This window comes from Strigops habroptila, chromosome 6, assembly GCF_004027225.2.
Source record: "Strigops habroptila isolate Jane chromosome 6, bStrHab1.2.pri, whole genome shotgun sequence".
Lineage (NCBI taxonomy): Eukaryota > Metazoa > Chordata > Aves > Psittaciformes > Psittacidae > Strigops > Strigops habroptila.
In genome coordinates, this window is record NC_044282.2 from 798,990 (window position 1) to 1,343,968 (window position 544,979).

The following is a 544,979-nucleotide window of genomic DNA, read 5'->3' on the forward strand; positions in this document are numbered from 1 at the left end:
TAGTCTAACATTCATGCTATCTGGAATTATTTACCTAAATTGCACATGTAGGGTCTAATCTTTCAATGTAAATTAAACTCAATGACATCAAATCAGGTGGATATAATTTCACAATCACTTTGCAGTGATAAAATGACCATGCCACAAGCAGGAAGGAAAGAATGGGATGAGTCTGTCTGGCAGGGTCTGTGAGACCAGGTCCAGCCGCCTTCCCAAGCATTCCTGCTGGCAAGTTGTACCTTTGGGAGAACTGCAGGGGCATGAATTTATAGCACATCCTGACCCCCACTCAAAGCCTTCAGTTATTTGCTTGAGAGATGATAAACCATAATATTTGACTATCTTGCCTGTAAGCCCAATTAAATAGCTAGACAATCAAATCTTGAAAAACGTTGCCTTAGTGATGGCCATCACTGCACTTCCAAACATCACTTTGACTGAGGAGAGTTTAATAGCAAACACTGAGTCACATATTACAGTAAATTACATCTCTCTTATCATATACTGCCTTTGGACAAGTCAGTTTATGATTATGAAAGCTGTAGAAATTTACACACCATCCACACCCAGTCAGAGATGCTGTTTCTGCTGGCCTGCACCTTGCAGGAGCTGGGAGCAGGTGCCTGAGACACTCTCATTGACACCCTCATCACCATGTCCTGGGTAAGCTGGAGCAGCCTTCAGAGGAACACAGACACACTGGGAGCTCTGTATTCACCTGGCTGAGCGCAGCTGCTAAAAGACATGAGAAAGCCGAAGCTTCCCTTCGCAAATTGGGAACGAGTTAGCTGAAATTCACCCCAGAAAACACCAGACTATCAAAACCATGTTACACCCGGTCAGTTTTACCTTGCTGTGATTTATTCTGTGTTTTGTACTTTGTCAAGCAAGCTGTCAACAGCACACATCAAGTACAAGAGAAGAGTGTGTTGTAGCTGCTTATCTTGTTCTTTGCCATTATTGTGACAGTACCAAGCCAGGCCTCTTGCAGATCAAGCACCACACTGGGCTCTCCAAGAGCACAGAGCAATTTTCATTGCAACAGTTTCATTTAAAATATTCCTCTTTTGTGATTATTGATTTAAGATGTGCCAACAGGAGGGAAGAAGAATTGAAATTGGTGCAGCTGTGAAGCGAAGCTGCCCATATTAGTAGCCAGTGTTGCAGCTAAACAGATCAAGAAAAGTAAACATGTGGCAAATAGTATGGTCAGGGAGGGAAATGGTATAAATGACTGTGTTATCCCTGGCAGTGGGAATAAGAGGGTTTGATTTTTAAGTATTAGATTTGGGCAGGCTTTTCCACTTGGAACGTATGTAATTTGCTTTTCTCCCTGCAGGCAAATCACCTCAGTTGTTTATTTAAGTGTGACATATTTATCAAGCCAGAGCTGACAGATGAGCTGCCATCCCAGATTCCACACAAAATCACTCAGGTGCTGGCCAGCCTTTGGGAACAGCTAAATGACTAATTCTGTGTGGTTTTAAACTGATCCTCCATTTGTTTGCTGTCAGGTACAACACCAACCATGGAGAATGACCAGCCTCCCCCCTCACCTGGGCAGGACATCCAGGGGCAGAGCGGGGACAAACCTGCCCCTGGCTCTCAGCCCCCTGCTTCAGCACCCATGGAGCAGCCAAGCACCCGCCCTGAAGCAGCCATGTGTGATATCTCGGAGGAGCTGAGCCGGCAGCTGGAGGATATTATTAAAACCTATGGGTCTGCTGTGAGCCTGATGGAGAAGGAAAGTGCCACTACAGAAACTGACAGGCCTGAGAAGGGAGAGCCAGGCAGCATGGAGGATGTGGAGTATGAAGATGCAAATGAGGACAGTGAGAAAGAGAAGCTGGCTCCTGGGGATGCCTCCAGAGCAAAGGAGGCCAGCAGCAGCAAGGAGCAAAAGCTAGAGAAGAAAATCCTGAAAGGACTAGGCAAGTACTTGCATACTTTCACAGCCCTTCTGTAAACAGAAGGAAAAACTCCTGGGTTCTTACTCTTCCCCATGTTAAGCCGCTGCTGTGGATGATACAGACCTCTAGTTACCACTGAAAATTACGGCAACTCTTACAACTTTTCTTGAACTGATAACTACCTTTGGCAATTATCCAACAGATACATGTAGGCTGTATCAGATATTAGTCCTTTTAAAAAGACAAAATCTTAGGATTATATCACATAATTCTGATGTATGTACTATTGGGCTGTCCAAATTAGTTAGCCAAAGCTATGAGTCTGATGACACACTCTGCAAAGTTGCTTCTTAGGCAAAGGAAAGCCTGGCCTCTTGTTTGTGCCGCAGTAAATTTGTTTCTCCTCCTGCTTCCTCAGGTATTACTTATCACATGTTACAATGGTGCTAATGGTGCTACCACGTGCCATGGAAATCTGCAGAACAAGTTCACTGTTATGCCCGGGTTACCTTTCGTCTAGCAGACCTCCGGACTCATCACAGACTGTATGAAATAAGCCAATAAGTTTATTCTCTCTAAGCACAACGCTTAGAGAGCAGCTTGCCCATGGCAGGACTCTTAGCTGAGCTAGAAGGAAGTCTCAGCAGGTTTTTGTAAAGTACGTCCTTTCCGCTGGACAGCCGCTAGAGAGCGATGTGGTTACGTCCCAATCTAGCCAACATGGCATTCATCTCCCTTCCTACATTTAACTCAGGTCAATCTTCAAGCCTCTCCTTTGCGTGAGAACCCAAAACCAGCAGCAGACTAAGCCTATAGAAAAATCACTGCAGGACGTTCTTACAGACAAGGGACTAAGCGTAGGACAGAGCACGAGGGTTTTTTTCCCCCAAATTCCTTGAATATCCAGGAAAAGAAAGTTCAGCAGCTTCTGTTGTCTTGGGTTCAGTGCAGTTATTAGTGCACTTTCTAAGATCAGTGAAAACACTACCAAAGCACAGTTTTCACTCCAGGATTTTATTTAAGCTCTTTTCCTTTTAAGCTTTTAACTTGTTTATACTGGTGCGGTAGAGAGAACTCAGTGTGAAAGTGGATTTTCCCCACAGGCAGTATTCCTGAACTGCACTAGACTTGGAGCAGAAAAAGTCCAACCTCTCACAGCTTCAGGAAAGAGGAGCATTTGGAAAAGCACTGCCAAGCCCGTGGCATCACAGCCATCCTTATCTCCAGGGACACCGGAGAGATTTTGTATTTGATGAATAATCGGTGTTCAAGCTTCAGCTCACACTCAGGGCTGAAATGAGTACTAAAGGTATCAGAAGAGAAGCAATACGTAAATGGCTGTGCAGTGATTTAGCTGTGCATGCCCAGATAGTTATTAGACTGTCTCTGGTACCTGTACTCCCTTCATCAAGTCAAGGAACTGATTTACACCTCTATCATGTAGCCCAGACCTGGCTGGCAGTAACTAACTGCTCTCTGAATGTTTCCATCAACACCATAGTCTTTATACCTAACTTAATCTTCCTTATGTCTTGTATGGGTTGAGCAGCACTCAACCCATACTAGGAGGAGGAGCTGAGTACACGAGCTTTGATCAGTTTTCGCCTGCAAATAGATCTGGTTTCTGAGTTTCCATCTTATTTCAGTCAAATATTCCATATATGTGACCCAGTAATGTTGCAAAAATATTAAATGAAAATCAGATTATACAGGACAAGCATTTCACAGCCAATGCTTTTGCTAGAAGACAGCAGATTACTGAGGTCTGAAATGAAGGAAAATTTAAGCATGATTGTTCTTATGGGGAGAAGAAAAATCCAGAAATTCGTTGCAAAAATTATTCCTTTCTTCCAAAATGCCCCATTTCTCACAGAGTTTTCACAAACAACCAATTTCACAACAGTACGTGAGCTACGAGCTACCTCAACTGTCAAATCTCTGCTGCCTTTTTTTTATTTTTAAGGAAAGGAAGCCACCTTACTGATGCAAAGCTTGAACAAGCTGAATACTCCAGAGGAGAAGCTGGACCTGTTATTTAAGAAGTATGCTGAGCTGGTTAGTACAGCATTGGTTCTTTTCTGTGCAAACTGTCTATACAGGAAGGTATAAAAAACATATGCCGTGCAGCATGGTCAAACCTCATGTAGTGGTAGCATCTGTCCTGGTAATTGAATCCCAAAATAATTGTCAGGGTCAAATAATCAATTATGAGTCAGAAGGAGAAAAAAAGTAAAATGTGATGAAAACAAGCTGGACTTTGGGTTAAAAAACTGATAAGGCAGAATATTTGTACTTAGAGGCAATTCTGCCAAACCAACCCACACTGGAGACTAGTGTCTCTGCTCCTGCCTTCCCCTTCTGCAAGGAGTTTTGCATACCTCTGTGTGTGAGTATTGCTTTAAACTGCCTATCAGTGATTTAACCAACATGAAAATAAATCATGGCTTAGTATAAAATGTTAGGAAGCAGAAAATCAGAAAACAGAGAACTGAGGCTAATCATGACAGAAACTACAACACAGTGAAATGAAGAGTCAAAGCCCCTGCCACTGTAATGTCACCCCTGTAGCACTGCCACCTGCCTGACTCTGTTCTTTCCATACTCAAGGTGGGTTATTTTCAGATCAAGTGTTTTCTTCTAAGTCGTTAAAAGGGCTGTATGTCCTTAAGCTGTGGAAATCTTACAAATGAGAAGGCTGCAGCATTTTACAGTTTGTGGAGTGCTGAAAAATGTGCTAAGCAGAACATTGACTTTGTAATTGGTTTTATGCACAGATGTGTCCATGTCTCATCATAATGTGAAGTTCAGCTTTCCCTTTTTTCATGTAAAATCCTCTGATTTCATAATATGGTCTCAGGCTGTTTATGGTTTAGCTCATGCTTAAAGGGACTTCATGGCCACGGATTAACTGAAAGGGGTCTTTTTCCTCTATAATGTACTATCTCCACTGCATTCAAATATCCCTGGAGCACTGTATAAAACAGGGGCCATATTGCCGGTAACCCATGTGGGAGAAAGGTGCTAAAACAAAAATATTGAGTATTCATTTTTGACATCCTGTGTAATGTCACTAAATTAGGGGTGTAGTGTGATTAACTTGTCAGCAGTAAGCTGTAGTAGTTACCATTCTTTGCTCCCTCTTGTCCATCCTCATCAAACACTTCAGGTCACTTTTTGCTTTTGCTGAGTTGTTTTCCAGCCAGATCAGTTCCCTGATCGAGTGAACCATGTGGTGACACAAACACTTGTTGCAGCACAGCGCAGGGGACGGTGCAGCCATGTGCCAGGATGTGCTGGGTGCTGGCAGTGCCTTCAGCCCTGTTGGCTACTGCTGCTGCTGGCTGTGGTTTAAGAGGCTGCCTCTGCTTGGGCACCCTGTGCAGTACCAGCACTACCCCACAGCCAGCCAGCTATATATTTAACTGTTATATATATTTAACTGTTAGTACATGCCCTAGCACACTCTGTAGCAAGAGCTACACCAAAAAATGGAAGGCATCAGGGAGCGCAGGGCTGGTGTGAAGGAAGCCATGGCTGCAGGGACAGGAAAGGGAGTCAGTGTAGCCCTTTGGGTACAAGCTGTGCCACGCTTCTTGCCATTAGAGAAGATTTTATTCACTAATAGTGGTGCAGGCAGAGTGGTTGGCGTTAGTAAGGCAGGCTGTGCTTTACTTCAGCTTTTTTCTACAACAGCTGTTGCAGAATTGCATGTAACCAGCTTATTTTCAGTGGTCCAGAGGGTCTCACAAGTGCTGCGTGCAAGAACTAACCAGTAATAAATAAAAATAAGTGTTGCCATTGTCTTCAGTGGGGTCAAGATAAAACTTTTTTTCTAAGTGGAGAGTTTGTCTCTCTAGGTCAGCCTTCCAAAATCAGGATTGCTTCTATTTGTAGTTAGTTTTAGCCAATATTAATTATTCTTAAAAATTTATCATTGGTGGCCTTTTTGTCATTCCTATTTACCAGTGAATTCCCTTCTTCAGTGCAAAAGTAAGACCATGTCTGAGACATTCCTGAGAACTTTGAAATACAAGCTTTTAGCACAAGTCATTTTTATGGGGGGGGGGGGGATGTAAAAAAATGCTCGTAAGACTTCTCATATCACGATTAAGACCTATTTTATTCTAAGCCCCCTATCTCACACAGCTTGAGTGAATCATCTAAAATTTGGATAAATCATTATCCACTCTGCACAGGCTGCGCATGCAAAATGTGGAAAAAAAAAAAAAAAAAGAACCTTTTTTTGTGTGTTTTTAAAAGAGAAAGGGCCAAAATCAAGCTTCTGAAGGAAAACAAATGTCAGCCTTAATTACAAAGAGGCTATTTTTTCCCTACAATACTAGAAAAATTATTTCAGCTAGTGCAGCTTGATTAGATACAAAAGCCCCTATTCTGATCTATGGGGGTAAAAACAGACAATTACACATGCTGAAAGTTGGGCATAATCTGTAAATATACTCCAAGCTGGTGGCTGCATTGTTTTGTGGCATGCCTAGCTGTGATTTGATTGATAATACACAGAGCTCTGTACTGTAAGTATAAATTCCAGAACATCTGCAGAAAACAAAACCTCAGGCAGAGAAAATGTAATATATGATGGCTGTTGACCTTCTTGTTTGAGCTGCACATCATTCCCTTGCACTCACAGACTTTCCCAGTCATACTGGGGTTAATAATACTAGTGGTACCATATTGCTAGGTAATGTAATCTTAATAGCAACTGTTGTTATTAAGGTTTGCAGACTGCGGCTCATGTGCTGATGTTTTTCAACCAGAAAACATCTGGACTTCAGAAATACCTCACAACGTATGCATGCCTGTAATACAGTAAGGAAGGCTGCTGTGTTTTGGAAAGGGAGAAAACCATTAAAAGCTTCAGAGGTGAAATGCATCTTTGATGTGACTGTTATGGTGTTAATCTGCAATGCAGAGAATTTTTTCAAAACAGCCAGTTATAGGCACATGTTAGAAGAAATGATGGGCTTGTATGTGGACTGGTATTAGCAATTCTGTTGCTGTCCATCATCCCCCCTCCAAATAAACCCTCCTCCCTGCCAGCCCTCTAGGGAAGGCAGGAGCAACGCACCCAGGGGAACAGCAGGATCCCAAGTGCATGTTAGGGACTGTCCATGTTTTCTTCAGTAATTACATGGAGCTAGAGAGCCCAAAAGAGGTTTGATTCACTGTAACTTGCATGTGCTCCTGTGAGGAAGAGGAACCTGGCAAGAGGTGGTGCCCACTCGTCATTTTGGGGAACACTTCCCTCCAGAGCATTCTCCTCTATCAGCAGCAAAGACCCCACACAAACAGCATCCCTGGTTTCCAGCACCTCTTTGATGGAAGCTGTTTCTTTTTCAGGAAGCTGCAAAACAGAATGAGCACCTACTGTGTTACCTCATGATCTGGAGAAATCTCACCGTGTAATGCACTACCAGCTGCTCCAGTTCCTAACGTTGAAACAAAAATAAAAACCTCACAGCTGTCCTTCAAATAAATTCAAATCAAGGAAGGAAAGGCTGAAATGGTGTGACAAGAGTGCTAAAAATTATGTTCACCCACCCACACTACAGCACACTTGGGACTGTTGTAGCAGCAGGCTTGGGACCAGCTTCAGGTCGCTCGCTCCTCCCCATTAGTGCTGATAAATACAGAACATTGCCTAAGAGGTTAAGAAAGTGCAAAGACTTTCCCAAAACCAAAAGAACTAGTTTTCTTTTCTTTCCTGTCTCTCTCTATTTCATTTTAATCCCTGTTCCCCGCCCAGCTCGAAGAACATCGTGCTGAGCAGAAAAAGCTCAAGCACCTACAGAAGAGGCAGGCCCAGATCACCAAGGAGAAGGACCAGCTGCAGAGTGAGCACAGCCGAGCCATACTCGCCCGCAGCAAGCTCGAGAGCCTGTGCCGGGAGCTCCAGAGGCACAACAAAAACCTCAAGGTGAGTGGTGGCCTTATCAAGGTACCCGGCAGTGGGAGAAAAGAAGATGCCTTCCATCTTGCTCTAGTACCAAAACAAAGAGACATTTGCATCTATGCATGCAACGTATGATTATATACATGCTGTAGACTTGAGGCCCGTTTATGCCAAGACCCCTTTATTCCTTGCTCGGAAATAGCCAAGCATTTTTGGGCATTGAGTTTGCTCACGTTAACTGTAAGCCCTCCTGGCATTAGCAGCGAGCCCAGCAGAGAGAAAACCAGTGGTGTTAACAGACCAGGCCCTGGGACTGCAGATGTTAATGCATGTGCATAGGCAGAATAACAGCTTTGCTCCAGGGGACTTACTGAAGGCTGGGCGTTGTTTTCATGTAATTTGAGCAGTTGGGCATCTTCAAGTGATCTGTGAGGGTTAGTCAATCAGGACATTTGCCTCAAGGCATCAAACCTCAAGACAAGAAGAATGCCAACACAGTTTGTGGAAGTTGTTTGGATTACAAGAATCAGTTCGAAAAGGAAATTTTGAGGAGTGTCAAAAGGCTGGGATTCATATGCCATGTCTGCCTATTGCTTGGTGCATCACACCATTTAAATGTGAAATTTATAACATGATTATGCTTCTTGAAAAATTTTAGGTTCAAGAAATATATTTCTGTTGTGATCCTCCTTTTTTCCTGAGTACGTTAGTGATGGTGGTGGTATTATTATACAAAAATCCTCTGCTTTGATCTATTCAAAATCCTACTTTATGGGGATATAGTTATGTATAAAATTACACATATGAATTGTCAGCAGCAAGAATTTCACCTGATATAATCTCTATTAAGTGTAATGGATTTTCATTCATTTCCACCAGCTCAGGAGCAGGCCTTCAGCGTCTAGCTCTGACTTCCATTATACATTGGCAAGAATATAGCTGGAAGGTGGAACGGCCACATATACGCTCAAACTGTGCACCAGGAGAAGGACAAAAGCAGTTTAAGAGACAATTAGGAAAACTAGATGCAAATCTCTGTGTGCTCAGTTATAGTAGTGCAAAACTGGTAGTGCCAATTAAATTTGTGCCTGCAATTGTACCAGACCTGAACTGTACACTTTGATATTGATCCACACTGAATTACCAGACTGTCTTTGGGCAAAATCTTTCGACAGAGATACAAGCCAATTTTTAAGTGATTTAAAGAGTACAGTGTACAGTACTTTGCATAGACTTAACTGAGATTTCTAAACAAACCATATCAGTGGAACAAATCAGTGGAAACTGGGTTATAGAGAAAAAAATCATTATATTTGGAAAACTTATTTGGAACAGGATTTGTTGAATTCCTCACACGATTTCGCAGATACCATAGGCTTATTAATCTCACTACTAGAGTGCATGATTTTTCCTTTCTCTTTGCATATAAATACTTCATTACAGATTTCAGCTTTACATTTAGGGAAGTCTCTTCCCAATGCCTTTCCACTTGTTGGACTGTTTTGTTTTGGGACCATGTCCCCTAAATAAACCTATCAATTTCAGACTCAGTTCTGGTTTTTATCCCGTACCTCTACCAGGTGAGCCAGGAAAGGTACGTGAGCTGATCAGGTAGTAGGAAGAAGTGTTGAAATTTTGGCCACTTCTTTCTAAGAACTTGGAGACTTTTCAAGTAACCCAGACTACTAGCTTCCCTCTCGTTGCTATGCTTTCAATGTAAAAACCCCCAAAGTTAAATAGGTCAGTAAGACAAAATACGCTTACAGAATGAATGAGAATTAAATTAATAAACAAAGGCATTCAATATCTTTATTTGGGTTTGTTTCTAAGAATTTTAACAGAATTATTGGAATATTTGCCTTTAAGCTTTAGCTCCTGGAGATTTGTGAATCTCCAGAATCTCATCTCTGTTTATTTAAATGAATACCATTTTCTTCCACTTATGACTGTACTGAGAGGGCCCAAAACAGGGGAGTCCATTAAATATTATTTTTAAAATCTCCTGCTTAAGTAATTTTTATTTTAGTTTTGGCAAGACAGAGTGCTGATTCATAATTTTTTAGCACTTGGGATTAACACTTCTGATTATGTTCCAAAGTGTAGGAGATTGCGTCATTTCAATAGCAAAGGAGAATCTGGCCTGGCCGGATCATGGAACTCCCCTGACTTACCATGTGGTACATTATATGCACATCACGTCACGTGAATGTCATCTTCACTCATCTGGTGTGTGGAATTCCCATTAACTGGAGATCAGTGCAGCCAAGTGGTGATGAATATGCAATGCAGAGCTGCACTGAAAATCCACAGGACAGATCAGAGAAGAAAAATTTCTAGTTAGCATTGGATACTGGCCTCAAAATCTGTCTTACAGTCCAGCTATCCAGATTATTTCCTTGCAGCTACACTTCACAGCAGAAAACAGATGTTTAATTCTCCCTCCAAGAAATGCGGAATAAATATTCGTGAAATAGCAGAATGTGTTCCCACTGCAACAGAGAGTAGCTCTGATAAAACCAACAGCAACTCCTTTCTCTGCCTGGTATTCACGTTCTGCCAATTATCTGACAATTTGGTGGCTACTTAGCATCTTGTAGTGACATGAACATCTCAGGTCCCTTGTCCTTCCTGCTATTAGGCATTAAGCAATGACTTTCATACAAATGTCATGAAAGTCAACAGCTTTGATTATGGGCTCAGCTCCAAACTGGCTCAGACCATGGTGCCTGAGAATGAAGAGAATGATTAATTGAAAATTAAGATTCTGCACTCATATCATCTCAACTGATATGGCTTCAGCAGACCAACAGTCTTCTTGAGTTGCCCCAGGGAGGCATGAGAACCAGAGACAATCCTGCCCTGCTGTTTGCAAATTGTCACACATTCCAGGGATAAATCCCAAACTGCAAAATATCCTTGTCTTAATTTTACAAAGTTTTATTCAGTGCATTTTTACATTTTTAGCAATAGAACAGAAGACTGAGAGCAGTACTGCAGTAGAACACAAGAATCTTTGATACATCTTTGATAGGGTAGGTATGGAGCACAAAGACAAGGACAGAGGAAAGGGAATAATGGTTTATGGTCAGAGTTCAGTCTTCCACAAAGAGAAATCTAAAAAGAATTTATGATGATTTATTTTTCTCACTAAAACTGAACATTTACTTTCAAACTATTAAAAGAATAAGCACAGAGTGAAGCAGCTGGCAAGGCCAAGCGTGGTTTGCAAGTTATGAATTCACCATGATGATGCTGAGAAGTCACCACCCCTGACACCTTCTTGCTCCCTGCAACTAAGAAAGCCAGGAGCTCTGGACTCCACACAGCTATTTCAGCTGCAACAGCAGTAGCATAAAACAGAAGTCAGTCTTCAAGCCTCCAACTTGGGGGGAAACTTAAGGATCTTACTTTACATTATGGCGTTTTGAAATGGGAAGTACTAAGGAACCTGTTGGAAAAAGGTGCATTTTCTCAGGTTACGGAGACAGGTATAAGCAAAGAGATGGGGCTGCAGCCTTGTGATAATAAAAGTTGAGTGACGCCAACTATTTGGGGTTTGCTAGACTGTGCCTGTCCAGGTGAGGTAGGTAAAGGGGAGCTGGCGCCACAGCCCCAGAACAGAGCTAGCAGGGATTCAAGGCTCTGCTTGTGGCATGTAGCATCGGCCCCCTCCCTGGCTCCAGTGCAGATGCAGCTTCAGCCATAGGCTTTTACAGCTAGTAAAAGCTCAGGTTTAAAGCAGACACCTCCAAAGACCTATCACTATTCCCAGGGTATTATCAGTAGAACCTAGAAACCTCTGAGATTGAAACTGTATTACCTTAGGGATCAGGCACCGGCCTAACATCAGCTGGGTATTGACAGCATTGGCATGGCAGAGCACTGAGGCACAGAGGGTTTTGTTCCTTGGCACAGGGAAGAGGCAATGCCTGCAGGTCCCTGCACAATGCCATAGCCACACAGTTGCCCTTCTGCTCAGCCAGCTCTTCTCACTCACACCCACCCTTAATCTGTGCCTGGGATCTCAGGGATTTCAGAAATCTCTTCCGTTTTATGAGGGACTCTGAGGAGCTCTCTGGGGCACAGCCAGACCCCCCAGCAAATATCCTCCTCAGATGTCTTTTTCTCTGAAGCAGAAGAGGTCAAGAGAAATAATGTGCCCTGCAACTAAATGCTTCCTGGCTCAGTGTCTTTAACCTTGAATATTTGTATTGTCTCTGTGCTCTGTATAATTATTCTACCTCAGAAGAGAGGATGAGTAGGAAATAAGATCCTCTGAGTAACACATGCATAGAGGTGTGTTTGGTTTTTTGTTTTTTACATTTGCATGATTGCTGTTCTCAGGATGTCTCATTTCACCTTGTAACAGAAATGTTCAGTGTGACATACGCATGATTCACTGATTTTTTATTTTATATTCAGCTGGATTTATTACTCCAGAGCGCTATAAATCACAGTAGTGACGTGTTATAACACCATTTCCTCCACTGGAACAATAAAGTACTTTTGAGGAAGGATGTTTTGAAGCCATAGAAATAGGACTCCAGACATGCAAGTTCAATTTCTCACTCTCTCTCTGACTTCTTGAAGTGGAAGCACCTGGTCACTCTTCTCCCTGCTAAGGGCTGCACCTGTACAATTGAGAACTAAAAGGCTTGAGCAGTTTTTCAAACAGTGTATTAGAGGTAAAGTGGAGTTCTGACTTGACCAAAACTATCTAGGAATTCAAGTTAAATCTGGCAAAGTTTTGAACAAAAATAATAAAGAACTGCTTGTAAACATCCCCTCTCGAAAGAAAATTAAATATTTCATTTGGGAATGCTAAAGTGGTTGATTTAAAACACCTTTTGAGTAGCATTTTTAACTCTACTTTGGAACAGCATTTGTGTTTCAATATTGGACTAAGAAGAGCTAACCAAAAAGTAACCACAAACAACACAGCTCTATTTCTGGTCAAGCAAAATGTTTCAGGCTAAATCAAAATCATTCTCACCAATGTAAAAAATAAATAAATATTGGAGAGCTTCTCTTTCACCTTGCTGCAAATTTTGTGTGTGTCCAATTTCATCACAGGTACTGAACCAGGACCCCCCCCCCCCAAGTCATTTGCTCAGCTCTATCTGAAATTATTTCTTCCTGTTAAGAGTGAGAGTCCTTCTGGGCTCGTACTTTGTTTTACTCTGTCTGTGAGTACACTCATGTGTTCTCGTGTAAACTGCAGAGCACAGCAAGGCTTCATGGTGATTTCTTTCCACTACGGTATTATGAGCACTAATGGCTCCAATACTTTCCTCCCATCATCCAAGGTGTTGTCATCTCTGTCACTCCACAATCAGCAGGAGGACAAACATCCCCAACCTTGAACAGCAGCTGTCCAAGATCAGGCTTGTGTTGTGCATGCTAAGTAGAAATTGGGTCATTTGGTATTCATCTTTCTTGAAGACTAGAGCCTGAATCTACACCTTTTATGTCAAATTTATGATATAAATTATACCTCGTTAGAGTCAGCTAAGGCTTTATTCAAGTACATTTATAGAAACTATCCATATGCAGTGTTATCAGAGATTTTTATGTAAATTACTATGATAGCTGAAACCTTATTAGAGTATGCCATTTGCATGCTGCAGAGTGGATTCTTACCGTGGTTCTGGCATGATTTGTAACTACAGAAGATACTGTCCTAGCCACTGCACATCAGGATTACATTCCCCAGACGGGCAGGCTGCCCTGGAAGAAAATAAGCCGGGAATAAAAATAGACTATATTTCTGGATCCAAAGCAATGAATCCAGATTCTTTCTGCATTATCTTTTATATCCAAATCCAAAACAGAATTTCAATAACTTTAAAAAAAAAAAAAAAAAAATCTCCAGGAGTCTCCAGGCAAAATTCTGATTCTCTGCTTTGATTCTGTAAGAAACAGCTCACAAGCTTTCCTTAATTCCATTACCTAATAATTCAGTGCAAATGTTAGTGTCAATTAAAAAGTTAGGAAAGAAAAATTGAGGAATTGGGAGGAATTTACAGAAAGTGATAGATTTCTCTTAAACATTAAAATCCCAAAGACCATAAATTTGATATGACAATTCCTGATTAAAAGGAGGCAATTTAAAGGGTGATTTTTTAATTAAATCAAAAATAATTTTGATAAAAGAGCTTTTGTCTACTTCCTCTGAGTATCTTCTTCCAAACCAAAAGCTGTGCTGCAGTATTATGAATCAAGACATGCATCTATGTTCCCTTTCCAGGTTTGCTTTGATCTGAAGCTGCTCTACATCCATCTTTGTAAAGGCAAATTCCTAGTTTCCTAATTTTTTCAAGGCCACTGTGTAATTTGCTGTGTAAATTTAGAATCACACCTAATGCTGGAGCAGATGAAAGCAAGAAAATCTCCAAAGAGGAATGCAAACACATATAATCCTTCAAAGGGAAGCCTTATGCTACTCTGAAACATTATCTTTCTGGAACGTCTTATTATGTGTCTTACTTACATGACTGCATTCTCTCCCATTCAACAACAGGAGGAAACAATTCAGCGGGCACGGGAGGAAGATGAGAAGAGGAAAGAAATAACTAATCATTTCCAAGGCACGCTGAGTGAAATCCAGGCACAGATCGAGCAGCAAAGTGAGAGGAACATGAAGCTCTGCCAGGAGAACACGGAGCTTGCAGAGAAGCTGAAAAGCATCATCGACCAGTACGAGCTGCGGGAAGAGGTGAGAGCAATGCCCTGGCTGCCTGCAGGGACAGGCAGCAAACCCGGCTTCCCTGGGGGAAAGCAGAAAGTATTGCTAGCCTTTCCTCCCCACTGGCTATCATTTGGGTGTCTCATGGAGGTAATGAGGGCAGTCCTCCAAGCGGGTCTATGCATGCAGCAAGCCAACTAGACTCTGTGTGACAAATTCTGTCCACACAGGCCAGCAGGTTGTGTGGACCAGCACCCTGCCTGCAGCACCCACCACAGCCTTGCTGCTCTGGGGACAAGAACCAAGACACCCAAGCAGCAAAGTGTACCAGCCACCTGCTAAGCTGCTCCCTGTCCCTCTCACAGCTTCCCCAAGTCCCCAGGGACCTCCCCCAGCGCTCCTTTCCTGCTTCTCCTAAGTCACCCCCCAAGCACCTCCCAGCTGCCATATTTTTGGACAGCCTGCTTTGCTGATGATGCCAGATACACTTGTGTTCCCTCTGGACACAGGTTGCAGAGAAGGGCTCTGATGTAAATGCTTTGACCCTTCCCCAGAAGCAGAAAATTAAAACAATAAATAAAGAAGGCCCTTTGCATTGGAATAGATTCTTTTTTGCAGGCACAATGCTCACTGTAAGATCTGGCAGGTAATAGCCAGTTGGGAAATTATTCCTTCTGTACACATAAGAGTTGGTCAGAAAATTTTGACACAAAACATCCCTTCAGTAAGATCCCAAAGTACCTTTTTTTTTATTATTTTCTGACAAACGCTAAAAAACATCACAATGGGTCTTTTTATTGTTTCTAAATACATTTACTGTGAGCCTCAGTGCAATCAGACAACATTATCATACTGAATAAAACATAAGTAATCTGTTTTTACAATTTGGAATGCCCAATACAATACATGCATTACTAAATCTATTGAATCATGTATGAAGTCTTATGCTGAATGAAGGTAATGTACATTCCTGTCTTGTGGTTTCTATGAGAAGAAGACGCAAAGCAGAGGGATGCGCTCAGAATATTTGCTCCTACGAATTTTATCTGAATGAATCAAGAGTGAAGAGTTTTATCAGCAACATTTACCTCCCAAAGGTCACCATGAAGCCAGACATTATACAGAGTAGAGGATGCCTCTGGCTCAGCTGATCTGATCTCCTCCGCATCTCCACTTATGCACTTTCACCCAGGTCCTCCAAGCCCACATCGTGCATGTGTGGCCAGAGCAGAGGGGATGTACAGGGCTTGTACTTAGAGAGCTGTGTACATGCTCCCAAGTACAGCGAGTGCAACATGTTTTTACACATTTATCCACACAGTGGCTTAGATCTGCTGGCCACTTAACAGCTCAAAAAAGTGTCCTCCTTGTGTATTTATTATTGATGAGCAATTATTTGATCTTCAGTTATATTGGATTATACTGATGACTTTATATGGCCTTCCCAAGGGGTCAATTTGACCGAAGGATTCAGTTTTACTGCCATGGAACTGGCAAAGACTCTGAAGTATTTTATTTTATTTTATTTTATTTTATATTATTTTATTTTATTTTATTCATAAAATAAATCAAAATAGGTGATGTAAACAGGTTTCCCTTCCCATGCAAATTCTGGCACAATTTGTTCTTGTCAGTGCTGTAGTTTTTTAATAATTACAATAGGTTGGAAGTTTTCCTGTATTGCAATGTTTTTGTCTTACAAGCATTCCAGAAGATAGCTGTACATGTGTGAGCATGAAGGTCTGCTTACATAATTAAACCTGCACATTCAGCAGAATTTATTTTCTTACAGCACCTTGATAAAATATTTAAGCACAGAGAACTTCAACAGAAACTGGTGGATGCCAAGTTGGAGCAGTCTCAGGAAATGATGAAGGAAGCCGAGGAGCGACATCAGAAAGAAAAGGAATATGTACTTACCCTTCTAATCTGTCTGTCTCTTATCTAACGTTAGGTCAAAGTGAGCCCTGCATGCTGTTTCACTAATATATTGGTTCTTCAGGTCCGAGATGGCTTAAGGTAGCAGAGATGCTTTTATTGCTACTGTCAATGCTCAGTGTAAAGGAACAGCCTCTGAAAGGCTGCTTCCATTGCCATTTACAGATCTTGAAGCTAACTGCAGAGTGGTAGGTTAGAGCACAGACTGCACTAGCTAACTCAGCATTACTACACAGCTGATTCAGTGTGATGGGTCAGGTGATGCCATTAGTTTTCAAACGCCTCTGATGTTTGAAACTCCATCTCCCCACATGATAAAGAGCACATTTAAACAGTCAGAGAAGAGAACAAGAACATGGGATTAACATGAGATGGCTGAATGCTACTATCCCCCTAGTCTCAGAGCCTCCCCAGGCATCCTCCTGTGGGTCCGGTGGAGAAGGCTGCACTGATCTAATACTGTAACGGCTTTCTCAAAGGCCAATTTGATGTAGGGATTCAATTTCACTACCATCCCATAACTGCACAAGATCTCTGCACTGATCTTGTGGCTGGAATACCCACTCCTGCTCAACTTTACTCCCAGCTAAAAGCTGAGGGGGAAGAGGAGCTTTACGTGTGCACATCTGCATGTCACTGCATGACATTTTTTGGTCCAGCTCAGTTATTTCCTTTCCCTGTGATGCCTATGTAAAGCTGAACCCCAAAATTTCATTCATGACCATTGATTCTTGGTAGGTTCAAATCCTAGGAAACATTTCCAAGAAATCTTTTGCAATGACAAAGCAAATTTGGGCTTACTTTATTGCTGTCACTGGGAGTTCTGCTACTGAGTACCAGATTTCAGATAAATCTGAATGGGGGAAAAAAACAAACAACAAAACCAAACAAACCACAAAAAACCCAAGCAAACAAAAACAAAAAATCCAAACAAACAAAAAAACACCAACAAAAACAACAGAAGAAAGCTGACATATACAGCTTTCTATCAATGATCTTTCTTACTGTGCCTCACAGAACATGAATTTTGGGGTTGCCTGTTGCCTGTGACTGGCCCTGTTTCTCGCCAGACCTTCGTGTAGCTTATCCAGAACTGACATGCCCAGTTTTGGTATTTTAATTTCTTCTAAAGCAGTGAACGTCATCGCTATCTACATTTGGGAGTGGGAGACTTTCTTTGTGGCTTTGCTATGTATGACTAGCACCTATGAAATAGCAGGTTTGAAAAGAAGCTACAAAGCCTTTAGGCAGTGGGTGTATAATGATATGCACCATGCACAAAGAAAATTTTTTATACTGTCCAAAGTAATGCTTAAAAACCCTGCCTTTGATGTAGGCTTGTGATGTATGGCTAGCATCACCTTAGAGCAAAGTACATTTAGCTGAAGAACTGAAGTGACTGGCCAAAAGCCATGCAATAAATCAAGGCATGATTAGCATGTCATGATTCATCACAGGTAGCCCAGCACCCAGAGAGCTGGCCTACACTTGTCTCCCACCTTAATCCTATTGATGAGCTCTTAGTCCCACCCACCGAGCTATTGTGCTAATGTCTGTGGGAGTAATGTATATGTATCTGTATGTGTGAAATCAAGGTGGTTTTGATGGAGTCCTCTCATTTAGCTGTATTTCTCTCCAGCTCAGTAATGTGCAAAGCCAGAGCCTTACTGCATTCAGTATCCTGTCATCTGAGGGAATAGCTTTCAAAACCTTTCTCTCCATACCATTTTTTACACTCCTGCACATGACTTTTGCTGTAGGATTTTGCAGATGTCTTTAAATGATTTTTTTTGTTTGTTTTATCTATTTGATTACTTCTTGTAGGCTCATTTTGATGTTTTCCTAGGCAGTTCTTCCATGTAGGAATCTTACGTATAAAAAAACTTCTTTACCTCAGATGAGGAGAAATGTCTCCTCTTGCAGCCTCTGTACATCACATCTCAATAGTCAAGTCATCTCATGGCTTGTACAATCCACTCTACATGTGCAACAAAGAATACAATTCCCTACATAAGCAGCAATGCTTTATACTGTATGGCCTTCCCAAGGGGTCAATTTGACCTCAGGATTCTATTTTCCTATCATCCCATAACTGCTCAGCACTACTCGGACTTCCTCCCCATACCATACATCGTTAGCACTTGTAATGCAAACTTTGATGTGCAATTAATTGCAGTTTAAATCCTCTGTGGGTTTCAAGTATGTGACTGGAAGGTATTGATCAGATTTCTACATAATTGGAACTTGCGGAGTCTTGCAGCAAAAAGGGAAGCTTAATTTTCACTAAGCCAGTCCCTAGATCCATGTCATTAAATGGGAATGTATGTTCCTGGGGACTGGTTCTGTAATTCCTGAGCATGATGTGGCTGTCTGGGCCTCCAGCAGCTATCACTACTCTAATAATATAGTGTAACATCACTACACTTCACTGAAGTGCTGCTTTGTAAACACCGCATGCAATATTTATTCATTTCTTTATACTCTGGCCTCCTTGTTACCACTTCATAGGCTATTAATAAATGTATCAGTTCTCCTGACTTGTTTTCTCCCAGCTTGGTGTTTGCGTATGACCTCAGGCTGCACAACAGCACATGCTAATTTGAGCAAGACTCTCTGTGGCTTGCTTCCATTATAGAAGAGTTTACTAACTTTTGAACTTTTACTGGCTGCAGAAGCTATGTGGGTCAGTAAGAGAGAGTACAGGCAAAAGAAGCAACACAATCTCTTGTGCTGTGGCAGAAGACATGGTGCAGGAGGTGAGACCTTTTCATTATTCCAGGCAGAGTGGGTATGAAGGTAACCTTAAGCTGAGATTTAAACAATACAGATAAAAGCCCAGTTCTTGGAAGTAATAATTGGCCTGTACACTGGGTAGCTCTGAAGCTTTTCAAAGCACTTTTCATTAAATCATCCAAACCAGACACCCTATAATTTCTTAAAAAAAAACCAAACCCAAAACACAAAAGCAAAAACGACAATAATAAACCAAAACCCAAACAAGTAGACATTGAAGAAACACAAAACTTAAAAATCCAGATTTCATCCAAACTTAAAAAAAAAAAGCAAACAACCCAAACTAATTCTTGTGTGTGTGTAAAACATACTCTCACCCAAGAAAACAAATGCATGAACTGAGGCTCATTTAATCCAGGCCTACACACCATCCCCTTTTACTGGTCGTGACACAACCTATTTGAAATTTTAGTCAACATGATCTTAACTCAAGAATTTGGCTCATCTCCATTGAATCAAGCATTAAATTTAATTCTCAAAATAAACATTAAGAGGTAGGTGTAAAACACAATATATTATTTCTTCATAAAATGCGTACTTGAGCTGTGTACATTCTGGTCTAGGTAATTGTAGATGGTAAAAATTCGGTGGGTCTAAATCAAAAGGACAAATTGATGGAAGAAATACTTCTCTAGAGCTTATATATATAAATATATTGGCAACAAGTCTAATTCAGATAGTCTCTGTGCCACAAATAGCTGTAGGGAGGGAATTCATTATGTTGTTCAATCAGCATTTATAGGGTACATTCTCAGCTTTTTTGCCAGGTGATATTCATGTGTAGTTTACATGTGTTATTTCCAGCAAAATGGTTAGAATAAAAGTTTTAACTAGGAATCAAACACATTTTCTGCATGTGGTTCTACTCACCTTTCACTTCTAGTACGAGAGTAGGATCTACTGACTTACACAGTACTTTTATTATCAATATATTTTCAGAGCCCAACAGAGGTGTTTTAAACAATACAATTTAATCCAACAGAAGAAAGTCCTGTGGTAAACTGATTTGTTTATATCTCATTTCACAAGCTGTCATTAGCATTCTTTTTCTAAAATACATTTGGCCTAACCAGTAAAACCCTTTATAAATGTTTGGTGAGCAATAGGCACATTTCTTTAACACTTCAGTAAATGTTTCCTGCTTTCAGATTAAACCAATTGCTAGAATATTGCCACGCACTTTAGAAGTGCTGACTCAGAACTGCAGCCTGGAAAAGTCCCTGCACACCTCATTCCTACAATTCATTCAGACTCGACCAACCCTGCCATCTGCAGCCTGCACTTCAGAATATCATTTTGCCAAATACCTTAAAGTAGGGAATCATATCTTCCCAGGAGAAGCCAGGGATGAAACTGCAGTCAACCTCTTCCTGGGCTGCCTGCTTGATTTATCACCCTGAGCTGGGATTCTCCACTGAGAACATGTCAATGCAAATGGAGCTCAAAGATAACAGATACCAATAAGTGTATGACGTTTACATGCATTCTGTTCCTGAAAGCTCACAGATGTTTTGAGGCACATCTGGCTGTGACCATACCTGTATGCTAAGTCCTGATCATTAATGCAAAGGGGAGTTTGCCATTCACTGGAAAGCAGGAATTTGGCCAGAGCTGTGCTGAAACGAAAGTACCAGGAAGTATTATAACCATTCTCTAGAAGTCTGCTGAAGATATGGTTAAATACCACACTTTCTAGAGCCCACTGTACTGCAACTTCATTCCAAGTAGGTTTTGAACTCCTGTTCAAATATGCCTTTGGAAACCAAATGCCCTGTTCCATGTCTCAGGATAGCACTAGATACTCTATCTTGCCTAACTCCTCTACATTCATCTAAGAGTTAGATCACTCCTTATCGCGGTAGTAGTGGCAAAAGCACAGGTAGCTGGAAGATGAGGATTTCGAAGTGATAAACTAGAGACCTAACAATTTTCTCTCTGTTGCCCAAAACACAGCTCCTGAATCAAGCTGCAGAATGGAAGCTCCAGGCCAAAATGTTAAAGGAGCAAGAGACTGTCCTGCAGGCACAGGTGACGTAGGAGAGGTGATTGCATGGTGTGCCTTTGTTTCCCCGTTTTTAACCCATGAGACATGTTCCAGGTAAGGTATCCATACTACTTTCTATGTATTCCTTCTAGTCTCATTCTACATCCCATAGGCTATTGCAAAGGAAACAGGTTATTTTCAAGCCACCTGTAAGGTAATGCCCATACTGCAAATCATACTGTGGCATGTGGGTTTTTTAGTCTGGAGAAGAGAAGGCTTCAGGGAGACCTTATAGCAGCCTTCCGGTACCTGAAAGGGGCTTATAAGAAATGTGGAGAGGGGCTTTATACCAGGACCTGTAATGATAGGACAAGGGGTAATGGCTTTAAACTGAATGAGGGTAGATTTGAATTAGATCCAAGGAAGAAAATCTTTACTGTGAGGGTGGCGAGACACTAGCACAGGTTGCCCAGAGAAACTGTGGCTGCCCCATCCCTGGCAGTGTCCAAGGCCAGGTTGGATGTGGCTTCGCGCAACCTGGTCTAGTGGAAGGTGTCTCTGCCCATGGCAGGGGGGTTGGAACTGGGTGATCTTTAAGGTCCCTTGCAACCCAAACTATTCTATAATACTATGATTTATGAGTGTTTAAAGTACTCAACTACATAGCAATGTGCATGCCTTGGCTTGATTATTCACCATAACTACCCTTCAGGCAGGTTTCTAACCCAGCAAAGCACTGGAGCACATACATATCGTGAAACACATTTACCAAACTGGAGCTGATGTGCTCATGAGCTTTTCTGGACTGCGGTGTGAAGGCAACATTTTCATTAACTTCAGCAGGAATTCTGCCCACTAAGGGCTTATACAAAGGGGCCTCTAGGATTTCAGTGTTTAGCTGGAATTTGAAACATTCAACAAAGTAAAAATGCTTGCCAAAATACTAAGAGTCAGGCTGCAGTGAAAAGCAGTAAAAACAAGAAACAGGCAGTATCTACTACACTTTGAGAGCAATGCAATAATCTACCTTGAATGCAAGTGAGAACACTAGATTACATGTTTGACTTTGGACTTTCATATCAAAAAGAGACAGCATCAGTAGATTTTCCTAGGCTTACAGAAACAGCCATGTAGATTTTTCTTCTTTGACTTGTCTGCAAGAAAGGTCCCCTCCAGGAGAGCTTTGGGGAGTGGGGGGGTGTCAGCCCTTCAGCCCCTCTGCAGCTGTTCATCTTCCCAGCCATTAGGAAGCCCCCTCCAAGCCCTTGTTCACAGTTAATTGCATTGGTAAGTTGTTCCAGCTCTGCCCTTGTAAATGGTCTAATTCCTACTGGTTGAGCAGTCAAGAAAGGCTATCATTAAACTGATAACCTGGAAACACACTAAGATGGGTTTGGTCCTTTACATGTTTTTTCAAAGGCTGAGATAAGCTGGTAGCTCACCAAAGAACATCCCATAAACTGCTGCTGACACCAGTTTGGCAGGTTCTGCAATCAAACCTCAAAGGCCTCCAGCTGAGTATGTCCTGGCTGCAAACCTGCTCCCAATTTTCTCAGAGTGGTTTTAATTACACGTTTATGTTTAACCAGAAAGAGTTTATATGCAGGCAGACCTCTGTAGCCAGTTTAATGAAACTGAAGATATTGATAAAAACTAGAATATATGAAGCATACGTTTGAAACATTAAAGTTGGTTTTAGGAAAATCCAGTCAAACAAGTCTGCAAAGGCTTGATTGATAATATATGTGCCCCTTGCAGACTTGGGTACATGAAAATCAAGTGATTCACTTGCTGAAATGAAATATGCATTAGTTAGAGTTCAAGTGTGAGAGCTCTGTCACCTACACAGCAGCCTCCATTTGGAATTATTGGGAAGAATAACATTATTATTATTACTATTACTATTTCCAGTATAGTAGGCACCGAAGGGCCTCCCTCATGGACCAGGACTTGTTCTGCGAGTACAGAACAGAAATAGCGTAAAGAGCTCCTTGATGCAAACAGCACAAAACAACAAATAGATATGAACAGAGGAACAGTTCCATGGAAACTCTGAGAAGATATTGGTCAGTGAGATAAGGAGAAGACATAACACAAACCCCACCATCTGCTGTAGTGAGCGAGGTAGCACTCCATTTTAGAGGAGGTGATGAACACCCACTGCTTCCTTGAGCTGGAAGGAATCAGGGGACATCATTTTCACACCTGCCTGTCTCTGGGTGGCATAGAGTGCCTGAGGTGGCCAAATCTGGTCCTCCAAATGGTGGCAGAGATCCGGCACCAGCTGAGGGAATACACCCAAACCACGCTGGTGCTTCCCAGGACTCTTCACACCCTCCCCAGGCATGTTACTTAGGCAGACATTTTTAGCTTTGTGCTTTGAAACAAAGTGAGAAGATAAAAGTCAGCCAAGGCCTTTAGTTTTCAGCAGCGGTCATTGTGCAATCACTGGGCTACGGCAACTGAGAAGAACCCAACAGGGCCAAAGGGGTGTCCTCGCTATAGTACCCTCACAGCATGAGGGTGCTGAGATGTCCCTACTTCCCAAAGCCTTGCTCTCAGAAGTTCTCATCTGGCAGTAGCACTGCCTCTGCCTGCGCTGCCCACGTTGTCAGGGGCACTGGGTGGGTGGTGGGCAGCAGTGAGGGTGTCCTCGTCTCCCTAAGTGAGGAGCACAAGTGCATGCTCCTACTGAGAGACAGCTCTCACAGGCTGTTCCCAGCCACTGTAAAAACATTAATTTATTATTCAAATTCAAATTGCATAAGCTATTCTTGGTGCTATGGTATTGCCTAGGGCCCCAGCTGAGATCAGAGCTTGCCCTTTTCAAACCTAGAAGGTTTTCAATCTAATTAAACAATAGGCAAAACTTGGAAGGGAAAAGCAGAAACAGAGAACTGAGGTGAGGTTTTTTAAGACAATGGCTCAGGGCTAGAAGCCCGAGTTTGCTTGCTCCCACCCCTGCTCCCTTCCCTGGCTTTGGGGTGCTCAGGCATTTCTCCTTAGAGCCATGACATCTATTTCAAATGTCTCACTTGGTATCAGTGTCCCACTTACACTGTGGCACTCTGGCTACTAAAACAAATCCCTTGGAGTTTCTGTTTGTGCATATGTCACAGCTCTGGCTACAGCCTGGTATAAATACACTTTGTCAGCTAGCTCTGATCTTGGTATCACAGAGCTCTACACAGATTAACCTCCCATGCCTTCACCCAGCTCAGGGAAGACACTGCAGCCAGTGCCTTATTCACAGCCACCAAGACCCTGACTACCTAGTTTAAATTTAGCTCGGGCATATCCACAGTACATTGCAGTTATGGCAATGACAAGGGGCATCATAACAACTGGCCAGAATGAACATGAAACACAGTATAACCAGTTAAATGTTCTGATTTCAAAAGCAGAATTAAACCCACCCACTATTCACCGCATTTTCTAAATCTTCTTTTCCTCAGTAACTGCAGAGTAGCGCCAGGGGAGGGTGTGTGTTTGCTGGCACCACACAAAATGCAACCTCCTAGATGATCATTTATTCAGCTCCCTGCTGGTGTGGAGAGGGCAGCTAGCCTCCGGCCAGACACCTGAATACTGCAGGCTGCTCTTGAATCTCCCATCACTCTGCACCCACCCTGCCTCAGCCACTGCATGTTACACCGGTCACTCTTCTTCTAACGAGAGCTGTCAGGCTGGGCAGGCAAAATGTCCAGTCACCTAAACGCTTCTAGGGGTGCTCTGGCACCAGAAGGAGGCGGATGAAATGGAGCTGGTCTTCTTACAGAAAAACTGATCTCAGATCTTTGGAGCTTTTTTTTTAGATATAAAAATATGGACTACTGACAAAAGACAACCATAGATGAACTTTCACATGGCTACCCAGTATAAACCGATAGCAAAATATGGAGCCCTAATAGTCTTAAATGCTGATACATTGCAACAGATCTTTTGTCTGCTCTGCTTCATGAAGTGAAACTAGCAGAAGAGGCTGTTAGGGGGTTATTTTCTCTGCCTTTGCCGGCCTTGCCTGCAGCTGCAGTCCACACGCAGGCTGCAAAACAGAGCTGACAAGGTTCCCTCTCAGCTTGCTCAAGCCAGGGAGCAGGGACACAGCTGGAAGTAATCCAGTGCAGGTTCACAGTGGTGTGAAGCCAAGGGTGGGTTTTGCGTAGTGTTGGGGCTACCCCACGTGCCAGGTAACATAGGAAGGGAGCAGCAGTGCTCCTCTTCAACGGTGGAGTCCGGTGAAGCACATCAAGTGCTGCCTGCTGCAGCTCCTGGCCACAGCCTGAGCCACTGAGTGGAGACTGGAAAGATGGAAGAAAGGAAACTGTGGCTATGGTGTAGATACCTCTCCCACAGTTCACTTGGACATCAGAAGCAGCGTACACTGGGTAGCATCCCGCTCCCCCTCTAAAGCCTGCCAGAGCTTATGCCCACAGGTTAAATTTGAGTCTGGCAATGTCTGCATGGTTAAGCAAGGCTTAGAGCTCAGGCACAGCTCTGACCATGCTCGCTGTCACCTTGATTTAATCCCACTGCCTGGTTCTGCACAGCACCAGTGGTTGGACCAGCTCAGGTTAGTCCCTGCCCATGGAGATGGGCTCAGGTATCACATTATCATTTTCCATTCTGTAGGTAATCCTAGGAGTCCTTTCCTCTAGATGTCAACCACAATTCTACATAGAAAAGAAGCATGCAGGGCTTGTGAGAAAAGGCAGGGAGTGGAAACCTTTACACACGTTGATGCTGTCCTCTTGAAGTCTTCATAGTTACCAAGAGAAATGTTTTCAGAAGTCTCTGCTTCTAGGGTACTCTTTTCCTCCTGAGCACCCTGTATAGAGACACCATAGCTGCAACATTCAGGAGAATAGGGCATCCATAGTTTCCAGGTCTTTTTAAAATCACTGGCCTGCGTCTTTCTATTTTTCCTCAATTTACCTTTCCGAGACAGAGAATCATAATAGCTTGCAACCTTAAAAAGATGCAGAGAGCTTCAGTTCCCTGATGTTCGTGCTTCATGGTTTCCAAACAGAAGCTAATTTCCATGTCCAAACACAAAACTTCTTTTATTATCTTCCACCAAAGTAGAAGTTCACCATTCTGGAGACTGAAATTTTACTATGGGTTTTTTCCTCTGTTAATGCAGATCACTCTCTACTCTGAAAGGTTTGAAGAATTTCAAAAGACATTGACCAAAAGTAATGAAGTGTTTGCCACATTCAAACAGGAGATGGAGAAGGTGAGTAGCAGCTCATACCTGAACTCTGTGCTTAACACTTTCGTTTTAAATTTTGGTATTTCTCACTGCAATAATTTTATCTGAAATGGGACCATTTCTGCACATTTTGGAGAACAATCTCGTAAGCATCCAAATAAAATCTGGAGCACACTCAGCCACAACTGACAGCAGCTTACACTTCAGCACTATAAGCTGAACATTTCACTTTCCCTTTCAGATAAAACCAAAATTCCCTGGAAGAATAATCATTTTACCTACAAGTTAATGTGGTGGTTGGGTACAGACCCCCCAGAGATACCAAATGGGGAGTCTGGAGCTGCATTTGTGAGCCCATGTCTTCAGGAGTGCCCAGAGCCTCCTGGGTGACTGACACTGGTACAGAAAGGTTGGTACAGGCTACACATCTTCCTACTGGCACACACACAGGCAGAGCTGAAGCCCATCAACACCCTCCCACCATTAAGCCCAACTGACTGTTTCCTTGTGTTGGTGTACTTATTTCCTGTAATGAAAGGGAGTCAAAAAACAAACACACCCACATGATGTACCCGCTTTCAAATAAACGATGTTCTGCTCTGCCACTGGGGCCCAAATTCCTGGTGCCCCGATCCAGGCAACCACTAATGATTTTCACAGAGAGTTCAGCCTGCAGAAAACCAAATGGGAAGACGGTGCTATTTAGGTAGTGGTGTGTTTTGAAGGTAGTATAGAGGTGACTAATCCAGAGGCAGTGCTGGCTCAGAAGATACAAGCCCTTCTTTAACTTCCCAGTAATCTAACATTGTGGTCTGGTAAAGAGACAAACAGAATAATGCGACATTTTCTTTGCCTTTTGTTTTTGTGACAGTTTGTAATCTGGGATTTGGCTATACTTTTAACCACATAATCAGCTGGCCCTACTTTAGGACTATATAATGGAAGCTGAAAGTTATATGGCAGCTGCTTAAAACAAACCCCATCCTTTACCATAAATTATTACTTAGCACAGCCACTACAGCTGCTGGTAGCAGAGTTATGAGTACAGCCAAAGACCTGAATAAAAGGACTGCCCTGATTTAATCTTCGGCATGGAATTCCTATTGTGATTCAACTTTTCCTCCTGCTTCTGTAGATGACAAAGAAAATGAAGAAGTTGGAAAAGGATACTGCTACTTGGAAATCCAGGTTTGAGAACTGTAACAGAGCGTTACTGGACATGATTGAAGAGGTGAACAGTTTTTTTCTTCTCAGGATGCACTTCTTTCCCCACATAAAGCTTTAACTAGGAGATGAGGTGACCTGAAACTGCCAGGAATCAATGAAAATTTTGTTCCTGAATCTAAGGGTCTTTTTTTCAAGCTACCTTGGTAATTAGATATCTTTACAGAAAAAGACAACCCCAGCTGCTGGGGCTTTTAGATTGTACAGAGGCATTCATTACGTCCATGAGAATCTGAATTATGTAACTGTGAATTTTAAGTGCTCTAAAAATGTGTGATTGTTAATGCTCTCACATAGAAACAAATTGGCATTAGTTCACTTCATGCAACTTTCTTTCTGCATAAGAGCATCCACCCAGGGAATTAATGTGCTCTAGCTAATGAACTTCAAATTTACGCCTTTCATTATCTTCCTGTGTACGCAAAGTCTAGGAGCCAAAAGCAAGTACTGTGGCTCACCATAGTTTTAAACATGCTGTCACAGGGGCATTGCAGAGGAAATTCATAAGCATGTTGGAACTCATTCAAATAAGATAAGAGTCTGCTCGAAGTTTCACCCCAAACTTACACTGAACTTGGACCAGGTCTTTCTGATTAGCTTTGTAGCTCTGTGCTATTGCTATTTCTGGGTTTCTGTATCTCTTGTTTCCTCACTGACTGTAGAAACAAGAAAATGTTCCAGTTCAGACTGCTCTCACAAAACCCAGAAGCAAAATAAACAAAAAATATAATATAGCTTGTTTTCCCCAAAATTCACACCCACTGGAAGTCCAGATAGGCTTCTGGATCCTTACCTGTACAGACATCCACTATATTTTTCCACCTTCACAGATCAATTGGTACTCCTGCAAATATTTTTGAGTGAAATTGATCTGGATCTGTATGGAGAATGCTAATACACTTGCAGCAACATAGCTAAACCGAAGCTTTAGTAGAAAAGACCATAGTTATTGTAGAGCAGTTGGCAAAAGCCAGCTACCTGGCAGAGTCTTGCCTAGATCTCAAATTATTTCCTACCTTCCAGTTCCACCAATGAATTGCATGCACCCAAACTCAGTCCTCACCTTTGTCTGGTGTCTTTGACCACAGAAAGCCATGAGGACCAAGGAATATGAATGCTTCGTGCTGAAAATCCAGAGGCTAGAGAACCTTTGCCGGGCTCTGCAGGAAGAGAGGAATGAATTGTACAAAAAAATAAAGCAAGCACAGTTCCCTGAAGAAGTGAATGGAAATGGCATCTTAGAAGAAGAAGATGACGCCGATAGAAGCCCTTCCTCTTCTGAGCAGGCAAGCATTGAGCTGCGCACTAATGATGAGAGGATGCTGAAGGAGCTGGCTGAAGCCTTTAGGGTGTCCCACAAGGCAGAGGCGTCTGTCCCAAGCAACATCAGCAATCCAGAGACCAGTGATGCTCAGACATGTAATGCCATCCTGGTGCCAGAGCTCCCCTCTCCTCTCACCCCACAGTCAGAGGCTAGGAATTGCTGTGAGCAGCCCAGCACAAGCACACCAGCGCCCACTGAACACATGCCAGCACCCACTGGGAGCACACCAGCACCCACTGAAAATATGACAACACCCACTGAGAACGTGCCAAAGCCCACCAAAAGCATGCCCGCACTTCCAGAAAGGGTGCCAGAACCCACAGAAAGTGCACCAATACCCCCCACGAGTGTGCCAGTACCCACTGCGAACATGCCAAAACCCACTGAAAGCATGCCAGCAACCCATGAAAACCTGCCAACACCCGCACAAAACATGCCCCTTCCCCTTGGGAATATGCCAGGGCCCACAATAAGTCCACCAAAAGCTGCAGAATGTGTGGGCGACCCAGCAGAGCAGTCTGTCCGAGGTCAGTCCTCAGAGCAAACGGGGGACACAGACATGGAAGCAGTGGATTGAAGACACCGGTGTGTCCAGGCGTGTCTTCTACAAACCACAGCTCTACTTTGTCCTCTAAATCTATACCTTTTTTTTAAAGAAAAAAAAGTGGGTGTTAAAACACACTCACATATCTGTAAGCAAATGTAATGCTCTTCTCTTTGCTACCACTACCCAGTAATAATGGGTCTGCAAATTTTGCTGTCTTTCATCTGCTTGAAGCATAATATTTTCTTAATGACAGGAAAATACAATGAAATTACAGGATCTTTTTTTCCCAGGCATGATGAGTCATCTAATTCAGCAAAATAATTTTAAAGTGTTGAAGTTTCATGTTTCAGAAATCGTTGCTATTCACACACATATATTTAAAGACTCATAATTAATTATATCTATTTGTTACGATGTTGCATAAAAGATGGCCTACTTGGACACATAGTGATTTTAATAAATGAGGTGAAAGGAATCTGTAATTACAAAGTAAAATAGTGAAACCATCGATGTGGTCAGCCATATCCAAGCAAAGGTGCAATAACAAGAGCTGAATTTTTGTATGAGCAAACTGCTACTCAGCACTGTGGTCTGAACACCCACAAGCCCTTAGCCTTACCTTGAATCGCTGTTTTCTGCTTAGTGTTCTAAAAGAGGTTTTGTTTTCAATAGAACTGCAGGCGAGGGGAGAAGATCTTTTCTAGATTCCTCATAAAATGACTGAAAACAACAGCAACTTACAAATTGATGACAATTCCCAAGGTAGGGGTCGCAACCCTCTTTCTGCATCCAACAGAAACCTGCTAGTTTGTCAAACTGTTTGGGATAATGAGCCAAACAGAGGGGCTTATGGCTGTTTCCAGCTCACAAATGAGGTCGGAAGTTCAGAAGCTGGTTGCCAGATCCAGCTTCTAGATGGGGAACAGAAAGCTGAGTGGAGCTACACTAGAAGGTATCAGGATGTACTCCAGGAGATGCCCCTAAGATCATGCTTCTGGATGGTGACATCTCTCCCAGCCGCAGCCACATGAACCTCGTCACAACAACTTCCTCCTGGTCCTGCTGCATGTACTGGTGCCCCAAGGAGAAGGGTGAGAACACTCACCTGTCACCCTGTTCACTGTTCCACTTGTGTAGAACACAAGTAAATAGCCCAGAAGCAAAAACAAAAGGTACCAGGAAAGCAAGAATCCCTCTCACAGACACGTTCAGGAACTGGCTATATTCTCATCCCCTCTCTTGTCTAGCTAGCTCTTCCTGTCTGCCTGCCAACGTATCAATCATAATGTAGCCACCTTGTCAGAAACTGGTTGATTCTGGCACCAAGAACAAAGATGAAAACAAAAGAGGATAAGAGAGGGTACCTACCCAGAGAGCTGTATGGTCTCAAGCAAGGACAGTAAGAAGGCTTTTTGGAAGTTTAAAAAAATCCTGTTGGCACATTTCTTCTCATCTCCTTCCCCCGGATTCAGTCTAGGCCTTCTGGAATCTGAGCTGAATAATTTAGGAATTTGAAAAGAGTGTTTAAACAAGATGTCCAGAGGCTGGAAAGGGGAATGTTACAATCAAACAAACCTATGTTTATAGACATATACCAAGAAGTGCCAGAACACAGAGCAACTCATTCAAGCTGGAATTGAAATACAGGTGAACCAAGAGAAAAGATGCCATCTTTGGCAGACCATAGGAGGCTGCGGTCAGAGACCTTTCAGCACACCGTCCTCGAAAAGGGCGGTTTGAATCTCTGCTTACTGCCAACGTGGCCCGCGCCCTGGTTAAGTATGTCTATGTCTGTGTCTGCACTGCTTGGCCCAGCCTTTTTGAGAGCTAACTGTTGGAGTATACAGAGTGTGATTTGCAACGGTTTGTTTTGATATCGCCTTACAAGCAGCTATTATGGCTACAGTTTTCAAATATGGATGCCTTATGTTAGATACCAACACTGAGAGGATTTATTTCATGTCTTTAATCACCTGAAAGTAGATAATTCAAGTCTTAGTTACCTTAAACTCCTTTTAGAAGCAGTGGAGAAGAATAGGCATCTTTCAAGGACAAGTCATCTCACAGTAAAACTGGCATCCAAGACAAGAAATTATTTTCTCTCTGAAGATGCTTTTTCTCTTTGCTGGTTCTAGAGCCAGCTTAAGACAACTAGTTTAAATTTAAAATGTCTATTATTAGGTGTCTAAATTAGGCAAGATGAATCCCATCAAATGTTCATATTCAAAGCCCTCAGTGAATGGTCATCTCTGAAAACCAAGCCAGTTAAGTGCTTATGAAAATGTTAACATGTAACAAATCCTTATCCTAAGATAAAAAGTTATACTCACCTGATATACTTTTTAAAGCTTCCACTGACTTAAGTCTATAGAAATATAGTTTCCATTACAAGTTTTGTTTGTTGCTAGGGTGACTTTTAAAACTAATACAATTTATATATACCTGTTAATGTTTTTTTTCTTTTCTTAGTCTTGTTTGATTCCGTTGCCATTCTATTAATTACCTGCATGAAGCCAACTTCTTTTTCTTCCTTTTTCTTTTAGTTGTTGAGGTTTTCTTACACGTTCAAATGTTCAATTACATAATAATAATGATCGACATGGCCTTGCAACTTTGACTCGCTTCCATTTTGCACAATCATTATGGTCGCATCTTTAATTATGTAATTGTTGCCTCATTCCTTCCAACCTCAGCAAGCAGAGAGACAAGGATCCTACAGATAAAAACTTCCTACATAGTCATGATTGATCCTTACAGCATCATCCCTCATGAATAATTACACAGCCTTCTGGGAAAATCACTCCCACTCTATTCCGCCTTCCTCATTTTCGCCCTTTTAATCCTTGCATCTAAAACACTCACATACTTGCAATTCCTATTACTTTGTGAGTTTCTACCCACATACCTATTGCTTCTCTTCATCTATACCAGGTACCAACTGCATTTTTCCTCAGCAGTTTTCTCCTTTTTCTCAGTGCATACATGCAACACTGAAAGCACAGGAGGATGACCCTCCCAGCTTTTAGTCCTAGGATTTGGCCTCACATGTTTGCAAGAAATGGGCGAAAGCATTTCAGGGAAAATAATGGCTGATCGCAGGATAGATAGAGCATTTAGAGTCAAACTATGGGGAGGTTTATGCGTAATCTCATGGCCTGTAGAGCTATGGGAGGCTGGAGAGGCCTCAGTAGAGGTGGAAAAATCTACAAAATTTAACCATGCACTTCTTTGTCATCCATTGCATCAGACTGGCAGTTCAAACCACCAACATCATCACAGATTTCTGTGTGTTAACTTTTCTCTTTCTGTTTCAACATTAACTGCTGACATCCTCTTGCTGTCTTCTGGTACTGATACCCAATACAAAACTGCCTCTGTATGGTAGCAATGTCCTTGTGAAAAGCCTTTGAGACTGCAGTCTGCACATCAGCTCTGCTGCACTTTCCTCAGGTATCTCTGCACACAGACACAGAAACCCACCACACTTCTGCGATCATTCAGAGGCAGTAAGCAGCAGTGAGACATGCATCTTCCCTAGTGATCATCCTTATCATCATTCCTCTACTGATACGGCCAGCCTGGTGTGTGCTGTGGTTGCCTCCTTCAGTCTTGCTTTTATTTCACACACTTATTCCCACACAAGGCATAGATTTCAGGGTGAGGAAAGGTGGAGATATGGTAGCTATATCCTCCTTACTAAAACCATCCTTTGCTGCACTACTTCTGAACCAGCAACAACCTATATTTGCAAAAGTTTCAAGGGAAGAACAAAAATATTTTCCCTTTCTACATGCCTGACCTTCGTCACCTCAAAAATTTATCAGCTGCCCTGCTAAACATGTAAAACACTGCATTCTTCAATAACCCACAGTTTTCCCAAATGTGAGGGGATTTTCATGATGACAGCTAAAATTATATCCATGATGCTAACATGACCCTCTCACCTAATTTCTGATCCCTGTGGCAGACCACAGTAATGATAAATATTGTTGATGAGAGATTAGTAAGAAACAGCTGATCTGTTTCAACTTAACTTTTCCCACAAAACTGAACAGAAGTAGACGCAGGCATAGAATATACAATCCAGATGACAGAACTGCAGCACTAATGCAAATGACCAAACATGAAGGTCATGCCAAAATACAGTGCAACTATCATCCTAGGCTTCACTATTAATGTCATCTTTAAATTCACTTTGTCAATGAGACTGCAATCAACCACATATGCAGTCATATTTGGATTCACACCGTCACTCTCTCTTTGCAAAGAACACGATTGCACTCATCAGTATTGAATTTAGACTTTCTTTTTATTTAATTAGGAAACAGCAGCAGGACTTGTTCCTCTCCTGGGCCCACACACTACCCCTGCATTGCCATTCATACTGATTTTCCCCTGTGACCTTTACTGATCCAAGGGCAAGCATGAGGAATGAAGAAAACCCTGCCCTCAAGTCAGCCTGCCCAGCAATGACGCACGTGCCAGCTGAATGAGGGAGTTGGAAGGACAGGGAAGGGCAGACATGGAGAAAGGGTGTTTGCTGTGCTGGAGGGCTTCCCTTCCCCTGAATTTTTTGTGCTCAGTCAGTGCTCAAACCCCAGGGAAACCCAGAAATGTCAACATCCATAGTCCCCACTGGCTCACAGCTTCACGTGGCTGACAGCTCCGGTCACCCTGCAGCCCCGGCAGCTCATCACACTTGACCCAACACAGCAAGTCAAGTGGTAATTGCTTGTGGGCCGCAGGTGGCTGAAGAAACCATGGACCAGTTCCCTCACGCACGCATGGTGGAGGTTCTTACGTTTCAATCCTGACCTTGGAAGAGGGGTGGCAAAGAAAGATGCTAGGGCATATCCCAATTGTGAGTAATTTTCTACATAAGAAAAGTAGCTTCCACACTCCTTCCACATACCATTTGGAGATGGTCTGAAAGAAAGAGCATATGAAGAGCCCATATGAAGAGGTAATGGTTCAGAAATGTATATGGACCAGGGTCTAAAGGGACTGCTCTTTGCCCCTATTCAAGGGAGCCACATAATGCAAACGTGCCCTGACAGAGCAACTGAAATCATGCATATAGGCTAGTCCTAGATTTACTCGGAGGATGCTATGAAGGGATGTACATATACCCATTCATGTTGCCTAGTGAGGCATGTGCTCTGTGTCTCATAAGGAACAGATGTCCCATAAGGAGGTAATCACCACATCATCCTCCCTCTCTGTCACAGCTGCTTGCAGCCCTGACTGGAAGACTGTGAAAAGCTTTACCTTTCCTTGTATTTGGATCCTATCTTTTTTTATTATTATTATTATTTCATCACGTATCTCTGATTTGAAGTTGCTTTCTCTGTTTATCCCATTGAAAATATTTTTACACTTACAAAAAGGGAGAGGCTTAAGTGCAAGTCTGTCTCTGACAAAGTTAGTATGCTTCAGCTTTGAGTTGCAGATTAAATACTTGCAACCCAGCCTGAGAGAAAGGCAGCCTCAGCAAAACGCTCTACACTCAGCACTAGAGAGGGTTCTGAAGCTGTGCTAAAACGTTGCGCCTTGTGGCCATGAGCTATGAGAAAAAGGAGAGATGAAGAAAATACCTCACGTTCACTGAGTAAGTAAATGAGTTATGTGTTAGTAGAATATTCTTTTTTTCAGGGGAAAAAGAGGGAGGTGGGTGGGAGGATATTAAGGGAGCCCTCTTATTTGCATGAATCATTTTACACACTGATTATCAACATACACCACAGAGGGTGCCTTCATAGGATCCCAAAATGCCATTCAAGCTACTAATGTTAAGGAATGACTTTTGTTTTCATTTCAGGCTGAGGGCCACCTGCTTTAGGTTGTAACACAACAGCAATATACTGCAGAAATACAGAGAGTTAGGGCAGAGGCTTTCACTAGGTATAAACCTTCAGAGCAGAATCCAACCACAAACTGATCTGGTAATAGAAAAAAAAACTATTCAAGGACTAGTTCATTCCCTATTTGCTTATTTTTTTGTACCTCGCCCTGATAATTCTGGCACTGCCATCAGCAGAAAGTAAAGGTCCAGCTGTTTGCAGCAGTAAATCAGAGTAGCTCCTTTGGAGCCAGCTGAGCTCCACACATTGATTGTCCAATGAGAATCCATCCAAGGGGCTGAATTACCAGGCCATTAGCAAGTCCTCTGCTCCTACTAAGTGAACATGAAGTAGATACAATACTTCAGGGGCCCTGAGAGAGACAGAATGGAATTACACAAATAGAATTTGGCCAACACCTTGCATTTAATGAAGCTACTTTTAGGAGAAGTGCCAAAAAAACAATCTTTACTGACCACATATGACCAAGTCTCTGCTTTGCAGCTCATCCAAACTCCAAGTGCTGCAGTGCTCCAGCTCACGTCCTCTCCTCAGAAAGGATGAAAGGCTGAGCACCACCTCTTCACATCATAGGATATGAAGAGTTCTTCCCTGAGAGGATTGGGATTGTTCAGCCTGGAGAAGAGGAGGCTCCGAGCAGACATTCTAGCAGCCTTCCAGTACCCAAAGCGAGCCTACAAGAAAGCTGGAGAGGGACTTTTTACAAGGGCATGTAGTGATAGGATGAGGGGGAATGACTTTAAACTGAAAGAGAGTAGATTTAGATTAGACATTAGGAAGAAATTCTTCACTATGAGAGTGGTGAGACACTGGCACAGGTTGCCCAGAGAAGTTGTGGTTGCCCCATCCCTGGCAGTGTTCAAGGCCAGGTTGGACACAGGGGCTTGGAGCAACCTGCTCTAGTGGAAGGTGTCCCTGCCCGTGGCAGAAGCGTTGGAACTGGATGAGCTTTAAGGTCGCTTCCAACCCAAACCATTCTATGATTCTATGATTTCTTCACCCACTTCCTGCAGTTCTTCACTCTTTCTCACACTTCTCCCACCCAGTGACAGGTCTAAACCTATTCTACTTGCTGCAGCTTGCTGGGTAGTTCTTGTTAAAAATAAATAGAACAAAATATGATTAGATTCAGATTTCATTTCACACTAGATCTAGGTCAGGGCTCACAACACCTGCTGCTGCAACAGCTCCCTGTCTCCACAGCAGGGGCGGTCCTGCTCTCTGCAGACCCTCCTCTGCATCATACGGCACTTATCAGGCTCTCTGATGAACTGATCTAACTCACCAGCCCAACAGAAAAGTAATCCAGCTAAGGAAAAAAGGATTGTTTTCTAGCATGTGAGTGCGCTGATGGATAAAGTAGCAATAGTCCCTGTGGCAACAGCAAGCCACCAGATCAGCTCAGGTGTACCAAACTCCTGCTCACTTACTACTTAATCACAGTGCTACCTGAAGTGTGATCTTCCTATTGCCATAGCCACAGACAGAACACAGGACCAGATGGAGAACTGTTGTGAGGAGAAGGGTATTTGTTATTTCTTTAAGGAGTCCTCCTTCCCCCATTTCTGCTGGGTATCACAGCCTCCTCTCCTGTTTGGGTGCTGTCATCCCTCGACCAAGCTGTGGGCTGGTTTGGAGTTTAACCTGGCAGAAAACTATATTGCAAAAGAAAAAAAACCCTATATTATTGCTGGCATGGCTCCCGAAACTGGCTTAGTACAGGATTTGGGTGTTAGTGCTCCACTCAGTATGGAAGCTGAGAGGAGTCAAGGGCTTTTGAGCATCCATATGCCCTGCACATCAATAACACTCAGGCCAGTTTGCTCCTCTGGCGTATCACTCTTATTTCATGTTGTTGTCTCACAGGTGGGGTCATTACCCAGTGCGCAAAACACCAATATACACACAGAGTCAAGGTACTTTATTCTCAGCTGTTTTGCAAAATAGGCTATAGGTGACTCACTGTACCTCAACATCACTTTCACTTTGCAAAGCTGGGCAGTGTTCTAGGCCAAAAAAAGCTACCTTGAATGGCAGGCTGTGGCAGCATCTGCCTTTGCAGCCCAGAGGGAAAAGGTGTGCTATAAGACACTGTGGACCCCTTAAAGTAAGGGTTATGGTCTAGGCACCAGGGGGTTGGAGAGATCTCTGAGGTCCCATCACCACATGCCAGCTCAGTGTGGCAAGCGATGGACACAGGGCTGGGAGAGCTGGCTTGTGCAACTTGGGTACACAGACCATGCCAAACCTCGCCCAGATAAGGAGCTTGTCAAGGTCCATCCTAGCTTTATCATTCCATGATTTGCCAGGTGTCAGCAACATTAATTTGGGTATTGTGATGCTCAATCCCCTTTCAATCTGTCTCTTTGTTGAGGTTCATCAGTTTTCTGGAATTTCTGTTCTCTCAGTTTAGGTCCTGGTGCCCTACAGCTCACGTCAGAAAGCTTCAGCCTACAAACTGCCGGCTAGCTCAGTTTCTAACTCAGAAAAACAAAGTGCCAAGCTGAATGCCTCCGGTGTCACAGCAATCAAACACAGAAAAAAACCTGCAGCAAGTCCCAGGTCTCCCCAGTCAAGTTGTGCTAGTCACTATGTTACTCAGCTACCCCTTCCCGGCTGATTCCACCAGTTTTCACAGAATCAAAAATAACATGCTGGCGCTAGCAATAACATGACTGACAGCTTCTTCCCCTGTTCAAGGCATCGCTCCCACCCGCACACTGCACCCGCTGCCCTCGCCAGCGTGCTGCTGCACGGCTGCACTTGAACTGGGTCGCTCAAATGGTTCAGGTTAAAAATACCCTCCCACCACCACCACCAGGAAGAGCTAATTTTAACTCATCACTGCAGTGATCCAGTTGGGGATTTTTTGTGACAGTATCTCATGAAACTGTGACCTGAATTCTGGTCACAGTAACTGGAAATTGAACTTCACCCATTCTTTGCTTGTAAAGGAATCCACACATCTTGGTGTTAACTCTGGAGCGTAATGCTATTCTCAGAGCAAAGTTAATGATAGCCTTTCCGTTGACTGTTTTAGGAGAAGCCTCCTGGACCGAAAACAGAATTTGAAAAGTTGTATTTTAAATCTCGGTGTGACCCTCTACACAAAAGACAGGGAAGACACAGTACCACACAATAATGACCAGCTCAAGTGTTTGGAACTGTGCATTACGTCTTCTGTTCACAAAGAGAATGAATGCTCTCACGCTTCCATGTGGACATCCTGGGTTTTCACACACGAGAACAGGTCATGTGCCAGCAGCAAGGTTATTGCTCAGGCTTCAAGGATCATTTCTCTGCTCCCAGTCATTCTGGTAGATCCTAATTGGCAAATTCCCTCAGCAATATAAATGTACTGAGTTTCTTTCTTTGCTGATTGCACTAGAAAATGTTATTAAATCAATGTCTATAGACCCCAACATCACAGAACACAAAAGACTCATCTTTCTGTTACACCAGAGGCTGAATGTAATGTGAAGAAAATGAGGCACTTGTTTCAAAGAAAGGCAAAAAACTGTAGTCTGTGCCATTTTTATTAGAAGCAGGCTTTTTCTATGGGTTGATAATGCAGGGTTACCTCCTGAAATTTAGGGTCACATCTGAATTACATCAACTGGAGACAGCTGTGGTTTTAAGTTTGTGCTTCTAGAGCATTGCTAGGCTGCCTGACCATTGCACAAAACCACACTTTTGACTGGTGCTATTCTGTATAGTTAGAAAGTTTAAGAAAAGTCTTGACAACAGAAATAGCAGCTTGACATAGGGTCAGCTATGATCACGATCTGCCACCATATCTCACTCAGCATTAGTCCTCTGCACCTGCCTTGGTCAACTCCTTCCTCTTCACCTATCATTTTCTGCATCATTAAATACACCCACAATACAGAGATTAAAATAACTGCAATTTACAAACTTGGTACACAACAGCCTCATATGTTCAGCCAGCTCCCCAGAAAGGAGATTGAACTTCTCCTTCTATAAAAGATCAAATTTACTTTGTGTGTGCAGAACAGTGGCTGCCATTAACCCACCCAGCTTTCTGCATCTTGTTTATTGTTATTATCTATTTCTATGTCTCTATTATACACATACCAGTAGGGGTTCTTGACAGAACAGAGTGTCCTCCACAGCTACCAGTGAATTAACATATACCATACTAATAATTTAATTATATATTAATGTAACATGTCGTGTAGTGTAGCATGTTCTATTATAACTGTGAAGTACACAGATCTACAGAGCTGTAGTAAGGCATTTTGATGGTGTAAGCTTTGTAACACCATAGCTGCAGGGACACCCTGCAACAAAGCTGCTCTGCTTGGTGCCCTTCTCCCCCCAGGGAGAGGGGCTGGGATCCTTGCTGCATCTTGGAGAATCCCATAGGCACTGGTAGATAACAGAGGGAGATATACAATGTGAAGACCAGGTTGTGTACATGAAACCCCCTGCAATTTTTGCATTATAATCCCTGCTCTTGGGACCCTGTGTCCCAGACAAATGAATGATCTTTCTGCTTCATTTTTCCACATGTAAAATTTGGGTGGTGAACATGGTTGTGAGTTACTTTGAGTGCAAGCAACATTTACGTCTCAGTAAGATTAACAGCTTTCATCTAATTTAAAATGTCATAAAAAATTATAATCATAGAATACTTTATGTTGGTGGGACCTCTAGAGGCCACCTCCCCTTCCTAAGGGAAGCAGGGCCCATTTTGAAGTTAGCTCATGTTGCTCAGGTCCTGTCACTTTTGAATATTTCCAAGGGTAGAGATTGCGCATCTCTGGGTACTTGTTCCCATGTTTGATTACATTCATAGGGAAATTTTTTTCCTTCTAGCAGAGGCCCTTAGTGGCATGGTTTAGTGGGGGACTTGGCAGTCCTGGGGTAACGGTTGGACTTGCTGATCTTAAAGGTCTTTTCCAACCGAGTTGTTTCTGTGATTCTACGATTCTACGAAAGTTTAAAGCATGTTGTTGAGGGCATTGGACAAATGCCTCTTAAGCACTGACAGTTTTGGGGCATCAACCACCTCTCTAGGAAGCCCGTTCCAGTGTTTGACCACTCTCTCAGTGAAGAAAAGCTTCCTGGTGCCCAGTCTAAATCTCCTCTGGTGCAGCTTTGAACCTGTCTGAAATATCTTCTCCTGTGCCGGTGCAGCGTGCACCTATGGCAGTCAGAGGGAGTGACAGTACTATAGAGGAAAGTCGGGCTTATTTTGAGGTCGTCACTGCCACACTGCAGGTTTTCGAAAGTGCAATACAGATGTTTCTGGGTCTTGTTCATGCCCGTCCATTTTCACATTGATGCAGTTAAACCAGTGCAAGTTCTTGCATTCATGTTTATTGCGTCCTGACATCTGTCAAAGCCGTCAGAGGAAAATGCGAGTTTCACAGTTACACAGTATTTTTTTCTGAAGATTATACACACCCACTTCAAAATCTGGCCCCTTTTCTCTGGCTGGGCTCACAAAACTACATTTCCACTAATCAGCAGCTGAGCACAGGGCGGGAGAGAGGATTCAGTAATAAGCTGGCCTGGGAGGTCCAGCTGCTTCAGGGGTAGGTGTATGCTTGCACAGAGGTGGCAGCAAAGTGGCGAAGGGACAACAGGGCAGCCAGGCTCTCAGCCCGGGAGCAGAGCAGCGCTGGGCCCTGCAGTGCTCCTCTCCTGCCAGCACATTTTCATCAGAGAAGGTCAGACACAAAGCATGCCAAAATCCACACAAATAACAAACCTCCAGCGAGGCTGTGACAACACTGCCATCCCCGCGGAGGAGAGGGCCAGTGCTCAGACATGATCCTCAGCAAAAGCTGAGTGCAACCCACAGACTCCCCTCTCAAGGTGTTCCTGCATTGGGCTGTGCCCAGTGCTACTCATATTAAATCCTACCAGCTCTGGTGACAGTAACAAGAGACGCCAAAGGAAGCCTTTTGTACTTGACAACAGTTTCTCCCAGGCCAAATTCTGTTTTCAAGTAAAACTAAACTAGCCATCGAACACCTTGTTTGAAGGTATCCCCATCTTCACCAAAATGCTAATTCCACCTTTCCCCTGTCTGTTGTGTCAGCACATTCCTCTCTCCCACCATGCTCTGCTCTATACTCTGCAGATGGGAAGTGAGATCTTTATTCTCCCATCATCTCTTTCACGCCTTCAGCCAAATGTCCTCATCTTACTAAGTCAGATTTCTGATTCTTTTCTTCCTGTGAAAAGGATTTAGAGGGTAATTCCTCATTAATCAGAATATTATAATTCTTATTAAGCTTTTTTTGTTAATGAGAGATCTGCCAAACACATGACTAGACTAATTTATGCAGCGCTTGTTCTCAGCCATACCTGTACTCTGAATTTCTGATGTCCAGCAATTATCCAAAGCACTAGTACAAATCTTCTTAGGGCATAAACAGGCACACCACCATTTCCACAGACTTCAGGAGACAGAGGACAGCTACACTGCCAAAATCCTGGCTTGGCTTCCCTGCTCTCTTGAAGCTACTCTTTTCTCATTTATTCGTGCCACAGACAGGCAGCTCCTGAAAGCTACTTCTACTAGGATCTTCCCCAAGAGCAGAAAGATGGCTGGTGATCCTGCTCCATCCACTGTGCAGCTGCTTCACCTCATAGGCATGATGCCTCCCACTAAGCAGTCGCATCACAGTGGTAACAGTATGTCCCCAGCATTCTTCCAGCACACGAGTAATGAAGCAAGGACCCTCATGATACACCTATGTGGTGCAGGGAACTTGAGCAAACTCACGATGCTTGATGTTCCCCTGAGCAACAGGTATTATGCCATTGACATGCAGCAGCAGGGGCAGTTAAGTGACATTCTTTTTCCCCTTCTTTTTCCATGCAAACCTTTAAGACAAATAATAGTCCTCAGAAGCGGGTTACACGCATATTATGGATGAGGGAGGCAGAAAATAGAGGCAAAATAATTCAGCTCAGTCATACCCACAGCAGCCCTCTCCAGGGCTGGCTTCAGACTCTCCACATTGCATCTCTTACCTGCAAAGCACTGAGGTGCAGGGCCAGCTTGGTGGGTCTGGAAGGAGCCAGGTCCCTATCCCCCTGACTGTGACCATCCCTTCAGCCCTAGCATGGGTATCAGGGAAGAGGTGAAGAAGCGGAACAGGGACTTCCAGCCAGAACTACGGGAAGTTAAATTCAGCAAGGTACAAGCACTGCCAATTTTTAAGTGAGGCCTGCTTACAAAAACACCAGGAAAAACTGACACAAAACTTCTGACAGGAAATGCCCCTTACTCTGCACTTAACTTGTACTCCAACCAGCCTGGCTGCCATACGGCCTTCAGGGGTGAATTACAGCTCGCAGGGTATTTTGCTACCAACCATTCAGTTCCCATGTTCTCCACGGCTGTACACCAAGGTCTGTAGCCTGCTCCCTTTCCCTCATTGGCTCAGCCATCCAACCTAGAGCTGACTGCACCGAATGGAAACACTACCCAATAGCAAGGTAAGACTCCCATGCAGTTCAATATACTCTTTGGCAGAAAAATGAGATTAAAAAGCAGGCTAAATTCAATTACTATTTGTGTAACTGGAGTATCCTGGTTACAGAACTTGTAACCATAGCAGCCATTTAAACAAAGCTTTAAAGAAAACATTCCCTCATTATTAAAATGTTGATCCTCAATTCTTATTCAGTTTCTTGATCTTCCTCTCATCTCTGATCTCAGAGCACATCTGAGATCTCCAAGTCTTACAGAAGACATAGGAAAGGAAGAGCTCTTCTCAGAACCACTGAGTAACCTCAACTAATACTTGTGCCAATAGAATGATGCTTCCTAAACACACAAATATGAAAGGATCAGTTTGTCATGTGGGGATTTAGAGGTTTGCGAACATTATACAAATAATCGGCTAGCAGGGATGTTTCTTGGAACAAGCCCCAGGCAATTAAACTGAGTCTACTATTAATCACATGCCAAACACAAGGTATTACTTAGGTTGGAGCCACACTCATTTAAAAGCTCAGGCACTGAAAAAAAGTCAGAAGTATTCAGCAATTGGCAATTTAGTTTATTACTTAAGTCTCCTCAATTTTATGGCTGGATTACCTTCTATCTCCAAAGAATCCATTCCACAGTTACGACTCTTGTATTAGTAAGAGTCATGCAGGCATCACACAAAGGCAGCATTGATTTGTTATTCTGCAACTCTATCTGGATAACCAGATTTTTATTTTGAAAAGAACCTGCTGGAGCTTTTTATTTTTTTCAACTGCTTGTTAAATGAGTATGTAGCCAGGAAAATGGGACACAGCAGCAGTAAGACGGATGTGATCCACACACGTGTTTTTCTCACAAGAAAACAAGTGCAGTGCATGTTTAACAAAAGGGAGTAGCTTCGGGGTTACGTTAGATAACGGAGCCAGATGTAAACTCTTGAATATACAGCACTCCAGCAGGTACATTACAAAAAGGAAACCTTTCTTTTCACAGGAGGAAGGAGCAAATTTCTTCTTAGAACATGGCTTGAGAGTTACTCCTGGATGCCGCTATGCCTGGTCCAGCCCTGCAAGCTTTGCCCACATAAGCATCGTATCAGGCTGCCTGTGGATCAAGGAGCTATACCAGTTGTAGTTTCTCTGCACATCCCATTGATGTTGATTGGCCATCACTGAATGAAAAGCAGATGTGCAGGAAACCCAGTGACTAATACACATATTTAAGGCCAAAAAATACTAACGTACCAAGCCAATGACAAAGCACAGCAGCTGCAGCTGTTTTGGAAAGCAGGTTTTGTTTTATACGGCCAGGTTTTACTAGCATCAGAATGAACAGAAGCTGTTTTGCAGAATTCTGTCAGAATAGAAATCAAATATGAATATAGCTGTGTGAAACCTGGACATGTATTTTTAGGTGCACACACCCACACACATAAGCAGCCTGAATAGCTCATTCACTTCCTTTGATACAATCAGGGATGCCTCCAGCAGGAACATGAGCCCCGGCACGCTCCTAACCCAATTTGCCTGTGCCACCCCTATTTTAACTACATACTATATCATGTAACAGCTTGAAAAGCTTTTTTTCAGTAACTTTTTCTTTCCTCCACATTCTCGGAATGCTACTCAGCTTCTTTTAGCAACACAGTAATTACCGCAGCAGATCAAACCTGAAGTTCCGCAGTTTAATGCTCAGTACCAAAAGTGGTAACGACCACAGTAATTAAACTAGGGGAACAGTCTCCATAAGTTCTCATTTAGTTTTCCCACATAGGCTTAAACCATGACCTAAGATCCCTTCAGCAAAATATCGATATGGAATCACTGTATTCACTTGCAATTACTTGATGGTAGCTTATTTGTATTTCCACCTCATAAACAGATCTTTGTATTTTAAGAGGCAGCTTTTCACAATTAACACAACACACAGTTTTTCAGCTTCAAGGTTACTCAAGCCAGCCACAGAATTTGCTTCCCAAATTAAACCTGAACAGCTACGGCTGGCTCTTTAGAGTGTTTCCAATCCCCAAATCACACTTCTTCTCTCCCAAGCTGTGGCCCTCCTTCCCCTGCAGCAGTATTTGCTTTATCTTTTGTAAGTCTGTGTCCTGGGTTCAGCTATAGCAGTCATTTTTCTCCTGCTTAGTAGCTGGTGCAGTGCTGTGTTTTTTTAACTTTCAGCCTGGGAACAACGCTGATAACACCGATGTTTTTAGTTGTTGCTAAGTAATGTTTATTCCAACCAAGGACTTTCTCAGTCTCATGCTTTGCCAGGGAGGAGGGGAAGCCGGGAGGAAGCAGAGACAGGACACCTGACCCAAACTAGCCAAAGGGGTATTCCATACCACAGCACGTCATGCCCAGTATATAAACCGGGGGGAGTTACCCGGAAGGCCCAGATCACTGCTCGGGTCGGGCTGGGTATCGGTCGGCGGGTGGTGAGCAATTGTATCCTCTCCCCTTGTTATTTCACTAATCGTTATTATCATTGGTGGTAGCAGTAGTGGTTCTGTGTTATACCTTAGTTGCGGGACTGCTCTTATCTCAACCCGTGGGAGTTACATTCTTCCCATTCTCCTCCCCATCCCTTCGGGAGCGGGGGGAGGAAGAAGGGGGGGGGGGGGAAGTGAGCGAGCGGCTGTGTGGTTCTGAGTTACCGGCTGGGCTCAAACCACGACAGTTCTTTTTGGCGCCCAACGTGGGGCTCGAAAGGTTGAGATAACGACAGATCTGACCAGAGTGTGTTTAATCATATTTGTGATAAGCATTCATTGTTACTACTCGTCACAATGGTGATTATTTGGCTCTCAGACGTGTTGCGCTTGATCTCAGAGTTTCAGCATGTTGTACCTTACTTACAGCCACTATTTGCTGTTTTAGCGTTTATCGGCTGGGGGGCCTGGGCTAAGGTTCTTGTTTCACTATACTTCATGGTAATGACTTGTAATACAATAGACTCACTGATCATGAAACTGGTCTGGTTTGTGCTTCCAGCGTGGCCATCACCACTATACATTGGGAGGTATATAATGAAATATTTTAGCAATTGCATATCTTTTTTTTTCTCCTCGGGGGGTAAACTTACGAAGGAAGCATTCTCTTTCACCCCCCGTTCCCCCACCAGCCTATTTGCAACAGCAATTGAGAGTTCTGAAGGTTTTAGATGGCCTTTGAGTACCCTTGAAACCTGCCTGCTGATTGTGCTGGGGATCAGCATGTTGGCAAACATACGGAGTGTGTTTTACCCACGGCCATCCCGTCGTAGGAACATCCTATTTCGTTTAATGTCAAAAATTCAGCAGTATCAGGTTCGAATCTGGTCTAGGGTTAGACGACGATATAGGAGGACCACCAGGAGATTTTCCCTGAGGCTGGACAGTTATGAGTGGCAGGGTGTGTGGGATAGTATGGGCAAGTACCTAGGCCAGTGGGCCCCTCCAGTGCTTTGGAACTTCACCACTGAACAAGTGCAACATCCGGAAAAACTAGTAAAACACTTAAACGAGGTGTGCTGTCGTCCTGGTTATACCAGAGAGGGACAAATTTTGGCAACGTGCTGGGGCTTGGCCTATGCCTACAGAGCCCTGCTCAACACTATCCAGCACCTTCAAAGGGAAAAAAATGTCTCTGGATCTGATGGCAAAGCAACAGACAACGCAGCTATGCCAACTACAAGCACAGCAGCTACTCAGACCCTGACCACAACAGTCAACACAGCTACTCCAAGTACAGCAGCTACATCAACCCCAGTGACAAGCACAACAGCTACTCAAACCCTGACCACAACAGACAACGCAACTACTCCAACTTCAAATACAGCAGTTACACCAACCCCAGTGACAAGCACAACAGCTACTCAAACCCCGACAGCAACAGACAATGTGGCTACTCCAAGCACCGCAGCCACACCAACCCCAGTGACAAGCACAGTAGCTACTCAAACCCCGACAGCAACAGACAATATAGCTACTCCAAGCACCACAGCTACACCAACCCCAGTGACATGCACAGTAGCTATTCAAACCCCGACAGCAACAGACAATATGGCTACTCCAAGCACTGCAGCTACACCAACCCCAGTGACAAGCACAGTAGCTACTCAAACCCCGACAGCAACAGATAATGCAGCTGTTGGTGTTACTCAACTCCCAAGCACAACAGCTGCACCAACCCCAGCAATAGACATTGCAACCACTCCAATCCTAGTGGCAGACACTGCAGCCACTCCAACCACAGTGACAAACACTGCAGCTAAACCAAATGTCCAGTTTGTGACAATGTCTGTTGCCCCTGTAAGCAAAAGCAAACGAAAGGCACAAAGAGCAACCCGCGAAGCGAAGAAAGATGAAGACCCAGTGCCATTACTATATGCAACAGCACCTGAACAAGAGTTACTACTACGTGGGTCAGAGGAAGAGGAAGAAGAAGAAGAGGTCACTTCTCGACCCCGGACCTCAACCGAACTACGGAATATGTGAAAAGATTTCACCCGTCTTCCAGGGGAGCACATTGTCACCTGGTTGCTCCGGTGCTGGGACAATGGGGCCGACGGTCATGAACTAGAAGGTAGGGAAGCCAAGCAGCTGGGATCACTTGCTAAGGAAGGAGGAATTGACAAAGCGATTGCAAGAGAGAAGCGAGCCCTCAGTCTTTGGAGGCGGCTCCTGGCAGCTGTGAAGGAAAGGTTTCCCTACAAAGACGATATTACGAATCGCTCAGCCAACTGGACCACGATAGAGAAAGGCATCCAGTCCCTGAGGGAATCAGCCATTATAGAGATGATCTATCGTAGGCCGGATTCCAGGAACACATCCGTAGACCCAGATGAAGTCGAATGTACACGACCCATGTGGCGGAAACTTACACGGAGTGCGCCATCATCATATGCCCACACATTGGCATCAATGACCTGGAATGACGGAGTATCACCAACAGTGGATTTCCTGATTCGTCAACTCCGAGAGTTCGAAGACAATCTCACCCCTTCCATCATTTCAGCTGTGGAAAAACTGTCCCAGGAGTTCAAACAATTGAGAGACGATTTATCCGATCTATCCAGCTCTCCACGCGTACCAACCCATGTCTCAGCTATTAACAGAAGGCGCCCTACTGCTCGAGAAAGAAAATATACGAGGTACACGCCACGGGCCACCCTATGGTTTTACCTGCGGGATCATGGAGAAGACATGAGAAAGTGGGATGGAAAACCTACTTCAGCTCTGGAGCAACGGGTGCGTGAACTGAAGAGGAGAACAATGGTCAAGGATGATCCTCCCAGGAAAGCTGCTGCTCCAGTCTCTGGCGAGCAGTTTCCCAGATGGAGCGAAAGAGCTGATTTTACTCCAGCTCCTGTGATAAGGAATACTAATCCCTTTCTACAAGACAGAAGTGGAGAATTTTGTGATCACTATTAGAGGGGCCCTGCCTCCAGCCAGGTGGAGGAGAGGGATAATCGGGTTTACTGGACTGTGTGGATCAGATGGCCTGGCACATCAGTCCCACAGAAGTATAAGGCTCTAGTAGATACCGGTGCACAGTGTACTCTGATGCCATCAAGGTATCAAGGGGTGAAACCCATTTCTATTTCTGGAGTGACAGGAGGATCCCAAGCGTTAACTATGCTGGAAGCTGAAATCAGCCTGACTGGGAGGAAGTGGCAAAAGCACCCCATTGTAACTGGTCCAGGGGCTCCATGCATCCTTGGCATAGACTATCTCAGGAGAGGGTATTTCAAAGACCCAAAAGGGTATAGATGGGCTTTTGGTATCGCTGCCTTGGAGACAGAGGAAATTAAGCAGCTGTCCACCTTACCCGGTCTCTCAGAGGATCCTTCGGTTGTGGGGTTGCTGAAGGTCGAAGAACAACAAGTGCCAATTGCGACCACAACAGTGCACCGGCGGCAATATCGCACCAACCGAGACTCCTTGATTCCCATCCATAAGCTGATCCGCAGACTGGAGAGCCAAGGAGTGATCAGCAGGACCCGCTCACCCTTTAATAGCCCCATATGGCCAGTGCAAAAGTCTAATGGAGAGTGGAGATTAACAGTAGACTATCGTGGCCTGAACGAAGTCACACCACCATTGAGTGCTGCCGTACCGGACATGTTAGAACTTCAGTATGAACTGGAGTCAAAGGCAGCCAAGTGGTATGCCACAATTGACATTGCCAATGCATTTTTCTCAATCCCTTTGGCAGCAGAATGCAGGCCACAGTTTGCTTTCACTTGGAGGGGCGTCCAGTACACTTGGAACCGACTGCCCCAGGGGTGGAAACACAGCCCTACCATCTGCCATGGATTGATCCAGACTGCACTGGAACAGGGGCAAGCTCCAGAACACCTGCAATACATTGATGACATCATCGTGTGGGGTGATATAGCGGAAGAAGTTTTTGAGAAAGGGAGGAAAATAATCCAAATCCTGCTGAAGGCTGGTTTTGCCATAAAACGGAATAAGGTCAAGGGACCTGCACAGGAGATTCAATTTTTGGGAATAAAATGGCAAGATGGACGCCGCCAGATCCCCACAGACGTGATCAACAAGATAACAGCAATGTCTCCACCAACTAACAAGAAAGAAACACAAGCTTTCTTAGGTGTCGTGGGGTTCTGGAGAATGCACATCCCAAATTACAGTCTGATTGTAAGCCCTCTCTACCACGTGACCCGGAAGAAGAATGATTTCAAATGGGGCCCTGAGCAACAACAAGCCTTTGAACAAATTAAACGAGAAATAGTTCATGCAGTAGCCCTTGGACCAGTCCGGGCCGGGCCAGATGTGAAAAATGTGCTCTATACCGCAGCTGGGGAGAATGGTCCTACCTGGAGCCTCTGGCAGAAAGCTCCAGGGGAGACTCGAGGTCGACCCCTCGGCTTTTGGAGTCGGGGATATAAAGGATCCAAGGCCAGCTACACTCCCACTGAAAAAGAGATACTGGCAGACTATGAAGGGGTTCGAGCTGCCTCAGAAGTGATTGGAACTGAAGCGCAGCTCCTCCTGGCACCCCGGTTGCCTGTGCTGGGCTGGATGTTCAAAGGCAGGGTCTCCTCTACACATCATGCAACTGATGCTACATGGAGTAAGTGGGCCGCACTAATTACACAACGAGCTCGAATAGGAAATCCCAGTCGTCCAGGAATTCTAGAAGTCATCATGGACTGGCCAGAGGGCAAAGATTTTGGGATGTCACCAGAAGAGGAGGTGATGCGTGCTGAAGAGGCCCCACCATATAATGAACTGTCAGAGAGTGAAAAGCAATATGCCTTGTTTACTGATGGGTCCTGCCGTATTGTGGGAAAGCATCGGAGATGGAAGGCAGCTGTGTGGAGTCCCCTGCGACAAGTTGCAGAAACTGCTGAGGGAGAGGGTGAATCGAGTCAATTTGCAGAGGTGAAAGCCATCCAGCTGGCCTTGGACATTGCTGAACGAGAAAAATGGCCAGTACTTTATCTCTATACTGACTCATGGATGGTGGCAAATGCCCTGTGGGGGTGGTTGCAGCAATGGAAGCAGAGCAACTGGCAACGCAGAAGTAAACCCATCTGGGCTGTTGCATTGTGGCAAGATATCGCTGCTCGGGTGCAGAACCTGGTGGTGAAGGTACGCCACGTAGATGCTCATGTACCCAAGAGTCGGGCCACTGAGGAACACCAGAATAACCAGCAAGTGGATAAAGCTGCTAAGATTAAAGTGGCTCAGATGGACTTGGATTGGCAACATAAGGGTGAATTATTTTTAGCCCGGTGGGCCCATGACACCTCAGGCCATCAAGGCAGAGATGCAACATATAGATGGGCTCGTGATCGAGGGGTGGACTTAACGATGGACACTATTGCCCAGGTTATTCACGAATGTGAAACATGTGCTGCAATTAAGCAAGCCAAGCAGTTAAAGCCTCTCTGGTATGGAGGACGATGGCTGAAGTACAAATATAGGGAGGCCTGGCAGATTGACTATATCACACTCCCACCAACCCGCCAGGGCAAGCGCTATGTGCTTACCATGGTGGAAGCAACCACCGGCTGGCTGGAAACATACGCTGTGTCCCATGCCACTGCCCGGAACACTATCCTGGGCCTTGAGAAACAAGTCTTGTGGCGACACGGCACCCCAGAGAGAATTGAGTCAGACAATGGGACTCATTTCCGGAACAACCTCATAGACACTTGGACCAAAGAGCATGGCATTGAGTGGGTATATCACATCCCCTACCATGCACCAGCCTCTGGGAAAATCGAACGGTACAATGGGCTGTTAAAAACTACACTGAGAGCAATGGGTGGTGGGACTTTCAAACACTGGGATACACATTTACCAAAAGCCACCTGGTTGGTCAACAGTAGGGGATCTGCCAACAGGGCTGGCCCAGCCCAATCAGAACTTTTACGTACTGTAGAGGGGGATAAAGTTCCTGTAGTGCACATAAAGAATTTGTTGGGGAAGACAGTCTGGGTTATTCCTGCTTCAGGTAAAGGCAAACCCACTCGTGGGGTTGCTTTTGCTCAGGGACCTGGATATACTTGGTGGGTAATGCGGGAAGATGGGGAAGTCCGATGTGTACCTCAAGGGGATTTGATTTTGGGGGAAAACAGCCAATGAACTCAATTGTACGCTGTTGCCTGCTCTATAACACTTTTATAGCCCACCAGCTAGATATCTTCAGGTCACCAGCCATTGACCCTGACTTCCCTCCGATCATCACCTCAACAAAGAATGAATTTTGAGGAAACCAGACGAGCTCAGCAGTGACCAGATGAGTTTGGCGGTATCATCAGCAGGCAACAACCCAACACTATGTACCGTCCCTCCTGCCCTGAAAGACTATTACAAGAGATGGAGCCTGACATCATGGACTGGATGAGTTCAGCAATTTTACAGGGATTGGTCCATGGACTAGGGAACGATATCTTTCTCTGTGTGTGGGTGTGGGTGTATATATATGTGTATATATGGGACAGGGGTGATGGTGTGCTGAGAGATGTGGGATCTGAGCATGACGTGAATGGTATGGAATAAGGGGTGGATACTGTCCTGGGTTCAGCTATAGCAGTCATTTTTCTCCTGCTTAGTAGCTGGTGCAGTGCTGTGTTTTTTTTAACTTTCAGCCTGGGAACAACGCTGATAACACCGATGTTTTTAGTTGTTGCTAAGTAATGTTTATTCCAACCAAGGACTTTCTCAGTCTCATGCTTTGCCAGGGAGGAGGGGAAGCCGGGAGGAAGCAGAGACAGGACACCTGACCCAAACTAGCCAAAGGGGTATTCCATACCACAGCACGTCATGCCCAGTATATAAACCGGGGGGAGTTACCCGGAAGGCCCAGATCACTGCTCGGGTCGGGCTGGGTATCGGTCGGCGGGTGGTGAGCAATTGTATCCTCTCCCCTTGTTATTTCACTAATCGTTATTATCATTGGTGGTAGCAGTAGTGGTTCTGTGTTATACCTTAGTTGCGGGACTGCTCTTATCTCAACCCGTGGGAGTTACATTCTTCCCATTCTCCTCCCCATCCCTTCGGGAGCGGGGGGAGGAAGAAGGGGGGGGGGGAAGTGAGCGAGCGGCTGTGTGGTTCTGAGTTACCGGCTGGGCTCAAACCACGACAGTCTGTATTGCCTTGATCATTTACGTCCTTCCTGAACTTCTCTGTGGTAATATGCAAGTGTTGAAAAATCATGCTGTAAGCATATGGAGCAAGGTTTGCTAAAAAGCATGACTAGATGTTTAGTCGAACTGCTGAAAACCCTATGCAGGAAGCAAGGATTTGAGGCTCCTTCCCTTGCAACAGGGTTTCAGAGATGAAGTGTTCAGTTGTAATGCAGGAAACCTTTTTGCCTTGTGCTACCGTATTGTGTTCTCCCCTAGAGAAGCCCTTCAGACATTTCTCAGGCACCAGAGGGCATATTTCCATTAACAGACTCAACCAGAAGTGAAGGATTCAACACTCTGTCCTCTCTCTTCATTCCTACGGGCAATAGCCTGTGCAGCACACAGGCATTCCTGAATCGGCTCTCACAGGACACACAACACTACAGGGGGAGCATTTCTATGGGAACAAAGCGAACAAGACTTCTGTTTTGCAAGGGGACATGTCACCTCCCTCTATCTCTTTTAGTACAGTATGATGTCAAAACTTCATTTTAATTGACACTGAAAACCTGTTTTCTCTGTGCCCTTTAATACTTAAGGCAACCAGAGTAAGACTCTCTATAGAGAGCAGGCGTAATAAACAGTCAAGAGAAGAAGGGGGAAAGAAGAACCCACACTGTTAGCTGTCTGGAATTTATTATTTTTAATACAGAGAAGTCACAACAAAATATTCTCTAACAATACACGCAAATGATATCATAACCAATTATTTTAATTTCATCAACATTCATTTGCTATGTACATATTCTTCCATCTGCAAAAGTGCAATCAAAGAATGTCTCAACAAGAAACCTTTATGGACAAGTATATTTTTGAGGGGTTTTCTTACCAGTGACCTTACAACAACATGTTTGTCCTTAGTTACCTGGTACAGCAAAATGAAGAGTACATGGGAAAGAAGGAATCAAAAAAGAAAAAAAAAGAAAAAAGGAGAAGAAACTGGGTTAGATGCCTCCCTTGTAGGAATATTCCCCATTTTCCCAACTAAATTCATTATGAATGCAATGCTCACTATTGGAGATGTTAATGGAAATAGACTATAGGATAGTCTATGGGCTGGCTATAGAATACGGTAGTTTTAATGACTCTGCACCATTAGGCAGAACAAGAATTTCAGGCTGTTCACCTTGGTAGATGTCAAATTACACATCAGCATGTAAAAGATGTCCATCATGTTAGTTATGGTTATCAAAATTTAATTTTAAACATTCTACTGATGGATTAATTCATTTTTACACATCCAAAACATGAAGTCTATCTAAATGCAAGCCTCTCCTATGGAAAACAGAGTTAACTACTGGAAAGAAAAGCATTTGCACATGCAACTCCTATTACTATCACAAGGAGCATCGTGCACTTAAGAAGAGTAGAATGAACCTCCGAATCCAGAGGAATGTATTCTCGTTTGCAAACCCTATTTCAGGCACAATTTAATCTAACCATAGGCCAGATTAAAAAAAACACACAGCATCAGAAAAATGAAAGGTAATGAAGAATAAACTTTAGCCAAATAAGCTAAGCAAGGAAATGGGGAAATCATTTCCCTTTTGACACATTTAAAAGTTCATGACAACTTCCAGTGCTCATCAAGGCAGAAAGCAAACCAACTGCAGTCTAGTTTAACCTCTGAAGCAGCCATTCGGTCTCAAAAAAGTTACCTTTGCCTTTACATTTATGCAAAGCCCAGCTGAAACTCTCACGGCCAAAGGGCGGGCCTGACTGCTTCACTGGCATCTGATGCATGTTACAGAAAATATTGCATTTTGCAGTAACCGAAGATCAGTTTTCGGTACCAGCAAGAACCAGGGAAAGCATTCTCTACAATTTACTTTGGAGTGAAAGTTCAGAGGAATCTTTCTGTAGCTCAGCTGGTTTCCATCGAGGATCATTTTTACAGTGCTACAAGTGCTGCAAGCCTCCAGTCGAGAGATGTGTTTTGCAAGAAAACAGGCATTTCCTCAAGTGGCAGATAAGATTCACTGAACAGCAGAATTAAAAGGAAAAGCTGATGGAGAACCAAATTGTTTTCTTGGATAAATTTGTACATAAGTCCTTGTCACTGTTAAGACTTTAAATATGCTTACCCCTTCCCATTTGCTCAGTCTGCTGCATTCTGCGCTTTAACTTGAACATACTGTACAACCTTGAATACAATTGTGTTTTTAAAGCTAGCCGAATTCCCTTTTTCCATGTCTACTCATTCTTGATTGTCACATATACATGTCTGGAGAGGCACCTAAGTACTTAAAGAACAGAATGATAAATTAAGCTACTCTAAGGAAACTAAATAAACAAGTATTTAGAAGGACTCCAGATCCCACATCTCCCCTATTGTGTGCGTTGTACCATGACACCTCCCCTGTCCGAGTGCATAAAAAGTGGATACACAGCACCATGTAGCCTATGCGGGAATTAACACCCTAGACTCACAGCATGAGTGACTGGCACTCACGAGCAAATGCTACAGTAACAGATGTATCCTTTAATTTTTCTCATTAGAGGAGCTGTGTCTTTGCTGTGTGATTTCAGGCTGCTTGAACAGCCTAGCCATTGTCTATCTGGCCTGGTTCTCGTGGTACTGCCAGGCAATGCGACTCCAAAACTTGTCAGCCACCTTAACTCCATCAAGTTGCTCAACGCACCATCAAAGCTGAACAGCGCATCCTCCCTGAGGAGTTAATTCAAATTATAATTTGATTCTTCTCCATAAGGGAAATCTACACTGCACAGCTAACCAGGTTTTATCTGCTAGACACCAGCCCAGGTATGCTTAGGCCAGCTCCTGCTCCTATGGGCAACAGTTACAGTGCTGGTCCCACTGCAACTGGGCTTGGCGTAACTTGGTTTGTGGTAGCCATGTCAGGATAGTGTTAGAAGTCTCTCAAAGTTCTTCCAAGAATTCTCTTTGAAAAGGAAACATGTTTTCCCCAAACCGTCACAAACAGGGAACAACTGCACAAAACCCCAAGGATGTGCTCCAGACCCAAAACCAAGTCCAGGAATGAGGACAGAAGGAGGGGAGTGCCAGCAACGACAGAAAACTATCAGAGCCTGCTAACATCGTTGTTCAGACCAGCAGCAGATCACCAGTGTAACTGTACGAGATAGGCAGTCCAGATGAGAACACCATTAACATGTGCTGGTTGGCTTCTAAGGACATTACCGCTCAAGTTAGCAGTAAGTCATCTGTACCAACATAAGCCCTCTGTGCAGCTTCAGTATTACTCGAAGAGTGGCTAATGCTAGAAGGAGCTGATTCCGCAGTGAAGACAGCCACGAAATAAAACTGTGAACTTGGCATTTTTATGCAAAAAGAAACATGGATATTCGCTTCTAGTTTTATGTGCACATCAATTTCTTAACTTAGGAGAAAGCATAATTCTCAGACCAGCATATGAAGCACTTGTTTGGCATCTGACTTCTTTGTTTTTTTTCCCAGGGTGGCAGAGTATCAGGGCCATTTTCAGGATCATGATTTCAACAGATACACTCTTTAAAAAGATTCTAATTTGGAAAAACAACATAAACTTCAGAACAAACAAAAAATAATCCCACCTTGTAAACAGAAACAAAACCGACACCTCTCAAATGGACAAACACTCCATAAACACACTATGGAGAAAAACAAATTAAAACCCAAACCTCCTGTAAATCTCAACTGGCTTGAGAAACCAAACAAAAGAGTAATGACCTATTTTAAAAATTTTATTTAAGGAAGGAAGAAATGCGAACCAAGAAACAACAACTGCAGAGTCTACAGAGCCAAGCCCTCTGATACAAATGCACTGCCTAATGCATAGTCTATTCCATACAGCACAGAGGCATGTAGAAAGAAAATACGGCAAGTCTGCATAGTCTCCAAGTTTTTAGATCCTGGACTTAATGCAACTTTGAAAGACAAAGGTCTAGAAACTAATCGTTTTAAAAAGCGATGCCATATTTTGTACTCAGTACCTCTCAGCTCTTAAGGTCTGACAGCCCAGATCCCGCCTCATAGTCCTCCTTCCACACCAGCCACACCAGTCTGCAGTAGGCAGCAAAGCCCCAGCCCCAGCAGACACATACAAACACATCTCCATTCAGCTCAGCCTGTTCCTTCCCTAAAATGGCTGTGAAGAAACACCTTTAAGTAAAGCATTTTAAGACCACCAGCTTGTTTTGGTATGAACAGATGAGCCGGCTGGGCACAATGATAGCCCCGGTGGAAGCAGCACTATTGCCCTATGGTCCGTCAGTGAAGGCAACACACATCAAACGCACATGGCAGGAAGACACCATGCCAAAAAAATAATTCATTTCAAGATTGCATTTTCTGGCATACATTTACATTCACTTGTCACGATACCTTAGTTTACCCCATCTCAGGAAATCTGAAAGAAAGCCTACTCAGGCAACAGGCAGTGCAGGGCCAGCTCCTGTGCCCATGGGAACCGATGCAAAAGGCTGAAGGAATTCAATAGTAACAGGATGGTTTCTTTCCAGGGATTTCCCATTTCCACTAAGCTGGAGGGACAACAGCCCCTACACAATTACCCACTTTCCAACTGGACATATTTCTCTGTCCTGCATGTCTCCCCACACCCTTTCTATAAACTGTATTACAATTATACAAAAAAATAAACCCAAATCATTTTTAGCTGAACTTTACCCCACACTTGGGATATATTCAAAGGCCATTAAATTGGCTTGCCTCCAACCTTCACAGAGATCTTGTCAGGAGGATTCTGGTTTTAACAACATGTGTATATACATATTAATATGTACACAGACAAAGAAGCTGCTCTTTCAGTTAGAAAAGAAATTAAATTTCATCACAGAATGAATCCTATAAAAAGATATGTAATAAAGTTGAAATACCCATAAAATAGCTATTACTAAAGCAAAGCTTTCGTCAATAAGCCTCCAAAACTTTAAATGAAGAAAATGGCTTCACGAAGTGGTAGTCTAGATTTCCACAGTGAGGACACTGCTGGACGTTGCTGTATTCAGAGAAATACTGCATGCCAATCCGTACGTCTATTACTGGCTTACCACAGTGCTTACAGTTCAGTCGAGCCTGTAAGAAAACAAAGAAACAAACAAAAAAAACCCTTTTGAAATAACCAAAGTTGCTGCTGAAAACAAGGGCCTCACACACAGTCCCTGCCCTGCCCTCCCTGGCAGGAGAGGGGGTAAATCAGAAAACCAGCAATAGCGGGATCTGCTGGTAAAGACACTCCTCACCAGGACCAGTAACTCACAGGCATACACAATGCTCTCCACATGAAATACCACCACCGAATTCCGGAGAGTAGGTTACATCTCACTCTGACTGACAGAAGCTAAAGAATTTCAAAGTTTATGTATGCAAATGATTGTTTTGTGTTGCTTAATCTCCAAGCCAATTCCTCAATCCCCAGCACAGGAAGTGCTGTCTCAATAAATCAGTAATGAAGCCCCAAAGTGAAGGGAAAAATTTTACATTTGTGCCATGCAATTCAACCGTTTAGGTTGATGTTTGAACATGATCTATGAAATACATCAGCATTTTAATCTTTTGGCTTAACAAATCTATAGCTCAATCTACTTTATCAGCACAGCATGGTATTGTATCACTTTAAGTATCTATTTAAACACTTATAATACGTATCAGGTTATACAAACTAAACATCACTTCAAGGACACAAAGTATTCTACAAAATCCAATATTAACTGGGTGGATATGAGAAATAATTAAAGGTCAAGGGTGAGGACAGACAGAGCTATTAATGTTCAGCAGTAACAAAAAAAGCAAGTCTTCAGAAGAAATCTAGCTGAGAAACCTAGCCCAGCTGATGTAAAGAAAGCAACAGGCGGTGTGAAAGCTCAGCAGGCCATTTGAAACACGCAAAAGAAGCAGAAGGGATTTGAGACTGTAAAAGAGTTAAAGAGTAAAGGTAGCAAATGATCAGTGGGGGCCTGAGCTGCACCATCGCTTAAACTCACTTAAAGCCCAATACACTAATGAAAGCTTCAGCTCTTCACTGTAAAGAGCAAAAAAATATTTTCTATGGCACTCTTGATTTAAGGAATTTTCCTGGGATAAGAAGAAGAAGAAACTATTAAAGCACTATTACTGTTGAGACAAAACTCAGAAAGAAACAAACCACTAGCTCCACAGCCATCTGCTCTGCTTGAAAAGCAGAAATTTCAAGAAATACAATCTAGTACGGTATGGATTTGTAGGATGTTTTTTAAGCAAAATCTTGTTTTCTCCCTTGCTACTATCCAGCATATCAATAAGGTGCTAGTAACCTGACAGTGGCTGCAGTTCATTACCCTACATGCCCGTTTGTGATGTGTGATTAAATACTTTGAAATAAGGTATGCAATTATTCAAAATAAAATTAGCAGGGCAATAAATTATATACCATATTTAAATGTCATTCGTCTGTATGCACGGAATCTTCTGTAGCAATCATAGTGAAACAATAATGCACATTATCTGGCAATCACAGTCACTGCAGCTAATGATTTCATAGTCAGTTCTATTACTTACCATGTACTGTCACACTGTCCATTAATCACATAATTAAGGCTCTTGTATAATGAGACCTTAATTCTTGTCTTGCACATTCAACAGAAGCAATTCAGATTTAAATTTGCTGGCTTTCACAGAGCTAGCATATCAGCATCAGTGGTTTATCTTTAGAAATCCCTATTTTTTAAAAAAGGTTACAGTCTCAAGAGGCACTAAATTTGGAGGCAATATCTCTGTCTTTAGTTATAATCGTTGTCAATGTCATTTTAACCAGCAACGCATTTTGTTAAGTATGTTAAATGTAAAGTAAAATGGCATTTCACATACTGACAAAACCACATTTTAGATTGCTCTGAAGCACACACATTACCATGAAGCGATCACACTGAATGAGTGTAACTTTGCAAGGCTCGGGTCCTAAGCCAATAACACCACCGAAAGCAACAACCCTCTCCTGAGCATCCTAAATGGACCACTGAGCTGTTCCCAGACAAATGCTTTTTTCCATAGCTGTCTACCCCTACTTGCACAACAAAGTGCTCTGCCCATCACATGGACAATTCTCTTGTATGCTGATGATCCTGCTCCCTCAGGCACATGTCTACTCTGCAGTAATCCTAAGCCTTGGATCCTTCTCACTCAAGGTATAGATTCAGTGAGCATTTCATGAAAAATAAGCTGCTGCGGGCTGTGGCAGACTAGCATCACCAGAGTCAACCACAGCAAAGATTAAGGAGACCTGGGTAATCTCTAAGCACAAAGACACTTTAGACCTTTCCATTCCCTTGGCTTTTTTTGTTACAATTACAGTAAAACACAATTCAACCAACTAAAAGAAACCTGTATACATGAAACATCTGCTGAAAAAGTGCAATTGTTTTTAAAATACTACTAGAATTATACCTGATGCCAAACATACTTGCTAGTGATCATCCTAAGCAGCAGATTTAATTGTGAATACGTTTAAAGGGGCTTTATTTAAAAATATAAGTATTAACTACTGACCACTGCACTGGCTTTTGTCTAGCTATAGGCCATTGGGCCTCATAAGTTAAGACAAAGGGACAGGGATTTGGTCAGCTCTCTTGTATTTGCACTCACAGGTACAGGCTGGAACAGGACTGAAGAAGAAAAAGGAGAAGAGATACATAAACCTTGGCTTTACTCATCATCAGTTGGAATTTCACCTTATGAGTCTTGTTTACAGATGGTACTAACCTGACAACAGGGAGATGCTGCCAGAATATCGTAGGTATACATAGTTCCCAGCTGATGCCAGCTTCCATCCCATCGGGACTTGCACTTAATGCAGATAATTTTGTGAACCCCTTCTAAGCAGTCTACGCAAACAGCATAGAGGTGCATAAGCCTTCCTGTGGACAGGAAAGACACTTCTTAAGGAGACCAGAACAGAAGATTAAAACAGACATTTTCTGCAACATGTTATCGGCCCAAGAATGATACAAATCATACCTTATTAAAACCTTTTTTTTTTAAAGGATAAATAATAAAGTAAAAAATGTTTCTCTATGGAAAATACATAGGGCTTGACTGAAGCTATTTTTCATATATGTAAAACTCAGGAATTAGTCATCACCCTGACCACCCTCCCTTCCTCCATTTGCTGATATAGTTTAGCAAAATATTTTATAAAAGAAGTTGCTGAAACTCCATGAACAGATGCCAGGTTAAGCTACATGATCGGCTGCAGTGTTTCCAAAGCTAGGATTGTGCCTAGCTTCATCTCCACCTGACAGAAAAAGTGGAGAAGCGTTGAAGCTTATTAGCAAGCTGGGTACAGATTCATTTAACAACTTGCCAACATCTTCCAGCAAAGAGGGAATTAAGGACCTGATATTCCTCATGGAAAAAAGCAACAGCCAGAAGAGCAATTTTCTTTCATGTACTTTTTTTCTGACCATTAAGTATATTTAAAAACATTGTATGTATTCCACATACACAGACTTTAACATGCCATTCAGAACTACGCATCTATTGAGCTCTATCATGACCTTAGGCTTTGTATGCAGAACCACTTTCAAAACCTGAGTTATGCTGACTTCCATAAAAATCAAGTGGCTCAGACTTGAAAATGAAGCATTTTCTCTCTATAAATGTGTCTAAACTCACCAACGCAAAACCCAAGGCGCAAATTTCACACAAAACAAAAAGTCCTACATAAATTACAGAGATCTGTCACCTAGATTATGCCCAATTTGTAGTGACTGAATTGATTTCTACTTTAGTAGTTGGCTATTAGAAGTGGGATGACACAGAGTACTAATCTGTAATATACTATATTTTGCACTGCTATATAAGACAAAGCTAAGAAGTGCAGTTACAGATCATCTACAAAACAGGACTGCATATAATATGTGTTTATTTTGGATTGTAATTTGTGCTCTTTAGCATCAAAATACTGAACACATCACAACCTGTAATATAAAGAACACACTCATCTTGTACCTCTTCTACATAAAAGGGAATCAAATATTAACAATTTATGATTAGTCCATACCATACACTTTCAGAATTAATGGTTTGATTTTTAAATGTGTTTTGTTTTTTCAGCCAGTTATTTTAGAAAAATTAGAAGAAAAAACAGATTCTTCCTAAAATATATATACAAAATAAACTTGCTAGTATGAGCTGGTAAAAATTGAGTTATTCCACACTAGTGTGTTCAGCTCTAGAAATTGTGATGTGATGAGACTAAAGTGTAAACATAATAAACTCTGTTCCTAAAGCGAACACAGAGATTGGAGATTGAAGACATTCAAATAATTCCATGCACAGAAGTTTTGTGTTGTGCAGGAAGATAAAATAATATTCCCCGTCTGAAGTTCTGCACTGTTCCCGCACGTTAAAACACTGTATTCCCCTACTGCTTAATTTTTTTTGTATGTAGGAAATGAGGCACATGATATCTTAAACATGCCTGAAATAAAAGAAGTGATTTTGCATACTGAAGAGAAAATAACACCCTGGAACCATACCTTAAGCTTAATTTCATTTCAAAGAGTACTTCTGATAATAAACCATTTTACCCAGGACAAGAAGGTAAAAATTTTAACAATTAATTATTCACAGTACCTTGTCTGAGCAAGTTTTTCAGATGTATCACCCAATGGGTAAGAAGCAATTAATTAAAAGACATATTTTTGCACAGTTTCATTCTTAGTGGGAAACTTTAACAAGTGATGAGTTTTGCTATTGCTAAACCAGCTCTTAGTACTGATGAAATCACCAGCACATTGTGCATTCCTCCCCACCAAAGCAAATAAGCATTTTTATCTCACACACATCCAGTCTGTTTATCCTGGAGCTTTTTTTAGTTTGTATATTTGCCTATTACTTCTTCTCCTTCAAGTACATTAGGCAAGACAAAAACAATAATGTTAGCATGAATACAGTTCAGTGACTTAGTGCACAGTGATTTAAGGAAAGAAAGAAAAAAAAATACAGTTTGTTAAGCAAAGGAATGTTGCGTAACATGTATTATGACCATGCATGGGATATAACAAATTTACTGAAAGGAGAGAAACTGAAATGTTAAAATACCTCTCGTTAGTGCCTTCCCAGCACCCTTTTTGACATATTCTACATTTTTGAACACCCAACTATGAATACTTTATTTGACTTACTTGAGCCATGCTGGCTGCAAGCAGGCTGCAGGACAGGCATGTTTTGCCATGTACCACCCTGATCACTTAGTTTGGGGCACAGCTTCCAGCAAGAGCTGAAGCTCATCCTAGACCACATCCACTTGTTTCTATAGGAGGAGAAAAGTAATACATGCCTTGGTCTCAACTCAGCTTGGAGCTGGGACATGATCAGAATGCAATCCAAACAGACAGGAGTTTGGAAAGAAGTCTAAAACCCTCACTAAGCCTTTGCTCCTTCAACCCACCATATTAAAAACTTACTTTTACTATGTCCAACCTCTCCAGGCCAGTGTTAACATACGCTAGACTATAGTCCTTTCCATATTAAAAAAAAAAAAAACAAAAATAGTTTGCTATAAAACAAAACCGATGTTCTCCAGTCTGAAAGCAGATGAGAGGCATTTCACCTCACCAGCGGTACAAATATAACTTTCACCCACACTGCAGCACAGCACACTTTAAGATTGTTTAAATGGTTGTTGCGTATCTTGGAGTAAAGCTCACAACAGATAAAACAGCGCACAGATGCTGCAGAACAGATTGGCTGGAAAACCTTCCCACGATCTACCTAGAATCCAGATGAGAAATCATTTAGTTGTAAATCGAAACACAAGGCATGGATCTTTCTACACAGCATTTGCTTTTGGTAATTCCTCTTAAGTGTTTCAATCTGATCCACGTGATTAATTTGGACGCGACTTCAGGCTCTACAGAACTGCTTAAAATTGCAGAATTGGAATGAAAACCTACAAGGGGGAAAACAGGGCACAGAAGGCAGTTCCATCATTTAATGAAACCCAGCATGACCAACAGACAACCTGTACCTTGAAGGTGACAGGGAACATCATATTCAATCTCATCGTGTCTCGATGGGCTAAGGAACAGGGTCCCATCCACCAGCGGAAACTGTTCAAACACTGGTAGCGCCCTGTGGCATAGCGCACAGTTTACAACGTTCCTATGGCTGGCACTAAGAGCAGCAAGGATGAACTTCCGAAGGTCCTCCCCTTGGCCCACCTGGGCATCATCTTCCATCCGCACATGGAAAGTATTCAGTTTATGCCTGGGAATGTGAGTAAGCAGCTCAGATAGATCGAGCCTTCTCAAAAACTGCACAGGGGCATCAAAGTGTCCTGATCGATGTGCTTGCAAGCTAGCTGCCCCATAATCAAAATGCGTGTTCCTGAACATGCCTCCGCTGGCCATGTTCTTCTTATGGGGCTCCAGGTGAATGGCATTCTTCAAAAACTCTCCTAGGTATCGGGAGGAACGAGGGCCACTGAAATGCGTAGGGGCAAGAATAGAGTAGCCCGTGGGGGGGGACTGGCCAGGAGAGACACAAGGCGAACGGACGGCGTAGCTGCTGCCCATGAGGCCCTTCTCCTGGGAGTTCTGCCTGTCCATCGAGTGCCTTCGCTGGATGTCATTACTCAAGCTTTTCTGCGGCTTGTTGGCTGGCCTGCCCTTTTTGGCCTCCTCTGCCGACTCTGCCATTGACCTTCCTGTACTCTTCTCCAATACAGACTTTTTCTTCTTATCATCCTGCATTCGCTTCACTTGGTACCAGTCAGTATCCTTCTTTAAATGACCCTGCCCACACCGACAGGAGCAAAAGCGAAAAGCTAGGTCATAGCCCTTCTTTGTCCACATGTTTTGGCGACACTGCTTTTCGTTCCAGCTCCTGGCTCTGCCAATGCAATTGAACTGGACGAGAATGCTGCTTTCCCACTCATAGAAGCACTGAAGGTGCATCCAAGTGCTGTACGGACAATGCTCGTTGTTGCATATAACCTTCTGGTAGTCATCCTTCTCCAGGTCCACTGGCCTTCCAAAGCTACAGATCAGTGGAGTAGCACAAGGGGCTTCTGTGGAAGATAAAACAGATGCATTAATCACCTAATAGCCCACTTATTGCAAGACTGTTTTAAACACTGTGCTAAACATGCATGTGAGCTCTTACTCATGATCTGTATTATCGAAGAGCCCACAAGCACTAGCTCTGGGTCAGGGCAAAAAGCAGTCTTTGCCAGAAAAAGTTATGTACGTGAAAGGAGATATGGAAATGAGGGAAAAAAGAAACAAAATGACATTACAGCTTGTTTAATACTCAAAGCACCTCAGAAGCATTAGCCCTCCTCAAAGGTTTGTGGATACTGTTAACAAGTCCTTAAGAAGTGAGGAGAAAGCTTTGTGGATGTTTCTGGAAGGTTGCTTTGAAGCCTGAGAGGCAACATGGGGAGAACACACAGATGTTTGTTTGAAAAACAAGGAGGCAATACAGCCTGGCTTTGCAATCACAGGGAGAGGCAGGAATTGATCTTTTCTTTGGGACTGAGCAAGAGACAACAGCTACAGAGAGAAAGAGGAAGCAGAGGACTTTGAAAAGCAAGACAAATAGCTTATGTTCCTAGTACAGAAAGGAGGGCCTTTGTTACATTGCTTAGGCAAATCTAGACTATACTACCATCACTGACCTCCTGGACAGCTAAATTTCACAAACCAAATAGTCCTACAACACAGACAAGTTGAAAAAAACAAACGCCACGTGTTACTAGCGGCAAAGTACCAGCCTTTGCTATATCCTTCAGCAAAGAACAGTTTATTTCAATTATCTCGTGCAACAATGTTAGCTTCTAAACAAAAACGCTCTACGAAAAATGTTCTGTATTTACGGAGCAGTGATGTTTTCCTGTGTCTCATCAAAGTACCGCAGACTACGTATGACTCCATTTGCGGCTGTTCAGTGGTAGCTGAGAGGCAGAGAAAGGACAGGAAATTTTCAGTTGGAGTTTCTATTAATCTTAGGAGTTTCTAATTATGAAGTTTTTAGATGCTTACTCAAGTATTACAAATATTTCTCCTCTGTATTTCTGACTTCCTCCACTTCACCAAAAACTACTACTACAACAGGGCTTGGCAGGCTGCCTTTTCACCTCTATATTGCTGCATTCAAACACGAGCAGGTTTCTTCAGGGTCTTTTGTGCTCAAGTGCCATCTCACCCCATGCAAAACAGAGCAAACAGCTCCCTGCAGTTTCCCAGCCTGAGCCAGAGCTCCAAGACTTGCAAAAGAGTTAACACCAAGCCTTGTGGAGAGAGGCTGCTGTGATCCAGGGTTTTCTTTTTCCTTAGGACTTCAAATTTATCTGATTAGCAGGCAAAAACCCCATCATTTGGTTGCATTGCTTTTAGTTCTGTTCTTGTCCCTGCTAGCACAAATAATCCAACACAATTTGCAGATGTTATGCTGCTAGATTTACTCAGACTCTCATTAATAGACTTGTCCATCCTTACTTGTCCTACAGCAGCAATACAAAAACTACTGCCAGAAGGTAGAAAGAAAGAACACGCCATGCTTTACAACAACAGATATTTGCCATGCTAGTGGCTTTGCCCCTTCCCATCGAGTTTTTGTTAAAAGGCTATGAACAAACAAACAAAATCTTTAAGGTTGCCTTCTGTAAACTCAAGATGATGGTAGCTCTTAAGACTTATTTATCCAGAAGAGACAGGCACAAAGAACACGAGAAATTTTTCCCAAGTCATTTCCTGCAAGATACCACATCTTCACCTCATTTCTCTGCCTCTATTTCTAATGCCAGAAGTGGCATAGTTGCAAAGAGAACCTTCTGCAACATCTTTCCTTCAGGGACTGGTCTATAAACTGCAGGCAAAGCACGTTCCCCCAAAACATTCTCATAAAGCAAGAAAAGCCTATTTCATTTCAAAACATGAACTTGTTCAGTCAATAAAAACAAATTACCAAATCGGAGAGAACAGAGATGAGAGGCTTTCCCTAGGGACTCTTTAGAAGTTCCTTCTAGACATGTGACACCGATAATCTTACTATTTGTCTCAGGCCTATGAAAAGTCCACTAAGAACACACAAATTTTGAGATATCTGTGAGAAGCATGAATTTTATTGCCTACCAATGACTAATCTCTCAGCCTAGAGAAAAGAAGGCTCAGGGGAGACCTTATCATCATGTTCCAATATTTAAAGAGTGGCTACAAAGAACATGGAGACTCCCTTTTTACAAGGAGTCACATGGAAAATACAAGGGGTAATGGGCACAAGTTACTCCTGCGGAGATTCTGGTTGGACACAAGAGGAAACTTTTTCACAATGAGAACAATCAGCCACTGGAATAATTTTTCCAGGGAAGTGGTGGATTCCCCAATACTGGACACTTCTAAGATTTGGCTGGACAGGGTGCTAGGAAATCTAGTCTAGGTCATGCTTACTTAGAAAGGTTGGACCAGATGATCCTTGAGATCCCTTCCAAGCTGGTATTCTATGATTCTATGGCTGTTTCTTTCATCATCATACTTAGGGTCTGAAAGTATAGTTTGCAATTATAGCAACCTTACACAATTTTTGTCAGAGAAGCCAGTTAAACTGAAACCATTAAAGGCAAATCATCAGAAGTCAGATGTGCAGCAAGATACCGGAGGAACAGATACGAACAGTTCTCACTTACTTACACATTTCCTGTATTCATCTATTTTGGTGCATATTCCTTTCCACTACTGCCAGAAGGCAGGAAGAAAGAACATGCCAGAAATCCATTTATGGGCCCCCCCGTGTTTCAGAGTGTAAATGTTCTAGCAGTTGCAGGTATAATTATAGCTGACAGCAGAGAAAGCTACTATACAGACAAGTCTAGAGATCTCCGCTTTAGAATAAAAGCTTTACACTTGTTCATCCAAACTGCTATAGTTAACTGACTAAAAAAAGAAGAGTTTCCTTGATTAGCCTTTGAACAATGTTTTTGGGTTTGGATGCAAAAACATATGATCTCCAGCTCCCTTAGAAGCTCACAGCCTCTTCATTATGCACTGGGTGTCTAGAGGCTGCTGTAAAGGTGACTTTCAACAGGTTTTTTCCCCTTTTTCCTGGTTGGTTAATAGAAGAACTGTGGAATGGGATATTCTCCAGCTTCTCCTTGAGAACTTACAGATGCTACATTACCTGAGGAACTTCTCAAACAGCATAACTATGAGCAGGAAAAAGCTTTGAATTTTGGACAGTGATGTCATTTTCAAGATTTAAGTTAACTAGGTGACTAGTAGATGACATTCCTTCATCTGATCTTCTATCTACTCAGTGGTGAGTTGGCTGGTTAAACTATCGCCATAGCAAAAGCAGGTCTAGAGTAGCTACAAGAAAGCAACGGAATGAAGAGCCATTCACCATGAGAAAGACTCCACTGAATTGTCAAATGGCGGCACAGAGATCACTCTGGAAAATATCACTGCTAAGAGGAGAAGATGGTTGCTACTCGCCTCTTCTGGGCACGCACCTGACATTTCACTGCTGCCACTAATACTCCAGAAATACACCAATAGGTGTCTCTGCCACATCACGGTTAATGCCATGCTAGCCAAAGCCCCTGATACAGTTTTGTTATTGCAAAGTCTGCAGATTTGGAGAAGGCCTTGATAAACTGCTGCAGTATTGCCACAACAGAAACTGAAGAGCCCAGCACGGCTAATGAAAGTTGTGTCAGCAGAAAGTTGTACCGCTTCTGTAGTATCACTGCATTTAAGAAAGCTGAAAACTCCACTACCTGAAAAGCATAGAGAAACTTCAAGCCAACATTTGGTCCTGCCTAATATTTCAAATTCCAGCAGCTCTATCTGTACGAAACAGGCTCTGCAGGACTGAACATCCCTTGCAGATTTCTCTCCATTCATGTCTCCTGTCAAACATAATCATGCCACATCTTTCTACATAAAGAATAAATGAGAGAAAGAAAACAAAGCAGTTTTTTGGTGCATCTTTCCTAGTTGACAGCAGCAGATACACCTTAGGAGCAAAAGAGACTACATTCAGGTCACTTAGTATGGGAGCCACATTAGCAGATGTGACGAGCTCTTCCCATCAATTCACACCCTTGAAAGCACTCTGGGTTATTTAATCATTTTATAAATGAGACAAAGCACCTATTAGAGAATTACAAAACTTTAAAAATTCTTGTTATCAAGCCCTTCTATTTCCCATTTATTAGAAATGTATTTTGAGATTATTCTTCATGAAGTCAGAGCTAGAATCATCGTCTTAATGTTTTATGGTAACAGTAGGATTACTGTAAAGAGAGACAACAAAGGGGAGTAAATAGAAATTCACGACCAAACTGCCCATCCACACTTGCAGCCCCAAGCTGGTTTGCCACCTAAATATAATTGGTTTCCAAGAAGCTAATAGCTCAACAGATTTCTGGTTTCCAAAGTTGTGAAACTGAACTTCAGAAAAATGAAAGATTATGAGGTACCAGAGCGGCATCCATTCTCCCAGCAGACCTTTGTGAAATAATGCCTAAATGACCATAAAAGTACCTCTATTTTGCCTCTCAGTTTCAAGATGGTTTTCACAGCCTAAGAGAACAAAACGAGACAGCGTGCAATTTTGTGTAACAGAACGGCATCAACATTTAGACACAAGTGCACAGCTGTAATAGACAGGCTGCCAAGCTGCAACTGCAACTGCATGCTGCTTCTTTCAAGTTATGTTTCCACATAAAAAATAAATGTTTTCACATATTCCGCTGTAGTGATTTTGATCAGTAATTCAGAAAATAGTTGCAAAGGGCAGCACATAAATGTTCTCTAAAACAGAAATAACACAAATAATCCAAACAAATGTACATTTGAGCAAAGGTAGCTCATTGTTTAAACAAGGTTATGTTTTATGTTTGACAGAACTACCATAAAATTAACTTCTCTTTCAAAAACGAAAACATGACAGAATACTGCAAAGGAGCTGATTTGGGTGTTTGGCTTTTTCTCAGTTTTTTCTTTCAGGTTTATAAACATTAATAAAAGCCAGGAATAGAAACAGATGAGATAAATCATCTTCAACAACAACAACAAAACCCCAACACATTAACTGGTTTCTACCTTCAAAAAAAAAACAAAACAAAAAACCCAAAACCCCAAAAAACCCACTAAAAAACACAAAACAAAAACAAAAGCAAAAGAAAAACCAGACAGAGGGTACATGAAGACCACCCTTCCTGTTTTATGACCCAGAAGAAAGCAGCAGAACAACGGCTGCCTGAGGAACTTGCCTCTGGTGAAGTAAATGGAGGAGAATGTTGTTTACTCCTGTTTACACACCCATCATAAAACCAAAGATGCACCCAGCAAGCCAGTGCAGTGACTCCATGGCTTCAGTTTTGTGACTGCTCTCATTTGTTCCAAGCCCTCAATGCAGACGCCTAAAGCAAAATTCACTCTTCCCCCACCACATTCCCACATTATCTATTGTGTTAAGCACCAGAGTTTTTCAGCCAGTGGACAGAAACAGATAATTATTTCCTGTGCTTGCCAGCATAGGTTTCAGCTCACCACCCAGACTTGCGATCGCTGTTGAAGCTCAAGGGAGCTGGTGAGGCTGGGGGCAGAGGACAGAGAAGCGTGGCAGCTGTTAGAAGAGGCAGCCCTACTGTCACCTTAAAACAACTGTCAGGTGACGGCAGGTTGTTATGGATCTGGAAGAAGAAATTACTAAAAACAGCCCACAAAGAGGTAAGGTCTTAGCACTGGATCAGATGCAAGACCCTTACCATGGCTTGCTTTTCATCTACCATTACTCTAGCATGTCATCATCCAAGCCAAGGACACTTGCCAGCACATTGCCTAGGCCAGAAGGGCACCTGTGGGACACACACTTTGCAAAGCAAGCACTTTAACCCCTACTACCACTTTCCGATGAACAGTGCTCTCTTCACAACCCTACACAGCCAGGAATTGTTCACTCTGCCAGCCTGAACCAGAGCTGAGTCATTTCTGCGGAAGGCTACTCCCTACCAACCATCTGCATGAATCTTCTGAACTTCCTCTGCCATCAGCATAGCTTTATTTTAAGTGAAGTCATACAATATTATTCTGCTAATACTGTAATGCAGCTGTATAAAATAAACCACCACCACAACAACAAAACAGCCTGAACAAAGAACTTGGACTAATTATTCAATGTGTTTGCTTTGGTGAACCCTGGAATACAATCTAATATTAAAAAGATTACCAAGACAAAACAGTATTGCCACACATGTAACTGGTTAAACACGACAAATAATAGAGCAATACAGAAATGATCAGCCACCTTCCTAAGAGCCTGAATGCAGCAGGAAGAATGCAATGGGAAAAATGTTTCACAAGTGGATCCAAAACGTAGGCTTGGATCTTCTGTGCAGCAACAATAACAAGTAACAGCCAATAAACAGTAAGAGAAGTCTTTCAAAACAGCTTGGCTCATGGCATATATATTGGTAACACTCACTGATGCTCACTGATATCTCTCCAAAACTTAAGCAGTCTTTGCAGACCAATCAATATGAAAGTTTCCAATCATTCTCCAGTAAGGAGGGTGAAAACAAGACAGCAGTACCTGGCAAGCCACCTAAAACACAGGCTTTCTTCTGTGTCACAAGACTGCCTCTTATGTTCTTGGAAACAGAAGCCGATGTCGGCAGTGCATCTTCAGTGAGCAGCAGACAGAGCTCAGGCTGGTGGGACACCCAGCACAGACCCACCTGAATCCCCCTCTCAGAGCCACCGGCTCCAGACAACCCCCCTTCACAATGGGAGTCTGGCTGATAGCTTTCCACATGTAAGCACCTACTATTGACACTTACGTGCCAATCTGGAGTTCAATCCTTCCCCCCCACCCCAGGACCAAGTAGTTGCAGCAAATATTTACACTCTGAACGGACTAAAAGAGAACAAAGCCATAAGCAGCCCAGCTCTCCTTGGAATGCTTACCCCCTATGCAAGATGTCACTAGATCTATTAGGTGAGTAGTCACATGAAGTGATCACCTTCCCCTAGAAAAATTTCAGGTAATTTGGAGCTGCTAAACCCTAGTTCACCTGGGAATTCAGATGATGGGTCTCCAGGAGGGCTCAGGAGGTGCTAGAACCCTCTCCATGCACTTCACTTACACTGACTTCATGCTTGGCCTCCCAGGGAGTCTCTTCACAAAAAAAAAAAAAGGCTTAGCAACTACACAGCAGTGGGAAGATGCCACGGAAAACATGAAGACTCAACTCATACCTGTCACATTAACACCTTCTAACTTACCACACACTCAGAACTAGTGCCTGATTATGAAATCAGCAATTAGCATGTGATAGAAAGTCACAGAATCATAGCATCATAGAATGGTTAGGGTTGGAAAGGACCTTAAAATCATCTAGTACCTACAGTACCTACCCCCCTGACGTGGGCAGGGACACCTCCCACTAGACCAGGTTGCTCAAGGCACTGGCCTTTGAACACTGCCAGGGATGGAGCAAGTCAGTTATCTGTGGCTCTTATTCAACCACCCACTCCCAGCTCTGCCATCACCTCACCAAACTAAGTCAGAAAATCAAGAGTGGAACTATACAAACTAAGGAGGATAGGCACTTACATGTGCACAGTAGCTTTGAGGTTTGCTTACACAGCCATCTGTGCTCCAAGCTGGACCAACTGCCTACGCCGCTTAAACCCATCATAAGAATTCACATGTTCTTGTAGAAGTCACCATAATCTGTACAGTTATCATCTTGTCAACTTCTTTCCATTTAATACCTGTTGTCCATACACAGAGAACAACTCAATCACCAGTTTTGGCTTTTGCTTAGGGTTTACAGACCCCATCTGCACAGGAGAAATCTTGCCCTGATTTGTGATGTAATACCCTCAATCCAATTGAAAATATCACCAGTTTACCACACCAAAGAGAACAGGACTGAGCCTCTACCTGTATCAGCACCAGCACAACTAATGCCAATGCACTCCTGATGCTCCCGTGTGAATTCTGAGTTGGCTTAACCAGGTCAGGCAACTACTGGTCCTCCGTGCCACAAGTAACCATGCCTGGGCCAGAAAGATTTCTCACACTCCTCAGCGTAGGGCGGATTTTTCTGGTGGCCTCTATTATGGTGAATGAAGAGATTAGTGACTGTCTCAAGACTGGTGGGCATCTACATGTTTTGAACAGTGGCTGTTGCTTTGTCTGCGCATGAACCATCTCACAGAAAAGCATTCCCCCATTAACTTCTCTCACTGTAGCCTTCCAATAGCTTTTAATACCTTGAAATGTTACAGAAAAGCAACCCTGGTGCCTCAAGAAACAGACAGCCTAATACTAAAGCAGACTCTAATGCACCTGCCCTATCAAGTTTTCAGTGGCAAATTCTATCTCACACTGGGAATAAAGAGATAACTGTGGCAAGCAGTAGATGGCCCAATACCAAGCACAGATGTAAACACCACAGGCTGGATTTGCCCAGATTGAGAGCCAGCTAGCCACCAGACCCAGCCCAAAAGCACAAGTAGGGAGGAGCAAAAGAAGAAAAGGTTGAATCAAGTGATATCAGCACCTATTTTAGTTTCAAGTCTAGGGATGTTTGAGCCATTGGTCTATCCTTCTCAAGTTTCAGTATTACAGACAGTATTTTTATTTCCCAGGCTAAAGGGTAAAGGAGCTGGAAGAAACTCAGTGGGAATCAGGAGACGCAGTAACCCTAACCTGCAGTACTCAGCATCTCTGCAAGACAGCAGCTCCGGCATGTGGAGCCGTCAGTTCCAATAGACACCTCCCTCATGATGCTGTGCTGGCTCCCAGCCCTGCCCGTGTGCCATCTTTGGCATCTGTGCAGTACACAGAGACCTCAACTGTACACTGCTCCCAAAATGCGTATCAGTAGCACAAAAGTGGAGACCGGGAGTGCCGGGAACACTAAATAGCCAGGTTCTGATTGAAGCCACCTCCTCTCCCAACATGCATTCAAGATAGGAACAACAGCAATATCCCTCTCAAGCCTAGGAAGGAGGGCTGACAGACTCTACCACTGCAGGAGAAACAAAGAGATGAAGGTTAAAGTGAATGCTCTCAAGATAAATGTCACTAAAGTCTGCTGGAAAATCCCAGTACTCCACTTAAAATCCCACAAGCTTCCAAACGGAATTACCCACTCCAGTGACTAGATTACTGCTTCAAGAGACCTCTCTGAAATTATTTGAATTTCCACTAAAACTGTTCAAAGAAAGCTCATGCTCCACTAATGCTGTTGTAATTTAGCCACCTTGAAGATTAGCTGGGGTATTTTAGCCTGACCCAGATGCAAGGTTTACCTCTGTTTTTTTCCCCTCACATACACTGCAGGAAGAAAAGCTAAGAAAAATGGACATCTGCCAGTCATCACAGTACTTTAATATCAAAGGATGTCTAAATATGCAAGGCTGTAAGCGAGGCTGACAAAAACTTACAAGTATCTCCAAGGACTAGAAATCGTTTTGTCACTACTTGTTAGATCACTGGGAGGAAAATACGGGATGAGTACAGGCAAAGTAAAGCAATCAGTTCAAAAACTGTATTTCTTCATGTGAGACCTAACAAACACCAAGCCTAACCCTTACTCATGCAAGCACTACACTTGAGCAAATGACTAATCACACGAACATAGAATGCTGTCAGGGCACCGATAACCATTTTGATAGCAAATAACTGTTAAAAAAAAAAAGGGTGTGTACGTGCTTGCATGAAAGGATAGAATTCACTGTATTCAGTAATACCACAGACATGATTCAATTTGCAGAGATTTGCAGAATACGAATTGCATTTGCTACAAAAGCATGTAATTGTATAGTTTCAAAAATCCTAAAACTAACATGAAAGTCTTTTCGAACACAATTTGCATTGATAGAGACAGTGAAATTTGCATTCAATTGACTTCTGCAGTTAGAAGAACTCAATGGAATTATGAAGTAGAATGGTTTCCCTTCAGAAAATTAACAGGTATTAAATTTTGTAGTCACTGCAACAGAATAGAAACTTAATTTTCCAGGTGGTCTCACTGATATCAATAGAACTCCCTCAAGCTAAGCAATAAGAAGGTGCCAACACTGAACATCACTAGAGTGCCAAACTGGAACTGCATGTTATACGCAGCAGGGAACATTTGATAGCAAATATTAATCCATGCCTAAATACTACAGCAATTTGTGCTCTAAAAATACCTTTTTAAATATTGCACTGAGAAATTTTTTGGCCTTCTTTAACTATCCCACCTCCAGGATAGCATCTTTTTCTTTTTAGTAAATCTTAATTGTTGGCCACACATTAGTCACTGTTGTGCTGACTGATTTTCTTCTTCATACACTTGTCCCACCTTAGCATTTTCATTTGAAAGTAACCCAGTTTTACAACTCTGTGAAACCCAAGTGAGGAGTGTGCAACAGCACCGCTCGCCATTTTACACCCAGGTAACTACAGACAAGTTCAGAGCCCAGCCAGTGCGATGGGCACTGCTCGCACAACCCCGCGGCTGCCGCGCCAGGAACGCCACTCCTGGGAAACTGTGCTCCAGTGAGACCTGCAGCAACCACCTCCACCAGCTCCCCCACAGCCTTTTCTCCCCCAAAGACTGTCATGCCCAGGGATCCTGTACAAATCTGACCTCTGGCCACTCCACCTGACAAGCCACCAACTTGCCAGCTCTGCCACTTTTGCAGTTTAAGGGTTCTCCTATGCTGGAGGGAAAAAATATAGTCTTAAAACAGGGGCCAGTGCACTGTAGGACAGTGATTTAGAGACAGCTATGCCATATTTTTTTAGTTTAACTTAGCTGGCTCTAATGAACCCCAAGTTTACAGGGAAAAGCACAGATAAGGGGAGCCAGCTTCTCCTTTTTGCTCATCTTACAGCGCTAATGCTGGAGAGACTAGAATGACAAGGACAAGGGGATGAAGCAAGATGGTAAGACAGCAGTCAACAAGAGGAGGAAGAATATTGGGGTCTCCTGGATGATGAAGCCAAAAATGGAAATAAGGCAAAGAAAATGAACAGAAGAAAGAATTTTAGGGTCAGAAACAACTATATGTGGAAACCAGATCAAGGAGTTTGCATGATAAAGAAATAAAACAGCTGTAGTCAACTGTTTAAAAGTGCCCAGGCTCAGCAAGGTGGAAGCAGAGAAGGAATCTGCCACCCAGAGCCCCTCAGATCTGAAGTAAAGCTTGTGGATTTTCCTCTTCTGCTGCTCAGAGTAAAATATCCACAAAATGTCTTGCCCTCTCACACTCGCTTATGCCTGCAGATTAAGGTAACCTACTATTGCCATTGGGAATGCTGGTAACGCACAACGCTGGAGTCAGTGTGCAAGTGCACAATTCCACGGAGCTGCTGGTATAATTTTAGATGATGACAGCTCAGATTTTCCAGTTTGGTTGAGAAAAGTAAACCAGAAAATTAGCTAGAAAACTAAAAATTTAGTAGGAGTATCATTCAACCATTCTGAAGGCAGGGGATCTAAGAAATGAGGCTTTCTGTGACACCACATTTTAGTTTCCCTGTGCACTGTGATACTGTTAAATTAGTCCACATACCTCCCCCTACATGACCTGTCGCTCATTCTTTGGTCAAGACAGATTAATCTATCATATACAGAATTCCTGCTTGGTCTGATGGAAGAGATAGGAAATGAAGGCACAGCTACAGAACGTGAATCCTCCTTGTGAGCATCATCACAACAGTTCCAGGGCGAGACGGAGAAAAGCTGCCACATTTGGTCAGTGGTTTTGCTCTCCACCTTCCCGATTCCCATGTGGGAGTCTAGGAACATTCAGTTGCAGTTTGAGCTCTGAACATGCAAAAATTAACACACCGCCGAAAAACAGCATAAGCAGACGCCCTCTTGGGGCAGGGGAAAAATCAGCTCCCATTTCTCAATCATCATGCCAAAAATTGACTGACACTTTGAGGGAAAATTGTGCAGGGATTGAAACTAAATTTGTCAAAATGTAAAAGGGAACATCTTCCCACTGTAAACACGTGCTATAACAGCAGTTCCGTATTACATGGCACCAACAGTCAGAGCTGCATGGAGAAGCCCAGAGGAAATGAAAAATTCTGTTTCATTATGGCACATGGATGGGGGCAGAAACAATACCTGGACCACATAATGAACTGTGAAGACTTCAAAAAAATTATCTGAACCACTATCCCTTCCCTGAGTGAAGCAGGGTCCTGATGGGACTGCATAATTAGCCTGTCATACTGGTGTCGTGATGCAAAGCCAAGGTTTTAACAGACAGTCTTAATTTTGCAATTATTAAATCTGCTGCTTTCATCTCTGCGTTCTTCTGTCCTGTCACATTCATGAAAGAAAACAGGCTATGTTATTATGATCATCTACCGCTTTTCCAGGATAGAGTAGGAGAGAAGACACATGCAAATTACTCTAGAACAACATATGGTGATGATGCAGGAGAGAAAAGCGAGCCCAGGGATGCGGGACCCACCGGACCAGTGAGCCTGGGCAGCATGAGTCACAGCATGCAGCTGAACGGTCCAAAAGCAGCAGCGAAGAACTTCCTTGTGCCCAGCACACTTAATCCACAACCCAGAGAGGCTCCCACGAACAGGGCTGACTGTGTACAGCAGAACTCTATTAACCTCACAACTCACTGCAGCAGGCACCTCCTCCATAAACTGCTTGGTGATCAAGTAACCAACCATAAGTGCACAGCCTCTTACGAACCTCTCGAGCCTAGTAATGGGATACTTGCCCCCAAGGCCCTGACTTTACTATATAGCTTCATTTCAGATTCATCAGTTTTGAAGACTTGGGGGAATCCATTATCATTATCTAATCTTTCCCTTGCACACAAGAGCCGGACTGTCAGCTCTGCAGCACGACAGCAGCAGTTTCTCCTTTCATCTCCTGAACCGAAACTGTTGAAAGCTTTGGACTTATCAGTGAGAAAACAATCTACAAAATGTCCAGCTCAGGATTATCTGATGGGCAGTAGCCGACACAAAACAAAGCTAGCAACCACATCCACTCCTCCAGCCTTTACGATTATCTAAAAGAAAGATATGACTAGATGCAATGATCCTGTCACAGCAAAGATGAGGTGTGCTGACCAGACACTTCCAGCAAATGCTGAAGCCAGTGTTGTACCTCTGTTGTGAGAGGAGTAGGGAAGGGGAGGGGGAGGAAATATGACAAGTGTCGAGGATGTTTCTGACCACTGAAGTCATATGGAAGCAGGAAGACAGAATAAAGGAGCATCTCATGTTAGCTCTTGGAAAGGCAGCCTCAACTTCAGAGGAAGCTGGCTAGCACTGAGGAAGGATACACAAGGCACCTGGGACACACAGCCTGACAGCTGAAGACGACTGACAGCCTGTCCAGCTAGCAAGCTGGACCGCTACCAGTGTTCACTGGCATCACCTCCAGCGGCATCTGCACAAGGAACACCAACCATCCCGTTGTCCCCATGGGGAACAGTCACAGTGGCAACGCACTTCTGCTTTCACTTGTGCTTGAGCACAAAAAATTTGGAAACACTGTTTCTCCTCACCCCAAAAACTAAACGAAAGGCAAGGGTCATGTATGAGACACCATCTGCAAAGGAGATGTCGCACGTATTACATCACCAGACTGAAGTCATAACAAAAATGCTCTAGAAATTCCTTAACTCCTGCTAATTTTCTTTTTTTTTTTTTTTTTTTTTGCCTTGTTCACTCGCTTGGAGCAAATAGTGAAGGAAAAAAAAAGAAAATCAACCAAAAAGGAAATTCTAAGCATTCTCCATGATTCTCTGGAGTAATACTCGTATAAAAGCAGTCTGGCAGTCTGCAAAGACCTTGCGAGCTAAAGTGATTCGTAATTAATTGCTAATATTTCTAAGGAAAAGTTTCCATTAAATAACACATGGGAATCAGACATTTTGAAACCCAAAGCGAGATTCTTGGAACTACCTCTGGCTGACGGCAACCATGCAAAACGACCGCCACAAAGTATAAAAACAGTTGTAGCTACCCTCCCACTTTTTCCAAAGCTCCGGGAGCAAAATGCTGAAGTCCAACTTGGGAGGGGGAAGAAGTCAAGAGTAAGGACTCTGCGCCTCGGTTTGTAAATCTAGCAGCTGACCGAAGACGGGGAGGGGAAGCGTGTTGGCTTAGCAAAAAGTGCAACAAAATTCTAGCCTACCTTTACTTTTAGCCTGAAATACCGTTTTGCAAGAAGAATGCCTTCAAACGCGGACAGCAATGCAAGTTTCTGCGAGAAAACACCTTACCATAATTGCTCCGAACCGAAAACCAGCCCGCCGACCAAAGGCAGCATAAAATGGTTGGTAAAAAGTGAGTGCATCACCCTGACAAACACAACCGCTGAAAAACGGCAAATAAAACGGACCCAAGAGTACGACTCCATTTTTAATCGTGCAGAAATAAAGTCGGGATTTTCCAGCCGAGCACCGAGTCAGCCGAGGCGCTGCCGGGGATGCGCTCTGGCCCCCGGCCGCGCTCCCGGCCACCGCCTCCCCGCAGCTGCGGCGGACGGGCGCCGCGGGGCGGGCAGCCTCCCGCTCCCTGCGCCGCCGCCGCCGCGGAGGCCCCCGCCCTCCGGCGGGTCAGCGGGCGGGGACACCCCGGCGAGCAGCCCCCCGCCCCGCCGCGCATTTCGGAGACATCCCGGCGGCAGCCGCAGCGGCGCAGGGCCCCGGGCGGCGCCCGCCTGTGTCCCCCCCCCCCGCTCCAGCCCCGCCACCGCTTTCCCCCTCCACACGCCCGCACGTCTCCGCTCTCCGGGCTCTCCCCCGCCGCCTGCGCCACCGCGGGAGGGCCGCGGGGCCCGGGCCGCCGCTCACCGCTCTTGACGTCTCCGGGCGCCGCGCCGCCCGCGGCCGCCGCGCCGCCCGCTCCGCCGCCCGCCCCGCCGCCGCCGCCCGCCGCCGCCGCTCCGGCTCCGCCGCCAGCCGCGGCACCGCTGCCCGCTGCCGCCGCGGCTCCGCCGCCAGCCGCTGCCCCGTTCTCCTGCTCGTCGCCGCTGCTGTTGGCGCGCTTGTTCTTCTTGCCCTTGCCGCCCTTCTGGTTCGGCATCGCGGGCCCGGCCGCCGCCGCGGCGGGGCGGGCGGCGGCGGCTGCGGAAGGCGCCGCCGCCGCTACCTCCGGCTCATGGCGGGGCCGCGGCGGCCGCGCTGCGCTGCGCCGCGCCGGCGGTGGGCGGCAGGGCCCGGGGGGCCGGGACGGGGAGGGCGAAAGGCGTGTCCCGCTCGGCCGGCCGCCGCCGCCCCGCTTCCTCCCGGAGCAGGCGCGGGCGCTGGCGGCAGCGGGAAGCGGAGCGCGCTGGGGAGGGCTGGGGCTGAGCCAGGCGGGGGGAGCGGGAGGGGCTTATCGGGAGGGGGAAAGCCCCGCTCCCGCCGGCACGGGGCGGGGGTCGGCGCCGGTGGCACGGGGCGCGGGGGCGGCAGCGCCTGCCGGGAGGAGGCCGAGCGCGCCCCGCCGCCCGGAGCCGGAGCGGGAACCGGAGCTGGAGCCGGGCCTCCCCTCCCCGCGGGCGGGGCGGGGCGGGTGGGAGCGCCGCCGCGGGCCGTACGGCGCCCGGGCGTAGGGCGGCGGGTTTGGAGCACGGGCGAGCGGGACCGGCGGGTGCCGGGCGTCTCTGTGCGCGTTTCTCGCCGGAGCCCCGGTGCCGGCCCCGGCCCCGGCCCGTGCGGTGAGGGCTGGGCTCCGGCTCGGCATCCCGGGCGGTGTGGACGTCCAAAGCGGGGAACAGCTGGGAGATGTCACCTGGAGGTGCAGGAATAAAAGGGTGGGAGGGTGTGTGTCAAAATAGCGTAGTCTCGTGTTTGGGGGGGCGGGTTAGAAAGCACAAAGCCTTACAAAATTGCAGCCCTGAGCTGAGATTTTCCATCTCATGTAGTTATGGTAGGGATAGCTCCGTGGGTGATGGATAGCAGAGGTGAACCTTTAGGATATATAGGAGTTAGATGAAGGCTGTCAAACTGGGCTGAAGCGGAGCTAGAAGCCACCCTGCTTCGAGAGGGGCGTTGTGGAGGGGCAGCAGCCTCAGGTTCTGCCAGAGTCCGGGCTGGGAGGCACTGCGGAACACTGGTAAAGAATATTCACGGGATTCCTGCACCCATGGAGGCAAGATGCTGCCAGCCAGCTGCAAAACTGGTGGTCACGTTGGTGCCTACCAGTTTATCTAACTTGAGAATAAGAAGTACAACCTGTTGCAAGAATAGTGCCCCAGCTCCCAGGCTGAGCAGTTACTCTGAGCCTGGCAAGCTTTTCCTTGCACATAAATTATCTTTTTTTCCTTCTGACCCAGATCCTGCAGATTAGAGTTCCATGATTCCCTTATGGAAGAAGTACACAGGTGTGCAAGAATGCACCTTCACAGAGCAGTTATGGTTAGTGGTTTGTGACTGATCCAGGCTGGAAGGATAAGAGCTTGCATGGTCTGGGCTCTAGAGGTCAAGTCAAAGTGGATAGGTCAAAATCTGTAATAAGCGAGGTCTGTCTGATGGGAAGGTGCCACTTTTTGTGAGTTACAGTTTATCTGCAGTGACTGGCCTTCAGATACTGATTTCCCAGAACAGTTCCCAAATTTCTTCATATTAGAAGCTGGACGTACTTCCTGGATCGTCTTGTACCCATAGCCAGGGCCTTGGTTTTCCAAGAAAATTAGCCACTGTGTTTTCAAATGCTCTTGAAGCAGCTGTCACGAGTTTTGAGTCACATGGCCTAGTTTCTTTTGATGCCTGCAGACATCAACATTTTAGAGAGATTTTAAAGCATTTTCTTGTGTTGGTGGAAACCCTCTGAAATGATGTGTTTTTCAGTATCTTGCATTCCTGTAGCTGAATGTCCTGCCTACCTTAGTTCACAGCTTTGAAACTTCTAAATTGCATTTCTGTTTAGAAACCAGAGGAAGGGAGAAAGCGTGGGCAATTTCTGAGGCCATAAATTTGGACAAATCCTGGTCCCAGCCATCTCCCAACCCACCAGCTGCAGAAGTTAAGTTTATTTTGGTAAGAGCAGATCTCAGTCCTAGTTCTTTAGGTTTCCAAGACCAAAAAGAATGGATGCCTTCCACTACCACACTGACAGGCTCGTAAACATGCTTGCCTGCAGTAAGAGGGGGTCAAACTTCCCAGGAAATCTTTTCAAGTCTTCATGTTCATGTAGAACAAAGAAAACCCCATGGGTGTGCAAGAGGGGCCTGATTCTCAAGTCCAGAGCATTGGACTAAATGGCTCAGCTTGAGCCAAGGAAGCAGCTCCTTACCATGAATCAGGGCAGCTGGAGGAGTAACTGCTTAAATGCTGTGGCTGGGTACAAATGTGTAACGTCTCAAGCATCAGTTTTGCAAAATTTAAGCTTCCTGGTCTGCAAGGTGAAATCTTGGTGATGTCCAGTCAGCCTTTACACTTTGCGAGGGTTGTGCCATGTGTAGGTGAGACTTTCTCAGGGTGAAATCGTAGTACATGCAGAGATCAACCGATTCATGGCAGTTTCAGTAGTCATGGAGATCTGCCATAATGTTCTGGGGGTGAAAAGAAGTCTTCCACAAGTGTGGCGAGTACCTGCTGGCTCACACAGAGGAGCTGTCTGCCTCTCGGGCTTTTCTTGTTCAGATCTGCTTAATGAGGTAGTGACAAGCCCTCTATGGGTACAGAGCACCATAACTAAATGCATATCCAAATGAAAGGCCTCTTGTTAACAGTGCTGAGGACAGATTTGTAGCTGTGCAGCAAGATTTCCTGAACCAAAGACCTGTGTTGGTTAACAAAGAGAAGAAGGGTTGTGAGTAGCAGCAGGAGGACTGAAGGGGGGTCCTAGGTAATCAATCACAGCAAGGTGAAATTTCCTCTCTGAAGTGGGATGACTTGGTAAAGACAAACTGGGCATCATTAAGGGTGTGTCTGTGGTCAGCACCAAACTAAACCCTCAAAAAAGGAGTAGCCTTTATCTAGGCAATTCAGGGATTCCTGTGGCTCTGAGCCAGTCATGAACCAGGGATGTAACCTAAGACAAGTTTTTGGCAGAGCAGCAGGTAGGAGCAGGCGTGCTGGGCAGGAGAGGGCTCAAGGTGCATACAAGTTTTGGCCAAGGAAACTCATCTCAACATGATGCTACCATGTATTCTGCCTAATTTCCCTTGCCTGGTCTGACAGGGGAACTAGAGCACCACAACCTCCTGCTACGTGCGCTTTCCTGCTTAGCCCCGTAGTTGTTTGTGGGGTCATGAGGATCCCTCCACATGAGGGCGAGGGGTCCCCACCAGTCTCTCTACAAAGGCCCTCCCATTCCCCATCCCATGGAATCAAGGTAGCTTTGCTTGGGTCTTCAGGTCCTTACTGCACATCATCAGCCAGGACTTGTCCTGGAGACGCATCTTTCTGATGAGTGCAGTTAGTCCACACCAGCTGGTACTGTAGATTTTCTCTCCACGGTCCAGTCCTTTGCAGAAGCCTTGTTTTTCATAAGTCAGAAACAAGCATCTCTTTTTCTTTCTATGTATAGTTCACAGGGTTATTGTGACCATTTCACTCTGAAATGAGTTATTTTAAAAGCCAGGTCAAGTAGTTATATTAGTCACACAAATTTTGAAAAACCTAACCGGATTTCTGTTCACACTTGGACCTTTTCCATTTATCACACTATCTCAGGAGTTCCTTTACCAGAATAGATATGATCTCGTTTAATAATTAAACAAGGAAGATGTTAGGAAAGCAAGCCACCCTTCACAGCCACGTGCAATTTCCTCATTCTTATTTATTTGTATTTTTTAATATTTTAGTTCTTTCCCTATATGAAGGTCTAGCAACAGTCCCAGAAAGCTGACCTTAGCTTGCTTGATTTGCAGGCATTCACAGACTGTTAAATCTCACTGAATTTTGATTTAGAACATAAAAGGCACCTTAACACCCAGTTGTAGTAGTGTGAACAGCGTCACATTTGTCTACTTCAAAAGGGATGCATACAGAAAGGATCAACAGATTTTGAGAAAATGTACTGTTTTCCACAGAGAAGAAAAATTCCCATAAGCAATATATTTTGGGTTTATAAAATGAGCTTGAAAACATCAGTAACAGAAATTAATGACTATATCTAATCAGCATGATGATAAAGGAACAAACAAGACTTTCCCAATAAATACAGGCTAGACAGTTGAAATCAGGGTCATACTCTGAAAAGAGACTCACTTGACAAGAAATGGGAGTAGGTAAAGTAGTGCCATTTTACTTAAATTGCTGACAGAGAGAGAAAAAGCCATATTCCACTCTGGCTGTCAAAAAGTGTGTGAGAGCGCTAATGGGAAGGTGTTGTGAATCATTTTGAGATCTTCCTGTCTGAAATATGTAATACAAATATCCTGTATTATAAACTTTCTATTTAGGTACTTTTATGGAAGAGAGGGGTTAAAAGAAACAATTAGATCAAAAGAGTGAAAACTCAAATTCAGACCTCTGCAGTTCTCCTGCACAACTTTAAGATGTTCATTCAAGTCCAATTTCAAGCTGAACAAATAGAACTACCCATAACTAAGTAATAAAAATAAAACATCCTTTGTAGGAGACAAAACCAAGTACTTGACCAGTTTATTTTACTGCTACTTACCACTGTCACCTCTCCAGATAACAGGTTGCTGCTCACCCAGCTACTTAAGATGACTAAAGACTCACCTCTAAGCTCCAGTTAGTTATCTTTCAAAAATACCCTTTCAGAAGAGAGATGAGTCCTCCGTCCTCTCCCTCTGCAGTCCCCATCTGTGGTTTACACTGGTGCCGCAGTGGTCTTTCTCCTCCCATTCCCTGTGATTAAAGCCCCTAGCTGAGTGCCTGGGAACATCTGGGCTGCAGTCCCCCTCTCCTCAGTGGCTTTGGCTGAGACTCGGAAAGCAAGAGATGGAGAGACATTGGTCTTTCAGCCCACTCTCTAAGTAGTTTTGGTCCTACAAGTCACTTACTTACAATTTTTCCTAAGTAGTGTTATATGAACCTTTCCAATTTTTAAGACAATAAAGGCTGGGTTTCCCAAAGCATCTTTCTCTGTCCTTAATGTAGAATAATGGCAAACAGGCTGTTCTCATCGCAGCTGGCCAGTGAAGTTTGCCAGGGCAAAGTGGCTTAATCAGAAAATGTGAGATTCTTAGCTCACAAATCATTTGTGGCAACTGGCTGAAAGCAGACCCTTGTGAAGCCCCAAGTATTTTTCAAGCCCTGGGAGCTTTGGTTCCAAAGGAGAGCATTCGAAGTTTGTGCAAGTACTGAGGGAAAATTGGTGGCATTTGTTACCTTCACTGCTGCTATTCAGAAGTGGGTAGGTGATGAAGTTAAAGGAAATGATGTCAATTTCACATAGTTATTGCTGAGATGACAGGCAGTGCACAGATTTTCCAAGGGAATATCCTGCGTCTGTGAAAAATATCCATTTTGTGGGAAGCTGCAAAACACAGAATTATCCACAACCTGGAAATTTTTCCAGTTCTCTGTGAGTGTTTACAGCAAAGAAGTCGTTAGCATTTCTTCCAAGCATTTCTCAACAAAAAAAGGAAACACAACATGTAGTCTGTGAGCTGTTACTCACTCTTTGAATAGTGGATGCTATTCTTTGCAAAGGCCCCAAGCGATGCACGGGCAAGTTCTCTCAGCATCTGTAGGAAGGTGGTATAGCAACAGTTGTTGAAGGAGAAGGGATGAATAAGTCTTCATATCACTTTTGTGGTGTTTGCTTTTGAAAAACTGGATTGAGTTTCCAAACATCCAGTGGGGAAGCATTTGCCATCGCTGGGATCTGTCTCCTACATTGAGGGGAGCAATAGGCAGGTGATTGGTCTCCCACTATTGCTAACCATGTGTAAACATCTGGGTTTGGGGATTTATAATGAGGTCTCAGGAGATGGGTTCTGCTATAACTAATTGCTGTTACTGATTTGGACAGGAAGATTGGTTTAGACATCTGTGGTAGAGAAACTGCAAAGCACTGCAGAGCTGTACATGAAATTAAGGGAAGTGGTATTTTCTGCAGTCACTTGTGCTCAAGTGAGTTTGGGCACTGACGATCAAAGGTGAAGGCCCTGACTCCAGCAAAGAATGAGTGTGATATTCACCTTGTGCTGAAACAAATTCCCATCTCCCCAGGCCTTATTTCACAGTACTGGGACCAAGGTGGCTGCAGCCACAGCACAGGAACAGGGTTTCTCCAGCCTCCTGAACACAGCCAGTGCAGCAGGCTTTCCTGTCCCTTCCCAGTCACAAGGTAAATCCCTGCATGGTGGTAACTCAGTTATTCCATATTCCACGTTGGAAGACATCACCAGTGTTTGTAATAACTGCGTAAGCCCTTCACCGTAAGCAGCAGGGCAGGCTGAGTTCAGCGCTTGCTGTTCTCCCACCGTCCTCACTCTTACAAACAGATGGGCCTCGTGTACAAGTCATGTCTCAGTTGCATTCAGCTAACAAAAGCAACAATCAAAATCACCACTGCGTCCACAAAGAATAATGAGGATTAAAGTCTCGTCCAGCATGCCGGGAGGCTCATTTGCATTCCCTGATCTGGCTATTCCCCATTTTTCCATTCCATGAAAGGGCCCCCCAATGTCTTTCTGTCCCTAAGACAAGAGAGCTAAAAAGCTTTCGTTGATGGGGGGGAGTAGAAGATCACGTTCATCACATCTCCTTTATACATAATTCTTACACATCATACACTCCTGCCACAATTATCGTTTAATTTATGCCTCTCCAGCAAATACACCAGTCGTCTCCGTGGTCACCCTGTTTATCATCTCCGGCTGCGGGAGCCGGTGCCGGCCAGGTGCAAGGACAATGGCTGGCTATTCATTTCTCTGCACCAGCTGTTCCCCTCAGCATGCACGAAGTCTGGGTCCTGCTGGTGACAAACCCTATTACGGCTGCTGCTGCTGCGAGCTTCATTTTATTTTAAGAGCTAATCCAGACCGATCATTCTGAGAACGTGCCTAAGTATAGCGAGGGGTGAGTATATTTTACAGAAAGGCGTATTCCAGGCTTTAAATCTGTCATAGAACATCTTATAGGTCTGTGTGAACTTTTTTCCCCAGTCTCATGGGAGATGTGGACTGGTACAAATAGATAATGCCAGGTAGTGAATCACTACCCTGCTATTGACATCCACCATAGTCTGTGTTCCAGCATATGGGTCAAATCGTGACTTAAGCCACTAGTGATAGCAGTCATGAGTCCTGCGCCTGATAAAAAATGGGTGGATGCCAAAAAAGAGCCTGCAGTATGTCTCAGCCTTATGAAGACCCGGGAGCCAACAGGGAGCCTGTTTCCTTGTGACCACAGGACTTGATCTGCCCCAGGCAGCTTAGAGGTCATAGGACAATGTTGCTTCTGGCTTTTTGCTATACGGACCCCCAAATGAGAGAAGAGGAGAAGAGAGGAAAGGAATAGAGAAGAGAGGAGTGTTAAAGAGTTCATAATGAATTGATGGCACAGGAAAGAAAAGATTTGTGTACTAAATGTCATGAGGCCTCTGAAGGACCCAGGTCTCAGTCATTTGCTTTCAGGAGCATGAAATCCATCCTTTCCCATTTAAAAACTAATTAAGACTATCTGGGTTTTCAGGGAAATATCTGGTTCTGGTTTCAAGTGCTGCTGTTCACAAAAACATTATCTGCAAGGTTTTGAAAAATTGCTTTGAACAAGACAAATGGGGAGATACAATTTGCAGCTATGTGAAAATAATGCAAAAAAAAGAGAAATTAAACTCAAAAAATCTTTTCTTAGCCTCGATGATGTCAGTCAGATCTCTTCCAACTATTTTTTTATTATTATTATTATTTTTTCAACTAATTGTTTTACTTCCAAACCTTTCACATTACTGTTAAATGGAGACAAACCCTACTGTTTTACAGCTATGGCAGTTACATTTAACTTAAAACAATGGAGATTTTCTTTCCCTTCTTTCTCAGCTCAGTCTATTATATTATGAGTCAAAATTGCCCATCAAAGAATGTACTTCTGCCTCTGAGATTTCTCCTCACTTCCCTCCAGCTGAGAGAAGGAATTTGCCAGTACTTTGACCTTTCTCTCTCTACTAATCTAACTTGAGTCACTAGATGCCAAAGGTAGCTTAGTTATTTCATATTTTCCCAGTTTTATCTGTCGATAGCCTGTCATTCGTTTTATAGACTAGGTTTTGCAGAATAGTACATTCTGTTCTTCTACATGCCAACAAAACAAGATAAATGGGGTGCTGTAAATACAGTAATAAAACCCCCAAATAAGTGAAACTGCAAGCTTTGAGAGAGGTCATTCAGAAATAGCTTCAGTTCCAATAGACCCTGTATTAGTGACTCAAAATTGTCTACATAGCCAATTAAACTGATGATTCATGCTGAGATACAGAGATGAGGACCACTGGCTATTTTTTGTGAATATTGACTTTGCTTCCAGGAGATCTGCTTTCTCTTCCCAGTAATTCCACATGTTTATGGTGTGATGTTGAGCAAATCATCGTTTCTCCTTAGTTTAAAATCTCCCATTCGCTAACAGAATTGGGACCATGATGTGGCTGTTCTTATCTTGAAAGCCATGAATGAAATAAAGCCTTACACTGAAAAATCAAAAGCAGTGTGCATTTACAGAAGAGTTTCAGAATGCTATCCAGAAATTATAGAAAAATGCATAAGTTAATCAAGGTGTGTTCTAGTCAGATAAAGCTGTCTGAAAAGGCTGTATTCTCAGTTCATGGTCAATTAGCTTTTTTATTTTTTTCTACTTTCAGTTTTGGCCCAAATCATATCAAACTCAGAAATTATGAATACTTCCCACAAATGGAAAATTCCAAGGGGGAAAAAAGTAAATCAAAAATACCAAAGAATGATGGCTTCCAAAAGATATTACATTCCTGAGTGAATCCTGCATTATAGACAATGGGTGCTTCAGGTTGGGGGGTAAGGAAGAAAAGAAAACCAGTCTTGAAGGATGCCAGAAGAGAACTAGACACAGCTTGTGTATTTAAATTACTGTTCCTCTTCCTTTTGTGTTTTAACCCTAACACTTTGCAAAAATTCAAGGTTCTGTAGTCATTTTCTGTTAGGAAAAGTCCTGATAAGACAGACGGGTGCCTTTGACACAGCTCCACTTGTTTACGTTGTACAAAACCCTGCTTCCTTGAACAAGGCAGAAACCAGCAAGCTGGAGACAGCTTCTCAGAAGGGGGTCCAGCATGGCCGGCCGCCAGCCCTCGGCTCAGCAAGATCCCAGGAGATATCCCCAACACTGTCTTCCCTGTGCTTATTCACACCATAACTTATGCTTGGCTTTACCTCCTCCTTCTTGGGTACGCAGGTCCCCCGGGCTGCTGACAAGGAGGCACCATCTAGGCAGTGAGTGTTGCACCTTGAAGTCTCTCAAACCTCTGCTGCTGGCACAGTACAAAATTAATGGAGTCTGCCCCAGATAATTTCAGATAAAAGTTGAAAATAAAAGCTCTCAGGGCAATCTGAAAGCTCAAAAGGGAGAAGATAAGAGAACACCCGATGTACTTTCTTCACCATAACAAGATACCACTAATATGAGGGCATTTGTTACTCTGGGCCTGACTGCTGCTTTGAACGTCTGAGACTGGTGATTTTCAGGAGCAGACTCCAGTAGGTAACAATTCAGTACACGTCTGCCACAATAGATATTTGAGGAGACGTGGACAGGATGGGCATGGGTAGAGGTGATAAGGAACACAAAGGTGGTACATGGATGCCAGCAGCATCTCCGCTTGGCACAGCCATCACTGCCAAATTCAACCTCCAGGCTATACCTGTCATAGGCTGAAAGGTCTCTTTTGCTGTAAGAAGTCTTTTTTTCAACTCCCAGAGGAAAAGTAGAATGTGTATCACAGACTCTCACACCAGGAAACATCATGAACTCAGCGTAAATGATAACAAAAAATTGTACAGTAAAATTGTAGCATGCATGTAATTTCCAGCAGCAAAACATCTGCTACCAGTCAGGAAGGAGGATCTAGGAAAAAAATGAGAGGTCTTTTTCGTTGTCTAATTTGCCATCATTCCTTGATTTCTCCAAGTGAGGTTGTGGGCTCTGGGGTAGATCATTAAGGCTCCTTTCCTCTTTTCTGTAATACAGACCTCTGCACTACAGAAAAGAGAATCTGGCATTATAACCTGTAGGGATGCCATGAGCTCTAGCAATACTAGTGAATCCATAGAGAATTCATGGTGGACAGCCCCAGGCACATGATCAAAAGAGCAGAGAGAGTGAAGGTGGTTTCAGTCTTTGGAAACACTGAGAATAGCTGAAGTTTCTTGGAAGAGCTGAGCCTTTTTTTCCTAAATTCCCTCAACTCTTATGAGCAAGAGTACTTCTGTCAGCTATTGAGTTTAGGTTTAGGTTACAGTGTTGTTCACTACTCTGTTACAAAAGCCAGATAGATTTAACATCCAGACCTGTAAATCCTTTGCAGTGAAAGAGGGAAAAAATGAAGTTACGGAATGAAGACAAGTTAATGGGAGTGTACTCTTGAATGGCTCATAGGGTTTCCTCATTAACTGCTGTGCTGATTTATATTGTTGTCATCACAATCTTTTTGTATTATATTTCATTATATTCAAAGAATATTCTTACAATTAGATTGAAATTTGTCTTCATGGGAGGCGTTGCCCACACTGGAGGACGAGCGTGATATTCCTGGGCAACCTGTAATGTGATTTGCCACCTACAGCTGCCAGCTCATGTCCGCTGGATCTTCATCACCACGCACGGGGCCAGCCCAGAATCTGAAGAATGGTTAACAAGGTGATTTCAAAACACCCACATCTGCATTAAGCCTTCGGGTAAAAGACAAACAATCACCTTTGTGTGGGACTGAGGAAGGGAAAATCCAGGCATCTCCCTCCCTGGTTCAGGAAGAGTTGAAAGCAGCCGCTTCTGCTGGGGTTCATGCTCACACTGACGAAAGCAGCCTGAAGAGGGCCTGCCTGGCGGGATGTGCGCACGTAACTAATCGCACTCTGTGCATCAGACTGCAGGAACAAAGACCAATTAATCATCATTTCACCTTGCCAAGCAACCAAATGCTACTACCTTCCTCTTACACACAGGAAAAACGAGTCATCAGGTTGTCACAAAAAGAACTGGGACAATGCCAGGGCCAGGAAACAGGTATCCAAACTCTCCGAAGCTTTCATCCTGCTTTGCTCAGGCAACAAAACTGATCTCCTGCAGAGTCAGACTTGAGCTAGCTGCTCTGGAACAGGCCAAGGAAGCAGCCAATCTGTCCCGATGTCCCATGGACTTTCTGAGGCAGCCAGACTTGGTTCTTTGCCAGGAGAACGTTGCACTTCCTAACTTTTGGCTTCTTGTAACTTGTTCTTTGTTGGTTGAGAGAAATTTGAGGCTCAAGGAGCCCCATGTTCTAGGGGCTTCTGGTTAGGCTTCTATAGTACGAAAACAGGAGGCGCAAAAAATAACAGTGACAAGCTTTGAAGACCAACTAATGTTTCATTTCCATTTAATTGTCAGCGTTTCATATGTGTGCATACAAACACAGGTGCAGATTAAAAGCTTCTCATTTAACAATAAAACCAATAGCCTGGACTTGCCTTAAACTTGGAGACATCATGGTAGATGCTTCACAAGTCCCATAGCTGACTCTGTCCTTCTCAAAGACATACCAATACAAACTACTTGCTCCTGTCATTATAACTCGGTTCATCCTTTGACTCACTGCTCGTGGGCCCAGGAGACTGTCTGTCTTGAAATAAGCATGCAGGTATTGTTGTGCTTGCAGCCCTTTCCATCTTACAACACAACAAAGAAAGAAAATACAATAAATAATTAATTAATTGAAAAAACCTCAACTTCAAACTTGGCAGAGAAAACAAGATGCTTACACAAACCTGATTCTCGGGGGGAGCTGACAGTTGATTTACCCTACTAACACATCAGTAATTCTCTGTGCTACAAAAGAACTAAAAAAAGATTTACTCTTCACACTGATATTGCCTTTCTGTTATACCCTTGAATGGGTATATGTATATATGTAGGTTTAATGTAGTAATGTGGCAGCGATGTGCTGACAGCAGAATTTAGCCCCAGTTTGATGGGATAAGTCAAACACACAGATTTTGGCATTTATATTCAGGGTGGCTAATATTAAGGAGTAAGTCTCTGTGGACATTACTAGCTCAGTGGCAAAGCTGCTGATCCAAATTCTCAAGACTAGTCTCAAGGAGGACATTGTATTAGGATGCTGGGAGAAAAGAAGGCTTCAGAGGCTGAAGTCACTGGCCCAGCAGCAGCAATTAGAGCTCACCATAGTTCCGAGGTTAGATATACCAGTGGGGACTCCAGCTGTACAGGGAAATGAAAGTGCAGTAGAGCAAAAGGAATATAAGGAAGAGACAAGGATTTGAACCTGTCTGGAGGAGTCCATCTCCAGACAGATGCAGCATGCATGAAGGTGGTGTTTATGTGCACAAGGGTAGAGGGGACAGGTTTTGTGCTTGCAGCTGGTTAGGGAAGGGAATAAGCTCTGCCCTTTCTGGAAAGTAAAAGTATAGCCTGTTCTGCATTTAAAAATAAAAAGAAAACAGGAGAATTTACACACTGGACTGTTCTTACTCCACCTGTGCAAATACCTTTTTATCCACTGGCAACAAATCTGGAAGATCCATCTGTGTCCAACCAACACACCAACACCCAGTGGTCCAATCTCACATGCTCTTACTCTGTGTCCCCTCATTTTACCAGATCATAGAAAGGAGGAGGAGGGAGAATCCAGCGGATTTACTCTAATCCCTGAATGCAGCTTTGGATCTGCTTTGTATGGTCACAGAGCCACCCCCTTGCCTACATAAACAATGCCCTGTGCTGAACAGGCGATTCTGTGCAACCCATGGAGAAGAAAAAGAAGAGAAGAAAGGGTAATGAGAAACACAGACAGTATATAGTTTAGGGAAGCAGAATATTGTAGTGGCAAAGTTTGCATTTGATGACAAAAAAAAAAAAAAAAAATCCCACCAGTTTTCTTGGGTTTTTTTTACTAGAAATTGCTGAAGTTAAGAGGCAGAGAGTAATCTTACAGATTCTGACACATTTAGCTGACTGATAGAGCAAAAAGCTTGGGAAATACCTTTCACATTCAAATGTACAAAATAATACATTCATGGTTTGTATCAGCCTGGCTTTCTACATGCCTAGGATTTAAATGTAAATCTTTGCCAAGCATAAGAAGTTTTTAAGGGTGTTAATCACATAGCCCTTTTTACAGCGTGCAAAGTGATTTGAAATCACTGGGGAGCATTAATACCTTGCGGGGAGAGTTCCAGGTTGGAAGACTGCAGTTTGCAGCACCGCTAAGACATATAAATCACTTCAGCTAGGGTGGAATGTGATGATTTGAAACCATCAGGTTTGGAAATGGAAAAAAGGCGTGATCTTGAAAGATTCAAACAGCTCTGAATATGCTGAGCCCAGTCCTGATTGAGACATATTCAACAAACATCAAAGTACAAGCTGCAAGATCAAATACTTCCTGCTGGAAAACTTCCAGTAAAACTTACCCTTTCTAGCTCTGTTAGAAACACTGGACCTAATTGTACAGCAGTTTGCACTTGGTGTAATCACCTGCTGTTGTGCAAACTGAGCACAAACACCTTTTCTGATCTATAATAATTGTACATAATTTTGCCATCTTTGTGAGGTGCAAAGCCACAGTGAACAAATGATTTCTGCAAGCAGAAAGAAGTTGAAGAGGCAATTTTCTTGCTTCAGCAAGGTTGCCAAGCTGTAATGAGCAGATGGAAAGATGGACACCCACAAAATTGTGGAAGTTACATGAAATGGAAGTAGAAAAACAATGGAAGTGCAGCAGCTTCATTCCTATGATCAGCATCAGCCAGAGAGTAGGAAAACATTATCATGTTTGCCATCTTGTCTTCTAACCTTGCTCACAGGCAGTCTTGAGGACTGGAGGGAAAACAAGGCTTGTATCCAGTTTATGTATTATTTATGCTGGACCTGTACTGCCTGAGACCTAGTACTGTGCCAATAGGAAACGTTGAGAAAGGAAAGCTCTAAGAAGGATTTAGGAACAAACAGCTGTCAATTGGTGATGTTCAGTAAGATGTAATTAGTGACACTGCATCAGACAGGATGTGTTTAAACATACAGGATATGTAAAAGCCATTATCTATCCACAGAGAAAAGAATAAAACACATTTCTAAGTTTACCAAATTTCTAAGCTTACCAAATTCATTCTTCTTCTGAAGTTTCCCTGCCTTTTGCCATGACTTAGTTCAGCGGTAAGGATGGTATGAGAGAGCAAACTGGACTTGTATGTTCAGGTTGTGAGGAGTTACATTTTTAGCTTGATTAATATTTGCTATTGCAAAAGATATCTGACCTTTTTTGGAAGAGCTTAGTTGCTACCTCTGCCTCATAGCAAGCCTTTGCAAGTCTGGAGAGGAGTGGTGACAAGTGCTCTGCTGCCTTCCATGGGCTCCATTCAAGCTTGGATGACAAACAGTGTTTTTCGGTTTGCTGCAGTCCTTTTGCCATCTGCATTTGCACTGCCAAGATCCTGACAATATAATTGAGCATGAGCCCTTCCGAAGGGGGAGGACGGAGTGTGCTACAGGAATAACTCATACACAGGTCCAGAGCAAGACCCTCCTTATCTATCTTCCTCACAGAGGACTCGTGTGTATAAGTGCTTATCCGTATGGAGATAATGCTTATCAATATGTATATATGCTCGGACACACAGCCCTTATACAATATGCTTTAGACTGAGGTTATAGACTCTAGAATTATAAATGACACTTTCCATGCAGCCTTAATTTGTTTCCTTGTGTATGTGCAATGGAAGATAACCTTTAATTAAGTGTTGTTCTTCCCTATTTATTTTTTTTTTTCTCACGGGGAGCTTGTCATGTGGTGAGAAGAGTGAAAAGAAAAAGAAGCAAGATTGGGAATTAATGAGGCTGCTTGTTTCATTTGCTCCACCATGTAGGAAATGAAACTTCTGCAAAGAGCAAAGGCAGGAGACTGCAGGAGAGGTCATATCTTTTGGAACAAAGCAAGTGAATATTACAAAGTAAAACTAAGTTGTGTCACTGCTGCTGCTATAGGCTTCCTGCCAGGCCCTAACCACAGTTGCCTCAGTCTGCTTCATAGGCAGTGAATCAACGGCTTAGACACAACAGGGTGAAAAAGAAGTGTGCGGGTCAGCATAGCATGGGCCGACACTAGAGTGCTCTGAAAATCAAAAAAGTCTGAGTCTTTGTAAGAACAGGAAGGCACAGAAACAGGACATGACATCCAGTAGGATTAGGTACCTATTACTATCCTAACTCTATGTGACATGATATAGTTCTTCCATAACAGAAAATTTGCATTTGGCAGAATTCCCCTTGGGACAGTTTTATATTTCCACTCCAACACGTGAAACACCCAAGTTTTCTGAAAGACCTGTACTCTACCTGAAAACAACAACAGAAAGTACTTCCCCGATTTTCCTTCCCATTACCACTAGTACATTAAATGACTTCATTTTGAAGATGAGCCAAGGAGTAGCTTAACAGCTTGTTAGCAGGGAAAAACTAAAGATCTGAAAGCATCTGTGTAGTGATCCTGACCACGAGACCTGCTGAACAGACCCCTTGGCTGTGGGACAAACTTGGCCACCTCATTGTAACAGAGGAGCCTGGAGGCAGCTCCCGCTTGGTGCCAGCAATTACACCACCCGCCTGGCCTTGTCCTTATCTGAAAGTGCAGTGAGACGATGCCATGCAAACATCCTTTAGGAATAGAGTTGTTTTCTCATAAGGAAAATCTTTAATAGCTTGAAGGACCGAAAAGGAGGAACCACTCCTTGGAGGGATCTTCCATGGGAAAATCCACCTCAGGCCTGTCTGATGTGGGGTGCCCAGTTCCTGAAGGGACATAAGAATTACTCACTGTGTTCCTCTCTTCATTCTGTGTTATTAAAATGGTTATTTTATTAATCTGTTTGTTGTTGGGCCTTTCTTACCAACATCCAGAAAGAGCCCTGCACCATCTTTCTCTCTCTCCACCTCTTTCTCTCTCACCTCACCACCACCCGTGGCACAAAACAGTGTCTTATATGGATTTTTTAAAAAACATTTTGCTGTATTTGTGGGAAACAAATACGTGAAAAAATAATTTGAAAACTAGTTACTAAATGTAAGTTTAGATGATACTATCATTTGCTCCATTACATCAGTAAAGCAGGCGTTCCAGTCAGGAGTAGGTTAATGGTGCATAACATGCATGGACAAATTCAAAGAAACAATACTTACTCTGGAGAGTTTCTGCCAAAAAGCCCTGGTGCTACCTGGAAAGCCACAGGGATGGGCTCTGTGGTCAGATGCCTTTACAAGAGCTTTTTCTAGAGTTTATGGACTAAGACCTCTCAAAAGGTTATTTTGTCTACCATTTGTTATGGAAAGATTGAGATATTTTGCAAGTATAACAAGTAGGATTATGCAGCTTGGGCTTTAGGGGATGGAAAAGATAAAGGAGGGATGTAATTCTGTTTAATTGTTTACCCTAGAGATACAAACTAAAACAAAAAAGAGGCCTGTAAAATGCACTGCTGTTGTTACAGTGTATTGGGTTTGTGTGGCAAGGTTTTGATAGCCGGGGGGTGACAGGGGTGGTTTCTGTGAGAAGCTGCTAGAAGCTTCTCCTGTGTCCAACAGAGCCAATGCCAGCTGGCTACAAGGTGGACTCACTGCTGGCCGAGGCTGAGCCCATCAGCAACAGTGGTAGCACCTCTGGGATAATATTTTTAAAGAGGAGCAAAAAAACCCTGCAGCCAAAGAGAGAAGTGTGAATATGTGAGAGCAACAGCTCTGCAGACACCAAGGTCAGTGAGGAAGGAGATGAGGAGGTGCTCCAGGCGCAGGAGCAGAGATTCCCCTGCAGCCTGCGGTGCAGACCAGGCTAGGGCAGGCTGTCCCCCTGCAGCCCATGGAGGTCCACGCTGGAGCAGGTATCCACCTGCAGGCCCATACTAGAGCAGTCTGTTCCTGAAGGACTGACCCCATGGAAGGGACCCACGCTGGAGCAGGAGAATAGTGTGAGGAGTCCTCCCCTGAGGAGGAAAGAGCGTCAGAGACAGTGTGTAGCGAACTGACTGAAACCCCCATTTCCCATCCCGCTGTGCTGCTGGCGGGGAGGACATAGAGAATGCAGAAGTAAAGTTAAGCCAGGGAAGAAGGGATGGGTGGGGGGAAGATGTTTTAAGGTTTGGTTTTATTTCTCATTATCCTACGCTGATCTGGTTGGTAATAAACTAAATTAATTCCCCCAAGGTGAGCATGTTTTGCCTGCGACAGTAACTGGTGAGTGATCTCTCCCTGTCCTTATCTCGACCCATGAGCCTTTTGTTATATTTTCTCTCCCTTGTCCAGCTGAGGAGCGATAGAGCAGCTTGAGTGTGCACCTGGCATGCAAACAGGGTCAACCCGCTACAAAGAGAGAGAGAAACTCACACTTTACTTTCTCCAAGAAGGGCAGAGACAGTCACCCTGACTATATGTCCAGGCTGTGGCCTTGGTACCATCTGGTCAATGGTATCACTAACTACTGTGGTCATGAAGCCACAAGATCATGACATTACACCAGAATGGCTCACAAACTCCTGTGCTGGGAATGGCAGCATGCATAAATAGTGAGTACAGTGGTGAGACCTGCGATTTTCACACTGATTCCCCCCCCACCTTGCTTCTATAGCCACAGCTTGATCATGTGTGAACTGCCCCACTGGCTACTAAACATTTACGGAAATAAAGGTCCTATGAAATGCAGAAACATTCTTAGAAATTTAATGCCAAAAAATATTTTTCTCTTGTGGCCTCAGCTTAATCATAGAGTACCCTCGAATTTTAGATTTAATAAAAGCCTTGCCCTTGGGCCGCAGACAGTGGCTTAGAAATATGACCCATTCACAGCCAGAATAAAAGGAAGGCAAAGAAAAGCACCTTAAGCAGTCTTTACTTTCCAAGACCTCATCTTTGCATCAGCCTCTCGCTATTTTCACAGCCTGACTCATAAAATGCTGAGTGTGTGTGGGAGAGTAGAGTGGGAGTGAAGGGATGGCACTTCCATTTTAAAGATTATTATAAATAGATAAAATGCCAACTGTCTGCATTTTACCCTCAAGACATCATTAACAGTCCAAGATTATTGTCATCGTCTATAACTAATAATGCAAAGATGATTAGTTTTGTTTCGGAGAGTGTCATAAGACTTGACAGCAACACATCCAGCTCGCAAGGTGCGGCTCAAGTCAGGGTTTCTCTGATGTTTCAGTGTTGTTTCTGGTTTTGTTTAAAATGGAGGTTATCAACACAGCGATTTAAAACATGCGCTTGCATGATCACTAGCAGTTGCAATCACACAAAAATCTGCAGTATCATTTACTTTGCACTGCTTGTACCATTTACTTCCTCTTGCTTCTGCCGACGTGAAGTGGTTTCGTTTTCCTTTCTGCACAAGCGCAGGGTGCATTTCAGCCGTGGCCGTCACCCACCGCCACATCCTGCCGGCACTCGGGCTGCAGACCACAGAGTGGAAGGTTTGACTTTCACGTCCAAAAGCAAAGCCTGCTGTCTTTGGCTGTCTAAAAAATGTAGGCAAAGCATGTTGGGTAAAGGCCTAAACTTGGTGATGACAGTGGCACTGGGGTATTGCCATATTTTGAACCCTTCATTCTCTGGGCCACTGTTACACTTCTAAGACAAGATGCATTCAGTAATGTCAACAAAGCCGTCAAGACCCTCATGATGGTGCACATCTATGGATGGGCTTCCAAGCATGGTTGGGAGCTCTTTTTCTCACTGTGCAAGGTATCTGAGAGGGAATCAAGCTGATGTGCGCTTCGAACTTATGGGTCCCTTCCAACTTGAGATATAATATGATTCTATAAAGTGCCAAAAGTGTTTATAGAGAGGAAAACAATTCTGAGAAGTCCCACTAAGGCAGTTCACCACTATCAAGCCAGCTGGCTGGGCTTGCTCGAGTGTAATACAATACAAATGTAAGCACACAGAGTGGCATTGTTTTCCACAACAAAAAGTAAGACACAAGTTAGGGAATCCCACTCTTGGCTCTGAGCAGACTGTTCATCCTCAATGCTGCTAACACAGAAGCACAGACCAACTTCCCAAGGAGCCCCAGGCACAGCTTTTTGCACAGTGATTTCATCTGCTGACATGGTTTTCAGCACACCATGTGCCATGCAGGGGGTAAGCATGCAGGGCCTAGGAGCAACTTGCACCCACCCGCTGCAGATGCTCCCACCCCCTTCAAGCCAGAAAGATTTGCCAGGATAACAAAAGGTCTCTTAGTGAGGTCTTCAGAGGAAAATTACAGACATTCCTGCACAGTGCTGATGTCTACCCAGTGTCTGTGCTTCCCAGCACAGATCCTGGGGGAGTTGAGGCATCAGTGTGCACTGATCCCCTATGGACATAAGTCTGAGATGGGCACTTTGGTGTTCAGCACAGACAAGGTAGCAATGCTTCTGGGTACATAGAGGCTTGCATGATTTTAGGTTCCCAGCAAAGCTTCACAGTCAAACCTCAGATGCTTGTGGACTTGGAGCTACCAGAGTACCTTGGAGATGTCACATACTTGAATTTAAGTACTCCAATGCCACTGAAGGTATCTATAATACAATTATTTCCATGTTTCGATCTTGGCTTCCATGTCAACTGCTAAATAGTGCTGAATGCCTGCTGAATGCTGGCCAGTGCATACAAATGCTGTTGCCTTTATATCATTTTTATTTTTCTAAGAAAACTAAAAGCAGATTTCCAAGAAAATCGTACTGTGCTCCAAACTACAATTTTATAAAGGAAACTTTTTAGAACATTAACTGCAGAGACAGACCAAGGCCTCTTGACTAATAAAGACCTGGCAATAATATGTCTTCTACCACCAAAGCCCCACAAGAGACCTAATTCTGCAAGATACAAACTCAATTATTGTTTGTGATCTTTTGTCTGACATTTAGCAGACTTAGCAAAGACCAGAAAATACAGCTCACTATATTCCCATTCAAACATAATTGTCATTTACTGAGTATTTCCCCACTGGGAAAAAAAATAGTCATGTTTTGACTACCTGTTGTACCACTACATATGAATAATATGCATATATAAATAGACAGTACATACTATCGTGGTCTCTGGCGAACAGCTTTAAGCATAGCAAGGTGGCCATAAAACTCTTTGTGTCACTCAGCTTGCAGTGGTTGTGCAGGAAAAAGTTCCAAAAAGGAGCAAGGTCATGGACATCATGCTGCTTTACTTGTGAAAATGCTCAGGTCTGACGCTAAGCATTTCTCTGAAATGAGGTTTGATCTAGATCTGATCTGACAAGACTCAGGAGTGTGTTTGTAGATTGCACTGCTCCCTCCCCAGGTTACCAGCCAACCTCCCCAAGTCGCTCAGGTGCTCTGGCAGAGATAAGCATAATCTGCGATGACATCTAGGCCACACTGCAAGATAACGCTTCCAGTGTGCTCTTCAAAATACCTGCCAGAAGAGTAGCTTCAGCTACTTAAACATGCATCTACAGTGCATTTGAGGCTAAAGCTGTATTCAGAGCGGCAGAACTAAACAGAACTGCCACCCTCAGGAAAACAATTTCACATTAAGCAGTTTATGTAACTAGTTCTTAAATACACCGGCTTTCTAGAAACACTGTCAAGCACTTAGCCTTAGCTAACCCGTTCAGGTTTGGTTGTTGTTGGGGTTTTTTTAAGAGTACCTGGAAATATTGACCATACAGATTCCTTGAAATCCTTGCACTGGAGGAACATTTCAACCTGCTATTGATTTTCTTTGAGAATGCCGCTTCAGACCAAAACACTGAAGATCTCTTACCTTGAAAATCAGACCTTAAGAGATCTAAGCTGGTGTGGGTGCTGGACGTTTGAGCAAACGCAGACTGCTGGTTTTAGTGTTACCTGTAACATGAACAGTCTTGACTTGGAACCTGCCTGCTTGTATTGGAGAGCACTAAGCAGTTCTTTTGTCCTTGTCTTTTTCTCTTGTACATAATAAATGCATCAAAGGGACCATTTGGGTCTTTTCCAAACTATTGGGACAGTTTCCAAAGCAAAAACTGACTGGTCTGTAGGAAAGCAGGAAAAGAAAGCAAGCATTTTGGCACATACCATCACCTTTCAGGTTGCAAAACAAAGCATGTCATACTGACTTTTGTCCTGAAAGGTATTCAGGCTTAAATATGACACTGGGTCACCAAACTCATATTCTTCAACCCAGCCTGTTCCAAATAGCTGTCAGAGCACTGAAACATATATATATATTTGTATAGCAGTTCATTTTCCTTCAAATTGCTTTGTTTATATTTAGTTCTACCCTTCATGGATGGCTTTGGAATGAATCGTTTTCTTAGATATCAGAAAAAAAGATTCTGTTACAGACTGAATGTTTGCTTGAGGTGGAGGTGATACAAAGGTATCATTAATGGTTAGTGTTTTGATCTGGAACCATAAGGCCAGTCCTGTGACACTCACTGGTTCATGCCGCGTCATCTTAGCAAAGGCTCTGCTACTGTTTAAACACACTTAATACTCACTTTGTGCTGCTGAGAATCTCAGCCTATTTCTAAAACATCCAACTATCTTTAAATAAAACTGCTAAGTATCAGTGGCAATACAGTTTTCAGCATGTAAGAACTTCCTGCTCCTCTTACATTTGTTCTTTCCTTCAAGTGGTTTTTTGTGACAAAGAAACTAAGTAAAGACAACCAACTTTACACAGATATGAATGGCGAAAGTGACATTACTGTGACTGAGAGAAGTCCCTTGAGCGCAAAGAACGCCTCCAGCAAAGCTTTGGAGGGAAGAGGAGAAACAAGCAAAACACAACATGCGTTTTCAAAATTCATTCCAACATCAGAGAGGCACATAAAAGATATGGCATACACTTCAACCCTTCCTTTGCTCAAGTTCCCAGCAAAAACCTGTGCTCACAAGACAAATGGCTGCGAAGTTTAAGATGTTAATACCCCTCACTGGAGGTTACACCTCAGAGCCTTCACAGCTTAGTAAAAATCACTTTGAAAAGCACCTTTATCTCCAGTCACTGGATTTTTGCATGGAAATAGCTGAGGCGAGGGCGAGTGCATACTCTCCACTCCATCAGTTACTCTAACAGTCCCTGCTGAAGACATACAGTGGTAACATCTTAAATGGCACCAGCTAGATTTGCCTGGAGCTCATTTAACCTCTCTTCGAAGTTATGTAGATGGAGACTGAATTAGCTAAGCTACTTTTTCACTAATTTCCCAGCATTATCACAGGCAGGTAACAGTCCTACTGACAACTCTTCTATGCTTTTGTCAAAGATCTCTGTACCTTCCTACTTCCTAGTAGTCAGGAAATGGACTTGCTGTTTTTGGAACTACTAGTGCTCCTGGCTGACCTAAAAACTTCCTTCAGACCCATGGCTGGCAAGGTCATGAACCCACCACAGGGGACTGCTGATTGCCCTGCTGCTTGCAAAAATAGGTAATGCCCTCCCCATAGTTAGACTATTATTGTGTCAGGCACTCCAGGAACTACATCTTGTGTCCAGGCCATTTGCTGTGGTCATTATTTCCTTACCAGAGGTGTGGTCCCATGCATGTGAAGTAATGTTAGTATAGTATTTGATTTCCTCTGAAGAAAAAAATATTAGAAACAAAGTCAACAGTGCTTGTATATAACCTGAAGTGAAGAAGCCTACACAATTCTGGAGCCAGCAGATACATTAAGCATTGCACTGAGAGCAAGGATATACATCCTTGTTCATGTTGTTCCTCTTCTGCTTTCAGAAACAGAGGGAAAATGAATCTCAACTCCCCTGGGCAGTACACAGTCATGTTCTCCTCTGGTTGTTACAGATTTTAGTGCTAAGTTTCTTCTGTCTCTTTTACGTGATGTTCCCAGAAACCCTGAACATATTTATTAGCATTATTAAGAGCATAAATCCAAAATGAGAGGGACATAAAGGTCTCTCCATAGTCTTGTCTTGGCTCCAACTCAGCACTGAGCCTAAAATTTACTGGTTTGGGGTTTTTTGGTTTGGTTTTTTTTTTTTTTACTAAATTTTCAAGACCAGGTCCCCTTCAGAGATTAAAAAGTTGTTGTGAACATGCACAGAGAACTATATCCTGGCTGGGACATGCTGGTGCCCTCCCATACCAAACCGAGCGTCTCAGACAGTCACAAAGCACTTCGCATCTGTCAGCATACTCAGGCTATCCTGTGAACCCATACAATGACTCAGGCTTTCAACAAAATAGAGGCAGAGGAAAAAACAACTGTGGCTATCCGGCAATGCAGAGCTGTCTGATCTCACCCCTAACGCAGAGGGCATGGGCCTCAGTCCCCTTTCTTTCCACCTGTGGAGCACAGGGGTACAGGCACTTATCAGCTCAGGTCTGGAAGCAGAATAGGTGCACTGGAGCAACAGGGCACTGAAGCCAGCAAGCTGTGCTGAGCTCCTGCTCTGTTTCTCTGCTCCAGCTGGCTTGGACCCAGATAGCTCAAGTTTCTCTGTGTATCACTTCCCTGCTCTCCAGATTCTGGGGCCAGCGCACGCAGAGGCAGCCCAGATCTGTTTGCACACAGGATTCAAGTTGTTTTCCTGTTGCGCAAAGCAGAGCAAACAAAGATGAAAGGGGCAGCAGCTGGAATTACACAGCTTTGTGGAGATTCCATAACCATGCGTGCATTTCCTGTATCTGGAAATAAGGAGACACTTTTCAAGCATTTAGCACTTGTAAAAGGCTGCTAAGTAAAGGGAAATTCACCCATCCTGCAACTTTAAGAGCTGCAGCTGCAAAGTGGAAGCACAGAGCAGCAAGCAGTTTGCTTACCCGCTGCTGGTTTCCTCATGCAGCAACTCTTACTTCATACTGGAGGGAGCATTTTTACCTGCTAAGAAGTAGCGGTAAGCTAGAAAACAATCAAAAGGGCTTTTTGTTCTCCCCTCCCACTTTCTGCCTTGAGTGATTTAGAGAAAGAATTGTGAGTAAAATAATCAAAGCCTGAGGTGGCTGTACCATCTTCTGGTTAACACTGCCTGAAAGCATTCAGGGAGTTCCTCATGGGCTTCCTTCAAAAGTCTACAGGACAAAAAAATGAAAGCCTATTACACTTCCAGAGACGAATGAGGTACAGCTACTATTCGTGGCTTTTTGTACACAATCTGGTCCCTCCAAAGGATGGTCATTCTTCAGCTGAATTGTGCCACAAAATTATTTTTATCCCACTGTTATGCTTTTTGGACAGTTACTCAACTATGCTCCTTACAAGAATTCACTTTGCTTTCATTCCAGTTTGCAAATAAAAAGAGAAACAACAGCAATAAGAATTACATAAATTTAAGTATGTGCTTTTATTTTACACTTTCATGGCACATTTTGCTTTGTAAACATTAAATTACTGGTCCTCTTCTTCATATGTTGAAAAATAACTACCAGACATTTGAGAGCATTACCTGAGATTTGGGGGGGGAGGAAAAAAAAGGAGATATGCCATCTTTTTCCTTACTCACATACAGTACAATTTTAGGAAGAACTACAAAAAGGAATGTTTTCCAAAATAGGACAGTTTCCTTTTGACTATAAAGATATAGAAAATGCATCAAAACACCTTAGAATGATCAGCCTTATTCAGAGGATGTTGCAAGTCATCATCTCAAAGAATTCCATTAATGCATAGCTGAAACACTGCATCAGTCCTGCAGCAGCATGATATCAACGTCATCATGAACGCCTTGTAAAAGTAGCTCCCCTGGATAAGTGATAATCTTCCGTCGTTTTGCAGCCTTAAGAGTTCCCACTAGGGCTTCAAAGAGGTTGGCACACTTTTCATCAGCAAAGAGCACACCAAATTTCACGCTGACTTGTCCATCAGCATCTAAATCAAAGATACAACATGAAAACGCATGCAGATTTTCTTTCAGTTAGGAGATTACTGGGGAAACAAAGTGACACACTGTCAGAACGTTGAAAGTACACCCCATGGTGTTTCCCAAGGTACTGGGGAACAGACCATGAATGCTGATGGTAAACAGTAGGCAGAACTCCTCCCTGGATGATTTTCCTTTTTTTCCAGAGACTTATATCGAGGACCATATATCTGCTATGCTTATTTTTACTGATGACTTTCTGAAACCTATTACCAGCACAGGCTATTGAACCCCCTCAAAGCATAAGGAGGAAGTAAATTTTAAATAATTAAAATGGGGGTGTTTCCCTGATTTTTTTCCACTCTTTAATATTTAAGGTTCACATTGAAAAAGCTGCAATGTGAATTTATTTCTCATGCAAAGCAAGAATTTAAAATATATGTTAAGGTTAGCTAAGTTATTCCCAAAAGGCAGATGCAGTCATACAAAATGCAAGACATATACATCCGTTTAGATTTTGAAAAACAAGTGGAACTGAAGGAAATTGCACCAGAACTGAAATATACAAGCAGGTAGCACATCCTCTCCAGAGACGGAGTTTTTACAGGGGCATGTAGTGACAGGACAAGGGGAATGGCTTTAAGCTGAAAGAGGGGAGATTTAGATTAGATACAAGGAAGAAATTCTTCACTGTGAGGGTGATGAGACACTGGTACAGGTCGCCCAGAGAAGCCATGTTCGAGGCCAGGTTGGATGGGGTTTGGAGAAACCTGGTCTAGTGGAAGGTGTCCCTGCCCATGGCGGGGGGGTTGGAACTAGATGATCTTAATGTCCCTTCCAACCCAAACCATTCTATGGTACTATGATCCACAAATTGCACAAATATTTCTAAAGAAAGAGGAGTTTTAATGATGAAAATCAATCTTAAGAGAAAAAGCTACCTTCTAAGCAAATTTAAGGAAGGTTGGCACTACGCCTGTAACTCCTGGATCAGTTTTAGGCATACAGATCAATTCCTTCGAAATAACACTATGATGAACAGAATTGAAGCGTATGAATTCTGAAGTCCAGAAGTTACTGAGGAAGGAGATGGCAGGAAAAGGTCCAGCTTTCTTCTTTGATGGCTGTTGCAAGTGTTGGAAGCCTAAAGGAAAGGGTCATTTTGCAGGTTTTTTTTAGTGGGAGCTGGATTTCAGGCCAACATTCTCTGTGCTGCAGAGGCTTAAACGTTTCGTAACAGAACTACATTACAGGATGGGACACAGTGAACACCATACAGTCCAACAAGTATATATGCATGTTTTCAGGTTACCTGAGCCTACTTAGTTACATTTGTCAAGTTCATAGGTTGATATAACATGACTACATCTGTATGACACGTATGTATAACATGACTACATCTGTATGACTCGTATGTATAACATAACTACATCTGTATGGTCAAGAGAAATTACAATACTTACTTCTGGTTCCCAACCGCCGAATCTCCTCAACTAAGAGGCTAACTTCATGTTCCACATTCATTGTGGTCTAAAAAGTAAAATAAATTTTGACAACGTTATTAGGAAACCCACAAATCCTTTGTGCCATCCTGGCCTATTCTCAGTTCATCAGGAACGTCACAGCACTTTGTAAAACCCAGTAGCCTGGAGATACATGGCTACAAGCTAATTGAGATTTCAGTCTTGAATGGATAGAGTACCTCCACACCTCCATATTGGAGGGAAAGTGAACAGAAACTACGCCCTTGGTACATTCTAAACATAAACTTAAGGAGATAATCTCAAAATATGAAAAATGTGGAAAGGTTGGTGAGGGGGGCAGAGGCAAGAAGTTGTTTGTTTTAAAGCAAGAGCGTAGGCTGCCACAGAATCAGAGAATCCTGTTAACGTCACAGGTCTTCAGAGGCTTTGCAACTTTGCATCAATGCCCTCAATAAAAATGGAACATCTTCTATTTTAACACCTCTCTAGGCTATGTGGTAGATTTGGTTTTTTTAAACCACACCACAGCTTTCCAGTTATCCTAGCAAGACATTTCCAGCATCCATCTGGTAACGGCAGGTCAATGCATGCAGTGCCTGAAAGGACAGCAGCTACCACATACCTGCTACTAAGAGCAGAACTGAAACAAACTATGCAAGTGTCCCAAGGCGGCCAACATTTATTTCCATTCATAGTGATCCCAAGGAACTACTACACTGCCAAACATCCTGTGCACCTCCTTGCTGTGAAACACAGCCATTTTCACCAACCTGCACCAATGCCTCGCAACAGTTTGGCTATATGCAGCTTAGTAGGTGGCAACAGTACAGTCACACAAAACACCATTTGGCTGCAGTGCACCCAGAGTTGTTAACTGCAGGCACCTGAAAGGTGTTTTAGGATCTATGCTGTGCAAAGCTGCATCAATATGATGAAAACGTTAGATGTGGAACTCCTTAAGCAAAAACTGGCGTCAAGATAAGCACAAGGAACTGGGCCCCACAAAGTAAAGCATCAAATGCAGCTTCCACTAGTGCTAAGGATGCAGTCAGGAGCAAAGGTGGTAGAGATTCTGCAGTGAGCACTGTCTGATAGGGCCCAGTGAGCACCAACACCCTCGCTGTGGTTCAAGAAACCAGGATTTCTGCACAGATCTGGTAAATAAGCAGAGTTAAAAAATTGACATCTGGATGCACCACAAACTCTTCCCCTCGTTTCTGTTTTTATTGAGTTAAAAAAGGTAAGAATGACATAGTTCCACCTCCTGACCCCTCATGACTTATCCAAGAGGTAAAAAACCTTTGTAACAGAGTCTGACTTTCAGATCCCAAATTCACTAGCAAAAATATGTCTTTTTAACATGCAAAACTGAGTAAGCTTAGTATCAACATGGGTTTGCAGGCAAAGCCCCATCCAAACCGCTGTTCCATCCTTAACACACAGTAACAACAAACACTGGGGTGGGTATTAACAGACTAGCAGGAAACATTGCAACAGGATGTGCTGCCATGGTACCACCTCTGCAAGCCTGCCTTGGGAGGACACAGCAGTGGGGCTTCTCAGTTTTAACTGCCTTATAGGAATTCTATAAAGTTCTAGATTTTGTTTAAGTGAGCACTGAAGATGTTACTACAAGTCACCAAGGAAAATACAACCCATCTACCAGAAAGCTTACACTGTCGTTATTAATTTGTCAAACCGCCAATTTTAATATTGGTCATTACAACGGCATAATTAGCTTCTCATTAAAGATGTTCTTTTAATTTTAAAAGCTTTTTTTCTTTAACTTTTAACTCTTCAAATTCACTTTAATTTAAAATTATTTCACCTTATGTGAATACACTGTCAATTTAAATAGCAACATTTAGAATAAAAAAAAAAATCTACATTATTATGCACTACTTTTGAGATCAGAGAACTGCGCCTGTGCAAGGAATAAGGAAGACGGAATTGTAGGTATTTTAAGAACACTGAAATATTTACTTTATACCATCATATACTGGACACACCAACTATCAAAAGTGCATGCCAGCTACTAAACTCTAATATTTGTGATGCCGATACGCTGCTGGAAGCCAGCACGGGTTTTCAGTACAACCAAACTTCTCGTTATTCGCTGGCAATTCCCCTCACGGTTATTTAGCACCAGCATACCTCCGCAGCCGCCGCACCGAGCCCTCCCCCTGCAGAGCCCTCCCGTACCGCAGAAGATGGCTCCTCGGACGGACGGGCCGCGCTTGGAGGCAGAGCGCGGGCCCCTTCCACTGAGGCATCCTCCCCGCCCCGCCGAGCTTTGCGGGGCACGGGCGGGCCGGGGCTCCCACCGGGGAACGGGCCCGCCTGGGCGCGGAGCTGCCGCACCCGCTCCCGCCCGCCGCTGCCCGGGCAGCGCCTTTGCCGCCGGGGCGGAGGGAAGGACAGCTCCCCGGAGCGCAGCGCAGCGCAGCGCGGTGCTGCCGGCCCGCTCCCGCTCCCGCTCCCCGCCGCCACTCACCCGCTGCCGTCGCCGCTGCCGCCGGGAGGGGCCGCTGCCAAGCAGCGCGGCGGCGGCGGGGCGGGCGGCGGAAGGCGGAGGCAGGGCGAAGGGGCGGGCGGCGGTTACTCGGCCTCCGCTGGGGCCTCGCCCCGCCCGGCCGCCAGAGGGGCCAGGCCGCTTCCCGGAGCGGCGCCCCCGGGCGAGTTGGGTTGTGCCGTTGCTGGCTGCAGGAGGGGTCCACCTGCCGGGACCCCTCTGCCCGCGGCATGGGGGTCTGCTGGCGGCAACGTGCGCCGGGCGACCCGGCTCTGGCGCCAGGACCTGCTCCCCCTCGGCCCCTGCGTTCCCACTTGGAGGACCGTGTCGTTCTCTCCGCCGTGAGGACTTCACTCTTTGCCACATCAGCGACTCCCAACTTTGTCACATCTGTGGATTTCACCGGCACGCCGCGTTCTTTTCAAAGAAAGGCATTAGTGAGTGAGTTTGTTGGGTAAAATGCCTTCCAAGGCCAGCTCGTCAGTAACTCCCTCTCTTCCCATAGATCAGCTCTCAACACACCGTGTTGGTTCAGTCACCTTATGTTACTATACCACGCATCATACTCTCCGTCTCCACTGGCTTCCCCAGGTGACACAATGACACATTCTCTTCTTAGAATCATAGAATCATAGAATACTAAGGGTTGGAAAGGACCTTAAGAATCATCTAGTTCCAACCCTCCTGCCATGGGCAGGGGCACCTCGCACTAAACCACGTCACCCAAGACTCCATCCAACCTGGCCTTGAACACTGCCAGGGATGGAGCATTCACAACTTCCTCGACAGCCTGTTCCAGTGCCTCACCACTCCCACAGTAAAGAACTTCTTCCTTATATCTAACCAGAACTTCCCCTGTTTTAGTTTGAACCCATTACCCCTTGTCCTATCACTACAGTCCCTAACGAAGAGTCCCACTCTGGCATCCTTGTAGGCCCCCTTCAGATACTGGAAGGCTGCCCACATTTGTTTTCTCCTAGGAAAGCAGTTCTCTTTCCAGAGAAAGCGAATGAGCAAGGTTAACATCATCTACCTTCAACAAAGTCACATTGCAGTTTATCTAAATTTCCATTCAGTGCCTCACCCTTGCACTCTACACTGTGGAGAGAATGCGATTTATTTTTTTCCATGTTGTATCTTGGTATTTGCTATTTCTCTTGTCTTTCTTGCTTCCTCTTCACCTCACAGACATGTTTACATCTTCCCTCAAGGACACAGGCATTAAAACAAAAGCTGCATTAACTCCTACAAAGCAGTGAGGCTGCCGCCAACCCGCTAGTCGGAGGCAAGGCTCACACCGCATGTCTTTGGAAAATTCTCACTGGCATAGCTCAAGGCATTGCCGTTCCCATCTGTCTCTCCCACCTCCTTATCAGGCATGACTGCCCCTCCAGCAGAGTCGGTATGAGAAGCTATTTCCAGCCCTTGCGATTCACATTTTCATGCATTAGCTTCTGAAGGTGAGGCAGAGATATTTTCTCAGACTGTGAGCTGTGCCAGTTAGGTCTGGTCCCTTACTACACTCTCCCACCCCTGGTGTAAGGATGAATAAATAGCTAACGGCACCTTAAACCACTACAACAAGCTCTGCTACGGCTCGTTTGGCAGAACCTGCAGCTAGATAAATTGATTTGCACAGTGGAAATGATGCCAAGAAGATCACATTTTTTACCACTCTAGGGATGTATAACTGGAGTCCAAAGCCCTTTGCTTTTCCAAGGGATTTTTTTTTTTTTGATGTTGGTGTTTTTATTAAAAGATTATCTTTTCCTCAGAATAATCAGTAACAGAATCTTGGTTAGTCAAAAAAACCCCCATGCCGGTTTCTGCTCCAGGAGCTATATATGCAGCAGGTAACAGCGTATCAAAACATTTTCCTGAACAGAGTAACTGTATTTAACATCAGTAAGGGGTGCTCTTTTCAAAAAGCAAACCCTGATAGTTAGGAAAACAAGTTAAGAGTGAAAGGGCTATGCTCCTGAGTCAATAATGAAATTAATGAAATTTAAGTCTGTCTGAATTGAATCAAAAGACAGTGGAGAATTCTCAGAAAAATGTAGTATCTGAAAAGCACTGATGCTCTGTGCATAGGATGGCATACTTGCTTATGTTAAGGCATAATGCTTTGCTTAAGATCTTCATTTTGTTGGCCACACAATGGTAAATACTACAGTAATAAGGATAGACTTTTAAAGAAAATCTGAGATAAACCTTTCAAAAGAGAATCTAATTAGTGTGTTAGCAAATATGGCAAATATTCCAGTTATTTAGCAGTATAGAAGTGCTTATCTTCTGTTTTTATTGTTAACAACATGCTTTCAGTTGTATAATGCATGTACTCTAGATTTCTTAATCATTAGAACACCACTACATTTGCACAAATAATGTAGGCCTTTGTTTTATTGTTATTATGGATATATGGGTTTATGTTTGAGTAATAGATTGGGACTTTTAAGACCCAATGATGATGAAACCTGTGTTAGAAATTCTTTTCTGTTTTGAATTGTAGCCCCTGATTTAAAAGAAGCAGATCAGCTATACATCTGAGAAAGATGAACAAAAATCTGTAATCCTTTATCTTATTTCCTTTTAACCACCCCTTTTATTTTAAGGAAGTACATTTTTTCTGTCTTTTGAAAAGAAAGTGTGATGTACCCAAGTATTGGTCCCCAGGAACACATCAGGAGCTTATCGACACATGGTATGCTTTCGTTACTATTTCTGTCATGGCCTTTCTTTGTCATGTAATGTTCAAATAATTCTAGGTAAATAAGTAATCTAAACCATCTGTTACCATGACAATTAAGGGAACAGTGATGCTGCCAAAGTATGAAAATGAGCTGGTCAGCATCAGGACTAAGTGACTGCTTATGTCCCTATAGGGATGGCTGCAGAGAGCAGGAAATGTGAAAATTATGGAGATGGTGATTTTCAGCCGTTCTGCTTCCACAAAATGATACTTAAAAAAAAAAAAAAAAGTTCAAAATTGTCCTTTACAAGTTCACAGGACAGACATGGAAATATTGCTCATATATATTTCATATCACTGGTTAAGGTAATCATCGGACTCATAATTCATTATGCATTTTATCTGCATTTACTAAGACAGCTCCCCAAAACTCATGAGATTCTGCCTTAAAACAGACTGTTCTAATTTGACCTTTCTTGGTGTCTCACTGTACTACCGTCCCCCAGATGCACAGTTTTACATGAAGGCAGCCAAACAGAGGAATTATGCAACACAACATTTAAAAAACATAGCTTGAGAACACCACGGGATCTGATCAAACAGTCAATTTAAGCCAGCATTTTGCCTCAAGCAGTGACCAGGAGTAGGCATTTGGAAAACAGTATAATCAACAAAAACTACCAGTTGGTCCCTTGGTTTCTCTCCTGGTTCCTGGCACTTACTGGAGCAAGTAATTATTCCATCTTCTCTTTCTCCATCGCGTTCATGCCTATAGCTCTCCCATCACTCGTCGTATTTTCAAGCTGAAGAGCCCTAGTTTTTTTTAATCTCATGTGAGATTAATGCCTTTCCATGTTTCTGATTCTTCTTCTTGTTCTTTATAATTTTTCGAATAGTTCCATGCTCTTTTCTGGGATTGAATTAGTAGAACCATCAGCATTACTCAGCACATGGGTATACAAAGACATAATAATGTTTCCCATTTTGTTCTCATTCCCAACATTTTACTTGCCTTTTTGAAAAGTGCTGAGCACTATCCACAGTGATTCAAAAACTATTTCCAAAGTAGTAGTAACTAATTGTTCTCTTACAGATAATTAGGATTATTTCCCCCCTACTATATTACTTTGCATTTTTCAGTACCATCAGCTGTTTTACTGTGTGATTTGACATAGGATCACATAAGCTTTTGTCTCCTCTTTTCCTATGTCATCAGCAGCAGCCTCGAAGAACACAGGCCCAAACAGAGATGGTGCTAAGAGCACACTAGCAACCTCTCTCTGTCATGAAACTTGACCATCAGCTCTACATCTTTTTCTCCTCCTACCTTTCAGCTGCTAATTGATTCTGAATGGAGCCTGTCGTCTCACCCCATGAGAAATTAGTTTTGTAAAAGTATTTAATGTTTACAGTAAACATGTTGTAAACATATCTGTTGTAACAGGTTTCTCCAGAGACAGGCATGTAGCAGCATGGGCCAAGCCTGAAAAATGTAGGAGAAAGTTACAAGGTCATCTGCTAGGTAATGGCCATTCTTTTTATGGTTGCCAACATGTATCGACTGAATATTCTCACTCTACTAATATAACTTGATAACCCTTGCTGTTCTTGTTCTGTACAATACTTGTTCTGTGCAATACTGTTCTCTTGAATTTTTGTTGCATTATATGTGCTTGTGAGTAGGCAGACATACGCACCACACGTGCATACAAAGTTCTCCATTGAGATCCTCCCCAGCTAAAATCCACTAGAACTGCCACCGTGATTTGCAGATTTCACTGCTAGAAGAGATTAACTTATCTGTCTTCTTACCTAGTCTGGGTCTTACTTTGTTATTTCAACACATTTTTGTATGACTTGTTGATTTAGTAGAGACATGAGTTCCTGCTGCACATGCCTGTGTCACATCCCTTTGCTTTAACAGCAGCAACTAATACCTGTGCAAAGTGCTAGAGATTCTCCTTACCGTCTCCAAAGCTGGACAGAAACTACAGTGCTGTGATTCAACCAGGAGTGTGCATACGTGCCTTGCCTTAGCCCAGCCCCATCAGGTATCTGTGCCGTTGGCCTGCCGTGAGTCACTTCTCAACATGGGTGTGCCATATTATGAAACCCACTGTAGGGCTGTGACTCAACACGAAGCTGTAAAGCCACTCCAGCCCAGGCTGAAACAGGTCTTTAAAAATATGTCTTCTCATGAGTTAAAGATTCCAAGTAGTAGACTTGAAACCCGCAGTGGCTGCTGGCAGTCTTGACTCTTGAATGAGCACTTCCATTGAGGTAAATGGAATGACTCACACTGTGAGTGTGTCAGACACTCAACTATGTCCATCTAGGAGGGGACTTACTTCAGAGGGCATCAAACCCTAATCCACTAGGTGCCTCCAACAATGCAATGCTGCTGCTTCTTAAAATAAGCCTGTAAATCTCTACTATAGTTGAATATAAAAGAGAAGGAGTATTTAAAGTCTTGATGTGAATCACAAAATCACTTGTTCTACACCTAACCAAAGAATAAACCTTTGCCTGGAATGATGCTCTATCAGTGCAGCCTAAAAGACTGGGCCCATAATTTCAGTTATACATGTACATAGCACACTGTAAGAAGAACTACAGGGTGACCCTGATCATGTGTCTGAGAGTACTTGAGAACTGTAAGACTGAACTCAAACCTTCCCTAAATATTCACAAAGTCAGAATTAGTAGGGGGTTTATTTTGAGCTTGGGTGATGCCTTTCTGCACGAGAGGATGTGAAGTAAAGAGGATGTGCAGTCATGTCTTGAGGGAGCAGAGTATCAAAAACTGTTTGGAGACAGTTTACAAAGAGAAAAAGAAATATAAACAGCTGATTGTATTTAGTGTGGTTTGTAGTGTTCTTTGCTATAACAGCTGAATATTTGAGAGAAAGGAACATGAAGACTAATTACTTCCTCAGATTCCTGGTATCAAAAAATCTCTTGTAGCAAGGAAACTCCATACATCTCCTGTTTTCCAGCCAGCATGGTAACAGCTGAATCATTCAGTCCCTCTGTCCACTTGCTTGGTATGAATCATGGAAATAAAATCACCGCCCCTTCTCCCTTTCTCTCTGCACATATACATACATATTGACATTTTGGGGACTTTTCAGAAAACCAAAAATACTGGTTTTGCATAAAGACGTCAAAAAACAGTAGCAGAGATGACAGCTACAGTAATATAGAATTACTATTCGCATCCACATCAAACATAGCTCTAGGTGTAATATCTTTATTTATTAGTTTCATATAAATTTCCTTCCTAAATCTCAGGCATTTATAAAGACTCATGACAGAAGTACATCACATCTTGTCCTCAAGGAAATTTTACTGAAATGGACCTGTGGATTGGCATTTGTCAGAATGCATTTACTTAACATACAAAATATTGTCATGGCAAAAATCATTACATTAAAATTTTTTTTAGTGAAATGTCAAGACCTCCTGCTGGCCATGCAAGAATGGTTCACAGGAGTTTACAGTTGGGTAAAAAACATAAGAAAACTTTCTTTATCGCTGGATTAATGACAGTTAATAACAATTTAATACAAAAAACCTGTTTATAAGCATTTTTTAGGGATAAACCTGGAATTTTGCTAGTCTGCATTCCAGGTTCTTAGCTCAAACCTGTGTTTAAGGTGCACACTGAATCATTTGTATCTGATAATTTTCACAGTTACACTGAATTTACACTATATTTTGAAGCCAAGTACAGGAGCACTTTATCGGTTCCTGCATATGGGTAAGTGTATTTTGGGGGTCAAATTTACATATCAAATGCCTTTTAAGAATTCTTTTCTGGTTTCAAGATACGATGCCTGCTCTGAAATCCAAATGAGGTTCAAATTTGTAACTGATGAAACTTTATTAATTTCATTGGAACTGCAGCCAGTGAAAGTCTGGCTATTGATCCTAAAGAATTTTATCTGAAACTGTTTGGAATCGCAACACAGGACAATGATGAGACTCTCTATGCAGCTTCCCATAGCGCACTGCTAATGGTCTCACCTATGACCTCATAGTGTGGGAGAAATTTCTGTCATGGTGTAGAAGGTCAAACTGTATCCTGATTTCAAACAGTAGACAAATATCTACCGGGGAAGTACTGACAAGAACGTCAAATTAATTTAAACTTTTAAACACACCATATGGTTTGATTATGAATGATGTGCCAGTTTCCTCCGTGTAACACCTAAGATTTATGAATTTTCATACAATTTTCATCATTCACAATCGTAATTGTGAATCCCAAGCTTCTGGGAGAAGTCTTACCCTTTTTTATTTTTCCTCAAGGAAATTTTGTCCAAGCATCTCTACCATGTTGGAGAAGCTTAGATTTAAACACACCATTAAGAAAATTAAGTATAACCATCTTCTTGTTTGGTTCCTAGTTATCCTATGTAATTGTGTTACATATATATAAATAATATTTGCTTCTCAAGGCTTTGTGACATCATAGTTTGAAGCAAAATATTATTTGTTCTCTGTCACACAAATAGCACAAATGAATCTCACTTCCCTTCTGTTTACTGAAGGAAGCACAAAAGCTGTCTTGCACACATACAAGCGCTTTCTTTGTGAACTGTTACAGAAAATTCCCAATGTACTTCCTCTGAATTCAAGTCTTCCTTATGTAAGTTAAATCACCTTTAGCTTCCTTCCGCTATTAGGAACTAGCATATTACTCCATTCTAAAAAATTCATCTCCATTTTGAATTTAATGGAAACTTATAAAATAATATTAGATGACATGGAAGTATGCTTCTGATGGTCTGCAAATTCGGCAGAAACAACGATGGGGGGAGGTGTTAATGGTTCCAGAACTTGTATATGTATTTCTGCTCTAAAAACCATAAATAATTGTATTACAGTGCTAACAGGAAATAGAAAAGGGAGGTGTAGTTTATTATTTTCTTTAGACAATCAGTTGCGTCACAGACTAAGCAAAGTAAATCAGGGTGGGATGAGGAACTTTGCAGCTACATAACCATGGTACACATGTCCGTCAGAGAGAAAAGGTACACGTGGGCACAGGTACATTGTCTGGCATAAGGTACAGGGGAAATATTAAGCATCTTTCTCAAGACTACATTCAGGAGAGGTGGGTCTTAAAATGGAAATAAAAAACAGAGCAAGGACTTTTTCTCAGTTATTTTACAGAGTCACGTAGCTGAAGCCATAAGAGGATGCTTGACAGAAGTCCTCTGTGTGGAGAAAAACTGGAGAAATGGTCTAAACCAGAAGCAACTGATCATTAGGCCAATTAGTGGCTCAGTTCTGTCCAGTACTAAGAGACACATGCAAAGCCAGCTTTCCCGCTTTCCTCCTATTGAATTATTTCACATGCCAGTGGAAGCAAAGGGGAAAAGAGATCTGATGGAAAAATGTAGTCAGAGCCTAACCCCTTGTTTTTATTTAAAACGGTGGGTTGTGACCTTTCATGCTCTAATCCTTTAGAAGACTTCCCTTGACCTCAGCTGACACTTTCTCAGTGCACCTTTCAGAAGAAAGGCTGACCATGATGCACACTGTCTAAAATGGCCAGTGTTGCCATTGCAGTAGGATGTACATCAGCTGTGGAAAACTGTTTATCTATCTGCAGGTGTTAGCAAAATAGGACTGCTGTGAACTGCATAAAGAACAATTAACAATCTCCCTGAAAAGCTAGGAGGCATTTAATGAATCACTGGGTAAAGTGCAGTAGCTAAGATTTTGGGTAGGAGTTGAAAGACCCTTAATTTTCAGTCAGGTTTTTAAACTGTATTACCTGTGCATACACACTACATAGGTATTCATCTCACCAGACTTTAGCTACCTGAAAGTAAGGTGTCTATTTCAAGTTAGTTACTTTATTAGCTCTCTGCATGTGCACATAGTTATGTGTCTACAGTAAAGATGACAGATAAATATCTCACCTTCCAAAAAGCACCACTGTAGAGAGAGCTTCAATAGAGATTCATCAGTCAGAGATGAAAACTAACTTTTAGATAGCTAAAGAAACATGGAAAAATAATAGTTCATTTGTCACAGCTGTAGGCTAAGAGACATATAAAGTACCAAGGCTGTACTGTTGACCCCATTCCATCAATTAACCAAAGATTCTCTAAGCAAGCACAGAAATTATCCTCAGTATTCATAGCTTCTCACAATAGCAAGTAGTCATCAATAAAGACTTGGTACATCAAGTTAATTGGTTACTGCAGATCAGAATGTTTCCATCACAGAGGCAGACAGAAGGTGGAAAGACTAGTATCTCACACCAGAAGAAAGGCAGGCAGTTTTTCATTCACTTACTTTCTAAGGAATACACATCCTTTAATTTGTTACTGGGAAGTAGAGTTTGTATGTGTTCCCAAGCTAAAAACTGACTGTACAGCCTATTTTTCTCACAGGTCAGATGTGAGGAAACAGAGTCATTTCACTTCCTTCAAAATCTCTATATAAAGAGAGGAGGAAAATGGGACCAGACCTATTGTTCTTACAGTTTCCTGCCTCCTTTTTCACTATGCCTCATTCAAAAAAGCAAGGGTCTGCCACTTTGAGTGCATCATCTCTATTTAGTGTATTTGGGTATTTAATAATATATAAATTGCTGTTGCAGTACACAGACAATATCAGAAAAGCCTGTATTGATAAAAAGGTTGTACGTCAAAGGTAGCTGCTGCCTCTGTTTTTCTTTCATGTAAAATACAGTAGCTCTTCATTCACAGTGTCCTCTCTCTTCCAAGATCAAAAGATCAAACTACACAAATAAATTAATTAGCTTTCTGCAAAATCTCAATAAACTATTTCTGTGTTTCTTTTTCTCAGCTGTTTATCCTAAGTCTTCAGTCATTTGAATGGCTGGAGTATGATGATCAAATACAAGCAAGAGAAGTTCGAAGTACATTCAGCCCACTCTTGGCTGTGCTAGTCCAAGGCATTTTGCCAGGGTTGCAGTAATTCTCATCGGAATGAACTGGAAGTGGTATGAGAAGTTTCTGTTCTCACTCAGCAATGAGCTGTAACTGGAGGTCTGGAGAAGCAAGCATGAGCATGCTGTATGCTCCCAGCAAGCTCTGGTGTGCTGCCCAGTGCTATTTCCTCTATCTGTAGGAGATCCTCCGTGAAGGAATTGCAGATATTGTGGCCAAGGCATGTCCTCTCCATCTCTTATAGACACCTATAAAAACAAGCACTACCCGGACATTTCCCAAAGCAGGCCATGAAGAAACCTACTAGTAGATCTCTCTCTGGGTGGGGAGAAGAAAAGGGAGATGAGATAGCCTGCTACTTTCTAGCACCTGTTCAAGCTAGGTGTTCAAGGCTGCCACTTTAACCAGGTAACAGCAGTACCTGGACTCCTGCAAAGAATCAGCATTGCCTTTTATTGCAACCGTTGTTTGATCTAACAGGGAGTACAAAGGACGTACCAATTCAGACACAGCCTTTCAAGTCAGGGAGGTGGCTATACTTTCTAATCCCTCTTAGCCTGAAAGAAAAGGAGCATGGGAAGAGTAATGATGCAAAGAGCTGCTTTTATTTCACCCTCCAGAAAAAGAGATACACGCTTCATGCACTCAGAGTATTCTCTCCACTCTGTCACAGATACAAATCCTGGCAAAGGAAGGGCTTTGGTGGGAAGCACACACAAGGGCACCTTCAAGTTAGCAGTTACAGGAGAAAAATGTGTGGATAGCAAAAGATGCAATTGTCTCTGCATTTATGCACATATATTTGTTCCATCCTGCCAGTTCCTAATAAGCTCATTTTATGATTAATTTAAAGAACTGTAAGATCTGAACCCTTTTCTAGAAGGAACAGGGACAAATAAAGTACTTGGCAATGAACCCACTTAAATTCGGAGAGCTGTAGTACCATATAGGCTTAGCCCCAATTCTACCAAATATAGTCCCTCTAAAATGACTGGAACAGAACATGGTGTTTCAAAACCAAAGAAATGTAATTTCTTTAGAACATTTGAACATGTGCTAATTAAGTATATTTCCACTCTGCTCAAATAATAGGCTTAGTTCAAATAACATTTATTGATTTTACATTACAGGACTGTCATTAGCATTTGCTAACTGAGTCAAGTTTAGCAGGAAGTTATATTGGTAAGAGCTTCATTTCAGTAATTATTTATACACTAACAGGAAAACTACATTTTTCTTCTCTGACATCTTGAGTCTCCTAATGCAAGCAGAAGAACTTCCAGTTCTGTGTATGCTGTGTATTTGAATATGCGTGAATTGGAATGATAGTGCATTGAAACTACTACCATATTTCAAAATCAGTTTATGCTCCCCAAAACACTAATGTAGATGCAAAATTATGCTCCTCAGCATGATGGAGTTATTCTAGCTTTTACAGCAATACATATAAGCTGGGGACATGGAAGTGAGATCAATGACCTAAACATAAGCAGGGTTTTGGCTGTTGGGGTCAGAGCCAGCTGCCAGAGGGGCAGAGACAGCCGGGGCCGACCATGTCCCATGGGAGCTGCCTTCATCTGAGGCTGTGCTGTAGGGCCTGGACAGAGCTGCAGCCCCACCACATTGCAGCCCTGTCTGTCCCTGGCCATAGGCCGCTGGGCCAGACCTCCCAGCCCTGCCCAGTGCCATGGCTGGGGGGGTGGGATGGGACTTCTGTGGGCAAATACGGCCACTGCCTGCCCTGTCATCACACTTGGTTCCCAGCTTCCCTGAAAATAAGCTTGGATAAAGAGATGTAATTGGAAATAGATCTTCAAAATAAGTCAAGATGTTCAGAAGAAAAAAAAGATAACAGAAAAAAAACCCTGTCACGTAAAGATTAGAAAGTGTGAAGAAATAAGAGTGTAAAACATATTAAAGCAAAGCTATATATATACACAGAGAGACCTTAATTATCAGGCTCCTTCCTACAGTCACCACAGATGGAGCATACAGCATTCTTAATATCCCTCCTATACCTCAAACATCAGAGAAATGTCATAACAGTGTTGTTTTTAACAAAATAAGATTTGAAAGCACACTGGGGTGTTTTTGATCTAGAGGACTGTAAGAAAAAGAAATAAACTAGATTATTGCTATCTTAAACAAATATAAGACACAGAGAGAGTTTTACGTTTATGTATCTTAACACATCAAGAGCAGCCTACATCACCATAGACAAAAAAGAAGGGATTCAAATCCTTGGGAAACTGACCTTAATGGAAAACAGCTAAAAGAATGGGCTAAGCCAAATTCTGACCAAGAGGCAGAATCACACTATGAAATAACAAACCCACAAATCCAGAACGGAGAAGGTACCAAAGCACAAGGAAAAGGCTAGTTGGAGTATGAATCCCAAGACCATCAACATTGTGGAGGATTGTATTGCCAGTGTGAGGAAGAAATACGTGGAAAGAAAGGCTAAAGGGGGAAATTAACCCTTAAGTTAATTTAAAGGGGGAAATAAAATCCTTAAGTAACTGATTATAATTGAAAACTGTTGAGGAAAAAAATAGTAAGATGGAAACTAAAATCTAAGTAAATTGAAAAGAAAAGATACATTTATATATACAGCTAAAAGCAGAAAATAGGAAAAGGAAGGAGTGAGTATGTGTGAGAGATGTGAAGTTTTGCTTTCAGCACCTCTTCCCACCTTGTAACCAATCTCTGACAAATTCATTAATGTGCCAGAAGTTTCCTGAAGTGGCCATTAACAACCTTCCCGGACAGCGATCATTATTCAGTGGAATAATGATCCCTTATGAAGGGACAACATCCTTTTCCATCAGCAAGTTACAGTGCACTTCCACATTCAGGGAGCAAGAGGAAAGAGTGAGAAGTACCAGAACAATGAGAACTGATCAAGGTTCCAGGCAGACAGGAGCTAAGTAAATAAAGGTAGTGAAGGAGGTGTAAGGTTGTTTTCAGACTAGCTGGGGCTTCAGTAATTTAAATTTTAGGGCTTCAAAACAAAGAAAGATATTGAGGGACTGCAATAGTAACCCAAATCTTTAAGAAAAAGTAATTTGAATATAACCTTATCATATTGATACCAACTTCAAGGAAGTTGTTATCAATATGTAAATAATTTTATAAAGAATTATATATGTTAGATAGTGCCAAAAAGCATAAAGAAAAGTTAAACTATCTTACCCCTTCTGACTCTATGAAACTGCAGAGAATATATTTATAAAAGAGGATGCACACACTGTCATGAATAATCTGTAAATAAATATGGCAGCAAGACCAGAGGGATTTATAGTTAAATGTTGAAAGACTCTAAAAGGAACTTTAATTTCTGTAAGAAGAGACTCATTTTATAGCATCACGCAAGCAGGAGACATCCCCTCCCTTTGGAAGAAACAAGGATAGTTTTAAAATCCAAAGAGAGGTGGGATTTGACCAGCTGCTCAGGCTTTTGAAGTGCTGAGGTACAGATGAAAAGTCACCCTCCCTTCAGTCCATTCTCAAAAGGAATTCCTCTCTGGAACATACCAAATACACAGAGCTGTGCTGTGGTGAGAGTAGGTGCCCCCCTCCCCATTTTGAGATGCAGAGATGAAATCTCATGCAGAAATCTGCCAAAATCATGAATGAGTAAAAGGTTTCTCCTTTACAATATCTTCCATTTTGATTGTTTTAATTGAAAAAGTTTTCCTTTAGAGGCTATGATTTGACTGTGTACTTCTTTCAATCATTTGATATATTTGGATGAAAGAGAAAAGGGGGCAGTTTTAAAAACATGTGCAACTTTTACAAGGATTATGATAGATATATGCAAATTAAAAGCTTAAAGGAGAGACCAGGGAAAACTGAGCAGGCACAATGGTGAATAACATGGGAAAGGTATTATTCATTCTCCAGTGAGGAAATTTACACAGAGAAATATTATTAAATACTCCACAGATAGAGGATGTCTCCAGCCAGGATCTCAGACATATTTCAGTGGTGACACAACACACTTTGGAAGGTTGCTGAGAAAGTTATTTTCCCTTATGGAACGTGCCTGCACAGAAGCACAGGAGGGACCAGAATGACCACGTTGTGGTGAGTAACATTACTTTAGATCCACCATTTGCTTGCAGAACACTCCTTGCAAAGGCGCTCTCCTTGTACAGAAGTTAAAAAATACCTCCCCCTTGTTGTTACTGTCTGCTGCGTGGCTCTATGTGGAAAGGATTTAATGCTATGGAAAATCACATAGCCCTAAATGTGGGATGCCCTTTTGATGGAGAAAAAAATCCCAGCAGCACTGGTAGAACAGAGAACCACAGATTCATAGAATCACAAATCACAATATCATAGAATGGTTTGGGTTGGAAGATACTTGAAAGATCATCTGGTTCCAAGCTGCCACAGGCAGAGAGGCTGGTTCTTTGAAACGTGGGTGCCATTTCATAGAAGGTAAAATCAGCAGCAGGCGAAACCTGACCATATGACAAAACTGATGTTTTTCAAAATTGCAAGGATGTAAACATCAAGGTTGGAAAGAGGTTGCAAACTCTTAACAGAGAACATACATGCAGAAACTTACAGAAGTATGGGAACAAACAAAAGTGGTTAGATTTGCATTAAAAAGTTGCTTATACACAAAGCAAAGATGCTTTTAGAAAAACAGAACAGGAACTTCTTTCATTTGTAAGTGTTAACACCATTCTCAAAATATTCTCTGCCTGGGAATAAAGTACCCTGTACCCCACCTCCAAAGGATTCTTCGTTTTTGGGTTGGTTTTGTTGTGGGGTTTGGTTTTTTTTTTTCCAAAGATCAGGCAGTAACAATAAAATGCTCCAAAGCCTGAGACAGCAGGGTTTTTTTAAACATCTCCAGTTTGTTTCTAGCCTTAATCTACTTATCTTTCCACTAAAGACTCAGGACAGAACGAGTTCCCGTAACTCCCGATGAGCTGCAAGTGAAGGAGTATATTGACAGAGATTGTAAAACCTGCTCCACAGCATTACGTATGCAGAAGAATTTAGAAAGGCAATGACGAATAACCTCAGGGCCATTTTTCTAAACTTGGGGAATCAGGTAACAGACGGAAAGTGGACCCAAATACATACTTTATAAAGTTGAAAGTTATTTGAAGGTATTCTAATAAAACAAATAAATATCTGAGCATGTAACTTACTTCAGTGCAAATAAGGTAGTACCTGAGATACACTAACTGTAATAAGAACTCAGAAATTCAGAGGCCCATCAGAGGCAGGTAGACCTCAGACATGGGGCTCCCACAGCGCTCGATAAAGACGAGACCCTGAATATGTGTATAAGTTATGTCTATTTTTATAAATTAGTTTCAGCATGTATAACAACTAGTTTTTAGAAACCAATAGTAATTTCACAGCTGATAGAAGATACTGAAACCTGAGCAGTGTTTTAACTGGTGTTTCCCTTAGATGAATAAAACATCTACTCTGCTCTCGTGAGACCTCACTTGGAGTACTGTGTACAGTTCTGGTGTCCTCAACATAAGAAGGACATGGAGCTGTTGCAGCGAGTCCAGAGGAGGGCCACGAGGATGATAAGAGGGCTGGAGCACCTCCCGTATGAAGACAGGCTGAGAGAGTTGGGGCTGTTCAGCCTGGAGAAGAGAAGGCTGCGTGGTGACCTCATAGCAGCCTTCCAGTATCTAAAGGGGGTCTACAAGGATGCTGGGGAGGGACTCTTCCTTAGGGACTGTAGTGGTAGGACAAGGGGTAATGGGTTCAAACTTAAACAGGGGAAGTTTAGACTAGATATAAACAAGAAGTTCTTTACGGTGAGGGTGGTGAAGCACTGGAATGGGTTGCCCAGTGAGGTTGTGGATGCTCCATCCCTGGCGGTGTTCAAGGCCAGGTTGGACAGAGCCTTGAGCCACGTGGTTTAGGGCAAGGTGTCCCTGCCCATGGCAGGGGGGTTGGAACTAGATGATCTTAAGGTCCTTTCCAACCCTTACGATTCTATGATTCTATGATTCCATTCCATTCCATCCCATTCCATTCTATTCCATTCCATTCCATCCCATTCCATTCCCTGCACTCACAATGAGTTGTATAATGATGAGACCATTATTTACCTGAAATGCCAAGGGGTTTGCAGCACCAAAAATACTTTCAAAGACACAAATCAGAAAGGTTACAGGTGGAAAGAGTATTTATTCACAAGTAAAGTTATTTATCTTAGTTTAGTTTAGTTTACCTTAGCTTAGTTAATTTTAGTCTAGTTTAGATTAGATTATATTTTCCTAAATCATTCCGAGCGGTGCCGTGCTGGTGCGAGAGCAGTGCGAGAAAGAACCCAGCCAGAAAGGGCCAGGGAAGACCTGACAAGGGGTGGTGCTCAATGCTACAGAGGACAGCAGCAAGTCCCGGGGCCACGCTGGGGCCACGCTGGGAGTGAGTCCCGGGGCCACGCTGGGGCCACGCTGGGAGTGAGTCCCGGGGCCACGCTGGGGCCATCCTGGGAGTGAGTCCCGGGGCCACGCTGGGGCCACCCTGGGAGTCCAGAAGGCTGCCTCCCCCCGGATGCGGGGCACGAGGGCCAGCTGCGTGGAGCACGAGCAGCTGCCTTTGGGCCACAATAGCCCAAAGGAGCCCCATGGAGGGGCTGTGCTCGGCTGCGGGGGAAGGCAAAAAACCCCGGGGACACTTGCTGGTCCACCCTGGGGGCAAAAAAGCCCTTCCCCCCCCAGCTGCAGGACACGAGGGGCCACCTTCGTGGTGCATGAGCGCCAGGCGATAACCAAGCCAGAATGGACCGAGGAGCCCTGACAAGTGGTCATGCTCGATGCTCAGAGGAAGGCAAAAAACCCCCGGGGACCAGTGCCAATCTGCCCCGGGGGAAAATTCCTTCCTGACCCCAGCGCTGGCGATCGGCTACTCCCTGAGCACGTGAGCAAGACCTGCTCCTGTCCACGGGCTGGTTATGGCTCTTGGGGGACACTGGCACTGCCTTTTCTGCCTCCACCTGGAGCCACCTCAGGGGCTTCCAAGAACAGCAAAATGCCGCTGGCCTGATCAACCCTGGGGGCAAGAATCCTTCCTGTGCCGGGCAGTGGGAGCTCCAAAGCGCTGGGGGAGGGCACTGGGCCATCCGTGGATCCTATTTCTTATGGCTGCTGCCGTGATCTCCCCAGACGATGAGGACACCGATCTCCCCGAAGACTGAAGCAGGATTTCCATCCATCCGATGAGCTGTGAGTGTGGCCCCTCCAGGAGCTGGAATTGCAGCAGAGAACCTCCAGCAGCTTCGTGCAGCTTCAAGTGTTTCCCCTTCAGCCTCTCCAAGTAATTCCACCGGTGCCTCAAGGAATTCCTCTCGGGTGTCTTCAGGCTGCCAGCTCTGTCCTGGTGGCAGAGCCGGCAGTCTGGCAGTGGGACACCGGAGGACGTTGCCTTATACTGCCGCAGAGCATTGTGATGCTGCGTTGGTGGGTGGTGGCACTATGACACGGGGGTGACGGGGCCCCCGCAGCCCTGCCCACCGCAGCCCTGCTGCTGCCCCTTCGCCCAGCATCCCTTGGAGAAAGGCCTTTGGGGTGCTGGTCCTGAGGCAGTGCCTGTGCCCAGGAGGCCCAGAGGGATGTCCCTGCCCATGGCAGCCACCCACTGGGCACCGCTCCTCTGTGTCCCTCTAAATTCATCTGTATGTTCAGACTGTACCAATAAAGGCTTTTATACCACGCACAGTCACTTGACTGTAGCGATCCCAGAGGTGAAAGAAAGGGGTTTTGGTTCCCTCTGCATGAACTTTGCAGAAATGTAAAGTGCATACAGGATTTCCTCACCATTCCTTATCAATACACCAAGTGGCATTTGCTACTACGCTGATTGTGGTGAGGTCTTCTTGGAAAGAAGAAGAATCTAAGAAATCTCTTCTGTGTTTGTTACACAGGGCATTTAGATATTTGCTGGTGTTTATCATCAGTCATGCGTCTAGTTTGGGGGTTTACCTCTTGTATTACTACTTGAATGCAACACTTCGCTGACTGCTGCCTAATTCCATGTTCTTGGTAGCTCAATAAAGCATTTTGATCCCAATTCGGTTTAAACCGCATGGACTGAGCTGCTTTTCCCTGCAACACTCAGGAAAAACAAGTAACTGACTCCGTTGTGTGAAAGAGTTTGAAAACCCTCAGGTAAGCATCACATAAGGGTACAGTATAGAGGGCAGAGATTTAGAGATTGGCAACAAATCCCCCCAGCACGTGTGTTCGAATCCTTGAAATGCAGAATGACCGCTGGTCTCTCTCCCATGGGCTTCTTTCTTGAGTGGTCTATCGGGGGGACTGGCTTCCCTTGGGACCCGCACTGCAGACGGCCCCTCAGACCTACACCAGAGCTTGTCATGCAGAACTATATTCTACAGCCCCATCACAGAAGGCCACCAACTTGGTCAGGCAGGATTTCTCCTTAGTGAAGCCATGTTGGCTGTCACCAACCACCTCGTTGTCTTTCACGTGCCTTACCATGCTTTCCCGGAGAACCTGCTCCAAGACGTTGCCAGGCACAGCGGTGCCGGGTGAGCAGTTCCTGAGAGGAGCCTCCAACCCCGCAGCGAGGGGAGACCCCGCGCCCCGGAGACCCAGCTCTGAGCGGCGAGAGCCCCCGCGAGAGCCCCGAGCCCCCGCCGGGCCTTGCCCAGGAGCCCCGTGCAGGGACTCACCGGGGGCGGCGCCAGGAGGGAGGCACCGCCCGGGCGGGGAGAACCCGCCCCGGGGAAGCTGAGAGGGAGCTGGGCTGCGCGCTCCAGGCCCGAAGCGTGCAGGGGCCACAAGCGTCCAGCGCAGCGCATGGGGAAAAGAAGGAGGGTGTTAATGCAGGAAGCTGGGAGCTAGTAACAACCAAAAAACCAACAGGAAAAGGAGGAGGAGATGATTGTCCCGCTGTAACCAGCGCTGGTGCAGGCTCACCTTGAGTACTGGGTGCAGTTCTAGGCCCCACCATTGAAGAAGAACATGAAGGTCCTTGAATGCATCCAGAGGAGGGCAACAAAGCTGGTGACAGGGCTGGAAGGCATGTCCTGGGAGGAGCGGCTGAGGACACTGGGTTTGTCTAGTTCAGAGAAAAGGAGCTTAAGGGGTGACCTCATTGCTCTCTATGGCTCTTCCCAAGGAGGGGAAATGGAGACAGAGGCGCTGATCTCTTCTCGCTGGGATCCATTGATAGGATGTGTGGGAATGGTTCAGAGCTGCACCAGGGAGGTTTAGACTAGACATGAGGAAGCATTTCATTACCTAGAGGGCGGCCAAAAACTGGAACAGGTTTCCTAGAGAGGTGAGCAATGCCCTGTGCCCATCAGTGTTTCAGAGGCATCTGGACAACACACTTAATAACACACTTTAACTTTTGGCCAGCCCTAAAGTGGTCGAGCAGTTGGACTTGATCATTTTAGGTCTCTTCCATTTTTTTTCTCCCTACTTCCTTCTTTCCCTAACAGTACATGCTGAGGAAATTCTGGATGACATTTCCTCCCAGCCCTGCACTAGCGGAAGGGATTGACTGGGTATCACGTCCCATCACATGGGCATTGGCTCTGTCACTTTGTGGGAAGGAGGCCTGTGCCTTCTGCAGGGGGGGAGAGATGTAGATTGTCTCTGGATCGTTTGAGCATCTGAACAGATTTCTGAAAAACATGTGTGAACTGGTTTTTGAAACTCTTCTGTGTTCATGCAGTTTATTTGGGTTTCACAGGACAGCAAAAGACCATACCTCTGACATCAGCAAGGCTCAAAGATCAAGCCCTCAGCCTGAAGCAGGGTGTGCTCCTGAACTGAAGTTGCAAATCTTTTGTATGTGGGCAATCCCTGCTCACTTCCTTGTGATTTCCACCTACTCCCAAGCCCATCCCTCCACCAAATACTGGTTTTTAAAAATGCCTGGGTTGTTTCTTTTGAATAAACAAAACAAAAGACAAGAGCCTGAGAACAACGACACTCCATCAGGAGTCCATCTGGCCCAATACTCTCTCTCCAGTGGCACCCCCTACGTGTCTAAAGGAGAGTAGGTGAGGAGTGCAGGTCTGCTTCTGTCAGGGTCCAGAGGGTGTTCATAGGCCTCAGTGCCTGGGATTGGCCTCCCTTGGGACCTGCACTGCAGATAGCCCCTCAGACCTACATCACAGCTTGTCATGCAGGACTATATTCATGACATAGCATAGCTGTTCTGTTCTAATCTGTTCCATTCCATTCCATTCCATTCCATTCCATTCCATTCCATTCCATTCCATTCCTTTCCATTCCATCCCATTCCTTTCCATTCCATCCCATTCCATTCTATTCCATTCCATCCCATTCCATTCCATTCCATTCTCTTCTGTTCCATTCCATTCCATTGCATTCCATTCCATTCCATTCCATCCCATTCTGTTCCATTTTCCCGCACGACATCCTTGTCTCTGAATTGGAGAGACAACAATTTGATAGATGGACCACTCGGTGGATAAAAAACTGGCTCGATGGCCGCACGCAAAGAGTTGTGGTAAATGGCTCGATGTCCAGTTGGAAACCTGTAACGAGTGGTGTCCCTCAGGGATCGGTGTTGGGACCGGTCCTGTTCAACATCTTTGTCGGTGACATGGACAGTGGGATTGAGTGCGCCCTCAGCAAGTTTGCCGATGACACCAAGCTGTGTGGTTCGGTTGATACGCTGGAGGGAAGGGATGCCATCCAGAGGGACCTGGACACGCTTGTGAGGTGGGCCGATGCCAACCTTATGAAGTTTAACCAAGCCAAGTGCAAGGTCCTACACCTGGGTTGGGGCAATCCCAGGCACTGCTACAGGCTGGGCAGAGAAGAGATTCAGAGCGGCCCTGCAGAAAAGGACTTGGGGGTGTTGGTTGACGAGAAGCTTAACATGAGCCGGCAGTGTGCGCTTGCGGCCCAGAAAGCCAACCGTATCCTGGGCTGCATCAAAAGAAGCGTGACCAGCAGGTCGAAGGAGGTGATCCTGCCCCTCTACTCTGCTCTTGTGAGACCCCACTTGGAGTACTGCGTACAGTTCTGGTGTCCTCAACATAAAAAGGACATGGAGCTGTTGGAGCGAGTCCAGAGGAGGGCCACGAGGATGATAAGAGGGCTGGAGCACCTCCCGTATGAAGACAGGCTGAGAGAGTTGGGGCTGTTCAGCCTGGAGAAGAGAAGGCTGTGTGGAGACCTCATAGCAGCCTTCCAGTATCTGAAGGGGGTCTACAAGGATGCTGGGGAGGGACTCTTCCTTAGGGACTGTAGTGGTAGGACAAGGGGTAATGGGTTCAAACTTAAACAGGGGAAGTTTAGACTAGATATAAGGAAGAAGTTCTTTTCAATGAGGGTGGTGAAGCACTGGAATGGGTTGCCCAGGGAGGTTGTGGATGCTCCATCCCTGACGGTGTTCAGGCCCAGGTTGGACAGAGCCTTGAGCCACATGGTTTAGTGCGAGGTGTCCCTGCCCATGGCAGGGGGGTTGGAACTAGATGATCTTAAGGTCCTTTCCAACCCTTACGATTCTATGATTCTATGATTCTATGATTACTTTTTTTATTTTAGTAGGAATGGACGAACATATTTCTGGTCACACATGAAATCGTAAAAGTATTACTTCTCTAAAAACATAATGTTTTACTGATATATAATTTGGCTCTGATTTGAAGTTGTTATGGGCAGCAAAATAACATTGCACTTCCTTCCATCTGGGTCATTAGACTTGGCCTTCCTATGACAATGGTGATTTTCTCCGATTGATCTCTTAAGAGGATGGCTGTTTTGATAACAATATCTGTCATCTCACAGTTGCTTCACAGAAAATGAAATACAGTAAAATTAGGCACTGTGTGGAGAATAGCTTAACTCTTAGCTGTTCTGATTCTAAAAAGGTACATTAAAAAGAGAATAAAAGGTACACTTCCCAAAAAGCCCAAAAAAGTTCCTCTTCTTGCTCTGTTGGAATCATTCAAGGCAGTTAAATCAAGTTTTTAATGCACCAAAGGCTAAACCTACTATAGCCAAGCGTATCACTAACAATACATTTTGGTGGGTATTTTGCCATAAACCTTCTTCTTTGCATATCTAGTATGAACTCTGGAAAATGCTGTGATACAGATCGTTCAAAGGAACTAAAAATAGAAATATGGTTTCATTGTTCGGGTCAGTTGCACTGAAAAGTGTGCATACGGAGAAGTCAGTATATCTTACAAACATGCGGGAATACTATTTTCCTCAGTTCATCCCGTAGCAAACAGCATATTCTCCAGCCAAACAAAATGAATCCTCATTGGAAGGCCACTTAAAAGATTTTAGTTCATTTTTCTAATCTCAGTAGATGTTAAGTCTGCCCTGACGGGAACAGGTAACGTTCCGAACAGCTGATCCTCCTTGGCCTGGAGGTTTGCAAGGGGCCGATCAGAAGAAGGTAGAGGGAGATCCCATAGCCAAACACAGGAACGTTGTACTGAGACTCCCTGAGGCGAAGATGATTCTCCCCATACGTAGACCTTGGGAATTAGAAACGAGTTTGCTACGTGTCCTGTCATTCTTATGCTTGCTGCTCAGTTGCTGAACTAGCACAAAGCAAGAAGGTGAACTAGCGCAAAGCAAGAATGGTATGGGCTTGGAAATCGGACTCAATAACCTGCTTTCCAAAAGAGCTGCCTACTTCAGAATTGTTTGGCATTTGGACACGTGGGAATAGCCCATACTAAGGAGCCTCCTCTGTGTATTATTCTTCGTGTCTAATACAGACTCTTGAAACCAAGTGATCCCCATTAACGTCGAAAGAGTGCTCCTGCTGCAAAAACACAAATAATATAATACCAACGCAACTAAAATAATAACATGTTCAGATTACTTTTAGACACAAACCTCAAAATTATTTTGACAATAAAAGTGTTTTGAGTCCTTATACTAACTTACAAAGAACTTCATAACTACAGCCATATACGTACATTAATCTCTCAAACGCCAGTGCCCTAACTGTAATACAATCACTGAATCTTTAAGAAGCAAAGGCACTTGAACTCAATCATCTGCTAGTAAGTGATTTAAAAAGCTTTTCTATAAATGGCTTTGTGAAACTAATAGAATTGTGGTGTGCCATTTAGCTGTGGAGGAAAGGCTACATTTGTTTTACTTTCAGAGATAGTGACCTGACAGTGGCTCCAATTAAGTGACCTATGATGCTAAGTTGGCCTTATCTAAGTCTGTAAAATCATAACTAGATATTATACAAAAAGTTAATTATTTCTTCAGTATAGCTTATTTTGAGGAATTTTAACTGAGAAATGTGATCAATCTGCATAGTTTCATCATTTGGGATTCTAAATGCTTGATAATGGTACATTTCTGGGAAGATCCTTTTGTCTGTTATTTTAACTATAAAGCTAACATATTACTGATTTTCAGGAACGTTAGTTAGCAGCAAAAGGATATACTTTGTATTTCAAATAGGAAGGAAGATGAATCTCTGCTTGCAGTTCAGAGTGTAACTATCTTAGGCGGCAGAAAGGCTGAGGTGCTTAAGGGAGACAGAGCAGTTGGCGACAGCAACCTGGAAAGAGAAATACTGGAAAAGATGTGAAGGAAGGTGGAAAGTGGAGTAAGGGAAGAAGGATAAACTAAACATCAAGTACTGGACTGCCACCACAGCAGGATTTAAATCAGATCAGGTGGTCAAAAGGGTCTAGAAGACAACTGCATTCTTCATAGGCACTTTAGTCTGTCAGGGATGTCAGACTCTCTCCATAAGCCAACGTAGCTTGGAGGGAATTTTGTTAGTGTACTGCAGTGACAGCATGGATTTACACAGGGGAACAGCTAGTCCAGGAAAACACACCCAAGAGAGCCATGCAGAGCCAGAGCTCCGGCTGAAAAGACAAGTGAGCTCTTGCCTATTCTTTCTTGTACGGAGTTATCCGGGCCCCTTCTTACTGTGCGTTACGCGGCGTTGCTGCATGCGGTCTGCACGGTGGCAAGAGAACGCTTCCCGACTTAGGCTGTCACTTACAGCAGGGCCCACGCAGCACAACGGGCCGTTCTCCACCAGTCTCCCGGAGAACGCGCACCGGCGGTGCCCCCCGCCGTGCGCCCGAAGCCCGCTGCCGCGCCGGCTCAGGCACGGCCCGGCACTGCCCCAGTTACCGGGGAGCTCCCTCGGCGGCCGAGGCCCCTGCGGCGGCGGCCGCTGCGCGCAGCCACGGCCAAGCCAGTGAGCGAGAGGCGCAGGCGCTGTCCGGGGGACAGCCGAGTACCCGCGCACCGGCCCGCCGCCCGGTCGGGTGCTCGACAGGGTCCCTGAACGAGGAGACCGGCCCGGCCCGCGGCCCCGCACCGCCGCGCCCATAGGGGGCGCTGCCGCGCCGCACCGCACATCCGGGCGCCGGAAGGCGGGCGGTGCTGCCGCCACACCCCCTCCCGGCCCGCCCAGGGGCGCGGCAGCGCGGGGCGGGGCGGCAGGCGGCAGGGCCCGCCGTTGGCCGTTCTCCCCGCTAACCCCGCCCCCCTCCCGGGGCCTGCTGCTTCCGCCGCCGCCGCTCTCTCGGAGGGGGGCCGGCTCCCCGCGGCGCGGCGCCGCTCTCCCGCGCCCGCCTTTCCGGGGCGCGCTCTCGGCGGGCGGTCGGCGCAGGCGCGGAGGGGGCGGGGTGGGGGGGGGTGTGTGTAAGGCGCGCAGGCGCGCCGCCGTGTGGGCGGTTGGTGGCGGCGGTGGGGGGGGAAAGGTGTGAGCAGCCGCTCGCGCGCGGCGGTTGGCTGGGGCGCGCGGCGGCCGGCGGCGTGTTCCCTCCCCGCGCACCCCCCCCGCCCCTCTCCGCGGCGGGCCGGGCGGCGCGAGGCAGCCCCGCGCGCGCTGCGCTGTTCCCCCCCCGCACCCGTCCAACCCTCCCTCCCTCCGCCGGCCGCGCCGCCGCCGTTGTTGGATGCGGGGCGGTGGCAGCAGCAGCGCCGCGCGGAGCCGGGGCGTAAGATGGAAGGCCTGACGCTGAGCGAGGCGGAGCAGCGCTACTACTGCGACCTCTTCTCCTACTGCGACACCGAGAGCACCAAGAAGGTGGCGTCCAACGGGCGCGTCCTGGAGCTCTTCCGCGCCGCGCAGCTGCCCAACGACGTGGTCATGCAGGTAACCCTTGCGGGCCCCCTCGGGGAGGGGCGGTGGGCCCCGGCGCCGCCCCACCGATACTGCCCCAGGGCAGGCAGACTCGGCCGGGGCCGCCGCCGCTCCCCTGCGCCGCGCCCGGCTCGGCCCTTCGGCGGGGCGGGGGTCGTCCCGCCGGCGGTGGCGGGCCCAGGGCCGGGAGACTCGGGCGCTATTGTCCGGCCCAGGAGCCGGGCACCTGAGCCCGTGCAGCGGGGGAAGGCTGAGCCTCGCCGGCCGAGAGGGAAGGGCGGCGGGTGCAGCGGGTTGCTGCGCCGAGCACGCCGGTAGCAGCCCCCGGTTGTGGGGTCTGCGGGTACCGGGCTAGGAAGGGGCTGTTGGTCATCGGTGCTGGCCGAGTCCAGCAACTGGTAGGAAAGTGTCTCGTTTGCTTCGTGTCAGCAGAGGCCATCCGAAGCATGAGAACTCACAATCATTTTGGGGATGCGGGGGAGATTCATTCCACAGTCTGCTGATGAAGAGCAACAGCACAGAAGGAAATCTGGGTTTGTATTGTTGGGTGCCACTGACGCTGATCCACTTCACCTAAGCCATGCAGTCTTTTTTTGGACATCAGTTCTCGGCAGGTATTACCTTACCTGTAGTCATCAAAACATTTCTAACAATGAAAAACGCAGTGTTAAGAGTGACACGGGCGCATACTTGCAATATGTATGTGCACAGTTTCGGCATTTACTTCCTTGGCCGGGTTACATCTAAAAGTTGTAGCAGTATTGCAGAGCTACCAACATAGAAGAGGGAAAGTCTGCTCTAGTGTGCCTTGTGTAATTATTTGGGGAAAGTATTTACAATGACCTCTTCTTACGAACAGCTATTTGTAATAAATTCCTGCTTCTGCAGTTCTTTCTGTCCTTGTTCGATAAATACTTCAAAGTTTATGTCGTGTTTTGAGCTGCTGTGGGTAAAACTGTATCTAAGAAGCCATGCTGCCTTTTATGCAGTTTCATCCTCAGCCTGGTGAGATAAGCAGCCCTTTTAACAAGCACTGAAGTTACTGTAACCAGAAGTGCTGTACACAAATTTCAGCATTCTGGAGTTTAATACCAGGTTCCAGGAGAATACTTACGCTGACCTGTAGTATGTTTTGGCCTCCTAAGAGCAAGTTGGTTATTTAAAACGAGTTTAAGATGCAAAAAAGTGGAAGAGGGCTGAATAAGAAGTGCTGCTTCTTAACTGGTAAAACTAGTAATCTCTTATTTGATGACTTGCTAGACTGGACTTAATGGTAAGAGAGTCTGCATGCTCAGTATGATGAGTGAGGTTTCTCAAGGGCCACCCACTGCTTCTTTTTGTGTGTGGCCAACCAGGTTCAGAAAAATCATCCCAGGAAAGTGAATGTTCACATGATTGTTGTATTCAAAACCTACTTTCCATAGAACTTGTCCGGATCACTGTATGGATAAAGTAGGCTAGTACTAGAGATTTTGTTGTATGTAGGGTAAGAACTTTGAAAGTCTTGGAAGTACTTGGAATTTTGAATACAAGTGGCCACAGATAATACCATTATCTGTTGCAGATGAGGTCAGATATTTTCTTGCAAAGTGGATCACACCTGAAGAAAAGAAACCACTCGGGCATCATTCCATGGGTTCTAAATAAATTAACTCGAGAAGCAGACCTGGCTTATCACTGTAGTGATCTCGAGCAAAACCTTGAGTTAAAATGACAAACAAGATATTAGATTGCCTGTGGAATGAGACTGTAAATAGCACAAAGAAAGTCAAAATGCCCGTAGCAGCTTGACCCATTACAAATATCTTGTGCAGTCGCTGTTGGTCACCTGTAAAGTACCTTGTACTTGTGAGGGAAAGAATTTAGTTGTCAGTTTTTATGTTCTCCTGAAAGTGTGGCTCTACATCAAGTTGATGCAGGTGTGAATGTATTGGAAGGGGGTTCTTTGAAGGGAAGTTGCATTTGATGCTTTGGAAGTTGTGACTGTAACTAAAACTTCAAGATGATATGGCTTAAGAAATAAGGAGACGCAGTGAAGGAGATGGAGGGGTGTTTTTTTGACCACGTGCTGCTGTGCTCTTCCTATTCATTTGAAGCACCTGATGCTTGTGGGGAAAGGAACTTGATTCAGTTACTCAATTCTTGTATAATCCTGGAATGCAAGTGTAGTACTAGTCACATGAATGCTAAGTACCTTTGTAAGTGTGCAAAACATAGTACAAAATTATCGCTCTTCAAACTCACAAGGACCAAGTACTCATGAGGAGCTCTCTCGAAGCTTTTCCTCTTCGGTAGTACAGGCCTGGAGATACCTTTGGGTAATTCAGAACTGATTCTGTTGGAAATGAAAATTGGTGACAGTTGCATTTTTAGACCCGTAACTTGTTGTGCAGATGTGTTGTTTAAAGTCTGGATATACATGCAGTCTTTCCCGCAAAGAGTTACGTTTATGTGAGATCTGTCTTGCAGCAGGAAAAGTTAATACATGTATCTAATTGTTCCTAATCATTCTCATTTCTGCCTCTAAGGGACAATATCAGCTGCCTGTTAAATGGGAATAAATGGACATATGGAAGACAGAAACAGATATGGTTGCTGTGTACAAATCATATGCTCACAAAGCAACAAAACCCTGGAAAAGAAAAGCTGTATGTCCACTTAGTCCACATCTGCAAAAGGACAGCCTTACCACCAAACAAAAGTACCACACCAAAGGTGTTACAACCTTAACTGCATCTGTGAGAACACCAGCCTTTTTAACCCATATTTCTGCCTTTTTGTGCACATCCTGGAAATTAGCATTACGGTAGAAGATTTGCATAAAACAGTGAATAGAAATACCTGTGTTGGGATAACAAGTCCAGCTACTTCACAGCAGTTACGTGAGTCTTTAAATTGCTCTCAGGGTGTGGTTTCACGTTGCAGCTAAACCAATGTAATGGTGAGTTGCCACTGAAGCAGGAGGTTAAGTCTTCCTGCGTCTGTGTGCTTCTGCTGCTGCTTCTGCCTGCGAAGAGTCTAGTGCCTGTCCAGTGCTGTTATACACTGGCATCAGGGGCTGTGAAGGCAGAAAATTAATCATAATTTTTTGTTGGTTTAACTCTGTATCAGCTAACACTGGGGTTGAATGAATGTCGGTGCTAGCGCTTTTTCTAGAGTGATTGGGTATTTCAGTTGCGATCTAACATGGGTTTCATGGTAGCTTAAATCAGTAGAAGCTGGAGCTGCCTGGTGCTGGCGCTGGCATTGATTTGAACAGACAGTGAGCTGTTACAGGAAGCTTGTTCAGCCAAAAGTTAGGGGGTTTTGTCAAGTTATTTTTCACTTGACTCAGCTGCCTGAGCTCATGGCACAGTTGTACGTGCATCAGTGTTTGTATTAACAAGTAGTATGACACAACACAAGTGATGCTGAGGAGCTGCCATCCATCCAGTGTATGTATTTCAGAAGCTTTCCTTTGATATCAAAGTTCTGGCCTGGTTAGCTGCAGTTCGTCAGGTGTATTCCAAGAGTGTGTCTTCTGGGTTAGCTTCATACAAAATAAATCTAGTTGCCTCTTCTGGAGCGGCTGCACAGTGTGAACCAGAACAGTGAGGGTGATCAGGAAATTGGCATCAAAAGCACATTCCACATCTGACCTAAAACCCTAACATAGCGATGCTATTGAAGTCAGTTCTTCTTACCTCTTTACTAGTGGTGAAGTTGTTTGAAAAGCTACAGTCAGACAAAAAAAAATGGATTGTAAAGTTCATTACTTGTCCATGGGATTAATATAATAGCTGTCCCATTTGTTCAATTCGTAAGATTCTTATTTAGGTGATTTAATCACAGAACGTTTTATGAACTCGCATTCTTTGGTCGTGAATCATAGAAACTTCACAAGAAGCAATCAGTTGTGTGTATGATACTCATCTGAAATTGAGTCGAGGCATCTTGCTTTAAAATACAACATTACTATAAAACAACAAATACAGGAATATTTGCATGTACTTTCTTTAGAAGGAATGAACTGTCATTTTCTGTGTTGGCCTTGTACAGCAGTGTTACCTGACCTCTAATTTAGTGTTAGAAAGTCTTTGCAATGACAGATGAATTGGGTGATTATGCCCAGTTTCATCAATTACAGTAAAGCCTATTTTTGGCTCTTGTTAGCCAGTTTCAAGCTTGCTTTTTTTTTTTTTAATTTTTTTTTTCTTCTCTGCCTTTTTTTTTTCTCCTTCATTTCTAAAGAGTCTTTACAGACAGATTATTTTGATTGTTCTTGTGTCATTGATGGAGAAGAATTGTCTCTTGTTGTCTACCTCAGCTCTGTCCGAGTTTGCTGCCTTCACGTCAAAAGTTGTAAGAAAGTGCGTACCTGTGATGCAGCTGCTTCACTCTGAAGTCCAGACTGCTGGTGTAAAGCCTCCCTCATTAGCTGCCAGTTCTGCACTGTGCAGAAAAACAGCTAAGGTGCAAGCATGTGCTGCCGTCTGTTGTTCTTGGGGTGATAGCTTTTGGCAAACATAGGGAACAGAGAATACGGAGTGGTAGTTTCCTTAGATGCCAGAGTTTGTCTGCTGGCGAGTGGTGCAATTGTAATTGGAATTATAATCCATAGCCAGAACATGGCAAAACAAAATTCAAGGTTCTTTATTTAAAATGCTGGCCTTTGTTGAAGAATGGGTGCAGAGAGAAAGGGATCCGAGAAAACAAAAAGTTGCTCACAAAGATTTTATTGTTGCGGTTAGTGTTTCAGTGAATTTTCCTACACAAAGACTACCTGTTTATCAAATCAGTTGAGTTTGCTAAATGCCAACTGCAAATGGAAGCTGAGCCAGAGCATGTGTAGGATTACCTGTGTGGTGCAGAAAACTCAGCCTGGTTCTTGTTCATTTGCTAAATTTATTATCTTTTCAGAACTGGTGGGATAAGAAGTTAGAACTCCTATAGGCAGCAAATCTCATGCCTTTGCCTTCCTTTCAGTGATTTGGAAGATATTTAAAAATATATGGCATTTTCAGATCTTAAAAAACAACAAAAAAAAAAGGTCTGCAGTGTAAAAAGCTTTCCTCGTGTAATACTGACCTTTACCTAATCTGCAAAGAAGCCCAAATCTTAAAAAGAAATCACTTAATTGAATTGAACCCATACATTTGGGGTTTATATTTTTTATTTTAAAACTTACAGCTTTTCTACATGACTTTTCAAAATATAATCAGTTTAGACTTCTGCTGAGGCAATAGTCACGTCAGGTTATTGTTAAGGCATTCTTGCAGTGTAGAAATATGTAACTGTACCCATAAAGTCTGTAGCTTTTTATTATTACAATATTATGTCATTTATATAAAATTTTTATATATTTAAAGCATGTTTGTACATACATGATGCTGTATCTCAGATCTTGTTTAGGAAATAAGAGTTGTTAGAAAGCTGTTGTAAATACAAATAGTGTCTGGATCTGCAATTAAGAATATCCAATTTGTGATATATTTACTTCAGATGTTACTGTTATATTTTTCTTTCCTCTCAGTTGAGCAGTAAGTTAGTTTTATTTCTCTGTAATGATGAGATCTATAAGTAATCTACTTTGTGTTAGTGCCAGAAATGGCTTTTAGTCTGCTTTGTATCCTGTGAATTGTGCTTTTGAGTTTTCTGGTGAAAAAGTTTAGTTTAATGATGTTACCTTCACAGAGAGTATAATGGGCTTCAAATTGTTTTCTCTTTGCAGTTAATTAGTTTGAGTAGTCTCATATCTCAGCAGCATTTAGTTGGAGAACAATCACTGTTGTTGAAATGAAAGGCAGGAAGTTAATGGCAAAACTTTAGGACTGTAAATTAAGTCTGTTAAACTTACATTTGTTTTCAGCTGATTTCTCGTTGTAATTGTTTGTGAGCTTTTGAAATTGACTGGCGTTCATTCTGTATAGTCACTTATATAGTAAATAATTCCTTCATAATTCCCTATGCCGCCACAGCACTCAGCTAATTTCAAGTATCACAGCTCAGCTTTGTTTGAAAACAGTTTCTTTTTTTCTATTTAAATGTGCCTTCAGATGACAGCAGGGATGATTAACATCCATTCCGACATGACTGGATAGAATTCTAATATCTATTCAGAAATACCAGGGCCTTTGGCAAATACAGCTTAGAATCAAGTTAGCTGTACAAAATTATGAATTGTAAACTTCATCTTTTTTTTTTTCTTCCTGTGAAGATGATTCTGTTGTATTAGAAGTTTTGAGCACTTTACCCACTGCCTGTGAAAAATGGCAAATGTGCCTTCATCTTAGTCTAATCTTCAATAAATATTACTGCAGATTCTGTAATATTATAGGACTTTGCTGGCAGTCTCTGTTACTTTTCAATTATAGTTGCTTTCAAAATATTACTCCTTACAGACAAGTTTCACACCTAGTAGGTCGTAAATATTTGCTGTGAGTGTGAAGACAGAAGTGAGTGTGAGAGCAATATTATGACTATTGGATTTTTCTTGCTGGTGCTCCAGTAACGATTAGTGTAAGAATATATTTCCCTTTTGTTATTTTTCCTTTGCCATTTCTTCATATAATAAGATCTTTAGATCATTAAGCCAGCAGTGTAATTCTTTATAAACTAATGTACTGAGCTGCTGATCGTGTTTGTGACTTGCTTGTTTTTCCAACCAGGGTTGGTGTCTAAAGAGTAAAATTACCTCCTGCACTTGTTATACAAAAAACTCCAGATTATAATTTAGGCATGCCTGTCTATGTGTAGGAACTGTTTTGCTAGGTTAGAGGGCTTGGAAAAGATGACAGTCTGATCTGAAATTCTGGAATGGTTGACTTCTGACATCTAAAATGCTCCTGAAGTATGGTAACAGAACAATGAGTAGACTCAGTTTCAAATTCACCTTCAATAATCCTGAAGAGGGAGGCCAGGACTGAGCTATGTAACATGAAGCATTAGGTGCCAACTTACTCCTGCTTCAGACTATTAGTTGTGAATTTTGTAGAAATGTTCTTACTGCAGTAGTGTGTACAAGTTGAGGGGTTTTTTCTGAATTAAAATGTCTGAAATCATTTAGGACCTGGTGTTAGCAGCTCTATTCTGAGTCTCAAATGTCCCTCTGTAAACAGGCACTTCTTAGAACTTTGACTGACCTTTGTTTAAACTTTGATAGACACATTGTAAGAATTGTAGGCCTTACTGGGAGGAGAGCACTGCAGAGCTAAGTAACTAATTAACACTGGTCACATTGATGCTCAGAGGAAAACAGAATGAGATGGGAAAGCAGCATAAAGTAATGGGCACAGTAGCTTAAGGTAAACTTGTATGAAAGTGCTCAGGAATAACAAGACCAGATCTGAGCAGTCTTATTTAGCAAAGCTACAGCACATCCACTAATTCTGGGATCAGATAATGCCTTAATCTTCATATTATATTAGCAAGGAGAAGCACATGTTCGTTTCTCTTACATTTGTTCTGGCATAGTGATGAAAGGTCATGTGTGGAGGAAAATATTAAGAAAATTAAGAAAATAATTATTAGCAAGAAATATCAATCGCTGGAATGCTTTGGGTATAAAGAGGTCTCAAAGGAATCAGAATATCTGTATGAATGCTGTTCTTTTCAGCATTTAGTGCTTAAGTAGGAATTTTGCAGGAAAAATATTCAACCTAATGCGGCATGGCAGGAGCATTGACAATTAGGACATCCCTGTGACCTCCCTTGCACTATTTGTTATTGGAGTAATGATTTGAAATACTAAATATATTATTGCTGCAAAATATCCCTCCAGTGTCTGCTGCAGCTAGATGCTTTCTTGATGCTTACATAGATACTTCAGCTGCTACTGTTGGTTTTTTTTTCCAGAAGATACAATCACTTGGGTGTTACAGAATCACCCTGGAGTCTCAAATTGTCACAGACTGGCTCAGGCATTCTTGCTGAAGTGTGTTTCTTCATCTCCTATTCCTTGAGCTCTTCATGGCACCACCACGAAAGATACCTTTGTTTTGAGGGCAATTCTTAGCAGCCTGGTATGTGGCTATGTCATTTGCTAAGGAGAGTTTCTTTGGGCAAGGTAAAGAAATCAGTTGGAGTCGTAAATGCTCTTGATGTGACATTCATAAGAGCAATTAACTATCACAGTTACTTTTTGCTGGCTTACTGAGTTGAGGAATCATACTGTGTGATCAGATGAGCAACAGTTAGTGCTTAGGAATGGGGAACTGGGAAGCTGAGACCAGAGGGGGAAGGAGCTGTTTAGGTTAAGCAGTAAAATTGCATTGGAAGAGGAGACAGGTATGTGGAATATCTCCTTTTTAAAAAAAAAGAACCTTTCTTTATGCATCAAGAATTAGAAATCGTTCTTGTAAGTCCCCAGGCTGTCTTTTGCTGCTTCAGGTTTTTTTTATTCCAGTTCTTCTTGCTGCTTTATTACCTTCACTGCTTGTAAGGTACTTTTCTCATGAGCACCTACCCTGCTGGAAGAACAGCAGTAGAGAGAATCTTAATGCAAACAGAGAACAACTCTGCCTTGAGGTCTTCCAGCTATGACTTTTTATTTGGGAGGATAGTAGTTGTTTTTTGGGTGAGTGTTCATCTGGCTGCCTGGATTTTCCTTTGTTGGTGCTATTGAACATGTAAAAAAGGAATATGCTTCCTTATTCTGTCCTCTTTTTGAGGGTATTTGGCAATAATTTGTTTAGGAATTATCGTCAAGTAGAATGGCCTGCAGCTCTAGACCTTTGGAGGAATGTCCCCTCTAAATCAGTATCTTGAGCTTTTTTGTAGTTGCGTGTAGTGTGCATCTCCCTCATCTTAAATTGATTGATGGTGGTTACCATGTACTACCAAATCAAGAAGGGAACCGCTGAGCTCTTAGAGAGCTGTGGTGCTCTGCGTAAGAGGCTCTGCAGGTAAGATGCATGTCTATGGCTTGTGACAGCTTTTGCAGAAGCTGTTACTAAGACCACAAACTTTGATTGCAAATGGAGAAATCAAAGCTGCTGCATTAGGAAATGTCTGAGAAGTGAGGCTAATCTACCATGAACATGTATGCTACCAGGGACAACAGGAGATGCTGCAGACCACTTTTGGAATGGGTTGATGTCAGAAATTACTTAAAATACAACTGGTTCAAAAAGTACTACAGCAGATGAAAATTCAGTGTGGTTGGGTGTTTTTTGGTGGTGGTGGTTTTGTGTGGAGGTGGGGTTTTTGTGGGTTTTTTGTTTGTTTGGGGTGTTTCGGTTTTGGGTTTTTTTTTTGTCTGTGTGGTGTTCAACATTTGTTAAAGTGTATTTATTATGCGCACCTATCATAAATTAGAGTTTAAAGTTTTCGGTGCTTTTTGCTGCTTTTCTATTAACAAAGTAAAAGCATGACTCCAAATCTGTCAACCTTTACTCGGGGAGTGGACACTTTAGTAAAACCGAACCCAGAGTACAGGGGCAGTGTCATTCCTATGAGGCTTAAATGCTGGGTCATTTTTTTAACATCTAATTCTTTATTTCTGATGTGATTAATTCTGAAATTTCATTTGATTGAAACACATGTATGTTTGAACCTGAAATGACCTGTGGAATGGGAAAGTTTATTTCTAAGTATCTATAGAGAGAAATAATTGTCAGAGCTGATAAGTAGCTTTTTCCTCCTGTTGGTATTCCGGTAGTCTGCTTCCACTGTGGATATGTGCAGTGTGAAAATCAAGGGCGGAGAAGTATTAGGAGAGGCTCAGACAGTAGGAGACTCTAAATAGTTCATTGCCAGAGAGCGTGTGTCATCTTGGAAGTCCTCCAATACTATTGGTTTTATTTCTTTAAAGGCCTGTGTTCTGAAGCCAGGTTTATGGCATTGACCGAGATCCGTCTTTGCGGAACTGTCAGTAAGACTTAAAAGGAAGATCTTGCTATTCGTTGCGTACTGTTCATTATGCAGCAAAGTGCAACAGTGTCCCGAATATAACCTGTGCCTGGGTATTCTTAGTATCAACTAATTAACTATATTTACTACTATGTTTCTGAAGTATCTAATAAGATAAATGTATGTATTATAGGTAATGTTATACTTGCTGTTCAGCACATGAACATTTCCTACTTCACACTGCATTAAATATAGCAGTTCTTGATATCTTCCATAAATAGATTTTGCAAATGATCTTCAGATGGGGTAAGGCTGTTTAAATGTTTGTCATATACTGCTATTAGTGCTGAAACAGAATTCAGAGCAATACTCAGGCTGTTTCTTTTAGTGGCATTTTTTCTCCTGTCTCCAATTTTTTTTCTTTGTGTGCCACCATGTGCCAAGGTTTGTGGAGCTGTGTGGAGAACTGGGTCAGAAACTTGACTTGGTTTAAAAATAACTCATCAAAAGAAAGATCTTTGTCAGTTCTCTGTCTTGTTCCTGCTATGGAGTGCTGTCAACAACTGTTGCATCTGAGAAGCTACCTGTCATGTGAGGTTTTCCTGAAGAAAAATTAAAAAATCTTGAATAACTAATCAATATTGCTTTGACCAGTTGATGATAGGTGAGAGATTGTAGTTACAAAACTATGTCAGGCTGCGTGGTCCACAATTAGTGCGATAGATTGAGATAAATTAAGTGACAAGAATTGACCTACTGAACAGTGGTTGCAGAGTAGCAAGATTAGAAGGTAATATTGTGAGGCAGGAAATGTATTCAACCTATGAAAAAAGCACAAAGGAGTTTTTCATAGGTCTTCAATATGTAGTAGTGGTCAGGGATTTTTTTCTGCTACAGTAGCAATGATTAGGAAGTATTTTTTTCAACTCCCTTATACATCCCCAGATTACATGACGCTGTAGAGATATGGTTAATTTGTGTTGTGTCTCAGCTGGGTGGGTTACATGACTTCAGGAGATCTCCTTTGTCAGAGAGCATATTCTAGTACCCACTTTGAGATTGTATTCCAGTAAACTTGATTTGAAAAACATCCTGTCATATCTCTTTAATGCTTAAGTTTGTGAAGAGCTTCAGAATTCTCATCAATGAATTGCTGCATATGGGATACAGAATAATGTTGTTGACATGATAACGTGGTTAGGTTTAAGCTGTGAATCAAAATCAATCTGTAATCAGTCACGATTTTATTAAATAACCTAAAACTGAATGCAGGTTGTTATTTTAAATTTTTTAGCTTTTTTTTTTTTTTTTAATCTGAAGTAAAATATTACCTTTTTTCAATGCATTTCTTGGTTTTCATTAAAAGGTTGTTGTCAGTATGCACAGTAAAACTCGAAAATCATGTACTGAGTACTAATGCACCTGTGGTGTGTGGTTTATTTTTTTTATTATATTTTTATCTTTACTGAGTAGGTAGTGTGCATGTTGATTCATTTATTGTTTTACCATTGAAGTCATCTCTGCTTAAATACTGTTGTACTTTTGCATGAATAATGTTTACAGATAATGGACTTGATTTGCCTTGTGGAAAAACCTGGGGGCAGGGGGGACTAAGATATTCCGGAACACTCTCCCGGAGAGGTTTTCTGAGTTCTGGAAAGGGCATTTCACAACACTTGATAGAGATGTGATTTGTTCCACTTCACCTGGAATTTTTAAGGGTTCTCAAGTCTTCGTTTTTTTGGTTCATAGACCTTTCCAAGTTCAAGGACCTCTTATTTGAAACCTGTAAGAGTTCTAGAAGGTATGTGCTTGAAATGGTGCCTGTTGTCAACATACTGCTTCCTGTGCATGTCTGATCTCTGCCAACTCCTTATAGTGGTGGTGATGCTGTTACTTCTTTGCAGTATGATGACTGAGTGTGCAATTTCATAATTTACTGCACTGAGGTTTGTTTAGTTTGTGTTTTGGGGTGGGGTTTTCGGGGGGGGGAGTTGAAGGAGAGAGGGTGTTTTGGGTTTTGTTTGGGTTTTTTATCAACAGCTTCTAGCAGTTCTGGAGCTTCACAGAGTTGTTGGCCTTAGTCCAGTTAATTGCAGTAGTGTGACATCAGGATCCTCATTATCTAAGGAGATGAAAACAGTCATGGAGCATTTTGTTTCCAAGATAGCTCTGTATTGCTTGAAGAGTTTAAGGAAATTCCTTATCCTCTCTCTTCCTAAGGAGATGAAAGCCCTAAGCAGAAATCTTAGTCAAGCAATCCCTTGACTATTTTTTTTATCTCTTCTCCTCCCCTCCCCCATCAGTGTAGCTGACTACCTGTGGAATGCTTAAATCCTCCTTCAAGGAGATTATAGGTAGATACTGTTTTGAGTATGTTCAAGCATGCTGTCAGTCAGCAGGGGAGTCTCCACAAGCTGTTTGCAGTTAATGATTTTACTCAGCCTTCAGTCATGTTTGTGATTGGGTTATATTCTGTGTTGGAAATAGAGGACTCCTTTAGCTATCTGTGGATGGATTTGACAGCTACTTGTTCAGCAGCAGAAGGGCATTATTTTTTGTTGGTTAGTGGGGTTTTTTTGTATCCTTAGCTTTTTTCTTTTCTTGATACTTAAATCTGGTGTATTTTCTACATTTACATCTATTTACTTTGAATCCATGCTTGTCTTTCCTTTCTAATGCTTATCTGCCATGGTAGCTTAATTATTAATTCAGTTTTTAACTGAAGTTCTTTCCAATCTGGCAATACTGACTAGCTCCAAACAAGATAATTTCTAGTCTAGCACTGGCTTTGAAATTACCCAAAGCCGTTACTGCCTAATGATTCCATACGTTATAAATACCTGTGTCATTGCTTGCTTTCATAAGAAGCTTTTCCACAATCTGCTCAGTTATTCATCTGTCAATGCTAGGTTGCTGGATCCACAGGCTTTTTCTGTGTTGGATGTAGTCAAGTACATGGACGTTTACAGTGCTTTAAAAAAATGAATTGCTTTTCCTGTCACATTGGTTTACATTGCTAGGTGTCTATTGAATCTTCACTGCTTTAGTTCTGATAGTTGTTTAAACTTGGCATAATTATTTCTCGCGTTAGGATGGGTACAGGCAATTTATTTTAGATGTTGATGCCTCAAAGTTTTCTACTGTTTGAATTGTCTCCTGTCAATTTATACTGACACTCCTTTCTTCGTGGCACTTTTTCTAGTCCAACCAGCCTGTTGAAACTAGCATACTGTGTTCAACTATATTGAATTATTTTTTGTTAATCAACATTAGAAAATGCCCTGTTGTCCCTTGACTTCTGTGCAGACATCATGCTACAGAAATACTATAATGGGAAAATACAAATAACACAGGTGCTGTAGGACAATGTGAGAAGTGTAATACAGACATATCCAAATGTTTTAATGCAGCTACCTTCTGTTCCGCAGGATTTGAGCTGCATGTAGCCCTAGACTGGCTGATCTTCTTGGGACTTCTGTGAGACTAAGTGTCTGTCAACTTCCCACACCTTCCTGTGATAGGTTATACAACAGTTTATGTTCATGAGGTCCTAGAGTCTTGGTGCCTGGCAAGGAAATATGCAAGCAGTTGTTTGTTGAGCCGTATCTAGCTCAGCTGTAGTTAATAAACCCATCTGTTTGATTGTATGGAGTTACTGAAGTCTATTTCCTGTTTCGGCAATGCTGAAGCACACAGACTAATTTCTCGTGGATCATGTGGTTCAGTTGCTGCTGAACATGTAGTTGACATTTTCAGTTGGAACGTGTCTGCAAGCAGGGCTCTTCTGCCCTTCGGAACTGTGTCCTTCGAAAGCTGGGAAATCTTTCAGGACAGCTTTCTCTACACCCAGTAACAGTACATCCCAGTAGTTAGGAAAATGAGCAGATGTATCAAGAGACCAGACTTGTCAAACACGGAAATTAATGACTGAGCGCTGGTGGGAAGGATAAGGAGAGAAATTATCCATGGATGTAGATAAGTCTGAGATTCTCAGTGCCTGCTCTGCATTGATCATCACAGACAAGGTCTCATGGGCCTTTGTGCCTGGAGATGGGGTTTGAAGGAGGAGGGAAACTAGTAGTACTACAAGAAAATTATGGATCTTTTGAGAAATATCAAGTTCATGGGATTAGATGGGATATTTCTGAGTGTAGAGAGAGCTAGCTAATGCTATTGCAAGCCAGCTTTCTCTTTGAATAGTTGTGGAGATCAGGGGTAGGCCTCAGTGACTGGAGAAAGACATGCTGCAGCCATCTTCCAGAATGGCAGGAAGGTTGATTTGGGGAACTACAGGCTGGTCAGCTGCACTTTGGTCCCTGACAAATTGTGGAACAAGTGCTTGGAAGCCATTTCTAGCCATATGAAGGTCAAAACAGTAATAAGGGTTAGCAAGCATGGATTTACCAAGGGTACTTGTCAAACGCTATCTGCTGTGATGTAAAGACTTGAACTGTGGTTGAGGAGAGAAAAGCAGTGATGTCATCTTCCTTGACTTCAACAAGGCTTTCACCATGGTATCCGAGAGCATCCTTGTGTCGCATTTGAAACATTACAGTCTAGATGAGACTGCTAGATAGGTAAAAAGACAGTATGGACCATTTTGCTTGGAGAGTCTGATTTGGGATGTGTCATGCTTTGCGTCTTATTGGTGACCTGGCACATACAAGAATGCACCCTCAGCAAGTCTGCAGGTCTTCGATATGGAGGAGTTTGCAGGCAGGATGTTAGAACACATAGCTGCCATCTGCACAAACCAAAATTTCTCACAATTCACAACAAAAGACCAAACCACCTTTCCATCATATAGAACACCAGGGTATGAAAAGGGGAGTAATACAGCACCACTTTTTTGTTGCATTTCTTAAATGAAGCAGCATCTGTGGTATTGTTTGGAGAACCTAAAGTTCTGCATTCTCCTCCAGTGTCTAATTCCATGCATAGATATGGATACTTCTTTCTGTTCTGAATGAATGCTTTATAGGTTTGTTTTATAAGTTCGAAGTTGAGCTATACCAAGTCTGTATCAGAAATGGCTAGAAGGTATCATTCACAATTGTCTAGCTTTTTAACTTGTTACAAATTCTAACTTCATCACTGAAATTCTTTGGGAGAAATTTGGGGGCAGGCCATTTCTCTCACTTGATCAGTAACCCACTGTTCAATTTTGTCTGAGAGTTATTTGAAAGTCTTCATTTTGTGTTTCTCAATCGCATCTGACATTATAATACTAAAAATGTTGAATGCTGTTCCTTTGTTGTTGCAGTTACTGAAGACAGCCAATATAGCTGCTAGTAGACTAGCTAATAGACACATAGGATGTTTGTTTTGTGTTCTTGGTGATTTGGGGGTTCTTTTTGCTTGGGTGATCTGGTTTTATTGTTTGGGTTTGGTTTTTTTTTTTTAAGGAACATGACCCCAGTTACTCTCTTTCTGTCTCTCACATCAACTCTGTAAAATGTCTAAAGCCTAGGTGAAAAAAAAGGGTGAATAATTGGGAAAAAACTAAGTTTTAGACTTGGTACTTCTGCAGGTTGCGAGGAATTATGTACTCTGACTCAAGTCACATAATATTTAGAGATTGCATGTGAAGTTGTTACTGAAAGATTAGAAAATTGTTACAAGCATTTAATGCAAGGCGTGCTGCTCTTAAGTGTATGAAATCACCTCTATAGAGCACTTTGTGTTTTAAGTTTCTTTGTACAAGTAACTGTGTGTGTTTTATTTCAGATCATGGAGCAATGTGGTGCAACAAGACTTGGCTATTTTGGAAGAAGTCAATTTTACATTGCTTTGAAACTTGTTGCTGTGGCCCAGTCTGGTCTCCCTCTAAGAGTGGAAAGCTTAAATACAGGTAAATCACAGGATTGAGGGGAAATTTAGTTGCTGAGCAGAATTATTGTACTTGGCTCACAGATTCTTGTAGAGTGACCTTGTAAATTGATGTGGTATGTCTTTTTATACATATCTCTGACTTAAAAAAATACTGCGGAGGGAGTGTGAGGGAGTGTGTTCTTACAGTGCAAAAAATAATGTTAATACCTTACTCTTATTCAGTAAAAGTATTGTGTTCATCATGGGGTAAATGAACATCTACACATATGACCATTGTGTAGATACAAGTTCATTCTATAGATGACTAATGTGAGAACTTGTGCACTATGTCCTCTGAATAAAGTACTAATGGGACTAATGTGAATTGGAAGGAAAAGAATAATGTGACATTTGCAGGCTTTTGTAGTTGCTGAGCTTATGAAGCCTTGATTTCAGCAAACGGAAGGTCATTTTTCTGAAGTCATATTCCTTCACGCTTGGCTTGACAATTTTCTCCTTTCTTAGCGCAGATATGAAGATTGGTGGTTTAAGATTTTTAATTTTTTTTCCTAGTGAAAAATCTGACCTGTAAAAGATCTTTGAAGTCTGTTATCAGCCAAAACACCTGTTATCCTCCTTTTCAAAGGTCAGCTGTGGTTGGAAGTAGTGAAATACGAAGAGGAGAAGGGCTTACTCTAGGAAGATGGTTCAGAACAGCAGAAAAAGCTTTGATATGAGGCTCTACTGTAGCCTCAGAGTGACATAAGTGTATCCATGTCGATGCTGCTCTGTAAGATGAAAAGAGACTTAGGAAGATGAAGTCATGAGTTTTAAGCCGCTGTAGCCTTTTGCAGCATAGTACGTGACTCACAGCTGAAAAATATCTTAGGAGCACAGCTTTGCGCTGAGGTGACTTCCCTTGTAGATTTTATGTCTGTAGAAATTATGATATAGTTGATATATGCTAGTAATTAAAAGAAAGCTTAGGAGTTTATGTAAAGCATGTAAATTAAACAGTAGTTAAGGATTGTTAAAAACAATCCAATAGGACTGAAGTATTTGACAATACTATAAAAAAATGAAGAGAATCATCACATACACTTTTACAGTTATGTTTATTTGAGGATTGTACAAACAGTATGTACTGCTTTCATGGGTGGTTTTGTAGCTTTTTGGAGAAGTGCATGGTTTCAGTCAATATTTTGCTAGTATTCAAGTTCCTTTCCGTTCATAACCCACCCTATGTTTATAAAGCATTTTCCTGATGAGTGTTCCCAAATTTTTCAGCAAGTTGTAGCAGAATGCCATAGAATCAGGAAGTTGGAAAAGGGTTCTTCGACTCTTTAATATCTGATAGAACTGGGACTTCATGTAACAATTGTGGGATTTCTCATCAATTGCCCATTGAAGAAGGCAAAGACTAAAATCTGTGTATATAGCTTTTTTCAGAGTTTTTGTATGATCGGGTTTATTTTAATGCAAGATACCTTAACTGGAAGGAGCTTTTCTATTTACCAAAAAAAAAGAAAAAATCAGAAGAAATTTGAAGGAAGGAATTAATTCCAAACTATAAAATATGTTGTTGTAAAATTAGCAGCCATTGGAACTGTTATGATGGAATACGTTTTCTTGATTCACAATAATACTAGAAATATTTGTAATGGTTTCTGGACTTCTAGGAATAATTTTCTGTAACTGGTTCCAAACCTACTAAATACATCAATTGTCAGAACATTTATTTTTGCTCTAACTGTTTTTAGCTTTGGTTGTCTGTTGCCTTGGTTGCAGTGGTTCCAGTCCTGTCTATGAAGTTCCTGCTTCTAGGATGATTCACGTGTTGTAGCAGCTACTAAATAGCTAAAATAGAGCAGGCTGAAGACTCATAAAATGATTCTGAGCTTGTGTTACCTTCCTGTGAAAACTGGCTCAGCAGGCTGGCCACAGTCCATCTCCAAGAAGTCTGGAACAGGAACTGTTAGAGCCATCCCAAGCTAAATCATATATCCCTTCTTTGTTCAAAAGAAAACAGTTACAGTTAGTTAAAGCTTATGTTTTAGGACATCTACTTTTTAGGTCTGCATTCTATGCATGTTTTAGTCCATGATTTTTTTTACTGTTACTCCCTCTGTCATCTTGGTATTTTCTCTCCTCTTCTTTTCTTGTTTCTCTTTCTCTTTGGTTCACCATGTGTCTCTTCAGTAGACAGGAATGTGAGTTGCTGAGTGCAGACAACAGTCAAATTTTGACTACTAAGTCCATCCAACACAAGTGTCATCCAGTTGATTCTTAGTTAACTTAAGTGCTTTTTTGATTACTCAGATGTGCAGTGTAGTAATAATACTAGCTTAATTATTCTACTGCAAGCCTCTAAATCTGTTGTTCCTTTGCTGTCCCAGAAAATTTTCCTTCTGGGAAGTTGAGAAATTAATGAGCCAGTGTCTATTTCAAATTAATGTTTATTTTCTAAGTATGGAATGCAGTTTTTGGTGGAGGAAATTGTTACCAAGGATGTGAGCATAAAAAGTACGGAGAACTTTCTAATTTATTCAGTATCAATATTCTGTTCATAACAGTATCAGTCATTCTGTTGCATTTATAATTGAGGGATTTCTGAATGGTAACAAATGCTGTAGTGTTGAAATGAGGTTTTTCTGCTGTACGGGGGAAAGACAGGAGAGGTAAAAATGGCAAATTGCAATTGGTGATGTAGAAACTTAGTACAGCAAGACAAACCTGTCTATCTAGTTTTGTCTTTATCTAGTCTTGTTTTTAAAGAAGACTGTACAGTAATTCGTGTTCCTTCTGAGCCTTTTGTGAATTAGTGCTAGATATCTCACGCCAAAGCCTTGTGTTGGAACAACTGGTTGCATAGATTTGCATAGAATTGCGCAGATTGCCAGTTGGATGTTCTAGTGTCTATGTTTTATCCCCTGTTTTGCAAGCATACAAATTTTCAGTTTTGTATGCAATGACTTTTTCACTGTTTGGCTGGCTGTAGTTCACTGTTTAGCTAAGTGAACTGTTTAGCTTAGTGCAATATGGGGTACAATGCTGACGTGAAAATTGGCATCTAGGAACGAGGAAGGCATCAGGAATTGATTTAACAGTGTTTCCACATGATGGGTAGCCACAAATTTAGCAAAGAGGCTGTGTTGCATGCTCCTTCCCCGTGATGAAATCTGTTTAACACGTTGAATTGTGCTTAGTGACAGAGGCTTAAATCAAGAATTTATGTTCTTACTGGAGCATTGGTTTTTAATGCTGCGTACGTAAAGATGTCTATGGATACGTATTTGTTGAATGGTATGGATTCAAATTACACTCTTCAAATACAAATCAGTTTAATGTTTACTTTTGATGTAATAAACTGGATGCAATTTCATCTCAAATCTTAATACAGTTGGTATTTTTTGACTTGACTAATTTTCAATACCAAAAGTAATTGATGTAAGCAGTCAGCAGGAGAAATTAAATTTGAGCCATGCTTGTAAATTTGTTTTGTGTTGGAAAAATAATTTCCAAGTAAGCCGTGCAGCAAATCTTTCGATTTATTTTTTTTATTCACAGTGGACCAGTAAGAAAATTGTGCCTGGGATTCATAAAAATGATAGGAATCTTACAGTGAAAAACTGAAGACTTACATAGCCTCATTTTTATATCAGGCTACTCTGAACCATGGTACATAAAGCTAAGGACCTCCTAATATTTTGTAGAAAATTTGCTTTATAGGTGTTTGTGACAAAGTATCCCAGTAAAACACCAAATTTAGCTTTTATTGTAGAAAGGTGTACACAGGTGTGTTTAAGCAACACAAAGCAAAGTTGCAGTGTTTGCAATAAGACTAGATGATATTATTTGTTGTGAATATAAACATGACATCAGATCACTAAAAGATGTTGAATGTACTGTAGTATTTTAGCATTTGTTTTGCTGTATGAAGACTCTCTAATTTTATATATGTGCTAGAAGTGGTAGGTAAGTCTTGAAAATAACACTTCAGTAGTTGTATGTCGGCAAAACTAAGAAAAAATGAGCTAAATGCAAATTATCTGGTTACTACTGCATTTAAGGGAGAGTTGTATTGCTACACTTAGGGAGCTGCGTGAAGTCCTCTGTATACCAAAACCAGAACTTGAGTAGCAGCATCATGGAACATAATGCAGAAAGAATATTTGCTTTTTTCCAGCTGGCAGATTTTGGCTCAAGTATAGCAGCAGTCTCAGTGTTTTGAGTAATTGAGGCACGTATGAAATTTTAGCTACGAAACAGAACTGCGTTTTTATTTTCAAGCATCATACTTCTGCATAGTAAATAGCCTGCTCTATTTTTTCTTCTTTTTTTTTTTTAACAGTAAAGGACCTCCCTCTTCCCAGATTTGTTATGACAAAGAATGAACAAGAATCAAGACACACAGCCTTGTATTCTTCAGATGCTGATAACTCAGCTTCATATTCAGGTGTGATTCCTCCTCCACCTGGCAGGATACAAGTCAAAAAAGGCTCTGTGAGCCATGATGCAGTTCAGCAACGTACATCAACTGATCAGCAGGTAAGTTAACTTAAAAGATTAAATAGGACTCTTAATCACTACTTTGCTGCTTAGGTGTAAATTTGATAGGACTTTTAAGCTTTGTTGCTTTCAAAATAGTTTCTTAAAAAATTCCTACTGATGTAGATTATACATGAAGACCACATGCTTTGAAATATTTACATGTAGGAGACATTTTTTATGAAGTCTTATAATCTATGATTAAAATACTGCTGGTAATGGACAGAATTGGGACAGAAAAGAAAATCAATCTCTAAGATGTGATAGCAAATATCAAGTTGTAATCATTAAGATATTAATACCTTGTTTATTAGATCACATTGGCTTCCTGGTGATTGGAACAGCAGTACTGAATGCCTTGGAAGACTGGATTTCTAGTCCTTCAACATGCTCCAATACTTTTAAATCTGAAATACTTAATTTAGAGATTTTTTGTTTTAAATCTCACAGTTACTCTTCTCTGCTGTACATTTTACTGTTCAGCTGTTTAATTATTAAGTAGGTACAATAAGAATCAGAAATAACAGGTAAGTTTTCACAGAGCTTTATATTGCATTCCAGTGATGAGAAAACTGATTTCCTTTTGCTCTATGGTTCTTTCATCTTCAGCTGAGTAAATGAAAACTGTAAAGTCTTACAGCTCTTTGCCTCCTCATAATTCCTTGGGGTTTATAGGCTTTACAATCTCTTTCTCTATGGGTAAATCTTTTCTGATTGTCTTTTCTACAAGCAAGGACACTGAATACAAATATTAAATATTGCTTAGTGTATTTGTCTGTGTGCATAACTGAATGACTTTTCTTCCCCGTGGTATGCTGTCTTTTGAGTTTGTTTTGTAAAGAATTGAGGAACTTGCAAACATACCTTAGTCTCTCTGGGACTCAAGAAATAGCTCACAGATGTTTATTAATCTCTCTGGGAATAGCACAAACTGATCCAATATAAAGAAAAAGCAAATTAGCAGAGGCAATCCGTAATTAGTGTTTGGCTGCCACTTCGTTTCTCCCAAAATGGAGATGGGGACTAGCGTAACAAAAAGAGGGCTGGCAGTAGATCTGAAAATAGCTTGTCATCTGGTTTTGGGTAGGTGCGTTTGAGAGACCTCCCAAGTACTTCATGAAGAATGAACAATTGCAGATCTTCTTGATCTGTTGATGGGGTTTTACTTTGGTTGAAATAGTGTTTTGTATGCTTATGAGTTTGTTTAGTGAACAGCTGCAATTTGATATAGGAATCTGTACTGGTGTAACTTTAAAATAACAAAAAAAAGTGGTGTTTGAGGTCTTCAATTTCTGGATAAAGAAGCCACATATTCACAAAGATGTATGAGCACCCAAATCTCATTTCTCCATCTTGCCTGACGGAAGGAGCATGGTATCTCCTTCACACATGTCTGTATAGGATCATCAGAAAAAAGAAACTCTAAGTTTTTTGAGAGATCTGCCCCAGAAAACAGAGTTGAAGCAAACGTAATGGACAACAAAGCATTGGGTCCAGTGGTTTTAAGTTGTATTAATGGTCTAGAACATCAGGGACGTATTGTCTGATTTTGCACCCTATTGTAAAGTGCATTTTCTGTGGCTGATTCTACATTTCTGGCTGTATAACGAATCCATTCAAGTAGCCTTCTTGTCCCAGTCTAATAGTTACAGATTTGGACACTGTGTTACAAACAAGCTGAGAAAGGGCTTTCTCGTTTAACCACATAAATACCACTAATTGGGTTATTTTCCAAAAGGTGGATACAGCTTTTATCCATTCTTTTGTATGAATTGCTGATCCAGTTGTCTTTACCTAGAGATATCACTGAAATTTATAAAATCTAGAAAGAAGTTAAGACAGTGAATTCTCATTATATGCCACCTCTCTCAGTGATGAGGATGAGCAGAGCCGAAGTCTGAGGAGTAAATTACTGCATGTCATTTTCCTAGGGATGACTGTTCTTTCAGCAGGAATTCAAGTGTCAAAATAAAGCTTGGATATTTCACTTGTAGAGCTTGTCAAGTAGCCTGTTAGATATTCCATTAGTGAATATGTGTTTGGTTTTGGTTTTACTTTTCTTAAACTCTTTACTGGCTTTGATAATATTTCTGGCACTTCAAAATACATTGATTTCATTAAATACTCTGGCTGAAATATTGTTTGTATGAAATCATAAGATATCTTAATCTTTGTTTTTAAAAACTACTTTTGTTCATGTGCAGCTTCCGTATTAGTGAGATATGTTATGCATAGGGTAGTATCTTATAATTACAAATTATTTATGTAAAAGAATTTTGCTTAGAGTATTGTCTACCGAAATGTCTTGGCTAACACTATTTCTTCATCAACGCATTATTTTGGCAGCTCCCCTCAATGAGCTTCACTTGGAGGCAGTGTGTTGGAAAACGACAATCAGGTTGTGTTTCCAAAGAGTAGCTAGCTGTAAATGAGGTCATCTTTAAAAGTAAGCATGGGCCAAGTTCCTTTTGCTGTCTCTGTCCATTTCTGTGGAGGCATTTTTAGTTCATAATGGCTGTGTACTATGTAAATATAGCACTGGCCAGAAGTTTGTCTTTTTAATATTGTTGGTGTTAATAGAAGATGACTGAAGTCATGCCCAGGTGTCATGGAAGCTGCAGAACTGATTCTAGGAGTCCAGCTAAATAATGAAAGGTGCCTTCACTCACTAGGTGACATGTTGACTGCATGTCCTCGTAGAGATAAAATGCTGAGAGAAATTTCCTTTTTTTTCCTGCTGACATAATTTCTTCTTACCAAATAATAGAGGCTGAGTAGATTTGAACACTTCTGCTGACCGTGTGACATGTTGACATAGATATATTAACCAGAGTGTATAGAAATACCTCTATACGCTGGTAGTAGCAGCTATATTAATTCAGGCCAATCTTAAGAATCTAGATTCTGTTGAGTTCTTGTCCTCTTTAGAAAGAAATCCTCCTAATAGAATTAGGAGCTGTCGTTGTAGATGGAAGCTTTTTTGGCTTCTGGGGTTTTTTTGGTGGTGTTTTTGTTCTGTTTGTTTGGGGTGGTTTTTGAAGGTGTAAGGCAAATGTACTGAAAACAGTTTCTTAGAAAAAGCAGCAATATTGAGATTTGGAAGTATTTTATGTCTTATAAGATACTTTCAAAAGTGATGAATGTTCTCAATATCTGTCTGTCACATACTGCCTTTGGATGTTTTGTGTTTTGTTGTTACAGCCAAAAGGCAAATACTTTTTCCAGTGTCTTTGAGTGTGATCTAGGTGTTGATTAGGTACGGCTTTAGGATACTTACTGGCTTGCCTCCCTTTTCCAGGAAAAGTGGGCAACTAGTTTCAATAGATGTTGAGTCTCTAACAGCTGAAAAATGGGTATCTGGCAGGTGCTTGTAGGCTGAACTGTGCTATATCCAGGTGAAAATAAAAGGTAAAGCTGAAGGTAGTTATCTACCTAATACTGGCACGTTTATGTTGATTTATTGCCATATCAGTGCAGCCTTAGGAGGGGACAGTTCAAATTTGGCACCTGTAGCAGTCAAAACTTGACGATTTCAACTCTTTTTGATTATGTGAGAAGTTGTGTGACTTTCTTTTAAGATTTTGCCAGTAGTCCATTTCTGTTTACTTCTGTTTTGTAGATTGAACAGGTAATTCCAGGCAAAAGATATCTAGCTTTAAATAAATTGCTCAGGACCACAGAACTGGAAAAAACTTCTTGTGTTATAGACTCTAACCCTCTATTGTCATGATAAATTGTATTAGATAATGAGTTTTTAAAAAATCAGGGTTTTGTCTTGAAATCACACTTTTATCGGCACAGCCAGCCCAACACTGGCTGTGTTGGGGAGAACTGTTGCAGAGCATTAGTGGGAATGTGGTAGGAATTCCCACTTAACTTTACTCAGATCAGGTAAAACCTATTCTTTTAACAATTTTGTACTTAGTATTTGCTGCAGAATACCACCAGTATTTACTAGAAAGCCACTGTATTACCCCTTAGCTTCATTTTGCTTGACAAAACAATCCAGTCTCAGTTCTGTTTCATAAAGTAGTTACCAGTAATCCCTATTATACTTCTGTGCCTTTGAATCCAATTTGAATTTGTTCTTACTGAAAGTATTTTACTAGATTTGTTCCAAATGAGATGTGCATCCAGTCTTTTGTTTTCAGCTGATCGATTCTCGTTATGCACTTTGGTATTAATTTGCACTATGCAAGAAACTGTATTTTATATTTTAAACTCGATAGTTTACTGTTACCTGTGTCCTGAAGGGAACCTTACATTTGTTGTCAAAATTCATCAGCATGCTTTTTAGTGTGCATAATCAGTTACCTGAAGTACCAAATTAGGTCATTCCCTAAATCAGTCATTCAGGAGCATTATTAGAAACTTCCTTTCAAACCCATAGTTCCCACTCTAATAAATACGGTTCTACTTTGCTCCTTCTGTAGCCAGTTCTTTTGCACCTTAGATTCTCATATTAATCTCCGCATTGTTGGAATTATCTTGTATGGTACCCCACTGAAGTATGCTGAGGTACAGGTTAAATGTAGTGCAGTTACTTTGTCTAGAAAAATCACAAAAATAATATCAGCAAACTTAGGTAAAATTTCCCATTCTGTGATTGATACCTTTTCCATTTGTTGCTGGTTTTAATTATTATTTTCTTCCAAACCTAGTCTAAAACCTTTCAAACTGCTGAGGTCAGACTAAAACGTTTGTAATTGGCTGAACCATGCACCCCTCTCTAAAAATGTGTAGTGCTGCATGTAGAGAAGTTCCCATTGAACCTTGGACTATTTTATTCTTCAGTATGAATGCTAGTTGATTGCAAAAACATGGGTTCTACAATGCAGTTACCAGCTTTAGCATAATGTTTCTTCATGACGGATCTGCTCCCTGACTCTTATGCAGGCTGTGTGGTATCAGGAGCTGGATCACAACACCCTTAGAGCTACCCGCCGGATACCATGTCTGGCTACCTTGTCTCTGGAATTCTCCTTAGAAGGCTTTCTTCCGGCCTGAGGTGTGAGATCCAGGAAAAGGTTTATAATCTCATTTGACTCATGTATGCTTGCAATGCCCTTTTGAGGCTGAGATCCCTCCAGAGTTGCTTTAGCACAGTATTTTGTTGCCTTACACCAGTTTGTTTCACTTACCTTCACTAAGGTGGTACTTTTAGAGCCATATATTATGTCGCCTTTTTAATTAAAAGCTATTTTTTTGTAACTGCTTGTCAGTCCAAAAAAGTCCAGCTTACAAGTCCTTCATAGCGTCTTGGTTTGGTAGTTCCAGTTTGACAAAACCCATGCTTTTTTACAACTATTTTAAAATGTTTTGTTTTTTTTTTTTTTTAAATAAGATAGATTAGTTAATTTTTGCCTGTTACAACTTTATTTTTTGATGAGTTATTGAGAAGAATGTTCTCAGTTTGATTTAACATTAAAATGTTAAGTACTTATTAACTATTTATGTCAACATGCTTTTGTTTAGATCTGTTTTCAAGAATAATTTAAAGAGGAGGAATGAACATCTTAAGATAGTAGAAACCAGAACATTGTAATTGCGATGAATTTAATGAGGTTTGTTTGGAGAGAAAAATTAAAAGCTAGTGTTTCAAATGTTTAAATATAATTGCGTTTAAAGTGCTAAAACACTTTATCAAAATAAGATTTTAATAGAGGCTGATTTAATTAGTTATACATCAACTACAGTATGCAGATGATTAGTAAAATTGTCAAAGTTCCTGAAGAGATTAGGTGAGTAAAATCGGTGGAATTCAAATTAGGCAAACTGTAGTTGTTACACGCTAAGATTTTGAAGAGCAATAAAGTTAGGTTCTGAACCTAATACTCAGAAGAATCTGATCCTGGATATTTCAGGCTTTCACAATTAGTTTCTTTTATTAATAGATTGGGCAGATGAAAGTGAACAACCCTACTTCCTCAGCTGCAACATACGCTCTTGAAACAGTTCATGACAGCGTGTGTTGCAGCTGAACAGAAGTGGTTCTAATGAACATACTGCCTCTGTTTACTGGAGTGTGAAGCTCAGTGGAAAATTTAACAGGAAACTTTGTACAGTAGACCATGTTTTCTAGGTATGAGTATATGAAAACAACAACTTTTACCCCTGCGAAGACAGATACTTAGTTGGTCACCTATGTACAAGGAGTAAACGACCCTCTGTATAATTGCAGTTTCAATAAATCTCTGCTTACTGTGTTTTTCCATGACTGCTTTTGAGTGAGAGTTAATGTTTCTACGGTCCTACTTCCTCCCCAGTGCTTTCAGTTTTCACAGACGCATAGTTGGGGGTGTATGTATAAATACATATAGACATACTTTAAAAAAAAGAAAAAAAAGGTTTAGCTTTCCTAAGCTTCTAGTAAGCTAGATCAATGGATGCAATGAGTGGTTTATAGGTGTGACCAGGACTGCACAAGGGAAAGATGGTGCCACAGTAATGCCATCTAAATTTGGTTTAAACTGTTTTGGGAATGTGGAGTTTGCAATGATGGTAAAGCTGAAGATGTGGCTTGTCCCTCTTCCAGAAGCTTTTTGATGTCAGAGTTGGTGCCATGTTTTTGCTGTATAGTGGAGAGTAAGCTGAAGCTCCAAAGCAATTGTGGGAAATCTGTAAATGTTGAGGGTTCTGATACAATGTTGGCTGGAACACTGAGAACAAAGTTATTTATTCTGCTTGTACTTCTCATTATCTGGTTATCATTATTACATGCTTTACAGAATCACATGAATGGCATGTAAAGTAAACATTTAGAAGAATTGAAGTTTAAGATCATACAGTTTCTTCCTATGCCTTAAGTATAAGGCCAAATATTAGGTGGAGGTTTACTGAATAGTCACAGTCATCAGCTTCATTAGGGTAGGGCTGCTTTGTAAGGACTATGTTTCAAGAGTTTTAATGTTCATGTGCAGTTACTAGAAGTAGCGAGTGGTTTCCTTTAGGTAGACTATCGTTTGTTTGTCTGCCCGCAGTGTTCTGTGTCTTTCTGGACTATCTGACTTACCAGAGTAAGAGTACTGGAGTAAATACATAGTGTCAGTGACCGAGTATAGCTTTCCCTAGGTTTACTCACAGTATTTTGTCTAAAAATTCAAACATCCTTCAAATCTTGTTTGATAAAAATGGTTTGTATAAAAGCCAACGGGAGAGGAAGCTTTTAATTGATTTCAGTGACGCGTCATCAGGTTCTTCTGGCACCTGTTGTACTGTGCTAGATGGGGTTAAAATTCAACCTCTGTTTTAGCGGCCAGCCAGCAAGTGGCACTCCGGACACCCTGACTCCTTCCCTTCCTGCCCCCATGTACCTGTAATGGTAAGAACATACCGTCATTTACAATAAATTTCTTGTCAAGTAAGATGCTAAGAGGAGGAATCTTCAGGCAAATTTCAGAAAGGCATGTAACTGCAACAAAAACATCTTGAACTGGTGAGGTACTATGCAAAACCAGTGACTTTGACAGTCAGTTGGTCCCTAAATTAACAGTTGAAGTGAGTTAATACTGCTCCTAGCCATTTTGTAATACTCTTTGTCAATACATATGGGTATCATTTTAGTGCTTTGAATGGAAAGTGGCCTAGGTACTTATTTAAGGAAATCTGACTTAATGGTCAGAACTTTCGAAAAATACCTCAGTTGCAGAATCAACCAGGCTGGCCCTGTATCCCAGGAAACATAAACATCAGAAGGGGAAAAAAAGTGAAAGTTTACATCTACACATTAGGAAGTAACCACTCATCATGGCCTTAAAACTTTTTTGTTAGGATGCATGTAGTTTTAGTATGGACCTTGCTTGGAGAAAAGCTTGTTTAGGACAATTTCTTGCTGGCTTTTAGACTTTTGCAGATGTAAGATTGATTGAAAAGCATAATGACCTTTGAATATTCAGCAAAGAAAACCAGTTCAGTTCTGGTAATCATGTGGGAGTCTGCACTCAGTCTGGCTGTTCGTACTTGATCATATGTTAACAGTTGTTAACATAGAGTACCAAACTTTTTTTTTGTCTACTGCTGAAACAGATTTTGAGATTTTTAGCTTTGTTTTTACTTTTCAGGAAACTAGTTCAAGTTTTGCTTTCTTCTTGTACTGCTCCCCCCCCCAGTACAGTTCAGTTCAGATTGGGAGATCTGGCAAGACAGACGGCAATTTCAAAACATCTAGGTATAGGGAGGAAATTACTTTCTACTATTTAAATATTTTTCTTTGTGAAATACAAATGATTTTTCCTTTGTATTTTATTTGAAATGGAATAATCTGGTAATCGGAATGTCTCATAAGAACTGATTCCAGGTAGAACTTGCATATGTAATTCTTTGTTTTCCTACCTCTTCAGGGAGAATATAGTACAATATGGGATTAAAGAGAAGCTTGAGACTTAACACCAGGGCAAAGTTACCTTGTAATTTGTACAGCAGAGAAGTATATCCTGGATATACCTTGAAAAGTATATCATTCTTTTTTTTAAAGAATGATATACTTTTTAGAAGGCATCATTCTTTGAAAAGATTACATCTATGTTTTTGTGTATTAGAAAAATGTGGCCTGTAGTGAATTTTTTTTTTTTCAATGTTTAATTCTGGTTTGTTTTTTTTAAATGAAAGTAACTGATTGTGAATCCTTTGATGAAAATTAGGTATGATAATAAGTTGTACAGTAACTTACAGTGACTCTTTTGAGACCTGGTTTCAAACTTTTATCACAAGCAAACGAGAGCCTTATAATCTAGTTTGCTTTGTAGCTAAGTAATTTAACTCAACATTGCTGTTGTCTTAAGAATGCCAAGTTAAAACTATATTAGATATTTTTTAAAATGTTAGATGGTGTTGTTTGAAATGAACGTGTCCACTCGTACTGTTCCTGACTTCTTTTTCCCTCATTTTAATAAGCACTAAAATTTACACTTTCTAAAATGAGGCTTTAACTGAAATAAAGATTTTAGATAGGCTTTTATGTATTTAGCTGTTTAGTAAAAAACTTAAAAGGTTCCTTTGTTTTATTAGGAGTCCACATCTCCAGTTGTTTCACCACAGCAATCCCCACCAACCTCTCCACATACATGGAGGAAGCACAACCGCCATCCCAGCGGAGGGAATAATGAACGACCTCTTGCTGGACCTGGGCCTTTTTGGGCTCCATTTAGTGAAGCACAACCAGGTATAAATGTCTTCTCTTATGCTTCAGCTGTAACCCAAAGTCAAAGAATTCTTGACTAAGTATATTAAATGAGTTTAGAGCAATTAATCTTTGTATTTTCCAATCCTGGAAAGTTTCTTGCAGATTCAAATGTTCATGTTGACAGCACCACTGTGGAATCTGAGCTCATGTATATGGTGGATCCGTTTCTTAGTATGCTATAGGAAATGCTTGGAGTTGGGAGTGGGGGAAGAGAGTCTGAAAGTTTCCCAGTGGAAAGTTTTCCAATACAAAACTGACATCCTATTGAAATTGTGCAGGAACTGTCAGTACAGCTGAAAACATGGGAAGCTTAAGGGAAAGCAGCAGATAATGCATTGTTTGTTTGGATTAATGTTTCTGGTAGATTAGATGAATTGTCAGAACAACTACTTCTTTCAAGGTTTTTTTGCTTTCTTTAAAGCTTATGTAAACATAACTGAAGCTACTGTATCTCCAGTCTGTCAAGGTAGAACCACTTATTTCAGTAAAGCTTTTCATCCTTTATTGTTCTTTATTTAACACGAAGACCCTCCCTATTATATTGCTGTGCTCAGATTTAAAAAGCTTTCCCTCTTAATATCTCATATTTCAAGAAGTTCTGTTGTGTTTTCTGGTATCTGATAGACTATTACTAAATTTAGCAGAGCAATGCTAATTCGTGTTCTGTCTTTGATACTGCTGAATAATACGTTGCATTTTATAGGCTGTAGTTTCAGATTAAACTGTGGTTGATTGGTTTATTTCAGTTATGATATTTCAAAGTTGGTCTGTTACCTTTCAATTTATTGTCATTCTGTAGTTAAAAGCATTTATGGAGGACCAGGGATTCTGTTCTCAGAATTGGTTGGATAAGGAAATAAAACCTATTTTAGAAGTGGGTTGTATGCAGAGGTTTATGCCAGTGTCCCAGATGTTGTTTGCTAGTAAGTGCCAGTCAATTTAGACAAAAAAAATTAGTCTGCCCATTGTATATATAATCACTTCTAAGGGTTTAGTCCAGGCATTGTGATTTTTCATCAGTCAATTTCTTGACTTTTTTTCTTGCACAGTTTAGTTAATTTGCTTTTCTTGTAAGCTGAAATATAAGTTTGTCTGGTAGCCAATTTCTGCTTGTGAAGCTTTTCTAACTTCCAAAGTGAAGGACTCCGGGAAAGTATGCGAACTATTTCTACTGTTGAAGAGTTCAATATTGTACTCTTAAAAATAAAGTTGTAATACCATGCTCATACTTCAGTTTGTCAATGGTTTTCCTGTGATGTCTAATGGATAAATTTTTCAGTAGCAGTCTGAAAATATTTCTGAACTAGCTCAGTATTCTCCAATTTAATATTCCATGCTGAAACACATCCTTACTGTGTTTAAAGCAATTTGGAGATACTGTTATAGAAGGATTGTCTGTTCTGCCAATGCAAAGGATAGAATGGATTTTCATGTATTAATTGAACAAAAAACTGTCATCCTTTTCACTCGGTGAAAAGAATTCACTGAGTGATTCTTTTGCACTGCAGATGATTAATTATTCCTTTGAATTTCAGCTTTTGTAGGTAGTTTGTCATTCTTTTTCCCTCTCTTGAGCCTACTTTTTAAAGACAGTATTTTGTAGAAAAATATCTGACATTCAGGTAGAACCAGATGGTAGCACCAGATAGACTGTTGGTTAGTTTTCTTAAAATCAGCACTGCAAGCTCATCTTGATTCCAGTGCAAGATGTTCTTGAGAAATTAGATAATTTGCAAGTAGATTATATTATATCAGTAGGATTTAAGGCAGGACTGTGCCATTTCACTTCTGATCCAAGAAAAATAAGAACCCAGGTCTCAGCTTTTATGTCTTGTTATGTGGAACATTGTTTGAGGGTAATGGGGTTGTCAACTGAAAGCATGGATCCTCAAATGTGAAAATGTTTGATGGGTCTAATAATGAATAGCATGTTGCCTTAAACCAGAAGGACAAAAACCAAAACTTTTTTTTTTTTGAGGGGCAGATTTTGTTTTAACAGGAAGATTCTGACTTCACCATAGTAAAGACACTCCATTGCATCATCATACTCCCATCATGAACAAAATTAAATAGTGCTTTCTGTATCAAATTGGGCTGTAATTATTAGATAATGGCTTAATTGTTGTTTTTAAAAATCTTGCATCTGAAGTCTTAAGCATAACTTAGAGCTGTAGCTCTCAATTGCTTGGGGAAGAAAACCTGTTCTTATCTCAACAAAGCAAAAGAATTTGGATTTTACAATTTTTTTTGCCGCTCTGTTGTGCAGTAATTCAGTTAGGATAGTGCTAGTGATGCTTCATAAGTAGATGTCCCAGTTCTGGGCTTACATCTCTGATCTGGATCAGTCTTCATAGAAAAATACAATGGATGACTGAAGCTCTTGTAGGAAACAGAACTGTATATGAGATGAGGGCCCCCTGTTCCTATAATTACAAGAGAGGAAAAATATACTTCATACTTTTACCTTTTCAGCTCATTTTGCGCTCCAGCTTCAGCTGCTAGAAGGACGCTGATGGTGACAAACTTGACAGAACAAACCCCCTCCCTGCTTCAAATGATAGTTGAGTGGCATGTCTGAGTAGGGGCTAGAAGTTTGGGGGTTTTTTTATTACCTTGTAGTCTGTTTGGACTGGAAGCAGAGCAGAACGTTTATGTTGGTAGTACCCAAATAATGATTTAAAACTAGTAAAAAAAAAATCTGAGGTGTTCTCTCCATTCAAAGTGGTGTTAATGGTGTTCTTACTGATGAAAATGCATGGAGAGCATTGAAGGCTGTTTCTTCACTGGGTTACAAATCATAAAAATACACAGATTGTTCCAAGTCTTCTCTGAGACCCAATGTTCCTCCACCTTCTCTTCTACCTCAGTATTCCCAGTCTGGTTTTGTAGTTTGTGGAGAAAATGAGGTTTTGAGCAGGGGAGAAAGGAAACAGTTCTTATAATATTTGTAGAAGTATTCTGAAGGTATGACAGTTTGGTGCTACTGCATCTGTTACTGTCGAAGTGCCACTTTGGAAGAGGTGCTGTGCTGGGTGGGGTAGCAATTGAACTGTTCTAAGACAAGTTGCTGGGGGAAGTAAAGATATATAAGGTTAGTGAGAATGTCAGTGTCTGAGGGACAGAGAAGGGGAGAGCCATTGTGTCAAAAGTAAAATTTGAGTGTGGCATGTCTGTAGGAGAGATGGGAAGGACTTGTTTGAATCTTACTGTGTTAGATCTGTGCCGAGAGAGATCAAGTGGGCAGAGACTCTGAGCTTTTCTGCGTGTTTCTTTCTAGTGCTTTAGAGTTAGGTGAGCTACTGAACCTTGAGGTAAAAAGCATTGTCAAACTCACTGCCTTTATTCTTGGCAATTTTGGATAAAGTCACTAGAAGCTTCAGGCCACATCAGGAACTTGCAGAAGTGGAGGACAAATTTGGGAATAAACTGAATAGTTAATAGTGCCTGGTAAAGCTCTTTATTTTTTATTTTATTTTTTTTTTAAAGACCCACCAAAACCCTGTGCTTGCTATTAATTTTACGTTTTGATGAAATTCAGGAATAGTGTAACCTCTCAATTTTGTACAGTTTACTTATCTCCTCCTTCAAAAAGTTGTTCTCCCTCTGGAAATCTCAATTTTTACTCTCTGTAATGCAAGATAAATGTGGTGTTCACAATTATGGCTATTGTGTGTGGGAGAAGAGCAAAGATAAACCAGTACTAAGCATTTCTCACGTTACTCTTTCATTACTTTTTACTAGGAAAAAGGTCATTTATGGAATGAAGGAGTAATTGCATACTGCCAGATAATAAATAGCAATTTTGTATGCTAACAATCTTACTGTCACTTTAGATGTTAACCCTCAGTGTGCTTCACTGATTTCCTTCACTCTGCTTACAGCAGATTGTGTGCTAGTAGCGTACAACCTGAAATTGTTATTTATCAGCTTCATAAATAGATTACCTCTATCTAGATGGACATCTCATAGCAATATTTTTTTGTCAGCATCTTGACAATAAATTCTTGGTGTTTATTACTTCAATTTAGATCCGAGTAGCAGTATTAAAATGATGTCATTAATGTCATATTTCTTCTTTGTGTGTTGTGTGGAGGGCTTAAAGAAACTCACAGGAAGTTGCCTGCCTTTTAAAAGGAAATCTGCTTCTACATATGAGGCAAAAATTCTTATCTAAGTATGACTTTATTTAACAAATTTCAAGAGAAGGCATGTAATTGTGCAAGAAGAGTAAAGCGATCAGTTGCACAACTGCTGTTTAGATTTAAGGAGTTCAGCATTTCTTTTAGGAGTCATGGAGTAGAATGGCGTCCTGGGATTCTTCTAGACTTGTTCTAGATGGTTAGTTTTCCCTCTGATCCAAGTTCCTTAAATTTTTAATTTGCAAGTGCAAGTTAAGAGAATTTTGAGGGGTTTATACATAGAGCAGTGGGTGGCCAAATCTTTCTATAGTTGCTTCATGGTTATTTTAATATTAAGACATTGAACATAGGCAGTATTTCAGAAGTAGATTATAACAAGGCTTTGGGTGAATCTCAGTTATTGTGTTCCAGATAGTTAATGCATAGCAGATGTCAGCGCTCTTTGCAGATGACTTATTATTCTTGGCCTGGTTTTAAGCAACTGAGTTAAGTTAGTCTAGAAATAATTTAGGAAAAAAAGTTGCATGCTAATATCTTGTGCCACTTTTAAATAGATCTTTGTCCATACAAGTGTTGCTCATGTGCTCACATTTCAACTAAGTGAAAATGTGGAGTATTAACTCATTCAAAACCCATTAAGTGGGTAAAAATCTGTTCACATTTTACACGTGTTGCTATAAGCTTATTCCTCACTTCTGTCTTTTTAGTGAAGAATCAAGCTGACTTAATGTAAAAATCTACAGAAGGCAGTTGTCAGGAGGTGAACCTTGTCTCCTTGGTGCAATTTGTATTTCATTTCCTTCATGATTCTACAAGTGTATATTTCCCTGACAGAAGCATGTGTTTCAGGATTTGATTTTTTCTTTTTTTTTTTTTGGACTGCTTTCCATATCCATAGTTCTTACTCAGTTTTCAAGGTTGTCTTTTGAAAGAGAAATGTTTCTTCTACTTTCAGGCTCATCTACTTCTAGTGATCCCATATGGTCTGGCCATTCACCACCACCCCATCAAGAAAACTGGGTCAGTTTTGCAGATACCCCACCAACCAGTGCTCTTTTAGCCATGCATCCTGCTTCTGTCCAGGTGTGACACTTTATTGGTATTTGATTTGCCTCATTCAGATTGATGTTGCAGTCTTTTTTTTTTTTATTTTTTTTTTTTTAATGATTTTCATTGCTGATGTTTACTGTGTATCTGTGCTGTGGTCTGTTCAGTGCTATTTACCCAACAGATACTCATTGAGTTGACTTAATTTGGAATAATTAACTGAAAGCTCATTAAAAAACCGTCAACAATTATGACTTTAAAACATTTGTGTTTAGCTTTTTTGCATATGTGCCATACTTTTTTTTTCTGCTCACATACCTGCAGTCATTCCTGTTCACATGTATCCGTGTGCAAAATACCCTGTCATTGTCCTGTAGACTCTATCTGTGGATGGTTTCCTGCAGTTTTTAAATTACTGCGAGATTTAACTGTGCTTTATTTTTTGAAGGCAAGAAGTTGAGAATTCATAGAAGCATTTTAGGTAGATAATACTGAGGAAAAATATTTCATTTCAGGACCAGACAACAGTACGAACTGTAGCATCAGCTACAACAACAAATGAAATTCGTAGGCAATCAAGTAGTTATGATGACCCCTGGAAAATAACTGATGAACAAAGGCAGTATTATGTTAATCAGTTTAAAACCATTCAACCTGATCTAAATGGATTTATACCAGGTAAGTTACTCTTTAAAAAATATAATTGTGGGTGCAGCAGTTCTGTTACAAAGACTTTGTTGTGTACTTAGGTTTGCATACCATTTTGAACAAAGTTCTGCATTTTACTGGTACTGTTCCAGTGAACTCCAGTGTAATTCAGGAAAGGACTTGAAACTAATTTGTTTTTTTCCTTCATTTAACCTTAGTAATTAGTGCCATTTTTCCAAAACCTTTGCTAAATAGCTCATCTCCTTTACCATAACTCTTAGTCTTCTAATGTTTTAACTTGCTGTAAATATTTAAAGTGGTTGTTGTAATTTTTCAGGGTCTGCAGCTAAAGAATTTTTCACTAAGTCAAAACTACCTATTCTTGAACTTTCTCATATTTGGTAAGTGTGATGTGTCTTTATTCAGGATAATTTAGAAAGATGACAGCTATCTGGCAGTCATTTAATAATCTATTTACTAGAAGGTGTTAAGTGAAATTTCATTAGTCATACTTTGAGTATGTACTATGATATGTTCAGTCCTACTCACATTTATGTCCCCATTACTTTAGTGGGCTTTAAAAGGTCTAGGCTGGCATTATTTACAAGGCATTTTGAGCTTTTGAAGAAATTTCAAACAGTCAATTTGAGGGTTTTATTGTTAAATATGCATATAAATTTAAATAATTCCTTACCTGTATTTGTTTGTTCAAGTCTAAGTTTAAATGAAATTTGCAGATGCAAATATTTTTTAGTGCACTCAGTGGGCATTGATGACAATTTTAGCTTTGACTTGGTGCAAAGCTTATATTTTGCTGTATTCTGGAATTTGTACTGCATCATTGCATGCCATCATTAAGTGGCTTACCTTGGCAGATTTTATCTTTCTGTGTAATGATTTGTAATTCAAGTGTTTTCCCATTGAAAGTAAACATTGCCTCGGTATTTTTGCCAAAAATGAGGACAATAATATTATGTAGTATTGTCTTTAATGAGTTAAAAACCTGGATAAAAGTGGGTTTAAATGATCTTTAAGCACTAAGAAATGTTATTAATGAAAGCTCATCTTTGAAGAGTGAAGCATGTAGCACTAATATGAAGTGTTTAATAGGGTAAAGTGAACTATAAGCTGCATTCTTTGATCTTCCAAGTAGCAAAAAGAAGTATGTCATTTGAAATAACATAACCTTAAGGAATTTTATTTATACTAAGGTTTTTCTTTTTAGGGAACTGTCAGATTTTGATAAAGATGGTGCACTGACATTGGACGAGTTCTGTGCTGCATTTCATCTGGTAGTTGCTAGGAAGAATGGGTATGATTTGCCACAAAAGTTACCTGAAAGTTTAATGCCCAAACTGATTGATTTGGAAGACTCAACAGGTAAGACATGCATTAAGTCAAATTTCACTATTTTCAAATGATGGTATAGTTGTTACAGTATATCAGCAGGTATTTATAGGTTTCTATGAACATAATGCATTAGTCAAGATGAAGTAAAGCGATGTGCAATTTTTAGAAATCTTAATTAGCGCTCACAGCTAATCTAAGCACGTACGTATTTCTGTACAAGGAGATGTTATTTAGGAACAGTACACATTGACTATTACATTTGGAAGTACTGCCTGTGGCCTTTAAAGGTTAAGGAAAACAAAACCGTCACAGTATGGATTTTATTTCTGTATTCCAAATTCCCAATCCAGCTATACTTCAAATTTGATTTCAAATGAATATATTTTCTGTTCCCTCTCATTTCTGAAATATGGCATGAGCTTCTAAGTAATTAAGGTACTTGGAAAATGCTATCAGATTCAATGCTAGAGATAGGACTGTAGTTTAAAAGTACAGAATCTTCTGTATATAAAATATACAGAAATTTCTTTTATTTATTTATTTATTTATTTATTTTTACTTTTTATTCTGTTCCTGACTTGACAGCTGAATTTATCCTCCATTGGTTTGGCACTTAGTCTTTCTGTGCATAGTCCTTTACCTTTGGATGCTTCCAGATAAACCATTGAATTTATGAGTTCTGCTTGTGCCAGAGACTGTCCCATAACTGAAAAGCAAACTACCGTTCCATGTGAAAGTGGTGTTTAAAAACAGGTGTTATATATATAAGGTTTATATATATATATATACACACACACACATATATGTATATATGTATTGTGTACAGTCCTGGTGTCCTCAACATAAAAAGGACATGGAGCTGTTGGAGCACGTCCAGAGGAGGCCCATGAGGATGATCAGGGGCTGGAGCACCTCCTGTATGAAGACAGGCTGAGAGAGTTGGGGCTGTTCAGCCTGGAGAAGAGAAGCTGCGTGGAGACCTCAGAGCAGCTTCCAGTGTCTGAAGGGGGCCTACAAGGATACTGGGGAGGGACTCTTCATCGGGGACTGTAGTGGTAGGACAAGGGGTGATGGGTTCAGACTGAAACAGGGAAGTTCTGGTTAGATGTAAGGAAGAAGTTCATTACAGTGAGGGTGGTGAGGCACTGGAACAGGCTGCCCAAGGAAGTTGTGAATGCTCCATCCCTGGCAGTGTTCAAGGCCAGGTTGGATGGAGTCTTGGGTGACGTGGTTTAGTGCAAGATGTCCCTGCCCATGGCAAGGGCGTTGGAACTAGTTGATCTTAAGGTTCTTTCCAAACCTAACTATTCTATGATTCCATATATATATATATATGGAATATATATTTGTAGAATATATATAAAGGAAGATGGCCACAAACATCCTGTTTAAAACACCACTTTTACGTGGAATGGTGTATATATATAGGTTTTACAACAGATAAAGGAAACAATATTTTAAAACTGCTTTAGATTACTGCTTATCAAGCAGTCTTTGCTTGGAAAGTCAGGTTATAGTGTAGGTGCACAGGTACTATGATTTCCTAGAATTTTATTTCTTTTTACTAAATATTTCCAAGGGCGTCTCTTCATACTGTGTTTGTATGATGTCAGAGAGCTTCATCTGACAATTACTGATGAGTTCTTAAACTAGATACTGTGGCTCTTACTTTCTCTGCTTTAATAATTAAACCATTTTTTGCGGGAATAGCTTTGTGGTTCCTCAAAGAACCTTTGCAACAGCAACAACTGAACTGTTTTTAGGATGAGTAAACATTTTGCTATGATGAGGACATGAGAAATAACTTCAGTTAATTGGGTGAATACCTAGCAAGTGTCTAAAAACTACCCACCTGTCTATTTCTGTATGAAGGTGATGGTCAGGGAAAAGTCTTTATAGGAAATGGACTAAAGTTTATTTGTATAAAGCATTGTTAAAAAAAACCCACACACAAACAAATAATAAAAAAAAACCAACCCACAAAAAACCCATACCAAAAAAAACCCCAAAACCCAACCAATAACTGTATCTGTACCCGATCTTCTACTGCCTGTATTGATAGTAGATTTCAAGGCTTTTATCATTTAACTGAAGTTGTCTGGAAGCTTTATAAATTGGACACTAAACCAAAAAGTGTTATGTATGTGTTCATTGTTCTTGTATTGCAGGCAACTTGCTTAATATAAAACTTTGATGTGTTTTCATAAAGTACAAATCAGTCTTTTTCCCTTTGGTATTAAATGGAAGTTACCCTGTTCAAGTGAATGTTAAAAGGTTACCATAATGTGAAAGCTCTGCCTAAAAGAAAAAGTTCTGATTTATATTTGAATCTGCTGTTATAGCTACAGTGAAAAGTGACAGTTCTTGCAAGCTTGTAGAATTTTATCTGACTAGATTTTTGTTGGTTTTTTTTTTCATTTGGGCCACCAGTGTTGGAAATAGCTTTTCTAGCATCTGACTTGATTTATCACCAAAACTTGTATGTTGAATAGAAGACTTTAGGAGAAGTTACTGATGTGGCTATAGTTTTACTTGTAGGTACAACAGTCAAGATCTCCTGAATACATTTGCTATTTTAATCTAAATTAAAAATTACTCATGGGTCTATGTGCATACTAATGTGCATGTTAAATTGCAAGAGTTCAACTTAAAATTAGCCTTGAAAGATCAACCAGGTAAACTTCTGTAACTTTTTTTTCTTTTTAGTTCTCATAAAAACTGTATTTCATTAAGCTTGCTTCCAACAGTCTTCTCAGAACTGTAAAGTGTGGCACTGGAGTGTCTCTTTGAGTGCACTTCTTTCGTGGGATGACAATGTCCCAAAGAAAAATTATTAATGATCTTCTCCTGACTGAAGTCTCAGTGTGAATAACGTAATTTCAGACTGTTCAAGAAGGTGAATTACTTGATGTCTTTTTAAACCAATGTGCAAGATGGTAAATCTTATTTCAGAAGTGTTAACAATACCATATTAATTCTGTCCTTTTGTTAGAAACTTTCCCCTTGATCTTCCATACTTCTGCTTGGTGCTTGGAACTTGCTGTCTCTTTTCATGTTGCCTTTTGAACTAGTGGCCAGCAGAAAGAAGAGTAGCAGAGGGCTCCCTGCCCCCTATGTCTCTGTTCAGACAGAGGGAGGGAAGGACGTTCCTGGTCTGCTCTGGCAGCCTCTCCCTCATCAGCCCCTGTGCATCTGTTATGTGACCAACTGCAGGTGTTTGAAACCTGTTAATGTATGGTCTTGTCTTGCATCTGGCTTCATGGCCAGGGATATGTATTTCTCTCACACGACATAGACCTACTGTATAATAAAGCATTTATGTAGTTGGTAATTTTTCTTGTATAGCACTATGCCTCTACTGAATTTTAACAGAGAAAAAGTTAAATGAGGTGCTATATCTTTCTGCTGACTAGAGAGAGAAATGAGATGTTTAAGTCCTTAGAATAACAGGGTAATTCTACAATACATTTGAATGGGTTTAGTATCTTGAATTCATCATATACTTCAAAATTATTTGTATTGCAGCAGCTCCACTTAAGATTTAACATTATGCTGTGGTATGCTCTTCAGAGTGAGGGAGATCCGTCTGCGTAAGAACAGCCAGAACTGCACTGAATAAAAATGGGAGCATGAAGCCGGGCAGTTTTATAAATACTTCTCTGAGTGCTTGTGTATTTATTTTACTGATTTAGAACATTTTGTATTCAATGACCACAGCATGTCATCTTGACTGCTTGAAGACATGGTCGTGCCTGTAAATATCATCTTGTTTTAGCCTTTTTTTATTGCCAGATGCTTCTTGCCCAAAGCAGGTATTAGGTGCAGTTTCCATCTGGAATAATTTGTAAAGCCGTTTACCCTAAGGGACAGTAGTACTTGATGCTAGGTGCTGGGCACAATTTTGGGAACATTGCATCTCAACCTGTTGTCTGGCTATTTACAGGAAGTTTACAAGACCTTTGAAATTTTGATGAGTTACTGTTTTCTGTGTGCCTTTTTTGATGTCAGCAGCACCTCAGTCTCCCCTGGCCTCAAGATGGGACAGTTAATTTCTTTCTGGATTTCAGTGTTTTGGCTATTCTTTTTAGGCTGTGCCTCTCGCTGTCCCCAGCAGCACTTTGGAGACTATAAATAATGAGCTGTTGTTTTTCATAGGTGAAGTTGTCACCATTGACTATTCAGGTGTTTCCAGTTCAATTTGACATTGGATTAATTAAAAGTTTCTTCTGAATGGAAGACAGCAGACAGAATATTGAGCTGTCACAGCAGAAGAGCACACTTCAGAGTTCAGCTCTTCAGGAGCGTGAAACCAGTCCTTTCTATAAATTCTAATCAATTTTTGGTACCATGTATCGCACATTCTTGTGGCAGTCGTCTTCAATGACATATCTATCAAGCAGTCCTTCTAAACGGTAATTTAATTAAGCCATCTTTCCTCTTGTCCAGTGTTTTCTCTTGTTCAGAGTTTTAACTCTTTGGACTACAAACATCTTGTTAATATGTCTGGCTACTTCTCAGTCACTTTTTCAATTCTTCTTGTTATTACATTATACGGTTGTAATCTGAATTTAGGAGTTTGAGGCTTTCGGTGCATTGCTTTAACTTGGATAGTGGTATCTAGCAAAATTGAAGACCCTGTAAACAGGATTTTACTGTGTTGGCAGAATGTTTAAGCTGCTGTTCAGATGTACTTTACCCAAATCTCTTACAGTTTGAACAGAACAAAAATAATTTTTCAGCATCATGAAAATTTGTACAACTCTGAAGGAGTGTTTCTGCAAGGAACTGTACTTGCTGAAAGCTTGGAGAACACTGAAATAACAGCAACAATATGCAGTTGCAATGTGACAGCTGCTACACTTGTTCAGTTTGCAAAAGGTAGTGAATGGAAATGTTATTGTTTTAGTAAGGAGGCTTAAGAACTTAGAATACTATTTGGAAATGACCTATGAGTATGGTTTTCTTCATCTCTGTTCTCATATTTTTGGTTTGTGTTTGCATTGATATACTGGTTTTGCTTTAACTTTTCATATAAGGAAGTACTTTATTCTGTAGGATAAACTCAGTGCTGGATTTGATGTAATAAACATTAGTGTGAAGTTACTTTCTCGTAATGTAAGAATGAATTACGTTTATTTCTGCATGTAAGCAACATCTAAAAATGCTATTTAAAAGCCAAAGTACAGGGAGATAGTATGGTACAGAGTAATCTTCAAAGCCCAGTTTTCAGAAAGATCTTCAAAATAAGAGTAGCATCAGATAAAATAGTATGCTTGACTTGAATTAGTGTGTTTTGTCTGCTGCTAAGTTCCATGAGATGTGAGCAGCTCTTCTAAGAATAAACTGAATGCAATTCATGATTTTGGTTTATAACAATTCCTCTCATTTCAGAAGTTGGGGAACAGACTGGTGAGGTAGGTTACTCCAGCTCACCAGCAGAAGCACCTCCAAGCAAGTCTCCATCAATGCCATCCCTAAACCAGACCTGGCCAGAACTGAATCAGAGCAGTGAGGTTAGCACTTTTATTTAAGAGTTATTTAATTGCCAGTCAATAACTAATTGTGTATGCATCTGTAATTCATCATAAGTAGATTTCTGATCACAAATTGTGAAAAAGTTAGCAGGACAATAGACACAGGAAGGTTCTACATATGTTAAATTGTAAAAAAGTTAATGTTTTCTTTCTAATTTTTCTGTCTCATTGTGAGATGAGCTACTGTTTAAAGTATTGTCATTAATGGTAATTAAGCTTTATATTAATGACAGAATGATCTCATAGCACTTATTGGATAAGTTGAATTCATTCCCAATTTTTTTATTTCAGGTGAGTTTTTGGGGTTTTTGAGTGGTTTGTTACCTTTGAAGGGCTTTTATAGTCAACACTTTTGCAAAACTTCAAAATAAATTTCTGATGGAACTGGACATTGAGACTTATTTCCGCAGGTGGTTTTACCCTGAAATAGAAATTATCTCACCAGTAATGTACATAAGTCATAGCTCTGGGTTTGTGTCAGAAGCAAAGGATCAAAGTTGAGTCTGTGGGCTAAATTTATTTAAATATTAAATTTATACTGTTATGTACTGCTGCTTTATCATCCTTTACCATACATATTTGATATATAAGCAGTCTTATGTAGTGAAACTCTATTCTGTCAGAATTTGAAACTGAAGTTACCAAACAGGATTTTTTGTTTAGTGGTTTCTCCTCCCACCCCCCCAACTGCCCATTGTTAAAGCCTGTAAGGGATTGATTCCTAGAGTCAGTCTTGTTGCTCTGTTTTACATTTTTCCCTTTGACTTAGAATAAACTAATGTTTTACTCCAAGAGCTACTTCAGAGACTCAAATGAGTTCCCGACTGTAGCCATACTAAAAAGGTGGTGTAGGCTTATCGGGGGTGGGGGAAAACTGCTGAAATTGTGTTTTGAAAACTTTAAAAATTTGAAACTTTCCAGAAGAAACTAAAACTAACATCTAAGATAGTTCTGTCAGTAGCAGAGTATTATCCTACCCTGCTTCTCTTATTGAAAAAGCTTTTTGTGGCTTTCTTCTTCAGACTCAAGTGAATGGAAGATTGGTAGCCAAAGTTTTAGACAAACCAAAGGACATTCAGTATGAAACAGTAAATAAGCAAATTTTTAGGATTAAAGTTAGGAGCAAAGAAAATTTTCTTCTTCTCAGGAGGAAGGTCTTTGTAAAGTCTGCTGTTCCTCTTAAGGGTGCATGCTAGCCTCACAGTGATCTTACCAAATAAAAAATGTAGGAAATGATTTAGGGGTTCTTAGTTGTTCCATTTGACAGAATGACTCTTTGCCCGTAGGAAGCTAAGCTTTAGGAGGGAGATAAGCAGATACTCCATGTTGCTAAAAAGCTATAAATGTCTGCAACTGTATTAAAATTTGCATTGATACACTCCATCATGTTTGCAATAAAGATTTAATAAGCTAATAGTTTGGTAATCTGCATTGTAATTGAAAAGATTCCTTCGTTGTCCTGTGCAACTCAAACCAATCGACTAGGGTAATTGCACTAGCGCAACAAATTTAATGACAATTCTGTCAGCCAAATTCTTGTCTTACAAAACTGACTTTGTCCGTTCAGATAGATAATATGGTATTTTCTTTGTGAAAATCTACTAAAACTTTAAGAGGCTTGGAAAAGTTCTCTCACTAAATATACTACCAAATACTAACTATACTAAAATAAGAGTTGAACACTTATTAAATGTTAAGAGTTTTTTGTTCTAACACAAAGGAATTTCTGATTTTTCAGCTATATTGCTGTGCATGCTACTTGCTCCTCTGTATTTTCTTTTCAGCATGAGTCGGGTCAAAGCCCCTGAGGTTTTAATGCCATGAAAAAATTCCTGGTATTACTGCAGGCACCAGTCTAATTGTTTCCTCTTTGAACCTCTTATAACTGTCATCAACAAATTAATTACTTGGAAAAGCCATGCATCTTTGGATCATCTGCCTTTCCAGGCAGTTTCATCTCCATTAGTTTCAAAGCTGTTGGTTACTGGGTGCTTTCTAGCTCATACTTCATTTTTAGACTCCAGTTGTCAGGCTCAGTTACTGTAAGATCACAAGTATGGACCAAGGCATCAATCTCAACCTCAGAATAAAGAGCACCATGAAAATCCACCTAACTCTGGGTACTACATGATTCACATTCTCATCTCTTCACTTATCCCTACTTTCTCAATTCAGGCATCTTTTCCATTCGGTCTCAAGGCTGAGCAATTAGTTCTGGGAGCTTTAAAAACAAAAAGGAAAGAAAAGAAAAGCCTACTGAATTTTTGTTGAAAACAGTCTAGTGTCATATGGTCATACTAGCTTTGACACAGACATGGAGATTTGCTTTTGAGTTAGCACCTTTTACACCTTGTTTCAACTGTCTTGGTGTTCTTTTAGTAATGGTTCAGGTTGCTGTGAGTTTTAGTTTTTAATAAGTAACCTTTTGAAAGTATTTTTGAAACATTTTTGCAAGTCTAGAAGACAAGCGTTTTAGTTCAGCTAGTAGGAATTTAAACGTAGCAAATCAGTTGTATTGTCAGTGCTCTTAAATCTTGCATAGAGTTTGAGATGAAGTCTAGTAGATTCTTAATATATGTAGCTTCCTATTAACCAGGGAATTAGCAGTAACTAGCTTCTGGTAGTATTTCAGGGTGGAGCACAATAGCATATTCCCAAAAGCAGTCAGGAGGTGTTGGTGTTCATTTGTCTGTGCCCAGCTAGGGAGCCTGGGAACAAGTAATAAATGTACCTCCAGTTTGGCTTCGGAAGAGTAGAATAAGAGCTAAATTCAGCATCCATCTCTAAGAGGTAACATTCTATTCTTGATCTTAACTATAACATAGATGCTGTATGCCTGTATGGAAGTTTTGAAAAATTAAGAAACAATATTTTTGTAATCAAATGGTCTGTTTGCCAGTCTTACCACTAACTTTGAAGCCACTGGCCAAATAAAGTTTCAAAGGGTATTAGTAAGATAAATACTAACACATGTTTCATGAAAATGAGCAGCTGTGTAGATGCAAGAGGAAAATCAGGGGAAAGGCTGGCACGAGCTTGCCGTTAAGTTTCTGACTTAGTAAAAACTGGCTCACTCAACAGTGTTTTACAGCTCCAAACTACTTGCCATGCTGCCTTTCCGTGAAGGGGTGGAGCGACACTGAGAAACTGTTCGATGCAGATAGCGTGGCAGAGCAGTTGGGGAGGAAACCTTACATCCTTGCTAAAAAGGTTTCATTAGATTCTGTCTGTGAAGGGGGTATTTTTGTGGGTTAAAAGAAAACAAAAATTCCGTTTCAACAACAACAACAAAAAAAACCCCACAAAAAACCCAAGCTGGAAAAAAAGCCACCCCCCCAAATATATGAACAGTATCCCATAATCTTTGCCTTAATTTAAAGTATAAAGGGAGGAGATAAAGCTCTGTCTCTACAAGGAGCAGCATCACGCATGAAAGCACTTACACATTTAGTTAATCTTTTCTTCTGAATTTAATTTCAGCTGATTAAAAGCAGTTATTTAGGAACTTCTGTGAAGAGTTATTTCTGAAATAACTGGTTTAGACTAGGTTCACATACAGGCTAGTCACTAAATGTATTTTGGTATAGAGGAGCGCATGAGATTAGGTTGACTAACACCATATAGTTTGTCCTGTATCTTCTGAAATCATTTACATTGATTTGCCTATAGACATGAGACAAAAATATTGGTTGGTTCTCACAACCATATTAACATAATCTTTCTTCAAATTTTCTGAGCATTAAAAGTTTTAAATTTGTAATTTTTGTTGTAGTTTTGAGACTTGTTACATGTTGGTAAATATTAACCAAGTTTAGCATTCCTGTTGTGATTTGTAATCTGGCTTCTGGATCACAGATTGATTTTATGTACTTTGGTACTTTGTTGATCCAGTTGCTGCTGTAGCTTGACAAGCATGTGGGCTCTTGACAGCCATGTATTGATACAGCATGCCTATATCTTACAAAATTGTTCAGAGATTGACTTATTTGCTTTTAGCAATCAATAGTGTGTTTGGGTTTAATTCTTTGCCTTGTCAGTGATTTAGACTTGTAAAAATGCTCTTTTACAGCATAGGATCATTTCTCAGGGGTTGCACTGGCAAGCTGAACTGGTGTAATTGGAGTACTCTGCGCAGTGTTCATTCGTCTGGGATTTTGTAAGGAAATCAGCATTTACAAAATACATTGGAAACTTGGCAGCTACAAAGCTGAAGAACCTTTTTGTGTATTTTATAATTACAAATACACAACATATGTCACTGATTTTATCTTTACATGTTTGAATGGCTTAACCATATTTTTTTATTCGTATGATTTTCATTGGCAAACATGAACTTTGAAGGTACTTCTGTGTTGACTGTGCACCTGTATCCTCATTATGAAATGAGAATGTGAAGATAAATATTGACAGATAAGAAACTTGGGTTGCACAAGCTCAGACTGAAACAGAAATACTTACTGTGTATTGTTGTGCTTTCCAAGTCAAGTACTGTCCAGTGCAAATACAATACTTCCCAGTGCAACCTCTGAACTACTATGCTAAATCTCCTCAGTGATCTTTTACTCCCATCTTTCTCATCATGCTGACTTCTCTCCTCTGTCTGTTCAGCAGTGGGAGACATTTAGCGAACGCTCTTCAAGCTCACAAACTCTGACCCAATTTGATTCTAACATTGCACCAGCTGATCCTGTAAGTCAATCACTTAGCTTGCTTGTTTGAAATTAATTTTATTAACACTGAATTTCCATTCATTGTATTTAGCTGTTATGCATGATTCCATGAACTGCTTTTTGGGGAATGGTGGCAGACTTCTTCAGGTTTTTTTTACAAGTCAATGCAAGGGCCGCTCCCAGTGATAAACCAGTCCTGGTTTAGTTTTTGTCTTAAGTGTTGTTTCGGTGTTTTCAAGTTGCAGAGCTTGATTTGTACAAAATCTTAGGTGTTGACAATGCCAACTTCACTGAAAAAACTACTGGGCTTTAATCAGTGTGGTATTTCATATTCCTAATGTTTTTACGAAGTTACTTTTAATAATAAGGCTTTTAGTATTTTTTCAGCTAAACCTGTGCTGTTCTAATGCTTTACTCAGCGAGGAGCGCTCTGAAGAATTATGTAGTTAAATAGCTTGTGAAGTTTGGGAGCCAGAAGTTCACTATGGCATTTCCAGTTCTGCTGGTTTTAAACTTCACAGCATGTGACATTGAAGTGCTTCTGAGATGCATTAAAATCACCTCAGTATTTAGCTGCTGCTTTCATCCTGCTTTTCTTACAGGTTTAATTACCACTGTTAGTATCCATTTTAATTTAATTACAGTGTTGGTGTCCATTTGATTATATAACAAAATTATAGGTGTACATGATATGCATTTAACTGCTTTTAGTATTAAAAACATCAGTTCTGAAAAGATATAATATGTAAATATATATATTTAAGTACATCAGTACTCCACTCTCAGAGCTAACCCTGATATTTATGTGGAAATAGCATTTCTAGATGCTAGAAACTATAAATGAAACTGCGCTGTTCCCTGTGCTCAGAATTGCCCTTAGTTAACATTCAAACCAGATGAAAATGTCATACTTAAAGTGAAAACCAGCCCTTATCCATCCAAGAGACTTTTTTGGTTTAAATGTGCTATTTTCATGTTTTAATGAAGTAAACACGATGGATATCAGTTTGTAGTTGTTTCTTTCTGTGTGTAATTGGTTGACAGTAAAGAGCTATCACTGTCTTGTCTCCACAATAAGATAGTAATTTATTTTTGCACGTAAGTAGTAAATAACAGAAATCTGACATTTGAATTTTTTCCCATACGTTAATAATCTAAAAAATAGAAAGTGATGATAGATGGAAAATTCATATATAGCCATTTGTATCTATGTGCCTGTATGCGTGTCTGTTTAAATAGAAATTCAATAGAAATACTGGGAGATCACACTCAAGTTATTTTCTTACAATGTTTATAGTTGAGAAAAATTTTAGAGTGGTTTTTTATGCGTGCTAATGTAATGGACTTTGGGAATAGAGACTTCAGAGTCTTTTCATATGAAAATAAGAACAACTGGCAGCAAATTTTCAGTAGCAGTGTGCAGACTTGAGTTTAGTGGGCTCAACATGATGCATAGGACCGATTTATTGAACAGCTCCTGCTTTCCCAAAGGAGAGAATAAGCTTTCTCAAGCAGTTGTTAATAACTAACTAAAGAGTAAATTCATAGACTAGTTCTTCTGTCTTTTTGTTGGAAAAGCAGTTGCTTTGGAGGTAAAAGATAAGTGGAAAGATTAAAACAGTACATTCATCTGCCAGTATGGGAACATAATCTGCCTACTCTAAATGAAAGTTGGTAACGTTGTTTTGTGTAAAATTTGATTAATGGTCTGAATTAATACATTATATAACAATCCATTTCACCGTGAGCCATGATTTTTGTAGTAGCTGCACATTAGATTACAGCAGAGGACTGAAGTAGGTACAGCAAGAGTGATTTTTGCATGATAATCCTATTACAGGGAAAAAAAACCCAATGTATTTTAAAGCAATAACTATTCCTAAAAGCCCGGTGCAACAAGAGTGTTTGTGCTGTGACTAGAAAGTGGTTTTAAAACTTCTTATTTGCAGCAAGAGTAGTGTAAGTCACTTTAAACAGTTTTAGAAAATAGTAATGTAAATGTATTATGCTTGGTGAAATTGATCAACTTGGGCAGTCAGAACAGATTAAATTTGTGTAGTTTTGAAAGTTCTTGTCATTTCTAGGGACAGGATATAATCTAGGATTTTTTTTGTGTGCTGTCATTGTACCACCCATTCATATATTCTGAATACAAAAGACAGTAAAAAAACCTCAGACCACTATGTCCATATTTTTAGGTTACTTGAGAACAAACATAAAAGTTTTAAGTTGTTTGGGTTTTTTTAAGCTGTCTACTTGTCTACTCAGTCTCCAAACTAAATGAAAAGGGCTGTCTATAAAGCACACTAAAATGGAGTCAGTTGTCTGAACTACAAAGAAAATACCTCAGTCTAAGGTCAATGCCTATCTAGAGGTATATTTCATAGGGTTTATTATCCTAAAGTTTAGAAGATCCTAAAGACTCCTAAAACAATTTGTCTTAAACTACTACAAAGTACCTGTTTTATAGAGAATTACTCATACAATTTAAAGAGGCCATAACTTCGTGAGGCATCATGAGTAAAGCTGAGTGGTGGGATGTTTAAATTGCAAGATTTCGTTGGGTAGTTTTGGGGTTTGGTGTTTCTTTGGGGGTTGGTTTGTTTGGTTGGTTTTTTTTTTTGAAGGTTCGCTTCTGGTATGCTAAAAATTGTGGAAAACTGTTAGATCTTAGCTGTTGTCCTATTTACAATTTGATTATCTACAGCAACATCTCTAAAGCACTTTTAAAGTAGTATGTTAGGTTATGCCTTACAAATCATTAGAAATTTCAGCTTATAGAGCTTTGGTTTTATGAGTATATTCAAGTCCCTGGAACTGCGTAAAAAGTTAAATTTATGAAATTTTGTTTAGAGATGACATTTTTCATGGTGTCAGACACTCTTAATAGAACTGTTTAAAACTAGATTAACATCACTTAACTCTGATCTCCTCCGCAGGACACTGCAATTGTGCACCCAGTTCCTATAAGAATGACTCCAAGCAAAATCCACATGCAGGAAATGGAGCTTAAAAGAACTGGAAGTGGTAATGTATTTTCTCTTGCTAATGAGAAAGGATTTGTACAGTTAGAGTTGGCTTTGCTTCCTTAAACATGCTTTTTTCTTCTCCATGGATGAATATGTCTGGAGTTATAACCAGTATAATTAATGAGATTCTGTGAGTTAAGGATTGGAGTACTGTTCAGATAGGTGCAGTGCTTGAATTGGCCATGTGCAGCAGTAAAGATTTCACCATCTACAGGAGATGACTGCTTGAAGTAGTTCAGGAGCATCATGATATAGATTGGATATGGGCCTCCGGGAAGTTTCTTGCTTTCTGAAGGAGACTGTGAAGATGGAGAACATAGCCTGCATTGATAAAGCTTGTTCTGCTGTGGTCAGAAACACTGAGTTTATTATTTTGAAACCTGACAGCATTTGAGAGGATTGGCAGGCCTTTTGTTTTTGGTAGAGTTTTTTGTTGGTTTGGGTTGGTTGTTTTTTGTTTGTTTGGTTTGGTTTTTAATAATAATAAGCAAGGAGGTTTGATAGTTTTTCTTGAAGAACAGTGGAGTCTCAATTTGTAGATGTATGCCATGCTGATATTTCCTAAGGTCATATAACTCATGGATAATCTTCAGAATACAAGAATAAACAACACATTTCTTTCAAAGTATCCTTAGCCTTGTAAATGGGTAAAGATTCCAGACTATTAACACTATACAAATAGAAATAGCACTATTACAATGTAAAACTTCAAAGTTGGAGTAATTCATACACTGATTTTGGCCTTGAGTGCAGCACTTTAGATAAGGGTCAAAACCCAGTGTAAAGCTTTGGCATCGGAAGTAAAGGCTAGTTTGAATACATTAATTCATGTAGACTTATTTTTCAATCTAGATCATGCTAACCCTACTAGCCCACTACTTGTGAAACCACCTGAGCTCCCAGAAGAAAACAAAATGAGTTCATCTGTAAAATTTACACCTGGAAACACAGTTAGTAAGTATCAAAGTATTTTCTGATCTCATTTTTTAGATTATACAAAATGTAGACCAGATATATTCCTCTGTGAATGAAAACTTGCTAGATAGCAGAAGCTCTAAAGTGAGATAAACTTATCCAGAGAACAGAGTCAAAGTATGTATTAGAAGCAGAAATTCAGAAAGTTCTGCTGATGTCACTGGAGATGTTTTCCTGCCATATGTGTTGAAAAAAGTTCCTTTTTTTTCTGCTCTTTTCCATCTTCCTATTTTCTCTTTTAATCTTAGGATGAGCAATTGAAATGTATGGAAGTGGAACTGACTAAGCATTTGAATCTACGTCAAAACTGTGTAACAGTGTTTTCTGAAGAGTGAAAACCTGTTCACAATTTTCAGGCAATTCACATCTAGGTTAGCTACCTAGAAAACGCAATAGATTTCTAGATCTTTTTTTTTTATTATTTTTTTTTTAGGTACAGCTTTTCAACTGTTTATTTGCTTCTAACAGCCTTTTTGATTTTCAGTAACTCCTATGTCCAAAACATCTTGCAATCTTTTGATTTGATCCACTTCTCTAATATTGAGAGAGGTCCCAGATTATATGTAGCCTGAATGAGTCTTTTGGGTCTGTTTCTGAGATTTGTTTTCTTTAAACTGATAAAAACTTAATGAAGTTGATTAAAAAATTTTACTTAATTTTCAGTAAAAATAACATTTGAATAGCTCATTACTTTGAGTCCTTTGCGTTATTAAGACGGTAGTATTTTGGTTGGTTTGTAATACAGGAGTAATTTACAAAGTGCCAGGTAAGAATGTGCCTTGCTAAACACGAAAGTCATCTCTGCAGGGTGCTCATCTCTGGGTCGTGGCTGATGTGTCTTAACACTTTTGAAAACCTTAGTGTCCTGGGAGGTTAAAGTAATCTTTTGAGACTGGCTAATGGAGAAAAATCTTGATGTTCTTGATTAGAATTTTCCTCTTTACTGATAACTTATCAGGTAAGTCTCATTGCTCTGGTGACTTTCCACCTTGAATTGTGCTTTACCAGGTGCTCTGGAATCATCCCTTGTGATAATTTATTCTCAGATCCATTTTTCTGTCTACGTTCATTCCACACAAATGTTGTGACTTCCCCCCTCATTTATGGGGGAAAAATCTCATGCTTCGCACAGCTTTTAAGGACAAGGGTGTCCTTAAGGCATTAAGGAAACTGTATGTGGTGCTGTAATAGCATCTTTCGTTTTTAGAGGTTGCCTTAACCAGAAGCTGAAAGCTTTTAAAAAGATATAGTCCAAAACAGAGCTGACTACTAGCCTTGAAGGTACAGAAGTTGCAGTAGTAATAAAGCTACTGAGTTCATCTCTGTACTATACATATATTTTCCTTTTTCTGACTTCTGAGGTTGGTGACAATCCTTCAGCACTTCTAAAATCAAGCATGTCCTACTTCTTGCCTTTTATTTTTACTTGGATGTCTCTTACTTTTGTTGGCTAGATTGTTGAAGTGATAGAATGTCAAATGTTTAAAATACCAGTGCTTATGAAACTTACATTTTGTATTTTAAATACAACATTACTGTCATTGCTTATTCCTCAGTACGTCCCAGTAGTAACCAAGAACTCATAGTATTGGCTGAGGGGAGTTGGTTTGTATTGGATCCTTCAGTTATTCAGATTCGAGGATTTTAAATCCTGCTCAAATGATACCTTTCAGGGAAAAAATACATAAACCTTTTTTAAAAATGAAAATTGTGTATTTGAAATTGTGTATCTGTTAGAGTATACTAATGATGCATAAAAAATATGAAACTTTGTACTTTTCTTTTACCAGCAGATGGTTACAGCAGTTCGGACTCATATACTTCAGATCCAGAGCAAATTGGAGGCACTGTAACGCGGCAACGGTCAGTAGAGTAGCAACTGAAAAAAATAAACAAAAGGTGTTTAAAGAAGCCTGTTCTGAGCTTCTGTTGTTTGACAACGAGCTTGTAAAATGAGGGCTAGATAGATTCTGAACTTTAACACTCAGGAATCTGGAGGCAGTCTGTTTTCTAATGCGTTAACAATGCCTGCTGGTCCTGTTCATTCGTAAAGTAAAAGGACAAAAAATAATGTAGTCTAAAAAGTTGTTTGGGGTTGGCCAATCAAATGAAACTCCATGTTCAGTCAGAAATCTTGATAAAAACTCCCCATAAACACCAGGGAATGTAAGCACAGGAGATCATGATGTTACTTGAAACCAATTTTTTGTGTTTTTAAAACTATGTTAGGCATTAATGGAGAAGGACCTTGTGAATTTGTAGCATAAAAGAAGAATAAAACATAAATTAGAACTATCACAGCAGTAACTGAATCTCTTTTAATAATGGGCTTTTATTAAATGAAGGGCAGTCACAGGCCCAACATAAATTAAGGGATTGGAGGAAGCTATGCAAGCACATAACCAACAACTGCATCATTTGACATAAGAGAATGTGCTGTACTAGCTGGTGCTAATTGTTCCCATTAAATCTGCCTGAATAGGATTAAAAACCAGCTACGCCATTAGCCATCTTACAATCAGTTTCAGAAGTAAGTTTCAAAACAAAAGTGATTAGGGTGACTTCAATAGCAAAGAAAGATTTTCAGTTGCCTGTCAGCCCAGCAACTTGAAAGCTTCTTTCCTCCATTTTATTTAATGGCAAGTTTGATTCTGTCCTGCCTCTACATATGTTTTTGCACTATCAACATGATGGTTTCAACATGTTCTTTTCATCTCTGTTTTTTTGGGTTGGGTTCTCTTGCTGAACTTGTGTAGATGAGTGAAGCTTTATGATGAGTTGCTGCTTAATGCCACAGGCAGCTTCTGTCCGGATCAGGCAGTTCTGGCAGTGTCCACCCAGGAAATTTTTCTCCCACTTCCTCTTGTACTTCCTACCGCTGATATCTCATCTACCGAGTGCAGCTTTATCTATAGAGATTACCTTGTCCTTAACCCTACCATTAGTCCAGAGTACTCTTTTTGTATTTTCAAAAAGCAAAAACTGACAAGACTGTGTCAGATAATGATGCTTCAGGAGTGTCCTTAAACCACTTTCTCCCTTCTTTAATCCTACTTGTGCCTTTTATATTAGACTAGCTAGAGGGATGACCCTAGGACTCAGTGTAATTAGATTTTCGTTCCGTCAGCTGGATATATGTACATTTCATGAGTGTTACATATAGAAGAATTGTGCTGGAGAGTATATTAAGAGAGTACATTTTTCTGCTGTGATAACTCATTTTTCTTTCTGGACATTTACGAATTTCAAGTTTTATGTGGAACTTTGGTACCTCTTACTTTTCCTAGTTTTATGTCTTACGATAGTTTCAGAAGAACTATACAGAAGTCAGTCGTAGAAAAGAATTTATCAGTTATTTATGAGTTGAAAAAAAGAGTAGTTGTATTCATGTCAGTGATTCAGTAAATCTGCTCATGTTTGACTAGGTAGGAAGCTTCTGCAAACTGCTTTTAAATGGAAGGTGTATACAGTAAATCCCACTCAAAGGCACTTAGGCACTACTTCATGGTTCTATCCTTTTTGCATGTGTGCTCGATGAACTTACAACAGGTATCCGCTAGATGGTGATCCTACCTAAGAATGAGTAGCAATGCTGCTACCAAGTATATGGATTTGGAAAACTTCAGGCAGATAATGAAATAGCTGAGATACTCCGTAAGCTCAATATACATCAAGGCAGGTCCAACAGAAACTTCACAGTCTTCAGTGACATTAAACTTAACCTGTTTAAAACCTAGTCAGGATGTTGGCTACATTTTCCATACTTTGCAAATTATAGTGACTACCATCTGGATGGAATTACCATATTTAGGATTCTCTGTTCCCGAACTATTATCGTTTAGGATGTGTGTCAAGCTGTTGGTTTCCCAAAGATAAATTACTTGCGGTAATGTAAGAATAATTTGGATAACGAGATTTAAGTAAACGGAAATATAAAAACAATTGTGAAATCAAACAATACCAGAAGTTTAAAACTGATTTTGTAATCTGCAAAAATCAGTGGCAGTCAGGCTCTTTTCCATCTGTCAAACTTTTATTTTTTAATTGCATACTTTGAAGAACTCTTGAATTTTAGTTCTGCTGTAGCTGCCTAAAATCACTACAGAAGCTTTTATGTTTTGCAGGTCACATTCAGGAACATCTCCAGATAACACTGCACCACCGCCACCCCCTCCAAGGCCTCATCCTTCTCATTCTCGATCATCTTCTTTAGATATGAACAGATCATTTTCAGTTACCCCAGGTAGATACACCATGTTCCTCTTGCATGTTATTTTCCAGCACACATATTCCTGAAGCATACGTGGTTTTTTTCTCTGAAGAAAGATTGTGGCTTTTGAAATCACTGCTTCTGAATGAAAAAACTGAAAATGTTCTTGCTCTTTCTGTTTGTATAAAAATTTGTGGTTCCACTTTGCTTAAACAGATAACTTAGAAGTAAATTCTGAATGCTGGCATTGTAGTCCTTTGGGTGAATGTGCGGAGCAAAGGCAGGAAATACCATTTTGGTGGTGCACCCACATGCAATGAATTGCATCTGCCAGTATATTTTCAAGACAAGTTCTTTTGGTATCAAATGTATTAGAGAGGGGTGTTAAGAGGGAATGGTTAATGGTCACTTCTGATTCTGCTTAAGGGTTTTTATTGTACTTCTGACTTGTCAGTACTTTTCAATTCAGGATCACAAAGTATGAGAAGATGTTAAGAGTGTGTATAATGTGGGTAAAGCCAAAAAAAAAAAAAAGGGGACTAAGCTCAGCAAAGTATGACCGTGGCTGTACTTTGAGCTGGAACAAAGGACGAGATCCATGTTCTGATTCCTTGTTTTGTCTGTTGCATATTTGAAGGGAGATGACATTACAATTATGGTTAATATGACAGGTTAATATGTAGGCAAAATGCAGAATTTCTTCATGTTGACAAGTCAAAAAAATTAGATAGCACTGTAGCATGAGGAGTAACAATCTTGGCCAAATGTGATGCCTCTTTTACAGGACAGCAACAGGCTGGAGTTGTTGCCTATCCCCCTGCAGTGCCTCCAAGACCACAGCCTTCACAGGTGATGATGTCGCTTTTGAAAAATCATACTGTTAACTGGGTGCATCATTTTTATCTAACTCTGAATTTTAACTTATCTCTAAAATGAATAGCATTGCTTGGTATTCTCGAAACCACCAAGACGTGAATGATGGCAAAACCTAGAGTAGCCAAATGTTAGCCTCTCCTGACTAAAGAATTGCTTCTGGTGGAACCATCGAAAGGAATTAAATTAGAAATTGAGAAGGAATGAGTGGCTCTGCAGCTCTGAGTTGTAGGAAAGAGGAAAGTTACCCTTTCACATTTCTTTACCTGTCCATATTTAGCTAATAGGCCTTAACACAGCCTGAGAGCAATCTTTAAAAGTTTTGCAAAATAAGTGTTTGTCTTCCATGGGTCTGGCGTAGGATATAGTTTTTTGCATAACATGACTGCTCCCAAAAGGAGATATCCCACTTCTTCCTTTGCCAGAGACTTGGCGATCTGTGCAGTCCTGGTCTGAGTTGGTTCACTTGGCTGATTTGGTAGGGAACAAATCCTGCAAGTGTCTTTTTAATTTGTCTCAGCCGGCTGAATCCTTCAACTGCTCTGCAGATCTGACATGGGACAGATAAAATCGTTTTTCAGTTGTTTTGCAGCAGCAACTACTTCCTAGAGTCTGAGTTACCGTCAACTGGAGTCAGTCAATGGTCTTCACTTCCTTTTCTCTTAAATATTGCCCTGTTTTTATAAACACAGAGTGGTCCGTCTGTGTCTTGGATGAGATGTACATTGTCCTACTGACAGTGTCACTAAATACTTTTGTCTTTTTATTGCAGGGTGCAGGTCCTCACGTGCATCGCCCAGTGGATGCTGAAGGCCTAATAGCTCATACCAGTACCTCACCTCAACAAATACCAGAACAGCCAAATTTTGCAGACTTCAGCCAGTTTGAGGCATTTGCTGTTTCAGGTGTAAACAAAGAGGAAGATGATGAAATTGAAACACACTCAGAAGTCTTGCAGGTGAGCAGAAGCGAAGATCTCGTCAATTGCTTAATACCACTAGCACGTACGAGAATTTGTTAAAACCTACTTCTGCTGTTTGAACTCAGTGGGTTAGGGTTTTTAATGGTGTCCCAATCCATTGCTAGAAAGCAATTATGTTACACACTGCTACACTTACTTAGTAATTGCCAAATACCTAGACAGAAGTTCTTTTCTTTCAGTTCTTAATTGTAATTCAAGAGATTATGTACTTACTAGCATGTATATGCACAAACATCACTGTGTTAGTGCACTTAAGATTTAGCAGAGGCAAAACTTCTGCTCATTCTTGTCAGCCTGTCAAATGACATACTTCTAAGTCTTAAACTAGCCTGTCTTAATAAATGAGGTGACAGATATTGTTAACGTCTGCTAAAATTCCGTTAATTTGGTTTTGTTCAAAGCCATTGGGCAGACAGCTAAACTGAATAGAGCTCTAGCATCCTTCTATAGTAGATCATCAGAGATGTTTACAAAACATCTGTAATGTTGTTTCCTGCTACAGACACAGGACTTAAAAGTTTGGAAGCCTTGGGGCTCATTCATATTAATGTCATAATAGCTAACTACTATTACATGAGTTACTTTGTGTTTTCCTTTCATAATTTGTAACCTTCATCCAGATTGTAAGTTCTCTGGGGCACTTCGGCATCCTCAGTTGCAAAGTACCTGTAGTGCTTTAAAGTTCTCCCAACTGTCAGCAGCATGTTCTTCCTTCCCTTAACCAGGAAGGTCAATGATGTAGAACCACTTGAGGACTCTCCATGTACCTCCTTGCAAGATCAGCTGCATTAGCTTAAGCTGCCACTGCAAACTGCTGAAGTTAAGCTTGCTGATTGTTTCGCACTGGGGTGGATGGGGAACAGTGGCTTTGTTTTCCACTGGAGGGATTAACCTTTGGCAGTGACAGGTAGATAATGGTGCTAATGTAGTAGCAGAAACAGCTGTAGCAGTTTATCATCAGGCCACAGCCTCTTTTGTATTATACAGTGCCTCATGAAGTTGAGGATTTGTCTTTATTCAGAGTAAAATGCTTGAGAGCAGAGTACTTTTAAATAACCATTTCATCTCTTTCTCATGGCAGTTTTATATTCTGTATTGAATCTTAACTTCTGTATCAAAAGACAGGTCTGACTATTGATTCTGGAAGTACAGCATTTTGCTAGTGGCTGTTCTGTAAGCTGCTTCCAGGCCAAACCAGTGCTTGTGATCAAGATAGTTTTAGATGGTATTGCTCCAAAGCATGTATTGTTGTTGTATTCCAGCTTGTCCTTCTAAAGAAGACTTGAATTTTAGGTGTTAGCTATATTCATGTATCAGAAACACAGCATACGGACTGTTGCTGAACGAAATATTTGTTGAGAAGTAGTTTTCTAAATGTAGTATGTATCCCTCTAGGTTGAAAAGCCCCCTGATTCTGCAAGTTCTCTGCGAGTTGCCAAAGCAGATGGAAGAGTTGAAGACAAAGCACCTGCTAACGTCCCCACTAGTGCGGTACGCAAAGCGCGCTTGGAGGGAGAGCGCAGTTGTCGGATGTATATGAAATTATGTGTCTGTTTTGATTTGTGACAGCAACTCTGTACGCTTCCACTCGAACCCAGTTTTCTTAAGTCCAGTATATGCTTGAAATAGGCATGTGTGATGAATTTTTGCATCAGAAGATGTTCATGATTAACTTTATTCTTGAGATAGCAGAAAATGAAGACCCTTAAGTGTTCAAATTTTTGAAACAGCAAAACTTTTAGTGCAGAAATTGGTCAACAGTAGCTTTTTTTTGTTGCTGTTGTTACCTGATTACTGGGGGGAGCCTGTTCTGAGATGATGTGTATTTACAATTGACTGCTCGCACAGTTCTTTGGTGCTTAGCAACTTGCTGCCGTTTCACCAGGGATAGGATTTAGTACTTAAATTTATTTTTTCAGACCCTGTGAAAATGCAGCTAGATGTCCATCAGAAAACATCAGATGGGTTGTAAATTCAGTCAGCTCAGTAACTGGCTTTAAAAATATGTAACATAAACAAGCTATCAGGTTATAATGCAAGTCCAGTACAGCTTGTGAGAATTGACAGGCTGTGTTTTTCTCTTTAGGGTAAAGGCACTACCCCACTTGCTCCACCACCAAAGCCTATTCGCAGGAGATTAAAATCAGAGGATGAGCTAAGACCTGAAGCTGAGGAGCATACACAGAAAACAGGTGTCATAGCTGCTGTTCTTGCTTCACAGCCATCTATTCCTAGGTAACCCAAGAAGTGTATAAATACATCTGTTACTGGAAACTTTACAATTAAACAGCATACACGCTTTCTGTTCCAGGAGCTGCAAACAATTTCAGTGTGTTCGAATTAGATTAACAGTTTAAAAGTTTTTGGCTTTTAAACAAGATCATCCCAAAGCCTCTATCACTGGGAGACATTTTAGCGATCTTGAATTTTGGAGTGTGAACTTTTTAACTTCTGCAAGTTTGTTGGAAATAAGTGGTGGACGTATTAAGGTGTAGTGTTGAATTTCAAATAATGGTTGCTGTGAACAGTCCAAAATGTGCAGTCTTCATGTCCCAGCTTGAAAGCGGGACTGTTGCATTAGTCACTTTGAGGTAAATGAATGCTGTACGGTGTGCTGGGAAAATTGATTATGACAAGTTTTTTAAATGTGCTGCTTGCTCTTTCATTGAAACCAAATATGTGGTGTTTCCATGCAAATAAACAATCAAGCCAGGCAGAAGAGGGAAAATAACAGTGTAACAAATTTAAAAGAGGCGTTTGCTCATTTAAAAAAAGAGAGATGATAAATTAGATGTTCAGCCAAGTGATGAAATGACTTATTACAGTACTTCTAATATATTCTCAGATCAGTGGGGAAAGACAAGAAGGCAATTCAGGCATCAATCAGACGTAACAAGGAAACCAACACTGTTTTGGCCAGATTGAATAGTGAACTACAGCAGCAACTAAAGGTAATTCCATAATCTTTGTCTCTTTTAGAGAAGAACCTGAGAAGGCAAGATGTTAGTGACACACAGTAATAATGGGCATCTCTGCAAACCAATGATATACATAGTAGAGGATATCCCTATAGAATATTTAATTGGTTTTGTAGATCATGGAATATACCGAATTGTGAGAAGCTTTGTGAAATTACAAAGGACACTTTTGCTACTACAAAACACATTTTTCAATGTACTGGTTTGCTTTCAGCTACACTAAAAATAAAAAAGCAGAAATGTTAACTTAGTATTAATAATTCAAGGTAGCTGTTGTGGTCATCAGATACTTTAAAAGCAGCTTTCCTTCCTTTGCTTCTGAAGGAAAAAGCAGACCTTGAAGTCTTAGTTATTTTTAAACAAATACAATAATCTGGAATACAAAACTTGCAGCTTAAGAACAACAGTCATCTGCTTATCTAGGACAGCTGTTATAATTTTGGATTTATCTGTAGGCACCATCTTAACATCTTTCTCTTGCTATTTTAAGATCCAATATTGGTTATGAAATCAATGAAAAACCTTAAATGTAGACATGAATAAACGTGATACTGTCTAGTCTGGAAGATAAGACATTTTAAAAATTATCCAGCCTGAATTTCACTTGTTATGTTTGATGAGAGTCAAAGTATGTAAGATACACATAAGAGGAAAAACGGGGGGGAAATGGCAATTTTCCAGTCCTTTAACTGAGATGAGGGCTTACCCCTTAATATTTTAGACTTTATTTGAAAATACTGTACTTGGTTTTGCAGCTGGTTGCAACTTTGTGGGTTGGGGTTGTTTGAAAGAAACGAAAGAATACTAAATGGCTTCTCCTTTTGAGCAAACTATTCACTTTCATTTATGAGAGAGTACTAGCTAGCCAATCTCCTATCCAGGTTATGGGAGGAGTTCTCCAGTTCTAGAAAATGTTAGTTCTCAGAACCGAAGCTGGCATTTGCTGGTTTTGTTTGTATGAGGAAGTTTTTGAATGTTCATTCACTGTGGACAGTCAGTAGAAGATCTTTCTTTTGTAGGATGTTCTTGAAGAGAGGATCTCCCTGGAAGTCCAACTGGAACAACTTCGACCCTTCTCTCACCTCTAAGCCTACTGCCGTTAACTGTGAATTTACTAATTTTGAAAGGGGTATTGGTTTCAAAGCCTATTTAAAGATCCATGCATCTAGCTCAGTGCACTCTATTCTACATTAAATGTTGTGGTTCTGTTTTGCCAATTTGTCCACTTTTGTATTTAAGTATTTTAATTTCAGTACAGAGAAAAAAACAAAAAACTTCTTCCTTGAATGTGACACTGCCTCTCACATCATTTTCTGTGGGTATCCGTGGTCTCTGTTGGGCTTGAGTTTGCAGAGTTTGTCGCCAAAATTTCCAACTGGAATTTAGTGGTTTCTTTTTTCCTGTTGAAACATCTTTGCAGAAGAGGATTGCTAATCAGTTGACTTTAAGCACATGAAGTCTTCTTTCACTATGGCATTGATCTTATTGTGTCAGAAAAGAGAGAAATTAATCTGTCGTTGGCCAACGTTACTTCCCAAGCTGCCTTTCACAATTGGAAGGTTGTTCACAATTCTAGAAAGCCTGCCTCTTTGCAATAAACCGGCTTTTTCAGGTTGAGAGGGTTCTTGTAGGCTACTTGCCATATCATCTGGATTTGATTTTGTTTTGTTGCATACATTGTAGAGTATGTAACCACAGATTGCCAGGTGTTCACGTTTTATCCAGTCATGATCCTGATTCAGCCGCATGCATATGAAGATTTATGGTACAATTGGTAACCTGTCACACAGACCTTTTTCAGCCCTCCCTTTTGTGAAAAGAGTTGGGTGTAAATCCCCAACGTATTAATTACACATTACCTAAGCACCACCTGTAATTGCATGTTTCACACATTACCTTTTAATAACAGATCACATCCACCAGTCTTCACTATAACAAATTGTACTGTCAAGTAATGTGTCAATACCTCTATGAACTTCTAATTCCCAGCAAAAAATAAACAGATAAAACAAAAAATGAACAGTTTGCTTCTTAGGAATACTGGGGTACCTTCTGTCATCTTGTTTCCAGGCCTTATTTCTCTGGCGTATAGACAGGCTTCACTATTAACAGAGTTCCCTGAGTGTATCCTGCTATTCAGGTTGATGTACTGTATTAGGATTTGTTGTATATTGTACGATACACACCTTTTGATCTCATATGTAAATTTGCATTAATTGCTGACTAACAGCAGATATTCTATTTAATGGCTTCTTCTGGCTGTGGGATCATAGATGTTTAACTGCATGGATGTATCTCTGCAGAATCAGAACTAGCAATTGTGTGATTTTTACACCAATAAAACAGCACAATATTTTAATTTTGTTGATTCATCTTTACCTGGGAAGTAAAACTCATTCAAATATGGGGGAGGGTTTTCTTGCAGGTCTAAAGGGAATTTTTTGTAGTTTTGTGGCCTGTACAAGAAACAGTTGATCCATAATCCCTTGACCATTTTCTTCCCTCATTTTTTAGCTGTTGATCAGAAGTGATCGAATTCTCTTGGTAATCTGTGGCTATACTCCTTTTGTATCCTCCTATGAGCAAATTTAACACGGTTGTTACTTCTGAAAACTAGATGCTACTATTGACTTGGATCAAAGAAATGTGTAGTTCTTTTAGTTTTCATTTCTGGTTTCATTTCCTTGAGAGTACCCTTCAAAATTAAAACAAAATGATCACCTGTTAGCAGTCCTTATCCTCACTGTCTCACTTCTGTGCTTAAATGACATTCTCTTAACATCTGCTTCCCTTCCAAAAGGATAGCTCAAGTTAGATTTTTCTGCTGGATATGCTGTTTGTTACAGTGAAAAAGAAGTATTTGTCTTTATAATTTACAGACTGGATAATTATGCTTATTTTTATTACTATAACTATTCCAACATTTTTTCAAACGTTATGTACGTTTTGCAGATAGCTTATACATATAGTCCAAAGCAAGATTCACTGGAACGAGAGGCACAGATGTCATAGCTGCATGAAAGATGGTACTTTCTATTTGCATGTAAAGGGATTAAGAAATGATAGCTAAATGTGCATAAAGGTTACATATAAATTACATTCCAACTATGTCTTTCAATTAGTAGATAATGTGCAAGGCTCTGACTTAAAAAAAAATTATATAAAAAGATATATATACACATATAAAACTAGGGAAATGCAAAAAAACCCAAATGAAAAAAAACCCAAACCACAAAAAAACCAGACACAAACCAAACCAAAACTAAAAAACCTTGAAGTTGATGGACTAATGACTTCTAGTATAACTACCAAGTAGCAAGAACAGTGTTTAAAAAAGTGGGAAAGTGTGGGTCACTTACTGAAGTTAGACTGTTGATTTCAAACCAACTGTATCTTGTCCATAATTTATTTTAAAGTCAAAAATACATTTTTAAAATAGTACTATTTTCATATTAATATTTAAGTATTAAGCCTATATCTATAGCAGCAGGATTCTTAAATCAGAACTTAACATTTTAAACTTAAATGTAAAAAGCCTTTTACAGTCAAATGTGACATGTACATATGAATTTCTGTAACATCCATATCTTTCTAGTAGAATGACACGTTAGCGTCTCAAGTGAAGAACTTAAGCAATCTGAATATTTTTGTGTCTTGCCAACAAGTCTATTCTTAAGAATGTTGTGGATTACTTTTAATGCATCATTCAGTACATTTTAAACCAGTTTTTCGTGATCAGAAGAGCTTCTAACTGAAAAGTTACGTCTTAAGAACATCACTGCCAACGATGTTCAGAAGTTACCTCAGTAATGTAACCAAACTTTAATCCCTTATGAAATGATTTTCCTGTCTTCTCTGTGTTTGATCTTGATCCAGCTACTTGATGCATTCTTTTTTAATGAACTTAGATTGTAAGCTCTTCGGAGCAAGGAGTTAGGTCCCATGCCAGAGATGTGCTCTCTACATCACAAGTATAAACGTAGACTACTGAATAGTACCCAGTGTGATTAATGTACCCAGTTGGGATGGATGGACGGACGGACAGCAGCATGCATTTCTGAAACACCTGCAAAATGCTTTTCTTTGGACTCTGTGATGGGAGCAGTGTCTGTTTTCTCTCTGATTTGTGTTTCCTTTGTTTCTCCTACTAATGTGCCTCTTTCTTCATTCCATATACTTTGGAGTTGCTTTTTTTTTCCATTCATTGCCTATCTTTGGACAGCAGAACAGATTTCCAAAATGCAAAGGTAAAAAGCTGAAAAGCCGATTTTTTTGAGCAGTATTTCAAGTCTGCCCAATGTAAGCTAGCATTTGCAATTTTTTTGTATTTCACATGCCCCTCATTTTACTTGCAATTGTACAGTACATGAACGAGAGGATCGCTTATTACTGAAAATGTCTTATGTGGGATAAACAAAGTTGAGGTTATAAAAACTTAAACCTAAAGAAAATAAATTTGCAGCATTGTTTCTTGTGTGAGATGTCTCTGTGCCTTATGGATGGGCTGCGCTTTGTTTCTGCTCTGCATTTAGGGCAAAGGTAAGTTAACTCTCCGGGGTTCAGCTATGCACAGAGTTTGTCTCTAAATGCAACTTTACAGATGACCTAATCTGAATCACTTTTTCCTAAAAGGAAAAGACAAAAAAATAAACCCCACTGTTTCCTGACTCATTCTAGTTTTAGTTTCTAGTAGAATGTAATTTCATGGAATGGTAACGTGTTACAACAGAAACATCTTACTCCCAAGTGAGTAATAACAATGCAATTCTTACACAAGTTATTTTTCAGTCTTCCACAGAGTATTTCAAACATATTTGCATTCTTAAGTTGCTTAAATACTTTATAAAGCAGTCCATGTGCAGTTGAGCATTTATACTCCCCAAAGTTCCATTCTCCGGACAACTTAATTTCATAAGCACAATTCTAGCTTGTTTTGCCATGCACATTGCTGCACTAATCATTTATAATACAGCTCTCTAGAATAAAGCACATGAAAACCAAGGACTTCATTCTCTAATAGCAAAAAACCCCACCTATTTTAAATGTTGAGTTCTCTCAATAGTCTTTGAAAACAACTAACTAGTGGCTGTATGGAAACAATGTTATAAACGCCTATATACTAATACCCAAATGAGATTATACAGCATTGTCCTGATAAACAGTACTCATGAAAGTTACAGGTACAGTTTTATTTCCCCCCACAGGAGTCAGGATGAATTGCTTTTTAAAGTTCAATTACGTGTTTGGGGGGAGGGTTGAATACTGCCTAATTTCCTTTCAGGTTTTTGGTTTGGGTTGGTTTTTTTTTTAATTAACAAAATGGGTTTTAAAGGTGCAACTCCTGCTTTAAAGCCCGATTGTACACTAGTTGTACCTGGTTGTACGTTAGTGTATTCCAAAATGATTTTTACAGTGCTTTTTTCCAGCTTACTGATACATAGGTATTCAGTGTCTTGCATTTAAATTATGGTCAGAAACAGGCCTTGTTTCATTATAATACTCAGATTCAGAATTGTAACTCTACAAAGGTCTAAGTTTGTGATCTCACAGCTTATACCAAAGTTTTAAGATGACTATTAGTGCTATCTGTCACATGTTGACAGCATACTGTAGCATTGAAAGCTAGATAAATTCTCTTCCATCTCTGGTAGCGTATGTTCTTGTCACTTCCACTCTTACAGATACAAAGAATGCATCTAATCTGGAAGGAGCTGAAATTCCTCTGTCATTTTGACTGGTCTTGATTATGAGCAATCTAAGAAATGAACATCAGAAATAATGAAAGTAATTTAAACTGACATTCGGTGGTATACTGATGAGGAAAAACAAATTCTAGTAATACTGCTGTTGAACCTTACATGTTTGTTTCCCTGCCTCCTGTCTACAGATAAATCCTGCTCTACAACACATGTAAACTCTTTGATATACCCCATACAGCAGCAATGGTGGCTTTTGCTTTCTGCCATCTAACTTCAGATGTCCAACTGTGTTTCTCTCTTTGGCTCAAATAAGACTGCATTTAAACTGACAGAAGAGGGCATGGTCCATGGGGTGGAACAAGTTAACTTGAATCAGTTCGCTTGCGAATCAGTGTCTTCTGCAAGGAGCCTGTTGTCTTTAGTATCCATTCAAAAGGCAAATAAGACAGACTAGCGTTTGAAAGAACAGCTGCATACTGAGAAAGGAGCCAATGTCCCCCTGACATTCAGGTGGGGGAGCAGGGAGTGGAATAAGCATTACAACAGTTGCTGTGAACTGAAAACACGAGTGTGTGTGAACACTTGTTCAGGGCTTCCAAGGGTCGAGCACGCATGGCTGGCTGTGTCAGACTTAGCAAAAAGGTAGGTATAGTCAGTGCTTCAGCAATGTGTGGTTTCTCATCAGAACTCAAAGGAAATGCTTTGGGAACATCCGTGGTGTCTTAGGAGTGTGTTTCATTCAACTGCCGTGGAATTCAGCGCACTGTACATAGTGCTGTTGTGCCTTATTTTGCAGATCTTCTTGAACTGATACAAAGCTTGAGTTCAATTGTATGAAAATACAGTATGTATTTCAAGAAAAAAATTATGGAAAGAATTTATAGGAAGTTGTAATTCAGTGTATTCCATCAGGAAATGCAGAAGTGACGTGCCTCCAACTTTTTATGTTACGTATCCCTGCCTTTGGAAGAAGAGCGCTGCAATTCTCCTAGAGCTTCAATCCTATTGTCTTTCACTGCCCTCATGGAGGAACTTTGTCACCTGCTTTCTGATCAGAAGGAGCTGAGAGGTCATAGAAGAATAATATGTCCTTTTGCTGTAGAAGGGTACTTAAAAGGAATACATTCCTTGGTTTGCTCTGCACTTTGGGGATAAAGTAGTTGAAGCAAGAAGATGCCTGTGGAAAAGCAATATTAATTCAAATGTCTTTATCAAAATTGAGAGGCTGGTCATTCTGATAGATTTAATGTTTTCTCCCAAGTTGTTTCCACAAGTGGACTCGCTAACCAAGAAAAACACTAAGATTGATAATATTTTAAACTTCCCAGGCCAAAAATTTCAAACGTTGTTTTGTGAATGCTTTTTTATCCTTTTTCCCTGGAGCCTTTTCAAACAATGGAATCCTTTGAAGCTTTAAAACTTCCTTTTTTGTAAATAGCTGTGAATGTGAAATAGAAGGAATACTTTTGCTCCAGTTGTGGGGGAAAAAAATATGTATTGATTTAAGTGGGGTTGCATTTCAACTGTCATAACTCAGGACTGTCCTGATCTGAATTAATACAAACTGAGAACTGCCAAAAATTGAACTGCAAATAGATATGATATTGATTGCAAGCTAGAATTTTGGCTTTAAATTTTTGATAAAATGGCAATATGGTGTATTATTTTATTTTCATGTCCTCACACTTTAAAACCAACAGTAAGGATAAGGTTAAAATGGCTTGAGAATAAAAAGATTTGTTTTTAATCGTAAAACAGAAGGGTGATGGCCTTATAATTCAAGTTGTCCTGCAGTTACTCAGATGATACAATTACCCATTTAATGCAAAGATCCTGGAAAATGCTTGTGTTCTTTACTAAGTAAATACAGAGCAACCTGTCAAATCAACAACTTTGACTTGAGTTTAAAACTCTATCGGCAGCCCTGGCCACCAGTGAAACCTTATTAAAACATTCGAGATCTTGTTCTAGGGTAGATCAGAAGCTGTAGTGAGAAGATGGTGTCAGGGGTGTTGGGAGGAAGCTGTATTTTGTGTGGAGCAGGGACTTCTCACTCAGGCTGAACAAAAGTTTGGAGCTGTTAACTCATAGTATTGCATTTCTGTAGTGTTGGGGACTAACGGTTGCAGTGCAGTGCCCCACCTCGAGCTTCACTTTGTCCTGGTGATGGTTTAAACAACAAAATGATTCTTTTTTCCCCTGCTCTATACACCTATGGATGTTTTTCCCTTTGTCCAGAGGACAAGAACAACAGAGCGTTGAATTCACGGCAAGCATTATTTGTTGTTAAAAGTACATAAATCAAAACTATGCATTCCTTGAGGTATTCAGCCTTGAATACTGCTTACAAATTCCAAAATAAAAATGGTCTCTAGGCACCTGCGTAGCAAAAAGCAGCACTTGCTGCAGAAATACTGGTATGTGCATTTCTGTGTCTATTTTCCTGGTTGTTTTCATCTCCTAGCACTTATGTAGTGAGCTGTAGCTTTAAAATATACAGAAAACAGTGTGAAATCGTTTCACTGCTTCCAGGCTGTACCTCATGATTTACACATTATTACCCTGTGGTTAGTCCTGTGATTCAGAGATACCTAATTTTGTGTGATATGTTTAAGAATTACATAGAAACGGTTTTGCATTTGAGTAGGAAACAGGTTGTTTGTGTTAGGCTTTTAAAATTTTTCATTGGTCTAGCTACTACAGTTTGTGTTAACTTTTTGACTGGCAGAAGTCTTAAATCTGTATGTGTTACAATGAGACTCACTATAATGATTCTGGCAAAAGCTTTTAAAGCAAATATGAAGAATGCAACCAAACTTACTGCTCTAACAGACTCCTGAGAAAATGCTTTTAAAGGCTTTGCATCCCCAGCCGTAGGTGTCCGAATTCACCCTGCAGGACAAACTTAGCTCATGTAACTTCATGCCACCTTTTCTTACAAGGTCATCCGTGTGTGTGGCACTGCTCCAGTCTGAGCGGTGTCTTTCTGACAGAGCTGTGAGTGTCCTTTGAGAAGGTACAGGGAGCCATGAAACACTGACCTGACCTAAACCAGACACTGAAGCTGCGCCCCAAGAACTGGCAGGTAAGTGGGTTAACCAGCTAGCCTCTGGGTACGTGTTACACTGACAGCAGAGCAGAACGCCTGAAGGCATGGAGCAGCTCACGCCACACAGGGAGCTCTGTGTATGTAACTGTAGTGGGGGGAAAAGCAAATACTAACTGGCTTGCTTTATTGTCCAACAATAAGGTGACCGCTTTATCCATGAATGCGCCAGTGTAATGCTTGGTTGGATTAATCACAGTCTTTATCCCAGTACTGTACATAGGTAGTGACTCCTACATGGTGTTCATGTTGAGTTCACAAAACTGAGCTAGGCTCATCCACTTCGTCTATTTGCTGTTCATCTATTTGTGTTCAAAGTGGTTGATGAGGTTTTAACAACTTGCAGATTCCTAGTCAAAACTGAAAGGCAATGAGGTAACTTGTAAGGAAGAGCTAAGCTAATAACATTATTTTCTCAAAAAACGTTCCCTGTTAATAGACTGTTTATTTTGGGACGTTGAAAACTAGTCAAAAAGGGACAGTGCAACAACTGTTTTATAAACTTTGGTTTGGGTCAAAATTAAAATTCAAGCTAAAAATTATCAAAACTAAAGTGACTCTTTAGAGAGCCAACTAGCATTATAGGGATCTGCAGTTATTCCAGAACCTGAGACCTGCTTAAAGGGCTCATAAAGTACACTGTTTGTTATTACAAGAAATTAGTATTTATTGAATTAAAAGTGGTTGGCCTCCACTCCTTAGTAAGCATTATGCAAAACATGTCACTGTTTTTCAGAACCTAGCTGAGAAGGGGCATTAGAAGTATTAATTTAAAACTGATTTTCTTGCCTGTAGGTCATGAACTGCAGCTTTCATTTCTGTTGTTCTTCAGGATCCAGACATCATGCACTTAGTCTGAGAACAAGACCATCAATCAAAGGATACGCCTGGAGTATGCCGTTCACCGGGGAGCAGACACATGCCTTTTTGAATGTTTAATCATGTTGGTAGTTCTAAAGGGAAAAATCTGAGTTTGTTTGCACAGGAATTTGGGCTAAGTTGTACTTTTGGCCTTTTGTACAGAGAAATGATGAGAATGGACAGTTAAGAATCCTTTGCTCTTTTCTTGTCTCCCAGCTTGGCAATATAAGCTGTGGTGCTACTCTGGCTGGAAGGTTGATCTTTATACATGATCAGTCTTTTATAGCCTGACCTTCTGACCAGAAGAAAAGACTGTAAGCAACAGGAGGCAGTCTCTGCAAGTAGCTTCTGTGTTCAGCAGCTACTTATCACAAGACACACTGCTAATATGGGTTCCAGTCTGGGGAGAAGAGGAGGAATGCCTTGGTACCAGCGCCAGGGACAGTCATGTAACTAAACATGTAAATATACATAGCACAACAGAGTTAGTGTGAGAACAGATATTGAAGTAACTAAGCTATTGTTTCCTTGAGGTACTAAGAAATACCATTTTACTTGCATCAATTTTGTCTGACCAAGTCCAATTAACCCTTCACCTAAAGCCTGTTCCAACCTAAAGCTCCTGCTCAGTCTTGTTCACAGCCTCCCATCAGCTGGCACGTTCTCAGCCATGTCTGGGAAAGCAGGGACTTGGCACACATGGGGCCTGCTCGGCTGTCATGTTCCACTATCAAATGCTTTATGGTGGTTGGTGCTTTGGGCAGTCAGTGGTGGATTTGGTGTGTACTTGTTCATATTCTAGCTATTTATTACAGTAAGTGGAGAGGGCTGTGATGAAGCCCATGTCTTGTGATGACGACAGTGAGATGCATAAGCATAGATCACTGACCGTGAATTTAATTATTTATAATTAAAAAGGAATGAATTTCCACTATTGCTAGCTAAAGCATGTTCTGTGTTAGTAATCCCAAACAGCCTCTGAACTCAGCGTTCGCATATGGACAGATCCAATTCCTGTATGTGACTCCTGCCATGAAGTGCTGGATTCGATTGCATGAGGAGTGATAAAACGTGAATGCATTTGTAAGAAACACTCAGTAAGCCCTGCCTGGTGGCTGAATTTGATACACATCCTCTGTGCCCAGTGGCCCTCTGATAGAGGAGCTCCATTGTAGAAACAAACTACCCTCGAAGCACCCGTGACACCCACAGTAGCTGTAGTGGTCACAGAAGGGAATAGTTAAGGAAATGATCCACTTAAAAACAGGAGGTTTGGTTTCTTATCAGAAACTTGACACTTCATGTGGAAAAAGCATTCTCATATCCGCTCCTGTCCTAGGGCAAGCGTTGGGTTTTACTGCCTTTTATGGCAAATGTGTCATTCCCTTCATCTTTTTGTGGGAAAGGCTACCGCAGAACTGCAAAAATCATGAACCTGTGTTTGAAGAAATACTGAAAAGTAGATGTGCTCGATTCTCTGTCTGCTTTGGGAAGGCGAGGAGAGTGAGGGGGCATTGTTAAGTTTCCACAGTGAACAGAACTAGAAGAAAAATATGATGTTTCAAGAGTTGAAGCAGATGAAAAATGCAAAGCAGCGCAGGCTGCTGCATCAGACTCCCTGTATGTACTGTGTTAAAGGCGAAACACTCAGAACCAAAACACAACTGCCAACCTGGGATCAGTAGGGATACGGAATAGGCATTAACAATCAATACCCAACACCAAACACAGAGAATGTGATGGAGTTGTTGTCGTGGTTTGAAGTCTCAATACGTTGCAGGTTATTTATAAGGCTCTAACATGCCACTGAACTCCATAGCAAATACTTGCAATTTCTTTAGTTCTGACTGAACTAAATTTGCAGATCATGATCCAAATTTAACCAGGCTATTTTTTAACCTGTGCTCTCGTGCTTTGGTCCTTGTACCTTTGTGCTAACACAGTTGTAGAACTCAACCTGCCAGACACTAACAGAATTAGGCCAGCAGGCCTTCATACTAAACAAGTCTAGAACCAAAGGCATAGTTTGATGGACTGAGATAGAAACGTTGGATCTAAAACCAGCCTGATTTTACACTACTACTACAGGATTTTTTTTCTCTGACTGTGAAAGCAACGAGGATACCAATACCAGGCTACTTACAACACAGAAATGACTACAAAATTGCTTATATTGGATTTATTTACTGTTTACCCAATTTTGGAATGTTACAATACTTCCTCAAACTAGCATGCATGCTAGTTGTAATCTAGTGACATTCTATAATTATTCACAGTAATGGAAAATAAAGCAAACTCTGCAACCATTCAGACCATAGAAGAACTCAGATCTTCTTAACACGGCCAGATAGCAGCTTCTCTAAATGAAACACTGTGTATTTAAAATGTTTTACTTTATTAAGAATAAATTAATCTGTGCCATCACTGACCAACACAACACTCAAGATATAGTGTGCAGACTGTCTACATACTGATCAGAAAGGCATTGTTACCTTGATAAAAATTGGAGAGATGCTAATGAACTTATATACATATACCATTTTCAACCATATGAACAACACTGAGCAGAAGAAATGTACTTCCACATTTGCCCAGTTTTTCTATTAAATAAAGCAACAATAAAAAGCATAGCATCACAATGATCTGTTTAAAACTCTAGATACTGAGTACTGGCACAATGCAGTGCTCAAAGAGGAATATGCAAAAAGGAATACCTGGATTTGCACTTTGATTCTTCATTGTGCAAAATTAAAAAGAAAACCAAGCACACACAAACCCACAAATGTTCCAGACTCCACTGTCGGGGGGGGGGGGGGAACCCAACAAACAAAAGAAAAGCTTCTGACAAAGCTGTTCTTTCAACCTGTGGCACCATTTGGAATATCTTGAGCATCTGCTAAATGAAGTTTTTGGCTGAACCAGCCATTAAGGAATAAAACCTTCACATATAGATAAGGTATAACCAAGATAGCAGTGTTACACAAAGCTGTGCTCAGTCCTGTGACAGCTATGCACCAGTCCAATGACTTCAGTTCCATTGTGTCCTATGCTAGTTCCCAGCCAGCAGATTAATCTTTTTCGATGAGATGTAAGCATTACATACCTCCAGAATTAGTTGGCAGATCAAGGGGGATGGCAGATTATTTTTATCACTATTATGTGATATTATTATCACATTCCACTTGTGTTTTTTATGAGGCCTAGCCTTAAACAACGTTCCACAAACAGAGAACACATATACCAGAGTAGTATCTTCATATGAAGTGCGTAAACATCAGAAACAACTTGACCACAGTATAAACTGAATGCAACGCTCCTCAGCTCTGTTCTTAGCTTATCAAGAACATGATGTAAAAGAACATGTAAAGCTAAGAACATTCAACTTTATCTTCTTCTAGGCGGGCTTGTTCAATTACCAAAGCTCTGCTGAAGTATTTGACTCAACCATAATCTGACCCTAGAAATAATTACTTAGGTCAGTCCACTATTCACAGTAAGATCTGTGATAAACAGCTACCCATACTTCTAGAAAAAAATAAAAGGTAATAGGATTCAGAACGCTTCTGAGCACTACAGAGGGAAGATTACTGTGGATGTTTGTTCCAGAATGTCTCAGCTAGATGCACGTAGAAAGACCGTGCTTCTGACAGATTCTGCCACCGACTGTCAACACATTGTCTGAAGTGGTACACACTAGCTAAAGTAAATCACCATATGAAAAAACAGCCTGTAATTAAAAGCGTTAAGATCCAGTTATTTATGTAGAACGACCTAAAATCCGTGAGGTATTGAAGTATCATCTTAAAGGATGTTATTGAAGTGATTTGATTCCTGTAAAGATACCAGTTACTGGGGAAATAAATACACTGTGATTCAATTATAGTAAGCAATAATTATAACGAAAAATAGACATTTAAGGAAAAGGATACATAGATGAATTCAGTTCTTCTAGCTGCAATATAAATATAGAAATTATCAGTAATGGCATTTCAGTTAGTCAAATATGGTGAAATATGGTGAAATGGTGAAATATGGTGAAATATGATATGGTGAAATGGTGATATGGTGAAATATTTCACTATATTATGAGATGGTGAAATAAATACATTAAAATAGGGAAGAAAATCACTAATAGTTTGGGCTGAAATGTGTAATTTTATTACTAAAAGCTATGCAAACCTGCACTGACTTCTACACCAGAGCTAAGTCCCAAATTAGGTTTCAATCTGCTGATCTCAGGAAATTTAAAGAAAGTTTTACGGAAGCACTCTAGAGAAAGGAAAAACTGGAAGTGTACAGTTCTTGCTATGTGTGGTCTTCCCCAGAATTAGGAGGATGGGCCACAGGGAAAACAGTTGTAGTTCCCAGGTACATGGGCTGTCACTAAACAGGCCTGTGACTTCAGACAGTTTACAGCTACACTGCTCCACTCACTGAAACAAGCATCAGCCTGTAAAAAAAAAAGAACAAGGAGCCATGTTTTCTCAAAACTAAGATGAGGGCAGGACTTACATCTTGGTTCATCACAGAACTATGTCCTCTTCAGCTGTGTATCACTGCCCACCCAATAGCATTGCTTCCCTGAGCTGAGTGCTGTGGGTGAAGTTCCATGTTTTCTGCCTTCCCAGTACTTACATCTGACAGCAGCCTATCCAGGTTGGAGTCACTGGCTAGTTTTCTTTTATCTTCAGGGAGTTCTTCCAGCTCCCCATAGAGCTCCAGGTTGAGGCGAGCAAGTTTCTCCTGCATACTCCGCACATGCTCCATCTGCTCTATGGAACATTCATTTCCTAAAAGGATGAGCAACAGCTTTTGATAAAGAAACCCAAGAGAGAAAAATGAAGGTGCAAAGGTGTGGCTTTTTACATCACAGAAGAGGAATTTAAACATCAAGTTTACAAATCAGTTTGCTTTCTCAGTGATTTCTCCCCGTTTCACTACTGAAGTTTGTCATCTGTCTGGGTTTGAGATAACTACTGAATGTACTTAACCGGGTTTTAAAAATACATGTGTTTCTTCTCTACTTCTGAATTTCTGTCCAATTTAGGAAGGCCCTGGTTTTTAACTTTGAACATAATCACAATAAACATTCTTTCTAATTCTGGTTAATCTTGGGGTTTGTTCCTTGTAACTGATGCCTTACATAACACACTCTTTTCAGGTTCTCTTGTAAAAATCAGTGTCGAATTAACACGACATGCTGACCTAACACTAAACTTGCAAAAGCACGTATGTGTCTTTCTACTTAGTAGAGGGCAAAGAAGGAAGCAGAAGAGCATCCTGGTTTTTCTGAAGCCTCCATCAGCTGTGAAGTAGTAAGAAGCCAAGACAGAAGAGTCAGCTGGGTAAAATGCAACTTGCACTGGGTTCCATAAAAGTTGTTACCAATAGTGTAAAGTGTTACTATGTTATATAAGTGTTATCAGGTGCTAGACAGAGTTACTTCTTACCATTCCTATACTTTCAAAAATAAGTGGCTTTAAACTACTTATCTTAAATCCATAAGCCAAGGTGCTGCCTTCGGAAAGCCATGCTGGAAGGAACAATGAAGTGAAGTGGCATTTGAATAATCTCACACCAAAGACAACCCTACAATAGGACTATAATTTAAAAATGCAGTAAGACCTATTCATTATGTTAAACTTCATTTCACACGGCAGAGTCCACTATGACAAAGTGGCAGTCTGTCTCTGTAGCAGCACGCTTGCTTGCAAATGTTACCATCATATAGCTATAAAAACAAATATTGTGCACAGACAACTCAGACACTTACCAAATGCTTGAAGTTTGCCAGAGTGGAAATCATTCAGGAGACTCAGAAGTCCCCTTTCCATTTCCTGGACGTCTGATACATCTGTGAGAAAAGAATGCTGGATTGGTGCTGCCTGTGCCCCTTTTGCTTCACCTCCTGGAGGTTTGGCTTTCTCTTTTATGACACTGGAAAAAAATAAACAAGCAAAAAGATTACTTCCTGCTTCCACTTTCCTTGAGAATCTGAATACAGGACAAGTGTACATCTGGGCTTTGAAATTGAAAATATGTAGTACATATTTCAATTACTCCTTTTAAGTTAAAAATATAGATCACCTGTTTGTCTTAAGACTACAGAACATCGCTATCTTGACAGTTTGATACTGCAGAATGAGGAATTCCAGCAACCTGCTTTCTTACTAATAGTGGGAAACATCACTGGAGAACATGCACGTTATGGCCATCTTAATACTCTAAAGAGGACCAATAGTGATACATGGTGCTTGGGGCATTACCTACATAAAAATCTCTCAAAAAAGGCATCTGCAAACTCTTTTCAAGCCAGAGGGGAAAACCCTCAGCAATCATATGCTCCTGTTCCCACAAACACCTGTAGACTGCAACCAGCGTGGAAAACAACTTGTTATGACCTCTAAAGGATTGTAACCTTGTCTCCAGATAAATTTTCCTATTTCCTATCCATATTAACACGTAATTGATATGGAAGCTAAACACACAGTTACAGCTGGACAGACAGAGTGCATCCTAACCTAATACAATTCAGGTAAGGGGCTGTTTTCACCCCTGATTTGCCCATCTGCATGTGCAAGTAGCCTTTCTCTCACATGGGCATGGCTGCTTCTGCAGCCTTACAATAAGTCTGTTCAGAACCTGATTCAGTGACAAATTTTGAGACTAAAAGTTAAAATTTAGAATACTATGGGATATTAAATAAAATCACAGGCTTAATAAAGAGGCTTTATTAGTGAAGATAATAGGGTTTACAGCATAAGTAAGCCTCACCCTTCCCTTGAATGCTTCCATGCTCTGTAAGTCATATATTTTCTTCTTATGGGAAATAATCACTCTTTTTCCAGCCTAACAGTTTCTGTGATCTATAAACATTGTATAGACTCCATAGTCTGTATGTTGGAACAACTAATGGTCCAACAATTATTGTATCTGGTTTAGCTCAGCGCAATGTGTCTCAATTTAGGTTTAACTTTAGCTATTTCTAGTTCAATTTCAGACTTCAAGTAAGATTTGTATGCCAGAAAGGTCATTGATTTTTTCTTCCCCACCTGTATCTAAGGTTTAATACAATATATTACTGCTCCTGGAAAACTTATTTCATGAGAGTCTTGCAGATCAGGTGAAAATTAATTAAATAGTCCTACTCTACTATTGTAACAGCAGTTCAACCTCACCTTGTTCTGTCCACTCCTTCTTGGAAAGCTCAAGGAATTGCCTGTACTAGCACAGCTTGGTAAGCTTGACTTAACAATTGGGCAAGAACGTCCTTTTCAAAACTTAAAGCAAAAAGGACATTTTCTTCTCTAGCCAGTATTGTGGACTGCAAGAAATTAATTTCTAGTACATTCCATAACAGCACTGAGACTTCAGTAAACTGTACAGTGAGCTGCAGAAACCACCAATTTATAGCACAACACATTTTCCCTGAAAAATAACACAGACTTTACATTGCAGAAATTCATTATTCATCAGGCCAACACTGGATCCTTCACACAGACTATCTGTGTGGAGCATTTTCTGATAGGAAATATCTGTGCTAACGATGATAGTACAATATCTTCAGCTAATACAGGTCAATAAACTCAGCTGCCTCTCTCCAGCTAACAATTCACTTTAAAATCCCTCTTCACTTATTTATCTACTGTATCTGCCATGGCCAAGAAATGTATTTTCTAACATGAAAGAAAATCAACATTCCCAAACTGAAATAGGTGTATCATTATTAGCACACAAACTATTCCAAAAAGGTACTTTTTGAAGAGCTGAAGGGCTCTCTCTGCACACAAATATGGCCTGGGAACTACTGCTGCCCCTGCTGATAGGTCCCCAAGCAAAACACTCCAGGAAATTCCACTTCTAGCACATCCTGTTCAATTCACATCCTTCATTTCCTGCCCTGCTCATCAGTTCCATCCTTGCAGTCATGTAGTTATTTTATTTGTTCCTCACAGCTGCACATCTGAGGCTCTGCTACATGATGCTCACATTTGCCCTATTTGATCACCCAGCTCATCTTTCACCAGTCCCATCAGGCTATCATGTTCAGCAAAACTGCATCAGTATGAGTCCAAAGCATTGTGTAACAAAAGCTTACAAGAGGAGTGTTGAGCACCTTCCTTTTCTGCAAAATAACCATTCTGTTGCATTAAACACAAATTGCTTTGCTAAAAAAGACACGTCATCAAAGAGTTTCACAAGTCTGAAGCTCTTCCTTTACATTCTGTCCCAGCCAGACTAAACACGCTTTTGGCTGTCTGAGCACTGGCAGGTTTTGGGCTCCCACTTCCACTGAGCTTGCAAGATGCTCCCAAGCTTACCGTTTTAACTTTGGTTTTTGTACCGCCGGCTGTGGTGCAGGGTTTGAAAAGGCTGTGCTTTTACTGACCGGCACTGAGTTTTTCTTGGAGTTAGCAACCTGAGCAGGGTGACTGGTGGATGATTTGGGGCTCCTCCTCTTGATTTTCCTTTCTTCCATTGCTTCCAGTTTACTGCATCTGGGCTAATTTCTTGTCCTTCAAAGGAAAGGGAAAAAAGAAAAAAGAAACAAACATCAATTAAATCAATTAAAACTGGCATTTACAGTAAAAGCAAGGGGAAAAGCAGGTCACAGCACACAGAAATACAGCTTTATAGTTTCTTCAAAGATGAGCAGTCACTCATTTCTTCAAACAGGGGAATCCAGTTTCTAGAAGCCTGCCTGATTAGCAGAAGAGGCAGGAATTCAGATCTTTGCTCTACCTTCAGCCAACAGGTACCTCAAAACGATCTCAAGCTTTCCATCCCACGGATTACTGCTAGAAAACACCGTGACCACTCAAGTCCACGCCAACCAACAGGAGAAACGACGGCGGCATGAGGACACTGCGATTCACCCTTACCAACCAACCTCCCTGCTAAAGGGACATCAACAGCCCTGCCACCGCTCAGCTGCTGCCGGGTCACCGCTGCTGTTACACACGCGTGTGGGCGGGACGGGTGCTGCCCGGTAACATACGCGCTATTTATTATACGTGCTATTACAGGTGCTACCTCATCACCTCCCCGCCTGGGGAAGCGCCTCCTCCGAGATCCCCCGCTGAGGGAGGCGGCAGAGGGTGCCGCGACGGGGGCACACCGCTGTGGCGCGGGCAGCCCGCACTGCACGCCGCCATTTCACCGGCACGGAGGCTCGGGGGCACGCCGCCGGCCGGTCAGGCCCCGCCGGAACCCGGGGGAGCACAACCCCTCCCCCCGGCCCCTCACCAACCGCCGCCCGCTAAACGGCCGCGAACCGCAGGCCCCGCCCCCCCGCCGGCCCCGCCCGCCGCCCGCCGCCCGCGCGTGACACCCCCCTCCCCCCCGCGCCCCCGGCTCTCACCCCTCCCCTGCGGCAGCCGCAGGCTCCGCTCGGCTCACGTGACCGCGGACAGGGGCGGAGCGGCCGCGGCCGCCGCCCGGCATTGTGGGAGTCCCGCCCCCCGCCGCCGGGCTCACCGGGCGGGCAGAGAGACTACCGTTCCCAGAGTGCCCCGCGGCACGCCCTGCGCAGGCGCGCCCCTCCCCGCCCGGCTGGAGCAGCCGTTAACGGCCGAAAGGGGCGGGGCCGCGCTGAGGGACAGCCGGTGGCGGGGGTGGGGAGGAGGAGGGCAGGGGTCTGTGCCGCTGCAGCCGGTTCCCGGGTGGTCTGCGGGCACCATCGCCTCCTGCCGCCGCGGAGCCCGCCGGTGTGCACACGCGTGTCCGGCTGGTCACGGAGGCGGCGCTGGCCGTGCTGGAAGTGGTGGTGAAACAACGAATTCCATAGCTCTAAAATGTAAGAAACGGAGGCAAACCAGCACGGTTGGAAAGCAGGCGGTGGCCGCCTCGGCTGTAGTGTATTCCATGCTCCTCGGGACTTTCGGAGACCTGTCTGTGGTACCTACAGACATAGAGTAGCTCGAGCGTGAATGGATTTGTGGGTTTGAAGCTTTAGGGACAGGTTGTCCTCAGTGGCGGGCCCTGCGCCCCAGAGGGCAGCACCACTTCGCGCTCCGGGGCTCTTTCAGCCTCGGCCGTTCTTCACCTTCCCCTCCCCGGCTGTGAGCTCCCTTCGGCAGGAGCAGGGGTAGGGACCAGGTGTGACAGACAAGGACGACCCGCTCTTCTGTCATCCAGCTTCACCCCCGCAACAGAGGTTCCGGGGGAGGAGAGAAGGGTATTGATCCAAGTTAAAGTGCGGAGGACCTGCCGCCGCGTTCAGCTTGGTGCAGCGCTCAGTCTCTTCCAACCTTGATTCCAGCCTTGAGCAGTTGTCTTGCAGGAGCGTAATTGTCAAGGCAGGTGATATTGGCAGGGCATGCCTACCTAGCCTTAGTAATTAATAAGTTCATCCTCCCCAAGCCTGTTTCGCAGTGCTGTCGCTATTGTGGGGGAACTCAATTGCATTTGTGGTCATCACTTGTCTCTTCAGTGCTCCCTGGCTTTGTGGACTGGAGTGCTTGGCACATCTTTCCTGGCTGCGGCTGGTAGTTCATGGTGTTTTCTACCCAATGTGGCAGTAGTTTGTTGCCTAGAGAGAGAAACTTACCAATTCTCTCTACAATTTGTCTGTCAAATTGAGTATCTTCTACTTGCAATGAGATCTTGGTTTTTACCAAGAAGCATGTTTTTCATAAGTGTATGTTTTCTGACAAAAACTGTAAGACATTACTTACCAGCTGTGAAAGATAGTATAATCCTCCTCAACCAGAGAGAAAACATCAGCCAAAAGCTTTTACTGGTGTTTGCACGGGTATGTCTCTGTATAAAGCCATGGCATGGCTTAACAGACATGCAGCCAGGATGCACTCCTACCTCTGTCTAGACCTTATACGATACCAAAAACTGATTCCCTAGTTGTACCCTGATCTTGAACCTTCTTGTGGATCTTGAATTAGACCCAAGGGGCTGTTAGATATAACAGTGGTTTATCAAGATGACTGTGGGACATTGCAGCTGTGAGACTCAGTGGCTACCCTGAGACCAGAAAGAGGTGTTGTTAAAGGGAGATTGTTTGCAATGACTCTCAGGTGAAGGACAGGGATTAAATGTCCACTGAAGGTTACCCTTCAGTGAAAAGCGATTCCCTGCAGCAGGACACAGCTTGGGTCTGATGTGCTGGATCAGTGCTGATACATTATGAACAGTTCTGTTGCAAGAGATCCATACAGTGACAGTCCGCTTGTAGCAATAAACAGTCTAGGGGTGTTTACTGTAGGCTGCAAGTCTCAGAGAGAAAAAAGGCCCGAGTGAGAAGAAAGAAAACTCTATAACATTGGAGATAGATCAAACAAAAAGGTGGTGGTACAAGACTGAAGGGGCAGGCAGGGAAGCAGGAACAGTTGTTTACCATCTTTTTGATTCCTTAATACAAAAGGCTTCTGATATCTAGTTTGGCACGCTAGCAAAATTCACACAGGCTGTAAGCTAGTTAGAGATTCTCAGACATTGGGCTGCCCAAGTAGAATCCTCAATCACGCACATACATACATGTGTATATGTATTGGGGTGGCTACAAAAACTGGAAAAAGCAAGATTTACGGACAGATTTTTGTAGCTATTTGGGAGATTTGTATGATATAGTGACTACTTCTGCAGGGTAACTCCAGAAATGTTTGTGTTCATTCAGCTCATTTCTCACACACTTTGTAAGCAGGTAAGTGTACCCATCTTGCAGTTTGTAGATAGAGGTGCTGTTTGTTTTTCCCCTGTGATTAATGGGGTTCTGGGCATGCAGAATGAAGCAAAGAGGTTTGACAGTTAGGACCGAAGGTGACTAGGTAGCCTTTGTTTCTAGCAAAGCAGTTGAAAATTAGTGTCTTAAAGGCTGGTTTTAAATAAAAGGAAAATCTTTCCCTCACTAATATAAGCATTTTTAAAATAAAATTACTTTTGTATTCAGCAAGCAGTTAGATTCCACAGTCAACCCTGCTTCAGTTTAGCCTCTCAGTATGAGGGATCAAGTGCACTAACTTAGTTACTCTTATAAAAACAGTGTGTGAATTCCCTGGAACACCCCACAAAGATGTACAATCCATTTTAGCATGCAGGTAATGTTTTGCTCCAAGTACATTTCTTATCACTGCATACTACATAACACTAGAATTATTATTAAAATATCTCTATTACTTCTCTATCTGATTTAGCAGAGCCTACAAGGGCAGGCAATTGGGAAAGCATCAGATTTTATTGTATGTTTTCACAGTGAAAGTAATTTTATAGTGAATAATTAATTTCTTTTAAAAGATAACAGTAAGTTAAGAGCAAAGAATCAAAGGTGCCATGGTCTTGATGTGATACTACAAATCCTATTGCAGATAACACTGTTGTCTGGAATCAAATAAAGATAACATAAATTCACCAGGAAAAAAAAAAGTCTCTTTTGGATTATCTCCATTTAGCTGAGCTCTTGCATAATTTTATATTGTGTTAATGATTCACAGTTCAGAAAACGCTGTTTTCTTCCTTTATAAGGCTTTTTTTCTGACACCATCAAGTGTTACAGTGGTAGCATTTGTATATACTTTTTGACTGAAGTGCTCCAAGGGTAACAGTGTTTTAATAGTAACAATGTTATTGTTAAAGACGCAAATTAAAAAGTCAATTGAATCTGATTTTATTTACATGTATATCTCCTTATGAACTAGAGGCCCAGCTTTGAAGATGCTTTGAAGAAGAACTTCAAAGAAGTTATTCTGTACTTTGTATTGAGATATGCATGCAAATAAAATCAGATTCTTCTTTCTGAACACCCTATGAAATGGCACGTTGGTTGTAAAGGCTTCCAAGACAGTGATGAAAGCACCTTGTTCTTTAGCATCTATAATTAATCTCAGATGTATTTCACAGAGCGTCGCCTTGTACTCATGGAAGCACGACATTGCTGTACCATCACCTTCCAAAAAACAACCATAGAATCATAGAATGGTTGGGCTGGAAGGGCCCTTAAAGATCATCCAGTTCCAACCCCCTGCCATGGGCAGGGACACCTTCCGCTAGATCCGATTGCTCAAAGCCTCATCCAACCTGGCCTTGGACACTTCCAGGGACAGGGCATCCACAGCTTCTCTGGGCAACCTGCTTCAGTGTGTCACCACCCTCACGTTAAAGAATTTCTTCCTAACGTCCAATCTAAATCTACCCTCTTTCAGTTTAAAACCATTTCCCCTTGTCTTACCACTTCATGCCCTTGTAAAAAGTTCCTCTCCACATTTCTTGTAGGTCCCATTTAGGTACTGGAAGGCTGCCGTAAGGTCTCCCCAGAGTCGAGTCTTCTTCAGGCTGAACAAGCCCAACTCTCTCAGGCTGTCTTCATAGCAGAGGTGCTCCAGCCCTCTGATCATCTTCATGGCCCTCTGCTGGACTTGCTCCAACAGGTCCACATCCCTCTTGTGTTGGTGGCCCCAGAGCTGATCACACTACTCCAAGTGTGGTCTCACAAGAGCAGAGTAGAGGGGGAAAATCACGTCTCTTAACCTGCTGGTCACACTCCTTTTGATGTGGCGCAGCATACAGTTGGCTCTTTGGGCTGCAAAAGCACACTGCCAAGTTGTGTTGAACTTCTCATCAAGAGCATCAAAGAGCATAGTCTGGGACATACCTGTTCAGATGAAGTGAAGCACTTATTTGTGGTTTACAACTAGTGGCATAACAAGGTACGTGTGTATCAGCCAGTTAAATGTGCAAAACAATAGAGCAAAGTTGAAATTCTATATAAAGAAAATTAATTAACACTAGATTATTATGGATGCAGAATTGTTTGGATTAGGCACGTGTATTCTGCTTTACAGAATAATGACAGATAATGCCCTCAAGAAATGTCACTGAAAACATGTCAACATGTGTACTTACATTGTATCTCTCTCTGTATACATACGTGCACTATGATTTGGCTAAGTGAAGGAATATATATATATATAGAGACTTCTATATTATCACTAATGAGTTTCCACATCTCTAACATGAATAGTCCATTGAAGTCAGCACTATTACATATGAAAACAAGCAGGTTAATACCTCCACCAGTATTATGTGTGTATCCAGTGTCAGCTTCCTGCAAAAAAACAATTCTTGGTTAGGTACCAAAACATTAAATATGTGACCTGCTTAAAAACTAAACAAATCTTCTGCTGAATGTGGACGTTGAATAAGCTACCTCCTTGCACCAGCAGTATGGTGATTTGGGCAACCACAGTGTGGTAAAGGGGAGGAAGGAGGGAGAACAGAGGGGACTTGCTGCATCACTTGGGAAGCAGACTCTTCTCACTTACATGTAAGTATGCCTCTGAAGTAGGATGGCTGCTCAAAGCTAGTCCTAGTGAAGAAGGTTTTCCTTATACAGTTTTTAGTTACATAAAGCATGCTAACATGTATGTATATATGTGTTCAATAGATATAGAAGCTATTGTACAGTTACACTTGCCTTCCTCTAAATATTTAGTTTAAATATTTTAATGTGCACTAAGATCCTCCAAGGAAAAATCACTTTGGAGCTGTGCATTAGTTGTTTTAATAACCCTGACACTCCAGCTGGAAAGGAAAAGAAGTCTGCCATTGGCTCTGCCAGCACACCCAGTATTTCAGGTGTAGTCCCAAATCTAATACATTTTTTCAGGCTCTGTCAGGGATGTAAAACTAAAATTACAAGAAATGCATCAGTAGATTTCTCACTAGCGTATAATGTATTCTCCTTTAGAATTACCTCAAAATGTTTTCCATTATTTTTCGATGCTGGCATGTTGTAAAAAGAGTAGGGTTTTCTGAAGGATAAGGCTGTGAGTCACTTAAGGGAAATGTTGTGGAGGAAAAGCAGGGAGGGAAAAGACTTTTAGTGCAGGTTGATCACTAATCTCCATCTCTCACCATTGTCTTGCTTGGACAGTGCTTGTTCACATCTTAAAATACATTATAAGCAAATGATTCCATCTACCAAACTGTTTCACTCATTTTATCATAACTAACCTTTCCCACGGGACTCAAATGACCCATTGATAGGTTTGAGAAAAGGCTTGGATAATATGACACCATTCCTTCAAATGCTTGCAGGCATGTTCAGTATTAGACAACGGTGAATTTCATATGTGCTTTTAAAATAATTCAAGATAAACCTTGGGCAAATCCTTTATCCTTGGGCACCCTGCGGAATTATTTTTGCAGGTACTCATTGAGCTACTCACTGTAAATGTAACAATGTTTATAATAACTCCGAGATCGGCAACATGATATTAACAGAGTTGTATCAAGGTCAGCAAAACTGAGCCCTTGCGAACTAAAGTGGGAAGTAAATTCTAGAAACAAGCCCAGATCAGAAAACATGTGACAAAAAGCTTTTCCGCGCAGCTGGGGATGTATTAGTGCAGCGTATGGTTTCTGATGTGTATTATGGAAATAATACGTGGAAAAGATTGTTGCACTTCATTTAACCTTAAATTTGTAACACCTGTTCTTGGCAGGCACCTGCTCTTTTAAGTATTTAAATATTGAATAACGTTAATTTAGCACAACAAGATAGAACATGCAGCTCATATCGCAAAGAACCAAGGTGCATCTTTTGTTTTCTGTAGCCTGCTTTTTAAACTGTTCAGTAATTTAGCACAAGAGGAGTAAGACCTTGCAGAAAAAAAACCCCAACCAAACAAAAAAAAAACAGTCTTAAGGTAGCAATTGAAATAAAATACTTGCTCAGCTGTTTTAATAGTTTAGCTAAGAGCCTACAAAAATTGGCTTGTTTTCTTTGCCAGTGTTTACACTTAATGCCAGGGGGAGAAACTACTAATCACATTCTATGAAATGCCACTGAAGAGTATTGCTAGCACAGAGCAACCCAGGCCTGCCAGGGAAGGTCCAAATAAAGTTCAACTTTTCAAAGCAATTTCATCCTCACCTCCAGTGTACACAAACATGGGCTCGTGGACACAATCACCTGCACACACTTCTGAATCTTCAGTCATGGCAAAGAACCACAATGGCGCAAAACAGGGAGCACATAAAGGCAATTCCTATCACAAAGATCATAAAACAGATGGATACAAGACAAAAGAGGAAAAAGAAAAAAAGGAAACAACTAGACAACCAGGATCTATGTGATCGAATATGGTTTAAGCACAGCAGCAACCTAATTTTTGTCAAAGGTTCTGCTGGCATCATGGGCAAGGGTGAATTTGTAGCTTACATGAATTTGTAGGTGAATTCTGTTGATGAATCCTTTGGCTTAAAAGAAAACCAGGCAAACTTAGAATTTTCTTCTTGAGCCACAAAATATAAAACTAACTTGAATATGCTTCTTTTTTCTTTTATTTTTTTTTAAATGGCAAATTCTATATGCAAAATCATAAATCATGGGCCTCAGTTGGAAACTCCAATTCAAGAAAATCCAGTAATTTTTCTAAGTGACAAGATTTGTGAGGATCATGCCTGCAAATGACTGCGAAGGCAAGCAGGTGGACTTCCTTTATTGAATGTGCTAAGAGAATGAAATATAGCTTTCATAGTTACAGCTATAGAAATAAAGTTGTGTTACAAAAATCTATTATAGAAATATATGGTTATATTCTAGAAATATAACTCAGATTGTTATCTTAATACTGAAGTAGGACAGTGAGTTATTTGCAGTCTACAGTTTTTCTGGTCAGATTTGTAGTTGACCTCAAGTCACATCTTCATGTTTCTTGGGAAATATAGTTCCCTTCCCCTCTGTAGCTTGGTGGCTCAGTATAAATACAACTGCTGTGATGTTTTAAATCACTAAGTGACTCTTTTTTTCCAGGGTAGAAGAGATATTGCTGAGAAGTTCCACTGACTACATGTCTGTTCTCCCAGACAGACACTGGAAAGCATGTTTGCTATTTCAGACTCTGTTTTGTTAGACATATACAAATGCAGAACTAAAAACAAACAAAAATCCATTCCCTAAGGAGAATAAATGTACATAGAAGTATTTATACAGAAAGCTGTTTCTAAGCAATGCATACGCTAACCGGTACGAGTTTTCTTTTTAATACGGTTTTACTCCAGTAACTCTAATTAACAAAGGAAAAGTTAAATATTTGAAGCATTTTCCTTTGAAAGCACTGAAAAGAAATAGCAACAAGAGGTCTCAGGTCCAACAGGACACCTGTGGCTGTGGGCTCCGTATTCCTGTAGAATAAGGAGTGCTTGTGTAGCAAAATATTTAAGGCTTGGATGCACGACAGAATCCAGTGGGGAATGAGTAGCACTGTTTCACTGAAGGCAATTGTATTTAGTCTAATAGTTAATGATGGCACAGTACAACAGATATCAGTGAGAAGGCTTCTATTTTAAGGTTTTCTTAAACTAATCTTCATAGAATTACAGGTTTAAATGAGACATCCTTGCAAAGTATATTAAAAAACAACTGTAGGGAAAGCATGGTAAAAAGATACAGACTTCAGTGGAAAATAGCTGACTACATGCACTTACAGGTTTTGGTTATGGATCACAGTAACTGTATTAGTATTCAAAACTGCAGTTACAACTCTCATGAAATACAAAGCACAGGAAAAATGAACACATTAAAGAACCAAAGTGGAATCATCGTGAGACTGATTTTTGGGTTTGGTTGGTTTTTTCTGTGTATGTACAACCAGGGATTAAATTTGCAAACTTTTGGAAAGACACCATAAGGGAGACTCTTGGAAGGGGGCTCAAATACAGTCAGCATTTTTTTTATTTCTAAAGAAGTTATTCCTGAAATAGGAAATAGGCTTGAATTCTTTACACTTTCTTTCACCCCACTTTTAAGAAAAAGTAAAAGACCTTTTTTAGCTGTACCTCACTGTATTTAAAAGTTGATTCCTATGCTATTAAGCAAAGTGTTTATACATTTTTCTTGAACTAACTAAAAAATGATTTTGCTAGAAATGCTTAAAACTCGGCATGTTCATAGTCCTCTGAGGGACGTGTGCTCTGCCAAGTCTGAAAACACTTGGAACAGAAAGAAGGTCTGAGTAAATCTTGCATACTGTGCTACATTTTTCTTTACTGATTTATGAACAAGAGGCTGATGCTTAGTTTGCACAGTTTGTCTGATCTATGCAGTGAAATAAACACAGCTGCATTTCTTACAGTGATTGCACAATCACATGTTTGGTACCCAGAAACCTTTGGAAATACTGAGAGCAGTATGTGCTAAAAATCCTAATTTCCTTTACTTTCTCTAATATCACTTTCAATTTATTTTAAATTTAATATAAGGTTTTGTTTGTGTAAGTAGACATTTTAATAGTAACGTTTCTGCAACACCAGTAATTCAGATCATTTACACTAGTCGTAAAACAGTGGTACTGCCACCACAGAGGTTGTAAAAAATACAAATGTGCCAGCCATCACAGGTATTGCCTTGAGTTTCCCAATTTGGAGGCATTTAGATCCTCAACTGTTACTCCATGTAGTGTAGACCTTACTACTCAGTGTAATTTCTAAATAGCCGTAAAATAGTTTTCCCCTTATTGTCAGACTTCCAAATTATTATTTGAGAATTTGAAAACATTTTATTAGACTTTAATTATTAGCAATATGCCGGTCTCTGAGAGTGACTGGGTATATAAACTGAAACACTGAGCTTTGCAGCATGAACACATTCGTCAGGTAGATGAAATTATGCAGAGGAACATAAACAAGGCAGCCAGAGACCTTTTATGATCTACCACAGTGGTAGATTCTTCCCAAATTAATGTTTTTTAAAATCAGCTTAAAACCAAAATAATTTTTTCTGGCACCCTGTAAATACCCAAAGCATGGATAGTATAATAAATATATTTAGGAAATATTTTGTCCTTTTTTTTTTTTTTTTAATCTGAAAACTTCAAGTGGTATCCAAACAAAACCTCTAAAAATGGAGAGCTGAGTTTGGAGAGTGGTGGAGTCTGTTACAGATCGCTGCACGCAGTTCCACTGTAATTCCACCAGCAACTGGTTCATCCGTGGTGGAGGTCACAGTGACAAACTATGCTCCCTCACAAGGACGAGAATGGGGGAATCTGTTGGTGCATAGATGGTTTAGCACGCCCTGCGTTTTTTCGGTGACCAAAGCCCATATTTTATTTATGAGGCAGGAGCTACTGCAACGTCTCAAAACTCATTTGTGACGGAGTGCCATACTGTACCACCTCTCTGTGCTCATCCGCTGAAAAAAACAGGGTGACGTATTTTTAAAAAAGTATTACATATATAGTTTAAACAAATACTTTGCCACAGCTGTAGTGACTGGTGGTGGGAAGCTAATACCTAAAGAGAGGCTGAGTTCTGCTTTAGTGACCAGCACAGTCTGCACATTCAGGAAGCAATTTTAAGAGGCTCCCATCTGTTGGATGTGGTGTTTGCCCTGAGTCCTGAGGCACTCATTTGAGAAGATAATCAGCCTTGTTAAAAGAATACAATTTCAAGTCTTGTTTGACTCAACTGTTTTTCAAACTGCTTTAGGTTTTTTTGTGATGATATTTAGTTAATGAATCAAAATGTAAACAGTGTGATTACTTCAAAGGAGGCCATATATAATACAATTAGAGAAGACATGAATGTGGTCAATGTCTTAGATAAATAAAAATTTCATATGGAATTTACAAAAGCTTTCAACACAAACTGTTCTCATTAAAGCTAGGGACAGCATTTATGAAATCTCCATATGTTGAGTCTGATTTTCAGCTAATAATTCCTCCAGCCTTTGTTTTTCCAGACAAAAGTTTTCTTTCACAAATAATGACACCCCATATTCCTGTCCTACAGTCCCTTGCTGTATGCAAACCTGTAGCTGTGAAACTGAGTAATAAGGAATAATTATACATTACTTAGGTTAGATTTATATTAAATATAAGGAAGAAATTTTTCATGGTAAGTGTGGTGAGGCACTGGCACACGTTGCCCAGAGAAGCTGTGGCTGCCCCATCCCTGCAAATGTTCAAGGCCAGGCTGGATGGGGCTCTAAGTGACCTGATTTAGTGAAAGATGTCCCAGCCCACAGCAGGGGCGTTGGAACTAGATGGTCTTCCAAGGTCCCTTATGGCCCAAACCATTCTGTGATTCTGTGATTCCATGATATTTAGATGACCAAAGTCCTTGTAAAGTGGAAACCTGAACACTTTATCAGTTAGAATAAGAATATATCAGAAGTTTTTTCTGCCCCAGAGAAAGTGGAAGTGAGGAATGCACTTTGTTAAAAGACACAGAAACGTTTCAACCAAATGAAGAAAACTAGTATGGCATCTCGAACTCCAAGAGTAGTGTTATTGATCCATTGAGATAATTTATCAGCGACTTGGGTTCTCTATGGGGAGATGCAGCTTGGGATTATTGCCATTTTCCAAGAATTGGAGTCCTAAAGGTGAGTTGTCTCTCAGTCCCACACTGCCACAGTGATTGGCAGTCTTCTCTTCACACTGTAGTCCATTGCACACGACTAAAAAGCCTCTGATGAGCACTCTGAGCTCTGAGTGGGCTGTAATGTTATAGTCATGCTTTACTAGGCTCTATGATCTCTTGCATGTGTTTCTGTTCCCAGCCTAGATTTTGCCTCACTGTTCTGCTCCCCTGAGAACAACCCAACATACTGCTGTGTCTTGAAGTGCAGAGAGTACATTTTCCAGCAATTTCTTCACAGCATGTCGGCCGCTTCATTTTACACAGCAGAGCTGCAGTAGTTCTACACGAAGGACTTCAGATGCTTGCAGAGCAAGCTACAGCCCATGCATCTGTCAGCAGGAATGGAAGGAAGGAAGCAGGGGTGGACACCAGCCCCCTCCGGCCCCGCTGCCTCCCCTTTCCTTTCTTTTATTCAGTGTCAGAAAACATCAGAAAACATCTTTTGCAGAATTGCCTCTATTTTAAGCTTACACCAAACTTATACAGTTCAACGGCCAAAGTAACTCAAAAATACGTAAGATGACTACGTGCCCAGAACATTGAGCTTGCTTTCTAAATTACAAACTAGAGCTCGTTAACGCTGCTCTGGGAGCAACAAAGAAATGCTTCCCTTTATCCCTCCAAGCTTTACTGATGTCTATTTCTGTTTTTCAACTTGATTGGGTTTTCCTAGCCTGCATAAACATATAGCTTGAATCTGTGGGCTAAGCTACAGTGGGTGAGCCTGGTGATCCCAGCTGACCACATCTAAACTACCCTCTTGGCACGTACCGACAATTTCAGGAAGAGCTGTCTGATGTTTTGTGGTTGGCCACGTGGCTCTTGTACTGCTGGTCACCATTTGCTTCTCAGAACCCAAAGAGATTGCAGAAGCAAGCTGAGGGAAGAGGAGCATTCATTCTGCAATACGTGATGAGTAACTCCCACAAGATTTGTCTTCTGCATCTTGAAATAGAACATGAAAGTTATTAGGTCCTTAATCTGGTAATTTAACTTGAGGCTTAAAATGCTGAAGGAAGGAAGCTACAATTCAGACGTAATGAACTTTGAACTTTCATTAAAAATTAAATCAATATTGACTTGAAATATTCAGTAAAGTCTCTACTGTCCCTTTGCCTACCTTCCTCCTTTGTATCTGGGTTTTCTAGGCTCTGTTCCTTCTCTTAGAGGATCTCCCACTCCTGTCTGGGTATTTGCAGGTGTGGGATCCAGAACACTGGGTCACAGCTCTGCCAGGCTTAGCTGCATGAGTGAAAGCAACTGCTGCCCACCAAGCTCAGCAGATGCACCTAAAGCAGCCCCTCACTCCCACCACTGCCACACCATGATTGCCACAGGCTGCACTGACATGAATGTGTGGGGCCCTGAGCTGCAGGGGTTGCTCAGCAAGGGCAGCAGGGAGAAGCTCTGCAGCAGCCAGCACTGCTGCCCTGCCAGGCACTGCCGCCAACCCCAGCGCTCCCCTGGGCCTGTGGGAGTCTGAAAAAGGGTTTGGAGCATCCTTGCAGTGCTGGCAGAAAAAGAAATGTTTTCCAGCCATAACGGCTTGAAGTAGACAATATGCACAGGTACCAGAGGGGGACGGAGTGCCCCTTCGAAAGTCTGTATTTCCTCTGAACTTAGAAATTTTAAATGCTTCCTTTCCAGCATGATGAATACTTTAAATCTCTAACTGTGTAAGTATTTAAGCTCCGTTTCCCTTTTTATGTCTCTTCCTTTTGCACAGAAGAAACAGTCTCTGAGACCGTCCTTTACAGGTTTCAGTTAACTGATGTTCACATTTCGGTCACTCAGTATTTAAATTTTTTCACACTTGTTTTTTTTCTGAGTATTCCATAGAGTAACAGCCCATCCCAGAAAAACAGACCCAAGTAATGAGAAAAAAGTATTGTTCTGCAATAAACATACACACTTTGAATGTTTCAAGAATGTCAGTGCATTTAAAACTCAGATTTATTTATTAACTAGGTTATGAGACGATATTCCCACCAGAAATGTTCAAGCTGTCACAGTAATTAATTTTCCAGTTTGCAAACACACGAACCAGTGAAATAGGTAAAGTAGGCTTCACTGGCAGTGAAACTCCACTCACTCACAGTAGCTGAGACTCTTTGTCATGTTTAGGTGTTGACTAAAGTTTTGATTTCTTGTTACTATTCTTCCTGTACTCACATCTGTTTTAAATCCTTTTTCCTGCTTACAGATAGGAACATGCAAAAATATTTGCAATATCAGGATTTGATGTGAATTTTCAGAAAGGCTAATAGACTGGTAAATGGATCTTTTAAAAACTATCTATTACAAAAATTTAGAATAAAAATCTGTAATTTCCAGTCAAACATGGTCATGCTCTTATATGATATCTGCCCAGCAGATATGTTGCTGAGGGTTCTTTTCAGCTGACACCTGAATGAGCTCTTTGCTTGTGTTCTTCCTACTGTGTTTTATATTTAAGTCCACCTCATACTTGGTTTCCCCATCGTACTCTTACAGCTTAAAACATACAAAGGTATGCTCCTCTCAATTCAAACATGTCAGTGAACAGGCCAGAGCTTTTATCAAATGACTATCCCAAACACATCTAAGAAGTAATGAAGACATTATGTCCCAAAATAAAACCAGAAGAATTCACTATGAGAGAATGACTGCTTTCCATCCTCTGTTAATCAATCCTGACAGCCTCCCTGTTGAAAGACTATTGCTTAGGATTCCTTATGTGCTTAAACCCCTGATTAAACGCCGTGTAGCCTGTTTGCACCATGTTCTTCTCATCAGGTCCTACAAATATTGCACATATGCACTCGGTGGTACTGTCTGTAACAGAAAATCAGTGGGAGCATTCCAAGTTGCAAAGTTATCCGCTGGTAACCTGTTTTGGACTGAGGTCTGAAGAAAGGCGGTTTTGTTCTTTATATTTTTTTTAAACTATATTGCATTGCTGGTTCATTTTTTTAACTCTCCAAGGAAAACCTGAAGATAGACGACTTGATTAATGTAGGAGAAGAATTAGTGACTTGCAATTTTTGTGTATATCACCCCTAAATGTGTTTCTTGTAGATCCTAACTCATGTGCATGCCAGTAAGCCCTTGGTTTGTATTCCACTGTGTGCAGCCTTGCTCCTCTGTGCACCAAGGAGCTCTGAAGTGCTACTGGTGGAATAGTTTTCTTCAGGTTTCCCTTAAGCAACCAAGGCTCAAACTACATATGAGAATTACAACGATGCAGAATATTTTGTTACAAATTATGTGCCCCCAGGATGCTAATGAAAGGACACAGTGGGTCTGTCCCTGGATCCTTCCTTCTCCAGCTGATTCTTTTTCCTCCATCACTGAGATTCATCAGCTGCAGCTGGAGCAGGCTACAGGGCAGGATGGGACCATGCAGACACTTTTCCCCAGGGCCCTTTTCCACAAGTAGAGAGGGATTGGGTTCCCCTCTTTATCATGTAGCAGGAGCTGGAGCCAGCAGGGAATTGTCCAATTAAAATTAAAGAGCAGCTGCTGACAGTTGCTAGTGGCCTAAATTGGTTCTGTGGGGAATAGCTCATTAGGGCAGTTGTCTCGATGAAGAGCTGGTTGTGTCTTGTAGGGGCTTCTGAGGTTTAAACCCGCCTTTGGCCCATACCAGAACTACGTGCTGGGGTAACGTTTGGTGCTGCGCCGCTCCGTGTCGTGCTGCCCGGTTCAGACTTTGCTTTTCCCACCTTAGCGTCAACCTTACTAAAAATTAACCACAAACAATAGTTGGAGCTCCTCTCACACCGCCACCCCCGTTTCCCAGGCGGGCGGCTCTTCCTCCCCTGCCTTGAGCGGCATCTCCGGCTCGACCTGCGGCGCGGCCGGGTTCGGGGTTGAGGCTGGGGCGGGGGGGGCGGTGCGACGACCTGCCCCATCTCTTGCTCGGCCTCTCTCTCCAGCCAAAGAGGAGGCAGCGGGGCCGCAGGGGGCTGGTGTCCGCCGGGGGGCGGCGAGGCCGGGAGGGTGAGGCTCTGGCAGAGGCTCCAGTTCGGGGAGCCACAGGTAGGCGGCGGCCTCTTTTCTTTTCCCAGGTTCGCGGAGGCTTTTTTTTTTCTCTCCCTTCCTCCCTCTCTCCTCCTCTCTTTCCAGCGCTCGCTTTCCGGGTTGGGAGTTTGGTGCGCTCGGAAAAGTGCCTGCAACGGCGCGGGGTTCCCCAGGTGGGGCTGCTCCGGGCTTCTCGCTTCTCTCTCCTCCCCCTCTCTCTGGCTGGCTTTCCTCCTTTGTGGCCGCATCCAGGGCGCTTCAGCCCCCCTTCCCACGCTTCCTCCCGCTCAGCCTCCACTTCAGGGAGAGAAACCCGGGCTCTTTCCTGTCTCCCGGCCACAGGGCAGCGCCCCGCTCTCCCCGCGCCCGCCGCGCGGCCCCGCTCCGCTCCCTCCCTCGCCTCCCGCCTCCCGGGGCCGCTCCCGCCCCCGGGGCCGCTCCCGCACATGGGCGCCGCGCAGGGCTCCGCCGAGGCGGCGGCAGCGGTGGCTCTTGCCCGGCCCCGGAGCGCGTAGCCCAGCCGCCCTCCCGCCCGATTCATTTGTTGTTGTTCTCCCCCCTCCCTCTTTCTCTCTCTCTTCTCTCTGAACTTTTGTCACCGCGGCCGCTGCGCGGATGAAGACTTTCCGCGGCGGGGACGCCTAGGTTTTCCCCCCTCCCCGCCGTGCCCTGCGCTGTCCGCCTTCCCCCGCCGCGATGCCGTTCCCCCTGCGGACCCTGGAGCCGCTGAAGCTGTGCAGGTTGGAGGAGGCCGGCGGGGACGGCGCGGAGCGGGGCGGCCCGGCGCCGGGGGACCCCGCCGGGGCGGCGGAGGGGGGCGGCGGGCGCCGCCGGGCCGCGGTGCCGCTCTTCGGGGCGCTGGAGCAGGTCAGCTCGTACGCGCTGGTGTCGCTGCTCATGCAGCTCTCTGACCTCTCCCGCTGCGCTGGCGACATCTTCGGCGGGATCCTCAGCGAGGCGGACTCCCTCTGCCACCGCAACGCCCGGCTCCAGCGCCGCCTCGGCGCCCTGGAGGCGCTCCTCGCCCGCCTCGACCACCGCAAAGTCAAGATCCGTGAGTGAGACCCTTCCCCTTCAGCGGGCCGGGTGGCAGGGGGACCGGCCGGGGGGCGGTGTGCGCGGCGGGCTTTGCGTTATTCGTTTATTCATCTGTTTGAAGAAGAAAGAGGGAAACTTAAGCATCCTCCTCTCGTCTGTCCTGTGTTCAGGTGGTGGCGGCCGGCCCCGCCGTGGCTTCTCCCGGGTTCCCGCCGGCTGCGGCGCGCCCCGTCCCCCTCCCGGTGACCCCGGCCCCGGGCTTCGTCCCGGCGGCTCCGGCGCTGGTTCCGCCCGGGCGGGGACGTGTCAGCGTGCGGAGCCGGTGGTGCGGGTGTTTTCCCGGTGCCTGTCTCTCTAGCAGAGATCTAATCCACCGGGGGGAGGGTGTCTGCGGCGGGGGCAGCCGGCGGCCGGTACTGCCGGTGGTGCCGGCGCGGGGAGGCTTTAGCCGGGAGATAGCGCGGTAATCCCGAGGCAGGGCTGGGTGGATTTGTTTGTATGTTTATGCCAGGTTTGCGCTAGACTTCGGCTCAGCCGGGCTTCTGACAGTTCAGCCCACATGCCTGATTAATTCTTTTGTATGTGCATGGGAAAACCTCAGTAAATAGAAACCTGGATGTACTTTGCAGCTGGTTTTGTATCTCTGGGCTCTCCCGAGCTCCAGTTCTGTGTGCAGAACTGATACCAAGTTTGCATTTTCAACTTCATGCGGAGCACAAGCAGCATGATCCAGATTCAGCTTCGGACTCCTAAGTAGTGGCAGTATGGGGAAATTCTTGTTCGGTTTCTTTCTGAGCCTGTAGAGTGGCCCTCAGAAGTGACTAATCATACCAGCTACACAGAGTTATAGAAGTTTTTTTCTGAGCTTGGTCAAGCTTTGGAGAAGGGATCCTGTAGAAATCTGCTACATGGAGTTTCATTAGTGTCCTGGCTCCCCACAGACCAAGTGAAAGATGACTTGCGACATCAATTTAGCTGTCTCAATGTGTTGGAAACATTCAGGAATCCAAAGAACTATGTTGCAACTTCTGGGACAGCTGTGTAAGGTATAAGCTGAACCTAAATAGGATTGCTGCTCAGAGACCATCAGTAATGTTCTTTTAAATGGAAGTAGGTGCTTGCTTTGTATATGGCGTACTTATGAACAAAACTGATAAGAAAGGCCTTTCACAGATAAGATGCAAAGAGTATAACCCTGTATGGGTAATTCACTTATAGTTCATTGAAGAACTATTCCTCTTGGGATACTTCAGTGTACGATTCCTCCAAAGGAGGAAGCCTTCGTCGCCCATACGGATGGGTGGTTTCTGTAGTTTGTAAGCAGTAGGCTAAAGTTTTGAGATAACCAGTTTGGAACTGCTTGACAAACTTAAGGAGCTTTTCTTCCTCACCAAGACAGGTTTATCCTCTTCTGCCAATATAGCTGTGGCATGATGCACTCAGACTTGAAATGAGAATGTTTTATCATTGGAGATACCTGCAGTGTGGTGGTATGTCACACTGATGCCCCGATAGGAAACAGTATTTATGTATCTCTATTTTTAAATAGGGAGCTAATTATTACTGTACACTGATGCAATACATCTAAAGGGAAGAGTAAAATAAGCCTACTGCTGCACTGTGCAAACTGTGGAATTTTACATGTGTCAGACATTTAGTTACTGTATTCTCTCTTGGTCATTGTTTTGCACAAGTTCTATATTTACTACCTTTTTTTTTTTTTAATTACAGCTCCATTCTTTGAGCTAAGCCTCTTATAGCTTTTAATTTGATGATCTTTGCTCTTGTAATTTCAATTCTCAAAACTGGACGCTGCTCTCATGTTTGGCTTTCTCCATCTGGTTTTAAGTTCTTTGATAAGTGGCGTCTCTGCTGTCAAGTTTAATTTTGCTACTTACCAGCTGCATTGCTGCTGCTAATAGTTACTTTTCAAAGATCTCATTTATTAAAGTCAAGGGGAATTAATGATTTCTTTTTAATATTTCTTTGTATGAAATTCATCCTTTTTGTAAAGGAAGAGTTCTTTATTTGCCTATCAGTCACAAGGAATTGATGTGTAAGACTAGGCATATTGACATGAAGTTGTATATAAAGAGATGTCAATTCTTTCTTATATGCTTTCTGAGTATTGTAATCTGGCCAGGGAGGTCAGGTGGGATGATCAGTTGTAGTTAGCATCATGAATGTCTCTATAATGCAAGCTGTCAAGGCTTGTCTGAAAGTTTAACCCTGTTCCTGGCATTAAAGGGAAGTATCTGCAAAACAAAGAGAATGGTTTAATGATGTTGGCTTTGTCAGGGGACGGTGACAAGGGGGATTTTTCCTTCCGATTTTTGAAGGTAGAGAAGCTTCATGGAGAAAGTGCTTTGCTGTTGCGGGACTGCAAGAACATCAAGGACTGTAAACAACTTTAATTGCTTTCCCATTTACCAGATTCTATTGCTCATAAACCTTTCCTTGTGGGGAAAATATTGGAAGGTACTGTATCTCTTGTGGTAACATGGTGGTGTATCAGATGACTTAAGTATTTTGCTCTGGCTTTCAGGATGAGGGGATAGGACAGTGTACACCTGCTTTTCCAATCATGGGTAATTTCTCCTGGAATAAATGGCTTTTGTTCTCTCTGTGAAGCCCAGACAATAATTTCGTCTTGGAAGTGGAGGTCCCAGGGTGACTTTGGTGATCCCAGCATGAGCTTATATGAGAAGGACCAGAAGAGGACCAGCAAACTTCAAATCTGGGTCACAAACACTTCTTGGAAAGTAGCTGCAGAATGGCATCTGCTGTAAGCTATGCTACATATGTCCCCGGTGCTTGAGAAAGCACAAACTTCGAAATTGTGAGGGGTTTCTATTTGTGTACTATCATCATTTTGTTGCAAAGTAATGTAACCGTGTAGTATCCTTCAGATAACAGGGGTCCATAGTGTTTGTTCCTCGCTGAGCAGGGGTAGGGGTGTGAGGGAGGGAAAGCAGGCAGAACAGAGCTCTTTGTCTTCAGTTAGTCATTCTTCACAGTGTACTTGCTTCTCTGGCTGTACGCTGTGTCCTTGTGTGTGTTTGTGTAGGACCCATATGCTCCTAGATACACCTATTGGGGTATTAATAGGCAAATGTGTCTTGAACGATCTCTGCTGTTTCTCTTCTGTTACATACTCTTTGGTATCCTGTAGCAAATGTATTAGTTCAAGTACATCCATTTGTTGCACCACATGTGAAAGAACTTTCCGATGTAGCAAACTGGTAAGTGATGTGCTGTGTTGCAGTAGGTGCTATGTCTTTGCAACTCCTACTAGGGGAAACTACCTCATCTATCAAGAGTGGCTGGACGTCTGCCATGCCCTTCAACTAGGAGGCCTGCTTTCCAAGGGTCTTGTATTAGTGTGCCACATGCACTCGTGAAGTTTAATTTCATGTCACTTTCAGCATATTGAAGGTATTTCTCAGCTGCATGTGATCTTAGTGATGGTTGGTTTTTTGAAGGTTCTCTGCTGATGTTGGAGTTCACTGGAATGGTTCAGCGCTATCCGATTTGGTTTGGCTATCTAAAACTTTCCATTTAGGGTGGTGGAGAAGCTTCTCTTACGTCCCCCAACTGAGAAACTTGTACCTGACTCTATTTCAATACAAGGATATTTTTAAGGCCATTTAGCAAAATGCTTTCCCAACATGTATATGAGCTTTGCATGACAATCAGGGTGTTGTGCCATAAGAAGGAACATGAAAATATGATGAGACACGTCCCTGTGGGGCCGATGACTGTTTTGTAACTCATGGTGGGGGGACGCACTAATGGCTCAAGGTGGTTTATAATAGTCAAGTGTAGCATGCAGTACTCGTGACCTTAGTTTAACTGCACTAGCCATGTCTAGAGAATTAATGAGTTCAGTACTTTTGTTTAAACAGTCTTTCATCAGGTTTTCATTAAGCTTATGTGCATTTCTGTTTTGCGTGGTGTTTTGTTATATATTTCCAGCATATAGCTGCTGTAATATGTTTTACACCATGGAACTTGCCTAACAGCTTTTCATCTTCCATCTTCTAGCAGTGTGCATCTGTAGCTGTGACCTAGCATTAGGTGATGTAGTTTTAATCACTTTAGGTTCTTTAACGTCAGGGTGGGTGAGGACAAGTGCAGCTTTGAAGTGATCACAGCTCATCAAAAGGCATATGATGGCAGCAGAGAAATCTTGCGTGAATTACAAGGCCAGCTCTTGGGAAATGCTGTGAGGCTTTAAACAGTCATTGTTTTTAATAGGGCATGAAGACGGACATTTTTTCCATTAATATTTGTCTTCCACCATCTGCAGATTCTTATGCAAAAAGTAATATTGCCGTTCTTCTCTGTGGATCCTGGTGGTTGGTCAGACTGGAAGCCTGCCCCTTCATCTGCTGGGCTATTTATTTTTAGTCTTCTGAAGAGATGTTTGGAGAGAAATGCTGGGAGGTTAACCTAATGACAACTTCTGGTTCAGTTTCTCCAGTAGTAGGATGGGGTTTGGCCAGTTGTACCTCCTATTCTAACAAGAAGAAACCCATTCTGTGGGAGGGAGGAAATGCTACCTCCTAATTAGCATTGTTGTTGTGTTTGGTTTTAAAGGCACAGCATAATCATTTGATGTTCATGCAGAACATGTATACATATGCATGTATTATTTTTTCCAAGTTTAAGCACATTAATGCAAGAGAGCTGGGGGGATGGGAAGTGTGGCTTTCTATTTGTCTGCATGATGGAAGGACAATCCAGTTTACACTTCATCTCCTGCTATTTTGTTTAGTAAGTATTTTCCACTCTTTGTGTGCAAGGCAGCACTGGAGCACATTTCCTGCTTCAGCCGAACAGGAAGCTTTATTCAGCTTATTCCTAGGGAAACCCCTCCTCCATGCCGGCCACCAAAAGTGAGCATTATACAAGACAGTATCAGCAGTAGGCAGGAGATGAATGGGTTGGCTGACTTGCTGGGCTTTCTGTAGCTTCTGGTGTAAGGACAGAGTGTACAAAATATTTGTCATCTTGTAATAACAAGAAGAAACCTTCTTTAGAAAAAGGTTTAGGGGAAAAAACCCCCAAAACCCAAACAAAACACATAACCCCCAACAGGAAAAAGAAACAAACCCCCAAAAAACCCCAAAACACACCACAACCAAAAACCCTAAACCAACCACCAAACCCATGGTGTGCTGTTGAGGAAGCATTGGTGAGAAAGGACTGACTTTTAGGTGAACAATTCTGTTCTAACGCTATTTGGGAGCTACAGTTTAGCAGATGCTTAAGGTGACTGTGCGCTGCGATACTTTTCTTCTCTCTGTTGCTGTGTGATAGGAAGATTCAGCAGGAAAGTTCAAACTGTGTTAAACACTTAACTGCCAAGTTCCCCTTGGATTAAAAAAGAAGAAATTTTCTCTGTTACCCTGTTGTAGTTATTCAGGTTGCTGCTCAGAAGCGATATAACTCTTGTTTTATTTAGCTGGTGCAAGACTAATTATCTGTGGAGATTCAACCTGATCCAAAGGAGATTTCATTTGAAATAAGCAGGAAGAAAGTCTGAGTTAGAAAAAGATTTCCCATGGGGATGGTGGGCCAAGTCGCTGTCCTGCTGCGTGGCAAAGCTCCAGCTGAATTCAGTTTGGTGAGGGTTTAGCTTGCTGTTTTGAAAACAGTTGACACTCTTTGGCTGAAATGTAGGGCTGCTTTGTACGTTGCTCGGAAGCTATTATGCACCACCTATGAACGTTTATTTCTGTAGATCTTATGATTGGCTTGATCCTTGAGGAAAAGGGTGTTTAGGAGAGGTAGTTAATGAATTAAGCTTACTTGTATTTAGTTGTTTTTAATTAGGATCTATTTTGAAGGTTCCTAGATATTTTAGGATACAAGGTCCTCAGAAATTTCTCTTCCTATTAGTATTGGCACAGTCTCAGCTTGGTTGAGTGCAAGCTAGTAATCTTGGTCTTGTGGGCTTTTCTCCTAAGCTGCTAATATGAAGTTCTTGCAGAAGAGGCATTTTTGGGGTGAACCTATTAACAAACATAAAACAACACAGTGGAAAGCCACTGAAATTCCTCAAAACCTCTGTACTGGAATTTAAACCAGCCTCTAATCAGTGGAGAGTCCGATGAGGCTTTCAAGGGGGATGGGGAGCAGGTTATCCCACACATGCTTAATGACTCCTGCACCTTCTTCTGCTTTTAGTGCTGGCTGCCATCAGCCACAGAATCCTGTGCTTAATGTTGCTGAGGCCAGATTCGCTGTGGTAGTTTCTGGCCTTTTTCTGTGTTTCTGGGTGAAGGAGGGGCAATTTCCCTTTCCTCATCTTTCTTCCCTCCACCGCCTGCATGTCCAAATAAATGATACAATAAATGTGGGGATGTGCTTTGGTTCCTATTATCAGGAGCGTTAGATCTCCAATCACAAACAGGGAGATTGAGAAATAGAAGGGATTAAAAAATGCACATTGAAGACTTGGCAATTATGCAAAGCCCCAGTTTCTTTTGTAGTCGTAAACTAGCTATCAGCAGGAGAGATCAAAGCTGTCCACCCTAACAGTTAACAAGATCGATTAAACATGGTAATTAAATGTTGTTCTCAGCTGTAGGTTGGACAGGAAACCTGCTGGTTGGATGGCAGTCTCCAGAGAGCCTGGATGACATGCCACTTAAGAGACTAGAAAAAATACCTTTCTACCTGTGGGTGAAGCACAGATTAATGTGGGTGGACTTTGCAAGTTGTTTGTATTTATATCGTACCGTGTTCTAGTTGGGCAGGGCTGCTTCTGGCTTCGGGCTGTCATGGTTTTTTACTTTGTCATCTGTGAATTATGGTGTTTTAAGTCAGGTTGTTTTTATTTATTTATTGATTGGCCTCTTGTCCTTTAATCAGCATTGTGCATATGAGATTTTGTTGCCCTTTCAGAAGTATGAGTCGTTAGAATATGAACGTTTAAGGTCCTCCTGAATGTGGTTGAGCTTACGTCACTGTGCAATCTGGAGGCAGGGTAGTTACGCCTGCAGAGAGAGACAGTGCGGAGCAATTGCTTTGCCATAGCTCTGCTTGGTAATTTCCCCATTGGAGCCACTGGTCTGCACGCTTTTTAGGTTAAGGCCCGATTATTATTGGGTTTTTTTTTCCCCCTTCCTCCTGTCTCCTCTCTTCTTCCTTTTCTTTAGTAGTTCAGGCTCCCCACCCTAGGTGTGCTCTGAGCTGTCTCTCCATCTCCGGTCCAGCCTGCTTTGAGGTGTGACAGTTTCCGTGTCTGCTCTGTACCTCGCCACCCGTGTTCTGCCTGATAAAACTGATCTTGGGCATCTCCCCTTCCTCAAATACAACACCCTCTGCGTGCCTGATAGTTGGTAGGATTTGGGAGGAAGGAGGGGAGGGGATGGGAGGCAGCGAAAGGAAAGGGTGAAATTCGATGGAGCTTCTGGCTTTCTCATGATAAGCCCCTTCTCACCCTTCCCTTTCAGTGTTAGCCCCGGTGTGAGGCCTTCCTGGCTGGGGTTGTGGGACAGTGGATAACCCCATAATAACATTCTTAATCCTGTCCAAGTATGTCCCTTTGTTCATTTTTAATGTTTCCCTTCCAAACATAGAGATGTCTACTGCTCTGCTATCAGAGAATAAATCAAGAGCAAAACCATTTACCCCATTATAGTGGTGGAAGCGAGAGTATCCAGTTATTACTTGAAATAAAAAACCCCTCAAAGTTATTCACTTCAGTGTGTATCTGTGGCTGAGTTCTTACAACTTTTGAACTGAAAGGACACTTTAATGTTTCAGTAGGTTGTATTTCCCTAATCTACATGTGAGCGAACAGCTCTGTTTTATTCTGAAATTTAACATCTTGACAGCCAGTAGATCTGTTGATTGGATATTCCTTTAACTGGAATCAAGCTGTAGTCTAAGCAAATTTTGATTAATCTAAGATCATAATTTTTTAATTAAGCTCCTGTGTTTCAGAGATTAGGACAATGACAGATGCCTCCTGAAATAAATTGGAAAATTGATGCTATTTGGAAGAATTGAGCCACTTAATTTTTCTACTAGCAATACATACTAATGTAAATCATAATGGAAAAATGATAGAGATTTCAAGTGTGTTGCTTAGTGTGACAGTGGCAGTTCTTGATTTATTATTTTATTTTATTATTTTATTTTATTTTCCTGGTGGTATGTCCAAGTGGAAAATGAAAATGAGACTTCTCTAGGACATTCTAAATGGTAATGTATTGTACTTGAATGGTCTTCTTTCTCCTTGCTGCTCCCAATTTTTTTCCTTTTTAGTGTGAAAATGCTGCCTACAGAACAGCCTTCATCAGCTTTTAAGCAGTGGGATAAATATTGCTGCTCACTGGCTTACATGTATTCTTTTGTGTCTGGTTGTTATTTGGGTCAGCTTTCTCAACAGCTTGGGTTTGAGTAAGAAAGCAAGCTTAGTCTTTCTCTTGGCAAACAGACATCTGTCTGCTGTTTTCTACTGTGGAGAGTTTTGGCTTTTGGCAACAGATGGAGTTTGCTTATGGGAAGCTCAGCAGGACCTGAGAGGAGTGCTTTGTGGGTTATCTCTACTGGCACCTTTTGTTCCTCTCATAGGGGAGGAAGGAGCTCCCAAGTGAGTGGTGTTGGCTTTCCCTTCCTATTCAATATCTAGTTGATGATGAGTCTGAGTGGCTTGAAAAACCAAGTCATGTTGGCTAATGCAGTATCTTTAAATGTTAAAAACTCAAAATGTTGCTAGCCACATTGTCTTTAGAGGTGCTTAAAACATTCTGAATTAGAGAAAAGAAGCCAGCTACCAGGAAATGGGAACAAGCTCTTACAAAACTTATCTAAACTGTTCCCTTTTTTGCTAGCTGTGGTCCTTGATTTTCAATTTAGAAGAAAGATAGTGCAAGCAAAGCTTGATAGATTACACAGCAAGATTCCCCTCTCCCTCCCATTCCTTTCTGGACATAATGCAAATAAAATCCTTTTTTTCTCAAATTTTGAATGATTTTTTTCCGCCCTCCAACATGTACAATAGACACCAGAAGTCCAGGAATCCTGGAATTTCTGGAAGTAATCACTTTTAAGATTGAGATATATGCTAATGTGTTTATGAACAATAATGCAATGAAGTATACGTTTGTAGTCTCCTTTATACTATTTTGATTTGCAGTGTTGGAGAGATGGAGGCCCTGTTTTGTGAACTTTCATGTTTGGAATATGAGAAGGAACTTGGCAAGTTTGTTTTATGTGTGTTATGAGGGAGAATGAAAATACCGTAATGTTTATAATATGCCTCGGTGTGTTTAGATGCAGTTTTCTAGAACTTGTTCATTAAACCATTTTCTTGCTCTATTAAAATAAAGGTAGACAGTTACTGTGTGGCTCCTCCTCCTAGTTTTTTTTCTTTTAATAGCATGTGTATGCAATAGAGCATCAAGAGCATTGTAAGATAGAAGCATATTTATTACAAAAAGTCAGTTTGCATGGCTGAGTGGGTGCTGTAGGGTAGGAAATAGGGTGATAATGGGGGAATAGAAAGGTTTGGTACCAGATGTGTTCAAGAGCTTGATGGAAGCCAAGATACAGGAAACTGGAATAACAACTGATCTCCTCGGAGCCAACACCCTTCCCCGTATCTCTGGCTGCTACCCTCGCAATGGGGAGCATGTGCCGTCCTGTTGGGCAGGCTGGGACGGCCTGAGCCCCGCGGGAAGCAGTCCTGCAGGGAGTGCGGCCCTGACCCTCTTGGGTGCACCTGGGCTTAGCCCCGGTTGTGCAACACGTGCCAAAGCATCTCTGCCTCTGTGCTTGCTGAAATCCCGGGTAACACCGCGTAGGGTTCACCTCGTCCTGGAGAGGCAAGCATGATCTTAACAAGAGTGATTTAAATGTAAATAGATCATTGCAGCTGATTTCGAAATTATAGTTGCAGTTATAATTATGTAACAATTATACAATGTACAGAATTGTAATCTATAATCATGATCTATACCTTCAGGAAAGGCAGGAAAGCTGGAGAAAAGAAGGTGAGTGTGAGCCAGTTCTCTTGCCCTGCCTTGTCTTGGTGGTTGGCGGTAGGGTGGGGCTGCCCTTCAGCGAGATGTCCCCATCATAGAGGAGGGAGGCTGTGCTTGCTTATCCTGAAGGAAGGTGAAACTGCAGTGTTGGCCTAGTTGCAATCGCAAATTTCCTTAAAACATTAGAAAGCACTTACTCAGCACAGCCACAATACCGATTTAACTGTGAGCATAAGGCTTTTTGCCCTGAGAGCGTCTAGTCTTAACACATACGAGTCAAGCTAGAAGATGGCAATTTAGTTAAGTGTGGTTTGAAAAGGTCTGTTTTGGAGAACCCAAAGTTTCACAATAGTTGTGGGCCTTCTTGAGGTCTACAAGAAGAACAGGTAATTAGAAATCCATGGAGTGTTTGCCTGGGGTGAAGAATACCACAAAAGCATAGAGCTCTTGGTATTTTTTAGTTTGTGATGTTACAAAAGCCTCTGTTTGCTCTGTATCTGCTACAGAGACATTGTGTCTACTTGATGGTAATGAAGACCAAAACCATCTGCACTATTTATTATCTTGCTTGCTCCCACTCATTGCTGAGCTTGGCTTGAATTCTGTAATTCGTGATGTCCCCTCTGAAGAGTGTGGTATGTAGCTTGGGAGGGAGCGCTCTGCGGGGCGTGTTGTTTTGACCCTGTTGCTCTAACAGAGGATGTTTTCCTCTCCCACCCCTTTTCCCAATACACAAAATACAGTAGCTTTTTGCTTACGAGGCATTTTATTCTGTTAATAGCTTTGCTGACAAATTGTGAAACTTGCTGCAGTCTGGAAATAGCTACAGCTTGTAAAGGGTAGGATGAAGAGCAGGTAATTTAGCATGTTGCATGGAGGTAATGTGCTACAGGTTAACACGTATTAAATATTTAAATGCATTGGTAGTGCAACTGGTAGAAAAATGAATTAGGTAATGACAGACAAAAGTTTGTCTTCATTTGAGCTCCTGTCAGCTTGGCATGTTTGTTCTTCATTGGTTTTATCACTGCTTATGTCTATGCATATAGGGTATTTCTAAGCTATTTTATAAGCCACTAATAATTTAGATTATTATTAGTGGCTTATACAAATAAAATATGAATAAACTCAATCCTGAAGACAGGTGAAAGTGTGGGTAAATTTCTAGTGTAAGTTTGAACTTACCAGGGAGAACCCCAGAATATCTCAGCATTTAAGAGAAATAGCAAATTGGAAAAATCACTGCCTGACAAAAGGTGAATATGAGGCTTCGGTATGAACTCTGTAGGAAAACACTGGAGTGACCATAGTCTTTCTCATCACTCAGCCTGAAAGTCCTGCATGAACTCGGTTAATGCTAGAGCACAGTCTCCACTTACAGGGTGTTATAAAAGGTACTTGAACTGTGTGCTGTTTGCTGCAGTACCTTTTTTGGTTTCTTCACGCACACCCCCCTCCCCCCCCCGCGCCCTTGGTGGCTGTTGTTGAAGCTCTGGCTGCATGAGTTTGAATGGAATGAAAATTTTCAAGGGAAAGTTCTCAACATCGCTTGAGCAGTCACCAGAGATTGTGTTTTGAGAATTTTGCAACTGAAAAGCTAAACGTTCATTTTGTGGTCATTTATATCACAGAATCCCAGGTATGGGATGGCACCTCTGGAGATCATAGAACAGTTTGTGTTGGAAGGGACCTATAAAAGTAATTTAGTCACTAGATCAGGGTGCTCAAAGCCCTCTCCAGCCTGACCTTGAACGTTTCCAGGGATGGTGCATCCACCACCTCTCTGAGCAACTTGTGAGTGTTTCACCACTCTCACTGTAAAAAGATTCTTCCTTGTATCTGGTATAAATCTCCCCTCTTTTAGTTTAAAACCATTACCCCTTGTCCTATTACAATAGGCCCTGCTAAGAAGTTTGTCCCCATCTTTCTTATAAACCCCCTTTAAGTATTGAAAGGCTGCTATATGGTCTTCTCAGAGCTAATTAGCACCCAAGATGGACAACCCAATCAAGAGAGCTGGGGTACTCTGTGGCCTTAGGATGGGTAAGGGAAAGTGTTAATAAAGTAACAAAGCTGGCAGCCAAAAATCACATTTTTAAAAAATTACAGGCTTTAAAAAAATATTAATTTATTTATAATTATTTACTGGAGGACTTGGGATTGTGCGGTGCTTCTGTGGAAGAGCTTCAGTACTCTCCATGAAATACCTGCTGCTTCTGCTGAAAGTCAAGGTAGTAAACTTGATCTCAGAAAGACAGAAACCAGCTCCAGTGGAGATGTGGAAACTGTTTCCAATGTCTCACCTTACAGATACCATTGGCAGTGTCTCTTAGAGAGTGAAAAGCACTCGGTGTTTACAGGAGGAGTCCTGAACAACCCTTCTGCATGCAGAAGAATTTCAGCAGCGGCTTCTTTTTGAAATTCTGACAAAGATTCCTGGCTGGGTTTTTGGAAACTGTCTAGGATCTAGGTTACATTAATACAATACCCTGTTTTTTGCTTGTTGATGGGAGCTTTATTAAGCAGGTTAGAAAAGATACCCTGTAGTTCTGTTCTTCATCTTGCTTGAGGCAAGCAAGTGAACTCCAATGAGAATTATAGGAAACACTTTTTTCATCATCCACAGCAGCAGTTGATCAAATAAAGTAGTTCTTGGTGTCCTGAATTGCTGCTAATTAAACGCATTTCCTACCCTTCCTCTAAGTAAGCACCCCTTTAGGCTGACTTAATTGCTAGGACTTTGTATGCATGATGGTGCTTTAAATGAAACTTGTGATTTAAGGGCTAAATAAAAGCTATTGGAGACAAATAACTTATTTTAAGATGTTTTTGTTAGACTGTAGGATTATCTGGTATTTTACATAACCTATTACACACATGGATAGCAAACTATTATTATACATGCATTTTTTTCCAATGAAAGTTCATAAACTCTTGTTAAAGTGTCCAAATTCACATGGAGAAAGCCAAACTGGCATTTGATAAAGCTATATTTAAAGCTCTTGGCAGGACATTTCCCATATGAAAGATGTTATATGTAAGCTCTTGGAATAAAGCTTTAAAAAGTTTTGAGATGACGATTCTAAAGACTACCAGATTATCCTAAAATTAAGATATTTAAATACTAGATCACAGTTTTGTGTCAGAGTTCTCTTGTCTTACACTGTCATTGTATCGTACATGTAAATTGATTTTTTTGTTACAGCACCTCTGGGAAATATCCACTGGATAAACTGTAATCTCAGGTATTTGGCACCTCTGTGCTTTCAGCTGTGGAACTTAGCAAAAACAGGGCTCACCGAAAAGTCTGGCCTTAAGTATTTGAGCATAATGAATGATTATTTTTTTTCCCCTATTGTGTTTCTAAGGAGAATAGTTACAGCCTGTGGAATACATCCTGTTTTCTCTGCTGCAATGAAACCCTTGCTTTTTATTCGGAATACCTACTATTTTGCTTCTTTGTTAAGGCTGCCCACATCTGACCTAGGACTTCTTAAAGCCAAAGGCTAATAGAGATGTGTTCCTTTGTTTTTTTAACAGAGAGGAAAAGGTTGTTCTTTTTTAAACCAGTTGGTTTTCCCTGTGGTGTTTTCAATCAAACCGTCACAAAAAAAGCTCCAAACCAACTACCCCCTCCCCTCCTCTCTGCGAAGAAAACCCCAAACAAACCCAACCAATCAACCACCAAAACCCAACCAACCAACAAAAAAGCTCCACCAGGTGAAAACAACCAGTTGACTGTCCAAACTATAAGAAAACCGAAGAAGTAAAGACATGATATCCTAAATATAGTCTGATTTTGTTTTTCTAATCTGTATCATTAGTAGTGTAGGCTAAGAACCTAATCCACAGTCACTTCTAAGTTGATTATTTACCTTGATATACATTTTTATATAAGTAGATGGTGTAGCAAAAATTTCTCTTTCTCCATTTCTTGTTTAAGGTCAAGAAGACACGGAGGGGTGAAAGTCTGGGCTGACTTAGGATTTGCATTTTCCAACATCAGTTTTGACCTTGAGTTGCTAAGTATGAACTTGGAACAAAAGAGCTTTATAGAAGTGGTTGATGGATGGGTTGTAATATTGAAGTTTCCCTCCCCCATGCTCACATCCTCGGAGCTCAGCCTGTCCTTAGGCTGAAGTGCTGTCTTCGTAGGGAGGAGCCTGCTTGTTTCAGGAGTTAAAAATGCTGAGGTTGGCACTTTGGGAGTGTGTTTATAATAGTGAAGATGTAGGAAAGAGAGGAAAAGTGAAAAGTGTGTAGGTAAGTTTTGGTTTATTTCTATTTTTATCTTTTGTGGGGAGGATATCCCCCAGTGTTTCCTAATTAAGTAGTTGGTTTAGATCAACATTTTGCCTATATTTCTTAGGAAATGCTATTTTATTCCTTTAATCTTCCCTCTGTAAACAGCTTGCTTGTGTGTGGGTTGAGGTACTTTTTTAAATTTACTAAAAAAAAAAGAATAAAATCTTTTGAACCCTATTCCCCTCCAGCTTTCCTCCCATTTGTTTCAGTAGGTCTGACTGTCATAGGTTTGTGTTCTGGCAAAATTACTGAGATTAACCCTCATTCTTCTTCACTGGAATGATATAAAACCAGAGAGGGAATTGTTTTGGGAAAAGAGGAAATTACCCACAGTGGAAGTAGCAGCCTGAACAGTGGTGCTATATCTAGGAATGCTCTGGAACCTGGATTTGGCAAATACTGAAATTTTATAACAGAGGTCCTCCTAATTAAGGCTTGCCCTTTTGTTTTTAATCAAGCTTTATTAATATTCAGTAATGAGTATGGTGTAAGAGCAGGACCTCTGTAAAACATTACTGAGGCAAACTGTGCCATGTAGGGCTGGCACTGTGGCTCCCCACAGGGAGCTGGGGATGAAATCTGAGTGCTACCGATGTTTAGAGTGCTCACAGTTGTCAGCACCACTATAAGACCTCTAATGATGACCAGCGCTCTTGTACTGAAAGCTTGCAAGATCTCTATTGTCATAGTTGGAGATCTTCCTCTGCAAGTCTCGAAGAGACAGATCTTGGTTTTGGAAACTGGAAATACCCAATGTATGGATGCAGAAGAATGGACTAATGCACAGAGAACTGGGAAACCTCTGTATGAAAACCATAACCACCATAAAAAAGTAAATCAAAACCCCTTAAATGGAAGAGCAACATCCCTTCCTTGAAGGCTGATGTTTCAAAGTGAGCCACAGGATAGATGTGGCCATTGTGAGGTGGCCATAGCTATAGCTAGAAGATATTCTCAGTTATAGACATCAAAGGAGCTTTGAGGGAATTTTGACAGAATTCCCATTTTACAGCCAAGACAGAGAAAATTCAAAATGGTCAAGTGGCACGTCCAAGTAAGCTGGTATCAGAGCCTGCATCTCAATCCTGGTGAAGTAAGATATCCCAATGGATTAAGTTGCTCTCCAGTCTGTAGGCTGCATAAGCTTGATCTGGCTGGAATTGGCTTGCCATCTGAACTTCACTTTGATCGGTTTGGCTTTGATGAATAGGGCATCAGTGGCAAAACCTATCCAGCAGATCTGAGGAGGAGGGGTGTAGGAGTGCCTGGTATTTTGCAGACTTGGGCTGATTGTGATGATTAAGATGACTTTAGTGATAAAGGAAAATAATTACATTATAACCTGTAACATTCTATAGATGTTTAAATACAAAGCACTGGGTTTTTTTTACCCCAAGATTGTATAAAATTAGTATTTTTATTATTATAAGATTTCATTTTTTTACAATAGGAAATTCACTACAGAAGTACCTTCTCTAATGATGAATATCGGAATGGTCCAAAGGTGTCTTGGATCTCCTGCTCAGCTATGTGTGAGCCCAGAGGCACTCTCTGCAACACCGTGTTTCATGCTTGCTCTTTCAAACCCATCTTGCACTGGCTGCCTTCTCGCTGGTCTGCTGTTTAATGCCTGGGCTGAAATCTTTCCTTCTGCTTCAACAATCCTGAAAAGCCATCTTCAAAAACCCCCACTACGATTGATTCTAACAACCCCTTGCAAACAAATCAAAGAATGGTTTTGCCACTTAGATGGGTAAAGGATGATAATGTACATATACATACAGAAATTACTCCATGAGATATGCCTGAGGAAAGGGTCAAATGCTGTTTGACTTTGGCTAAGTAAATTTTGGAGATGATGTGTATGTGATATCCCTGGTGATTAATTGCTCTCAAATACTTATCCCAGCTGAGTTAATGTAATATGAATCTCTGAAGGATTCCCAATAAAAAGTTTGTGAATGGTAGATGTAAATGTCTGCAGTGGCTTTTGAAATTTTAGACGTGAAAAGTGCTAATGGGAAAAATGCTTTACATAGCTCCCAAGATAAAGATGGGGTCTAGAATTTTTTAAGGCCTTGTGTTTAACTCCCACTGATTTAAAATTTTGAGGCTTTGCTATAAGTTGTTCCGTATGCTGCTGGCAGAACAAAAGTTGAGTGTAGTCAAAGAAATTGCACTAAGGCTGAGAAGTGAAAAATACCAAGTGGAAAGGTATGTACCTAATTCCAACTGCTGCATGTGAAAATCTGCTATAATACACTTAAGATTCTATGATAGGGTGCTATTTCTGAGTACCTCAATAAGGATATTTTTTTTGGCAGCAGGATGATGAACAATTTTCCTTGGTTGCATGGAGTCCTAAATTTTTCATAGTGATTCTGCTGGCAATCGAGAAATCAGGAATGGACCAGTGCTGAGATGAGCATGTAAAAGTTTTCAGTATATATAGAAAATTAAATTTCAAGGTTCATGATACCTGTACTAATACCTGAAGATCACAGAAAAAGTTAGTGGTTTTCTTCTAGTTTGGTTGAAAATGGAGTTGAGACTGTTGGAGACATGGAGGAGGGGGTGTTCCTCTTGTGCTGGAGTGCTGAGATCAGCACTGACTTGGGAGCCCTGTACCTGCTGCATGCAGGGAGTGGGTACAACGAACAGTTTCTCTGCTTAGGTGTAAAGGAAATACACTAAAACACTTGTTGTGGTGAAGGAAGGCATACCTAAACACATGAAAGTGTTAGATCTCCAATCCAGATAGGCAGGCAGCCTGTGCTTATCTTGCCTGCATTGCTTACACTCACTACTACCTTAAAAACATGACGAGGCTGCCGACGCGCTCACGTTTCTCCAGATGATGTGCACTACCGTGCTCATGTTCCCTTGTGCTGGGCTTTGTCTACTCCTCATTGGTCAACTTCTTGAGTGGTATCACGCCACCCGTGTTTTCGGTCCTGTTTATATGGCAGTGGTGGCTTTCAGGTCCTAACTGCTTGCGCCCAGCTGCAGCAGGAGAAGCTTGGCGTGTCCAGGCTGTGTTGGTGGTAGCTCCATGCGAGCTCACAGCAGCCGCCCTTGCTCTTTCTTCGCCCAGGCAGTACAGACAGACTCATCCAGCAGCTTACCTGTGGGACCATTCCTGCTTTAGTTACAGGCTCTTTTCTGCTGGGAAGATATTGGTGTTGGTGCAAATAAAATCAGACTGAATCCGTTTGTGCACAGCTGGCTAATGTGACATCTGTTAAGCACAGCTGATTGATTTGGTGGTATTGTTTTCCCCAGAGGGCCATAGCACAGACCTTGAGATGCTGCAATGCTGTAGTAATGGGGCTTGAATAATTATTAAAAATAAAAAGAAGAGAATTTTTGCTAACGTAAGAATGTGTGTTCTGTGTTGTTTTTGTTTTAAGGATCCCCACATTTGCAGTCCATCGTGCAAGGTGGTGCTGCCTTTCTGTTGTAGGGGAAGATGGATCTTTTGAAATGCTTCATCTGGTGACCAGTAGCTTCTTGCTGTAGTGTGTTACTTGGTCCATAGTTAGTCCTTATCAGAAACTGATGATTAGATATGTATGAGAGTACTAAGAAGCAAGGAGGAAAATGTACCATCGTTGAAGGGATGAATAGTAACGGTTTCACCAGCCTTGAGCTCTAAGTCAGGACATGAAAATAGATTTGGATTTCAGGGAGGCAAATGTTATATAGAACTGAAGTTTATAAAGCTCTGTAAGTCACGTGGGGTTTTTTTAATGCTGATGAGAGACATTAGTCCACACTTGCATTCAATTAGTTATTGACTTTACACTCTTCTGTCTTCATATGCGCATACCAAAAAACCCCAAAGAAGTGACCCAAAGGAAGTACTCCCGTGACTCCACGAGAGGATAGGCAAAATCACTGGCTGGCACAGAGGTGGCACAGGACACGTGTGGGGCATCTTGCAGCTCCTGATGGGCAAATGAAGAGAATGATTTGAGCAATTGTGGCCAAATGCTGCCATTTGGGGCATCTACCAGTTAACAGGAATTAGAGCAGCTTCTGGTTTCGGTGGCACTTGAGGAGAAAAACCCCATCAAATGGGAGCCTGTTCTGGTACTTTGTTGGCCAGTCCTCCATGGCTGGGTGCTGGCAGCACCCCTACCGCTGGGTGCTGGCAGTACGTCTCTCCACCTCTTCAGTGCCAGTGGCAACATCTTGAAAAACTATCCAATTCAAAAATAAATGTGCACATGCAGATTTGCTGAGAATTAATGCAAAGTGTGAAATGAAAACAGATTCCGTTATTTTGGTGTAGTTGGTATGTAGTTCAATTCTCTGTAACCATTCCCAAAGGATATAATGAATACTGAAGTATTTAAATCTAAGGCTTCATGTTTTCTTTAATAAATGGTTTTGAGTAAAGTGTTCTGAACTATTAACTCTGTAGTTAACTCAGTTAATGGTATGAGTTTGTTTTCAGGGTTTTTGTTCAACTTATGGGTTGATAGCTTGGAGGGTGGTGGTAAGTTCTGTTTATAAATGCATTAATCTAAAATAGATTTTTTTTTTAAGTAAATACCATTAGATAATCATTTATTGTCTTAAGAGCAGATTTATAGTGGTGATGTTTTTAGGTTGGTTTTTTTTTTTTTTAAAAAAGCTCTCCTCACAATCTTTAACATAAAGCATGCTGTGCTTTCTCCCAACCCTTACCTCCCCCCAAAAGAAAATACTGTAAAAGATTATTTTTAGCTCAGAAGTAGTTCAGAAATTACAGGTTGGGTTTTATTAACCTCCTTCCAAGCCTGCTGCTACCTATAAGCATGTGTGGCCTGATATGGAGTCATTCACATTATTGCCAGCTGAAATATATTCTGGGTAATATAATTCCCTAAAGTAATGCTTTTTTATTTCTGAAGCAGTGAATGTCTCAGCACCATGTGTTTACGACAAGAGTGATATTTTCAACCATAACAGTGTTACTCTTAACGTACACGCATGGATCGACTCTCTTAATTTGTAATCTTTTTGAGGCACGTGGTCTTTTCTTGCAATAATTAAGGTTCAGCTGGATGATTATGAAGACTAACTAAGCTTGTCTTTATGTACTGTTTGCTTGGTTTTATGGTTGCAGCTTATGTTTTTTGACAATCAAACCCTGAAGCAGAAATGGCAAACAAGCCCCAATCGGCGTATTTCTGAGGTTAGCTAAGCAGCAATGAAAACAGTGACAGCTATCGAGTAGTGGGAGGAGCAACTGAACTGGGTTAGAGGTATTTGAAGCCATACATTGTGTTCATTCATATGTGGCCATTCCTCCATATTCTGCATGTAGTTCCATTCATTTGTTTGTGCTGTAGGAAATAAATTACATTTTGAAGATCAGTGGAGCTTCAGAAGTTACTTATTCACAAGCTTTATTTACAATAGAAAAAGCACAAGTTTTTATGAACAAACTGTAATGAGTCTGTAATAATACAGATGTATGTCACTGGCCAATATCAGATGTTTAGTACTGATTTTTTTTTTTAATCAGTTTTACTAAACGCAGTGAATATTCCTAAGCTTTTGGCAAAGTTAGTATTGTAAATATTTGCAATACTTAAATCCTGGAGATGACCTAAAAAACCTGAGTGGCCTGGGTTTGTTCTCTCTTGACACCTCCAAGTCCTGCTCAGTATGTACTTTGTACCATTTTACAGTAGGGAACAGGGTGGAAGTTGGCTTGCTCATCCCCTTCCCTCAGTTATGGGATGAGGAGTGTACAGCTCATCTGGCTATAACTAGAAACAACTGCTGAACTTTCATCTCTTAATTACCCGTTCACTGAGGACTGCACTGCTGTAGCATCTGTTAGTCATTGTGTCTTGTTTAAAAAGCAGCCAGTAGGAAAAATGTAGGAGGGAGAAAAACAGTGAGGTATCAGTTTAGAGCACAGAATTGATAACAAATGTGCTATTTCTGGTTTCTTTGCTGCCATGGAAGCCTTCTACCTTCACACAAATAAGTGCCTTTCATCACCTGTTAAATGAAGTCTGTGCCTGCTGCTTGCAGGTGCTTTGATTATTTTTAGTTTATGCATGTATCAGTAGAAGGCTTTGAAAATGCTTGGGTTTGCAATTTCTTTCCTCTGCCTGTTATGTCCTATTTCTTTGTTGTTTTTTACCCAGCCATGGTTGTTATCAAGCTTTTCTCCAGATGACTTTTCATTTCACTTTCTAAAGCGCAGCAGCAAAGGGAGCCCAGAAAGGATCCACTGATGCAGAAGTTGGAGCCTGCATCGCAAGGCTGTGGGAGGTAGCACCAACTGCTCTCAGACACAAGCTTGAGAGTTGTCACTACACCAGTGTCAGCAGTGTCTCTTGAGCTGCCTCCAGGGATCTAACAGATTCATAGATTGAGCTGGGATTTTTGGGACAGTAACAAAGAGAATTTGTGCAGTGATTGTGAGAGCGTTTTGTATTTTAACTCTTATTGTTTTGTCCTAAAATATTAGTGGTATGGTTCCTACTTGTTCCCAAACAGAATGTTTCACACCCTAATTTATGAACAGGTCTTCCCTGTCTGATCTGATGTGATAGAGCCATGTACAGTGTGTGTGTCTAGCTGTTGGAATGGTGCTCTGCATAAAACTGCAGTGCACTTCAGTTTATGCCAGTTTTGCTTCAAACTGGCTTCTGTGTCTTTTCAGTAACTTTTATCTGTTGGAGCATCTATGCTATGTTCTGGCATAACCTGTCCAGCCATACCTAATAAACCAGAAGAGCTTGGCGCGGTGTGTGTGAGGAAGCACTGAAATGTTCCAAACCTCTTTCAGATGTGTTTTGACCCTGAAGGGAAGGTAGAAGAACATGAATGCCCCCTTTGATGGTGGCAGCAAGCTGGTAGATGGGCTAAGTCCACCACCCTGGGTGACACCTCATCTGTATAACTGCACGTTGTTGCCACCCATTGTCCTCTCCTCTTGCTGTTGCTCCAGTCACTGGACTGGTGTGAAATAGCACTTTCTTATCCCTCCTGTTGAATGTCATGGGACCAGAAAAGAAGAAATTGGGAAAGAAGCCTCCTAGGCTTTGTAGCGTGGGAGTTAGGGTACTGGTCTGGTTTGGATTAATGCAGGTTTTGGTCTGCACTCTGGGATTTTTTTTCTGCTTGAGTCCAGTGACTTTTTTCATGTCTTATTAATAATAATACTACTACAACTATTATTAATAAAAAGTTCTGTGTATCCAGTTCCAGGTTCTCTATTCCACATCATTTATAGATCTAATTCCTTTACCTAGATAGCCAAGTATTTTGGGCATGTCAAAATAGAAAACTTTGCTTCCTGTATTTCTCTACAGTATACCCCTGTGTGCTCTCGCCATCTCTTGTCTTTGTCTGTAGGGACTGGAATTTTCACTTAGCTGAAATTCCTGTTTCTCTCACACACCTAGAGTATTCATTAGTTTCCCATATTGAAATTGATGCCAGACCTGTGTTGCTTGATCTACTGCTGTAATTAAATGCAAATTAAACCAGTTTTGCTCAACATTAGTCTGCATCACAGCTCACTAATTAAAAATGCCTAACGTCTTGAAAAACCTGAGTCACCGAACTTCTCAGCCTGGTACAACAGTCTCTGACTTATGTTGCAGTGGCAGAAAGCAGCTGGTTTGGACTTCAGAGCACAGCAGATGCCTCTCATATACTAAATAAGTAGAAGACAGGATATTACCCCTTCCTGTTTGCAGCTGCTTTAATAGGAATTGAAAAAGCTTTTTGAGATAGTTATTCTCAACTTATGAATTGTGCTAATGTCCAAACAGGCAGGTCTGAGCTTGTCTTTCTTCTTTTTTGTTCTGTTCTGCTTTAGTGAAAACTAAGGGCTTTTAGGCTCCCCCGTAATCCCACTTGCCCAGGAGCTGGGGTGGGAGGACTGCTGCTCCTTTGTGTTCAGCCCTGCCTCGCTCTTCCTACATTCATTCTCCTTTTGCATCAGGATCAAATTTCCTCTTCCTGCTTGATTTCTTCCTCCCTTGCACATCTGAACTCTGTTTTCGTTTGTTCTGTACATTTGCTTATAGTATTGATGCTTCCCCAAAAGCTCTCCTGTTCTTAGGGTTATAATGAGCATGCACCGTAACATTAGCTTTCTTCTATTCAGGGTGCACACGGGGCCAGATTGTGAAATTCTCATTGGGGTGGGGAGATTGTTATTGCTCAGCACACTTTCCCTTTACTGTGTTTGTAAGCAGATATATGCATGGTTTAGCTGGGACCACTGCCTATGATAACTAGCATACATGCTGTTAGGAGCAGGCGTGTTGGTGGGTAGCTATTTACTGCCCAGTGTACAATTATTGCTTAATTGCTTTTCATTAGAGTTGGATTTTCTTTTTAAAGCTGGTTCCACCTCTGTGCATGTGTTCATTTCTCAGGCTAGTGTTAAACAAGTTGGGAAACTGTCTTTAAGAGTGTGAAGCTGGTGCCATTCCATGGGCTGTATCTGGGATGTGTTGGGTTTCATCACTTTTTGGAACTTTGTCTTCCCACAAGAAGACCACATTCCTCAAAATCAGGCCCAAACCACAATCCAAACACTACACTAACAAAATAAGTTTTTACTTCATTTTCAGTGTCACTAGCAGAAAACTGTTTATTCCAAGGAAATGTTTAAAATTAATGGTTCTTTTCCTTGTCCCTAACAGTTGGTCATTCCTAACATTGATCCTGAGTGCCGAGATTGTTGTTTCTCAGCAATGTAGTTTGAGTCAGGGTTTCTTGGATTTTAGCATGGCATGCACTTCCTTTTTGGCACCAGCTTCATCAAAGGACAGTAAATCTTGCATCTGTTAAGCAAGTGTGAATTTACTATGCCTATCCAGTCTGTAATTATAGTCACAATTATAGTGAGAGAACTGATCAATTATTGCCTCCACAAAAGCTGAGGTGATGGGCTAGCTAGCGTTATAGTGGTTTTGACCATTAACGATCTGTATCGGATGTGAACTAGTGCTCTAATACCTTCATGTTGGTCAGGTTGCTCATGCCCTTTGGCTTTTATGAAATGGATTTGTTGGTTGCCTGTGAGCACTATGATAAAAGGAAGGCTGTTAGAGGTTTCACAGTGATAGCAATGCTTTGTCTTTCAATGTGTAGATAGAGTGCAGAACCAAAAAATGCAGAGCTCTGGTTTCGGGACTCAGGCTTTTCTTTTAACCTTGCTTTCTGTCATTGACACTTTTAGCCCTCTTGGTGGCTTTTTCTGAATACAACAGAAGTAAAAGCAATGGGCATTTTGTAAGCAGCACACTGAAATCTATTTTAAGCTTGTGTATACAATTTTGTCCAGTTTGTTGAGCACTGGAGTAGACTCACAAGGCTTGGACTCCAAATTCCAGCTCTACCATTAATCCCCTGCAAAAACAGGGCTAAACTCTTGCGGTGTCCCTATATTTACTAAGAGGTCTAATTCAAGTGAGCTAATAGGAAGCATTGAACAATCCAGTGAAGAGCACAATTCTTCAGTTCTTCCTGTTGAAATCAAGGCCTCTCTCTAGTTCCTGTTTTAGTCTTGTTACCATTAATAATCCCTCCTAAAATGGTCCTGTGACTTGCATTTTTCTGCTCCAGCTCTAGATGAAGAGGAGGAGATTGGTGCATCCTCCACCAGGGCAGTTTCCTGCTTTACGCTTCCCTTTGCCTGCCTGCAAACAAGAGTTAAATTGTGGCAAGCAGGGTGGTGGTGAAGGACGGGGGTAATGCTTTTAATCGAGGGTGCTGAATTCAGCTGAACTTGGGGCTTCAGATGCTTCTCTTTCTGCTGTGTACCTTATCAATGCCCCAAATCAGAGTTTTAAGTATAGAACTGAGGAAGAAATAATAAAGCAGAAGCCCACATCTTTCTTAAGTGCTTGTAGGCAGCACTTCCCTGTGACCTTAAGCCAGGCAGGCAGGGAGTCTTGGGAGGGGTGTGGGGAGAGGGCTCTGATGGAGCAGCGGGAAGTCTGAAGGGAAGGAGGCGAGTGGCAAGAAGTGATAGTGGTCAGTGCAGGAGAGGCCAGGCCAGCATGGAAGGTTACTACAGGGAGATGATAAAAGAAAGCATCAGATTAAGTAGCAGGAGTGAGAGAAGGAAGAGGAGAATATTCTCGTTTGTTTGTTTTTAAACACGTGGGAGATCTCTTATGAGATGGCCTCTGCAGAGAGACAAACTGAAGCTCGGAGCCTGGTTAAGACTGCGTCAGCTACTGTGCTTGTAAGCATGGGAACCTAGTGCTTGTGTTCCCCGGTACAAAACCTGATACTTTGAGAGAATACTGCAGAGATTTCTGGTTTAAGCTTGGAATGTGGAATTTTAGAAAAAGCAAATGTTCTGCAGTATGTATGTGTCTCCTGCTACCAGAGGTTTTCTCTGCTAGCCTCTCAGTTCCTTGTCATGCCTGGGGTTGGATAAGATCTTGCAGAAGAAAGTAAAACCAAAGGATAATCCAGTCATGATGAAATGTTTGCTTCCTGACCCTTCTGAAGGACTGTTTAACTGCCAAGGATTGAAATATAATTATGATTATTTTAGCATGCCCAACCTTGCATATTGCCTTTTCCCAGTAATGGTTGCTGTATGTTTTGAGAGGAATAGCCATGTTGTTCGTTTTTTCTTGAGACTTACAGATTCATACCGAAATACAGGTTCAATGTCTTCCACAAAATAATGAATGTGATTAGGGGGATTAAAGAAGGGACCATCCCTGCTCTCTCCAGTAAAGTTTCTGTGGAATTATCAACCAGCTTGTCTTTGCTTAAGGGTGTTTTCTCCACTTGCAGCTGTTACATGAAATGGACTAACTCCATAAAATCATAATAGGTGATTTCAGGGGAGGTCAAATATAGAAATTATACTTAACTGCATAACATGAGTCCGCTTAAAAGCTAACAGGAATAGAACTCAGCCACAAATAATGCAATTCTACAGGAGTAATGATACACTATATTCTGGGTTTTTTTCTTTTATGTTCTTCCCTGCATACAGTCCCTAGTAGTTTGGTTTTGGACATCAACCCTTTCGCTCCAAATAAAGCATGTTTGGAGGAGAACAGTGGTTTTTACCACGAGATTTCGTCAGGGCATGCTTAAAAGAACACAAGGATTCCTCTTCTCTCAGGTCAAAAGTTCTGGTTGGGCAAAACCGCTTTGAGATCAGTTCTCAAGAAAATCCCAAAAGAGTCAGTTTTTATTTCTGGAATTCATTTTCATTAACTACAATTGATGGAAACTTCCAGTAAAAAAGCTAGTTACTGGATATTTTTGCAATCATTGGACTAATATCAGATGTAATAAAAAAAAAAAAAATACAGCAAACTCATGGATAAAGATCTAACAATTAAAATTAGGTACTGTCATAATGTCTTCAAGTATCTCAAGTATGCACTCAAGTGAACTGTGTTTGTATGTGACTGATGAGCATGTCTGCAGTGTTATTAAGGGCAGGAGATTCGCGTTTAGATAAGGTAGAAAGTGAGTGGCTGAGGAAAACAGAATCCAGTGCCATGAGCCCTGTTTTTGTATTTTATTCATAGGTCTACTGACTTTCTACCATGCATCTGTAGTCTTGGTGTCTACTGTGAAAAGGAGCTTTGCATAATGTATGATTCCTTTTGAAATGGACTTGAAATACTTCTAAAGGGAGCTGTACTCAGTCTGGGGGGGTGGACTTGTAAAGAATTACAAGCACCAGTTGTATACAATATATATATCTGGTTTCAGAGTCTTTCCTCCTATACTGAAAATAATGTTTCTGTATAGTAGCTGTGTAAGCAGAGAGTGGTGGTGGAGATCTGTTGTGTCTACAGTGGTGAGGCAGGTTGAAAGCCGAGAAGCTGTTGTGTGACAGCGAGGGCTTCCCTGGCTAATCTCAAATTGTCCATATTTATTTCGTTACTTTACTTTCTGCTCACAGTCTGACAGTCACAAGTTCTGGTAATCCACAGTGGAGGAATTTGGCTGCCAAAGGAACTGGGTTTTGTGCATTGTGGGATTTGAACCCTGTGTGTGATGCTGCGTTTAACAAGAATTTGCTTGTTGCAAATGTGCTTGTGTGTTCGTTCTGTTGGGAACAGAAAGTGAACTTGCAGCTCTGCCAGGGAGGGGAGAAGGAGGGAGAGGCAGAAGTCCAGAAAATGGTAAGTTCTTGCCTGAATGTAAATGCTGTTTTCTGCTGTGAACTTTTGTACCTGCAGCACTCTTGGATTCAGCTTTACCAGTTGGAGCAATCAGCTTCTGGTCAAGAAGCATGTTCGTGAGAGCCAGGAGGAGATTTCTGGGGGAAAAGCTACAAAAGCAAGGGAAACAAAAGCACATTAGAAATAGATTAGCTTCTTAAATCTTAGTAAATTGGAAACAATCACAGGATAACTTTAGCTTCAAAAAGCCTTCTGGAGATGAGCTAGTATTTTTCACAAACTGGAATGAGCTCAGCCTTTCTTAAATTGCTGCTTAGTGTGAGAACAGAGCTAAACCAGGAGATTAAAAAATGAGCGGAGTTCATATTCCTACCTGCAAGTCAGCTAACAACTGACACTTTCCATGCTTGGTGGCAAACCAGTACAAGAGTAGTGTTGAGAAGACCCCGGAATAAATCAAGCACGTATGAGACGAAAAAAAACAGCAAAATAATCTAGAGTTTAGTGTTGTGGCAGTAAGCAGCATGGGCATGGCATGTGAAATACTTGGGCTTTTTTCTTTTTTGTAAGTTCAGTTGAAGCCTTAATTTGTGGTGAGATGGTTTTTGAAATGCTGACTTTATCAAGGATCGGCGCTACAAGCCAGTCAGATATATAATGTCGATTGGAAAATGTTGAACAAAGTGGACAATAACTGTATTTTTTGGAAAAGTGTCTATATTTGTCCCCTTGGTGAAATTCTGTATCTCTTTCAATTGGCATTTTGGGTTTACTGACTGAAAATCTCTGTGGCTCGACTGGTTACGAATGTTTTCATGCAAGCACATTAGCTTTTAAGTTGGTACATAAGCTGCTGTTTTTTAAAGAAAGTGAATAAGCTTGTAAAATAGCATGTTGGAAACAAAAAAAGTCTTTTTTTCATATAGACAGATCTGATTCATCAGAGAGCATCAAGATAATTGTCACGATTTTCATTTTAAAAGGAAACCAAGAAATCTTGGCACAAGTGTAAAACTTTCTGTTGCTATACTGGCCAGTTGCCTGGAGCTAAATATTTGCCTCATGAATTTTCCTTTTCCTATCAGGAACAGGAAGCAATGTTACAAATGAAATGCATTAAGGTTTGTAAGCGATGCCTGTTATTCAAGAAAGGAAAGATGCTGTACATGTTACATGATTATTAATGAGATAAAATGATTTTTAATCTGGCTGAAATTTGGATGGTCATTTATTTTGTGTGATTGAATTCTTCCTAATGTGGAGATTTGTATTTACTTGGCTGCAGGTCTCCTTCATTTAGATAACTAAAACACGTATTAGAGTCAGGTTTAGTTATATGATTTGCGTTACCATTAAGATGCCTGAACACATTTCCCTTTTGCTCTACTTTTCATTTTTCTTTTAATGAGCTTAGCCATTAGCACATTGGGCTCTTGCTGTTGCTTCTCAGCCTTCAGTGCTTCATGTGCTTGTAACTCTTGGTGTCCCCTTTCATCCCTGTCCCTGGAGGGGCACAGGACGGTGGGTAGTGAGCAGCTGCATCTTCTCTCCTGCATTGCTCCCAGCGGGGGCTGTCTGTGAGCGGCTGTTACTTGGTGTGACAAGAGAGAGAAACCAATCCTGTTGAGAGACCAGAAAAACACAGAGGCCATGGAAATATCTAAAAGGCATTTTAAGGTTTTGTTCCTTTCAGGGGCTTCTGGAAACACTCGTTCCTGCTGGTTGGGAAGACCGGCGTACCTGCGGGCATCCCAGGTGGTGTACCACGGGCATGGTCTTGGGTACATAGTATGTTATGTCAAACGCAGTAAACATGACAAGTGGCTCACCTTTTCCTGCTGCTTGGGATGAGGTAGAGGATGAGCAATTGATTCCTGCCTTTCTGTTAGTCATATAGGAATTCAAAGCCACCACTCTACATACATACAGTTGATACTATGGCGAATGGTTCTCTAAAGCTGCAATATCATGGTTTTTCTCCAACTTGTTCTTTTTTTGAGACAGTAAAGGTGGTAATGCTAACTTTGTCACTGAGAATAATGAAGGGCTTTTTGTTTTAACTGCGTATCCTACAAAATCTACTCCACATGTGCAAGATATTAGTGATATTTCACAACAATAAGCCATTCAACTCATGTCTTTGCTGAATCTGCAAGGGCCTTGCTTTTTGCTATATTTTTCTGCTTTGTAGATAGCAGTTGCCATGTTTATGGTATTAAAAGATAAAATTTAATGGCGACATAAATTAGTGAGGACGCGGAGCTTTAATTTTTGTGGTACTTTCTGAATCTGTGTTTCTGCAGTTAGTCAAGCAGAATTTTCCCCAGTCGTTTTCCAGGGATATCATGTTGTCTGATGTTTAATCATTTCCCTTTCATTCCATACTGTAAAGTAAGATTTCTGATCTCCAGTACAGACTTCCATATTTTATTCTCTTTATAAGTAATTCTTGAAAGTTTTCTTTTCTCTTTGCCTATTTTATGCAGCCAGGAAAGGGCTTCCTTCTTAGCTAAGTGTACCTGGCATTAACTGTTCACTGTGTATGTAATTTCTACATATTTATGGTTCTTGAGTTAAGCTAGTCTGAATGAGAGCTGGGCATACAATGGAGTTTTTCCCTCTATTCTGGAAAAGCTTTGCATGGTAAGAAGCACTGCAGTTAGATGAAGTATTCTTATTTCCTAATGAAATCTGCTTTCTTTGGACTCTCGAGGAATTGTGGGAGGGCACTGTGGTAGCAGTGGTTTGCCTGTCTGTGCATGATCATATACCCTTGTAGGAATCAGCCAGAGGAGTTTTAGAAGACCACTGTACTGTCTTCTATGCTTACATTTTTGATCTGTGCAGCCTTCTGAGAATCTTAGGCAGAAACAAAAACTGCAGCCTTACAAAGGACCTATCTGTTGGCTTTGCAGTCTATTGACTTCACTGGCCAGGCATTTGTTTTCATAAAATGCATTTGAGATATACGCTTCCAGCTCCTGATGCATATCAGAAACAATTTATTGTGTTGAGGGTTTTCTATTTAACTTCTTTTTGAGCTTTGTATTGAATAAAAGCGTCAAAGTATAAAATATTTTTTGTTACTCAAGTACAGTGTTTGTATGTTAAAAATAATATATGTGTATGGAGCCACTGATTGGCATAAATTGGCCCTTCATTTGGATGACTTGTAAAAAAACAGTACTGAGAGAGAAATTAGAACCAAACTGAAACAGCTCAACTCCCAAAAATACTTGTGTCCATTGCAAGAATTTGCATGGCCTGAATTAGAGGCTTCTAATGGGGAGCTGGAGAAGAGAAGACAATGTATTTAGGCAAGAGAAAGATGAATAAGTTAAACACCCAAGGAAAGATGAGGAAGTTTGGGGCTCAGCCCCAAGGGCAAAGCTCAAGGTGTGTGGCACTAGAATTGTGCCCTGTGTGACAGTGGTCTTGAGCAGTGAGCAAAAGAAGAGTCTCCTCTTTAATCCTTCATGCACACGGGGACACTCTGGGTTGCTATGAAAGCTTTAAAGCTCTCATTGCAAATTCTCTCCAGCTACAGCAAATTATCACACACAGAGATTTTGTCTGGCTGTTCTAATGCAAATGGACAACATTGATTCTTCTGTCACAGAAATAGTGATATTGAGCAAACCATCTGCACGGGTGTTTTGCCTGGTACAAATGCTGGGAATATAACTGTTTCATTCTACTAAGCTTGTATTTATAGATGATTTAAAATTATTTTTTTTTTTAATTTGTGCTTTTTAAAATGTGAAAACTTTGACTCCTGTTATTTCTAAAGTTATATACTAATGAGGACCTGATGTAATTTGTTTTGGAGACTAGGCTCTTTTATATCTGATAAATGTGGACTAAGTTAATGATTCCTAACAAGTCACTAGAATGATATTTATTGTTTGCAAGTTGCTTTAACTTGTAACAATCCCTTGACAGACCAGTGGAATGGCCTGTTTTGATTTGCAGCAGTGTGTGTCACAGAATGCGCTTACTAGTGCTTTCCACCCACTATTCAGCTTGCTGTTGCCTGCTTGTTTGCTGTTTTAAAAAGTGTTTTCATTCTCGAACAGCATCCAAACTATTCAGTTGGGGCAGCCCATTTGCTGGTGCTCCGAGATACTTCGTTTTGTCCCAGCTGGCACCTGATGATGGATGCAGAATATTCTGAACCAAATGGTAAATATGAGTCTTCTACTTATGTCACTGGTTTTAGATATATTGATTTTATTTAGGTCCAGCACATGTTTTATGACTGTGATTGAATGTGGATGAGGTCACGGTACTATCTGGAGCTCTGAATACCAGCAAAAACCCCATGGATGTAAATAAGTAGAAAACAGACAAACCGTGCAGAAAAAAATCCTGTTTGGAGAACACTGCCGCCATCAAAGGAAGATTTTTGTCTTCTGTTATTTCTGAAATCATTAAAATCCTACATATATATGTAGGATCAAAACAATATTTGATAGTGAATAAGGGTCTTCTATGAAATGTGACTTTACAAGCTCTTCAAATCTAAATAGCAAGAACTGGGAAGGAACTATCCAGAAAAAGGTGTTTGGAATGTCTGTTTTGGTGAAAGAGGGGAAAAATGTAGAAAAGCCTGAAACTATGGGTGTACATTGAGCTAAATTTTGGGAGAAGATTACATAATAATCTACAGATGCAGATGAAATAGATACAAAATAGTCTGTGCACTGCATCTTGCATTCTTTACACTTTCAATTTATTAAAAGTTTTTCTGCTCAGTGTCATGTCAAGTACTGAAAATTGGGATAGGTAAGAGTGCTTCAAATAAACCTTTCTGATGTGTTTCTAGAATTCTTGTTTATATTTTAGGAATTAATACTATTATTAGGTCACGATTCTATAAATATATACAATTAATCTTTTCTTGCATCACCTAAAGGAAACTGCTCACATGGTCAATCAAATGTGTAAGCCTTTGCAGGATTAAATCTGAAGTGGGCTAAAAAAAAGCTCTCTCAAATATTTTTATGCTTTTAGGTGTTTTTAAGGTGTACATGTAGCTCGTATTTTATCTCAGGTATGCGTCTCTGCATAATTTCTACAGTGGAAAACCCCCACTTGTTTGTTTCTTTTTGTTTTTCTCTCTCTTGCATTCTCTCTATTTTTATTTCTTATCTCAACAAAAGATGCTTTTTCAAAATTACTTCTAAAAATCTAGGGGAGCCCCAGTGATGTGATACTTAAAAAAGGATAGGTTTTTCATTTTGATGTCGGAGAGCTTTTGTTCCTCTTCCTACAGTGCAAGTGTTTATACTTTACGTTTTAAAGTAAATTAATTTTGAATGGTCTCTGATTAGTGGCTTGGCCCTGCTTCATTGTCATGCTGATTTTCATATGGTTCTCTTAAATAAAATATCAGGAAGGCAGACACAGTAACAGGGGGAGAGCCAGCAGCCCTAGATGTTTCTTGCCACCTTAATGTGGGGAGAGCCTTTGAAGTGAGAGCAGGAACTGGGGAGCTGGGTCCTGAGCTGGGTGTTCCAGGCGGGGAGAGAGAGGGATGTTGAGGCAGGGAAGGGAGGCAGCGGTCAGAGCAGCATGGGGACGGATAGCTGGGGAGGGTGCAATATGACTATGGTGTCTTTTTCTCCCAGATCAGGGAAATTAAACATCTGATTTATAACAGTGCATAGTAGGCTAGAACAAAGGAAATGTAACTGGGAGCAAAGGTGCAAAATACCAGAGGAAATGAGTGGCTGAGGGGAAACTGCGGCGTTAAGGCTTCAGATGCAGCCAGCAACTGCGTCTGAACCCCACTGGCCGCAGGGTGCAGTTTGCTGGTGGCTGGGTGTGCAGGCTGTATCAGCTCTGCGCCCCAGCAGTCCTGGGCTGCTGAAAGTAAAGAATTGGGATGGTCTGGTGGTGCCCAGCTAGGATGTTCTGTGTCAGCTGAGTCATTGCTGACTGAGGTGGGACACATCAGCAGCGGGACCTGACCTTTACATCATTTCCCCCTTGTAGTGAGGGGTGCGTGGTTTCCCTTCAATGTGTCCCTAATCCAGGTTATTCCCTATCAATGCCAGAATCTCCCTGTATGCAGGACTGAGATGTGTTATTGCTGCACTTCCAGCATGCATTGCTTTCATTCGTTCAACTTAAAATATGTGAATGCCAGGTACACCAAAATGCTCTGTGAAATGGCTGGAGATATGTAAAGGATTGGAGGGGAAAGCACAAATAAAGCAACATATCCACAGAACATTTAATTTTCTATTTTCTTACATGTGGAAGACCTAATTGAGTTAAAAAGGGGAGTTTATTCATGACTACAGTCAGTAGCTCCAAATTTATTCTGCTACCACTGTCAGGTGAATTTAAAACTTGTTTAAGCAGGTGAAGTTGGGCTGCCTCTTTGTCGCAGTGAAACAAGCAATACCCTGTTGTGTTTCCTTACCCCTCCTAGGAAACTGCAAACTGGAGGGATATCCAAGGAAGGGTGACAGTTTGCAGTTATTCCCCTCCAGTTTTTGTTCCTCAACCCTTGCCCACTGCTGGGTGGCCAGCAGCCTTGCACCGCTGCACGCATCTGCCACAGCAGCACGTTGCTTAAGCTAGTCACTTCATGCTAGTCTTTCTCTCCTTCTTAGGTTTTATTAAAACTGGTATTTTATTATTGTCTAGTAAAGAATCATATGTACTATGTGTCACCTTGTACATTTGATAAAGTTGGCTTACTTCATAGTCAGCTTTTTAATCTTGTCGGAATAAATGGTGCTTTGGAAAACCACAGTGAAGTGTTTAGTCTGAGGGAAGGCTTAAATCTGAAGTTGCTTTCATTTAATATCCTGTGATACATTATGTAAAATCCACTCTGGTTTTCTTTGTCATATTTTAAGTAATAGGTACGGCTGTGGTTGCAGTGTAGTCTTTAATGTTGATGAGGTGAAGAGCAGGATTGCAGCTCTCAGTGCTCTGGTAGCTGCTGTGGTCCTGAGTGGTGGGTGGCAGCTCTGGAGCAGCCCCTGCACTGGGCCTCGAGGTGGTTGCTTGAAGCTGCATTTGGGCATGCGTAGCATTCGCTGGGGTGGAGACATACCTGCAGGTTTAGCACCTCGGAGACAAGCAGCACAGGAATGAAAATTTACTCTTAATTTTCACATTGGTCGTCCACCTGATTATTTTATTTTCTCCCTGACAAACTGACCGTACCTGCTTTTTAGCTGCAGCAGTCTGTCAGCGTGGCACTTTGGTCCTGAACTTGGGCATAAATTGTGATTAAAGTGTGATGCTGGTCTTTCCATTCGCTGAAGCTTGCAGTAGCTGCTCAAGGGGAATAGGATGCCCTGCTAACTCCACTGTGTCAGTGCTGGCTTCGTCACGACACCAGCAACCTCTTTTGTTCACTGCTAGTTTATAAAGCCTTGCCTGATTGTTTTTAAATTGGCGTTACCCACTGAGAGAAGTTCTAGGTGGCTGTTTGTTTTGGAAGAACATGAATGCACAAATGTGCCTGTACTTACTGCGTGTAGGCTTAAGGCAAGTCTAAAAATTTTTGAGGGAGAGAACACCATTATTTGATGTTAGCAGATTTGAGAGTGAGCTTATTTATTTATTTATTTATTAAACTGAATACCAGAAATCTGCATTTTGTCCAGGGGTGCTAAATTCCCAGGCAATAGACAATAGATGAACTGAAGTCACTGAAAAATTGAGTGTAGAGATGCTGCTCTTATGGTTGTAGATCTCAAGTAAACTTCAGTCAACTTGTTTATGTATTTGTCTATAAACTTTTTAATTAAATAATTAATAGTCTTATAATTACGAATAAAATAATGCAGACTTTTAATGTAGAATCTGAATTCTTTTTCCACTTTTTGTCCCTTACCTCGAAACAGGAAAGCACCATCAAGCTAAGGTTGTACAAAGTTAAACTGAATTATAGAGCTATAATGGAAGTTTTAATAAATTCTGTTCTTTCCATCTATTTGTGTTTGGGATAGGACAGGCTAGAGCTGAAATTTAAGACTTTCCTGACTATTTCAGGTCCTGTAAATTTGCCTGTGGATAATTCAGAAGCAGTATCCCTTGAGGGCCTCATGTGTTCTATGTGCCATGCAGAAATGTTCTGACACTTTTTACGACTTATGTGAAATAGGCCTGCTTACCTCTTGGCCAAAATGAATGAAGTTCTGGTTTTGGTTAACTGGCAAATTACTTCTGCTGCTTTATTTCTTCAAAATGATTTAAAAACTTGTTGGAGACCCAAATGAAATTGCGTTTTTCTTTATTTAGACCTAGATCTCTTCAAGTGTAAATTGTTTGGAACCAAAAGTTATTGCAGTTTGATGCTTCTGGTAGCACATGAAATCTTTGATCTCCATTGTATTCCAAACAGCCACATCATTCACATTTCCAAGGCATCACTGTGGCTAGCATAAATTTACAGGCTTTTCACAGCCTTACAGGAGAGATGTAAGTAAAAACTTTTAAACACAGGTATAAAGCTTGAGTTTTAAACAAGTTTAACAGTTGACATAAGTAGCTTGATGGGTTTCCCTCCCTCCCCAGAAGTGAGGAAAGAAGCTTATATATAATAACTGGTGCAACCACATAAACTTTTTGCTGTATTGTAGTGTAGTACCATATGGACAGTGGCATCACCTATACCTTGTGCAGTGCCATATAGATGTAGGTGATGTGTCTACTCTGTTAACTGTGAAAGAATGATAATTTTTAGTTGACTTACAGCTTATTTTTTAATAATCTTATGCTGTGGAATGAAAAAGTAGAGTTTGAAAGAAACTATTGTTTTCCTTCTCTTTCTTACCACTGCTCAATACCAGACAATATCAGTTCTGGTCTTTTTTGTGATGGCTATATGGTAAGACTTTAGGGTGTTAATGGGGAAAGAAGCACAGTGTTTCCTTATCTGCTGCATTAAATTTTGTGGAACTCAGAAGCCTTTCTGGCATCCACTGTGTTGGTGCGTGCACTCTTGATTTTGTTACTCTTGCAGTGTCACCATTGCAAACTCTTGATCTTCCAGGCTAGACAGGATCTGCATTTTTAATACAAAAATTCAGATGTTTTTGCAGATCAAAATGGAACAAAAGTAGACAAGTTTCTCCAGAGCTATTAACCCGGCGCCTTCTCATGAATGCTAATGAATTTACTCCAAACTACCAATGACACTTCAATTGCAGTGATTTTCTTTGAAAAGTGAAATATTACAGTATCCACAAATTTTCAGGATTGTGTGTATATATATGCATATATATATGTATATAAAAAGTACCTCCAATAATGCCTGAGGATTAAGCTTTGGTAGCTTTACTGTAAAATTTGCCATTTGTAGAGTTGCTATTAGCCGAATAGAAAATACATGTGTGAAATACAAAGGTTGTTCAGGAGCTTGCACGGGGTCATAAGGTTAGAGGGTGAAGCATGAAGAGTAATGAAATAGGATATTTTATTAAAATAAGGTGCATAAAAGATATTTAAGAAGTTATATTTTCTGGAATGTTTTTTCTGATACGTCACTGTATGAAGCTAAGCATGCTAATATGTTGTCAGTATTTTCTTTTCCACTGTCTCCTACTAAATTGAAGCCCAGCTCCCTCATAATTTTCTTTTCCAAGCGATCCTCTTTACTCTTAGTCTGTGAGAGCACAATTTGAAAAACACACCTATCCCCTAGGCAAAAACCAACAAAGTCTGACTTGTTTTACTAGATTAGCTCTTCAACCAAAATAAAATGCTCCCAAATTAGAGCTGGGTTTGGGTTGATGAAAACAATATATTGAAGACTGAGAGCTTGCTGGTATTCACATTTCCCGTTCCAAGCTTAGTATTTGTCAGGTGTGTCATCATCTGTCTTGCTATCATTTGTCAAACTGAATACCATTGGAATCAATGCAAGTTTAGCATAAATCATGACAACAAATCGTGATTATAAGTAACAATGAATATAGGAGAATTGCGGCAATGCTAAATTTTGGTGTGGCATGGAAATTGTGGTAGAAGTTCTGGAAGACCACGATTGAGATGGACATCCTTTTTTGCTCGTAGTCTATACAAACAGGTTGGCCTTGGAAGAACACTGAAGTTGTTTTGGGGGTAACCAATATTTTGGATGTTGGTTTTGGCTACAGAGTTATGTTTATAACTCGCTATTACATTTAATTGTAGTGTTCACCGTTCTTGCCTAATTAGAGGTTTCATTTTTATTTCTTCTACTCTTGGGTAAATTTTGCTGTGTGTGGTTAAAGCTGAAGTTGAACATTAATGTTAATGCATAACATTATTTGAATGTTACACAAACAGATATTGAATAGATATTTGAGCAGATTCAAAGTGAGTGTTTCTGAAATAAAAGCAAGTTTAGCAGGACGTGTCATGTTGAAAGCAGAGCAGCAAGGTTGGTGCTGTAACAGAATATCCTTTTAAATTTAAAGTTAAAACTTTAGTAGGTTGCTCTTCGAGTCTAAAGATGGTCCTTTAGTCAGAGACTTCCTTACTCTGAGTTGGGGAATATAGCAACAAGGAGCAGCTGGCCTCAGCCTGTGCTGTGAGAACCTGGTCTCATGAGTACATTCATTCACAGTTCAGTCTTGGGTCTGTTGGAGTGATTTCCAAGTGCTGTTCTCTGGCTCTTGTGATGGGAAATGATAGGGAAGTTGAAAACAGTATTTCAAGGAAAGGCTACACCTGGCAAGCTCTTTTACTTGCTCACATGCAGAAATCTAGGCATTTTAACTGGGTGTATACCAAGGTAAACAGACTCTGGTTTCTGGGAGGAAATCTGCGTTTGTTTCCAAGCTGCTTCATGTGCAAATTGGGCACCTTTGCCTTGGGACAGGGTGTGTGGGTAGAGATAGGAGCAACTTTACTTGTCTGACTCTCACCAACTGCTACAAATCTGTCAGAAACTTGATGTGAGTTTTGGTGTCTGAGGAAGGAACTACCACAGAGTTTAAGGAGTTCCCGCCTTGAGCCCTCTGCTGCAGGTTAGTGCCCCGGCAGCAAGATTTTCTAAGGCTTATCTATCAAGTTCTTTATAATGAAGCTTCTTTAAAAAAATTTACCCTCACTCTACTTTGAGGTTTCAGTATAATAGAGATGTAAATAAGGCAGAATATTTTCATGCTCCTTTTATAAATTCAGAAATAGTTCACTTCTGCATAACCTGCTCCAATTTTTACACAAATTTTTCTTAACCACAATTTATTATACTAAACTCAAGACAGTAAAAATTCAAACCAGATATCATTGTGACTCTTGGAAATTTGCCCTCTCCAGGAGGTAATCTGACTTCCTTAAAAGCATTAAATCTGTCCATAGTTGCTATTTTCCTATTTTGCAATTAGCTTGTGCCTACACTTTCATATTTTTGACTGCTTTAATACATTGTGCAGCTGCTTGATTTGATTTATAGATGAATGTCTAAGATGGTTTTGATAATATTAGAGAGCCGAGTGTTTTAAAAAGAGTAAGCCTAGGCTGGATAACCACGTTTTCTGATTCTCTGTCTTCTACGCTTTTGCTGTATGTCCCCTTTTGTTGGGGCTGTTTCCATGCAGCCCCTGTTGTTGAGCTGGCAGCCCAGGGCAGAGGGTAGCAGCTAGCCATAGCTGCTTGCAGAGCAGTGCTCATACCACCATTACTCTTCAACAGAAAGCAGTAGGCATGTCAGTCTTTCCAGATATTTGCTATTATCCTGTTCTTCCAATCTTCGCTGCCTTCTCCTGATGTCAGGTAGTTTGGCCCACGCTGTCGGTATTCTGTATTAACATTACCTGTCAGTGGAGTTATTGCTTCATTGTTGTTGTCCTTGGCAATTCTAATGTTAAGTCATTGAATGTCTTTCCCTGGCTTGCTTGCTTGTTTTATTTTTCTTTCATGTCATACAGCATGCATGAGCATTTGCTGAGTGATATATGCAGAATTATTCATCATTTTAATATATAAAGGTTTAATAAATACCTGAGTCTAATGAGTAAGGAAATAGAGTTGTTTAAGCTGCAATATTTTATTTATATCTTGTAACTCAAAATAAACAGTGCAGATCCATAGGCTTCATTCCAATTAACCATGCTTATAATAGTACTGTGAAGTCGCATGCATTCTGTTCTCTATTTCCATTCCTTCTGTCCATCAACCCCACCATTTGTTTGTTATGCCCATTTGTTTTGTTATCTCTTAAGGCTGTAAATAACTTGTAGAAAACATTTTATATTGTGTGTTTGTAGAGCTCAGGTTGCAGCCTCTTCCTGTAGGCAATGGGAGTTTTCCATGGGTGTGACACAGGCAAAAGACAGTAGTTCTGGCACCAACATTAAAGTAAAGAGGTGGGGCCAGATTTAGGATGAGTATAAGCTCCAAATTATGATCTGGAGTCAAAATTGGGGTAGCCTGATCTTCTGTTCTGCTCGAGTCTCTTTGTTTCATGCTAAGCTCTTACAGAGCAAAGTCTCCAAGAACACTTGGTTAGACCCGCACAGCTCATGGAGTTTCATTCAGTAATCTCTACACCATGTGTCTGAGCTGATCATCTCAGAAATATGTTTGACAAATAAAAGATAAAAATATTTTTAATCTTAAAAGTGAAACATTCTGAAAATGTACTTCAAAGTCTGTTCCCCTTCCCTAAGAGTTTGTCCTCTTCAACATACATGAGAAATACAAATTTTGATTCTTTTCAAAAGAGAATAAATAACCTCAGAATATCTGAGCTTGAGTAATATTTTGTTCTAGTAAGCCTGGGTTACCCTGACGTTACTTGTATAATCCTATGTCTACGGAAATGTCAAGTTTGCCGTTGAGTTGCAGGATTTCAAGATACAGCCCCAAAAGGACTTACAGAGGCCACATACTCAGCAAATGAAGCCCAAACGCTAGCAGCTCTGAAGCTGGAAATAGTGGCTTTATTGACGTGTATCTGTCATACAGCTTTCGATCAACCTGTGAAGTTTGCATCCTCACAACAGGGCATTTTCTAATGCTAACACTTTTTGCCAACTAGGCAGGGCTGCCAGTAAGCATGGCACAGTGTCAGTCCATGATGTCTTTCTAAGCAGCAGGCAAAAAATAACACAACTCACTCTTCTATTCCTTTTGTTTTCCACCCGCTACAGTCAGTTAGTTTTGTTAGATGTACATCAAATGCATCCTGTACAGAAGCACAGCAGCTGTACCCATCATGCTCTGAGCAGGTTTCATGAGCAACATCAGATTCTTGCAGTACCTGTGGTGTATTTATATGCAGGTGTGATGCCAGGGAGCCAGAGCTTCTCCTGCTGTTGGCAGAGCTGAAGTAAATGCAGTATTAGAAACTTATATTCATCTTGATTTGGGGCTTTTTATGAAATACTGAGGTGAGAAGAAAATAGCTGTTAAATAGAAATAAATGTAAACCTCAGGAAGGTAGCTGGGAGAGTTGATAAAATACTTGCTTTGTGCAAGTATGACTACTTGCACCAGTTTTCACATAAGTAAACATCATTAGGATGTGCTTTCAAATATTGATGAATTTTTTTTTATCTGCATACCATGCTATAGTGCCAGGAGTTGCCTTTAAGAGATGCAAAAGCTAAGGAGCAAGCCTTGCAACTTAACTTTCAAGTGAGCTGAAAGCTTCTGTGTGTTAGTGCTAGGTTTGGTTAAGACACTTCTTAGAGTTGCTGTTTGGTTACATTTTCAGGTATGTGTATACTAATTTTCCTAATTACTAATTTACGGAATATGGGTTAGGAAGATGCACAGATGCACCTGGGAATTGTACCTTTTGTTTCTCTGCTAATAAAAGGCATTACATTACCTTTCCTTGTTTAAGTAATTGTGAGGTTCGCTGGGGTGGGGGCACAAAACAAGCCCAACTACCTATTTCAGACTATTTTTTGTTGCACGTGAGTTTTATAATGGTTACTTTATTCTCCAAAATTTCTTTTTGCAAGAATTAGTCAAACCAAGGACTTGCAACTTCTCTCCGCTGAGTTGTCGCACATGTGATATTTACTGTACGTGAGGCTGCTTTTACTTTCCGCACAAGCCTGCCAGGTTTTTTTCTGCTGCTTCAAAGCAAGAGTTCATATCTGAATGTCTTCTCACTCTAGAGGTGGAAAAGGTCTGTTTGAGTATGCTGTAAGAACACTGCAGGCTTAAACCCTAGGGGAACGGGAATCAAGCATTTGAAAAGATGGAAAGGAATTCTAATAAAAATTATTAGTTCTTTTTCTCTTCAGGCATGAACGCTGTTTGCCTTACAAATGAGAATTCAGTTTCTAAAATCCATGATCATTGAAACAGTTGTGAATGTATGAATGAAACAAAATGTAGAGATTGCAGGAGTAATGCAAGTAAATAAGAACTTTTAAAAAGTTGCAGAAAATTGGGTTTAGGGTATTTGATACAGAATAAAACAGTCATTAGGCTGCACTCAGAACCCTGCTTGCAACACAAGTGTTCTAGTAACTGCATTTTTCCCTTGAATTCAAAGCTTTGTTTGAATGAAGGTGTTACATGCGCTAGAACGTCAGAGCATTGACAGAAGCAAGTGAAGCTTTCCTACGTGCATTTTCTTGTACGTTCAGTGAGTGCAGGTGACGGGCCTTGGACAGATGCCTCTCTTGGGATGCAGTGTCCCAATTTGTCCTTTTGTGACCTAAAATTGGGATTGCAGCCTGGGTGTGCCAGCCACAGGCAGTTCCTTCTGCAGGTACTCGTGTCCTGTGCTCTGTAGGGGACTCTTTTCTGCAGTCTAGTGGCAGCAGGTGTCAGTGACAGGGAGTCAGCATCTTCAGAACATGGTGTTATTTATTCATCCCTTGAAAATAGCCTGTTGGATACATGATACGGTACTGCATGAGATGCAGCTTTGTCTCAGAAAAGGTTTATGTGGATAGGCTTTACTTGCTCATTTGTAAATTCCTCTGAGCCTAGATAAATCTGTCTCTGGCAGGGAGAACTGGCTTAAGCTGTGTTTTTACAAGATGAATTCATATCCCGTGTTTCCACCCTGCACACCCCTCTCAGTTGTTCCAGCACAGCCATACAGCTCTCCTGTGACCCAGAGCAGGGGCTGGGTCTGACTTAAAAATGCAAAGGAAAGGGAGAAAAACCCAATGTGTTTTGTGGTTTTGTTTTGCTCAGTGAAGCCAGATCTGGTTCTCAGGGTGGCTGTGTAAACAGGCGTGCTGGCATCGCTGTAGGGAGGGCAGCAGCATTCCAAACAGCCACTACCGTGGGAGGCTCCGGTGGATGAAATCATATCATGGGCTTACAGGGCTTCTGTGCGTGGGTCAGCCCATCCTCCTGTCACCCGGCACAGTCTTTTCTTCCTGCTTCATTCAGACCTCTTCCCTTTCCTTGAGGTATGAAATAGCCTTTGATTCATTTTTAAGCTTTGGGAAAATTAACACATTCAAATACAGATGGATTTATGCAGGCAGTCTCTCCAGTTAATGGTGTTGGCACTGTCAGTTCCTTTTGAAGCACTGTCTTTGAGACATTTACCTGCTTGCTATGTTCCTTTTCTCTTCACAAGGGAAGCAGAGCTACTAGTTGAAGAGCTCATCTGGCAGCACTGATCAAAAATAAGCATTTTTCTACTTCTTTGCAACCTCTACCCTTTATCCTCCCATTTCTCCTCCCGCCAAGTTAGTCTTTGAAATTTCCAGTACAGTAGTTGATCAAAATGGTTACATTAAAATACTTGGGCAAAAGCCTCCATCCTCCCTCTTCTTGACTTCCATTTTTCCGTGGGCTGATTATATCAGTTTGTTCTTTATCTCTGCTGCTGAGGTAGGTTGCAGATACATCTCTAATGTGAGAAGGTGGCAGGAGCTGCCACTGTTATTACTGGGTTTTGAATATGTTGTAGTCTGGTATTTTCCTGCTTGTAGAGCCCTTTGAAGAGCCTGAGAACCAGTTGTGTGTGGTTTTTGAAGTCCTTCCTCCTGAGCAAGGCAGGAATCCCAACTGGCTGTCCCTACTGATGCAGGAGCCCCGAGAGCTTTTCCTTAGAACTGTGTCCTGAAAAATGGATGTAGTGACATAATGGCCACCCTGTTTCATTTATCCTTTTCCTTCATTCCTTCTGGTCCTCCCAACTTGCTGAGGAGCAGCACACCAATCCGTGCTCCATGCTTGAAACTGTGTAGAGATACCTGCAGCACAGGATTGGCATGCAAAAGAAATGGAAGGTATCTGTGTGTGTTGGGGTGGCCTTAGTTGTAAGAACTGGTGATCATCTGATTCTTGCATTTGGATTTTGATGCTTGGAACAGCTAAATTGTATAAAGTTATACATAGTAATTTGAATGAAGTGAGATAAAATCAAGAGGAAAGGAAATGACCCAAGGGCCTTTAGCATGCCTTTATTAAGACTGTAACCAAAATACATGTAGAAATTATAATTAAAGATCAACCTGAGTCTGCTTTTACACCTCTGATCTGAATAATACATTTTCAAAGGGGAGGGATTAGCTTGACTTCTCAGTTAACAGAGGAAAGAGAGGAGAGGTGGAAAAATGCCTGATTCACCAGTTACTACATATCCAAAGCTGTCTTGTCATGTTAGGCTTCAGCTCATTTTGTATATGCATGATTGCAATTTCCCCTTTGTTTAATGTGTGAACAAAACAACATTTCAGGAGAACTGGCAAACAGGATGGGGAGCGCACTGTGTGCGGGGTATCCCTGCTAACCCTTGCTGTGGCTGATGCCTGCTCTAGTGCATCCTCCTCCTCCTGGCTGTTGTAGCCTGGTGGTGGGCTGTGGGGCAAGCTTCAGCACGGGAGGACCACATGTGTGCATGGCCAGCTGGCTACTCTGCTTTGATGACATGGCTTTGAAAGCATTTCAGAAGCAACAAGTATGGTTTTGTTATAGATCAAATGGGTATCATTGGTTTGAACTTTTGACCGGAGAGAGGTATGTGCATGCTCTACTCTCACTCCATCCCTTCCTTCCCCATTATATTTTTTTCTTGTTATTTTTCAGAAACACAGATATTAGACCTCCCTGGATATTTTAAGACTCTGCTAGTGCTGCTATACATCAGGAACACAACTGCTGTGGATATTCTCTTTATCCAGGCCATTGTTCAGCTGTATCAACAAATTATGCATAGGTTGTTATGAACATAACACAGACTTTCCCCTATAAATTGCCAGCCCTCAAGTGCAGTTGGGTTCAAGTCCATGGCTGAGCCTGCACAGCTTAAGAAGGTCTGGCTTTGTCTTACGGGCGCCAGAGACATTGAATGTAGACTAACCAGATGCCTAACCCTTATACCTGTGTAACTGAGATCATATTAATGGTGCTTACATTAGCTCTCTGCTGAATGGAGTCAGCTTGCCACAAAACAGGGCAATGTTGGCAGCAGGGATCTGCCTGGATCCCATCCTTCCAGTTGGAGGGGAAAGCATTCCCAGCCAGGAAGAGTGTGGTTGGAAAGAAGAGTGAGAGAAGTCATGTTTCAGGGCTGTGCACAGAGCTGATGGGAGCTTGGGTGGTTGTGATTCAGGTGGAAGTGGGGGGAAATGAAAGGAGGAGCAGTGTAAATGGTGTGTGAAATGTGAGTATGCTGGCTCAATCATAGTATTACAAATCCAAATATAAATATTTAAAATCTCTTATTTAACATCATTGTGTAACCAAATCCATGTGCAGTCAGAACATTCATGTAACTTGAATGAATGAACACACAAATAAAGAACACAAAATTTAGCACAATGAATAAAGAACATGAAATTTAGAAAACAATCCACATTTAGTCAGTTTGGCAGTTTCCCCATGATGTGTCACTGTTCCAGTCCCTGCATTACTAGTTGCACTGCTTTTCAGTGTTCTCTCCATAGGGCAGTTCTGTACCATTCAGTGGTCCCAGCCATGACACCCTGTAAGAGGAGGACCTTACAGCCACTTAGTTGCGTGGCCTGATTGTGAATTCAGTCACTTTGAGCAGGGACTATGATCAAGAGTACTCTATAGGCAATGCAGAGTGCAGTTTGAAGAGTAGAGCAGAGCACCCTACTCAAAAACAAGAGATAGCTCTTGGAGTGAAATTGCTATCTAGGCTGATACTGCTGGCATTGAATATTCAGTGTTTTGAAAGAGAGATTATCAGTTGGATGGGTTTGTTTTGTGTGTGTCACAATATGCCAAGCAGATATGCAGACCTGATTTACTACTTGATGTTTGGCTCATGATGGGAGGTGGAGCTTGAAAACAACAGCTATTTAGTCCTGAGTTTCTTCTCCAGTTACTTTTCCTTTATTGCCTTTCTGCATTTTATTACAGCTGCAAAAGTGTACGTTCCTCTAATAGAATCCAGTGACCTATATATAACTCAATTCCCTACACAATTACCAGTACAATAAAAACAAGCAGTCCAGAAACTGTTTATCAAAGCTGTAAATAAACAACAAAATTAAAGACCTATTGAAGGTGATCATTTTCCATGAGGAGAGCTTATGGCCTTGTGCACATACACGGAAGCTGTGAAGTTCCCAGGTCCTGCTTCTGGAACTGATGGTGACTGCTGAGGTGGTGAGCAAGTTGCATCACTTCTCCCCTGGCTTCTGTGTTAAATAGTTTCCTCTATTAACTGGCCGAATAGTTTGTTTCCTCTAGAGTACTTCATCAGGAAGCTGCCAAACCTGACGTACAGTGGAGCCGGTCTTATTCTTTGACTAGTCTCATTGAAGTTAGTGGGTGTGCTTGTTAGGCTGTAATTAGGCTTTGTTATGAGTAAGCAGCATCAGGCTATAAACCTAATATCCTTCTGAGATGGGTGCTGTTTTAAATAATAAGTAACCGTCTGCTTTGTCTATGCAGTCTAGTTTAAGTCCAGTAAGCTTTCAAAATGAAACACTGTATTATATAGCTCTAATAATTTCCTGTAAATGGCAGCTATTTCATACTGCGTTTAGACCTGCCTTATACTTGATGAAAATACATGTGCATCTTGCATGGATGTTTCCTTTACTTACTAATACACACTTTTTAATTCAATTTTTTTATTCAAATATCCTTCTTTTGCAAATTATCTCTTCCTGTTTGCTCTTGGCCTCCAGTACTTATTCTCATCTTGCATATTACCGTTCCTTCCAAAGCAATTATTGCTTACATTCTGTGCTGTACTTGCAGTACCAGCATTTTCATATAGGATATAAAATAAATACAACTAGACCTGCTTAGGGAATCCTGTTTTGTTTCTTCATAGAATCACAGAATGGTTTGCATTGGAAGCAACCTTAAAGATCACCTAGATCCAAGCCCCCTGCCATGGGCAGCGACACTTTCCACTGCACAAAGCCCCATCCAGCAGCCTTGAACACTTCCAGGGATGGGATATCCCCATCTTTTTCAGTTTTATCTTCCTTTTGCTTCCTGTGTTTTATCTATGAAAGCAGCTGTGTCTGAATACTCTTTGCTAACTTTGTGCCTTTTCCTAGTACTAGGAAAAATATGGTGGGGTTAGGAGGTGGGTGATGGCCATCAGTAAGGCTTAGGAGTGGATGAACTCCCAGAGAACATGATCCTGTTCGTAGAAATGCAGTCTGAATTATTTTAAATAAGCAAGTCAGCTACAGAAATTGTAGTTGTCCAAATACATCCCTTGAGCTCTCTGTGCTGTGTAGAACTGTGGCAGCATGCTGGAGGAGCATGTGTGAAGCAGCCTATTTTGCCAAAAAGTTGTGTATTTACAGTGGTTTGGAACGCGTTGGCTGTCCTTCCCTTGCCGCCGCATGTCCCCTCACCTGCCGTGCCCTTTGCTCCGTTGCCTGTGTGGCCTTGCTCCATGGGCTGGTTGTTCAATGCCATGAGTTGTGCAGCTCTGCTGTGAGCCGGCACTGGGAACTGCGCTGGTGTGGAGAAGGAAAAAAGGCAAAGCAGCAGGCTTTTTTCAGCAGTGTCAGATCCTTGCTGGGTATGACTAGCGGGGAAAGGGAGGGATGAAGTGGTGAGGAATGGAAATTGTCCAAGCCAATGTACTGATCTCACTTTGAGCCTTAACATGATGGTCTGAGCTGGTTATGATTGACTTGCTGCCGTCTTCGACGTTTCTGTGTGTAGCTTGAGATCCTTTTGCTGTTTAAGGATGCTTTTAACAAAGTGAATATGATAAGTTTAATCTGTGTTTATGATGGAGCTTGGACTGCTCAGGACAATGGAAGGTCGGTTACCAGCTCTCTGCTAACAGTTAGTAATTTTTGAAGAGGCACAAAACACAAACCTCATCTGTTTCTGTGAGTGCTCCCCGAGGAGCTACCGTACCATCTCCTCCTGGGATGAGCTCTTCCTGGCCCAGACGGGTTTCTGTAGGGATGCAAATGGGAAGAAGTGTGTGAGGGCAGGTCTTGGTGCAGTGGTTTCCAAGAAGGGGGAATGAAGCGTGTGGAAGGTGGCAGCTTCCCCTGTGGCATTTGGGCTGTGCTCATGGATTGGATCCATTGCTTTTCCATGTGCCGGGAGAGGCTTGCAGCATGCTTCAGGAGGCACTGTGAAAAGGAAAGGACCAGTGGATTTTGGGTGGATTTTGACTTTCTCCTCAAGCCCTTTCTGAACAGAACAAGAGGAGCAAAACCTCCCTCCCCTCCCCCAAGTGTTTGGTTTTTTGGGTTTTTTTGTTTTTTGTTTTTTGGGTTTTTTTGGGTTTTTTGGGTTTTTGGTTTTTTTCCAGAAAAGACGTAAAAACAATCACAAAACCTTTAGTGTTATGCAAATAATTTAGGGAACACCTTAAACACAGAATTTAGTTGTTTGAAGGTTAGTTTTCATTGAAGTTATGTGTGTGCCTCTAAAATTTCCAGGTGCTTACATATTTGCTTAACAAAAAAGCTTTTTTTCTTTTAGCTAAACCAAATACCAAAGATTCGAAAAGAAATCTTAGGCGAAAGAGCCACCTTCTCATCTCGAAGACTAATTACTGAGGCTTTCTGTTTTCTTGGGAGTCTCATCCTCTTAGAATAAATATCTCATTTTCAGATCACATTTTATTGCTTAGAATTTCGCTTGTTGGGATTAGGTATTATAACGCTGTCACCTGCCCTGCAGGGTTGTTCCTGCTTGGCTGCACGGCAGAGAAAAAGGAGAAATTACTGCTGCTTGCAGAGGTGCTTTGCCCTAATTACTATTCTTCACTGAGGAGCAATGGTCCACCTTAGTGCTGACCACTGGAAAGCAATGTATTTGCCAAGTGTCCATTCCTGGAGATCTAGGACAAGAATTGGCCCAATATTCACGTATAAGCAAAATTTCTAATGCAGCTGCTCCAGGTGTAAGTTTTATCAATTTGTTTCTGGTTTTTGCTCTTGCAAGTCTCCATGCTTTGTGAAGGGAGGGACGAAAGGTTTGACGTTTCTTTTCATTAAGTTAAGTAAAAATAGGACATCAGTGCATGTACGGTCTACTTTTGGGGCAGGCAGTATGGCACCCACTACGTGGCCTGGATTACGCAGTTAAAGGAACAGAAGCACTCTGTTTTTTATTTTCCGCAATTTAAGCACAGTAAAATGCTGTCAAATAAGGTCTGTCAGGATCCTGTAAGTTTGATGAGGCCCTTTTCTTGCGTTTTTCTTCCCTGCTAAGCTGCTCAGTATTCCAGCGTTCTCCAAAGTTTCACATGCTGTGAAGTAACGAAGCAGAACATTGAATCTTTTAAATCCTAAGACTGTCGGCAATCTACTGAGCATTTCCCAGCGCTGTTGTCAGTGAAGAATGCCTGTGTGTATTCTCTACATTGTAATCCCCGAGTGTGAAATTAGATCTGCTACCAGTTTCTTTTTCTTTTTTCTCTTCTTCCACTGTTTTTCATATCAAATATAATATGTAATTTAATCACCCTATCTGTTTCTGGGCATATAAAGTAAGGAATTACCCTTTTGGTAAGTAGATTTCCACTCTCTCTTTTTTTCCTTTTTTTCTTCTTTTTTTCATTTTGTGGTGCAGCTTAATAGTACAATTTAAATAGAATGAATGGTTGTGTGAAGAATTATAGCGCTTTTTTTCCCCTTTATTTTTACATTTGGTCTCCTTTTGAATATTTACCAATGTCAGTACTATACATCCCTATTTGTATTTTAAAAAACTGGTTTATTAACATATGGCCTTTTTGTGATGAATATTGGACTTAATGAGTGCTTTCAAAACATTACTTTGCTAAACAAAGATAATTTTGTATTAATTTCAGGTTTCAGTAGCACAGTAATAAGTGTCTTAAATAGTTCTTTTACTGTGTCTGATCACAACAAATGCTAACTCTCAAGTCTTTTGCTTTTTTGTCATCAGTATAAACAAGTCAGTAAACTTTTTTTATAGCTGTGTCTTCAGCTGTGAAATGAGATGGATGGTTACCTGGTGCATCACGGAGTAATTGAAACTGGTTAGTGCCTGAGATTTAGAAAAGGGCTGGGGGACCGTGGGAAGGCACAAATGAGATTGAATTTGATTAGTTTGAATAAAGGGACCAAGTGGTGCATGTGGCTTAAAAAGCTGAAATTGTCTGCTCTGTGCTCACCAGCATGGTGAAGTCCTTACAGAGATATGGGGAGCCCCTGTGTTACTAATGATGGAGAAGGTTCAGGTTCCTTTATGGAAAGTTGAGCTGCTTGGAGATGTTCATCCGAGGAAGCAGCAGGTAGTGCTTGTTGTTAAGTGTATTTTGAATTAGCGTATCTGTTATGAGGTTATCTGGGGAGAGAGTTAGTGAATGGCAGGGGTGAGGAAAACACCTGTGGTGTGTAGTGCTGAAGGGGAAAGATCTCTTATGGGCAGCTTTGGGATTCCTATTTGCTAGAGCTGAAATGGACAGGGGGCTAAGGTGCCAATTTCTGTCTCTTAGCACAAGTGTGAGTAGGGCCATTTCTGGATGCAGTCATTTGTTGGGGAAAGAACTAATTTTGTTTCTGTGTAAATTAGATTTTATGTTTGGAAATAACATGGGCATATGTCTAGTCCCTGCTTATTGCAGGTAGATTTAAATACGGGGTTATAGTTTTGGCATTTAGCTGACCAGACAGAAGAAAGAACATGCTTTCATGCTTGTAAAAGAAGAAGTTGTTCTTGCTGAGAACAACAAGAATAATCTAGTTTTTTCATCTGAAAGTGAAGTTAGTTAAAAAAATTATCAAAACATACACAATACACAAGGTCTGCTGCTCCAGAGAAACATGAGTATTCTTTGCTTTAAATGAATACATTTATTCACTGATTTATCTTCAGTAAAAATGTAAGGATTATAACACGACGAAGCTGTGAGGAACTTTGATGTAATGAATCCTGGAAGCTTAGGTGAGACTATGGAAAACTTAAATTTCATTATACTATTGAGCTCGCGGGGACTGTGCAGACTATGACTGTCAAAGAACAATAATTGTTTTTTCCTTAAAGCTGATTTGCAAAAGTATTTTCATGTCTTTTTAAATAATAATGAAAAGCTTTGAGTATTCACAGATATCCTTGTTTAAGAGCAATCTCAGCTTCTGTAATACTTGTAGTCTTCTGTGATCCTATTCTGTGATTGTGGGTAGGACAGAAGCTTCATTTGTTGAAGTTGTATATGTTGCCTCACCATGGCCTCGCATGTTTTTAGTGAAAAGTGTGAACACTTAAAATGTTGGAATTTCTTTTAAGCAGCAGCACTCTGGGATTTCGTTTCCATTCTCTTTAATCTGGGTGAATATGTCTAAACAACTATGCTGACATGGCAGTCATCATCCAAATGTTTACACTGTGCTGCAAAATAGAGGAAAGCTCATGGAAAAAAAAATATGTTGAGATTTGACATACAGGTGTGAGTGGTTTCAGGGTGCTGTTGCATCTCTTCTTTCCTGGAGAGTCCTCTGATACAACAATTGTGGCATTTTTCTCCTGTGTGAAACTTGTTCCTGTTAGCTATGCTCTTTTGGCTTCCAGAGACATTTAATGAAGCCTCCTCCTTAATATCCCGTGAGAGATATAGCAAGATCAGAGTGGAGCAGAGCTGCCTGTTTATCACTTTCCCAGCAGGAAGAGTCACGGATGCCATGCTGACTTCTTCCTTGCTGCCTGGTGTGGCTCACAGCAGTGATTTGCCTCTGACCTTTCCTGTGAAAGCTGCTGTACTTTCATTTGTTAGTGTAGTTCTTCCTCACGCTGAATAAAGGTAGGTTCTTTGATACTGTTGGCATGATTCTGTACTTGAGGGCCGTCAGCTGCACTGATCTCGTCATAGTTAAAGCATAATAAGGTCCTGCTTATTTGCTCACTTGCTGCCAGAAGACTTGGTGAGAACTTGTGTATTTTGTGTTAGGCATATCTCATACTCAGGATATAACTTTTGTTTCAAAATGGAGCAGGGAAATGTGGTGCAATACATCATTCATGATCTTTAGGATAGATTTGTTTCAGTGTGGGACACTATCTATGTTAGAGAAAAACTCATAGTTCAAAAAAAGAAACAGGTCAGCCAGGTGCAAGAAACTCTGTGTCTGCTGTGCTTTATAATCTAAACAGTTTCATGTTAAGAACTTGATCTAAAGACTTCGAAAAGCTTTCGTTCCTCTATGTTGAGGTATTTCATGCTTTTTTCCAGTGAAAACAGCAATAAACTTGTTGATTGGATGAATCTTCCAAATCTTGTTACATTACCATTTTAATTGGAGAATGAATGAAAAGCTGTTTTAACCAGGGGAAAGGCAGATACAAAAGAAGCGAGAATCCTCAGAGGGACTCTGTCCCTTACTGGATTGGCCTTTGGTATGCCTTTTAGGAACACATTTAAGTTATTCATATAAAAAAAAAAATCTAATAATAACCATTCAGTGCTTCCTCAATCATGTTCTTCTGAAAAACAAGAACTAAAAACCTGGTAGGTTTTGAGACCAGATTTTGAATGCTTTAAATGAAAAGTTGCTGTTAGATGTAGTCTTGTAGCTAATATTGAGAACTCGGGAGCGCCTTCCAGTGATCACAACTGCTTTATAAACACTTTGTCTAGTCTTGCTTCTGTTAAAATTAATGAGAGTTTTGCTACCGGCTTCGGTGCAAGGCTATGTCTCTTTAATTATTTGAGCTTCACTGGAGTTTGGTAGTAATTGTGAAGGTAAGGCACAGGCTCAGAGTCAGAAAACCAGACATGAAATCCTGGCCCCATGGAAATTAGCTGACTTCTATTGTGGGTTTCCTCACAGAGCTTTTTAATAACCTACTCAACCAAGATAACTGCTGTTCTGTAGTTTTCTCTGTTTGTAAAGTGGAGGAAATGATACCATAAATCACAAGGTGGTCATGAGGCTTCATGTATTAGTAATCTCTAATGGAGTGTTAGATTGTTTTGGTTGAAGCATGATGTGGATATGTATACAGATTATTGAGTCTCTTGTAAATAATAGAGTTGTCTCTTCCCTATATATTAATTCACTAGTGGAAACATAGCAGAAAGAAATCTCCTTTATTAGGAGAAGGGTGTATTTAAGCAGGTACCAGTTACAATTCTTCTAAGGTACCCGTAGCTGAATGGCTGTTTCAGACAAGAGCGTCTCCTCCTTGATGATCCTGATGGTGGTTTTTCTTTGTATTTTTTTCCACCTACTACAGGAAGTTAAAGAATCATGGCCCTGCCTTCATCATGAGTGCACACAGTGCGTGCTGTGTTTCTTTGTAGTAAATACCACGCGGTCACAAGCTAACTATGAGAGGTTATGCTGGCTGTGTTGCATTGCATCTCTTCTGTCAGAGAAGATGAAGAGAGATGCGGCAGGCGTGGCAGTGGTTATCCCACCAGTGGTGCGCTGCTGGGAATTCAAGGCTCAGAGGCAGGTGTATAACCTGCCCTTTGCTGAGCGCCTGGCCAGGACCTCCTCTGAGCTTAAAGATCAGTCGTGGGAGTTTGAGTGAGCCTTCAGAGGCTTCAGTCAGGGCTCCGCTCAACCTGTGGTGAGACGCCATCCTCCCATGTCTCACCACAGCCATTCCCTGTGGCTTTGAAGAGGGAAGGTTGAGGGAAGTCCTGATTGATTTTGCTGTACAGGTCTGGGAATTAGTATGCAAGTCATGAGACCCATAGGAATCATCAGCCAGCCCTTGCATCTCTTTGATGACTTGCTGTGGCAGCATTGTGGAGCAGTGCTGTGGTGAGGCTTGTATATTCTGCAATCCTGAAAGACACAAGAAGGGTTTTCAATATCTGTTTAATTAGCTTTAATGTACAGTCTATAAGCAAAGGCAAAACCAAATTAGAAATACAGGTGTTGCAAAGATTTGTGGCAATGCTGAGTTATATCTAAAAGAAGACAGTAGAAATTGCTGCAAAATGATTACTTAGCATAGGTTATAGGTTGGCAGCAGCCTAAGAAAACCTATCTGTGAATGGGATGGTGTCTCCTCCACTGCTGCGGTCCCACCCTCCCCTCTCTGCTCAGCCATTTTAGTAAGCAGACAGAAACAAAACCCATGGGATAACAGAACAGAAAAAAAACATTATTTTCTGTTGGGTAAGTGGCTTGGGAGCAGAAGGCTGGGATGCTGGCAGACAGCAATTAGATGGGCTTAAGCTGCATGAAATTGGGGCCTCAGGGCTTCCCTCTGCTTCGTTTCACAGCTCTTAACTAGCCAGTCTGTGCTCTAACTGGAGCGGGGCTTGCCAGCGGGGCTGGGGAAGGGCGTAAGTGCCAGCACAGCTCCCACAAATGCAGCGGCTGGAGCTATGTCTCAGCAATGGCTACTACCTGCTCTTCGGCCAGTCAGTCTTCCTCTGCTCTTGACAGGCTTGGTTGGAAAGCAAAGAAAATCTGGGGCATGATTTGAGCACAACCGTGGCACCAGTGCCTGTTGCTGTGCCTTCCTTGCATGGCACATGCGTGTGATTGCATGGGGAACCAGGTGGGGTGAAGAGCCAACTGTGTGCTGGGCTGCATCAAAAGGAATGTGACCAGCAGGTTGAGGGAGGTGATCCTGCCCCTCTACTCTCCTCTCATGAGACCTCACCTGCAGTACTGCGTTCAGCTCTGAGGGTCCCGATGCAAGAGGGACATGGACCTGCTTGAGCAAGTCCAGAGGAGGGCCACAAAGATGATCAGAGGGCTGGAGCACCTCTGCTGTGAAGACAGGCTGAGAGAGTTGGGCTTGTTCATCCTGCAGAAGAGAAGGCTCTGGGGAGACCTTACAGCAGCCTTCCAATACCTAAGTGGGACCTACAAGAAATCTGTAGAGGGACTTTTTGTAAGAAGGGCATGCAGTGATAGGACATGGGGTAATGGTTTTAAACTGGAAAAGGGTAGATTAGATATTAGGAAGAAATTCTTCAGTATGAGGGTGGTGAGGCACTGGCACAGGGTGCCCAGAGAAGCTGTGGCTGCCCTGGAAGTGTTCAAGGCCAGGCTGGACAGGGCTTTGAGCAACCTGGTCTAGTGGAAGGCATCCCTGTCTTTAAGGCTCCTTCCAACCCAAACCATTCTGTGATTCTATGATTTTTCAGCCGGATCAGCTCCTTGGGCCTGTTTGGTGCCGGGGTGGCACCAATCCTTGTCCCTGTCCAGCAGTCCTGGGCAGGAGTGGCTGTGGGTCGTGGCTGCTGTAGCAGTGCTGCTGCCAGACATTGGATCGCTGCTCAAATACAGCTCATGCTGCTCTAATGCTTAGTTTAATTTGTTTTGGCTTCCCTAGAGAAAGTAATTTGTTATGAAAACTTAAATGTAATAACATTGCTTTTCTAATTCCTCCCTCATTAACCATATGATGTGCCATAGGGAACTGGGAGATTCCATTTTTCCCCCAAGAATGTTGGATTTCAGTAACCCCTGAGACTGTGCTAGTGCTGCATCTCTATTTCAGTAGCCTGCGTTGAAGCATTTGTTGAAGTGGTAAAGAAACGTTCATTTCCAGTTAAAGTTTCACATTTGTGTTTTAATAGGAGTACTTAAATATTTCAAAGCACCTTGAACAGATCTTTGTGGAATACTGCTTTATTATTTTGTTAAAGCTCAGTGCCACTATGTCTCACAAAATGTAAGTTGCTTTAGGAAAGTGACCATCTGTCTTGTTGTGTCCCCCCCCCTTTTTTTTTTAAAGCAAATGCATTCATTTAGTTGTAGATCAATGGTAGATTTATTTTTTTTAACACAAATATAAAGCTGAAGAGAGGGAGGAAATAAATATGTAGAGTTGCTCTGGTGTTCAGAAAGCTTAACTACAAATGCATTTACTGATGCCTTAGACATCAGTAACTGAAATGCCCTTCCCTCACGAGCATACTTGTTATCTGTTCACTCTGGCACACATGGGCCAAATTAGAGTTCAATGGTAACTATATTAATTAGAAAAACTGGACAATATTGGTCTTAATGTTTCCCCTTATAATTATGGGAAATACATGATCTTATTTGCGGTAGTGGTTGGCTACCCATAAATCTAGTAATTATAATTGTTACAAAGAAGTAAAACAGAAACACATTTTTTCTGATGCTACATGAATTCCACTGGGAATTGGTAACGATTGCAATGAACATGCATTTTTGAAGAAGATTAAATAAATAAACAAAAAGATAAAAAGGTTGGTTGGCAGGCTGACAACTTGCTAGAGTTTCTGCTGACTTCTCTGAGTTTCCACTGTAATCTCCTTCCTTTGAAAACAGGACAAACGGGTTCAAAATTATCTGGCTGTGCTGTCTAAATTGGCTGCTTTTCACTGTCACAGTAAATGAATTTCGATTAAAGAGATGCTTTGAGCAAAGGTGGTGACAGATTTATGCTCTGCAAAGCTTTACCTGGTGACCTGAGTCTCTAGGCTTGGCATTATTCTATATTTAGAAGGGAACAATTAATATAGCAGGAGCAAATGAGGTTTTTTATTACAACTGCGTAGCATTTATGATTATGCAGATAAAGGCCGCACTTTGGTTTATGGATGAAAGCTTTACACTTCCCCCCCCCCCCCCTTTTTTTGGTGTGTATAGAAGTCAGGTCGGAGTCCAAGTGCACAGATTCTAAATGAAGTATGTGTCCTTCTGATTTCATAATATGCTTTAAATCAAGCGTAAATAACAACAGAGAATGCTGCTGAGTAAACTTAGTTCAATGAATGCTTGGAAGAACCGCTTTAACAAAGTGCATAGTAAACCAAGGCAAAGACTCTCAACTCCTTGCTTTTTAAGCAATACTAGTAAAGTGAACCTTTATGCAGAAGTCTTTAAAATTCAGATTTACAGTACAGTTAAATCAATGTCAGTGTTCTCACACTTGCGTGCTCCATATGGAGGAGACTTATCAATTGAAGTATATGTAGTAAGATTCTTCTATTTTACGTATGCCAGAGGCAGCATCTCTTTTTGGATGATCTTTTTGTATGCTGCTTTGTATATAGGACTTTACCTACTGGGTAGATTTAAATAGTGTGCAATATATAAAAGGAATGGAAAGTGTATATGTATAAATAGATATAAGCAGATATCTGATGGGAGTAATTTCCTGCAAAGAGAAGATGCTGACTGAATACACTCCATTCTTCCACATTCATTTTTTTTTCTTCCTATGTGTTTATGTGTGTTTTATAGAACAGCAAAAAGCTTTTAATAAAGTAATTCGAACTATAAATTGCTTTCGTATTAAAGTAGATTAAAGAGTTTATTATCAATTATAAGAATGGTGAGCTGACAATAGTATTTTCTTTCTTAGTGGCAGTTAAAACAGTTTCATTTATATTAGCCAAAACGTGCAATTGTAAAGTTCCATAACTGTTGTGCTAGTAACTCTTCTACTTGATGTTTTGGTTTGGAGTTAGCATGAAGTTTGGGCTTTAATTTAGGGTCTCAAAATACTTTTCCACTCAGTTTTTAGCAAGGAGATTTTTCAGGTATTTGATTGTGGATTTTATCTGGCTTGGGTCACCTTTATGCAAAGGCTGGTTTAAAGCAGGAAATTACTACACTTGGGAATTTGAAAAATTTGTATTCCTTTCAGGACCAGTACAACGCTTGTGAAAGTTTTAATGAACATGTGGGTCAACATGCTGCATGCATGGGTAAAGAGGATGTTTATTGCTGTGCAGTTTGTTCAGATACAATATGCATTTGCTAGCTTGGTAATACCCATACCAGAGCAGGTAAGGGTGAGAAGAGATGACAGAGATGGAAGGAAAGCAAGGCGGCTGCAGTGACTCTGGCAGGGAATGTGGCTTTCCCTGTGCTGCTCAGCACTCTGCTCTGGCTGGAGGGGTGGCCAGGTTGGCCGTCACGCAGGGAGGTTGGCCTCTGCAGTACTAGGAGAGGCAGTTGCTTCCCACTTGGAGTCTGTAAATAGATCCCATGTTTCTAATACAGCCTGTCCAAATTTAAAAACCCTGGAATTCCTCAAGCCCATCATTTGGTAAGAGGACAGACTGGTTTTACATGCAGTGTGTAGGGCCAATATTACACAGTCCAAGAGCATTACAAGAAAGTGTTGGTATGCATTAAAAAATATATATATATATGACGGAGTCTATATTAATGCCTTTATGTGAAAAGTTGTTTTAGTAAAAGAGTTCATATTGCATCAAATCCAGGTTTAAATAATAAAGTCCAAGATTCTCCAGTTACTGATGAGTTTTGTACATGGTGCTATTGTAATTTTTGGAAGAGAAGCAGGAGTGACTTCATTCAAATCAAGGGATATGGCTTTTTTCCACCATCTCCTAGAACTGCTCAGAGGGGAACACGTGTACTCTCTATCCCTCCACAAAACTACTGAGAGTCCACATTTACAAAGCTCTCATTGAAATGTGCTAGTTCTTCTCAAATAATTAAAAATGAATCACCAAGTTTATACATCCATATGCTCTGCTTGACAACACTTTCTTTGTCTTTAGCATGGTAAATTTATAAAAATAATAATAAAAAAAAGAAAGCAGCCAGTCAGGGTGGCAGTTTCTAGGAATATTGTAGGTCTTAGTACGAGAAATCTGGTACACGTTCATTTTATTTACATAACCTTCCCCCAAAAGGGAAGAAACAAGCAGTGCAGTGCCGTGTTAGCACAGCCATGCTTTCTAATGCTTCTGCAGTTTGCACGGACCAATTCCCTGCTGACTCTCCCTGTAGAAAGCGTGTTGATGATGTGACCGATCACCCCCAAGAGAAATAACGTGTGAGGGGAATGATGATGGGAGGATGAAGGAAATGGTGGGAGGATGGAGGGGGATGCTAGTTTCATGAAATCACCAGCAGGTGGTAAAATGGAGACTTGTTTGGGGTAATTTTCGAAGCAGCGGCGAGGAGGTTGACACAAATGAAGCTTCTGAGGAATGGGAGGTTGAAGCATGAAGGTTGATGGGCACAGTGCAGTTGGCTGAGAGAAGCGATGACATGTACTGCCTTGGGTATTTTCTCTCAAGCACACAGTTACCTCCTTGCCACATTAAGTGGGCTTGGGCACCTAAGCCTCGGGGGCAGTAGGTGTCTGAGAACTTCATCTTTGGTTGCTATGGCTCTCTGTTGGAGAGCAGATTTTACCTCCGCAGGAAACCTGATTTTAGCTTTGTGTTCCTATGTGTGGACTCGCATGCTGTTGCTGGAGGCCGGCTGAGTTCAGGGAGCAGTCTGCTGGCTGCACTGGTGGCATAAGGGGGAAACTGACAAAATCTGCATCACTTGGGGTGCATTTATAGGCAAGGGCTTGTCCGCAGCTGTGGTGGGTAAATGAAACCATGCAGTATCTTCCTTACCCCATGCAGGGAGCATTTAGGCCATAGGGCACTGCAAGTGTCTTCCCTTGTAAATTTTCCCCAAATGATGGTGAAGAAATGTTGGGCTGTTTCTCAGAGGCAGAGGTAGGGTCATTCTGCTGAGAATATGGAAAATGGAATATAATAAAAACCAGGCTGAAATGACATCATTCTTTTCTGTTTCACAAGCATGTGCTGCATGTGTGGACAGTGCGCAGATGTTTTGCTCTGATAACTTGCTGTGTAGGTTTATGGCCTTGGAACATTGGTAGTTAAAGAAGTTGGTTTTATTTTGAACTGCATGAAATTCTGGGGAAGCATGCATCAAACTTTAACTTACATCTCTGCAATGTTTAGGGTGTTCTAGTCACAAAAATTCACTACTTTAAGTACTTAGTATTTTAAGTATTTTTTATTACTCTTCCTCCTCCTTTTTTTAGTTGCTAATTGTTTCCAGACATTTTTTCACCATGATGAAGACCTTTGTTGACGTTTGCCTTTTTTTCTTCTTCTTTAAGTGCAGTGTGTAGGGAAGTGTTTTGATCCCATCCTCTTGCTAGAAAGTCTGAGCAGTAAACTTTGAACACATCGTGTTTTTTGCCATCAGGATTTCCTGCCAACAGTGTCTGATACCACAAAGAAGAAAAAATAAAAAAGGTTAAATCTCTGGAGAGCTTTTCTAATGGTTTGTCTTAGTTTACTGTTGTATTCCAGAGTAGGCTCTATTGTGTCTAAGAGCAGGATTGAATCTGCTGATTGCTAGAGAACAGCTTTGCTAGGTGAACATAACACATTCCATAGGTTTCTCCCTTTTATGGTCTCAGCTACAAATAGTTTTTTAGCTCCAGTATGGTTTAGCAAATGTGTTATACTTTTAAATAGACATTCAACATATGTGTGTCTGCTTTAACAAAGGCCAACAAGCCATAGATCAGATAAAAAAATCATTTTTCAGTTTGACTATATAATCCTACTAAATGGAGTTTATTTTTCCTTGTGTGTCTTGTCTTTTGTTTGCCAAAGTTCCTGTTCTTTAATATTATCCCCAAGTTTCCTAAGAACTTCCCAATCAAATGACCAGGATCCTATTTTGGTATTTGTGTTGATGGAGGCAGAAATGGTATAAATCAAGTAGAAAAGGGAATTAAGCAGTAATGTAGATACAGTGGAGAATGGTAGCTGTAGCAGACTGCTTCAGCTATGGACCAACTCATTTACAATAGTGCATAGCTTGTGTTTCTTTGCACAAGATTTGTGTTTCAGAGCAGTGTAAGGGATCAATAAAATGGGATAAAATTTTCATTTTATATCATATGAATAAGGCTTGCTGAGTTATCAAAAAAACCCCAAAAACCAACCAACAACAAACCCAAAACTACAACCAACCCAAACCAGCCTCAACAACAGAAAAACCCAAACCAAAATCAACCCATGCTCAAATGCCCCATACTTGTAAAATCTTTGAAGACAAACTTTAGGTCAAAGGCTTTTTGTGGGCGAGGAAAATACTCCCCTCTTCCATCCCGAAATTGTGGGCCAACAGTCATCTTCGTCCTTGTGGTGGAAACCTCAGCTCTTGTTTTACCCATTACTTTTCCTTCAAATCCGCATTAGTAAGCTCCCGTGTTGCCCAGCACTCTCGTTGTTGTTGTCTTTTGTGTGGCAGAAGTATGTGACATTTGTTGTAAATGTTCTAGACTATTACTTTGTTCTAATTCTAAAACATTATGTAGTTATGATTTGTTTTGAGTAACTGACTCTTCTGAGTTGCATATCTCTTGCCAGCTGTCCATCATAAAACCAGAAAAAGCAATCTGAGTTGACCACTCTTCTTTTACAAAATATTTTCAATGTACTCCAATGTATCTAGTCAGCCATTAATGCTTTTTCTTTCTCACCCTGCTTAATATATTGGCTTAGTGTTCTCCAAAAAAGGACAAAGGAACAAAATGTCAGTCTATATTGTCAGTGATATAGGTCACTTGGCTAAATTAATCAGGCATGTTTCATCTTCAGGTACAAGGTGTTAAATGTTGATTTGATCCCTTATGGCTTTTTTCTGAGAACAAAAGCAGCTTTTTTTGGAAGCTGATCTGCAACCTAGAAGTAAACTGTCTCCTGCAGGAAAACAAGGAAACATAAACAAGAAATTTTTCAATGGGTACTTGTGGTTTAATCTTTCACACCATGCAGTATAAAAATTAGTTAGCTCGTGTATTGGTGAACTGGCTTCAATAGGTGGCAGTGATTGAATTTTTGGTTTCGTGTTTTTGTTCTAAATTTGTTACTAATGCTGGAAGAATGAAACAGGAGAGGCAGAAAATAGATGAAGTATAAATCTTGTGACAGTAGTTGATAGCTAGGTGGAGGCATTCATGAGGAGCTGCCTGCTCTCCTTTACACACACCCAGCTTCGGGTGATTGAGAGAGAGACTTCTTTTAGACAGAGCTGGTGAAGAAAGGGAAGGAGGTGGACATGCTAGTGGTGGTCCCATTCTGCTCATCTCAGCTATTGCTTACTTTGTGCTTAAAAAGACCCTACGAAGTTACCCCTTTTAAGAATGAGAGCTTTTAAAGATAAAGTTGTGGGGTTTTGGTTTTTTAATCTGTTGTTTTGAAAAAGTTTGATTAAAATTTGAGTGTAATCATCAATGATGAGAGCTGTTAAGAATCAAGATCAGATTTTCAGTAAACTCTTTGAATAAAATAAGCATTGTAGGACAAGAATTTTAAGTTTCTTTAATTAGCTTTTGAGTAAAATAATTTTAGTCACTTGTGCTTACGTTTGGCTGTGAGTTTTCTGGGAGGAGAGTGTGTGTTAGTGATTCATACTGGCTAAAGTCTTTACCATATAGAAAGCTTTTTTACTTATTTTCATACAGGTGCTGCTTCAGTTCTTGCTTCTCTTCTAACACTTGGGATCTTGCAGTATTTTTGTTAGTATGCTCGTCCTAGCTACTTAGTGGTGACCAATTACTTAGTAAGCTGCTTTCACTACTAAGGGTGTGCACCCAATTATTCAATAATGAAAGCCTGCATTTTTCTTGCTTCCACCCTGATGAGGCATTAACTTGACAGAAGTGACATTAAAATTATTGAATGCAAGCATTCAGCACCCTCCCCAGGAAAGCATCCCTTATCTTGCTTTGACCGCATTCCTGCAGTGTAACTGCTTCCATTACAGAGAATTTGATTAAGACCTTCCCACCTGTAGAAGTGTGTTTAACCAAAGCACTCAGGATCTTGAGCCTACCCCCCAAAATTAAGGAAATATTAAAATAAAAAGGATTTTTTTAAATAGCTCTTTTATGATGTTTGAGTTGTGAATTTCCTCCATCCCTCAGATTAAGTTTAGAAATGTTATTTTTGAAGATAAAAGATGAGACTCTCGCCCAGATTCGTGACTCCCAAGAACTGGGAGGTGGGAAGCAGCCATACAAATATGATTCACCCTGAATTTTGCAGAAATTGGCGGCACTGTGAAAGGCAATGTGTGCATGGTGTTTCCCCCCACATCCTGGATGCAGTGCAGCAGTGTGGTTGCTCTGTGCTACCTTGCCTTCCTTGGCTCAGTTTCCCGCTTGCACTATCCAGGGAAGCTGCATATGGAGAGGGAATGGTAGTGGAGAAAATGATGAGGTTAAAGACATTTTCTCATGTGTCTGTGTGTGGCTCTGACTAACAGTGTCCATCACTATAGAAAAAAGCAGTCATCATGGAGAGGTTGTGGGTTGAGAAGGGAAGGTAGGAAGGAGGCCAGCCTTCCTGCAAGGAGATGCAGGCCCAGTTTTACAGGCGGAACCTGTAGGACAGCTGCCGATGAACCTCTGCTGAAGACATGCAAAGGCAACAGCACCCCTGAGCTTAAAACTAGCTGGTAGTGCCTAAAGGATGAGTGTCTGTCCAGTGGACCTGCTGCTGAAGACAAGGAGTGCATTTCAGGTTGCATCTTGAGCTGGTTTTCCAGGAAGGGGTGTCTATGTGTGTTGCATGTTTTGGCTGGGGAGCAAGCTTGTGTCACCTCAGCTGCAAGGCAGTGACATCTCTTTTCCATCAGGGCTGGAGGGCCAGCAATGCCTGTCCTACCCTCCACTCACATGAATGACTTTTTTTTCTCCACTCCATGCTTGCCACTCTAGCAGAGAAATGTATTTTCTGCACTGTCTTGTAGTGGCTTTCTGCAGTAAGGTCTGAATGTGAAGGTTTCCATTTAAAAATATGATTAAAAAGTAGTGCTGAAAGCCAAGCAGCAGGCCACAACTTTGCCAAGAGGGCCTAGAGTTAAAAATTTGTAAAGGAAATCAGGTTCCCTGGAATGAAGTTGGAAATAGGCTTCTACTTCATTTCAACAGGCTGCCCTAACAAACTGTGACGTCTGTAGTTGGCTGACAATGCAGAAATAACCTATGAAATAAAAGAAGAGTTTACTTCGGAAGACAGCTCTTGCATTATTTACCTTGGCTTCCTCTTCTCCTGAACTGGGGAGAACATAACAGTGTTTCCCTCTCTTGATCCCTGTCTTGGCTGGTTGCTGAGATGCTTTGGGATATAATGAAACCTTCTTAGCACAGCAGAGAACTTCCAACATAGCAAAACTGATTGCCAAACCTAAAAATAAAAAAAGAGTGTGCATCCAGTAATGACCTTCCTGTGATCTTGGATGCCATACTCCTTCTGTGTTGTGGCAATGACTTTTCCACACATTTTTATGAAGTGCTTTGAATCCTTTTTGGTGACATAATTCACATCAATGTTCTAAGCGCTCTCTTTGCCCAACCCTGACCTCAGCCCATGATGGAGTTTCTTTTGGTATTTTTTCCTTTGTTGAAAACTACCAAAGACTTCAGGCATCGCTTTCCCACACATAGCGAAAATAAAGCACTATTTTTAAAAAATCAAAAAAACCCCACCTCTGCAAACACATTTTCCTCCAAAGAAGAGTTCTGTTTGAAACTGTTTGAAAATCAAAGCTTCTTTTTTTCTTTTGTTTTTGAGGTACATGTTGAATAGCGATCCAGGAAAGCACTCTGCTCTGACCTTCTTACCAATGCTCTGAATTGTCCAGAAGAGGAACAAGCTCCAGGAGAGTTTGTAAAAACCCCTGGACAGATGTAGCCTTGGGGGCACGGCTGATTAACCTGACACGCTCTGCTCCTGAAGAAGTTCCCATTCTTTCAGTGCTCATGTCCACCTGTCTTTTTCAGCTTGCCGTCCCTTTGGCTGTGATGACACAGCTGTTTTGGGGCCATAAGTTGGCTCACTGCAGTGATTTAGATTAAATCCCAGCATTCCAGCCGTGGCAGTGTTCAAGGCCAGGTTGGATGGGGCTTTGAGCAACCTCGTCTAGTGGAAGGAGTCCCTTCCTGTGGCAGAGTTTGGAACTAGATGATCTTTAAGGTCCCTTCCAACCCAAACCATTCTTTGATTTCTGAAAGGCCATGGTTGCAGTGGTGCAGTGTCCTGGGCAGTCCCTGAAGCCGATGTGCTTGCACGGGAGGAGCCCTGCTGCAGTGCAGCACAGGAACAAGCATGCAGAGGACAGGGAAAGATGGGAACTTTATTTTCTGGCTTTACTTGATAGCAAAAGAAAAGGTACCTTGTAACGACCCCACTGGAGGGTAGACCCCGCTGACTACCTGGGAGGCTGAGCTGCAAGCACTCCTCTGGGGGCTGACCTAAGTTTTTCTTCTGAGATACTTGCAGTGACCCCTAGAGCATCCCAGAATTTGAGAGCCATAAAGGAGCTGCTTTGTCTCTTTCTTTAGTTTTTTTTATAAGTGTCTAAAAAGTGGTGCTCCCCTCCCCCCCTTTTTTTTTCTTTTTTAAGTGAAACCATGCAGGATACTAACTTGACAGTTAAACTGTGTCTTTTAAGATGGCCCATTCACTGCTGAAAGATACTTGCAGGTACCATATATTTTAGCCAACATGTGATTTCTCCCCGCACCCTGAGTGATCTTTAGAGCTGTCAGTCTGTTGCCTTTTGCTGGCCCTAAACTAAACAGAATAACTCAGGATCCTGTAACCAGAGCAGCCCTTCATAAATGAAGGTCAGTTGGGTGCAGTGCTGTAACAACAGCCTGTAGAAACAGCCTTAGACCAAGGCATCTTTTGTTAAGCAGAGGAATATTAACTGCACTAAGAGTTCCTGAAAGTGGGTGGTTTCTGCCGCTGAGCTCAGTAACGCTTTGTCATAATGAAAAAACAATACTGTCTGCAAGTGAAGATTGGAAGCGTCTCCCCACATCTGTTTGTCTAAGCTTGGGAAAAGGTGCCATTGGATGAGAGGAGCAAATCCTGCTGTGGCCATGCTCATACTTGAAGGAAAAGCTTTAAATGCCAGCAAATGCCAAGGTGTCTTTCATGAAGTTAGTTTTAATTTATTTTTAGACTTGATTAATAGTTACTGCAATATTTGCCTTGCACATTTTTTAATGGAATGCTTTAAAAAAACTCGTTTAATATGTGATCCCTTCTGTGTAATTGTGCTCTCATACAATGTCTTTGGTGAGAATGAACTAGCAGAGGTTTACCCAGAATTGTTTGGAAGACACCAGTGTGGAAAGCCGAGATGAGTCACTTGCCTTGGAGCAAAAAGAGCTAGCGATTAACCACAGAGCATGGCATTATCTCTATGCCAAAGCTGGCTGAGAAAACCAGCATGTTTTCCACTTTGCTATTTCAGGAAAAAAAGTAGTGCGGGGAAGTGTTGGCTATTTAAGCAATCTTGATACTCTTGGCAACTTGAGGAGTTTAGAAAAGGTAGCATGGGAGGCATGTGAATCAAAAGAAGGTGGTAGTTCCCATCTAGAAACCACTGTTACTTTTATTTGATGAATAAATACATATGAAATATTCTCCTTGTTTGTCAGCGGGCTCCTCCAGGTGAATAATCCTGGTTGCGTAACAAGAATGTGGTATGTGATAGAGCACATGGTTAGATACTGAATATTTCTGCATAAATGTATTTTCTGCATAATCCCATGTGTCTGTATTTGTATTTCTTTAGGAATATATATATGGCATAAGTTTCTACTGCTGGTGGTTTACCAGATGCCTGTAAATAGGGAATATTTATTGCAAATGAAATAATATCTCTTACTTCTCAATGTCCTTTGTTTTCCATTTGCATTTAGGGCAATAAGGTTCATGTTGATAAAGGTGGCTTGACTTTACAGGCTGAACTAGGTGAAAAACACAGCAATTAAATCTTTGTTTTGATTTCTTCATAATAAAAATATATCTTTTAAAGCATATGTTGAATATTTTCTTTTGGGGATATGTTTTATTTATATTAGTTTGACGTTTACTTTTACCTCTAGCAGCCTTTACTTTTGCTTACACAGAGAATACATTAAGAAAGGGATTAGCTTCCATTTTGGATCCTCCTTCTTTTCCTCAGCCCTCACCTCCCGTAAGATGTAAATATGTATTGCTGTTGTAGTGCACTGCCCTGGGACATAGGTCTGTTTGTGTGGAGATCTTCTGCTGTTCCACTTCTTCCTACATTAAGTGTGCAAGCTCCGTTATCGATCTTGAGCCATGTTCCTTGTTTCTGCCAAGGAGAAGGTGAAAGACCTCATGAAATACTGGATTTGGCACACGGGCTGCTAGTTGTGCCAGTTGCTTTACTTCATTTAGTAAAAGGAAAAAAAGGCACGGGAGCAGTATTTTGGCATCGGCCGTAGCAGAAGTCATGCTGAAGGAGGTGTCTGGGAGTTAATGATGCCTCAGGATTGATACTCAGTTTCCAAGCATCTGAAGAGGAAGGCTTTGAAGAACTTGCATGATGAGGAGCTTAGAGTTGCTTTCAGGCTAGCAGATTGTCTCATGGGCAGGGAAAAGCCCTAGGTGAAGACTAAGCCTGTAATTTAGTTCACTGGTTAATAGTGAAACGTCAGGGTGACTTAATTTAAAAATGACTATCAAGGTGTGAATCTTTTTTGCCTTGATGAAACCAACTGAAATAGTGATTGGTGGTTGGCAATGGCTGTGAGAAGTCTTAAGTCTGATTTCTAAAATCTTTCCTCCTTGGGAGAAGTTTATTTGGGGTGTTAATATTGTGGGAGACATCCACTGGGCTCTCAGCAGATTAGTATCTGATGAACAAACATTTTTTACACCTGTAATTTCAATAATATGTAATTTCTCTTTCACTTTCTACCCCTCCCACCCTGCATTTCACTAAGTAAGCGGGTACGCCAGAAAATGAGCTTGCTTTAGATACGTAAACAAGAAGCTGTGGTACAAATTACAGAAGATTGCAAAGCCTTGATTCGGTTTTCTCTGTGCTGTGAGCAAAGAAACATGATTTAAGAATTTACACTCCCAGCTGTCTGTTGAAGCTGATGATTTCACATGCCAGTGATTGAGAGGCAGCATCAGATTATTTCACCTGCTGGCATGAATGACCTTATTTGTCCTGTCTTCTCTTCTACTGAGGATAATCTGGGCTTTCATTTTCCCTCCTGTCCTCACCTTGTTTTGGCAGCTGATGAATAGGAACCCTTATTGTTTGTCAAATGTTTTATATAGGGTTTGCTGGGTGAACCACAGACTAAACAAGAATGACCCTGTATTATTCTGTTGTGTTCTTGGGTCTTTTTCCACCTAGAAACTGCTATTGGTAGGGGAAAATGTTAAAATGTTTGAGGGTTCCAAAAACAAAAAAGAAAAAAGAGAAAAGAATCAAGGTTGATTTCAGGCGTGGATATGGCAGAAGGAGAAATTGCAGGAGGGGGGAAATCTTTCTCGTTGGTCACGGTGCTTCTGCTGAATTACGTGGATGTGTACATATGGAGCGAGCACATGCGCAGGCACTCCATACAGAGCGAGCACATACACATACATAGGCCATATGTTCATTATTTTAGAAGTTTTGTTTTTTCTCTTTCATTTTTTAATCAAGCTTTTAGCAGGGCTATTTTAATTGGGATTAAATATAACTATGTAGGACAGTAACTAAGACACAAACTGTTCTTGCTCACTCTCTGTGTGTCAGCAACATTCCTTGTGCTCATCCTCCGCCTAGAAATGAGTTTGCTTTAACCTAGAGCCTGTTGTGAGGAAGAGAGGAGATTGCAGCATTTCTCCAGGCGTGGCAGGGCTGGGTTTCGTTTACAAATTTTGTTCAGAGTTGCAACACACTGCTCTGTCCTTACCATGCATCAGGCTAAGCAGGCATGCAAACTTACAAATGAACTGAAGAACCCTGACAGCAATCCTGTACCTGTGCATGCACATGCAAAAGTGAGCCTTCTGTCCTTCTGAAGTACAATGTTCTTGCATGGTTTACAGATACAGCACATTCTTAGCTCTCTTCCTAGAAGAGACATATGTACAGCATCAGTAAGGTCAAATAATTTTGCGGTTTTGGCTGTGAAGTAACATTGAGATATGTTTTAATGATACAAGACGCAAGACAAAAAGATTGTGCAAACAGAATCATATCTATAGTAAATAGTTTCTTCTGTGTGTCTTCTTTTAATGTGTTCTGTGTGTCAGACAGGGAGACCTGGTTATAACACACATATGAACTATGTTTTCGGTATTGAAATAGTGAGGACTGTCCAAGTGTTTCACTAGGTTCTAATGTTCCTTTTTAGTATTTGATTATTGCAGATACCTAGTAAGATTTATTAAATTGCATATTTTATAAGCCAAAGGGTATGTAAATGCAAACAGGAAAAAAGAAAATAAATATCTTTTGCATTCATGGGCCTAGTAAATAAAATGAAGAATGAGATTTCTGAGATTACTGATGATTCTTCTCTGCTGCTTCCTTAGCCACTCTCTCCGTTCTTGTTCTTTGTGGTTCTGCTATCTACAAAAACATTCAGATAAGAGCGTTAATTAGTTTATGTTAACCAGCAGAGGGCTTCCACCTCAAAGCAAACAGCCATATCCCCTTGCATTTTCCCTGGTATCCTCTCTGAATCAGAGAAGTGGGAAACAGACATTTGTTTGGTTGTCTGGGGTACTTTACTGCTGGCAGAATGGTTCACAATTCATGTTAATAAATGTTTTTTATACAGTTTGGTTTTAACTGGCTTCCAATTGTTTTTAGTACAGCTGCCAGCATTTCCACACGAAACTTACATGACATAGTAGAAGCTTCTTGTGCTTCACCAAAATCTCCTAGTTCTAAATTTCTACTGTAACTGATACGTTGCAAAGTTTCACATGCATGTTCAGGTATTAAGAGTGATTTGAGCCCCTTCTTAGTATGAACATAACATATGCTGAGTAAAGAAGCAGGAGAGAGTAAACTCATCTTACAGTTTAGATGAAAGCAACGCAAGTTGCATATAATTAAGTCACAATTTCTTTAAAACCCTGTGTTCATTGCAGAGTGTTCAAGAGCAGGGAGGAATATGTGTGAAGTGGAGACAGGGTATTACAAAAGCACACAGCTTTTGTTTCATTTCACTGGGAGGTGGGAGCTGCCTGGCAGGATAAAGGGGGTGGTTTGGTTCAGAGCATCCTCAGCTGGGACAGCAGTTTGGAGCGGTGGGTGCCTGGCGAAGTACGGAATGGTGCAGTGCAGGGATGAGGAGGCACTGAATGCTGGGTGACTTAGATAGCACCGCTCGAGTTTCTCTCCCAAACCCTGTAAGTGACTTCTCATGTTAATCTGAACTGTTACTGGTAACTTTTGGAGATTCAATGAACAGATGAGTGCCTGGGGAAAAAAAAAATCTTCTTCAGACTTCAGAAAACTTACTCCCTCCTCAAAAATTCAATACTCGGATAGTTAATCTTCACAGACTATCAGCACTTGGGATGGTTGGCTAACAGTTCCGAGTGGAGTACTTTCCTGGCCAAGCTTCAGCTTTGGAGGGGAGGCGACCCTGTGGTTAAGAGATTTTGAAAAGGATTTGGTTATGAAAGCAGAGCCCCACGACTCAGGAGGACTCATGTAGGAATCGAGGCAGTGGCTACAGTTAGTGGGAGCTTTAGCAGAGCTGTCTTAATTAGTGAGCTGTCATGCCCGAGTCATAAAACACTAAAATTGTTAATTACATTTTGAGCAGAGATAATAACAGCTTTCTATAAGCAAATTGCTAAAAGCTAAATCACGAGTGTGTGTGTCACCATAACTGTGTCGCTACTGGCATCTCTCAGTAACCACAGCATCCCTCGGCTGGTTGGAGCGGGCTTCGCAGCGGGTCCCTGCCCGCACCCCCTGCTCACACACCACCTGAGGAATATTGCCTGCTCTGATGCGGTGCGTCCTTCCAGGGTACAGAAGTTGAAGGGAGGGAAGGTGGTGGCAGGTGCATCATACCCGACTTGTCCAAAACCTGGTTTATCTTCTCTGGTTGTTGCAGTCTGATTTGTCACTTTTTATTATTTTCCCCTCCACACGGAAATGTGGATGGGATGCTTGAAGCAGTCCTACAGTGCAGAACTCTCTTCTCTTTTAGGTGACCATTTGTAGTATGGTATATTTCTAAGTTGGGAAAAACCCCAAAAGGATAAAATGGGTAACGAAACAGAAAGGAGATTTTAATTTGTAATTAGGGCATTCAGAGGCCCTGTAATGGTTGTGATAGAAGCAATTAATAGGCGTGCTTTTTGTGCGAGGCAGGGCCTACTTAAGTACGTTGTGCGGCCGGTAGCCAGGAGACCTACTTTCTTTTCTTAGCTTTGTTGCTTATCCTTTCTGTAATCGTGGGCAAGTAACTTTATTTTTTATCCTTTTCCTTCTTAACTTTTTCCCCCCTTTCAGGCCCATTCACGTTGGAAGGGAAAGTGTTTCTCTTTTCTATGTGCTCTGCACAAGAAGGGACACAATCTTAACTGGAAGTTTGAGGCCCTATTGTAATACCAGTAGCTCTCTGTGGCTGCTTTGCTGGAAGTAAACCTGCAGGAATATGGATTACTTTGCGGGTTTGCTATGTGAGCATCTTATAGGATACCTGTGTAAGAACAGGCACACTGTGAAGAGCTCTGGTGGAGGGTCTCAGGGCTGTCAGGAGCACCCCACGCCCTTTGCTGCCTGCAGGGAGAGCTGCATAGCAAAGGGTTGAGTCTGCAGGCAAGGTGTTTTCAATGGGCTTTGGACGGTGCTTAATCCAAATGGCTTTATGACTAGCTGGTGATGAGCTGTTACCACCTGAAGGAAAACACCCAGGAAGCCCAAGAGAGGTGTCCTCTCGGCTGCTGGAGCAGTGGCTGTGAGTCACGCTTGTTACTGTCTGCTTGAGTCATCAGAAATGATAGACTAGGAAATGCAGGAATTAAATTAACAGGTGAATTGTGCCCAAAACCACAGCCCAAACAAAACCAGAGCATGTCTGTGGGGTTTTGAGGTTGGGTTTTTTGCTGTTCTGTATCATTGTTTTTTTACACTGAACCGAAACCTTTTCTGTGCAACAATTTTCTTGTTTGCTGGCCTTAGGGGAAGGCAGTAGCTGTGAGCCATGAATGTGTGTTTGCTTAACAACTTTCAGAGAGAATTCTTTGATGATCAGGTTGTGATAGATGATAGAAATCCTGATGGCATGTGGGGCTGTGCATATTTGCTCTTGTTCACCTCTAAAATATAAAGAAAAGGCAAGAGGGAGGAACCAATTTAGTTTTCTACTTCAAACCCTGTGTTTCTTCTTCTGTGATTCCTTCATGTTTTTTTACTGAGATGGGCTCATATTAACGAGCAAAAATGAATGCCTTAATCGTTACATGCATAGCCTGGAAAATATGAAGGCTGCTTACTTATATGATGACTTCATAAGGGAGAAAAGAGTCACGTTGGAAAACTAGCTAAGCTTATTAGAAGCGTACCTGGTTTCTTAAATGGCTTTGTAGAGTATTTTACAAAATTAATCCTCGAACGTGTGTCAGTTTCTAAAATTTCCAACTCCTTGGCCTTATGTTTGGGTGCTGATTAAAACATGGATTAACCTGCAATTCCGTTGGTGTTAATGCCTAAATATGTGGTGGTTTTCAGACGGTAATCGCTATTTTCTCTTCATCTTGGGAAATTTACTTTTGATTCACATGGGCAACAATGTATGCTGATATTAAGCTTCTTGCCACCTTCAGATAAAAAGCATTTTGTGGTAATGACAGTATTGTGATGGATCTTTTCCTGCAATGAAATGTAATAATGCCAAACTCTGAGCAAAGCATTGCACCACTTTGTATTTACAGTAACAGTGGAAATGTTATGGTCAATCACCCACAGCAGTGTTTTTGCCCTTGCATCACCAAGGTGTGACTCAGCCCCATGATATAAAGGCAGAGCTCCAGACAGGTCAGGAAAGTTCCTAAAATCAAACTGTTGCCAAGACCGGGCAGGTCTCTGGTATTTATGCTGGCATTTTGGGTTAACCTGAAAGGGTTTCCTTCTTGTTGGTTTCTCTAATCTTCTAAGGAGTACAGTGGAATGGAGATGACTGTGATTCTACAGTTCCTAACAGGGTTTTTATACATCTGGCTCTGTGTAATTTAGCCAGTACAGCTGCGGTAGTTTACAGTTCTCTATACTTTGCAGTACTGGCAATTCCAAATGTTTGCTCTTTCTCAAAAGAAACAAGTTGACTTAAATCATGGTCTTTGATTTCTTTGATTTTCACATTATATCCTGCCTATTTGAACATGGACTGCCACAAAATGGATATTCCAGTGTTGGGTGTCTAGAGGTATGTCACTCCACATTCTCCAAATCATCTTCTGAGCAAAGGCCTAAAGAATAAAAACAAAACACCTCCCCAGAAAAACACACCTAAGTCTCTTTTCTCATCAGGGGTGAGGGGTGGTGTCTTTTTAAGACAAAACCCTCCGTAATAGAAGGACTTGATGACACAGAGAGAAAAACGAATGTTAGCAGTGCCTGCTCCCATTCGGTACCCCTCCCCAACCCCACTACACCACCACTGGCTTTGGGAAGTGGTGGAAGGCCTGTATATGTACATATGCATTATGTCGCTGAGCAAGCTCAATTTAAATGCAGCCTATTAAATTATTTACAGAAGACAGTTGGCCAACCCATTCTGCAATGTTAGTAGGAGCCAAAGGTCACTTTGGTTGCCTGGTTGATTCATAGGGTAATCTGATACAGTACTTAGCTTTTTGCCTCCCAGTCGGTGGGTTAAACCTTATCCTCTTATTATGAGTCAGAGAACCATAAGTTTCAGAAAGAGCTGGAGCCTTTGTTTTTAATGGTTTGGAAGTGGCTGTGCAGCAGAATCCAAAGGGCTGCGAGAGCATCTGCCAGGGGGTTGGGGCGTGCTCTGCAATAGTGTAAATCTGACTGACAGCTTGGGAGCTGGAATGCTGTACCCTTGTTTTCTTAAGCTTCTTGTTCTTTTGCTAACATCATCTGCAGCTATTAGGATGTTAAGGCATTAATGCTTATCCTTCAGATAGGTGGCCCTTTTTGTTTTGGTGGTTTTGTTTGTTCTTATGTTCTTTTCCTGCGTTCCTCACCACCAGCATCTCCTTGAGGATTCACTGAGCTGATTTTATTGGATATCTCATATGTTTAAGTCTATTTTTTTGCTGCAAGATACAAGCTTGTGTGCTTTTTGTCAGCTTGCTTCTTGGTGACGGATCCCATCAAAACCCACGGGTATTGGAATGCCTTGGTATTGCCGACTTCTGTCTGCTTTAAAATGCTGCATTTGCCTCTCCCGCTTCCAGGCTTACTCTCTCCTGGAAGCAGCATTGGTCTGCATGCAGGGCAAATGGTTGGCATTGCAGCAGCACTCAGTAGTGCTCGACTATGAAACTGTGGAGTGCTTTTTCCAGCAGCTAGCCTGAAGAGGAGGTGGCAGAACATGGCACATCTGGGAGCGAAACCTGTTTTGTGAGCTGCAGTCACACCAGTGGCAGTCTGGTCACTAGAAATGTCTGCTCATGCACAGATTTTGTTTGTGCCTATGCACTTGTATTTAATGTCTCTTTAAATGAACCACAGGTTACAGGGGCACTGATGTTTTCAGCACGCTGTTCAGGATGCCCCAGAGTTTTATTGTTCCTCTCTCCAAGTCCACAGAGGTGCACAAGTGCTTCTCTATTTCTGCACTCAGGGTTCAGAAGTTTGTGCTGCCACGGAGCTGGCTGAGGAAAGGAGGAGTTTTGCTTCTGTGGTCGTGCTCTTAGGAGAGCGAGCCTATCGTATTTCACTCTAATCCTAAGCGATAGCCACGCAGTCTGTTTTATTGTTAAGAGAGCCTTCCTGGAGCTCCTTCACCAGGCTTTTCTCACTAAGGAAGAGCAGGGCAGCCAGAACGAGGAGGCAGAAGTGTGGCCAGTCCATTGTCCCTCCTGAGCCATGCCATGCCGGGGTGTGATCTCTGCCTGCTCTTCTCTCCCCGTGGGGTGTTTTTGGTGAGCCAGAAGAGAGGACTGAAACGCATGCAGGCTCCTGGGGAGCGATGCCAGGGTGAAGAGTGGAGCTACAGTTTTTGCTGTTGAGTGGAGAATGGGGAAAACACGTGCCTTAGTGCTATATTCTGCTCAGCCGTTACATGCTTCTCTGAGCTGCTGCTGCAAGGTGCCACTTTCTGCTGCTTTTCTCCCCTTTGTTTTCTTTGGCAGCTCCCTAAGTGCTGTATCAAAACAGCTTCAGGGGAGCTGTGCTGGCACGGTGACCTACCTCCATGCTGGTGCTGGTTTAAATGCAGCGAGAAGAAACCTGGACGGAAATCGGATTGAAATTGTTTAGCCTCCCACGAAAACCACTGAGAAAGGGGATAGGAACAATTTCAGAAAGGTCTGTTTGGAACTGAGGCCAGTAGCTGGCTCGAAAGAAAATGAAAAAGGAGTGTGTTTCGAGACCTTTCAAACTCAAACAAAACCCAGGCTCCCTCTCGCGTGCTGTAAGCTGGATAAATTTCTCCTCCTTGTCAAGGCAGACAAAGAGACTGTTTCGCAGCGATGGTGAACTCTCCTCCATGTGCGTGCAGCAGGTAGACGAGGATGATGAGAACTGGATCTACAGGAGCCAGCAGAGAAAAGGTGACTCTTTAGCTTTCTCTTTAACCCTTGCAATAGCTGCTGCCGTGTCAGCCCCTGGTCCATGCTGTTGTCCAGCTGCTCGGGTCCTGCTGGGAGCCGGGAGCCGCAGGTGGGGTAGGAGGAGGAGGGCAGCACAAAAGCCCAGGAGCAGCACCGTCTTGCCAAGTTTTTCTTGGGTTAAAACTGTGAAAGCTTATAGTAATCAACGGGAAAACCTTTAATTTCCCATCTGGGCAGCATAAAGGTACTGACTGTGTGGTGCATAGGTAAGTTTTGTTTATGCTTCTTGTAGCCGATAGTCGCTGATGGCAGATCCTCCGGGCAGGTGCTGCAGGAATCTCTCCTCGTTATGTGGTACCAAAAGCCATTTAAGACTCCACTTGTAACAGACTGGGTGGCTTTTTGGATGACTGCCTTGTGGTCCTGTTGGAAAATGTTAAGTGTGTTTCATTTTATGAGGGCAGATTGAGAAGAGGTCCCAGATGCAAAATAAAAGAGATGATGGGATGGTGATGGGAATTGCTCCACAGAGAGGAGGGGGGAGATCTAGGATGTGAGATAGGCAGCTCTGAATGAACCCTTGCAATACTCAAACCTGGCGTATATTTTATATAAGACTTTAAAAAGTAGGTTTCTTGTGTGTGTTCATTATTTTGCATGGAGTTTGTCAGGTATTTGTTCAAGCATACCTCATTTACCATAAATCAAAATAAATTTCAGAAGTTTGCTCCTCCAAAATGATGAGCTAGTGTTACCAGTGCATTTACTGCCTGGCAGGCAGTGGCATGTGTGTGTGTGGTTAAAAATACTTTTTGAAGTGATTTGGTTGTAGTTTCTCCAGTGCTGCCAGAGCACTAGTTTGTTAATGGAAAGTGTAAGGTTGACTCAGTTCTGCTGTAAGGTCACTCCAGTGAGAGCAAGCAGGTTCTCCAAGGGCATTTGAACTTCAGAGATTTTTATTTCATTTCATTTCTGGGAGCAGTTAATAGCTATTTGACCAGAATTTCAGTTCCAAGTCAGAATAAATTGTGGCTTTAGTAAATGGTTTGGATACAGGAACACAGGATGTATACCCTTGTGTTTTGCTCCCAGCATGCTAGGAGACGATTTTAATCTGTGCTTTGAAGATTGTTTTTTAACCCCTTTTGCTCCTGAAAAACTTCCAAAAAGGGAGTTTGCATTTGCAACCAGTGGCTAATTTTTAGTTCTGGTTGTTGGCATGTTGATACTGTTCAGCAGTGTCAGATACGCTTCTAATGCCTCTGGAATCTTACCTGTTGTGGATCAGAACCATGTACTCCTGCTGCTGGTCACTATGTAACTTACATAAAGTTTCTCATGGTGCCTTCCTTAGCCCGTGCTCACACCACAAGGCAGAGATGGGAAAGGAAGCTTTACTGATGGATTAATGGTGTATTAATTTTTCTGAGTGATTTAAATAAAGAGTCCATTGTACAGGCTGGAGGGGGAGGGCAGAATTCTTCCCATAATTGGGCAGCAAGCTATGATAGCTTTCCTGCCTGCCTACAGCAGAGATGATAGTATGTTATTTTTTGAAGGAAGGTGGAGGGAGGGATAGATTCTTCAGGCTTATTTCTGCTTTGCAGGGCCCAATTTGCCTCAGCTTGTAAAATCTGCCTGGATCATAAATCTATGCAGTTCTGTCTGACCAAGATCATCTGCTTGGAGGGAGGTGATAAACTGGCAGGGGATGCCAGGGCTGAAGGGAGTTTGAGTTATATACTCTGGCAGGAGAAACTTGTCATGGCTGCAAGTGTTTGACCCAGGGCTGCGAGTCAGGCTTGCAGTGTTGGAACAGTTTGAGTATCGGTACCTGGCTGAGATGTCATCTTGGTTTGTGTTCAAAGACAAAGTGCATGTGATAAATGAATACTTGTGTTGTTGAATTAGCTTGCTCCACTGGACTGTTGTGTTGGTGCTTTGCCAACCTTTGTAAGACTGAGGGCTCAAAACAGTATTGTATTTGGTGCTCGAATTAACCACATCACTTAAAATTAATGCAGACTAGAAAGAATTGAGGTGCACAGCAGGCTGGAAGGATGGTTAGTTTTACGTATAACCCAGAGTGTTTACTTAAGTTAGCTGAAAAACTGTCAAAATTTCATCTATCAGAATAATTTTGCCTCCAGTTATTCCTTAGGTTAATTGGTAAAAAGGTAAGCCTGACAAATCACAGGCTCTCCTCCTACCTTTTTGTTTGCCTAACTGTACATGTAAAGGCAGGAGCGTTAACAGAAGTTGGAAATGAAGGAATTGTTGTTGTTCTTTCAGAGCTGTTTCTCTTCCTGTCTTTTTAGACCTCTTATTCTTTTGCCGCTTCATTGCTCTTCCCCGCTCATATTGCATTCCCACGGGGCTGCTAGGTGACAGGCACAAGGCAGCATGTGTTGCGTGGTATTTCACCAGCAAAGTGGCTAATCTGCATTGGCTGCAAACGGGAACTTGCAAACAGTGGCGAGCAGCGAGATTGGTTGGATTTGTCAGTTTAAAAGGAGCAAGAAAAACAAGACGTAAATGCTAACTGTGAACCTGCGGCGCACCCTGATGTCCTGCACGGCTGAGCTCTGTTTGTGTGGAAGCCAACTTGGAGGCTGTTGCTTCGCTCTTTGTTTTTAAAAGTTATATTGTATTAAAGAGCATTAAAGAACTGGTGGCACCAATTAGACTTCCCATCTGATAAAGCAGTTACTGAAAGAGATGTTAGAAGTTGATAGTAAAATAAAGGTTTGTTGTTTGAAACATTTCTTGCTTGGCCTTCTTCCTCCCCGGCCAGCTGAAGGAGCTTTGAAATGAGAGCACACTGTAACTCCCGTGTTTCTCTCCTTTAATCTGAATTTTGAGTCCAGTTTTTTCTTACTTTTTAGGGTATGAGGTGTTTTCAGACTGAAGCTCAGAGTGGTTTTTTCCTTTAAAAACACATTAGAACTGTGGTTTTCCTTTAAAAACACAAAGAACACTGACAGTTACTCTTTGAAACTGAAGTGAAGGCGAGTTTATGGTACAGATCTCACCATGTTTACTTTGACTTTGCAGAAAAGGACACGAATCACATTTCAGCATCAGAGCATCTTCCTGAGTTGTGCTGATTTGTTTGTGTTTGGTTGGTTTTGCTTTCTTTCTTTTTTACTTCCTTTCTTCCTTCCCATTGGTTTGGGGTTTGGAAGACAAAAGCTTTTGACAGCAGCTCTGAGCAGTGTTGCCTTCACGGCTGGTCGTGCTGGTCTCCTCACTGTGCTGGCCCAGATGCAGAGAAAGGGAGTTATGTTTCTCTGGAGCAGTTACGTATGCCTGAGCTAGTGACCTTATTTCTCCTGTTACTTCCTTCCAGCACTGATCTTCTGCTCAGATGTTGAAGAATGACAATTAGCAATCATGTCTGGCCGCAGGTGCAATGAATCCAAAGAAGCTGTTGCCCAATGTGGAGGTTTCCTCCTCTCCCTTTCAGCTCCTGTCCCTGTTATTGCTCGGATTTTTTACTCACTACCTCCATTTGACTTGGTCGCATTCCAACCTTTCTGCATCACAAGAAAGTCAAAAGCCTTGGCTGCTTTTTACTGCAGGCTGTACTACCTGGGAAACTTATCTGGAGTCATTAGTCAGTGAAACCTTATTTCTCAGACAACTGCGGTCTTTTAAAGACTGATCAAACATGGTTCAGAAGGTGGCAGCCACTGGCTTTCTACTGTTTGCTGTCCAAGTCTGGATCCTTAATATAAAAGCATGGGGAATGCCCATTTTTTCCTTGCAAAAACAGCCTGAATGTGAGACTTTCTTTTAATGCTAAAAGTCCTTTAAATTCATAAGTAACTACTGTGGGCTCTGCCTTTCGTGTCCTTGTGGCATGTCGGATGGAGGTAATCCTGATGTCCTGATGACAGCTCTTACCAAAGCTGTCAGTTAACTTCCTAACCACCCACTGCATGTCACTGTCTGAGAACATCAGGCTTACCCAGGGGTTAAGTTTCCATGAGCTGAACAATTAATTTCTTCTGTCACAGTAGCAATATTGTGCTGCCTTACTATGTCAGTAAAAATCACATTCTTCAGCTATGCTTATACTACCTGTGGTCGGTTTAAATATATATCGCATAAATTTTATACTATCGGATGAGCTTTCCTTCACATTCCAGAAGCAGAGTCGGGACTCAAGACCTTCTGTTTCTGCAAGACCAAGAAGTTTGTATTTTCAGTGCTTCTTGTAGAAACTCAAGGTAGGGATTTGAGACTCTAACGTTGTCTGATGTTAGCAGCTCAGCCTTTTTTTAAAGTCCAAATGAATTTTTAAATTGGGCATGTTTTAAGTCATGAACGCAGTTCCTGAGGGGGTTTCAGGGACAAAGCAGCAATCGCATTTTTTCTTTAGTAATGAGATTTAAGAGTACCAAGAACTAGGAAATCCCCATAAGCAAGATTTCTAATCCAGATGTGCCATTGCTATTCTAATATAAAATAATTTTTTCTGCATAAGATCTTGTGGCCAAGAGGGGAAAAGTCATGTCAGTTTCTATATAGATAAGGACCCATAAGCCCAAAGGGAGCTGTTAGCATTTGTAGAAGCAGTAATATGTGATGGATTGTAGTGTTGGGGCGTGTGTTTCTGTGAAAAGGATTCTTGAAGCTTTGGGCAAGTCCATAAATAATCATTTATGGAAACCTCAAAAAGTGTTTGCATAAGAGACTGGAATAACTCCAAAAGAAATATTACATGTTTTATGTACCTTTCTGTGGAACACTTATCTTTTTTTTTTTTTTTTTTTTTAAGAGAATTAATGTTTTATAGGCAGGGAATTTTGTGTATATAAGCACACATATACAAATCTAAATATTTAAGTGGAAAAATAATGATAGATTTGATACAAGACAGAAAATTAGCCTTTATCATACCTTTTCCTTTTATGGTTTCTGTGTGCAAAGATAAAAGTGGATATAGTTCCACACATTTGTAACAATTTGCCTATATGGTCAAGTTTGCATCTTAGTATTTGTGCTTGAAACTATTGGAGGTTGTGCTTTTATGGAAGCAGTCCTCAGCTGGGAGCAGAGGTACTACTTAAATTACTGAGGCACATACTACCTGTTTTAGCACGTTTGTATCATGGTGCAGCAGAGGGTTCTGTAAAACTGTGATGATATACAGTGGCAATCCAAACTTTCCAAGCTGGTAAAACAGCTGGAGACAGTCAAAAGTCCTGCATTTAAATACAACTTGAAGTAGCAACTTTTATATGTTTGTACATAAGTGCAAGTGTAATCAAAACTCTGACTTCTTTCCCATGACTCCTGGTAAATATTGCCATAGATGGGAAACTGAAAGTGGGTTTGCTAAACAAAACTTTGTAAGTTACAGAAACAAATTAAGTAAGAAATGTTGAGATGTATCACAGAATCGTTTGCTCAAAAGCACATCTCTGCTTTTGCTTTATCAAAAAAACATGGATCCAGTCATCATCGCTATTCATTCTAGAAAATCCTTGCCAAATTTCAATCCTTTGCTATTTCTATAGTACAAATAACTTTTATGTATAAAAAAAAAGTTTGGTTGTTTTTTCATCTGATCAAAACTTTCCAAACATTTGCTGCAGTCCTTCCCTCTTTCCTGACTACCGTCCCAGCGTGTCCATGCGTCTCCAGGAAGTAGTGGCTGGAGATCCGCACTCTGTGCTAAAGGACATTTCCAAGTAGTCTGGGGCTGGTTTCACTGTCTATATGCTGTCTACTCCAAGAGCCATAACCTCATACTAATGGAAGTCTAATGTTGAAGGGTCTTAATCTTCCAGGGGATTGTGCAATCTTTTTGGTACAATGAAGGGAAGAACATGCTTGTATGGTGTTACATCGAGGAACCAACATGTTAGAGCTGCTGTCTCAGAAGTTTGCTTTTGTTAGATGAAGGGAAAGTTAACCACAGGTATTTGATAACCATGAAGTTCCCTGGGTTGCTGCTTGCAGGGCAGATGCTGGTTCCTTCTGGGCAGCTCTGTGCTGCTGTGAAGGGAGACCCTCCCTGTTTCTACCTTCTGTAGCGCACCTTGAAGTTCACCTGCAGAGTAGCTCCAGGAAGAGTTTTGTTGGCTGGTCGCTGTAGAAGACCACAGTCTTGGGAAATGCAAACAAATTGAGTAGCACCTGACTTAACTGTGTGTTTCCAAGGTTTCAAGGACATTGCAAACCAATTTGTCTTGCTTTAGTTGGTGTTTGGATTAGCCCTGTAGGTAGAGCTACAGCGCTCTTCACAGAATAGCCTGTTCTTGCTGCTTCCTTTCAGCAATGAAAAAAATGCACAGGGTACTATGATTTTCCTTCTGAGAACGTATTATTTTGACCTTTACGAATGGTTTCAAGTTGTATTTTGTGATGTATACACTTCTATATACTCCTATATACTTTACATACTTTTTCTTGTTCCTAGGGTACTTCTCATTCCCTCTCAAGTCCAGCTAATCCTTAGGCTGAAAACTTGGGGTCAATGTTCCTCCCTCAGTAGAGGGTCAAAACTGAGTCTCCTGACCTTCACATTTTACTCTTAACTGGCCATATCTTATGAAGCAGACTGGATGTTTTCCACTAAGACACTGTATGCACAGTTAGAGCTAAAACAACGTGCTGTGTCGTGCTGTGTGTGCTTTCCTACACACTGCTCATCGAGTAAGAGAATACATGAAAATTTCTGTTTCCATGCAGTTGTTATGCAACTGTTTCATGAATTATCCCTAAAACTGAGGGGGCCTTTGTCTCTAGCATGGTCATAGCTCACCATTCTGGCAGGACATAGCGAATACTACAGCTACTTGTTTTTCTCCAGTCTCCATTGCAAATGAAAAGAAAGTGAAGTTAAAGGTTAAGAATGTGGTTTTATGACTAAAGTGAATGAATTTTGCAAGAGTATATTTAGTTTCTATTACAATATTTGGATCAATTAAAAAGGGTGGATTTGACAGTTTGTAATTTAAACTGTGAAGTGCATTTTCTTGTCTTTTAGCTGCAGAATCTCAATAAAAATAAATAAATTAAACTCTGGGTTTTCCATCCACCTGTGGCCTTTTTGCTGACATTTACCTCTTATCTACTAGCCGTTCTTGCCCACTTGCAGGTAGAAACCCCTTTGTTGTATTTTTCTTTTTTCCTGGGTAATTGAAATGGAAACTTCTATAACCTTGTGTTGTGGCTTGCTGTTCCAAAGCCTAAGGTGAAGTGGTCTGTTAAAATATACGGCTTAGGTGCTCATGGTATCTACGCAAGGTCTATTTTCAGCATGTGAGCTTGTCTGTTGAACACGTAAAAGTATGGCATATTTTCCATCCTGAGGGAAGGTAATTAATATGTACACCTTCTGTTCCTTCTGGAGCTTTCCTTACATATGGCATGGCAGCTCCTGCCTGGCATTGCATCTCCCTGAAGCAGATGGATTCCCTGGACATTGAGTCTTGACGAACTTGCAGTGTACCAATGACAGTTATGAGCTGTGAATTAAATGCATTGCAACTGGTGTATCACTTGCCCATTCACTCAAAACAAGATGATGTGAGAAGTGCGTAGCAAGCTTTCAGCAGAGTTGCTCAGAAGCTGTCAAATCAAACACCGAAGCAGAGAGATTGAGAGGGCTGCATATTGCTTGAGAGTAGCTCATGGAGGTGTTGAACAGAAGTTCTTCCTGTTTGCAGTTTCTCCAAGGTAACACAGGTCCATGATAAAAGTGCACGCACATTTGTGTGCAGGTACATTGGAAGGGAGGGGGGAGGCAGGGACATGATCCCTCTTCCCACTTCTTATGTGAACTACAGGCCACGTCCTTTAACTGTGCTGCAAGAAGCCATGCGTGCCAGTTGGCAGGTCAGGTTGGATAAGGATGGCTGCTGGATGGAGGCATGGCTTGGCCTCCTTGCTGCGTTGCCCAGGAATGGCACTTGCCCACTGGGCACTGGTGCCTGTGTGCAGCATGTCCCTGTCAGCTGGGTGCATCAGACCTGCTCCTGTAGCCTGCTGCCTCTCTTCCCTATTGCTTGTTTGCATGTGCGAATTTTCTTCCCTGTGGCTTTGTTTCATTTTGCACATGCAGGTGCTCCATAATGCAGCAGGCATGCTCACAGATTACATATTTGGCTTAACTCTGAATCACACTCTTGTAGGCACCTCACTAGTGACTTTATTAATTAAAGAGGTACCTGTGGAAAAAACAGGTTTTTAATTTTGATTCTGTCATTCTGTGCCTGAAATAGGTATAGAAACTAATGAATAGTGGAGGCTGTTGCCTTATAGAAACTGAAATTTGTTTGTGCTTGCTTGTAATTTCCATGGAGTCCTTTGTATCTGTTTTTCAGTAGTCAAGACTGCTGAAGTACTGGTGAGTAAGGGTGAGTGATTACAGCATACCATACACTTACGTGGAAACTTTCATCCAGGAGTTATTAACTCAATTTTATTAACCTTGACTAAAGCATGTAATGCCATATACGATAAATATGGCATTTTCATTTCAGAATGAAAATGAGGTCATTTTGATATGCAGTGGCAGGATCAGGTATGAAATTGTATGTCTGACTTGTAGCCAACTTGACCTGCTTTTGCAAAGGGGGAAGACCCCCTGCGCTCAGAAGCAGAACTCCTTCGACTGATGGTGGAGTTGGACCAATACCAAGAGGGCTGCTGTGACTGTGATTCAGCTGGGACTTCACGGAAGGCAGCAAATCTCTTAAATTAATCAGGTCAAATGAGAAATAACTAATTTTGTTCTCCCTGCTCTGTGCTGATGCTTCACACACAGGTGCAGGAGCCTCAGTGAAGAAGCTGTTGAGTTTCTATCCCAGGGATGATGGCAGAAAATGCCTTGGGGCTGGCCCAAGTTTGTAGGAAGGAAAGAGATAGAATAGGTGGGGATTCAGGAATGTTTCCTTTTGCAGCACAGAAGTGAAGCTGTAATAACCGACAAACTGCTCTGCTACCCTGCTCTCACACAGTTACTGATGAGAGTACTGGCTCAGTTTGCTCCCCAAGGACAGTGAATGCCCAAGTGCCAATTCTTGTCATTTGTTTTCAAGCACTTGGGTGTATTTTGGCCCATTTCTTTAAACCAAGAGAACTGCTTAAAGCACTGCTGGTTTTAGCTCAGAATTTCAGTGAACTATTTCTGGTCTGTTAGTTAAGCATTTTGACGATGTGAATGAAGATGGACCCTCAGCTGGCACTGATGGTGTGCCTGCATGGTGGTTGTACCCCTTAGGGTAGAAGAGAAACTGATTTTTCTGCTTGCTCGTTTGTGTTTGGTGGGTGTTTCAGCCTTGGGGAGTTTTTCAATAAAAGACCACTGCTCTGTACTTGGTGACAATGTACTGTAACTGTGCATATTTGGGGAAACAACCTGTTCTTTTCTTCTCCACTTTGTAGGACAGTACATATCAGTACAGTTGTCTTTGGATGCCAGGATGATAATGGGAGATTTTGATACTCTTGACTGCCCAAAGGCGGCCTCGGAGCATTCCTCAGTGGCTTGTTGAGACCAGGGCTAGTGAAATACTGATGGCATCAGTCTGAAGGAGCAAGCTCGTGTCAACCTGTGGTATACCTGCACATTCTGGGGTAATGCACAGGTGACTGGGCAAATGAAATTGCCCCAAGGGCCTTTTTTTGGTTTGTTTTAATAGTAAATGTTATCAATACGGCCCTGTTGCATCCATTAATCAAAGGTAATGTGGCACAAAACCCTTGCAAAACTATGATTTCTTAATTTAGGAGCAGATCTTGTAGCAGCAGGTTGAAATGATTGGATTGCCTGTTGTTTTTCCAGGCTTTTTATTCAGAACTTCTACTCTAGCCTCTCTTTAAATTTAGGACCGTCAATCACTGTTTCAGAATAATTAGTTTTCTCCTTGTCATGTGATAATCTTCTATACATTTTGGTCCTCACCACACAACCAGGAATGCCCTCTTTGTTCGACTTTGTGGCAAAGAAATTCCTGAATGAATTTGGAGAAGTTGGTTACAGATTCCTTTCTTGACCTACAGCAGCTCTTAAAAAGATTTTGCCCTTTCTGCGCCCTTTGTGTGAAGAGTAAGGCAAACAAAAGATAAGGCGAACTAATTCATGACTTCATTGTATTTGTTTTCTTCCTCACTTAAGGCAGAAGACAGCTCATTCCTAAAACCCATTTATTTCATTAGTTTTAATGCCAAGCACTTTGCACCTGCAGACATTGCTGGGTTTATTACAGAAGAACTTTTTGTGTGCAATAATCAGAAACCATTTCACAAATGCTGTGTATATTATCTAATTGAAAACTCCCCCTGTATACCTATAGCTAGGGTGGGAATAAACATAAAGTTGTTTCATTGAAAATTGTCTTTTGGTGAAAAAAACATACACATAGATAACAGATTTTACTTTGGTTTCTGAATTTACATATGACTAAAGTGGAACTATGTCCCTCCTTCAAGTAAGAGGTCAGTGTTTTAGGTTTAATTCTCTAGGAAGACAATTTCAAATGGTTTCAAAGGTTTTATTGGAAGAAGGCTGTTTTAGATATAAATTTCAATCATGGGTTAAAGCTTTTTTTCAAATGTGGATTCTGTTTTGAAGGACACACTTCCAGCCTGATCATTTGAGGAAGTTACTTGTTCTTTTCCTCCCTGTTGCTTAAAAGTGCTTAAAATTAGTTTTTCATCTACATTTGAAATATGTGAAAAAATCTGTTTCTTGTGCCACGTCTTGAAAGGTATGACAAGGCCCTGGTGGAGCTGTGAATCTGGGAATGTGTGAGCCGATCTATTACTAGTTTTTTCACTGGTAATTTCACTTGTTTCGCTGTTTCCCTTATTTCACAAGTCACCTGCCTGCATTACTATTAGCAGGACAGGACACATCTTTTTACCTCCTGCTATGGTGAATATTTATCCGTTTGGAGTTACTTGAATTAATCATGGGTTATTCTAAATTGTGCACAGTAGATTCTGTTTTTAAAGGACATACTTCCAGCCTGATCATTTGAGTAAGTTACTTGTTTCATTATGTTTGCTGTGACTTTCCCCAAATGAATTTCATCTTCTATAAGGTTTTAAAATACTTCTTTCCTTCCTCACTGTGTGAGGAACTCCACCCTAATCAGTCCTCAGCTGGAATGGGTAATATATAACACACTATCAACTGTAAGAGATAATAGCAAAATATTTTCTCTCGCTTTGGACTTACAAGAATATTTGGTTTTACTTATCAACATAATGGTTATATCTTTTCAGCCGGTGCTTGGTTTCTGAGTCCATGCTGCCCCTTTTAAAGATACGCTGGGGCTGACCTGACCTCTCTTTATCTCTCCCCCCCCTCTTATCACCAGTGGGACCACAGGGCCGTTGGCCTCTGGGTCTGGCTTTCCTTAGTGCTTGAGCAGACTGCAGACCAAACAGTGTTGGGCTGTGACAACCTTCACGTTGAAAATCTTACTTTTACTCCACCCTGGTTTCTTTGGATAGTTTTTCAGGGTGGGTTGTTGGATTTTTCTTTTGTTTTGTGTGTTTTATGCACAGTCTGAAAGGGAAATGTGTCAGAATGATTCAGGCTTTAGAAAATAAAATCTCTTTCAATAGTTGGCACTCATCCAGGGTATCAGAAACATACATCTCCACAGATTGCTTTGGTTCTAAAAGGAAAAAGGATTTTAATCAGACATCCCAAAAGCCCTGCTAGCTGGCAGTCAAACTGGATGGCACCTTGCTGTGCAGCAAGACAGAAACAGCCTAAACCCTTATCCTTTTTATGCGAGTTGGGCAGGTCTGAGCTGCAGTTTCTTTCTTCGCCTCATTTTAACGTACAATCTTTAGTATCAAAAAAATGGTGCAAGTATGTACATACTTTTCCCTAAATTTATTTTCCCTCCATCCTGTTGCATTTTCAGGTTAGGGCAGTTAAGGGAAAATGGAGCTAGTGATGTTGTTTCCAACAGGGGGAAAACAACACTGGGCTTATTTCTTCTAGTTGTTCTCAGCTGATATTTGACTGACTTGAAGAGTAAGGGAGAAATGAAAGACAATGTTTTGGTGTGTCAAAATTCCTGACTTTAATGTGGTTAAACATTTCTATTTAGAAGACCATGGCCAGTCCTCATTAAACACGGGATATGCATGCACAATTCTCCATGTCATTGTCTCCTCTGTGGAGCCAGTCTATTGAGCCAATTGGCAAGTAGGGGCAGTGCCTCTGTGAGAGGTGGTGGTGGCAGTTAGCATTATCCCTCCCTCATGGGGTAGATGTGCTTGGTTATGTTCACAACTTCACACTTGGTAGCTGTCTCTTTGTATGCAGCTTGACAGGTAATGGCTTTATACAGTCAGTATAGCATTGGTAATTTGACTGTTGGAAGATATTTACATGTGTATTTCCATAGTTCACCTTGTACAATGGAGAAATCTGGTTTCCCTGGTGTCACAGACAGCAAAATGAGATGTAGGGAGTCAGAGAATGTTCCCTGATGGGACTCGGAGTTGGGGCCAGGTGTGATGTCCTCCAGGTGTCACAGATTGCAGAGAGGGGCCCTGTCTTCCTGTCTCGGGTTGGGTGATTCTGCTCTTTCCCAAATCTGTGAAATTTTTTTCTTTCCTTTTTTTTGTGTGTGTGTTTGGGGTTTTGTTTTTTTTTTTTGGTTTTTGTTGTTGTTTTTTGTTTTGTTTTTTGTTTTGTTTTGTTTTTGTTTTAAGCACTCCCCTCTTCCCCCAGTGGGCATCAGGAATGTGGGGATTCCCATTCAGGCTCCTTTGTTTTCCCTCCCAGTGAGGGTGGGAGAAGGAGCTGGTGAACAGGACAAAGGGTACCCCCTGAGGAAGGGGTGCTGCCCAAACCGCTTACAGGAGGGGTATGTGCCACCAGTGTTATGGCCCACAGCAATTCTGACTTTCAGCACTTTAATAAGCACACTGCGTTCAGGCTGTGTCTGATTTCTCAGACAGTATTACCTGCCTCCTTGTTTTATTGACAGTTTTCCCCCACTGCCTATGTTCAGAACTGGCCTGCTGGGTTTGTATCTTTTTTGTAGTTTTTCTACATGTGTATGTGATTTTCCCTAGAATCTGTTGTGTAGTTTCTCAGTCCCGCAGTGGCGTGTTCACAGCTGCTCTCAGTCCCCAGAGATTATCACTGATGTGCTGCTTACTTCCCCCCTTCCAGGTAATTAATGAGTAGATTTAACAAGATTGGACCTTAAAATCCCTCTGGTATCCACGTAACCTTCCTCCAGATACAATATGTTTTTGTTTGTTTTGCCTCCATGAAGTGTTTATTCCTGGAAGCCCTTTTGAAGAGTTATGGTAGGAAATAGTGCCTGCATGCCTGGAGCACCGGAAAATGGAATTAAGGGGAAAAAGCCCCTTTTGCTTCTCAGAGCATAAGGAAATTACATTAGTCTGTACCCTTTGTAGCAGGGTTTTAAAAAGAGAAAAGGCAGGCTGAGCTGCATAAACGCTGTTTTCTTGGATTTTGGAGCTACTCCACTGTAATGTCTCCCCACTTTTCTGGCCACTGCAGCCAGCTCTTAGCCCACTCTAAAATGAATGTAACTTTTCTTTACATGATGACAGATCTTTGAAATGTGATACCTTTAAGGTCTAAGCACCATTGAGTGGTACTCAGCGTCTCATTACTGGTACTCAGCTTGCTTTATCTGGGGTCTGAAACTGCCCTTTTTCAAGGTGTCTGGACCAGGGTTTTTTTCTGGAGCTCCACCCAAAGATAGCGTGTGTTTGCATTTCTTTCTTTTCATTGGGCTTTACATGGAGGGTTTAGAACTCATACGTTTGGAGACGGGTTGCACTTCTCAGTTGTTTGGTGAGGTCGGTTACCCTGACCCTTACCTTGCTCCCTGGTTCTTGTATTTCTTTGCTCTACAAGGCCAGGCCCCTATAAAGATAGTCAACGCAACACTGCTGCATTTAGACCCAAATATCATTAGTGCTGGTGGCAGCTCTTTGTGACTCTTATAAAATAAAATGCTTACAAAGTTGGTGTGTTTCTATTCCTGAAGGTCTCCTCCACAGAAACAGAATGTATGTAAGAAATCTCTTTAGCCACATCACCTCTGGTTGCTGAGCTGGGGAAGCAATCTTAAGGTGCACAGAAGGGAAGATACAGTATTCACATAATGGGCATTTTCTCTAGCTCTTACTGTTCAGATACACTTTGCAAGATTTCTGTTTATTAATTAAGCTTATATCATAGAATCTACAGAATTGATTTGAGTTGGAAGGGACCTTAAAGATCATCTAGTTCTAACCCCCTGCCACGGGCATATATGTATGGGTGAAATAGAAAACTGCACAAGCAGAGCCCTTTCTGAGACCAGGCACATATTCCAGAACAAACAAACAAACAAAAATCACCAGGAGTAGAGTTAGTGATTCACAGAGTCATAGGATGGTTTGGGTTAGAAGGGCGCTTAAACACCACCTGGTTCCAACCCCCTGCCATGGGCAGGGACACCTTCCACTAGAGCAGGTTGCTCCAAGCCCCTGTGTCCAACCTGGCCTTGAACAGTGCCAGGGATGGGGCAGCCACAGCTTCTCTGGGCACCCTGTGCCAGCGCCTCAGCACCCTCATAGTGAAGAACTTCTTCCAAATATCCAATATTAATAATGAACAGTCGTGTGGGATTATGGTTTCTCTCATGCCCGCTGGATTCACAGGGGTGAGGAATGCTGACAGACGAGCTACAACAGTTGCCTTCAGGACTGCTGGGGCGGACGGAGGGTGCCCGGCAGGCTGCGGGCTGAGCGGGAGGGCAGCTCTCAGCGCTGCGGCGGAGGCCCCCGCGGATTGGGCGGCGGCGGCCGGGGCCGTGAGGGTCGGGGCCCGCTCCGCCGCCTGCGCCCCGCCGCGGGATGGGGTGGGCCGGGCCGTGCCGTGCCGGAGAGCAGCTGGGCCGGGCACCGCGGGGTGCCGCGCCCGGGAGGCACGGCCCGGCCCCGCCTCGCCTCGGGCCGGGACTGGACAGGACAGGACGGAACGGCGGCAGGATGTTCTGCCTGAAAGGTGAGGGTGCCGCCGTTTGCAGCGGGACTCCCGAGTCCGGTGGAGGAGGGCTTTTAGGATTGAAATGTAATCCGTAACAAGATGCAGTGTACTCAGCGCGCTGGTCAGGGAGCGCCTGAATTTGCTGTTCCTTTTGTTCCGGCGGCGCGGGGCAGGTGGCCGGGCCGGGGCTGCCCGCGCAGGGGAGCTGCTGTAGCGGCCTGGGGTGAGGAGCATCTCTGCTGGCGGTACCCGGCCTTTATTTACCTTGGTTCGGTTTTGTCCTCACTCCGCATGGATCAAATATATGGGGCGCCCGGAGAAGAGCAGAGACTCGGTCATGGCTGTGGTGTTGCAGGTGCTTGATATAACTCCTGCTTGCTCTGCCAGGCGATACTCTCGTTTAGATGTGGTGCAGATTTAACTTCCTAAGAACTTGGTTCTGAAGCAGAAAAGCTAGTAAAAGCTTATTATTTTTGTTTAATGTTCATATTTCTGTTTTTATTAGAAATTGGTATTACTGCTACTCTTCTTAGTGAAATACAGTTGTTGAAAGGTGACACCGGGGAGCTGTGGTAAGGAAGGGTTTAGGAGTTGTAAGAAACTTTATTTCCCTGGGAAGGAGTAGCAATTAAGTTAAATACTCGAGTGCTTATCAAGGCTTGCTCAGAATATTTTTCTCTTCTAAGTTGACTAAAAACATTGCTTTCGTTTTACCAATGACTTCTACTTGTGCAGAGTCCCCACTAAAGACCTTGGTACAGTTGCCAACCGTAAATTTAAAAAGGGTTATAAAAAAAAGTTCCTTCCTGTCAATTTCAGAGTAGCCAACCACTGTTTCTAGAGAAAAATCTTAATGGATCATACCACACAATTTGCTAGGCACGGTTTATATTGAATTAAATTGTTCCAGTATACAAAGTCAACAAAACCCCGTCATGTTTAAATTTTTTAACTGCACAACATGAAGTTTTTCAATTCATGACAATTCAGCAGATCACTGGAATTTAGAAACAGTGAAAGATAAATCTTTGTTACAGCATTAACTTAAAGATACAGGGGAGAAGTTGTTTAAATGAAAGAGTATAATAGATAAAATTACGTTATAGTATAAGAAGGTGGAAGGTTTCAAGTGAGTTGGATAGCCAGGCAGCTAAGAAGATAAGGCTTCTGTAATCTAGATCACCTGGCTGAAAACAAACCAAGGAGTAAAGTTTTTGGAGATTGTCACATAATGCAGCACATTAGTTTGTACAGAAAGCAAAGTATTTTTGACTTGCATAAACAATGCGAATTTTACTTTGTTTTCCTTTCTTATCTTGAGTGTATGGGGAAAAGTCTTTTCAAAATTTTCAGGTTTTATTTCTGAATAAGAAAAAGTTGCTAGTTACAAGATCTAAAAGCCCATCTTAAGGCTCCACTTCAAAGCAGTACTGGATAGTTTTGCTGCGTAGCAGTGTAATTTGCTGTGTGTTAACTTCTTCCTGTTTGCATGCACTTCCATACTGTTTTAAGTCACTGCTTTGCACTGTTAGTTTGTAGTAAACTTCTGCCTACCTTGATGAGCCACAGTCACTGTGTATTACATTATTATGCATTGAAAATCATGATCCTGAAATAATCAACTGGGGCATTATCGCTGATAACATACGAAGAAGAGAAGTTGTTACACATCAGTCCTTATACTGACTGGATAGTAGCCTGTGCAGGGAGGAGGGTTTGTTTTTGAACCAGCAGGGCTTGTCAGGCTCTGGTATGTTTGGGCTCTTAGGGCTCAAGGAGAAGTGGTATAGTTACTTAGGTGCTGCCCTGGCTACCACCTCACACAGTGTTTTCTCAGTCTGATCCAGCAGACAGTCTTGATCGGATGAATTAGGCCCAGGTTTGCTTAGGGTATATTTGTTGGGCGTGGATGTGCTGGGTGTGCCTTGGGTCGGTGATGAAGCCCCTGCTCTACAACTCTGTCTCCATGAGCTTTAGGGGCCTGCTGCCTCTGATTTTTGCTTTTTCTTTCAGATTGCAGTTTCTGTTTGCAGTATGATAGTCCATCCTGTCAGCACAGAGCCTCTTGTTGCTGTGCCTTTCCCAGCTGCCCCTTAAGGCACTTGGGGGAAAGAGGTGGTAGGAGCGGGGCACCTCTGCCCGTGCATGGTGGGCGACCCATCATCTCCTGCTTGCAGGCTGATCTGAGCCCTCCAGCGCCAGGGTGCTGGGTGGCCCCCACCGCCCTTGAGGTGACCCCCACCAAGTGAAACAGGAGTTGTATCGGTGTTTGATCGAAATTGCGCATCTGCAGCAGAGGCAATGCTGCGTGCTTGATGCTGTGTGCTTGTTGTTGATCTTTTTGGACTGAAGAGGTATAAATGGAAGATTAAAATAAATTTTTTTATAAAACAGTTAATTCCTAGAATGGTCATGAGCCAGTTCATTGGCGTGTGCTGAAAGTGAGCTCATGTTTCTGTAATATTTGCCTAGAGTTTCTCTTTCCTTCAGAGCTTTTTTGGAAGAACAGTGCCAAGAAACACTGTAAAGCAAGCATGTGCGTTTTCTGCTTGCCTGCACTTGGGAAGTATTTTCCATCCTTGCTTGTCTTACAGCTGTGGATTTGTGAGGGAAGTCTTTTATACTAATAATAGGAAGAAGTTATGATAGAAGCTATCCATGAAAAATCCCAGGCATGTGCTGCTTGCTCCCTGGAGAAGGGTTCCATGCTAGAAATGCAGATTTTTTTTATTTATTTTTTGTAAAAGATCACAGGGCTGCTCACCAGTTGTCTCATGTGTTCTGTGCATGTAAGGACATTCCTTGGATTCCTTTCTTGGCAATGTTCTCATAAAATATCCAGTGATTGAAATCAGAAACAGATTTTCTCTGATGTCTCTAAACAAATGCATTTTCCAAGTTGAACTGGGCAAGCAAAAATTTGTACAAGTTGCTTTCTTCTTTTTTTTCTTTTCTCTCTGTTTAAAGGGGTTTTTTTGTGTGTGTATATTAACAGCAGGCCAAAATGAGGGAGAGGAGGTGTAGTAATCTAAATGAAGGAATCTGTCAAAGTGAAGACTCCTGGCAGAGCTTAGTGAGTTTAGTTTAAGCCTGAGATTGATCCTGTGGCATTTGTTCCTCTGACTTCATTTCAGTTTTTTCTTTCTGAGTTGTGTGTAATCACAGTGGGCCTCGTGAGTCAGACCCATTCTTTTTGTAGTTGTTTTTTGTACCATATGCATTATTTTAATAGGGGGAGTGAGGACATTTCTTATCTGTATTACTTCAAAATAGAATCATGGAGTACAATCATAGAATCCTAGTATACTTTAATTGGAGGTCTAGTTCAACCCCCCTGCAATGAGCAGGGACATCTTCAACTAGATGAGGTTGCCCAGAACCACATCCAGCCTGGCCTCGAATGTCTCCAAGGATGGCGCATCCCCCTCCTCTCTGGGCAACCTGTCCCAGTGTTTTGCCACGCTCATTCTTCCACTCGTCCAGCTGAAATCTCTCCTCTTTTAGTTTAAAATCATTACCCCTCATCCTGTCACGACAGGCCCTGCTAAAAAGTCTCTCCCCATCTTTCTTATAGGCCCCTTTAAGAACTGAAGGGCTGCAATAAGGTTTCCCCAGAATCTTGTCTTCTCCAAGCTGAACAACCCCAACTCTCTCAGCCTTTCCTCACAGGAGAGGTGCTCCAGCCTTCTGATTTGTGGCTCTCCTCTAGATTGTCTCCAACAAGTCCATAAAAGCAGTTTGAACAAATGCAGAATTAGTACAAATGAATGATAATTAAGTAATCAAGCATATGACTTTGAGTTAAAGAATATGCTCAGAGAAAAGCTCTGCTATTTTTCTTAATTTCTCCTGTCATCTATATGGAATTACTCTTCTGCTGTGCTGTTTCCAGTCTCTTTTTTTCCTTTCGCCACTGATTTTCCTGTCCCCACTCAAGCGAGTGGGCTGCCTGGTCATCTTGGATGCAGCTGGGGTCTGCTGTTCACTCTCTATCATGAATGGAAGTGCTCACAGTGATTACCTGTGTGAACTCCTGATACACCACGAGAGCCACAGAGAGCTCTGTCAAACAGGGTGTGTTGGAAAAGAAAACCAATGCTATGGGAAAAAAACCAACCCAATTTCTACTTAATTACTAAAGAAATTTTAGTGTGTAAGACTGCTTAAAGTTTGCTTGAAGGAGGCAGCATATATAAAAGCAAAGTGAGTTTCCAAAGGCAGCAGAGTGCCTGGGTGGCTGAGCTGTGGCCATTGCCTGCGCTGCCTACCCCGCATGTTTCTTGGCTTTTGTTTGCAGCAGAGGGGGTAAATGGAAACCTCAGAAAGTACTTCTGCCATGCCGACCCACCGGGTGAGAGTGGTGCGCTCCGGCTCTTGTTCCTGTGATTCAGAGATTGCCCCGAAATACATTTGTTCACCACATTGTGTAAGCATGTTCACTCTGCCTCCTTGGAGCTGTTGGATACCACCAAATGGCACGGGCACAGAACCTAGGCAGAATGAATGCCTATTGTTTGCTGTGGTTTTACTTTGCTTTTTTTGGTCATAGAACAGGGTGTGGGTGCCTATTTTTTCCGTTAAATTTTTAAGAAGGCCAGTGGCAGTGGGTGAAGCAGGGTGAGCGCAGTCAGGCATTAGACAAAAATCTCTTCCAGCAGGTATGCCAGCCTTTCCCAGGGCATGTGGGGCTTTTACCCTGAAGAGGTATGGAAACAAGGCAAGTCATATAGATTCAACTGTGAAATCAGTTAGTATACCTCTCCTTCAGTAAATCTTAAGCTGAAGATTGGAAATGTGGAGGTCAGGATAGGCTTCTGTATGTGTCTAGGTTTCCATACTTGAATTCAGCTCGTGCTTTTCAAACACACGGCAGTATAAATACAGACAGACAAAAATACCTGATGCTTGTATTCCATTAGTTCACTCAGGTGATGTTCAGTCTTTAAGACCATGAAAACTCATCTACTGTCACAACTGTATAATTAACACACAGCTTTTCCTTAGACACTATTTTTACTTTCACATGAACATCTAGTGCTCTAGATGTTCTCTGCCTTCGTGCTCCACATCTAGTTCTTTACTGCAGGCTGCAACCAGAGCCATTTGCACAATTCATGCAGCACTGCAATCCTGAAGAGGGCCTGCTGCTAAATGAATCTTAGGTAGAAAGATCATCTGCTGTTTTCCTTGACCTGCCAATGTTTGCTTTTAAACAATATCTATTAACCCCCTCCATCATCTGCAGGGCTGCGAGTACAGTGCAGATGGTCAAAGCAGTAGTCGAGGGCAGTGAATTTCTGCCAAATTGCAGCAAGAAGCCAACACTTAATTTTAAACAGTAAAAGTGTGCAGGCTAGACAGTATTAAAACAGATGTAAAAAGTAGCATGCACAGCTGATTGGATTCACAAGCATCGAAAGAATTTCACGTTGAAGTGATCTTTAAAACAGCATGCACATACTTGGAACCTATAAATATCTCATACATTTTTTCAGTGGATTAAGCACAGTAATGATTTCACGTTGTTTAAGGACTGTGTTACCAGATTTGTATTGTCTATGCTTGTCACTCTTACATGTTGGCTTTGTTTTTCCTGTGACCACCATTTGCCCAGAAGGCCGCTGTTGCTTCTGGGGAAATGCCATAAACCTTTGTCAAGTGGGAGACCCGTTTCTTGTGAAAGCACATTGCCTGGTATTAAGAGATGGAAATTTTATTAATTCTTTTATTCAGAGTCCTGTCACAGCTGTGATCTTGCCTGTGGTTAATGGCTGGCAAAACAGTCTATAATTACCACAGGCATCTTCCTTTTTTAATACTATCCCAGTGTTGTCTGACTTCCAGTCCTCTAGAGCATCCCACGTTTTTCTAGCTATATTTAAAAAAAATTCAGAAAATATTTTTGGCATTTGAAGCTCTTCTGTAACTTATCTGGACTTTTAGACTTTAAAGCATTTTAAAATTAAGTGCTGGTCATATGCAGAGGGATTACAAAGCATGGCTTATTTAGTCTAGCTGGTAGCATGGGAGGTAAATACCACAAGGAGAGAGGAAACCTGTTGAGGTCCAAGGAGAGTATTGGCACAAGATGAATGGTTATGAGTGTGTTCTGAATTAATTGAAGTCAGACATGAAAAGGTCCCAAACCATCTGAGGAGGGAAGTTGTGGAACAGACTTCCAAACAGGGTAGTGTGGACAAAGAAGTGTTTTTAAGATGGTTCTTGATAAGTTTGGGGAGAGTTTAAGTCAGAATTTCTGGAGCTGGTAAGGGAAGTTTGAGACAGAGGGACATTGGGCTACATGAGGCTTGGGGGCAGTATTGCATTTGTAGTGTGTGTGTGTTGTAGTCATCCCATGTTGAAGTGCTTCTGTTGGTCCTCCTGTGAAGACCAGGAAGAATTATCCCTTTAAATATGTAATTTTAGCTTTCTGAAGGTTTCTCATCATTCTGTTCTGCTTTCACTGGGTGGAGGCTGGCCCGCAGGGAGAGGCAGGAAGAGCCGAGTGTGCTGCGGATCCTTGCAGCATCCAGCTGCTCGCAGGTGTGCCCTGCTCACCCATCCTTCCCGTTAGACTAAGCAACAGGTACTCCTGACACGGGGAATCTCCCCACAAGCTCAGCCTGCTTGGATTGCTAGGCTCTTCCTGTCCTCTTCTAGTGCTGCTCTCTCCTTACAAGTTTATCTGGCAGATTTCCTGCTCTCACGGGGGCTACAGGGCCTTGCTGACACCCTTCAAATTGATCTTGCTCTTTTTCTGTGATGCATTGTAGTGACACGCAAGTGAGATGCTGTTGGGTTCTTGCTGTAGCTGCTTACTTAAAGTCTTTCTTGGCAGTGAATCTCCTAATCCAGGACCTTTTGGAAATCTGCTCTTTGCAGCACAGCATCCTGGCCCCTTTTCATTTCTGATTTTAAATCCATCCATTTTAATTTAAACCCATCAATAGTTGCTGAAACAAAGATAAACCAGGAATTTTAGCCATATCCTACAGGATGTGCAAGGACTAATACTTCTGGGTGCTGAAGCAAAGGCATCTTCAGCAATGGCAGATTTAGCTTTTTAGGAAGGGAATGTGATTTCTGTCTGTACCTCAGTCATAAAGTTTTGGATTATTTTGTGGTTCCCCCCTCCCCCTTCATTACTAAGATCCTTCTGTGGTTTTTCCTCCCTTCATTATTAAGATCAACCAGTTGGACGCACTTGCTTGAAGGCTTAATTTGCAGGGAGGTTTGTGTTAAATAGGAGGAAAACTTTCCACCATCTGAATGCACAAATGCACCCTTCTTTAGTCGGTCAGGTTTACTTTTTGTTATCTCAGTTTCATACCTCAGATGAATTCAAGATCACAGTGAGGTTTTTGTAGTTACTGGCAACCAGGAGCCATCATTTGTGCAGCACCCTGTGGATAGATGCCCTTGCCCATGCAAACTGTGCCGGAAAACAGCAGATAGTGGGAACACTGAGTCCTTCTTGAGGAAAAAGGATGCAAGGTTTGGTATTGAACTTCTTTTGTTGCAGGCAGAGTGTTGGAGTAAAGGTGGCTGTCAAATTAGGAGAAGGAATATGTGCTTAGTGTCTTAATTAGAATTAAAGAAATAAAATACGTTCTTTCTCCTGCCTGTTTCACAGCTATGTTTTTGAGAAATTTATGAGGAGTAAAGTCATTTTTGTTCACCTTTTTGGAAAAGTGAATTTAAAAAGGTAAATGAAGCTGTCAGGTTGTCTCACTTTCTTTGTTACCTGCTGAAGGTTTCAGAAGAACAATTTTCCCGTGACACGGAGTACTCAGTTGTCTTCTGAAGCTGTGGCAAGACTTGAGACGGCAACAGCCCTCCTTGGCAGTAGTGAGGCCAAGAATTTATTTAAGAAAAGAAAAAATGAAAAGCTATTTTTCCTGTCTCACGGCTATTTGGAAGACAATTCTTGATTCTTTTCAGAGCCTTATTTTTCAGTGTGTCCATGTGTGTCAATAGGAATCAGTGCATGCTCTGGAGCAGCATGGCTAGCAAGGGCAGCGCCCCTGCCCGGCAGCTGTCCCAGGGGATTGCTGTGGTGAGGGATGTCCCACCTTGTTGGGTCAAACAGCTTGTAGCTCCACCCTGATGGTCTCTTAAGGGTTTCTCATCTTGTTAACCTGTGCAGCAGTTGCTCTGATTACTTTCTAAAACATCATTTTCAAATCAGTTAAAAAGGATTTACTTTTCTGCTGCAGTTTTGATGCCTGTTCTTGAATTATCATCCGAATTTGTGTGGCTTTATGGACATTTTTCTTAAAAAAGAAAAAAAGAAAAAGGAAAGTGTAGTGCAGAATACGTGTGAAGGCTGAGTGACTCTTTAAGAACAAAAAGTTTGTAATGATCTGTTCAGGTTCAAATCTATCTTGATCTGGTAGCCTGAGGAGGATGTAATTTGTCAAAATATGGAATTTCAGAATAGGTAATTCTGAAATTAACAGAAGCATGGATTTGAAGAATTACATGAATTTTCCATGTCCTGTTTATGGCTTTGATATGAGCCGCCTTATAATCACGGCATTTTTCATTGCTCAGTCAGGGTTGTTGCAGAGGAGATCCTTTTGTGACACAATGTCAGCATGTAGGGAGGGTAATCAGAAAGGACGCTTTTGTTCAAGAGTAGTGCTTGGAAGTTCAGGATAAATTTCATTTTTTTACTGCTAATGAACAGACTGAAAATTAAACCCAGAGACAACTGGATCTATTTGTGTGCTTACTGTGGCACATATACAGATGTCTGCTCTTTCCAGCTGAATTTTGAAGCTCATTTGACTTGTATTTTTTACAGAGCAGTAATTCCAGATACCAAGAACAACGGGTTGGAAAATCAGATATGGTGAGGACAGTTGACTTCAGTAACTTCATATTCTGCATGAAAAAGCAGTCTGGAAAGTTTGTTGTTAAAGATACAAAAGGGACAAGTCAATATAAATTTTCTGTTAAAGTGGAGACTATATAATTGATACTAAAAAGTTTACGCATCATATGGATGTATTATTGATCCAGGACTCAAGAAGAATATTCTTCCTAGGGTGTAAATTCGTTTTGGATTCATATGTTACTACTCTGTACTGCTGCTCTTAATCTTTCCCATGGCAATGGGTGCGTACTTTTGTCATTACTCTTTCTAATGGAATTCAGTGCATTCCTCTGCTGTGATCTCTAAATCCAAGAGTTTACTTACTCTTTTTAAAAAGCCTTTATGTGACCTGTTGGAAAGTAGGTGGGCTGTATTTAGCCGTAATTCCTAAGAAGCTAGTGCTAAGTGGCTTATCTTGGATAAATACAATTTTCAAGTAAATGTGACACTTCAGATTACAAATTTTGTACTGAACCATTCCAGGTTAATGTGATCGTTTTTGATATAAAGTATTGCTTTAGTTCTTTTAACATATTTCTCGTTGCTGAGGTATAACCTTTCCTTAGGCTGCTGACAGAAGTGTGTGACAAAGTTACTTTTTCATTGCTTGTCCCTTTACAAATAATAAAGCTACCTTATCTTAAGCACACAACAGTGATTATGAGAAGCTGTGTCTACATCAGCAAGTAGTATGAGAGATGAGAGACAGGGATCTGTAGTGTGTGGTCTTTGCGCCTGCAATGCAAACCAGTGGCATGGATGTGGAGGTGGCCAGGGTCATGCCAAAAGGAGCTCCCCAGAGCTGAACTAACATGTGGCTGAAATGTGTGCTGATATGCAGGAAGACCCTTTCAGGCTGCAAAGTGAAAAATACGACTACTGAATTTCTTATGACAATAGGTTTGCTATTCTTGCTTCTTCATTGATGTTTTAATATCGTTGCATTATGTTGTCATGCATATTTATCCAATGTATTAACTGCTGCTCTGTGGTCTGAAAGAGAAAAGGGATGCATGCCTCTGCCTGGCAGCACCTGACTGATGCTCTTCGATGTCAAATGTTGTGCTCTACAGAGTGGAAAGTCTTGACCTTGTGAGGGTGGGTATCACCTAGCGGTTTCTATGTAAAATGGGTGAGCACAGATAAGCTCATCTTTTGACCTAGCGAGACTTTCTTTTTTTTTACTATCCAGGAAGCAGCACTCTGTTAGTAAAACTGAGTTTCACTTTTTTCTTTCGTAGAATTGTTTAGCTTGGAAAAGACCTGTAAGATCATCAAGTCCAACCCAGCACTGCCAAGGCCATCACTAAACCATTGTCCCTAAGCACCACATCTACACGTCTTTTGAACACCTCCAGGGATGGTGACTCCACCACTTCTCTGGGCAGCCTGTTCCAGTGAACAGCCCTTTCAGTGAAGAAATTTTTCCTAATAACCAATCTAAACCTCCCCAGTGCAACTTGAGGCAATTTTCTCTTGTCCTATTGTTTGTTACTTGGGAAAAGACACTGACACCCACCTCACTCCATCCTCCTTTCAGGTAGTTGTAGAGAGCAGTAATGTTTCCCCTCTGCCTCCTTTTTTCTCCAGACTAAGCAGCCCCGGTTCCCTCAGCTTCTCCTCATAAGACTTGTGCTCCAGGCCCTGCACCAGCTCCGGTGCCCTTCTCTGGCCCCGCTCCAGCACCTCAATGTCTCTCTTGTAGTGAGGGGCCCAGAACTGACACAGGATTTGAGGTGCAGCCTCACCAGTGCCCAGTACAGGGGGATGACCACTGCCCTGGCCCTGCTGGCAACGCTATTGCTGATACAGGGCAGGATGCTGGTGGCCACCTGGGCACGAGCTGGCTCATGTTCAGCTCCATCAACCAGCACCCCCAGGTCCTTTTCCACCGAGCAGCTTTCCAGCCTGAACATTGTAATAGGCTGTTGTGACCCAAGTGCAGGAGCCAGGACTTGGCCTTGTTGAACCTCATACAACTGGCCTCGGCCCATGGGCCCAGTCTGCTCAGATCCCTCTGTAGAGCCTTTCTGCCCTCAAGCAGATCAACATTTTAGAAGTATCCACTAAAAATAATGAACTCTCTCGGTACAGATTTGGATTATTTTAATAATTTTTGTCAATTTAATCTTGAAAGCCCTCCTTGCTCTCCATTCCACACTTGGCAGAAGCAGGCCTTCCCGGGAATGTGCATGTCCAGGAGGTGGCACTGTTTTTGACAGCGGTGATGGTGTCCATGAACAGAAGGCAGCCTCAGCAGAGCATCTTCTCCAGAAGGAGGAGGGCTAGGATGCTATAGCTTTCTGACTGAAGGCTGCTGTTTACGGTGGCTTTGTGAAGTGGTGTAAGTTGCTTTGGTTTTTGCATTGAAAAATCCCTCTGTGTGTGGACTTTTCCAATGAGCTGCGTGGGTAGCAGGGAGGTCGCTGCTGCTCTGTATAGGAAAGGTGCTTTCCTCTTGGGGCTTTTAAATCCATTAAAGGAATTGTGAGAGAAAATAGGAGTGGGGAGACGACTTCTTTCTCTTCCTGTTACCATGGTAATGAGTTTAATGAGCAGACCCGAACTGGGTAATCCTACCCAACTCTGTCTGAATTGCTATTTAATGAGTTGTAAAATAAGCTGGTAGTGATGTGATTCTCTTGTTTGCAGAGTGGGTGGGTGTACCAGTGTTAGCACTGCCATCCATCGCAGCTCCAGACTGGGAGCCGCCGTCTCCCCTGGCTTTTGACAGCACCGTCTTTTGCTCCATGTTTTCAGAAGGATCAGCAGATATGTGGGACCCAACCCATGGAGCAGAGCAGCAAGAATAGCTTCACCAGCAGTAATATCTAATAGCGTCCCTCTCGCTAATGGCTCTGTCTTCTGTCCCAAATGTGCACCACCCCTTCCTAAAGGTGGTCTGGTTCAAAGAGTGCACCAACCAAAATACTTTATCTTTTGTATGCAAACAGAGCTAAAACAGGCGTAGAAAGGCTTTTCTGAGCTACCTGCTGCTTATACAGCTGGCTTTATTTGCTTTCCTTGTTTAACTATTGCAAAGCAGGGATCAAGAATTAATATCGAACATATGACGTTGCTTGTTGCTCTTAAGAAAGCTTCCTAATTGAAAGTAAAGATGAATAATTGGAACACAAAAGTCTATTTTTGAGTGCCTGGAGACTGCCAGTAAAGTAATGCAAAGTGTGCTTTTCTCTTCTAGTGTCTTACATATGTGCTGTATATCAAAATACTTATTGGACTAAAAATAGTTACAGAGGGCTATCAGATAACAGCAAAGGAAGAATTAAATTAAGATATAAAAGAGAGGGTAATGTGAGTGTATTCAGAATTGATGCAGCGGGGAGATACGGGAAGGCTGTTCCAGGTAGTGAGAAAAGACTCTGCCTCAGTGTCTGCACGAGGGATTTGTATATGAAGAGACAAAAAAAGGCTATTGATGGAAAGAAAAATACCATAAGTATGTGCAGCAATCTCTGTGTGGTTTTAATGGGGAGGGTGTTAATTCTGAGCTTACACTGAGTATGAAACCAGAGGAGCTGTTTTACTAGTAGGGCTGTAGTTGCTGGAGAGTGCCAGAAAGCAAAAAACTTCTGTCAGGACTGTTTGTAAAGATTTTTTTTGCTTTCCGCCAAGGCATTGATTCCTTCCTAACCTTTTAGTTTATTTTAAATCTTGTCGTTGTTGTTTCCTGTTGCTTTTTATGGGTGCCTGCTATATTGGAATAGTTCGCAGGTTCGGTGTCGCTTGCATAGAGGGCAGAAGTTTGCCCAAGTGTGATGCTTTGAATCTAGGACTGAATGTTTCAGTACCAGGAATTATATTAGCCAAATGCCCCAGCATTCAGGGGTTTGCATCCAGTTTGTTAGGCATGCAATTGCCAGCAACACTTGCTGTAACTTTTTACAAAGCATAAGTGATTGCTAGGACTGCTTTTAGCTGTCAGGCCAGTCAAGCTCTGTAAGCCTCACATGCCTTATTACTTACATCCTTCAAAAAAAAAAAACAAAAAAGTTAAAACTTGATAGATGCTATATGATCACAAGCATATGATAAAAATACATCCATCAAAGTAGTAGGGGATAAAACTAATGCTGGAGAATGTGAAAGTGGCCATGTGGAGAGAGCTTTTTGGAGCATCATGAAGCTTTGTGTGCATCCTGGCAGTGGTGCCTTCTGCCCCCCTGCCCTGGGTCCCTTTCATCTTCTCTGCGCCCTGACGTCTGTCGGTATTGTACGAGCACGTCAAATGCTGGGCTTGCTTTGAACACTATAAAGCTGATACCTCCTGCTCGCTTCCTGTTTGAGTCACATTCAGTTAAAAAGTGAACTACAATACCTTCAGGTTTGGGGGTTGGGGTTTTTTTCCCCTTCGTTTTGAAATTCTTTAGCTTTTGTCTGTTGTATGTGTGTTTAAGGAACGTAAGTTAAGACTTCAGACATGCTGAACTGATGCACAGGAAAGAGAAAAGGTACATGCACGGGCCAGGAGAATAGGACATCCTGTCTCTGATCTGGTCGTTGCCAGCTCCCAGGGACGCTGGGGTGCTCTGCCATGATGGGCATGTCCTCATTCTTGCTGTGTCACAAGTTGTCCATCTGCAAAGGGAGGGTACGTTCTCTCCAAGCCTGTTGTTTTAAGGCTTAGTTAATGTTGTATGGCTCCAATGAAATAAATTTAATGTGTAAATATATATTGTTTGTTTTAAAAATAACTCTTTATGTACAATTTAAAACCTCCTGCTAATCAGCCAAAACTCTCAGAATACATCAAACCATCACTGCTAAAAATAGAATTGCTGTCTAATTAGGGCAAAGTTTATCCCTGTGGATTTCTACAAGCTCTCTTTAATTTCCAATGTGGCTGTTGGGCTTGCATCAGAAATTGCTTAATTTGATGGTTTTGTTGTGTATGGCGTTCATAAACTTCCCTTTACTTCACTACATTGTGCATATTACAGTTTTCCTTCTAGCCAGAAGATCTTCGAATTGTACATAAAGACAGATGATACAATTTCTTATATAGCATATTTATAAAGATTATCTTAATACCACAGTAGGACTGACATGATGATACTTTGTGATTCCAAATCCCCTGAGTTTCCCATTAGGTATATTCTGTATGCTTTTTAAACTCCTACATGTCATAAGTCATCAGTATCGTTGCTGTTCTCAGAGCTCGGGAGGATATATGCTTGTCTAATAAAAGCGCTAACATTTTCTTTGAGATTTTTCTGTTTGGTGTTTTGGGTTTCTTTCCTGTAATCTCTGCATTAGTCACAGGTTTTGGAGTCTGTCAAGCTCTTCACGATCTTTTTTCTTTAGACCAAATGTTTTTTCCAGTTTAATGTAATCAATTTTCTCCCTAATTATTCAAGCTCTCCCTAATAGAGCCTGGCTGTAAAGAGTTGGTTTAGCAAAGATGAAATATGCCGATAAAGATGAATATGCATGTTTAACAGTCTGCTCAGAACACACATACTTGCATTACTAATAGTTCCATTTTGAAAAGGCGTGAAAAGGAATAATAAGGTAATAAAATGTTATTTTGGGGAAATCTTTGTGTAAGTGATAGCCCAAGGCTGAGAAAAAGGAATAGCCTCACCTTTGTGTGTTTGAAAAAATAAAATGGCGCTATAGCTGCAGTAGAATAAGTGAAGTTTAGTCAGAAGTTCTGTGGTAAAGTTTTGGGTGAAATTTTGACTCTACCCAACTTGGAGAATTGCTCCAAATAGACATGGTATAAAATAATAGTTTCTTTTAATAGGATATCTGGGGGGCAACTAGAAGAGCGAGAGGTGATGTACACAATGTCTTTCTCACATGAGATGGTACATCCTCATCCTAACTCTTTATGGTTTTGCATTTGCTAATAGCTGAAACCAAAACCATCACCAAATCTTTTATCGTATATATTACCAAGGTCTTCCAGGCTTCAGGGAAGAACAGATTTATTCTTCAAGTAAAAGACTGATTTATGGGGACATTAATGCCTACCATATGGTAAATATACTTGTTCAACTGGATTTCAGCCTTGATCCCATTATTGTGCATCAGCCTTACTTCGTGAGCATGCATTGGAAACATGGCTAATTGAGTATGTCTGTAGTCTAGAAGTGCATGGTAAATGTCATGGGGACTCCAGGCCAATATGTTATCCTGTGTTGTCTTGTTAAGTGTTTGGGAACATCTGAGTCTGCTGAACATTGAATTTTGTCTGGGTCCTGTCTTCTTGCTCCTCCGTTTGCACTGCACGTTGCCTATTAATACTAGTTTAATGTGTAGATCTATGCTTAAGTTTTCTGTCAAGAAATATGCTTGCATAGAGATACAAAGATGGTACTCAAACATCAGCTGATATCCTTTCGAAATATAATTTGATAACATGATTTTGAGTCATTGAAATAAAAAGCATAACAGAAATCCAGCTGTATTCTTGTCTAATAAAATATACCCTTCCTGTCTGCAGGAGAAATAAATACAAGCCCCAGCACGCTCTTTTGTCAATAGACTGTTGATGCTCTGAAGTTTTGTGCATCACATCTGTAAGAGTGACTCTTCCTGAGACCTTGATAATCACAAGGAGTCAAAAGGGTGAGACAGCAGGCACACTGGCTAGACAAATGGGTTGCAGAGATGCTGTCCCATGTCCCACTAGGGAGGCATTAATGGAGTCTCCTTATGAACTGGTTCACTGACAGCACTTCCAGAGCTTCATCCCACCCAGGAGGACTGTCTAGACATTCATTTATTCTGGCGGACGCAAGAATATCAGCGTGGTTGATGAGTGAGTTGAACTCAGCTAGTGTTAATCACAGTCTGTCTTTCTCAGAGTCTGATGAGTAAACGTACTTGGCTTTGTAAATTCGTATTTGCTTCAAGTGCCTGGTTGCCAGTGCTCAGTTTGTGCTGGTGAGTTTCTGTTGTACGTACAGATGAGCCAGCGGTGCCGGCAGCTGTCACCGCTGCTGTTGGCACATTTTCCCCATTCCGTCCATAGTTTTGCAGATATGCGAAATTGTTGTCAAAAATATAAAATTGCAGGCAGGGCTTGTTTCATCCCTATTTATTAAACTTACCTGACAGGTTTCATTCTAAGACCCGTTTGCAAGTTTGCTGAGATTTGACCATGTGAGGTGTGTATAAAACACTGTAAAGTGAAAATTACTGCTCAGGTTGCTGTGCAAAGTAACAGGATGTTAAACAACAAAACTCCAAACACCGAACAAGCCAGTTTCTTGCTAACTTTCTGCACTTTGCCAGCCCTGTTGAGTCGGTGTTGCAGACAGTTTATGCTGGGTGGTGCTGTGTGTTTTGTGTGTTTGGGTGCTGATGCCGCCCTCGTGCAGTGCCTGCAGGCAGCTGGTTGTAATCCCTCTTCTCCAGCTGTGGTTGCCAATGCAGGCAGCAGCAGCGCCAAGGCAGCAAGAGATGCGTGTGTGTGTGTCGGGGAGAAAGAGGAGATGAGTGTCTGATCTGGTATTTTGTTGTTGTTAAACAGTGGGGGGTTTTCTGTCCAAAAGTTTGTTGTAGATATAAACCAAACAGTAGATAAAGCCTTTTCTAAAATGGATCAAGACTATATTGCCCCTCTATATAGAGCAGCCAATTTGATGAAGAGTATGGCCTGCAACCAAAGCATTTGTAAACAAGGGTTAAGGAAGCAGACTAAGAATTGGCCTTTGTTGTACTTTACTTAGGGTTTCAATATCTTCCCATTTTTAAAAACAAATATTATTCCATGTGATATTTTGGGCAATATAAATTAAAAGGCAAACTTCAAAAAGTTGCTGAAGACAGCAGTTTATGCAGGGTGCGTCTCTCTTTATGTACTGTTTTTCTTGCTGTCCCAATCTGACTGTGCTGTTGCAGCCAATTCAAAAGCCCAGGAAGGGCAGGCTTCCTGGATCCCAGCAAAAAACAGTATAGGCGATGCGAGATTAGGGTTGACGTGGTTACCAGCACGGAAACTTGCTTAGTAGTGCAGTATTTGGGAGAGGTGCCATGAACTAACGGCTTGCGGATGAGGCTGAAGAACTGAGAATACCTCAACTCTAATCCTGGCTTTTCCACTCTGTGGGCAGGTTACTAAATCCCTTTGAGACTATGTCTTCATCTTTAAATAGGAATGATAGTTACCCGCTAGAGACATTGTGAGGATTTACGTATTTATGCAGTACTAAGTGCAAACTGATAACTGCTTGTGCTTTGTAATCAGCATAAATTCAGTTGTCTAACCTGGAGATACCTTCTTTTGATATGATTCTGACTTTGAAAGGGAGTTTCCTTAACTAAAATCCAAGTACTGAAATCACAACACCTTGCTCTTTTTTTCTTCCCGCCCCCCCCTTAGTCTGTGTGTTTTTCCTCCTTTTGCATTATAGAAGGTGATGAATGTTCTTGTTCTTGGCAGATTCCTGCCAAGTTACAGTTCTCTAGCTGTCATGTCACAGCGATTACTGTAAGTTAGCTTTAAATAAGCTCCTTGGATATGGCCATCTGCATATGGCCACAGTACCTGTTGTTCAGAGGGTGGTGAATAATCAGGGATAAGGCTTAAGAGAAGCAGCAGCCTGGAGTGGAAGCAGGAAGAGAGAAGCCGAAAGCTGTGGCAGGTGGCTGGGTTTCCCAGTTCCCAGCCTGCATTTTCCTACTCGTGGCTGGGAGCTGGGGGCTGGTGGTAGGGCAGGGGCAGAGCATCCAGCAGCTGGAGTGAGCTGCTTAACCAGGTGGTTGATTTTTGTTTTCCTTCTTTCTTAAAGGGCTGGCAGAATCCTATTTAAAACAGTTCCCTGCATAACTGAATAGCTTAGCTTGCCTAAGTGCAGAGGAGGAGAAAATCTTTTCCTTCGCAGGCTTTTGAATGCGTCTGTTCAAGGGTTATGAGCAGGCCACTCCCTTCTGCTCCAAACTAGCCACTGGGGACAGCGGGGACATCTTTGAGAGGAGCATCTCACAATGATTGCCTATGTGCACTGCCTGACTGCAGACCCGATGGTCGGGTGCCTCGGCAGGAGCAAGTGGCAGCCCAGCTGCAACGATGATGATGAGGAACTTATCCCGCTGTATTCCACCAAAATGGGAAACGCTCACACCAAGCTGCCTGGGCGCCTCAAGAAAAAGTTACTGAGCAAAGATGACAACTGCTTCTGGCCAAGTAAGAAAATTGGTTCTCTTTCATTAGTTGCTTTGGTCATTTAGTGTTGTGTTGTCATTATTGAGAAAATAAGTAAGTAAAGCAGACTTATAAACAAGGAAGATACTCCTATTTCTCTTACTCTTTTGGAGGGTGAAGGCATTTGGAACAATTTTCTTACGAAGAGAATATATTTCCACCTCAAGAGAGTGTACGTAAATACTGTATCCAGCGGGGCTGCAAAGTTGACACAGGATGACACTGTCTTTGTGCACGTGATATGTCTATGTTTGAGAGGTCTTGAGCACTCGTTTTCAGTTCAATAATGCTGCTTTTCAGCAAAATAATTGTTTTAGACAAGTGGAGCTGTTGACATGGCACTCTAATTGAAAGCCATAGAAACAATCAGTGAATGAAAAGGCCAGGAAATATAAGAAAAAGGTCTAACAGACTGAAAGATGCTTAATGCAGTTGCTGAGTACTTTTGGTTTTTTTTAAATCTGCTTTTGAATAACCTGAGGTCTGAGGTTGTTTTCCCTCTGAACATGAGAAGAAAGAATTCCTGAATTGTGATGACTCTGTCCTTTTCTTTAAATCTGTATAAAGTTTCCCTGGCAAATACAGATGGGAAATAGGGAGAGAATAGGACAGACAGTGGTGATGTTCAGCTGTTTTATGTTTTTAGCCTTACTGCTTGCCTTCCCTTTTTTTTCTGACCACCTAGGCAAAGGCGCCCAGCTGTTCATAATGGTTGCTCAGGAAAGTGTATTTAAGGGTGATGGGGAGAAATTTCTTAAGACAAAGCAAGCTTTTCCTGCAAAAGCCAGCTGGCTGGCTATCTTGCACCAGGTCTTAAAAAAATAATAATAAAAAAGTACAAGAATATATTTGCAACTGTTGATTTTTTTTTTCCTCTCATTAGTTTCCTGCTGATGATCTGACAATGGCCAGTTATTACCAGCAATTGAAAAATCACCATCTAGCCACATGATGCTAACACTCATTAGTGAAACCACCTGTATTCCTGTTTTCTGTATTACAGTATGCTCCATCCAGTGCTAAGCAAGCTCCGGTTTATGTCCCCTCCTGTAGGAGGAGTGTGATTTACCACATGGGTGTTTCGGGCCTTTTTCAAGAGGAAGCAATTTCTTAAAATGCACGGAAAGAAAAATGCAGCTCATCTGCTGAATCTGTATTTTATTGCACAGGGTCAATTCTGGCTCATTCAGAGGGGAAAGTGAAAATGTTTTCTTTATGTAAAATGATAGAGTCTCTGTGCTGTAGGACCTGGGCGAACTCCATAAAGAGGCTAGGCGCTAGGGAGCAGCTCCAGGGGTGCTCCTGGGGAAGAGGACATGGCCCCTCTGGCCAGCCTGGGGAGGACGATTTTGTATCTCTCACTGGGTGACAGCTTCGTTAGTTCCTATGAAGTTGTGACATCGACCTTCAGAGCTGGTCGACCAACAGACCTTAGGAGCTGTTGTTCTGACAGTGGAGCTCAGGGCACTGGAAGCAGCTTCTCCAGAGTGTGGAAATGGGATTGAGGAGCACAGGTAGGGCGCTCAGAAATCCCTGCTCCCTCCATGCAGCCTGCCTCCTTTTTCTCCTTGTGCTGTCTGCAAGGAAAGGTGTCCTCCCCTACTTTCTAAAATGCGCTTGAATTGAAGTTATAAAACTTGTCAGAAGTTGAATAGAGACAAAGAGATCGGGAGCAGAGCAGTATTCTGTTTTTACGTTTAAAGATTTACGTTACTGCAGTATTAGAAAATGCGCTGATGATCCTGAGGCTTCTTAGCATTTAAAAAGTTTGGAAAGTGAAACACATGGATTTTTGTTGTTAATTTTTGCGTTTAAATAGCCGAGTCACTTCAAGGCACTGTCCAGTCTCTTCTTGGGTGAGAACTTAATGACCTCTGAACTAAAATTATGTAAATAGGTGTGCAAAGAGGAACCTGGGAAACTTTAGCCTATCTGAATGGTGCGATGTAGTTCCTATACATGCAGTGGGAGTGTCTGCTCTCTCTGCAGGTACATTCATTTTTTTATTGATGTTTCAGCATTTTCCTAAAGAAGAGAGAAGAATTCTATTTAATTTTATTTAATATTTTTAAAATTTTGTGCATGTGTGTCAGTTTCTTGATTTACAATATAGCACTTTTATAAACCATTGAACGTTTGACTTATGATCTACTAAAGCTTTTTCACACAATTTCTGGTCCCTAACAATAAACTTTCACTTCTTTCAGACCAAATGTAGTGTTGGCTGTTTATGGTGAGTTTCACTGGTGTCTGGTATGACCCCATGCACTTAATTTCTTCTTTTTGAATTACAAACCACTGAAGTTTCAATATTTAACATTGGATCCTTGAAACGGTGCATGGCAAATGTCAGTTAACCTGCTTCCTGCCCTGGCTTTTCCCAGGAGAACCGCTTGTGTTTCAGTGGTGGCGTCCCACTGTTATACATGCATGTACATGTGGGACTCCAGCTCTGCCCCGCTGGCTCCCCTTCCTTCATGTCATTTCCAGTGCGTAGAAACAAAAGAACGGCAGGACAGGTACTATTTCTCTTTGAGATAGGGAGGCTGTGTTGCTTTTAAACTCTGTTAATGTTTATTTTAAGGAACAAAAGTGTTTTAAGAGTGGAAGTGCTTTCTGGGACCAGGTCAAGTGATAACTGTGGAGCACAGCAGGGGATTATTGGCTGAGCTTTATCTCTGTTGATAAAGGCCTCCCTCTGGGGTCCTTATCGAGCGTCATGAGAACTGTGCTTCGAGAGGTTTCACAGTGCTGAGGTACTCCATAGAAAATGCCCCTGGTAGCGTTAGGGTTGTTTGGAAACATAATACAGCCAAATGATTGAACTTCCTCGTGGGCTGGGGGAGCATCCGCACTGAGGGGATCTCAGTGGTTCCTGGTGCCCCTGCTCACTCTACAGCATCTCTGCTACAAAATACTTGATTGTGAAAATACTTGTGGTGTGATGTAGCAGCTGTGAGGATCAAGTGACTATTTAAGGTTTGGGGTTTTTCAAGCTGTAGCAATTGTTCTGATAAAACTGTTAAATTAGCGATACTGTGAAGTGGAGGCTCTGCCTTAGTAGCTGAGCCTTGTTTCAGCATCCATGATGTTCCTCTGCTGTTCTTTGCTGCCAGATTGACTGTAAATAGACAACACAGGATTGAAATTAGCTGGAGTGCAGCAGCACATCCTTTAACAGCCTGCCTGGCTGCCAGAGAAACGGTGTTACAGCGGTGAAGGGACTATCACCACCACGTGTTCATTCACGATCACAGACAAACTCCAGTGGTGCTGAGTGTTCAGTACTTGGTTTTCCTGCAGCAAAGTTAAGCCGAGATCCTCCACTGACCAGGTTTGGCAGAAATGTGAAGGTTTGGTTTGGTTTAAATGCCTGCTGTATTGGAGTCTGAGGTTGTTGGCATGACTGCTGCCACGGGAGGCTGTCACCTCCTCCTGGTCAGAGCATCGCCTGCCTCTTGTGGTTCCCACTGACACTTCATATCTTATCAAATGCATGTAGTTTAAAGATGTGGTAAGCTGTTGCTAACCTAGGTAAGCTGGAGCATCTGCTGACTTTTTGTGGCAACAGAGTTTTGGTAAGGATTTTGGAGGTTTTTTGTTTCTTTTATAGACGTGGGAGCGAGCCAATGGCAGTATCATATTACTTCTAATGTTTGTTAAACAGTAGCTTCAGTTAGTGGGATTTTTTTCTCAGTGTTTTGTTGCCTGCTAGCTCATGAAAGAGTGCTTTCTTCTTTTTCATTCATTGCTCTAAGGACAACAGCTCTGTCTTATCTGTAAAGTGGAGACATTTCAGCATGATGTGTGTTTTGTGAAAAACATAAAATTTGATGGAATAATAACTAAATCTATTAATAAATGAATAGTACGTTTTGAACCAAGTTGGATATTTTATTGTTCATTATTTGCTATGATTTTTTTTCCACATTTCTCATGCTATAGTGATGAGATTTCAATTTCCCAATTAAAGGATGTTATGTTTAAAAAAAAAAAAAGCAAGAATGATCGCAACTTGGGAGGATTCATCCTTCGCCTTCTCGTTCAGCAGTGCAAAACAAAGACTGAATTGCTTTCCATTTGTGCAGATACCAGGCCGCGCGGAGCACTGAGCCAGCCTTTGTGGCCTTTCGTGCTGCAAGTGACATAAGGATTCAGTCTGTAGTGGTGAATGGCTGGGATGGCTACTTACAGAGCCTCATGCAAGTGACTGGCTATCCTCGTTCCCAGCTTTATCTGCTGCATCCCGCTCGTACCGCAACAGCTGACATATCAGATTGCATCAGATAAAGCAGGGAACTGGTTTGTTCTCAAAAGAAAAAGTAACTTGAATACAGGTTTTATTGCATGCCTGGAAAAAAAAAGAGGATTTTTCCCCCCCTTTTCTCTTGTTTTTCTTCACAAAGGCTTGTCCGATGGCTGAGTTTTCTTGGAATTTTTGTTCCTTTGGCCAAAGCAAGCCACCAAAATGTTGCATAGCAGAGAAACTTGTCCATTTCTAGCAATTTACTTCAGGTCCTGGCTAAACAGAAACTCTTCCGGTATGCATTTCTGTATGCGTCTCACATTTTGGCTCATTTTGCTGCATGTTCCCTGTGTGTGCCATAGAGAACAGCCCTCTCTGCCTGTTTCTAGCCAAGCCATGGAGGTCCAGCTCTTGGTCGTCTCTGCGGTTGCCATACAGCTCATAATCCCTTTTGAGAGACAGACGTCAGAGTGTTGTGGAAGAAGGGAGGGATGAAGAACTTGGGATATGCTGGGGAAAAAGAGGTTAAAGCTGGGATGTTGTAAAACTCTTAATAAGTGAATCTGTAACACGAGTATGAAGGCCTTGCTGTGTTGCCCAGGTTTGTTAGCCTGGCTGCCCACTGATGGGTGTGAACTTGGGCTCACCATTACAAGGAGGTGCTGGTGGTGGGTGTTCCATGCGTTCCTTCTCTGTGTGTAAGCAGATGAGAAGCTATGTGTGGCACTCAGGACCACAAGGAAGAGGCAGAGAGGTTTTGGAACAGAACTCATTAACATCATTCCAGTGCATCTGGAGGAGTCTAAAAAAACTGGGAGTCGAGAGGCATGTTTTGTATAGTGTTTTCAGCAATTGGAGCAGAGAGCGGCTGCTGTAATTAAGGAGGTGGAGCAATAGAAGTGCAAATCCACATGTGGAACAGGTGAGATTGGAAAGCCTGCAGTTGAGGATGGTGGTTAATGTTAGTCTGAATAGGCTCCTCAGTACTTAATTTGATTGAACATCCTGGAGTTTATGGATGCTGGGTACAGTGTGTTTGCAGTTCCTACTAAGAGTGGCTTCATCTAGTGTAATGAAGTCAAGAAATGGTTTTGAGTGCTCTAAGAAGATCAGATTAAAGCTGAGATGCAGTGAAGAGAACGTGAAACTCCACAGAAAAGGCACAGACATTTTAAGGGATGCCTCTGTCAGCCTGGCTAATGGAGTCTCACTAGTAATCAGAAACAGATCGTGGCAGCATTATCAAAATCGATTTTACTATGCAATGTTTCTTACTGTGTCCCACCCTCCCCCAGGCCAACACTTTGAGATGAAGTGATAAAAGGTAACCAGGTTTTATAGCTGCAGTGCATTTTCTTGTGCTAGAAGAGTAGAGAAGCAGATTCTCTGATTAACAAGGCAGATATTCACATCATCCCTTCTGAAGCCCATTTTTCAGGAGTCTGCAGATAGGTGACTTCCACTCATCTCCTGATGTGTGCCTGTGCATGCTTGGTTCTGATGGTAGAGGGTTTCTGTGGCATTTGGCACATTTACAGCGCTCCTGCAGCAGAAATCCTCCTGGTGACTTGTCTGTTCTTGTTAACTGCTACTAAATGTGAAAATCTTCAAAGGCTTCCTTGCCACTCTCTTACTCTCCCTGTGCCAACTGCTCCCCACACAGTGTCCTTTCCCTTCTTTTTTGTCACACTATCGGGAAGCCAGAAACTTCATTAACGACCCCTTGGAAAGGTGTAACGGTGGGTTGCCTTGCCAATACTTTGGTTATCAAGTATCACGTTTGATGCTTTGCGTGTGTGCTGCCCAAATCTGAATGTAGGCAGCCTGCAGGGCTGCTTTTGCAGAGCCCATGGTGATAATGCAATGATTAAACAGTGTATTGCCATTTACATGGTGGGTACAATGACCTCTGTGTTGTGCTCAGAGGGAGCTGTATGGACTGGGTAGCATACCGCTGGTGAAGGGCACTTGGAAAAGGGCGTACAGCTTCCGCAGGGAACATGGGCTCCTGCTGGGGGACCCCGCACAGGCAAAAGGGTCTGGCTCCTGGATGGCAGCTCCTCTGGTGCGACCCGAGGGGAGCAGGCTGGCAGAGCATTGCTGCCATCTGCCCCAGCGCCTCTGCCCACTGGGGAGTCTGGGCTGTGTAAATTTGCTGGTGCTTGGAGCTGGTGCTGCGGGCCCTGGCCCGCTGCCCTGCCAGGGTGTGAGGGTTTTGCTCCTGCTCTTGGCTCCCAAGGAGCTCAGGACTGTCCCTGAAACCACTTTTCCTCTGTATGGCTCCTGCATGGGCCAAAATAACGCCTTTTAAAGGAAATGGTGTTAATAATTCTGGTAGGTGACAGCAGATTTTTAGTCCCCAGTTGTTTCCTTGCCCTAATCCAATGACAAATCATTGAAAAATATGTGCGCTGCTTGATGCTTAAGATTTTCAAACCTCTGCTTTGACACAGTTGCAAATCAGCTCTGCTTTGGTCCCACATCCAGAGCCACTTGCTCCGTACTGTGTGCTGTGATACTGTAAGCAAAAAGGTGCTCATTGTCTGAAATACATCCCCTCTTAACTCTCGGTTGGCTTGAGCAAACGCCTTGGAGGTAAAGCAGAGTTGCCGGCATTGCAGCTGGCAGCATATAAATCTGGTTTATTGATACCTTGTAGTGTTAATAAAAAAAGACATGTTTAAAATAATCCCAAATGCCAATAGGCTTAGTGACATTTAAGCATGAGTGATGCTGTCGGTTCCTCCACAAACAAAAGCGGTACATCTTAATTTGTCTAATTATGCTCTAACATGCAGACCAGCTGCTGTTGTGAACAAAAGCAGTTGATCACACCATTTTATTAATTGCATATTAATTGCTGCATTCATGTTAACCATATGGGGGAGAGTGGAGCGGAGTGAAGGCTACTTAGTAGTGGAAAAGAGAAAATGAACTGGCAGCGTGGTATCTTCAGAGGACAAATCTCAGAATGATAGGGTGCCTGGAGCTTGCCGATGTGACCCCATTTTTGGAAGGAATCTGTATTATTTTTCCCGAAGCTGAATAAATTACTGCATTTAAAAGTGAGAGGGATTTGAGTAGGAATGATTGTGCCTTGCGTGGTGACAGCGTATTTGTGAAAGTACTACTGTGCATGTTGGTGCTGAATTTGGTAATTTGCAGAAGGCAGCCTTGCTGGCACGTGGCCGTCTGCCTTTGTCTGCCTGCTGTGCCGATGGATGCACCCGCGCTGCCTGGAATCGCTTTTCACGGGAGCAAGGCTGCAAGAGCCAAAAGGAGTGCAACACTTGCTGATTTTTAGACTTCACACCATTTTGCTGCAAGTATGTAGTCTTCTTAGATAACAGTGGTAAGTCTTGAGCAGAACCGGGCTTCTCAGAGTGAAAAATAAACCCCTCAACACAGGTGGGTTAGCTGGTGTAAAATACGTACAGCAAAAACCAAACAGTAGTGGACCAGCTGCTGCATGTATCTGGCATCAGATTACCTTGTAGGATGTTGGATGATGCTCTTCCTGAAAGTAAGGCTTTAGAAAGCTACCCTCAGCTGCTGCTTTTCCGTTTCTGTTTTTGTGGTGTGTGAAGGCAGCAGCCACTCTCGGTGGATGCACGGCTGTTCTGTCAGGCAGCAGGCGGGGAGCAGCCTGGGAGTACACATGCAGTGGCTTCTCTCCTGTCACCCCAGACTGACATTATCACGGTCTATAGAGCAGCTCCTTTGGTGGGGCTGAGGGGTGGCTGTCTCCTGCCTGCAGGCACCCACAGCAGCGACAAATAATACAATACATGCAAAGGAAGTTTGCTGAAACAAGACAGAAGAACCACCTGAGGTCCACCTTGAATTTATTTGCTCTCTCCTCCCCTTCATACCTCTTTAGGAAGGTGAGCAAAGCCCCATGCTGGAATTTTTAAGCCAATGAAGGGGCAGCAGGTTTAGTAGGAGGAAGACCCAAGGCCAGTTCATTGCTTTCTTAGAAAGGAAGCAGTGAATTAATGCCAGATCAAATAGACTTTGTCCAATTATGTGAAAGGAAGCACAGGACTGGACCTGGAATATGCAGTGACTTAGAGAACTCGGTCTTGTCGGTCGATTAAATCTGCCTGCTTGGGTTTTCTAAAGTGAGAATTTCAACATTAAAGGCTTAGTCCCACCTCACTGCCAACAGATGGCATTTTGCTTGCATTTCCTAAATATCTCTGAGAAGCTGGGATTGGGAGAGATTGGTTCCTTTTTTTTTTTTTTTTTTTAAAAAGGGGAGGGATACATGGTCTTTGTTTTAATTAACACATTGTTCCAAAAACCACTCCCTAAAAACATTTTATAAACAGTACTGGAAAGCACAAAAGGAGACACAAGGACTGCATTAATAAGTAATCAATAGGTAGATTGGATCTCGTCTATTCTAAGGATATGTGCTGCAAGACAAACAATAACGGTGACATTCTTATGCCTAAGCAGAAATTGGGGCAGAGGGGTTGTTTTCTTGGGGTTTCTTAATCAGAAAAATGCTTTAAGTGGCTCATTGCAATTACATCTCAGTTGGTTCTGTAATAACACTGCAGTGGGATCTGGATTATAGGGATGATGCATGATTGGAAAGACACAGCTTGAATTTTGGATTGCAGGTGGTGCCTGCCGTTACAGCAGTTACAGAAACAGTGCCTGACTTGTGAACTGACCAGTTCTGACCTGGAGTCATTGGAAAAGAATAAATGCGAAACCCCATGACGCCACGTCTCCAGTCACAGCAGAAGGGTACTTAATCAGCCTCCCCACGTCTTCTGCGTGCAGGCAGGCAGGCTGCGGCCTGACTATTACTAATTTAAAGACTGAATTCCCCAAAGTACTGCTCGTGGCTGTTAGGCTGCAGCTCTTTTGTTTGGAAGCTAGTTTTCAATGTGCTGGCGTTTGTCTAGGTTAGGGCTTGTCCCCTCAGCTGAGCATGTGTCACTGGAGACGAGAGAAAATCCTGTAAATGTTGTGGTTAAAAGGCAAATTATCCGACTGTGATGCCTTTTCTGTGGGAGTGCTCAGCTGTTCACCCTGTGAGGGGTCAGTGACCAGGTGCTGCTCATCCTGAAGGTCTCACATCCTGCCCGTCTGATTTAAGCCACGATAAGCATGGCACAACTTTTCCTCCTCTGGTTCAGTGCTGTCATTTGTTTGTCTACTGTCCTTTGGGTGCTTTGACAAAGAGTTTAAGAACAGTGAAGTTTTACACACAAGGGCTTCGGAGTACGTTTGTCATTGTCCAGAAGCGTCGACAGAGGTTTATAACCCCATTTCTCTGCAGTTTCATGATCTGTTCCAGGGAGGGCTAATTAAACTTGAAGCTGGGTGGCATCTTCAAAGGAGGTCTGGCACCTCTCCTAACTGAATGATCTCTCATGGTTGTTCTCAGCATCAACTTCTAATCAGCCTGGCCTTCCTGTTTGTCGGGTGTTTGCCACAAACACGACGGCACAGCCAGACCAGTGACAGTGGGCTGCTGTTTGGTGGGTGTGAGCAGGTCCACAAGCAGATGGTGGTAGTGATGTTAGGCTAATTAACAGCATCAGAGGAAAAGACATTCTTTTATGTCCAGTAGCTGAAGGTGAGCACGAGTTTTTTCTTGTCTATGATGCTTACCTTGTCCTATTAGGTTTAATTAATGCAATGAGGAGCAGGATGCTAGTTGCCCTGACATAAAAGAAATCTTTTCAAAGCCTATATGAACACAGTGTTTTAATTTCTTCGTTCCTGGAGCAGGGTGTATGCTCTGTATTAGACATTGTGAGATGTGTCAGATACTTTTAATGGCTCTAGTTTCAACTATATTCTTCAAACCAGCCACGGTTTAAAAACAAAGATGTAAATTGAGTTTTGGTGTGCATCACGAAACTCACTATGTTAATGTTGATCACATGGTAGTGTCCAAGTTCGACATGCCCAAGGCCAGCCAAAGACATTCTCTGTAGATGCTGTGGTACAGATGTTGGTTCAGTTGTTACCTTAGGAGCTTAAAACAGGTTGCTGAATCCTGAACTAACATAATTATTAGATGACTGTTCCATGGATTTGATGCTGCCTTTTAGTTTAGAGAATACTGTTTTTCAGGGCAGATTGTGCCATTATTTAATTGGAACATGCCCAGGTTTTCAGATTCTGTAAAAAAAAAAAAGTCTTAGGGCTTTAGAAACAATACCAAATGTCACAACTGCTGAAATCTGTCTATTATTTGTGAACCTTCATTTTTATTTACCGTTTTACTGTTGTGCTGATAACATTTTCAGGTGAAGTTTTTGAAAGTTTCTAACTAAGGAACAGAACATTTTTTTCAAGTTGCTGTGTAAGACAGCAAGCGCTCAGTGCTGGATTTTGGCATGAGCAGTTATACGATGATATGAAGGTTGGTATTTTCCAAGGAGCTTAAGTTTTTTTCATTTATAAATTGCAAAGTTGTTAGGAAACTAGAGGATCTACTGGTCTAATTTTAAGAGAGGGTGTCTCCAAGTTTAAATGCAGCTCACCCTGAATATATTAAGTCAGCAAAGAAAAAACTTCTAACTCCTTATACCAGGATAATCCATATATAAATAGAAGTATTTTAGAGCAATATTTAAAAGAGCAATGTTGGGCGGGGAGGTGGAGATAGGCTACAAAAATTCTTTCTGTGACCTTTAAATAAGTGAAATGAGTGGGAAGCGTGTCCCCTTCAGGATGCCTGCGAGGAGAATGCAGACTGAGATTAGCTGAAGATGTCTGTTGGGTATTGGTGTGGATCCACTAGTGCGCAGCTGCCAAAGATGGAATTACAGGCTGAAGAGGGAGACGGTTTGGGACAGAAGTTCAGAAATGGCATTTCTGCAGCCTCGTTTTGTCGGTTTCGCTATGAGTCCTACAGGATGAATCAGTGAGAAGACTTATGCAAACTCATCTGCTTGGTATTTTTTCCATTGCAAATTCAGAAGAGAAACATCTCTATAGTGCATTATTAGGGCGAATAAGAGTCAAGATTTTACAGACTAACTTACTTGCTGCAGCCATTTTTGATCAGTTCTTGAAGATAAGCAGTGGTATAGGAGCATTGAGGTGGATTTGGATTTAAACTGAGAATATTTCCTGGAATATTTTAAAAGGCTCTTCCTAAGGAGAGAGAAAAGTACTCTTCTGGGAGCTGATGTTGCCTTAGCTGGGGTTCAGGAATGGCCAAAGGGAAAAGTATTGTGCCCTGCAATTTAAGACAAAACCATGAAACAAAATTGCATATTCATTAAATATTTTCAGTTTTCCTGCCTGCAGTTACAGTGTGTGTGGAGATGCTCTAACCAAAAGAAACTGCTGCATTGTCTGCAGGCAGCCCTTCCCAAGTGCTTCCTTTTCTCTCTGCTGATGTGTTTGCATGATAGAGGATCCAGTGGAAAGAAGTTTTGAATTGTCAAAGGAATGAATTAGCTTTATTGTGCTGTGACCTAAATAGGATCATCAGATCAATCAGTCTGCTGCTTTTCTGTCCTTTCTGGCTTAGGTTGTGCTGCTTTTCCTTCTCATCTTCCTCCCTCTTCCCCCTTCCCCACCAGGCAGCCCCTTCCCGCAGCCTGCAGCCATAATCCTTTATGAGTGTGAATAAAGGAGGGCGCTGCCGGGGTACCCCCTTTAAAGCAATACCTGCTCTGTAATTGCCTGCGCAGACAGGCCCAGCGCCCGGCTCCCCTGCCAGTTTGCTGGAGCACGGGGCCTTCTTGCCTTTTTGTTGCGGTGGCTTTCCGATAAAATACCTTTTCTGCTTTGTTCCCTCTCCCCCATGCATTCTCCTCCTCCTCTTCCTCCTGATCCCAGGTTTAATGAATTGTAATTTCTCAGTAGCTAGGGAAATATCGCGCTTCACCAGGGCTGAGGTTACCTTGAAAGAGGCCATTGTGAGCTGGAGACAGGAGGGCAGCCGAGTGCGATGCCGCCTGGGACCGCCTTTGTGGAGGGAGCACTTTTGTTCTCCTGAAAGATGTCGGGAGAGGGCCAGTCACTGGCACTGGCTCAAAGGGAGGCAGAAACCCCTTCTGACCATAAATTATTGACTCCTGTGGTTGCCGGGAGTGGCTTCAGCTCCATTTAAGCACCAGGAAGTGGTTGATGGTATGGGTGAAGGTGGCCAGAACAGGCATAAAGCTTGGGCATGAGTTACGAAAACACTTGAGGCATTCAGACTTTCTTATCTCAGGTGCTTGATTGTTTCTTAATGATGGCAGTCTTGCCTAGAAGTCAAGGTGCAGCTTTCAGGGGTGGGTGGTGTTGGTCTGAGCCAAGCAGGAGCCTTGTGACTGGCAGGAAGGGATTTATGGCCCTCCTTGGATTCAGGCTTGCCCTGCCAACGCCTGGGTGCCTCTGTGCGGCATGGGATGCTTGGGGGTCAGTCCACAGCTGCTCCCCTCCGGACAACACAGCTGCTTGGAGGGGGTGGACATGGGTAGCAGGGGACAATCCCAAGCAGGTCCTAGATAGACCCATCCCTGCTGATGTGCTGGAAACAACTGCCCTCCCACAGCTGCTTCTCCGCACATCCATGCGAGCTGCTGGAGGCTGGCACAGTGGAAACTTACTTTGAGTGAGTGACTGACACGTGTGTAAAAAGCAAAAACATAAATTTAATTGTTTTGAGGACATCTGTTTGCCAGTGTTTCTACTTTCGGTTTTACTTATTGAACAGAGACTCACTGGAAGAACTCTCACAGTGCAGCTCCCAGCTCAGCTGTATGGTTTTACTTTTTCTTGCCAGTTAAAACGTCACCAGTGCTACGCAGTTGTTTAATGGAGGATTTTTCCATTGCTTGAATAAAGTCGTTAAGGCTTACAACTTAAACTTTAGGTTTTGAGATTACAATATATGTTAGTAGTTTGATGCATCTGTCCTTTCATGAATTTGATATGTGTATTGGGTTTATCTCTCCTTCATGAAAATACGTGGTGAAATCTGATTTGTTGGAGGGAGCAGGGATGTTTTGCTTTATGAAGGCTCAACTTCTTCAGCTGTAGATCTTGAGCCCTGGTGCAAGGTTCAGGACACTGGGTTGTGAATGGGGGCTGGACAGAAGAGCCCCCCTCCCCCAGGGGCTGGCCTGAAGTATTTCTGTGGAAGCTGAGCATTTCCAGATTGTTTCACAGGCGCCGGAGTTGTATGTTGCCATGAATGTGGAGGGGTGGCTGTCCCAGATGGCTGTTGCAGAGCAGGTCAGCTGGAAAGCCCCTCTAAAGAGGGGAGAGAGCAGGGAGAGGAGTGAAGGAATGGCTGCGGTGTTTGAGGCACGCCATGCACAAACAGCTGCTCACGTTCGCTTCTCTTCTGGATGTACATGGCCTCCACTAGAAATTAAAATCAGTTTAACCACTCAGGGATTAAAACCTAATATAATGTGAAATAAAAAAAGACACAGTTTTCCTAATGCGTGTGGTACACCTTCGTGATTTTGAGCGTGCTGTTTGGCACTGCCTCTTGTGCTTCTCATTTTCTTTGCTTCAATCTCTGACTTGTTAGTTAGGAAGGAGTTTCTTCTGGGCCAAACTTTGTAACCTAAGTTAACAGTCCCATCTGCTATGAAGTGATGATAATTAGCATTTGCTGAATACTTTCTCCATATTTTTTGTATTTCTTGTGATGGTATCCTTGTGCAATGGCAAGTGTTGATCCCCGCTTCTAAGGAAGTAGGAACTGAGGCAGGTGAGTTAATATTAACTCGTCCAAGGTGAAGTAGGAAGTGTGCCACGGAGCAAGGTCCCCTGAGTCTGCTACGTGTGTCTGAGTCATTTACTTTTCGAAGTCTGTTATCACAGTGTGTGCACACCTACTGTTCATGCTGGGTTTATCCAGCTTTAACAACCTTTGCATTTTTTCCTGTCAAGGTAATTTTACATGGGCTTTTTTGTTGTTGTTGGGGGCGGTGCATGTTTGTGGTTTTGTCTGCTGGATTGGCAACGTTGGAGGCTAAAGTCCTTTATCTGTTTGCGCAGTGATTACGATTTTCTCAAACCGCCCCATCTTTTCTTTCTCTTCTCAATGTAGAGAGGTGGGCTGTGGAGAGGCACGCTTATTTCATGCTTTCACCTCTAAGAGAACTGCTATTAGAAGCCAATTGTGTGATGGTTTCTTGTGACAGGAAAAGCGTTTTAAAAAAGCTGGATTGAGACGACATGCTGAATTCCATGGAAGCCAATGGGTTTGTTTCAACTGGGGAAAAGCTTTTAGTTGTTGTTGACCTTGTACAGGTTCTGAAAGCTGCAGATACAGGTAGCCAACTGATGTTGCCTTTGGGGTATCCCTTCATGATAACCATTTTGATGTTTGACCTCTTTATCAGCATGACCTGAGGGAAGGTGGAAGCAAAGCTGGAGGAGGATGAAAGGCAGACATTACGTTATGCATGTTTGTTACTGGGTTTGAATAGCTGCCTCATACTGGAGATCAGGGCTAGAGGACAGCGATCAAGCACTCATTCTCTGGCAGGAGAAATGCTTCAGGGTGGGTTGAGGATCCAGTAACAAAGAGCAACACTGCGCTTGCCACACATTGCAGCCTCTGGGGATACAGGGAAGGGGGTTCCCTGAGCCATGCAAAGTACACAGGATCATGTGGATACAAAGGGCTTGACCATGAAACGGGAACAAAGTCTTGCTTCCCGGGGCTTACAAGCCTCTGTGAGGTGCCCTAAAGACCTCGGGGAGAGTCTGTCTCACTTGCATTAGCCCAGTCTTCCTCACATGCTAGCTTGAAACTGCCACCTTCCTCTGTGCAAATGAACAGTAGCTCCTCTTCCCACTTACAGAGGCACGTCTACATCCTACAAAGTACTGACACTGCGCTAGAAAAGGAGTTACCACATTCTGGGTTTGCTCTCGGATGGCAGTGCCAGTGGAGTTAGACAGGCAGTGGAGTTACCTGCCTCCAGGGTGTGGCCAGCATCGAAAGTGGTTTTAATGATGTGTGGGTCATGGCAAAATTGTAATGGGGGTATTTCTAGTGGGAAGTGTCCCTGCCCATGGCAGGGGGGTTGGAACTATATGACCTGTAAGGTCCCTTCCAACCCAAACCATTCTGTGATTATCGTGTAAGTGATTTTTTATAAAAACACCACTGGTTATCTGGTTATCAGAGTTTGATGCCAGGGTCTTTTTTAGGTTTTTTTTGTGTAAGGAAATCAATGCAAAAAGTAGAGGTGCATTCCCCACCACTGCTGCCATGGCACGGTGGTCTTCAGACCCTTTGCCAGAGGTGAGCCACCCAAAATGTCTCTTGGGCTAGCAGCTGCTGGAGAGACCTGCTGCTAATGGTGGTTTTGGTGTCAACCCCACACTGCAGCTGTAAAATCTCTGGATTTGGAAGTGCTGGTAAAGTGCTGATAAAAGTGCGTTCAGACAATGATGAACAGGCTTTGTTTGTGGTCTGTTCTGCGTGGTGCTGAGTCTCAGCCATTTGGAGAAACTCAGAGCGAAGTTCTTGGGGAGCATCTGCTTTTTACACGCTGCACTCCAGAGGCCTGATCCTGCTGCAGTTTTGGGGTCAGTCTGAGCCCCCCTGCTGCTGGCATTTTTCTTTTTCCTGAGGAAAAAATCCTTGTCATTGTTAAGCCGAGGGGGTTTCCTAAGCTTGCTTAGTGAGGGAAGGCTTGCTTCTTGAGCCTGAGCATTGTGCAAAGGGCATGCCCTGCTGAGCACATTCATTCGGTGCTTAGTGTTTTGCCTTTAACTTCTGCAAAACTGCAGTTCATTCCTAGGAAGGATGGCTGTGAGCCTCTGCACAGATACATATTTATTAAGCCATGAGAATATAATGTGCATCTCAAACAGCCGGGCTATTTCACCTCCGCGCGAGTTTCATTTGACGAATAACAGGTTCTCTATTAGCCAGCAATAACTCGATTTTGTTTCCCATGTATCTGGTCTGACATGACGCTAATAAGAATAAATTAGGGGTGTTGCTGAATGAAATTCAATATGTAGAATTAGTGGGCTGCTGTCCCAGGCAATGGCAGTGGCTGCGGAGCGGGGGGAGCAGCTGATCTGGAAGGGGAGGTGAGGCATTGGGTCCTTAATGCAGTGAGAGCGAGAGGGTGAAAATAAAGGGGGGGGGGTAGGGAAGCGGGGCACCCTGATTTGCACGAAAACGCACTCTCATTTGCAACTGGAAGGCGGCTGGGGCCGGCGGGGAGGTGCAAAGGGCGGAGGGGGGGAAGGTGCCGGCATCTCCGTGCGCTCCGCCCGCAGAGCCGGCTGGCGCGATGGGAAGGAGGGGGAGCACCTGCCAGCTCCGGAGCGGCCGAACTTGGAGAGCAGAGGAAAGGATGAGAGGAGCTGAGTGATCCATCAGGAAAGCCTGATATTTGTCCCGGTGCAAACATTCATCAGTTAACTTTTTTCTTTTTTTCTTTTCCTCCTCCTGAAACTGGCTGTTTTCAGCCCACAAGTTTACATGTGAGGAGGAGAAATTCAGCCTAAAGAATTGTAAATGGTTTCGTGTGTCAGGAAGACCTAGGCAGGTTTAAAGTTGTGGTTTCAGCAGAGAAAGGCGGAGGGAAGAAGCCTGGAGAAGAGAAATTCCGTGTGCAGGTTCAGTCTGGAAAACCGTCACCTTTCTGCAGCTCCTCCTTTCTCTGGGATTTAAACTCCAGGATCGCAATTCAACACCTTGAAAATGGTGGTTTTCATCAACACAAAGCTTAAATCTTTCATGAAACTTTTCAAGAGAAAGAGTAAGTAGTTGTGCATGCTCACTGCCCTTTTGGGGAGGCAGCTGAGTCCTGCAGGAAAAGGCAATTCCCTTACTCTTTACTCCTGCTTTCCTGAAGCTTCTTTTTAAGTTTATCTCTCTTCTTCGTTGAATACTTTGTAATGTGTGGAGGCAGCCTTATAAGGTGCTGTAGGACCTCTGCTTTGGGATGCTGTGTTGAAGTCCTTTGTTGCGGGGGTTTTGAAGGAGCCAAAACTTCCCGGTATGAAAGGAGCAGCTCAGTGAGGAGGCTGAGGTGCCTCTGTCACCTGCGGTCCTGCGCTGGTGCCCAGCTTGGTGCCGGGACATCCTCCCAGCGTCTGTCTGGCATCTCTGCCTGCGCAGCTGCCAGGTGCATCTTTAGCTATGGGCTTGCATCTCTGAGGTATCTGCATAAAGCTTGGTCTGTGCTGAGTTTTGTTTTCTAAAGATGCTCTAGTTTCAGAATGGCTCGTGAAATCGCCATTCTTCATTCAGTTCATGAAGGTAGGCAAACTGCACTGGAAAGAATGGTTGACAAATGTGTGAGCACTTCTGTCTGCTAGTTTTGATGACCATTGCTCTGGTGAGCAGTAAACTTTAGTTTTGGTGCGGTGGGACTGCAGCCAGACAGCGGGGCTTGGAGGCTGGTGTTTCCTTCCCCCTCCTTTTTTCCCAGCCTTGCTTTCTGCCTGCCTGCTCAATCAGGGGATGGCAGGGTGCAATTTTCAGGCAGGTCATTGACTGTACCTATCACTTTTTCTGTAACATCAGGATGATTGATGCAGTAAGGTAGTTGGTGACATGTCAATTTGTTGTGATTGAGGTTTGACTTCTACTTAGCCAGGATGGGAAAAGCAGGCACAGACTGAATGTGTATTTGCCTTCTTGTAGCCAGTATTTCTGCAGGAAGAGAGGGGATGCAGGACCAAGCCTTCTCAGAAATTAAGAGACCAATTGAAAGTCTTCAAAAACCTTTTTTGAGGTCTGATATTAATCTATAAAAAGTGAGGAAGGGCAGTTAAGAACCTAGACACATACCCCAAGTCTTTTCAGCACAAAATAAGCATTGAGCATTAGACTGTAGATAGGTTTCGAAGCAAGAAGGCATAGCTTATTTTCTTTAGTGAGTACCAGTTATTTCCATCTGAAATGGTCCTGACAGGTGCACAGGGGTGTTAGGGAAAGAGTAATTTTTCAGATGACAGGAGGCTGTTGCCTTCGTTTTGCTTCTCAGTTTATGCACCTCCTCTGCTACCCCAGAGGCATCAGCCAGACTTCATGAAGTGATGCTGCAGGCAGCGCAGGAGCGACCCGTGCCCGGGCAGGCAGGGGAGTGAAGCGAAGGTGGGGAGCTGGCAGTGAGGCAGGGTGGCAGAGCAGCTGCTTGGGGGGCAGCACAGCCACGGGAGCGGCTTCTTCTGCCACTGAAAGCAAAGATATGCCGCGTGTGGGCTGAAGGCCAAAGGGTGCCTGGGGGATCATAAGATATGACCCCCAACTGCCCTTTTCCTGTTTACAGAGTAGAGGGTTAAGGCCATTCAGCTGTAGAAGTTTTTATTGATGATATACTTTAAACAAAAGGTAATGGCTGTCTCTCAGGAAGCATAAACAATAAACAAATCTTAGCAACATGTTCTTTGGCTGATTCATTACTAGACTGTCCGTGAGGAACTTTGAACTTGAGCAGGGTCTGTATTTTATTTTCACGTGCATACCGGCTGAGAAGAGGTGGCCAGAGTAATCTCTCTTAAGTGCTGTTGTGCTCTGAGCAGTATTTGCCCAGGGAGTTGCTGTTGTCCAAATCTGCTTTGCAGTCATAGCAATGGAAAGTAGCTAATTTGTTTGCCTCAGTGAAATCTTCGTTCCTGGTTTGAGCAAGTGTGAGGTCGGAGAAGGTTATTTCCTGATACAAATGAACCTGTCATAATCTCTCATGGTGGCTGTCATTTCTGGGGTCACCTTTGCACAAGAAGAAGCTATCCTGCAATGCACAGCGCCTGGTGGGATCAGGGGACCGGGAAACTGATTTGTTTGTGAAGACCAGGAGGTAGAGGGGCAGAAAAGAGAGTAGCTAGCTCAGAGTAAAAACAGAAGCAAGTATAAACGTGGGAAGAGTGAAAGGTGTTTCCTACATAACATAAATTTAGACTAGAAATAAAGAAAGAAGAGTTTTAACTGTCATGAAAGTGAGGTTCTAGAGAGCATTTTGATGGGACTACAGTCGCAATCTTCTTTGCTTTAAGATGATACGTGAGAAGCTTACATGTGGGATTTCATGATGTAACTGTCTACAATAGCATTCAATTTTCTTATTGATTCTCTCTGCAGCTGTTTCCAACCTAGATGAAGAGAGTAGATGGACTGTGCACTACACTGCTCCATGGCACCAGCAGGAAAATGTCTTCCTGCCCTCCTCAAGACCCCCTTGTGTGGAGGACCTCCACCGACAAGCCAAGCTGAACCTCAAATCAGTGCTGAGAGGTAAGATGCTGCTGCTGACACAGATGTGTCCGAAAGGGACAGTAGTTTTTGCCACAATCTTTGCAAATGTATCAAAATTGCAGGCTTCAGAAGAAGCTTATTTGTTTTTCCGCCTGTAGCACATCAGGAACGTTCGTGAGAATTACCCATTCAAGTGTAGGGATAGGGCAAAAATGCTTTTGCTGTCGAGAAAATGTGGTAATGGAAATGTGTTACCTGGCAGAGCACTCTAGAATGGAAAAGGGGAAAACCTTGTGTCTTTTGGCCATTTCCATTTAGTCTTTGGAGCATTTCCAAAATAGTACCTTCAATTTCAGTATGTCCTGAGTTACGCCATTTATACTTTAGTGTAAGAACCACATCAGAGGTGTTTCAGTTCATGATTTCTTTTGTTGTACAGTGTCATTTCCAGAGACGTGGCTGGTTGTGAGAGGTCAGAAAAGGCACTAAGGGCAAAAGAGAAGGGAAACAGGCAACGGGGCACTCACAAGGACTCTTTCAGTAGTGGAAGTGCTTTCTGGCAGATGGATGCAGTGTATTTTTAAGGACCTATTTTTACCTTTAGTACCTTTATCGAGGCGTGTACCTGTATGGTCTGGCGCAGGAGGCATTGTGTTGTGTTAGTGCAGCTATGAAGACAGAGGCAAGCAGCCAGCAGGGAGGACTGTAGAACATCTGTCTCTGGGCCAGAAGTGAAGCTGTAAAATTACAGCTTAATGTCCGTGTTCTGGAAATGGCTAACCTGGGTTTTTCTTTACACTGGCTGTTTAGCAAAGGGGGTTATCCTGCAAAGAGCCCACTCATTTTAAGTCATTTTTTGTTTCAGCAGGAACTGCAGGTACTTAGTACCTTGCAGAGTCAACCTGATATAAAAGAACATTATAATTCTTGTTAGTTTAACATGACACTCCTGCTTTTTAAACGTGTAGAAAACTTCATTTTGTACATCTGAATAGAGAAGTGTTAGGCTGCCATGTTTTATTTCTCTTGCCATTTCTCCAGGTAATTGAATTTCACCATCTCTTACTAGGTGCTTTATGTTATCATTTCATAGGGGAGTCTTGACAGCCAGGGTTAGTGGCTCATGCATTGCTCAGCAGCTAGCCTGTGTGTCCTCTGGACTTATTATTGGACTAATACATTTGTGCAGGCTTTTAGCCTTGAAATGTTTACTGTTCCCTCGCAGGCACACTTACCAGTTCTTTACAAAAGAGAAATATTTGCCTGCTTTAAACTAAAAAGAATTCTGCTTGTGGGTAGGTTTTTGTAAACTTAAACTACTCATTCTTCTATTCTTCTGTTCTCTGTTTGGGACTATTATCAAAGAAACTGCACAGGCTAAAATGTTGCTCTGATATTCTTGTGTTTTATCAGAAATTTATCTACTGCAGATTCATCTTCTGTTTCAATAAATTTATATCTAATGTATTTGTGTGAAACTGAGTAATATGTGCTGCTTCCCCCAGCTTACACACCTGAAGTTATTTCAGTCTGCTGGGATTTTTCTTTAGAGCTGCTGCTCTTTATAAAACAAAAGCTACTACTACAACTTACCAGTTAGCCATTTGTTTTAAATAAGTGGTCTCATACATGTGATGAAGGACTCCTTGGTAATGAAGTGAATTTCAGTTTCATACTTTCAGGGTAGTGACCTGAAAACCTGCCTTCACCAGACCTCAAACTGCTGACAGAGCCAACAAAACTGTGCTATTTATTTATTTGTTTTACCTCACGCTCTTTCCGTGGGCTGTGTTTGTTCCCTACGAGCAGTTTTAAAATAACTCCTTGCTGTGGCTTGTAGTAGCTACAGCATGAATTTAACACCATTTTCAGTGATTTAATTCTTGCCTGTAGGGGCTCTAGTAGTAAGAAAGGCACTGACTAAAGTTTTACTGGTTTTACTCTGCTGCAGCTTCAGCCAGCACTGTGAAATCAGGAAGACACCAGTGCTTCACATTTGGGGGATCGGGTTAAAAGTTTTCTAGCCAGAGCTGAGTTTCATTGAGTATAAAAGTGCTGCTGAAATTGTGAAGTAATTGTGAGAACTGCCAGTATGCTTTTCCACATGTTGCTTTAGAAAAGACAGAGTTTTCCAAAGCTTCTTAATGGGTAGGATGTAAGTTGAGTGCTACATGATTATAGCATAGAAAACTTTGAAGAAAAGTGGTCTCTTGAGAAGCACCATTGGGCTATCACGGGAGCTTCAGTTCTGTGTTTTCTGGCTTGACGATGAAGCTTGCATTTTGACATCTTTTTGGTGTTTCAAATTCATTGGTTGAGGTGAAGTGTGGGGCAGAACTGGCTGTATGTGACCCGATGTGGGGAATGAAGGATGTTGGATGGCAAGGTGTGCTGTACCCTGTGCTGTAAACAGCAGGATGGATCCCCCTGTTCTCCAGGAAGTGTTGGCATGAACTGGGAAGAAGTGGAACAAAAGCAAAATTCTTTTTTCCTTCGTGGTGAGCTGGAGATGAAGTAGTGGACGTGCATGGCAGTGGAGGATACTTAGGTTTGATAATAGGGGAAACTTCCTTGCAGGAAAGATACCGAAGCGCTGAAATAAATTTGGAGGGCTAGGAAATCACTGGAGGCTTTTAAGAACAGGTCAGAGAAACACTACTTAGAAATCATTTGTGTATACTTAAACCTACCTTTAGAGGAAGACAGAACCTCTGGTGGTCCCCGTGAACATGACCCTGTGGTCCTGAAGGCTGAGCCCAGTTCAGACCATTAAGACACACGTTTGAAAGTTTTCCAGTCCTGCTTGGACTCCGGTCTTCTTGTTTGGATTATGAAATGGGAAATGGCTGGTACATAGCAACTTCATTACAGGCTGTTAATTTGTTACTGCATTCGTTGCTGCCTCAGTGAATGGGAAAGTAAGTATAAAACATAGGTAACAAGTAGTAATTCACATGTAGAGCACAAGCAGTCATTTAAACCACCTGTAAAGATATTAAATGCATAAGAGCTTTCAAAATAATTCAAGCAAGATATTCTTTTTTATAAAGGTGTTTTCACCCATCTAATCCTAACCAGATGAAATCCTGGCTAGCTTTCAAGACAATGCAAGGTCAAACCTATTTATTCTCATACAATTTTCACAGCAAATTTTTGGCAGCATTGCCCTAGCTAAAAATATCCAGTGAAATAGATAGGAAGCTGTCTGTTGTCTAGAATAAACTTTTAAGCACCAGTTAAGGAGCAGAAAAGCTATTACTTCTGCTTGTTCTTAAATTAATTTATGGGTAAAAAGTTAGGGGTAGAGATATTAAAATGTATGATACCTGTTCTTGAGAGAAGCCAAGTATTCTGCCTGATGGTCTCTGCATACCTTTAGAGGAAGCAGTATTGTGTTTGGAGGTAGAAGAGACTTTTTCCATTAATTCTTTGTGCAGTTTAGCATTTTACTTAGTATAGTATGTCTCAAGATGTCCTCTGCTTACCACACTGTGGAAGTATATGCAGCATGTGATAGTAGATGTTGCATGGGTGAGATTTTTTAGATTTTTATACCTCTGAACTAGCCTTTTACCCTTTCGAAATCAAGGGGAAAATACCGGGCTTTTCCTTTACGAAGCTGCTTTGAAGTATAAATGTGGGGATCTTGCATTCAAATTTGTTCATAACCAAGGTAAAGCTGTTTATCCTTCTTTAGGCATGCAGGTGCTCAACTGCCACCTGAAGTTTTAAAAAGCAGCATTGTCCAGTAATCTGAATTAGAAAATGAAGCACCTTGAAGCTGGAAGGTTTGTGATGCACAGTGTATCTGTTCTTGAGAACTGAAGTGGCTTTATGTAACTTATATTAAAATCTAAAGTTGTCGTTACTAAAATCGGTGACTTTATATGTTTAACCCGGGCTGCATTACTACATTTAAAATAAAAGCTCTCAGTGGCTTAATCTGCTAGGGTGGAAGAGCAAATTCAGCTGCACTTCATAGTGCTGTGGTTTAACCCTAACCAGCAGCTAAGTACCACGCAGCTGCTTGCTCACTCTCCCCATCCCAATGGGGAGGAGAATCTGAAAAAGGTAAAACCCACGTTTTTAGATAAGAACAGTTTAATAATTGAAGTAAAAATATAATAATAATAGGAAAAAGAGGGGAATAAAATCCAAGAAACAGAAGTGATGCAACAGTGCGATTGCTCACTACCTGCTGACCGATACCCAGCCTGACCTGAGCAGTGATCTGCCCTTCTGGGTGACTCCCCCCAGTTTCTATACTGGGCATGACGTTCTGTGGTATGGAATACCCCTTTGGCTAGTTTGGGTCAGGTGTCCTGTCTCTGCTTCCTCCCGGCTTCTTGTGCCCCTCCTCAATGGCAGAGCATGAGACTGAAAAGTCCTTGATTTAGAGTAAGCATTACTTAGCAACAACTAAAACATCGGTGTGTTATCAGCATTATTCTCAGACTAAATCCAAACCATGGCACTGTACCAGCTACTAGGAAGAAAAGTAACTTTATTCCAGCCAAAACCAGGACACACTGTCATGGTATCATTGCGATATGATTTAAAGGTTTAGAAAAATGATGTAGTTCTTGAACGGCGTCAATAGATTCCATTTTTAAAAATGTTTTATTTGCATTGGATGAAACAGGCTCTCCTTTTCTTTGGGGAAGGAACCAGGACCTTGAAGTGCCTGGTGGAGCAGATTGAGCGACAACACACGTACCATCCAAGGTGCCTGTTTCCTTACTGTCAGGACCAAGCTGCTCTAACTGGCCTTTCCTGAGAGCCTGTTTGAAGTGGCTTCTTCCTCATGTTTTGATGGTCACCTTACAGAAGGTGTTTCCTAGCATACAGATGTTCAGATAGAAACAAAACAATACTGACCCTTGAGGAGTCTTATGTGACTCTGTCCTCCATCTTATAGTCTCCTCCTAGGAAGTCATGAAAATAGGAGATGGAGAAAAGGGATGAGAAGGAAGAGCTCAGGCTCTGCGTGGGGTCAGGATTCTCAAATCAATCCTGGCCCCTTGCACTGTGTGCTCTTCTCCAAGGCTGAAGGACTGCTTGACTTGTTTAGTCTCATGTTGCCAATGTCTCCTGAGTGGCTGGACCAACTTGGAGAGTCTAGTCTGGACAGTAGCAGAGCTATGAGTTTAATGTTGTTCAAAGTGGCATTGGTTCATATATTTTTAAGGCAGACCATTATCAGTGCTAATGGAGCAAGTGCCACATACTGCAGTGTTTCCTACAACTTTTTCAGTCTGTGGGGTTGAGAGTTTGAGCCCTCGTCATTGACACGGTGCATTGGCAGATGCAGCTGTGCAGCATGGTTGTATTTAAAGGACCATTGTCTGAAGAAGTCCCTGAAGTACAGTGGTTTTCAGCTGGGAGCACAGATACAACAGCAGTAGTATATAGCAATGATGACTCAAATACTTGGTAAGAAATCCTCATTTTGCCAACTGTACTATAATCCAAAAAGGGCACACAATAAGGCATGAAGATGGGAAGGAGACACAGCACTGCTGTAGCATTGCTTTGCTTAACAGCTTGGAGTGTGTTGTAAGCATGCCTGTCTGCCTTCTGGATGGGTTTGCAGCATTAGCAGTGTGTTCACAGGTCAAAGTTGAGTGTCCTAAAAGGAAAGCCTAAAGTAATCTGGAATGCACTGGCCTTAGATAATCTTGCAGACTGTGGTGAAGGAACAGAAAAGAGTTTCTTAGCACACGCCTGAACTCACTTTGCCTCTGTATTTTTCAAACTATCCTATATTCTTCCTCAGATGTGGATGTAAGTAAGTTGCAGTGATGGGAACCGGAGCAGGGCATATATGGCCAAGATTTCCATGAGGCAGTTAATCTTCCAGTTCCCACAATTAGCAGTGTAGAGCATTTTTTTATATTAAAAAAAAGAAAAAAAAATGGAGGAGGACAGGCTCCACTGTTGTATGTTGTCACTTGTCCGTGAGATGGGAGACAACAGGCATTAAGGGAAGGGACGAAATAACTGTGTTAGTGTTAAAAGGCAAACACAGCCAGACTGAAATGGTATTGGGCTGTCAGGAGATAGCCAGCTCCTCAGGGGTCTTGTGGATGCTCTCTCTGTGCAGTTCACATTGGAGATGAGGGGCAAAGCGTCGTCACACGCTGGGGGTTACTGCCCAGGCTGACTGTCCTTTCCAGTGGATAACAAGGTGTCAGATACATGCAAAGGAAAGTGTAACTGTAGGGAGTGGGAACAGTCCATATGCTGGCTTTAACGCTCCTTTTAAGACTACAGCTGTGAAGACTTCCTGCACAAATGCCTGTACTTTGTGCACTCCCCCCTCCACCCGGGTAATTGTGTTGATTCAAGCTATGTACATAATATAGGACTCATTGTTCCAATGTCTGCGATGATTCATTTATTATCTCATCTTTCGAAGAGCTGGATTTGGCTAACTGTAGCTTCTGTTTAGCTTTGTTGGCCGAATTCAAGGAATGTATTTAAGCAGCAGTGATTGAAGCACTTGATTTGTTTTCCAGAAGACATCTGGTTAGAATTGTCAAATAAAACCGGATTTAAGTAGTTACTCATAAAGCCTCTATTATGTCTTGTTGCAAGACCCTCCAGACAGGTATGCGTTTAGCCTTTGTTTTCTCAGTGCATCTGCCAGATCATTGTTCAGATGAGCAATATTGGGGTCAGCCCTACTAGTCAATAATCCTTCTGAGAAGATTATGGACTTAAAATAATCTTATGTTTCATTAAAGAGCTGCAAAATAGGGGGGAACCACTTCATATTAACAATAGGTCTAGTTCAGGTTCAGAGACATGTCAGGATGTGAGCTTCCTAGCAACTGGAAACCTTAATGAAGTAAAAGATCATTAAAGGCCAGGAGTAGACCATATGTTCCGGAAGGGCCTTGGAGCTGTAAAATCAAAAAATAGAAATCATCTTATTTCTCATTATTTTAGTTTCAGTAGTCAAGTTAGTACCAGAGGTTCTGCCCATATATCCCGCCCTTTTTACTGCTCCTAAAATAATTCACAGTACATCTGTTGATGGTTTTGGCCAAGTTCCATACTCCAACTGCCCTTTCTAGTAAGGAATCTTAAAGAGCAAATATTCAAGTGAAACTAACAGAATTTGACTGGGAGTCTACATTGCACGTGTTTGAAAGCTGCTCTGTGCTGAAAAAATGAACTGAGTTGAAGCATTTGGGTTCCTTATTTTTCAGTTCGATATATGGTACAGTGCTGAGTGTAAAGACATACAGGGTGGTTATACATAGATTGTTTGCCTGATATACATGATAAGCGAAAGCAATTATAGTGAAAGGGTTAAAAGAGGAATATTTGTTTTAAAATAATACTACTGATACTTTTGTTTTTCTTAAACCAGGTTGATGTGTGAAAGCATTTATAAATGTTTTATGATACAAGTCTGAATCATTAGGAAGATTGAGCTGGAAGCTTATTGAATCTCACCCCATTTCAGATCTCTGCCTTTAGTGGAGAGCAGAAATTTGAACTGTTGTTATCTGTGGTGTAGTTGTTTCAGTGCTAAGTAAAGCAATTTCCATCACAAAGAATATCAGGCTTTCACTTGTTTCCCTTTTTGCTTTTCCTCCTCCTTCCTCTGAGATTGGGGTGTTATACATGCTTGTTTACAGCATTTTAGGTAGCTTTAAGTTTAACGTTGTGTCCTTGGAGGAAAACCAATGAAGACTCCCTTTGTATTTTTATATTAGCTGTGTTCAGTTGTCTAAGTAACAACAAATATCCATAAAAATGCTAGAGAAAGAGTGGGGAGAATGATTTCAATGCCAGCATCAAACATGCAAAAGGAAGCAAATAAACTGTTAAAACTTCAGACGTCTTGTTACCACTAAATGTAGTTGTATAACACACTTCAGAAATTTAAATTAGCACAAGGCAAATGGTGATAATTATTTTGAGCACTCCCTAGAGACAGCTTGTTAACAAATATAATTTGTCATGGCTGTTGCATTTTGGTGTCATTAGGAAGGTTTTCTGTATGGCTAAATCATGCAGATAACCTTGGAAATTTCAGGTGGGATTAAATGTATTTGTTTTTTAAAAGCTTCAAGAGAAGAAAGAAAGGAATGATCAACATGTTTGTAGTGACTTAACCCTATTAAAGGTATTTTCATATTGCAGAGTTCCTTTTAGTTTGGATCCTTCTTAAAGACTTGCATCTGATTTGGAGCCTTGAAAATTACCTGCATACTTGCTTTACTTTAACGTTGTGCTTTCATGCCTCATCCTCACGCTACTACAAGTAGAGCTGAGCTCTGAAGCAACTTGAAGAAGCTGGTCCGGAATGGTGGGCTTCCCTGCCTCGCTAGGCATCCAGGTACCATGCCAGGATGCCCTTCCCAGTGAGAAAGCGAGCACTTGTGTGTTGGAGGGAATAGACCCAACATAAATACATTTGTTTGCTTTCAGTAAAGGCTTCTTTGAAGTACCCATTCAACAGACTTCTCCATCACGGAGTCCAGCAGCCCTCTGTTGGGGTTACCTGCAGCCTGTGGAGCCCAAGACATCTTTGTTTCTGGGAAACTCTGCACAGCATCTGTTATTAAAAGCTACCTCTGTGGCTGGGCTTGGCTGCTTGTTAAAGAGAGGGAACATGTATAACAGTCTTTAAAAAGTCTGACAGACCCTTCTTGTTACTCATCAACTAAGAAAGTACTGCAGTAAATGATTTAAGTTTTGCCAATGAGTTAAAAACCTGCCACTTCATATGGATCTTGCTTGTGGAAGAAGTGTGTTGGGTACCAGCATTCAAACTTAAACAGGGGAAGTTTAGATTAGATATAAGGAAGAAGTTCTTTACAGTGAGGGTGGTGAAGCACTGGAATGGGTTGCCCAGGGAGGTTGTGGATGTTCCATCCCTGGCGGTGTTCAAGGCCAGGTTGGACAGAGCCTTGGGCTGCATGGTTTAGTGCGAGGTGTCCCTGCCCATGGCAGGGGGGTTGCAACTAGATGATCTTAAGGTCCTTTCCAACCCTTACTATTCTATGATTCTGTGATTCACTGTCTCCAGGCTTGTTTTATGCTTTTCTGTATGTACTGATAAAACCAGAAACGGTGATATCAAATTGCGTTTGGGGGGGGGGGGGGTGTGTGTATAATAGGGAAGATAGCTAGATGGGCAAAGGCTGGGATTAGCCAAAGCATTTAGATTGAGCTGTTGAGCAGAAGTTTTTTCAGCTGGGCTGTCACGGCACTACATCTGTTGAAATTCCTGACCCGTTAAACTGAGAGCCTGAGCGAAACAGCGCACTGGATATATCACAGCTGAAGTTCATGAACTTGCTTTGCAGTCAGCATTGGTTACAGTTCAGTTGTTACTCAAGTGCATCATTGCTATGGCTTTACAACATGTTTTGAAGCTTTGATATAGAAGCACTGTGATAGTCAAGTTCTGCAGATGATACGGGGATTTATACATTTGAGGAAAATGGGATTTGATCCAAGCTGAATGAATTTTTGGGAGGAATATAAAGTGGTAGAGGCAAGCTGTCTACCTCATTTAGATCCAGGGATGAAAATAGATGCTGCATTGGAATTAAATTGAGCTGCTTTTTTTAAAGTCATACTTAGCGTGAGATATTTGTCAAGAAACAAGATTGCCTTTGTACAGCTGTGCTTTTGTACAGCCTGTTTCATCCACACACAGAGAGCTGTGCATTCTTATTCCCAGTTTACAAATGAGGGACTCAGAAAGAGGCACAGAGCAAAAGGCAGCAATTTTAGTTAGCTTTACCAACCAAAGAGACCTTTGAACTAGGGTGTCTGCTTTAATTACAGTCCCAGGCATAATCATTCTCAACAAGCTCTTTATCTTGAAAAGTTTCCTCCCTGGAATTCCCCAATTAACTGCATAGTCCAGAGTTACTGTGGTCTCATCCACGTCTTACTACAGCACTGCAAGCGGGCAGAGGGGCAGCTATGCCCTCTGAAGAGGTCCCAGTTCGGTAGGTGTGCTCAGAGCATTTCTTGGTATGCACCAATACGACCAGTCCCAAACAAAGCATAACTATTTCATTTCAGGTGGCAACCTTTTTGCCTAGTGTTGATAGCACAGTGTTAGGAAGTTGGAGATTTAGCCTATGCTCACTTAATCCTTAAAGAACTTAAATCTGTATCTACATGAAAAATACTTTAACTTGCAGCACTTTATTTTAAGCAGCTGTTGTGTGAAAAGCACATTATCCTCAGAAGTAAAGACGTTGAAATCCCTATTACATTCTCCTGCCCTCATGAGAAGGGATGCCTGCAGCATTGGACCCAGTGCTGGTCATGACTGGTGTGGTGAGGATGAGAGTCAAGGCACCTCAGGTTCTTCTTTAGTTATCTTTATCCTGAAGTGCTTGGGAGGTACATACATGAAATTCAGGTTGTGCCGTGTCTGTCTGTAAATGTAAGTTCTTGACTGTATCTAACCCAAAGTGATTTTCTTGGATGCAGCAATGCCGGGTTGGGAATCTGGGTCTTCTGACACCCATGCCTGTCTGTCTGTCATAAACCGACGAGGTCTTAGTTGTCTCGGTTCAACTGGAAAAACAAATTCAAAATATGCATGAAGTAAATTAAAATGATACGCAGTTATTTATCAGCTTTGAAACAGAAGGTTCTTATAAAACAAAAAGTAGTGATACAGTACATACTTTGATTATTAAAGTGCATTGTGACCTATAAAGTGATGGGCCATTTAAAAAAGTTTTCTTTTACAAGGCAGATGTATATTGTACTACAGCCTGCCTGGGTTTAGGTGAAATTTTGAAAAGCTATTTGTAAGACAGAGTGTGTAGTTGAGACTTCAGGAGGAGTATGGTTTGTGGGTATGTACAGAAGAAGAGGCTGGCTACAGTGTTTGAAGATTTCTGACCTCAGGGAGTGCAGTGGTTTTCTGGTGATGTGTGCACTGAATGGATAAATGTGTTTTAATATCCTAGTCAGCAGATTTATTTCTGTAGTTGACAGTTTAGCTGACTCTTGCAGTTAATAGCCTCTCTCTAGTATCAAAAAAAAAAAAAAAAAGGTAAGAAAAAATCCCACTCTACAGAATACAAGTTACAACATGAAAGGCTCTGCTCAGAAGTCACCCTGACTTTAGCTGAGATGATTTTTCAAGCATGCAGATGCAGGTGTCAGCTCATCGCTTGTCCCTTCTTGTTGGACAAGGAGACAACAGAAGATGGTGCAAAGGCAAGCCAAGTGCGTGCTGGTCTTTCCTCTTTCTCCCTCTGCACCCAGGAGTTTCTGTTTTGGTGGCTTTGGGCAGCTCTGCCAGGCAGGCAGCACATCTGCTCCTCTGGGAAGCTGCCCTTGGTCCAGCTGACACTTTCTTTGAGTTTTAGTGATTGGTATCAAGCTCCAGGTGCTGCTCTTGGGTACAAGGCAAATTCAGATGTTTCTGGGACATCCTCTTTCCGTCTTCCATTGCTTGATCCATCCAGTGGGATGGCTAGTTGTGCCAAGCAAGTTGGAGCTATTTAGATGTCTGAATAACCTGGATGCCAAGTTTCTGAGTTGGCATACTTGTGAGTGTTGTGGTAATTTAATTCTTTAACCAGTGTCTTTACTGATTACTAATAAATATTTAGAAACACAGAAAAGTGGATTTTTTTTTTTATATTAAACTCTTTCATACATGCTCATGAGCGTGTCTGAGTGTGTACATGTGGATGCAGAAAGCTGCAGAGCTTAGGACCTGATCTTACACCAGTCACATGAGCAGTGTTTACTTACACGAGTAATCTCATTAGGGCTAATTCAGTGGGTGATGGCTGCACGCTTAGGCCTGAGGCGTGGAGGACAGGTCCAGGGTGGTGGCAGGAATCTGCAGCTCTGCACTGCTGCTGGGGCTGCGCCATGGGGAGACGGCCCTGGCAGATGGGGTCCAGCCCTGAAAACCAGCACCTGGAGCCATTCCTCCTGCAGCCAGGTCAGTAAGGGGCAGGAAAAAGAATAGTTTTATGAAGTAGCTTGTGAGAAATGACACCTAGTCTTGCACAGTTCATTTACAATTAAAAAAAAAAAAAAGGAAAACTTCTGAAAATGGCCACGAATCCATCCGTTCTGCTGCTGTCAGGGCAACGCATTTTACTTTATATAAACTTCAAAATGTTGTGACTGGTTTTAGTGGTAGGAAGCTCAGCAGGCATGAAATGTTATCAAAGCTGGTTAAAGAAAAGAGCCAACACATGCAGTTCCCTCCCAGCAAACCCAGCCGTCCTTCTGCCACACAGCAGTGGGGTGTGTAGGTCTGACTAAGAAGACAAGGTAAACATTAATCCTGGTTTTTCACAGTAATACCATGTCAGACGAGTTATTGAGGTATCAGTGCTGTGCCTTCTGTTCACTCCAGTGATTTGTGGCTCAAATGGTCATGTAAGAATATGGTTTCAAGTTGCTGGAAAAGCAGTAAATCACCTCTGCATGCAAGACTTGCTACTGTGTGTTACCAGCTCAGGGTCAGATGCAATTACATGCAGGTTCCTTGTATAAAAGGGGTGAGGAGATCTGGGCTGAGAGGCCTTGGAGGTGTTTTCATACACTTGGTCTGGCTGCCTGTCATAGAAGCTATAAGGTTTTACATGGAGAGGTCGAGTTACTGAAAACAGCACGGAATTCAGTTCCTGTGGCACAAAACTATGGTGCAGAATCACCCTTGGCTCAGTTGAGAACCTCACTCTCCGTGTGGTGCTGCTGGTACCTGTCCATTCCCTCAGTTATTTAGCAGATGGGAAGAGAGCAGAGAAGGATGATGTGCTCACCTGCTGTTGGTGAGAAGCACATCCCCAGCACACGTCTGTCTGATGCCAGGATTCAGCAAACCCTGCGGTACCGCAATCCTGAGCAGATGTACGAGTGGTTGGGTATATGGCAGCGACTCAGACACCATGATGTCGGGCACTGGCAGCTTTAACACGTTTTCTTCTATCGTGCATCTCCTGAACATCCTATCTACCCTGTTCTCATAACTGGAAACGTTGAGGGGGCTTTTAAAATGGTTTTGATCACTTTTCCCATGCGCTTTCTTCACACTTAACTAAAACCACCCTGTGAACAGCAAAACTCAACTTCAGGCAAAATTTTCTTCTCTAGGAATGGTTTAACTTGTACCGCATAAGTGGGGATAAATTATAATTGACTAGAGTAATTTTTAAGCAATGTTTGTAATACAGAGGAGGTTTTGAAATTTAAGGTATCACTAGGAGAGAAGGAGAAGGACAAGAACTAATCTATAGTTTTACCTAGCCAGAAAAGCACTTGCAGGGCAGCAGCAGATGAGAGGCAGCACCACTGCGCCCTCAGCCCCAGAGCGGTGGAGGGAGAAAGGGGAGGTAGTTCCAGCCTTCATGCTGTGGCACAATCCAGTGCAGCCACCGATCACAATTGCCAAGGCATTGGCTCTTTCCTGGTCCTCTTGGATGAAGAGTCAGTGTTTGAGTAAACAAAACTGGTTCATCTGGGGCACAATAGTATTGTCGCACATTTCAGATCATATGAGATCATGACTTTGAGCTTGACCGCAGCACGTGCTGCAGATTTGAACTGGTGAGCATGTCCTGAGGGGAACGGGTGTTTGTGTCCTGCCTGATGCAGGCTCCTGGGGTTCAACATGGCAGTTCTTTGGCAGAAATATGGAAAGGAAAGGCTGTGTGCAGTTTTGTATACTGGATAGTGTGGGTAATGGCAGCCCTGCCACTGGTTCTAGCCAGGAGTGTGTCTATCCCTGGCTCAGCTAGCACTAAGGTATCGTCACACTCTTAAAACTGAGGATTTTTAATAACTGTATTCTTCTGGTACCTAGTCAGCTTCAGTACAGACATCTCTGAAATAACATGCATAACTGTAAGAACTTTTACATTCCACTCGGTGTATAGTGCTCCTCTCTGTTTGGGGTTGTGGAAATAGGACAAAGTTGTGCTTGTCTGGGAAAAAGACAACATGTCCGGAGTCTGGAGTAAGTATTTCTAGCTTCTTTATTGGTATTTTATCTGAAAAACACAAACCTGATTAATTACAGAAGACCATGTGCACTTTCAATAGTAGTGATGAGATGCGGGGCAGATACCTGCAGCTAAAACAGTTTTTAAACAGAAGTTGCTGCACTTGGTCTGGCAGCAGCAGTAGCTTCAGTTAGATGCAGTGACTGACCTTGTACTGTGACAATACACAGAAAAAGCTGTTCTTGGGAACAAATCACCTTTTTGTTGGTGGTGTTCCCCTGGAGGTTTGTAGCAGTTCTTTTGGCCTCTTCATCAGTATTGCTGCAATAGCTTCTGATGTTGCATGGATCTTGTGTTTTTGACAAATAGAGATTGTGAGCTTGATAAACAGCCAGTTTTTTATTGTTGATCCATTTGAACTTGTGGTGGACTTGAGACCTTCAGTGTTGACCTCCTTAAGTTTTTGGAGCTCTTCTGGGCATCATGAGCTGCACTATTCATCATCTCCATCTCCTTGGTTAGTAGAACAAATAAGGTCAAGCAATTAATATCAGAGTGTGCATCTATCATACTCCAGAAGGAGCCCTTCACCCTTGGGAAGTGCCATGATGCCTGATGTCCAAAAGTCACAAGAGTGGCCAGCCAGGACCGTGGGCCTTATTTCAAGAACAGGATGAAAAATAGTTGCATTCTTAACTTAGGTTGTATTCGTGTTTGTTTGTGGTGATTAGTGGCTGGTCTGAAGGTAAAACTTACAGTGTCTAAAGTTGACAACTTAGCATGTTAACCCACACTACAAGTTGACACAAGCCTTTGGGCTGTCTTATTCTGCACAGCTCACTTATGCCTGATGATTTGTAGCTCAAACAGACAGACAGCCCATCAGGGCGCTCACATTTGTCAGTGTTGTGTGCTGGATCTGGCTGGATCCAGTGCCAGATTTGGAAGTGCGGTGGAGGAATGAATTTGTTTTACTGCGATAGCTGGCAGTCATTTTTCACTGCCCACCTGAAATGCAGCAGCTGTTTGCCAGATGCGTGCGGTGTTGGCATGCTCACACGTGTGAAACAGGTAACCAGGGTCACCAACCCCTCTGTTCCTGAGATGTAGCAATTGGTCTGGATCTCAAACCTCACCACCACCGACCTTGGTCCTTGAATTGAGAGAGGTGACAGGTTCATGCCATGCTGTCCTTTCTGACTCCATACGGAAACTCATAATAGGCCAGGACGTACATCTGGCTCTGGTGGAAATGGCTAGTTGTCGAACTGTAAGCTTGCATTGTGTGCATGTGCAGATTCAGGGAAGTCTGCACTGATTAAATCCTTGTAGAGCTGTGGTTTCTCTAGGTCAGTTAACCCATCGGCACCAAGTCCTCCAGACCTCAATCTCAGAAGCATCTGAGCATAACAGATTAAATATATGCTGGAGTTGCAAATTGTAACTCCACTTAATTATTTGCCAGGCAAAAGCCTCTCTAAAACCTTGCCCTCAATATAAACATTGCATGTTTTCCATTGTAGGGGGTATACAAAAGATACAGATAGGGAGGCACATGGTACTATCACAGAAAGTCTTTCTTCAGCATCTGATGATAAAAGCACTTTGTGACTTGATAATGCCCATGTATTGTGCAGAAATTTCAGTTCCTTAGGAATGTACCAAATAACTAATTTTCTTTTTGCTTTCCTCATCTTTCAAGAGATTTAGATCTCTGTTTCTGGAATTGTAAAGCTAACAGTTTGACTGGCCTGATGAGTTTGGTTGCTGCATCTTGAACATTTAATTTTTCCTTATGCTCTGGCGTCTGTTATTCTTTAGCACAATCACACTGAATATCAATTAGGAGGCGGGAAGATGATTGTGGAAAACTTGGGTGAGGGGGATGAGATGCTGACTGGGATTTTGCCTGTTTTGAGTGGGGATGCATGTTTGCTCCAGATTCTTTCTGAACTTTGAAAACCCTTCAGTATTAATCTACACATGCTCCGCAGAAACATGAGATTTTGATATCCCTGTGACACGCATTCCTCTCTCCAAAATCCCAATAAATGGTCTCTTCCGTGGGCAGGAAGGCAAGACAAGTGGTCAGTGCCAAAGTTACTTAGCAGATGGTGCTTGAGTAGTGAGCAACATCATCATCTCAAGTGTAAGGCGCATAGTGGATGTCTACCGGCCTGGCAAATGAGACCCCTGGTGTTACTCACATGCTTCCGTCTCCCATCCTGCAAGATGCTGCCATCTGTCAAGACACCGAGCCAGGCCTCAAATAAATACATAAATCCATTTCCCCCTTCTTTCCAAAGCTCTTGCCATCTCCTGGGTTAAATAAAAGCCATGGGTATATATGTTATGTGGGGGCTTATATATATAATATAGGTGAGGGAGTGGGAATATAGATACAAATAGGAGAAATGCACCTTTGGGTTCTGTTACTTGGGGCAGACAATGGTAATGCATGGTAAACATTTTCAGAATTTTTCAGAATAATATCCTGTACTTTTGTATGTGCCATTGTACACCAAGTGTGAACAGTAATGACTCTTGTAATGAATAAATCTCCTCTTTCTCTGTCTTTCTGCAGAGTGTGATAAGCTGCGGCGGGATGGCTACCGGAGCTCGCAGTATTACTCTCAGGGCCCCACCTTCTCCTCGTCCTCCAGTGCAATCTGTGGAAGTTACCAGGATGATTATGAAGAAATTGAACAAAAGGTAATGGTGGGGGCAAAGTGCTGGAGAGTAGAACATGTTGGGTGCAGTTTAATTGCCTGCCATAACACTGTTCAAATAAGGTAGGATTTTAGAAGATCATGAAGATGCTTACTCCCTTGAATTACAGTGATACTAGGTTATCTGACTTACACAGTCTTCTAAAGATCACACTGCTACCCATGCATTTATATAGCGTTCCCACTGGCATGTTCAGGGAGTGAAAGCCAGAAGGAGTTTGGTAATGTCGTGGAGGGAAGACCCCAGCAAGGGTAGCTGTTTTGAATCTGTTAAGTGTTTACATTCAAGTAGCAGGAGGAGCTATTAACCAGCCATCAGCATACTCACTGTAACAGGGACATGGGCACACTTTGAATTGCTAATACAGGCAGTAGTGCAGTTTCATTAGGTAGAGGCTTTGTCCTAATTCATCACAACTGTTCATGTAAAGACATCCAGAAGAATGAAAAATTGCCCACTAAATTGGTTTATCAACTTTCTTTCAGTTTTCCTCATGGTTTTCATGGTTATATGCACACATCTCAACTCCAAGTATGCTTAGTCTAGAATCTAGAAATTAATTAAATAGAAAATAGAGAAAGGACAGTTGAGCACAAGTCCTGAAAAAGTTGTGAAGGCACATTGTTATATACATAGGTCCGTGTGCATTTCAACTACAGAACTGATAAGTTGCATTAATGAAGAAAGAAGAAAAGAAATTTTGCTCCCCTGTCATTACCTTACCCTGTTGTGCCTGTGGGCTCTGAAAGAGAAGCTAACTTTGGTGTTGTGGGCTAGGACATTACTGCTGGGGTGGCAGCAAGATGCACTGGACCTGGCTGTCCAAAGCTGAAGTGCCTGAGCTCCTGGGGTTTTCAAGATAGATGTTCCAGAATACTTTGCCGCAGACTGCTGTTGCTTAGAGAGTGGGAGGTTATCCCTGACTGTAACACAGTTGAGTTTCTTTAAATCATTAGTAAACCATATGTGTGTCCATAGCATGGACCAAATAACTGTCTCCATAAGAAGTGTGCAGATCCTGAGAACTCACTTTAAAGGGTACAGTGTTTTCAGTTCTATCCTCCATGCTTTTAAGTCACATCATAAAAGGCGTGGAATAGGTAGTCTCTCATCCAGGTGGTGATTGCATTATATCTGTGTATTGGCAGGGACTGTTAGAGCATCTTGTGTAGCTGTGTGTGGTATGTACTGGCAGTGACAAGAGAATGTAAAGCACATTCATACTGTGGAATGCATTATGATAATTTGCAAAACCTTGCTTGAATCAGTGGAATTATGATTTCCGCTAGAGAAAGTATTAACATATTGGTTGTGGCTATTAATATATATGCATACGTAAATGCTATCAACTGGTCTTAGCCAATGCTGTGCAGCATGTAAAACTAATAGAACATTTAAAAATACATAAATACACTTTTATTTAACAATTTGAGTAAGAGCATGTAAACATGGGTGAAGCCTCAAGAGACTAAGAGCTGTCATCTTGGTTAAGGGTTTATTGGAATGTTAAAATAACACGTTAGTAACAATTTCTGTGCATTCTGGAAAAAAAAAAAAGGTGCAACTAAATATGCTTCAAGAATAGAACAGAAATTCCATTTCCATTTGCAATAGTTTCCTTTAAATGTTTTTAGCTGAAAGGATGATTCACAGCCATGGAGAAAGATAGTTGCCAAACTGACAGTCTTGGATGTTAGTGATTATCTCAGAACTTTAACCTTAACCCTGCTGCTCCTATTTGCAGCTCAGAAAGACATTAATTCCTTCCAAACTGTAGGATGATTCTGCCTTCGTATTGTACAACTCAGTGTTCTGTGGGGTCCTTTGACCAATATCTTTGCTTAACTGGCTTTTTTCGTAATGGCCTAAAATTTTACTCTTTTTTGAAAAGAATGCTTACCACAAGAGATCTCTGAACTTGAATTATAATCCCACTGGTAGAGTGCCAAGTAACTCTAATAAGTTTTATGCCTTGAGTGAGTATTTCAGCTGTCAGAAGAGTTCTTCAGTAACAGTGTGGAACTGGGGTCACCAAAATCCCATGATTCAGAATGTGAACTCCTTGCCACTAGATGAAAGCTTTGTAGCTTTGTTGTCTATTCAAGGCAAAAAAAGCCACCATTTAAATTCTGAACATGCAGCACTTAATAGTTGAAATTCGAGAACAGCAGAATAGTGATGGGTGGATGAATAGCTATTTACTGTTCAGAAATTTACTTCTAAGTTGACAGAATGGCCAACTTGCAGAAGAAACAACGTTTTGCTGCATGGTGATTTCAGAAAGGAAACCATCTTTCCTTACTCTTTTTAATCTGTGGGGTTTTTTACTGTAGCCAGATAGTCCACTTGTCTGGAGACGATATGAAACCATGGGTAGGTGATGTGATAGGAGACCTCGATCCGCAAACATTCTCACATTTCCTGTAAGTGGGTGTCTTGTCAGCAGAGGGTAATATTCATACCACAGAGCAGCACATGGTTTAATGTGAGTCTTAGAAAATGTGTAGGATAAGCAGAACATTTGCTGTTCCACAGGAGAACCGCTGGGGAGAAGCAGGCAAGTTAACCCCACTCAAAAATGAGCAAACAAAACTGGGAAACACAGAAAGCTTAATCCTCTGAGTGGTAGTTGATATAAAATGAAGTTCTCGAAACTACGCTTTAAATGTTGATTCTTACAAGTTACATTAATGGAGCACAGGCCAATCTCCCCTGCAGTTCTGATCCTAATTGAGTTTGTTGGAGATTAAATTGGTTTATCTGGATTTTACATGTGACTACTGTGACCAATGTCCTCCTTTCCTGGCTTTTTACATACCACTGTTGGTGACATGGCTTGGAAGCTATTCCTGCCTTTCAGTATTGCTCTGTTTTCTCAGCGTCAAAGATGCACTGAGATGTTGCTGTCAAACTCTGGTTCCCCTTATGTTCTGAAATGCATAAATTGTGTATATTAAATGTATTTGTCTTTTGTGTGTTTTCTTCTCATTCTTTTTTCTTTCCCTTTTTATCACTCATTCTCTTTGTTTCTTTTTGTCTTGCTCAACAGTCTAGTCTGTTAGACTGCATCTCTCAGTCTTGCATTAGCGCCTGCTGTAACTTGGTTCCCTGGAGCAACAAGGTACCTTTGCCCAAGAGTGGGACCATCCAGCTGCCGTATCTGCAGCTTGATGTTACTTGTAGCGTTTAGCATGTATGCAATCTTATTCTGCTCTTAGCCTTCACTCATAGCCTGCTTCTGTTTTCTGTTTGAAAAAAATAATAATTGGAAAAATCAGCTGCTCAACAGAGGAATGCCGTGCCAGATTTGTTTCCTTTGTTTTTCCTCTTTACTCCTTTTTGTCTGCAGCCCAGTATCCTCTTTTTACTTGGTTCACTGAAGTTTTTAATTCCTTTTTGTCTGTTAACATTTGCCTCCTTTGAAACCCCTCCCTCAATGAGCACTGTGTTTTATTTAATTGGATGCTTCATTGGTTTTTAATTAGCCAAGGAAAAACTTACTAATTTGGAGTAATGTATTTTTCTTAAATGATTAATGTGAGCTAGAGAGAGAGTACTTGCTCCCAGGCGTGCAGTATATCATGTCTTTATTCTATCTCTGAAAATGTTTGTATGCCAGAAACTCATGCTGGTTTTTCCCCAGGTCCTGTTATTTGGCTTATGAACTTTGCCTTGATACAGTTGTTAAGCTTTGGGTGAAAAAAACATCTATTTTGCTTATTCATGGGGAAAAAAAGTATATTTTTACCACTGTACTGAGCCAAACTGGTAGTTGGCTCTTCAGTGTCTGCAAGAGACTGTTAAGTATCTTAAGCGCAAACAAATGTATTAACTGTATTGTCTTGAGGGACTTGAGGAGGTTTAATCCAAAACTGTGTGGTGTTAAGACAGCCTAAAGCAGTTGGGCCACTCCAGTTCAGAGGTGGGAACACCTGAGAGCCCTGGGGCATTGTCTCTAGCAGAACTGCTCAGTTCCCTGAGTTGAAACAGCAGTTCAAATCGTAAAATGCCAAAGCATGAGGAAGTGAGTACAGGAACTCTTTGAACGAACAAAAGAGAGTAATTCTTCACTCACAGCATACTCACATTGTGCAGCTGCTGCAGGAACTGTGGATGGTGAAAGTTTACACGGGTTCAGAAAGCATCTGGGTAAATTCTGAGGGGGAGGACTACCTCCAGTGCTAAGAGAACATTCAGAGAAAGGTATCCACTGTAAGCATCCTCTGATTTAATTTCACCTGAGCATCACTGATTGACCATTATTGTAAGGCAGATACTAGGTAGGCTCTTAAAGCTCTGAACTGATGCAGTACAGCTCTTCCTATGTTTTTAATCCCATTGCAGCATAGTGAAGGAAGAAGAAAGGAACATTTCTGAAGTGCTGGTTGAAGTGTGATAACTTGCTTGATGGCCAGTAGTTTCTGCTGACAAAAAAAAAAACCCCAGAAGCCCTTCCTTAGTGAGACAGTGAAGATTATGAAGTAGAGGATTTAGTAGGATAGCAAAGGCAGCTAGTGCAACTGAAGATCTGCACGTAGAAGTAATTCAGGGGAGTGTTCTGCGAAAACTCGGGGAACCAGGCTGGGGACCTTGGTCCGGAGGACACCAAATAGTCCAAGATACGCCTAATTCAACTTAAGTGTAAATTCATGTAAACATATAATGTGGCAGCGTTCCATAACACAGTGTGAAATGCTGTAGATTGAAGCAGGCACATAAAGTGACATTCTCAATTGACCAAGGAAGAGGAATTTAAAGGTTTGGGACTTGGTTGTGGCTTTGGGTTGTTTTGTTTGTTTGTTTGTTTGTTTGGGGTTTTTGTTTTGTTATGTTTTTCCCCTGTTACTGTTTGTCCTGATCCCTTTGCATTGAGTAAAAGGGCACTTGAAGCCATCAAACTTAGTAAAAGGCTGGAGAAGAAGTAGGGTGTTGCAAATAGTACTAGGCAGCTGAATTGGTATGGCTGCTGTCTGTAACACTTGGTTTAAATTTTTTTTCTCAATTTTGTTTTTCTGAGAAATGACAATTTTAGAAGTGATTGCAGTAGACTGAGGTCAGTGACAAGACTAAAAGTTTGAAGTTCCTTTGCTGAAAGGTAAAATTTGTATGGATTGAATTTTCCTCCTGGAGGCCCCCATCTTTTTTCAAACAATGTAGTATAAACCCCTGGAATATAAAGAGATGAAGAATAAACAGGGTATTTAGGCAGCAGATATGCGAGATATGCAGCATATAGTCACTTAGCATCTGGGACCTCAAATAGCATGAATGTGCTGAGATAGTGAAGCCCTTTTGTTGTATCTCAGCAGCTGAGTAGGCTGGGGGACAGTATGTCAACAAGGTATTGGAGAGGCTCTGGCTTAGTGAGCCATATAGCTTGTCTGTATGCTATTTATGGGCCATTTTTCTCCTGGATTCTCATTTCAACTCCCATTTGAAAGTTCATGCCCCTTGCCCTCTAATGCGGTTTTGTGGAAACACTGCAAGGTCCAAGGCTGCTGCTTTTACATCCCACTTTTCCCTCTTCCCATGCCTATTAAAAAGAATAAATTCCAGCAAGATTTCCTGAGGAGATGAGTGTAACATCCTGTTACACAGAAATTTGGCCATTTCAGTCTAGCAATAAAGTTGTTACGAATCAGAGATGCTTTAAAAATGGGACAAGTGCTTTCTATTCTGAGCATAGTGTTTTATTATCAGCTTTGCTAAGCAGATACATAATCTCAAAGCACTGTGTAGTCCAGTTCTATTTCTGATAAACAGACCTTACTTGAGAAGACATTCCTGTTACACAGCAGCAATTCACTGCATCTTCTGGCAAGCTTCTGTGTTGTAAATCTGGGAATGTTTGCTAAAAATATGTAATTCCCTATTTTCATCCTGATTATAGAGGTAAATAATTTCTCTGCAAAGAAGCTGAAAGATGAGCTGCTGTTTTCCTTTATGTGCAATAAAGCTGTGTATGGCTTTGTCATGCCTGTTAAAAGTATCTTCACATCAAAAACCCCTATACCACTATCACTGTGAGTACTTTGGCAGACAAAAATGTACGTAGAGACAGTTGTGCTTCTTCAGGAAGTATAGAAAGTGTACCTACAGGTGAAACATGACAGGGAACGTTCATTTGTACGCTCAGAACTGCCCACAGCTCTTTTACTGAATTATTTTGTAGAAGTACACCCCGCTATCCTGTGGCAGAAAATCATTCTTACTGACACAGTGCTTTGAGCTCAACTGCACAATTGGGTTTTCAATTGCTTTTCATTTGTTACATGCTCACTGGGCTGATTCATTTCTGTCCATCTTCATCCATCTGTCCCCAGTTTTCTCAACTTCTAACTCTGCAAAATGTGTGATTGTCATTCCACATTTTAATTTTTATTTAGGATTCCCTTGTAGTAGACGCTTCAGTTCTTCAGGTTTTCTGAAGAAATACTGTAACTGAAAAAGCGTCCTGCATGGTTTGGGTGATTTCCTTGAAAAGGAATGGTGGCTTTGTAGCTGGTATTGCTGCCACTTGACATGCTGGAGTGGCCCCTGGTTACTGCTGTGTGACAGCTGAGACCTGGCGTTGCAGTATAGTCTGAATGTGACAGATATCGATGCTGACAGTATCAACCAAGCAGAGTATCTGAAGGTCACTGGAGCTCATCTTCACCCCACACAAACTGCAAAACCAGGCTTGAGGTGTCTCCCTTGGTGCCCTGATTCAGGCTAAGAAAAGCTCTTTGTACAGGGAAAGCAATATTTCTGTGCCTCAGCCCCCGATTGCTCCTCTAAGTGCACACACACATGCTCACAGTGACTATGGGCTAGCACCCCTGTGCTACATTCCTTACAAACCCTTTCTCTCAGCTGTCTTTAAGCCTAACTGCGGGGAAGCATGGCCTGGAGGCAGCTTTCCCTTCTCCAAGGGCATTTCTTTCCCAATTTGCTTAAGTTAATGAAGGTTTTTATGAATTTGAGTGATTCGAGATGGAAAAGTCCTTATGTGTAAGTACATATACATATGCGTGCCCACACTGTATATGTATATAAACAGTGTATGTACACACACTCATAAAAAAGAAGCATTCACATTATAATTTTATAGAAATGGTTTTAAAGCCTTTTAAAAACAGTGCAGGCCTGAAAAAATACTGGTATCCTCCAAGAAGCTTGTATTGAAATAACTGCTGGGGCTTTCACAGGGTTGAGCCCTTTCCTGGAGACAGCATCTATCCCATCTGCAGCCTCCCTAGTAAAGAAATGCAAACCTGACAGAAATGGATTATTTCCTCGAAGAAAAGCTCCCACGTTTCAGAGTGTGGTTCCAAACTCCGTGGGATGACATTAGTAATAATTTCATTGCTGAAATGTTTTTTATTATTACCTGAAGAGATTTTACTTTTCTGTTCTTTTACTTTTTGCCTGGAAGTTGCTTTTATTTTTCTTTTTTATTGAGTTTAATGTTGGGCGCTGGCCTAAAGGATGTAAAGTTGAAGTATAATAGAATAAATAAACGGCTATTTATTTATAAACAGCAGGAACTCCTCGTGGTAACAGGAAGAAAATTAAAATCAGAAATGATAAACAGTGGTTGCAGCACAGTGTCTGGGCATGTCTTTTGTACAGCACTCAGCTTCAAGAGAAAACAGATCGCTCAGACTGCAAACCCATAATAATAAAAATCCATCTGTAATAAATAGCTGTGGTGTTTCTTCCCACACCTGTGTGCAGCAGTGAGGGAGTACTATGAGAGCCAGTGGTCCAGTATTGACAGCCCTATTTTGGGTAGCATTCTGCTCTCCAAGGGGAGAGCGCAATAAAGAAAACAGGGAGAGGGCTCTAACTCTGGTCTGGTGGTTGAAGGAGGTCCCGAAGGAAACACCCCTGAAGCAGAGGAGCGGGGAGGTTGCAGAGATCTCTGCTAGTGCTGCAGCTGCTGCACAACTCCTCCCCAGTGTTTTTCTTCTCTGTTTTGTTTTGCCTGGGGGTGGGAGGAGGTGGAGGTTGGTTTTCCTCCAGGTTTTACTTCCTCTTCTGCTTCTGGGATTCCCTGGGCGCCTTGCTGGCAGGAGCAGAGGGAGAGAAGGCACCTTCTCCCAGGTTTACTTGTAGCTTTTGACCACCTGCTAGAAGCCCCAGTGGTGTCTTCTGTATGCCCTGAACCTGCCTTTCCTTGGGTTTGCCATGGACTAGTACTGTCCTAGCAGTAAAAAGCTACAGTATGGCTTTCTCTGCCATCACTGGCATGCAAGCAAGGACCTTGTAATGGAAACAGACGGCTTTTTTGGCTTATAACTTTGTCTGGTGGAAGGATTTGCACAAGCTGTTGCAACCTATTTTTCTGGTGCAAAAAGCTTTTAGTTTCGTTGGTGTTTTGTTTTGGGTTTTTTAAGTGAAATACCCATCATGGAGGTGAAATCTACCACTTTGACAAGGAATGACTTTTAAAATGACCATTATATGGCTACTAATATTGACAACTGCTTCACCCCTAAACAATGGGCAAAATGAACACCTTGACTGTGGCATGAGTGTCTCCAAGGGCAAAGCAAAGTTATCCTTGCTGTCCCACCTGGTTTTGTAGACTGGTGATTTTGTAGAGTGCATTGGCTGGCTCTTTTACTGAGCTCACACAAAATCTGTCTGTTCGTAACAGGCTTCTTGCTGAGACCTTGCACATCCTAGTACAGCTGGAGCAAAGCAGTGCTCAAATCTCATCTTCCTAGCAGAGACACTGGGAGGGGAGAGGGGAAGGGAAGGCAAACGGCCGCACAGCGAGAGGGGTTAATCACTCCAGGGACATGTCAGTGTGAAAGATAATAAGTTACTGTGCTTTGCTATGCTCAAGACCAGTCTTTTCTCTCTTATTGGTACATATTCTTTCGACTGATTCGATGTCTTGGATAAATACTGGAATGGTGTTTTGTTGTGGGTTGGTTGTGTGTTTTTTAAATCACTTTATATAGGTTAAAGTGTGATACTTATGAGGGTGAATTTTATTTGCCAAGCAATCATGCTGATTGCAGTGGCAACACCTTAGTAATACCATAGTCCTACCTTTTTTTTTCTGGTTGTAAACTTACATTGTTGCATGCATTTCTGTTTGTAGTGTCCCGTCTCTTCCCCAGAAGAAGAAAAACTTATTACCATCAAAAGGCCTAAAACTCCAGTTTCAGATGACTTATCAGATATCAACACCCAAACCAACTGGACTAAGTCACTCCCGCTGCCAACGCCAGAAGAGAAAATGCGACAACAAGCACAGGCAGTCCAAACAGATGTGGTTCCTATTAATGTGACTGGTAGGCTTTTAATTTCAGTGACTACGTTATACTGGTGAGGGAGGGAAGGGATAAAAGGGGATCCATACAGTTGCATAGTATTTTGACTCATATTTGATGCATGAATTGTAAATTACTTACTGCACCATTCTGCAAAAGTGTTATGTGTTTAATAGTCTGTCTTCAAACTGTATGGGGAAACCTCAAAATCCCTTAAAATGATCATTAATGACCACAGTCTACACAGCATGGGCTTGAAACAGCATTGGATATTCATGAAATACAAGAGGAGGATTGATAAACAGCAGTGTTTTGCTGTAGACTACGCTGAATGGAAAATCATGTTTTATGCAATGCTAATGATATTTCAGGATTTTCTTTTAGGAATTTTATATAAGAACGATTATATATCAGGGACTTCTGCATTCCAAAGACTAAATGTTACAAAATTCAAGGAAAAAATCTCTATAGAGTTTTATTTTTATATCAGCAACAAGAGATTTAGATGTCAAGGGAAGTAGGGTAAGAACAACAAAAGGTAACGGGGCTATGTCTTGGAGCAAGACTCTTGCATTAATGTGATACTGCATTAATGTGACCACAGTCCACATTTTCTTTACAAACTGCATATTAACTGTTGATTTTGAAAATGTTCTTTGGTTTTACAGTTGCAGAACTCTCACTCTGTGGAAGTTAAATTATGTTAAAGCCTAATGCTGAATAGATAATTTGTTGTGTGTAAATAGAATTTCTGGGAAAGACTGAATTATCACTTCACTTTAATAATCCCTCTTTATCTGCACATTATCAAGATTGTCTATTATTAGTTAATTCAAATAACTGACCGTTTGCCTGCCAAAACCAGGATGATATTCAATATCCAATTTATTTCAAATGCCATATGGCACACTGACTCTAAACTCAGTCTTACAATCAATAGCTTGCAAATGTTTGGTTTTGTTTTTAAATTAATTAGGTGTTCTCTTCCCCTGTGTGACTGCCAATAATTTTTTCACCTTTGTTTTTATAAACTAGTATTTTAACTAGTATTGTTTAATAGCATTTAAATATTTAAATAGCATAGGAGCAGTACTTCTGTGACAAACATCAGAGAGCTCTGAGAAATCAACAAGAAACATTCCTTAAATGAACAGCAGACAATATTTGAAAGAAATAGTATGAAGACAACAGAAAATTACAAACAGCCCACCTCTAGAAAATTCATAGAAGGAAAATAAATGCCATAATGAAATGTTACTAGGCCAGTTGGCGTTATCTAGGGAATGTAGGATACAGGTGCAGAAAGCCACGTTATGGGAACAACGGATAATCTGACATAATCAATAAGCCTGAGCAGGGCTTAGAAATTGTGACAGCAGGAACAGGGTATACTTACAGAAAGAGTGATCTGCTGTTCAATGTAATGACCCTACATACTGGCAATATGTGGGGGAAGTAAACAGATGGAAAGAAAAATGAGATAAAAGAGATCAAATAACCCTCAGACATTTAATTCAGTGTCACTGGGAACGTTACGGTGTTTGTATAAATTATGCCTGTGACTTCAACCAGCTTAATTCAACTGCTGTAGCAAAGCTGGTGTCCCCTGAATTGTTTGGTTTGCACGTGGCAAACTCAGTGGTTCTCAACGTTTCTGAAAAAAATAGTGTACTTACAGATCGCACCTCACCTTTCTGGAGTGTGCTGTTGAGCATTTATTCCCTATAAACATGGTAATTGGAAGGGATAGAATGGGAGGGTGGTGAAGAAAGGCTACAGTTGCAGTGTGTGGACTGATCTCTGGAATCCACCGTTTTCTTTCCCTTGGAATAGTTATATTGCTACTGTGAAACAAGCAAGTGACAGTAACAGACTATGAGCCATACACAACACACACACACACACAAAAAAAGCTGCTGTCCTTGTTCGTCTTTAAAAAGTCACAATCTGCTCCCTTCCTCTGCCCTCCCACGCACTGAGTAATTTTATTTTGTGAATTCCTTATGTTACTGCATGAGGCAGGGAAAAAAAAAGTCCAAAAATTCTATGCCATTTGTTCAGCGTGCCGTGGAACAAGCCATTGCTGGTTTTTGTTTTGATTTGGCTTTTTCCTTCGCTTACTCTTTTTCTCACTCTCCCAGAAGAGAGGTCAAAAACTTCCATTTTATTACTCCTGGCATGAAATAAAAGGTTAACCTCTGAAGAGGCTGCTGGCAATTGACAGCGTTTTCAGCAGTGCATTAGTAATGATTCTGCTACAATGGCCTCTCACGTGGCTGTGCAATAAATGCTCCGCGAGTTCAGCTTTCAGGGCTCTTTGGTGAACAGATTGCAACTAATACAGTAGTAGTAAAAATGTGTTGGATAGCCTGGAGGTGCAGGGGCATCACATTAGGCTGACAAGCTGCTGACTTAGACACCCGGATTTAGAAGCAGTTTCAGTCTTTGGGAGTGCCTGAGCTGAGCTTATTCTGGCCTGGAAGGGGTTGGGCTGAATTTTCAGTGGTGGCCAGTCTTTGCTTTTACATATCTTGGGGTTAAAAGATGTACAATGGTGTCTGCTCTCATGGGATTTCCGGAACTAACTTTCTTTCCAGATGGAGGAGTCTGGTGATGGTGGAGGTGATCAGTGCAAGGCTGGGTCCTGCAAAACATTTAAGCATTTGCTTGAGTCCAGCTTGACTGACTTCCGTGAGATTTAAGCACATACTTAAATATTTTCAGTGAATCCAAGGGAACTGAGTACACTGCATGAGGGAAGATTGAATAAACTGCATAAGGAATGCCTAGATGACTTGTTACAAACCAGCAACAGAAGGAGAAAAGTGTCCTTAAATCTGCAAATTATATTTAACATTAACGTTGATATTTTCTTAGAAAAAAAAAAGATGACAGCAAAGAAGGGAAAAATGAATGAGATGTTCTGATTTGTCTTGTTGGAATTTATTGAAGCTGCTACTTTGAAATTCTACAAATTAGCACGGTGGCTTTGAAAAAGCCTTTTGTGTATGAAAAGCCATTGAAGATGGATTGGCTGAGTTAGCTTTTGGGTAGCTCAGGGGAGGAAGTTACTGACACCGTAAAATTTTCCCATGGTCATCCTGTTTGTGCTTCATGTCTGAGGCTTCATGTAAAAGACTCTGTCCTTGTTTGCACCCTCTACTTACCATTTACATTTTATTCCAGAGCATTCAAAGCTGCATTTCAATTTGCTTGCAATTTACCATCTCAGGCATAATTGGTGGCCTTTGAGTGGATAAAGATATGTTCAGAAATGCAAACCTTTCTCATTCAAATTCTTTGGATTTGTTATATTTTGGCTAGAATTATTATTATCCTTCATGGCAGGATTACCTAATGGTCCTGACCCCGTAAGGGTCCTAATGTTGGAATAGTGGTAATGCCCTAGACAGTGAAGAGTCTTAATATTTCAGGACTTCCACTAAGCTGGTGGGATCCATAACTCTAAATTTATAGATCCCACGGGCTTCCTCCTCCGTTGATCTGCCCAGACTTCAATCAGTCCAAAATTTGGATGAAACTGGCACTTTGTAGGTGCAAGGACCCCGCTTAGCACAAGTGCGGCTTATAGGAGCACAAGGCTCTGGTCAAACAGAGTCAGAGTCTTTATATTTACATTGTGGTGACTGAAACTGCCTTGTTTTTTCCTTGCATTTTCACAAGTCCACATGCTATACTTTAATATATGACTGTATCTTTAACTGTTACAGGGGTAATGAGGTTTTCTATGCTATTTGCACGACACACATCATACCGATGTGCAGTCAGCCAGGGATAGTATTTATGACATATTAGTTACTGTGCATTAATCACTTTTTAGAGGTAAATAATTTGGTCATCAGTTTTCAAAAAAAGCATACCAGGCAAAAAAAACCATAAAAAATACACATGTCAGGGTTTTTTCTGCATTTAAGTTTTAAATGGGTCATCTTAAGGGACATTTAGCAATGTTTTAAAATGCTTTAGCTTCTAAAAAGGGAACTTACATGAAAGATATTGGGGGGCAGTCATCAGATTTTTAGAAGTGACAGAGCATTAATTTGGCTCACAGTCTAGAGAGCAAGTTACATCTTGCTACTAGTAAAATGGCCAAATTATAAACCTCTAAACAAAAGTGAATTCCTAAAGAAAAGCTGCTTAATGATAGTGGTGCTTCTGGGTCCCATTGTGATACAGCACATGGTCAGCATAAGGCTTTGTCTGGCAACATGCACTTACACATTTTTTCAGCTCTTGCCGTTGTATATTTTTATAATAATTTATAACGTTTCAATTTTAAGCAGCTTCCACTCAGAAATATTTATGAGACCACAAGATCGGTTTGATCTCCGCACACTCCATAGTACTTATTTGTACTCATGTTAAAAGATCACCACCAGAAACGTGGTACACTTGACAGGTCCAGAGCAACTTGGAATGAAAAAGAAGTGTCTTGTGTGATTTAGCGATGGAGCTGTGCAAAGATGTTGGAATAGCTATTGCCAGTAGCAATGCCTGTTCCTGTATAAAACCATTGGGATCTTTCATTTTCATGAGCAGATATTTGCTTTTTCTGCAGTTTACTACTTTAAAATAAAACAACAAAACCACACAAAAACCACAAAGGGCCAACCTGAAGCAAGGATTCTGTTCACTTGTGGAATTAGAGCTGCTCTCACCAGATCTGTACTGGGCTCAGGAAGTCAAAATTCCTTTTAAAACCTGCAGTACTGTGTAATAGATGTGTGTGTCTAAAGCCTTACAGTGACCATATGCTGTATCTTCCTTCTGTGTAAACCTTCATTGTAGGACCAAGCTAACATCATTTATTAAGGCCTTTTTTTCCATTTCTACAACAAAACTAGTGGAAGAAAGTGCATGATGTCAGCGTGCTTGGAAGTAATGTTGCTTTGCTTGTTCTACCATGTATTAGGGGAGAATTTCGACCGCCAAGCCAGCATTCGGCGGTCTCTAATTTACACAGACACGGTGGTAAGACGGCCGAAGAAAGTCAAAAGGAGAAAGACTATTACAGGAATCCCTGACAACATACAAAAGGAGCTAGGTATGGCTCATCAGAACTGTATTCCATACACTGTTCGTTGTCACTGCTTATCATTACTCGACTAATAACATTACCAGTGCTCATGAAACCGATACAGTCTGATAGCCTATTACAGTTCCAGATACGTGTGTGCCTCCTTGCCACCTTGTGCGTCGGGAAGTTAGGACCTTTTATCTGTTGACTTCCATCTGTTGAAGGGATCAGGGTATTTGGAAAATGGTATATTGGTACAGCGGAAATCTGCAGGGACGTAAGGTTTCTGGTCTTTAATGCTTTCCTGGAGATTTGGGCTACTCCTCCGGGATGTTCACTGAAGCAAAACCGAAGTGGGCTGGCATTTTGGCTTGTAAATAATTACTCAATGGAGTAAAACAATTCATAGATGCCTTCCCCAGTCTGGTGAGACTTGCATCAACACTGAAAACCCGTGTACTTTCCAGTTCAGTTTAGATGTAATTGGTGACCCTTAAGTATCAGTGTTATTTGGTTGGAAGTAATTTACAAGGGCTCATTAGCTATTGCATATATTCCAAAGTGAAAATGCCTCCCCGGTCCCATTTACGCTACCTCAGGCTGTTCTCTTTCACAGTTAGTAGCATATATGATATTCAAAGCTGATGAAGCAGTCTAGATTTTGGCAGACTTTTCAGAGACTTTTTGCAGAACTTCTTGATGTGAATCTGGTCATTCTTATTTTTTAAGATGATGTTTCAGTTTTTCCCCAATGATAACTCCACAGATAAAATTATGTTCCCCCTCTTTTTTTTTTTCTTTTTTTTTTGTAGTAGTAAAGGAAGAATATCTTTTGAAATAGTCTGGCAGAGCATAATTTTAGGTTCTTTACACAGGGAATCATCTCATATATAGGCAATTTCGGTAAGTTTTACTACCTTGCATTTTGCATCTCTTTTATGTTTTTCAATACTTGGTTCTTTGTCTAGATTTTTCAGAAAGAGAAGCAAAAAGATGTAGCTCATCTGGATTGGTTTGAAATGAGCTAGAGGGGCCATGTGTAGAGAAAGCCAAGAAATGAGCAAGTACGTGAAGAACAGTTTGTGAGTGGAACTGTGCTCCTTCAGCATCTATAATGAAACAGTGCCCAGCCATGGGAATCCTCTGCCTCAACAGAGGAAATTCTATTGCCCTAACCCCTGTTAGGACAGCTAAAGTTAGGCAGCTTTAAGTTTCATTACTTTTGCATCTCATCTAATGAATTTATTTCTAACTGTTGCTCTCAGGTTTGTCCAGAGGTGCCAGGTATCTTTGTCCATCTTTTCTTGTGGGATGGAGGCTGTTTTGTGCCTGCCGTAGGGACCTCCTCCTCATACTATGGATTCCCTTCCTTCCTCTTCACTGTCCATAGTGGGCCTTGCCACCTGTCAGGAGACACTTTGCAGACCTGGAGTCCTCTTGGAGGTCAGCATTTGAATTTGTTGTTTGCTGAAAGAGAACAACACATTCATCAGCCTTGCAGTCAGTTATAAGCAAGCTCGAGAGTTAAATAAAATAGATGTGTTCTAAAGAAAGAAAGATCAAATCCGGAAACAAAGCTACATAAAACTCTTAATATTGAATTATTCTTAACAAAAGATTCCCTTCTCCTGTTATAAGTCTTTGAGGTTAATCCCTCAGATACCATGTCTACAGCTGGTTTGAGGAGTAGCAGAGACAACCCTCATCCTCTCTCATCTGTTCAGGACGGGTACTTTTTACATCCCCTTCTTCCATCTTAAACTAAATTGCTTTGCTCTCGTCTACAGCTGACATGAGATGACTTGTGCTCCTTGAAAATGCTTGTGCAGCTTAAATGCAAAACTGATACAGGACATCGCTTCAACTGTTCATTTTCAGGGTTGTTACAGTGGTCTTGAGTCCAGTGAGGTATTCTGAAAATGACACACATGCCAAGGTCATAGTTTTCGATAGAGATTGTCTTTGACGCATGTAGGACCTACCTCGAGGGCAGGTAGTGGAGAAGACAGAACATTTTCTTCCACACTACTATTTGTCACTTGTTGGGGTTCCCACCACTCTTTCAGGCACTTGGATTTTGAAATGGGTGGCAGGAGGAGTACTTTGGTGGGTGTGTGGAGAATGCTTCCTGCCGGCAGCGTTTCCAAAACTCTGCAGTTATGTTTGTAACCACTTCATGGTTGAAAAACACTTCATGCTTGAAAACACTAACTGTAGTTTACCCGGTGGAGTAAACTGAGAATGCATGTGGCGTCTACCTTAAAAAGAATTCTTCAGTTAATATCTTAAAAGAAGTTTGTGGCTTTTGCCAACACGTTTGCTAAGGGTGACAGGTTTTATGGTCTTGATTTTGGTCTTTCATCTTTGTGCTGAGCACACTTCGTGTTGCGCTGGTTGCAAGGTTTTCCTTGGCTCCTGTTTTAAGTTGCAGAAATTTCAGGGCTGGCAGTATCTCGCTGTAGGAGCTCTCTCTGGACAGTTCACTGGCCCACAACCAGCAGGCACTCGGGGCTTCAGCCATCTGTCCTACAGTGGAAGTTGTCTTAGGAGCTTCATGGTGCTTCTGTGGTAGTTGTATGTTGTCCAGACAGCAAAATATATGCCAGGAAGACTCCCTGATGGCAGTATCCATCCTTTTAGCGTATTGCTTTCCATAACTAGAAACAAAGTGCACTTGAAAAGATAGGACTTATCAGCGTCTTCATCTTATAGATGGGAAAACCAGGCATACTGCAGTGAAGTGACTTAGCTGGAGTCACCCACCAGGCCGCTGGCAAGGCTGGGAATAAATCAAGTCTCCCCCATCCTTGTTCAGTGTTCTTTCTACCTTTTCTCCCCTATCACTCCCCAAATATTTCCATAGCCATCCGTTCCCTATTTCTCTTACACTGTCCCAAAACAAACAATGAGTTGTTTTAAAACATTCCACAGTTCATTTGATCGGAACAAGGATCCGGACTAAATTCCAAATCAAGCAATTGCATTGTGCCTATTGACATTCTCCCTGTGGTTTCAGCTGAATAAATCTCTCTGTTTCTCCCCTAAAGCATTGCTGTGAATGGCTATAATATTTACACAAAGATTAAAATCCCTTGGTACACCAGATTTGCTGTGCACAGGCTAAATAACCAACATGTACAGCAGATTCTTGTTACGTCTTGTTTATCCTTCAGAAAGAAGCAGAAACTTGAGAGAACCTCAAAGCTTCAACCAAGCTTGAACTATTTTCATTTCTTGCGAGAGAGCCTGGAATAGCTTCTGCCAGGCCAAGCTGCTGGGGTTCTCCCCTGGCTGCTTTGGCTCCTTTGGAACAAAAAAGACCAAACAGAAGGGAAAGCCTGCGCTGATTGCTGGCCTGAGCTCAGTGGCCGTGGTACCCTTGTAGAATTTAGCCACACGTACTGAAGGAATTATTAACTGCACCCATGAGGCATGTGCTGAAAGTATCTTTAAACATTCCTACTTTTGAGCATTGTAATACTGCCGTGTTTTCACAGGTGTCTTCCAGCGATGAATCAATCTCTCTGCATAGACTTGAAACTTCCACGTAAAAAAATGCTTTGTAAATAAAATGCGATGTGGTAGATGGGATTCTGAGACACAATAAGAGTATGAGATGCCTACCAGTTTAGAAATGCCAGTTCTTTTCTGAACAGTTGTTTTTTAACAGCAGGACCCTGTTAGCATTATTTAGCAGAGTGACACCAAACTAAGCAGAGAAGGCAAAGCATTCCTCTCTGCAAAAAGCAGCAGTGAAAAAGAATTGTTTTGCATACTTCTGAATTACCTTCATTGTCCTACAGAACATAAATATATATATATTTCATGGAGTCAGTGTTGGATCAAAACTGCAGAAAGGTCAAGAAACTTTGAGATGATGTTTTAATTCAGGTTTCTGTGCTCTCAGTTTCTCTGCTTTGTGTTGCCATTAATCAATCCCTTCTAGCTGTCCTCTTCAGATGGTACCTGACATGCAAACTGATATTCTCATTCAGACAAGATGATTCCCAAGCAGAATTTTGGTAGGGATAAGCAGCTTTCTGGGACAACCTGTCACAGGCCTTGCTCATTTCTTGGCTCTTGGTTATCTTCAGCTTCCTTCACACTTTGCAGCACCCCAGATGAAATGAAAGCAGAAAGATACCATCATGTTTCCATGGTCCCTTCTCCGTGTCAGTGCTCTAGGGTCTGGCTGATACTAACTTTCTTTTTGTGAAGGTACCACATTACCTGGTTGTGAGTGTTTCTCCAGATCTCTGCACCGGCGCAGTCCCAGACATCGATGGACAGCTTCTGGTGTCTCAGATGCCCTCCCTATCTTGCAGGAGGAACAGGTCCCAGACCTGAGTCTCAGTTCCACCACAGTTTATCTTCCAAATAAACATACCTCACCAAAGCAGGAGAGAGGCAACCATCTTCAAGTTTTCCACCGTTTGATTTCTTCTTCTGACAGGCACTTTAATCAAGCAGAAAGTTTCTGTCCTCTCTTGGTTTTCAAAAAGTGTCTTACAGTTTTATGCTTTGCATGTACTTTGGATAATTTCAGTGCTTTGTTTTTCCACCTTAAGGTGCAATTCAGAATCTTTACAGCTCTGTCATTTCCACCACCTCCGCCATCTATATTTTTCTTTTCTTCCTAACCAGAGGGTTCAGAGGGCCAGATTGACCTCATACGCGTTTCTTCATCTCATTTCCCTTGGCTCCCATTTGTAGTAGCTCATAATGAGTTGTCACCTATAGGACCTCCCATCAGTCATTAGGATGGATATGACTGACACCTGAACTGTCAGTCCTTCATTTGCTTTTTCATGACAGAGCTCAAACTCCCTGTTTGCCCCAGCTGGCAGTGTCCCAGGGGTCATCTGGGACTGTTGAAGCATCTCCTTTGACATGTCCTAGAGGAAGCAATTCCATCTCAGCAATATGAGGGTAGATAAGCGCTGATCTTTGGGAACTAAGCTAAGCTATTCTATTGAAGACTCCTCTTAATTGATACTCTTTTGCAATTAGTGCCTTCAGCACTAGCAGTCATTCAGGTTACAGGTCCCACAAGGAAGAAGAGTCCTGGTTATCCAGTAGTATCTCCAATATCTATATATTCTGGGAACAGAAATACTCAGCTGTTCAAGCAAGGTAAAACTTGCTTCAAGTTGCAAGTTTTAACAGTATTTGGAGGGTTATGTGTCTCTGAATTTCAGAGTTACTTGTGCGTTTTAGCTAATTCTGGGTTTATAGCCATAGTTTCTCAACATTGCACATTTCCAGCATTATTTATCCAGACATGTATCTAGAGTACGTATCATCTGCTTTTTCATGCTGGGGGATGAAAGACAGAAATGCCAGGAATACAATCTTTACCAGGGGCTGTTCAGTTAGTGAAATGAACAGAATCAAGAAAACTTAAATTCCATATATTTCCATCAGAATTCTCCTTTTCAGGGTGGCAGTGATGTATGCAAGGAATCAGGATATTTTTTAGCTGGCAGTACTGAAAAGTATCACAGGATTCTCTGTGATATTTTTCTCCTCTCTGAGAAATTGTAGATGCTTCATGGAGCACAGTGAAAATTCCTTAAATTACCATAAGACTGACGTACTTGTCGGTTTCTTGCTGAGCGTCTATTAAAAATCATTTGTTATGTGAGTGCTAGGGTAAAATAGATGAAGAATCTCTTTCTGTAACACTGGAAGTTATGGTGCCTGCAGAGTGACTTGGCCAGGTCACCAGGTTTGGAGGAGGATTGCTAGGTGGGGCTGGAGGAGAAGATGAAAGCAACAAATCTTAGGAATGTGCCTGTGGCACAAGAAGCAAGTGCTTCTGGTAGGAATGGTTAGTCAGAAGAAGTTTGGGAAGAAAGATTACTTCTGTGTACTAGTTGAAACAAGCATGTTCTTCATGGTATCAACACACACACTTTATATCCTCTCACATCCTCATTTTAAACACTCATTTCAATGCTGAGTACCTTTCTGCTGATTCTCAGAGCAAGCTGCTGGTACCACCAGATCAGTCACAGGGAGCCTTCTAGCAGCTAGTACCTGGCCCTAGGGACTACATGCAGACACTTTCATTTTCCATCAGATTTACCATCAGTCTCAATCCCTGTCATCTCTAATGAACACCACCAGTAACTACCAGAGTCAGGGAAAACTGGTGTAACCTGTATGTGCATATCTTGGATCAAGTGCTTGGAGCTAAGGTGTGCATTTGAACCTCTTGTTTCTGCTTCCATGCAAGAGTTGTTAAATATGTCACATGTTTTGCTTGTTTCAGATAGTGGGTGTTCGTTACTTGCTGCTGGAGTCTACGCTGAACATGTGCATTAGGGAAGAGCATTTGCCTCAGAGGTATCTCCAGCATAGCAATAAGGAGTATAGATACAGGTGTCCTATGGTGGACATAGCACTGGCTGCAGGGCTACTGGACACCTGATAATATAAAATGTAGACAAGATGATTATTAATTACTTTGAGCCACATTTATCGTATCACCAAACTGCAGCCACTTCTGACTTCATAACATTCAGCATCTGTAACCCAACGTCCTGTTCTGCCATATTTTTTGCTGCTGTCTGCTCAGACATCACCCCTGCAACTAGATGGACTTGTGGATGGTACTCTTTAAAAGCTCTGATTCAGTTCCAAAAGTTTGGTGTTGCAGAAATCTTTTAACTTCTGACTATTTGTTTAAGTAGAGGTTTCCTGAGAGATGTAGCACTTTCAATGTAATAGTCAATTAGAGGTTTGAGCTGTCCCTTAGAATTGGATTGTTCATCTTCTAGCTGTGGTACCAAGAAAGGTAGCTTGATTTTAAGGGTTTTTGAAGACCCTTGCTTTTCAGCGTTATGCTGGAAGTGGGAGAGGGTTTTACAGTTCATTTATAAATTGCAAACAAAATGCTCCTCACTGCCCTCCTCTGAATTCCACCAAAATCTTAAAACCCTCAACATTTTAAGAGAATACTTGAGTCAACAAACTTTGGCTGAGTTTTTCCAGACCATTTTCCCTGCAGATTTCTGTTGTCCCTCTTCAGGAAACGGAACTGTAAAAAGAGCAATTGCTGTATTATAAAGGACAAGTAAACTCTCACAGCTTTGCATGAGATTGTGCATACATATGAAGCTGAAAGGAAAGCTGGAGTAATTTCAGAATATGCTGCATTTCTGCAAGAAATAGTTAAAACCTCAAAGTTGTGTTCTTATGATAGCAACAGCTGTGGAAAGTCCCTTCCCTGACCATGTCTGCTGTAATGACTGAACGATATAGCCCCGTAGTTTATAATTCTGAGTCCAGGCTGTTTTGCCCCTTCTGTTGGGCTCTGAACCATTCTAACTACAAGAGGCCTCTCACTGGTGCAAAGACCTGTCCTGATGGGCTTCCCTGCAGTATCAAGGTTGTAAAGGTTTACTGCTGTTGAGTCCATTTATGCAGGTTCCATGAGCATGTTAGACTGGACCCTAAGTTACATCTATTCTGGCAGCAGACACAGGGTTAGCACTGCTGCTCAGCAACGTCCTGAGGTTGTCCATGCTGCCCCCTTGCTGGTGTGTTCCTCCAGCACTGCCCTGGCCTGGGCCAGCCAGCAGTCCCCCAGTCTCTGCCTGGGTATGGATGCCAGGGGATGGCGCAGGAGCTGCTCCCCTAGGCGTTTTGGTACAGCCGTCCTTGGCCTCTTTTATTTAGTGGCACAGATACAGTGCCAAGGTTTAATTTGGTATCTCGGGTATCATTGTGCATTTGCCATGAACAGCATGTCCCAGTAATGCATTCTAACACTCCTGGTTTTGGAAGGAGGAAGAGGTTGGTTAGTAAGTCCAATGTTGTTCCACTTTGCCATTTACCTTCCCTAGGAGTAATGTAAACAAGCATAAACCATCCATCTGTATTACTCTGCTTGTGAAACAGAGTGCATTTAGCTTCCTTTGTGAATACAAACATACCACATACTGAAATGAGGTGCTCTCAGCCACAGGTCAGTATGTGACGGTGTTAGATACTTCTTGTAGTGCTGACAGCTTCAGCCTCCACCAGCCCCATCCTTCTGTCTCGTGTGCGTGTATGTGTGTATTTGTGTGCATGCGTGTATCTCACAGTGGTAGAATAAGAAAATAGCCCATCTCTGGTTATTCAGTACACAGATTTTTATTACCGGATATTTTTAATTGGCTAATAGTTGTCATCAGTGATGTCACAGTTCCAGAAACATTTGTAATGTCTGCTTTGATGTTTGTCTCTCTCTTAACCAAAGGAGGACACACTGATTCTATACCAAAAAAAATACACATGGAAAACAAAACTAAATTATTTTTCTTACTGTACTGCTCTTAATAACTGTATACAGAATATGCAAATACCTCTCTTGGTTGGCTGCAATAGTCCATCTGTTCTGACAGTATCTCAGATTATCCAAGACGTTTGCCAGCATCCGAGTACCTAGCTTTGCTGCAAACCTCTACCAGAAGCAGAAAGAGGCTACATTTTCATGAGAGCAAGAGAACCTACACAAAGCAAACTAAATAGGCTTCAAGCTGCTAAAAGACTACTTATGTGCCTGGGAAAAAGAAGTAAACAATCTTTTTGTGTGTGCTGCTTTCACTGTAGCCTTTTCAGAGCCCTCTTTTCCTTGTTCTAAAACGCCTCTTTTGCCTGCCAAGAATAAGGATAATTAAACGTCCTTTAAGTGGTGTTTAAAGCTGCATGAGAAGAATACCTGATCCAGTTTCATATAGTAAATATGAAAGGAGAACAGTCCTATCAGGCGTGCTTGTTACTTCACTGCTGCTGTAAGACTAGCTAAGGCGGAGACTTGAAATAACCAGTTTTCCCCCGCAGTGACATATGCAGCATCCTTACAAGCATCTCCAGCAGCACGCCTGCCGTTTCTGTCTGCTATTTATACAGTAATGCAACTGAATTGAAAAGCAACAGCCTTACACAGACTAATTTTAAAGCAGTGCTCTGGTTTGTGATTTTAAAAGGCAGCTACCAATAAAAATGTAAATTTAAAAGAACCCTGGAGTCCTTTCTACTGCCCCAGTGCTAACTGTATTTTGAACTGAACCTGTTTTTCTGTTATCCTCAAAGTTGGAATTTTTTTATGCCAATATATGACTATTACTTCTTTTTAAAAAATACAGTTCTTTTTTATTTCCTGATGGTGCTGAGGATGAGACGACCATCAGTACTGGCTTTTTCTTTTCCCCATTTCTTAAGAGTTTTTCCTATATGAAAAATAGAAAGTACTTGTATAGAGAAATGTTATTTAATGGTTTTCTTTGCAGTGCTGGATAATGTCTTTGTATAAATGCTGTTAGAGCACGTATATTTATTGTGGTAAAACAATGCATGTTCCAATGTGTTCGCCTCCTTTCAGATGAACAGCAAGGCTTCGAGAGCTGTCCGTGCCTCCTGAAATTGTTTTTTTTCTGAAGTATAATGCTTTAAAAAAGCAGATCTGATTATTCATATTAGTCTTCAGATTTCCTTCCCCTTTTCTTTATTGCACGAGGCATTAGCATGGAAACACACTTCACATTTCTCAGGCTTTTGTCTGTTCCTGCTGCTTTGCCTACTGGAAGTAAAATAGTACTATTTGGTTTCTGACATAACTGATTACTATGGAAATTATTACCATGTCATAAACAGAGGATTTCATGTGTCGAATGTGCGGCAGGAACGCAGACGATTCTGTAAGCAGAAGATTCCTGGTAATAAGGAAAAAGGGAAGAGAAATGCAGAAAACACAGGATGCCTGTGCAAAATCCATTGTTGCAGATTCTTTTTCAGAAGGCATAACCTGCAAGAGCATGGGGATCAGTCAAGCTGTTTGCTGGGGTTCTTTGGTTTTAAATGAGTAAGAAGATAAATGTGAATTTGTGCTTCAAGAAATAATTATTTTATTTTGACTCCAGCAGTTGGCGCTGGCCAAAGTGATTTCCGAGGGCATTCGATGTATGTCCCAGATCACTGTTCCACGCTAGGGAGACTAGACAGCTACCGCTCTGCTATGCAGCGCTCTGAAACCAAGGACACCAGCTGCCAGACGGAGGAAGTTAAAGTTGTGCCCCCTTCAATGAGAAGAATACGAGCGCAGAAAGGACAAGGCATTGCAGCCCAGATGTCTCAGTTCTCCAGCTCATCTGGAAACATGTCAGTGATGAGTGATTCTGCTGCAGTTATATTTGCTTCTCGCCAAAATAGTGACATAGGTTTTCACAGCTTGCCTCGGGCTGGTGCAAGAGTGTCTCTGCAGTCCCTAGAGCAGACACAGAGCATCCCTAGGCAGACAGAAGACATCGCTGGCTCTTTACCCCACCAGATAAGTAAATTGCAAGCGGATGATGGTGTTGTGCATCTGAGGAATAATTCCACAACAGGGACCCTGTCGAGGCCGAGGTCTCAAGAGGTGAGAAGCTACGATAGCGAAAAGTCCGCAAGCCCAGCTTGTGTGGTCTCTCCTCATGCCACCTACTCAACAAGCATCATACCCAATGCAACACTCTCATCCTCTTCAGAAGTTATTGTTATTCATGCTGCCCAGAGTGTTGGATCATTGGATAGTAAAATTACCAACTCCACTGCCTACCCAAAGCCAAGAGACAATCCTGTTGCCAGCAGTGCAGTAAGCGGAAAAGAAGATCACCATTCTTCAAGCGGTAACTGGAGTGAGAGTAGCTCCACACGTCATTCTCAGACATCAGATACCATCCCATCTAATGCTGTCATGATGCTTTCTCTTGGTGACTCTGCTGTCTCTCTTAGCACTCCTGGAAATGCAGAGGCTGGGTCTCAGGGCATGGGCTACAGCTGTAGGAACAATCTCGCTCTACCAAGTCCTTCCCAGGACAGCGACGGTCGGAGCGATTCCAGCTGTTCAGGGGAGCGAGCACAAGCGGCAGTGAACAGCACAGAGCATTGGCTGTACAAGTCTGCAGAAAACAGTGAGACTCCTTCACACAAGGTGGTTTGTACCACACCAGGCTGTGCCACTCCCAGGAGCAACCTGAGCAGCAGCAGCCTGGAGAGGACTTCGGTCAGGGATGATTCTACTTCTCTGTATTCTGTGGACCATGATGGTTATTACGGTTCTGTGCACATGGACTCTGGACTGAAGTCAGACATGTCTTGCGATAGTTCTAATGGTTTTGGGAACTCCAGAGACAGCGTGATAAATGTCTTTGAAGGAAAGGAGAAGAAACATCAGGATGACCAGTCAGGCCAAGGTGAAAAATCCCTTGTAAGAAACATCTCTCTGAAAAAGGCAAAGAAGCCGCCTTTGCCGCCATCCAGAACAGACTCACTCAGGAGGATGCCCAAGAAAAAAGCCCAGTCGAATGGACAGGTACTTGATGAAACCCTCATTGCCACCCTCCAGCATTCCCTGCAGTTGAATCTCCAATGCAAAAATGGCAGCTCCCCTTCCCAGAGCCCCTGCAGTGATTATGAGGATCCCTGGGTGTTGCGTTCCCGCAGCCAAAGCTCAATCAGCGCAAGCAGCAGTATGATGTCCACCACTGCTCCAAACCTTTACTCCATCTGCACGGTCACTCCCTCTCAGAGTGAAACAAGTAGCATCAAGTCGGAGTATGCAGACCAGTGGGGTTACTACAGTGACTATGCAGCAGTGGCAGATGACCAGGTAAAATCCCCAGTGACCCATTCTGCCAGCACATCATCTGCTCTCAGCGATTACAGCATCAGCCACTTCAGTGATGGCTCAAGGGCTTCTGTGCCACAAGTGCCCAGTGGACTGGCCAAACCAAAGAGCACTTCTCCGGAGAAATCCCACCGAGTCACATCGCCATCGAGTGGGTACTCCAGCCAGTCCAATACTCCCACTGCACTTACTCCAGTGCCTGTCATTTTAAAATCTGCATCATCAGGAAATGGGAAATCCAAGCTGAAGCCTAAAGTGCCTGAAAGGAAATCCTCTCTTCTGTCTTCGCTCTCCATGTCTTCCTCCTCCACTTCTCTTTCTTCAAATACATCTACTGAAGGGAGCGTGAGTGTGAAGAAACTGGAGCCCGCCCTGAGCTCTGCTCCGGATCCTGGTGCTCCCCCTCCGCCACCTCTTCTGCCAGCACCTCCTCCACATTGCCCTGAAGTTTCTCCTCCACCTCCTCCTCCTCCATCAGAAGTCATGGATCTGTCACCACTGCCAGCCTCTCCCACCTTCCCCCCTCCGCCGCCGGAAGCTGATGTAAGTTCTTCCTTTGCCCAGACTGTCCCATGGTTTCCACAAGGAGCCTCCATCAGTTCGTTCTCTTCCCCTGGTCCTCCTCCTTCCACTTTCCCTTTAGCTGTCCCGCCACCAGCACCACCTCTTGATCCCAAACTAACAAAAGGTGCAACAATATACCAACAGTATTCTTTTAAGAAACGTAACCAGGAAGATTCTTGCTACAGTCCAGTGAAACAGCCACTCAACAAGCAAGATGCATCGAGACCTGTGATGCCGTTAGTAACTACCAAAGCATTGCAAATGGTGCAGCTGAGGTCTGTGAAAAAAGCGACAGAAGGTGAACCGTCACCTGAATCTGCTTCTGAAACCGCCTCTCAGGAAAAGGGTACTGTAAATTCATCATCTCAGTCTTCCCTAAAGCCATGTCTCTCACTGAGACTCAGCAGCAGCTTAGGCGAAGAGGAAATGAAAACTCAAGGCACTTCATTTAAAAACTCAATTCAAACACTGGCTCGGGGTTCTCCTATCGTTCTCTCCGATAATGTACCTGCACTTGACAGCGATCAAAAGCCTGCAAGTGCAATGGCTCTGAACAAGTCTTTTGAAGCTGATGCACTGGGGACAACTGGTGAAGACACACCTGAGCCTCCAGTGCAGAGTGAAGACCTCCATTCTGGCATGTCACTTCAGGGGTCACCAGCATCTTCCGACAAGACTCAGGTCATATTGCCAAGCAAGAAACCACCTCCTATTTCAAAGAAACCCAAACTGTTCCTTGTTGTACCACCTCCACAGTTGGATCTTACAGTGGAGAAAATAGCTGAAGTGAGTGATACTGTCAGAAGCACATCAAGCCCAACTAAGAGAGACGCTGTGCTTGCACACTGCGAGGAGGCGAGAAATTGTCTTACAGATGGACTCAGTTCTAGCGAGATGGACTCTGGCAGCCTGGTTCCTGAGGGAGGAGCTGCCGGATTCACCTTCTCGGAGACAGTGGGAGCTAATGCCTTTGTGGTACAGCCTGCTGCATCACCAGTTCAAGAAGAACCCAGGCAGGAGGAGCAGTCTGCTTTTGATGAAGGAAGCAGTTCGGGCAGCAGCCAAGACAGCAGCAGTAACACCGACGGGCACCTATCTCAAGAGAACGAAAGTGGTGAGTCTCTTTCCTCTGCCTTTTCTTCAGATGCAGCAATATTTTAAAGAAGCTGGGGAGTGAGAATAGCAATCCTAGCATTCAGGTGGGCTTCTGTAGAGAAAAGAACCTCTTGCAATAGTTACAACTGTAAGCCTAAAGAAAGTTGCAGGGACTCAATTAATACTTTATGAGATTTCTTACAATTCCTGACTTCTCAGTATTGCAGACATGGAAAGAAAATTATGCTTTATCTAATTGTGCTAAGATTTCATGCTACGAAAATGTGGTTGGCTTTGTGAATTATGATTTTGCATGAGTGGAAGCCACACACATTTTCTTTCAGTGGTGTTCTCTGCCTGTGTGTGAGAGCAAGCACAGGCATTTTGTGCTCTGCAGTTTCCTCAGCAAGTGTTGTTCTGAAATCACAGCAATGACAGCAGTGCACTCACTTGATCAGAGGCAGTGAGGGCAGGTTTTAGGACTGTATGCCTGTTGAGTTCCCACGATGACAGTATTGTTCATTTTCTCTGCATAGTGGAGGTGTTTGAATCGGATACAGCACATAGTTCATTCCTGCCAAGCAGTGGTTATGGGGACGAGACGGACGGAGTGGCAACACCAGCGAGACCGAGGACTACCGAAGATCTTTTTGCAGCCATTCACAGGTACTGCAGAAATTGCCCTTCCCACAGTCAGGTCCTGTAGTTCTCTCAGAAATGAATTGAACGTTGTTTTACTAAAACACCCAATTACAACAGTCTTTGCTGTAACAGAAAGCACACATTTATCAGCTTTCTACTAAGGTGATACATGAAAAAGATAAAAGAACTCGTTTTTTATTGTTCTACAAATATATTTAATCAATTCTGAACTAAAGCTACCAGATTAAATCAATGTAGATTGTATTATAAATATCCTGCCCTTAAAATATCAGTTACATCTAGTATTTATTGTACTATTCTCAATCTGCCATATTAACTCTACTGTTGCTTTTTCTGTGTATCTTTTGTTTTCATTCTCGTTCTTCTCCATCTCTTTTTACTCTCTTCGCTGCTTATATGGTGCAGTTTGGGACAGAGGCTCAACGCTAATGCTTCATGGCAAGCGTGGCTGAAACTGGCAAGTAACACAACATGTCAGTCATATGGCAAAACATATGGCAAACGCTGGATTATAGTTTGCCATAATCCAGCCTGAGGTCGGGTGTCTTGTGTCAAACTGGTTCATGAATGAAATGTGCAATACTGGCTCTATTATCAATGACATTATTCATTTCCCTTAAAAACAAAATCACCTTCAATAGGCAACTAGATTTTTGTGCTGTTCACCTGAGGTTCTAAAAAAAAAGAGAAGAAAAAAAAAGGCTTAAAACCACAAAATGAAACGTGTGCACCATTTAAACAGTACACACAGAAGACCATTACCACTCTGAACTACTGAGCTTGCTTTTAGACTAGAATCGACGTAGCAGTAGTGCCATCTTGTGGCTTTGTCTTTAACTTGGAAAGGTACAGGGACATCTCTTTATCTGGTCACAGAGAACACCTGGCAGCATCTGTATAGGTTTATTTAGGTATGTAGTCAGTTTGTGGAGCTGTGCATGAGTTCTGCATCAGGAGCACTGAGGGATGGGGAAAGCCTGTTGTGAGAACGTGGCTCGGAGACTGCAGCACTTGGGATGCAAATGCTATTCTTTTCATCTTTGAAACTATCCTGTTTCGATGTTACAGAAATTCCATATATACGATACTGACTTTTTACAACTCACGGTTACTCTTTAGGACTTGGCCTGTGGGAGCTGTTCTAAAAATGGTCTGTTGCATTTGTGTTGCGTGGTGCTTACCAGGACTGCGACAAATCTGGTTTTAGAATGAAGTATTCTGGCCAGTAGCCTTTCTCCATTCTGTACGCAGATAGGGAGTGGATCTCTGTGTGTATGCACATACATATAATTCGTGAGCTTATGGGGAAATGGACAATGGAACTGGATGTGACATAGTTAAAACTGCTTCACACATTTGTTATTAAGACCTTGCTTTTGCTGGCTTTAGACTTGAATTACTATCTTCCTTGGTGGTTAATTAATTAAAAATGGGTTGGTGCCCCCCCTCCACCACTATTTGTAAAAGGTGTTATTTCAGCGATTGGCACTCCTGAATATGTGCTTTGGAGTAAGACGAGAAATTTAGTGGTATGTGCATTAAGGACAGGAAAAACAATCTAAGTTTAAGCCACAGTTTTCTTTGAATATATACCCTACCTCAGTCTGAAAAGCCACCAAAACCAAATTTGGTTCTTAATTTTAAGTTTCTGCCATAATTCATACATGCTAAGAAAAGCATGGACTGCTCTCCACTGCATTCACAGTCTAGCAATTCAGTGTCAAACCAGGATAACAGTCTTGCCCTAAAGATCTTTGCAACTGAATTTTGCTTTCCGTTTATTTGGAATTTCATTTGGGTTTTGGCAGCAGTATAACCTCAGCATCGCAGTGTTTAAAGATACCCACAGGCAGCCAAAAACCTAATGAAGGGAAGTCTTTTCCCTGTAACTCATGTGCACGCATGTTCGCATAGAGACTCGCAGAGCATCCAAGCACCAAATCCACTTGCTGCCTGTGGTACTGACACACAGTTAAATCCGGACAAGGTTCTGATGTTTGCCACTGCTAAAGGCATCATTTTATCCCTGTGCTATCTTCTGGTGTCCATTCATGCTCAGGCTGAATGGATGTCGGTATTACATTCTTCTTTCAGAAGGGCAGGTGGAGGCAGCAGCAGCTGAAAATAACAGCTCTTACAGCTGCCTGTGGGGGCATCGTAAGGGATCTGTGCATAAACTTCACCACTAGAGAGACAGCATCGCTCCAAAGCCTTGGCAGAGTTTATGGCAGTGTCTGTTGCTGCCACCTACTCAGCTGTCAGATCCTGCTACTTTGTTTTCGAGGGGAGGGGAAGGATTATTGTCAATAGGCTGCAATGCATAAAGACATTTGGGCTTGCCTTGGCAAAATCTCAAGGCCTTTAAGAAAGTAGAGCTAAAGATCACGTTAAGTAGAAACCTGTTTTACAAGGGGAACAATCTGTATTGAACACATGCTTGATAAAAATTCATACCAAATTATAGCATGCTAATCTTGTAATAAGTCTCCTGACTTGTTTTAAACTTTGGCCAAAATAGCATATGTAAAAACAGCCTTTATACAATGTTTCTGAATTAATTCTTGCTTAGCCTGCAAAGAAGCAAAGCAGCTTTGCTACAGATACTGGGCATGTAAAACATTTCTGTAAGATTTCTAATAATGGGAAAATGGGGCAGTAGAAGTCCAGTTTCCACTTATTCCCACCTCCATAACTGGTTCTTAGTTTTGTTTTTGTTACCCCTGCACTTTACTTGAAATTAAAAACCACTCCATCCTTTCATTTGGAAAGATAACTTTCACGTCAGGAAGTTGGTTTCTCCTTCATTTAGTCACAGAGTTGCAATGACAGAGCACCAACAGAACTGTGAATTTTGTCTGTGCATCTTAATGGAAGCTGGAAGGCTCAATTTTCACTATTCATTTAATATTTAGGTCCAGGCGTCGACTTTTGTTTTCTAAATTATTTAATCCAGAGTGGTCACCTGTGGCTCCCTTTTCTGCATCTTAACTTCAGCAGCAGTCCGCTGCAATATCCTTTTCTAAAAGCAAGTGCACTAGACTGCACTTCTAATTCTCCAGAGAGCATCAAACGAAATAGTAGACCAAACCAAAACCAGAAAACCCCAGCATACTGTAGATGACATATTTTTAATCAGGCCCCCAAACTAACAGACAAATGGCACTGTGTGTAATCTTTATAGTGCATTAATCTTAGCAGTTGAATACTGTCTCCAGAAAACCTGATTCACTAAATTTGCTGAAGTATATTTTGAATATTTGGACATCATATTGCCAGTTTTAGTAGTTTCATTGTTCCAGATTTGCAGAAAAAGAACAGTAAACTTAGTTTATACCTCCAATACCTTCATTAATGCCTATACAGTTTTGGTGGTGTTCTTACTCATGCTTTAGATTTAGATGACTTCTCCCTTATCCCTCTCTCTGCTTTAGCTTAATTCATTGTCATCCCTTTAAGCTGAGTTTAATTCGGGGAGGTAAAAAGTTTAATTTTTTGTTTGGTCCTCTTTTTTTTGTTTTTCCCACTCAGATCCAAAAGGAAAGTCCTTGGCCGTAAAGACTCAGAAGACGACCGTACCCGCAACCATTCTCCGTCGCCCCCCGTAACTCCCACTGGTGCTTCCCCAACCTTAACTACCCTCAAACAAGCCGGATCTATTCAGAGGAGCGTTCGCAAGAGCAGCACCAGCAACGACAACTTCAAAGCCCTGCTGCTGAAGAAGGGGAGCCGCTGCGACACCAGCTCCCGCATGTCCGCAGCAGAGATGTTGAAGAACACGGACCCGCGGTTCCACCGGACAAAGACGGATGCGTCCCCGGACGTTTCCGACAGCCCTGCCAGCTGCTCACCCAGCAAGAGCAAACGGGCCCAGGAAGAGTGGGCCAAGAGCGAGGGCCTGATGCCAAGGAGCATGTCCTTCTCTGGCACTAGGTACGGCCGGTCCCGGACACCCCCCTCTGCTGCCAGCAGCAAGTACAATGTCCGCAACCGCATCCAGAGCAGCCCCATGACCGTCATTAGTGAAGGAGATGGGGAGGTGGTGGAACAGTCAGAGGGCAGGGGCCGAAGGACTTTGGAAGAGCAGCAAGAGAGACAGCTTGATATGTTTAACAGTGATGAAATGGACGCGAATGACTTTCCGTTTGCTGAGGAGGCAGGCTGCAAGGAGACCTTGGATCCAACCCATCTAGACTTACTGACTCAACCAGGTACTTCAAGGAAGTATCGAAGCCCTTCAGCTGAATGAAAGTTGTAAGACAGTGACAAAAGGCACTGGATATTAGTCTAGAAAGTGACAGAGGACTAGATTCCAGAAGAAAGCCCAGACCAGGACAAGTTTACTTTGCTGAGCATTTATTCCATGAACTGCATGTGTGTGTTTAAATGCTAAAGCAATGATAGTTCTGCATGGTTGGGTTGGGGTGGGGAGGACTTGGTTTGAATGAGTGGTCTGTGGCTTAAAGAAAGTTAACAGTTGAATTTTGTTTTTTTTGTGTAAAGCCTTAGAAGTCCTCTTGTGGGGGGGAGTTTTCTCAGAGCCTGTAGGGGTGTGAAGTTTTTCTTTTTCTTGACTGTAATTGCGCAAGCAACATTTAGGAATAAGCCTGAAAAAGAGGAATGGGAAGGCTCCTGTGGTACAAGCTGGACGCTTGCTTCAAAAGCATTGCAGTGGTGCAGCGTAGTGCGTTCGTTAAGCAGGGAGAGGCACGATGAGGCCCATTCACCTATGAGAAGGTTGTAAGGTTGGTGCTGGGGTTACATGGCTTGTGCCCCAGTGTTCAGTGGAGCGTGTCCTGCTAAAGCAGTTAGGGCACCAGGTTATGAATTGGTCCAGGGTACTTCTATTTTTGGTTTTTCCTGAGGGAAAATGAAATACGTAGTTAACGTGGAAGAGGGAGCTGAGTGTTATAACACACCACTAGCTGCTGTGCAGCCACACACGCACGCTTGGAGAAACACTCATTTCCAAGTGAATTGCTTCCTTGACTGGAGTATTCCCTTAGAGAACTGCAACAACTGGATGTGTGCGGAGGATGCGAGCAGACAGCAGAAAAGTGGGAGAGGAATTAAGCGGTGTACTGCCAGAGTTTGGAAGGGTGACGTTTCTGAATTAGAAAGCAAAATTTGACTTTGAGAACTTGCACTACAGAGCTGCAGGTGGAGCCTGTCTTTCAGAACTGAAACGGGAGTTGTGTTTTGCCAGAAGCCTGTCTTCCATTTGTCAAAATGGGAAGATTATTACTTTTCATCACTTGAAATACAGATACTTGCTAACTTTTGGTTACCAAAGAATAAGTTACAGTTACTTTCCTTTTTGATTTGCCTGCAGTATTTCTCTTCTTTTTAACCTTAATAATTTAGTGAGGTTCAGTTTTATTGTACATTTTACAGATAATAAAAACACTTAACGGTTTTCCAATTGTAAAGATGACCATTAATTAAAACTGAAATATTGGCTGGAGTTTTTGGTTCTTAGTAGCAATGAAGCTTTTAATTTTTGAGGAGGATTTTGCATCATTTGATGGAGTGCGCAGTTTTTGTATTGTTTGTAAATACTGAAAGTTGTTAAAATATCTTTTGATCTCCCTACCGTAGAATTTATACATTTTTAGATTGCTTTTAAGAAGAAAAAGCACTCTTTGTAGATTATTTATTTTAGAGAAATATGCTTGTAATCTCTTTCTTCAATCCTTTTACTTGTTAGTAATGTAAATTTCAGGGGCCTTTGTTTAACTCTTCCCTTCCCAAGAGGGGAATAGTGATGAAAATGCTGTGACTTTGCTTCAATAAAGAAAAAGGCTGCCAGTTGCCATATTGTCTTTTGAGTTGATTAAAATCTCCTTCAAAAGATGTGTCCCACAGCATATGGCAACCCACCGAACGCCATAAACCATGCATCCAGCTACTAACCTCCGGTTCTCATATCGCAAAATGTACTAATTCACTTCAGAGACCACTAAAGCCTACTTACCTATCCATCATCCCGTTCTGGCAGCTCAGTGCTGAGACTAAAAAACTGAAATAGTCCTAAACTTCTGACAGTATCATTTGTGAGAGTTTCTACTACTTCCCTCTTACTTGCAACCTGTCCCAGGAAACTAAAATTCTTGGAGAACCAGATTATAAGCAGAGTGTATGAGAAGTGAAATGGAGAAGGTGAATCCAGCTGCACGCACTGGAACATGAGCGGGATTAACCGGTGCACAGCAAACTTTCTACCATGTTTGCATGCTAAATATGTTTAAAGAACCACTGGATTTTTTAATTACATGAAAACCTAATTGGATAGATTGTTTCAAGTATTATTAATATTGATCTGAACTACATGCTGCTGCAAAGAGATAGTGCAAAACATTCTGCGGCTGCTAAATGTCTCGTGATCGTTGCTTTGGTGTTTCTCCCAGAGCTGACCACATGGAACTTAGAGCGCTGTGTCCTTTTCACAGCAGGTACCGCCCCTTTCAGAGCTATGTGGAACTGCTAGCTAGTCCTCATGCCACCGTCCCAGGAAAATGCTCAGGCTTTGTTCTAGTGTTTACAAATGGGGAAATCATCTAAGTGAAAAACGGCAGCATTGGAGAAAATTATAGTGTCTGCAGCTCGCGCAGGACTTGGCAGCGTTTTGCATGAAGTGCCAGCGGGAGGGAGCGAGCCTGGCCAGCTTGTTTCCCTCACGCTGGCCAGCTGATGCTGCCGGGCATTGCTGCAGACTGTATGGGGAACAATTTGGGAAGTCCCAGCTCACATGCAGGGCATCTTGTCAAGGCAGGTAGGTGACATTTAACTTGAGTGCTGCATGACTGGATTTCTCCTCTGGCAACAGGTAGCCTTGATGCTCATCTAAAACCTGCGTCTGGTGTGAGGTGAGTTTGGGTTGAGGCTCAGGTTTTGGCTGAAGGCAGTGCTTGTGTAGCCCTACTGATGATGCTGCATGACTACATTTTACACAGTATAAACTATAGTGAAATACATTAAATGTGCTGAAACATGTTTAACAGTGCTTGTAACGATACTTATTTAGGCAACTGAGGAAACTTTCTTATGGAGATACCACTGTGTCATCTCCCCCCTGCCATCATCATCCTCTGTAGCAGCATGCAAAATTGGTTAGTAGCTCAGTTTTTTCAGCAATACACTGCTTAGCCCAAGTTTCCACTACAAAACCTTAAGAGCACGACAGCTTTAGGCTGTGTTTTCTGTACTGGCAACAACTTTGGTGTGTATGTAATTATGCTAAGGAAAACATTCCTAATTTTCTGTCATGCATCCAACTTCAAAGCTACTTTCTTCCATTATAAGCTTCCTTCATAGGGAGGTTTTGCAGTTGTGGCTTTATTGGTCAACAAGTATAGATGAAGTTTAGCAAACCTCCGCTAAAGACATCCAGAGCAGTAGGAGAAGATGAAAAATACACACACTTTGGGCACGCTGAAGAGAAAAAGGAGACTTGTCATCCTGATGCTTAGTGAATCTTACTGTCACTTAGAGGGCTTGTTCAGAGTTTACAGTTGGTTTGTGGCTTGCCTCTGAACCAGAATTCATTATTGAAGCTAGATGTGAGATTAATCTCTGATTTTCCTTTTATTGGGAATGGTTTTCAGCATCAGTCTTTTCCTAAATCCCGTTCTGTATTAACTCATTCTGTGCTTCCTTTGTTGATGTTCAAAGTTCCTTCTTTCTGCTGTCAGATGCAGGCAGCCCTGACCTCCCTTAGAATTAGAGCCCCTCAGTTATTAAATGCGTACATGAGGCTCTGTGGCATTTACATGCCTTCACAGTTTATATACTGGAGAGAGGAGAATTATTATCTTAATTTAAATGAAAGATGGTTATGTAAGGAGCAATAGCTTGGTGAGAGGAGGTTTGGAAAGTTACTGGAAATAAAAGAATTGGGAAAGGAGACTTGATGAAGGCGGAATTTTGAGGAACCAGGATTAGATGCTGGTTCATGCATAAGGCTTGGCCTGAAAGAAGGCACAGACTAATGGCAGAAAGGGTGAAGCAGGAAGATTACTGAGAAGAAAAGTACGGTGAATGCATAGAACAACACTAAGGTATGAGGTGGGTAGGATATGCAGACTCTTGAAGACAATGAACCTTCATTAAGTACAGAAGAGATAAAAAGGCCAAGGAACAACAGGACAGTCACAACAAGGGGTAAGAAAAAGCTAGCCAATGTGTTTTTTCACAATTCAAAGGGAATAGAAGGCCAAAGTCAGTCAAACATGGGAAAAAATGTTTTAGTAAGAGGAAAAAGAGCAAAACCGTGTGAGCTTAGAGCAGCAGTAATGGGCTGAAGTGAGGAATGCTCTGGGAGAGCCCAGGCAACACCGGGCAGGTGGCTACAAGCGCGAGCACAGCTCTGGGAAGGGTTCTGCACAGAAAAGCTGTGCCTGAAATCTGGAAAGAATATGGGATCAGGAAGATTAAAGCTCAGGTTCATCCTGCCTACCTTCTACCAAGAACCCTGCGTACAGTGATTTCCATGGACCTGCTCCAGCTCTCCACAGGCACCTGTGCTCCGGTAATTTGCTGAGCCTTCAGTTGTTTCCTGGAGACAAGAGAGGCCACCTGTGCAGGCAGCACAGGAATATGTGGATTCGTAACACTGCAAGCAAATGCATGTTGCAGGTATTGTTTGGATCCCACAAAGTTCTGGAAAAGCCATTTATAGCGGCCGTCGCTGCTCCAACAAAGCTGTTGCCACAGGACTTCCAAGTGGTTCAAAATGCTGCATTGTTTGCTTCTGTAAGAGAAGATGAAAACGACAGACTTCAACAATAAAACAAAGTGTTAAGAAATTGACAGTGGCAACGAGGAATCATTTTATCTATTTTGTTTAAAATAACTTCAGCACTCACAAAAGCCACAAAGCTACAAATTTCGTCAGCTATATAATGTCCAAAGTACATTATCTGCGCTTTGAGTTCCCCCCTTATATTTTCTGAAGAACTTTCAGAAGTTCATTTCTTTCACAGATAAGACTAGAAAAGCCTTCTGAAATAAAGCTGGTAATTTTCTTGGTTCTAAAGAGGTGTTATTAACTTTAAATCAGAGTGCAGCGTTAAAATCTTGCCAGGTATTCAGTACTGGATAATGACTGTGGCTACGCTGGTGTGAATTAATAAACACTCAGTAGAATAAAACAGAGAGATGTCGATAAAGATGTAAAGATGTGCTATATCATCTATTGTTCTGAAGGACGCGGTAAAAGCCTTCATAGTGCTTCCCCAGCAGAATTGAGTATGTTTATATTGCAGATCGACCTCTTTGCAGTCAGGTTCCTTCACATAACACACCACCAACACGTAAGGGCCCATCAGTTCTTCTGCCAACAATGCAAATGCAAAATGTCATTGACTTCTAGTTTGAAATTGTCTGTTAATAGTGAATCCAAATGTGGGGGTATATACAGAGGAAAGGCCAATCCCAATGTACCTGAATTGCTTCTGTCTGGAGCATGCTGCTCTATTTGTGCAGCAGCCTGCAGTATAAACCAGAAATTGTCGGTACTGAAGGAACGAAAAAAGCAGAAATCTGTTTGGACATGTAGGTTGCAGAAGTTTCTGTGTATTCACTACCTCGTGAAAAAAAACAGTAAAAATGTAAGTTCCGTGTTTAGATGGTAAAAAGTAATTGGGATGGGGGTGAAGATATAAATTACAAAACCAATTAGATAAAATCTGGCAACAACCAAGAAATACAGGGAACAGAGTGTCCCATCTGCGTCTGAAGAAGAATGGTTCCACAGCGGCAGCATTTAAGAATTGCTTAACTCCCAATTTGTTCTTGTACATCTCAGTAGTAAACTAATGTCTTCTTTAAAAGTCAGTCAAATATCCACTGCTAGCTCCTGTAGGCAGGAATTTGTGTCCATTCTTCTGCAGCCCAGTGTGAAAAGAGCATTAGAAACGTAGCTAGTAATTTCATCTGGAAAAGGCAAACTGATTTCTAGGCCAGCTTAAAACCAGTGGAAGAGCACTGCAGTGACAAGAGCATTCGGTGCCCAAGGCAGCAGCACCAGTGGAGAAGCTGCCTCAGTGGAGTCTGAAAGATGGTCCCATCCTTCTCTCCTTAATCAGGATGTTGTAATTCGGTGCTTGAAAAACGGTGATTGTTGTAAATTACTGTGCCAACGGGGAACTGCAGTGTAGTCAAAAGGATTATAAAAAAGGAAAGGCCAGATTTCTATAGTCGGTACAACAGCCACCAACTAGGGAGTGATAATGATTTTAATATATTTACCTTTTTATAGAGTCCTAACACAAAGCATGTTTCAGAAAGGAGATCTTAAGAAGAAGAAGAATGTGTGCACCAGGGAGCATGTGGCCAGGAGCAGAGGTCATGCAGTCGCACACGAGTGAAAGTGTGGCTCTGGGGTAGTTTATATCCACTTGCAAGCCATAGACATGACATGCAGTACCAAACTACCGGCAATCCCAGATGGAACTGGCATATTCCTGTACACAGCACACTTCATCCGTCATCCAGGCTGTTATTCAGGATCAGTCGATAGGATTTTGTTCTGTTTCTGTCACTGGCCTCATTAATGGTAGTGAGAAAATCACTTGCGAAATGACAGAAAGGTCTCTGTGATGTGTCATTCAGGGGAAAAGGTGTACCTCAGTGTAATATTCAACAGGTTAGCCCCTTATTTATTCCAACACAGAAAATTGACAAGACTGGTTTTCTCCATTTACTGATACAGCTTTTTGCCAAATTTGTCAGAAGTGAAAACTGTGGCATGTGGGGACATGAAAAACAGCCGATAGGTTATTTCTCTGAGTTTAAAAAGCCACCAGCACCACTTTGTTTCTAGACTGTTAAGCACAACCCTAGGCAAGTGAGCTTGTGTAAAATGAAAGCCTTTTCTGAAGTACAGCTCTGGAGCCCTGGACTGACTATGCAACAAATTGGTCATCTAATTCACGGGATGAGTTTCTTGTGTGATGTGACAACCTCTGTAGACCCAGGTTGGATTTTGGGAACAAAGAATCTCAAAAATCACTTTCTGTGCCACAGACATGCTCTGTCTGAAATGATCACCAGTGTCTGGGAAATTGTAGTGACCTCTTAACAGCGAAACTGTTAGTCTGTGTTAGAAGTTACCTAAAATACTTGCTGAGAAAAGAGGGAAGAAAGTATCTTGACAATAAACTGAAAATGTCTTTCGCAAAAGTCATTCTGGTTGTTGCTCGTTTGTCAGACTTTCCCTTCTTTGGATATGCCACACCTCATGTCACCTAGTAATTTATGTAGACTGCCTTAGCAGTCCTTAGCAAGGGGTATTTCCTCATCCTGCTTCAAACATCTTGCTAGCATCAAGACTCCTTTGTGATACTGCTCTCTCTTCTGAAAGGCCTGCTAAAAACAATAAATATGAAGGGAGTCTAACCCTAATTGTCCTTTATGCCCTAGTCTGTAGAATGTGGGCTCCTGAAGTTCATCTGTCCGGGAAAACACCACCAAGTGGAAGCAACTCCTGCTTCTGTGCCAGCCCATGTGTGTGCCTGCCAGCACGGGGGCCTCCAGCCTTGCTGGCTCTTCAGGTATTGCAGACAGCCGAAACCTTCTGGGTTCCTAGACTGTGGATTCAGAGGAGTGCTTCCTGCGGCTGCATTTCTCTCACCTCTTCTAACACAATCTGCCAACCCTTCGACTCCTCTACCCTTCCCCTCTCTTAGTACGCCTGCTTTCCTTAATCACAATCCCAGATGCCTTCTTTCCATTCTCCTCCAGCAGAACTCCAGAGACTGACCCTGATCTCCACGCTCTTGCTCACCACCCCATTTCCACCCAGCTCTCACTACCAGCAGCTCAGCTCTGTGTCCTCAGCCACCCCACCTCGTCCTCACACCCATGAAAGGACTGCAACCAGCTATGGATAGTGGTGACACTCCTTAGCAATGACAGTATGGATGGGGACTCACATGTCCTTAAATGCATGGTGAGAGATGTCTCTGTTGGTGCACCCAATATCAAGTTGTGCCCATAGTGTGGGAGCCTCCCCTATAGCCTGTTAGTCTACACCTTGCAAGACTGTTGCCTACAGTCTATTTTACTGTGCTCTCTTCACTTGCAAATATTTGGGTTTCCCAAGTACCTGTGAAGAGAGGTGGCCCTGCGACAAAAGGCAGCATGTATTAAATGCCTTTCCAATGCACCAGCTGGTAAAATAAATGGCCACACATCTCGATCTGCATTTCTCAAGAACCTGATGTCCTGGGAAATGCTACCTGGAAAAGCAGAATTCCATCAAACAGGGCCTAATCGGGAACACTGAAAACAAAAGACAAGATCTGTATCTTTCCTGGTAGTCTTCAATTGTACTTTTTACCAGCCTATAACTCAAGAAGATACTGGAACCTGGAATTCAGTTTGTTTCCTTCGTGTCTGCAAAGAACCCAAGTTTTTTCCTCTCCTCCCTAGCTCCTGCTGGCACAATGTTTTTATTGTGATACATGAACAACCAATGTGGGATAATAACGGAAGGCTGGCGAGGAGGATTATAAACATGCTCAAGTGACTTGCAGCTGGGGTGTAGAAAAACACATACATCACGCTAATTATTGTTTAGCCTTGTGTGTTTGACAAGTGGAACATCTGTGTTTAGATAAGACAGGCCTGCTATAGACTTAGAGGCACCCTATCAGACATGCCCGAGATTCCTGCCCTGCTGAGGGAAACATCAAAGCACAGCGGTAAACTGAGCCTGCGTGAACCCTGCTAAACAGGCACAACCAGCAAGCCCGATGATCCTCCAGCAGCGACCGAGCTCCGCGGTGCCCACGTCCCTGCCTGGGCGCCTCTGCCTGGGCGCTGCTTCGGGGATCCCCCGGGTGGTGAGGTAATGAAGATAAACTTACTCTTTGCATTTCACCTGTGGGCTTGTGGCTGTCCCTGCCGTGCTGACTCACACGGCCGAGCAGGGAGAATGAGTGATTATAGAAAGTAATATGTAATCTGATGGGATATAATCTACATGAATTGTGGCCTTTGTAAGGAAGAAAAATAATTGGGGCGTTTTGCATAAGAATCACCCCAGCAACTGCCTACGGTATGAAGGTAATAACTTTTACTGTATTACAGGCTAATTGAGAACAGGCTTTTGCCCTAGGTAGTACATGGTTTATTTGGTAAAAATGAAAACTCGGCTCCCTAATGCGGGAAAGTAGGTACTAGTTTACTAACATTATTATTCTGGAGATTCCTCTGGATTATAGGGACACAAAGCATTTGGCAGCACCGCACAAATTAATCCACACCTGGCAGGCACACTTGTTTCTGCTCTTTCTTCATAACCAGTTCCATCAGACTAATTCCATCACCCTGGTACTTGAGTGGCATTAACGGGAGACTGCAGAGGTGGACATAGAGTGGATGTGCACCAGGCTCACTAGGGCGCTATCTGTATTTTCATCCCTTCAGAAGACCAGGTAAGTAAAAACAGTTCAGTGGCATATACAAACTCATAGGTCAGCTAAAGAGCATGGAGTTCAAGAAAGCATCTATCTTGGTGGCTTGTTCAAAGGCTGCATTTGCTGCTTTAATTCTGTACAGAGGGCAATAATACCACAAATAAAATTAGTACAACTTCATTGTTCTGCCACAGTTCTGTGGGCAACGAAGTACAAATGTCTGTTTTTCTGTACCTTCAAATCTTCTTGTGGATTCTCTGCTGCACCACACAGTGCACACTGCAGTAACATGCTCACTGTATTTTAACATGCTCACTGTATTTACGGAGTCTCTTCTACGTGGATTTCCTTAGTCTCTTACAAGAGATGAATGCTACAGTCTTTCCCTTAGTGAGGTCACCACTATGGTCACTTTCCTTGAAACTTGAGCTTCCATGAAACTGAAACTTTATAATTTTGGAATTATTTAATTTCATGCAGGTTTCACAAACAGGCCATCACAGGGCAGAAAAGCCAGTAGGAGGAGAAGACTCTGTGATCCCATGCAATATAATCATATTAGACTAGTGTCCTGAAGAAATCTTGCTACCTAGCCCACCCTTTCTCCTCAGCCTATGCAGTAGGCTCATGGCACTGTGACCAAGGGCAGTATGTCTGAAGGATCACTACTGGTCCTGAACGTTGTTTGTTATGTAGGAAGTCTGTTAGGAATGGGGGCAGCTCTCCATGGGCCAAGTACTTTTACAGACCTGACAACAAGAGTGCTCCTGTCCCTAGAAGATGTTTATTCATTTCGGTTTTCTTCTCTCTGAGGACTGGAAAGAGTTAAATTTACTCACAGGCATAAGACCACAGCTGCCTGTGGGATTGGAAAGGCTAGGCCAGGTGGTAGCAGCTAAGTAATTCTCAAGGAAGTCAAGAGCAGCACTAGCATCTAGTTGAAACTAGCCAGACTACCCAAGAAAGATAGATTTTTGGCTGCATAATGATTGCTGGAGGGTTCCTTTAAATCCTGGGAACTCCTTGATTGCTCTGCAAAAACCAGGCCACAGGTGAAATCTTATTGCAAGTTAAAGTTAGTTTGGGAGTAAGCTTTGAAAAGTTCACTGAAGATAGCAGTTGCATCTGAAGACATCTGTAATGCTGAACCTTGCTTTCCTGTGGCTTGTCAGGAAACGTTTGTTACAGGTATTTTTAAATGTTGGGTTACATTACAATGCTTGTTGCTGCTTTACTGACTGTGACCTGGAATGGGAATCGTTCCTTCTGTTGAAAGGATCTTTGCTTTTATAGTAATGTGTCAGGGGAAAACTGTGCAGGGAGCTACATCAAAGCTGAAGAAAGACCTTGTACTTGTACGGAAAATGGCCATGGAAATGCTCTCAGTACGGTTGTATTCAAGTAGTTTCCATGTAGGTCAAATATTCAAGTTGCTTTAAGTAGTATAGGAATTGACCTACTGATGCTTGTTCTTCAGTACAAATTGCATTTAACCTGAAGTTACAACTTCCCAAGTAGTGCAAGCAGTGGAACCAGAGCATGCAATACTTAGACCTTCAAGAGAAAGAAATTGGAAAGTAGGTTTAGAAGGAGCTGTGTTAAATGCTTTTTCTGGTGAACAAGGTGTGGCTTCAAAGCCTTCTCTTTTCATTCTTGTCCTTAATCTGCCTGCTGAAAGGACTACTTCTAACTCACTAGCTTCTGTGCCCTTGATTCAACTAACAGCTAGTTTAAAGGTGCCCTGGCTGTCAGAGGTATGGAGGCTCTGGATTAAAACTGGGCAGGAATAGGTGTTACCTTTGTTAATTACCAGATCCTCTGTAAGACAGACTCCCTGCCCTCTCTAAAGCCAGGCCTGTGAATCTGCTTTGGGACTGCTGCAGTTCTGTGTTTAGCAGATTCAGGTAATGACAATCGGTGCTGACAGATCCTGCAGCAAACTTTCAGGGTGCAGCAGGTACTTGCTGACTTCTAGGAAACTGCTGGGGTGTCCAAGTTTTCCCCTTGGTGTTGGTAAAAGTATTCCTGATCCTCCTACATACACATTACTTGTTTTTTGCTGCCTATGAGGCCCTGTACCTCCTCATGCTACTACCTTGTTAGGGTACGTGCTGGCCATGGGCACCCCTGAGGAAGGGGTGCAGGCTGGGGACATGGGAGGCAACACTGTACAGGTCTTGGAGGGCTGCACAGAGCATTTAGTGAGGGAAACTGAGACAGAACTTAACCGCTACCCTACTCAGGGCAAAGTATGTGGTATTAAGTATTTACAGCTGTGATTTAGCAGAGACTCGATGTTCAATACAGCGCTACTGAACTGCCTGCGGTTTTTGGATGGAGCTGCTGCTTGGACCTGTGTGGCACCCCTGGAGCTCCTGGCTGGCTCTGGCAGGAACTCGAAGCACACAGGAAAACATCTCCTGCCTGCCGCAGCCAGCAACCAGGCTTAACGGGGGGCGAAAGCCCTTGTACCCTTAGGGGCGGCTGATCGCCTATTAGCCCAAAGTACCAGCCATTATCGAGCCACCAGCAGTTGCTTTGCTGCTCAGGGCACGCACGAGAGGAAAGGGTCTTTCGCTGCAACTGCCGCCAACCAGCAGTGAGACCCCCGGGGGCTGAGAAAGCGGACTAAGAAGCCTAATCGCGGCGGTGGAATACTAACACAACCACCCCGAACCGCCATCTTGACTGCCCCTTCCCTCCCCTCCGCCATCGCTCCCGCCTTCTATGGGCTGGCTCCCATTGGCTGCTTGGTGAGAGGGGGCGGAGCCAGCCTCTCCGGCGGGGCGGTGGCAGCCCCGGGTCCCGCCGCCCGCCCGCCCGGGGCCAGGGACCCCGCCGGTGCCGCTCGGTGCTGGCCTCCTCCGGCGCGGTTCCTCTCGCCCTGCCCCTGGGCACTGCGGCTCTCAAATAAACCTCCCACCCGTCGGCTAACGCATGTTTAAACCCTGGGCTGGGCGGTGCTGCTCGACGCAGGGGCTGGCTGGTCAGGGGTGTCGTAAGGGTGCAGGCAGAAGACATATTTTGTCAAAATTTGCGGTTCAAAACGGCGTTATCCGGGGAAAATACCCGCTGGAGTGGTACATGTAGTTGGTGCTATTACAGAAATTGGTGAAAATTACTAAAGGGAAGCGTACAGCTTTGAAAAGGGCTGGTACGGCACCGGGGGCACAGGAGTGGGAGAATGGGAGTTACGGTAGTTCCCTTGGGATAGCCGTCAGCGAAATCCAGCCTCTCCTTCAGAGCAGCTGATAGGTGTGCTGATGTCCGATGTCCCCAAATACGATAAATCTGCGAGAAAGTGGGAATTTAATCTCAGTCTGCAGTGTTAAACATGATGGCAGATACCTACCTGAGGGAGAGAAGGCTTTTCCACGCTCTCCTTCCCTGGGAACCTGGGAAGCAGGTTGTCATTGTAATGGAAAGTTGTTTTCAGCTTTTCAAAAATCAGTCTAATCGCCCTAAACACGAGCCATTCTGGAAACGGCCTTGTAACAAAGCTAGAAAATTGTATTTTTTGGAAACTAATGCACTTGGTGTAAATACTTCGTGACACCCAGTCCCAGGTAAAACTGAAAATCTGTTAATAAATAAAACTGGACAAACCAGAAACGTGAATGTCTCTGACAACTGTGTGGTTAGCTGGCTGGGGCGGTGGTGCTTGGATAGGGTCCGGATAGCTGCCAAAATCATAGAATCACAGAATGGTTTGGGTTGGAAGGGACCTTAAGGATCATCCAGTTCCAACCCCCTGCCACGGGCAGGGACACCTTCCACTAGAGCAGGTTGCTCCAAGCCCCTGTGTCCAACCTGGCCTTGAACACTGCCAGGGATGGGGCAGCCACAGCTTCTCTGGGCACCCTGTGCCAGTGTTGGAACTCATAGTAAAGAATATTTGCATTACTTCATAGGCCGAAAAGGAGGTGATTTATTTTTTTGAGGTGATGTTAGCTAAAGAGAGTGAGCTGTTCATGTGGAGCTCTTGGGTACAGTATCCAGGCGTACTTCATGCTGATAGCGTACCTTGTCTTTTACCTCCAAAAACTTCTATTAGAAGTTATAATTAAAATAAGGAATGCATAAGCCAGGTAAAGAATAATAGATTAGAAAAATAAGCTCTCTAAGTTACAGGATGACCTGCAAAGCATAAAATGCAATGTCAAACAGCAGTTCTTTTCTTGTGCTCTAGTTCGTATTGGGTCATGATTTTAGGAAAAGAAAGTAGAATTTACTTAGTGCCCGGTTTATAGAGTGTCTACCACAACCCCTGGCACACAGGCCTAGATGGTACCAGTGTGTTAACTTGCTACTTTTGTAATAAAAACATCGCAGGATTTGAGAGTTACCTGAGAAATATTATGTGAGAGACAGTCACTCTCTATATTCGTGGAGACGATAGCAGTTCTTGACTAGTTATAGAAGTATATCAGTCTTGGTCACAAGAAATATCAGTCAAAAGTTATCTTAATTGTAACTAAAGTAGCTGGAGAGCAGTTTAGAATGATGAGCCCAGGGGCTGGGTTTCAGGCGCTACTCTGGTTAAGGGTAGACAAGAAATTGTGTTGAAGAACAGTGTAACACATTCCAGAACAAAGCAGATCTCTTTAAGGCAAAATACACACAATTTGATATGACAAAGGCTGAATTTTCAAGCATATCTGTACAATTCTGCTGAAATTAGTGGAATATACAGACACCAAAGGCAGAAGTGATTTATCTGTGAACTTGAAACCTTTGTACCTTGCTGATTAGGTAGCATATGTTGTTTGGGGCTCTTGTATTTTTGCAGCTTTCCTTTTAGGTGGCAAAAACTCCATGTACCAAATATTAAGGAGGTAAACAAAATGCAAGAAGACAGTAAAATACAGTACTTTCAAATGCATCAGCGAATACCAGGAACTCATCCAGACATGGTCAGAAGAGAAAAATGGGTGGCTGAATTCGGATTTGTCTAAAACATCTGCTGGTAACAAAAAGGGAATGTTAGAAAAGGTAATGATTTCAGAAGTGTAGTTCAAGAAAATAATCTCATTTCTGAATTACAAAAGGCAGATTTTTTTTCCTTCTAAGTGAACTGTATGAGCAGAATCATCAGTTTTGATCTGAACTACTCTTGGTTACTGTGGTGATGTGATTTGTGCCATTGTTGACATAATATGAAGTTGTACTACTTGCAGCTCAAAAGTTGTCTGTCTGTCTTCTGCAGTGCAGTGATGAATCCTTCTTCCGTTATCGTGGGGTTTTTGTTTGGGGTTTGGTTTGGTTTGGATTTTGTTTGTTTTGTTTTTAAAGGGATGTGGTACATTCACAAAGCAGAACTGGCTGATACTGACACCTCATGACAATTGCTGGAATCACAACGTGTAAGTCAGGGCAGCCTCTGGGTTTAAGAGTTACACAATGACTGCACACAATAATATGTAGTAGTTGTTATGTTGGCAGGTCACAGACAAATGCAGTGTCATGGAATAGCTGACACCTGCAAGGAAGAAGCTGTTGTAACTTTTGAGGCTGTCAGGATCCGTAGTAGCTACCTTCTATCACAAGAGCATTTATCAACATAATGAAAATGTTATCCTGTAAGAAAGAATTAAAAGTAACATACATCATTGTCTGAAAGTATGCATGTGCAAGCCCTCCTGAAACTGAATCACGGCCACCAATGCACTCGAATGCGACTTACTTTGCCCTAGTGGTGAAGGGGAAGGGAGTATAATGCTGTTTTGAAATACAGACCAGATTTTTGTGTGTGTGCATTTGATTTTATTTATTTTTCCCCAAATCCTTCTCACGTTGCACCAAATAGGCCACAGGGTTTATTGTAGTAGACTTGTAAATTGGAAAAGAAGTCAAGCCAGCAACCTGGAACATTGGGACCTTGTGGACCTTAGTAGCTTGGAGCGACAGCGTGAGTGTGCTCTTGTGTGCTCTGGAGTCTTCCTCACCCAGAATGACCAGGTCTTTGGTTGTCCTCGTTGTTCAGCTGTGATAAGACAGCCTTTATCCACAGGTTGTGTTTGAGCCTTTGGGGACGATTGCTGGAAATTTTGTGGAGGTTACATGCTTGTCTGCTTTCCTGAGAGCTGTTGTGATCATTCCAAGCACTGCAGAATGATGCGATGTTAGCACACACAGATGGAGTGAATCAGAAATAGTAAGAATTGCCAGGAATTCAATTAAAAATAAACGCATAAAAAAGAAGAATCCAAACTGGAAATATGCTAAAAGCCCTTTTTGTGACTGGTGAATCTATAGCATAATTCATGTTTCCTTGTAGCTGGGGGATTGCAGAGGGACGGATTTCCACCCTTCCTTAAGTTTAATGCTTGTGGGACATGCTTTTTTAACTGGAATACCCTTGTTACCAGTCTGGGACTGATTTGGTGCTGTGCTGTGTGTATACGCTTGCAACAAATGGAAAGTAGAAAATCTTAGAGTGAGGCGAAGAGGCCCATTCCCTGTTACTCCAAGTTTCTTCTTTCATTAGTTCACTCGTTTGGCGCCTTGTTTGGAATCTTCTTGCAAATTTTAAAGGCCATAGCAGTTCTGTGTTTGTGCCTTCAGTGGCTGCATGCTTCAGCTAAGGTGCTTCCGTAGGAAGTTTATTTGGCGCTGTTGGACTGCAGCGTGCTCTCTTCGTAAGGAGGCACTGGGTCTGGAGAGAGCTCAGTGTGAGCCTCATCCATGGAAGTCTTCATGGTGGCCTCCTCGTAGGATGGAGGCAAACACACAGTGAGGAATGTGGCATCGGGGAGCAGAGTGGAGTAGTGAAAGCTCTGTTCGCTGTTCCAGGGCAGCACAGAAAGGAAATTGGACACATCATGCTCAGGCAGGGCCTCGGGGAGGTCGATGCTGAAGATCTGCCCCTGCGGAGTGGGGCGCTGGCAGCGGCGGTACAGGAAGAGCAGCAGGAATGCCAGGAAGAGCATCATGGTGGCAGGCAATATGATGCACAGAAATGGTTCTATGTCGTCTTTGGTTGAGCTTGTCTGTTGACTGCTCTGTAATCAAAACAAATAGTGTGCTGAATTCCTGGAGACCTCTTAATCAGAGAGGAAAAAAATACGTTCTCCATCTCCCCTGCTATGATGTAGCAGCTGCTTTTCCAAATTACTTTCTGTCTGCATTAGAGATGTTGGAGCAATGTGTTTTGCAGATTTATAAATTGCTGGGTTCTATTTGCTGGTCCATTAAAACAAATGACCACTATGACAAAATAAATGGAGAAGTTGCAAAAAGTGGTGGCTTTCTAGGAAACCCTGTCTCCAGTGGGGGAAAAAACCCCAGCAACCTGGAATTGTATGTATTTTGGTATGAGGTTTTATTACTCTTGGATTATACTGGGACCTGTCCTTTTTGTGGGAGCTTGGTCAAGCTTTTAAAATTAGGCAGAACACCCAGTTGCAAAGGAATAGGGCTGGTGATCCACCTTCTAGTGTTTGTTTCCATTTGGAAAACTGTACTGTTTACTTTAAAGAACAAATATTACGACGGCTACTCCTTTCATCAGGACCCACTGCCTACAATACCTATTGTTTGGGCTGTTCTAACCTTTCAGGCCAGCCTCAGGTAACAGACAGTGTGTCAGGACAGCCTGGACTTGGGCTCCTTGTTGAGCTTGTTCTGCCAGCTTTGCCAGAATCATTTTCCCTGTTTAAAACTGTAGAAAAAGAACTTCTGGTGTAAAAACAACAGCAGCTATGGCTGCTGTGACAGCTTTGTGTCCTGCAAAATGTAGCCCCAAAACCTCTTTCCCACAGCTTTTGAATTGTGCTGTAGTGTTAGCAGGAGTCATAAGCTATTTTTTTTGTAAAAATAGCATTTGTGCTTGACTGTTGTATTAGCTTCACTTTTAAAATTTAATATAGATTATTTCCAGTCTGACTCTACCTAGCTCTAGCTTCTAATAACTGGATCTCATTCAGAGTCTAGTCTAGAGAGTGGGAAAACCCCGAACACTAAAATGCTGTGTATTACCAACTCACTCCCTTTGTAAGTATTTGAAGACTGTACTTTTTCACTTTTTCATGTTTTTATGGTGAGACTGAGTAGGTCAATGGATCAGATTTCCTTTATTTTGAACAAAGGCAGCTTTGCAAGGAAGAGAACTTGAGTGGTTCTTTCCTCAAAGCATTTCGAAGCAGGGATGCAAATGGGCTGTTTGCAGTAATGGCTCTGTGAAAAGGGCCCGGAACTCCAATGTCCCCTTCTTAGTCTATGAAAACTTTCTCTGCTTATTCTTCCAAGAATCATGGTCATTCTTTTAGCTACAATATCACACTGTAACCTACGTTCAACTGATTATCTACCAGGCGTTTGTTACCTCTGTGCTTTGTTGTCATATTATGAAATTTTTAGTATGTGGTCATGCCTAAGAAAAAGAAAGTAAATAGGTTTTGACTTCTAACAAATAGTGCAGTGGAGATGTCTGATTTTTTTTCCTGAGGTATTGTGGGTCTGAAGCCATACCCATTAAGGTAATTTTAAAGTACATTGAAACTTTTGTGGGTTAGCTATTAAGCTGCTTTTCCCCAGCTGTCTTTTACCACAAAAATGCACACTAAAGAACTATTTCATATTTACTGATCATTTCTTATTAAAGAGTTTCTGGCAGTACAAGCTGTTGTCTTACCTGACCATTAAATGAGCTGCAGGAAACAGCAGAAAGAAGAAACTGTTCAGCTCTTGCTCTAACGCAGATGTTAAATCCTTCTTTTAAAAATTAGGGGATTTTTTTTGTTTTTTAAAGTTTGTTAACACTTTTTCAGTGTGTCTTTTGAGGTGCATAAAACACTCCATGCGTAAAATAAGAAAAAGCATTCGCTATCATGTTTGAGCACTACATATATTGAGACTCACTGATAGTGTTGTGTTACCAGTACTCTTATAGTAAATATTTAGAAGCAACTGAAGAACATATAGAAAGTAAAATCCTCTACTGTTTAACATCTGGAAGTTTCCAAACCAAGCATATGAAGTGACTAAGGGAATTATTTGGTAGTGTTTTCTTGACTGATTTGGTTTTGATGCTGCTGCCTCACTGGAGGTCAGTGTGCTCTGCCCATGTCATCACAGGCAGCTATTGTCAGGTTTATAATTGACAAAAATAAGGCTATAACTTCCAGCATGAAATAAGCTGTAGAGGCAGAAGCACAAGGACCCTTTGTAAAGAGCAATGCAGACAAGGGCATGGGGGTAAAAAGGATTATGGTTCTAAAAAGTCCTCTTTTTCCCCAGAACTGATTTTCAGTAGGATGGTTTGGCCATTGCAAGCTCATGTTTATTCTCTTTCATTTATATCTTTGTAGGGACTGAAGCAGAGGGTCAGTTTTCCCAAACACTGAGCACAGACTAGAGGTAGTAAAGCCTTTCATTAATAGTCTGTCTGCCTATATTTTTCTAACATGCTGATCAGGTACAGTTGCCAGCTTACAGATTAAATGAACCATATCGGTTTAGATGAGCTTCTTTACTCCTGCCTGTTGGTAAAGGAATAGAATGCAGAGTGCAGCCAAGTTGTGTGGCATTTCCATGATGAGGAATGGAATGGGTTCAGAATTGAACTCTCTGTCTAGAGAAAAGAAGCCTACTACCTGGCTTGGAAGGGAATGACCTAATAAGACCAAACATGGGTTTAAAGAGAGCTTTTATGTAAGGATAGAAAAATGAAAGTTTATTTTGCTAACTGACATCTGCATTGAAGTGATTGATTGGTGCTAAGATTTGTCATGTTAATGATTTTCTAGGGTACTTAGAACTTTATTACACTTATTTTTATTAATATAGCTCATATGTATACTAATATCATTTGAAGTTGAATCAGGAAACCAATACTTCTGAAATGTTTTTAGTGGATTTGGAACAAAGTCTGCTTTGAAGTCATTAGGCTGTGGTCCATGCATAGGTGCTTGCTTCTTAAAGCTGATTCATTATTGCTTATAAAAAGCAAAACCTTACACATCTGGCAAATAGAAAAACATTTTGCTGTGTGTTTGAATACATTCATAATGACACACAACTCTAAAGCGAGCCACTGAATTTTTAGATGCTTGTTAGAATGTAACTCTGGTGATGCTGTTTGCTTCTCACTGTCAGACAAAACCAGTCTCAAGGTGTGAAGACCTTGCTATTGCTATTCTAACAGTGGTAGTGTTACTGGTGAGGTAGACTTTGCTAAAATTGTAGAGGCATTTAAAAACTACTTTTTTTGTCCTGTTATGACCCCCCACCACACATACTCCTACCCCTTTTTATTTTACACCAGGACACTTGATATCCCAGTTAAGTAGTGTGGCCAGTCATTAGCTAATGCTACTTGACTCAGGTACTTACTGGGGATATATGTGCACCTTAAATTATGATTTCTGATCAGAGAAACCCTTTTACTGTATCCCAGACAAAGCCAGAAAGGCAGGCTGTGTTTCCATCTCTGAGGGCTACTTCCCTCCCCCGTTTGCCTGCATGTGATCCTCTCTCGCAGAAGTAATCAGTGCACAGCTTAGTGAACAAGAGTTCATTGCTGACTGCTACTGACTTAACATCTGCAGAAAGGCTTCATGGGACCAGATCCAAAGCATAAACATGCATTTAAAAGAAAGGAAATGAAGAAATAGGAGAATGCATTATGCTTAAAAGAATAATTAAACTTCTTTACCTGCTACCCCAGCAAGATTTTTCCATCTACCGTTTTTCTTTCCCCACAAATGTGTTTAAAGCAACTTATCAGCAATAAGTAAATGCTCTGACTCTCTGTAATTGAGCAGTTCTGCTTTCATACGTCTCAATACCCAAGTATTTACTCTGTGCTATACACTGAGGCATTACGCAGATGTACACACACATGCAAAGTCAAAGGACGTGCCACAGAGACAAGCAGAGGGGTACCAACCTGAAGCTCTGTTTCCGGAAGCGGTCCACCTGGTTCACTGTTTAGCCAGTCATAGTTTCCCCTGTCAGCATGTCCAAATTTCCTCCAGCTGCTGCCCAAGAGCCACCTCATGCTTTCATTAACCTGGTCTCCTGTCTTTGTGCCTCCACCTTGCTTCACTGCTTGCAACTGTGTCCCCGCCTCCCAGCCTTGACCCAGCTGGGCTGCTCTCAGCTAATGATCCTTCTTAAATGATATCCCATTTATAGTGGAAAAGAAAAAAAGAAGTTAGACACCCCCCCATCATCGGGAAGCCAAGCAAATAGATCTCAGAGCCTCTCTCCACTTCCAACTCAATCTCTCTGGATTTGCTTCAGTGGCCTACATTACCAGCAAAGCTGGCATCAGGTATCCGAGAGCTGGGGCTGATAGTGCTCTGATTGGAGCGCTCATGCATTAGGATTATTAAAAGGGGAATTTGCATGTGAATCTGAGCCCACACGGTCATGACTCTGTGCGGATAAATAACGTTCTATATTTAGACATCTAATAAACACTTTTCCCAACAAAACAAAATAAATAAAACCCACGCCTCTATGTCGACAGCAGAGGTTCTCCCTCAGTTACACAGTGCGAGAAGGAAGTACGGTCCAGACAGGTTTTTCCTCCCTGTTGCTGGAACATACGGTAAATAGTGAGAGTGGTTTCTTGGTAGAGAGGCAAGGACGCAAGGCTAAATGCTGTACTGAATTATTTAGCAGTGTTAGGATGTAGATGTTAATGATAAATCCAGAGAGTGAGCTCTGCCAGGAAAGCTTTGGTCGCTGAGAGTATAAGATTGCTTTCAGTGGTAACAAGTTGTCAGCTCAGTTAAATTATGACTTGTTTACCGCTTTCTAGGATACGTGTTGTTAAATGGCAGTTGTTTCCAGCGGGAAGCCTTTGTGCTGTTTATCCAGAAAAAAATGGAACAAAAAACTTCATTAATGTCTGGTAACCTCTGAAAGGAGGAATATTTAAGTTGAAAGTTGAATCAAGGTTTGACACTTACTGAAAAGTTGGTGGTATGTTTTCCTGCCTTGCTGTGAGCAGAGGGAGAGGCTGTCGATAATACCCCATTCAACTGTGGTGTATTTTGCATCGGTTCTCAAGGCTAACCTGTTCAAGCAAAAGTTGTGTTCAGGATACAAAATTGGGGTCTGAACTGTAACCTCTTATTTCTTGCTTGGACTTTCTTTCCACAGCTCCTAGGCTCATGGCTCCCAGAGAATTGCGGGCCTGATAGGCAGCAGGCAGACCTTCTGCAGCTCCAACAGCGGCAGCTGGAAGTACCAGTGCTTGACATTTCTAATGAGAGGAGCCTGGAAGATCCTCTTCCAGGGCTGGCTGTGATCGGGAGGGATGTACCCTGAAGGTGAACCTGGGCTGTGGGGAAGAGAGGAGATGATTTGATAAATCCATCCCATTTTGTTACTGAAGTTGCCAGGTGAGCTGTAGACAGGGAGAATTAACATGGAATGAAGGGTCGCTCTTGGTGCTCAAGTAGCTGCATTGTTCATCGGAAACCGGACCCCATTCTTATTTCTGCTGAGGAGGTCCTGCATGAAGCCAGGCGGGTCACCTCAGTCAAGCCTTTGTGTGCTTGTGGGAAGATTCCTCCTTTCCTCAGTGCCTCGCTTGTCATCTTGGAAAGCGCTTTCAGAGGTGTTCAGTGCTTGCGGGTGCAGCCGGAGACCAGGGGAGTTGCACTGTGAATTACAGTTTCCCCTGAGAAGCCTGGTCCTAAATATGGCTTAACAGGTCGCAGAACAGTGAAGTACTTCTGGCTTGATGCCCCAACACCCTGTATGGAAGCAGGAATGACGACTGTCTTTCCCAAACTGGTGTTAAGAAAATAAATTCCTTAAGGAGTCTTGTGACTGTGTAGCTTAAATCTGTCATCTCATGTGCAAGCAGGAGACATTCATGGGCTATCTTAATTAGGGTCTTCATACAGCCCCTAAGATTATTAATGCTACTTTTAAAAGCTTGCCATAAATTTCCTTTGGGACCGTGTCATGGATAATGAGGAGAAGTAAAAAAATTATGTCGTCTTACAGTATAAACACTGTTTTTGGCATCCTTGGATTCTAGTTAGATTAATTTTACCCAGAAAATGAGGTGTGTGCTTTTAAGACTCACTGACCTGATTTACCAAGTGCTGTTTTGAATTCTTGACCTCTGGAAAATGTTTAACAATGATTTAATTTTGCAGAGCTGAGGCCAAATGGGAATTTGGGGAAATGTGGTGGCCTTTGTCATGCAGGTAATTAGAATATAAAATAGTGATTGTCTCTCTGGCTTTTTATATAATTAGTGGACCCAGCAGGAAAATTAGTGAAAGTAATGGGGATACTGAATTTCTAGTGCCAGTGGTTGGACACCCATTTGACATACTGCCTTTGTGGAGAAGATCTGCTCTTGTGCAGAACTGAAGCAGTACCGCTTGAGACTGGATTTGTGATGGCAAATCTGTTACAGATTTGTACCAACCCTGTGGGGCACACGTAGCACTTCTCCTTCTCACAAAGAGCTCATAAATACCACCCATAGCTTGTGCATACTGGGGTGAGGAGGAACATCTTTGATTCCAAGCCCCATGGTCAGAGTCAGGCTTGCCGCTTTGAAGAGCCAGGGAGGTTGACCTTTGGAGGTCTTCACATGGACAAAACTTTCCCCCTTCTCTCCACTGGCTTTGTTCTTTGAAATAGTTTAAGAGTTGCCCTGTCTAATGATGTGGAGAAAATAGCTGGCATGGAATGGTACTACCAAACTGATCAAATTTTGGTAAAGGTTTGGAAAACAATGGCCATGCGATGGTTTTGATTGAGGCAGTGTTGCTAGTATCACCTCCAATGTTACAGGAGGGGAGCAAGAAGAGACTTTCTGAGGAAGCTATTGCAGAAAATAGGCACTTCCACTGTCCTCAGTAGCAAGCTCAAACTGTCTGCCATAAATAATTAATCTTTCTGATTTGCTGAGATGTTCGAGGCTGGCACTGTAAGTCTAGGCTGTATTGCCACTAATATTTGTAGGGAGCAGTATATCCACAGTGCCCTAGTAGCCTTCCACATTTCTTGCTGCTTTCTTTCCCTAGTTCCTTTTGCTGCTTTCCACAGGTGGTGGAAAACCTTCCCCGCTTGAACAACTGTGCTGCTGTGAGGGAGGCTGCAAGGGCTAACCTGAACAGTGCAAAACTAGGAATTACAGTGGGTGAGGTGTTACCTCTGTAACTGTAAACTGTACTGTGTGGTCAGGTGTAGATTCATCAGATGACATGGAGGGAGATGCTGACTTCTGCATATAACCAGCTGCCTATAACCTGTGTCCTTCAGGCAGGAGGGGTGCTGGCTCCTGTCCGTTCCTTTTCACTTGGGTAATTGAGCAATTCACAGTGATTTGCTCTTCTCTGGTAAATTTTTCGTGATATCGAGATTTTGGCTTTGCTTTTTTGTTAAACATCAATACATTTGTTCTTCAAAAACAAAGCACCTTCTGAAGAGCAATCTCTTCCCCTTTTCAAACTAAAACTACTGTCACTTCAAAGGGTAGGCACAAGTTGTCATAGCCCCTGCTGCAAACCAGCATTTTGGGGAGTAGCATTTGTGGACAAGCTGCGCATACTCACAGCCTGTAGAAAGGGAGAGGGGAGACCCAGTCACAAAACGTGCGCACGCTGATGCATACGTACCTTGGCACAGGAGCAGCAGTGGCCAGGGGAGCAGAGCAGGTACTGCTGAGGTATTGATCCGATGCTGCAGATGGGACCAAATCAAGCTATGAAGATACAATCATGCTTTTGTTTAAAGTTTACTGTGTTCGCAACAACTACTAACACAGAGACCGCAGTATTTAGACACAGTCTCAAGGGATTTGGTACAGGGATTCACAATATTCACAGGGACAATGTAGGCCCTCTCCAGAAGCTATCAGGAGAACTGGCTACCATGGATTTGGAGAAGGCTGAGGTTCTTAATGACTTCTTTGCCTCAGTCTTCACCAGCAAATGCTCTGACCACACAACCCAAGTCTTGGAAAGCAAATGCAGGGACTGTGAGAACGAAGACCTTAGGCCCACTGTAGGAGAGGATCAGGTTCGAGACCATCTTAAGAACCTGAACGTGCACAAGTCCATGGGACCTGATGAAATCCATCCACGGGTCCTGAAGGAGCTGGCGAATGAAGTTGCTAAGCCACTGTCCATCATATTCGAAAAATCCTGGCAGTCAGGTGAAGTTCCCGATGACTGGAAGAAGGGTAATATAACCCCCATTTTCAAGAAGGGGAAGGTGGAAGACCCAGGGAACTACAGACCAGTCAGTCTCACCTCTGTGCCTGGCAAAATCTTGGAACAGTTTCTCCTGGAAAACATGCTGAGGCACATGAAAAACAACGAGGTGGTTGGTGACAGCCAACATGGCTTCACTAAGGGGAAATCCTGCCTGACCAATTTGGTGGCCTTCTATGATGGAGCCACGGAACTGATGGACAGGGGCAGAGCAGTTGATGTCATCTACCTGGACTTGTGCAAAGCATTCGACACTGTCCCGCACGACATCCTTGTCTCTAAATTGGAGAGACATCAGTTTGATAGATGGACCACTCGGTGGATAAAAAACTGGCTGGATGGCCGCACGCAAAGAGTTGTGGTAAATGGCTCGATGTCCAGTTGGAAACCTGTAACGAGTGGTGTCCCTCAGGGATCGGTGTTGGGACCGGTCCTGTTCAACATCTTTGTCGGTGACATGGACAGTGGGATTGAGTGCGCCCTCAGCAAGTTTGCCGATGACACCAAGCTGTGTGGTTCGGTTGATAGGCTGGAGGGAAGGGATGCCATCCAGAGGGACCTTGACACGCTTGTGAGGTGGGCCGATGCCAACCTTATGAAGTTTAACCAAGCCAAGTGCAAGGTCCTACACCTGGGTCGGGGCAACCCCAGGCACTGCTACAGGCTGGGCAGAGAAGAGATTCAGAGCAGCCCTGCAGAAAAGGACTTGGGGGTGTTGGTTGACGAGAAGCTTAACATGAGCCGGCAGTGTGCGCTTGCGGCCCAGAAAGCCAACCGTATCCTGGGCTGCATCAAAAGAAGCGTGACCAGCAGGTCGAAGGAGGTGATCCTGCCCCTCTACTCTGCTCTTGTGAGACCCCACTTGGAGTACTGCGTACAGTTCTGGTGTCCTCAACATAAAAAGGACATGGAGCTGTTGGAGCGAGTCCAGAGGAGGGCCACGAGGATGATAAGAGGGCTGGAGCACCTCCCGTATGAAGACAGGCTGAGAGAGTTGGGGCTGTTCAGCCTGGAGAAGAGAAGGCTGCATGGAGACCTCATAGCAGCCTTCCAGTATCTGAAGGGGATCTATAAGGATGCTGGGGAGGGACTCTTCCTTATGGACTGTAGTGGTAGGACAAGGGGTAATGGGTTCAAACTTAAACAGGGGAAGTTTAGACTAGATATAAGGAAGAAGTTCTTTACAGTGAGGGTGGTGAAGCACTGGAATGGGTTGCCCAGGGAGGTTGTGGATGCTCCATCCCTGGCGGTGTTCAAGGCCAGGTTGGACAGAGCCTTGAGCCACATGGTTTAGGGCAAGGTGTCCCTGCCCATGGCAGGGGGGTTGGAACTAGATGATCTTGAGGTCCTTTCCAACCCTTACGATTCTATGATTCTATATTCCAGCAGAAAATTACATAGTTTTGAACAAAGAATTGCTAAATGGATTGAAAACCTGTCATTAGAGGCAAGGCAAAAATCACATCATCATTGACTGCACTTTTCAAGCATGGTTACACTCACACAACTTTAAGGGATATTCTGCAGGAGGCAATCCTGCTCTGGCAGTGACCCACAGTCTGGCACTGGCACTCTCCAAAGGTTTTGCTTTCAGCCACCCATCTTCATAGCTTAATTTGGTTAATATCATTTGGTGCCAAAAACCTACTGACTCTGAATACTAAAACAATTTGTCTTTCTGATATTGTTGCTTAGAACCAGTGTGGCCAAGAGAGCACTGTTGGAGAAGGAGTAGCTCTCCTACCTTCTAAAACTCAGTTCTTCACCAGATTGGAAAAATTGCAAATTACTTATTAGTTCTTTGTCATCTCTTGAAGGTCAGGTGCAGCTCCAGAGCAGAACAACTGTAGGTATTAATGTACTCTCTTATGGATTAATATCTCTAATTACCGATTTAGAGAAGCTCTGATCTCTTTCCTGTCATTAATGATGAATCTCTAAGTCTTCATCTATCATTGTTAAAATGCTTGAAATATTTGAAAGCCCGAGGAAATACAGCTTTTGAAATCCATTCCTTCCCTGAAGCATATTTAGCAATAAGAGTAAGAATGAGTGAGTTTGAAAACTACCTGTATAAACTAAACCAACTGATGCAGTACATAAGCTTATAGCAGGTTGCAGTTGCCCATATACGTGTGAAGGTGACCAGTGTGACAAACTGGATGAAGACACAGCAATGGGCGAACCTTCAGGCTCTGTAAAAGGAGAGTTAAAAGATTAAGCACTGCCAGTTCCTCGAGTGGCCTTTTGGAGAGCCAAGGGAGAAACCATAAAGAGAAAGCTGCAGTGTTGGAGGGTGAGCTCCAGGTTACCCAGCTCTCACTGACTGGCCTCTAGCTTCTCCTTAAGCCCAGCTCAGCACTGGTTAGGTGGCTTCCCTGGAGCTGCAGACTGTGTCCATAGAAGAGCTGGGGCTGTAAACTGGGAGATGCTTGTTCAGTGTTGTGCTCAGTGGCCAAGGAAAGGCCAAGCGAGACACTTGGCCTTTGGCCCTTCAGGACAAGGGAGAAAATTATTCCTGTCCGTGGAGTTCTGAATCCGTACGAAACTCGCTGAATTGAAGTGTGCATTATTTAACAGAGCATCAGCAGAGAGGCTTTGGGCAATTTTGTGCTGTTTTAACTTAGGTGAACTGGAACATTTCTTTGCTTGAAATAACACGTTTTGTGTACTGTTGCGAGTCGGAGTTCAAGTTCTGAAGGTGAACTTCCTGTTGTGGATCTAAAGATTTCTAACTTATGGAGAAGATGCACAGCCTCCTGCAACCGGTAAAGTTTGCTATATAAATGCATGAAGAAAATCTTGTTTATAAAAAAGGCCCCAAAACTGCAGACTTAGCAACAGGTTTATTTTCTCAAGTGCACCTGTTAATGGTTCAAATTGTCAGCAAAATAGCAATCAAGCCTAGATTTGAGGATATGACCCTTGTTGTGCAAAAAGGTCAGCTAGCCTTAACTGCACAAAGCTTCATCAGCAGAGCTGATGGCATCCATCGACCGCAAAGTTACCTGAAGGGACAGAGAAAGGGGAAACTTCTCCCCACTGGTCAGGAAGGAAGAGAAGGGAGTCCCAGGCAGGTGTCCACCTCCTTGGGGTGCCCTAGCAGTGCAGCAGGTGCCTTAGAACTCTGCTGAGTGTGACTGCATTGGTTTCATTGGGAGCTTCTCAAACTCTCCATTAGTTGCTTTTGCTTAGGATTGTTAATGTTGATCACATCACACGATGCGGTACGTGCGCTGTGTGCTGATTAGCTGCTAAGCTTTGTGCCTGTGTGGTTTTGGGTCTAAATGAAGAGCCACTACCTTAGTAGATACTGAAGTTACCTACTAAAAACTGCGAGCTTTTGAAGAGCTTTTGCTATGGAGATATAGGCTGGAAACTAAAATGTTAGGAGGCAGAATGAAAAAAAGGGATGAGTTGAACAGGAATGGCAGACATTTTACAACATAAGTGTTATAAAAACGTTCCAGAATCAACCAGTGCAAGGCCATAAGAGAGCTTGGGGCAGGGAGGTGTCTGCTGTGGGGCAATGGGGCCTGCGTGGAGGAGCAGTGACAACGGTGGCAGGACGTAAGAGCAGCACTGGACCTGACTGGTTAGAGGCATTCGTGTTTTGGTTCTGCTTGTCAGTTTTTGGTTTTGTTTTCTAAACTTTATTTGGCTCCAAACATTGCTTTTTGCTATGTGCAGGATGATGCCTCCTTGCTTGTCCAGCCAGTCTGGCTTGGTTTGATGGCTCAGGCTGTAAAAGGCACTCAAAGTGGTGTAGTTTGGCACCTGTTTTTCTTCAGCAATCACTGCAGATCTGTGCTTTTGTGTAAGACGGCACATCTTACCCTATACCCTGCCCCGCCACCCATGATGGACACTCAGTGGTGGTCATTCTTCCTGTTCCCCTGAAATGCTAAAGGAGACTTGTTTGAAAACTTGTAAGAAAAGCTATTAGTGAACTAGATGCAAACCTTCACTTGTGTCTGTTTTCTTTTTCCTTTCTTTTTCCATGGTTGGCTTTGCAGATTAATAATCTTTATTCTCCAGGGCTTGGGACCACAAGAGCCTGCATTGAGATACTCAATTATTTAGCATCCTTTTAAAAGAAAAGGTAATGTATGCAAGAGAGAGATGTAAGATCTGCTCTGATGACCATCCCTGCAGCTAGGTCTTTAAAAGAACATTTTTATCAGGGCGCTGCCTCTTGTGGTACCGCGATTGTAATTCTACCCAGGAACCAATTCCCATGTTTTCTCAAGGGAAGGTGAATTGCTTTTGCAGGTGAGCGTTTAGAACCCAACCAAGAACTTTGTCACCTTCACCTCCTTACATGAGTTACTGCAATACATTTTCAAAGCCGTTTTTCACTTTCTCATTATGTTTGACATTCTTGTTTCCCAGGCTTGGAGATTTGTCTGTTTCTGACCTTCTGTACTTACTTACAGGGATAGATTTCAATAGTGAATCTTACCCAGTTTTATTTTGATCTGTTCCTCTCCCCATAATCTCTGGCACAAAGGAGAACCTGACTTGAAGTACAAAGCAGTCTGCCAGGAATGTAGTGTAACATTCAAAAACATAGTAAATAACAGATAAATGTCACACAGGAAAGCATTCTAAATTGGTTTAATCTTAAGTAATTTTGTTTGACAGGGGTAGGGAATGAGGATTATGAGAGACCTCCTCAGAAGTGGTTACACTACCCACTGCAAACAGAATTCAGCTTAGGTGTATTTCCTCAGAGCTGGCAAACCAGATGTATTGTCTCTACTTTATGGATACAGATTTCACAGTAAATATGGTGTATATAAGGGGACAATTCTCTTGTAAAAACAAAGCAAAACTCCAAACCAGATTTCCTACCATGGATTTCTATCAGGAGTCTGTAAATGAGACACACAGCCCTAATGTGTTGGGGTTTGGTTTTATTTTTTTTCAATATAAGAATAGGACCTAACTGACATGTGCTTGCATCTGCATTGTTTTGATTTATTTGGGATTCTGCTGGGGTTTGAAACCTGGATGCTGAGTGCACTGTTCTAGGACACTGTGTCGAGCATTTGGATAAGGAGTTCAACTTGTGTTTGTTTACAGTGATACTGGACGTTAAGAGGTTTATCCTGATGCTAGCTTCTTTGCCAAAAGCTCAGAAATTGGAGATGACCCTGTGTTCCACATGGCTCAGCGGATGGAACAGAAGGCTGGTTCTACTTCTTTTTTCTACTGCTGACACAGTGCTCAGTGGGCCTAAAGAAATGTTTCTCCCTCTGTAAAACATGGATCAAGAAGCATCTGTCCTGGAGAGAGCATGCTTCCAGCAGGAATACCACAAATAGTGTCCCCTTATTGCCATGGTGGTACTTTCTGAGTGTTTGGGTGTACGGATGTGCCAGTGGTCTCCTATGTAACCGTACCGTGCATTAGCTGTTGCCTCCAAAGTGTGTTTCCCTTCAGCCTTGTACCTGAAGTATCTGCTGGTGTATCTCATTTGCCTTTCTAGTACCCCTCCTGTAAACTGTCTTTACTTTTTTCTTCTCTCCCTCTTGCCAGACTATCCCACAGGTCTACAGCTCTGGGATAGGCAAGAGGCCAGAGCATGTGGTGTAGATACTTTGGGCCCTTTTGAGGTCAAGGACAAACTTGTGTCTCGCTCAGTTGTTCATCCCATCTGTAAAATGGTAATTGTGATGCTGGGCACTGTCTTGGCACCCTGTCAAAAATTAACAGTTAGGAAAGATGTCTGGCTTGATATCATGGGAGATTTTAACTCTCAGTTGACCACAGATGAATACAGTGTAGCCGACGTTAAACCTACACTGTGAAAAACCATCAATTTTGAGATCCTGTTTGTTATAAATAAATGCGTATCATGGAGGGAGACTAGGATAACTTGATGCCCATGCACCAATCTTTGGCACTTGTTGCAATGGCAAAGGAAGTATGAGCCCTACCAAAGCTGTTGAGAGAATGCTGGTTTTGTGTGGTTTGGTGGGTGTTGTTCCTCCTCTGAGCCTCGTGGAGGTCTGACTTGTGGGAGGCTCTGAAGGGAGTCGAGAGTGCTGATCTTCCTGGAGCTAAAAGTCAGCCTTTCAAAACTGAACCATGATCACTTTCTTCTGATAAATATGTGTGGTAACAACTTCTATGGGAAGTTTTCATCACTGGGCAATTAGGAAAACCAAAAGCAATCTGCTAAATTTTGTCTACAAAGCAATGCATTAAATGGCCACTGGCTTTCCTGTTCCGGAATCTGGCATATAAATTCAGTGACTTCAGTGAAGGGGAAACAACACTTGAGATTTAATGGTGTGGCTGTTCATTCCTTTATGATCTCTTCTTCTTGCACCAGTGGCAGCAGAATCTGTGCCTGTCTGACTCCACTGTTAAGAGAGAAGGCATCTGGGAACTGGTACATGTGAGGAGTGAGTGGAATAGTGGAACAGTACTTTCTGTATTTACCCAGTTGCTGTTTTACATTAATGAACGCTCTTTAGGAGGAAATTAAAAATCTTTCGAATGGGATCTAAATGAGACATGTGGAGCAGCAGAAGGTAGTTTCCTGCAGCGGAATTAGATCTGACTGTTGGGATTAACACACTCTGTTTTGCCAGAAGTGCTGTAAAATTATTAAGGCATCACAACCTCATTTAGTTGCTTTGTAATCTGCTCTTAACCTTCATGCTGATGAGGCTCCTGTGTAACAGGCACTGAAGGCCAGACCTTGCGTGGCTACAGCACATGGGAGCCCACGCCAGAGATCCCAGCGAGGCCAGGTGGGAATGCTGGCTGTGTTTTCACTCTTGAGATTATGTGGAAAGCTTGCCTTTGGGATGCAGATAGCATCCCTGAGTGCGCAGAGATGTACCCTAAACGTTACTGCATGCGGCTAGGTCTTGTCACTGCTTTCCTGCTTTCAGGGAGCCCCATGGACATTCTCTTGACAGGGGTACTGGTCAGCTCCTCCTTCTGTACCTAAATTTTGGTTGCATGTGGAAGTGTGTGTGGCTGTGAAGTAGGTGTTTACTGTTTTCATTAAATATTTCCATTAAATTAAATGTTTTTCTCCAGCAGGAGCGATCCTTGATCCAACTTTTAATCAAAAGAATGATTTAGGTGATAAGGGAGAGCCCTTGCTGAGATTTTTTGAGAGGGATGAAACATGCTGCTTGCACTCACCTGTAGACTGGGAACACTTCTTGAGTGCTAGCTAAACTGAGTGTGTTGGGGGAATGCCTAGTTTAAGAACCCTACAGAAGATTGGCTATGAAGTAGTGCTCTAAGGAACTTTGTCCTGACAAATAGCTGCTTGGCTATTTGTCCCTGGATTTCACGCTGGGGATGGCGTGGTGGTGGGACAGGCGTTGCCTGGATTTTGGTGGCAGTAAAGTGATTGCTTTGGTGTGTGATGGAATTTGTAGAGTTCAGTCTCTAAGGTTACCTTTTAGGACAGTTTCCAAAGTTATTTATGTGATTAAAAGTAGGTGCCTTTTCTGCCATGTTCGTGTGTTTGGTTTTGTTTGCTTGTTTTTTATTCCATCTCTAATAAAAGTGGTGTAGGGCATATGTGTTGAAGTGCTTAGATCTCAGCTAAAATCTAAAATGTTAGATTTCAGTGTTAAGATTTTGGTGTTTAGATGTCTCCCAACAAAACCCCCCAGCAGTTCAAAGCGGCTAAATTCCCCAGGTTGTTTGTAAAAACAGCACTCCCTGCTTGTACATACCAAGAATTTTGGGCCCTTTCTTAGTTCTGCTCCTTTGCTTCATCAGTAACTGTAAAAATAACTTTGTGTAGATAAAACCAAAGCAGAATTTATTTTGCATTTGCTTCTTTATTCTACAACACAAGCAACATAAATAGTTTATAATTTTTTTGTTTTAAAATATTTCCATTTCAGAATTCAGTCAGAATAAAATATACACAAAATACAATTTGCAAGCCAGCTGACAGAGACTGCCTGACCACTGGACACCCAAGGACCAAACAAAGCTAGCAGCACAACAGGACACGGTGGACATGGGATGTGGTTCTCTAAAGAAGAGCAGACAGGTAGAGGAAGGAAACGTGGATGAGACCGGGGAATTGCAGCTAAGTGTGAACTCAGTACAAGGTAAACCCAATGTAAGCACTTGCTTGACAAGGGAATTTACAGTCTCTCTTAAAAAGGATTAGTGGCTCCTCCTGAATATACAGCTAGAGATGGAGTCCTGGGAATCATGTTTTGTGGTAAAATGTTTCCTATGGCAGCCATCATCATGGAAATAAACTTTGAATTTTTAAATTTTCAAACAGGAAAGGCTTAGATCTTTGGCAGAATGGAGTGTCCACTCCCTTTGGCTTGCTTTCAGTTCTGGTTGGAGGGGCCCTGGACGTGTGTTTGCAGTCTCAAATGATGACAGAAAGGGGGGGAGGGAGAGAAAGTGGGGGGAACTGAAAGAAGATGCTCACTGCTGTCATTGCACTTTTCAATCTCTTGCTCCCATCGGCTCCAGCAAACAGCATGGAGCGTAGAGCTCTGTCACCACTGTGCTCTGCCCTTCCTGGCTGTTCTCCCTTTGGTATGGATTCCTGCTTTCCTCTGCAGAGCAGGGGGCGCAGGAGCCACTGCCTGCTTGTGGAGGTGATATTTGTCCCTTGCTTGAACCTGCGTACCTGTGCCTCTCCGCTAGCTCAGCTCTCTCATTTCATCTTGCTTTTTGTGGAAGCATGGCATTCCACTGCAGCCCAGGTGAACCAAACGCATGCCTAGGAGCTAGGGCCCTGGTGCTCCATGGTATTTAGATGAAATTTATGGAAATACATAACTACTTTTTGAAAAGTGGGATGTTGGGGTAGAAGGATTGAAATAGATCCTGTTGCCATGTTTCTTAACAAAAAATGCCTTTCATGAACGCAGTTCCCTGATTCAGTGTGGCAGTGGAGACTGTGCAAGCCTCAACTTGTGAACTTGCCAAAAATGAAGAGAATTTGAGTGATCTGGTCCCACAGGCAAGCTCATTATTGCATTAATCCAGGATCATACAGTGTAGCTCCACTGATAGCCACAGAATTAGAGCATTTCTTCTTCCCTCTGCTTTTAGTTTTTAGCTTGGAGACCTCTGAGCACTAAGTGAAAAGGTTGATGCATACTTACACCATGTGCTTTTTTATTTTTCTTTTTAATTAGCCAGCACCCCATGTTTGGCCAAAGCTGGTTTTTTAGTATGATACGATACAGTTAGTGTCACATATAAAGTATATGTTCTGAGGGTGATCAGTGGAAATGACAGAAAGAGGAGCTACAACTTCTTCCTTGCAGCTGTACAACTTCCTGGAGTCCCAGGCATGTTGCTGGTGAGGGCTGCCAAGAGACCCTTAGGTTTTACCCCTATAGAAGCCCTACTCAAAATAGGGAGGCTCAGTGAAGAGGGATCTTTAGCTGCCAGAGGCTGTTACCTACATTGCATAAAATCCAATGCTTGTGCTTCTGTGCTATGGTAACTTGGTCCTTTTATACTGAAAAAAGAAGAGAAACTTTATTTTTTTTTAATTGATGGTATTGCATTATTTCTTCAAACAATTGTGGAATGATCAGAAATTGGAAAAAACTAACTGTATTTTGTGTCATATGCCATGGTTAGCACTGTACATAGAGTACTTTAACTAGAGTAACAGGTAAGTAGCTTGCTTATGCATAATCGTAGCACAACCCCACAAAAGGACAAGGAAAGAAAGCACTTCACTTTTCTTGGTGAATTAAAAACAATTCATCACCGAGTAATGGCATTTCTAGAATGGATTGCTGAAGGTGAAAATAGCCAAAGCACATGCTTGATTTCTGAATAAGCTTTTACACAGATGAACTAGGAATAAATACATTGCTTTGGCTTGCTGTGGTCAGCTTCCTACATGTCAAAACTGGATCTGTGCAAAGGTGAAGGTTCTAGTTTTGGGGCGCTGGGATGCATGGGAAGATGTGCTGGTTCTTGTGGATTTTTCAAGCAGGAGGGTTATAGAGGACAGCAGCAGAGCGGGTGACATCAGGAACTGTACAGGACTTCCCCTTTCCTGAGAACTTGTGAACCCGTGTGTAGGGATTGAAGGATTCAAAGACTGGGTCCTGAGTATTATCCAGGTATGTAACTCACACTGATTCCAAGAGCTTAGGCACTCTGAGCGTGGGCCTCAGCTGCCAAGAGAAGTACAAAGTGCAGGCAGCACGCAGAGCTGGACCGCTCTACTTGGTAACTTGCTTGCCACTTGGTTTCATACTAATGCTGCACTGAGCTCTGCGGATGCTGAGATGTTACTATATCAAGTGCAGATGGACATTACATGTGGTAACACACGGTATTTAGAGGTGGGGGTTAGATCTTTGGCAGCTGAGGATTTGTCAGAGAATTTTACAGTAAGGTTTAGGTTTTAAACAAAACTTGAAGGTCACATTGAAAGGCAAAGTACCTTACAGGTACTTTGTCATAGGTGTAAACTTTGCTTGGCCTTGACATGAGCCAGCTACAGTTCAGAGGACATGATTTTTTTTATCTGTCATGAGGCAAAAGCCTGTGCTTGGAGTTTTACAAGGGAAGTTTTGCCCAGGTCTATGTAAATCTTTCCCTAGTAATTCTTTCTAGATGCTAAAATAAGTTGTTTATTCTCACATGAGTGTTTATCCCTAGGAGAGTATTAAACCTGTATCTTCATGTCTTAAAGACATGAAAGCGTGTTAACCAAGAGCTGGTGGTGGTAATTCTATGGCAGCTGAATGCTCAGAAAAGACTGCTGTGGGGAAGTTACCAGAACAACTGCATTCACCATTGCCACTGTGACACAAATATGGAGGGTGCATGATAAACATACTACAGATGTGGGTATTGCTCTGTAAATATGCCAAATGCTCAGAATATGAAAGTGGCTGGAGCTACAGGAATCTATGCATAGACACATCAGTTGTATCTGCATAGTCACACTACAGAATGAAGTGCAAAACACATGCAGTGGCCTGAGACCACATCAGTTAGGGTCAAACCTTGCTCCTGTTCTACAAGAAAAGTAGCACTTTCCTGATGACTACGCTGGTTTTTTCAGCTTTAAATATTTGCATGGGGATGAGATATTCCATGTGCATAAAGTTAGCTGATGCTGGCCAACAGCATCTTTCTCTGTTAGTGGCTGCCTGTAAGATTTTAAATGCGACGTTCTTGCCTCTGATGGCTGTGGGGGCGCTGAGGAGGGCAGTGTGAACTAGGCAAAGGCAGCAGAGGGGCAATTCTTAAGCAGTTCAGTTAAATAAAAATGTGGTCATTAACCAGAGAGAAGAGAAAGAGCAAGTTCAGGCTATAATACACAGACTGATTTTTTTTTAAGGCTCCAATGTTCTGATTGAACAGTCAAGTACGTGCTGATGTTAGCTCATGCATTCTGTTATGGGGCTATAAGTAAGGATTTGAATGGGTTATGTGAGAGAGACTTACACATGTAGAGACAAGGGCTACTTTGTGCTACTGACTGAGGTGCTTCCCCGCTCACAAGTGGAAAGCAGAAAAGCTGCAGTAGCATGGTACAGCTGGACATGACTGGTATTATCATTCCTAGAGTTTTTCTTGCTGTTTTACAGAAGGATTTTGTATTGCAACCACAACACAAAACCACAGTGGTTCCTAGATGTTAGGCCCTGTTCTGGAGTCTGGAGTGATTCCTTTGGTACTGCTATCAATTTTATTTCTCCAACATATTTTAGAGATTTATTTAGTTTTAGATTAGTACACCGAGGATCTGTATCCATTCAATGCATGTATAATGAAAACCAGCGGAGTTGGGTATTTTGCATAGTTTATTATTCTGATTTCTGTTGTTGCCTAATTAACGTACTGCTTTAAAAGCAGTTCTGTATAGATGGCCAATAAAAACGTCAACAAAATTATAACCAATTTCTTACTTTACCTGAAGATATGTAAGAAAAACATGGCAACAGAAATCTAACCATGCCACAACTGTCCCATGTAACAAGGACTAATTGTACCTTTCCCCAAGGACATACTGAAATTGTTGGGGGAAAATTGACAATTGATAAAATTGCTAAATTACTTATTTGTAAAGTCAATGTCGGTGGGAAGAAAGAGTTGGTTTTACAGAATTTTTATGTCCTTGAAACAATTTAGCAAAGGAAAGTTTTGAAAGAAAGAGAAACATTGTGACTGATGCTACAGAAAGTTAAGGGACAAATATTCCCTGCCCAAGTCTAGCAGGTGACAAATGGGAAGTGGGAAATGGAGGGAAAAGGCAGGAGGATAGTAGCAGACCCTTTGTAAACACATCAGTTTGGGTGACAACTCTTCAGTGGAGCCTCTTGGCTCCCTCTGTTTCTCTACCTTTAAGATGCTAAAAACAGATAGCTGTGCAAAATCCAGGCCTGATACAAGGAGATGCCATTTTGAAGATGGAGGGAGCAGGGACTGAAGCTGTATATTTAGTTGGTGTGCACATTTTAAAAGCCTTGGGACAACATCATTAAAGGGTCACCTAAGATTAAAATCAACTTATTTTCAACAAATTATTTTAATTTCTAATCAACAAATTATGTACTATGGGAGTACAAGATGGTATGTCCCAGAGGCTGTGACATAACTTGTGCAGCGAGGTAACCCTTTGCTGTTTCTAGTGTGAACAGTATCGCGCATGTATTTGATAACACAATAGTCAAGCCTTCCCCTTAATAATATCAGCAAATGGTAGTAGTCCCTATAGGAGTGCTGCATAGAGGGGAATGTACCTCCATGAGGATCTCTCCCCTTCAATTTACAGCAGCGGACAAGAAATGGGAGAGAAACAAGAAAAATACCTTCCTTTCAGACTATTTTCCATCTTGATTCAGCTCAATGTGGAGTGATAGGCTAAGTTTAACAAAGGTGATAATAGTCTTCCTGGCTACAGCAGCTTTATGTAAGCAAACATTTCCAGTTAGAAGCATACACTAACTTAGCTGCAGTGTTGCTTAAACCAGAACACTTTACTCTGTTAAGTTGAATGCTGGATGTTAGCACATGCTGGTATTTGCTCTGTGGTGTGTCATCTCTACCAGCTTCACAGGAAACAGCAAAACAAACTTCCCTGTTGCCGTTAGGGGGAACTAGACACGTGGAAAAATGATCAGCTGTTAAGTGTAGCTGAAGAGGCAGACTGAGTAGTATTGTAGAGAGGGCAGCTTTGATAGTGCCATTTATCTTCAAGCAACACTCCACAAGAGCAATGAAAGGATGAATAGTCTGTGCTTGGTTCACCAGTTTTAGACTTAGGATACTTTAATAGTCACTTATTAGCTACCCCGAATGTGACCAGGCTTCAAAGGCTGCGCTTGGAGCAAAATAAATTTCCACTTTCTCTAGTGAGTGAGGCATATTAGTAACTACAATTACTAGAATAACCTTCATTTGGCTTTCTTCTCTCATGCTAATTTCAGAAGGGAAAAAAGTTACCCTAAACAACTGTCAGCTTTTTACTTGTCCTACAGCCCCACCTTTTCCCTGCCTTCTATTTATTTCTTTTTCCAAAGTTACACAGGTTTACTGGCCTGGTTTCTCATCCAGATGAGAGTTGTGTTCACAGCTAAATGTGTGGAAGTTCTGCTTCAGTTTATTGTGGCTCCCACTGTTGCAAATTTGAATTAAAATGAAGTCTACTGAAATGTATCAGCCCCTTAGGTTACCAGCCTGATTTACTGGCAGTTTCTGGGTTCTGGGGCCATTTCAGACCATGCTGGACATACTCATGCTTTGCCTCCTTTGCTAGTGTGAGTGAGGGGGACACATTCTCAAGCAGATAGAAGATATACATTGACAAGCTCATTGTTACTTAATGTACCACCAACAAATAGGCAATTAATGAACCCCAAGTACTTCTTTGCTGTATACCTGTGATGTCTTCTTCCCTTTGCAGCAGAGCACAGCTAGGTTTAAATGATGATATCATAAACTCGTCCCACTCTTCCCAGCCATTCCCGTACTGCTTGGCGGACACGGATATCTGTCACGTGGCAGGTCAGCTGGCTGATACAGGGGAACACTGCTGGCTGCAGGGCTGTGAAAGTTTGGTCTGGCAGGGCTTGAATCTGGTTGAGAACTGTCAGCACCATGTTGGTCCATGCCTACAAACAAACAAATTGGATACAAAAAAAACACTCTTTAGAAGACCTTTCTAAATAGGTGAGCCCAATTGGTTGAGGCAGAAAATAAGGTATCTGGTGGTTGTGGCCTCATGAAGAGGACTACGTAACACCAGCATATTCATTTAATGTTTACTGTGTCTTCCTAATTCACATTCAGTACTGTAAATCATTGTTTGGTTTTGTATTGTAGGTATCATGCTCATCCTACATCACCTTTTATTTCATCCCACAGTGAACAAAGTTTGGTGCTTTCATGGATTTGCTCACGTGGACATGCAAGCAGCGAGTTTCTGTTTAGCAATGGAGCCTCCTATTTCTGCTGTGGAACTAGCAAAACCCCTTCTTAAGTACAAAAGCATTGTGACAAGCAGCATGACATTTTTCAAAAGCCTTAAGTGGGCTACAGCCCTTAGCAGTAAGCAATGGGTTCACCGTAGGCTGCTAGTTCTTAAGACTAAGTGCAGCTTTGGCCCCAGTCACAGAAGCACTCTTGAAAGCTGTGCTAGTGTATGCCTGATAACACTTCCCTGAAGACTGATTTTCTTTGGATAAAACAGAATCAGGTTTTTAGCAGTGCCAGCTTCTGAATATTCAGTCCTCATCATGATGGCTCCTCTTCATTAAACGTCTTCATTACTTAAAAATTACAATAATGAAAGTATAGAAAAAAATAGGTATCTTTTTAATTATTGCTATTATTGTTGGCACTCCACAGGCATATCCTACCTGTATCTGGGCCTCGGCATCCCTAACAGATATATTCAGGGAGCTGACTGTGGATCCTGAGCGTGGTCTCTTCTCTTGTCTCAGGATCTCTGGACCAGCACTGAATGAATGCCTCATTTGACCTTGATCTATAAGATGTTGTGGCCGCTGGAGTATGGGCGAATCTGGCCCTCTTGAACTGAGAAGTTCTCCTTTCTTTTCCACTTTGACCTCTTTGGTGAAGGATGTCATGGCCTGTTGCTGCTTTCTTTTCTTGTATTCTGTCATGAGCTTGGAGATAGTTTTGTCAGCGGCTATAGTATAGATCTTGTTGCCAGCACTCTCCCACCATTCTTTTTTCCTGGTTTGCTCTTTTTTCTCTGGTTTAGGACTTAGGGGTGGGGGTAGCAGCAGTATTTCTCCACTCCCTCCTCGGGGTGTCAGGCTGTCTCCCAGCTGATCCCTGATTTGACTCCGGTCATCTTCCGATGGTGTGTCCTTCCCAGATTGCCCTCCAGTTGACGGGGTGGAGGTTTCTGAGTGAAAGGATGGTAAAATGAAGAAAGGGTCACCTTTGAATGCTGGCGGCTCCTCTACATTATTCTCCAGGTCCAAATGCATCTGGATATAGTTGTTGCACAGTTCCATGCAGAGCTTATGAAGCCGCTTGATAAGCCATCCCCAGTCTGCATTGCTGACAGGCTGTACGCTCAGAGATGGTATTCGAGCCCTCCACTGTCTCTTCTCCTTCCCTCGTGGGGGACTGACCTGGGCAGTTTCTTCAAAAATGTCTTCATCTTCTGATGAACACTGCTGTGATGAGTCTGTGCTTCTCTCGTCATCTTCAAACAGGATCTTTTTCACTTGCTCTGCAGTGATGTTCTCCTGGTTTGTCAGGATTGCACAAATCAAAGCATGGAAGTAGATGTTGAAGCTCATTGCTGACTGGCGATACAAGTTGGCAGCTCCACTAATGCCAGAAACCTTTTTCAGCAAACACTTCAGTCCAGGTCTGGTGTCAAACTCTCTGGCTGTTCTATAGGAGTCCAGCAGTAAGTCAAAGATGACAGCCAGGTTTTGCATGGAGATGTACCTGAGAAAACCAGCCAACTTGTTTTCTGGTACTTGTATTGTCATTTTCTCCTCCAAGTTAGAAGGGCCTTTCACAAATTCTTCCAGTAAGATGTCATATAAATTCTGGAGCAATACTTGGTGGGACAGCAAACTCACCACTATCGTCCTGAAAGGAATACTTGGTAAACCAAGCATGGGAAGGAAAAAACATGAAATTAAAATGGTGCATTGTGCTTTTACAGGAATACTTCATGGTTTGGAATCTAACGGGAAAGGCCGAATTTTTACAGCTTTGTTACAAAAAAGTGGAGGAAGATAAAGGTGTCTTTCAGTTATTCTTTCAAATACTGTCCTAGAAAGGAAGACGCTTATCCTGGTTAAGAAAAATAACTGTCTATAGCAAGCATGCTAATGGCACTTGTCACAGAGATGGTATAAAAACAAAGCTCTATTATAATTCTTGTGCTTTTCTCCAGAGATGTCCAACTGAGGGAATAAATATTCTGCGTTTCAATTTCATGGCAGCTGCAAGTTCTTTCAACATTTTAGCCTGCTATAACTCAGGAATTTGTTAACAAAGTTATTCCTCCATTGGCATTTCAGCCAATCTTAACTTTGCCATGACAAATGGAGGCCGAAACTAGTTTAACACTTGGTTTCCGTTTCCATTAATGCCAGGAGTACTACTTAAAAATAAAACACAAAGAACCAACCAACCAACAAAACAACATCTACAGAAACATCAGCAGTGCAATGGAGCATGCAAAAAAGGTTAAGTCTTGCTCAAGGCACATTTCACTGTTTGCTCTTAAGACTTCAACTTGAACACTGAGAGCCTAGCATCGAAATACCTATTCCTAACCCTGTCTCTCACATATAGTCCTGGGTGATTCTTAGCTGTGCTCCTGTTAGAGATGCTGTGAGTTGTTCTAGATCTCACTGATTTTTGAATTGAAGCCAAGAATGGCAAATTCCTCTCACCAAAGTTTTCAGGCCATTCACCAGTAAATAACATTGAAAGGCTTACAGGCAAGAGGGCTAAGAAGAAAAGAGGGACAGGATTGTTGTTGTTTGGTATCTCATGGATTTAAAATTATAAACTATCTTAAAGGTTATGAAACCTATCTTAAGGCATTTGAGAAAGAGCCTTTGAGTAAGATTACAGTGGCGATGTTTTAAATGGAGCTGACACTGTGTTACACATAGTAATACTTGTTTTGATTTAGGGAACTATGATGGGTGACATTTTAATTAGCACTGCTATCAAGTGATAAAAATTTTTCAGTTTGCTTGCAATACTGAAGTTTTAGGTCTAAGTCCAAGTAAATTCACGTAACATGAGATGTTCAGTTGTAGATCTTTAATTTTTTTGTTGCAAAAATTATTCTACTTTCATTAAACAACTTTCAAAAGTGTTTCAAAAATGCAAAACCAAAAAGTCTCTATTTTAATTTTTATTTTTATTGTTTTTGAGAAATCATAGCAAAACTAAGTTTAGAGAATGCAACATTAAAAAAAACCAAGTTCAGACAAAACTGTGCTGCTTGCCTTGATTTACCTGTGCCAGTTTGCTTACCATGACACAGCTGTCACTGCTGATACATTAGTAAAATGTAGTAGTCTTATTATCTGACAGTGCTAAAATCTTGATGATTAATATATACATTGGAGCTTTTTATGGGGAAGTTGTTTTCTGCTGTAAAAATCATTAGAGACTCTGAGTCAGAAAAGCTCTTAAGAGCATATATAAAGTTAAATGAGTGCTTGCATTGATTTCAAGAGACTAATCCTGTTCCAAAAGCAGGATCAGAATAAAGGAGATCTGATTTCCTTGTAAAAGCCAAAAAGGCAATTTACAAGGACAGTTTGAAGTCCTGCTCAATTCCAAAAGAAACTAGTACAGAACTATAGGTGAAAACACACAATGCCAAAGCTGGTTAAGGATAGGATTTTCTTATTCTGCCCAAAGTTTCAAACTGAAATATATTATTACTTTTTAGGAAGAAGAAAAGCTCCCTTACCCCAGCTTCCTGCGAAACGATGCAGCATTAAGGAAACAAAAGCAAAAAGGGAGAAGAGAAACCCCGCTAAGGTTAAAGTAAAACTTTTGAGAGGCCACAGTTATTAGCATGCAAGACTGGCATATTACTGCACTGCTGTAGCAAATAATATGAAAAACAGTGGCACAGTCAACTTTTGAGCTCTGTTTTGGTGAAAAATGAGCATTGCTGGGGTAACATTTGCCTATTGGCATATACACTTTTTGCAGTTGTTTAGACAAAGCACAGTGTGAGAGCATTCAGAGTTTGTATTAATTGCAAGCTTGCTTTATTTATTTGTTTAAAGAGAAGCAAGACCTATGCTACCTTTACAAACACAGCCTCTTAGATTTGCATGGCCTTATGTGGCATGAGAGGGGTGTACTCCAGTCTTGCTTTGCATCATTATAACAAGAAGAATGATCTGCAAACCTTTGGATAAAGCAGATATTTTCCTGCCGCAAGGGAAGGGTTTAGACTGTGATCTCAACCTTTCTTTGTGCAGGGCCTTGTCCTCTGAAGGTGAGGCAACAGAGCACCTGCTCTTGGGGGAAACTTCTATACAGCTGTGTGAGAATACAGACATCTTGCATGGTCTTTCTTTCTGTCCACCACATTCTGGCTCTTGTTGCAAGCAATAGTTTAGTTTTGAATGAGAATGCCTGAAGTGGTACAGAAGCAGGTTTGGTATCTAGTAAAAGACAATTTCATGCCATGTATTACATACCTTGCAATACAAACACAAACCCTGAATGCAGAATTCTAATTCTTGTCCCTGTTGAAGTTACAGAAGTTGTTTAAACAACTGAGTGCAAGCAAAAAGAAATATTCTTTGACAGGATCAGATTGTCATGCAAATGCATGAGTTTCTGAGGTGGTTATATATAGAAGGACTTCCACAAAAATAAAGAGCCAAGCAAAACCAATGTTCCCTAGATCAATATGTTGACAGTTTTGCAGCTTTGGATGTGGTTTCTTCAATTTATACTTCTCCAGTTTATTCATTAACATTTTCTACCTTCTTCATCCACTAATACTGACTTTAAAAGATCATTAGAGCAGACATTATTTCATTTGCTAGGTATCATTACAAATATAACAGTACTTCCAATGCTTTCTTCAAACAGAAATTTTTAACTCTCCTTCTTAAAGAAGAGAATCTCAATATTGGAAAGATTTTCCTAGTGTTTCCTATGAGAATTCTTTTCTTAATTTAACCTGCATTTCCTCTACTTGAAGGCTTTGTGTGACCTTATGTATCCTTCAGGTATTTGTAACCTACCAATTTTTACTATCTGTTAGAAGCATTTTCCTTATTTAGGTTTCTAAGGGCAACATTATAGACCCTGACACAAGCTCATCTATAACTATAACAGCTCTTGCACCAGTATATGATCACGGGAACATTTGGAGTAGTAACCTATTGTCTCCTTTCTCACAAAACCTAATTTTTATTTGTTTGGTGCATTTAATTTTTTGATGAGACCTATGGAGAGGCTCTGTTCACATCTCTGCCAGTTTTTTTATCTTGCTTTTAGTGACACAGCATTTTCCTAATAAGATATTTTACCTTCTCTGGGTATGCCCATTTGGTTTCTTATCTGGTGGCAGGTCAATGATGAGCACGCACGACTGGGCATGTTCAAACCCTTCCTTGTTGCTAGGGGTCTTTGGGGAGCACTGAGTCTCCAGCATGAAGACCTAGAAAACAACAAGTTACCTAAAACAAACAGTTTAGCATTTGCACTGGGTTCTTGAGGGAGGAGGGCTGAGAATAGGATTGCCTGCATTGTGAAAGATCTGTTATGATAACTTATTTTACAATGATGGAGAAAATGCAAGGTATCACTCCAGCAGACCTTACGTGGAGCATGCTGCTTTGGTAAAACAGCCTCAGAGCCTACCTCCAGACACCCAGCAGAGCACAGGGCAAAAGACAGACATCTTTTTCTCTCTACTTCTATAAGGCATAATACCAAATGCTAAAACAAGCTTTCTGCTGTCTGTATGCTACTATGAGAAAATACCATGTATAGTGGAGACAAGGACCTGTTTGCATAGTTAGCCTGTTGTACCTAGAAGGATTGGTTGGAAGGCTTATTTTCAGCTGTGGAGATAAAACAGACACCCAGCTTGCAATTCTTTGGGTGCGAAATGGGAAAAAAACCCTCTCAGTTGCTGCAGCTTTGTTTTGTAGCTTAGTAGTTGTGTCAAATCCTCACTGAGAAGGCCTAAGGGACTGCCACTGATAGTGTCTACAAGAAAAGCATATATGCGACATTCCCTGCTTTCTTGAGTTCTGCATCTTTAAAACTTAAAACATTTTTTCCATTCAAACAAAAGTCTGTCACTGCCACATTATTACGGGCTCACAAATCCTGGTCTGTGTGTCTCAGATTTTCAAGCAGCATCAGGATATGATTAGTCAAGTCAGAAATTGACACCTAACAGCTGTTGGCTCTTTTAATTCAGCTGCTTTCCCATGCTGAAACTGTCATACAATGTTCACAGTTTTATGGTACCCTGCAGGTCATTAGGTTCAGTCTGCTGTATTTCAAGAAACTTGTTTCATATTACCATGTTCATAAAATGAACAACCTCCACTGTAGTTAAAAGGACCTGAGAAGGTTGTCTCCAAGCTTGCTCTGCTGATTAGGAGTTAGTGGTGAGTGTTAAACCACTTGTTAAATGTCAGCATTATCCTCTAGTTCTCAGAAACTCTCTTTGTTCTCCGCAATCTATACCAGAGATTTATAGAGGCAATTCCTCTTCAAACTCTCCTCTGATAGTTTAAACAAATATTGTTTTTCTAGTTTCATATCACAGTGTCTGTTCTAGTGCACTTGTTGTCCTTTGAATTTATCATTCTTTAACAGAGTAATCAGAAATGTATATGACATTCTAGATGAGGATTCATAGTGAAACTACTATTTCCCTTTCTCTATCAGGAACGTTTCCACTGATGTATGCTGGTTCCTGATTTTAAAACCACATTACACAATAGGGTCATTGTAAGTTCTCCTCAGGTACCTAGGCATCTTTCCCCACCCTAGGCATTCCTAATTCCGACTTACTTTTTCTCAGTACTACTGTTAGACAAATAAATATTAGGTGATGAGGAAGTCTTTGCCCGTAGGGTTTGTGAGGAAGATGGTTGTAAAGATGTACTTTCATAAAGAAAAGCCCCAAGTTTAAAAGATTTTTCAACTTCCCCTGAAACATCAGTCAGTACCTGTTGTGCCATGGCTCTGATTCTCCAGTATTCAGCTTCAGCACTTGGCGAGAGGGAAGGGGCTGCCACCTTCACTTCACAGGCGTCTCCACTAAAGCTTTCAGAACCACTGTGGAAATAGCCCAACAGGTTCTATAGAGAGACACAACATCAGACTTTCACTGTGAGTTAAACAAAGTCAGTGGCTGCAGCATTATCCAGTCTCTGTGTGTGTCATACAAGATTCAGAGCGATCTATCCCATTACCATCAGCAGGTCACCTGTTCCTTAGCATTCGATGTATCTGATGTAAAGGCAATACAGCTTCTTATGTGATCCAGCCTGTGGTGACTTGACAGGATTTTTTGTTTACAAGAAAGACAGTGAGTTGAGACATAACTTATATGGAGAATGCAGCTACTGGATCAAGTAAGCAACTTTTGTCTTCTGTCTAGTTTTAGCCAGTCCAGAGGAAGAAATGGATCAAATGGTAAGTTTTCACCTTCTGATTTCATACTGGCAAGGAAACTTAAAATCAATGTGGACTATTTGCAACTAGTGTTGTCTGTACATGTTTAGAAAAACTGATTACAATCTCCATTGTTGATACAACACCTTTCATTGTGAATTGACAAAATTACAGAAGCTACCTCATAATCCTTATGTTTCTTTTCCTGGCTTTATACCAAAATTTTTTTCTGAAGAAGAAAAAGCAACCTGTCCAAAGTTAGTGACTGGTGTGGTTATGTTTTGACTGCAGAAAAAAAGGCAGTTTACCTTTACTGGCTCCAGAGTGGCAGAGAATGCATCTTGCAAGGCACAACATGCAAGCCTCCACATCTCTTCAGTAAAAACAGGCCCTGCTGTCACTAACACATACCTGCAAGGATACGAGAAAACACTACCATGTTCAAGAAAGAGCTAGACAATTCTTACTTGTAATGGGAGAAGGTTGAAAACAGCACAAAAGGCTTACTTGGTAACTAGCTAATGATATTCAACTTCCCCAGTTGTTACTCTGACCTATTTTTGTAATTACACTGTCGTTTTGAGGGTATTTTTTCCTTTGCTTTTCCTCTTTAAGTAGTCATCTTGCCAGTATAAGAACTGCACATTGTGTAACTATATAATGCAGTGCTTATTTTGATTATGACTGTAAGAACCTGGAGGCTGTGAAAGCTATTAATTACCTCTAAAGACCTGTGAATTCCAACAGAAAGACCCTTGATTATTTTTCCTAGGGATTAATTATTGACTAACTTCATATATGTAATGTACAAGTGCTTTTTATGGGAATCATACACATAGTAATGCCTAAAATCACAGGTTCTGAAGCAGACTGAAAACAGCAAGAAAAGGTTAGTAAGTCTAAAATTTATTATTCAAATAACAAGAGGTAGCTGTATTGTAGACTTCTTTTGAGATGTTAGACAACTTAGCCTATGAGTTCTTCAAATATATAAAGAAATCCTGTTTTGAATATGCTAACAGAGTGAACAGACTGTGTGTACCTGATACAAGAGCAGCCAACTCTGGAAATAATTTCTGTTGGTTCTGCTACACAGGCTACCAGCAACTTGAAAAGATCTTTCAGCATAGTATTAATCATATTTTCATAACCGATATCTACAAGGAAAAGATATAGACTGGTTTTAATATCATTGCCTTTTCATTATAATTTAACAGTCTTGCTATACTTATTGCTATTCAGAGACTTTGCAAACCCGAATTCTTTTTATGCAGCTATCACTAGAGTTCTATTTTGAACTATGCATCACATCAAACTGAAATAAGAACAATCCTTTTGATATTAGCATTATAAAATGTCTGGACTTAAGTGGTACTGGAGAAATTCAGTTAGAGCCTGTTTCTAATATTCTAGTTCTTTCTGATCAAAGTCTTAGAATCTTCTTTTGGAAAGTATGATGTAGACCGTGATGACTTAATTTTGAAGATAGCCCAGCTCTGAGCAGGAAGCTGGACTAAATAACTTCCATAGGTCCCTTACAAGTTTGGTTTTTTTCCCCCATAATTCTAAACCCTATAAAGAAATTAAACCCCCCAACCCAAACAAACAGAAATTTTCAACCCTCCTCCTCTTATTTTATGCTTAAGCAACCAAAAAGCAATGAAACCATCTCCCCAGGTAACATCCCACTGATGTCTATCAGGAGATGTGACAGTACAATGACATACCTGAGTGGATGAAATTTTGAATGTGTTCCACTACAAGTTCACAGGAAAGGCCAATGGCATGCTTGAAATTAGCAGATGCCACATCCCAGTAAGAATGGTCACCATGGCTGCGATGGAGCCAAAGAGACATCGTGGGAAGAAGAAGATGTACAACTGCATAAATGCCAAATCCTGGTCCTTAAAATAAACATAATGGTAGTTGTATATTTTTTGCTTACAAAGGCTATATACAGAGTAAATTTGCTAAGTTATTCTAAGCTTGAGGCCAAGGGTGATGCTAAAGAAAGAAGGTTCTGAAACTTCTTTCATGGGATGAGAGGGGTAAGCTGTTTTGAATCTAGTGAGGTAGTATATGAACACTTCGCCAACTGTTTACCTGCTGTCTTTCCTAGCGGGTCTACAGGACTATATAATGTTCTTTTTATATTTACTGGACACCAGACAGACATTTTGTGTGGCTAGGACATTGATAGAGTACTCCACCTCTTTATTTGGGCAACAGAGTATGTTTAACATACTCTTACAAGACGCCTTTTGTCAACATAGAACAATGCACTAACTGGATCACGCTCTAAGAAAATCCCTTTCCGCTTGAGAATGTCTCTGTGCAGCTCCAGCATGAGTAACACACCTTTACAGAATTGGTTTAGGATTCTAAGAGGTTTGGGTAAGGGCTCTACTGGCTCGTATTTAATCAAGCTCTTTCATTACCAGGTGTTTTGGCAACATCTCTCAGCAATTCAAAGAGCAGATCCAGAGTAGGAGGCTGGTGCTGACGGGGACAGTTGGATATGGCAGTTGTTAATTCTTCTAGAAGAATAATCCAGACATTGATAAGGCCTACAAGTAAGGAGACAAAGATTAAAAACCATGAGTGAGATACTGCATTGACCACAGGTGGAACTTGCCCTCAGACAGTGATGAAGGCTAAGAAATTAATTAACTTAAAGACCACAGGTTCTTGCCTGTTCACTGTTGCTGTGTAATGGTTGTGCACAATAGCAATTCTGAAATGAGTGCCTCCTTTTCCTTCCCCTTTTATTAAGTTTGTGTTTGTTTTGTTCCATCCTTCCTCCTCCACATATACCTTGTTCTGGTTGTCTTTCTCAGTTTACTAATCCCGCTAGTCCAGCCTCCTTAACCTTGGGTGGGGTTTTTTAATTTTTTCATTTTTAATGGGAGGTTTTACACATCTCACGAGCATTGCAAATGCTGCCCAGAATGGATTGTACTCATTTAGGTTATGCTTTTGCGTCAGGATCCAAGGTGACTAGCCATAATTGTACTGGCTTTGTTTGGTACCCAGAATTGAACAGTAATAAAGCCTCATGAAGTATCATCAAGCTGCCTCACATGTCATGTTTAGATGTTAAGAGGTCACAGACAGAAGTCTATTAAATGTGGATATGGCACAGTTGGACAACTATCAAAGAGCAGTTAGGCTACAGGTAGCACTGTGAGTTCATATCTACATTAGCAAACATCTGTCCCCTAAAAGATTTTCAATTAAAAAAAAGGATTTTACTTTGGTTCACTAACAAGCCCACCTTCTCTGCCACTGGTAGCCATGCTGAAGCAGTTCCAGAGAAGGGCAACGAAGCTGATGAAGGGCCTAGAGCACAAGTCTTATGAGGAGAAGCTGAGGTAACCGGGGTTGTTTGCCTGAAGAAGGCTGAGGGGGGACCTTATCACTCTCTACAGCTACCTGAAAGGATGTTGTAGCAAGGTGGGTGCCAGTCCCACCCCAAACAAAACCAAACACAGAAAAAGGAAAGTAAAAGTGTGCGGGGTTTTTTTTTTTCGTTTTTCTTTTTTTGGTTTTTTTTGGTGGTTTTTTTTTGTTTTTTTTTTTTTTGTGTTTTGTTTTTTTTTTTTAATTAGGACTTGTGGTTTACTTTTTTTTCCAGAGAGCAGCTTTTGTCTCCTTTATCCAAGGTAGCAGTGGAACAGGACAATCCATGTTATGGAAGAGCCTAGATAAAAGTAGGTACCAAGAGTCATTCTGGTGAAGTATGTGAATGAAAGGCACTGGAGTCAGCCTGCTTTCTGCCTGGTTGGAGTTGCCTCTTCATAGGGACAGCCAGGTCAGAATGCCTCAGTAGTTCAGATATTCAAAAGTGACTGTACTGCTTCAAAGTGCCATCATGAGTCCAGAAGCAGTAAAGCTGTATTCCTCCACTGATTGGCTCCACACAGATCTAGTTCATCAAACACCTGATTAATCTACAACTCATACAACCACACGAATGACCAGGATACAAATGCTGCTCGTGTTTTTGAAGGTCATAGCGCTTTTTATGGACTTCAGAAATACACCATTTATTTCAATAGACCACAAGACAGAAGTTTGGAAACATATTTAAATGTACTCTTTTTCTTTCTAAACTCTAACTCAACACTGCTATTTTTTCTCGTTAAGGCAAGCCTGCCAATACCAGCTTTAAAAGGTTTTCACTCCTTTACTTCAGCTGTGGTCTAGAAAGTGGTTTTGTATTAGCTCTCAGAAATCAATACTGGTTGTATGATGGATATCAGAGCAATTAAAATATTAATTAAAATTGTCCTAAGAGAGAGGTTTTATTTTTCTGATACATGAGCTGTATCTTTTAACGTAAAGAAGGTGACATGACCTGAACTTCCAAGCTCTGTGTGTGCACAGACAACAAGTAGGAAATAAACTATGAAGTTTTTCCCCTCCTTTCTGCTTTTGGCGGTTGGCAACATTTACAGTGACATGTGGAAGAAGCAATTGATTAGTTCTGCATTTGCTGCTTTCAATGCACTTACCAGTGTCATCATCAAAGTCGGAAAGGATGCACTCAATACCATCCTCACTGCTGGCTGACTGTTCCTGCACTCTTCGGGGCAAGTTAACTAGCCGGCCACTGAGGAAAATGGGTTTTAAGGGCATTTTATAGATTTTGGCTAATAACTTGGAGGGGGGAGGAGGAAGAGAGAGGAAAAAAGAAGAGAAGAAAAGGTAAATATGTATGGGAAAGTTTGTAAAAGCTGTCACACAGAACACAGATATATACAATAAAAGCTTATTACTATTACTTACTGACTGCACCTACGACCTTAGAAGCTCCATCAGCTGTACACAGAATATTTTGGAGCTCTGAAGGACTAAGTAAATAATGATAAAAGGACCTGTACAGGTTTACTTCAGAGCTTAATTGCCTGGATTGTCCATTTTGCAATAAATACACACTTTGTAGAACTGTGGTATAGCTGGGAAGCTACCAGTATTTTACCAGACCTTTCTAAAGTAAATGACGTATTTGCAATATACAGACAGGAATTCTTTTTAGTCATTCCTATTGTTCTTCCACTGCCAGGTTAAAAGATATAACAAGATAAAAAATGTCTGCTTCTTTTAAAGAGGAGAAAATATTTCCGCCTTATTGTGAATTGAGTTTTGTTAGGATGAGGAAGGGTGATGTGATGCACGTAGCCATAGATAGAACATACATTACCCCAACAGATAGGTATTCACTAAATTTTCTTAGATGAACAAGATAGCCAGTACAGATTGATATGTCTGCTGTTTATTATTCTGAGCTGCCTCATTCTTTTCTTCTCCTCTCAGTCTGTGTACTGAATCCACCCATTATCTCCAAATTTAGATATTAAATCCTTTCAGCTATGATAATATCCTTTGTTATGCATTTTTATTGTATCCAGAAGAAACATGGCCTGGGTCCAACAAAAAGACCTGTAGGTGCTACAGAAATACAAACACTATAAAATCAGCAAAACCCACCCTAATAACCTTGGATAATAGTCTGCGCTGTGTGCAAGGAGATTACAGGAAACATGCCAGCATTCTAATTCTTAGAGATATGCCCTGAGCTTCAGATATGTTTTCATGGTACAGATAAGCTGCTGCTGTGTTATAGAGGGTGTAACCTGTTGCTCTTCAGATCTGAGAATTCTTGGTTGGGTGGTTTGTTTGGTTGGTTTTTTTTGTGCCTTCATTCCAAACACTGTTTACAGTTGCTGTTTCAATAAGAATGAATGTAGGTTTGGGTATGTTACTACTAGGTTTTGAAGACTCACATTTTCCCACATGCTCCTTGAGTCTGCGTGTTTCTAACTCCTCAGTTTTAGGCGGCCTAGAAGGTATGAGATTCCTCCAGGTCGGCACTCTCCAGTGCAGGTTATTACCACAGAGTCTGGAGGTTAGAACTGTTTCCTAGGCCAGGTTAGTACCTGTTCACCATACCTGAGAACATCTCCTGAGGTAATCAAGCGCGGGAAGGCACAAGTCTGTAGATGCAGGTCCTGATCCTGGCACACAGTCACCCATCTCCTTACAATCTACTTCCCCTGGGGACAGGAAAGGCAGCATTGGGAAGGACAGAAATGAAACAAACATAGCATTAGGTTTCCATTTTCATTCAATTGTGCCCTAATGCCTGAATAAAATCCAAAACCCATCCTTTGTTTGATATTATTAGATGACAAATGATCCTCATACAAACAGTACAGTAATATTGGTCACAGTTTATACATGGACTTTTATATGAATAAATGCTTTAATAAATACATGCCTATTTCATAACTCTTTAGTAAAGTCTTTGAGAGTTCTTATAATCATACTTTATAGTCATCTTTCATATTGACCCACTCCACTTTTTTCCATGGTTGTATAAATTACTTGCTCATATTCACCCTTTGCTCAATTAGTATGCTCAGTTTTTCTATTCATTTGCACCCCCGCGCCCTGGAAAATTCTTCTCTGAAAAGTTCTTCCTTTTAGTTTATAAAATACACCATTTTATATTTTGTGCTACAATATTTCCTTTTGCTGTCTAATTCAGGTGTCAAAGTCTCGCAATTTCAACTCTATGACAGCTCCAGGCTCTAGTGTCTCAGTATCACAGGTATTACTAATTCTGTGGCATCAGCAGACTCCTGCTTTCAGGTCAGCTTCACCAAGTGTACTAAATAAGCAGATTGGTTCCAAGGCATCCAAAGCTCCTCCCTGGATAACTCCATTCACTCTATAACATTTTCCTTGCCTGCACAGTCTGTTTTCCTCCCCTCTCAGCCAAAGTTCTGCCCACCCTAGAATATTAGGCTCATAACCATTTTTCCAGTTTAGCCAAATACTTCCCATTCAGTGCCAGATCTGAAGCTTTACCAAGTGTCCATATGCATTAACATTTTGTTGCCTCAAAAGCTATTCCTCTCATAAGATACCCAACAAGATAAATATGAAATCCTTGTATTAAATCCTACTTTATTCTCCTTTCACTACATTTACTAGCCTTTTCTATGCCCTTAACTATTCCCTCCATAATGTATTTTAAAGTCTTGTCTGCTATCAAGATCAGCCAAGTCAGCCAGTGAAGTTTGAATCCTTTAGTTTTATGCTAAAATGCACATAAATGGTAGTATATTTGCTATTGTTCAGTATTGAAGTATCCCATAGTCCTATTACCTTTAATACAAAAAAAAGATCTTGCTTTTTGACATTTGACCATGAAGTGGACAAACTTATCTCATAAAAGTAAGAAACCTAAAGAAATATAAGACAGGCTTTTAAGTTCTCCAGAAGGAACATGAGTTCCCTCTACTGGCACTGGACATGCAAGTTTATTTCTTTTTTGTAGTGATGATTACAACTCCAGTCTGTCAACACAAGCTGAATTTTGCCCCTGCTGAAATTGATGGTAAAATAGCTTAACAAGATGAGAGTAACATTAAAGACTGGATCTGCTGCAGTTAGTTGCATCTTTTAAATCACAGTCCCTTACGGACCCAGATACCTCTATGAATTAATATAAATATAAAACATCAAAGCCTGATTTTACAACTCATTAGAAGTTTTGCAATTTACATAAGGAAGAAAAATATCACCACCACAGTTCAATGAAAAGTGTCAAATTCTATTGATCAAGGCAACACAGGGAACACAAATGGGGCAGAATGACCCGACACCATTTGCCTTTGTTCTGAAGTTTGGTGAAGCACCACAATTACTCTACAGAGTCACATTGACCTGACACGCCTGGTCTCCACTGCCCTCAGTAACGTAACAAAACACCAGCCATGCTCATGATCCCACTGGAGGTTCAGCAGGCTTTCAGCATTGTGTATGCCAGACTACTGCTGCTGAGGTGGGCAAGGGAAGAAAGGACAGACAATAATCAAGTCCTGATGCAAATTAGGATCAAATGAAGCAGACATTTAATAGAGAGATGCATCTTTGCTGCTATAACAACTTGAAGAATTGATAGCATTAAAAGCATTTCTGAAATAATCCCCTGGTCTTTATTTTATTTTAAGCATTCTGGACTCAGTTTCTTCACTGCCTCTCTCTTCCCTACTATACTATGTATTATAAAACTGAATTCTACTCTTCTGCAGGATCAAGTTTGACATATCACTACTTAATAGGATAAAAAGAAAATAATAAAAATATTTACCCAGTCCTTTGACAAACTTCATAAGGCACATAATATAACTGGTGGCAGCATTGGCAAAGACCTGGATGCTGTCTGTGTTTAGAAATGCTTCAAAGACATCAAACACTGGAGCCTGGCGTTTCCCTGTGAAAATAACAAGATGAGAACTCTTCCCCATGCCCCATAAAGCTGATTTTCTAACAGTTTTTCAACAATTTAACTGAATCTGTAGAACCTCTTCTATTCTGGACACAGAAATTATTTTACAAGTAAAACTTTCTATTGCTCCTGAGGTAATTTGTGTAGCCCTCAGGAGAAAGTAATACAGACTCCCTGCTTTGCCTTATCTGTGAAAAATAGCAGCTTATGCCTGCCCAAATAGTAAGAGCAGGCTTGAGCTCTTGAACTCAGCACAGTAGCTAACACTTCTGTTTGGTGGAGGCTTCTGGTTTAGTTCTTGGTAACTTCCAAGATTACAGCAGTCACATTGAAAACTATTCAGGCTATAGAGTAATAAAAAAGCCTTACTTTTCCTAAGTAGATTATCGGTGTGAAGTAGGAAAACCATATCCCTTACACGTGACTTGTAACATTTAAAAATACTAAAATACTTTCTAATGAGGCAAAAGAACAGCTTAAAGTGATTTTCCCATATTACCCAATTTCCACACAAGCAAACATTTCTGTGAGAGATGCAGAATCACTCTTACAGCAAACATGGTTTGAAATAGTGCTAGTAATTTCAAATCTTGAGGTTAAGTGTCCGGACAACCACTTGCCTGTTATCCCACTAAGTTACCCTCATGTGTAAGAGCAACAGGTTTTACATAGTAAGAAAGACAGGCCACATGAGACATGGTGGTTGTATATAGTATGCTTTCCTTTCCCTAGCAGGACAGTAACAAGAGCCCAGCCAAGCTCAGTACTCCTGCACTACTGTTTTGCTCAAAAATATGCAAGTATTAAAGAAAAAATTCAAAAAAAGAAGAAAAAATTCAAGTAGGTTTGAAGCATTTCTTTCTCATTCTACTTGTCTGCCAGAACCTAGAGGATAAAAAGTCAGAACAATACATCTCTTTCCCTCCCACCCCAGCTAATAAACCATCTACTTCAGGATAGTCCTGGAGTATTGCAGGGCAGCTGCTAAGTGCCACTGTTCAGGTAGGACATTTAAATATATTAAGTTAGTTATTGTGTCCCCAAGGAATAAGGTAGGGAAACAAAAGCACCTATAGAACAGTGCAGTAAGTCCTTACCCATAGAGTATTCTCCTACAAGATACTCCTTAACCTCTGACTTGCTGCTGCTGTGCACTGTTTCCAGGGCACTGAACAGGGGTCTCCATCCTGACTGGATCTGGGTAGAACACATTTCCACCAACTCTCCTATAGAGGTGACCACCTGCAGACAGTGTAGGAGAGGTTAAAAGAGTAAAGCCCAAAACCAGAACTGATGTATAAATAGACCTTCAGAAGGAATGAGGACGGCTTTAAACACATTCCTAGATTTCACTTAGTCAATCTAGACCCATTCGTTAACTTTTTTTTTTTTAGATAATAGAAAAGTTTTATTAAATTGCTTTAAAGGCTGCTGTACTGTCTCTGTGCTCTACCACAATGCTGGCTTAGGTAGGCAGAGCCCTTCTGATTCCTTGAAGATGATTAAGGGGCACCATTTGAAGGGAGTTTGGGAAACAATCTCAAGTGGACCAAGCGCACTCTGGACACCATCCCTCTTGTGGTAGGCATCTGGCATGGTAGGCCAGATGCAGACACACTATTCAAGGCTGACTTGCCTGGTCTTGGACATCCTCGTCACACAGCTCTAGCTGCATGATACGCTCAAAGGGGCGGAAAAGTGCCTCATTAAAGTGAAAATGAGAAGGCTCATTCCAGTCCGTCAGCACTTCAGTGAGGATGTCATGGATGAAGGAGACAGCCTTCCGAGACACATGTCTCTCCTTGTGACAGGCAGCCTACAGGGAAAGGAGGAACATTAGAGTTTGTCCAGACAAAAAATTTGCCTTCAGTGAGACACTTTTAAGGGAGGTAAGCACTTCATGTTGCTGAACCCTAAAAACAGCTTCACCACTAAGTGACTTAGGAACGCCACTGCAATGAAAATGGGAGAGTACTGCCATAGAAACAGATGGCTGAGACTCTTGAGCTGCTTGGAGTCCCACAGATGCATGAAGGCTTGCTGACAATTGAAAAGCATAGCTAAAAATAAGTTAAATAACAAACCATACGGAACAGACCTTGTGTGAAATGCTGTCTTTTGTTTCTACTGTGTGACCATTTTTTCCTTCAAAAAGGTAGTTCCTGCATATATTCACCTTACCTATCCATGTATGACCAAATGTCACTTTTTATTTGGCTGTTTATGGAATTTAGAGTGAGAAGGTTCTCATCACTTTTGGAAGAGCTATTAAAAAATTAAGCAAAAGGTACTGTTTCGAGGAACTACACAGGTTATGCTAATTTATGTCCTTTCCCTCATGTTTCTCCTTCCCAGCAATGCCCTCATCTGCACTGAGGTCAACCAAGAAGACTGAGCATCTATGTATTCTAAAAGCATGGAAGGTACTTGAGTTTAAACTGCCTTGGGATCTTAAAAGACTTAAAAGTGTTCAAAACATGACAAGCCTTTAAAGTGGTCTCAGGCTGTCATCCAAAGATGAGACACCAGTTTTCGAGGTAAAGGGGTGTTAAAGCATGCAACAGAACAATGCTATTTCTACTTCACTTAGAAGGATTCCACAGAGACTCCCCAATGTCTGAACTCCTCTATAAAATAGTCTACACATTTTCTTGAGTAAATGAAATAAAATGCTACGGCAATTTAGCGAACAGTTCATCTTAAAAGAAGCATGCTCCCAATAAACCTGGGCAGATGACACCACATACCTTACTGACAGAAAGAAAGGACGTACTGCACATTTATTTGTAGCAATGATACAAACTAAAAAGCTCTGAGAAGCCAACCCACCAGTGTTTCACCAGATAAGACTAAAAGTTTGTCTGAGGAAAGGCCATATGTTAGGATTGAAATCTATTATGTGGCTGCTATTCGCATGCCACTGACCAGGGTTCACCAGGCAGGAGAAGGAAATGGAAAAATGTCACCATCTTCCCAGTTGAGCTGACTTTATGTGGAAAAAGAAAGCCTGCATCCTATTATGGGAAGGCTTGCAAGGATGCAGACCTAGGTTGGGAAAATAGCTAGACAGGGGAGTTACCTATAACCTCTTGGGGTGGTTTTAGTTTTTTCACCATAGATACATAGGAAGTAGCATATTGCAAAAATCCAACACACTATCACTGGACCTGCCCATTTCAATCATGTAAAAGCATTCTTTTCAGTAGTAGTATTGATATAATAGATTGTACATCTGCTGCTGGCAGTCATAGTCACTGTACATATTAGGAACTTGAACAGGGGTTAAGATGACCTTCACTAACAATAAGAAATTCATGAGTAAAACCAGGACTTGGTTCTGTTTAAAAGATCAAAGGAGAACATCCAGGATTGATTGTACCAAGGATAAGTTATTTGACAGCTTGGCAAAGTGGCTATTTGATTAATCAACTTGGCAATGAAACTAACCTCGAAGGTGTCCTGAAGTGAACTGCCTTCATTATAATACTAAAAATCACACCCACAGGTCAAAAAGACCCCAGCCCAGGTGAAGACCCCTCCTCTGAGAATGCACAGCAATTAGAAGGAATGACAAAGCAAATATCGTATGTTGATTACTGACCAATTACTGGCAGCATACAGCCTTGTAACTTTTGTACGCTGACATCAGGTATGCTTGATTTGTGGAAAAGTCCACCCAGCACCCAGGCCTGAATAAACACAGTATCTCTCCTGAGCTTCTGGAATTGGTTTACTGCACGCTGGGTATGAATACGCTTTTTGGACAACAATATCACAACATGTGACACACTATATACAGTACCCCAACAGGAGTCTAAACAGACACATTCCCATTCTCTCCCCCACACCTACCTCTACAAGGTGGGGTGCCACCAGGCTCCAGCAGCGCATGAGGTGGAGCAACGGGCGAGATTTACTCCTTACAATTCTGAGCATGGCATCACCAAGTCGGAACAAGTGAAGTGCACTTCTCCTGTCCTGGGTAGATTTCACTTCTCCTACAAGGAAGTATGAGAAAATAAGTGGAAGCTAAGCAATAGCTGCTCCTCCATTTCTAGAGGTCTAAATTGGAATTGAAATCAGGTTAGAAATGATTAATATTAAGTTTGGGGTGGGAGGGTGGTGGAGGAATAAATAATAATAATAATAATAAAATCAATGTTTAGGTTTGAATTGCAATGCAATTCAACTGAATTGAATTTTAATGCAATACCTATGCCTGTGTAGGTAAAAGAACAGATGGACCCAAGTTTTAAAGAAAAAGACTTGGAGAAGTAGTGCAGAGAAGTTAACCAAGGAATTAAATAATTGATATTAAGACCCAAAATAGTAGTCGCAAAAACCTTTGGTGACATCTACAGGAAAGAATACAAACTGCAAATTATTTAGTTTTGGTTTGTCCTTTTTTATTTCTTCTGAAGCAAAGGATACAAAGCAGACAATGTCAAAAAACACTTTTCTGTTCCTCAGCCAGTAATATTTATTATTTCCTATTGAAAGGGATTAATCTTCCATTGCTCTTACAACATTTGAAAAGACACGCCATTCTCTCATTTAAAATATGCTAGTGCTTTTACCTTAACGTAAGATATAATTGGGGGCATACCACTTTTAATATATATTAAAACAGCCATTACATGCTCTATCCTGATTTTTACATACACGATAAGAGGATCGCTATTTACTAGAAATAAAATGATGAATGCAGAGGCCTGGAGACAAGCGAAGTGCTTGTCATATTGAGAAAACGACAAGTAGCACTTCAGGAAGAGAGGGAAACAAATTACACTGGAGACATACACCAGATAGATAAAATCCATGCCTGACACAGGACAAAACAAAACTCATATGACTAATGTAACTTCTAAAGGCACAATATAAATTTAAGTGAAATATATTCCTTTGGGATCAATCCTTCTGCTCTATTTGACACAATGATGGAAATGACAATTTACAAGCTTTGTACTGTAAGGTATATGGGTCCACTCTGCGGGGAAGAGAAAGCAGGACAAATCCCACTGCTTTATTTAATATTCTCCAGCCGTGTGCTTTGTTTGCTGTCACCCATTTTCTGAACACTTCGGAGGATATCCCACTGTCAAATGTCTAACCTAAATCCACTCTCTTAAGTCTACATTAACCCAAGTTTCCTTACTGGATCAGGTTCCAAAATGGAGCTTTGATGAAATATTTGTGTATAATTAACACTCCCGAAGTCCAAGAACCAAATGAATGTCCTCTGAAGTGTTTCATAACAGGTGTGGATGTGATCTGTCCAAAACAAGCACTCAACCTTTTCTAAAGACTGAATTGGTCCTACAGAAAGACCTTCTTAGACTAAATACTGTGGTTTATGCATAACTTGAAATTTCAATCAGAAAATTAAAACTGTAAGAATACAAAGCAAGTCCTATAAGCAGTTCAACTGTATATGAAACACAGAACTCTGTATGAGATCTTCAGTCAATTTACCTGGCATTGCTAGGGAGTAATCAACTGTATCTGTGACTGAATGGAAAAGCTGGGCCTGAGAAGCCTTCTTGAGCTGATAAAGAAAGCCTGCCAGTGCCATCAAGTTTAACTTGTCAGCAGCATCTTCAAAGAGCCTGTAGTAAAAGAACAGAATCTAATGGAAAAATTCATGAAATGCAGACTTAAATATGTATCTAAGAGGAAAACCCATATCTGTACACGGCTGCTATGTGTTGCCTTTGCTGACATATAGGGTTATTTTCATTTACACGATGCCTTAGAAAGACATTGATCCAGAAACTTTAATTGGAGGGTGGAAAGTAGGGTGCTGTAAGACCAGCCAGGAACCTTCCAAGATTCAACTGAGATACTAAAACAGAAAGTAACTTTTTAAAGGAATTGATGTTTTCCCATTACTGTATCTTAATGCTGTAAGCAGTTCATGAACCAGTAATCAAAACAACAGCAAGAATATGCCCAGTCCTGACGTCATAGATCGTCACAGCTTCACTGGCTTTGGAGTTGCACCAGTTTGCTCCACCTGAAGTTACAGCTTTTTATGTGCAAAACAAATTAATTCAAGTCTTAGACCTAAAGTTGCTGCACCAGAACTGCTATTTTGGAATATAAGCAAGAGTTGTTATTTTCAGCTGCAATGAGCTCTTAAGATTTAAGACTTAAAATCTGTACCCTTAAAACAGTAAACATGCTTATGTAGGAGGTGGGTTCCAAAGAGATTACAGTGAAGTTTCACATGCTGCAGCCAAAAGTCGACACAAATACAATTTTCTGACCTTGCTTTTAAAGAAAAGCTTTCTATAGTCCTAGAAAACTGGGGACTGAGTCCTAATAAAATCCACACTGAAGTAAAAGTGCAGAAATTGAACCTGCATCATTAAAATTACAGTACTGCTATTCTCTAATCCTTGGAAGTAAGTTGTATTGTGAGCTTCCTAAATAAAAGGTACTTCCCATGCACAAACTCCTATAAGCAGTGTCAGTATGCATTGCTTTTTCCCTGAATTTACAAATATCACCCTCCTGTGGGCAGAGAAAAAGAATGTAAAATGCCATCTGGAAATAAAAATGTTACTAGAAGCATGTAAACCCAGGAAATTTTCAGCTCTTGCCTGAGCTGTTGAAAGAATAGCAGAAATAGTAAAGATGTCTGCGACATATTGGTCTGCAGACTGTGTTTTAGGGACATTTAACCTAGCCATTCTGTGACCATGCCTGGTGGCCCTTTCTCCTCCAGTACCTGCAGGTCTTTTAGGAACTGCTGGTTGTGCAGCACTCCTGTGAAACTCAACTGAAGCAAGGGGCTGCAACAAACAAAGATCAGTCCCCACTGCACCACAAAAAGGTCCCTTTTGGTCCTGTTGTGTGAACAAAGCTTTTGGTTCCTGACAGCACTTTTACCTGTCAGCTTGTGTAGAAAGCGTGAGGACAGCCTTGGCAGCACTGGTCCCACACAGCAGGCTGCCTCCACGGAAGTCAAAAGCTCTGCCCTTACTGCTCTCCTTGATGAGTTCCTGGATAGAAACCGGCTGAATGACAGGATTGTTGCTGAGGGTGGTATCCTGCTCAGGGGTCAGTGCCTGGGCAGAGTCCCCAGGATCAGAGTCTGCGTGCAGCCCTCCGGGTGCCTGCTGTGACTGGGTGATGGTAAGGGAGGGCTGTGAAGCACCATCGCTGAAGTGGGTGTGCTCCAATGTGCTGATGTACTCACATACTCTGCGAACAAGATGAATGAAAAGGATGAACGAAACCCCCAAAGAACACCTCCTTCCCCCACCAATCACCAGGCTCACTGAATAAATGTGTACTCCAGAGGTGAGTCAGCAGGATAGTGCAAGTACAGCTCCCAGGTGCTTCATGGCCCCACCACTGTGAGAAGCCAGCTTACACTGAAACCCACCACCAACTTGCAGGCACTGATTTCTACATCTGGACCAGATACGATGCACAGGACATTTTCCTCAAACCATAAACAGACAATCTCTAAATCTCAGACTCAGACATAGAAAACTTGTCTTCTTACATCCTTTGGCCTTCTGTGTGCCTAGACAGCAAATTGTTTAGTGAAGATGCCTGAAAATCCCATTTAGGTTCCTGGGTCTGCCAGACTCTTCTGGTAACTTTAAAGTTTCTAAGCACTGATTTTGTCTCTGAATAGTGGTGGAAAACAATAACATCTTTTCTCTTATACAGTTGCTGGCAGTTAATTCACTCTGATGCTGTTTATACAGAACACTCCCAGAGCACATACAGTCCTTTTTCTCAGTCTGTTATTTTCAGGCAACATGGCATAAATTCTGTTTCTTTTGAGAAAGCTGGTGAGTACCTGAATACATGAGGCCAACAGTCCTGATTGTGGCTTCCCATCTCCAGGCCCACATTAAGGACTGCATCCATACACAAAACATGAGCAGTGTGCAGGCACACTCCCTGCACTTTCCCCATCTGTTCCAGTTTCTGCTCCACTTTCTGTTTCACTGCAGCACGAAAAAAACCCAACAAACAATCCACATTAGCATCTCCAGCTTTTAAACACTGTTTTGTATATAGGGTAATGACAAAGGTATACAGTCTGAGAGCTATAAAAGAACATGGATGTTAGACAAAAAAAAAAAACAGAGAAACATATTTCTCACTAGGAAACATAAGGCAGTTTTAAAATGAAAATCCTTTTTGACTGATCCTATATGCATGAAAAAAAAAAAAAATCAATGCCAGATTGACAACCTCCACCCCCAAATTCACATCTTGTTGCCCACAGAACAGATACAGATTGCCAGTGATATTACATGCTTCTCTTTGGAGCTGGCTGGCTGAATATTTATTTATTTTTACCAAAAATCTCCTTTGTTCTGTGAAAAAGAAAAGAGTTTGTGTATTTCACATCTATTTCCATACAAAAGTTTCACCAAAAAAGTTTTGTTAATCAATACTCTCGTCAAAGCAAAACTAATCCTGATCTGAACTACAAGCATTTGGACCCCATTCTTTTTCCTGAGAATCTCTGAAAAGCTTAGTTTTCGTGATGCATTGGAATGGAACCAAATTTTGAAGCTTTGCAAGCTTTTACAGAACAGATTTATTGGCCTCTGGCCACTGCTACTGCCTCCTCTTTGCTTCACCGTGGCCTGGCCAACTCACTTCAGACCTATCTAGCAGAGTGGTCAAAAGCCAGTTTGTGCTCAGGCCTACTCAGTTTTGTTTTCTCTACTGAGACATCAAATGTAAGTGCCAAGCAGGGTCATTTGTGCACCACTGTGTTTTGTTATGGGCTTCTTGCCATTAGAAATCAGGTATCATCAGACAAATTTTATGGCTCCAAACAGCCATTGAAGATGACAATGGACTTTGTTGACTTCCACTGGGTTTAGAAGTAGTGGTATAGATATGCAGAACTTTCTATATGTTATAAATATATATATTTTTTTATTATTCCAGTTTCATTTAACATGATTCAGAAACAGTTTTGATGATGACAAACGACAACCAAGGATGTATACACAAAAGACTGGTAGAGGGACACAAACTCAGCTCTACACTACCACCCAATGCATTAAAAAAAGATAAATTGTTTCTCTGATGGCCTCTGGTTTTACTAGTATCACAACGCTTAAAAAGTGCACATTGCAAAAATGCTGTTCTGTTGTTCCACTGATTTCAGTTCTACATAAAATATAACTAGTATGGCATAAAGTCAAGACAGCAGGACATGTACTGAAGCCTCTAGACATACATCCCATATGCCTACAAGTGAGTGCTGCACAGCAGTGGCATTTCCCTATGCCCTTCTTCCATATGTAGCAAAGTACTTTCCAGTTGCATCTTTGAAGGCAATATGAGGGAAGACAGGTAATTTAATCACAGTTACCTTGAGCTATAGTGTCACTGGGCTCTGGGACTTCTTTTTCTTCTTTCTCTTCTTGGACACAGGAGGCAGCAGCCATTTGGGCAAGAGCAGATGCACAGTTAGCAGCAACTCCTGTAAAGCAACAACACAATTACTGTTTAGCAAGCATTTCTCTCCCAATCCCATGCAGTCTCAACAATAGGTTGTGAGAAGGAAAGTTGGCTGGATATGTCTGTGCTGTAGGGCAGGTACCCTCTATGGGGAGTCCTATCATCCAGGTTCCTATCCAAGACTGGAACAGGATGCTGCTTTTCTCTCTCCCAAATTCCTTCAAGAAAAGATACTATCCTATTTAATAAGCCTGCTATGACATCCCACACGCAGCAGTACCTAGAGCACAGCTCAGTCGGGCTGCCCTCCTCAGTCCATCCAGGCTCACGCAGATGGAGTCCTTCTCCTTTTGGTTCTGCTCTTTGGCTCCTTCTGCTCCCAAGATGAAGGCCAGCCCCTTGGAGCTGCCTGCCATGCGGCCAGTCAGTGGTGTGGACAAAGTGTCAATCAAGTTCTTCCAACAGCCGATTAAAATGTATCGGGCAAAAGCAACTCCTGGAGTGAGAAATGCATTACTACTGCTACTACTGGAAAATGACACAACAGCAGTATTATTACCAGCAGTAAAAAAACAAATCATACTTGTCCTCTGCATGCTGGACAACCAATTCACATTTAGGATGTACTGACATACATCCCTCAACCGTTAAGCTGTTGTTCTAAACCACAATTTATCTGAACACGCTTATTGCTTGTAACAACCCACTGCTAGTAGATATACACTTGTGCTTATAACAGTCTTAATACCTGCAACAACAGAGTCATCTGTCTTCTGGTTTTGGGAAAGAGGAGATTGAGCTGAAGCAGATGCCATCAATTGGCCACCGATTGCACTGCTTCCCAAACCATCGATGTCTGCCAGAACATTAAAAACAACACATTACTATTTGAGGCACAGATGGTATAAGGAAATCATCTCCTACTAGCTTCTTGTTCAAATAAGTACTAGCACTCCCAGCTTCTCAGGTATGCTTTTTAGTTGCTCGTTTCTGCCAGTCTTCTGAAGCCTTGGCATAAACATGAGCTGTGACATCTTATGCTTTGCCCAGTATAATCAACATTTTCTTGAAGAGGGGAAATATCCCACTCTCAAAAGCCCTCCCTTATCCCCCCAGTTACACAGTCAAGAGAACTCTCAGCAAAGATTTCATAGTATTTCTTGGTGTTCGGAACTTCCCACATCCTTAAATCTCCACATTTCTTAGCATAACCTTTGAAATCTTGTTATCTAGATGTTCCCAGACCTCAGTCTGAGTCCTCAAGATGCACTGGGATCTTATGTCCTAAATGCGATTTTTAGTAGACCTGTGTAGATTCAATCTCAACAAAAGAAAGAAAATAAATTACAACCTTTTCTCCAACACCTCAAAAGACCAGCTTCTCACAGAGAGTATAATGTTAGGGATGCCAGGTTGATTTTCTTTCCAGCAGCCCCTGTCTGTCTGTCTGTCTTCTCCACATACTTCATGGCTATTGTTTTTCTCAAGAGTTTCTTACAGCTTCTCAGCTCAATAGCTAAAAGCAACAGTGAGCTCGATACAATCAGCGAAAAACTGTCATAGCAATGCCCTTTGATTACCACTTAACGGCTCAGCTGAAGCCAGTGTTCTCCCTGCATACACTGTTTTAATTACCTCTTTGTAATCATACAGTATACACATTTAAGCAGACAGTGCATTGTATATCAATACAATATCATGGGCATCCTGCTGCCTTTCAGCTGATACAATTTGATTTTTTTCCTCAAATGAAGCTAAGCATTGTTTTTAAGTGTTTGTTAGAGGTGCTCCAGGTTTTCAGCTTCTCTCCAGCGCCACTTGGCATATCCCTGGCATAGCAGAAATCTGAACCAAGGGGAGCCAAATCTGTGGAATGCTTCCAGGATCAGACACCATAATTTATATTTGTACTGCACCACAGGCACACTGAAATGGTTTTGCTATGGCATCAAGAAAACAGCAGCCTTACCACTTATCATTAACAGCTACCAAGTCTACCAGAACTGAAGCTGACAGAATTAAGAGATATTCTAGTTCAGTGAACAAACCTACTCTCCCTGTCTCCCAGGGACAGATTGTTTTTAAAACCACACTTCAAAAGCTTTGTCTGATGCAAAACAAACACTTAAGTACTTGCCACAGTTAAGTCTGATTCCTTCTTCACCAATATGTTCATGAAACACCATGTGTTGCATGACGACATGCTGTTCTGTATGTAACGCAGTGAAGCAGTGTGTTATTGTAGGCAGTTTTAGACAATGTTTGGAAGTTAGCCTTGCCACCATAACATATTACTGACCGGTCAACATGGTGATCAGTGGAAGGCTGTGCTCTTCAGGGCTTCCCCAGTATCCAGCTTCCCCCAGCATGTTCCTTTCTAGTACCTGGTGGTACAGTTCTTCAACCCAGGCTTGGGAAAATACCATCAACACTCCACTGGACTGGACCTGCTTCATGAACTCCTTCTGCAGAGAACCATAAAACCCAGATGGTAAGACAACACTAAGCCCTACAGCATCACCTTCAGCCCCTAGATCTACTCCCGAGTGTAATGGCATGCAGGACTAGAAATGAAGTTATGCAAAAAGAAGAACTAACTGAGGATTGCAATGTGTCTACAGTGGAGAACGACGTGAATAAGAAGCTTTCCCTTCTCTTACTGCAGTTCATGCGAGATGTAAATCATAATGACAGTTCTTGCACAGTGACAATGGGACATGCTGAGCTCTCACTATTTTCACAAAGTAGGGGTAGGATCTCAGTTCCAACAAAAAGAAGCTGTGGCACTTAATGCTGCCTGTCCAGCAATCAGGGCCTTCTGCACTGAACAATCACCACAGATGAACTGGGGTCCAACTAGATATGTGAACTATTTTCAACCATAATTAGCTCATGCTCAGTTCTGTTGTGCACAGTGCTGCCTCTAGAGAAGGTTCTAAGTCACAGATTTGTTGTCACAGCTGCTGAAGAACATAGCAGAACTAATGATGATGTTAAAACCCACTTGATCTTGAGAACTTCTAGGATATAAATCCTTTTAAATTGGAAGCTCAGCAATAATGGTACATTTTGACAGATATTCTTTCTTTTTTTTTTTTTCTGTTCCATATGCCAACTTTTTTTATTTTTAGGAGAACTCTGAAACAACTTCTCTTGGGCAACCTACCTGAAAAACATCGATTCATGTTTTGTAACTCCTGCAGCCTTCAAAACAATTTTTAAAAAGCCCAAGGAGCTAAGGAATACCAGGTGCCACAAAAATCATCAGGTCATCTTAAAAAAAAAACCTAACTATTTTTCACTCTAACTTCTCTTATCTTCATCTGCATAAACACATGTCAAGTATTAAGCAACAAATTCGTCATTATGCTCAAAATTAGTTGCCAGGTGAAGGTATGTCCTGTGATAATGTGCACAATGCTTGCTGTACCACATGATGTTAATGAAGATCTGTTCTGAAGACAGAGTATCCATCAAAATGACTGCTACTTTAATGATAATCAGTAAGCAGCACTCATTCCCCCCACCCCAAATTATAGAGAAGCTGTGTAATTCAGATGCATGACATTTATCATGCAGGATTCATAAGCAGCTTGGCGAACACTTCATTTGCAATTATTATTTCTCCACTTAGCAAGCAGCCTGAAGGCTTTACGAGTGGGCTGTTTTATGTGAAAAGAAGCAAAACAAATTTTGGGGTTTTTAACAGTTTTCCCATATTCTCCAACTCACCAGCAACACAGGGGCTTGGGCAGGTTTCTTCCTGTAGTAATCAGAGTTAGCCAATTTTAGGTTGAGCAGCAGAGTGTAATGTGAGACCATGTAGAGACTGTCTGCATTCATCAGAGTCTGGAAGCTGAAATTTAGGTTTCCCTCAAATCCTGGTGAGTGCATCATACCTAACAAAAACACCATGTGAGCTCTCACATTTTACACAGATTTTGCCTGGAAAAAAAAAAGATCAGAAACTAACCCTAGCATTTCAGCAGCAATAGATTGCTAGAACAGTTAATGAATCATCAGTAGAAATTACTTTACTAAATGTACTAGAACAGGGAATAGAAAAATAAGTAGTCCATGTAGAACACAGTGCTGCAAAAGGCAAACTGAACACTCCAGTCGCAGTCCAGCAAAGCAACATACTAAATCTGAAATACACGAGGAGCACTAGCATTCATTAGGATGACTGCCAGGTACAAAGCAAAGGAGAAGATTTATCTGCAATGCTAACTGGAAAGGTGAGGTGCGAACAAGCAGAGGCAAAGCCTGCAGTGCTTGACTGAGCATACCTTGCACCAAACAGTGCTAATGAGGGTGACAGCCCTTTTAACCCCCCAGTAAATCTGCCTTAGCTAAGTGAGTTGTTGGATGGTGACTGGAGTGCTCGGCACCTTGCAGGATCAGGCTGTAATCATCATTCTCTCCATGGCCTAGAGGTATGAGAATAAATATTTGGAGCCAAGCTGGCTGGAACTCATTACAAGTCCAAGCCCTCTTTCATTCATACAAGACCTGCTTTCTAGATAGCTGAGCACTTGCAGCTCTGTCAGACACATAAGCCACCTGTAAGCACTCAGTATTCCTGAAAACACTATTTGTATGAAATGACAGCCTAGAACCATGCCCAGTGGCACAGTCCCTTCTTCCCAGGTAGGATGGACAGCACATACATTTTCCTTTGAGTTAGCTGTAGAAAAATATAAATCAAGTATGAGCAATACCTAATTGAATTCCCATGATCTGTAGTTTGAGCCATGAAAGCACCTAGAAATACTAGGCCCCCCCACATGACACACAATATTTCATGGTTTTCACATCAACTGTGAAATCCATTCACATAACGTCAATTAAGAAAATTGAGGAATAAGCTTTATCCTAGAGGAACGTTTGAAATGAAACAACAACAAAAAGAAAAAAACAGCTTCCAAGGTTAGTTACATGATGAAGCAAAGCTGTGTCATTTGTCGACTGCTGCAGTGGTTTACTGTGAATATATTCCTCCCACCATAAAGCTCATGTCTCTTCTTCAACAAAACACAACAAACCATTAACATAAAAAAAAAAAGTAAATAAAAATCCAAACACAGAAAAGAAGCAAATGTTTTTCTTGCCTCGTGAGGGTTTGAAAGCTCTGTGCTGCTGCCTTCTCGGACTTTCCACTGTCGTCACTTTGGGGGCGTGGATAAGGTGAGTAACTGTTTGAGGGTGGATTTAGAAAGAGAGTAACTGTTCCAGGGTGGGTCTAAAAAATGAATAGCTGTTCAAGGAGCAACCTTTGTGGAAGAGGGGTGATAGGGCTGGCCACAAACCATACCCACGTGGTTTGGCGTGTGCTTGGGATAGATTTCTTATGGTGAATGTTGACAGAGAAACTTTACCTAGTACCAAAACTGCAACCACGTGCATGAAAGTAGCCTGCGAGTAGCTCCAATGACTCCTTCACCACTGCAGTCAAAGCTGCATCTTAACACTTTGTTGGATGGAGGATCATGATATTGATGTAGCTAGGATATTGATTTGATGTTTTCTCTCTCAAATATGTACCTCAAGACTAGAATCTGCTAGAGTAATAAAAACTTCAAGGCAGGGAGGTATGTAAAAGGAAAAAAAGAAAACAACCCACTTTATTTTGCATTGAAATTTTTTAAAACGTGTGCAACCTCCTATCCAAGACTACAGTTAAAAGGGAAGGTGTACAACTGCACATAGACGTGGCTACTGCACAGTAGGTATGTATTTGAGCACCCAAAAGTGTCTGGGAAAAATATGGTGCCTGATTTCCTCTAACATATGGGACAATAAACAACTACATTTAAGAGATGCTGAGATCTGAAAAGCAGATAAGCTGATGTGCAGTGATGCTTACCAACATAAAAACCTTGCTCCTCAAAGATATGGGATCAAAACTGAAAGGAGGTGCTAAAAATGTTTGCTATGATTATTTGCACAGTGGCACATAATTTTTGAATTAATGCCTTGATACCGCAATTCATGAGAATAGTTATGTCTGAATTAAGAGAATACTGATTATATTCTATATCAATTATAAAAATCTGCCAGCTATAATAAACAATGAGGTTAGCACACTGTCTTAACAGAGACAACAGTTCATTTGAATTGGCCAGGTAAAGGAGGTTCTGAAAAAAATGCAAACTTAATGCTCTGTGCAAGTCAAGAGAATGTTGAGACATTTTAGAAAATACTGTAATTTTTGAGACAGACATCACATTCCAGTGTCACTAGGAATTTTTTTGGCATTGGTTTTATCTAGCAACAAGGAGGAACTTTCAGAGGAAAGATGAAAACTGTAGATTAGGAAGACTTTTAACCAACTGACTTCCAAATTTTAATTTCACTACAACTCTGCTTAGCTGACTTCCATTTTTCCATGCTTGTGCCTCAAAGTCCTACCTCCTTTCATCACTTTTCAATCCTATGAAAACATAATAATATTTCCATACTATTTAAGGACCTAATTTGTAGGAAAGACTACTAAATTGTAGCTAAAGTATTCCCTCCCCCCCACCCCGAATTGTAATAAAATTTGAAAAATTAAACAAAGCAGTTAAATAAGGTCTCTCAGAAACAAAAATACACCTTGTGGTTGCTCTCAGAACTGCACCTATCCCTTTTCCCAACTCAATCTTAACCAATACTCAGATTTCTTAGTGTATTCTTCATTTCCTAGTGTGTTCTTCAGGAATTACAGGTGACTAGATGTTGTACATACAATGAATATGACCAGTTCCTCTAACTTCATCCTCTAATTTATGCCTTGAACTGTTGGTGATAGCAAAGGAGTCCTGAAGCAAGGACTCAAACGTTGCCTCTATCGGCAGATCAGACTGGTGCCTCGAAACTCTCCAGAGGGGAGCTCCTACCCCCAGACATGTGTTTCAACGTTAGCAAGTCTCTCCACAGGTCTTCAGAGCCACGCTTCTCTCACCTACACAGGAACACAAGTCCTCACCTCAGGAGTACTAATGGACTTTTGCTTAATATCTGAGGTACAAGTTAAGGGACTGTTTCAGCTGGATTGAATCTCATTCCAGGTCTCCAGCTGAAACATGAACTACACAGATCTTCTGAAAGCGTAAAATTACAACTCTAACAGCCACAGCTCTATTAAAACACCAGGACACCTCTTCCTAGCTATTTTAATACAGTAACTTGCTACTGTATTTTTCCATGATTCCTTTCTGAGTGACATCTTCTAAGAATACTTCACCAAATCGTACTGGAAACATTTTGAAGAACAGATTTAGCCGTGGGGGTGGTTTTTTTAGGAAAGTGAAAGGTCTTTCTCAACTCCAGTCTAAGCACAAGAGTAGGTATCTTTTTAAGAGAGATGTACAAACCAGAAATTATCTACTTAATGCAGAAATTAAGTTATATTCTTCCATCTTTCTTACTGTATTAGTCGTAGTGAGTGACAACAAAAGCCATGTTTAGTCTTAAGATCTAAAAGTCTGCTAAGTCTACCTTTTCCAACCCTTTAAAACATTCTAAAGGGATTTGACATGCAAAAGAGAAAAGAAGCAGTACACTCATTCATACATGAGGGAACAGGTGCGCTAAAGTTTGAACTAGAGTTCTGGTCTTTTGGCATAACATCAAGATTGCTCTTTTTCAGGAAAAAGAAATCCCTTGTGGCAGAAAGGATGCTTTTGAACACCTCAATTAGGAATGTAATTAATATGAATGTCCCCTTTAAGATCTCTCCTTTCTGTGATATAACATGGCCAATGTTTCTTAAGAATGTTATCTATCTACCACCTTCCTGAGTTAGGGCTTATTTGGGCAGCATTTAGACAAGGTATCAAGAATATTAGCTTATTCACCCAGCTTCATATCTAAATTATGCTGTATGATGATGAGAGGCATGCTTTCTTACTCTGTATGAGTTTAATGTGTGTGAGAGAGCACAATGAATGAAGCAATGAGGAGAGGAGCAATAGGAAAGGCAATCATAGTGAATTAAGTTAAAGAAACAGAGAAATACATTCTAACAAACATTTTCACTTTGGCCACTGTCAGGAAAAAGAAACCCTTCTAAAAATATATATGTACTTATACACATTTTATCAACAGGACAAATTAGCCTTCGCATGGCATTTTTCTGTTTGATTGACCAAATCAATATCCCAAAGGCTCTAACCCTGAAAGAACTGCCGGAATTTAATCTCTTAAAAGGTAAGATTTTTAATTACTTTTCACTTGGTCTGGACTTTGAGCTTTGCATTTCCTTTTATATTGAATAGCAGTATTAAGAAAAACAAAAGAGTGAAGAAGAGAGTTGCTCCTCTTTTCTTATCCTTTCAAGAGCTTACTTCTGTGGAATTTTTATCACCTTCTTTCCAAGGCTGGCATTACTAATGTTAATGCAGTGATACACTAAGCTACTTAAACCTCTTTCAAAATAGGTGACGGCCCAAGCTCTCTTTAATGACAGCATGTGCAAATCTTCTCAACAGATCTTTGCAAACCTGTGAAGAGGTATCTTAATACAGAAAATTCCATTTCTCTGTTGACTATGGACATAATCCAGAGCCTGTTAAGAGTCAATAGACTCACCTCCCTTTGAATCAGTACCTGCATATGCCATTTGCTTTGCCCTAAATGAAGTGTGCTGCTGTGGAGGAATGTACTTTGTGGAGCACAAACCTCCTTATTCTGGATATGTTCTCTAAAGATAAAAATCCTACACAAGAATCTGTGTACAGTGCTGTCACAGTGTGCGTGCTGGTTAGACAGTAAATATTTGCTTGCAAACCTGAGCAGAATGTTGAAGAGAAGCTCTGAAGTGCTCCATCCACCTCCTCTATGCTAGGAAGAGCTATAAGCCTAGGAAGAAGAGCTTCAAGTGACTGGATAAACAGCCGTGCACTGTGCTGGTCTGCTTCTTGGTTTTTCAGCAATTTCAGAGAGAGCGCAGCAGTACGTAAGGACCTGTGTCCTGGACAGTCCCGTGGTGTCTGCTCCTCATCAGCCAGGGAGCAGTTGTCAGAGCCTATGTCTGAGACATCTGACCTGCCCGAGTCCTTCTCTGCTGCCATGGAATACTGATCACATGAATCAAACTCAGTCCTAGAAAGGTCTTGGTCATCTACACTGAAGTTACTTTCACTGTATCTGGATCCATAGGACCGGGTCTTGGAATCAACTGACAAGAAGTTAGTTATATCTGGATAGACTATGGTGTGGCTTCTCTGAACAACATCTGGCTGGTCAATGGTTTCTGATTCTGGTTCTCTATAATGAATCTCTCTGCTTTCATGTGCAACTGGAGATGGCAGTGAGTTTTTTTGACTTCCTGGATTATCCTCTGGAGTTGTCTGTCCCATATCCCCTTCCAAAGTGGTCTGACCAGTGTCTGTGGTAACGCTAATACTAATATCAGGACTTTTCTCATTTGCTGATTCCCAGGCAGGATTTTCTGAGGACAGGATGCGCCTCTGCCACCTGAAGTCAGCATCATTGATCTCCACGGAGTCCCTGCTCGTCTCGGTCCCATCCTTCAATTCTTCTAATCGCCGAAGCAGCAGCTGGATCTGCTCTTCACTAAGACCCCTCCCTTGGCTCAGCTCATCTAATGCTCCAAGCAGGGCAAAGACGCAGGACACTGAAGCATAACATGCTTCAATACCACCTTTGATGCATGCTTCTGTCATCCCATCCATGATACTACAATTAAACAGAGTTTATTTCAGTGATGGAGCACATATAGTGAACACATGTCACTATCATCCAACACCATCCCTCCATAACCATAACCAGGGAAAAAAGAAGTAAAATTATCTTGTAAGACACTCCTAAGAAAGAGAACTAGTTATAATGAATTATTAAGCCTCCCAGGTGGACATGGCCATTTTGTAAAGGGAGTGCCAATCAGGGAAACAGTTACCATGCATTTTACCAGCATGTACAGCATGTTTTCCCTTACAGACAAGCACTTACACTGAAAAACCCCCCTCAACACCTAGCTGAAGCTAAATTTAAAGCTATCTGTGTCCTGAAAATTATTTTATCTACAAAATATAATCTAAAGGTCAGAACTGAGAATCCTTTTTGCTCAATCTAACAATGTTTAAATTGTCATTGCAAGGTTAGGGACCCAAACCCAAGAATTTCCAACTGTAAACCAACATAATTGGATATTTTGCTCTACAAGGCAGTTATCTGTGCGCCTTTACAAAGAGGCCCAGACTGACAACAAACCAGTAAGAGCTTTTACCCTTCTTCCATTTTCACAGCTTATTTAAACCAAGGAGATTTTGGTATGCTTCTGAAGTTACAACTGTTTAAGTGTCCTGTGTGCATAGGTTTAAGAGAGAAGAGGCTAAAGGAGGAAACAAAGCATACAGCTTGAGAAGATCCAGATGGGACTTCCTTTTAGAAATAGACCTCTTCCTGGATTCTGACTCAGAAGAGCAAGGCCCTGCTAAATCACAAAGTTGCCGAGGACTGCCAAGTATCTGAAAAGAAAGGGAACAGAAGTTACTGGAGGATTATCTAAGCATTATTTAAATACAATAAACGAGTCATAGTTCTATCAAGCCCTGGATCCTGAGGTAGCAGTACTGTAACTTCTCACAACAAAGGAAAACAGCACACTGATGTTCTACTTCTTAAAGCTACCTTTCCTCTCTTTATAGGCAGAAAAGCAGATAGAGAAGAGCAGAATATTCAACAAGAATCACATATAGAATGTTCTCCAGTGCTTTACATTTTTGACTAAATATATTTCAACTGACGCTGCACAAGACAATTTTTATGCCTAAATATAAAGCAAGTATTTTGCACTATATTATACACCAAAGGGAGCTTTTCCCTTCAGTCACTCAGTTACAAAATGATGGAATCCTGCAGTGATTCCTTCTGACTCAACCTGCTGGGTGGCGTCCTGGTAATGCCCACCAGGAAATAGAAGAAGGCTTTACCAACAAGCTCATATTAATAAGCAGAAAGAGGCAATAGATATGTCTTACAGGAAACATAAGACTGCGCTTTTCCTAAAACTTCATTTTTCATCTTGCTCTCATTTAAAATTAGAGGATGACAAGTGCCAGAGTGACTGCCAGTTCAGACAACAACCCAGTGGGTGGCTGTGTGGTGTTAGGAGAGATCTTCAGACACAGAACAGCCTCTGTATGCACAAGCTAGAACAAAAATCATGTCAGAGACCACCGTTCTTCCAAATTATGTGAGTTGCCTTGTGTTTCACACCATGAGAAGAAACCTGCACATGTGAAATAGAAGCAGCCATTATTTCAGCTGCTGCTCAAAGTCTCGCAGTGCTCCAGTTCTAGTGCTGTCAGAGGCTCTGGGCAGGAGGCCAGAAGAGGTCTTGACACGGCTGCTTCAGACATTGGCAGCTCCTTGTGGCTATTCTAATAAAGCTCAAGGAAACCATATTTCAAAAACCTGGCATGTAATCAAAGCATATATTCACCTCAATGCCTGGAATACTACACTGTGAGGATGAATGTCTCCTTCTAGCGAGAGCAGAGAGTGGGGAAAGATGCCAACAAAGTTGAGAACTGGTTCACTATACTGTATCTCACCCAAAAGAGCAGTCAAGATGCAATTATAAGATCTGCTCCATGCAATACCACAACATGAACACTGACAGAGTTGCCATAGCAGCTTGCGTTATGGAGACAAATATAGCTATTATGGCTTTGTATGTCAGACTGGCTTCAGTGTAACAGCTGAGCTCAGAAAAGGTGATTTCGACATCCCTAGTGCTAAGGTATGGAATGGACCGGTACGCACGTATCAGAAACATTTACTATTAAATAAACATTTTGCTTTACATGTCTGGATCTGCACATGTGATTATCCTACCTCTTTCATAATTTTGATGGCTTCTACTCGGTGCTGAGGTGGTGGGTAAAGCAATATCCGGTGATAGAGAGACTGCAGCACAGGCTTCATGGATTCCACCGACCCCACCAGTCGAACCAGTTCTGCTGCAATATAATATATGGTCCGTGCAACAGGCCCACTAAGGGCAGGTGCTGTGGAAGAACAACCTGAACCCCGTCCATGATCAGAGACCCCTGAGGAAGGTGAATCAGCCTCAAGGCAGATGCTGCTGTGGGCAGAGGTGATAGTTTTGTCATGGATTGGATTTCCCAAGATTACTACTAGGGCTGGACACAGTTGCTTCCTGTGAAAGAGAAAAGCAGCAGATGGTAACTGGAAAAAAATAATCTCACAGGAACAGACTGAAAATAGCCCATGGTTATACGAGATACACACTCTTGCTTTAATGATCAGTCAACAGCAGTGGTTAGATAGAATAACAAATTATGCCAGGCTTTTTTCATCTCCTCAGTACCAGAATGCTAGCACATATGGAAATATTTTTGGGTGCTTTATAAACATGGTACTGATTTTGCAAGTTCATGGTGCTGCACAGCACTGTCATTTACAGGATATCATGCCTGCCTCTTTCATTCACTGCAATGGATGACAAGATAGAAATTCTAGTTTCTATTGCTAAGTGTTTCTTCTTCGGTGCACCTTGGGATCTTAAAAGAAACCCCAAACCAGTCTGTGTTAACTAGAAGGCCTCATGTTCCATCACTGAACTGAACATGCATGTATTTTAGTAAGCACCCCCTGTTTTGCTGGCTTTTGAGAACATAACGATCTCTACAGTATAACCCACTACACACTAAAATCACTGTCCTTCCCTCAAGTGTCTTTCTGCATGAACACTTCAGTTTAGCGATTCCACACCAGCAGATCACTCTTCCTGTGGAACCAGAGCCAAAACCAGCTCAGCATTTTGCTCCATTAGCTGTTACTTCAGCTTTGCACTCACGCTCTTGACATTTTACTTCAATCTACAAGACCCTAATTTAAAAAGCAAAGCGCTGCATCAAAATGCAGTCCCAAACCTGGTTTTCACCCATATGCCTCAGAGGTACAAGTTGGTGGCTAGAGCAAGCATCCAATGACAATTAATGATTCAGCATAAAAAGTAGCACATCTTCATAGATAAGTACATTTTATTTTTTCAAGATTTTTATGCAGTACAGAACTTTCATTGTTTCTCTTAATGTGTTTGCTGAAACAGCTTGGCTTCCTGAAGTCACAGAAGGAAAAACAGCTTTTAATCAGACACCACATAATGACTTTGAGTCTGGTTATTTCTTTCTCCCATCAGGTACACTTCAGAACATATCAATCCACTGCATAAGAAACGTGGCTTCCTCGAAGCAGGTGTAATCACTGGTTACAACAGCAACATTCCCCACACATCTTAGTTCCATCAAAGTGCTTCTGTACCAAGCTATAGAGAACACTGTTAAAAGAACACAGAGCTAAATCTTCTCTTTCTGCTCCCTTTTTATCTTCTGTTGAGAACTGACTACAAAGTGCCAGCCAGAGAGAAAGTTGTATGCATGCAGGTAACACCTCCTTACAGAACTAAGACAGCTATCAATCAGTTTGATTCACAACTTCCCTAGGCAGCTAATGGATTACTGTGTACTTATACTTTTATGTATTCAAAATGATGCTTGCAGTTTACACTGTTTCAAGCCTTCCTAGTACCTTTCTTCCTCCCACTTCATCTTAAACATGTAGCTAGAGGACACATATTCCTCGGCAGGTTAAGAAGTCCTGCCCTTGATGGCTTGCCCTTGTGACACATAGTTACAGACACAAACATCTGTAGATTTGCAGCGTAAACTGGATCATCAAAATGATGTAAATTTAAATTAAAACAGGAAATGTTTTCTTTTAACCAAGCTCATTTCAGTGACCTTGTTTATGGAATAGCCCCACAGTCAGACACATAAGCATAATCAAACAGTTGGGTGATATTCAAGGGCAGAATCTTCTGAAATGAGTTTGCCATGAAAGAGAGAATTCTGCTTTTACATTAGGCGCTCCCAGGGGCCTCAGTACAGGGTCCCTGTGCAACACTGCCAAGTGTTATCAACCTGAAGACTTTCCAGTCCAGCAGCCACTGATTTTCCTGACAGCAAGGGAAGTTATGGGTGCCTCTACATGTTGCATACTTAAAACCGAGCCCAAGTCAAACACTTCAATTTCAAAAACTACAGGATAAAAGCAAAAGAAACACATTTGCCATTAACAGTCACATATATCTTAACACAATCACCTGCCAAGGTCACAGGATGGCCATGGACTACAAGGAACTGCAGATTAGTTACATTCTTGCTTCATTACTATTACTTAATTATCTTTATGCTACAAAAAAAACCACTACTGCAAACAAAAAGAGGGAAAAGGATTATTCCAGGTGGTTCGAGGTATCAAACAATTTAGAGGTAGATATGAACACTAAAGATATCAGGCTTTTCAGATAAAGGTATTAAAAAGAGAATTTCTTGGTAAAGTGGGAGTACCAGGAAGACCATTTTGCCTCAGCCCTTATACAATGCAGGTCATAAACATTTCGGGTCACCAGCACACCATCTGGCATTAATTTACTTATCTTCCTGTATTACTGCATCAGACTAGTAACAATCTCTACAGCACCCTCCTACAGTAAAAGCAGGATACATGTGTGTTTAATGCCACACACAAATCCAAACTATTACAGAAAGCGTAAGAGGTTTTCTGTTCTGGCTAAATACATTAGACTTCATTACAGTGATAATTCATACAAGGATTTAATATGCTAGCTGAGCATGAGGTTCTAACCAATCTTATGTGAGGCGCAGAACAAACTGATAGTAGGTTAATAGTAAGCTCTGCTCACATCTGGAGATTTATTACAAGTCTGTATGGCTGGGGGGGAGAAGGTCCTTTTATACTTATCAACTGAGTATTCACATTAGTCTTCAGATGTACTCACCATATTAGATCAGTGAATCCTTTGTGCTGGTGCATGCTGGGAGAGGAGCTGTTTAACATGGAGAGGATGCACTCCAAGTAAAGTAGCTGAAGTTGCCGATTGTCACTGGCAAAGAGAAAAGATGCCATTCATGTCACATTAAAGCAAAGATTATTTAATTTACTAAAATAACTACATTAGTTCACTTGAAAATTGTACCACAATTTACAGCAGTGATTTAATTTGCTTCTTTCCTATAGATTTACAATGGTATGATCACCTTTATCATCCTATTTATTCCGTACTGGCCACATGCAGTGATCTGCTACTTAAAAAAAGAAAAATCTATGTGAAAAGAGAGAAAGAAGAAAACAGAAATAATTATTCAAATTCAATCTAACAACTTGAGGAGAAAAGAACCCTTAAACAGAGGAAAAGGAGACAACTAGAAGATTTTGGACTATTGGGTAGTCCAGACTATTTGGACTCTTCAGGCAATCTGAAGGGTATTTAGGCTGCTCTCTTCTGGTTAGTTTTATCTCTTTTCTTGGTGAGAGCCATAGTCAAAAATCAGTGTCTACAGGCAGAAAGTCGCTTGATGACACGGTTACCTTTCAGGGCCTTGCCAGTTACTCTGTCAAAACCATAAATACAAAGTGAGCTTCATGAGAAAGAACGTGAAAGATCCTGTGGACACCTGGAATTGACACACTTGTACGTACAATGTGCTTGTACCTACTCTTAGAATCAGCTGTGGGATTCAGGAGACAAGCAAGGCTGACATTTGCCTTATGAAAGGACCTCCCCATGCCAATTGCACTCACATTCTGGTTTTTACTCCTAAAAAGACTAGGATTTAAATCACATTTTTTTGGTCCGAGATGAGAGCTAGAGGAATGTATTTTCTGATGTATGATGGTAGCTGAAGGAAGCTGTAAAGAATGGATTTATCTTTATTGAAGTTGAGGAATGAGAAATGTCTGCTCTTCGGTCACTGCCTGAATTCCTTTTGTTCACATAGCTGAACTTCCATCCAAGCAGAACAGTACCTATTTCACTTGCCATGCAGAAAATAGTGAATCCCAAGGCTCAAAGCTAGATTTCTAACTCTGTGCTATGGAGGGTTTAAAACTGCTGGCTGGTTATATATTTTAGAAGTGATTGCCTTTTCCTTACAACATTCCATGCCTATCTGGAAAGATGCACACACTCTAGGTATAATTGCCTTCTTTCCTGACAGCTTTTCTTACAATGTGTCTTCATGCAGATCATCAGCATATTGCAGCTGACACTTGCATGGGCATGCACAGAGCATCCCTGCACTCTTGATTGCACTGATGCCTCTTCCTACCAAATTGTTTTCCTGCATGTAAGAAATGAATATTGCACTCCTGCACACCTCAGCATAGTGGTGTGTTCCTATCACTGCTGCCACAAAGTCCAGAGTCACTGAAGTCACCAGTGGTCCTGACAAAAAAATTCACCTCCCTGAACTTTTCCTCATTACTCGTAGCTGTGCCTCCCTCAAAAACCAAATTCTAATAAGCTTTAAATTTAGAAGGAGGAATTAAAGTAATCTTCAGACTAAGAAATTAGAACAGTCAGTATAGCATACTAAACCCTTTCTTCGATAACCTGGAGGTTAGAAAGTTCAGTTGCTGGCAATAAAATGTTTTGAAGGAGATACTAAAACTGGCCTTGAAAGAAATAAAGGCTTTTCATTCATGGAGTTAGTTCTTTAACAAGCCATCCTAATTGGATTTATTTTCCTCAGATTCAGTCAGAATTCTTTACTATGCTTTGCTCATAATTAGAGATCCTAACAGTCTAGGTACATATTTACAAGCATGCAGTAAATCATGGCTCAGTGAGTATTTTTAAGTCCTTTGAATTCCTTACTGTACTTTATCTACACATGCCTCAATCTGTTGTAATTCAGTACAGTTTTATGAGGAGCTGGGATTGCAAATAGTTTTTAAAAGACTTTCAGTGATTTTGTCTGGTAGTTTTGATATTTCATAACCAGCAATTCAAAGTCATTACCATTTGGTGGACAATACTTATCAGATGATAATTGTATATAGCATCACATGTGAACAAAATTTGAGACAAAGAATTAATCTCAGCTGGTTTTGCCACTTGCTATTGTTAGATACACACTTTTGAAGATCTCTTCTTATTGTCCTGTAACTAGGCACAAAACTAAACAAAAATAATAAATGTTCCTTCAGAAGATTCAGAAACACGCTTTTGTTTTCCCAAATGCTGACACTGATCAAATAATGCTAAGCAAGGCACTCTTCCCTTTCAAATCTTGCTGTAATTATAGGCACTCATGGGAGGGAAGTCTATAGAACTGCACACAAAGATGTCTGTGCTGTCTTCGGCTCTGGCAGTTCCTAAGCTATAGGGTTTCTAAAAATGGTAGAACATAGAAAAGGAGGTACTGATACATGCTTGTTTTTGTATCATCTCCCATTTCCCTGAATTCATCACAGGCTATTTTCAGAGACATACAAGCCAACCAGAGAGACAACATTATGCTATGTTTCAAAGTTTCAGATTGGCTTTTTGCTACCACTCAGGTGATTGGCAGCTGGCAGTGGCAGCAAGTTAAATTGTATTTTAGTGATATAGAAACAACGTTGTCAAGTGAGAACTCGTTTTGCCCCTAAAACTTCCAAATTATTTTTAGCTTGTTTTCTGTATATATATATACGTACACTTTTTTTTTTTTTTTTTAAATATATATAACTGCTGTATAATGTTTGTGTTGCCTTTGGTTGGGTTTTCACCTCTAACACTTACAACTTTTTTTGTCTTATTTCTTAATAGACCATTACTCAAGCTATGCTCGAATGCCACAGGAATTAATTTTTAACTAACTCACGAGTAAGTATTTATTTACTCTTACAGTACTGGCCAACAAGAGACTCGGTGTAACACCCTATTACTGCCCCTAATAGCTGCATTTTAAAAATTAGGCTCATGCATTTCCAAGTAGGTAGAGTGTATGATATTTCTAAATTTAAAGAACACTTTGCCAATGCAAATTATTTCAATTGGATAAATGCCGCCTCTCTAAAGAGGACATACTAATTCATTCTGCGTATTGCTTCTCTGAGGTTTTTCCATGTCTCTTGTGATTGTTCTCTCTACAATGGTTGCTTTCAAGGCAGAAAAGAAATGGAAGTTACTTATAGATTAGATTTACTGGAAGGTCTTTAAAGCTGAACAGTGCATAAAGAAGGCAAATTAGCTTCTCATCTCAAGTGAGGGTTAAATCAATGCATCATGAACAATACCTCCTTTAAAAAACACTTCATTTAAGCACAATTTTGCTCCATAATTCCAGAATTACAACAGTACAATCACAGGAATCAGTGAAACTCCCAATCTCCAGGTAATAAATTCAAATTATAAACCGAAATAACTCACTTTATGACAGCCTGGAGCTTCTCACAGAGCACAGTGAGGACAGATACAACATCATCACAAAGAGACTCAGCTGAAGCACCTCCAAAAAGGACAAAGATCAGAGGCATTACATATGTGCAGCTGGATTACAACCTCAATTTACCGCATGGATTTTCAGAGCTGGTTAGAGCTTCCAAACAATGAGCAGGGCTGACAAAATTTATACAGAAGACGCAGTAGGAAAAAGTCCTAGATTAGAAAGTGATCTCCATACAATGAAAAAGCAGTAGTAGTAAATCCACAGAGAGCATTGATTGCTTACATGCATTTACAGGAGGTTAGCTGAAATCTAATTCAGATAATAAAATAAGGATACCAATAAGTAATAAAAAAGGACTGGCTGCAGTACTTCCACATGGCAGCTAAAATTTCTGTATCTCTCCCTGCAGTTTGTCTCTGTTACACAACTTCTGATGTATGATCAGGTTCTGATCTTAAAAAAGGATGCTTGTACACTTCAAAGATTTTAGCCTCCATCGACACAAGTTCTCCTGCAGAAATCCAGTGAGAAGGTGAAAAGCAGGCATTATTTTTACCTATCAGGGAAGATGTTGAAAGTTAAGACAGAATAGGAGTAGAAAAGAATTCTCTTGTAAAATAATCATTTGACAAGCATGAACAGACCTTCACTAGTGATGTGCTTGCAAAAGCTGCCATTATATAAACTGTGTCTCTGGCCTGAAATACAATAACACAATCATTTCCAGATTCCACGTCCAACTCCATGAATCTGTTTCAACTTAGGAAGTAAATCCACTTACTAAAACTTTCTCCAGAGCACTCAAACTCCTTAAATACAGAAGTTAGAACCTTGAAACAGTCATTTATTACTATGTTGAGTGTGATGCTGTTACCATGCTCCAAATGAAGACACGGCTGAAAGTTTTAGGAGCTAAAACACGGCTGTCTCAGTTCTTACCACAGGTAGCAGAGCGCCTAAAGCTATGGAGAAAGAAAGATATCCCGAAGATGCAATTCCTGTGACATCAGGAACTGTGTTGATGAAAGGAAAGTGAAGAATAAAAAAGTTGGATTGGAAAGAATCACTAAAAAGTGTTACAAATACCTTGACTCTTGAATTTCTGCGAGGTGTCATGGTTTTCCACTGTCTGTTGAGGAAAGACAAAGATGGTGTAATTGGTGCAAGGAGCAGAAAAACACTGCAGAAGCAATACTTTAACAGCAGAGCTTTCTTAACAAATCCATGTCTTCTACCTGGTTTGGGTTTTTTTGTTAGAGGTTTTGGGTTTTTTTAGGTAAAGCTTTTGCAAAACTTTTTCAAAAATTCCTTAAGATCTGTTTTAACAGTATTTTAGATTTAAGGAACTCACATCTCATTGGGCTGAACTAAGATTTGTAAGTACTTAAGGGATTTCCTACACCTAAACCAACTCAGTAATAACTAGGCATGTAAATTGCATCGAAAATGAGAGGCAAGCATAATCTAGATTTCACAAAGTGCTTAGAAACCAAAATCAATTGAGTATTAGAGGGTTTATCACATTGTCATCATTAATGTTCCAGAGCCAACGCAATTAATGGCAGTCAGGAAATGGAAACGACCTCTTACATCATTCAGTTCAGCTGCGGTATAGGATTTTTCCTATCACTGCACAAAGAGGTCAAGCCAAATTCTTCTCTCAAGCATTAACAACAAACTGCCAGGAACTAAATGCAGCTCTCATATACTTTCACCTACTCCTCTGCTAAGCGCAGAACTAACAAAATTCAGCTTTCAGACCCAAACTACTGGGGGTGTTTTGTTTTGGTTTTTTTCGTGAATGTTTTGGCTAGTAAAATGAACCTACTTAGCACAGACAGAAGAGAAATTTAAGTAAACCAATTAATTCTGTTTTGCAGTTGCTCATAAGGATGAAAGTAACTTAGTCTACTAATCCAAAGCAGAAGTGATCATCTTAACTCAATACAGATGTAGGCAAAATAATCAAACAACTAAAAAACCCCAGCAATCTGTACAACTACAGTCCTTAAAATTTCCTAACAGAAACTGACTTTAAAAAATAGCATGGTTTTGATAATATGTTCAAAGCAGCATGAATGAATGAAAAAGCCACTTTCCTTAATTGAGAATTTACTTTGTTTAAGTAAATTGTTGTGCAAAAACTTTTGGCAAAAAAATTTCAATGAACTGTAGGATGATAAGGAAGCAAAATAAAAAACTGGAAAAGGAAAGGGCCAAGGCAGCCTGATACCAGCACTAAGCTGCTTTTGTTTAATGGAAAGAGGGAAAAAATCAAAATATCTGCCACGTAGAGCTGACAATGTGAGAGGTGCCTTTCCAATAGACTGCTCTGAGGGCGGCACAGAGTCAGAGCCCCAGAAAGCTTTTAAACAGGGTTAATGTGGAAGTGTTAAATAAAGGCCATAAGGCACAACAAGCCAGTACAATACACTGCACTCAGAAAAACAAAAAGACACGCAGCCGTGGATATGGAACCATGTGTTGATGCCAGAAGGCTCACCATGTTTTCTTGCTTTTGTCGTAACTGTAAAGTCAAGTCACTCAACATTTGGCTGAGGGTTGCCCGCACAGCGGTGTTAATGCTCCGCTGGTGACAGCTAGATACATATGTCTCAATGCAAACCTGATGAGGAAACAAGATAGCAGTACATAGATATGAACTGTAACTTACCAGGAACACACTTTAGGAGGATACCAAGGTCTCTCGCATGCAGATAGTCAGCCTTCCTTACTATTTTATATTGCCTTATTAGCACGTTAGAAGTTTTCAGCAATATAGAAAACTAAGTAGCATCTAGAAGCAGCATGCAATTCATCCGTCTCACAGTTGCAGGAATGGTAGGGCAAAAATGGCAAAGACTTGGGTTTTGTCAAACTCAAGTGATTGATTATTACACACTGCAGCACATTGAAAAGCCTTTGAAGGCCTTTCCTAATACAGAAAATACAATAGTGCTTTACCATACATAACATAAATGATTGCCTTTTAATAACCGGCAATCAGGCTGAGGGCTCCTCAGCTCCGGGATCCCATGGCAGCCAAGGCAGCAATGGAATCATGGATCATCCAGTTCCTAGCTCCATGCCCAGCTACTAGACATTGTGCTGTGACCAGAGTTGTGCTAGGCTTTTGCCCCAGCTGACATTATATTAATAGTTGCCAAAACATAACACCGGTAGGATCCTGGGGAGAGAATGCTGCAAACTGCAGTTCTTCAAACTGCAAACGCAGTTCCTATCCTTGATCAGCTTTTTTCTGTCGGGGGTGTGCTGTAAGTGCAGTAGCCACTGTAACTATGCACAATAACTACTAAGTGGATAAGTCTTGATGGAGCTGAGTAGATTTGTGACAGAACTGTACAATACAATCTTCTAAGACTCTGATCCAAAAAACCAGCTTCGGTCCTCTGGCCTACATCGAGCTTTATCATTAATAATGACGAGGACAAAAAGAATGTACATGACTGTTCACATACTTTTCAGACTTCGTGTTTTTATTCTGCCATTGTTTGGATATACAGCTAGTGAGAAGAACCATTAATATAGATTAAACTAGCTGTGAAAAATATATTTAAAAATATATACAGTATAAATGATATGCATGACAAGTAGACATAAATGCATGTTTTAAGTTTTTGAATGAGAAAGCTATTATAAAATGTAAAGTCTTTTTGTAGTTCTGTAACGAGGATGAGTTTTTAAGAGGGAAAAATTAAAGTGATCTGATTACATAGGCTAATCAGTGGTGACACAGGCACATGGACAAGACTCTTGATTGTCTCTAACTCCTACTGAAATGAAACCAAGATATTCCATTAAGTAAGACAGAAAGGCTGTGGGCTCAAGGCTACAAAGTTTAACATGCTGCTGGTACACTTCTGCATTTGTTAGTGTGGAGTGGAAAACAATACAGCTATGTTCCTAAAACTCTTTTGACCTCCTCGCTTTGAGGGACTTTACATTTCAGCGTTTCAATGAAGCCACAAGGACAAGAAAACATGACTGAGTTTCTTGGATACAAACTGTATCTTAAGTGAATGTTTCAAGACATCACACGTGGAAGCTACTTAATTATGGCTCTTATCTTATTTTCTCTTATTTCCCCAACGACACTGAGAGATAGCATTCCAGGCCTTTTCAAGTGTGTGTACATCACTTGCTAGAAACACTATGCAAATGATAAACCGAGACCTATTATCTCCTTTGACAATACAGTAGAACTAGGTCACAGTTGTATGGAGTTGTGGGATACAAGGGACCAAACTGAGAGCATCTTATTCTTGTTGCTTTTTCAAGATTCCAAGATCCCCCCAAATAAGGAAGTGGATTTATTTAGCTTGAGATCAATTAGTCGGTGATGAAGATGGTCTTCTAAGTTAAAAGAAGGCCTGGACCAACTCTGCCCATCATTCAGCTATCACCTGATAGTGGATAAAAACCCTAAAGCCTGTTAACCATGTACAGCCTGCCACAGAAGCCAAACCATTCCAGTGCTGCTGAGGTCATTCTCTTGAGCTGTAAGTCTTTTTCTAGAGTAGCTGAATTAATCGACAAAATACCATTCTTGGAGGTAGGCTGACTTTCTGGAAAGAACATGGTTGATATCTCCTTCTTCTCTCCCCTCCCCATGCCAGCTAATGAGCAACAGTACTTTCCACTTGAGGTCCGATCTTACAGAAGGCCTGTGTTCTGAAATGGCTGGGCAAGGTACCTTTTGAAAAGCCGTTGATGAAGAAGCACCAGTAAAAATGCGAGAGCTCAGGACCCCAAGGAGTTGTGCAATGGACATTTTGATCATTTCATGCATTCGGGGACTTCCAGCTCTATGGCATGCAAAACACAACTAAGAGCAAAACACAGAGGGTTAGCCAACAAAACACAAAAGAGTCAAACAAAATGAACCTCCAAAAGGTAGATGGGACTAACAACACACACATAAAACCAAGCATGAACTAAATTTTCTTGCAGGAGTGTAGGCAAGCATGGGAAGGTGCATGAAACAAGAATTAGTCAGTTTTCAATTTTATTACTAATTAAGCCACAAAAAATAGTACTCTTCATGTTAGGTGCTTCCTTAATTTGAAGCTGATAATGTTCAGAAAGACTTGGGGTGCCATTATTTTGTACACATGAATTAAGAACTATCCCATAGTGCAAAATGTAGCCTTGTTTGTCAGAGAGAGTCCTCAGAGTGTTCTACCAGTAACGCAGATAGCACCTTTCTAATTCTGCAGTGGCTCCACTTTGCTACAGAGGGCAGGCCAGCAAAACTAAGGGATTGAGTTGGAAAGCAACGTCAAATAGCAGGGGCACTGAAGCAGAAAGCTCCTCTCTGCCACCTTGACCTTAGAGCAAGTCAGAACAATAAATGCTGAGGCTAAGCAAATGCTGAACTCAGAAGTAATTTTTTGTTCCCTACTGCTTATACATTGCAGAAGTATGACACAAAGGCATATTGGTTCGTGCTGTTGAGTGTCTTTCCTTACCTAAAACCTGTCCAGGAGGAACCTTAGGAAGCTTGTATGTGCCTGGTGGGACTTGCTAATTAGAAAGACCTAGACATTCACTGAGGCAGTATTTTCTTAAGGATTGAGGGGAAAATAGCTGTACCTCCAAACACTCCAAATAGAAACATGTATACTCTGAATTACAGCTTGTTCCAATTCCCTGAAAGAAATGAAAGTTTTGTTTGCTTTGCTGGCACATCTCATCAGCTGCATAAGAGCTCCTGTTCACTTTAACAGAAAAAGGACAAACTATCACTGTGCTAATTTGTACCACTATACTAGCAAAGGTTTTTAAGAGCCAAGCTAGCCTTCTGGGAATGAAAGTCAAGTGCAACTACCAAGAACAGCAGTTTAACTCCAATCTATGAAAGAAAACTGCCATTTTCAGAATGCTTTAAATGAATAACAACCCTGTTTTTATTCAGATTTAGAGAGAGAACAGAAAATCTGATTTCTGATACAGCTTATAGCACACAGAGCATGACTGACTGACTGACCATTTTCAGGGTCTTAGCCAGTGCTCTTAAAAAGTGAAATCTGAAGGGGTTAGAGCCATTAAACTCTTTTCTCAGCCAGTATTTTGTCTAAGCTAGAGCTCTGTACCTACAGCAAAGTGATGCACAAGCTTCTGCCTTGCACATTAGAAAGACTGCTGAGAAAAACTGCAGGGAAAACTACCTATATTTTCTTCAATTTGAGACACTGACATAAGGAGGGTTTAGTAAAACTTAAACAGCTGTGGCTTGCTCTAAATACAAATTCAGTTCATCCTTGCTGCAGCATGTGCAAGTAGGGCTTACAAAGACCTCCAAAAATAGCCATACCTTATGGTTTCACATAGCACAAGAGAAACCAAAGTCTAAGCTGTGTGGGACATCTGGAATGATTACTGCTCTTTTTATCTTGTATACTGTATATACACAAACTGTTTATGTTGTATCCCTGCCTTTTAAAGCCCCCTTGTCACAAACTGGCAGCTGTTTTCTTTGGCTCCTTGTTCTCCCTACAGCCCCCCATCCTCAGCTTCCAATAAGACAAAGCAAGGTCAATTTTATTCCTAAGCTTAGAATATACTGTAACCTCCAGGTAAAGTGAGCTATTTTCACATGAGATTTTTGTTTTTTACAAAAAACCACCCCAAACAAAATACCAAAACCTGAGAAGAAACATCTCTCTAAATGTCTACATACATTTGGAGTGTAGGACACGTATATTTTATATATATAATATAACGTATAGATTACTCCATGGCCATTAGCTCTCCCCATGCCACATCATTAACAATATAATGCTATAATACTGCACTGTGTTGTGCAGAAAGATTAAGTGCTTCTATGCGTCTTATCTAACCTGAACAAATGGCTCCCATGGCTTGCTACACACTGTACTAAAAATAACAGCCATCTACAAAGGCCCACTTAATAGACCTGCAGGTATGTTTTCCTACAGCTAAAGTTCCTTTGAAATTTAATTCAGACTAAAATCTAACGGAATAAAGGAAGAAGAGTGACTAATGGCACCAGGACAACACAACATATCTAGAGGTGTAATAAATCTTTTATGTATTAGCATAAAGATGTATTAGTAAAAAGACACAAGGCTGACAAGGCACATTGTGGCACTTGTGTTAACATGGCACATTATGGCGTACACACCTCTCTTGAGGAAACTTCATTAGTGTTATACTTGCAGCAGGTAAGAAACCAGCACAGTGCTCTTTTATAAAGAACTTGAGGAAATTTTCTTATTGTAAAAGGCAAAGTAGAGTAAATATGAGAAGTAGTAAATGTGCAACACTGTAATATACAATTGTCAGTTTCCAAAAGTGCCTTCCCATGCAAGCCCATCAACCCTGCCCAACTTACAATTATTTCTTCATACTAGACATAAGGTAATAGCAGTCCTTAAGATGGTAATTGTGATTTGGACTAGTTCAGTTTCACGGTACTTATGAAAGACACTCTAGGTAGCGGGGGAACATTAAGAGACATTAAGACAAGCAACGGTACAACAGAGGCACTTACCTCAGCAATCTTCAACACTGAACTCCCATTCAGTTCAAATGTGGAGGTGTATGTTATACAGAGCAAGACCTTGAATCAAAAGAGAGTAAGGAAAAAAAAGAAGTTTTATCTGTTACTGCCTCCATTCCCTACCCATGTTCTTTTAGTCATAGCTCCTTCCATTTTTAGAGCAGAAATCAGAAGATTCTCAGCACCATGTGTTACTGGGATAAAGAAGATGGCACAATCAAGTTGTTTTCTCCTGAGAAGGAGGTACAGCCTGATGGATTGGCCCCAGAGGTACAGCCTAATGATTACCTAATGCTGTCTCCTAAGTCTGACCACGGGAGGAAAGAAAATCCAGCCATCAGTTCTGGCCTTGGACTTGATAACCAGAATCCATTCTTAGTTTAACCACAAGCTTTGCATGATTTATAATCAGTCCTTCTATTCATTTCTCTCAGTATAACAAAGGAGGAAGGAAAAAATGCATAGAAGTTATTACTTAGGTGACACAGATACATATATATTATGTGAAACAAGTTGTTAATTACTGCTTGACATGAGAATTTCCCAGCCTAGGAGATTTCCAGTAAGTGTATGATAGTCATTTGATAATAAGCAGCTAAAAAACAACTGATAAGCCCCAATTCATGAGGGAAGCCTTGTCCTGTCTTGAGCTCAGCAGGACGAATAAGAACTAAAAGCCCCATCCAACACCATACTTTGAAAAGAAGGGGAGTGGGAATGTGATGTGATCTACCAGGGGAAGCGTGGTGGGGCAGTGAGGCAGCGTGGTGAGAGGTGCTGTGGCGTGATGCCTTTAGTGTCTAGAGATGTCCTCCTTCCCGCCTTCCCTCCCTGTCTTCCTCTCCAATCCGTCCTGCCCCATAGAAGACCAAAAGAGCCTGAAATACCATTCTGTCTCCCTCGAATCATAAAATTCCTCCCAGTGCCAGAATTTATGCTTTTCTTGGTCTGAAATAGCATGAGTTTCTTGGGCTAACTGTACCAGCAAATATCAATCACATTAACACTAATGTATTGGACCCCACAACTTCTCAGTCCCTAAGAACTACTGTTCTCTGCTTCACAAGGAAATCTGGGACATCAGCTAAGTTAGCATTAATGGCTATTAACCATTCCTCTTATTCATTACATGCATTTCAGTGGTACTAGGTTTTTATTTTACAGGTAGGTTCTGTGACAGCTACTAATGCACAACACCCTGAAGTAATCTCCTTAGCTTAGAAGGAAAAACAAACAACTAACTTTGCCACAGAGTGTCTGATCAGAACTTGTAAGTTAAACAAAAGAAGGAGACAAAGGGATGCATGTTTGGAAAGATTATTGCCCTTTGGTTCCTGTAAAGCACCATTTTTCTGACCTTTTACTGTGTTGCAGTTTCCACATTATGGTGGAAGAGCAAAAAATTCAAAGTAACAACTGAAACTGTGCAAGCTGTATCTTTTCTCTGGGTAGTGATGATCTCTAGAAGCATCTCTGAGCCTTCATAAAGAAGAAGAAATATGCTAACGTGTGGGTTAAGAGAAGGAGAGAATTCTAATATAGCATTGCTGAGCAAGCTGGAGCCACTGGACGCCCATCATTACTATTGAATCTCTGCTTGGAAGAATACCCCTCTGCAGTTATTTTCCATCAGGGAGGGGGAAAAATCCATTACTGGAAAGCAGGCATTAAATAACTGCAGGGGAATTTGAATTCTCAGTACAAGAGCAGCTTTGAGAATTAGCTGCTTGCTCCTAGAGTTACAGAGGAGCCTGTCCATGGGCGAGCGTGTGCCATCTTTCTGGAGAAGGACCTTCTTTACATTTTGAGAGTTGGATTGAAAAGTATCTATGCACTGAAATGCACTGCGCCTTTACAAATGTTTTTTCTCAGCAGAAAAACTGTATTTCACTAGGATGTCACACCTTACTCCAAGGTTGGTTTTTCTTCTTTTTGCTTCTTTGTTTTGTAAATAAAATACCAGTCATGATCTTGACCCTATTCTTACAGAACATGGTTTTACAATAAAAAGCTTTCCAGGAAAACTGTGATGTAATGACAGTTTTATGTTTGTCTATGCATGTTCTCTTGCCTTAACTCTCACTCAGCCTTTCATAAACAGAAGATGAGTAATGTGGATAAATACTAGAGATAATGTGTACAGAAAAGGGCATACTATTCTTCTGAAGTACAATAGTCCTGGATTATAATCTCTTTTGTAGATATTTAGCATTGACTTTTAGAGCAAAGCAAAGTTTCTGAGCCAAGTCTCTTCTTCATAGTTTTTCTTTTCTGTGAAATGGGAAAAATGGGTTTTCTCATGTAAAAAATGCTACACAGCCTACCTCCACATGACGAGGGGAGATACTAGCTATAGAGCACTTGAACTTGCAGGAGAAGCAAATATAATTCTAATTACAAATTCTTAATAATGTCATACTTTGTATTTCCTGATATGAACTCTACAAATTTCTCTGCAATCTGATGCAATTGCTGGCAAATGAACAAGTGCCAGTGACAAGGAACAGAGATAAATTTTTCCTGTCCACAGAGCAAATCCTACAGAATAGCTGAAAAGTAAATGGTCAGTGCAAAACAATAGTCTCATATGGTTAGTAAGTACATAAGTTATAAGGGCTGTTATTTCCATCTGCTGCTCAGCCCATACCTGCAAAATTTAAAGCTTCAAAACTGAACGATGCTGTTAGGCACTAAGTGAATTCTGAACTGCTAGCCAGCCTCGCAGCCAGCTCTTGGGCCTCGCTTTCTCAGCTGTTAAGTACTCTGAAATTTTATTGACATTTCTAATAGTTGTGAGAGCTCAGTGGCTGGCTAAAAATACATTCAGTATGTAAGGAAAAACTGTGATTTGTACTCTCCATTCACTGCTGCGTAAAACACAGGTACAGTGCACATTTATAAACCCAGAGACAGACAACTATCACCCCCCACTGATAAATCTCTTCTTAACATGCTAAGAGCCAAGATGGACAGCCAGGCCCATGACTAATCCTATTCAGCGGATTGCATGTCCTGATTTTCCCTACTTGTAAAACCTTGTTTGCTTCATGTGATTTTCTGCTCTCTTCTACCATCTTGCCTTTGTACAGTTCGTTAGTACCTAATGCTTTCCACAGATCAAAACCTGGAAGCCATCTACTACAATACATGGAAGTACACAACAGATCAGGCATTCTTACAAGCCCTTTCTCTTCAAAAATCTCTTCTCCCTCCTTTTTTTCAATTTCCCACCTTTATAGAGCTGAACTGTGAAAAGTTAGCACATATATGCCTAATCCTTCCTGTCACAGGTGCCAATAACTTGTTGTAACAGGTGAATGATAGAAAAGTCAGATATAAAGCGCAGTAAGAAGGTGATGATCAAAACCTTGCTATGAAGCAACAGGGAATTTCAGCAGAAAGACTGCTAAGTTTTGACTGCTGCTCTTGGAACAAAATGAAATCTGGGAACCTACTAGCTAGAGAAAGGGTATATGATCTGATGAGATCAAGTAACAGAAGCATAACAAGTTATCAGCCAGCATATTTTTGGCTTACTCCTCTGGCTACTGTCTTCCCTCACAAATCATTTGTGAGGTCTGAAAGATGGTCTCTGACCAATGCTCAAGACTGCTCTCAGCTATGATTTCCATCAGCGCTGCTGCAGGGCTCATTTACAGTCTTGGCAATGCTCCAGGCACTCAACTCGTGTGCCTTCCCATTTATGTGGAACAAACAGGAAGACAGCAAGCTTCTTTTTTAGATTACTGAATTACAAAATGGGATTAAAAACAAACAAACAAAACCAAGCTTAATCATTGAGATCCACTAGAAACACTGAGTCTCTAGACAGCACATCCATTGGGCTGCTTAACTAGTCACAACACTAACTCAAGCAGTATACATTTAAAAAAATTAAAGAAAAGAAAGATGGGTTTTCTTGAACAATGACATTTTGGATTTGCAACCACTAGTACTGGAAGCCTAGAAACAAAACTACAAAGCAATTCCTAGTAACATCTTCAGTAAAAAACGAAATTGAAAATCAGCTTTTACTGTGATGAGGTCCTAATTGGTATAGGCTCTAAAACACACCTTTTTATTTCTTTCCCTCCCCCCCCTTTTTTTTTTGTTTTAAAGAAGGAACTTACATGACTACAAAGATAGTTTAAAAGTCACACAACCTCCAAGATGTTTTAATTGGCTTGCATTATCTTGCAAATGCCCGGATGAGATCACATTTCCGTAAATGGCTTATCCATAATGATTTCTAATTACAGTTGACTGTCATGGAACAAGAAATAAAATTCCTGCTCCCTGGAATCCCTGGGCACCAATTGCAGCGTAAGCGCACACAAGGATAATTTTCACAACAAGTAGAAACAAAAAACAAGACAACAAAAAAAGTACTTCTGATGATAACGAAGTGAAAATGAAGGTTAATTGACACAAAATGTATGACTATTCCATATTTTAAGTTAGGTGTCTTGAAGGAGCAAAAAGAGAGAATTTTTTCAGCTTGTAAGACTGCTAAGTGTTGCTAGCCAAGTTCCCCAAGTGGTTGGCACGTATTTGTAGTTATAAGGCAATGCTCACATTGAAGAGCTTATGATGGAGTCATGTCAAATAGACAAGGTGTATAATAAAGTTAGTATCCCCAAGATGGAGAAAGAGGGAAAAGGTACAAAACTTTAAAGCAACTGTAATTTGTCATCACCTGAGGATGCTCCAGCACTTCACTGCGTGTAAGTGCCAAGTCCAACATCCATATGCTACTGTTATCCTTTTTCTATTCCAGCACTCAACGTCCCACTGGCAAAATCCTCTGAACATTCATGTTCCTCCTAGTTAGGATGCACATAGACACTGTAGTCCTTAGAGTCCTGAATTCTGCAGCAACCTCTAATCCCTTTGTGGGGTTCAGAGAGGAGACCTTTTCTGACTTACTTTGCTTGCAGGCTTGTAAACTTGGATGCAATGTGTGCTTGGATGCAACGTATGTTTGGATGATTCTTAAATCCTCCCCACAGGAGGAAAAACCCAGCCAGAGGACAAGACAGGACAACCATTTATCTCGTTCAGTAATTTGACATGTAAAGCAGTCATCCAGTATTTCTGCAAAACAGTTTGGACAGGAGGTGTCCTCCTGTTTGTCAGAATAACTAGTAACCTGCTCATGTCACATTCTTTGGCCTTGAAGGAAAACAAGGGCAAGAGAAACAAAGTGCATTAATGAACGTATGTACATTGTGTCACCATGTATCACTGTACAAAACAGCAGATATTAATTACAGAGGGAAAAGAGACAGTGTCTCCCATGAATCAGTAAAGCCAGAAAACACGTTGCTATCACAGCAGCAACTGGTGCTCAGCATTACGAATGCACTGGACCTTCAAACAGGAAGGGCTGTATCTGGTATAGAACCTCACACATCATCAGAGATGACATGCTGAATGCTCCCAGAGGATGATGCCCATTAATTCACTAGACTGAAACAGAACTACTGCTGAACACTCTTTATGGTGGTATGAAACCAAGTGAGACTTCTGCTTACGTAGTATGGTTGTAGATGGAGAGAAATTATTTAAAGCGATTGCTCAATGATATTTAAGAGGTTTTCTTAACAGCTCTGAGAGGGGCTTTTATGTTTAGAATGACAACATTTAAAGGCAGGGAAGATTAAAAAAAAAAAAAGAAGGCTGACTAGCACCACTAGGATGGCATTTCCCCTTCACAGGTTACAGCCTACTTAGGTATACTGCATTATTTTATGAATTAGAGTAAAACAAAACTGAAAAAGGACAAATACCAAACTAAAACAACAAAACGCTTAAAGAGTTCTCAAACAAAAATGAGGCTGCATGCATCCACTACCAAAATGATCAGAAAGGATGTCAAAACATGGGTGTAAGTAAACCCAGAGTTGTCAAGGAAGAAAAGAACCAGTTTATCCCCTGGATGAAAAATTCTGACTTTTATTCTTGACAAGAGAATTTTTGGGGTGGGGGAGAGGGAAGACAACTCCCTTACTCTCAGATACATGCAAAATTACATCAGGGGAACTCTCCATGTGACAATACACTTTACAACAGCTAATTTAAAATTACTGTTTCAAGTCACTAGATGAATTTGCAAGAAGTTAGCCTGAAGACAACCTAAGAAGTGGCGTTCCACAGGCTGTCTAGCATGCAAGAGGATTTCACCCTATCTCAGACCATCTCCTGACCTACATCCAGAAAAGAGATGCTAAAAAGCCAGATAAGCTGGTTTTGTGGTTGCAACATCAAACACTATGCCACATGAAGCTTCCATATCATTTTCCTCTCTCACAAGAGATATATGTGAGGAGCTCTGGGGAAGAAGCTGGCTAGCAGTGCCAGAACAGCTTATTGGGACACAAGTTCTCTCCTCACCTGCCCCCAGGACCAAGTGGTGTTAACGCTATGGTGGCAGCAGTCCTCATCATGGGAAGGTATAAACTGGGTGCATGTCACCTGCGGCACATCTGAAGTATGTGTATAATTGCATGCAAAAGCTATGGCCAGTGACCTTTCCATGTCACTATTATGTGGCCAAATTGGCTGGCAGAACTTGGCACTGTCACCTCCAGTATGCAACAATGTCTGCAGCAGGGAAAAGATTAAATGGCAATATATGAAAGTTCAAGTGTTTCTATATTTGTTTTTGTGATCATATGATGTCTTTCCAACTCACTTTCTTAACAGCTGAGCAATATCCAGGTTCTTGATCTGTGCCTAAGCCTAAAGAAAGTCTGTAAGAACTTGTACTTTCACACTTAAACCACTACAACAGGCGTTAAATTACACCTCCCATGGCGAGGGACTAGCCCCTTTCCACGTTGGCACTGGAAAACTTGCAGGTATGACCCAATGACTCACTGCTTGCATATGCTGCACAGTACAGAACAGCTCAGTGACAAACCTCCAACAGTGCCTGTGTTTCTTCATTTCTGCAAATTCTCCACTGTTGCAAAAAAGAATGCCAGCCACAAGCACCCCAAAATAACAAAAAACCCTACATAAACAGCAAAATCTGGGCTCTATTAACTCTACCCCAGAGCATGTATACTGTAACACAGTACGTGATCGCAGTGTATCGCAGGTAATTTTTTTTTCCTCCTCATAGACCAGTCATTTATCAGGAAACCTGAAAAACAAGATGCTGCTGAGTTAACTTGGACTAAGGAACCCTTCTGCTATCCACCCATGATTGCAGGAGGAATGACCACCAGGCCAGGATGGAAGACAGAAATCCTGTCCCCCTTACCCTTCCCGTGATTGCCTCAGCCCCAGGGCAGAGCATTCTTCTAGTTACTGCTTTTTGTGCCTGACCTCAATGATTTTGATTATACCACACCAAGTAGGACACTTCAACCATTACAGAACGAGGATGTTCTCTGTCCAAGAACACCTTCATAACTTCACAGCTGAGGGAGCAATGAGAAAGCTAAAATTTTTGCATTAGAATTTCTCCAGGCAAGAAACTAAGCCTACTTTTCTATCCTGCAAATCTCTTTAAAGATTGGACCACACGTCTGCTTACATTTTTAAAACTACACGGCTGCCCAGATCGACAAAGGTTGTTCAGGCGCTATGAATTCAAGCACAGAAAGGTACTGAGGAAGAGCCACAGATCCTGGAAAGAGGTTGGATTCTTGAGATACCGCATTCACTACAGACAGGTTTAGACTGCTCCTGTCCAGTATGCATTTGGCCATAGTCAGGCCATTACATCTCATTCTTTTGTACCCATTAAGGAGAAAGCTCAGGTATTTAATTCAAGACTGTGGTTTCTGCTACAATGGCCAGGCACCTAAGAACTAGGGGAGTTCTTTAATCACAATCTTAATTATGAGTACTAGGCATTTATCATAGCTCTAATTAACTTGGGAAAGGATGAGCTTATCTTGAAACACACAAGGTAGGTCACTCAATACATTGGAATTAACCTGGTTACTTATAACTAAGCACATGAATAAAATGACTTTAAAAAGTAACAAGGAAAAAAAAAAAGAAAAAAGAAAAAAAGTAAACCCCGGAGAGTCTGGGTTTGTAGCTGGCCTACATTACAGCAATTTAGCTTACAAAAACGCTAAGTGGAGGAAGCACTAAGAGCTCTAGCTAGCACTGCTGGGCAGGAGCGATTTCAGAAAAGAATCATATTTGCATGACATTGTGCAAGTCTTTACAGATTCCCCTCTTTAACACTGCAGACTGCTAACACATCTCTGAATTAGGGACTGGACAAAAATCAGTTATTGCTTATGGCAGCTCATATCAGGCACCACTGTTACTAGAACTAATGAATACAACCATGTAAAACTTTCTTCTATAAATTTTCAGAATAATTTTTTCCTATTAATATAAATTTTAAACTAGTTCTGGACTAAAGCATGCAAATAAAACTGAATAATGGTTTTTATTTTTTACTTTATTTGAAACATAGTCTTTCTCTGCTCAGAAACAGACTGCACTGCAATTTATATCGTAAATGATGTAGAAAAATGTTTGCATTTTATGCAATGCATAAAATAAACAGAGAGGAAAAAATGATCTCTCAATCCAAAATTATATATTAATTAAAATATGTAGATTAACAGCAAGTGTCAGCAATTGGGTTGCCAATTCTCATCCTGATGACAGTCTCTCTTCTCTGTCTCCATTTACCAGTTACATTTTTACTGCTGCACCAATGACTTCTTATTTTTAACAGGCAGTGAAATCACTCTTTTTACTCCTATAGAAAACTATCCTACAGGCCTTGCCTCAAAAAGGCAGCAAGTGGAATAACATAGTTTACATACACTTTTAACCCAAGTTGTTTCAGTCCAGCTTCCTCCTCCATTTAGTTTTACAGTTCATGACAAAACAAAATGGTTGCAAATCATATTCTATGAAGCACAGCCAAGTTGTATGTGGAAAGATACATTTCATAAATATTAACCTTAAAACAGTGAGAAGAGATATATATATATGCTTGTGAGAGTTTGTTACAGTGATGAGTTCATTTACAAGTATTCAAGGAAAAGGTACAGAATATAATCATCCACAGTGGCTGGGATTTTACAGTTGTGTTCTGTCAACATTTTAGATCGACATTTTAGGACTACTTTGCAAATATGTAATATAACTTGTTCTCTGTCATAGAAGAACAAAGAAGAAGAATAACTAGCCTCCCATCAAATCCTCCACATCTTGGAAAAATAAAAAAGTTATGCCTCCTGTTCAACAGCAAAAAAGTTTCCACCAAGTTCTCTGAAAAAGTTAACAGTGAGTTTTGCTCGGTTGCTCAAGCACAATCCAGCTTAATCCAATATTTGCATTAGATCAGGACTAACTAGCTGAACCTGTAACAACATGGTTGTGCAGAACATAAAATAGGTTGACCGTGGTTGTTAAAAAAATAAGAACAAATGAAAAATTGCCCCCAAACTTTCTACTACTTCTTGTAGATCTCCAATAGTGTCCTTCTCAAGTGCCTAATTTGACACCATAACTGGGGCCCTATCAATTAAATTAGTTATTACAGAAAAAAATTAATAGACTAAGAGATGGTTCTCAGTACTCAAAGATTCACTCTGCACCTTTAAAGCATTATGGAAGCAATCTTGGAAAGAACAATTACAAATACCCAACCTAAAGACAATGTTTCAGAGGTAGAGGTATTTCCTCCATTCTGCCTGTCCTTACACAAGCTAAGTTTTACCACAGAACTCTAATTCAGATTTTGGTTCAGAACATATTCAAAATGAAAACTGAAATCACTAGAAAGAACTGTCTAGGATTATTATTGGAGAGTTCCCAAATACTGCAGTAATGGATCAGTGAAGAGACAAAGAGAAAAGATTGCCTTCACCCAGCAGACTTAGCAAGGGTTCATTAAACCTCATTCACAGATTAAAAAGACTTCTGGCTGACTCCGCACTGAAAGCCTACAGAAGAAAATCATGAAAACTTTGCCCACCAGCAAGCAGTACAGCTAATCCACTAACAAACACAAGTTTGAGTCACTGGGAATAAACTTAAGGTTTCCTAAATGAAATAGTTGTTCACCATGGACAAGAGGTAAACAAGGAGAATTAGAAAAGCCTTCTCTCTCTCAAGCCACTTTGGAAGAATATTTTTTTGTTACAGAAAATCCTCAAGTCTATTTCAAAAAACACCACAAGTAGAGTAGCCACAGATACTGTGTGAAGTCTTCTCAGAGGTAATAAAGCTTGAAAGCTCCGCTGTCAGCAGCATTATATATCTATTTGTAAAATGCCCAGCATATCATAACGCCATTAATTAGAATAGTGAAATAAAGACCAAATATTTTAAAAGACATCAAACAAAAAACCTGAGTTTCCTTCATGAAAGGTAATTATCCTCTTCTTGCCTAAAAATTTCTTGCTAGCTGTAAATTTCTTTGGAAATGTGAGTTCTGAACTGACATGCACCAGATAACATGACACAGCTTTACTGGTGACTGAAGAAAACAGAAGGAAGCAGTAGAAAAGGAAATTTTAAATGATCAATCACACCTTTCTTTCTGCAACCAACTTGATTACTGTTAGTACCCATTACATTACAGTGTATCATGTTTATCTGGAAAGCTTATTTCTGGGTGAGGACTTATCTACTAATTTGCAATTATTCATCAAACTCGTTGTTGTTGTTGTTATTTGAGATTAATGTCATCACAGATGGAGAGAGATGTACTGCATTATTAAGAAGCCTGGCAACTTATAAATGAAAGTTATGATAACGTTAGTGAGAAGGAAAGGAGTGAGGAGGGGAGTCTTTGCTGTTTTGGATTCTTTCCACCCTACCCACTTCCTTCATATTTTGTTTCAGCTGCCTCAATGCCACAGTTATGTTCAAAGCTGGACTCCAGTTCTTCCAGAAGCCAGTTCCTGGAGGAATTGGATTTTAGGGTCAGGGTTACTGATGAAAAAATCAAAGAAAGTAAAAAATCACAGAATCATTAAGCCTAGAAGGGAACTCAATCCAGAGGCTCAGCTACAGATTAGGGGTTTTTCCCATTGCTGATCTGACCACACCTGACAGTGCCTTTGATGATACTATATGTGTTTCTATAAGCAAAGGCCTAATTGCATGAAGCAGAAGTATTTCAGCCACTTTAAAAACATCTGCAGCCAGAATTCAAACGCAACGACCCAGGGAAAAAAAAAAATTAAAAAAAAAAAAATCAGGATTCCCCTACTCCACAACCAAACCAAAGCCCATGGTATTAATCTTCAATACAGAACATGTCCCCTTTCTGCTGCAGAATATCTATTTTCTTGTCAGTCTAATGCTTAAGGTCAACAAAATGTCCCTACTGCTCAATGAGACACACCCTTACGTATGGTCCCATGTCACACAAGAAAATTCTTCCTACTTCTCAGCCAGTCATATTGCGTGACCATGTTTATCTAAAGGTAAGTGTTGAACTACTACCTCCTGCCCCCCACACCCTTTTTTCTATACATCTGCAACTGTATAAATAGAACTGTGAGTCATTTTGGTGCCTCAGTGATAAAACACTGAATTTGATTATTGACCAATATATGTCTTCCAAACAACACATGTAAGTGATATAGGAGCTTACATGCCAGCAACTTACTGTGAGGTCTGTACTCCTGCACCAATATTTTCACATCTATTCTGCATAAGTAAAAGCTTTTGTGTAATCTTGGATGGTTGTAGTCTTAATATTTGCAAGACTGGTGCAACTGTGCAGCAAGTCACGAAGAACCAGGCCAGTATCACTGCTGATCCAGCTTCACGCAAACCTGCTCACACTCATGAGTGTCTAGTATCTGCACTGGAAAAAGATGTATTTAATCACCTCTAGATGGAATAACACAGTCTAAATGTACAATCAGATGCTGCCTTGAGGACACATTTTAGCAGATCCAGGGATATAAATGCATTGCTGAGACCAGCTGCTTGAAAAACCCGAAAGGCTTCAGCAATTCAAGTGTTGCAATGGCATCTGTAACCTTCAGGTTACAATGGAAAAAGACCGCTACTTGATCTGACTTCTAGGCAATGCTCAGATTTAATGCCTCTTGAGTTTTAACTGCCCTGATTACAGAATGCTTTGGTCCTCTGGCCTCTTGAAATATTTAAATCAAAATAGAAGTTTTGCTTTTGTTCTCAGGATGTGAAGATGTAGCCTGATTTTTACCATACACGCATTTCACTGCGCTTTTAGCCAAGAAAAGATTTCTACATCAAAATATCACTCAGTAGAATGAAGACAATGTTCCTCTCCTTCTTTAGTGCTTAAACTGGAACTGCATGTGATTTAAAAAACGTGTACATAAATAACATCTTAGGTTTTGGCTTGGGTTTTACATGATTTGATGTTTTAGGTTGGTTGGGTTTTCTTTTCTTCCTTCTCACATAGAGACAACTATAGAAGATATTCACTCATAACTGTGGTAAAATAAGAGTGCTCACATTCTTCCCAGTGTGGGGGCAATGCGTCACAGATGCATGTCAAGGCTTTCAGGGAAACAGAGTGCATGCAGATTCCAAATCTGCAACACTCAAGAAGGTAAAATAACAACTTACAAAAAATTACTGCATATCAAGAGAGACCCGCTGGTTCAGGAGTACTACTTAACTCTTACCTTTTCCCACTGTAGAGACAAAAGAGAAAGGAAAGAGGCATGCTGGGTTAGGAATGCAGATCTGGGTGTCGCCAGTTTAACCTGTACGTGGGCAGATGCCTGCTCCCATAAACCAGGTAACAGTCTAGACAAATTCTTCTTCCTTTTTTCTGCTGCTAGGCTCACTCTTCTACATGTTGTGACACTGAGTGCATATTGTACCCAAGTAGTCATCTCCAGTAGCAAAGAGTACAGCTAGCATAGGGCGGTTTCAGAGTGGGTAACGTATATCCTTTAGAACAAGGATGTCACATGTAAGAAAAATAAAACACCTAATCTATGCACTTAGAAGTAAAGGACAGTCAAGCAGTAGATCCAAACATAGCAATCAGTACTAGGTATAATAAACACACAGGAAGGATCACCAGGTTTGTACCAAACAATGATCAGCTATAGCACAACAAGACCTGTAGTATAAAGTTTACACCCAGACATTTGAGAACTTTCCACCACCTTTTTTATGGCAGTACTGGCAAGTCATACAACCAACCCAATGACAGGAAATTCAACAGCACGTCCCCTCTAAAACAGTACCCCCTGGCCCTTGAGCTTCCTAACACACACAGGACAACGCTAAAGCATTTCTAGAAACAGAAGCTTTCCCCATGTATACAAAACAACAACTTCCCTTATGTACTAGTCCAGAGACATTTTAGTGCCTAAAGAAATCAGGCTCCACCATTAGTATTTTACAGAGAGAACATACAGCTAACAAACTAGAAAGTACCTATGCACACACAATTCAAAACTACAAACCTGCACACCCCACCTCATGAGCCCTGACACTCAACATCAAACACAAACTTTCAAATCTCTAAGTCATTGATTTATGAACTCCCATGGACTGAATTGCTTCTCCTATTTCAGTTTGCTAAAACTGGGACCACCACTGCACTGACTTAATATAAACGATCTCCTATTTAACCCAAGGAAACACAAACGAAGTAGAAACGAAAACAACTGACATCTGCCAGCAGGAAGGAGGGAATCAAATACTGTCCTAAAGTGAAGATTTCCAAGGCAACAGCTAATTTATTTGCTAACCCCAGCATACAGTCGTGCAACCGCTGTTGCAGCACTGAAGTGTGTGAAACACTAACCTTCATCACTTCAACCTGCAGGTCTTCGTTGAGTGAAGGAGTCACTTTGACAGCATTCAGCATCTGATTAAGCAACTGTTTCTCATCTGAGTCTGTTTCCACGGATACAAACCTCTCATCAGACAGCAGCTTCTGCAGAGAGAAATTGGCAATGTACAGGTTCAGACAAAACTGCCTCTGCCTGATTCTGTCAACTACTACACCTAAACCTATTAGGGTTTGGTACTATGACGGCTAGGATTTCTAGGTACAAATTTCAAATTGATCCAACAATATAAAATACAAAAGTGCAGCAAAACTGTGAGATCTGTGCCACGATGAGGGAACCGTTAAAATTTTTTGAATCAGCTGCCATTCCATATCATAAACGCAGATGGAGGACTGTATTGATGCATGGATTATCTTTTTAGGCTTATAGATAGGAGGTAACACTCTTATTTAAGGTACCATGCTGCAAATCTGCAACTTTGCAATTCCAGCTCATATAGAACTCAAGTGTACATGCAGCAAGTTAAAAGAGTAAAAAGATAAAATTTATCTTCACTGAGTGTTCCCAAGGAAGTTATACTACAGTGGAGAGTGGGTCATCCCTAATTCCTCCACTATTTTTGGTTGATGATCACTCTACAATGTTCTTCTAACTGGTGTACTTGCACTGGTACAAGAGCAGACACATGTTCCAGTCCCACTAGCCTACTGTTGCTTTTACTTTAAGAGCAACCCCTGCACCCCCCCATATATCTGAAATACAGGGCACAGGATCTCAGGGTGGGACCAGAGTACTATGCCACAAGAAGGTGATCTGTGTGTTCTGGCAGATCCAGAAACCCTTCAGGAACCCTTCAGTTCCCTTACAGGAACCCTTCAGAAAGTACATTTTTTCCCTAGCCAGAGCCTCCTACAACCACGTTGTATCCCAGGATGGGGTACTCTCTAATTCAATGCCTGACATCTCATATACTGAATTAAATTAATTTAAACTTACATCCTTATGCTCCCAAAACAACTTCATGCTTGCCTTATGAAGGAGAAATTTCTTTTTGGAAAATGGTGGCATGCATTTTATGCCTCAGTAGCGTACTAGCCTTTTCCACAACTAGTATCTCCCTAGTGATAAGTATTTACTGATATATACTCATTTGTCCAATTTATACTGTCAAACCCAAGCGAGTCTTTTTGTTACTTGTGCTGCATTGCTGTTTTATTTTGCAATTTCATAAACTTGTAAATCAGAGGTTACTCCTACTGTTTTCAGTGGACAAAAAACTCTGGAAAGTGCCCACACATAGAGAATGCAGCTCCCAGATACTTTATTCATCTCTCCATCTTTCAAGCACTGCTGTCCTCTCTTCTAATCAAAGAAAACAGCAAGACGTGACACAGTTTAGTTTCTAAGAAGTTTAGCAGTGGTGAGGCTTAGTGAGACTAGCACATTTCCACACAAGGAAGAGTACACCTGCATTTCAACATTGAAAGCCAGGAACCCCCACCTATCTGCAGCACATTCTTAGCTCCTACAGAATCACCAGCCTTTACTTGCATCCTAACTTCTGAACACTGTTACAGAAACATGAACATTATTGTTAGGTCCACACTAGGATGGACACTTTTTCTGTAGTATTTTTTAAACGAAAAGCCAAGATTTCCTTGACACTCACTGCCCACTAACACATACCCACTCTAAAGCCGTACCTGCATCCCTGCTAGAGCCTGTTGGGCCAGCTTCATGCTCTTCGATTCCAGAGCTAGTTGGAGAGGAAGGAGACACTTCTCCCTGAGGAAAATAAAATAAAAAATAAGTGAGAAGGAACAATGGAACTACAATTGGTATTCAAAGGAGTAACATTCCGGAAGAGCTGTATCACTTTCAGTAAGATAAGACTTGTGTACAGTAATCAAGGAGAATTTCACAGCTCTGTGAAGCACTTTTACCTTCTAAAGAAAGCTGGCATATTTCTTCACATACTGTTAAGAATGGCCTTTTAATTGAAATTTCACAAAATACTTCCCAACTGTTAGCCCTGTGTACATACATGAATGTGCAAAGCATAAAGAAGGGATTCGCAGCTCACTAGTGGTCCTTCAGCTCAGCGTGTTCAGCATTACACTTCAGTCACCTACCTTCTGTTTCATATTCCAGTTGCCAGAAAAGTGTTTTTATAATCCACTTTCCATTAGTCAAGTTTTGGTCTATGCCCTCCTCTACAGTACAACGTGTAGCTGCCTCCTGTCATGTCAGCTCCCTCCAACTGTAAATGGTATTGACAAAAGCAAATGTACAGTAATGAGTTTAGTTTACACCTGAATTAGCACGTGCTAGAACTATGACTAAGCTGTACTTTGATTACAGAATAACACCATTTCTTGAATATTAAAATAAATCACTATTTAGGATAATATTTTACACGCAGTGCTCGGATACTGATTTTTACTTTCTTTTTTTTTTTTTTTTTAATTTGGTGACCAAACCAATCAGTGTCTGGATCTGTGACTTCTCTCCTTGCTCCTTATCAGCGAAGGGCTGCACTGTCTGGTGGACACCTAGTATCCTCAAGCCCTTGAACCAAATCCTGCTAGTTGGCAGGAAACTCATTCCTCATCAGAGATGCTCAGCCCACATCCAGCTGCAGCCTCCTTGAAGGGTTGCAACACTTCATTAGGTCACATATCATAACAGGCACTTCTCCGTACACACAGAATCTATTTTTGCATTTGTATAGACCTACCTGCTTGTGGCAAACCATTTTGTACCAGCCCTTAAGAGTCTTAGTTCTCCAACTCTCTGCACTGCACCCCAAGGAGCCCTTTTGGAATCACGTTATCAAAAATGTTTAATTTCTAAAAGTATCAAAATGAAGTTTTCCCTCTTTTGCTCCTGTGAGCTGCCTTTGACCTGAATTCACTTTAGTTTCAGCTGACCCAATAACAAACAGTAAACTGCTCCTCTTGCAAATCCTCCCTTCTTAACTAAGAAGCTCTAGGTTAGAGCAACAGTGATTACCAGAGATTCAGACATATTGTCAAAGCTACCTAAAGCCATTCTTTACCACAATCTGCCCATAACCTACTAACTTCCCTCCAAAACTGTCAGTCTACAACCTGAACTTGCTTTCTAAAAAGCTTAAATGGAGACTACCAAACACTGACCGCCACAACTTTGGGGAACCTAGCTTGTAACTCCTTCAATGGATCCTGCTTGCAGAGGAGACTAAAAAGTCCCATTTTGCATGTGTTCAGTTGGTATTCCTTTCTCTCCACCTTTCCCCAAAGAGCATAGATCACAAGCTACCCCACGGAGCACAAATCTGCTATTTGCTCTTTGAAATACAATCCCTTCCTTTAATGATAAATTAAAGACTTGAGAATCACAAGCATGGCTCGGTTAAGCAATCTAGCAAGCGTCTGTACTTGGCAAAGACCTCTTGAGAATCTGCAAGTCTCTTAATATTTGTACCTTCTTCCCAGGTTATTGGATTTTGTTAAAGGCTATTTGGCATAAAACCACAAGAAGCTTTTAAAAAGAAACATGAATTACAGAGATTTCTAAAGAACTAAGCAGACTACATGTGTATCTTATAATAGGTTTCTAACTGAAAGCTAACCATTTGCTTCACTTAGGATATTCTGAGAAACAGGCTGGTACAAAGCCAAAATTTCTCAGAATCTCCTTTCTTCAATGTTTCTGGAATCAGCTGAACTAGAAGGACTCTGGCAACCTGTGAGTTTAACATCCAAAACAGCTTGAACTACAGAACATCTAGGAAATACTTCCTCATTGAGCATCATATCATACAGATCTATAGAAACTGCCAGAACGTCTACTCCAGGGTTCAGACATAATCTTTTATCCAACACAGAGCTGGCTACTGCCTGTATATCTACTGCCAGGTTTGCCTAGACCTGTGAACATATGTAGCATGCAGGTCAACTGTGATAGGACTTTCTAGTTTTGCGAGGTGCCACCACAATACATCTCTAGTCCACAAAGCACCTTTAAGTGTTAACTTTTACATTGTGACTTTGACATACTCTTTCTTTCGAAAAAAGTTGTCACTATCATCCTCTGGGGGAGAACTCACGTTTGAAATTAGTAGATCAACAGGTGCCAAAAGAAAGTACCTGTTCATTAACTGGTACTCAATCAGCCAGACACACACAGGAAAAAAAGAAAGGAAAAAAGAAGCACAACAGTGTCAGTACTAACTGTGGGTATTCTAAAAACTGATGATTATTTAGACCTGCACCTATTCAGGACAAAACACCACATTTCTTTTAGACTTTTCTACAGTTTCCTGCAACAGCATATAAATATTTTGGGAATTATTAGTACACAATAAACTTATTCTCATGTTAAAGTGGATGGAGATTGGGATAAGAGGAAACGGGGAACCATTAAGTCCCTGGAGTGGATCCAGTCCAGTTTCATTATAATGAAGACAGGTGGGAGCTCCTATGGCTTATGTGTAGCTACCCTGCACATCAGCATGTTGCCTACCATCTGTCATCACATACTGCAATGAGCAGAGAACAATGAGAGCCGTTTCTTGAGATATCTCCCAAAATGAAGAGCAAAAAATGACAATCAGGAGGATGGAAATTAGAACAGATTCAATTAGCTGAACTTCCCATCCTTGCTAAAAATGTTTAACTGAAAATCTAATTAAGGTTACTGCAGCCTGGGTTCCACTGCATTCTCAGAGAAAATGAATTGCCATTGTGTCGTTTCCTGTTCTTGTTACACACTCAGTCAATTAAATCTTTAGCATTTCCATGCTACAGCTATAAAACACCTGCAGAGATACCTCACAATGTCTGATTAGCTTAAGCATCTTCCACACTACAGTTCAACCTGCCATTTAAATGCATCATCTGTTAGTATGAGAATACAGAAGGACATGGCAGATAATCCTCAGGCAGAATGGGAGAGGATAATGTAAATTAACACAATCAGGCTGTACTAAGGTCTACCACTTACCAACCAGGTTCAATAAGGTTGCAAAAAAGATAACACAGACCAGATTTTTCGGCACAGAAAACAACTGCAGAGACAGGAAACAGCTTTCCTAATCATGGTGTTTCTATTCAAATCTGTTTTAACCCATAAATACTGAACAAATGAGTATAACACGATGGCAGCCCCCTCCCTTCAAATCAAAGAATGCCAACCCACCCCTGTCCTGACCCAAAAGACCAACTAATATAAAAAGATATAGATATAAATATCCTAAGGTCACTAAAACTCAGTAGCCATTTGCACAGACATTTGCACAGTAACCATTAGAGAAAACAGCATTTGGCAAGTGTGACCTTGTTACATGCAAAACTGAGTAATCTGTGAGCACCAAGGACAAAGACTCAGACCTGTTCCTACTGAGGCTACCTGGAGTTCTGTCTCTAGACCTCCATGGTATCTGTACTGAATCGCAAGTGATCTTCCTAGGGTCAAGCAGAAAGATCAGAGACAGAACCACATGCATAATCCATGATCAGTATCTCCAGGAGCACAGGTTGTCCTTCCTAAACTAACCTACTCCATGACTGTTTGCTTTGTAAACTGCAGAATGAGTCATGGGAACATAAATAGCCTTTATATTAAGCACGCTGGGTTACAGTGACCTTCCTAGTTGTCCGAGTTTGCCATGGCTCAACAACCTACCGCTTTCCCTGCAGGTCTATCACAAAAGATGCTATGACAGGTCAGTCAAAACAGACTGCCAAGAAGGTCGGAGCAAGACAGATTACTACTGCAAGTAGAGAAATCATAAAAATCTTTCTGTCCTCATTGTAGTGGAAAAAGCCTTTAGTAAGAAAAGAATAATGGTTCATTAATTCACTCTCACGATGAAAATTGTAATGAAGATAGGAAATAGCCCCATCTTAACTCCTTCTTGTTAGTGTCTGGAACACAGTCTCATGGCTCACCTTCACCTCCACTTAGGGAAGGGGGCACTATAAATGAAATATTTGTCACCACCGCAAGAGTTATTTCTCTTTATGCAAATAGTGATAACCATATTAATTTTCAGAAACAGGATTAAAAATAAAGATTAAAAATAAGACATCTGCATTATCTTCCCCCTGAAAATTACATAGGAGACAAAATCCAGAATCCCCGGACCTTATCAGCATGCAATTTGCATTGCATAGCATAATGCACAGCCCAGTCAAAGAACAGATAAGGATTCAATTCATGGCTGTTGTAATTTTTTGATATGCTGTTTGTTAGGCAGGATAACAGTCACAGCCAGAGTCTGACATTTTTCAGCCAAAGGAACACCGAAACCTAGGAAGAGCTTCTCGTTTTGGCTGCTTAAAATGAACAAAGTATCACAGCGTGCAACTCTATTAGCCTCACTTACTCCAGCAGAAAAGTTGTCCCACCATAAGAAAATACATGGTAAAGATGAATTCTCAAAATTCTGGAGGTACTTCCAGCTGTTGCCCTTAAATAAACCAAACAGAAGCAAATACTGTCCCTATACAAAAGGGGATGATTTATTTAGTGTAAAATAAATTCCGGTGGTGTATGTATGAACACGTGTACATGTAAAAGTAGAAATATCCGTAACTCTTCTTTTCCTGTTCTAGCTTAGGGAATGTTGATAAAAGACTCCACCAACAACTTCACGGTTCATAATGGAAGCACTTAAAACCTGGAGGAGGAACAGGAAATAAAATACATCATTTTTCAAGCTCTTCAAGAAGAAAGCAGATTTTAAGTCCTTGCTCACATCCTAAAGGAATGATGAATTTTATCTACAGCAGAAATGTGACTGTCCCACTTACAAAGAGTATTACAGTTGAGCTCAGACAGAAGTTTGGAATTTGCAGTGTATAAATATAGGGCAAGTTCTCATGCCTCCACAATGTGGAAGTCAGACGAGATTACCACAACAGAGCCTTCCAGCACTAAGATTTCTATCTCTGTGGAAATACAAGTTTGTTGATAGCACTTAGAGACCTCTTATGAGCAATAGGATAAAAGACAAAATCTGAAGCCTTCCAGTTAGAACCTTCCTTTTCAAGTAAAAAGAAAACAACAATAAATTATCCATATGATGTTGTACCTCTATAAGATGATAGTGCTCTGTTAGACAACTTTGGTGTTACAGTGCTACATAACAACAAACAAGCAGAGTTGCAGTTTACAGGTCCTGATAAGAAAAAACAAACAGTTGAGAGACTGCTGTCATACTGTGTTGATATAAATTCTGATTTGCTTCAGCAGGACCAGGATTTTACTCCAGTTACTCACAAGCATAGAGAAACTTGTGTGCATGTTTCTCATGTCAAGAGATTTGCCTCTCACATAACCAGCTGAAATTCCACCTTTACTAATAACTTCATAATTTCTGGCTGAAAGGATTTTCATATTTCTTCATCACTTGCAGCTTCTTTAAAAAAAATAAAAATAAAAAAATCTCATTCTTCTTCTCCACACAGTACAAAATTCTTCACTTCTATTCAGTTAAATGGAAAGGCTTCTTTTCACCTAACTTGAGGCTTAACTCTCCTTTTCTTTCCACATCAGATTCTCCCTCACCTCAGCTGCTGACATCAGCTCTCTCTTGGAGTTCCCTCTGGGTATCTCCTCCGGCTCAGTATTTCATTTTTCCTTGCTCTCTGCTTCATGTATTCCCTCTTCCCTTCAATCCTTTTGCTTTTCAAACCGAGACACAAACTAATCGCTTCACCCAACATTTAAATGAACCTGCCTCTGCAAGGAGGTATATGAGCTGCTTATTAAAGGACTCTTAATGACACAGGGAAAAGGAAGTGAGCAATAATGTAACTTCATACAGTTTGTGAGTTAGAACTTTAACAATTTTTCAACCTAGGATGTCAAATGAGATTGTAATTAATACTGGTTGGTATTAAAACAATGAGACAGTGGCATTTCTAATTTTTGTTTTTTACATACTTTTCAAGAGCAATGGATTTGCCATAACAGCAGAAGTATAGCTCTACTCATAGGAATGGCAAATGTGCACAGTTTAATCGGCCTAACGCAACCAAGACCACAGAATTCATACAATCCTAATTAAATAGCTCAGCACAGTCACTTAGCTGGATACCACTTCTGAGGTCATTTGCTCCCTTGCTATACTCACTAATAACATCTTGAGTTCAACACAAACACAAAGTTCCTAGATAGGAGCCTGACATTATTGTCAAGATGAAACAGAACAAAACAAAAAACATAAGCACACAATGTACCTTTTCTTGAGAGGAGATGAAAAGACACAAGAAAAGATTCTACACAGTAGTAAAGTGGACAAGACCAAAATAATAATCAGGACGCTTCCAGTCTCTAAAGCTGTAGCATAATCTCTCTGTGATACATTATCATCACTCTCTCTAGAACATCCACTCCAGATGTTCACCTTTGTACAAAAGGGTATGACAGATGTTTACTCACTCTGCTCTTAAGTAATTTGATGACTCACAGAAACCTCAGAAGGTCCTTCATTATAAAGCTATCTGTATCCTCTAGTATTGATTATCATTTGAAGTACAGCATGAAGATGAGGTAAGAAGCAGCGTATCCATCCTTAGTTTACACCTCCTTGTCCAGCATGTATTGCATACACTGGACTTGCTCAGCCAACAATTTTGAAAGCTTATCAAGCTATTCCATGAAACCTCTCTTCCCTGTATTTGGTAAGCCTGGAGGGGAAGCTAAGGATCTTTCCAGTGAAAACATTTTTGTTTCAAAATCTCAGTACACTGAAAACAACAAATAAAACATCTTATGAGAATTACACTTCCACCAGAAGTTTTACAGTGCTGGGACTGGGTAGGACTGAGGGGAGAGAAAAGAGACACAGAGGTACTATAGGGCAGGTATCTTGCAGATGACCTTATTTTCTCCATTACAGCTGGATGTCCTAGAGTTAGTCACAAAAGTTTGATAGGGAAATGGGAGGATAATATTTACACCTGGTCATTACTAGTTACACTTTGAAGGTTAATTTTGCAATCTGCAATTCCATTCAACTTGCACAGCAGTACAACGCTAGATCTTAACAGACCTAAGGGACAGTTGTTAAAAATATCCCCAGATTTGCAATGCATTATGTAATTTTATACTCACTGCACCTCAGCATATTCAATTTCTTAAGCAAACAAACATTCAAGGAAACCAAAGGTAGTGCATTTCCTGCAGCTTTGTTACTTTTCATGGAATGTAATTAAAAGAACTGTAAGAAAAGACTTTTATTATTCCAACTCACCCCTTCATTTTCAAAACAAAGAAAAGTCATGATTTGCACAGCATCACACAAAGACCATAGCAGAGTCAAGCCTCACTTAGTACAAGAACAGTCCTCTGGGTTTTAGTGCCACTTCTCAGTGCTTCCCACCCCATTTCATTCCCTAAGGCAACTATCAACAGCCTCTCGAAGTTCTCACTTTCTTCTTCCCTGCAAGCACTACAAGTGATCAGATGTTTAAAACAAAAACAGACACTGCTATCCCATTATCATCCTTAGACCCTCAGGGCAATATTTCAGTTACATTTGTTAACAGAAGTTAGACAAACATTCAAAACTACGGCTGTTCTCATCTTTTGTTCCTGTTCTGAATGAATTATGTACATCCCACAGTAACTGTATGTTGGGGGTTAACCCCAATAGGCAACTCAGCAGATGCTCCACACTCCCACTCTATTGGCTTCTATGAAGAGAATCAACTCCAGCCTAGTCAAAACCAGTACATTGTGGGCTTTTGTCACAAATCTAGAATGAAGTTTCAGAAGAATCCATAAAAGGAACAAAGACCTAAAGCAATAGTGCGTATTAAGGTTCACTACTACAAAGAATGTGAAGAAGGGCAGAAAGTTAGTTTCAGAAACAGCAAGCACTGCCCCCCCCCCTTTTTTTTTTTTTAATATAACCAACCAACCCACAAAACGTATGACGGAAACTGACCCTATAAACCCCCTTCCTCTCCAACATTGTCTTTTGGGGTCCCAGAACACATTCAACGCTCTGCTGAGATAAAAATACCTGCCTACCAGACAAGAAATAGGGCCAGTTACATATCCCATATTAAACATGCAGAATGATCCAAATATTGTACTAGACAGTGCTATGCTGCCTTTCTAAACATTAATCCCCTCACCCACTCCCTAATATTAGAACTAGAAAAACAGAAGTGCAACATTTTAAATCAAGACCAGAGCATATATATATACACACCATATATATATATATACACACCATATACTACCATTCAAGCAACAAATTGTCTACATAAGTACCCCCAAAAGTCTGGATGCAACCTGTAAACTGTCATCACAGGAGGTGCAGCTCAGCAATCCATACTGCCACTAGAATCTCTTCTTGGCCTGATGCCTGACAGGGAACTCATCATCCACTTGCTGAATGTCAGATAGCGACTGTGTAATGGTGGAACAGCATGAGTCACATATCCAGAAGTCATGTACAGGAGGAAAGCACAGGAGCACTTAATGCCAGGTGGTTGTGGCAGCAAGAGCAGGAAGAAAAGTGTTTAAAAAAAGCAAAAGAAAGAAAGAGAGGTATGCTAAAAACACACCCCACCCCACCCCCAAAAAAGAAAAACCACCCCAAAACCCAAAACATTCTTCCATTTCTGCTCCTTTCTTCTGGTCAGGGAATCTGCTATATACATCAGCTTCCCTGTCCACTCTCTCCCAGTAGAAAGAAACTATGAACAAAATAAAGTAGATGGGAGAAGAACGAAATGACAAAATCACAAATATTTCTTCATGATGGAGAAGCCAAAATGCATCCCCAGCCTCCAGATCCTTTAAGTGGAAGAATTAGCTGCAAAGTCTCTATAGCATTGGATGTTTCCTGATGATCACACCACACTTACTGCTTTTATTATTTGTGGAGCACATGTAAGCTAAAGTAATGTTTTATTTAAGAGTTTGCAAGTTGCAGCTACTTCTCAAGAAGTATGTCAGATGCAAAGCTAGAGATGCAAAAAATAAATGGCAGAGTAGCACTATCAATTTAATCCTCAAACCCCCATGACTTGGGGTGGGAGAAGCAAGAAAGACAGTTATATCAGAGTTCAGCCAAATTTAAGGCTCACTTCTGTTCCTGGCTTCTCTTCATTGCACCAGCTTCCCAAAGTTCACAAATTGCCCTCGAAACGTGGCATCAAGATGAACAGGACTGAGATCCAAACAGGACATAACCTGGTTATTACAGAGGACCCTGCTTACCACTGACTTCTGGCTTCCCAGCTGTAACCTCTGAAATACCGCCTATTTTTGAAAGGCCAATGTGAAATACCAGAGGGATGCAAGCTTTTCCAGTAATGAACATAGGAACTTCTACCAACACAAACAGTACTTGAGAACGCTCAGCAGCTCTGAGAGCCAGGACCCGTATCTCTCTGATTAAGCACCCAGAATTGGTGCCCTGAAGACTTGGGCCTGTACCTCCACTCAGTATCAATTACCTCTTCTGACTTCTAGGTGCAGAGACACGCAGTATACAGATATGTTGAAGAGATAAGAAAGCATTTTGAAAGCCTTTCCAGTTCTTTTTCAGAACATCAGTTACTATGCCAGAATGCCTCACTCATCAACATGTCTCAAGACCATTACCTTAAAGTCCACAGGGGAAACTTTAAACTACCATGAACAGCAATTTATACTATTGAGAATCTTGCCTATGCATCATCTTCTGCACTCAGACACATTTCTCTGGGAGTAAAGAGACAACAGCCACACAAGCTCCACAGAACAGCTCAAACTCAAGTCTACACTGCCAAATGGGCAAAAAAAAAAGAAAAAAAAAAAAAAAAAATCAGGATTTTGCCATTGTTCTGGTCAGAAGAAAAGTAATGACAGAATAGTAGTAAGACCTGAAAATTATATAAAATGTCTCAGAACTATGAGAAAAATCTCTTTAGGATAATTAAAAAATAAAAATCCTAATGAAGAATGGCAAGGATGTGGTAAGAAATTCTGTACATAAGACTCCAGGTTACAGTGAGGACAGCAACACCAAAACACAACAGCTAAACTAAGCCTTCCTCAGAAGTCCCAACCAACCTCTTTTTTGCAGCACCAAGTCCGTGCTGACGAAAAGCCAGAGTTTTACATAGCCAGTGAGGCCTGACTTCATTACATAAAGCATTCCAAGAAACTCTAGAAAACCCAAGTTTTTTCAAAGCAGTATGTGACTGGCAAGCACCATCTAGCCTTTTATTTTAGTCTCTGGTATGTAGATAATCCTCATGAGTATTAAACTGTGCTGATCAAACATTCTTTTTCAAGGCTCATTTTCTTGTGTCTGTTCAGTTACCTTTTATGGATCATACTTCAGCCTCTAAAATCACAATGGAGAAACTGGACAGGAATTAGCCAAGAAGAGCTAGCCTTAGAGCAGAACCTGTCATCTTGAAAATACTGAAGTAAATGCAGCCCAAAGTAGCAAACAATTGTTTGCTGGCAGACAACATTCAGGTCTCTCAAGCTATTTTTCATGTGATCAATTCACCAATTAAAACACCAGCACATCAATTCCTTTTGTCTAATTCATTATTTATAGGTTACCCATTCAGCCTCCTTAAGCACTTAGTATATATCTGATTTTCACAATGCCCGTTCATTAGAGACAAACATCGCCCCACTAGGCAGGCAACAACAGATCTGTTACCAATGGGCTATGTGACCCTGCCTTCTGAGGAATTCACAGGACATCTATGGCAAAGCCTTGAACTGACTGAAGGTAATTTTCATCCTGGTCCACTTGAATCTTCTTTACTATTTCATACCCTTGCTCAATACTCTGATCACAAAGTACTGAAAAAACCCGCACACATTCCTCTCTCAAGGCAGAGCTGACAGGACACTGGGAAACTCCATATTTACTGGAGATTTGTGTTTCTTTAGAAAGTGAGATATTTCAGTAATGCCCCTCACTAGAAATAATATGCAAGGTCTTTAACTAGGATTTGGATCTGTAAGTCCAATTAACATCAAAGAAAGCTGACCAGCAAAATAGTCTCTCCCTGAAGATACACCCAACAGATCTCTATCAAACTAAAGAATGACATTCCAGACTGAATGTCCAGTCACTGCACTTCCTTGGGCAAAAGTACCCCAGGTGCTTCCAAGCACAGTAGGCATGTGCTATCTAAACTGCTACCAGGCAAGTGCTGGAAACAGCTCCCCTACAAATGCTACAGCTGAACCCCCTGACTAACTGCACAGGCTCCAGGGAACTGCAATGCAGCCTGCCCAGTGTTCACTGCAGAGGCCCACCACAAGAGAGGCAGCTATGGACAGGTTGCAAGCAAGCCAGAACATAGAAGTAACCTACCCCAATCTATCATGGAGATAAGTATGTAGCTGATACAACACATGTAAAAAGACCTGGGACTCAACTAGTCATAGTCTGAGGAAATGCAAAGAGATACTTGTCTTCCCCATTCTCACCCTAGGATCACGGTCTTAAAAGAAAACAGTATGAGAAACCTCTGGACATCTTATTCTCATGAACAGACTTCATTCTTCAGTTCCAGAAGGAAAAGAACTTAAGTAAGTGCATGGCAAATCTGTTAAATGGCAGTAACACCAGCACAACTTGCTAGTGGAAGCCAGACGCTGCTCTATGGAGAACAGAAACAATACTGACTGGGGTACTTACCAGATTAACTGTCTCTGAAACTGAGCCAGTCTCTACCTCAACTGGCTTGTGAACCTCTGTCCCCCACTCTTATGCAGTATAGATGTGCCCTAGATCACGAACTTTCCCAAATATACTGTAGAGAAGTGTTGATGCCCTTCTCTTATATCCAGTATATTCTACAAACACACCAAACTTTCCTACTAGACAAGCTGGAACATCCTCCCTGCACGTGCAGTACTCGAAATACTCATTCAGCTGTTGCTCTTGGAAGAGACCTCACAGATAGGTATTTTTCTCCTGAACTATTTGCCACACTACCTTTAACACTGTCAGTATGTTGTGGCTATGGATCTCAGATCTAAGCTGTGGACTAGGGTTACTTGGTGGAAAGGTTATATGTATCTTCACTCTAACTCTAGTATCATGGAATATTCCAGAACATACCCTCAGGCTCCACTACTACACTCAGAAATATTGAAGCAGAAAGGGTGAGTGGCAGATTCAAAGCAGACGAGCAGTAAAGAGCTGATTTGTGTTACAGCAGATGATCCAATCTGCATCTAATAAAGATGAAAGCAGGACAGGAGCATGGTCAGATCATCTCCATCCTGCGCTGTATCTATACTTGGCTTTATTTCTGGCCATTGCCATTGCTCTACTTTCAAGGCTATTATTTTACAGTGTCAGGAACCAAGCCATTACAGCGCTGTTCTTTAACAAATATCAGGCAAAGATGAACTTTTATCTAATTTGCATATAATGCAGGTTAAGTCCAGCCCAAAGATGTGGCTGAGTGTTCTGATCTGGAGTGTTGCAGTAGCTTGTTGGCAGAGAATGAAGAGTAAGCTCAGAGTACTGGTGACAGCAACATCTCCCACACTGTGTGAGGTTGTGTGACAGAACCTTACCACGGACACCACCACCAAAGCTTTTTTATTCAAATTCTGTAGTGCACCCTTCACTTTGCAAAATATCCAGTAACAGAGTGCATTGTTACTGACAAGTCTAATGTTAAGAGCTTACTTCATCATAGCTACACCTGTGAAGGTATTAGCTTTATTCAAAAAGATCAGGATTTACAGTGGTGGAAAAAAAAAACCCAAACAACAAAACAACTAAGCAAAGACAGCATTAATAATATTGAAGGAAGAAGAGAAAAAGGTAGCATATCTGCAAAGAGGCAGTAGGCAAGTGAAAAAGGAAGAAATGTGGTAACAGCACTTAAAAACAGAGAGACCATACACTGTATTAGAGATGAAGGGTGATAAATGGGAAGATGAAGTGCCAAGTAAACATAATCTAATTCTAATGGAGCTATTGGGAATTACTCATCCAGTTGTTTTCAGCTGCCCAGCCTGTGTTGGAAATGTCTGTGTCTGGCACTGGTCATGTCAGACCGATGCTACATTGACTTGAGGCCCCTTGTGGACTGCAGCTGACAGGCTTTCAGAGCAGCAGCAGAACTGCTCTTACTCCTTTCCTGTGTGGTGGCTGCTCTGGAATAACTAGCTCTTCAATCCCTAATCTTCCTTGCACAAAGCTGTACCAAGCACAGCTGAAAGGAGCAGTGGGGAGTAATGAGGTGACAAAAATACTCCCAGTAGTAATATTGTGGTAAAACAGCATCACCTCTGTCAGCAGCTAATAGCAGATATCTAGGACTACAGGATGTGCCAAATTTATAGCAACACTCCTACTCTTAGAAACTCAATCATCTGACTAAAGTACTTCTGATTAAGAAGGGGTACCTTTGCATCCAATAGACTTCAGTGAATTTCTTCCATGGATTTGTTGAGGTGCTTTTTGAACCCAAGCAAACCTTTACATTACAACCATTACATTCTCTAATAAGGCAAGCCTAAGCACTTCACATCTTAACAACAAGCTGTGTGAAACAGCATCCTCCTGTTTTGAGCAGTGTTCATGCTAATTTCTTTTCATGCTTCCTAATGGTTCTGTCAGAAGGGACAGTGAATAATTTTGTCTATTTGCTTTCTCCATAACAATCAGAATTTCCAAAAGGAGATCTTAAACAGCTCTACAAATGAGGGCAGTGCCACCTCCCTCATTTTATAGGTGTACGAATGGAGACAGGAAGAAGGCTTACTCAAGATAAGCCAGCAGGCTAAAGCAAGAGGTAGGCAAAGAAACTGTATTAGTTTAGTTCTTACTCAGTGTCCTACTCATGTGGTGATATAACCTTTCAGTTTCTAGAATATTTATTTTCAGTAAACAAAAGCTTACCTAGATTTAAAAGAAAACAAACACAGAAAAGACTGAGAAGCATTATCACTTATGCTGAAGGCTGTAATTTAGAATGAACACTCTTTAGACCATGAGACGGCTTTCCTTTCTAAGTGTCACCATTATACATACTTGTGCCCATTTTAACATGTTTCCTTATATTTCACGGCTAGAGGCCAAGGGCTCATCAGCAAATTATCCACTACTACCAGCCTAGATTTACAAACTAAAGAAACCACATAGATTCAGCCCCCTCCTCTGTCTACCTCACTTTTAATTCAAATTTTTACTTCAGTTTTACAAATACTCAACAGCTCCACAGGATTCAATATTAAATGTCCTTACCTTAGCTGATATGGAGGTATCTTGATAGCAGCATCAGGAGAATCCAAGGTTTCTGTATAACCAAAGGAAACAATAGGGCTTTTAAAAGAAACTTCTGAGTTCAACCACGGTAATACATCTGGCTACAATCTCTGAACCAATGATCCTAAAGTTTGTACCTACTCTAGTTTACAGAACAGTCACTGCTGCTCCAAGTTGCCAAAGCCTTGTGTGGACCTGCCAGGGCACTGGGTGCCCAGTGAGAAGGCATCAAGTACCATCTTTTCCTCAGTGAAAGGACTGAGGAAATCAGCAAGAATATCAGCATTTCAGCAGCACAGTACTGGAACAGTATAGAGAATATTAGCATGGCTGCTATACAAGGATAACACACAGTTAATGAAGCAATCCATGGAACATCAAGCTGAAAGGCCAGTAATAAGAGCAACAGGTATGAACTACCACAGATTGCTGTCACTAGGCGTGGATGTAAAATAAAAAAATCAAAGCCATTTTTCAAGTATCACAGTTATGCTGATCTAAGTTAAGGGTCTTGCTGATTTGTGCTCCAGGTAGTTAGCATCGAAAGCACTTCAAGTCACAACCAATCTCTGGAAATGGGTGGATGCTGTAAATGTACCTGAGCTCATACACCCTTAGAAGAACTCATTTTATTGATCATTATTTCTATTATACAACAAGGATAAAACAGCTCATGGAATCCAGTAAAAAGAATTATATACAGCTTTTGAAATAGATGCCAGAACATAAACCAGCAGTAAAAAAAACTGTACCGGAGGGGGTTTTATGATGATTTAGGAAGGGGGGGGGAGGCTTTTACAGAACTGACACTCTCCCCCAATATAGACAGAAACTGATTAGCTACTGACACCCGGATCTGCCTCGCAAGAGCCACGGAGCAGCCCCAAGAGGTGGGGCGGCGAGGGACGCGGATGCTCTCCGGGACTGCCCGCAGGTGCCACAGCCCCTGCCAGCAGCGCGGAGCTCCCGGGCGTTTTGAACCGCCCGAGGCGCTCCGGTCCCTCGCCGCCCGCCGGAGGCTCGGCGGCCAGCGCGGAACAAGTTTGTTGAGGTGTCCCTGCCTCCGCCGTTACAAAACCGCTCCGTGGGAGGCTCCTGTCCCGCAGCGCTGCGGGCAGGGCCTTGCCGTGATCCGCTGCGCTCCCCCGCGGGCAGCCCGGCCCTTACCGATAGCCCAGGTGCAGCTCTCCTTGATGGCCCTGTGCTTGCTACCCGACGCCTCCTTCTGCAGCTTTCGCAGGATTTCTTCCATCTTGCCTCCCCCGGGATCCCCGCGTCGCCGCAGGGGCAGAGGAGCAGGCGGCGAGGAGGAGGAGGAGGAGGAGGAGGAGGAGGGCGGTGCGGGCAGCAGAGCGGTGCCGTGGCTGTCCCCGCCGCGGCCGTGCCTACACGGGGACGGTGCGAGGCACTCCGCTGCTGCCCCGCAGCCGCTGATGAATCACGCCGAGCTCCATGGCGGGGACACGTCAGTTGTTGCCGCTGCGGAGTCCCTCCTCCTCCTCCTCCTCCTTCTCTCCCACCCCGGGCAGGCCCCGGTGGCGCAGCCGGGCTGGGGCCGGGCCTGGCCCTGCTCGCCGCGGGCACAGCCCGGCGGCTGCGGCTGGCCCCTGCTCCGGGAACGCGGGGAGTCCCTTCTCGGTGCCAAGGGGAGAGGCGGCGGCGGCTGCCGCCGGCCGTGGAGGGCCCGGGGAGCGGAGCGGGGGCCGGCGCCGCCGGACCCGGACCCTGCGGCGGCAGCCGCCCCACGGGAGGAGCACGACGCGGCCGGGCGGGATGCGGCCTGGCCGGTTGCCATGGCAGCCCCTGCCCGCCCGCAGAAGGCGGGAGGGATGGGCTCGATGTCTGCCTGCCGCGTACGCTCGGCGGCTCCAGCCGCTGCAGTGGCGGGGTCGGGAGATGCCCTGTGCGCTTTGCAGGGCTGAGGCGGGGACCGATCCCTGCGCCCATCCGGCCTCCCCACCGCCCAGCTGATGAGCGCGGCCGGGCCCTGCAGGGCTGGGGTCTTGTTCCCCGGCCCCGCCAGCCTGCGCTGCCCGCCGCGCAGCCCTGCCGCGGGGCAGCCCCTCTCTCCCGCAGCGTCCCCATACGGGGGGGCAGGCGCTGGTCATCCCCTGAAATCAGTGGGATCAAATATATGGCTGAGCCCTGCAGGATCTATGACTTTTAACTCAGCTGGCAGGTGCAGAAGGTCATGACTCAACCTACTCGTCTGTGCGTTGAAAACAACGCACACCCCTGTGTCCCCCCAGCAAGCCAGCCCCCGGGAGAGAGAACAGCCGCTTTGCTATCTTAGACCTTCCTCCTCGCACCCCGAATGCTTTCTACCCAGCAAAACTCTTGCCTTCTTCGGCTTGTTGTTTCCCTGCCTTATCTCTAGGATATGCTACTTGCCCTTTTTGTGACTGCATCAGTTAATGTTAATCGAGTTTTTTAATGCTGTTGTCTTGATGCTGAATCTCTGTTAAAAGGTACAAGAGCAGGCTAGGAAAAAAATAGAAAGACTATAGATAAGAAATGCAGCCCAGGTAGCAGCTGGCAGCGTTAGAGGTTATGTTTCCTACTGCTAATTGGAAGAGTACCAATTGTGAATTACCAGACAGAATATTGGCACCTGGTGAATTAGCCATAGCATTTCCCATAGGATACTGGGCTTTCAAAGGCTGTCCCTTATCCAAATGCTTACAAGGGCTGATCCTGATTGTGTTTGGAAGTATAATGAATGCATAATCCATCGTTGCATTTTAAGGTTGGAGTGTAAAGCTTGTGTCTGAAGAAAATGATTTAGAAATTTTGAATGATGCCAGAAAGGTCTGGAGGTGGATAGGGAATGCCTAGAACTACAATAATAAGGATTTTTATTAAAAAAACCAAAACAAAACAAAACGACAAAAACCAAACACAAACCAAAAAACCAAACAAAACAAAACTCTGTCAGAAACAACAGGAAGACTGTTCAGCTTCAGTTCCCAGGGCATAAACCAACCTCTAAGAAACTGGAAGTATTTTCCCAAGGTTTTTTATCTATGACCGTGTGCTGCCACCTTCCTTGGATGAAAAACTGGTAACAGCTAGTGGCCAGGATTGTCGGTGAACTGTGACTCTGTAAGTTAAGGCTTGAGTTGAAGTGATGATGGATTGTTCCCCACCTGTGTGCTTAGTGGATGATGTGCTTAGTGGAAATGAGCACGGCAGGCAGTTTCTGTCTTTTCAAGTCTTTGATTTTATATTTTTTCTGCTGGGGGAGGGGAACAACAAAATGAACTGTGATGGTCTTTAATGTAGAAACTATGTACCAGAGATCATTTGAACCTGTGGAACACTAAAAGATAAATATGTAGCTATTCATAGTAAATAATTAATTGCTTATTTTCAGGAAGCCACTGATGAAAATTAATTTTTTGTTTTATATTATTTTCTAGCTCTATACATCATCAATTCACTAGTTAATTTCTCTGTGGTCTTTACAGGAAGCCCTTTGCAGCTGAAATTGTCACCAGAGCTACAGTGCTTTCACAGATGCTGATGTCATAATAAATAATAAAAATCAAGGTTTGCATTCGTGTTTCACTCACTGTCCAATGTCTTCAAGCAAAATGGATCTGTACTGCTAAACACTTTTCCCCAGTAATTATGTCAGCAGAACAAGAGAAAAAAGGCCATATTCAGGCTCTAGAGAGCATCTTAAGGTCTGCCTATAAGCTTCTGCAGATGGAAAACCAAGTAAGCCATGATGAATCTTCCCAAGCAACTGTATGTCAAGAGTACCATGAGTCAGCTTGCTGATACTTTTCATGCAAGACCCTCCATCTCCAAATGAACAGGAGTCCACCAATCCTTGTCTCTGTTGTCTACGTTAAGCACATAAATACACAGTAACCATGTCTTGCTGGAAGTCAGTCAATAAATGCTCTTTGCTTAGGGAGGAGGTTACATTTAATCAGTGCTTTGGGTTCTCCTTCAAAGCAAGTGGCCTAGAATGTCACAAGATCTGAAGTCCAGGTAGAGAGCAGCGATGATGGCAAAGAAGCCTCCTATCTTCTGCTATGAAGAGACAACTAAGCTTTCTGTGGTCATCCTTACAGCTCTTAAGTCCTCCTTGTCATGTCCTGGCTGTTGAAAGCCAGCAGCCTGAGGCTAGGACTCAGCTCTGATGATCCCCTGCTACATCACTAAGATGCATCACTAGATATGCACTATGCTTTTGTGACTCTCACTTGGCAGCGCTACTGATCTTTTGCATTACATGAATGCATATTATATCCCAGGATATATTCACAGCTCTGAACACAGCCGAGAAGTGTGTAAGCAAAGCCAAGCTACTCAAGATACCCGGAATAATAGAGTTGTATTACTACAATTCTCTGTCTAGGCTAGTAGGCAGAGGTAAGGAGCAGCATGTGCTTGCCTTCAGAGATCTCCATACTACTATGGCTCCTCCCAGTAGCCACGGAAGGCAATGTGCTGCTAGTTTAAATCTCTTCTCATAGCATACAGCCACATTGCCCATGCACACACCTGCCCTGTCACTCTAGTCTTTATGATCCTAAAAAAGAACCAAATCTACAGTGGAAAAGTATGAGACAAAGGTATGTTAGGCTGTGAAATAATCACATACATTTGCTATTATTCATTATCACTCATGTATTACTTGTGCTTTGGCCATTTTAACAATACACTTGTACACTGCAGACACTGGACAGTGTGAGCCGAAGAGATGGCTGTGTGCCTGAGAACTTCAAGTTTAATTACGAAATACTAAACAATACCCTCTAATGACAGGAAACCCACCTGGTTCCATGGTTCAAAAATGGTGCTTAGCCAGATTTTTCAGAAACACCTTTTTCCCAGAAGCACCCGCATGACTGGACTAACCAGACCTGCAAAAGACGCTTGGGCTCAGTTTTCCTCAGGAAGCTCTGTACTTGCAACTCCTCTTGCGTAGGACAAACTTCTCAAAAGAAATGAAGGGGCTGTAGCTGGAACATGAGCTCATCAGCACCTTTGTGACACCTGATACCAGAGGATGGTACCCTTCCTTCCCTCTCCCAGAGGGCAGCAAGACTCAGACAAGGAAGACCCTTGTTGGGGTTTGTTTTCAGGTTTGGTTGTCTAGACTGTAACTACATCATCGATGATAGGGTGGCATCTGCCATTGTTTGCCTGATTACACACGGAGTTACCAGAGGCCGAGTGCTCAGTGAAGTCATTCCTGAGCAGGAATGACTTCTGCACCCTCCACAGCATGACTTTGCTGAACAAAGGCAAAGCACTGCAAAGCACAATGATGACGGTGCTGCTGCATGCAGGGTTTACAGAGTTAGGGAGAAAAACCCCTGGGGTGGGAACTGTGAATAAAGCTAGGATACCATCACCACTGTCTGCTCAACATAACCTTGCATCATTTATTCTGTAAAGAACAGTTGAAGCAAAAGTAAAGTCTTGAGATTCATGCCAGAATAGAAATAAGAGACAAGACTCTCTGGCCTTGCTTAGACATACTTTCTGCAAAGACAGATGAAAAGCAAAAATTCCCTTAACTATCTTGAATCTACCATAACCTTCTCATCTCTCTGCAGAATTGCAAAGGCAATTGAAGAGGGTAACGGGAATGCAGAACATCAGATCAAGGTCCTTTTTACCCAGTAGCTTATTTCTGACAAATATTAGCTGGGTGTTCTTAAATAAGGGGTAGAAAAAGTGTAGTGCCCCTTCCTCTAGTAAATTCTCCCAGCTTCTATTAGTTTGCAGACTAGGTATTTCCTGAGACAGTGATTTTGTCTTGATGTATTCAGTAATACCTGACAGATTTTTCTTCTGTGAATGTGTCTAATTCCTTTTGAACCTTTTAATGCTTTTGACCTTCACAACCATTCTGTAGCAGCAAGTTCTATAGCTGAGTTGCACACAAAGTAAAATAAAATACTTTTTGTATAGTTTTAGCTTCTTTTTGCTATCTAACTTTTGTACTGTGAGAAACACTGCATAAGCATTCCCTATTTTCTCCCCCATCACCATTCATGATTCCTTATGCATAAGTGTGTCCTCACTCAGCTGTTCGTATTCCAGTGTCCACTGGACTATTCTATTTAATTATTTCTTCCTCTATGATCTTTGGTCATACTGATTGCCCTTGTCCATACCAATTCCAGTTCTGCTCTACCCTGAAGTATAAGAGTTTGGGAAGAAGAATGAATACACAAGAAAAGACAGCATGAAGATTTGAACTATAAAAGCTGGTTTGCTTCCATCAGACTCTACTGACAACGCTTCAAGGGGAAAGGAAATTACAAGTGTGGAGTTAAGCCTAATATTACAAGACTTCCAAGTTGGCCAGAAAGCTAAAGTTCAGGGGACTCCTTGTGTCTCACTTTTCTCTCTACAATCCAGGAGATTCCCATAGTCTTAATCTATGAAAAAAGATCTTAAAAGTACAGCAGTAAAGTCAAGGGCTGAATATAAAAGGTAGAATTGTACCATCTGGCCAATATATTATGTATTTGGAATACGCAAAATGGGCAAAACCTATCGCTCTGAAGCTGTGTCTAGAAAGAGACTGAACTGATAACTTGTCACATAACTATGAAATACAGGTCACTCAAAGTTACAAATGCATTATACATATTTGGGTCCATAAACTGCTTTGAAATCTCTTGTGGCCTTTGACTAAGAAAAAGTTGTCTCATTATAAGGAAGCAAAGACATCATGGCATCTGCAGCTGTGAGATGCTTGTGATGCAAAGTGAAGAAAGGTCAGTGAGACCTAACTAAATACATCTCTGCTGGCCAGGAAATGGATTGTGATTTGCATACCCTGTTTGGTATTGAGCATATAAATAAATGGGTTGAAGTACTAGAAGTACTCCTAGTAAAGCTGAAATTCGCTAGGATTTCAACCTATTATGCTCTTTTTGAAACAGAGAAATAATTTTTCATGCCACTATTTCAAATTTTAATGTATGGCTCCTCTGCGACAGATCCCAAAATTTTCAAAGTATAGTGCAAACTAAAGAGAAGCACAAAGGAACAGGTTAAATAGAAGTTTATTTAATAGTGCTGAGTTTTAGATTCTGTTCTGCACAGGCAGATCAATCTGAAATGAATTCCCTGGTTTCAGGGGAATGTTGTCAGGTTTGCAGTGAAATAGTGGCAAAATTGGAGCCAGAGCCGCCTTCTTCTCCATTCATATAATAGCCACATAGAAAGACAAATAATGAGAAAATTCCTCCCTTTTCTTCTTCATGATGCCTCCAAACTCTCTATGTGGTTTGACTTCGTTAGTCAATGCTTCTAATTTTGCCAACTTTCAAGACCAATTTAGAAAACTTAAAATATAAAATGTTCTGAATTGAGAGGAAGTTAGCTCCAGAACATAGTTTGGTTCCTATTAGTATGCTTTTTTCTTCACAATGACACAATATTAAGTGGGAACTTATTTCAAGGAAGGTAAGTCCTGGACTCCTAAAACTCTTCCAAAGGGTGTAAAGATCTATTATTTCCCATATTCTCTTGTCCCTGCAGACACTACTTATTACCTCAAAGGTAGAGTATGGTCAATACTTCCAACACAAATTAGAAGACTATCAATTACTTACACATCTCTCTCTGCTATCTGACTGGGCACAGAGCCAAGCTCCTGAATTTGACACTGCCAATTAACAGTAAAGTCAACCTGTAAGTACACCTGTGGTATCATCACATGCTTGGAGGCTTTCTTGGAATCTTCTTCAAGAGAACAGTTTGCTATAAACTGACTGATGAACCTGCACATTGAGTGATGCCCTTTTATATTTCGCTACTAGTATTAATCAATGTGAAATCGATGCTCAGGTTGTTATTGGCATACACTTTCTGGAGATATAATCAGAGGGAATACAGCATTCAGCTTCCAACTTTCTAAGAGTAGACAGACAGTAATTGCCTCTAACTCTTGATCTGAAAATCCGATGCTAAGTGGATATTGAACCACGCAAAAACTCTTCTTACAGCAGTAGTCATAAAAGCACACAGCCTTGTAAGCTTCCAGGAGAGCACCCTTATCCATATATATCTCTTTTAAGGATTTTTGGAAATTGCTTTTACATTACATGGAAAATCTAGCAGAAAGACACCGTGTTTCCCCAACATGTATTTTGAAAATGGATTTCAAAGAATGGCACTGAAGAGTTCGGTGTTTGGATTTCAGTAGCTTCCGGATCAAATGTACTCAGTCTGTAAATGACAAACCCTGGGGTGAAAGAGATCTAAAATCCAAGGCTACAGATTCACCTGGTTTCTAGTAGTCAGACTTCATTCCTCACTATCTACAATACACTACAGGATAAGAAGAAAGAAAAAAAGATGAAAATGTTTGGGAGATTATTAAAATTATGATCCTTTAAAGAACAACCACTGTTTATAGGGGTACAGTGTGAATGTATTTCATTGCCTTGATCTTAAACATACCTAGCAGCGGTCTTGCTTTCTATGCTACCTACTTTAAGCCTCACCGATTTCAGCAGTACATGACTGGACCTATGCAACTCTTTTCCCTCATGTCTTACTGCCACGATTGCAACTAGAAGAATCGTTTGATTTCAGATCTCACTGGTATGAAAAGATAGGGGTTTTTCTACCATAGCCCTTTACTTTTGCAATGTGCCTTCTCTCTCCTTTGATCTGTAAGAGCTTAGGTTGCTGCACAGTAGCTGCACTGGTTTGCCCATTTATTTTAATTTTCTTTCTGGGTCTGTAAGAAATAGGGAGATAGGAATAATAAGAAGACAGGACATTAGACTGAAGAAGATTGCTCTTTTATTGGAGGATAAGGTATCTTTTTGTCTTTTTGGGTACTTAATTTCTAAGAATACTTTTGTGTATATGGCACATTTTACAAGAAGACATTTGATCTTAACACGGAGGTTCTTCTGTGAAAAATTCTAACATCAATGAATGTTCAGACATGTAAAATATCATTTGATGTTTAGCTTGAATTGAAGATGCTCTGAATTAATATTGCCATGATTTCCTGACAGCTAGTTTACAAGAGGTGATGGCTGCCCTCTTTTCTTTTTCACGTCTTTGCTATTCTGTCTCATATATAGTCATATTTAGCTACAATGTACACAGAAAAGCGCAGCTACTAAAAGAATATGGAGGTGCAGTATGTGCATTGTGATAAAGTCGAGATGCTCACCCAGCTTTGTGCCTCCTTACAATCCCAGCCTCCTTGTTCACTCTGCCCATTTCTGACCTAGCTCCTCTGTGCTTCATCACACCTCTCTTTCTATAGGTGCTTTCAGCTATTCTCACTGCCTTCTTATCCCATACTTCTTTTCCAGGCCAGTTCCCCTTCATGAGCATCAGCCTGCCTTGCCCCTTGCCAATGTCTAGTCTCAGTCAATCCTTATGTCTATGTTTTTTTTTCTTTAAATAGAATGAAATGGATCCTTTGTAGATCTTTAGAGTTAGATGACATATTCCTGTGTGTGGGAAACTTCTAGTCTGAATTAAGTTAGAGTAACTTGGATTGAGCTATACATTACTGCCATACTCTCTGTTTAGGACATGAGTAATTATATCTGGGTTGGGCACTGCTAAGTTACATGGACACCATCAGGGTACAAGATAAGCCAGTCCGCTTGCTCTCAGGTCCTGCACCACATGCTAATGACAAGTGTGCAGGTTTACAAACACAGGAAAGCTTGTGTTTAGTCCCTTACAGTGTACAGTATTAGCGTATAACTATAAAAACACTCTTCCGAGATTCTAGCTGATGAAAACTAGTGACCTTAATGAACATGCGTAGGCTGATTTGGACAAGTTTTCCACAGTGCAGCAAAATGCATAATGCTGATAGATAAGCCACTCACGTTTTGCTGTAATTTTTCATGACAACCAACAGGGATGGTACATCTTGTCAAAGAAAGGTTATCAGATTGTATTAACACTGGCAAAACATTATCTTCTTTCTCTTGTCTAGAAATAATGAAACTAATCTGATCGAAATGCAAAGCAATCACCCCTGCTCCCATCCAGATGGAAGATTTCAGCCCCAGTTAGTATTTGGCAAAGTGAGTGAAAATGAGATTGCACCATGGCAGTTGCCAGGTAACCTTAAGGTAGTCCCATGTGTAATGGCAGCCAACTTTATAAATTACATATACACAGATACAGTATTTATTTCATGCAGTCAAATGTAACTAGAAATTAGAATATTGTTAATTTATTTTTTTGTGCTTTTTCTTATTTGTGTGAAAGATGAAAACATTCTCTTCTTAAACCCCTAAAGTCTGATTTGAATGATTTCTTCCTTTGGGAACAAATTAGTCCAATAGTTGCTCATGTCAAGAGCAGGCTGATCTTTATGGTGCAGAAGAACAGAGCATCATTGACTTATTATGAAATAGTGATGTAGATATCAGAATAAGAGGATTTAGTCATGTTGCCTAAGGATGTGTAAGCAGAAAGTAGATTCAATATAAACCTTTTATTTTTATTTTTTTTTTAAGGTCTGACATTCCATTTGTTTCCATTCAGCCTTGTGCAAAACGTTGTAAACTAATTTACTGTTACTGGCCACTGAATGAAGACACACCTTCTTGCAGCAAGGGTCAATCACTGTTATAGCATTTCCCTTCAGAAGTGGAAGCAAGTCCTGCAGCTACACAATAAAACAAGTTAACATACCTCACCTATTTCATGCTGTTGCTGGATCCTTCAGTGTATGTGCATGCACTCTACCCTCTGAGGAGGGCAGCAGCAATTCCTGTATTCTCTGCCATAATTCCCAAAGGCTGTTGCTGTAAGTAGAGGTTAGCCATTGTAGGTATTTGCAAGATAGAGCTGACGCAGGTCCTTCAATGTCACAGAAGATAGCCCAGAAGATTTACACGAGCAGAAGAGGTAGGCCTGTTTTTGTTTATATGAAGCATGTATATACACCACAATTTAGAGTCATTAGTTTCATAATCTGAAGAGAAAATCAAATGTCTGGATGCTAATTGAATTTTATTAATTAACTTAAAGAGAAATTCAAGGAATAGATATACTGCTTGTTAGTCTTTTCATTAATGATCTTTCCCTATTATGCTCACAATCCAGTTCCACAGATGAATGCAACACATTAGATTATAATTTCATTTCTTTAGGGAAAACCGTTAAATAGGCGTTACAATATTATTTATGATTTATGATATATTGTATGGATGGTTCACATCTTTTGTCTTTGTACTTAACAATGCAGCAAGAATACTATATAATAAGCTGCATGTTGATATGAGGATTTATCACATTATTCCCCTGGATGACATATCTTTATTGACACCTGTGTATGCTGAATCTCATCACTTTTTTTCCCAGTCCTAATTTTTTGCCCCATTAATCTACTCACCTCAACGCTTTCTGATGGTTATTCTCTAGCAAACTAGCTGCATAGATTTCCCAAATTCTCACATGTCCAGAAAACTACAATCTTCACATTCGTGTTTGTTTAACTTTTTGCTTGTTGAACATGACACTGGGACATATTTTCAATTAATGCCTTCTGTGCTGCTTGGGTATCTCATAGCCTTGCTGTGTTGTTCAGTTACCTACAAAAGCCACTTATTGCCTCACAGATTCCTCCACCATAGGCATTATCCCTTAACATTGTGCCTTACTGCCTGAGCTGCAAACAACATAAAAAATATTTAAAGACAGTCTTTACATAAAGCTCACGTAATTTCATATAAGTACAGTTGAACCCTCTTGTGGAGTAAGGTTTGCTTCAAGAAAACTCCAGCTCAGCAGGAAATTTATTGTGTCGTGTGTGAACTGTTTTCCTTGTGATTTGTGCTTGAATCATGAGAATGAACATCTTTGGTGCAAGCATTATTGGCAGAGCATATACAGGCAGTTAAATCACTTTTATCTCCTCGATGCTTTTGTGATTTGTTCTTTTTGTTTGGTTGGGTTGGGTTTGGTTTTTTTTTCCATTTACAATTGGGGGCGGAGCAGATGGCTTGGTTGATGTAACATGTCCATAAAATAAGCAAAGCTGCCAGTGAGCCTTCTCTCCAACAGGCCCATTTCACTTTCAGGAGGATTTTTATTCCACTGGAATGAACCTCAAAAAAAACCAACAACCGACTTTAGGAAGAAACAACTAGCTCTATGAGCAGCGAAAGTTAACAGTTCTGAGATTCTGAGCTCACTGCAGAGCTTCTGTTTTAGGGGAGGAAGGAGATACTTTGGGATTCTGTCCTCCACAAGGCAATGTATTTTGATAAAACTTGTAGGAATTCCTCAGTTTCACTGCTTCTGCTTTTCTGCCATTAAAAAGTGTTTTGGGGAAGCAGGGAGTGGCAGAAAATTGGCAAAGTCATAGAGGCATCAGTGCTGCACGTGCTCATAGCTTGATAAAGCCAATAACATCAATAAGTACAGTCTCATGAAGTTCTTTTCGTTGAATTCAAAAAATTAAAAAAACTTAGGTTTTTGCTGCCATAGGATTTGAGATAATTCCTAAATATCTTTGAAGTTCTAACTTCAGAAGCTATTTCTATTGTTATTTCTGCTTCCAGGAGTGTGCACTCTACAACGCTCTACTGATAGACAGCAAAGAGAGGCTTTATCCCAAAGTTATCTAAACAGTAAAACAAACTTTAATTTTGCTTACTTCTTAGCTAAAGAAACGATGACATGGACTGCTCAAATGATTTGCCCAAGGCCCCACACAAGTCTGAGGAAGAGCTATGTCTGAGGAAGAGCTACGTCTGAGGCAGAGCTATGAACACAAAACTTCTTCTGAGCCACAGTGCAGTGCATTCACCACAGTTCATCCCTCCTTTTCAGAGTGCTAGCATGTAGTAACATTACTCAAAGTTGCTGACAAGTCTGAATAGCTCTTTTTCTAACAAATGAAGGAGTGGCAGTTGGCAAAAGGTAATAATAGCACCAGGCAGCAAAGATTATAACTGCCTGTGCTATGCACTGGGTTATATATTTTACCTTTAAATGCTCCCTTAGAGAAGCACAAACAGGAATACAAAGGGAGCTGAAATCTGACACCTGCCTATAATTTATAATACTCATATTTTTGGGACAGCCATCTCTTGGCAAGGTAAGTTCTCTTATTTATAGGCAGGGGCTGCTCATGATTTGCATGCTAATGCATTCACATCTGCAAAGCCTATAAATTAGCCTGCAGCTCATTATGGCAATGCCATTGTCCTACTTGCCAGTATGCAATCTGATCCCAAATGTTTCAGATGTTCACAAAATAAAACCAGCCTGAGGGAAGAGCTTCACTGTTGCAGTATTAGCACACTGAAAAATATCCCTCTCACCTCCCCCAAAAAAAGAAGATAACATAAAATGACTGGAGGAGAGGGAGAGGAAACTGCTAAGTATTTCAGAAAGATGAGCCCAAAAGCCTTAACACTCAAGAAACTGGAAAGCTGCTGCTGTATTTTGAGGTACTTAAGCCAGTTTAACCAAAAGAATGAACTCATAGCAGCCTTTTAATGGGCTTCCAATAAAAGCATCTTCATAGAAGGTTGAGTCTCTTGGCTGTGCATCCTGATTGGATCCTAATGTGCCATACATGAACACTTGTGTTATTATTACTGTTTAAATTCTGGTTGTGCCTAGCTATCTGAAGCAGACACTGAGGTCTCTTTTTTTTTTTCTTAGGTGAGCCTTATAAAGGCAGTCCCTGCTTTCTGGTAGTCAAGAGTTTAGGATTATGTCAAGATTTTGCCCCTTCTTTAAGCCAGCAAAAAGATGAAACGCAGCGTAGACAAAGCAGATTCATAGAGCACATATCCTCTCCCATCCAGGTGTGTGGATGCTTCCTATGTCCATTCTCTTTGTCAAAGTTAACTGAGTGGTACAAGATCGCTGGGCCCATGAGCTCAATTTCTGAAATCTCTGCAGGCTCAACTTTGCTCCTGTGGGTAGGGTAAGAGGACTCTCCACCAATCTCAGATAAGCACTAAATCACTCTTGTAACTTCCATCTGATTATCTTTAACTGTGCTGAGACACACAGACATACGCATCCTTAAAAAAGAGAAAAGTGAAACCCTTACAACCCCAACCCCCAAACCCTACCTATATCGGAAAGATCTTAAACAGGGTGACAGAGCTGCTGTCAGCAAGCTTTCACTCACTGCCAGACTTGTTTCTGCATTACCCTACGGCTTGAATCCTCTGGCCTTTTCACCTCTTCCTCCCAATCTCTCCACCTACTCTTCCCTGGCTGTAGAGTCCTCAGAAACCTCCCTTCTTCACTGGCCTACTGCTATAAGTAAACAACTGAAAATGAGAAGGTGGCCTGAAACAGGAGAGCTTCAACTGAGGCTTCCGAGTGGGAGAGGACAAGGCACAAGTCATTGCGCAAGTGTGATGCTGGATTCAGGATCCAGATGTGCTGCATGCAGGAAGTGCAACAGTGTATTAAATGTCTTTACTGAATTCTGATTGATAATAATAGCTGGTTAATTATTTATTTACCTGTAACTGTCTTGTTTGTCAGAGTAGGTGGAAGAGGAGCAGAAAAACAGGGCTCTGCATGAGTCATAACCCAGAAAAAGCTCTGCTGAGGATGCAGCTCACACTGCTCTGCAGCGTAGCCCAGGTGATAAGCATCAGTGTTGCTGTTCTCTCCATGTTGTCGGTCTCATATTGCCACGAACGACAAGTTTTACTATGGTATGTTCAAATGGGGCTGTAGGTAGTGATAGGTAGGGACTTCTCCATTTAATTTTCTTATATTCTTCTTTTTCATACTACCATAAGAAAGAGGAAATGCAGCATAAAGAGAAATACTCATTTAGAAAAACAGAAATATAGAAAAAAAAGGTATTCTAAATCCAGGGTTTTGATGTTGGTTCTGTTCAACTGTACTTTTGATCTTGCAAAGAATTGCACAAGGCTAGATCCAGCTATGGGGCTCAGGGACGGTTTATACATCTCTGCTGCTTATCCCATTCCATGAGTGGCAGCTCCAGCACGTGCTTAAAGGTAGCCTTCCTGCCCACGTTAGGAGCTGGGTTGCTCGGTGCTGAGCCTGTGATGGACTTACACATGGGCCCTGGAGTGGCCACTGCTGGGTGAGGACCACTGGCCACATCTACACTGAACACACTGAGCTGGGGATGGCACGAACACTGATGTGGGTACCATTTGGGGCTGCTGAGGTGCTGAACATATGAGGTCCTCTATGGCCCCCAGAGAGCAAGCAAGCTCTGGCTGTGCCTCAAGCTGCCCTTGTAGGCTGAGTCTCTGCACGGGCACTGCATATCTCTCCCTGGGCTACTCCAGCCCTTCAGCAGACTGTGCCAACAGACTCTGATTAGTTGCAAGAGATTCATAGAATCATGGAACAGTTAGGGTTGGAAAGGACCTAACTAGTTCCATCTAGTTCCAACCCCCCCTGCCATGGGCAGGGAAGCCTCACCTTAGACCATGTCACCCAAGGCTCTGTCCAACCTGGCCTTGAACACTGCCAGGGATGGAGCATTTGCCACTGCTTCAGGCAACCTGTTCCAGTGCCTCACCACCCTCACAGTAAAGAACTTCTTTCTTAAGGATTCCAGTATTTCAGTAGTTTATCAGTGTTTCACACGTTTATTGTTTCTTCTTTTCCCAGCAGAATGGAGTATGTGATACACTGGATTTTGCTGGTTAGGTACTGCACTGAAAAGTATAGTGTCAGAGCCTAGACAGAGCTGATTCCTATCCCATTTCTAATTGCATTCACTTTCTAAACATGGCATAATCTCATTTATGATTATATATTTGGGAAAAAAAAATCTTAGTAGCGTTTTTGTTCAGATCACCTGTGATAAAGCCTCCTTTTCTCTTTCCTCTGCCCATTGTGCTTTTTCTGAAACTTTTGCTGAACCTGTATTTTGTACCCAGCTCCGTCATGCTTTGTACTGCAGAGATCCAAGGAATTGTTTCTTCAAAAATAGTAGGGGAAAAAAAAAAAAAAAGAAAAAAGGAAAAAAACCATGCAAAGGCTAGAAACAGGCGTGCTGTACAGGCTATTTAAAAACATACATTTTCCTCTGTGTGTATTTAACAGTTTCCGTCTTTGCCATATGTTCTTTCCGTCATCAATTTGCCTTTTAGATTGTTCTTTAACGCTTGCCTATTTTCTTGCTTCTGCAACAGAAGGGAAGTTGATCTTTCATTTGTTCTGCAAATATTCCTTATTGTCCTAGGTTTTATTACCCCATCTGTTATTGTGTGATCAACTGAAGTCTCTGATGGTCTCACTTTTCCAACTGATCACACTACACTAGAGGCTATATTTCAATTTAATTGCTAACTACTGTATGATGTATAAACTGGAAAAAGAGGAGCAAAAAGATGAGGATATTTTTCCCCTGCCTACCATTCCTCTCTTTCTGTGTAAGCATGTATCTTCACTACTTACTTGTTATTGGTGACAGCGTTTAAACTAAATCCCTCATCTCCACTCTTTTCTATATGAATCTCATGTTTCCATTTCCGTGTTTACTACTTTAAAGCACAAAAGCATATACAGAATAATCTCACCGACACTTGAGGGAAATGGGTAGATGCTGTCACGCCTCATGAGTTGAAACAACACTTGCCTGCAGCACCCTTGACAAAATGGAAACTTCTCCTTCCAAGCACAGTGTTTCCCCGTTCTCCCTCCTCCATCTCTCAGCCCTTTCCTACTGCTCTCTCTTCCTACTTACTCTTGGTCATGCATGGTTGTGTTAACTCTGCCTGTCCACATAGTTTTAAAATTACTTTTTCTCCCACCCTTTTGGGCATTTACAGACATTATCTTCTGCAAAGTCCTCTCATCTTCCTGCACTTTGCTCTATCACAGCAAGGTGCTCAAGAAAGACATGCTTTTAAAATTAGAGGTATAGTGCTGTTTCTGTAATGGGAAGCTAACCCTTAATGTAAGTGTGATCAAGCTGATTTGAAGAAGGTGAGTCTTTTGTGGCAGGACAAATAGATGGAAATTTCTCCTATCTGTCCAGCACTAGGAGAGAAGACTCAGCATTATAACTATTTATAACTATTGCTTTTCATAATCATAGAGCAAAGTGGGTCATTGCCAGGGAGGAACACGGAGGCAGCTCCTGCTGTAACAAGAGTTGGGAGAGATTGCGTAAGAAGCGGCACCCCCAATTTGCCCCTGAAAATAATGACTCAAAGTATTGACGTTCATACATGCTGCGTCAATCCAGTGTCACATCCACAGGCACTGCTAATTTGGTGTTGTGAACCCGCATTTGAGCCTGTGCTTAAAGACCAGACTCGCTCTTAGAAATCAGGCCTCAGTGGACTGAGCTATTGGGTGAGTCATTTATAAAAGCTAAACAGGGTCTTTAATGTGAAGCTGTGCAATGTAATGTATCCTGCTGGCTTCTAGATGTGCAGGGGGAGATTAAATTTATGCCAAAAGCTCCTGATGCTGCTGCTGGGAACCAAGACATTGTTTTACAAAAGCTACCTGTGCTGAGACTGGAAAAAACAAAAAAGGTGATGGTCTTCTACAGAGCTGTGTGGGCAGGTCTGAGATGTGCATGGCTTTGCAGAAGGGAAGGAGGAACTGAGACAGGAAATACAGATTGATCCAAGAAAATGCAAATATTGGTGGAAAGGAAAGCTTCTGTGTATCAGAGAGTCATAGAATCAGAACGGTTTGGGTTGGAAGGGACCTTAAAAATCATGCAGTTCCAACCCCCCTGCCAAGGGCAGGGACACCTTCCACTAGATATCTATAAAGCCAGGTTTTCCGTGAGATATTTGTATGAAAACCTCTCTAGATTTGACTCTTTCATCAAAAACATCGTGTCACACACACACACACATATATATAAAATCTCAGTGCTAAGAGTGGATAGCAGGACAGCAGCTTCCAGCTCCCTAAATGAATTTGTACCCACCGACAGAAGGAAGAGCCAAGGTCCCTCTGGAAGGCATAAATATGTTAGGCTCTACCTTACACAGGTCTGTGTTGCAGGAGCTAACCCCATAGGCTGGATGACTCTCCATCACCAGTGGGGAGACAAACAGACATTTTCCTTCACTTTAGCTTCAGTCTAAAATAGCTGAGTGGGAGAAATTCCACTTTAGCTGGAAAATTCCGGTTTCAGGGGAGATAAGCACCAAAGTACCCCACTGCTACGGCAGCAGAAGCACGGGCAGCTGACTTGTGCTCACGACAGGGCCCCGCCGAGCCTGGCCAAGCCCCGCGGTGCCAGGCGGAGGGTCCCGGGACTTGGGAAGCCCCTTTGGGAGAGAGGGAGGAGGAGGAGGAGGAGGATTTGGCGGGAGGCAGCCGCTGCCCCGCTGCGGCACAGCCCCGCTTCTCTGGGGTATCGCCTGCCCCCTGCTGGTCAGGGCTTCCGCTGCTTCCAAGTATACACGTTCATAGAATCAATTCGTCGGAAAAGACCTTTAAGATCACCAAGCCCAACCGGTACCCCAGGACTGCCAAGAGCACCACTAACCATGTCACTGAAGGTCTCAGTTACGCAGTTTTTGAACACTTCCAGGGATGGTGATTCCACCACTTCCCTGGGTAGCCTGTTCCAATGCCTGACCACCCTCTCTGTGAAGATAATTTTGCTAATATACAATTAAACTTCCCCTGACACAGCTTCAGGCCGTTTCCTTTTGTCCTATCACTTGTTACTTGGGAGAAAAGATCCATCACCACTTTGCTCCATCCTCCTTTCGGGTAGTTGGAGAGATCAATAAGGTCCCCCTGAGCCTTGTCTTCTCCAGACTAAACAACCTCAGTTCCCCCAGCCGATACTCATAAGACTTATTCTCCAGACCCTTCACCAGCTTCGTTGCCCTTTTCTGGACCTGTTCCAGCACCTCAATGTCTCTCTTGTAGTGAGGGGCCCAGAACTGACACAGGATTTGAGGTGCAGCCTCACCAGTGCCCAGTACAGGGGGATGACCACTGCCCTGGCCCTGCTGGCGACGCTATTTCAGATACAGACCAGGATGCTGTTGGCCTTCTTGGCCACCTGGGCACAAGCTGGCTCATGTTCAGCCATCAACCAGTACCCTCAGGTCCTTTTCTGCTGGGAGAAAACACAGCCAAAACCCAGTGAAAACCTCAGCATCAGCTTGGGCAACTGCTAGCACTTTGTTACCACTCTGTAACATCATGAACAAAGATGGTCAGTTTGCAGCCTTGGAAAAGGACTTACAGACAAAACCAGAATTAACATGGAGGTCACGGATGACACAGTTCTTCATCTGATGCTTTCCTTTTTTACATTTTGAAAATGCAAATGAGAGGATGAAGTAAACAAGGAAGAGCTGCAGCAACAAATCCATAGACCTTAATTGTCTGAAGACCCTTGATATTGTGTGGGTATGATCTAAGGGAACCTGAGGCCTCTAGAGAGCTCTGGGGTAAAATTCCAGCCACCAGGAATTCTGCCATATCCTTTAATAGAGAAAGGACTTCATCCAGTGCAATTCCAGGACAATACAGAGGCCTCTGCAAACCCTGATTGTAGAAAACTGGAGTTAGCTCACATGCACCTTTATGGCTATCTGTATGGCAGTCACAGGCAGAGCATGCACAGAAGAAGGAGGGCTCTTTAAGATCTTTTTATTTCTAAGATTTTAGATCATCTCAGGCCAACGGAGTCACATAAGGTGTCTCTCAGTGGAATGAAAATGGGTTAGTCACACTTCTGCAGGCCACGCTGTTGTCCTAGTATTTTCACAAGGCTTTTGAAGCAGGCTCAACAGCGCATCAATTGCACAGAGCCAGCTTATTTCATCTGTGCCAGCCCCTGATGAGTCTAATGTAAGCTGAGTTCAAACAAGGGCTACTGACAAGAGCTGGTCAGAAAAATGGCTTTCTTTTAAATTCAGATAATGGCAGCTTTTCAGCACACATGAGGAAATTGGTGTTTGGTCTGGAAATACTGCTGGAGTGGTTGTTGCGGGTTATACCAAGCACCTCCCATCCCTATCCTATTTTATGGGTTGAATGACTACCTTGTTTTGGTGATGCTAATTAGGTCTTACGGCTGTGATGCCTGAAGAGAGATTAAGCAGAATTAGGGCACTTGGGCATGGAGGAAAGTGAGCATAAGACGCTGCTGAAGAACAACACCCATGAATTATAAAATAATTTGATTTACAACAGGTACTTAGTCTCTGGACAGTGTTTTTTCCCTAATGGTTTTAGCTGAGAGGTAATCAGGCCAGAAAAACATATTTAGGTAAAATAGAAAAAGGGAAGGTACCACAGCCCTGAGGGGACCCCCTGTTCCACCCCATGGCTGCCCACTGAAGGACAGAGGGGTGCCTTTGGCACTGTGCTACCCACCATGTCATCCCTCCCAGACGCACTCTTGGGAACCAGCCTGTAGATTCCCCCCATCCCATTTCTATGGTTCTATGATGTCAAAGCCGTCCACGGGAGAGCCCAGCTGTGCCTGTCCGGGCTGGAGCTGATCTCTGACCTTCACTCAGCGCCGCTTGGTTTTTCTGATAGCTGGGTGAATGATTGCCAGCAGTGGTAAATGATTTACTCCACATAAAGTGCCATCTACTAGAGGGGCATATTCTTTGTTATGCTGCAAAGAAAAAACACTGCTCTAGAGCCCCCAAAATTATGAAATTATCTGATTATTTACATAATAAATATTAAAGGTAAGGATAGCAGTGGTGAAAGAAGCTTATGATTCGATTTTTCCATGGTAAAAGACAAATTTGGGAAAAGCATCTAGACTTTCATAACTACAGAACATAAAGCTGTGTTCATAGCTGAAGATAACGTACTTTTGACAGAACAGCCTGATCCAGAACGCCCAGATAGATTCAGGTGGTTTTGGTGTTTAGTAAAGCAAACTCTGGTTTATTTTGTTATGTATGAGGGCATCTTTTCCTCGTGATCACTGCGTGTTTTTCATGCATGTATCATTGCAGCCCCACAAAGCCGACTCCTGCCATCTGGTCTCTGTGAAGATGTGGGCTACACAGCCTGGAGGTGAGAAAAACTACATATGCTGCTGGAGCTGCCTATTTTGCTGCAGGAGGCACTGGTTTACAAGTTTGCTAGATTTCCTCTACTAAATCCAAGCAACATGGGGACTAAAGGCAGATAACTTCGTTGACTGTGTTGTACGCCCTCTGCCACAGAGAATGAAATGTTTGGTTTATTATCTTTTAACTTCAGCTAGATTTCCCAGTTGTTTAAAAGCCTGGTGTTTAAAAAGAAAGAAGACAGCTTTTCTCTCTTCACGGGGTCACTGGGAGCAGCAGGGTAGGCCGTGAGAGATGCTAATGACAGAGGCGGGCTTAGAGGCTGCCTTCGGTGCTTCTCATCATGTCCCTCCAGTTGGTTGTAGTGTGGTACTGATGATTTGGTTGGATTTGAGAAGGACAAAGTTGCGGTAATGAGGGGTTCAAGAATAACACAAATGGAGATATGGTTTGAATTGATATTGTAAGGAAACAGTGGCGAGAACTGAAGAGTGGAAGTGGAGTTATGAATAAAAAGTATTTGTGTGTAAACGTATATATGTGTATATGTGTATAAATAAACAATGAATTAATATCTTGTCACAATACAACTTACTACTCAGGAATATGCAGGCTATTAATTTTTCCTGATAGGTGATTTAAAGCTAGATTAGATCT

General features: G+C 41.8%; 8 protein-coding genes across 45 annotated transcripts; 3 read left to right on the plus strand and 5 right to left on the minus strand.

Annotated features, from left to right (window-relative positions):
* Positions 1-1,528: 1,528 nt before the first annotated feature.
* Positions 1,529-29,558, plus strand: TXLNB (taxilin beta). The gene is made up of 9 exons (XM_030489629.1): positions 1,529-1,931; positions 3,874-3,965; positions 7,675-7,845; positions 14,342-14,536; positions 16,299-16,418; positions 21,191-21,265; positions 26,365-26,457; positions 27,569-27,664; positions 28,746-29,558. Exons 1-9 carry the CDS (start codon positions 1,529-1,531, stop codon positions 29,556-29,558), a joined length of 2,058 nt encoding a protein of 685 aa, XP_030345489.1.
* Positions 29,559-53,127: 23,569 nt separating this feature from the next.
* Positions 53,128-79,796, minus strand: HECA (hdc homolog, cell cycle regulator). The gene is made up of 4 exons (XM_030489630.1): positions 79,323-79,796; positions 63,497-64,537; positions 60,226-60,380; positions 53,128-57,564 (listed from the first exon to the last, which is right to left on the minus strand). The coding sequence occupies exons 1-4, from the start codon at positions 79,552-79,554 to the stop codon at positions 57,400-57,402; spliced, it is 1,593 nt and encodes a 530-aa protein (XP_030345490.1). The 5' UTR covers positions 79,555-79,796; the 3' UTR covers positions 53,128-57,399.
* A 24,093-nt stretch (positions 79,797-103,889) lies between these two features.
* Positions 103,890-132,145, minus strand: ABRACL (ABRA C-terminal like). 4 transcript variants are annotated; one of them, XM_030489634.1, is made up of 3 exons: positions 131,679-132,145; positions 105,893-105,959; positions 103,890-104,437 (listed from the first exon to the last, which is right to left on the minus strand). In XM_030489634.1, exons 2-3 carry the CDS (start codon positions 105,951-105,953, stop codon positions 104,253-104,255), a joined length of 246 nt encoding a protein of 81 aa, XP_030345494.1. In that variant the 5' UTR covers positions 105,954-105,959; positions 131,679-132,145; the 3' UTR covers positions 103,890-104,252. The 4 variants fall into 4 exon arrangements, with proteins under 4 accessions (XP_030345494.1, XP_030345491.1, XP_030345492.1 ...); XM_030489631.1 differs by lacking the exon at positions 131,679-132,145 and adding an exon at positions 108,408-108,566; XM_030489632.1 differs by lacking the exon at positions 131,679-132,145 and adding an exon at positions 108,116-108,485.
* A 570-nt stretch (positions 132,146-132,715) lies between these two features.
* Positions 132,716-195,301, plus strand: REPS1 (RALBP1 associated Eps domain containing 1). Of its 21 annotated transcripts, XM_030489062.1 has the most exons (21): positions 133,083-133,148; positions 133,569-133,750; positions 148,695-148,818; positions 153,130-153,326; positions 162,333-162,486; positions 167,602-167,729; positions 168,209-168,371; positions 168,679-168,742; positions 169,567-169,721; positions 175,083-175,204; positions 179,834-179,914; positions 182,835-182,922; positions 183,759-183,878; positions 185,690-185,762; positions 188,024-188,142; positions 188,894-188,958; positions 189,755-189,940; positions 191,360-191,455; positions 192,051-192,199; positions 192,810-192,915; positions 193,962-195,301. In XM_030489062.1, the coding sequence occupies exons 3-21, from the start codon at positions 148,698-148,700 to the stop codon at positions 194,028-194,030; spliced, it is 2,256 nt and encodes a 751-aa protein (XP_030344922.1). In that variant the 5' UTR covers positions 133,083-133,148; positions 133,569-133,750; positions 148,695-148,697; the 3' UTR covers positions 194,031-195,301. The 21 variants fall into 21 exon arrangements, with proteins under 21 accessions (XP_030344919.1, XP_030344903.1, XP_030344904.1 ...); XM_030489059.1 differs by lacking the exon at positions 133,569-133,750 and having other exon boundaries at positions 132,716-133,148; positions 192,051-192,156; XM_030489043.1 differs by lacking the exon at positions 133,569-133,750 and having other exon boundaries at positions 132,717-133,148; positions 185,693-185,762.
* A 9,471-nt stretch (positions 195,302-204,772) lies between these two features.
* CCDC28A (coiled-coil domain containing 28A) lies at positions 204,773-212,093 on the minus strand. Of its 5 annotated transcripts, none has more exons than XM_030489065.1 (6): positions 211,970-212,093; positions 210,930-211,124; positions 208,382-208,545; positions 207,244-207,398; positions 206,538-206,560; positions 204,773-205,521 (listed from the first exon to the last, which is right to left on the minus strand). In XM_030489065.1, exons 2-6 carry the CDS (start codon positions 211,085-211,087, stop codon positions 205,467-205,469), a joined length of 555 nt encoding a protein of 184 aa, XP_030344925.1. In that variant the 5' UTR covers positions 211,088-211,124; positions 211,970-212,093; the 3' UTR covers positions 204,773-205,466. The 5 variants fall into 5 exon arrangements, with proteins under 5 accessions (XP_030344925.1, XP_030344928.1, XP_030344926.1 ...); XM_030489068.1 differs by having other exon boundaries at positions 204,773-204,868; positions 211,970-212,062; XM_030489066.1 differs by lacking the exon at positions 211,970-212,093 and adding an exon at positions 211,642-211,891.
* A 15,382-nt stretch (positions 212,094-227,475) lies between these two features.
* On the plus strand, positions 227,476-408,699 carry NHSL1 (NHS like 1). 7 transcript variants are annotated; one of them, XM_030490028.1, is made up of 9 exons: positions 301,193-302,093; positions 354,443-354,595; positions 371,105-371,232; positions 380,348-380,540; positions 385,453-385,584; positions 395,469-398,891; positions 399,409-399,538; positions 399,941-399,992; positions 403,064-408,699. In XM_030490028.1, the coding sequence occupies exons 1-9, from the start codon at positions 301,889-301,891 to the stop codon at positions 403,088-403,090; spliced, it is 4,443 nt and encodes a 1,480-aa protein (XP_030345888.1). In that variant the 5' UTR covers positions 301,193-301,888; the 3' UTR covers positions 403,091-408,699. The 7 variants fall into 7 exon arrangements, with proteins under 7 accessions (XP_030345882.1, XP_030345888.1, XP_030345883.1 ...); XM_030490022.1 differs by lacking the exons at positions 301,193-302,093; positions 399,941-399,992 and adding an exon at positions 227,476-228,040; XM_030490023.1 differs by lacking the exon at positions 399,941-399,992 and having other exon boundaries at positions 301,254-302,093.
* Positions 408,700-417,492: 8,793 nt separating this feature from the next.
* Positions 417,493-424,110, minus strand: SMIM28 (small integral membrane protein 28). The gene is made up of 2 exons (XM_030490149.1): positions 423,842-424,110; positions 417,493-419,954 (listed from the first exon to the last, which is right to left on the minus strand). The coding sequence occupies exons 1-2, from the start codon at positions 423,950-423,952 to the stop codon at positions 419,556-419,558; spliced, it is 510 nt and encodes a 169-aa protein (XP_030346009.1). The 5' UTR covers positions 423,953-424,110; the 3' UTR covers positions 417,493-419,555.
* Positions 424,111-435,942: 11,832 nt separating this feature from the next.
* Positions 435,943-525,012, minus strand: ARFGEF3 (ARFGEF family member 3). Of its 5 annotated transcripts, XM_030490144.1 has the most exons (36): positions 524,515-525,012; positions 523,327-523,378; positions 508,796-508,877; positions 507,104-507,235; positions 493,333-493,401; positions 488,302-488,424; positions 486,885-486,927; positions 485,780-485,858; positions 482,363-482,467; positions 479,371-479,695; positions 477,886-477,998; positions 476,297-477,207; positions 472,635-472,718; positions 471,256-471,422; positions 469,823-469,988; positions 468,272-468,379; positions 467,804-468,019; positions 467,435-467,545; positions 465,893-466,043; positions 464,968-465,282; positions 463,549-463,682; positions 461,929-462,074; positions 459,713-459,892; positions 459,174-459,318; positions 457,939-458,061; positions 455,730-455,833; positions 454,292-454,436; positions 452,216-452,344; positions 451,505-451,681; positions 450,820-450,934; positions 450,086-450,188; positions 449,330-449,461; positions 447,668-447,798; positions 446,080-446,088; positions 443,006-444,236; positions 435,943-442,258 (listed from the first exon to the last, which is right to left on the minus strand). In XM_030490144.1, exons 1-36 carry the CDS (start codon positions 524,597-524,599, stop codon positions 442,067-442,069), a joined length of 6,633 nt encoding a protein of 2,210 aa, XP_030346004.1. In that variant the 5' UTR covers positions 524,600-525,012; the 3' UTR covers positions 435,943-442,066. The 5 variants fall into 5 exon arrangements, with proteins under 5 accessions (XP_030346004.1, XP_030346006.1, XP_030346005.1 ...); XM_030490146.1 differs by lacking the exon at positions 472,635-472,718; XM_030490145.1 differs by lacking the exon at positions 446,080-446,088.
* Positions 525,013-544,979: the final 19,967 nt, after the last annotated feature.

What these genes read in the sequence shown, in the direction of transcription:
- ARFGEF3 (XM_030490144.1), bottom strand. Translation starts at nt 524,599, where the DNA reads ATGGAAGAAATCCTGCGAAAGCTGCAGAAGGAGGCGTCGGGTAGCAAG. An exon ending in AGGCTCTAGCAGGGATGCAG is followed by an intron (nt 507,236 to 508,795) that starts GTACGGCTTTAG and finishes TTCTCTCTGCAG; the next exon opens with AAGCTGCTGTCTGATGAGAG. An exon ending in CAGTGTTGAAGATTGCTGAG is followed by an intron (nt 488,425 to 493,332) that starts GTAAGTGCCTCT and finishes TTTCCTCATCAG; the next exon opens with GTTTGCATTGAGACATATGT.
- HECA (XM_030489630.1), bottom strand. Translation starts at nt 79,554, where the DNA reads ATGCCGAACCAGAAGGGCGGCAAGGGCAAGAAGAACAAGCGCGCCAAC. An exon ending in TGTTCCCTGTCACCTTCAAG is followed by an intron (nt 60,381 to 63,496) that starts GTACAGGTTGTC and finishes TCCTGTCCACAG; the next exon opens with GAAGGCTTATGCACCTCTAT. An exon ending in CAGCATCTCCCTGTTGTCAG is followed by an intron (nt 57,565 to 60,225) that starts GTTAGTACCATC and finishes GTTTTCTTACAG; the next exon opens with GCTCGACTGAACTGTAAGCA.
- ABRACL (XM_030489634.1), bottom strand. Translation starts at nt 105,953, where the DNA reads ATGAATGTGGAACATGAAGTTAGCCTCTTAGTTGAGGAGATTCGGCGG. An exon ending in TCGGCGGTTGGGAACCAGAA is followed by an intron (nt 104,438 to 105,892) that starts GTAAGTATTGTA and finishes TCTTTGATTTAG; the next exon opens with ATGCTGATGGACAAGTCAGC.
- NHSL1 (XM_030490022.1), top strand. Translation starts at nt 227,683, where the DNA reads ATGCCGTTCCCCCTGCGGACCCTGGAGCCGCTGAAGCTGTGCAGGTTG. An exon ending in ATGAAGAAATTGAACAAAAG is followed by an intron (nt 371,233 to 380,347) that starts GTAATGGTGGGG and finishes TTCTGTTTGTAG; the next exon opens with TGTCCCGTCTCTTCCCCAGA. An exon ending in CAACATACAAAAGGAGCTAG is followed by an intron (nt 385,585 to 395,468) that starts GTATGGCTCATC and finishes TTTTGACTCCAG; the next exon opens with CAGTTGGCGCTGGCCAAAGT.
- REPS1 (XM_030489042.1), top strand. Translation starts at nt 132,996, where the DNA reads ATGGAAGGCCTGACGCTGAGCGAGGCGGAGCAGCGCTACTACTGCGAC. An exon ending in ATCATTTTCAGTTACCCCAG is followed by an intron (nt 188,143 to 188,893) that starts GTAGATACACCA and finishes CCTCTTTTACAG; the next exon opens with GACAGCAACAGGCTGGAGTT. An exon ending in CAAGACCACAGCCTTCACAG is followed by an intron (nt 188,959 to 189,754) that starts GTGATGATGTCG and finishes TTTTTATTGCAG; the next exon opens with GGTGCAGGTCCTCACGTGCA.
- TXLNB (XM_030489629.1), top strand. Translation starts at nt 1,529, where the DNA reads ATGGAGAATGACCAGCCTCCCCCCTCACCTGGGCAGGACATCCAGGGG. An exon ending in GGCACAACAAAAACCTCAAG is followed by an intron (nt 7,846 to 14,341) that starts GTGAGTGGTGGC and finishes ATTCAACAACAG; the next exon opens with GAGGAAACAATTCAGCGGGC. An exon ending in ATCAGAAAGAAAAGGAATAT is followed by an intron (nt 16,419 to 21,190) that starts GTACTTACCCTT and finishes CCCAAAACACAG; the next exon opens with CTCCTGAATCAAGCTGCAGA.
- SMIM28 (XM_030490149.1), bottom strand. Translation starts at nt 423,952, where the DNA reads ATGAGGTGGCTCTTGGGCAGCAGCTGGAGGAAATTTGGACATGCTGAC. An exon ending in TTCCGGAAACAGAGCTTCAG is followed by an intron (nt 419,955 to 423,841) that starts GTTGGTACCCCT and finishes TTTTGATTACAG; the next exon opens with AGCAGTCAACAGACAAGCTC.
- CCDC28A (XM_030489065.1), bottom strand. Translation starts at nt 211,087, where the DNA reads ATGGAAGAAAGGAAAATCAAGAGGAGGAGCCCCAAATCATCCACCAGT. An exon ending in TGGCAAACTTCAAGCATTTG is followed by an intron (nt 207,399 to 208,381) that starts GTAAGTGTCTGA and finishes TCATCCTTTTAG; the next exon opens with GAAATGAATGTTCCATAGAG. An exon ending in TGGATAGGCTGCTGTCAGAT is followed by an intron (nt 206,561 to 207,243) that starts GTAAGTACTGGG and finishes TTTATATTGCAG; the next exon opens with CTAGAAGAACTGAATTCATC.